This window comes from Ahaetulla prasina, chromosome 2 (assembly GCF_028640845.1).
Source record: "Ahaetulla prasina isolate Xishuangbanna chromosome 2, ASM2864084v1, whole genome shotgun sequence".
NCBI lineage: Eukaryota > Metazoa > Chordata > Lepidosauria > Squamata > Colubridae > Ahaetulla > Ahaetulla prasina.
In genome coordinates, this window is record NC_080540.1 from 188,384,029 (window position 1) to 188,871,931 (window position 487,903).

At 39.7% G+C, this 487,903-nt stretch overlaps 7 protein-coding genes across 30 annotated transcripts; 5 read left to right on the forward strand and 2 right to left on the reverse strand.

Annotated features, from left to right (window-relative positions):
- Window positions 1–47,162: 47,162 nt before the first annotated feature.
- On the forward strand, window positions 47,163–48,302 carry LOC131191282 (uncharacterized protein K02A2.6-like; the record flags this gene model as incomplete). Its single annotated transcript, XM_058169281.1, has 1 exon — window positions 47,163–48,302. A coding segment is annotated over one exon (1,140 nt), but the record flags the coding sequence as incomplete, so codon positions are not given.
- A 147,639-nt stretch (window positions 48,303–195,941) lies between these two features.
- On the forward strand, window positions 195,942–259,026 carry SUPT20H (SPT20 homolog, SAGA complex component). Of its 6 annotated transcripts, none has more exons than XM_058165846.1 (24): window positions 195,942–195,991; window positions 197,657–197,760; window positions 198,816–198,851; window positions 202,402–202,460; window positions 202,538–202,604; window positions 203,635–203,764; window positions 205,539–205,642; window positions 207,264–207,380; window positions 207,485–207,538; window positions 210,843–210,982; window positions 211,780–211,936; window positions 212,027–212,083; window positions 212,742–212,813; window positions 221,237–221,385; window positions 235,262–235,294; window positions 235,985–236,102; window positions 238,642–238,750; window positions 239,322–239,504; window positions 241,351–241,663; window positions 242,188–242,342; window positions 243,312–243,370; window positions 246,775–246,885; window positions 254,401–254,506; window positions 258,708–259,025. In XM_058165846.1, the coding sequence occupies exons 2-24, from the start codon at window positions 197,713–197,715 to the stop codon at window positions 258,788–258,790; spliced, it is 2,460 nt and encodes an 819-aa protein (XP_058021829.1). In that variant the 5' UTR covers window positions 195,942–195,991; window positions 197,657–197,712; the 3' UTR covers window positions 258,791–259,025. The 6 variants fall into 6 exon arrangements, with proteins under 6 accessions (XP_058021829.1, XP_058021831.1, XP_058021830.1 ...); XM_058165848.1 differs by having other exon boundaries at window positions 243,315–243,370; window positions 258,708–259,024; XM_058165847.1 differs by having other exon boundaries at window positions 203,638–203,764; window positions 258,708–259,023.
- Window positions 259,027–259,035: 9 nt separating this feature from the next.
- On the reverse strand, window positions 259,036–277,314 carry EXOSC8 (exosome component 8). 2 transcript variants are annotated; one of them, XM_058165865.1, is made up of 12 exons: window positions 276,933–277,314; window positions 276,278–276,464; window positions 273,375–273,411; window positions 272,823–272,886; window positions 270,916–270,989; window positions 269,439–269,484; window positions 269,220–269,325; window positions 267,734–267,779; window positions 261,436–261,532; window positions 260,851–260,968; window positions 259,684–259,790; window positions 259,036–259,206 (listed from the first exon to the last, which is right to left on the reverse strand). In XM_058165865.1, the coding sequence occupies exons 2-12, from the start codon at window positions 276,304–276,306 to the stop codon at window positions 259,100–259,102; spliced, it is 831 nt and encodes a 276-aa protein (XP_058021848.1). In that variant the 5' UTR covers window positions 276,307–276,464; window positions 276,933–277,314; the 3' UTR covers window positions 259,036–259,099. The 2 variants fall into 2 exon arrangements, with proteins under 2 accessions (XP_058021848.1, XP_058021849.1); XM_058165866.1 differs by lacking the exon at window positions 276,933–277,314 and having other exon boundaries at window positions 276,278–276,643.
- A 60-nt stretch (window positions 277,315–277,374) lies between these two features.
- ALG5 (ALG5 dolichyl-phosphate beta-glucosyltransferase) lies at window positions 277,375–315,693 on the forward strand. The gene is made up of 10 exons (XM_058165868.1): window positions 277,375–277,533; window positions 282,314–282,476; window positions 282,582–282,628; window positions 282,734–282,802; window positions 287,498–287,590; window positions 294,092–294,205; window positions 294,935–294,994; window positions 300,500–300,651; window positions 313,340–313,425; window positions 315,094–315,693. Exons 1-10 carry the CDS (start codon window positions 277,474–277,476, stop codon window positions 315,204–315,206), a joined length of 957 nt encoding a protein of 318 aa, XP_058021851.1. The 5' UTR covers window positions 277,375–277,473; the 3' UTR covers window positions 315,207–315,693.
- A 2,745-nt stretch (window positions 315,694–318,438) lies between these two features.
- Window positions 318,439–350,306, forward strand: TMEM39A (transmembrane protein 39A). Of its 10 annotated transcripts, none has more exons than XM_058165860.1 (11): window positions 318,439–318,651; window positions 320,590–320,902; window positions 322,382–322,560; window positions 328,079–328,263; window positions 329,030–329,252; window positions 343,090–343,173; window positions 346,362–346,516; window positions 346,916–347,264; window positions 348,320–348,507; window positions 349,671–349,791; window positions 349,995–350,306. In XM_058165860.1, exons 4-11 carry the CDS (start codon window positions 328,151–328,153, stop codon window positions 350,226–350,228), a joined length of 1,467 nt encoding a protein of 488 aa, XP_058021843.1. In that variant the 5' UTR covers window positions 318,439–318,651; window positions 320,590–320,902; window positions 322,382–322,560; window positions 328,079–328,150; the 3' UTR covers window positions 350,229–350,306. The 10 variants fall into 10 exon arrangements, with proteins under 10 accessions (XP_058021843.1, XP_058021837.1, XP_058021840.1 ...); XM_058165854.1 differs by having other exon boundaries at window positions 322,382–322,557; XM_058165856.1 differs by lacking the exon at window positions 318,439–318,651 and adding an exon at window positions 318,659–318,850 and having other exon boundaries at window positions 322,382–322,557.
- A 1,840-nt stretch (window positions 350,307–352,146) lies between these two features.
- Window positions 352,147–403,747, reverse strand: LOC131189635 (uncharacterized). 3 transcript variants are annotated; one of them, XM_058165853.1, is made up of 19 exons: window positions 403,572–403,747; window positions 401,396–401,433; window positions 392,374–392,514; window positions 391,765–391,827; window positions 390,779–390,899; window positions 390,310–390,402; window positions 387,471–387,631; window positions 386,662–386,747; window positions 386,413–386,496; window positions 385,492–385,554; window positions 373,371–373,448; window positions 373,186–373,274; window positions 372,920–372,956; window positions 371,653–371,801; window positions 370,390–370,452; window positions 363,537–363,612; window positions 359,637–359,721; window positions 359,003–359,090; window positions 352,147–355,224 (listed from the first exon to the last, which is right to left on the reverse strand). In XM_058165853.1, the coding sequence occupies exons 1-19, from the start codon at window positions 403,734–403,736 to the stop codon at window positions 355,114–355,116; spliced, it is 1,791 nt and encodes a 596-aa protein (XP_058021836.1). In that variant the 5' UTR covers window positions 403,737–403,747; the 3' UTR covers window positions 352,147–355,113. The 3 variants fall into 3 exon arrangements, 2 of the variants coding, with proteins under 2 accessions (XP_058021836.1, XP_058021835.1); XM_058165852.1 differs by lacking the exon at window positions 352,147–355,224 and adding an exon at window positions 357,709–358,692; XR_009153091.1 differs by lacking the exons at window positions 352,147–355,224; window positions 359,003–359,090 and having other exon boundaries at window positions 359,660–359,721; window positions 370,339–370,452.
- A 709-nt stretch (window positions 403,748–404,456) lies between these two features.
- On the forward strand, window positions 404,457–477,801 carry CHD1L (chromodomain helicase DNA binding protein 1 like). Of its 7 annotated transcripts, XM_058165840.1 has the most exons (24): window positions 404,457–404,587; window positions 405,263–405,321; window positions 406,369–406,481; window positions 406,591–406,694; window positions 407,364–407,478; window positions 409,300–409,331; window positions 409,715–409,796; window positions 410,448–410,610; window positions 413,241–413,396; window positions 417,637–417,729; window positions 426,682–426,778; window positions 430,505–430,578; window positions 432,339–432,449; window positions 448,551–448,665; window positions 453,818–453,971; window positions 454,926–455,091; window positions 456,898–457,043; window positions 457,486–457,649; window positions 457,917–458,119; window positions 460,549–460,647; window positions 460,991–461,061; window positions 461,539–461,653; window positions 474,936–475,044; window positions 476,342–477,795. In XM_058165840.1, the coding sequence occupies exons 3-24, from the start codon at window positions 406,410–406,412 to the stop codon at window positions 476,409–476,411; spliced, it is 2,511 nt and encodes an 836-aa protein (XP_058021823.1). In that variant the 5' UTR covers window positions 404,457–404,587; window positions 405,263–405,321; window positions 406,369–406,409; the 3' UTR covers window positions 476,412–477,795. The 7 variants fall into 7 exon arrangements, 6 of the variants coding, with proteins under 6 accessions (XP_058021823.1, XP_058021824.1, XP_058021822.1 ...); XR_009153089.1 differs by lacking the exons at window positions 404,457–404,587; window positions 476,342–477,795 and adding an exon at window positions 464,980–465,154 and having other exon boundaries at window positions 405,151–405,321; XM_058165839.1 differs by lacking the exon at window positions 404,457–404,587 and having other exon boundaries at window positions 405,153–405,321.
- The last annotated feature ends 10,102 nt before the right edge of the window (window positions 477,802–487,903 follow it).

The window sequence follows — 487,903 nt, forward strand, 5'->3', positions numbered from 1 at the left end:
GAATTCTATCAGACTGTGCCCTGCTTCATTTTGTACTCCAAGGCCAAACTTGCCTGTTTTTCCGGTTATCTTTTGGCTTCCTACTTTAGCATTCCAATCCCCCATGATGATAAGGACATCATTTTTTGGTGTTAATTCTATAAGGTGCTGTAGGGCTTCATAGAACCGGTCAATTTCATCCCCTTCAGCACCAGTGGTTGGGGCACAGACTTGGACTACTGTGATATTGAATGGATTCATTGGATTCAAACTGAGATTATTTTGGGGATTGTATCCCAGTATTGCTTTTCCTACTCTTTTATTGATTATGAAGACTACTCCATTTCTTCTGAGGGATTCTTTCCCGCAGTAGTATACCTGATGCTCATCTGAATTAAATTCACCCATTCCTGTCTGTTTTAGTTCACTGATTCCTAAGATGTTGATGTTCAGTCTTGTCATCTCTTGTTTGATCACGTCCAGCTTACCTTGATTCATGGATCTAACATTCCAGGTTCCTATGGAGAAAAAATCTTTACAGCATCGGATTTTCCTTTCACCACCAGATACATCCACAGCTGGGCGTCCTTTTGGCTTTGGCCCAGTGGCTTCATTCTTTCTGGCGCTACTAGTACTAGCCCTCCATTATTCCCCAGTAGCATATTAGACATCTTCCGACCTGATGGGCTCATCTTTTTTCCTTTTTGTACTGTCCATGGGGTTTTCATGGCAAAGATACTGGAGTGGGTTGCTATTTCCTTCTCCAGTGGATCACATTTTGTCAGAACTCTCTGCTATGACCTGTCCGTCTTGGGTGTCCCTGCACAGCATAGCTCATAGCTTCATTGAGCTACACAAGCCCCTTTGCCACGACAAGGCAGTAATCCATGAAGGGGCGTTATATCTATACAGTATATCTATCTATTTTATGGGGGTTTTATGGTTTTAAATGGTTTTAATTTTTGCCTTATATTCAATAAGTTTTTTAATTATTGTTTTATTCTGGCTGTGAACCGCCCTGAGTCCTTTGGGAGAAGGGCGGTATAAAAATCTAATAAATCTAATCTAATCTAATCTATAGATATAGATATAGATATAGATATAGATATAGATCTCTCTCTCTCTCTCTCTCTCTCTCTCTATATATATATATATATATATATATATATATATATATATATATATATATATATATAGTCTCATTCGTCATCTTCAGGCTTAAGCTTCGTGCTTCTGGGAGCACCTACATACAAACACCCGCGAAAACCTCAGAAAACATATATATATGTTTTATATATATATATATGTATATATGTATGTATGTGTGTATGTATGTATGTATGTATGTATGTATGTATGTGTATATATATATATATATATTTGTTTTCTGAGGTTTTCACGGGTGTTTGTATATAGGTCTTTGGTTGTTCGGGTTTTCTCCCGTGTAAAATTGGAAGTGTCTTGGCGACGTTTCGACGAAGTCTCATTCGTCATCTTCAGGCTTCAGCCAGAAGCACGAAGCTGAAGCCTGAAGATGAATATATATATATATATATATATATATATATATATATATATATATATATATATATATATATATATATATATATATATATATTTGTTTTCTGAGGTTTTCACGGGTGTTTGTATATAGGTCTTTGGTTGTTCGGGTTTTCTCCGTGTAAAATTGGAAGTGTCTTGGCTCATTGCTCCCAGAAGCACAAGCTGAAGCCTGAAGATGAGAATGAGACTTCGTCGAAACGTCGCCAAGACACTTCCAATTTTACGGAGAAAACCCAACAACTAAAGACCTATATATATATATATATATATATATATATATATATATATATATATATATATATATATATATATATATATTTGTTTGTTTTCTGAGGTTTTCGTGGATGTTTGTATGTAGGTGTTCTGTCCCCCCTCGCCTCCGTCCGAGCGATGGCTTAATTAGCTTAATTAGCCAGCACTATCAGCTCTGGCAACAAACTAGCGAGCGTCTGCCAAGTGACTCTGTTATCTCCCCTGATGCCGATGAGTCACCCAGGAACAAACAGTACTTCAGCTCTAGTTAAACAGTTGATTTGCCTACTACGAAGAGGCATACCAGCCCTCGCTGGTTTTATATCCTGTGGGGTGTGGCTCCATGAGTCAGCACTTCCTAGGCCTGCCCCACCCCTGCTTCTGTTGTTCCCGCCTCTCCTGCCTACGAAACCTAGAGTCCAGCCAGGCCTGATTGCCATCAGCTGGGTCTGGAGGCATGGCCTGGGAGGGGGGGAAATTTCAGGGGACAGAGGCCTCGTTATCTCCTCCACCTGGCCTGCCTCTGGCTCCTGAAGCTGAGCCAGGGAAGCCGGTGCTCCCAAAGTAAGTCCTGATGGCCCTTCCCCCTCACTTTCCAAGTCACTTTCTGGCAGGGGCCCGGCTCGGGGGGTGCAGACACAACAGTAGGTCTTTGGTTATTTGGGTTTTCTCCCGTTTAAAATTGGAAGTGTCTTGGCGACGTTTCGACAAAGTTTGGCTCCAGCCCCAATCCCACAAGCCTGGACTCCAGCCACACTCTGGCAAGAAGGACTCTGTGGAAACCGCCAGACAAGGGGAAAATCGGCAAAAGAAGTCGAGGAAACTCCAGCCAGAGAATCCCCCCTAGGCTCCACCGAAGGGAGCAGCAGCGACGACAACCCGATGGTAAGTAAAGCCATCCATCCCTTCACTATCAAGATCCGGATAGTAGTGCCAGAAACGGGGCCCCAAGGGAAAGTAGAAGCCATCATAGACACTGGCTGCACCAGATGCCTAATCAGCCTCCCCATAGTCGAACAGCTAGGCATAAACACGAGACCCCTAGTGCCCCCCATTCACTTTGAGCAACTCAGTGAGACATTAATAGGCAGAGCCCCTGCCACACTAGTCACAGAACTGGTCAGGCTAGAAATTGGGCCACCAAAAAAAAACTCATCCAATTCGTCATAGGTCCAAAAATGACTGAATCGATCATATTGGGACTTGCATGATTAGAAAATGGGGACCGACCATCATGTGGGAAGAAGGCTATAGGAAACTAAAAATAGGCATCGAACCCCTACCGCCCATAAAATCAGACTGGTGCCAAAATACTACAAGCCCCAACAGCACTAGCGAATCTGAAATCGCAGCCCACACTGCAGATGGACTGCTCAACAGCCTGCAGGTGCCAAAAGAATATCAAGACCTATTGGGAGTCTTTAGTGAGAAAGATCACAACTTCCTCCCCCCTCACTGCCCAACACATTGCACGATTGAATTCATGGAGGGAGACAAACTGCCCAAGCCAAAGATGTACTCAATGACTCCCAAAGAAATGGAGGAACTGATGCCAACCTAACGTGGGGCTTTATCCGACCCACAAAATCCAGAGTGGCATCCCCAGCACTATTTAAAGGGAAAAAAAGATGGGGATGAGACTTTGCATGAATTTTCATGGAATTAATGCTGTGTGTGTGGAGAACACCTACCCCCTCCACCTCATGAAGGACATGCTAAGCCACTTAGCCAAGGGCATGGTGTTCACCAAGCTGGACTTGAGACAAGACTATTATCGCATAAGAATCAAAGAAGGATATAAGTGGAAGACAGCCTTTAATTGCCCGCTTGGCAGCTTCCAATTCAAAGTCATGCTCGTCTGCATGGAGCCCCAGCAGTCTTCATGCAATTAATAAATGTAGTGCTGCATGAACACTTATAAAAAGGGGTCCTAGTGTACATTCTAATTTCCATGAAATTCTCGAGGAGCTGGTGTGACAAGTACTGAAAAAACTTGCTGCAAAACTCTACGCAAAGCTGTCAAAGTGCGAATTCCATCAAACCTCCCTAGATTATCTAGACTACTGAATAGCCAGTGGAGAGGTGGAAATGGGCCCAGGAAAAGTGAAAGCAGTGCTAGACTGGAGTTTGCAAACTTTTATGAGCCATTTATCCCAGTATTCACAGAAGTTGCCCTGCCCCTAACAGAACTGTTAAAAACAGGGCCTCCTCCTGTGGCACCATGGCCAAACCAATTGCTCACCTGGTCAATGGACTGTCAAAGAGCCTTTGAAAAATTAAAACAGCTCTTTGCCATGGAGCTGATCCTCCATCTTTTGCCTTGGGCCTTCAGGCCTGCCTCATTTACTACTGTGGGAAACTGGGAGGGGGGATTGTATGGAGCAGGGAAGATATATAGTCATACTAGCATTCCTTTCTCAGAGAGTCAAGGACATCTTGCCCTGCACTTGGAAGGGTGTGACTGGAAGGCATCTTCAGATGGGATGGTGCTTTGATTGGACCATGTGATGGACATGTGGGTGCTGGGCACAGACCTGGACTTTCCTTTGGGTAGGGAAAACCTGGAAGCTTTCAGATTTGGGATTTCCCAGATGTGCCAATTTGACATCTCTAATAAAATGGAACTTTAGGCAGCTGGCCAGAATGTTTTTAAAAGTTGAAGTGGTTGAGCTGGGTGTAAATGGGTTGGTGTAGAAGAAGTTCAAGGGGTTTTTAACTAGAGATGTATGGGAAGAGGGTATAACGAATTTACCTGAAACTGGGAAATCAATTATTTTGACAGCTTGAGTTTGAAGGAGCAGATCATTTTCAGCTTTTCCAGAGTACTAGGACTCATAATCCCAAATCAGCTTGGAGACATAAAGTAATAAAAGCTTTTTTAAAAAAATTGTCCAGCCTTTTCAAATAGTGCTGTTTGTTATTTGGGAGCTGTGAAAAAGCTCTGAGATTTCTTCTGGTAAAAATGTTGGAGCTTAAATGTTTTCTGATCTTAGTTTCTGTGAAAATGAAAAATAATTCTTGATTCCTTCCCTATGGCATTTCTTCATGTGCCTGAACACTGATACCTTTTTCATTTCTCTGGACTGAATATCTCGTTTCTTCAGCCTATTTTCATTGAACATAGCCTCTGCATCATATTTCTCAGAACCTGCTGTCTGTAAATATCTGTCTGTAAATGTAATGTCCAGTCAAACACAGTATTGTAACAGAATTAGGTAAGATAATAACAGGGGCAGAAGGAAAATTGATAAAGGAAACGTACAGCTACTTATTGGGTATTAAATTGGAAAGTGAACAAGTGAAGGAGACAGTAATAGTATGGGCAAAAAACTTTGGCTATACAATAGAGTTAGATAAATGGCAGGAACTGTGGGACAGGAACTATAAATTAACAATGTCAACAGCATATAAAGAAAATTTGTATAAGATGTTTTATAGATGGCATTTTGCACCAGCAAGGTTGCAAAGATGTTTAAAGATAAATTGGCTAAATGTTGGAAGTGCCACCAGATACCTGGATCATATTATCATATGTAGTAGACCTGTTCAAAGGTAAAAATGTATTGGACAAAAATACATACATGGTTGGAAAAAATGATAAAACAGCACATTGACTTAAAGCCAGAAATATTCTTGTTGGGGATTTTACCCGAAAATAGAATAAGAGGAATGAATATTTAATTATTTTTTTGTTAACTGCAGTTAGTATTGTATTTGCACAAAACTGGAAAAGTGAAGAGATTCCCACAGATGAAAATGTGATTAGGAAAATATTAGAATGTGCAGAAATGAATAGACTAATGCTAGCAATCAAGGAAAAAGAACAAACTGAATATTACATAACATGGGACTTATTTTATCAAAGGTTAGACAATAAAAACAGAAGTTAGAAACAGAGAAACAAAAGATCATTTTAATCAAGATGAAACCAAGTGAAATAAAGAAGATATATTAAGAAAGAGAAGCAAATATTATGATTATTATGTTTAATATTATCGTTTTAATACTATAGAATTAATGTTAAAGTAATGAATATTGCTGTAAATTTAGATTATTATTGTATAAAGATATCTTTATACAATGTACCTGGATGGCCCACTGTTCAATTGAAGATAAAATTATTATATTGAAAAACAAATAATTAAAAAAAATAAAATGCTTCATTTAATGCAGCCAACAACTATGTTTGTTCTTCCAGGGGTTCACTCACACTGCTGACTCCAGAACCAAGCTCTTCTTGAATGTAGTGTTCCCAGACATGAATCCCTTATTTTTTATGAGTATTCCCTTTTTTACTTGCATAGTTTTAGACAGCTGCTGTTATTTTATACTATATCTAATACCATTCCTCATGGTATGTTTATATAGGTTTTAATGGTTGCTTTAACTATATTGTTGCTTTAAGTTTTTGTTACTCTTGAGCATCATTTGTTGGTAGAAAAGATGGAACATAAATCCCAGAATGATTACACTTGTTGCAACCATTTTCAACTACTATCTATCTATCAATCAGATTCAGTCAGTCAGCTTTTAAAGACTGTTTTAAAATATTGAATACTTATATAAGTGACATATATACCAAGATCCCCTATTGGATCTTACTATAAATGAACAGAATTCTCTTGCTGATTATAAATCTTGGACAGATTAATTTAGGAATTGACTGTCTTTTAAATAGTCTGTTTCCAATCAAGTTGGGGTTTCAAAGATAACCATACTTGCATCTGAACCTGGAGAGAAATCAGCAAGTAGTATATGGAAGAGAATTGGTGTTGCAGTAACATGGTTCTGGTCCTTCTAAGCAACTGCATGGTGCATGAACCAAAGCTTCTGAATTATTTTCAGTTTCAATAGTTCACCAAGATAGGAATTCATTTGGCAGATTCTGATCTCCCTAAGTCTGGGGGAACCTGGTAAATCAGCCACAACTGGGAAACCCCTTCTTCTCCAGCCACAGAAGCATCTGCTCCTCTGCATATTATTGCAGTATAGTTAATTAAACACTTGAGAATATGGTTTACCATCTCTTTGCAAAAGGACTGAATCAGATACTCTTTTTAGTTGTTCCTTTCTTTTTCAATAATTGAAAAGATTATCTGATTTACAGGTAGCCTTTTGGGAGTAGATAATTTCAGCTGGAAATCCCAGTCATTGAGGTAGGTAGCTCATGCCAAGAGCACTTTTTCTATAGTGAAAAGTGCTTATCTGACCAAATTTTTAAAAAGTGCAAGCATCAGAAAGATTTCTATGTGGCAATGTCATTTTGAAAACTTTAAAACCTCATGAGCACATTTTTGATCTTAAATGGATATGATAAAAAATAATATGACCCCTCCCTTTGCCGAAATAAAAGTCAGTTGGACCAGGCTCCCTTTGGAAAGGGTGTTTTACATTTTCTGAACCCCAGGTAGTTTACAAACAAAACATAAATCAAGGGAGATTAAAATAGAATAAACTAATTTTAAAAACTGAGCTATTTTTAAAACAAGAGAATCAATCAATGGGTTTCTCTCTCCTAATGCTTTCAAAACAGTTTTCATTAACTGTATAGAAGACAACCATGAAAAGACCAGGCTAAGATTAAGGAAGGCTTTGATGAAGAGTTCTAAGATTGAAACAGGGATCATGTTTGTTAAGTTCGGGAAGTAACGAGGCTGGAGACCAGGGTAGTGACAACAGCTCTTTAATATATGGTGAACCCAGCGACCTGGCTGGGGAAAAACAACCCTTTATATACTGTTTAACCGGCGGCATCAACCAATCAGCAACGTGCTTGTTTCCCGCCCAAAATATTTAAAGATACATAACACTCCTCCCCTCCCAGAAAACACTTTACCACTATTTACATATTATTTACATGTTATTTTTCGACGTAGTCACGCAAATAACCTGGGCGTCTCCTAATTCTTTCAGACCTGCGCGGTTCAGTCCTGGGTGGTGTTTTGAGCTGGTCGGAGGGGCTGTTTGCTCCTCCCAGCTCTTTCTCTAGGCCATCGGGCCCTGGATTACTTGCAGACTCTTTTTCTTGGCCATCCGGCCTTGGATTACTTTTGTAATTTTCCCTGCTGTTTCCATCGGGAACCTGATGGCGTCGCTGGACCTCCGGGACCTCAGCTAAGTCTTGCGCCTCCCCCGGGTTATGGTCAGCTGTGGGTTCAAATAAGGAGTGGTCATTATCTGTCTCATTTAGCTCAGGTTGTTCAGCTATTCGTTTCCTTATCTGATCTATGTGGCGCCTCCATACTCGGTTGTCTTGTAATTCGACCAAGTATGACTTTGGACCGGTTGCTTTTATGATTTGCCCTGCGAGCCAACTTGGGCCGTCCCCATAGTTGCGGGCCCACACTCGGTCGCCTATGCCCATTTCTCTCGTTTTTTCTAGTTCCCCCTTGTAACCCTCTGGTGTGTAATGGGGATTCAAACGGTCAAGTGGGCACCGGAGCTTCCGTCCCATCAAGAGTTCGGCTGGGCTTCTGCCTGTAGCAGTGCTTGGGGTTCTGTGCTGAACGGCCAGAAAGAAATCTATCTTTGTTTGCCAGTCACCTGGCTTGAGCCTGGACAATGCCTCCTTAGCGCTCCGGACGGAACGCTCGCAGGGTGGAAAGGCGCGGAGAGGGCATGTCGGATGCCCTCCTCTGCCAAGTATTCCTCAAACTGGGCTGCCGTGAATTGCGGGCCGTTGTCTGACACCAGAGTGTCAGGCAACCCGTGGGTTGCGAATAGGTGGCGCAGGGCTGCGATTACTGCCTCGGCCGTAGTGGATTTCATGAGTATGATCTCTAACCATTTAGAGAATGCGTCGACAACCACTAGGAAGGTTTGGCCGTGGAAAGGGCCAGCAAAATCAATGTGGATTCTTGACCAGGGCCCTTGAGGTTTTTCCCATTCCCTGACTGGGGCCGTTGGGGGTAGAGGTCTGGACTCTTGGCAAGCCTGGCATTTCCCTACCCTCTCAGCAATCTCTGAGTCCATGAGTGGCCACCACACATAGCTTCTTGCTAGCCCCTTCATCCTTGATCCCTGGGTGACCCTCGTGGAGGTCCAATACCTTTCCCCTTAATTTATCCGGGATTACCACACGATCACCCCATAATAGGCACCCCCCTTGAGCCGAGAGCTCATCACGTTTTTTTACAAATTCCTTGAACCGTTCGCCCGGCGCAGCGTGCCACCCTCTTTGTACCCAACCGAGTACAGTCCTTAACATAATGTCCCGGTATGATGCCCGAGCCACTTCCTTAGACGTGACTGGGCCAGAGTCCAAAGAGTCAATCAGCAGGATGGGCGTCCCCGGAGTGGGGTCTTCGATCGCCCCTGGTAGTGGGCATCTGCTTAACGCGTCCGCATGCCCCACTTCTTTTCCTGGTCGATGCTGCAGCTTGTAAGAATAAGCGGCTAAGAAAATAGTCCATCGAGTCAAACGTGGCGAAAGTGCCACAGGCGTTGGGCGGTCGCCAGCCAGTATTCCTAACAGCGGTCTGTGGTCAGTCACAATTTCAAAGTCTCGCCCAAAAACATATTCATGAAATTTTTTCACCCCTGACACAATTGCTAGCGCTTCCTTATCTAACTGGCTATAGTTCCTCTCTGGGGAGGACATCGTTCTGGAGTAGAAGGCTATAGGGGCTTCTGTGCCGTTTGGAAGTCTGTGGCTGAGCACAGCCCCCACTCCGTAAGGGGAGGCATCGCAAACCAGCACTAAGGGTAATGAGCTATGATACTGGATGAGCAGGCTATCGCTCGAGAGCAGGTTTTTTACTGCTTCGAAAGCCCTACTTTCCGACTTTCCCCAAGACCAAACAGTATTTTTCCCTAGAAGCTTATGCAGCGGTTCAGCAACGGTCGCTTTGTTTTTTAAAAAGACCGCGTAAAAATTCACTAGCCCCAGGAATGCCTGTAGCTCTGTTTTGTTTGTGGGCGCTGGAGCCTTTCTGATTGCTTTGACCTTGCTCTCAGTGGGGTGAATTCCTTTCTTGTCTATTCGGTAGCCCAAGAATTCGACGGATTCTACCCCTATCTGGCATTTGTTCACTTTAACCTTTAGTCCGGCTGACCGGAAAATGCCCAGAACCTTTCTCAGACGCTCCCCCAATTCCTCTACATTTTCCGCTGATATCAATACATCATCGAAGTAGGGAACTACCCCTGGGAGCCCTTGCAGAAGTCGTTCCATTAAGTTTTGGAACAGCCCCGGTGCCACACTCACCCCAAATTGTAATCGGGTACACTTGAATGCCCCCCTGTGAGTTACAATCGTTTGGGCTTCGGCTGTGTTGGCGTCTACGGGCAGTTGTTGGTAGGCTTGGGCCAAGTCTAACTTTGCAAAGACTTGCCCTTGCCCCAAAGAGTGCAGCAAGTGTTGCACCACGGGAACCGGGTAAGCGCTTTTCTGTAAGGCTTTGTTTAGCGTCGCCTTGTAGTCAGCGCAGATTCTAATTGACCCGTCTGGTTTTACTTGGGTGACGATTGGCGTCTCCCACTTTGCGTGGTCGACTGGCACCAAAATTCCCTGATTTATGAGCTTATCTAGCTCCTTGTCAATTTTAGGTTTTAGGGCAAAAGGGACTCTCCTTGCCTTTAACCTAATGGGAGCTACCTGGGGATCTAAGTTAAAGGAGATAGGGGTCCCCTTGTACTTGCCCAGGCAGTCCTTGAAGACATCTTCGAACTCGTTCATGAGCATGTCTTTCAGGTTACAGTCACTTCTGTAGATGCCAGTCACTCCCATGCCCAGTGCACGAAACCAGTCTAGTCCCAACAAACTAGGCAGGGTCCCTTCGACGATCGTGATGGGCAGGGTCTTCTTGTGTGGTCCGTACTCGACTCGGACAGAGGTGGTCCCTCGAACAGGGATTCGATTCCCTTGGTAGTCGTGGACTCGTAGCCGTTGTGTTTGCAGGTGGCGCTTCGCGACTGCTGGCAGTGACTTCGCCAAAGTGTCCCAAGACATGATGGTGATCGCTGACCCGGTGTCCACTTCGAGTCGGCACCGCACTCCCTCTATTTTGGGTTTGGTGAAGATCTTCTTCTCCACTCGGGTTGAGGCGCGGCCTATGACCACAGTCGTTTGGTTCGAATCCGCGCCTTTTTTGTTTGAGCCAATCGCGGGTCGCCTTGCCGATCCCGCGCTCTGATTGGCCGATTTGAATTTTCGGCGGGAAGGTTGGGGAGCTCGACAGACTTGAGCTAGGTGCCCTTTCTTCTCGCACCGCCGACATGTTGCGTCCTTAAACTTGCAGCGTTGGCGCTGGTGTTGACCTCCGCAACTTCCGCATTTGTCCCGGTCCTCTTTGCCGCGTTTCTCGGTTCGGCAGACCCCTTCCTCATCCTCACCGTCGGATTCGGTCTGGACCTCTTCTTGGTGCACCGGGGTTGATTTTGTGCTCGCCTTTGGTGTGAGAGGCTTTTGCAGTGTCTCCGCCGCTTGGGTGGACATTTCATGCGCTCGGGCTTCATCCAGGGCGTTCGCCAGCGTCAAATTGCTTTTCGATAGCAGCCGCCTCCGCAAACGCATGTCTCTGACCCCCCTGATGAGTTGCTCCAGCAGCACCTCGTCCAGGTCTCGGTACCCGCAGTCTTTGGAGGCTTTCCGCAGGGCGGCCATGTAGTCGCCGATGGATTCGCCCTCTAGCTGCCGGCGCTCTCCAAATTCAAAACGCCGCACGTATTTGGACGGCGTTGGCGCGAAATGGTTTTTTAGCAGGGTTTGCAGAGTTTGCCACGATACCGATTGTATCGCCGTTGGCTCTGCCAGGGCTTCCGCGATGTCGATGACCTCGGGACCGCAGTGGCTCAAGAAGTATGCCCTTTTGCGGTTGTCTGGAACTCCTTGCAGTTCGTTGGCTTCTAGAAAGCTTTCGAAACGGGTCATATACGTTCCCCATTTCTCTCTAGCCGGGTCAAACGGTGCGGGCGGAGTGTAACTGGCCATCTCCGCTTTTCTGCCCTGTGTTTGCTGGGTTCGGTTCTTTCGTGCTTCAGCTCGGTTCTGGTGCTCCTTAGCCTCGAAATCCCACCTTCGTCGCCAGTGTTAAGTTCGGGAAGTAACGAGGCTGGAGACCAGGGTAGTGACAACAGCTCTTTAATATATGGTGAACCCAGCGACCTGGCTGGGGAAAAACAACCCTTTATATACTGTTTAACCGGCGGCATCAACCAATCAGCAACGTGCTTGTTTCCCGCCCAAAATATTTAAAGATACATAACAATGTTGTTCAGCTCTGCACAGATGCTTATAAAAATAAATCAGCAGAGAATGGAGATGATGGATTAGGAGTATGGTATGGGGATTTAATTCTATGCCCCAATCAAGATAATGGTTTACCTCAATTCTCCAGCAAGCAGTTGTACACTGCTAGGTAATAATGAATAACGTCTATCTAGTTCGGCAATCCTGATTCTAGTAGCTATCAACTTACCTTCTTAGTTATTCCAATGAGTCTTGAAAGTATATTTAATTGTGTACTTTGAGACAAGGGATACACAGGAATACCCTTGTTCCCAGGGAATCTATTTAAATGGCTTGAAACTATTAAAATATCTGACAAAGTATGGGAAATCAGAATTATTTCTACACACACTTAACATCTGCTACAGTAGATGTATTTTAAAGGGAAAGACAGAAGGGGGGAGCACACTTTTGCTGTAACTAATAGTTCCAATGTGCACTTAATGTGCAATTTTAATGAAGCTATGCCATGGCAGGAAAGGAGGTGAGGGAATAACTTATGGGAAATCCTTTGTAATGGAAAAAGAGACAAATTGCCTCATGTATTTTCTGGCTCTCATACAGCAAGCCAAGCCATTTTTCCATAATCAGTCTGTACTGTAGAAAGACTGAAAATATAACACTATCTTTTTAAAAAATCCTTCACATTTACTCAATTTTTCAAACAACTTTCTTGAGATACCCATCAGTCTATTGTTTTAAACACAAATTCCAAGTTTAACAATTACACCAAGAATATATTAAAAGACTTCCATTCTTTCAAAGCAATTCTCAGTTCAGCTCAGAAAATAATGGACATGGTTGTTATGCCAGTTTCTATCTTAATTCCTACTTTAATCCTATTGTAGTACTGGATTAAGCTAGAAATTAATTCAACGAATGTTGTTAATAGGCACAATTGGTTACTAAAATGGTGATAGTGAAGGGTTTTTTGGCATATTGTGGATGTCCTATCTAGAGATATCATGAAGCCTGGAAGCCTCCTCATGCTGCAACAACTTGTCTCCCAAGGTCAAGAGGTTTCCTTCTCTCATTAACACTCAGGAGGGCCACAAAGAACTTTGAAGGCATAAAGATGCCCAGGTTTTCGCAGATGTTCAGTAGGTATCTGATTCAAGGTTTGATTATTACTGCTGCTTGAAGTCAGATATATGGTTTATTCTTTTATAACCAATACCTTTATGAGTTGGGATTTTCACTTTTCTATTGTTTTTATGTTTGTGAGATTTTTGAAGTTTTGGATGGAGGCAAGCAAACAACTAATGGAAGACACGGATGGAGGCACACATACATTACTTTCTGGGCATATTCTGGGACAATATGGAACAATTATGAAACAACTCATTGTTTTTATGCTTCCAATAATCTTTCTCTCTCACACACACACACTTCTCTCTTTCTCTCTCCCTTTCTCTCTCTCATCTATCACCATCATTATCTATCTATCTATCTATCTATCTATCTATCTATCTATCTATCTATCTATCTATCTATCTATCCTATCATTTATGCCTATTTTGTAATAAAAAGCAACAAAGATTTGTTTAATAACTTCAAATATTGATGTAATACTGCAGCTGATCCAATGTTACTGAATTTTGGCCACTAGTATACTGGTCCAGAGAAATCCTGCATGGGGAAAAGCTTTGGCAATGAAATGATGATGCTCGATAGCAATAGAGACTTGAAGATGAATTTAGACAGTAATATTGTTTTCCCTTCCTCATCCACTCCTGGCATGCCTGTTTCTGTCCAATACAATAAATTACATCATTGACATATTTAAAGTAATTATGGAATGTATTTAATTCATTCACAAATGGTCTGAAATATAATAGAGTGTACACTATTATCTTATTATTTATCCTAATGTGCTATTAGACTAAGTTAGCCTTGAGAAGTAAACTTCCACAATTTTCACAGAAAACCTACAAATACATGTGATATGGTTTCAATTTTGAGGGAGGGAGGGAGGAAAGAAGGAAGGAAGGAAGGAAGGAAGGAAGGAAGGAAGGAAGGAAGGAAGGAAGGAAGGAAGGAAGGAAGGAAGGAAGGAAGGAAGATTAATCTAATAGTCTCTCATTTTATCCTTCTACAGTATATACTTAACATTTTCCACAACTGCACTTTAAATGCTATTTTCAGACTCTGATATTAATTGCCACTCTTCAGTGGGGTTTATCTCACTTTTATTTGGAAAGTTGCAGACTATTCATTTACATATCAGCATTAGTTATATATTATTATTATTATTATTATTATTATTATTATTATTATTATTATTATTATTATTTATTATTATTTATTCAATTTTTATACCGCCCTTCTCCCGAAGGACTCAGGGCGGTGTACAGCCCAGTAAAACAAACAATGTAATATACAATTAAAATACGAATTAAAAAACTTATTACATAATTGGCCTAAAATTTTGGAACATGAAAACTAAAACTCACTAAAAATTACTAGTAAAAAATTTAAAACCAATAAAATTTAAAACCAATAAAATTTAAGCCAGCCCCGCGCGAATAAATAAGTGTGTTTTTAATTCGCGGCGGAAGGTCCGAAGGTCAGGTATTTGGCATAAGCCCGGGGGAAGCTCGTTCCAGAGGGTAGGAGCCCCCACAGAGAAGGACCTACCCCTGGGGGCCGCCAGCCGATATTGCTTGGCGGACGGCACCCTGAGAAGTCCCTCTCTGTGTGAGCGTACGGGTCGGTGGGAGGCATGAGGTAACAGCAGGCGGTCCTGTAAGTACCCAGGCCCTAAGCCATGGAGCGCTTTAAAGGTAGTAACCAAAACCTTAAAGTGCACCCGGGAGACCACAGGTAGCCAGTGCAGTCTGCGCAGGAGTGGTGTTACGTGGGAGCTACGTGAAGCTCCCTCTATCACCCGCACAGCTGCATTCTGAACTAACTGAAGCCTCCGGGTGCACCTCAAGGGGAGCCCCATGTAGAGAGCATTACAATAATCCAAGCGGGAGCTAATGAGCGCATGAGTGACTGTGCACAAGGCATCCCGATCAAGGAAGGGGCGCAACTGACGAACCAGGCGAACCTGGTGAAAGGCCCTCCTGGAGACGGCCATCAAATGATCTTCAAACGACAGCCGTTCATCCAGGAGAACACCCAAGTTGCGCACCCTATCCTTTGGGGCCAATAACTCGCCTCCAACAGTCAGCCGCGGCTGCAGCTGACTGAATTGGGGTGCCGGCATCCACAGCCACTCCGTCTTGGAGGGATTAAGCTTGAGCCTGTTCCTCCCCATCCAGACCCGTACGGCTTCTAAACACTGGGACAGCACTTCAACAGCTTCGTTGGGTTGGCCTGGGGTGGAAAAGTACAGCTGAGTGTCGTCAGCGTACAGCTGGTATCTCACCCCAAAGCCACTGATGATCTCACCCAGCGGCTTCATATAGATGTTGAACAGAAGGGGCGAGAGAATCGACCCCTGAGGCACCCCACAAGTGAGGCACCTCGCGGCTGACCTCTGCCCCCCTGTCAACACTGTCTGCGACCGGTTGGAGAGATAGGAGGAGAACCACCGATAAACGGTGCCTCCCACTCCCAATTTCCCCAGCCGGCGCAGCAAGATACCATGGTCGATGGTATCAAAAGCCGCTGAGAGGTCTAATAGGACCAGGGCAGAGGAGTAACCCCTGTCCCTGGCCCTCCAGAGATCATCCACCAACGCGACCAAAGCTGTCTCCGTGCTGTATCCAGGTCGGAAGCCGGACTGGAATGGGTCTAGATAGACATCTTCATCCAGGTATTGGGGTAGCTGCCGCGCCACAGCACTCTCTACAACCTTCGCAACGAAGCGAAGGTTGGAGACCGGACGATAATTACCCAAAATAGCTGGGTCCAGGGAGGGCTTCTTGAGGAGGGGTCTCACCACCGCCTCTTTCAAGGCGGCAGGGAAAACCCCTTCCAACAAAGAAGCATTGATGATCCCCTGGAGCCAGCCTCGTGTCACCTCCTGAGTGGCCAGCACCAGCCAGGAAGGACACGGGTCCAGTAAACATGTGGTGGCGTGGAGCCTCCCCAACAACCTGTCCACGTCCTCGGGAGTCACAAGATCATGCTTCTTTTCATTATCATATAGACTTTCTAAATGAATAGAAGTAGACCTGTTACCACAGCAGAGATCTACTGCTCCATCATACAAAGAATGTAGGTTTCTCATTTGCAAAAGTATTCTTTCACACAGAAATTTTGGAAATGACACTGCCTTGGTGGCAAAATATTGTTTAAGTGAAGAGATATTGCCCTTTGACTAAAAGCAAAAGCTATCTGTCAGGGTTCCAAGGAACACCCCCATTATTATTAATGAGCAGCTGTTGGAAAACTCAAGTTTTTCTAAACATAAAGTTTGACTGTAAATATCTACTTCTTGGTAAGCTAAAAAATGTAGGATAGACAGCATCACCACCAGATGTATTTGTAATTGGCTGGCAAACCATACTCAATGAGTTCTCCTTAATGGTACTGCATCTGCATGGATGGTTCTACAGGGTTCCATCTTAGGCCCAGTGCTCTTCAATATCTTCATAAATAACTTAGATGAGGGAATAGAAGGGGAATTCATCAAATTTGCAGATGATACTAAACTGGTAGGAATAGCCAATACCCCAGAAGACAAGCTCAGGATCCAAAAAGATCTTGACAGACTTGAACAATGGGCCCTATCCAACAATACGAAATTTTATGAGGAAAAAAGCAAAGTTTTACATTTAGGCAGAAAAACCAAAGGTGCAAGGCAAAATCTGCCTCAAAAACATTAATTGTGAGAGGGAGCTTGGAGTCCTAGTGGACAATCACTTAAATATGAGCCAGCAGTGTGTGGCAGCAGCCAAAAAGCTAATATAATCCTTGGTTGTATAAACAGAGGCAGAGAATCAAAATCACATGAAGTATTAGTAGCGCTTTATAAAGCCGTAGTAAGGCCACACCTGGAATACTGCATTCAGTTTTGGCCATCACATTACAAAACATATGTTGAGACTTTGGAAAAAGTGCAAAGAAGAGCAACTAAGATGATTGAATTCCTGGAGACTAAAACATATGAAGAACGGGCACAGGATTTGGGTTTAGATAGTAGAGAAAAAAAGGACTAGGGTTGACATGATAGCAGTATTCCAGTTTTTGAGAGATTGCCACAAAGAGAATGGGGTCAGCTTATTTACCAAAGCATCTATAGCAGGGATGAAATGCTCCCAGTTCGGACCAGATCACCCAATCAGGTAGCGATGGCGGCAGGAGGTTTGCAGAACCGGTAGCAAAAATTCCTGCCACCCCCCCCCCCCCATGCCCAGCTGAGCCGCGCGATCATCAGAGGTTTTTGTTTTTGTTTTACTTTTAAAAGCATTTTTTCTTTGGCCAAAAAAAAATGTTTTTAAAAGAAAAGAAAAGCCTCCAACAATCAGGCAAGTCATCTGGGATCGTCAGAGGAGCCTTTTAAAAGCATTTTCAGCCGAAGAGGTTGTAGAAAAAATGCTTTTAAAAGGCTCCTCTGATGATCCCAGCTGAGTTGCCTGATTGTGAAAGGCTTTTTTTTTCTTTTAAAGGCAAAAAAAAAATTGCTTTTAGACTGGTATACTATGCTCTTGATAAAAAAGTTCACCCACACCACAACCCCTCAGCTGAGAGGTCCCCAGGGAGAACTTTTGCTAGACATCCTCTGACAAACTCTACTGAAATCCCTCCTGCTCAAACTACAGGGGTGATCAAATGCTAATGTTGTAGACAAGTGGGTCATCGAGCTGCAGAGTGTCTGGCACCTGAGCCGGTTCCACAACCATGCCACGCCACATCAGCCCAAGGCAGAAGGGACCCACAAAAGCCCCGGATGCCAGCAGAATTGCCCAGCAGGCAGTCAAGACTTCCCTTCCCCCTGGAGAGAGTGAAGAGACCTCAACCAAAGACCTGCCGGGTTGACAGGGTTGCATGGAGAGGTAGCAGCAATAATAGACACCGGCTGCAACCGTTGCTTGATTAGCAACACCATTGTTGAGCAGCTAGGCATAAAGACACACCTCTTAAGCCGCCCCATATGCTTTCAGTAAGTAGATGGGACTTTAATAGGTGGCACCCCTGCTACATGGGTCACTGAGCTTGTCAGATTAGAACTGGGGATCCACACAGAATTCATTTGATTTGTAGTAGCCCAAAAAATGGCAGATTCAATCATCCTGGGACTTGCCTGGCTAGACAAATGGGCCCCTACAATCAAATTGGAGGATGGCTACCGAAAAGTAAGAATGGGGTGGCCCCCTTGCCGCCTGTCCCTCCTGAAGCCAAACACACTGAGACGAGCCCTCAGGGGCCTCACCAACGAGAGGCTGCCATGGTGGCCATCGAAGCACTACCTGGGATTCCCCAGGTCCCCAAGGAATACAGACACCTGGCTGAAGCATTCAGTGAGGAGGAGTGCAACATATTTCCCCCTCATCGCCACACTGACTGTGCGATCAAGATCAAGCCCGGAGCCAAACTCCCTAAACCCAAGATGTACTCAATGATCCCAAAAGACATGGCTCAGCTGAGGAAGTACATCGATACTAACCTAGCCCAAGGGTTCATCCAACCTGCAAAATCCAGAGTAGCCGCCATGGTGCTGTTTAAGGAAAAGAAATATGGGGGGATGAGGCTCTGCAGGGATTTTCGTGGAATAAATGCGGTATGCGTGGAAAACACCTACCTCCTTCCCCTCATGAAAGATCTACTGAACTACCTTTCAAAGGCAAAGTGTTTACTAAACTTGAGAGAAGGGGTGCTACTACAGGGTGCACATAAAGGAAGGAGATGAATGGAAGACTGCTTTCAACTGCCCATTATGTAGTTTCCAATTCAAAGTCATGCCCTTTGGTCTCCAAGGAGCCCCTGCAGTATTCATGCAATTGATTAACAAAGTGCTGCATGAACATTTATACAAGGGGGTTCTTGTCTACTTAGACGACATTCTCATATTCAGTGAGACATTAGAAGAACATGTGAAACTAGTCTGACAAGTATTAAAGAAACTGTTTGCCGCAAAACGTTATGTGAAGCTGTCCAAATGTGAGTTTCACAAAACTTCTCTGGACTACCTGGGCTACCGAATGTCGAATGAAGGCATAGTGATGGATCCCATACTTGACTGACAGCCCCCTCACACCAGGAAACAGCTGCAAAGGTTCCTGGGGTTTGCTAACTTCTACCAGCAATTCATCCCAGCCTACACAGAAATGGCTCTGTCACTTATTGAATTGCTAAAGATGGGACCCTCCCCCACAAAGCTGCAGTTGATGCAGCAGCTAACCTGGAAGCTAAGCTGTCAAAAAGCATTTGAAAGCTTGATACGGTGGCTTTCAGAGAAGCCCATCCTTCAGCACCCAGACCCAGATAGAAAGTCCAGGCTGATGCCAGTGACATTGCAGTGGCAGCAGTGCTCCTCCAGGAAGAACCCCGAGAACGGCTTTTTCCCTGTGCATATGTGTCCAAAAAATTTACAGATACTGAGCGGGGATGGACAGTATGGGAGAAGGAAGCCTTTGCTGTTCGTTGGGCTCTTCTATCATGGTGGCATTTCCTAGAGGGAGCCAAGATCCCCTTTGAGGTATGGTCAGACCATAAAAACCTCGAAGCCTTAAAGACCCCATGAAGGCTCTCCCCCAAACAGGTCTGCTGGGTGCAGTATTTCAAGCGGTTTGATTTCAAGCTGAAATACATCCCGGGGGGGGAGAGAACCTGCTTGCAGACACCCTGTCAAGGAAACCCCAATATGACAGCCAGAGGGAGGATGTCATCCATGCCATCATCCCAGACATGCAGACTGCGGTGCAAGTTACTACCCAGAGTCAGGCCATCAGGTGGACTGACCCCATCGATGGGAAGCTAACTGCCAACTTAAAGGCATCACTATCTACTGATCCATGGCTAGCCAACAATCAAGACACGTTGACGACCCGTGATGGATTAGCTTGGAAAGGTTCGAAAAATATGTCCCCAACAGCATGAGACTCCTGGTGCTCCAGCGTAGCCATGATTCTTGATTGGCTCATCGTTTTGGATTTCTAAAGACCCTTCATCTGATTAGATGGCTGTTTTGGTGGGCAAAGATGAAAACTGATGTGGAGGACTGTGTAAAAAGTTGTGCCACATGTGCCAGCAATAAGACAAGACCAGGGAAGCCTCCTGGTTTGCTTCAATAGGTAGCTGAGCCCAGCTACCCATGGGAAGAAATAGTTATGGACTTTATAGTAGAGCTCCTGGAAAGTGGCAGAAATATGGTAATATGGACTGTGATAGACCTGTTCTCCAAACAAGCCCATTTTATTCCTTGTTCTGGACTTCCCTCGGCTAAGAGATTAGCCAAGATGTTTGTCAAACAGATCTACCGGCTGCATGGAGTTCCACAATGGGTAATCTCTGATCGAGGAGTTCAGTTCACCGCTAAGTTCTGGAGGGAATTCCTGAGGTCCATTGGATTATCTCAGGGGCTTAGCTCAGCTTTCCATCTGAGTATGAACGAAGTCGCAGAACATACTAATGCCATGGTGGAACAATACATAAGATGTTATGTGGATTACCAGCAAGATAATTGGGCTGACTTGCTTCCTTTTGCAGAAGTGGCGTACAATAATGCAGTGCATGGGACTGCAATAATGCAATGTATGGGACTGATGCCTTTTCAGATTACGAGCGGCATGGAATTTATCCCTATGCCAGAACTGCCGAGAGAACAGCCTTCTTCCATGACTCTGAATGAATGGATGGAGTCATTAAAGAAAGTGATTTCAAAAAGATCATCTATGTTAAAGTTGAACAGCCCTCTCTCAACAGAGTCTGGAACAGCTGATTGGTGGTATTCCAGGAGGCCAATCCAACTGCCAATCAGCTGCTCATGATGAATCAGGCTGAGATAACGTGCTGAAGCTGATCAGGCTGTTTGCTGCAAGGATTCTAACCAGATGAATACTGATGGTCCCACTCACAACGGGGGAAACACACTGGATCTGATTTTTGTCTCTGGATAGTGGCTGAATGATCTAGAATTAGGGGATTTAGTCATCAATCCCCTGTCATGGTCAGATCATTCACTCCTTCGACTCGACTTCAGAACTGCCAACCCACACCGCAGGTAGACAGAACCGATTCGTTGGTTCCGTCCCAGGCGCCTGATGGACCCGGAGAGGTTTCTGACAGAGCTTGGGCCACTTCCTGAGGACCTAGCTCACGGCTCGGTGGAAGAACTAGTCGCCGCCTGGGAAAGGGTGGCAACGGGGGCTCTGGACCGAATCATGCCTTTGCGGCTCTGACCAGGCATCGACCTCGACCAGCTCCTTGGTATTCTGAGGAGCTGAGAGACATGAAATGCTGGAAAAGACGCCTAGAGAGTGATTGGAGGGCCAGCCGTTCTGAATCTGATCGAACACTAGTTAGGTCTTATATTCAGACCTATCTAGTGGCGATAAGAGTGGCAAAATGTGAGTATTTTTCCACTCTTATTGCATCGGCAGATAATCGCCCAGCCACCCTGTTTAGGGTGACCTGCTCCCTATTTCATCATGGAGCTCAGGAGGACCCCTTGCAAGGTTGTGCTGAGGATTTTGGACAATAACTGCACGATAAAATCACTCAGATTCGGGATAGGCTGGACTCCGATTGGATCCCATTCAGGTGGGATGACGGAGGCCGTTCTTGGTGAGGTTATCTGGGATGAGTTTGATTCTGTGGCTCCCGAGGACATGGACAGGATACTGGGGAGGCTGAATGCGACCACATGTTTGTTGGACCCGTGTCCCTCCTGGTTGGTACTGGCCACACAGGAGGTTACGTGAGGCTGGCTACAGGGAATTGTTAACACTTCTTTGATGGAGGGTGTCTTCCCATCCACCTTGAAAGAGGTGATGGTGAGGCCCCTTCTCAAGAAGCCTTCCCTGGATCCAGCTATTTTATCGAACTATCATCCTGTCTCCAACCTTCGTTTTGTGGCGAAGGTTGTCGAGAGTGTGGTGGCACGACAGTTTCCCCGGTACCTGGATGAAACTGTCTATCTAGACCCATTCCAGTCCGGTTTCCAACCTGGGTACAGCACGGAGACGGCCTTGGTCGCATTGGTGGATGATCTCTGGAGGGCTCGGGACAGGGGTTGTTCTTCTGTCCTGGTCCTATTAGATCTTTCAGCGGCTTTTGATACCATCGACCATGGTATCCTGCTGCGACAGCTGGAGAAATTGGGAGTGGAGGGCACCATTTTTCGATGGTTCTCCTCCTATCTCTCTGACCAGACGCAGACGGTGTTGGCAGGGGGGCAGGGATCAGCCGCGAGGTGCCTCTCGTGTGGGGTGCCGCAGGGGTCGGTTCTCTCGCCTCTCCTGTTCAACATCTATATGAAGCCGCTGGGTGAGAACATCCGTGGTTTTGGGGTGCAATATCATCAGTACGCTGATGATACTCAGCCATACATTTCCACCCCTGACCACCCCAACGAGGCCGTTGAAGTGATGTCCTGGTATCTGGAGGCTGTGCGGGTCTGGATGGGGAGGAACAGGCTTCGACTCAATCCCTCCAAGACTGAGTGGCTGTGGATGCTAGTTCCATCGCTGACTGTTGGAGCCGAGTCATTGGCCCCTATGGAGAGGGTCCGCAACTTGGGCATTCTCCTGGATGCTCGGCTGTCATTAGAAGAACATATGACAGCCGTCACCAGGGGAGCTTTTTATCAGGTGCGCCTGATACGCCAGTTGCGCCCCTTCATAGACCGGGATTCCCTATGCACGGTCACTCATGCCCTCGTCACTTCCCACCTGGACTACTGTAATGCTCTCTACATGGGGCTCCCCTTGAAGAGCACCCGGAGGCTCCAACTGGTCCAGAATGCAGCTGCGCGGGTAATAGAGGGAGCTACTCATGGCTCCCATATAACACCTCTCCTGCACAAGCTGCACTGGTTGCCGGTGGTCTTCCAGGTGCAATTCAAGGTGTTGGTTACCACCTTTAAAGTGCTCCATGGCATAGGACCGGGCTATTTATGGGACCGCCTGCTGCCGCCGATAGCCTCTCACCGACCTGTGCGCTCGCACAGGGAGGGTCTCCTCAGGGTGCCATCAGCCAAACAATGTTGGTTGGCGACTCCCAGGGGGAGAGCCTTCTCTGTGCGAGCACCTACCCTTTGGAATGAGCTTCCTCTGGGGTTACGATTACTCCCCGACCTCCGGACCTTTCGCCGTGAACTCAAGACCTTTCTGTTTCACCGCGCAGGGCTGGCCTAACACACTATGATTTTTAATTGGGGTTTCTTAACATTTCTTTATTATAGTTTTAAATGGGGTTAGCCAAATTCAATAAGATTTTTAAAATGTTTTTAATTCTATTTATAAATTTGTTTTTATGTTGGCTGTGAACCGCCCTGAGTCCTTTGGGAGAAGGGCGGTATAAAAATCAAATAAATCAAATAAATAAAATAAAATAGATGCTGGTAGGCAGAAGCAGAAATTTTTTTTTCTTGTTTTCCTTCCTGAAAAGTAATGTGTGTCTTAGACTCTTGAGCATCTTATACTCCATAAAATACAGTATATAGTGAAAGATAATTATGAAATTATTTCCAAATAGCTCTGATAGAGAATTGAATGAGGTTATAAACTTTAGTGGCAAATTGTTTCTTTCAGGATCAGAGGCCCCATTATACCACTCATTCCAGTAGTGGGTTTCAATTTCAGCCGCTACCGGTTTGCTCGTGGGTGCGCACATGCGCAGAAGCTTCTGCGCATGCGCAGAGATGTCCAGGCAGGTGGCCGGAGCTCCTGCTACCGCTACCAGTTCGCCCAATCCGAGGCAAACTGGTAGCAACCCACCACTGACTCATTCCCCTCCGTATAGCATTCTCCAGAGATGTAGCAAGTCATCATTTCCTTTGAACTGCCTTCTAAGAGAGAAACCTTTTTTAAGCTTTATCCATATCCACTTCTAAATGTTGTCAGAGCTTTAAGTAAAACTGATTAAGAAATATGGATAAACTTCAAAGAGCGTTGGCTAAGCTTGGCCTTTGGATAAGGAAGTAAAAATGTTGCAAATATACAGTTTGCCCTGGACTGGGGATTCTGAAGCTGCTAGCTAGACACTGCTTCACTGAACTTCACAGATCCCCTGAGTGCTAGTATTTTATGCAATATATTGTATAATGTATTGATTTTTTAGGTGCAGGAGAATATTGAAATGTTTTTAAATGTTTTCGCATAGCTGTATTATAAATATTTCTACTTATTTTCTTTCCATCATTAAGTGGCTGGAATGGGGTGGCTTTACATACTTTTCTTTAAGGACTTTTCATTCTGGGGATATATTGTGCATGTTCCAGCTGCTTACAGTATGTCGGTCAAACAGGACAGATTGGGGAAGGAAAAAAACAGCCAAAGTCAGAAAGTAGCTATTTTTTCTAATTCTCTGAACAAAGATAATGGCAAGTAGGACAGCCCAAGAACAGCTAGCTGTAAATGGAAACCGAATTCTCTCAAATGAGTAGCGCTCCAACCCTTTGCTCTGCAAAGGAATTTAACTAATAATATTCAGTCCTGAAACAGATTAGGGAGCAGACGTCTGGGAATGAGAATGCAATCTTCTTTTCTGCTACATTCAGCAGTGGAAGGGATCACACTTATTCTGTAAAGTAAGCATTTAAAAAAAAACTGTCAGTGCCATTAAATAATGTGGGAAAGAAAGGGAAAAAGTGTGTAGCTATGTCAAGCGTGGTTCTGCCAATTGCTTTTATAATTACAGGGAGTCTTTATCCAGAGGCCACTGAAGCCAATGGAAAGATGCTGTCAGTTCTTGTCGGCTTTGGAAGAAGCCCATGTTCAACTGTCATTTGCCAAGTCAACCATCTTAGTATGCTATATTAGTGCATGCTTTTTGCATTAAAACTAATGTTGGACTTTGAATTAAACCATTTTTCCAGGTCATTTTTTTCTTGTCTGCAGCATAAAAATCAATAAATTGGTTACAATGATGGAATGTTTGTTTGGTATACTGCTATCTATGAAAACTAGGACAGGCACCACTTCCACTGCCATCTATATATTTAGAAGAAGCAGTTTTTCTTGACCTGGATATTGCTGTTGCTGATTGGCTGGTTAAGTTGTGCAACCTTTATCCAATCACAACTTGCTGATACTCAAAGCTAGGCAAGATCTAGGTGTGAGCATGATCACTCACTAGATTCACATGGAGCAAAGGGCTGTACAGTTTGGTAGGTAATTATCCCTAGAAATATCCTAGGATCTTTAAGTTCCCTAGATCTTAAGAAATACCCACTGTCCAGTCCCTACTTTGGTAGGGCAGTTCTAGACTGGCATTTTTTGGAAAAGTTTTTTCTAAAAAATCTAAACTATATTATCAGATCACTTTTCAGTCATTTTTGTTTAATGTGCAAGGTGATTTGTTTTTTTAAAAAAGTTTTTAAAAAACATGATGTAGTAATGGCAGCCTTTTGTTTAATCTCTCCAATAATTATTGGATTCAATCAAAATTTTGAGTCTACCTCTAAAATACCTGTACTTCTTGCACTGAGATAAGGCAGACTTCAACTCTCAAATTGTCGTGCAAATTATATCCCACTAAAAATTTAGTTTTAGATATTTAAAGTGGTTTTAAAATATTAAAAATATTAGACGTTGTAGTTCAGCAATATGTTGGAGGCACCGAGATTTTTAGAGAATGATATCTGCAAGCCCACATAGTCTACACGTCTCAGTGATGATTCTCTTGTTCATGGGATCCTCCACATCCCTGATCTTTCTAGACTGGTAAATTCAACCAAGAGAAGACATTCTCAAAGTTATCAGCCCTGAGGCACATAGAATTTTTAAAGGTGACAATCAATACTCAGAAATTCACCAGAAGCTAGTATCGCTGCCATATAGAATAGAATAGAATTTTATTGGCCAAGTGTGATTGGACACACAAGGAATTTGTCTTGGTGCATATGCTCTCAGTGTACATAAAAGAAAAGATATGTTCATCAAGGTACAACATTTACAACACAATTGATGATCAATATATCAATATAAATCATAAGGATTGCCAGCAACAAGTTATAGTCATACAGTCATAAGTGGAAAGAGATTGGTGATGGGAACTATGAAACGATTAATAGTAGTGCAGATTCAGTAAATAGTCTGACAGTGTTGAGGGAATTATTTGTTTAGCAGAGTGATGGCCTTCGGGAAAAAACTGTTCTTGTGTCTAGTTGTTCTGGTGTGCAGTGTCTATAGCGTCGTTTTGAGGGTAGGAGTTGAAACAGTTTATGTCCAGGATGCGAGGGATCTGCGAATATTTTCACGGCCCTCTTCTTGATTCGTGCAGTATACAGGTCCTCAATGGAAGGCATTAGTGTTACATGAGGAAACCTCAATATTCCCATAACTATATGGACCATTGTGCATTAAATAAGCTGAACTTTATGAATCTTCTTCAAAGTCAGTGCTATGTACAGCAAATTGTAACAGACAGCTGTAAGGAGAGAAGCATGTAAATGACTATATGGAAATCATCCTGTTCCAGAAATCACCACAAATGGAACATGTTACAATTTGCAAAGGCACACCACACCAAAGCTTCCACAGTTGTTCAAGAAACAGGGGGAGAGAGGACCCAGCCCAGGACATTTTCTTCCTATTCAGTTTTCCAAAACCATTAACTGACCACTCAATAGTCAGACACAAGCAATCTCAGGCCTAAGACACAGAGAAGGTTGATTGTATCGCCAAATGCTTTAAAACGGATTCATTTCTACCAAGCAAAATTATCAAGGGCTAACACATAATGCAGTCTCAGTAGAACTGGTACTAGTGATGATGAAGCTGTTGCCTTCTAGCTATATCTTGAGAACTGGGAGACAACTGTAACTTGAGAACTGGGAGACAGAGTGAAGAGACAAACATTTGTGTGGTCAAAGAGCTTTATTTAGGAACATTGTGGACAAATCAATTTTTGAAAGAGGAGATAATATATTATTTTTACTTTGCACTCCTTTGCTATCTCACATTTTATATCTAAATTTACATCTTGAATTCATGAGGTAGGCTGGCTGCATATGTAACTAAGAAACCAGCATTATTAGCCTCTTGAGAGCTAGGAGAGAAGTAAGGATGGATTAGGGATCATGAGAGCATAAAAAAGTTGCTGAACAGAAGGAATAATGTCGATGAACACATTGTAGTAGCAAGGGCAGGAATAAATTGAGCTTCTTTTTTGCACTAGCGAAAAGGGCCCAAGCCCATAAAGGGTTCTAAAAGAGATGGGATATGTTTACTTCTTCATAATTCAAGTAGATGTGAAAATGCAGATGTTTGGAAATGATTCCTTTTCTATCTCTCCCTAGCAGCTTTATGATTCCTCACTGTGGTTCCTGAAATAAAGGACATAAAATATGTATATTCTCCCAATTAAGTAAGTATCAACTAACAAGAAAGTAAATATAGTATTAAAAATTAAAGATGGAAACAACTTTACATTTGCTTCCAAAGGTATTTAAAAGCAGAAAACTAATAAAGAAGAGAGGATTTTTTTTTTTTGCTAGAATTGAGTTTTGGAGTTTTTGATTTTTTACTAAATATAGTTTTTGTCTTCATGTGGATTTTCAGTTTGGCAAAACAAAGCCTTCCATTTGTATCTGGCAAACCAAATTGCCTGCTCAGCATATTAACATATGTCTATGCTATACACATAGCAGAATGAGTATAATCATACATTGGACAGATGGACTGTATAATTTCAGATGTCAGGTAACAGAACTCAGATTAATGCTTTTCTATAGAAAAGCTCCCTGTAGGCAGAAAATATCAACGAGTCAGCTATATATAGTCTCATTTTTGTTTTCTATTTTTCTAAAGGTTTTTTATGTGGGACAGTTTTCAAAATATATAATTCTTGTGATTGAGATTCAGTGTGATACTTTCTAAATGATCAGTTCAGGATTTTACCATATCATTTGGCTGCATGTGTAGCCAATAAACATGCAAAATAACTGCATTTTGCTTCAATAAGTTATATCTCTGGGGATATCATATCTTGACTGTAAAAATCTGGATGATTTTTAACACTTAATAGTCAAGTGGTTATGTAGATTTTGATTCCATCCTGTAAATTGTGAAATGTCACAGCAATTGCATTGCTATTTGACTCATCATAATGCTCTCATTGGACTGCAATCACATGGTATATTCATACAGCTAAGAGTTAAAGGATACTTGAATGAAAGGTGTTTTGGCAGCATCTTCATCTCTTCACATTCTATAGACTTCTGAAAATGTTGCTAAGAACAGTGACTCAAAGATGTATGAACAAACAAAAATCCTTCCATGCTTAGATATAATTGAGATATTGAAAATATTTAATCAATTTGAGGCAGTATGGAAATATAGTATGGGAAAAGTATGGATTATTTGGTTTACTGCCTAAAGCTCAAAATGATATAATCATAATCATATCTTAATAAGGCAATGTGGAAAAATACCCTAAAACGTTAGCAGAAGTGTTATGCTGCAAGCTTTTGGAAAGTACAGAGAACTTGGTAAATGTTATGATGTGTCTCTTGACTTATGTGTTAGAATATTCCTGTAACAGAAAATATTGCAAAACGTGTGTACCGAAAGTAACAGATGATGGAAGATATCTCCCATATATGGAAATGTAATAATATGAACTTCTCCTTTTTGTAATGCTTTGCTCTGTAAGAGAAATGCCTCTGGCGAGGCTAGAGTTGCAAAACATATAAAAGTCACACCCTGAGCATAACTCGGGGTTCAGATTTTCTCCCATGTGAGTGGGGTCTGATCCTTTGCGCAAATAAATCTTGTTTCACCTACCCCTCGTGGTTTTGTCTCCTGAATTGAAGACTTAATTTTCTGCAACAAATTCGACTGGAAGCATTGCAGCGAGACAGTCAGGGATTAGCGAGCTCTGATGAGCTTCATGAAATCCTGGACTGACAAACCGCTGCAAAGGGGTCTTCAGACCAGAACTGTCCTATAGGGATGGGGAAGAAGGAGAGGCATCTCGGAAGACCAAGAGGAACTGGCAAGTTCCTCGGAGGTCAGAGAAAACATTTCAACTTGGTGGTGGGAGCGGTGGCCATAGCAGCCATCATTAAGCTGGGGCAACCAGACCAAGATTTTGAGCAAGAGCGGTGGTTTGGACAGAATATTGAAGCCGGGTGAGTGCTTGTCAACTCACAGGAAAAGCAAAGTTAATTTTAATTTGGTAAAAGGTGTCCTGGTGGAGAAACAGTGGCTAAATTGGAGTGGGGGAAATGTGAATACAGGAAGAAAAAAAACCGTAACTTTTAAAGACTTAAAACCTGAAAGGAACTTTGATTTTTGGATTAAAACTTGTGGAGATATTTAAAATGTCAGAAGAAAAAACCCATAATAGATTTGGAGAGGATTGAAAAACTTTTAAAATGTCTTTTTGACCATTAAAGGAAGAACTGCAAGAATTACAAACAAAAAGCCTGGTGAAGTTTCTTTTCACTCTCCTTTCTTCCCTTCTTAAACTGGATTTGGATTCAGATTTTAAATTAAACAGATCTGGACATGGATTTTAAATTGAATTTTGTGGAGGGGAAATCAACGAAGAAGTAAAAGAAAAAAGGATAAATATTGAATGCGATTTTGAATATACAAAATGGATACCTTCATAGCTTGTTGATTGGAATTGTGGATTGGAGAGAGACATCTTCAAGTGGAGAAAAAAAACTACAACGCCTAACTTGTATTTTGGAAAAAAAAGTTTTTTAAAGTGATAAGAGCGGTGGGAACTTTTGAGGAGGTTCTGTGTGCCTGCAAGCTGTTTGATTTTAATAAGCAAGGAAGGTGAAGTACCACTCAGAAAACACAAAATGGTGCAGGAATTAATTGAAATTATTAAAAGGATGCATACATCTTTAAAACTGGAAACAAAGGAAATTATTACAATCTTACATGGAAAATCTAAATCGGATGAACTAGGAACTGTGCTGGAATATACCCAAGAAGAACAGGCAGAAATTATGAAGAAGAAGCAAGAGAGTGTTATCGAAGATAAAGAAAAAGATACTAATTGTAAAAAATTAAATGTGGAGAGTAATGATGAAAAAATTAATACAGATAAAAATAGAAAGATTGGAAAGAGACAAAGGGAGAAAGAAGTGGGGAGGAGAAAAAATTTAAATGGTTACACTGGGATTAACAGTGATGAAATAAGAAAGATGAAAAGGGGAACAAGGAGAGCAGATGGAAATATATTGCAAATTAGGAGAGCAGACAAAAATAGAGAGGTAGAAAGAGACAAGAAGAAAAAAGGGGGGAAGAAAAAAATAAACTCAAAGGATTACACTGGGATTAACAGTGGGAAAATAAGAACAAAGGGAAGGGGAAGGAAGAGAGTGGATAGAAATATAGGGCAAACAAAGAGAGTAAAGGATTCTAAGAGAAAGAAGAAAAAAAGGAGAAAGAGAGAAAAGAAGAAAATAAAAAAATAATTGACAATACATTAAATGGTTCTAATATTAATAATGGAATTTGGAATTTAGCTAAAATATCTGAAAGTATTGAATATTTTTAATGGTAATTATGGAACTCATTTAAAATATTTGAAATATGTTATGAAGATTAACTGAGTTTTTTTATAATGGTTTATTTTGAAGAGTTATAAATAGATATACATTTGAATATTACATGAAATGTTTTGAATTGCAAATATATGAATGATATTAATATTTGATAAGTGCTATATGTAAATTTTTATAAACATTAATTTTTCTGATTGAAAAATGGAATTTAAGGAAAATATTTGAATTCATATCCTGAGGTGAAAAACGGGTAATGGGAGAATAGGAGGATTTAGAGTTAGGGTCAAATATTAGAAAAATGATTGATTTGAAACCGAAGGGTTTAATTTAGAGGAAGTAATGAGAGAAGAGGGGAAAAAGGGGGGAGGAGCTAATTAATGATTAGCGTTTAGGGCGAAGGGCAAGGTTAGATATACAATATAAATAAAGAAAAGAAAAATTACAGAGAAAATATACTAGCAAAAAGTGAAACATAAAATGTGTTGGAAGATAAGTAAAAGCTGCATAAATTTGAAACCTGGCTAATACTCTGTTCAGAAAAAATTCATCGTATGTTTGTTTATGTGTGTTTATTAAAAAAAAATTAAAAATTTTTTTAAAGAAAATATTTAATCATATTTGCATTCTTTGACAAGGTGACAAAATTAGTGGTCTAGAGGAATGCTGTGGATATAATTTAATTGGATTTTAGCAAGGCATTTGACAAAGTAGACCACAACCTACTACTTGATAAGATGTGGATTAGACAACATCACCAGATGGATTCATAACTGGCTGACCAACACACTGAACGTGTAATCCTCAATGCATCCACATGGAGGGAAGTATGCAGTGGGGTACCCCAAGGCTCTGTTTTAGGCCCAGTACCCTTCAACATCATCAATTATTTGGATGAGGGGATTGATTGGAAAGTCATTAAATTTGCAGATGACATCAAGCTGTCAGGAATAGCAACAATCCAGAAGATAGGTTTAAGATTCAGAAGGATCTTTTCAGACTTGAACATTGGGCGCTATCTAACAAAATGAAATTCAACAGTAAAAAAAGTAAAGTTCTACATTTGGGTAAGAAAAATCAAATGCACAGGTACAGTATAGGTGGTACCTAGCTCAATAGTACTAATTGTGAGAGAGATCTTGGCGTCCTAATGGACAATCACTTAAATATAAGCCAACAGTGTGCTACAGCTGCCAAAAAAGCCAACACAGTTCTAGGCTCCACTAACAGGGAGGTAGAATCAAGATCACGTGAAGTGTTAATACCCCTTCATATTGACTTGGTAAGGCCACACTTGGAATACTACATCCAGTTTTGGTCACCACGATGTAAAAAAGATGTTGAGACTCTAGAAAGAGTGTGGAGAAGAGCAACAAAGATGATTAGGGGACTGGAGGCTAAAACATATAAAGAACGGTTGCTGGAATTGGATATGTCTAGTTTAATGAAAAGAAGAACTAGAGGTGACATGATAGCAGTTTTCCAATATCTCAGGGGTTGCCACAAAGAAGAGGAGGGATCAAGCTATTCTCCAAAGCACCTGAGTGCAGGACAAGAAGCAATGGATGGAAACTAATCAACGAAAGAAGCAACCTAGAACTAAGAAGAAATTTGCTGACACTTAGAGCAATTAACCAGTGGAACAACATGCCTCAGAAGTTGTGAATTCTCCAACACTGGAAGCTTTAAAGAAGATATTGGACAACCATTTGTCTGAAATAGTATAGGGTTTCTTGCCTGAGCAGGGGGTTGGATTAGAAGACCTCCAAGAATCTTTCCAACTTATTCTATTCATTTCTATTTCGTTAGTGTACTAAATAGTTCAGGAAAATTTATTCTAAAATCTTCTATGAATACTAATAACAAAAGAAACAGTTTGGGAAAATGAAATATTCACCATTATCAAGTTCCTTTTGGTTAAATAATACTCTAATTTCCAATATTTTATGAGAAACTGGTTAAGTGGTTAAGGAGAAAGTAATTTACATATAGTAAGAGCTATACTTAATCTATGTTTAATTTAAAAATTTTTAGTTTTTAGGCGCATTATAAACAGTACATATTTAACAGTTGGGAGCTAATTACCTTGTACCAGATGAAATAAATATTATAATCATAAAGATAAAAATGGGCCACATTTATTGCAAATTATTATCACTGTAGACATAAATTATTCTGTTGCTTGTTTGCAAGAGAAGATATCACTATCTGCATCATGTAATCAATAATAATTTAAAGCTGTGAAAGTTCAGGGATTAGGCATTTTATAAATTGATTTACTTGTTGGTAAATGCTGCAGTAGTCAATCAATAAATCTCTAGTATGTTATAGCAATAAACCAATGGTGGATCATATTTTTAAAGTCCTCGCCGTTACGACTCAATCCAAGTCTGCCCTGTTGCTGATCGTCGTTGACTGGCTAAGATACAAGTAGCCAAACAAGCGGGAACCTGTGGTCATCCTATTGATTCTTCCAGCCTGACAGCTTCCTATTTAAGCAGCTGTCAGGTGACCACCATTGTTGTCAAAGTTCCAGCTCACATGAAGTTGCCTTGCTCTGTTAGCTATTACTGGTTAGCAATCAACAAGTTGTGTTTAACTAGCCTAGCCTCAGACTCTCCTTGCCCGGTTCTCCATACAGAACAATATTTCTGGCCGGTTTAGCTCAGGCTGGTAAGGCCTGTTATTAAGAACACAAAGCCTGCAATTACTGCAGGTTCGAGCCCGGCCCAAGGTTGACTCAGCCTTCCATCCTTTATAAGGTAGGTAAAATGAGGACCCAGATTGTTGGGGGGGCAATAAGTTGACTTTGTAAAAATATACAAATAGAATGAGACTATTGCCTTATACATTATAAGCCGCCCTGAGTCTTCGGAGAAGGGCGGGGTATAAATGTAAACAAAACAAAAAATATTTATGATCACAACACATATCAATTTGGCTTCTACAAATTGGAACTGTTTTTCTTTTTTTTTTTTATTAAAAAAGTTTTACAACAAACAGATTTTTTTTAAAAAAAATCCCCCCCCCGAGACTTCCCAGAGCGAAATACAGGGTATAACATCTAACAAACATATGCTAAGATACTACAAAAACCATATCCCATAATCCCTTCTCCCCAACTGATCCCTTAACTCCCCTTTCCCCATTTAAGCAAATACACAAATACAATACATTCCCTACCATCACTCATAAGCTATTTGATACTTTTTGGTCTGATACTTATTTGAATATAATCAATCCATTTTCTCCATTCTACTATATATCGTTCTTGTGAGTAGTCTTTCAAATACGCAGAAATTTTTGCCATTTCTGCTAAATTTGAAACTTTAAGTGTCCATTCTTCAATTGTAGGTAGTTCTTCTTTCTTCCAATATTGCGCCACCAAAAGTCTCGCTGCTGGTATTAAGTTCAGTATTAATTTAGTCTTTATTACTCAAACTGTTTTTCTTATTGCTCTGTATCCTCCATATTTTGAAATATGAAATCTTTGGGAGGCACCCTGTCACTCAACAATAATTCTGAAATTTAAAAAATGGCAATGACTAAATAGCCATCAGATTCATTAATAGCTTAAAGGTGTGAAGAAGTCACTCGTGAATTTATTTCATGAATTTATTGGGAAAAAGGGTTAATATATGAAGCAACTTTGATGCTTCGATATCTTTCCTCTCAATATAAATAGATATTGTGTCTTGTATTTACTTCTATTTGTCTCATGTATCTTAGAGATCGATGACAAAAATAATTCTATGATTCTACAAGGATATTGAGGAGGACTCTTTTAAACATTTTAGAAACCTGGTTAGAAGCTGAAAAATGAACTTAATGTCATTTTTACTTTGGTCCTTTTATAAGATATATATATATAAAACTTTTATATGTATACTAACTTGGATAATGAATTGTCCACATGCAGAGTGAAAGGTAGGATACAAAATGAATGAATGAATGAATGAATGAATGAACAAATATTCTAATCTAAGCACTCCTTTTTTAATTTGTTGCTGTAAGTAAACTAATAACTCTTTGTCCAAAAAATGCAAAAATATATATTATCTTTTAAATTGGAACTACAGAAATTTAAACTTTCTCATCTGGAAAAAAACACAGGAGTAATAATATCCCCTTCCGACAGAGACTGTGTTTATGTGATGGAGGATAATTGAAAGTATGGAACATGTTATTTTCAATTGTTTTATTGATGCAGATGCTTGACAGGAATTACACTCTTTATTAAATATCATGGTCATTTCAATCTGTCTTAGCTCAAGATGTTATTGTCGGATCAATCTGATTTTTTCGTTGATCACAGCCAAATACTGTTCTATAGTCTGCACAATACACAGTAATATTAACTCTAACCCTTTTTTTAAAAAAATATTTTATTGAAAAGACAGTGCCACGTCAGAATAACAGTGCAAATAAAGCAGAGTCAATGTAAGTTTCAGGTGGCTGATTCCAGAAGGGATTCTAGTCACCTGGCAAGAACAATTGGACTCACTGGATAAGGCAACCGATTTTCATGAGAATTACTTAACTGTAGACAAGGAACAAGAAACAAGAGAGCAAGTATATAAAAGCTAAGACGTACTAATAGCAGGAGGAAGATATCCAAAACAAATACAGGACGAAAAGGAGAAAAAAGAACATCTAGAATAAGAAGGAGCAATAGAGAAAGAACCTAGAAAAGTAAGAACAACTAGGACTATAAAGCCTAGATATAAATAATGGAATGCAAGAAGAAATAAAGGTGTTATCAGTCAATATTAATGGGCTGAATTCACCAACAAAAAGGAAGATTTTCTCTAAATTATTGAAACTAAAATTGGATATAATAGCACTTCAAGAAGTGCACATCAAGAGACAACAATATAAATTACTGAAATTTTCTAAATTGAAAAAACTATTATATTCATTACCACAGGGGGAGGGAAAGAGGGGGGTACTTTATGTGAAAGAAACAATAAATGCCAAACAATTTTTTAATGATGAAGAAGGGAGAATTTTGATGTTGGAGGTGATTTTGAATCAAAAGCAGGCTCTTATAGTATTTATGTACCAAATTTATGTATTTATGTATTTAATTTATGTATTTATGTAGTTATTTATGTACCAAATACTGGAGAAGAGAAGTTTTATAAGCAACTTCATAAAAAGATTCTAGAAATAAAATATGAAAATATTTGTATCTTGGGAGATTTCAACATAATTGTTAATAATAAACTGGACCACAAAAGTAGTAAAATTAATAAAAAACATAGAAGGACTCTACCAGAAACTCTGATTAAAATGATAGAAGAACTATCTATTCTGGATAAATGGAGAGAAATGAACCCTGGAAAAAAAATATACATTCTATTCCAGTGACGGCTAACTTTTTTGCCATCGCATGCCAAAAGCAGGGGGAGTGGTGGGGGTTGTGTGCATGCATGCCCACCCCCATAATTCTATGAGCCCCACCCCCCACACATGTGCGCAAGACACACCCCCCGTGCTCCCCCTGCTTTTGGCACGGTGGGCCCAATAGGCCCATTTTTTGCTCTCCCCAGACTCCAGAGCCTTTCTAAGAGTCTAGAAAGGGCAAAAATGGCCTTCCCTTCCCTGGAGGCCCTCCAGAGGCCATAAATAGCCTTTTTCCTAAATTCTGGTGGACTCAGAAGGCCCCAAAATTAACTGGCCAGCATGCACATGCACGCCAGAGCTGAGCTCACTTGCCCAGCGATATGACTCCGCGTGCCACCTGTGGCACATGTGCCATAGGTTCCCCATCACGATTCTATTCCAATATGCATAAATCATGGTCCAGAATAGATATGATTTGGATGAATTCGGAATTATGTGGAAATATACAAGAGATTGAAATTGGACCAAATTTATGGACAGACACAACCCAATAAGAATTAGTGGGAAGGACAAAGGAAAAGAATAAGGTAGACTTTAAACCAATCGATAATAAAAGATAAGGAATCCATTCAAATGATGGAAAAAGAATTGGTTTTTTTAAAGAAAATAGAAAGGAAAAGACCACATTACAGAATGTGTGGGCCAAAGCAGTTATAAGAGGATTAGCTATAACATATATGGCACAGAAAAATAAGAAAAAGAAACAAATCAAAAGGCCATGGAAGAAGGATATAAAGAACTTGAATTAAAATCACAAAAAGAATTAAAATCACAAAAAGACAAGAAATAGAGTGGAGCTGATTAAACACAAATTAAATCTTATAGGAAAGGATGAATTGGCACAACAAATAAAAAGAACAAAGCAAAATTTCTTTGAAAATGCCAAAAAGTCTGTGCTGACCAACTGGCCCCCATCTTCACCCATATTTTCAATAAATCACTAGAGATGTGCTATGTTCCTTCTTGCTTCAAACGCTCTACCATCATCCCAGTGCCGAAGAAGCCCACCATCAAGGAACTGAATGACTACAGACCAGTTGCTTTAACATCTGTAGTCATGAAAACTTTTGAAAGGCTAGTGCTTTCCTACCTGAAAACCATCACGGATCCGTTGTTAGACCCCTTGCAATTTGCATACCGAGCAAATAGATCAACAGATGATGCTGTTAATATGGCTCTGCACTACATCCTACAACATCTTGAGTCTCCAAAGACCTATGCAAGGGTCCTTTTTGTAGACTTTAGTTCAGCATTCAATACCATCATTCCAGACATTCTTCTAACTAAGCTAAACCAGCTACAGGTACCGGAACAGGCTTGTAAGTGGATCACAAGCTTCCTAACAAACAAGAAGCAGCAGGTGAAGCTAAGCAAGATCACATCAAATACCTGTACAATTAGCACAGGGGGCCCCCAAGGCTGTGTGCTCTCCCCACTTCTCTTCTCTCTGTATACCAATGACTGCATCTCCAATGATCCATCTGTTAAACTACTGAAGTTCGCAGATGACACAACAGTGATTGGTCTCATTCGAGACAATGACGAAGCCGCATATAGACGAGAGGTCGAACGACTAGCCTTATGGTGCAACCAAAACAATCTGGAACTGAACACACTCAAAACCATAGAAATGGTGGTAGACTTTAGGAGAAACCCTTCCATACTTCCACTTCTCACAATACTTGACAACACAGTATCAACAGTAGAAACCTTCAAATTTCTGGGTTCTATCATATCGCAAGATCTCAAATGGACAGCTAACATCAAAAACATCATTAAAAAAGGACAACAAAGACTGTTCTTTCTGTGCCAACTCAGTAAGCTCAAACTGCCCAAGGAGCTGCTGATCCAATTCTACAGAGGAATTATTGAGTCTGTCATTTGCACCTCTATAACTGTCTGGTTCGGTTCTGCAACCCAACAAGAAAAACACAGACTTCAGAGGATAATTAGAACTGCAGAAAAAATAATTGCTACCAACCTGCCTTCCATTGAGGACCTGTATACTGCACGAATCAAGAAGAGGGCCATGAAAATATTCGCAGATCCCTCGCATCCTGGACATAAACTGTTTCAACTCCTACCCTCAAAACGACGCTATAGAGCACTGCACACCAGAACAACTAGACACAAGAACAGTTTTTTCCCGAAGGCCATCACTCTGCTAAACAAATAATTCCCTCAACACTGTCAGACTATTTACTGAATCTTCACTACTATTAATCGTTTCATAGTTCCCATCACCAATCTCTTTCCACTTATGACTGTATGACTATAACTTGTTGCTGGCAATCCTTATGATTTATATTGATATATTGATCATCAATTGTGTTGTAAATGTTGTACCTTGATGAACGTATCTTTTCTTTTATGTACACTGAGAGCATATGCACCAAGACAAATTCCTTGTGTGTCCAATCACACTTGGCCAATAAAAATTCTATTCTATTCTATTCTATTCTAAACCGGGACAGTGGTTAGCTTATAAATTGAAGAAAAAAAAGAAGAATTGGATAATAAAATTACAGGATGAGGAAGGCATATTACATAGCCAAATTGAAGAGAAAAGAGATATAGTTCATGATTTTTATGAGAAATTATACAAATCTGATAAAATAGAAGAGGAAAGGTTAATACAGTACTTGGAGAAAGCCAATCTACCTAAAACCCCAGAAATGGTTAAGGATAGGCTGGAGGAAAGAATAACAATGGCAGAGTTAATGAACGCAATTAAAAAACAACAACACAAAACAATAAAACAATAAAACCCTGGGACCAGATGGTCTACCAGTAGAAATATATAAAGAATTAGAAGACACCTTGAGTCTGTCAGTGCTAGAAGTATACAATGAAGTGTTAATGGACACTAACATGGAAAGAGGCCTATATTAGCCTGGTCTCAAAGGAAGATTTGGATATAACTCAAATATAAATCTATAGGCCAATTTCGTTACTAAACACAGATTATAAAATCTTTGCATCAATAATTGCAGAAAGATTAAAAAGCTTTTTAAATGAATTCATTCATCCAGATCAAAACAGATTCTGTGGGCATGGTTTGGTGGACGTGGTGTGGCTTGGTGGGTGTGGCAGGGGAAGGATACTGTAAAATCCCCATTCCCTCCTCACTTCTGGGAGAAGGATATTGCAAAATCTCTATTCCCACCCCACTCTGGGGCCAGCCAGAGGTGGTATTTGCCAGTTCTCTGAACTACTCAAAATTTCCACTACCAGTTCTCCAAACTGCTCAAAATTTCTGCTACCAGTTCTCCAGAACCTGTCAGAACCTGATGGGTTTCATCCCTGCCTAAGAGACAAATTAAAAATAATGTTAGAATAATTATGTATGTACTAGAATATTATGAAATACACAATGAAAATCAACTAGAGTTAATATTCCTGGACGTGCAGAAAGCATTCGACAATATAAATTGGCAATTTATGTTGCAGCAATTAAATTTTATGGAATTTGGTGGGAAATTTAGGAATACGATTAAAGCATTTTACACTGAACAGAATGCAAAAGTATTGGTTAATGGAGATGTGACAGAAAGTTTTAGTATACAAAAAGGAACAAGGCAAGGTTGTCCCCTCTCTCCATTATTATTTATTTTAACATTAGAAGTATTGATGCGGAACGTAAGATAAGAGAGATAAAAGGAATGGAAATTAGAAATGAAAAGTTCAAACTCCAGGATTTTGCTGATGATTTAGTGTTTATATTAGAAGATTATTATTAGAAGAACCCATAGAATTTGGCCCTAAAATTAATAAAGAAAATTGAGGAATATGAGGTGCAGGGATGAAACTAAAGAAAGATAAAACCAAGATCTCACCAACAAACAGAAAAAGGAATTGACACAGAAAATTGACCTACAGATAGAAAAAAAGGTTAAATATCTTGGTATTTTCTTAACAGTTAGGTGTGGGACAATCAAAGAGGACAATTATACAAAGCTGATACAACAAATTAAAATAGATCTGGAAAGGTGGAAGAATGTACAGTTATCGATGATAACTGCAGTGGTGAAAATGAACGTATTACCAAAACTACTCTTTTTATTTCAAACCATACCAGTAAAATTAGAAAAGATTTTTTTTGACAAACCGTAACCCTTTTAGACATTTTAGAATAATAATACTGTATTTTTCCTTGTATCTTAATTAACTGTGGTTTTGTATTCTATTTGCTAGTATATGACCGAATGAAGATTTGACTTGATTTAATATTTTTATTTGACGGCAATGAAAATATATAATAAAGTATATTTCAATGAAAACAGTGAAATAACTTATTTTTATCTTAAGATGAGGTTACCACAAAAATAATTTTATTTCATGTATATTGGATAATAATCTTTCCTTTTGCTAGCCTTTAGCAGAAGAGAGATTTATTCTGATATATTAATTGATAATTGACACCAACCTGGCAGGAATAGCCAACACTCCAGAAGATAGGCTCAAGATACAGAAAGATCTTGACAGACTTGAACATTGGGCACTATCTAACAAAACGAAATTCAACAGTGAAAAAAGTAAGGTTCTACATTTAGGCCAAAAAAACAAAATGCACAGGTACCGGATATGTGGTACCTTGCTCAATAGTAGTAACTGTGAGAGGGATCTTGTAGTCCTAGTGGACAACCATTTAGATATGAGCCAGCAGTGTGCATCAGCTGCCAAAAAAGCCAAAACAATTCTGGGCTGCATAAACAGAGGGATAGAATCAAGATCACGTGAAGTGTTAGTGCCACTTTATAATGCCTTGGTAAGGCCACACTTGGAATATTGCATTCAGTTTTGGTCGCCACGATGTAAAAAGGATGTTGAGACTCTAGAAAGAGTGCAGAGAAGAGCAACAAAGATGATTAGGGAACTGGAGGCTAAAACATATGAAGAACGGTTGCAGGAACTCGGTATGCCTAGTTTAATGAAAAGAAGGACTAGGGGAGACATGATAGCAGTGTTCCAATATCTCAGGGGTTGCCACAAAGAAGAGGGAGTCAGGCTGTTCTCCAAAGAACCTGAGGGTAGAACAAGAAGCAATGGGTGGAAACTAATCAAGGAGAGAAGCAATCTAGAACTAAGGAGAAATTTCCTGACAGTTAGAACAATTAATCAGTGGAACAATTTGCCTGCAGAAGTTGTAAATGCTCCAACACTCAATACAATCATCTATTGTAATGTCCTTCCTGTCAAAGACTACTTCAGCTTTAATTGCAATAATACTAGAGCAACTAATAGATTTAAACTTAATGTCAACCGCTTTAATCTAGATTGCAGAAAATATGACTTCTGTAACAGAATCATCAGTGCTTGGAATACTTTACCAGACTCTGTGGTCTCTTCTCATAATCCTAAAAGCTTTAACCAAAAACTTTCTATTATTGACCTCACCCCATTCCTAAGAGGACCATAAGGGGCGTGCATAAGCGCACAAACGTGCCTACCGTTCCTGTCCTATTGTTTTTCTTTTCTTTTTCCTATATATATATGCTTTTACCTTTATATACTATATAACCTTTCTGTATGATAGTTACATATATTGTTGTGACAAAATAAATAAATAAAATAAATAAATAAATAAACACTGGGGAAAAAAAATTTAAGCTCCTGTTAGATACTGCATTGTTTTGCAGTATATTTATTAGTCCTTAAAATTTGCTTAAATAATTCAAGTTCATTATAAAAAACAACAACCAACGAACTGAGCAGAAAAGTTGCAATCTCAGGAAAACAAAAATGCTAATTTAAAAAATCTGCTGGGTGTGATTTTTTTTGTAAGGTTATACAGTTTGTAAGGTTATACCAGGGGTAGTCAACCTTTTTATACCTGCCGCCCACTTTTGTATCTCTGTAAGTAGTAAAATTTTCTAACCACCCACCGGTTCCACAGTAATGCACTGTGTATCGTCTGCGCATGCCTCTCGCGCATCGTGGATTTGGTTTGGGAGGGTGCTGGCTACCAGCTCTGCTTGTCTGTTACAGCTGGATGGTGTGGGGGGCGATGCGTGAGCTATTCTGGGATGAGGCTCTTTTGTTTGTGGTTGCACTATAGCGCCATTTAGTTTCACTTACGTAACGTGAACTAAACTTATCCGATACAAATAGTATATTTTCAGAAATTTAAATTGTCACGGGGAATTTTATGAAAACCTAATGAAATTTTTTTTAAATAATACTATGAATTTTTTTTAAAAAGTCAATTAAATGGCAGCTCATACTCGGGTGCAACCCGACTCAATGGGTCTGCTGCCGGCAGGTCCATTACCTGGGCCAGGTCCATTGGTCAGGTTAGCTTGGAGTCCCATCTGCAGTGCCAAATTGTTTGAAGAAATGTCCATCTGGGTTCAGTTCCCAGTGGGAAGAAAGACACTGGAAACATGGAGACTGCCTGGAAAGATGGTTTAATGGTGGAGAGGACCACATGGTTTGAGGTCCTGGGCAAAAAAGAGCACATGGGTGAGAGAGGGAGAGAGATTTATACCCTCTGTTGGGCTTACACACACTCACACACACACACACACACACGTAGGTCTTGGCATATTCGGGTCTTTTCCCATGTAAGGTTGAGAGTATCTTGGCGATGTTTCAACGAGGTCTCACTTCAGGCTGGTGCTTACGGCTTCATGCTTGTGCGAGCAAAGCCTACATGCCTATACCCGTGAAAACCTACTAAGACATATATATTTTATTCATTAAATTAAACAGTGTGTCCTCTAGGTAAAAAAAATTGTGTCGTAACAATTAAAGCTTACTACCATATTCATTATTTATATCTACTCTTATTTTAATATTAATATTTAATGCTTATCTATTATCATAATATTTCTCTTCTTAACTTATTTAACTTTATTATACATTACGTTCATATTTATTCTCTAACCATGGGTAAGATAAATCTCATATATTGTAATAATCAGATTCTTTCTTTCCATTAATTGCAAGTGTTAATCTATTCATTTGTGCACATTCCAATATTTTCTTAATCACATTTTCATCTGCAGTAATCTCTTCACCTTTCCAATTCTGTGCAAATACAATTCTAGCCACAGTTATTACATGGATAATCAAGTATACATTTTCTTTACTATAATTCCCTGGTAAAATCCCCAACAGAAATATCTCAGGTTTTAAATCAATATGCTGCTGCGTCATCTTCTCCAACCACATAAGAATTCTTGGCTAGTATTTTTTTGCTTCTACACACGTCCACCACATATGATAATATGATCCTGGTATCTGATGGCATTTCCAACATTTAATTGATTTATCTTAAAACATTTTTGCCAGTCTTTCAGGTGACAGATTCCATCTATAAAACATCTTGTACAGATTCTTCTTGTACGCAGTTGACATTGTTAACTTATAATTTCTATCCCATAATTGCTGCCATTTATCTAACTCTATCATGTCCAATATTTTTTGCCCATGCTATCATTGTTTCTTTAACTTGCTCTTCTTCTAATTTGATACTCAATAAATAACTATACAATTTTCTTGTCACTCCCTCATCTGTTCCTGTTAATATCTTATCTAATTCTATCAATTCCATGTAAAACAATATAATTTTGCATCTTTTTCATATCTAGATTATATTTGCAGTTGTGTATATCACACCATATCAGTCCCCTGTTTTTCCAAATCTTTTTTCATTTTAAGTTTCCCCTTTTCTGACAAAATGTTCTTATATCTGAACTTGCTTCCCTTTCCTGTGGCAAGAAATGTATCCTGATTGGTTGTCAGACTCCCATGGGGCTATGCAGGGGTAACTTTGTAGGTTATATGGTAACTTGAGTCCTAGACCTTGTTGAATCTTGCTGGGTGATGATGTAAAGAAGGGGCTTTGGGCAATTCCTATTATGGCTTAACGGCTTTGGTCTGGTTTGGATCTTGAGTGAGGGCTAATCCTATCATGTCCTGAGGGCCGTGTCTTTTGTGTTGTAGATAAGCTGGCCCAGCCTTTGTCTTGTAGATAACTTTGCACCAAAATATCTGCTGGTGGGGGCAGGGAGCTGAGGCTCTGAGTTTGTCTTTAGAAACATCTTTCTCCTTTAGGGAAGATGTTATGTATCTTTAAATGTTTTGGCGGGAAACAAGCACGTTGCTGATTGGTTGAAGCCGCCGGTTAAACAGTATATAAGGAGAGGTTTTTCCCCAGCCTGGTTGCTGGGTTCACCCTATATTAAAGAGCTGTTGTCACTATCCGGGTCTCCAGCCTCGTTACTTCCCGAACTTAACACTGGCGACGAAGGTGGGATCTCGAGGCTAAGGAGCACCAGAACCGAGCTGAAGCACGGAAGAACCGAACCCAGCAAACCCAGGGCAGAAACGCGGAGATGGCCAGTTACACTCCGCCCGCGCCGTTTGACCCAACCAGAGAGAAATGGGGAACGTACATGACCCGTTTCGAAAGCTTCCTAGAAGCAAACGAACTGCAAGGAGTTCCAGACAACCGCAAAAGGGCATACTTCTTGAGCCACTGCGGTCCCGAGGTCATCGACATCGCGGAAGCCCTGGCAGAGCCAACGCCGGTACAATCGGTATCGTGGCAAACTCTGCAAACCCTGCTAAAAAACCATTTCGCGCCAACGCCGTCCAAATACGTGCGGCGTTTTGAATTTGGAGAGCGCCGACAGCTAGAGGGCGAATCCATCGGCGACTACATGGCCGCCCTGCGGAAAGCCTCCAAAGACTGTGGGTACCGAGACCTGGACGAGGCGCTGCTGGAGCAACTCATCCGGGGGGTCAGAGACATGCGTTTGCGGAGGCGGCTGCTATCGAAAAGCAATCTAACGCTGGCAAACGCCCTGGACGAAGCCAGAGCGCATGAAATGTCCACCCAAGCGGCGGAGACCTTGCAACAGCCACTCACACCGAAGGCGAGCACAAAATCAACCCCGGTGCACCAAGAAGAGGTCCAGACCGAATCCGACGGTGAGGATGAGGAAGGGGTTTGTCGAACCGAGAAACGCGGCAAAGAAGACCGGGACGAATGCGGAAGTTGCGGAGGTCAACACCAGCGCCAACACTGCAAGTTCAAGGACGCTACATGTCGGTGGTGCGAGAAGAAGGGGCACCTAGCTCAAGTCTGCCGAGCTCCCCAACCTTCCCGCCGAAAATTCAAATCGGCCAATCAGAGCGCGGGATCGGCAAGGCGACCCGTGATTGGCTCAAATAAAAAAGGCGCGAACTCGAATCAAACGACGGTGATCATAGGCCGCGCCACAACCCGGGTGGAGAAGAAAATCTTCACCAAGCCCAGAATAGAAGGAGTGCCGTGCCGACTAGAAGTGGACACCGGGTCAGCGATCACCATCATGTCCTGGGACACTTTGGCGAAAGCGTTGCCATCAGTCGCAAAGCGCCACCTGCAAACACAACGGCTACGAGTCCACGACTACCAAGGGAATCGCATCCCTGTTCGAGGGACCACCTCTGTCCGAGTCGAGTACGGACCACACAAGAAGACCCTGCCCATCACGATCGTCGAAGGGACCCTGCCTAGTTTGTTGGGACTAGACTGGTTCCGTGCATTGGGCATGGGAGTGACTGGCATCTACAGAAGTGACTGTAACCTAAAAGACACACTCATGAACGAGTTCGAAGATGTCTTCAAGGACTGCCTGGGCAAGTACAAGGGGACCCCTATTTCCTTCAACTTAGACCCCCAGGTAGCCCCCATTAGGTTAAAGGCAAGGAGAGTCCCTTTTGCCCTTAAACCTAAGATTGACAAGGAGATAGATAAGCTCATAAATCAGGGATTCTGGTGCCAGTCGATCACGCAGTGGGAGACACCAATCATCACCCCAGTAAAACCAGATGGGTCAATTAGAATCAGCGCTGACTATAAGACGGCGTTAAACAAAGCCTTACAGAAAAGCGCTTACCCGGTTCCCGTGGTGCAACACTTGCTGCACTCGTTGGGGCAAGGGCAAGTCTTTGCAAAGTTAGACTTGGCTCAAGCCTATCAACAACTGCCCGTAGACGCCAACACAGCCGAAGCCCAAACGATTGTAACTCACAGAGGTGCTTTCAAGTGTACCCGATTACAATTTGGGGTGAGTGTGGCACCGGGGCTGTTCCAAAATTTAATGGAACGACTTCTGCAAGGGCTCCCAGGGGTAGTCCCCTACTTCGATGATGTATTAATATCAGCCGAAAATTTGGAGGAATTGGGGGAGCGCTTGAGAAAAGTTCTGGGCATTTTCCGGTCAGCCGGACTAAAGGTTAAGGTGAACAAATGCCAGATAGGGGTAGAATCCGTCGAGTTCTTGGGCTACAGAATAGACAAGAAAGGAATTCACCCCACTGAGAGCAAAGTCAAGGCAATAAGAAAGGCTCCAGCGCCCAAAAACAAAACAGAGCTACAGGCATTCCTGGGGCTAGTGAATTTTTACGCGGTCTTTTTAAAAAACAAGGCGACCGTTGCTGAGCCGCTGCATAAGCTTCTGGGAAAGAATACTGTTTGGTCTTGGGGAAAGTCGGAAGCTAGGGCTTTCGAAGCAGTAAAAAACCTACTCTCGAGCGATAGCCTACTGATCCAGTATCATAGCTCATTGCCATTATTACTGGTTTATGCCTCCCTTACGGGTGGGGCTGTGCTCAGCCACAGACTTCCAAACGGCACAGAAGCCCCAATAGCCTTCTACTCCAGAACGATGTCCTCGACAGAGAGGAACTATAGCCAGTTGGATAAGGAAGCACTAGCAATTGTGTCAGGGGTAAAAAAATTTCATGAATACGTTTTTGGGAGAGACTTTGAAATTGTTACTGACCATAGACCGCTGTTAGGGATACTGGCTGGCGACCGCCCAACGCCTGTGGCACTTTCGCCACGATTGACCCGATGGACTATCTTCTTAGCCGCTTATTCCTACAAGCTGCAGCATCGACCCGGAAAAGAAGTGGGGCATGCGGACGCTTTAAGCAGATGCCCACTACCAGGGCGATCAAGACCCCACCCGGGACGCCCATCCTGCTAATTGACTCTTTGGACTCTGGCCCAGTCACATCTAAGGAGGTGGCTCGGGCATCATACCGGACATTACTTTGAGGACTGTACTCGGTTGGGTACAAGAGGGTGGCCGCTGCGCCGGGCGGCGTTTAAGGAATTTGTAAAAACGTGGGGAACTCTTGGCTCAAGGGGGGTGCCTGCTGTGGGGCGATCGAGTGGTGATCCCGGAGAAATTGAGGGAAAGGGTATTGGACCTCCTCCACGAGGGTCACCCAGGGATCGTAAGGATGAAGGGGCTAGCAAGAAGCTATGTTTGGTGGCCACTAATGGACTCAGAAATTGCTGAGAGGGTAGGAAAATGCCAGGCTTGCCAAGAGTCCAGACCTCTACCCCCAACGGCCCCAGTCAGGGAATGGGAAAAACCCCAAGGGCCCTGGTCGAGAATCCACATTGATTTTGCTGGCCCTTTCCACGGCCAAACCTTCCTAGTGGTAGTCGACGCTTTCTCTAAATGGTTGGAGATCATCCTCATGAGATCCATGACAGCCGAGGCAGTAATCGCAGCCCTGCGGCATCTATTTGCAACCCATGGGTTGCCCGACACGCTAGTATCCGATAACGGCCCGCAATTCACGGCAACCCAGTTTGAGGAATTCTTGGCAGATGAGGGCATCCGACATGCCCTCTCTGCGCCTTTCCACCCTGCGTCGAATGGCCTTGCAGAGCGTTCCGTCCGGAGCGCTAAAGAGGCATTGTCCAGACTCAAGCCAGGCGACTGGCAAACAAAGATAGATTTCTTTCTGGCCGTTCAGCATAGAACCCCCAGCACTGCTACAGGCAGAAGCCCAGCCGAATTATTGATGGGACGGAAGCTCCGGTGCCCACTCGACCGGTTAAATCCCCATTACACACCAGAGGGTTACAAGGGGGAACTGGAAAAAACGAGAGAAATGGGCATAGGCGACCGAGTGTGGGCCCGCAACTATGGGGACGGCCCAAGTTGGCTAGCAGGGCAAATCATAAAAGCAACCGGTCCAAAGTCATACTTGGTTGAGTTAAAAGACAACCGAGTATGGAGGCGCCACATAGATCAAATCAGAAAAAGAATAGCCGAACAATCCGAGCTCAATGAAACAGACCCTGACCACACACTATTTGAACCCACAGCTGACTTTAACCCGGGAGAGGCGCAAGACTTAGCTGAGTTCCCGGAGGTCCAGCGACGCCATCAGGTCCCCTTTGGAAACAGCAGGGACAACTCTGCAAGTAATCCAAGGCCGGATGGCCTAGAAAAAGAGCCGGCAAATAATCCAGGGCCGGATGGCCTAGAGAAAGAGCTGGGAAGAGCAAACAGCCCCTCCGACCAGCTCAACCCACTCCCAAGGACTGAACCGCGCAGGTCCGAAAGAATCAGGAGACGCCCAGGTTATTTGCGTGACTACGTCGAAAAATAACATGTAAATAATATGTAAATATAGGTAAAGTGTTTTCTGGGAGGGGAGGAGTGTTATGTATCTTTAAATGTTTTGGCGGGAAACAAGCACGTTGCTGATTGGTTGAAGCCGCCGGTTAAACAGTATATAAGGAGAGGTTTTTCCCCAGCCTGGTTGCTGGGTTCACCCTATATTAAAGAGCTGTTGTCACTATCCGGGTCTCCAGCCTCGTTACTTCCCGAACTTAACAGAAGATATAATATTCTACCTTTTTAATATTTCCTAGAATATTTTATTTTCCTAGGAGAGGGGTGGGTGCTAACTTCCTACAGAGTGTAATTAATTGTTCCAGAAAGTTCCTGAAAATGATTCTTAATTAAAAGCAGAAAGAACCCAGTTTCTTTCAAAATGGAAATTATCACAAACCTTTATTTTTATTATGAATATCATCAATTTTACTTACAATTAATCCTTACATATGCAGATGATTTCAGTGAAATAGGGTAATACGTTACTGAAACATTTATGTAAATTGTATATAGAGATTTCTGTAAAGATATTTGCTTTTTTGTTTCAGTTCTTATAATTTAATATGACAAGCTCCTATGAGAATTATTTAAGCATCTTGTTGGCATATGACTGATGTTTTAAATTGAATTGCATGTATTTGTACTTTGTATTTTATGTATTTGTATTCTTTTTATTGTGTGTATTTTAAGGTCAAAAGGGAAGGCGTGACAACTTCTACTTCATTTTTTTTTCTTTTAGATTTAAAAAAAATAAAACATTTTTGTGAGCCTAAATGTGTACTTTCTTTTTCTGCTTTCCCTGCTTCTCTGAAGACATTTCTAATTCATTTTCTTTAGCACTTTATAGCCTGTCAACAAACTAGAAGAAAGATATCCTTTCGCTAGAGGTTATATGCTTGTCTAAATGGAACAACCTGACTATCCATTATTTTCATTAAGTAGACTTTAAAGCGCAGTAATATAAATCCATCTGTTTTGCAAGAGCACATGCCATGATTTAGAGAAAAAACTGACATCTATGTGCTGTGTGATGTTAATTTCAAGTCAGAACTAAAAAAATAATCTCCCAGTTCTGAGCAAAGAAAATATAGAAAAGAAAGGGCTGTTCAACAAAGCATCAAGCTTTTCATTTTTTCTTCCCATCAACTACTATGCAGCGAACTTTATTTGTATATTTGTGTTTATTTATTATTTATTTATTAAGAAAATTTATATGGCTGCCCCATTCACTCACATTGACTCCAGGTAGTTTACAGAAATAAAACCCCAATACAAAAGCCAATAAAACCTCACTCCGCTGGTGGCAACAGTAAAATTTTGCACACACAAAATTGTGTAATGACAAAAGTCATTATCATCGGAAGTCTCTCTTGCCAGATGCAACCCCAATAGCAACAGTTCTCTATATTTTACTAATTAAAAATCAAGAGTAGATTGACATGAGCACTTTGAGAAACAGAGAAAAAACATTAGGAATGCAAATAATTGTACCAATCTAGTCCAAAATTACTTTTATCTATGTCAGGATAGACAACATTGTGAGGAGTGAGATGGAGTGAGAAACAGTATGTGAATTGGGTAATTACACAATATGAAGAAAACTCTGTTTAATCCATACAGTACTGTAGTATTTATTTATTTATTTTTATTTATTTATTTTATTTATTTGTATTTCTATACCGCCCTATCTCCCTAAGGACTCAGGGCGGTGTACAGCCATATAAAAACATACAAATATACAAAATAAAACATTCATCTAAAAAACTTATTATAAAGGCCAAATATTTAAAATAAGATATAAATAATAAAACCCAATTTAAAACCAAAGCTAAAATTTAGTCATTTAAAAATTTAAAACCCTAGTCCAGTCCTGCGCAAATGAATAGATGTGTCTTAAGCTCGCGACGGAAGGTCCGAAGGTCAGGAAGTTGTCGAAGTCCTGGGGGAAGCTCGTTCCAGAGGGTGGGAGCCCCCACAGAAAAGGCCCTTCCCCTGGGCGTCGCCAGTCGGCACTGCCTGGCCGACGGCACCCTGAGGAGTCCCTCTCTGTGAGAGCGCACGGGTCGGTGGGAGGCATTCGGTGGCAGCAGACGGTCCCGTAAGTAACCCGGCCCTATGCCATGGAGCGCTTTGAAGATCATTACCAAAACCTTGAAGCGCACCCGGAAAACCACAGGCAGCCAGTGCAGTCTGCGCAGGAGAGGTGTTACATGGGAGCCATGAGGGGCTCCCTCTATCACCCACGCAGCTGCATTCTGAACTACCTGGAGTCTCCGGGTGCTCCTCAAGGGGAGCCCCATGTAGAGAGCATTGCAGTAGTCCAGCCGAGATGTCACGAGAGCATGAGTGACCGTGCACAAGGCATCCCGGTCTAGAAAGGGGCGCAACTGGCGAACCAGGCGAACCTGGTAAAAGGCTCTCCTGGAGACGGCCGTCAAATGATCTTCAAAAGACAGCCGTCCATCCAGGAGAACGCCCAAATTGCGCACCCTCTCCATTGGGGCCAATGACTCGCCCCCAACAGTCAGCCGCGGCTGCAGCTGACTGTACCGGGATGCCGGTATAAATTCAGTCAATACTTATAGTAATGAAGATCAGATTAAATTCTTTAATACTATAGCCATAACTATAGTATTAAAAAAAAATTAATTTAATTTTAGGCAAGAAAAACCAGAAGTACACATATAGACTGGGTGAAATCAGGCTTAATAGCAGTAACTGTGAGAGGGATCTTGGAGTCTTAGTGGAAAACCAATTAAATATGAGCCAACAGTTTGCACTGGCAGCCAAAAAAGCCAATGCAATCCTAAATTGCATTAACAGAGGGATACAATCAAGATCAAGTGAGGTACTAATACCACTCTATAAAGCCTTAGTAAGACCACACCTAGAATACTGCATCCAGTTTTGGTCACCACACTATAAAAAAGATGTTGAGACTCTAGAAACAGTGCAGAGAAGGGCAACCATGATGATTAGGGGACTGGAGGCTAAAACATATGATGAATGGTTGCAGGAACTGGGCATGGCTAGTCTAGTGAAGAGAAGAACCGGGGTGACATGATACCAGTGTACCAATATTTGAGGGGCTACCACAGAGAGGAGGGGGGTCAAGCTATTTTCCAAAGCACCTGAGGGCCAGACAAGGAATAATGGATGGAAACTGAAAAAGGAGAAATCTAACCTGGAAATAAGGGGAAATTTTCTGACAGTGAGAACTATCAACCAATGAAACAGCTTGCCTTCAGACGTTGTGGGAGCTTCATCACTGGAAGCTTTCTTTTTTTTTTTAATTGAAAAAGTTTTTACAAAAATTTTCACCCCCCTTTTCCCCCCCTCCCCCCACTCCATCCCCTCCCCCTCCCTCCAAAACCACCCTCCTCCCTCCCCTCCCCCGACTTCCCAGAACAAACACAAGGTATAGTTCAAAAGAAAAAACAATCATATGCTAAATTTTTCCTAACACAAATCATAATCCTCCCCTTCTTCTCAAATCCTAACTTCCCCCATACAAATCAGAGATAAATACATCCTAACCATTCAAAGGCAATCTGATATCTCTTAATCTGATATCTATTTTGCGTATATTCAATCCTTTTTTTCCATTCAGTTATATATTTTTCTTGTGTAGTGACTTTCAAAAAGGCTGAGATTTTAGCCATCTCAGCCAAATTAGCAACTTTCAATATCCATTCTTTTGTTGTAGGTAACTCTTTTTTCTTCCAGTATTGTCCTATCAATAGGCTTGCCGCTGTTATTAAGTTTAAAATCAACTTAGTCTCAATTACTGTACAATCCGTAATAATTCCCAATAAAAAAAATTGCGGCAAGAACTTTATATTCTTTTTCTAAACATTTTGTATCTTTAGCATATAAATTTGTATATTATTCTAAAAAACCTTTTTTAATTTTATTAATTTATTTTATTTTATTTTATTTTTTCTATAATACGTGCTTTTTGTTTTTTCCTTAATATATATGCTAACCACCTACCAGGTCTATTTGCATTACAAAAAGTATTATGTTTAGCATACTGTATATTTGTTTGTTTGTTTGTTTTTTTATTTGCATTTATATCTCGCCCTTCTCCGAAGACTCAGGCCAGCTTACACTATGTCAAGCAATAGTCTTCATCCATTTGTATATTATATACAAAGTCAACTTATTGCCCCCAACAATCTGGGTCCTCATTTTACTTACCTTATAAAGGATGGAAGGCTGAGTCAACCTTGGGCCTAGTGGGTCTTGAACCTGCAGTAATTGCAAGCAGCTGCTGTTAATAACAGACTGTCTTACCAGTCTGAGCCACAGAGGCCCTGCCACCTGGTCTACCATTATCATATTAAATTGACTCTGTAATATCTTTATTACATCTTTAAATTTTTGATCATGTAGACTATGTATTAATAATTGTTGTCTTTTGAATTTCCACTTCTAAATACCTACACTGTTTTTGTTATTTACTCCTCTGTTTATTATTCATATATATTAAAACTCCTCTCATAAAAGCCTTACTCGCGTCCCAAACCATTTCTATCGATGTTCCCCTATTCAAATTATCATCAAAAAATTCTTTCATTTGTTTTTTACATTGATTTACATTGTCTTCATATCTAAACAAATTTTCATTTATTCTCCATGTTCTTCTGCCACCTTTTTCTTGTTGCAATTCTAACCATACTGGACTATGGTCAGATAAGCACCTTGAAAATATCTTCGTTTTCTTTACCCTAGAAAGCAAATCATTGGTAGTTAATATAAAGGCAATACGTGAAAGATTGATGCCTATCAGAAAAAAAAGTATAATCTTTATCTTCAAGATTCCGCATTCTCCATACATCTCTCAACTCAAAATCTTCCATCATCTCAAAAAAAGATTTGGGCAGCTTTGCATGTGTAGGGATTTTCTTAGCGAGAATTCTCTTATCCTTTCAGATATCTATTACACCATTCCGATCCCCTAGTATAATAAACGATTTATAATCCCAAAGGGTCAGTTTGTCATGCAGGATTCTATAGAATTTTTCTTTTTGCTGGTTAGGTGCATATATACCAATCAAGAGTGTCTTTTTTCCTTCTAATGCAAGTTCAATAACAATATATCTCTCTTGAATATCTGATTCAATTAATTTAGTTGGTATATCTTTTCTCAAATATACTACTATACCATTTTTCTTATCCAAGGCTGAAGCAACAAAATGTTTACCTAGTTTTGAGTTTATTAGGTATTTTTGATCTGATAGTTTAATATGTGTCTCTTGTAAACAAATCACATCATTTTTAAATTGTCTCAAATAATGAAATATTTTTCTTCTTTTCTGCGCTGAATTCAAACCATTAACATTTCAAGTCAGGAATTTATTTGCCATCACTGGCCTCACGAAGCTTTTGAGCAATCAGCTGAAGATCCTCACTCCCCTTTGTCTTTGCCCTCGCTCCTCCCACTGCTTCTGTAGTAGAATCCTGACTTTTACTTTGAAGGTGATCTTCCTTTTCTTTACACTTAATAGCCGCCCTTGTCATCCTTTGTTCTTGTGGCTGTTCTTGGGATAATAACATCAAAGGGGCCAAGTCGGCTTCCACACTCATTTGCCTCTCTTGTGGGCTTTCATCTGTTGCTTCTGGATCAACTTTCAGCACATTAAAGAGGTCTCATGTCTCAGCAGGCTCCATCCCAGTTCCAGGCTCCCTTGATTGAGCCCCTCTTGTTCTTCCAGGCTCTGGCTGAGTGACACTGTTCGGCACCCCCAGGTCCCCAATTCACCCAGGTTTTACCAGTCAGGGTTTTGGTGGCCACCATGGAAGGATCCTACAAGTCGGACAGGGGCTTCTCTCAGAATCTCTTCAAGTTGCAGAAATGGGAGCCATCAGCCAAGCAGGCGCTTTGGGGGTTGGCTCTTGATCCGCAGCAGGGCAGTCAGTGGGGAGATGAAAGGGTCAGCTCAGGGGGCTGGGGTTGGTTGGGGATAGTGGCCCACTGTGCCTGGAACAGCTGGTAATGGGTTGTGTGGAAATATCCTGAGTTCTGGGAATGTGACCTCCTGAGTCTTGTGCTGTAACATCCTGGGTGGTAGGTTGTGTTGTAACATCCTGAGCTTTGGTGTTGTGGCCTGTTGGGTTCTGTGATGTAATGTCCTGAGCAGATAGCTATAATGCAGTATCCCGGGTTTTGGTTTGGCTCCAAGTTTGCGGTCTTGTCATGTGTTCATGGCATATGTCAATTTGCTTTGTGTGGGGATCGGAGGGGGTGCAGCATCTGGTGGTGCCAGCATGGTCTGGCTTCTGGATGGTGGTTGTGTTTCATCTGTGGGATGGGTTTGGGTTTGAATCTGGTGAGGATGACTGGTGGTGGCGTCGTGTGTTATCCTGGGTCCGGTGTGAATTTTTGTGGCTGGGACTCATTTGTTGACTAGGGCTAGTTTCCAGATGTCTGGTAGGCGGGAGGTATCATCACGTTAACCCAACAGGCCATAACACCAAAGGTCAGGATGTTACAACACAACCTACCACTCACGATGTTACAAAACAAGAATCAGGAAGTCACATTCCCAGAACTCAGGATGTTTCCACACAGCCCATTACCCAGGTCGTTACAACACAAAAGACTAATGGGCACACAACTAGGACTACACCCACACAGGATGCTACGAAACAGCCGACTAATCTGCAAATACCTAATCCACAAAGCCAACCAACCCGCTTACAACAGCAAAGCCCACACTCCACCCCACCCCACCAGTATTTATAGATAGATGGCAGCTCCGACCACGCTTTGCTCACACAAGCACAAAGCCGAAAGCACCAGCCTGAAGATGACGAGTGAAACCTCGTCGAAACGTCACCAAGATACTCTCAACCTTACACAGGAAAAGACCCGAATACGCCAGGATGTACACACACACACACACACACACACACACACACACACACACACACACTTAACTACAGATATAAATATAATATAGATATAAATATGAATATGAATACTGGTTATTCAATAAATATATAAGTTAAGTATATATATGTGTGTGTGTGTGTGTGTGTGTGTGTGTGTATAAATTTTAGATATATAAATAAGAATTGGTTTGTCAGTTAATCAGTTAATCAATATATAAGTAAAATTAACTATAAATATAACAATGTATAGTTTGATCAATATATATATATATATATATATATATATATATATATATATATATATATATATATAAATTGAAATATAAATATGTAGAGATATAAACAAATATATATATCTATCTAAATATATAGTTACAGGTGTAATATAGTTTTGAGTATAGACAATTTAAATATAGTTTTTATGGTTATTAGTTCATGAGTTGCTTGCTAAACCTATATTTATGCTAAATATGTATAAATATTTTTCTTAATTAACTTGGTAAATTAATAAATAGTCCCTTGCTGATGTTACATTCTATGTCCAGGCAGTTGCTTCTCCATGTTCCTCTTTCATCCTTCGTAAATGTCTTGTTTTCTGTTAAATCATTTTTAATCCTTTCTTCCTCCTTGTTCAACACTGAGCCCTTCTGCTCCCTCTCTGCTTTGTATCATTCTCTGTGCGTCTCCTGTCTCTTTTTCCATCGTTTTGGGACACCGGTTTCTTCCTCCAACCTCCATCTTAAATGCCCAACTACTCAAGCCTCTCTCACCACCATAGTCCACTGCAGTCTGCTCTCGCCATTTCTCACCTTTTTCCTTTTTTTCCTGTTGCTCTGGTTCACCCAATCTCTCTCTGATCCTCCTTTCCCTCCTCTTTTCCTCCGATTCCTTGTCGGGATACCCTCTCGTCTCCTTTCGATCTTACTAACTCAGGAATTTATGTCCTCTCTTCCCTCTTACAGTTAAAGTTAGTATGCTGAGTCACTGGTCCTCCCGCTGGGTCGCCACTCATTCTTCCCCCAGCTGGAGCTTCCTTTTTAACCAGATAATCGGGACTTACTTTTATGGCCTATTATCACTGTTGCAGCTTTGGGATTTTTGGCCAGATGGAATATCACAGTCTGTTAAGTAAATCTTCTCTTCCTTAGCCTCTCTGTCTCGTCACAGCCTCAGGTCTGCATAGCACGATGACAGACACTTTCAGGTTGGGTTGACAGGGATTTCCTTCATTGCAGCAGGTGATTGCATTTCACCTCTCTGCCCTCCAGGCTTCCCCTCTATTCTGCGTGGCTCACCAGGCTCACCATACCCAAAAGGGATCCCCAAGCGTGAAAAATTCAGGGTCTAGAAATAGAGACCATTCTGTTTTCCCCACACTGCTATGACGTCGCCACCAGAAGTCTCTTAAGTAAAATATGTATTAAGTGAGTTTTGCCCCATTTTATAAACTTTCTTGCCACAGTTGTTAAATGAATCACTGCAGTTGATAAGTTACTAGCCCAGTTGTTAAGTGATTCTGGTTTCCCCATTGACTTTGCTTTGACAAAGGTCACAAAAGGAGATCACTGAACCTTGGGACACAACAACGGTCATAAATATGAGTCAGTTCGCAAGTGTTCACATTTTGATCACATGATTATGGGGATGCTGCAATGGTCATAACTGTGAAAAACAATCATAAGTCACTTTTTTCAGTGCCATTGTAACTTTAAATGGTCATTAAATGAACTGTTGTAAGTTGAGGACTAGCTGCACTATTTTTTTAAAAGATCAAAAAATCTGCAGGCTAACATGCCAACTTGTTGAACTGCTGCTAATGTTAAATACACCTCTAGGCTGGACAGAGGCAAATGTAAATTACATCTTTCTCATGTAATAATCAGCTAAGTGTTTATGGCTTCTTTTTTATACACAACACTATTTTACAGAAGCTAATTTTCTTTTTTATACACAACACTATTTTACAGAAGCTAATTTTCCTGAAGAGAAAAATTGCTTGGACTGCTGTTGTTTTCCTGGTGTATAATGGCTAAAAAGATGAAGGTGACGATGATGATGATGATGACGATGATGATAATAGAAAGCAATTACTGATTGCCCTGTCATAAGAAAAAATGCCTGTATTATGCTTTAGTTTTCAGGTCAACTCTTTCCAGATGAAATATTTTATTTTTACATCTACATACGTAAGATATTTCAGCCTGAAGAATGAGAAAATTACAAGTAGAAATATTATGATTAGTTTAATCCAAATATACATTTTACCAATGCTCAAAACAAGATTAGGGCATTAACCCAAGAACCTGAGATAGGAAGATGTTGTTTGATGGAGTTATCATCCCAAGATGAGAAAAGGTGGTTTTCTTTCCAGGTTGACAACAACTGCAAAGCTGGCTTAATGTCAGACCTGCCCCAATCTAATCCCTCTGGTCCTTATGCCCCATTATTTCGCCTTCCCGGTTTCCTATTATGTACACACAAAACTTTATTGCTCTTTCATTCTTCCCCCTTTTATCCTTCCCCCCTTCTTCCCACTTTCATCCTCCCCCCCTCTTCTTTTGTTGGCAGGTTACCAGTAAGGTGCCAAGCCAAACCAGGCAGAGCTGACACACTGCTTTCAATATTGGCACTACTTGTAATTCTTGGATACACCATAATTTTCGTTTTAATCCTTGTCAAAGGGTCAATTCATAGGTTATTTCAGTGCTGCCCTGTATTAGTTTTGTTGTTATGACTTCTTCTAAGTTATAAGGGGAAAAAACAAGGCACAATAACTGCCTCCCCTGCCCTCCTCCCCAAAAGTAGTGTACAGTAGCAGGATGACCCTATCATGGTGTTCATTTACCAGTCACTTCCCAATGTAATCTGAACCTGCTTTTGAATTTTTTTTATAAGCTTAAATAATATATTGCTCAAGCATTAAAAATTCTGAAAAGGGAAAGCAACAGAAGCATTTTGTTCATTATTGTTTTGTATGTATCTGCCAAAAAATAGGATTTATTTATCACTTTGAAAGTTCCAATTTTGGAAATCTCTTTTAGGGAAATCATCTATATTTTTATACTTTGGTTTTGTGTGTCTAATTTCAGTTTCTGGAACTATTGTGATTGAATTAACTTTAGGAACTTTGATCCATAGATATTTTTGGTTCTTTGAAATATCATCCAATATTTAAATTTGTTTCTTGTACTGTATTCCAATGATATTGTGCCAAAGGGCCACAGAAATAGTTGCAAATCAGTGGACCAAGGTCCTATTTGCTTCCTGCTGGTACTTATGGTAAAACATTTTCTTGCTAGAAATGCAGCTCTCTATTCTTCTATTATTTCTGGATTAAGTTCATAGGAAGAAGCTGTGTAGGGCAACCTTTATAGGGCTTTGGAACATTACATATGTCAATAGTATTTTTACTGCAAGGCAAACAAAAGCAATAAACTCCTACAACAGTAATGCCATGTGATGGAATATAATGGACTCTAAACAAAAATCCTTTATAATATCCACTGCTGTCACTCAACAACTGAATATTTATTATATTATAATTAAATTACAAATCAACAGAAGAATTAATCATGCTTGAACACAGGAGCAAATTACATGTTTTTTCTAGAGAAAACAATGCATTGCTATCCAACCCACTCTTTTTTCTCAGCCTAGCTCAGTTCTGCTGCACAGCAGGACTCCTGCAGTCCTGCCTATGACTGACTGCATGATCCTCAAACAAGCAACTGAAAGGGTTATTTCTGCAGATGTTCTAGCTGTTTGATAATGTAATCCAGCTGTTACAAAAGAGCCTGAAGGAAAAATAATAATAAATATGGACTCTCTGGCTACAAGGGGTTTGAAGGGACACAAATCATATTAATTACATCAGAATTGATTTTCACTGCCTCTTTAAAAAAAGGAAGTTGATACCCTGATTGTTAATTTACTGGCATGTGTCTTCATTTGTCTATGTCTACATATTAAAACATTGTTTAAAAAACCTTGAAACTTGTTTAAGAGCATTTTTCTTTTTTAACTTTGATTCTAGCAACGCTTAATAACAGGAAAGCTGCTGTACTTTAGGGCTGTGCCTATGCAGCACTTAAGATCAAAGGAAAAAAGATGCTATGGTGTACTTGCTGGGGACTCCTTGGTACAGTTGCGTTTTTTGTTTTGTTTTCCAGAATTTCACAGCTGCAGCACAATTTCAAGATGTATTTGGTGTACAGAATTTCTAAGAAGGTTACATGCAGATACAAGAACTTAATGGAAAGTAGCAATTTCACAGGTAAACTAGCCATAAGGACTAAGGTAGGCACCTTATAAATGTAAAATTTCTTGTACTAATGTAACTGATGCATATGTGTGGTCACAAAGGATTCATTAAACAATTTAACCTTCAAATTGCCAGATGTATGCTATATTTGGGCATATTCACAATGACTATTAAGCTGTTCTTGTGATTATGCTAGTTTGACAGTAAGATGTCTTAAGAAAATCCTTTCCAGACCAAGATATTTTGGCAATAGTTTGCAAGATATTCACTCCAGACTGAGGGCTACCACATCCTCCCTTGGACATTTCTTTTTTTATTATTATTAACATTTTATTTTTTATTTTCAAATTATATAACAATAAACATTTTTCAACAGTACTGTGTCATGTGTCTCTTACAGGTATTTACATTTATTCCTATACATTTTTATTCCTCTGTTCTAACCAGTTATACCACTTATCCCACACCTCATAAAACTCTGCTTCTTCGTTACCTTTCATTTCTAACATGAGCCTATACATCTCAGCACATTCTAGTATCTTGTATATAATCATCTCATTGTCTGGTATATTTTCTAATTTCCAACATTGCGCATAGATAATTCTTGCTGCTGTTACTATGTGTAGAATAATGTATTGGAGTAGCTTCTGGATCTTTCAGTTAATCATTCCTAATAAAAATAATTCAGCTTTGAATTAAATTTGTTCTCCTGTTATTTCCTGCAGCTATCCCCTTATCTGTTCCCAATATTTTTTTTGCTTTGGGGCATTGCCATCACATGTGATAAAATGTTCCATCTTTGTACTTACACTTCCAGCACTCCGGTTTCATATTTGCATACATTTTAGCCAATCTTGCCAGTGTTAAATGCCACCTGTAAAACATTTTGTACTGATTTTCTTTGTATACAGTTGACAATATTAATTTATAATTTTTGCTCCATAATTTTTCCCATTCCTCTAATTTTATATTACAGCCTATGTTTTGTGCCCATGCTATCATTGGAACTTTCACTATTTCTTCTCCCATTTCTACCTCTAACAAATAGTTATATGCTTTTGTTATAAACTTTTCTTCTTTGCCTGTCAAAATTTGGTCCAATTGTTCTGGTGTCCCTTGAATTCCATATTCTTCCATATCTTTTTTTGTATCTCAACTGTGTCTGCAGGTATGGCCACCAATCTATAATTATACTCTGTTCTTTTAATTCTTCATTTGGTTTAAGATTCCCCTGACTATCTAATAATTCTTTCTATCTTATCATCTTTTTTTATTTGGGTATTTGGGTAAATCGTTGCCTCCATGGGCGAAACCCATTTTGGCAGTTTCATATAATGTTTTCTTTTCATTTTTCCCCATGTCCCTATCAATGCATCTCTTATTTGATGCCAGTAGAAATATGAATGTGTCTTGCTGCATTTTTCCCATAGGAAGGCATGCCATCCCACCTGTAGATCATGTCTTTTGATTGTTAAAACCCTTTTATTGTCTAAATTTATCCAATCTCTAATCCACAATAGCCACGCTGCTTGATAGTAAAGTTCTCATTTTGGAAGTCCAAAGTCTCCTCTGCTTCTACTATCTTGTAGCATTTTCATATTTATCTTTGCTTTCTTACCCAGCCATATAATTTTTTTAATTATTCTGTTTAGTTCTTCAAATAATCTCCTTTCTAGTTTTATAGGGACTGTCTGAAATAAATATAATAATTTTGGCAATATGTTCATTTTGATCACCCCCATTCTTCCTAATAATGATAACTGCAATTTTTCCCAAATCTCCAAATCTTTTTTAATTTGTTGTATCAATTTTTCGTAATTGTCATCTTTTATTGACAAACACCTTACTTTAAGCCAGATTCCTAAATATTTAATCTCTTTTTCAATTTGCAATCCCAGTTCTTTTTCTAATTTTGTCTTTTGTTTTTCAGTTAATTTTTTTACTAACATTTTAGTCTTTTCTCTATTAATTTTCAGTCCTGCCACTGTCCCATATTTTTCTATTTCATTTATTAGGTTGTTTCCTGTCTGTAATGGTTCTTCTATGAAGAACACTAGGTCATCGGTGAATGCCTGTGTCTTATATTCTTCTTTTTTAATCTTCAATCCTTTTATCTCATTGTGCCTAATCTGGGTTAGCAGCACTTCTAATGTCAAGATGAAAAGCAGAGGTGACATTGGACATCCCTATCTTACTCCTTTATTTATCTCAAATTTCTCTGTGTTATCTCCATTATCACTCTAGCTTTTTGCGTCGTATATATTGCCTTTATCATCTTCTCAAAACTTCCCTCCAAATCTCATATCTTTAATCTGTTGGAACAAAAACTGCCAATTAAGATTGTCCTTTCTGGGCATCCAAAAATATTAGTGCCACCTGTTTTTCAGGGTGTGCTTCATAGTACTCTAAAACATTTAACACTGTTCTTATATTGTTTCTGTAAAGACCAGCTTCTCCCCACCCTTCCAAGAAAGTACGAACTCTTGAGAACTTTGTATTTCAAAAGGAATCTTTTATTGAAAGGGATGAAAGCAAGTCAAAAACTCAAAGCAGGCTCTGGAGTCCCTTAGGGCATACAGTTCAGGGTAAAGGAAATAAGGAACCCCTGCCCACCTTCCGATGTGGATATAAATTGCAACAGCCTCTCTGAGAAACAGATACAAAGAGTTTCTCAGGGTTCTTTTTACAATGCATTCATTCCCCCTTTTTCCTGAGGTGTGAGATTTCTTCAGGGATTCCTGGAGCCAGGCAATGGTTATTAATCAGGGTAAAATTTATACAAAGAGAATCAGGCAAGAAATTGGATACTCAGGAAAAGACCTAAATGTGACACTCCTAATCCCCTCCTTCTTCCATGAAGAATGGCAGATACACGGATCTGACAGTTTCTAATTTGCCTTGCAGGTAGAAAACCATTTTGATCCAAATGTATTATTTCATTTAATACTATTTTCAAACTTTCCGCCATTATGGTAGTAAAAATTTTGTAATCTGTGTTCAGCAATGAGATTGGTCTATAATTTTTTATCTGTTTGGGGTCTGTACCTTCTTTTGGAATGAGAGAAATGTAAGCTTCTGTCCAGGAGTGTGGTAGTTTGGCTTTTTCCAATACATCGTTATACACTTCCAGTAATATTGATTCAAAATCCTCATGAGGGTTCTTATATACCTCCCCTGGAAGTCCATCTGGCCATTGTCCATTGTTTTTGCACTGCTCTTTTTAATTCTGTGGCTGTTATCTCTTTAATCTTTCCCTCTGCTCTTCTTTTAGTTCTGGCAAACCATTGACCTTTAAGTACTGTTTTATATTATCCTCATCTATTTCTTCTTCTTTGTATAGCTCCTCAAAGTAATTCTGAATTATTATTTTCTTTTTTTCCATTTTATAGTGTAGCTTTCCATTATCATCCTGCAGTTCCTGGGTCAATCTTTTTTCTCTTTCCTTTTTTAATTTACAGGCTAGCCATCTTCCGGGCTTATTTTCGTGTTCAAAAAAAAAATTGTTTTGCTGCTTTCAATTCCCTTGCCCTTTCCTCTTGCTCCACCATTTTTAATTTATGTTTAGCTAAAACCAATTTCCCTTTAGTTTTTTCATTCTGGGGCTGCAGAATTTAAATTCTAATTTTTTGATCTCCTCCTGAAGGGTATTTTGCTTTTGCCTTTTCCCCTTTTTTATTTTTTTATTTTGCTATATAGGCTTTAGATATGCTTTAGCCACATCCCATATAATTTGTAATGATGCTGGTTGCTTTGTGATTCTAACATCACTTTGTGGTCATGTTCCCAGTCCCACTCCTTCTTCCTTTTGTTCCTTTTCTCCCTTGTTTCCTAACTCCAGTTCTGTTTCTTTTAACTCCCATTGCTGGTGGCCCTGGCTTTTAGATTCTAATTCCTCTTTACTGCTGCTGTCTTCTTCCACACCCTCCAATTGATCATACAATTCTTGTGCCTTTTCCAGCTTCTCTATCTTTATCTTTCTCTCCTGCCATGATACCAACATCCATTCTGGGGTTAACCATCTAAATAATATGTTTCTTTTAGTCAGCTGTGCGGTGAGGAACCGACAGTCTCTTCATTGTTCTCTTACTTTCTTCGGGACTTGTTTTAATGTTTGGATTTCTCTGTCCTTATAAATCATTGGATCATCTCTTGTGATCTTATAGATTATATCTCTAACTTTCTTTCTGGCAAACCTTACATGGACTTCTCATGGCAGTCTGTTGTGCCTGGCATAATTCGTGTGGATTCAGTACACTTCATCAATCTCCAATAATATTTCTTGCCTATCCCTCTGTAATGCTTCCGCTATCAGCTATGCCATAATAGTGCGCAGGTCTCCTTCCTTTTTTTCTATAATGTTCTGGAATCTCAGATAGAATGCAGCCTGCTCCATCTCCAAATGGATAATTGATTCTTCCAGTTCTTTATTCATTGCCATCAATTTTTTGTCTACTATTTCCACCTTTTTTTCTGTTTGTTCTGATCTCACTTCCACAGTCTTTATCATTTCTTCATTTTTCTCAATTGTTTGTTGTATCGTCTCTATCTTATTGTCCAATTTATTTATATCACCTTTTATTTCCATGTGATTTTTTCACATTGTTTCCTGCATCTTCATCATCGTTTCCTGAATGGTCAATAATGTTGTCTGCATAGTTTGCATGTTTGATATTACATTGTTTTTCTGCCCCCAACATTCCTTCTATCATTCTCTGACCTAATGGGGATGAGGCTATCAGTGATGGGCTTGTTATTGTTTTCTTTCCTGTTCTCAATGATGTTGTCATAGTGCTTATCATATTCCTCAAGTTTCTATTTACTTCCCAACCACAACTACCATTCGCTGTGTTTTATTTTAAAATCCCCCTACTTCATTCCTTTTCTCGGAGTTCCCCTCTATTTATTTAATTATCTTAATCTCATATTTCAAGTTTATTTGTTACAATACTCTATTGTTTAATTCTCAACAATTCAGATCCACTCAGTTCCTCTTAGAAACAATCTCAGTAATACCTTGTATTCAGTGGTGTTTATTTTCATAAATCACCATTCTTTATAGCTTGATCCCCTTATTATTTTAGCTTAATCTCTATTTTCTACTAGCCACTAATTATTTATTACCACTATATATTTATATAGATATCTATAAGTACTATTTTCACAATGCACAGATTAATTAATTTATATATATATAAATGGAATATATATATTGTAAATGGAATATACTTATAACTCTAACTCAATTTCCAATATTTATTTTATTTTATTTATTTATTTATTTATTTATTTATTTATTTATTTATTTATTTATTTATTTATTTATTTATTTATTTATTTATTAATTAGATTTTTATACCGCCCTTCTCCCGAAGGACTCAGGGCAGTGTACAGCCAATATAAAACAATAACAATGTACAGTTAAAACAGAGAATTAAAAAACTTATTTTATTATTGGCCAAAATTTAAAATGTTTAAACTTAAAAACCCTTAAAATTCATATAAATTACAACCCCGGTTAAAATTAATATTTAAAATTAAAATTTAAGAATTTAAAAAGTTTAAGCCAGTCCTGCTCGAATAAATAAATGCGTTTTCAGCTCGCGGCGGAAGGTCCGAAGGTCAGGCAATTGACGCAAATTAGGGGGGAGTTCGTTCCAAAGGGTAGGAGCCCCCACAGAGAAGGATCTTCCCCTGGGGGCCGCCAGCCGACATTGGTTGGTGGACGGCACCCTGAGAAGTCCCTCTCTGTGCGAGCGTACGGGTCGGTGGGAGGTGGGAGGTAACAGCAGGCGGTCCCGTAAGTACCCAGGCCCTAAGCCATGGAGCGCTTTAAAGGTAGTAACCAAAACCTTAAAGTGCACCCGAAAGACCACAGGCAGCCAGTGCAGTCTGCGCAGGAGCGGTGTTACATGGGAGCCACGTGTGGCTCCCTCTATCACCCGCGCAGCTGCATTCTGAACTAACTGGAGCCTCCGAGTGCACTTCAAGGGGAGCCCCATGTAGAGAGCATTGCAATAATCCAAGCGAGAGGTGACAAGAGCATGAGTGACTGTGCATAAGGCATCCCGGTCAAGGAAGGGGCGCAACTGGCGAATCAAGCGAACCTGGTGAAAAGCTCTCCTGGAGACGGCCGTCAAATGATCTTCAAATGACAGCCGTCCATCCAGGAGAACACCCAAGTTGCGCATCCTTTCCATTGGGGCCAATGACTCGCCCCCAACAGTCAGCTGTGGTTGCAGCAGGCTGTACCGGGGTGCCGGCATCCACAGCCACTCCGTCTTGCAGGGATTGCGCTTGAGCCTGTTTCTCCCCATCCAGACCCGTACGGCTTCCAAGCACCGGGACAGCACTTCGACAGCTTCGTTGGGGTGGCCCGGGGTGGAAAAGTACAGCTGCGTGTCGTCAGCGTACAGTTGGTATCTCACCCCAAAGCCACTGATGACCTCGCCCAGCGGCTTCATATAGATGTTGAACAGGAGAGGTGAGAGAATCGACCCCTGAGGCACCCCACAAGTAAGGCGCCTTGCGGTCAATCTCTGTCCCCCTGTCAACACCGTCTGTGACTGGTCAGAGAGATAGGAGGAGAACCACCAATAAACGGTGCCTCCCACTCCCAAACTCTCCAACCGGTGCAGCAAGATACCATGGTCGATGGTATCGAAAGCCGTTGAGAGATCTAATAGGACCAGGGCAGAGGAACAACCCCTGTCCCTGGCCCTCCAGAGGTCATTCACCAACGCAACCAAAGCTGTCTCTGTACTATATCCGGACTGGAAGCCAGACTGGAACAGGTCTAGATAGACAGCTTCATCCAGGTACTGGGGTAGCTGCCATGCTACCACACTCTCTATAACCTTCGCAACAAAGCGAAGGTTGGAGACTGGACGATAATTTCCCAAAATAGCTGGGTCTTTATATTAACTATCTATGTATAGCTTATACATTAAACTACTTTAATAATCACTTATCTAACTAGCCTACTATTAACTTCATACTTTCTATCAAAATCTTTGTTTCTTCTTCATTTTTCTTTCTCTTCTGTACCCAATGTCACTCCTTTCTCTTCCACTCCCAATCCTCTCTTCTCCTTCTCCAACACAGTTCACTTTCTCCTTTCCTCTCACTTAGCTTGCAGTCCCTCTAGGACGCTGGTTTCCTTCTCCAATCTTCCTCCGTCTGCTACCAGTTCACTCACATCACTCTCACCGTCGCATCCCATCCTCTCTCTGTCTCCTTTACTTTCTCCAACTTTCTATTGCCTTCCACTCTTTCTTCATCGCTCTTTGTTTCTGTCTATTCCTTCAACACGTTGCTTTTTCCTTCTATCTCCTCAATCACTCCTGTCACTCTTGTTGCCGGGTCCTGACCTCTCTCCGCCTTCTCTACCTTCTCTGACTTTCTGCTACTTATTGCTCCTTCTCCATTTCATTTTTTTCCTTCGATTTTCTCATTTCTCTTGCTGCTCTCCTGGACTCCCATTTTTTCTCCAGCTTTTGCTATCTACCACCCGTTGTTTCATCTTGTTCTCACTGTGCTCACTCTGCCATGTCTCGTCTTTGCTGCACCACCTCCACTTTTTCTTTCCTCCTTTTACTTTCACTATTTCATCGTTCTGGACTTTGGGTTTCACCTTCCAATCCTCTCCCAGCCACTTTCTTCACTGTGTGCTTGTTGTCTCCTCCTGAAAAACTTGCCACAAAGTTCTTCGTCTCCTTTCTCTCAGTTGTTTGGTTATTTCAAATTGCTGACTCACAGCTCTTTTCTGCTGGGTCACTGCTTGCTTCAAGTATTGCCTCACAGCTAGAGCTTCCTTCTCTCACCAAAAATCACAGACTTACTCTTTCTTTAGGCTCTTCTTATTGCACTTTTGGTATATTTCTACTCATTTCAAATGATACAGTCTGTTAAATAGATCTTTGCTTCCTCATCATCTGTGGCTTGTCATAGCCTTGGGTTGCCATCTATTGCCATCTCGCAATAGCAGGCACTTTTATGCCGGGTTTAAAGGGTTTCCTTTCATTGCAGTGGGTGATTGCCTTTCACCTCACTGCCCCCAGGCTTCCCCTTTATTTCGTGTGGCTCGCCAGGCTCTCTGCGCCCCAAAGAAATCGGAGTTTAAGAATGGAGACAGTCCTCTTTCCTCTGCAACGCCACAACGTTGCCACCGGAAATCCCTCCTTTGGACCTTTCTACTGGTGCTTTGCTTTCTTGCATATACACACCCAATGCTAAATTAAAATTTATATATAAAGCATCAAAATGTAAGTATAAGCAAACATAACAAACTGCTTTTTTAAAAATCCTTCTTTCTACAAAGCACTTTAATAGATTCTTTAACTGCCTTTGTGAAATCAAATCAAATATATATTATGGTAATAGACCAGAATACAAGGTAGAGTTGAAATACTACAATGGATATGTTTTTTCACTTGCATAGCAAACTTTCCTAGTTTGAAATTTGTAAAAAAAATTTAATTACATGTTTTCTTTCCTTGGGTTAACTAGCCATCCCTGGTTATTTATTTATTTTAGAAAAAGTCAGGAAATATTCTACTTTATCTTTCTATTCCTCTGAGATTTAGAGTTTATTATCCGTTCTGAGTAGCCCAAATAACCTATCCAGGGTAACTAATAAATGGTAAAAAGTATACTCCAAGACTTTTTTTAAAGTCTCAGGGATAAATTTAGGTAATACTGATAACAATTATTAAAAATATTTAAAAATTATGAGTTTCAAAGCAATAATCTTCTCTTTGCTATGTGAAAAAGAATATCCCTTGTACTCTTCCATATCTGACATCAAAGTGTAACACAGAAACTACTAGATTGCATAGTAACACTTTTTTTTTTAATTGAAAAAGTTTTAAGAAACAAAAACATTTCTCCCCCTTTCCCCCCCTCCCTCCCAGAAAACCCCTCCTCCCTCCCCGGCTTCCGGGTCAATCACAAGGTATTGTTATACATAAACCAAACACAGAGTAAAATTTTCCCTTCTAATCCAATTAACCTCATCCAAATCTTTTCATCTCCCAACCCCCTCCCCATTACATAAAATAATACTTCCTAATTATTCAAAGGCAATCTGATATTTCTTAATCTGATATCTGTTTTGTAGATAATCAATCCATTTTTTCCATTCAATTAAATATATTTCCTGCATATTGTCTTTCAAAAAAGCTGAGATTTTAGCCATCTCAGCCAAATTAATGACTTTCAATATCCATTCTTCTATTGTAGGTACTTCTTCTTTCTTCCAGTATTGTCCAATCAACAGTCTTGCTGCTGTTATTAAATTCAGAATCAATTTAGTCTCAATCCCTGTACAATCCGTTATAATTCCCAAAAGGAAAAATTATGCAGGAACTTTATCTTCTTCTTCAGTACATTTTGAATAATCCACCAAATTCTTATCCAAAAGGCCTTAATTTTCTTGCAAGTCCACCAAATATGAAAATATGTAGTGTCATCACAATCACACCTCCAACATTTCGCTTGGATATCAGGATACATACATGATAATTTTTTGGGATCTAAATGCCATCTATAAAACATCTTATAAAAATTTTCCCTTAAATTCTGTGCTTGTGTAAACTTAACATTTCTAACCCAGATTTTCTCCCATGTTTCCAACATTATTGGTTCCTGAATATTCTGTGCCCATTTTATCATACAGTCCTTTACCAAATCCTTTTCCGAATCTATTTCAAGCAACACATTATACAATCTCTTTATATGCTCCTGGGTCTGATTTCTAATTTGCTTTATTAAATTTTTCTCCCTTTGCATTATACCAATTTTTTGATCTTCTTTCCATCTAGCACTTATTTGCCCATATTGAAACCAAGTATAATTCCTCCCTTCTTCATTTAATACCTGTAATGATTTTAATTGCAATCTACCTCCTTCAGCATACAAAAGTTCTTTATAAGTAATCATTTCCTGTTTCTGTTCTATATTTATATTCTCTATTGCATGTCTGGGGCTCGCCCATATAGAAATCTTGTATTCTAATTTATAAGAATATTTTTTCCAGACCCGCAAAAGAGCACTTCTGAACACATGATTCTTAAAAGCCCTGTCCATTTTTTTTTCATAAAATAAATACGCATGCCATCCATATAACAAGTCATAACCTTCTATGTTCAAAATTCTTTCCTCCGTTAAATTAAACCAATCACTTATTACTGAAAGGGCTACTGCTTCATAATATAGTTTAAAATTAGGCATTTTTAAGCCACCTCTTTCTCGTGAGTCCTGTATTATTTTCATTTTAACCCTCGCCTTTTTACCTTGCCATATAAATTTATTAACCCCAATCTGCCAATCCTCCAAATTTTTATCTTTCTTAATTATTGGTATCATCTGGAACAGAAACAAAAATCTAGGTAACACATTCATTTTAATAGCCACAATCCTCCCCAATAGCGACAACTGCAATTTTTTCCAGACACTCATATCATTCTGAACTTTTTGCCATAGCAAGTCATAATTATTCTTATAAAGTTTCTTGTTCAATGAGCTAATATAAACCCCTAAGTATTTAACCTTTTTTACCACCTCAAATCCTGTTATTTCCTCTAGTTTTTGTTTCTGTTGTATAGACATATTTTTGATTATCACTTTTGTTTTATTCTGATTTATTTTAAATCCTGATACCTTTCCATATTTATCAATTGTTTCCAACAAAGATCTACTTGAATTTATAGGATTTGTTAAAGTAACCACTACATCGTCTGCAAAAGCTCTAACTTTGTACTCATATTGTCTAATTTTAATTCCCTCTATTTTCGTTAATTCTCGTATTTTATCTAATAATGCTTCCAGAGTCAGAACAAACAATAGTGGTGATAAGGGACATCCCTGTCTCGTTCCTTTCGCAATCTTAATAACTTCTGTCAAACTACCATTTATTATAATCTGAGCTGTTTGCTCTCCATAAATTGCTTTAATTATTCTAACAAAACAATCTCCAAATTGCATTTTCTCTATTAATTTAAATAAAAAATCCCAATGCAATCGATCAAACGCCTTCTCCGCATCCAAAAAAATAAGTGCTGCTGAAGTATTCTTCTTTTCCAAATATTCCAATATATTAATAATCTGTCTAACATTATTCCTCATCTGCCTCCCTTTTATAAAACCAGATTGATCAGTATGAATTCTTTGTTGTAAAACTAACATTAATCTACTTGCTATTATTTTAACAAAAATCTTATAATCATTATTTAAAAGTGAAATCGGCCTGTAATTACCGGGTTTAGAGCAATCTTGCTCCTCTTTTGGTATCAGTGAAATAAAAGATGTTTTCCATGACGGGGGTATTCCCACTCCTAATTGTATCTGATTAAATAATTCTTTAAGTGGGCCTAATATTTCATCCTGTAGTTTTTTATAATAACTTGCTGTAAGACCATCTGTACCAGGGATTTTCCCCATTTTTAATTGTTTAATTGCCTCTGCTATTTCCCCAGTAGCTATCGGCCAATTCAGCTCCTCCCTCTGTTCTAATGTTAGAGTATTAACCTTATAATCTTTCAAATAATCATAAATGTCCCTATTCGATATTTTGTCTTTTGCATATAGAGCAGTGTAAAATTCTGAGAAGGCCTTTTTAATGTTATCCTGTTGATATATCTCTTTACCTTTATATTCTATTTTTTGTATGACACGTGCTTTCTGTTTTTTCCTTAAGTTATATGCCAGCTATCTCCTAGGTTTATTTGCATTACAGAAGGTATTATGTTTAGCATATTGTATATTCGTTGCCACCTGGTCTGCCATTAACATATTAAATTGACTCTGTAATATTCTTATAGCCTCTTTAAGTTTGTGATCTTGTGGGTTTTGAATTAATAACTGTTGTTTCTTTTGAATTTCTTCTTCCAAGTACCTACGCTGCCTTTGTTTGTTATTCCTCTGCCTATTGTCCAAATATATCAATATACCTCTAATAAAAGCTTTACTCGCCTCCCACACAGTTCCTATAGGTGTCCCCTTGTGCATATTAAAATCAAAAAATTCTTTCAACTGTTTCTTACAATGATTTACATTATCCTCATATCTAAACAGATTTTCATTCAGCCTCCATGTTCTACCACCTTTTTTCCCTTGTAATAATTCCATCCATACTGGGCTATGGTCAGTTAAACACCTCGGAAATATCTTCATTTTCTTCACCCAGAAAGCAAGTCATTAGAAATTAAAATAAAATCAATACATGAGAAAGATTGATGCCTATCAGAAAAAAAAGTAAAATCTCTCTCATCTGGATTCCGTAACCTCCATATATCTCTAAACTCAAAGTCTTCCATCATTTCAAAGAAGGATTTTGGTAGTTTTGCATGTATAGGTATCTTCTTAGAAGAGGTTCTCTTATCACTTCTTGTATCAATTACTCCATTCCAGTCTCCTAATAAAATAAACGAACTATAATCCCAGAGGATCAACCTCTCATGTAACATTTTATAAAACTTTTCTTGTTGCTGAAGTCTTTTTTGCATCTATCACCAGTTCAATAGCAATAAATCTTCCTTGAATATCTGCCTCAATTAATTTGGCTGGTATATCCTTCCTGATATATACAATGATTCCATTTTGCTTCTTATCCAAAGCTGATGCCACAAAATGTTTACCTAATTTTGAGTTTATTAAGTATTTTTGGTCTGATAATTTGATATGTGTCTCTTGCAGGCAAATCACACCATTTTTAAATTGTTTCAAGTAGTGAAATATTTTCCTTCTTTTCTGAGCTGAATTCAAACCATTAACATTCCATGACAAAATTCTATTTGCCATTGCTGGCCTCCTGAAGCTTTGAAGCAGACAACGGAAGTTCCTCCTCCAGTATCTTCTGTCTAGCTCCTCCCACAGCTTCCATACTGGGGTCCTGACTTTTACTTTGAAGCTGTTGCTCTTCTTTACGCTTAAGAGCTCCTCTTGTCACCCTTTGCTCTTGTGGTTCCTCTGATGCTGGCAGCAACGAAGCCTCTTGGATCACCACGCCTTCTTGGATCTCTTGATGTTTTTCTATCACTTCTATTTCGACTTTCAAAACTGTAGAAAGAAAATCCTTTGCCTTTAAAACAGTGTCAATTCTATATCTCCTTCCTTGATAAAATACTGTCAGACCAACTGGCACCTCCCATCTGAATTGAATCTGATGTTTTTTAAGTTCTTGTGTGAAAAAAACAAATTCCTTCCTATCTCTTAACATCTTGGAAGGAATCTCTTTCAGGACCTTCAGCTCCTGTTCTCCAATTTTTAAAATTGTCTGATATGAAACTTGCAGAATCTGATTTCTCATAGTTCTTTTCACAAAATAAACCACAATGTCCCGAGGAAGCTTTCTCTGTCTTGCGATCCAGGAATTAACTCTATATATTTTATCAATTTGGTAAGCTACCTCTTGGGGTTCCACTTCAATAAATTCAGCCAATGCTTCTGATATAATTTTTCTTAGGTCCTCTCCTCGCTGTTCTTGCATACCACGGATTCTAAGAGCTCCTTCCATAAGTTTATATTGTAATATCACAACCTGATCTTCATTTTGATCCACTTTTTTCTGAACACCTTGCATTTTGTCTTCTAAGTGCTTATTTGACTGAGAGATCTGTTGCATTTCTTCTTCCAATCCCTCAATTTTTTTACTCAATCCTTGAACAGCCATGATAATATCTTCTCTTATTTTTGCATTAAAATTCTCCATCATCTCTTTTTGCCTACCTTCAGAAAGTTTTAATTGTTCTTTCAATATATCCTCAAGATTTGGTTCAGATCCCCTTCTTCCAGAAGGCTTTAAAGGTTTAGCTGCCATTCTGTCTTCAAAAGAGTCAGAAATTTAAACTTAAAAACTTTCCTTTACTCCTTTCAGTATAAGAGAACTCCGTTTATAACAATCCACAAATAACGCTACTTTGTTGTACTAAAAAAGTTCACTTTCACTTTCAGACGCCATTTTAAAAGTCAACTAATCAGAGACAAAGAGAAGTTTCAAATTTCAAAAGGGGAGTCGGTATACTTGCCGTGTTGTTTCTACTTCAAAGATCGAACGCTTGTGAAATTCCCGTCTGCTTAGTAAATCAATCAATTTAACAAGTCCTTTTGAGCAAAAGTGACTCCTACTCCTTTTTCCTGAAAAAAACAGGAGCACGTTTGAAGTCGGAGATAATGAGGTTTGGCGGGATCATAAATCCAGAAAAATTCGCTCTTAAGAGCAAACCCCCTGGATAGATCTACCACTCCCCCACAGCTCTGCATAAACCCCCTTATGCCCAAGGGGTATGCTAAGATCAGTGAACAGTGATTTATACTGTTTCACTGACTTTTACGATCTTCTAATGCGGAGTGCCCTGTTAGAGCACTCTGCAGGAGCGGTGACATCACTGGAAGCCTGCATAGTAACTTTCTAACATTAGAGATTATCATCATTCCAAAGACAAAACAGTTTCACAGACTGTAGAAAGTCAGCACCCACCCACCCTCCTAGAGAATAAAGTATTTTGGAGAATATTAAAAAGGCAGGATAGAATATTTCCCAAAAGGAGAAATGGGAAAAAATCTTAAGGGAGGCAGAAACCAGCTCCAGTCTCGCTGCCCCAAGCAGAAACTGAGGAGGCCAGCTTTTAGAAATGCAGATTTGGTAATCCATTAAAAAAGACTGAGTCAGACAGAAACTCCAGATAAGCAGTTAAGCAAGACAAGATTAGCTCAAACGCCTAGGATTTGCATTTCCCTTTTTGCCTATAGAGCCAGCCATGGCCCATACATGACCCCATAGAAATCAAAAAGGTGAGACTTCCAGCTGACGTTGTGGCAAGATCGGATGTGAGGAACGAGTCTCTGCACTCCCATGCCAAATTCTCACCATTGGAGGGCTCCAAAAGGAGCTAAAGCCACCCTGTAGGGGTGATGAAGAAAAAGAGGGGTGCCCTGCAGGTCAGAGAGTTACAACTCTCCTGCCTGACCCAGGGCTTCTTTTTCCTTCTTATCCATGACAAAAAGAGACAGCCATTATCCATGAGGCTGGGACAGCCAAGATAAAGAAAGTGCAGGAGTGGTGTAGAATGAACAGTGATTGGAACTCGATGAGATGATTCTTTTTTTTTTACCTAGAATCTAATCCTAAAAGAGATTCTTTGATCTATTTGTTAAAGCAGCTAATAACTACCTAGAGAAAAATCCCTGACCTGGGAAGAAAGGAACTAAGGGGAGAAAAGTAAAAATCTTTTAAAACACAGAAAATTGGATTTTTAAACTGGATAGGCGCTGGCTTGGGAAAAGCATTTTAAAATGCTGGAACTATTTACTTAAATAATTGATTTGGCTTTTATAAATTGAATCAAATTTGGTTACATGTCAGACTGGAGACACTGAAACTTAAGTGGAGAGCGCACCTACCGACAAATAGAAAATTCACCATACCTCTACAAATCTGGGAAAAATTTGATAAGAGAATTAAACAACATCTGGAGGATTGTGGTGATATCTACTGTTCTATTTTTATCTACCATATGACTACTGGAAGTTTAACTGAGAGAGCAAGGATCCTGGACTATCTAAAAGGAACTGACTGATAAATCCTGGGATATAAACAACTATGATTATTGTACTCTCTGAAGAGAAACATTAGGACTGAATATATGATTTTGGGACTATTGAAAAAGAGTGGAACTTATTAAAATAAGATGAGATGTTTCTTCAGGGGAAATTGAGTGGATTTTTACAAGAAATGGTGTTGATGTTCCAGAATATTAATGATACTATGACAAAAAACCACAGGGAGATAAGGAATCAAGTACATGGTATAGATAGGAAAATAGAAAATGTTTCACAAGAGATAATGAACAAAGATCAAAATGTCCAGGGAAATGAGAAGGCAACAGAAAGAATGGAGGAAAAGATAGAACAGAAAAATCAGCAAATAAAATAAGAAGAGAAGGAAAAGATAACAAAGATAATAATGACTGATGAAATAAATCAAGGAAAAAAATACCTTAAAATATTTAAAAATGAAATCAGATAAGCAGGAAGATACTTTTGAAAGAGATGTAGGGGCTTGGGTAGATACATTGGAGGACTGGCAGTATTAGATGGGAGAGATGGGACAAATATTTAAATTAGATAGAGATAAATATACAAGAGAGGAATATGGGAGGCAAGCCAAAACATGAATAAGGATTGAAGTATTAAAATGGGCAAGAGATGATAGACAGAAAGGAACTGTCTTAGAAACAAGAAATAGGGGGGTTATTAGTATACACATTTTAATATAATAGAATACAAATAATAACTAGATGGGAAGACCAGAAGTTGAAAGATGGTATAATATATGTTCAACTAATATTTTGATTGGCATTAGAATGGCATACATTGAATGTATTATTTATACACTGAATTATACATTGAATAATTAAATATTGAAGGATTATGTCTTAATACAAATATGTGTATCAATACTAAAATAGAATAGAATTTTTTTTATTGGCCAAGTGTGATTGGACACACAAGGAATTTGTCTTGGTGCATATCCTCTCAGTGTACATAAAAGAAAAGATACCTTCATGTAGGTACAGCACTTAATGATGGTCCTAGGGTACAAATTTAACACTTAATGATACAACACTTAATGATAATCATAGGGTACAAATAAGCAATCAGGAAACAATCGATATCAATATAAATCGTAAGAATTACCAGCAACAAAGTTACAGTCCTAGAGTCGTAAGTGGAAGGAGATGGGTGATGGGAACAATGAGAAGATTAATAGTGCAGATTTAGTAAATAGTTTGACAGTGTTGAGGGAATTATTTGTTTAGCAGAATCATCATTCGGGAAAAAACTGTTCTTGTGTCTAGTTGTTCTGGTGTGCAGTGCTCTATAGCGTCGTTTTGAGGGTAGGAGTTGAAACAGTTTATGTCCAGGATGTGAGGGATCTGTAAATATTTTCACAGCCCTCTTCTTTTTTTTTTTTATTCAAAAAGTTTTACAAAAATTTTTTTCCCCCTTTCCCCCCAACCCCTTTCCCTTCACAAACCCCCTCCCCCTCCCCCCCTGGCTACCCGGAACAAACACAAGGTATAGTTAAAAATAAAACAAACATATGCTAAAAAAAAAATTTTTTTTCCCAAAACTATTATACCAATTCTCCCTCTCTAGCTCTGACTTCCTCCTTACATAACCAAATCCTTCAAAAAATTAACAATAAACAATAATAAAATATATAAATCAGTAGAACAAATTAATCCTAAAATATTTAAAACCAGCTAAAACGTAAAAATCCAATCCAATTCAGAGAATATCTCCCTTATAGCTTCTATAACCATATAACCATATAATTCTTTCGGTCCCTTTCGGGGACACAAATATTTTTGTCTATTAATATTTTAAAAAAACCTTGTTTCAAAAATAATACTATTGTCTCTTGCCATTTTTTGGTGCATTAATCTCTGTCTTTCCTTCGTTGCTCCTTTTAAAAGTCAATCACAATATTTCCTAGTAATTCCTTATGTCCAGAAATCCAAAATTACTGCCGATATTCCATCAGTCCAAAAGAGAACTCTTGGGAAACATTGCTTGTGAATCTTTTCCATTTGAGGACAATCTCCTGTAGCACAAATTCAGGCAGCTCATCCAAACTATTTAAAGAAAACTTCTTTAGATCACCTTGTTTCTTCACGATCAAATCTTCATATTTATCCACTTTTATTTGTATATCCTCCATTCCATTTTCCGAATAATTGCACTGGTTAATTTGCTCCAAACTCTCATCCAAAACGGCCCAATTTTTTATCAATTTGTATTTTGAATAATTAAATACATTCTTTCTGTGTAGTCCTGTATAACGTCCTGAACCCATTCTTCTGAAAGAACCTCCATAACAAAATTCCTGCTGAGAATCCCCTTGTAACGTACTTAAACAGCGTAATATAATCCAACAGTCCACAGTCAAACACAATAAGATAAAATCTCCATTCAGTTTCGATTCAACAGCAAAGCTCCCTTTGATGTATCGCTCTGCTTTCAGTTTCTCTAAAACGAAACTGAAGGGGGGGAGGAAGTCAGAAAATCAAAAATACTTGCAAACCAATAATTGCTCCTCACATCTGCTCCGCCTGCTTTTCGTATCCACAAAAATCAATTGCTAGCAGAAGTGGACATCTTCCTCTTTTCCTGCTTTTTCAGGAGCGCAGAGAATACTGGAGGTGGGGGAGGGGTAAATAAGGGGATTCACCGTTCAGGACTTTGTATTACAAAAACAAAGCCCCTAGGGGAATCTACCCAATTCCTCCCCCTTGCTCTGTCTCTCTCTTTCAACCAGAGAGAGAAATGAAGCCGGGATCAGTTGTTAAATCCGGCTTTTACGGTATTCAATGCGGAGTGCCATAAATTGGCACCCAGCAAGAAAGATGGCGCCACCCAGAAGCCGTCTCACAGCCCTCTTCTTGATTCATGCAGTATACAGGTCCTCAATGGAAGGCAGGTTGGTAGCAATTATTTTTTCTGCAGTTCTAATTATCCTCTGAAGTCTGTGTCTGTCTTGTTGGGTTGCAGAATCAAACCAGACAGTTATAGAGGTGCAAATGACAGACTCAATAATGCCTTTGTAGAACTGGATCAGCAGCTCCTTGGGCAGTTTGAGCTTTCTGAGTTGGTGCAGGAAGAACATTCTTTGCTGTACTTTTTTGATAATGTTTTTGATGTTAGTTGTCCTCTGGCCTCTGGTGGCTCATCAGGCTAATGCAGCCTGTTATTAACAGCAACTGCCTGCAATATTGCAGGTTCAAGTCCCACCAGGCCCAAGGTTGACTCAGCCTTCCATCCTTTATAAGGTAGGTAAAATGAGGACCCAGATTGTTGGGGGGCAATAAGTTGACTTTGTATATAGTATACAATTGGATGAAGACTATTGCCTGACATAGTGTAAGCCGCCTTGAGTCTTCGGAGAAGGGCGGGATATAAATGCAAATTTTTAAAAAAATTTTTTTAGATCTTGCGATATGGTAGAACCTAGAAATGGGAAGGTTTCTATTGTTGATACTGTGTTGTTGTCTAGTATTGTGAGAGGTGGAAGTATGGAAAGGTTTCTCCTAAAGTCTACCACCATTTCTACGGTTTTGAGTGTGTTCAGTTCCAGATTGTTTTGGTCGTACCACAAGGCTAGTCATTCAACCTCCCATCTGTATGCGGATTCATCATTGTCTCGAATGAGATCGATCACTGTTGTGTCATCTGCGAACTTCAGTAGTTTAACAGATGGATCGTTGGAGATGCAGTCATTGGTATACAGAGAGAAGGAAAGTGGGGAGAGCACACAGCCTTGTGGGGCCACTGTGCTAATTGTACAGGTATCTGATGTAATCCTGCTTACCTTCACCTGCTGCTTCCTGTTTGTTAGGAAGCTTGTGATCCACTTACAAGTCTGTTCAGGTACCTGTAGCTGGTTTAGCTTAGTTAGAAGAGTGTCTGGGATGATGGTATTGAATGCTGAACTAAAGTCTACAAAGAGGACCCTTGCGTAGGTCTTTGGAGATTCAAGATGTTGTAGGATGTAGTGCAGAGCCATAGTAACAGCATCATCTGTTGAACCATTTGCTCGGTATGCAAATTGCAAGGGGTCTAACAGCGGATCCGTGATGGTTTTCAAGTGGGACAGCACTAGCCTTTCAAAGGTTTTCATGATTACAGATGTTAACACTTCAGCACTGGGATGATGGTAGAGCATTTGAAGCAAGAAGGAACATAGCACATATCTAGTGATTTATTGAAGATATGGGTGAAGATGGGGGCCAATTGGTCAGCACAGACTTTTAAGCAAGAAAGAGTTATCTTATCTGGGCCTGGAGCTTTTCCTGGCTTTTGTCTGTGAAATAGGTCCTGCACTTCTTCTGTGATCACTAAGGGTTGTGAACCCAATGGGATGGGGTCAGTTGTAGGAGGCTTGGCTGTTGTTGGTGTGTCTGAGATGGGGGTTGTGGAGATAGGTGGCTGTAGTTTCCTTTCAAACCTGCAGTAAAACACGTTCAGGTCATCTGCCAGTTGTTGATTTCCTTCAGCCTGGGAAGGAGGTTTGCCATAACCAGTGATATTTTTAAGAGTTTTCCATATGTTTGCTGGTTCATTTGTTGAGAACTGATTCTTTAGCTTTTCCGAATAGCTTCTTTTTGCTGCTCTGATCTCCCTTGTTAGTGCATTTCTGGCCTGATTGTACAGCATTTTATCACCTTTTCTGTAGGCTTCCTCTTTGGAATGATGTAGCTGCTTAAGTTTAGGTGTGAACCAAGGTTTGTTGTTACTGTATATTCGCAAGTTCCTTGTCGGTACACACAGATCTTCAAAGAAGCTGACATATGATGTTACAGTATCTGTGAGTTCATCCAGGTCTGCAGAGGTATCTTCAAAAATATTCCAATCAGTGCAGTCAAAGCAGGCCTGTAGCTTTAATTTTGCCTCCCCAGTCAAGGTCTTCATTGATTTAATTTTTGGTTTTGTGGTTTTAACTCTTTTTCTGTAAGCAGGTACAAGGTGAATCATGCAATGATTAGAGTGTCCTACAGCTGCTCCTGGTAAAGACCAATAAGCATCTAGAACTAAGAAGAAATTTCCTGACAGTTAGAACAATTAATCAGTGAAACAACTTGCCTGCAGAAGTTGTAAATGCTCCAACACTGGAAATTTTTAAGAAAATATTGGATAGCCATTTGTCTGAAATGATGTAGGGTTTCCTGCCTGGGCAGATGATTGGACTAGAAGACCTACAAGGTCCCTTCCAACTCTGATATTATTATTGTTGTTGTTGTTGTTGTTGTTGTTGTTGTTGTTGTTGTTGTTGTGATGATGATGATGATGATGATGATGATGATGATGATGATGATGATGATGTTTTAGTGTTGTGTAGTATTCTTGCCTCTAGTGGGACAATTGACATGCTGAAAGTATTTTGGTAGCTCTTTCCTTAAGTTTGCCTTGTTTAGATCTCCCAAAATAATGGCCAGTGAATCAGGGTGTTTGGCTTCAGCCTCCATGATTTGGTCAGCTAGGGTTCGTAATGCCTTGTTTACACAGGCTTGTGGTGTGACATAAACAGCAATTAGAAGAAATGAGAAAAATTCACGAGGCAAATAGTATGGCTTGCAGTTGATAATTAAAGTCTCTAAAGACTTTAATTAAAACTCTACTAAGATCACAAAAGCTTGATTAACATAATAATATCAAATGTTATTAATATTATTAATATTATTATTGTTATTTGTATCAAAATGAATGATATCCAGATGCCATACTGTTCATGCACTGATGTTGATGTAAAAATAAAATAAAATAAAATGGGGGAAAAATCAAAAAGGTATAAAAACCCATCCTACTCTCAGTTCCATTTTGTCAGCTGTCCCAGAACTGCATGCTGTGTGTGTTGGTTCTGTTCACCAATAAACAGAATCTTTCTTTCCAATCAGCATCCATTTTATTCCCGGTTTTGAACTGGACCTGGATATTTTTTCCAACAAGACATGTAGAGATCTTACCCAAAGCTACATCAGCATATCCTGAAATTAAAGGGTATTCCAACCAGTTTGTTCTTGTAAAAAAATTTGAATGTATATTCATAAATCCTTCAAAGGATAATGTGTTGAATATTCATACATGTTGGCTGAGTTTATTAAGAGCCAAGTTGTTAGCAATCAAGTCTCCAACTTTTAGCACTGTTATTGTTTCACTATGTGTAATATCAACACAAAGTTGTCAATAGGCCTAGAAAGTTCTGTGCCTTTTAGATTTTGTCATAGTTTTTTTTAACCCACCATTATTATTTTGTATACTCATGTAGTAAACGTATCTTATACCCTTTCCTTTTTCTATTTTCCCCATAACAACTCTGTGAAGGGAGTTGGTATGAGAGTGGCAGACCAAAGATCACTCAGCCAGATTTTGTGCTTAAGCAGCACTAGAACTCACTTTCTCCTGGTTTCTAGCCTGGTGCATTAACTACTAATTAATTAATTACTCTTTTGGTATAGATATATTGATAATGCAAATTGTTGCCTGAGTTCTTGTTCCTTTCTCCTCCTGCTTTTATTTATTTTATTTTATTTGCATTTATATCCCGCCCTTCTCCAAAGACTCAGGGCGGCTTACACTATGTTAGCAATAGTCTTCATCCTATTTGTATATTTATATACAAAGTCAACTTATTGCCCCCCAACAATCTGGGTCCTCATTTTACCTACCTTATAAAGGATGGAAGGCTGAGTCAACCTTGGGCCTGCTGGGACTCGAGCCTACAGTAATTGCAAGCAGCTGTGTTTAATAACAGGCTATCTTAGAGCCTGAGCCACCCACGGCTCAGATATTTTAGATATTTGCTGATATTTAATAAATTGGAATTGTATTTATTTATGGTCAATTAATTGTGAAATAGCTACAACACTAAAACAACATATAAAAGTAATTGTGCTGTTCAGGTAGTAAATTAAGCTACTTTAAAAATTAAGAGCTGTCTCCTTAAGGTATTGCATTGTGGGAGATGTAGACAGAGATTGCATTATGGGAAATGTAGTCCATGACATGTGACTACATCTGTGTGTCTGATTGGCCACTAAGGCTCTCTGCCTGGGCTGTAGAACAAGCCTGGCCGTTATGAATTACCACGGAGGAGAGAAGCATGCTTTCTGAACAAGGGGACAGATCTACCATCATTTTACACTAGGAAATGGGACAGATTATGAAATAAAGATGAATCTCACCATGACTCACCATGATTGTAAGTCTATGATTTTGAGAATACCCAAATAAACTTGATCTGTATGAAAACCTGTTTGCTAGAGTTTAACTGCCTGTCCCAGTGGATCCAGAGGCTTTGGGGACAGAACAGTAAAATGACGTAGACTGCCTGGCCCCCTCCTTTTTTCCCTTGGAGCAATGAGGGAAATTATGTTTGAATGAAAAATAAAGAGTGCATCTCTTCTCTACGCACAACTTAAGACAGACTTTGTTTGCACCTGAGACCTTTGATTAGCCACGGAAGTGAAAAAGTCTGCTTTCCTTCTCTTTGCATCCCAAATTCCGTTTGGATTGAACTGAGAAAAGTATACTTCCAGTCAGTAAAAGGACAGAGAATAGATACCCCCCCACCACTTCTCTTCTTGGAACAAAGACCTTTCTTGTGTTAAGAAGATTGCCGTGCTATAAAGGGGCCCAGGGCTGCATGTTCAAACCACCCTTGCAAAGTTTTTGTGTGTATGTTGCTTTAGAGACTACCTCAGCAGTAAAAAAAAAAAAACTTATTTTAGCTCAAAACAAGCTGAACCTCATGGTCTCCATGGAGATAGAATTTTCATGATACAAGCTGCTTCTCCCAGCCTAGCCAGCTCCATTTGCATTTGAAGAGCAAGTTGCAAAAGCATTTTGTAAGGGAAAGATCTGATGCAGACCAACATTCCAGCTACAGTGCATGCTGTTACTTTGAATCTTGCTTGAAGAAAATATTGCAAAGCTAAATCTCCTTTATAGAGCAAGCAATTAAAGTCCAAAGGAACCCAAGTTCGAAGAAAGCTTCTTAGGGTACCCAAATCGGACAGTTGCTTTGCAGCTCTATACAAAGGAACACGTTAAAACCAGTTTAACTCAAGCATTAGTTAGGTTACAGCACCTTAGTGGCCAAAAGGTGTACTGCGCCAATCACACCGCAAGCAATGCTCCCTAGTGGCCGAAAGGTGCACTGCGCCAACCACACCACTAGCAAGCAACACGCCCAGTGGTCAGAAGGCGAACTACAACATCATCTCCTAAAGTTTGCAATGCACCCGAGTGGTCAAAAGCTAAATTGCAATGTTGTCTCCTAAAGTTTTGCAACACACCCCAGTGGTCAAAATGTGAACTGCAACGCTGCTGCCTAAAGTTTGCAACGCACTCTAGTGATCCTAAAGTATCCAGGAAATCCCCTGAGTTTTCCCAGTCATGGCTGAGGCCTCTAATGTGTCAGCAGAGCTGATCCTCCTAGCCAATCTTGACATGTATGAAGTATTGGACATTGTGGAGTCTTGTCCAATCATGGCAGAAGCATCTGATTCATCAGGAATGGTGATCCTCCCCCCACTTAACCTCAATACAAACCCAGAATTGGACGTCCAAATTCCAAAAGAGGACGAGGCACATCACAGAACCTATGGCCTCAGGCAGCATAGGAAGCTTACTGATGTTATGCAGTCAAGCCTGAGGGAGGACTGGGACAAGCATTAACATCACAACAAAGGGTATTGGGAGAAGTTGCAACAGATCTGCAACACGCCCCTGGATGAGCTTTCACACAAATGCATTCGCTCGTTGGTGAATAAAATGGATGAACATTACACAAGAGTTCTCAAAGCCATCTCGTCAACATCCAGCCGCAGCTAGAAGACCCAGAGCTTGCGGGGGATATGCAACGCTTAGAGATGTCAAGTGCAGAACATGGGAAGATATTTCAAGGTTGTAAGGACTCCTTCTGCACCACGCTTCAGGCGAAAAGTACATCAAGGGAGGAAGTCTCCTCACCCCAATGCTCACACACATCTGTCGCTTACTCTTCCAAGAAAGTGGCGAGCGAGAAGGCTGAATCCAAAGCAACCCATCACTCACATGTGCCATCTCATCGGTCACAGGTGGTTCCCTCCTTACAAGTCATCCCGGTCTCAGCCGGGTACCAGTGTCTCGCAGCAATATTCTGCCTCAGGCTCCTTCCATTCTTCCAAAGCATATTCTCAACACAGCCAGTCATCCAGGGCCTCTACAGCAAAGAGTCTCCCTGCCCGGGCCACCAAAGCATGAGTTGAAGCTGCAGAGGCTGCTGCAGCTCTACGAGTTGCAAAAGCAGAGCAGCTGCAAAAGGAAGGAGCTGCCACTGCAGCTCTACACAGTCAAAACCCAGCCCAACCCCACATTTCTTTAGCAAGAATGGGAGGCTGCAGTAAAGGCAGGATGGGCCGCAGCTTTACAGGCGGAGGCTGAAAACACCATTCCCAACTATGACACTGGAAAGCCAGAAGGTGAAAGCTCATATGCCATGTAAAAGCCTAGGTGGATGACCAGAACGTGTTATGGCACAAGCAGGAAGGAGTGACACAGTCAATTGAAGGACTCCCAAAACCAAACGAATGAGGAGGAGAACCTCAATCACAGGGCCTACAAATTACTCATGCAGCTGATATCGTTTGATCCAGATGCGAGAGTCCTCCCCTGGAAGTGGACATCCCACTCCAACAAACCAAGACATACAGGGCAACCATAGTACTCCATCAGCAGCAGTGAAGGCACCTCAGCAGGCAAGCACACAAGCAGCCATGATATACAACCTCAACGTTGAGGCTAAAGAGTTCCTGCCAAATCCTCAAGGCCTCTCAAGTGAGGACGCACAGTCCAATGAATGCAGTCAGCCTGCCTGTCAGCAAGGTATACGACCTTTCTCCATATCATGGAAAGATGTCCTCCTCATACAGTACTCAACAGAAAACACCAGTTGTCTCTGGCATATGCCCCTGTCACCTCCCTGGGGCGTAGGTCACCACCCCCAGAATACGATGATTCTGAAGCCCACAGCGATTCTAGGAGAAGAAATGTAGATCGGTCACCCTGACAGGGAAAGTTGGATTTGGCAGCTAATGGCATGCAGAAATTCTTGGACAACCCAGGAAGAGACTACTTGCTATGGAAGCTCATTTTCACGAGTACCATCAGGGGCGAAGGGATAAGGCCAGCCGAGGAGCTGAAGCATATGTTGGCATAGCTGGGACCAAACTCAGCAGAATTAGTAAGTGACATCTACACAGCCCACCTAGAGAGCCCAGTCATCACCCTTAAATGAGCTTGGAGAATGCTCAACAAACATTATGGCATATCTACACTTACAGAGTCCTGGCTCTTGGCTTGTGCCAACAACTTCCCGGACATCAGTAGCAGAGATCCCCACATGCTGTGGAAATTCTCTGTCCTCCTCACACAATTGAGGACAGCACAAGAGGACCCCAAATTGCAGGGACTTACCTGCCTAGACCAGTACTTGATACAAAAGCCTCTCATCCAAAAACTACCTTGGGAGCTAGGTGTAGAATGGACCAACCTAGCTGCAATGAACTTGGGGGAACCCCCCCCCCTTTTGCTTTTCTCGAAGAATTTGTTGACTACCAAATGCACTGATCCTGAAAACTTTGGCATTATGGAAAAATGGTTCCCAGCTACCAAAGGAATCAGCCATAATCCCGGTCTGACCAAGAACCCAGAGCAGGTGGCAAAAAGGAAAACCTCTGTGTCTGTGCATTGCCCACAAGGAACTCAGATGAGGAACCTTCAAAGAGAGCTCAACATAAACCTCTGACACCAAATGGAAATCTATTATGTCCACTCTACAAGACCTCGCACACACTGAATAGGTGCAGAGGATTCCGCCAGAAGCCCCTGGATAAAGAAAGGATCTGATCAGAGAGTACAGAGTTTGCTTCAAGTGCTGTGAATCCAAAGAGCACATAGCCAAAGATTGCATGGCAAAGGTGAGTTGTTACCTGTGCCAAAGCAACCAGCACCCAACTGCCCTGCATCCAGACCATGAGATGACACCACGGCTGACTCCTACTCCACGGTTGATTTCTACCCCTCCTCCAACTAATGAGTCTCAGCATGGCAACGAAGCGCACCCAGATACAACAAGTGTCAACTGCACGTCAGTATGCAGTGACTCACCATCCCCTCACTTATGCCACCAGAACTGACCAGCTAAAGTCTATCCAACTGGATGCCCAGAAGAAGCCATGAAGATGTATATGATAATGGACACACAAAGCAATCAATCATTGGCCAGGTCAGCATTCTTCGACCGCTTTGACATCCAAACCGAGGAAACGCACTTCACTATTTTAACATGTACTGGGTGTCAGATATGCCTCCTTTCAGTACTCAAGAAAGAAAACCCCCGATTCCATTTTCATAGAGAAAGGTACTTTTACTGAGTATGAACTGAATACAATCAAAGAAAAGCAAGGTCTGAGGCAATAGGCATGAAAATCACATATAGAAAACGTCCCCAAATCCCTCTCCCCAAGGGTCCAATCAGGATTATCCAATCCACATTCCTTCAAGGGGTCATGTGGGATGCAGCTTCAGATGACCCCAACCTTCTGGTATGCCCGGACGGTTGACCTTGACTGGTTATCATAACATCTCCCAACTGCAGAGTAAATGCTGAGGGAAAGTTCCTCCAATTTACTCCCTGTTACAAGACATCTCCACCAGCTCGCTTCCTCCCCCAACAACCAAGACAATTTCCCCCTCCCCCCGTTACAATGGCAGCCTTAGCAATCAATCAGTATAGAAGCAGAGGCTGACACCGGGTTACAGCGCACGGCAGGGAGGAAAGCCACTGGATTCTGCACAGAATCAATAGATGGGAGTGCTAAATTCAATTCCAGGTGGGGAGTGTGCTGTTCAGGTAGTAAATTAAATTTCTTTAAGAATTAAGCACTGTCTGATTAAGAGGTTGCATTGTGGGATATGTAGACAGAGATTGCATTGTGGGAAATGTAGTCCGTGACATGTGACCACATCTGTGTGTCTTGATTGGCCACTAAGGCTGTCTGCCTGGGCTATAGAACAAAGCCCGGCCATTATGAATTGCCACAGAGGAGAGAAGCATGCTTTCTGAACAAGGGGACAGATCTACTGTCATTTTACACTAGGAAGTGGGACAGATTATGAAATAAGGATGAATCTCACCATGACTCAGCATGATTGTAAGTCTATGATTTTGAGGATACCCAAATAAACTTGATCTGTATGAAAACCTGTTTGCTAGAGTTTAACTGCCTATTCCCAGAGAATCCAGATGCTTTGAGGACAGAACAGTAATAAAATTATAATTCAGGCCTGTCAGTTAAAATATACTTGCATAAGAAGTAAATAAAATAGAACAAAGCAAAGCAAAACAAAATATGACAAAATAAAAAGAATATTAAGACAAAGGAATAAAAAACCACTTCCCTAAGATATTGTTCCAAGATTAGGACACCTTAAGTTTTTTTATGGCAATAGCTGTCAGTAAGAATTTGGCAACTCATTTTGTATTAATAGGGGTCTGGTTTGTAAATAGAAAATAAACCACCTCTCACTCACTAAAAACTTGATCTCTGTTTGGAGATGGTACAAATATACCAGATTGTGAATGTCTATGGAGCTTCTCAGTCATCCAGATCATGGTTGTCCCAAAGGTGATTTTTTCAAGAGACAACTGGACTTTCTGGTTTTTCTTTTAAGATGTTTTGCTTCTCATCCAAGAAGCTTCTTCAGGTCTGATTGGATGTAGGGGAATGGAAGGATTTATATTCCTTGCAGACAGCTGGTTATTTGCATTCATAGAGTTGTTAAAGCCAGCTGGATATTTATCTGTATCATCAGGGTCACCTGAATAGTGCAAATGGGTGTGGAGCCTTCTTGGAACTGCTAAAAGGACTGTATTGTAGATTGGAGATAGATGGTGTCATATCCCTCCTCCTCTGTTGAGGAAGGGCTGTTAAATTTTGATGTAGATGGCATCATGTAGATGACCCCTCTTTCAAACCAGGAGTCCTCTGTCCAAAATATGGACTTTACTGCCTTCAAAAAAGCGGCCTTTGTCTTTTAAATGCAGATGGACTGCTGAATCTAGTCCTGGTGTGTTTGTTCTCCTATGTGGACACAAGCCACTCTGACCTTAATGACTTGCTAAAATAATACAAATGACCAACTGTCTGCAAGGAATATAAATCCTTTCATTCCCCACCATCCAGTTAGATCTGAATAAGCTTCTTGGAAGAGAAATGAAATGTCTTCAAAAAACCCCAAAAAAGTCCAGTTGCCTCTTGAAAAAATCTTGAAAAAAACACCTTTGGGACAACCAGATTGTGAGTTCTTGGAGAAGGGACAGTAAAAAAATCTGGGGTTCATACTAGCCACATGGACAATATTTCTTATTTTGCTGGATTTTATGAAACCTCCCATTTAGTACTATTGTGGATAGTACATTAATTAAAGGTAAAGGTTCCCCTCGCACATATGTGCTAGTCATTCCCAACTCTAGGGGACGATGCTCATCTCCGTTTCAAAGCTGAAGAGCTAGTACTGTCCAAAGATATCTTTGTGGTCATGTCACCCAGATGGCTAAATGCCAAAGGCACACGGAACACTGTTACCTTCCCACCAAAGGTGGTCCCTATTTTTCTACTTGCATTTTTTATGTGCTTTCGAACTGCTAGGTTGGCAGAAGCTGGGACAAGTAACGGGAGCTCACCCCATTACACGGCATTAGGGATTTGAACCGCTAAACTGCCAACTTTTTGATCAACAAGCTCAGCATTTTAGTCACTGAGCCACCACATCCCTCTGGATAGTACATTAATGGGACCAAAAAACAAATCAGATTGTTCAGTTTGGTTTACAGCTTTAAGGTTTTCCAGGAAAGAAGCCATTCCTGTAGCACTCAAGTCTGTCTGATATGCTATGTTGCAAATCTCAGCTTTCACATTCTCTATGCTTAGAGGTAGCAAAGAGTGGATAAAAAGACTGCTAGCTATCATATTGTACCAACTGTAAATATTATTTAAGCTTTAACCAGAAACTTTCTGCTATTGACCTCACCCCGTTCCTAAGAGGACCATAAGGGGCGTGCATAAGCGCACAAACGTGCCTACCGTTCCTGTCCTATTGTTTTTCTTTTCTTCTTCCTATATATATATATGCTTATACCTCCTAACATTTACTCATATATATGTTTATATGCTATATAATCTTTTTGTATGATGTTGTGACAAAATAAATAAATAAATAAATAAAATAAATAAATTATACTTACTATCCCAAAGGTGTTTTTTTCAAATAGCAACTGGATTTTCTGGATTTTCTTTGAAGATGTTTTGCTTCTCATCCAAAAAGCTTCTTCAGCTCTGACTGGATGGTGGGGAATGGAAGTGTGGGAAGCCCCCTCCCCCCGAGAATGAAATATTTTGAGGAATATTAAAAATGCAAGATATTATGTTTCCCTAAAGGACAAATTGAGATACATGCTCTTAAAAGACAGAAAGCAGACTCAGTCTCCCTGCCCCCAAGCAGAAACTGAGGAAGTAGCTTTTAGAAATACAGATTTGGTAATCCATTTAAGACACGATATTTTGAAACAAAGGCAGAATGGTAGGATTAGAAGCAGCCCCTCACCCAACATCCAACACAGAAAGAAAGTCATTAGACAGAGTAAGGAATTGCCCAACTACTTTTCAGAACACAAGTCCCTTCATTGCACCATCCCCAGAGCAATCCAAACTTTACCTGGGAGCTCAGATAAACAATAAACCAGAGGTTAACCAGATTAACTCAGACAAGCACCTAGGATTTGCATTTCCTCTTTTCCCTAGAGAGCCAGCTGTGACCCCTACATAACCCCTACATGACCCCATACCCCATAAGAATCTGACAACAGCCAATAGAATATTAAAGGACATGTTCTTGCACAGGAACAGGAAACTCAAATACAAAGCCCAAAGAAGGTATTAAAAAAACCCCACTCTTAACTCCATTTGTCAGCTGCCCAGAACCACAAACCCTGGTGGTTCTGCTTCATCAATAAATTGACCCTCTTTCCAATCAGCCTCCATTTTATTTACAGTGCCTTTCTTCCAGCTTGGAACTGGACCAAATGGATATTTCTCCCAACAGGAGGATTTATACTCCTTGCAGACAGCTGGACATTTGCATCCTTTTAGCCAGTCGTTAAGGTCACCTGGAGGTTTATCTGTGTCATCAGGATCACCTGAGTGATGCAAATTGGTGTGGAGCTTTCTTGGAACTGTTGAAAGGATGTTAAGAGAGAGCTGCCTCTCAAAAAGAAGTAGCTGTTGTGATCCAAGTCCAAGTAGGTAGTAATAAACTTAGTCTGTGGAAAAACAAACTTTATTCGAACAGCTGGGAATTACTTCATTCCTAGCCTCCCAAAACAAATTTCTCAGTTATCTCATAAACCTTAGTCCAATTAAGCAAACTGCCAAAGGCCCTTCCTGGCAAACGTGCAGAAGCCACAAAAACAAAGACCTATATGAAGCAGAAGATGAAGCAGAAGATGCAGCTACAACGTTATTTAAGCCTTATGGGAGGGGCCATTATCTCTTGCCCCTACTCCCGAGTTGTCGTCTCTGCTTGAGCTGCTCTTGCCTTCTGCAGCTCTTCTCATGCGTGCATTAGGAACAGGGTTCTCCTGTTCCTCTGTCTCACTAGTCTCACTTCCTCTGAGTCTCTGGAGGCTCTGGAGTCCACACCTCACTTCCCGATGGCCCTGGCCTCACCTCAGCCTCATTACTGTCCGACTCCATTGCTAGCTCTGTAGGCTGCTGATGGACCACAACAGTAGCAAGGACAAGGAGAAGAAGCAAGGAGACTCAAGCAAAGATAAACAAACACTAATATACACAGAACAGTTAAGCTAAGCCATGTCCAGGTTCCAAGCCGTTTCACATGGCTCACAACAAATTCTGTGTCTCAGTCACCAAACAGTTCCCATTGGCTGACTTGTTGTTATGGCTATTCCAGTTCATAAATTCTTATACACTGACAATATGGATTCAGATAGAAGCTCATTCCAAAGGGCACATTTTTTTCATAGACACAATCATATTATTATAATAAAATAATGCATAATTTTAATTAAGAATATATAGTTACTGAAATGAACCTTAAAAATCATAGCAGTTGGAGAATCATAAAAAGGCTTTCTATCTAGTCAGGAAACTGGCTCTGTCACATACCCACAAGTCTGAGTACAGAAACACATGTTTTCAAGGCTTTCTGAAAGACCAGCAGGGTGGGGCCAAACTAACCTCAAGGATAACCTTAGAGGATATTTAGTTTAACCCCCAATTCAGTGTAAGATCCTCTACAGCATTCATTATTTCATTCATTCGTTTATTCGTTCATTCGTTCTTTCATTCATTCATTCCATTTCTGTAGCCACCCATCAATGACAATTATTTATAAAATATAAACATTCCATCATCTGTTTGAAGATATACAGTGTATTTGAAGGGGCTGCTTGCTCTGTTCATTATCCTATAATTGTTTATTTCTTTGCAATTTAGATGTTGATAACAAGTAATGCAAGTAATGTAGCAAATAGCAACAATTTTGAGATAACTTAGCCATGTGTGTATCATTATCTGTGTGCACATTTCATCTTGTATCTAAAACTGTGATGGTAAAGCTGAGTTTCTTTTAAATGGAATAGTGATTGTGAGATGACAAAGTAATGTACCAAGATAGCAAATGTTTAAAAAAATAGCTACTGTATTTCACAAAGTTGTCTCTTTTTCCTTGAGGGAGTATTCGGCAAGCAAAAGTTCTAGACACCAAATCTTTCAAAAAACATATTTCCAGCCATACCTTGAGTGCTGTCCAATAATTAGAGTTATATATTATCATTTTGCCAATTCTCTTTCCTGACTTTTCCCATTCCCAGCCCAGAATATATGGATTCTTCTGTATGAATGGCCTTCTACCAAAGAGCCAAGAAAACAAGAATTACTAAAGCACTGAGGAAAAACAAACAGTGAACAGTTTTGTATAAGAGGAAATGCCATGAAATTCAGGAGAATGTTTACCTTCTCTTTCTTCCAAATTCGTTTGGTGGTAAAGCCTATCATACTTAGAATTATGATTGTATACAATTATGTCCATGGGGTTTTCATGGCAAAGATACTGAAGTGGTTTGTCATTTCCTTCTCCAGTGGATCACGTTTTGTCAGAACTCTCCGCTATGACCTGTTCGTCTTGGGTGTCCCTGCACAGCATAGCTCATAGCTTCATTGAGCTATGCAAGTCCCTTCACCACGAAAAGGCAGTAATCCATGAAGGGAGTTCCAGAAAAACATCTACTTCTGCTTCATTGACTATGCTAAAGTTTTTGATTCTGTGGATCACAACAAATTGTGGCAAGTTCTTAAAGAGATGGGAATACAAGACCATCTCATTTGTCTCTTGAGAAACCTGTATGCGGGTCAAGAAGCAACAGTGAGAACTGGACACGGAACCACTGATTGGTTCAAAATTGGGAAAGGAGTCCGGCAAGGCTGTATACTATCACCCTGCTATTTAAATTATAATCAGAGCATATCATGAGAAAGGCGGGACTGGATGAATCAAAAATTGGAATTAAGATTGCCGGGAGAAATATCAACAACCTCAGATATGCAGATGATACCACTCTAATGGCAGAAAGTGAAGAGGAACTAAAAAGCCTCTTGATGCGGGTGAAGGAGGAGAGTGCAAAAGTTGGCTTGAAACTCAACATTAAGAAAACTAAGATCATGGCATCTGGCCCTCTCAATTCCTGGCAGATAGATGGGGAAGAAATGGAGGTAGTGACAGATTTTATTTTCCTGGGCTCCAGGATCACTGCAAATGGGGACTGCAGCCAAGAAATTAAAAGACGCTTGCTCCTGGAGAGAAAAGCTATGGCAAATCTAGACAGCGTACTAAAAAGCAGAGACATCACCCTGCCAACAAAAGTGCATATAGTCAAGGCTATGGTTTTCCCAGTGGCAATGTATGGCTGTGAAAGTTGGACCATAAGAAAGGCTGAGCGCCAAAGAATTGAGGCCTTTGAACTATGGTGCTGGAGAAGACTCCTGCGAGTCCCTTGGACTGCAAGGCGAACAAACCGGTCAGTCCTAGAGGAGATCAACTCTGACTGTTCTTTAGAAGGCTAGATCCTGAAGATGAAACTCAAATACTTTGGCCACCTAATGAGAAGGAAGGACTCACTGGAGAAGAGCCTAATGCTCGGAAAGATTGAGGGCAAAAGAAGAAGGGGACGACAGAGAACGAGGTGGCTGGATGGAGTCACTGAAGCAGTAGCATGAGTTTAAATGGACTCTAGAAGATGGTAGAGGACAGGAAGGCCTGGAGGAACGTTGTCAATGAGGTCGCGATGGGTCAGACACAACTTCACAACTAACAACAACAACAACAATTATGTATGACTATGACTGATCAGTTTTAACCAAAGTTCATTTCAAAAACCTGAATAGAAAATGCATGGGATAAAAATGTGCATTAGAAAACAGAAAATAAGGCCACATCATATGTACATTTATATTTAATATTTTCTAATAAGAAAACTTAAAACCAGAGCAAAATCATCTATTAAGGCAGAAACTATTTAATCAACCATGGTCCTTTAGTATTCACCATAACAAGAAAAAGATACATAACTTTGCAGCAACAAAAATGGACTAAATGGATAGATGACCCAACAATTCCCATCTGCAGCAATGGCATTATTCCTTATTGGAACAGTTTCCTATTACTAGATGAAATGAGACAAAAATATTACCGTAGTACTAGCATACATTTCACAAATAGGTAATGGGAAAAACCTTCAGCCATTCTGCAGTAAATGCCTTTCTCAGCATGGGGAAATTTAAAACTAGAAAATAAATGATCTATTGTATAATTTTAAGCAGTGCATTACATTTGAAAGACTATGAATGTTTAATAATTTCCACACATATGCACACACCCTACATAATTTCATAAAGTTGCTTTTGGCTCTACAAGCCTTCTTAACTTAGCTGGATGGGGAGAGAAATGAATGTTTGAGCATCTGGATTGAAAACAGAGGCCTATGGAATCCAGCCTTGTGGTTTCCACAGAGAGTAGAATGAGGAAGAGAGAAGTCTGGCTTAAGACATGCTGAGATGGATTTTCAGCTGTGATGAAGTGAATTCAGTAGCACTGATTCTTCAGAAACTCACAATATATGGTCTCAAAACACTTTGTAGATACATGATTTGCCCTTTAATTTAATTTACTCCTTGAGGATTTTCTCTCATGTTTGTTCTTCCGCACACACATAGCACTTTTGCTCTCTGACATCTTGTAGGGTGTTTCTGCCTATCCCTATCTTTTTTTTCCATATATAAATCTTCATAAGCCTGTTTCATTGCTCAGATTGTTTAAGAATTTTCATACTTGCATATGCTTTCTCTTCAACAGATGGAGATACCTGGCTTGGTACTGAAACTTATGAAAAAAATATTGGACAGATAGACTGAATGCTAGTCAGCAGTGCAATGTAGCTACAAAAAGGCAAGCAGCTGCATCTGCTGAAATTAAAACTTTAAACCACACAAAGTAATCACTCTGCTTTGCTTTGATTAGACTCCACCCTATCTTTCATATGAGGTGCAGTTCTGAACAATGCAATGTAAGAGCATTTCAGAGAAATTGTAACAGATTCAGAGGTCATTGAAGGTGATAAAAAAACCTAGAAACTAAGTTAAGATGGATTTCCCACCCAGTTATCTCTGAAGCCGAGTTTTAAAAACTCCAGTCCAATGTGATGGCAATGGATTGGTCGGTACAGGTGCTGATTGGTCATTGCCCATCCTATATATGAAAGGAACACAGACTTCTGACCATTGCATGATTCACCTTGTACCTGCTTACAGAAAAAGACTTAAAACCACAAAACAATTAAATCAGTGAAGACCTGGACAGAGGAGGCAAAGTTAAAGCTACAGGCCTGCCTTGACTGCACTGACTGGAATGTTTTCGAAAGTACCTCTGCAGACTTAGATGAACTCACAGATTCTGTAACATCATATGTCAGCTTCTGTGAAGACCTATGTGTACCGACCAGGAACTTGCGAATATACAGTAACAACAAACCTTGGTTCACACCTAAACTTAAGCAGCTTACATCATTCTAAAGAGGAAGCCTACAGAAAAGGTGATAAAATGTTGTACAATCAGGCCAGAAATGTATTAACAAGGGAGAACAGAGCAGCAAAAAGAAGTTATTCTGAAAAGCTAAAGAATCAGTTCTCAACAAATGAACCAGCAAACATATGGAAAACTCTTTAAAATATCACCGGTTATGGCAAACCTCCTTCCCAGGCTGAAGGAAATCAACAACTGGCAGATGACCTGAACGTGTTTTACTGCAGGTTTGAAAGGAACTACATCCACCTATCTCCACAACCCCCACCTCAGACACACTAACAACAGCCAAACCTCCTATAACTGACCCCAACCCATTGGGTTCACAACCCTTAGTGATCACAAAAAAGGAATGTGCAAGACCTATTTCACAGACAAAAGCCATGAAAAGCTCCAGGCCCAGACAAAATAACTCCTTGCTTAAAAGTCTGTGCTGACCAATTGGCCCCCATCTTCACCCATATCTTCAATAAATCGCTAGAGGTATGCTATGTTCCTCCTTGCTTCAAATGCTCTACTAAACACTCCAGTGCCAAAGAAGCCCACCATCAAGGAACTGAATGACTACAGACCAGTTGCTCTAACATCTGTAGTTATGAAAACCTTTGTAAGGCTAGTGCTGTCTCACTTGAAAACTATCACGGATCCGCTGTTGGACACACACACCCCTGTAATTTGCATACCAAGCAAATAGATCAATAGATGATGATCTTAATATGGCTCTGCGCTAAATCCTACAACATCTTGAATCTCCAAAGACCTACGCAAGGGTCCTCTTTGTAGACTTTAGTTCAGCATTCAACACCATCATTCCAGACATTCTTCTAACTAAGCTAAACCAGCTAGTGGTACCTGAACACACTTGTAAATGGATCATAAGTTTCTTAACAGACATCAGCTACCTGTACAATTAGCACAGGGGGCCCCCAAGGCTGTGTGCTCTCTCCACTTCTCTTCTCTCTGTATACCAATGACTGCATCTCTAACAATCCATCTGTTAAACTACTGAAGTTCGCAGATGACACAACAGTGATCGGTCTCATTCGAGACAATGATGAATCTGCATACAGACGGCAGGTTGAACAACTAGCCTCTTGATGCGACCAGAACAATCTGGAACTGAATACACTCAAAACTGTAGAAATGGTGGTGGACTTTAGGAGAAACCTCCCATACTACCACCTCTTACAATACTAGACAATACAGTATCAACAGTAGAGATCTTCCAATTTCTAGATTCTACCATATCTCAAGACCTAAAATGGACACCCAACATCAAAAACATCATCAAAAAAGCACAACAAAAATACTCTCTCTACACCAACTCAGAAAGCTTAAACTGCCCAAAGAGCTGCTGATACAGTTCTACAGAGGAATTATTGAGTCTGTCATCTGCACCTCTATAACTGTCTGGTTTGGTTCTGCAACCCAACAAGACGGACACAGACTTCAGAGGATAATTAGAACTGCAGAAAAAACAATTACTACCAACCTGCCATTGAGGACCTGTATACTGCACGAATCAAAAAGAGGGCTGTGGAAATATTTACAGACCCCTCGCATCCTGGACATAAACTGTTTCAACTCCTACCCCCAAAACGATGTTATAGAGCACTGCACACCTAGAACAACTAGACACAAGAACATTTTTTTCCGGCTTCCGATGGCTTCCGTCTTCCCCAGAGGACGTCTGGAATGGCGTCCCGAACCAAGATCCTGTAAAAGCTGGTGTAACAGCGGAGAACAGCTGTTAGCCAGCTTCAAAGCTTTTCTCTGGGTGAAAGAGATTAGCAAGAGCGGCTGGATAGCAGAAGATTGCCCCAGGGGCTCTGCTTTCTTATGCAGAGTCTCGGAGGGGTGCCTGCCTAACCCAGCCCTACTCCAGACTCGGCTCGATCCTGCTAATTAGGCAGGACAAGAGGAAGACGCCCACTTCTGCTCAATTGATTCCGTTTTGAATACTAGAAGCAGACGGGGACAATTACAAGTGATCGATTACTGGGGAAGCAAGAAGAGAGCTGACTTCTACTTCTTTTAAAAAAAGGGAAAAACTTTTTCTCACTTTAACTTAGTGAAGGAAAAAATGGCGTCTGAGAGGAAGTGGATTTGAGGCTGCTTGTGAGAGAAAGCGAAGTTCGTCTTTGTGGATTTTAGCTGAATAGAAGCTCTCCATAGGAGGCAAGGTGAAAGTTTTTATTTTACAATTTTAATTTGAGACTTTTTGAGACTTTGAGATTTTACAATTCTAATTAGAGACTTTTCTTAAATTAAAATGGCTTTTTAGCCACCAAAAGCTTCCATGACGAGAAGGGGGTCTGAAACTAACTTGAAGATATGTTAAAGGAACAGAACAGAGTTTCTGAAGAGAGATTTAAAGAAATTATGAATAATATTCATGGTGTGAAGGATCAACTTAGGGAAGAAATTAAAGAGACTAATAAAAAAATTAGAGATGATTTATTGATGGTTTTTCAAGGTTTGGCAAAAAATTTGGAAGTAATGGAGGATAAAGTGGAAGTAATTAGTCAAGCAAATCAGTATTTGGATAATAAAGTTGGAGAGTCCAAAATAAAGTGGATAAAAATGAGAACCATTATTGGTGATATTGCAATATAGAGCGTTGGAGAAGGCTTTGAGAATTAGGGGTCTCCAGGATCGGAAGGAAGAAGATATTTAAAAAGTTATATCAGAAGCCTTAGCTGAAATGTTAGGAATGGACCCTCGAGAAGTTGATTTTCAAATTGATAAGGCATATAGGGTTAATTCTTGGGTAGCGAGGCAGAAAAAGCTCCCAAGAGACATTGTAATTTATTTTTTGACTTCTACAATAAGAAATCAGATTTTGCAAGCTACATACCAAAAGAAATTGCAAATAGGAGAACAGGAGGTGTTGGTTTTGAAAGAGATCCCTGCTAAAATGTTAAAGGATAGAAGGGATTTTAGGTTTTTTACACAAGAGCTTAAGAAGCATCAGATTCAATATAGATGGGAGGTTCCAATTGGTTTAACAGTATTTTTTCAAGGCAGGAGATATCGAATTGATACTGAGTTGAAAGCAAAAGATTTTCTTTTTAATGTATTGAAAGTGGATGTAGAAACAGTGGATAAAAGTCTTCAAGAGAAACAGAGTGGGGAAGTTGAAACTGCACCTGTGATGTCAGTACCTCAAGAACAACCTCAAGAACAAAGAGTGACAAGGGAGCTATTAAGCGTAAGGAGATAGAGGAACGACTTCAAAGACAGGAACGGATTCTACTACTGAAGCTGTGGGAGGAGCCAAGTCAAGAGTGAGAGTCTTCAGCTAATTGCTCAGAAGCTTCAAGAGGCCAGTGATGGCAAATAAATTTTGACATGGAATGTTAATGGTTTAAATTCAGCACAGAAAAGAAGAAAATATTCCATTATTTGAAACAATTTAAAATGATGTGATATGTTTGCAAGAGACACATATAAAATTATCAGATCAGAAATATTTGATTAATTCAAATTAGGTAAACATTTTGTTTCTTCTGCTCGAATAAGAAAAATGGTATAGTTATATATTTGAAGAAAATATATCAGCCAAATTAATTGATACTGAGTTGAAAGCAAAAGATTTTCTTTTAATGTATTGAAAGTGGATGTAGAAACAGTGGATAAAAGTCTTCAAGAGAAACAGAGTGGGAAGTTGAAACTACACCTGTGATGTCAGTACCTCAAGAACAACCTCAAGAACAAAGAGTGACAAGGGAGCTATTAGCGTAAGGAGATAGAGGAACGACTTCAAAGACAGGAACGGATTCTACTACTGAAGCTGTGGGAGGAGCCAAGTCAAGAGTGAGAGTCTTCAGCTAATTGCTCAGAAGCTTCAAGAGGCCAGTGATGGCAAATAAATTTTGACATGGAATGTTAATGGTTTGAATTCAGCACAGAAAAGAAGAAAAAAATTTCATTATTTGAAACAATTTAAAAACGATGTGATATGTTTGCAAGAGACACATATAAAATTATCAGATCAGAAATATTTGATTAATTCGAAATTAGGTAAACATTTTGTTTCTTCTGCTCCGAATAAGAAAAATGGTATAGTTATATATTTGAAGAAAAATATATCAGCCAAATTAATTGAAACAGACATTCAAGGAAGATATATTGCTATTGAATTGATTTTAGAAGGAAAAAAGACACTTGTGATTGGCATATATGCAGCTAATCAACAACAAGAAAAATTTTATAAACTGTTACATGAAAAATTGACTCTTTGGGACTATAAAACATTTATTATATTAGGGATTGGAATGGTGTAATGGATATTAGAAAAGATAAAAGAACTCTTTCTAAGAAAATTCCTATGCATGCAAAACTGCCTAAATCTTTTTTTGATTTGATGGAAGATTTTGAGCTGAAAGATATAAGGAGAAGGCAGAATTTTGATGATAGAGACTATACTTATTTTTTGGACAGGCACCAATCTTTTTCACGTATTGATTTTATATTAATTACCAATGACTTGCTTTCTAGGGTTAAGAAAACAAAGATATTTCCAAGATGTTTAACTGATCATAGTCCGGTATGGATGGAGTTGCAATATGAAGGTGGAAAAAGATCGTGGAGAATAAATGAAAATTTGTTTAGATATGAGGATAATGTAAATCAATGTAAAAAACAAATGAAAGAATTTTTTGATTATAATTTGAATATGGGAACTTCGATAGAAATGGTGTGGGATGCTAGCAAGGCCTTTATGAGAGGTAATTTGATATATATTAATAGTAGACAGAGGAGAAAATTACAAAAACAGCGTAGGGCTTTAGAAGAGGAAATTCAGAGGAAACAACAATTACTGGTATATAATCCACATGATTTAAAAATTAATGAGGCGATAAAGATATTACAGAGTCAATTTAATATGTTAATGGCAGATCAGGCAACCAATATACAATATGCTAAACATAACACTTTTTGTAATGCTAATAAATCAGGGAGGTGGTTGGCTTATATGTTAAGGAAAAGACAGAAAGCACGTACTATTGAAAGAATTGAATATAAGGGTAAAGTGAGATTTCAACAGGATAAAATTTAAAAAGCTTTCTTGGAATATTATACAAATTTATATGCCAGAGATACAATATTGAATATGGATATTGATAAATATTTGAAAGAATATAAGGTTAAAGGTTTAACTAATGAACAAAGGGAAGAGTTGAATCGGCCTATAACTTCTGAGGAAATTATTTTGGTAATAAAGCAATTAAAAATAGGGAAATCCCTGGGCACAGATGGACTTACAGCAATATATTATAAAAAGTTACAGGATGAGATAGTTGGTCCACTTATGGAGTTATTTAATCAGATACTGATGGGAGGAGGAGTGCCTCCATCATGGAGGACTACTTTTATTTCATTGATACCAAAAGAGGATCAGGATTGTACTAAGCCTGGGAATTATAGACCGATTTCACTCTTGAATAATGATTATAAGATTTTTGCGAAAATAATGGCAAATGGGTTAATGGAAATTGTACAACAAAGGATTCATACTGACCAGTCTGGTTTTATAAAAGGGAGACAAATGAGGAATAATGTTAGGCAGATAGTGAATTTATTGGAATATTTGGAAAAGAAAAATCAAATTCCAGCAGCATTTATATTTTTGGATGCAGAGAAAGCTTTTGATCGTTTGCATTGAGAATTTTTATTTAAATTAACAGACAAAATGTAACTTGGAAATGGTTTTATAAGAATACTTAGGGCAATTTATGGAGAGCAAACAGCTCAAATAATAATTAATGGTAGTTTGACAGATAGTTTTAAAATTGCGAAAGGAACGAGGCAGGGGTGTCCTTTATCACCTTTATTGTTTATTTTGTCTTTGGAACCTTTATTGGATAAGATAAGAGAGTTAAGGGAGATAGAGGGTATTAGAATTAGAAGACATGAATATAAAGTCAGAGCATTTGCAGATGATTTGGTTGTTATGTTGACTCAGCCTATAAATTCGAGTGTATATTTGTTGGAAGTAATTAATCAATATGGAAGGGTCTCAGGGTTTAAAGTGAATCAAAATAAAACAAAAGTGTTAACCAAAAATATGATTAAGAATCAGAAAGAAAAACTAGAGGAAATAACAGGATTTGAAATTGTAAAAAAGGTTAAATATTTAGAAGTCTTTCTTACTTCATCAAATGTAAAATTGTATAAGAATAATTATGATGTGTTATGGAAAAAAATTCAGAAGGAAATGAATACTTGGAAAAAATTACAATTATCTTTGTTGGGGAGAATAGCAGCTATAAAAATGAATGTTTTGCCTAAATTCTTGTTCTTGTTTCAGATGATACCAATAATTAAGACAAAAATTTGGAAGAATGGCAGATTGGAATTAATAAATTTATATGGGAAGGGAAAAAAGCGAGAGTCAAAATGAAAATAACGCAAGATACACGGGAAAGAGGAGGATTAAAAATGCCTAATTTAAAACTGTATTATGAAGCAGTTGTTCTTTCGGTAATAAGTGATTGGTTTAATTTGATGGAGGAAAGGATTTTGAATATAGAAGGTTATGATTTATTATATGGTTGGCATGCATATTTATTGTATGATAAGAAAGTAGACAAAGCTTTTAAGAATCATGTGTTGAGAATTTCTCTTCTGCGTGTCTGGAAAAAATATTATTATTATTTATTTATTTTTGCAAAATTTTTTTATTTTTCCATAATAATTCCCACAATTTGACCAGTGTACAATACAATCACTTATCCAACAATCAGTCCTATACTCAAATTATACTCAGTCAGGGCTGCTCGACTGCCACTCCCCCCTTTAATCCTTTCTTCCCTTCTCATCCTTCTTAAACTTCCCCCACCACCTTCTCCTCGCTTTCCTACTTCCCCTCCTCTTTCCCACTTCTCACTACCATCCTTTCTAACCCTCTATCTCCTTCTTCTCCTCCTCCTATCCTTTCTTCTCCCTTCCTTCTTTCCTCCCTACCCACCTACCTACCTACTTTCTTCCTTCTTTACTCCTCTTTCCTTACCCTTTCCCTTCGGGAGTGTTTGCCGAGCAGTCCCGACATTACACCATTCCAACTTGTTTAATTCTACCATTATTCCTGTACAATGGCAACCAATCAATTTATAGTCTTCCCCTTCCCCACCTCCTTCCCCCCCCCCCCCCAGACCTCCCCGAACAGAATACAGGGTATTGTAACTAACAAACATAATCTAAAATATAACATAAAACATATTCCATTTCACACCATCACACTATCAATTCCCTTCTTTCTTAAACTAATACATAATAATTCCTAACTTCACTCAAAAACTAATTGATATTTTTTAATCTGATACTTATTTTGAATATAATCAATCCACTTCCTCCATTCCAATATATATTTTTCTTGTGTACAGTCTTTCAAGTAGGCAGAAATTTTTGCCATTTCTGCTAAATTTGATACTTTACTAATCCATTCTCCAATTGTGGGTAAGTCTTCTTTCTTCCAATATTGTGCAATCAATAATCTTGCAGCAGTTATTAAATTCAGAATCAGTTTTGTCTCTATAACAGTGCAATCTGAGATTATTCCTAATAAAAGAACTGTGGAACAAACTTGATCTTCTTTTTCAAAATGTTCTGCATAATCCACCATATTTTAATCCAAAAGGCTTTAACTTTTTTGCAAGTCCACCATATATGATAATAGGTAGCATCCTCACAATCACATCTCCAACATTTTGCTTTCACATTTGGATACATACATGACAGTTTTTTAGGATCTAAATGCCATCTATAAAACATTTTATAAAAATTTTCTCTTAAATTTTGTGCTTGCGTAAATTTAACATTTCTCACCCAAATTTTTTCCCATGTTTCTAACATTATAGGTTGTTGAAAATTTTGTGCCCATTTTACCATACAATCTTTAACCAACTCCATTTCTGAATCAATTTCAACCAATACATTATATAATCTCTTTATATGCTGTTGACCTTGATCTTTTATTTGTTTTACCAGATTATCATCACTTTGCCTTATACCAATTTTCTGATCTATTTTCCATCTAGATTGCAATTGTCCATACTGGAACCATGTATAATTTCTTCCTTCATCCTCAATTTCTCCCTAGATTTCAACTGTAATTCCCTTTTCCATAGTCAAAAGCTCTTTGTAAGTGATAACTTCCATTTTTTGTAATATATTTATATTCTCTATCATATGTCTGGGGATGGTCCATATTGGTATCTTTCCATCTAACTTATATTGATATTTTTTCCAAATCCTCAACAACGCACTTCTGACCATATTATTCTTAAATGTCTTATCAATTTTCTTGTCATATATTACATATGCGTGCCATCCATATAACAAACCATAACCTTCTATATTCAAAATCCTTTCCTCTGTTAAATTAATCCAATCAGAAATTAAAGTTAAAACAACTGCATCATAGTACAATTTCAAATTAGGCATTTTAAACCCCTCTTTCCTAACGTCTTGCATTATTTTTAACTTTATCCTCGGTTTTTACCCTTCCATACAAATTTATTAATCCTTTTGCCATTCTTGTAAATTTGCATCTTTCTTCAAAATTGGAATCATTTGAAACAAAATAAAAATCTAGGCAAAACATTCATTTTATAGCTGCCACTCTTCCCAACAATGATAATTGTAACTTCTTCCATTTCTCCATTTCTTTAATTACTTTTCCCCACAATACCTCATAATTGTTTTTATATAATTTTACATTCGATGCTGTAATGTATACTCCTAAGTATTTAACCTTTTTAACTACTTCATATCCAGTTATTCTTTCTAATTCTTCCTCTGATGTGTATTCATATTTTAATTATCATTTTGTCTTCTGTTGATTCACTTTAAACCCAGATACCTTACTATACTGATCAATTGTCTCCATCAAATATACAGCTGAATGTATTGGTTGAGATAAAGAAACAACCAAATCATCTGCAAACGCTCTTAATTTATAATCTTGATTTTTAATTCTAATTCCTTTTATTCGATCTAAACCACGTATCTTACTCAATAATATTTCCAAAGTTAGAATGAATAATAATGGTGACAAGGGACATCCTTGTCAGTCCTTTCTCAATCTTGAAAGATTCTATTAATCCACCATTTACTATTATTTGAGCTGTTTGCTTTTGATATATAGCCTTAATTGCTTGAATAAAATAATCCCCAAATTGCATTTTTTTATTACTTTAAACAAAAACTGCCAATCCAATCTATCAAAAGCTTTTTCGGCATCCAAAAAGAGGAATGCTGCTGAAACCTGGCTGTTTCTTCCAAATATTCAAGTAAATTTACAATTTGTCTCATATTATATCTCATCTGTCTCCCCTTAATAAATCCTGATTGGTCATTATGAATTAATTGATTCATCAGTGGCATCAATCTATTCGCTAGTATCTTAGCAAATATCTTATAATCAGTATTTAAAAGCGATATTGGCCTATAATTCTCTGGTTTAACACCATCTCGATCTTCTTTAGGTATTAATGAAATAAAAGCTGTCCTCCATGAAGGAGGAGCTTCTCCTCCTTTGTATTCTGTTAAATAACTCCTTAAGTGGTACAATCATCTCATTTTGTAAATTTTATAATAAGTAGTTGTCAAGCCATCTGTACCTGGTGCTTTATTCGCTTTAAGCTGCTTAATTGCAAACACTATTTCCTCTGAAGAAATTAATTGATTCAACTCTTCCTTTGATCTACTGTAATTTCTAAAATACCGTGGCCCTGTAAATATCTATCTATATCTTTATCACTAATCACATCTCTAGAATATAACTTAGTATAATATTCTAAAAAAGCTTTTTTAATCAAATTTTGCTGATATACTTCCTTACCTCTATATTCTATTTTATCAATTATACGTCGTTTCTGTTTCTTTCTTAGTAAATATGCTAACCACCTTCCAGGTTTATTAGAATTATTAAACAAATTATGTCTTACATATTGTAAATTAGTTGCCACCTGATCTGCCATTAACATATTAAATTGACCTCTTAATATATTTATTGACTCTTTTGTTTTACTATCTCCTGGATTGCCTACCAATAACTGCTCCTTCCTTTTAATTTCCTCTTCTAGTTCTTTTCGCCTTTTGTGCAGTCTATTTCTATATTTATTATTCATCTCTAATAAAATTCCCCTCATATATGCTTTACTGGTGTCCCAAACTATCTCTATAGGGGTGCCTTTATCCATGTTCAAAGAAAAAAATTCCTTCATTAGAGTTTTACATTCATTTACATTTTGTTCATATTTAAACAAATTCTCATTCATCCTCCACGACCTCCTGGCCTCTTTTTCCCGATCTAACTCAATCCATACCGGGCTATGATCAGACAAGGTTCTAGAACAAATTTTTGTCTTCTTCACTCTGAAAAACAAATCATTAGTAATTAAAATGAAATCAATCCTAGAAAAAGATTGATGTCTGTCAGAAAAAAATGTAAAATCTCTCTCTTTTTCATTGCGTTCTCGCCATACATCTCTCAATTCTAAATCTTCCATCAAATCAAAGAATGCCTTTGGCAGTTTTACACGATTGGAAATATTTCTAAGACTTCTTTTATCTTTCTGGGTATCCATCACTCCATTCCAATCACCCATTAATATATAAGTTTTATAATCCCAAGATGTTATTCTTTTATGTAAAAACTTATAAAAATTTTCTTGTTGTTGATTTGGTGCATAAACTCCTATTAAAAGTATTTTTCTCCCTTCCAATAAAAGTTCAATAGCAATATATCTTCCTTGATTATCCGCTTCAATTAGTGTTGCAGATAAATTACTCTTTATATAAACAACTAGTCCATTCTTCTTTTCTGTAGCAGATGCAACAAAATGTATTCCCAATTTCGAATTTATCAAATATTTCTGGTCTAATGTTCTAATATGTGTTTCTTGTAAACATACAATGTCATTTTTAAATTGCTTCAAATAATGAAATATCTTTCTTCTCTTTTGTGGTGAGTTTAATCCATTGACATTCCAAGATAAAAGTCTAATTGCCATTATCAGCAATCGGAAACTTTTGAAGCACCAGCCGCAAATCATATCTTTCTTTGGGCCTTGCTCCTCCCACTGTTTCCGTCTTGGTAATAGCAGATTGAACCTGTTGAGCCTTTTCTTCTTGTTCCTTGCGTTTGACAGCTGCTCTTGTCATCCTTGGCTCTTTTGGAATCTCTGATCCCATCTTAGACACATCCAACGCTTGTAAACGGTCTTCTTCCATTACTATCACTTCTTTTTCTTTAATTTCACCTTCCTTTCTCCTACCATCCGGAGATGGTGGACTTCCAGCCTTAAGCACATAAGCATAAAACTCTTGTGCTTTACTGACTGTATTAAGACGATGTGCTTTCCCTTCATAGTAAACTATTATACCAATTGGGATGTCCCATCTATACTCAATCTGACGTTTTTTAAGTTCGTTCACCAAAAAAGCAAACTCCTTCCTACCTCTCAACATTTTGGGGGGAATTTCCTTTAGTATTAAAATGTCTTGGCCGGCCGCTTGAATCTTGTTCCTTTAAAAAGCTTGTAAAATCTCATTTCTCACTGTTCTAGTAGTAAAATAAATAACAATGTCTCTGGGAAGATTTCTTTGTCTTGCTATCCAGGAATTCACACGATAAATTTTATCAATATAAAGGCCACATTTGCTGGCGAACTGCCAAAATCTCTGCAAAGGCCTCCGAAAAATTTGCTTCAAATTCTCATTTTACATTCTTTAAGTCCCGGATTCGTAAAGCAAGTTCCATAGCTCTATATTGTACCAAAACAATTTCATCATCAACTTTATCCATTTTACATTGAACTGCCTCAATCTTATTTTCCAATTTTAAATTAACTTCTTTATTTCTTCTACTTCCTGCTCCAATAAAATCACATTTGATGCCAGACCCTGTACTGCTGACACCAAACCTTCTTTAACTTCTTTATTTCCAGTTTGAATTTCTAACATCTGTTTTTTCATCTCTGACATTTCTTCTGTAATTAATTTAAACTTATCCTCTATCTGGGAAGTTTGCCAATTCATAGCATCTTTAAGAGATTCTTTCATAAATTCTTTCAGGTTATCCTGAAGTGCTTCCAAATTTAATGATTTTGTATCTGCTGTATGTGCTGGAGAGACTCCCGGTGTTAATGTTCCTGGGGTTTTTGTAACAGTTGACTTTAATTGTTTTGCTGCCATCTCTTAAAATTTCTCTTTAACTTAATATTACGTATAAACCTTTTAAGTCTTTTTTTTTTTTCCAGTCTCAGTATCTCTTCTCCCTTCTCATTACAATGTTTAAAAAAAAAAAAAAATTTCCAGCTGGCCTCAGCTATAAACAACAGACAGTGAGTTATATATAAGTTAAATTATAAAATTCCTATATGGGCAAGTCCTCGGCATGCAGTAGAGAATATAAATATAGAACAGGAACAAGAAATGATTACTTATAAAGATCTTTTACATAATGAGAGAGGAAATTTACAACTAAAATCTTTGGAGACATTAAAAGAAGAAGGGAGGAATTATACTTGGTTTCAGTATGGACAGTTAAAGGCTAGATGGAAAGAAGATCAGAAAATTGGTGTTATTCAAAATGAAGAAAATTTGGTTAAATAAATTAGAAATCAAACCCAGGGGCATATAAAGAGATTGTATAATGTGTTGATAGAAATAGATTCTGAAAGAGATTTAATAAAGGATTGTATGATAAAATGGGCACAGAATATTCAGGAACCAATAATGTTGGAAACATGGGGAAAAAATTGGGTTAGAAATGTTAAATTTACGCAAGCGCAGAATTTAAGGGAAAATTTTTATAAGATGTTTTATAGATGGCATTTAGATCCTAAGAAATTATCATGTATGTATCCAGATATGCAAGCGAAATGTTGGAGATGTAATTGTGATGATGCTACATATTTTCATGTATGGTGGACTTGTAAGAAAATTAAGTCTTTCTGGATAAGAATTTGGTGGATTATGCAGAATGTTCTGAAGAAGAAGATAAAGTTCCTACCACAATTTTTCCTTTTGGGAATAACAACAGACTGTACAGTGATTGAGACTAAATTGATTTTGAACTTAATAACAGCAGCAAGACTGTTGATTGGACAATATTGGAAGAAAAAAGAATTACCCACAATAGAAGAATGGATATTGAAAGTTTCCAATTTGGCTGAGATGGCTAAAATCTCAGCCTTCTTGAAAGACAGTACTCAAGAAAAATATCTAAATGAATGGAAGAATTGGATTGATTATATTCAAAATAGATATCAGATTAAGAAATTTCAGATCGCCTTTGAATGAAGGACGTTGTTTTGATTTTAATGGAAGAAGTCAGGTTATGTGAGAGAGAAGGATTATAATTGTGTTAGATTTTAAAAATTTAATGTATGACTGTTTGTTTATTGAACTATACCTTGTGTTTGCTCCGGGAAGTCGGGGGGGGGGTGTTTGGAGGGAGGGGGGAAGGAGGTGGAGGGGGGTGGGGAGGGGAAAAATTTAATTGTTGTTGTAAAACCTTTTCAATAAAAATAAAGAACAATTTTTTTCCTAATGCCATTACTCTGTCAACACTGTCAAACTAGTTATTAATCTGCATTACTATTAATCTTCTCATCATTCCTATCACCTATCTCCTCCCACTTATGACTGTAACCTTGTTACTGGTATCCTTAAGATTTATATTGACTGTTTCCCTATGACTATCATTAAGTGTTGTACCTTATGATTCTTAATGAATGTATCTTTTCTTTTATGTACACCGAGAGCATATGCACCAAGACAAATTCCTTGTGTGTCCAATCACACTTGGCGAATAAATAATTCTATTCTATTCTATTCTATTCTATTCTATTCTATTCTATTCTATTCTATTCTATTCACGACCTGGCACTCTGGGGTCTATTTCATTTTAGAGATGACTGTATTCTCTTTACTTTCTTTGTTTTTCCTTTATATTTACATGTATTAGATGCCTTCATATCTTCGTCCCACAGACATTTTCATCTATTCCACCATTGTTGCTTTGATGGTACAGTGAGCTTCCTAGACTCATTTGATGGCGAAATGGGTGGCATATGAACTTGATAAGTCAAGCCAAGCAATTTTTCCTTCCTTCCTATGTTCTGCTGTCAGTTCATAAAAACTTCATAGTAAAAATGAACTGATAGTTCAGCTTCACAATGTAAAAGTAGACTATTCAAGATATCTTCACTGTATTTAAAGATTTAAAGTGGAAGGTTGAGGAAAGGGAAGCTTTATAATACCATGCAAAGCAGGTTGATACTGTAAAATGGAACCCACTTTTGAGCAGAAACCAAAAGGGACCAACTGGGAGCTATAAGGATGTGTGATGAACTTATTTTATTTATTTATTTATTTATATGTCAAGAACGTATCAGGTAATAAGTATAAACATGGATTAGATACATAAAATAGATACAAATAGAGGAAACATAAGGACAGGGACGCTAGGCATGCTGGTGCTCTTATGCACGCCCTTTACAGACCTCTTAAGAATGGCATGAGGTCAACAGTAGACAGTCTTAGGTTAAAATTTTTGGGAGGGTTGGGATGAAACCACAGAGTCAGGTAGTGCAGTCCAGGCATTGACCGTTCTGTTGCTGAAATCATATTTTCTGCAATTGAGTTTGGAGCGGTTCACTTTAAGTTTGTATCTATTGTGTGCTCGTATATTGTTGTGGTTGAAGCTGAAGTAGTCATTGACAGGTAGGACATTGTAGCAGATATTTTAAGAGCTATGCTTAGGTCATACCAAAGACAGCGTAGTTCTAAGTTTTCTAAGCCCAGAATTTCGAGTCTGGTGGCATAAGGTATTTTGTTGCGAGCAGAGGAGTGGAGGACTCTTCTTGTGAAATATTTCTGGACACGTTCAATTATATTAATGTCCAATATGTAGTGCGGGTTCCAGACAGATGAGCTGTATTCAAGAATTGGTCTAGCAAATGTTTTGTATACTCTGGTTAGTAATGTGATATTACCGGAGAAGAAGCTACGCAAGATTAGGTTTACAACTCTTAATGCCTTTTTGGCAATGTTGTTACAGTGGGTTTTGGCACTTAGATCATTAGATATGAGTACTCCAAAGTCCTTGACAGAATGAGGGTCAACTACAAGGCCGTGTCCACTCAGCTTGTATTTTGTGTTCTGGTTCTTTTTGCTAATGTGTAAGTCAGAGCATTTGTTGGTTGAGATTTGGAGTTGCCAATTGTTTGACCATTCCAACACAAAGTCAAGGTGTTTTTGAAGAGTAGCAGCATTATCTGTGGTGTTAAATATTTTTGCATCATTGGCGAAGAGAATTTTTTTGGCACCAGGGATTAGTTTCATGGAAGACAATTTTTCCATTGACTGAGGAGTGGGGAGGGGTTTTGTATGCTACCTAGATCTTGCACATGCACAGATGAAGCTTTGCTTGCTTGCACAGCCTAGTTCCTAACAGGCCACAGACCAATACCAGTCCCTGTCCTGGAATTTGGGGACCATTGCATTATTGGATTAACTATATCAGTTACAGGATCATGAAAAAAATGGCAGTTGATGACCATCAGAGAACATAGGGGGCCACAGCCCAGGGGAAAATGGCTGCACTGGGTAGTGATCAACTGCTGGAGGGCAGAATCAAGTACTATAGCTATAGAAGCAAGTGTTGTAGTATTATAGCTATAGAAGCAAGTGTTCCACCTGCTTGGAAAGATTTAAGACCACTTATGATGGAAAACAGCATTTTTGAAGTGGAGTTCAAAACACAGGTGAGGGTGCATTTGTGGTAGGATAGGAAGATATGTAGTGCTATGGGTTCCTTCTCCAAACATCTATTTATTATCTTCCCAAATATATGTGTAAATTTAGAACAAATCCTGAGTCAGGTAATTCTGAAAATCGCTAAGGCAATTGTAATAGTTTGTGGTGATTTGAATGCTAGGTAGGTATGTACAGGCCATCCATACAAGATCATATTAATAGCAACATTATCCCAGAAGAACTCTTCTCTGTATTACCTTCATGATCTTTAGGAACCAGAAAATAAATGCTACATGCTGATAGCTGTTAGCCCTGTTAATCAGGGTATACAAGTGGGACTTGCAAATTTTAGGGTGAGAAGTACCAAAGCTTTGTTTACTCTTTTACCTATTATTCAGGGAAAACAAACAGAACATTGGACCAGTGCTACTTGTATTTGGTTTCTCCTATCCTGCAGTAGCTCACTGGATATTTATATCATGTATCATGTTGGCACTGCCTTGTTGTGAGTATCCGCTTGATTTTCTTGAGAGAAAAGTGGAATTGATTGCTGTTTTCTTCAGCAGTGGATTACATTTATCTATCTACATCTATGACTTGTCAGTTCTGGCTAGCCCTTGTGTGAGTGTACACTCTCAACTGTCTAGGTCAGGGGTGTCAAAATCAAGGCCTGCAGGCCAGATCTGGCTCTAGAGGCTACCCAAGAAACAGCAAAGGACTGGCCCACGAGACATCCGCCCAGCCCAACCCAAAACGGCCAGCTAGACAGGCTGAGTACAGGTGGCAGAGCATATCTAGGCTCCACCTCCACCTGCTGTGGATGTTTCCACTGCATTTACTGCTTAGATGGCCAGCCCGGTGGCAGCAGTGGGCTCCAGAGCCACAGAAAGTGCCACCCACAGTGGTGGATGGGAGGCTCGTTCTGCGGAATGAGATGAGGTGAAGCAGGGGGTGGGGCTGCAGCCTGCCTGAAACCATTGGCTCAAAGGGAGATGAGCATGTGGTGGCTGACAGTTTCCGGCAGCACTGCCTCAACCCCTGCTTCATCTCATCTCATTCCACAGAACGAGCCTCCCACCCACCGCCCCACCCACCAAAGACCCCTAGATTCCCTCCCCAACCCCACGCAAGTTGCATTGGTTGTCCCAAAGGTGCTTTTTTTCTTGGATGAGAGGTGAAACGTCTTCAAAGAAAAAACAGAAAAGCCCAGTTGCTCCCTGAAAAAGCACCTTTGGGACATTCTGTCTTGTTCCAATACGCAGGACAGTGAATAATGGTTTTAAATTATAGGATGGCCTATCCCATTGAACACTAAATAAGTTTCCTAAAGGAGGAGTATTAGACACATTATCCAAGTAAAATTATTAAATTAGATTATCTGTTACATAATAAATATAGGTAATTCTCAACTTATGGCAGCAATTGGGACCAGAATTTCCATTGTTAAATGATGTGGTCGAAAAACGTTTCATATTGTTTATCAACAGCAATCCCTGCAGTCCTGGTTAACTGAATCCTATGGTTCCTAAGCAAACTCAGGTGGGAAATCAGCAAGATGTTACGAGTCCCAGACCAGCAGTGGGGAGGTAAAGGGGTGGGTGAAGTTGTGGGAGAGAGTTGGGTAAGGTACATGAGAGGCATGGTGTGGCTCAGAGAGGGTGCAAAAGGCTGCAAGAAGAGCACAAGAGCACAAGAGGTGCTGTGTGGGTTGAAGAAGGCAAGGAAGGTGCACAAGGGTGCATAAGGGTGTGTGTAAAAGGCACAGGTGGAGGATATTCAGGGATGCACAATTGTGCTAGGGGTGCAAAAGAAGAGTTACACATGTCAGGTGGGGTAATAAAAGTGCATAAGAAGTGCAGTGCAAGTGGGGGAGGTTAGTGAGGGGATGTGGGAGAATGCATGAAGGTGCATTAGAAGCACAGTTCAGGTGGGGGAAGGAGCAAGGAATTGGACAGGGGAGTTGAAGAAGGTCAGCAAGAGGCACAGCACACACAAGAATGCTTTGCAGGGATGTGTGAGATTGTTTGATAGATGCTGTGCAAGTCATGGCAAGTGTGCAGGGTGAAAAGGGGTGCTAGCAACTTGCAAGAGATGCCAGACAGATTGGGGAAGTGCATGGGTTGCACAAGGCTGAAAGGGAGTATGTGAAAGGCATGCTACAGCAAAGGTATGTGAGGGTGTTAAGGCATCACAAGCGGCGCCACATGGGTAGAGAAGGATGGCAGAGATGTGCAAGGGTGTAAGGTGGTGTATAAGAAGTAGGGTGCAGGGAATGTGCACAGGGGTACATGAAAGTGGTGCCACATGTGCCAGGAAGATATGTGTGGGTGTAGAAAGTTGCATGGGATGTGCAAAAGTGCTACTTAAGTTGGGCAGGTTCTGTAAGGGACAGTAAGGATACAGGAGAAATGCATATGGGTCAGGAAGGGTGCAGAGGTATGACACAAGTCAAGGAAAGTGCACAGGGAGATGTGAGTGGCTGGCACAAGCAGAGGGGCTGAGGGGGGGTACATGGGTGGGGGAGAGTTATCACAGCAACTTGTGACATTGACTTTCTGGGGAAGCTGCCATGGAAGGTTGCAAATGGTTATGATGTGATCACTGGGTGCTTGGCAATTGCTCATAAATATGAATGGATTGCCAAGCACCAGATCATGATCCCATGACTGTAGAGGTGCTGGCATGGCTGGAATTCCAAAGACCAGTTATAACTACCATTCATTCAGTGCCACTGTAACTTACAAAGGCAGAATGAATAGTCATAAATCAAGAACCACCTATAATGGCAATCTGTAAACTCCTGGAGCAAGTCTGAGCTGAGGACGTCTTGCAGTCAGTGCCACACTATATCAAAACTGCCACTGCTCTGAAAAACAAAGGCACTAGAAACGTAATTTTCAAAAATGTTAACAGTTTACTCTCTGTTTGTTTAATTTTTATTCTAAGTACTTATCCTTAAATACAGTACTTTATTTAACAAGATTGCTAATGTATGTAGATAGTCCTAACTCAATTACTGGTAGTTTAACAACATTGCAAAAAAAGTATTTATTGACCCAGATTCACAATTTCAATATTCGCCCCACCTTCACAGTAACATGATTGCATTCTGGGTGCTTAGCAACTAGCATGCATTTATGGCTGTTTGCAGCATCCCATGTTCATGTGACCACAATTTATGGTGTGTTTTACTGGAAACCAGTGTTTGCTTCTGGGGGAAAAAATGTCTTTTACAAACAATGGGTCTGCTTAATCATGTTCACTTTGTGATCATCATGTTTGCTTAACAACTACCATGAAAAAAATGTTGTAGAATTGGGTTGGTTACATAATGACCAACTTAACAACTGGCATTGAAATTCCAAGCTCAATTACAGTATCTCCATCACTGGAGATTTTCAAGAAGAATTTGGACAACCATTTGTCCATAATGTCTAGGGTCTCCTGCTTGAGCTTGGACTAGAAGACCTGTGAGGTCCCTTCCAACCTTGTTAATCTACGTTTATGTTCCAAATGGAATGATTAGTATAGATGAACCCAAGCCGGAATGCAATTCTGTCTCACACTCACATTTTAAGTACTACCGAGTTTCCCCGAAAATAGGACTCTATCTTATATTTTTTTGAACCCTGAAATAAGCACTTGGCCTTATTGCCATGTGCTCAAAAGCCTGATTGGGCTTATTATCAGAGGATGTCTTATTTTGGGGGAAACAGGGTATGTGTTTCCCCAAAGTTGTGTTAGCATGTGTTGATGAATTATTAAAAAGAGTCATAACAGAATAAGCCCAACACATATGTCAGAAGCCACTTAATTTCTTATAATGCAGAGAGAAAAATGTTTTTAATATTTTTTGTGAAGTGCCATAAACAGGAAATATTTTTTTCTGATGAATTGACTTACAGTAATTCCCAGATCATAAGTCATATATTTAACATTTCTTAAAATTTGGGCCCATTGATTTTGCTAAAGCTATATCTTCCAATCTCTTATTCCTTGCATCAAATTTTAATTGTATTGTTGGTTTTATTTCAAATATACAATCTCTTAAACATCCAAGTATTTCAGGTACTTCTGAAATTGCTAAAGCATGTGGGACATATTGTTTTAATGATACATGTTATTCCTATATATCCCACTAAGCAGGTAATTTATATTCAAAGGAGAGCCTTAAAATGGCCACAACTCATGAATTGCTACAAATATTTGAGTCTTTCCCAGTCCAGAATTTTCAATAAAACATCATACACACAATGGCCAAATTGATCAATGATGTATAAAGGTGAATATCTCTTCAATGGTAGTTTATACACACTGACAACGTTAGCAGAGGCTAACGAAAGCTAAGTGGATAATATATTTTAAGTTCCGCAGATTGAGATGTCTCTCTCTCTCTCTCCCTCTCCCTCCCTCCCTCTATGTGTGTGTATGTGTGTGTGTAAAACTAAGAGAAAGAGCATGTGAATTATGCCTATGTGTGTACATGAATGGATATGTTGTTGTTGTTAGTTGCGAAGTTGTGTCTGACCCATTGCGACCCCATGGACAACGTTCCTCCAGGCGTTCCTATCCTCTACCATCCTCTGGAGTACATTTAAGCTCAGGCCTACTGCTTCAGTGACTCCATCCAGCCACCTCATTCTCTGTCGTCCCTTTCTTCTTTTGCCCTCAATCTTTCCCTAAGAGCATTAGGCTCTTCTCCAGTGAGTCCTTCCTTCTCATTAGATGGCCAAAGTATTTGAGTTTCATCTTCAGGATCTGGCCTTCTAAAGAACAGTCAGAGTTGATCTCCTCTAGGACTGACAGGTTTGTTCGCCTTGCAGTCCAAGGGACTTGCAGGAGTCTTCTCCAGCACCATACTTCAAAGGCCTCAATTCTTCGGTGCTCAGCTTTTCTTATGGTCCAACTTTCACAGCCATACATTGCCACTGGGAATACCATAGCCTTGACTATATGCACTTTTGTTGGCAGGGTGATGTATCTGCTTTTTAGTACGCTGTCTAGATTTGCCATAGCTTTTCTCTCCAGGAGCAAGCGTCTTTTAATTTCTTGGCTGCAGTCCCCATCTGCAGTGATCCTGGAGCCCAGGAAAATAAAATCTGTCACTACCTCCATTTCTTCCCCATCTATCTGCCAGGAATTGAGAGGGCCAGATGCCGTGATCTTAGTTTTCTTAATGTTGAGTTTCAAGCCAACTTTTGCACTCTCCTCCTTCACCCGCATCAAGAGGCTTTTTAGTTCCTCTTCACTTTCTGCCATTACAGTGGTATCATCTACATATCTGAAGTCGTTGATACTTCTCCTGGCAATCTTAATTCCAACTTTTGATTCATCCAGTCCCACCTTTCTCATGATATGCTCTGCATATAATTTAAATTACAGGGTGATAGTATACAGCCTTGCCGAACTCCTTTCCCAATTTTGAACCAATCAGTGGTTCCGTGTCCAGTTCTCACTGTTGCTTCTTGACCCGCATACAGGTTTCTCAAGAGACAAATAAGATGGTCTGCTACGCCCATCTCTTTAAGAACTTGCCACAATTTGTTGTGATCCACACAATAAAAGGCTTTAGCATAGTCAATGAAGCAGAAGTAGATGTTTTTCTGGAACTCCCTAGCTTTCTCCATGATCCAGCGTATGTTGGCAATTTGATCTCTAGTTCCTCTGCCTCTTTGAAATCCTGCCTGTATTTCTGGTAGTTCTCGATCCACATACTGCTGGAGCCTAGCTTGTAGGATTTTAAGTATAACCTTACTAGCATGTGAAATGAGTGCAATGGTGCGATAGTTTGAACATTCTTTGGCATTGCCTTTCTTTGGAATTGGAACGTAAACTGACCTTTTCCAATCCTGTGGCCATTGTTGAGTTTTCCAAATTTGCTAACAAATTGAGTGTAGCACTTTTGCTGCATCGTCTTTTAAGATTTTGAATAGCTCAGCTGGAATACTGTCTCCTCCACTAGCTTTGTTGTTGCTCAGATTTCCTAAGGCCCATTTGACTTCACATTCTAGGATGTCTGGCTCAAGGTCAGTGACCACCCCAAGGTCGTAGTTATCAGGGATGTTAAGCTCGTTCTTGTTTCGGTCTTTTGTGTAATTTTGCCACCTCTTCTTAATCTCTTCTGCCTCTGTTAGGTCCCTGCCACTTTGGTCCTTTATCATGCCCATCTTTGCATGAAACGTTCCCTTCATATCTCCAATTTTCTTGAAGAGATCTCTGGTCCTCCCTATTCTACTGTTTTCTTCTATTTCTTTGCACTGTTCATTTAAGAATGTATTCTTATCTCATCTAGCTATTCTCTGAAATTCTGCATTCAACTGGGTGTATCTTTCTCTTTCTCCCTTGCCTATCACTTCCCTTTCCTAAGCTATTTGCAAAGCTTCCTCAGACAGCCATTTTGCTTTCTTGCCTTTCTTTTTCTTTGGGATGGTTTTAGTTGCTACCTCTTGTACAATGTTGCGAACCTCCGTCCATAGTTCTTCAGGCACGCTGTCTGTCAGATCTAATTCCTTAAATCTATTTGTCACCTCTACTGTATATTCATCAGGGATATGATTTAATTCATACCTGAGTTGTTGTTGTTAGTTGCAAAGTCATGTCCGACCCATCGCAACCCCATGGACAACATTCCTCCAGGCCTTCCTGTCCTCTACCATCCTCTGGAGTCCATTTAAACTCATGCCTACTGCTTCAGTGACTCCATCCAGCCACCTCGTTCTCTGTCGTCCCATTCTTCTTTTGCCCTCAATCTTTCCCAGCTTTAGGCTCTTCCCCGGGCTACTCATACCTGAGTAGCCCAGGGCTTTTCCCTACTTTCTTCAATTTAAGCCTAAATTTTGCAAGGAGAAGCTCATGATCTGAGCCACAGTCAGCTCCTGGTTTTGTTTTTATTGACTGTATAGAGCTTCTCCATCTTTGGCTGCAAAACACATAGTCAAACTGATTTCTGTGTTGACCGTCTGGTGATGCCCATGTGTAATGTTGTCTCTTGAGTTGTTGGCAAAAAGTGTTTGCTATGACCATCGTATTATCTTGACAGAATTCTATCAGCCTGTGCCCTTCTTCATTTTGTACTCCAAGGCCAAACTTGCCTGTTATTCCGGTTATCTTTTGGCTTCCTACTTTAGCATTCCAATCCCCCATGATGATAAGGACATCATTTTTTGATGTTAATTCTATAAGGTGCTGTAGGGCTTCATAGAACCGCTCAATTTCATCCTCTTCAGCACCAGTGGTTGGGGCACAGACTTGGACTACTGTGATATTGAATGGTTTGCCTTGGATTTGAACTAAGATCATTCTGTCATTTTGGGGATTGTATCCCAGTATTGCTTTTCCTACTCTTTTATTGATTATGAAGACTACTCCATTTCTTCTGAGGGATTCTTGCCCACAGTAGTATACCTGATGCACATCTGAATTAAATTCAACCATTCCTGTCCATTTTAGTTTGCTGATTCCTAAGATGTCGATGTTCAATCTTGTTATCTCTTGTTTGACCACATCCAGCTTACCTTGATTCATGGATCTTACATTCCAGGTTCCTATGGAGAAAAAAATCTTTACAGCATCAGACTTTCCTTTCACCACCAGATACAACCACAGCTGAGCGTCCTTTCGGCTTTGGCCCAGTCGCTTCATTCTTTCTGGCACTACTGGTACTAGCCCTTGACTATTCCCCAGTAGCATATTGGACACCTTCCGACCTCACAGGGTCATCTTCCGGCATCATATATTTTTTCCTTTTTGTACTGTCCATGGGGTTTTCATGGCAAAGATACTGGAGTGGGTTGCCATTTCCTTCTCCAGTGGATCACGTTTTGTCAGAACTCTCTGCTATGACCTGTCCGTCTTGGGTGTCCCTGCACGGCATAGCTCATAGCTTCATTGAGCTACACAAGTCCCTTCGCCACGACAAGGCAGTAATCCATGAAGGGGTGAATGGATATATGTTAATGAAAATCTATATAAATACTGTACATATGTGCATTCTAGTCCATCACCACTAATATTTGTGTAGCTCTCCAAGGTTTGGAGGATCTGTGAAACACTCACTAGAATCAGTTTGCTGCTGATTTTAAAAACAGGCAGAATTTGATTTGAATGAGTGCCTGAGTTGTAAAAGGGGATTTAGCATTTTGAATCTATTTAAAGGGAATAATACTACTGAACTTGGAATTAAGTATGTCCCAGTTTTTAAAGCCAGGAAAAGATGTATCATGTAACAAATAGAGTACAAATGAGACATAAAATTCAGCTTCAGCTTCAAAAGCATAAGAAAGAGCTGTTGCTTGATTGCCAGATAACAAGTTTCACATTCTCTTTTCTTTGGAATTTCAAATCTACAGAGGCCAAGAAGACCATTTGAAAAGGGCAAATTCCTTTCTTCTCTGTCAGTTATTTTCCTTTTATTTTTGCAATGAGAACTTACACTCAAGAAGCAACTCATGATCTTTTGGCATGAGGGCTCACATAGTGGATACTATAGTAAGGCTCTGAAGATAATAGTTTGTTATCTTAACATATTTGAGAATAACACAGTCATTTTGCATTTCAGTTTTGAGTCAAATTAAGCAATACTTTCTTAAAGTAATAAAGTACGCTCTTAAAATAAAGTAATAAAGTTTAGGTCAAGATTTTTATCCAGCAGGGAAATGAGTAATACCTCACAAACTAGCTTCAGGCATTTTTGGAAGTATATTTGATTGAATTTTATTTATTCAAATCATATACAGATAGCCTTCAAGTTATGAATGTAATGGAGCCTGCCAATTACATTCATAACCTGAGGATTCATAGGAGTGAATCCAGTGGTGAAATCCTATTTTTTTTACTATCGGTTCTCTGGTAGTAAAATGCTTGGTGGGCATGGCAGGGGAAGGATACTGCAAAATCCCCATTCCCTCCCCATTCCTGGGGGAAGGATATTGCAAAATCTCCATTCCCACCCTACTCTGGGGCCAGCCAGAGGTGGTATTTGCCGGTTCTCCAGAACCTGTGAGAATCTGCTGGATTTCACCCGTGTGAATCACATTGTCCACGATTACTCTCTGCTTTCGCCTACACATTCACTAATTGAATGGGTGTCTCGTTAAGTATACATGAGGTATCTCAGGGTGGGAGCCATGGGGGCTTAGCAATGGAACAGGCCACCTGCTTCGCAGCATCCAAGGTCTTCCCTGACCTCCTGGGATATCTATGGGGCCCCACAATTGCTTTCCCCATCCCCACCCTGCCACGCAGGCCCACTTACCTTGTGAAGCTCTGTCTCCTCTCCAATCTCTCCTGCAGTTTCTTTGCCTGCTTGCAGTCTCGGCACGAAGAGCATTTCCAGACAACAAGTCTTTGGGGCAGCAAAATCCCTTGCTTCAAGCCTCCCATTGGCTTGCAAACACCTTTCACACACTCTTAGTGTCAGCGCGAAGGGAGTTTACAAGCCATCCCTTTAAGCAAGGGATTTTGCTGCCCCAAAGTCTCATTATCTTGCTTGAAGTCTCCCATTAGCTTGAAAACACTCTTTGTATTGAGACTGGAACAGTGGAAAGGTGTTCGTAAGCCAATGGGAGGCTTGAAGGAAGGTGATTTTGATGCTCCAAAGTCTCATTGGCTTGCAACTATTTTTTGGCTGAATTTGGTACAGGCCTCAGTTTGCAGAGAACAAAGTACTGTAGTGCAATATCATGCAAGATCAGTAGCATGAGATCTTGTGCTACTGATGTCACGTGATCTCCCAGTACAGTACTTTAGGTCTGTTTCTCTATGAACCAAGGCCTGCATGAGATCCAGGGCAAAAGGCTTTGAAAATGAAGAGGCCTTCCTTCTGTTTGAAAGCCTGATCTCGTCCTCGGAAGAGGCCTTCCTTCTGTTTTCCCTGGATCTCATGCAGGCTTCAGTTCGTAGAGAACACAGGCCTAAACTACTGTAGTGGGAGATCACATGAGATCAGTAATGTGAGATTTTACGCTACCGATCTCGTGTGATCTCTCACTACTTTTAGGCCTCTGTTTTCTGCAAATGCACCAAAGCAGGCTTACTAGATCATCGCAAGGTAAGGCCTGGCTGAGTGGGGTGGGGAATAAGCAGGGCGAATATTGCAGCGCCTCTGCTGTTGTTCTTAAGGGTGAATGACAGCTGTGGTGTTGCAACATTCATGACTTCGGGACTGGGTCGTATGTACTGTGGGGGGTTGCTGGGTTGTAACTTTGAACGGTCACTAAGTGAACTGTTTGTAACTAGGAAATTACCTGTATAGACAGGAGGCATTTTATTTTATTTTACTATTTTAAAAGAAAAATAATACATTACATTATTTTGGTACAATGGTATTTATACAATGATTAAGTAAATATTAAATATCAAAAAAGTTGATTTTTTAACTAATAAATTCTGCCCATTTCAAACTGTATCCCATGGTATTCATCATAGCTATTTTTTACTCTGTCAAGGTTTCAACTAATGAACCCAAATGAGTCAGCACTCCGAGACTTTCTGTTTCCTCAAAGAACTGCTTTATTGAGTACATCATTTCAGCACAGATAATCCTAAAACCAGGTCTAGTTATTTCCCACAGTTTCAGCATACTTAAACGTTAGAGATTCCTCCCTCCCCTAGTGTCATGGATCACATTGTCCAATTGTGTGTCCTTGCATCTCCTTAATGACCAGTCTCATTCTCTGGCCAGCACCTGTTGGAAGCAACCTTGGTTCCCAGGATATAGTAGGTTGTTTTGGCTAGTTTGCATTCCATTCCTCTCCCCCGCCCCAAGCTGTGTAGCAACAAGAGAAATGGAAGATGGCTGCCATGGGCTCGATCAGTTTCAGAGTTGACACACTTTTTGTTTCTTGAACTGTGTTCTATAAGGGAATGGATAAAGATATATTGTGAAGCATGATATTAAAATTTCATTTCAAACTTTGTATTTCAACATGCATTGTCCCATACTGGGACATTCTTATTAAGAGGACTTTCCAATCTGTTGAGTATCTTGTGGTATGTTTAAAAATGCCAGAGAACATTGTTGCTAATCTCACTCCTTACTATTAATTTTTCAGTAAAACAGATAGTGTGTTGTGCATAAGAGCACAAATGTGCCTACCGTTCCTGTCCTATTGTTCCTTTTCATTATATCAAATTAACATAGTTATTGCATTCTTTTGCTTATATGATGTGTTGTTGTTTTATATCAATGTTTGTATACTGTTGTGACAAAATGAAATAAAAAAAAATGACTTACATTGTTAAGTCCTCGCACTTATGATCCCGCTCTAGCTTGCAGGCTACAGATCGTCCCTGATTGGCTGAGATGCGAGCAGCCAAACAGCGGGAAAATGCAGCCCTCTGATTGGTTCCTTCGTCTGACAGCTCCTGTATTGTCAGACAGCAACAGTTCTGTCAGCGTGTTAGCTTGTGCGGAGTTGCCTTGTTCTGTTAGCTAGCTTCTGTTAGAAATAAAGCATTGTGTTACACCAGCCTAGCCTCCATCTGTACCTGCCTTGTTCTCCAAACAGAGCATACATATGTTTTTTTCTTATATATTTAAAGTACCATAAGATATTTTCTTTTTATTATAGCAGACATGTAAGGAAAAGAACATATGTTATAGAGATGCACATTATTTGAAATAAAATCCTAAATATTTATGTGGCAACAGCTGAATCTTTTCAGTAATCATATAAGCAAATAAACATGACTGGATTTGTTTTTTTTTAATTTACATTTATATCCCACCCTTCTCCGAAGACTCAGGGCGGCTTACAGTGTGTAAGACAATAGTCTCATTCTATTTGTATATTTACAAAGTCAACTTATTACCCCCCCAACAATCTGGTTCCTCATTTTACCTACCTTATAAAGGATGGAAGGCTGAGTCAACCTTGGGCCTGCTGTGCTTTAATAAAAGGCTATCTTACAGCCTGAGCCACCACGGCCCCTGATTCTGATTAGAAGAAAATATGAACCATTTTCCTCTTATGGGGTGAGAAATAAAGTATTCAAAGCTCTCTATGATAATAGGGCAGTGATGAAATCTGAACCGGTTTACTACCAGTTTGCTGGCTACACATGCGCGCTGCATGCACGCATGTGCAGTGTGCACCATGTACCAAATACAAGGTGCACGGGCACGCACAGCACACGCCAAAAGGAGGCATGGGGTAAATAGAACAGCGTGCGGGGGGGGTGATCAGCTGTGGCATGCAAACTTTTTTTTTTACTTTTAAAAGCATTTTATTTACAACCTATTTAGCTGAATAGGTTCTTTAAAAATGCTTTTAAAAGTAAAAAAAGGCTCTGACAATCAGGCAGCTCAGCTGGGATCATCAGAGCCTTTCTTTAACCTTTTAAAAGCATTTTTTAAACAACCTATTCGGCCAAATAGGTTGTAAAAAAATCCTTTTAAAAGATAAAAAAAGGCTCTGACAATCATGTGGTTCAGCTGTGATTGTCAGAGCCTCTTTTTTTTAACCTTTTAAAAGCACTTTTTAAAAGAAGCAGCAAGCGGGGAAGCTGGCGACCGGGCATTGGGTGGGCATGGGCTGGGGGGCCAGGGATTTTTGCTACCGGTTCTCCAAACCACCCGCCACCATCGCTACCGGATTGGCCAACCCGGGCCAAATCAGGAGCATTTCACCCCTGAAATAGGGATCCTCCAGGGAGGAGGAACATGTTTATCTTGTGATTTCAGTCATAGAAGTTACAATGTAGGTTCTTCATATTACTGCCTAGTACTTCTAAGGATCCAACATTTCACTTGAAAAGAACTTAGTTCTTATCAGACTTTTCCTGATGTCTGGCCTTTTTGTTTCCCCAATCTTCTCAACCCAATTTAAAAATACATACATCCGAGACTGATCCAGGTCATTTTGATTATTTGGATATATCAAAACATTGAATGCAGTCATATTTGCTTGTTTCTGACTCAAAGGTTTTCAGACAATTATCAATTAATCGGAGCTTATCCTTTCTGCTCTATTGCCTAACCAGCCAACCAGCCAGCCAGTTCTCACTTGTAATCTTTCCAGGCTGCCTTGTGAGGTAGACAGGAAGTTTGGCCTGATGAGCTAATTCTATGTTATTGTAAGGTTACATTAACAGAATTTTGCAGGTTTGAAAGTACATTTCTCTTCCCACCCATCTCCTTTACAGCCCAAGAAACTAGGGAAGATTCCTTTTGAGCTCCTTGTCCCTTTTGCATGACAGCTGCAGGTTAAGTTGCCATTTACCTGACTACTCTCTTAGTTGTGTCCCTTCTATCTCCCAAGGTATTCCCACATACCATTATATCCTGATAATGGAATGCCCTTTAGTTTTGCTTCAGGTTTTATAAGCCTGAGGTCCCTACCTAAAATAATAAGTGTACACACACACACACATTTTACAAACAAAAATTAAACTTTCATTCATTCTGTGTGTTTGTATTTTCATAAAATACAAACACCTTCCTTGTTTCGTAATAAAATGTGAGGAGGTAGGAATATAAGTAAATGCAATTATAATTATAGCATGAAAAGATGCCATGATTCATGTATAATCCTACATTTATAGCCCTACAGCAAAGCAAGACTGTATTTTTCCCTTTTGAAATTGGCTTCCTTTGTATAGATAATTATGTCTTCAGTAAAATCTAATTACAGGTAGTCTTCAACTTACAACCAGAATTGAGCCCAAAATTTATGTTGCTAAGTGAGACTTATTTGACAGGTCCCTACTTCTTGGTAAGCTAGAAAAATGTGGGATAGACAGCATCACCAACAGATGGATTTGTAACTGGCTGACAAACCATACTCAACAAGTCATCCTTAATGGTACTAGATCCACATGGAAAGAAGGAAGCAGTGGGATGCCACAGGGTTCCATCTTAGGCCCAGCACTTTTCAATATCTTTATAAAAAACTTAGATGAAGGACGAGAGGGGGAATTCATCAAATTTGCAGATGACACTAAGCAGGCAGGAACATCCCAGAAGACAAGCTCAGGATCCAAAAATATCTTGACAGATTTGAACAATGGGTTCTATCCAGCAAAATAAAATTTAATGTGGAGAAAAGCAAAGTTTTACATCTGGGCAGGAAAAGCCAAAGGTACAAGTACAGTTTAGGTGAAACCTGGCTTAAAAAACAGTAACTGTGAGTGGGATCTTGGAATCTTAGGGAATGATCACTTAAACTTGAGTCAGCAGTGTGCAGCAGCCACCAAAAAAGCTAATACAATCCTTGGATGTATAAAGAGAGGCATACAGTCAAAATCATATGAAGTATTATTACTACTTTATAAAGTCTTAGTAAATCCACACCTGGAATATTGCATCCAGTTATGGTCACCATATTATAAAAAAGATGTTGGAAAAGAGAAAACAAGAACAACTAAGATGATTAAAGGCCTGGAGACTAATACATATAAAGAACCGTTGCAGAATTTGGGTTTGGCTAGTCTAGAGAAAAGAAGGACTAGGATTGACAACATAGCAGTATTCCAGCATTTGAGAGGCTTTGTTGTAGTGGGCTTAAAGTTGTAGTGGGCTTTGGCACTTAGATCATTTGATATGAAAACTCCAAGGTCTTTAATGGGGTGGGGGTCATCTATAAGGTAGTGTCCATCGAGCTTGTATTTAGTGTTCAGATTCTTTTTTCCAATGTGTAAGACAGAGCATTTGTTGGTTGAGATTTGGAGTTGCCAAGTTTTTGACACAAAGTCAAGGTCTTTTTGAAGGATAGCTGTATTGTTGGTAGTGTTAAATAGTTTAACATCATCAGTGAAGAGAACACAATTGCTTATGATATGGTCACAGATATCATTAATGAAGAGTGTTGGTCCAAGAACGCTGCCTTGGGAAACGCCGCTATTGACAGAAACAGGATTTGATAGGGCACTGCCTATTTTGACCACTTGTCTGTTTGACCAGAACGCTGTTATCCAATTGTGGAGGGGTCCGGAGATGCCGTAAGATTTTAGTTTTAGGAAAAGTTTGTCATGTACCACAGAGTCAAAAGCTTTACAGAAGTCTATGTAAATGATTTACATTTGTGTGAAAGGAGAGAAAGTGGAGGAGGTATGAAGACATCCACACCTGCAAACCTCTGTGAAAGGGAAGGAAAAGAATTGGGAGTTTTAAAGTTGGCTTTAAGAATAGCTTGGAAGCATGGAGTGAAACAGTTAAGGATGACATGTAGAATGGCCTTTTATAATAAATTATAAGGGGGGGGGACCCCAAAAAAGTTTGTAAAGTTGCAAATTGTATCACAGAATGATTACTATGGCAAAACTCTGTACCCAAACATACATGGCACAGTTCATTTTTAATTTCAGATTTTTTAAAATAATTCAATAAAATATTATTCAGCCCTATATCGATCTGATTTACACAGAGAACTGAACCACAATTTATATAACCATGATCTGTGAAAAAAATCAAAATTGGCTAGGCTTGTACAACACTAAACCAAAATTAAAGAAATCTAGCTTCACATTATTTATTTATTTATTTATTGTTTCAATTTCTATACCGCCCTTCTCCCAAAGGACTCAGGGCGGTTTACAGCCAAAGTAAAGACAGTTAGTACAATTTCTAGGACCAGTTTAAAAGGAAAATTTAGAGTTGGTTGAAGAACTTAAAAACAATAAAACCCCTTATTAAAACCCCACTAGGCCAGTCCTGCACGGTGAAACAAAAATGTTTTCAGCTCGCGTCGAAAGGTCCGAAGATCAGGGAGTTGACGGATACCTGGTGGTAACTTGTTCCAGAGGGTTGGTGCCCCCACAGAGAAGGCCCTTCCCCTGGGCGCCGCCAGCCGACATTGACTGGCCGACGGCACCCTGAGGAGAACCTCCCTATGGGAGCGCACTGGTCGATGGGAGGTCGCTGGTAGCAGCAGGCGGTCAAGTAAGTAACCCGGTCCTATGCCATGGAGTGCTTTGAAGGTAGTAACTAACACCTTGAATTGCACCCAAAAGACCACTGGAAGCCAGTGCAGCCTGCGCAGGAGAGGTGTTATATGGGAACAACGAGTCGCTCCCTCTATCACCCGCGCGGCCGCATTCTGAACTAATTGGAGTCTTTGGGTGCTCTTCAAGGGAAGCCCCATGCAGACAGCATTGCAATAGTCCAGACGAGAATGACGAGGACGTGAGTGACTGTGCACAAGGAATCCCGGTGCAAGAAGGGACGCAACTGGCGTATCAGGCGGACCTGGTAAAAAGCTACTCTGGCGACGGCCGTCAAATGCTCTTCCAACGACAGTCGTGCATACAGAAGGACACCCAGATTGTGGAACTTCTCTGTGGGGGCCAATGACTCGTCCCCCACAGAAAGCGATGGCCTCAGCTGATTATATCGGGACGCCGGCATCCACAGCCACTCAGTCTTGGCAGGGTTGAGTCGAAGCCTGTTTTTCCCCATCCAGACCCGCACAGCCTCCAGACAACGGGACATCACCTCAACGGTTTCGCTGGGGTGGTTGGGAGTGGAAATGTACAACTGCGTATCATCAGCGTACAGATGACATCGCACCCCAAAACCACGGATGAACTCGCCCAGCGGCTTCATATAGATATTGAACAGGAGAGGCGAGAGAACCGACCCCTGGGGCACCCCACATAAGAGGCGCCTCGCGGTCGATCTCTGCCCCCCTGCCAACACCGTCTGCGACCGGTCAGAGAGGAAGGAGGAGAACCACCGAAAAACGGTGCCCCCCACTCCCAGCCCCCCCAGCCGCTGCAGCAAGATACCATGGTCGATGGTATCAAAAGCCACTGAAAGATCTAATAGGACCAGGACAGAAGAACAGCCTCTGTCCCGGGCCCTCCAGAGATCATCAACCAACGCGACCAAAGCCGTTTCAGTGCTGTACCCAGGCCGGAAGCCGGACTGGAACGGGTCCAGATAGACAGTTTCATCCAGGTACTGAGGGAGCTGATGCGCTAACACACTCTCAACAACCTTCGCCACAAAACGAAGGTTGGAGACTGGACGGTAGTTCGATAAAACAGCTGGATCCAGGGAGGGCTTCTTGAGGAGGGGTCTCACCACAGCCTCTTTCAAGGCTGTAGGGAAGACACCCCCTCTCAGAGAAGCATTAACAATTCCCTGGAGCCAGCCTCGTGTAACCTCCTGTGTGGCCAGTACCAACCAGGAGGGACACGGGTCCAATAAACATGTGGTTGCATTCAGCCTCCTCAGTATCCTGTCCATGTCATCGGGAGCCACAGTGTCAAACTCCTCCCAGATGACAGTCTCAAGAACCGCCTCCATCATCCCATCTGAGACTACCCAATCTGTGTCCAGCCCATCCCGAATCTGAGCGATTTTATCGTGCAGATATTGTCCAAAGTCCTCAGCACAGTCTTGCAAGGGGTCTTCCCTAACTCCCTGAGTAAGAAGGGAGCGGGTCACCCTAAACAAGGCTGCTGGGCGGTTATCTGCCAATGCAATAAGAGCAGAGAAATACTCACGTTTCGCCAATCCCATCGCCATTAGGTAGGTCTGAATATGAGACCTTACTAGTGTTCGATCAGGTTCAGAACGGCTGGCCCTCCAATTACTCTCTAGGCATCTTTTCCGGCACTTCATCTTTCTCAACTCCTCGGAATACCAAGGAGCCGGTCGAGACCAGCACTGGGTCAGAGGCCGCAAAGGCACGACGCGGTCCAAGGCCCCCGCCGCCGCCCTTTCCCAGGCGGCGACGAGTTCTTCAGCCGAGTCATGGGCTAGGCCCTCAGGAAGTGGCCCAAGCTCTGTCAGAAACCTCTCCAGGTCCATCAGGCGCCTGGGACGGAACCAAAGTGTCGGTTCCGTCTCCCTGTGGTGCGGGATAGCGGTTCGAACGTCCAACCGAAGTAGAGAATGATCCGACCATGACAAGGGTAGAGTGACTAAGTCTCTTGATTCTAGATCATTCAGCCACTGTCCAGAGATAAAAATTAAGTCCAGAGTGTTTCCCCCAATGTGAGTGGGACCATCAACTAACTGGGTCAGGTCCAAGGCCGCCATGGAAGCCATGAACTCCCGAGCTACAGTAGATGACTCACCGAGCGATGGTAGGTTGAAGTCCCCCATAACCATAAGTCTGGGGGTATCAACCGCCAACTCGGCTATTACCTCCAGCAGCTTGGGCAGGGCTGCTGTCACGCCGCAGAGAGCCAGGTACGTAATCAGCAAACCCACCTGTATCCCCTGACCCCACCTCACAAAGAGGGACTCACATCCAGCTATCTGTGGAACAGTGACCTCCCTCGGTCGAAGACCTTTGTTAATAATAACCGCCATCCCACCACCCCTACTCTGGGCCCTCCACCATAAGATTATGGTGATCTTAACCATATTTGCTGGGAATGTGGGTGTTTGCATAATGTCTTGTTTGCAGAATTTTATGAGAGGTTACTTGCTAATTTTACTACTGAGGAATCAGATTTATTTCATTCATATGTAAATTATTCAGGGGAATTATGTGGACATCTGATAATGACACGAGTTAGTGAGGAGATACACTGGCACAAACAGTATAGTTATTAAACCGGTTATAGTACTTAATGTAAGAAGTTTAGAAGCACAACTGAAAATTATGTAGAAAAAATTATGATTAATATTCTGTCCCAACTGAAGTGTTTCTCAGACAACGTTATTTGGCTTAGTCAGAACAAATAACTAATTTCAGCATATGGGATGCTGTACAGCTGTGATCTCATAGTGCTAGTAATACTTTTGACAACTTTCCAAAGGAAGCTCAGAAAACAGATGTAAGTTCAGAAAAGTTCATTTGGTTGGTAATCATGTAGACCCAACCTCTACAAGGCCAATTGATTATGAGAACAGTGGTCTGGATTAGTCTAGCACATGGCTCTCAGATGTATCATCCAGAGTTAAAACATGTGCAACTAGTACATCAGATAATTAAGAAACAAATATACTCTGCTAATCCGATAGCTAGCACTGCAACTATAGTAAACCAATAGTTCAGTTCTCCTCCAGAAAAAAAAACTCATGTAAACATTACCTATTTAGCTGCACTGCTATTTCTTCAGTACAGATGCCAGATGCAGAATTCAGTGATGCTAAAAAAATAAAGCACTATTCAGAGTACTTTAAAAAAAACCTCTTGCATGATAACATTCATAGGTGATGATGAAGATAAACAGAGCAGATGTGTTTCAACAATTCAAAGTAACAATTGACATTATAAATGGAACTCTTAGTGCTACTGCAGAAGGGGCTAGAAAGAATAGGAGATATGTTTCATTTTTTTCTGTGCTTTCCTGAATAAAGTATGGTCTAGTCATTAAGGCAACAGGTTAAAGCACCACCAAACTATAGCCAGTTTGGACTAGTGATTAAGGCACCAGGCTAAAAACCAAGAGACCATGAATTTTAGTCCCACCTTAGCCATGAAAAGCCAGCTGTGTGACTTTGGGCTAGACATTCTTTCTCAGCCAAGGAAAAAGGAAGTGATAAACTTCTGAAAAAAACTCCCCCCCCCCAAAAAAAAACCCTTCAGGGACTACTATTCCAGGTAGTTACCAGGAGTCAAAACTGACTCAACGAACACATATCACACTCATACACAAATAAATATATTCATTTAGAGGTATGAAAAAATTGGAATAGACTACTATACACCCTTTAAAATCTTTCCTAGGACAGAACTTCAGCATAGATTTGTCCAAGAAAGGTTCTGTGCACTAATTGCAGTAACTCTAGGAATGTTTGCTGTTTCGTATTCAAGGATAGGGAGCTTTTAATGTGAGATTCTCTTCTGCATTCATATTTCTCTATTGTATTGATTAATACTACTTCTTGTTTGGTCTCCAGTCGATATCATACTTTGTTGCCAAGGTGGTCACACTTTTCCTTTTTTAAAATTCAATAATTGTTCCAGTTTCAACCTCCTTTGTGTGTTCACTCTTCAGTTCCATACATTTACGCTATAGAAAAACACATAAATATTGAACCTGTAAGAACTGCAACATTATTATTTCCCATGTAGATTTTCATTTCAGATACATATCTAAACAGATTTGAAACCTTTTATAAACTATTGACCACAACACTGAATTAGACAGTGTAAAACAAGGTTTTTGTGCTGGATTTAATTCACGTTAATACCACCAGTGTTATATTTAAGAGCTTAACATACCTCATATTACAAAGCCTACAGTTCATTCAGTATTCATAGCCAGTTGAAAATATCTAGAATTATAAAGATGGAAAGGGCCATTAAGCTTGCTCTCCTGTTTTGTCCAGGAATCAAAATTAAAGTATCTGTGCTTCAGTTAAAGAAAAATTTACCACATCTCTGGGTTACTGGTTCCACTGTCAAATTACTACAGTATTATTAATAACTTTTTCTCTAACACTTAGCTGGAATTTGCTTTCAAGGAACACAAATCCACTGGACAGTAGTGGCCAAATTTGTGGAAACCTTTTGTGAAAAGTGTATTTTCTAAAACTAGCTAATAACCCCACTTTTTTTTGGAGTAGTACCATAAAATTATATATCAATGGAAAGATAATTTAATCAAGAATGTAATGGAATAACTTTTATGGAGGATTTGCTATTAGAATAGCAGTTACAGTATAAAGGTGAAAAGTGAAACGTAGAAAAAATGAGATACAAAAATTATCACCATAGAAAAAAACAAGATATGCAAAAATTATCATGTCAGTTAATACTTAGTTGGATAACATTTAGCATGAATTATGGCCTTACAACATTTTCCCATGGAGTGAACCAAGTCTTTTAATTCTGCAGCTTTTATAATGTGAAATCAAGATTGAATGATTGCTTCTATTAACTGGGTTTTATTGCTGGGTTGCTTCTGACGAACAAGTTTCTTTAGTCGGCTCCATAGATTTTCAGTTGGGTTAAGATCTGGGCTATTCCCAGGCCATTCCAGCAGTGGAATAGGATTATCTTGAAACTCCAAAAAAAAGTGGTGTTATTAGCCATCAAACCTCAAAAATACACTTTTCCCAAAAGGTTTCCACAATTTTGGCCACTGCTGTACAGGAGACATCTTGGCCTCCTTCTTATGGATTGCTAATTTCCTAACCAAATTATGTAATATTAGGAGCATGCATAGCATACTAAGGGAATAACAAAAAAGGATCTAGATTGAATCCAAAAAGATTCTGCTTGACTCGTGAAATATCTATTCTGAATCAAAACATAAAGCATTAAAGATAAATGATCAAGCAAAAGTGGATAAGGAAAAATATTATGCATAAAGTTATGCATAGTATGAAGGAGATGGAAGGAGAGTTTTTCACCTTTCATTTCAGACTCTACAGTAAATCACTTTCAATAGTTTGGCTCCTGGTAGGATTTCTATGGAGCAGTCAGTTGGTGGGGTGGGAATGCATCCAAGCCCTTTTCACTGAAGATGTCCTACAGCTCCCGATACTCTTTGGTGATCTGAGGATCACCTTTGGGGCATTCCTTCACTGCAGCTCCCACCTCCCTTCTTGGCTTCACCCATGGCTTAGAAGTAGGGATCCCAGAATTCTTTTCCAGTTTCCCACTTTGGCTTGTTCACTGAATCTTTACTTCAGTTCATATAGGGATTCCACTTCAATAGCCAAGCCAATCTAGCATGAGGAATCTCTCCATACTATAACACTCAAAGACACTGTGTACACCCCCATCCTCATCTATGACAAACATTGCTGGGATTTCCCCCCCCCCCCCACTTCTATCAAGCTGGCAAAAAGTCATCAGCACTTTGAGTTGCTTAAGTCTCAAGCCCAGTTTCTCTACTAGGGAAAGGATGACCAGGCACTTGGTGCAACCCGAGTCCAGGAACGCTAACAGGTCTCCCTTGTGCTCTAAGAATGGTACACCAGTTCTATAGGGATGGTTACTGGGTGGACTGAACAACACCAAAGGATCAACACTGATCGTCAGTCAGTGTCACTCTCTGCTGGGCTGTCCTTGGGACCAGTTGGAGTTCTCTCACCATCCTTGGAAATGGAGTGCACTCTGCAACTTCCATCCCCTCCAGGACCATCTCACAGGTTCTCTGTGGTGGCTTTCCTGGCTTCATGTCAGGGTCTGGGAGTACCTTCTGGATTGGGTGCACAACTTTGCATTTGGCAGCTTGGTATCCCTCCTTCCCACACTTGAAGCAACTGGTGGAATGGCAAAGTGGGCTCTGGGTGTGTGGCAGTGGCTTGGAGGATTTGTTGTTTTCTGGGAGGGATCTCCAACACCCACACCCTGGGTGATGTCCAGAAAGGATCCGGTCAATCTTTCTGTAATGTATTTGAATTTTAGGAGGGAAATTTGGGCGGGAAAATGCACGTTGCTGATTGGCTGATGCCTCAGCCAAAATACTATTTAAAGAGGGGGTTTTGCCTGTTGGCTTTTGCTGGGATCACAATAAACCAAAGAGCTGTTGTCACTTGTATCGTCTCCTGCCTCTTCATTGCCCAAACTTAACACTTTCTTCCTCCACCAAGATATGCCAGCCATGGAGGGTGGGGTGTAGATACCCCTGGAAATGTGGTTGTGAGCTTTGGAAGCCATATTAGCCCCGGAAGCTTCCACACTGCCACTGTCTCATGTGTGGGAAAGTAGGAGGGGGGATTTAGTAGAGGGAATGTATTTAAACAAAATAGCATTCTTCCTTTTGGTCAAGGTCAGGACAATCCTGCATCTGGAGAAGGAGTGCTTAGAGTGATGTCTCAAGATGGAACAGATGGTGATTGGAGCATGTGATGGATTAATGAATAAGGGAATGGTTTTGGAGGTTTTGATTTACTGAGAGAAAACCCAGAACTCTCAGATTCGGGTTTTCCCAGATGTGCCAGTATACTTACTCTGATAAATGGAACATTGAAAAAATGTTTCTCTCAGAGTTTTTAATTGGAGTTGGGGTTTTCTGGCACACTGACATTAACCCGAATCCCTAAAATCATAATGGCACCCCAAAAGGGGGCTGTCCAGGATGCTGAGCCCCAGCATCGACCTAAAATTCAGATAGTGTGATAACTCAGTGAAGACAGAGGAGAAAGGGAAGATCACAGAGAAAGCCATAGGGAAGGATACTGAAGGACTTATCAAGACCCGGTATTCTCCTTCTGAAGAAGTGGTGCAAGCCATTGAAGCTGCAGAGATGACAAAAAGGCTAGGCGCTCAGCCTAAGGAGTCGGATTCCTGGAAAAGTGGCCAGTCTGATCCAACTCCAGAAAGGGGACAGGAGGAGAGACTGCCTGAATATCGAGAGGCTTCCAGCCCAATGAAGTCACCCCATCAGCCAGACTGGAGAGATGTGACAGCTGTGGGATTCAGAGATTCCCAGGATTGGAACTTATTGCCTCTGTCTTGAAGCCAATTGATAACCGGACTCCCAGAGCAGTTTGAACGGATGGAAGTGGGAAGTTATGTCCCCCAGACCCAACCTCCTCAAGTGAGATGGAGCTTAACACAACCCATGTTCACTTTTCCTGATCCAGGACCTGGCAGAGGAATTAGCGGGGTGCAGGCATCTTTCTGCCTGGCCAGGGATGAAAGGAGGAATGGCTCGGTGGAGCCAGGCCAGGCAGTAGTTGAGAGAAAGCAGACACAGCCAGCATGGGGACCGTCATCCTTGCCGGCTGCCCCCCCCTCACCAGCCTGCCTTTGTCCTACCCCCTGCAGAATGTATCCCCCCACATTGGGGATTCTATCCTGGCCAGGGATGGGCCCAGTGCAGTGGTGGGTTGCTCCCAGTTTGCACTGGTTCGGGAGAACTGGTAGTAAAATATTGTCATCAGTTGTAGAACTGGTAGTAATGGCTGGCTGGCCATGCTCCTGAACCAGGCCCCCGCTTGCCGCTCACTCACCCCGGCCACTATGTTCATTGCCACCATGTTCTTCACACACACGCATCCCATTGCAATGGGATACGCATGTGCGAAGAACATGGTGGTGACGACAGCAGCGTTTTCCATGGCTGCAATGCTTGCCGGGTTGGGCAAGGAGCTGCCCCTCCCTGCCTGCCAGCAGCGCCTGCCTGCTATTGCAGCTGCAGTGGGGACGGGGGTGGGGGTGGGGGTGGGGGGGTGTCAGCTTGCTGGGCCACTGGCTTCTCCTCCCCGTCACCACTGCCCTCTCCTGCAGGAGGCACGTGGAAGATCTAGAAGGTAAGGCCAACGCTGGCAGTGGGGGGTGGGAGACCCATTGCGCTTGGCCAAAGAGCTGAGGGGGAACATAGTGAGGCTTACTAGGGGGCTGCCATGTGGCTACAAAGCTTGTTGAGCCAGGCAGCCCCTTTCGCGCCGACCAGCGGCTCCAAAAGCCACCACCTTTGCAGCTGCAGTGGGGACAGGACAGGGGCAGCCAGGCAAGCTTTACAGCAGCCACATGCTCCAAAGCTTGCCAGGCTGAGCCGCCCCCTTTTAGCTGGCCAGCAGCTCCTGAAGCTGCCCCTTTTGCAGCAGCAATGGGGGTGGGATGGTAAACTTCGTAGCAGCTGCATGCTACAAAGCTTGCCGGGCTGGGCAGCCCCCTTTTCACTGGCATGTGGAAGATCTAGAAGGTAAAACCAATGCTGGCAGCGGGTGGAGGGAGACCCGCTGTGCTTGGCCAAAAAGCCATCTGGGGGGGGGGGAAATAGTGAGGCTCACTCCCCTTTTGGGCCTGGCACGTTCAGCTTCAAGGGACGCCACATGGCTACAAAGCTTGCCGGGCCAGGCAGGCAGCCCCTTTCACGCTGGCTCTCAAAGCCGCCCCTTTTGCAGCAGCAGTGGGGATGGTGGGGGGGCAACTTCACCCTCCCTGGCATCACTGCCCTCTCCTGCCGAGACCACCGCTACCATCTCCTGCTGCTGCTGCCACCGCTAACCCACTTCAGCCCTAGCTCAGTGGCTGTAGTGCCTCCCCAAGGGCTGGCCACCATCAGCCTTTCCTTTGGAGGTGCATGGAAGATCTTCCTTGCCAACGCTGGTGACGGTGGGGGTGGGGGAGGGAGACCCACTGCACTCAGCTGAAAAGCCAAGGTGGAACTCACTCACTTTTGGGGCCTGGTGCACTCGGCCTTGGAGGACCCACCGCTTTCTTCCTTCTCTCACCACCATTGCTGCTCTGGAGCTCACCAGATCACTTCATCCCAGATTAGATGTGTGTGTGTGTGGGAGAGAGAGAGAGAGAGAAGAAGAAGAAGAAGAAGAAAGAAAGAAAGAAAGAAAGAAAGAAAGAAAGAAAGAAAGAAAGAAAGAAAGAAAGAAAGAGGAAGTTTGTGTGTGTGTGTGTGAGAGAGAGAGAGAGAGAGAGAGAGAAAGAAAGAGAGAGACAAGAAAGAAAAAAGAAATGAAGGGAGAAAGAGACAAGAAAGAAAGAGAGAGAGAGAGAGAAAGGGAGGGAGGGAGGGAGGGAGATAAGAGAGATGAGAAAGAGAGAGAAAGAAAAAGAAAAAGAAGGGAGAGAGAGAGAAAAGTGTGCTATTATTTTTAATTGTTCCATTATTTATCATGTGTTAATATTTTACACTGTCCCTATAGGGAATAACGGAATTCAAAAATAAAATAGTAATGAAGGAAATAGTAATAAACTTGTTATTCTATTGTATAATATATGTTATGCTGCTATAAAAATATTTTCCTTTTAAGCATTTATTTGTTAAGCATTTATAATACATGTACCTATGTAAAACATATGTATGAAATCAATTGTATCCTTCCTGCATTAAGATCTAAATCCTTCATAAATCCTTTTTCTTTCTTAAATGCCACCCTGTTTCCCCAGGAATTGGTATGTAATTCAAACTACAAGAACAATCCACACACTTTTTGTGTGGTTAATAGGGGACCAATTAGTGGCCAATTAGGAAGACAAAAGGAATGAATCTGTCTGTTGCAGGGGGATGTAGATCTAGGTTAGGGTATATTACTGAGTTTTACAATGTAGTTACATTATATGCTTTGTGGAAATTTCTTTCCATGCCTATGGTGCATATGCTTGGAGAAGAACATGTGGGTATTATCTTGTTCTTTGGCATAGGAGAGGGGCCTGCTGAGGGTGCATGGAGACATTCCTTAAAACTGAGAGATGCTATGTAGATGTGTAATGGACAGGTACGGAGAGGTACGGGAGGTGCTGAAGAGAAAGTAATCTGAGAAAACAAAGAGGGAGATAATGTATTCCTTTGAGGCATCTTGGATTAGCTGAAACCTAGAGGGCCTGTCCAATAAATCCAAAGGAGAAGGGAAATGGGCCGTTGGGATAGGGAACTTTAAAATGTAATGCTTTTGAAACAAAACAGGTTGCAGGTTGTATTACACGAATGGCTATTTTATATGTGAAATTATGACTAAAATATTTCTTCATCTATAATGGTTCTCACGGTCAGGAAGTTTCTCCTTAGTTTTAGGTTGCCTCTCTCTTTGTTCAGTTTTCATCCATTGCTTCTTGTTTTGCCTGCCGGTGCTTTGGAAAATATATTGCCCCCCTTTCTTTCTGACAGCTCCTTAAAAGCCTGTTGCCTATCACACTCTTGGGCAAAGCATGTGAGCCATTTCCTCCTTTCAGTGGTCCATGAAAGTGCATCTATAGTATGTAGATAATAAAGTTGAAAAAAGGTGAACAACATTTTTACAGAACTATAGATACGTTGAGGCTGGGTGTGACAAGGAAAGGCTGGTAGGGGAGGGGCCAGGCTAGGCACTCCTTGTCATGAGTGACATTGGCCACACCCATCCAGTCACACAACCACCAACCCATGCCCACGGTTACATGCCCACCAAGCCATGCCCACCAAGCAAGCCACACTCACAGAACCAGTAGAAAAATTTTTGGAACCCACCCCTGGTCCAATGCCAGTGGATGCCAGCACCTTCTGCTCAAATGTTCCAGAGATCCCCATAGGCCCAATATGCCCCAATGATCCCGGCACATCAGTGAGGGCTAATCCAGCAGCCGGCTGGAACTCTCCCCACACCCTCTGCCCAACAGGCAGTGTAGCAGCTGGCCCCTGACCCTCCTCCAGCAGCAATCCAGCAACCAGCAACAGCTCCGCTGCAGGTTCCAGCTGCTGGCGCTCATCCCACTGCCTGCCGTGGCGCACCAGCATGTCCCAGCCATGCCGCCCATCGCTGGGGCCAATCCACCAGCGAGACAACTGCCACCACGGTTTAGAGCAACATTTGATGGTAAGCCTGCCAAACTGACTTACTTCCTCAGCCAAGTCTGGGCTCATATAGATCAGTATGGAGAGCAATATGAAACAGAGCAAGACTTAGTATTGGCGATTTCTGACGGGATGAATGAAGGGGAAGCTGCTGAATGGATAGCCCAGCTGCAGAATGAGGGAGCTTATGAACTAAGTGATGCCGTTGCTTTTGTTGAGTGCTCTGGGCCAGATTTGAAGAACCAGACCGAATCAATGAAAATGAAGCCACAATAAAGATGATAAAGCAAGATAATCAACCCATAAAAGACTTAGATGGGTTGCAGGGAACCTTGGGCATTGGATGGACTGCATACTCCTACACTATTTTAAAGAAGCCATTGATCAGGAAGTCAGGACAGCCTGTGGAATCCAAAGGGTGCCTGAATGACTGCACAATTGGTATACCATCTCCATACCTCTGGATAGAGAAATTCACCCCCATTGCAAAGCCCCAGCAGAGAAGCTGCCTCGGAGAACTTTGGCTAGATATCCACTTGCAAAGCCTGTTGAAGTCCCTCCCACTCAACCTGCTGGGGTGATTAAATGCTATCATTTTGGACAAATGGATCATCAAACTTCTGAGTGTTTGGCCCCTGCACCAGTTCCACAACAATGTCTGGCCACAGCCACCCAGGGCAGAAGGGCTCCATGAAAGCCCCCGGATACCAATCGATTTGCCAGACAAGCCATAAAGGTTCCCCTCCCCATTGAAGAGAGTGAGGAACCTCTGGCCAAAGAAGCATGAAGCGATGGTAAGTTCACCCATCCCCTCTTTTTCAATTAAAGTAAAACTGATGGTGCCAGAGACTGGGGAGCAAGAAGAAGTACCAGCAATAATAGATACAGGCTGTACTAGATGTTTAATTGGACTTCTAATTGTTGAACAATTAGGGTTCAAAACAAGAGCCCAATTAAAATTGAACAGGTGGATGGGACATTAATTGGAGGAGTGCCAGCCACCCAAATTACTGAACTGATTAGATTGGAATTTCTATAGACCCGGTAGTAAAACCGGCGGGAGGCTCTACTCACCAACCCCGATGTTGTCATAGGCAATCTTCCCATGCACAGAAGCTCGGCACACACACACCATCCCATTGCGAACCGGTAGTAAAGGTAAATAGAACCCACCCCTGTCCAGGTTACAGTATTTGGTATACTGGAAAGGGTACCCTTTGTCTGAAGCTACGTGGGTATAAAGTTGGGATGTGAAAGCTGATAGACTAGTAAAACAATTTCATGATAAATTTCCTGAGAAGCCAAAGGGTCCTCCTGGAGTGGGGAGATGGGGTTAAGCGGTTTGATGTACAAAGTGTTAACCCTTTCTTTTGTGGTTTGTCTATTTTATTTTCCAGGCTGTGTTTTTTTCTTTGGGGGGGGATGCCTGTAAGCTTTGGAAGCCATATTAGCCCCAGAAGCTTCCACGCTGCCACCTTCTTGTGTGTGGGAAAGTAGGAGGGGGGATTTAGTAGAGGGAATGTATTTAGACAAAATAGTTGTATCATTAAGTGTTAAATTTGTACCCTATGACCATCACTAAGTGTTGTAAGTGTTGTACCTTGATAAAGGTATCTTTTATGTACACTGAGAGCATATGCACCAAGACAAAGTCCTTGTATGTTCAATCACACTTGGCCAATAAAAAATTCTATTCTATTCTATTCTATTCTATTCTATTCTATTCTAGCATTCGTCCTTTCGGTCAAGGTCAGGACAATCCTGCATCTGGAGAAGGAGTGTTTGTAGTGATGTCTCGAGATGGGATGGAAGGTGATTGGAGCATGTGATGGACTGATGAGTGAGGGGATGCTTTTGAAGGTTTTGATTTACTGAGGGAAAACCCAGAACTCTCAGATTCAGGTTTTCCCAGATGTACCAGTATACCTACTCTAAAAAATAGAACTTTGAGAAATGCTTGCTTCAGAGTTTTTAATTGGAGTTGGGGGTTTTCTGGAATGCTGACATTAGTTGTGATAGACTTCATTGTTCAGCATATCTTGGAAGCACCCAATTAGGATTTCCTGTGGCTAGTCACTCAGCCAGCAGGCTAGGTCACAAAACTCCTGGGTGTAATTGGCTACTCTGTTGGTCCTGGCATATGGTCTTAATGTGATCCCTAGCTTTGCGGTTGGCTAGAGGGTCTTCAAAGCACTTCCAAAGCACTGCCATGAATCAATCAAATTTTCTTAGCTCTGTGGCATCATCATTGTGGAGGATGACCATCCATTCTGCCATAGTTCCTTCCTATGCCAAAGTTATGCACTGCACTTTGGCCCACTCAGTGGCTATATCTAGACCATATTCTTGCACGTAGGTCCAGACTTGCACCAGGAAAACCCCAGTTGCTTGTGGTCTCCATTGAATGTCATTCTAAGGGCTAGTGCCTTGCAGTCTCTCCGCCTTGCAGGGACTGCTCCTGCTTATGGCACAGATTGGTCCTCAGGGCTGGCTGCAGGGCAGGGGTAGTCACTGATGCTGCCAAGCCTGATGCTCCTGTGGCCACCACATGGTCCCCCAATCGCTTGCCATGGTTGGAGCCAGTTGGATGGATGGTTGCGCTGCTCAGGCTAGGGCTTTGCATGCCTTGAGGTTGCTAAATGTCCAGTTCAGGAAGCCTATGGCACTGGACATCCAGCATCCAGGCCTCTCAATTGGGCTCCCCAGTGAGCGGTTCCTCTTCCAGCTCTTTTAGCTGCACTTGCTGCTCTTGCCAGCTAGCTGCAGTGGCTTCCATGGATAAAATTCAACTGCATGGGCTTTTCTTCCCATTCTTCCTTCTTCCCACCATATACCTCACAGATTGAAATTTGGCAGGGAGGGGAGGGGAGGGGAGGGAAGGGAAGGGAGGGAGGAAGGAAGGAAAGTAGGTAGGTCTTGGAGACATATGATAATGGGGAGTGGGATGCAGTTTTTCCTTTGTTCCATCACATACACACCCTCAGCAAAGTGGCAGTCAGTTCTCTGGTCACTGATAAGGAGGAAGAGGAAGAGGACCAGGCTCTATTGAGGGTCATGATGAGAGAGGAAATTGCACTAGCCCCTTTTAAATGTAGAAAGAAAAAAGATCCAAAAGATCACAGGTTTCTTATATAACTATAATTCTACCTCATATATAAATTCAGTCCACTAATATATTTTGAAGGGTGATTACTGATAATGTATTAAGCAATTTATAATATTTTAGCAATCTGTTTTTTCAGCTGCATGCTACTTAGGGCTGAATTTCATTTTATTAATTTTGATAAATTGATGAATATACATTTGCATATCTATAAAAATATTCTGAAATAAATATAATTTTATAATATAAATATAATTTTCCAAGTATTAGCATGGCACCATTGTATTTTAAATATGAATGACTCTTAAAACATTCTATAACACTTACAAGTTCAAATATTAAATGTAATGATTTGGGATTTTTAAAATGCTTATATTATCCTGTCATGTTTTATTACAAGAGTTTTTACAAATTAATTTGAATAACTGATTAAATGATGTGGTTTTAATTATATTTAACAAATACATTTACCAAGTTGCATTTAATTCAAAGTGTTTGTTCTTCCAGGTTTGGTGTCAGCATTCCAAGTAAATTACTGTATTAAATTACAGTTTAAGTTAATGAAAAGTTTGAAGAGTAATCAGAACAAGAAAAATAATTTGATTTCCAAATATAACATAGCTTTCTAGTTTGGGGTTGGGGGATTTTTTTGAGTGGGGGTTGGGTGGGAGAAAAGTTCATAGTAGCTCCTATTTCATTAGAATTGAGTCAGCTGGGAAACTTGGCAGTTGTATACATGATAGGTTCCCAATAGACTATCATGTCGTATTTCTCTTGAGGTGTCCTTTTTTGGATTCTATCACGGCTATCTCTTATGTAAAGTTTACTCATTGGTTCAGCAGCTGTGAATAATCACCGAATGGTAGCATTTGTACAGAGAACTAGAATGGAATCTGTGGTGTCTTACATTTCTCATCTCATAAAAATGAAGATATTGAATATATTATGGCTATGAGTCATATTAATTCCATCTGATAAATGAATGAAACATACAGTGATGTCTACACAAAAGAACTGACTCATTTCTGTTAAGTATGTCTCTGCAAACAGTTTAATATTTAGTAATTCTTTATTTATATAATATATACACTTGTAACCTTACTTTGTAATTGCAATTATGAAACAATATCATAAAAGGATTTTTAAAAAGGTTTATTACTTTTATTTTTAAAAATAGGAATCATAATAAATCACATCAATGTTCTTTTAATATAAAAAATCCACTGTATAAATAACATCTCATATTCATAGTATAGTGATGGAATGAAAAGAAAATCTGTCATGTACTTTCCAAAACATAATAGACATAGGTTAAATTCAATGCTTAGGGTTGGGATGGATGACCCACATTGTGACTGTAGGTAAAATATGTCTTTCTACTTGTTTTTCCTGTAGCAGGGAGAAAGATAGATTTCCATTTCGTAGAATCATAGGGCTGGATTTGACCCTGGAGGTTTTCTAGTCCAACCTCCTGCCAAAGGCAGGAATCCTTATACCATCCTGAACAAATTGTTGTCCAATCTTTTCTAGAAAACCTCCAGTGACGGAGCACCAACAACTCCAAGTAGTAAGCTGTTGATTGATTAATTGTTTTTAGTGTCAGGAAATTCCTTCTTATTTTCAGTTTGGATCTCCCTCTGATGAGCCTCTACTCATTGCTTCTTGTCCTGTCTTATGGACAAGAAGCAGGTGTTATGGAGAATAGATGGACATCTTCCTCCCTGTGACAGACCCTCAACTATTGGAAGACAACTAATCACTCCTAACCCCTCTCTTCAATAGGCTAGACTAGGGGTGTCAAATTTGCGGCCTGCAGGCCAGATGCGTCACATGATGGCTCTGACCCCACCCGGTTTAGTAAAGGGGGGAAAGTCCCAATACGTCACATGACGCCATGAGTTTGACATCCCTGGGCTAGACATACTTAGTTTCCTTAGCTGTTCAGCAATTGATTGTGTTTTTACTTTGGTTTCTTGAACAAGATGGAGAAATTAATTTCCATAACCTCAAATATGTCTTATAAACTACAATGCTATTGTTTTTACATATGTTATATTTTAAGGCAAACATGAAACATGTGTGATTAAATGTATGCACATTAGTAGAAAAAGCAAATAGGTTTGGCACAACCCTTCTCGAGCTTTCTCAAACATTCCAGTAGTATTAATTCATCTGGCACTTGGCAACAATAAGGGCTTTTAATTGAAAAAAGCCTCACTTTAAATTTGAAGTGATGTAACTGTAAACATTGTTCTCAATTGATAACTCAGTTTTTGAACTAGAATACCATTGTACTGAAGTGAATAATGGCAGAACACATAGAAGCACAGACCTCAGCCCATCAAGCAAAGGGCATATGGTAGAATTCCCACTCTTTCTCCCACTCCCTTGAGTCTAGATTCCCTAATATGTCCTCACCATAAAAAACAGTAGATTTTTGCTTTGGGGATACAGACCACTGAAGAAGTTGTAGACCAAGGTCTGGATGTTGTCTGGATGTAGAAAGGCAGTAATAAGCCTTTCTTTTAAAGTATTTATTTTTCCAGACCAGGGCTTTTAAATTTTTTTAATATGTTACTATTACATTATGCCTAAACTGAAATCTGAGCAAAGGCATCGTGGAACAAAATGTGGATCTGTTCCTTATATTCTGCAGAGAACAGCAGATTTATAAAGTCATCTGGGAAGGAAAACATATGTGTGCAATATGTGCCTGTGATTTCTTAATAATCCATGATGATGCTTAAGATATATGTCAAACACAGGTTAAATATAGAAAATCAAAAGCATTTAAAACAATCCAAAGCAGTGAAACCTGTTGAAATTCCATTTAGGGACAAAGGCAGTTGTGAACATAACTTTTAATTAATTAATTAATTTGTTTATTTATTCTTTCCTGAATAAATGCTGCCCTGGTGCTGCCAGGGAAACGGCAGCATGAGAACCACTGTTGCCGGGGGCGAGGTGGTGGCAGTGGCAGGAGCAGCAGGCTGGGGCTTCCCTCCCTCCCCTCAGAGTTCTGGGACTATGCCAGAAGCCTGCTTGGCTGGGGAGACAGGGAGCCCCGGCCTGCCTATCCTTGCCACCACCCACTCGCACCTGATCAATCGGCTACTTTTGAAAATTTGCTTTTCTTCCAACGCCAAGACTTGGATCCTGTCGTGTCCCACTCCTCCGCTGACGGCTGGGTCCGGGAAATCCGAATCAGGCTTGCCTCTGCAGCTCTGCCCAAAGTCCTAGCAAAGTCCTCAGAGCAGGCAGGAGACCAGTAAGTGACTTCAGCAAGATAAGTTTGACTTTTGCCTGACTCAGAGACTGCCAGAAAGTAGCTCCTTTATATAGGCCATGGGGTGTGGCTCCATGACTCAGCACTCATTAAGGCCTGCCCCTCCCTTCCCTCTGTTGCCTCCGCCTCTCCAATCTTCTGATGCGAGGGGCACTCCAATCAGCTGTTCTTGGGAGTAAACCCTCCTCAGGCTCACCTGCTGTGGAGGAGGGGGAGGGTCTAGCTGCTCCGTTTGCCTGGGCATGGAGTCAGGGCTGGGGCAGGGAGATGCTCCTTCTTCTGCAGTTTGTGGGGGCATGGAGCCAGGACTTGGGCCGGAAGGCATACATTCCTCAGTGTTGGGGAGCAGGTAAGAAGGCCCCGGCTGCTCTGAGGGCGGGCAAGACACAACAGATCCAGAGGACTGCAGACTGTCTCTGAGCACAGGCAGAGTGGAAGAGTCCAGTACCCTTTAGGGTTGAATGTGGATAAAGTCACCCCAAAGCAGGGGCTTAGTGACAGGAAGAAGCTGCTGCCGGCTCCGGACCTGGTGGCCCACAGGCTCAGCCCGAGCTTTACAAGCCACTGCGATTACTGCGCAGCCTCGCCAGTTCATCAGAAAGCTTACCGCATACAGCCACAGCAAGAATCGGTTGGGCCAAACAGCCCTGCCTCGCAATAACAATGTTCCAGGCCCAATGCGGGGGGGGGGAGTGCATATGCTGGGGGGGCGCATGCGCAATGCATGCGCAATGCAGGGCACATGCACGGGGAAGGGGGGTCATGTGCACATGCGCATGGGGGGGTCACATTGCATTATGGGTGCTGACACGCGCGCACACTATCACACGCGCACACACTTCCGGCATGCAACGAGAAAAAGGTTTGCCATCACTGCCTTATGCCTTAACTATCTTTGGAAATTATCAGACATGAATTTTATTCTCCTGTCTTTTTGCAACTGGCATACTTTACAACCATACCTTCACTCTACAAGTCTTATCCATTGCTTGAATTGTTGCAATACCTCTGTCTTGCTTTTTAGCAGATAACAAAACCCATATTTCGTGTAGCCCCACTATAGGCTAGTCACAAGAAGTCCCATGAAGTGTCTAATGAACTGAGCACCAGATATACCTTGTGTGCCTCAGTAAATGTCATTCCTCTTTCCTCTAACTCCAGGAATGTCTTTCCCATAGCCTGCAGATGTGTGGACATGCTCTCCCCCGGCTTCAGTTGTGCTTTATACAGCCTCCTTGTCAGCAACACTTTACTGCCCATAATCTCTCTAACATACACACTGCCTCTCAGCATTCTTTCACAGACTGGAGACCCCTCACATGTATCAAATGACTGTCCTCTAAAGCCAGAATTATGCTGGCTAATGCCTTTTCATTTCTTCTCTGGTCCCCATCATCCAGGATGATGGATGATCCATGGTGGATTAGTAACTATCGTCCACAACTCCTCCCTTTGCAGGTACATTTCCATCTTTACACTCCAGGAGATGTAGTTTATCTCATTCAGCTGAGACACTGCAAAACCTCTTCCCATTACGCTGATGGAAGCCATATTACTTGTTTCCATTATAAACACTAACCACTAACAAACCACAATGCACAACCCCTTTGACTCTGGTGCAAGCCCCCACTGGGTTTCTCTTCTCTTTGGTTTCTCTAGTTACTCTGGCCTTCTCTCTGGACTGGGCCCATAACCTGTTAGAGTGCGCACAGTGTGACTATGTGAGACAACTCAGAAGCAAATACAGTAAACAGTGGTTTGTATTTAAATGGTGGTTCTATCTACAAAGAATATATATACACTTATTTTAGTCAGACCCCAAACAAACAGCAATCAGCAATTACAGCACACATGGGGAGAGAGATATGCCCCAACAGGGCCTCTTCTTATTACAGGCTCTTAAAGTGATATCAGCCCAAAAACATTACATCACCATAGTAGCTGGTCAGCTCTTAAATCATTACCCTGACACACTAAATCAACCCTGTCCCTTTTTATCATCCTGCCATTATCATACTTATGCAAATAACTATGAGCAGCTAATTATTTTCTGAAGATTTGAAGCATTTTCTAATTATTTTCTGAAGATTTGAAACATTCTACAGAGATGTTAACACCAAGTCTGCTTGTTTAGGACCAGGACAAGAGATCTCACTGCAGATAAGAGTGATATCCATTGAGAGATATTTCTGAAATATCAGCTGCAAAGCCACTAACTTAAGATGGGGAAATATGAGGAAAGCCCTTTTATTAAACTTCACCGGAGAAGTAACTGAACCAATCATATCCTGACCTGATCATGCACTCTAACTATAGATATAGGTTTTTCAGAAAGAAGGATTCACAGTCATTCGGCTGCAATTTTCATCTGAGGCACGGACTACTAACTTGGTAGAGGGCTGGAGCCATCATCAGCTGATATTAGAGGATTTCAGAAAAAACATCTTCTGTGTGCTCTTTGGGTCTTGTTCATTTTGCAGCTTTGCCAGACCTGACTTGGTCATCCTTAGAGGGGTTTAACTTAGAGGGGTTTAACCCCTTGCTAGTAATAAACTTTTTAGTAGCCACTTAAAGTTACTATTGCACACATTTATACCATCACTTACCTTTAAGTTTTGAGATGGAGAATGAACTAATGGAAGAAATGGAAAACGAAATAGGCTTCCTCATAGCAATATTATTTTTCATAATTCTTACCACAATGTCGGTCACTAAGAAGTTACATTATAAGCCTAGGAAACATGTATAATCTGAAGGAAGGAAGGAAGGAAGGAAGGAAGGAAGGAAGGAAGGAAGGAAAGAAAGAAAGAAAGAAAGAAAGAAAGAAAGAAAGAAAGAAAGAAAGAAAGAAAGAAAGAAAGAAAGAAAGAAAGAAAGAAAAGCCCAAAGTCATGCATTGAGTTTTCATGAGTGAGAAACTAGTCTTTCCTCTGGCTCCATAATTACTGCTCCATGTTGGGTGTGTACCAATGTAAAGATATTTGTTTCTTCTGCAGCGATTTATTTTGTGAATGGCCATTAATAAGATACAGTACTTTTCACTGACTGCTCTTTCTGCATTTCATTTTCCTTTGACCTCATTAATTAGAAACTATAAGATCCATAAAAGATGTATAAAATTTCATGAACTGGAGTACATAGGTAGCATGCAAAAGCATAGACGACCATGTCTCTGTGAAGGGAGACTGTAAGGGTCTGCCTCTTCTCTCCATTCAAGAAAGTAAAGACTCTTGAAACTTCAGCATTTCAAAAGGAACCTTTTATTGAAAGAGAGTGATTGCAGGACAAAGGAAAGCAGGATCTAAAGTCCCCCTCAGGCAATACAGTTAGGATAAAGTAGTTAGAAACCCTTCCCTTCAGTCTGAGGTTGAATGAGCCAACCCACAGGTGTGAACAGCGGCTGAGAAAGACATAAGCGATTCCCAGGCTTGTCTTGCAGGAAGCTTCAGGACTGAGACAAAACACATGGCCCTCCCCCCCCCTTATTACATTCCCCCAAAAGTAAATCAAGCTTAGGGCATCTAGGTGCCAGGATAAAGACTATAAATTAGGGGGATACAGGATGTATGGGGAACAGGAAGAGAGCAATAAGATAATCAAGCCCCCTCCCCACAGGAATGGCAGTGTCGCAATAGGGATCTGACAGAGACTTTACATTTGTTTTTCTTAAAACTTGCCCTAAAATGAACGGGACTGGTGCCTTGTGTTGACTAGCCCAAAATAAATTCTCAAAAGGGAGCACGGACTTTCAACTCAACACATCCCCTTCTTTTTCAAAAATGCTAACCAAGACCATTACCATCACAACCTGCCACATGACTCCACATTTGATTCTGAAGCTCCTCATGTCAGCCAACTGACCCCACTGCCTCGTCTCTCTCGCTCTCTCTCTCTCTCCCCCCCACCCCAACTTTCCAACTCCTGTTTCCAAAGAGATACTTCAAAGGCACAACTTCATCCCACTGAACCATGCATGCTTCTATCTCTGTCCATACATGCTCCGTAGCACGATGGAGGCACCAACCACTCTGATAAGGAGAAAAAATTCTCAAAGGATGCCACTATATTGCAGATCTGACAGTGGATGTGGTGCTGCCGCAAATCTAGCAAGCCCCCTGAGGGAAACAGCTTGCCACCACAGCCCTTGGAGCATCTCAGCAGCACTTGTTGTCCCCACTTCAGATCAACTCCAAGTAAGTTGTCAAGACCTTCAGGAGCAAAGCCCCAGGGGGGATGGCGAGGGCCACCTTTTGGGGCCCTCTCTCAGCTTCTGTGGGGCCTCCAAACGGATTCTGCCCACTCACTATCCTCTCCACCTTGGGTCCCGTATCCAGCCTGCGATGGGGGGATGCGCTGCTTCCAGCCCAGCCCAGCTGCAGGTGGGCTAGTGGACAGCCCGTGGGAGAGAGTGCTGTGCTGGGGCACTGTGTGGCCAGACCAGGTGCTTTCTCTTGGGCTTCCCCACAGAAGCCAAGAGCCGGGAGATAGGCATGACCAGTGTTGCTGCGGGATGGTGTGGATCCCAGTGCTCTGGGAAAATGTCAATATCCCAGGTGATTTGAGGGTCCTCAATGGACCGTAATTGTCCCGTAGAGACAGCGAAAAAGGGAGGCACCAACCAGTGCAAACAGAGAAGCTGCAAATTCCCTGGAGCACTGGCATTAGCCTCCAACCCAGTGGCGAGGGAAGACATCCATTAGGAGCTGTCAAAAGCCGGGGCAGCCACACAAAAGATTTGAGCTGGAGCAGTGATTGAACCGAGTATTGTTACCAGATGAGTGGTTGGCCAACTCACAGATAAGAAGAAAATCTTTTAAAGCAGATTCTGGAGCTTTTTTCGAGCTATAGAAGGAGCGTTCCCAACAAACCACCAGAAATCTTCCTGGGGCTTTCCTTGGGGGCTGTACTTCAGACCGAATGCTCACCTCCCCCTCTTTGCCCAAGGTTAGAGATTTACAAGCTGCTGACAGCAGATTAACGCTGTCTAAACAGCTCTACAGAATCACACAGAACTGGCGGACTAAAATAGCTCGCCATTAACAAAGCGGAGCCACCGGAAGCCCCGCTTCTGCAAATGGCAGAACAAAACGCAGCGTCCATCTCCGTGACGGATGGATTACTGAAGGATTGCTAACACGGACAGAGCTGAAAACAGGAGTGCTGGCATTTGATTGTAAGATGATTTTAACTCCCTGACAGAGAAGGTATTCGTATTCAAGAGTGGAGATGATGAAAGATGGCGCTTTGTGTATTGAAAGTGAAAGCTAAGCTAAGCGCAAGCTAAGGAAATGCTTATTACAATTGCTGGTGTGGAACCTTTAAGAAGAATATAACAAGATATTTTTTTTAAAAAATGGATTTTTTTTTAAAATCTTTTTTTATTATCTTTTTCTTACAGTGTTTAAGAAGAAAAGCTTATTGAATTTTTTTTCTTTTCTTTTTTTCTCTCTCTCCTTTTCTTCTTCTTGGTATTACTTAGTTTTAAAATGGCCTTCAAGCAAAGAGATTTAACCACTTCTAAAATATTGGAAATTTCCTCACTTCAGATATGGAAATTGAAAGAAGATATTAAAGACAGTCTAAGGAATTTTTTACAGGAGCTTATGGAAGCTCATCTTTTAGAAATAGATCAAAAATTTAATGAAATGGAGAAAGAAATACTGGATTTTAAAAACATGGTGGAAGAGCAGAGGAGGGAGATGAAAAAATTAAAGGAATCAATTACCCCATTATTGTTATCTAGTATTCAGACAGAAGAAAGACTGGATGAACTTAACCAAATTAATTTAGATTTGCAAAGGAAAATAGATGAAGTTTAAATTAATTTGAATTTAGAAAATAAAATAGATGATATTCAGGTTAAGGTAGATAAGGCAGATGAAGAAAGGGTTATATTACAATATAAATTAATGGAATATGCTATAAGGGTAAGGGGTTTAAGAGAATTTAAAGAGGAAAATTTGAAAGAGATTTTTATTCAGGCCTTTGCTCAGATAGAGGGAGTGGAACCAGAAGATTTTGAAGTTAATATTAAAAAAATTTATCGTGTTAATTCTTGGTTGGCAAGGCAGAAGTGTTTACCGAGAGATGTGGTTATTTATTTTACAAATAAGAAGATTAGGTATGGAATTTTGCAAACATTTTATAAAAATAAATTTCAAATATTAGGACAAGATATAATAATGATGAAGGAAATTCCTCCTAAAATGTTAAGAAAGAGAAAAGAATTTGCCTTTTTAGTGGATGAGCTTAAGAAACATCAGATATATTTTAGATGGGAGGTTCCAGCTGGTTTAACAGTGAATTATAAAGGAAGAAAGTATTTTCTCAATACAGTTTGTAAAGCACGAGATTTCTACACTAATGTATTAAAGATTGGGAACTCTTTGTTAATAGATGTTAAGTTGAATGGTGAATAGATGATGGAAAAAGTGTAAGACAGAAAAAGGGGAGGGAGAATGTTTAATTCTATTATATATGATTATGATTAATTTTTGTAAATGATTTATTTTGGATATAAATGTGTAATTCTAGGGGTACTATTTGATATATTTCAGGTATAAAGGAATAGGAAGATGGAATATTGTTTAACTTTGGAGGATAGATAGATAGATAGGATAGATAGTAAAATTTAGAAATTTGGATTAAATATTATATTTAAGAGATGGATGTAATATGGCTAATTAGAATTTAATTGTTATAATATTTTGGATAAGTTATAGGTGTAATTTTAATAATGTTATTTGATATAAGCAAGGTAAAGTGAAGATTTTAATTATTACAATTGATATATTGGATATTTGTAATATTATTTGATGTATATAAACGTCAAAGATGTGAAAAGATGGACTATTGTTTACCCTTGAAGGTTGGATAGAAAAATTTAAGAAATTAAGTTGGAAATATGAACTATTTTTGAGAGACTGCTTAAGGAAGAAAGACATTTTAGAAGAACCCATGGTGAATATTGGAAGATGGAACGTTGTTTTGATATTGATTGATGAAGGTTGGATATTAAAAACTATGTACTTTATTCAAGAACAAACACTAACTCAATCGGAAATTTCTGAGAACTCTAGGAGTGGAATGGTCTGATATATAATGGATTGGAAGAAATGTATTTTCTTTATTTCTGGAAGGGGAGTTGAGGTTTTAAGGAGTGACTATGGATTATGATTTGTGTTATATTTTAATTTTTGTTGTTAGTTTTATACCCTGTATTCGGTTCTGGGAAGTCCCGGGGGTGGGGGGAGGAAGGGAAGGGAGGGGAGGGGGAGGAGGGTAGAAAATGGATTGATGGTCAATGTACAAAGATGATCGAAGACGTATAATTAATGTAAGATCGGAGCTGCCTGGCTACCACTTCAGAATGATGGGAAAGAAGGAAGTAGAAGAGAGAAGGAGGTAGGAAAGAGAAGAGGAGGAAGAGGAAAGGAAGGAAGAGGGATAGAAGAGGGAGAAGAAAGGAGTAGGGAGGAAGGAGGAGAGGATGTAGATAAGAGAGGGAAAGGATGGTTGTGGAAAGTAGAATAAGGTAGAGAAGGGAAGAGAGTTAAAGGAAGGGGGTGATGACCGGGCAGGTCTGATTAATTGTATATGATGGTACATTAAATATGTTATTGGATATGAATGTTAAAATAAAACTTTTTTAATAAAAAAAGAAAAAGAAAAAAGAAAATCTTTTAAAGCAGAAAAGAAGTTCCAACTTGGACTTCCGGTTGGCTCTGCTGCATCGAAGATGGTCCTATGGATCATCTGCCTCGGGATCGCGTTTAGAACTGTCTGGACAGCGCAAATCAGCTATCCGACGGTTTGAATTCCTTCCCCTCAGGAGAAGAGGGAAAGGAGAGCAGCCAGGCATAGGTAGATCTCCCTTAGAACCCCAGGAACAAAGCCTGGGTCTCAAAAGGTGACAGCTCCCCAGAAGCCTGACAAGCTCCGGACCCGAAGCACTTCTGCTTAAGCAGAATAAGACGCCACATCCACCTCTGTGCTTAATATTAGTCTCAAGATGATTCCAATGCAGACGAAGCGAAAACAGGAGTTCTGGCAACTGTAACTGAAAGTTTCAAATTGCAATTTTATTTTTACAAAGTTTCCTTCAGATCAACGTAAGAAGAAGAATAAAGATGGGACTTTTACTGTAACAGGGCGTGAAAGTGAAAGTTAATTGCTTGTGAACTAAAACTTTAAAATCGCAAAGACCTGCTAAATCCACGTACTGTGTTATTAACTTTGGAATATATAAGTATTTTTAAAGAGATGGCTTTTAAGCAATCAAAGCCTGGAGTTACTTGGCAGCTATTTGTAAGGAAATTCTAACTCCCTAACCAGGGGATACTTTGTTGGAAAGATCGGAAACAAAGAAAGGAAATGGCGTTTTGTTCTTCGAAAGCGAAAGTTAAGGAAGTGCTTGTTAAAGCAGCTGGTGTTGAAGCTACATGAAGTATATAAGAAGAGATTAAGTAAATGGAATGAACAAGAACTGAATTATTTTTTTATTATAGTGTTCAAGAGGAGAAGATTCACTGAATTTTTCCATTTTTTTTTATTTCTCTTTGCCATTTGGCAGATTATAGCTGGAAATGGCTTTTAAGCAAACAAAGCCAAATGTTATCAAGGACTGTGAAATCACTTTAGTTCAAATACAGAAGTTAAAAGAAGATCTTAAGGAATATTTAAGGGCTTTTTTAAAGGAACTTTGGGAGTTTCAAATTTCTGCAATAGATCAAAAATTTAATGAAATGGAAAAAGAAATATTGGATTTTAAAAATATGGTGGAAACTCAGAATGAAGATTTGGAAAGTGTAATGGATGCATTTAAACACTTAGCAGAATATACTATTCAGATGAATGAAAGAATGGAAAAACTTAATCAAGTTAATTTGGATTTGGAAAGGAAAATAGAGGAGGTTCAAATGAATCAAGTTAATTTGAATTTAGAAAACAAAATAGAGGGAATACAGGTTAAGGTGGATAGGGCAGATGAAGAAATGGTTATATTACAATATAGGTTAATGGAGTATGCTGTAAGGGTGAGAGGATTGAAGGAATGTAAACAGGAGAATTTAAAAAAGATTTTTACACAGGTTTTTGCACAGATTACTGGAGAGAATCCAGAAGATTTTGAAGTTAATATTGAAAAAAATTATCGTGTTAACTCCTGGCTGGCTAGAAAGAGGCAATTACCAAGAGATGTGGTGATTTATTTTACAACTAAGAAGATTAGGTATGGAATTTTACAAGCATTTTATAAAAATAAATTTCAAATATTAGGACAAGATATAATAATGATGAAGAAAATTCCTCCTAAAATGTTAAGAAAGAGAAAAGAATTTGTCTTTTTAGTGGATGAACTTAAGAAACATCAGATACAGTTTAGATGGGATGTTCCAGCTGGTTTAACAGTGAATTATAAAGGAAGAAAGTATTGCCTTAGTACAGTTCTTAAAGCAAGAGATTTTTATATTAATGTATTACAGGCTGGAAATCCTTTGTTGCTAGAAGCTAAGTTGATCGGTGTTGAGATGGCAAAAAAATGGGATAAGGATGTAATACAAATACAAGATAAGGAGAGGGGAGGAGAAATATTGGAAAAAACAGGGGAATTAAAAGAACAAGGAGAGATTCGTGTAGCTTCTAAATTAAAGGGTGTTTCTGTCTATGGGAAAGGATAATTTTTTTTTTAATATAATAAAAGAAGAAAGTTAAAATAATAATTTAAATGTTGGAGATGTGATTGTAATGATGTTATCTGTTTATATATGGTTTAATTGTTAATAATTGATTTATTTTGGATATAAGTTGGAGATGTAATTTTAGTAATGTTATTTGATTAATTAAGAGTGAGACATATAATTGGAATTTTATTGTTAAGAAAAGGAACAGGTTAAGGATTTAGAAAATGCTTATTAATTTAAATGTTGGAATTATATATGTCGAGATTGTTTAGAAAATGTTTAGAATAATACAAATATGGACTATAAGGTATATTTCCTAATTGATTTTTGACCGCTAAATACATTTTAGAAAGCAAATATGGATTATAAGGTATATTGAAGAATAACTCTTGATGGTTTAATATCGGAAGTTGGAATACCATTTATTGTTGAAGAATGTACAGTAAAATTCATGAACTTAGATAGCAAAATGGAAATATCATATTTGAAGGATTGCTTATGGAAGATATATACAGGAATGGTGAAGATAGACTGATACTTAAAAATTGGACTGAAAGACTAAAAAGTTAAATAGTTTATGAATGGAAAGACTGTAAATTGTATTGCTACAATCTTTTCTTCATTTTTATGGAAAAGGGGAGTTAAGGGTTTAGAGAGGGGTGGGAGTATTTGGATGATTAGTATATTTTAGTTTGTGATTGTTGACATTATACCCTGTATTTGCTCTGGGAAGTCCGGGGGGAGGGAGGGAGTGGGGGAAGGAGGGAAGGGGAAAGGAAGAGGGTTAGGGTGGGAGGGAGAGGGGATGTATGGGGGAAAAAATTTGTAAAACTTTTTAATAATAAAAAAAAGAAGTTCCAACTTGAAATTAGTGGCTAATTGGCACGCGGAAATTTAAAGTGAAGGAAAACAAAAAGCAAAGAGGAATTCTAAGACTAAAGCCCTAAAATAAATAACTTTCCATTCAGATTTAAAATTGGATTTGGAAGAATTTAAAAATAATAAAAGGAGAAGAAAATTGAGGAAAAGCACCTTTTACTAACAAAAGGACTTAATTAAGGAAGATGAAGTAATTATGAGAGAGGTAGCGGGTCGGATGAGTCATCTGGAGGGTCCGGCCCGTTGAGGAGGGAGTCGGAGGCGAGGCTGGCCCTCTTTTAGACCCTCTACAGCAGTGGTTCCCAACCAGTGTGCCGCGGCACTAAGGGGTGCCGTGAGATCTTTTGAGGGTGCCGGGAACTTTTGAGCTACGGAGATTTTAAATATCTATTTCCTTATAAGGGTGCCGGGAACTTTTGAAAGGCTTTCCAAGGGTGCCTCAAACAAGAAAAGGTTGTGCCTCAAACAAGAAAAGGTTGGGAACCACTGCTCTACAGTTTGGCCCAAGATGGTGGTAGCGGTGGTCCTCACTAAGACTAAGACTAAGACTAAGACTAAGACTAAGGCTAAGACTAAGCCTGAAGAGCCAGAGTAGCCCAGTATGGAGTCCCTGGCCCATATCGTCTTTCGACATCAAGGTCTACATTAACTTTTAATATCAAGGCTGAATGGACTGGCTCGGAGGAGAGTGGCTAGCTTCATCTGGACCTGGGGCAATGTGGTGGCCGTTTGGTTTGGTGATAGAGTAACGGCCCCACGGAGTCCGGGGAGTCCACGGTTTATCTTGTGAGCCACGGTCTACCTTGCTAGCCGTGGAGCCTCTGCTGTAATGACATCTGGACCGGCTTGGATGGGCTGCTAATTGCACCGTATTTTTTGTTATGCGGAGATTTTCTACTGCGGACCTTCTTGCCCTGCGAGATTCCCCTCTCTCGCAGGTTTGGCCCTCCACACTATCGAGGGCCCATCTTGAGGACGGGTTTTGGAACCCCGAGAGTTGGCATGCTAAATCTAGGAGGCTTAGGGGATTTTTAACCAATTGTTTTAACCATTTTTTAAGTGGGAGTTTTAATGGAAATTTTAAGGGGGGGGAGGGAAACTGACGGGTCTGGGTTGGGGGGGATGGGTGGGGGGGGAAACCCGTCAGGGAAGGTGCTAAGTCCACCATGTGTTCACGGCGATAATTTAACAGGTCCAAAGGCAGCGGGGGAGGGCTTCGTTACAGTTTATCAGGGTCGAGTTAGCAATACGGTAAGCGGGAGAGGCAGATATGACAGAAAGGGGGGGCATATCAGGTTTCGGGGGTTCGCTCTCGCTGTTTAAGAGCGATTGAGTGCCCCGGCCCCCCAGGAGTTTCCCGTTCCCCGAGTGGCCAGAGTTTTCGGGACTTGGGCCTTCGGCTGATGTTATGTAATGCTAGGTCCGTGGTTAACAAAGCTCCCCTGATTTTAGATCTAATTCAGGAAGGGACCGCGGACGTTAAGGGCATTACGGAAACCTGGTTGGGCACCGAAGGGGGGGTTCCCCTAGTGGAGATGTGCCCACCAGGTTTCCGAGCATTCCATCAGCCAAGGGCCCAGGGTAGGGGTGGTGGGGTGGTGGTTATTATTAAGGAGAGTCTGGAGCCGAGGGAGACCACTGTGCCTCAGATAGCTGGGTGTGAATCCCTCTACGTGAAGTGGGGTCGTAGGACTCAGATGGGCTTGTTGATCACGTATCTGGCTCCTTGCTGCGTGACAACTGCCCTGCCCGAGCTGTTGGAGTTGCTGGCCGGGTTGGCGGTTGAGACCCCCAGACTGTTGTTCATGGGGGATTTCAATCTGCCATCAACCGGCGCGGCGTCTTCGACGGCTCAGGAGTTCATGGCTTCCATGACAGCCATGGACCTGATTCAAATAACTGACGGCCCTACCCACGTTGGGGGAGGCACCCTAGACTTGATTTTTATCTCTGGCCAGTGGTTAAATGATCTGATTTTAAATGATTTAGTTGTTGAACCTTTGTCATGGTCAGATCATTTTCTCCTTCGCCTGGACTTTCTGACCACTACCTACCATCGCAGGGAGATGGAACCAATGCATTGGATCCGTCCCAGGCGCCTGGTGGACCCAGTGAGGTTCCTGACGGAGCTTGGGCCGTTTCCCGAGAATCTGGCCCATGACACGACTGAAGAACTAGTCGCGGCCTGTTCCCAGGCCGCGGCTGGAGCTTTGGACCATGTCGTGCCTTTGCAGCCTCTGACCCGGCGTCGGTCTCAACCAACTCCTTGGTTTTCCGAGGAGCTGAGGGAGATGAAACGCCGGAGAAGACGCCTAGAGAGTGCCTGGAGATCCAGCCGCTCTGAGGCTGACCGGACACTAGTTAGGTCCTATAGCAGGACCTACCTAGTGGCACTGAGGGATGCGAAACGTTCTTACGTTTCCTCCCTCATTGCGTCGGCAGATAACCGCCCGGCTGCCCTGTTTCGGGTGACCCACTCTCTCCTTCAACAGGAGGGGCGGGAGAACCCCTTACAAGGGCGTGCCGAGGAGTTTAAGGGTTATCTATACAATAAAATCGTTCAACTTCGGGACGGATTGGATCAAAATTGGGTAGATCCAGGTGAGAGTTCCGAGACCCGTCTTGTTGAGGTGGTTTGGGATAATTTTGACCCTGTGACTCCTGAGGACATGGACAGGTTGCTGGGTAGGTTGAGTGCCACCACATGTTTACTGGATCCGTGCCCCTCCTGGTTGGTGCTGGCCACGCAGGAGGTGACATGAGGCTGGCTCCGGGGGATTACAAATGCTTCTTTGCGGGAGGGGGTATTTCCCGCTGCCTTGAAAGAGGCGGTGGTGAGACCTCTCCTCAAGAAGCCTTCCCTGGACCCAGCTGTTTTAGGGAATTACTGTCCAGTCTCCAATCTTCGCTTCACGGCGAAGATTGTAGAGAGTGTGGTGGCATGTCAGCTACCCCAGTACCTGGATGAAACTGTCTATCTAGACCCGTTCCAGTCCAGCTTTCGGCCCGGTTACAGTACAGGGACGGCTTTGGTCGCGTTGGTGGATGATCTCTGGAGGGCCAGGGAAAAGAGTTATTCCTCTGCCCTGGTCCTATTAGACCTCTCAGCGGCTTTTGATACCATCGACCATGGTATCCTGCTGCGCCGGCTGGAGGGGTTGGGAGTGGGAGGCACCGTTTATCGGTGGTTCTCCTCCTACCTCTCTGACCGGATGCAGACGGTGTTGACAGGAGGGCAGAGATCGACTCCGAGGTGCCTCATGTGTAGGGTGCCGCAGGGGTCGATTCTCTCACCCCTCCTGTTCAACATCTATATGAAGCCACTGGGTGAGATCATCAGTGGTTTTGGGGTGAGATACCAACTGTACGCTGATGACACTCCGCTGTACTTTTCCACCCCAGGCCACCCCAGCGAAGCTGTTGAAGTGCTGTCCCGGTGTTTGGAAGCCGTACGGGTCTGGATGGGGAGGAACAGGCTCAAACTTAATCCCTCCAAGACGGAGTGGCTGTGGATGCCACTCCCCGGTACAGTCAGCTGCAGATGCGGCTGTCTGTTGGGGGCGAGTCATTGGCCCCAATGGAGAAGGTGTGCAACTTGGGTGTGCTCCTGGATGGGCGGTTGTCTTTTGAAGAACACTTGACGACCGTCTCCAGGAGAGCTTTTTATCAGGTTCGCCTGATCCGCCAGTTGCGTCCCTTCCTGGACCGGGATGCCTTATGCACGGTCACTCATGCTCTCGTTACTTCTCGCTTGGACTATTGCAATGCTCTCTACATGGGGCTCCCCTTGAAGAGCACTCGGAGACTCCAGCTAGTCCAGAATGCGGCTGCACGGGTTATTGAGGGAGCGGGTCGGAGCTCCCATGTAACACCTATCCTGCGCAGACTGCACTGGCTACCTGTTGTCTTCCGGGTGCACTTCAAGGTATTGGTTACCACCTTCAAAGCGCTCCATGGCTTAGGACCGGGTTACTTATGGGACCGTCTACTGCCGTCTTCTATCTCCCAGCGACCAGTGCGTTCCCATAGAGAGGGACTCCTTAGGGTGCCGTCAGCCAAACAATGTCGACTGGCGGCCCCCAGGGGGAGGGCCTTCTCTGTGGGGGCTCCTACCCTGTGGAACGAGCTTCCCCCTGTACTCCGACAATTGCCTGACCTTAGGACCTTTTGCCGCGAACTTAAAACCTATTTATTTCGTATGGCTGGACTGACATGATTTTAAAATTTTAATTTAATTTAATTGGGTTTTAAATTTCTGTAATTTCATGGGTGTAATTTGTATTTTAATTATTTTTGACAAATTGAATAAGTTTTTTAAGGGCTGTTTTTAATATTGTATCTGTCTGTGTTTGTATTGTATTTGGTTGTTCACCGCCCTGAGTCCTTCGGGAGAAGGACAAATTAAATAATAATAATAATAATAATAATAATAATAATAATAATAATAATAATAATAATAATAATAATAATAATAATAATAATAATAATAATAATAATAATAATAATCTTTGTGGATTAATAAGTGACATTTTGTTGCCAGGGATTGTAAATTGGAGAGAGACATCAGCTGGAGGAAAGAACAGTATCACATTGCTTTGACTACTGTGGGAAAGTCTGGAGGAGTGTTTGTTTAAACAGCTGCAGTACAACTTCAAAAAAGGACTGGAAAGATCAAAGATTTAAATTGGAATGGCTTAAAGAAACATCTGAATAGGACATTATTTGGAAATAGAAAAGGAAAAAAGAGAGACAATATTTGGACTTGAATTTGAACTTCATATAAGTTAAAATAATAAACTTAAAAATCCTTTCTCCTTAAATTGAGAATATGGAGAGTTGGGAGGATGAGAATGAGGAATTAAGGGAAATGCTTCAAATGGTGTGAGAATCATTTAAGGGAAATAAAGAAACAGAGAAGTGGCTAAAAAGTTTAAAAAAAAAAGGATGAAGAAATTATGAGGGAGAAGCAAGAGGAACAAGAATACAATCCTGAAAAGGAAATAATTGAAGATAAAAACAGAGATTGACAGAGATAGAATAGAAATGGAGAGGGGAAGGATATTTCAAAAAAGAAAAAAAAAGAAGGAAATTGGAAAAGTTTGAGGGGGAAAATTAAAAGAGTAAAAAAATAGATGATTACACCAGGATTGACAGTGACAGACTAAAGAGAAGAGGAGGAAATGGGAAAAGATTGAGTGGGGAAATCAAAAGAGTAAAAGTTAGAAAAAGGAGGTGGAAAGGAAGCTACAAGAAAGAGAAAAAGAAGATAAGAGAATGGGAGAAAGGGAGAAAAATATTAAGGAATGGAATTTTGGAGAGACTGAAAGAAAATGGTTAAAAGGAGTAGAAAAATGAATAGCAGAAAAGAAATTAAAATAGTTGTAGAAATTTTAGGTAAGATGTAAATTAGAAGAAATATATAGATTATTGTAAAAGGGAAGTAAGAAAGGATGAAATGAAGTGTATGTAAGAAGCAAAAAAGAAGAAATATGCTGTTTAATGCAAAATGGAGAGGTAGATGAAATGTGAAAGATATAATGGGATATATATTTTACTGTCTGAGAATGCATGGAATGAGAGAGAATTATAGTGGATAGTAAAGAAATATATTTTAAATACAGAAAAGAATAAAGAAAGGTTGAAATGAAGATATAAAACTGAAAAGAAGTAAAAAGAAGAAGAAGTATATTGTTTAAGAAAAATAGTCCAGCAGATGAAATGTGAAAGACAGTATGGTTTATAAGTGTAAACAATTGAAAGTGAGATGTAAAATGGAATAAAATTGAAATGTTAGTAAATGATGTATCCTACTGGAAGAGAAAAATAATTATTGAACTGTGAATAAGAATTTAAAGAAAATAAGAGGCGGAAGCAGGGGTGAAATGCTCCCGGTTCGGACCGGCTCGCCTGATCCGGTAGCGATAGCGGCTGCTGGTTCAGAGAACCGGTGGCAAAAATCCTTGGCTCCGCCCCCCTGCCTCTGCTGAGCCGTACCATGAGCAGAGTGTTTTTTTTACTTTTAAAAGCAGTTTTTCTTCAGCCGAAAACATGCCTTTAAAAGTAAAAAAAGCCTTTGAGGATCCCGCAGCTCAACTGAGATCGGCAGAGCCTTTAAACTCTTTTTAAAAAAAAAAAAGTTTTAAAAGGCTCCTCTGGCGATCTCACCTGAGTTCCTCATCAGCAAAACCTTAAAAAACATGTTTTCTACAAGCTCTTCAGCCTAAGAGCTTGTAGAAAACTTCCTTTTAAAAGATTCTAAGGCACTTACCTGATTACTGATCTAACACATGGCTTTCCCAGCCCAAAAGGAGCAGTTTCAGCACAAACAGAATCAGTTGCTAGCTAATCTATTTCCTCAGTGAGCAACTAATCTGCCTGTTTTGCTGGCTGAGGAACTCTGGGAATTGAAGTCCACAAACCTTAAAGTTACTAAGGTTGGAGACCCCTGATCTAAAAAATATAAATAAAATAAAATAATAAAATAAAATATTTGTGCAGCTTTCTGAGATTTGGTGTGTTTCTGTAGTGTTTCACTCTACACAAAATCTCACAAAGTTATATGTGGCATTTTGTGTGTGTGTGTGTATGTGTCAGTTGTGTTGTGTTGTGTTGTGTGTATGTAAAGTGTGAAAGTTGTTTTTTGAGCTTTTTGTGACTGTGTGAGGTTCCTGCTTGTTGCAGGGCCATTTTGGGTGAAGTGCAGCTGCTTTTACATTGTGTGTGAGTGAGTGGTATTGTTTTGTGTTGTATGTGTGTAAAGTGTGAAAGTTGGTTTTTGAGCTTTTTGTGGCTGTGTGAAGTGTGAAGTGCAGCTGCTTTTACATTGTGTGTGAGTCAGTTGTGTTGTGTTGTGTTGTGTGTGTGTAAAGTGTGAAAGTTGTTTTTGGTACCTCTTATTGTTTTTTATACTTTATTATTTTTAATATTTATTGTTATTGGCCACGCCCCCCTGGTCATTTCACCACCAAGCCATGCCCACCAATTAAGCCACGCCCACAGAACTGGTAGAGAAAATTTTTAGATTTCACCCCTGGGTGGAAGGTTGTATTAATGTAAGGTAAAAATGGAATAAGATGAAGACAATGTTAATAATTACATATGAGGGGAATTCTGAGAAACATACTAAATAAATGGAAAAATCGGGGTTTTCTGGACACCATAGTTAAAAATATTGAAATGAAAATGAATACAGCAATAGAGAGAGATAAGAAGAAGGAGAGAGATGGAAAGGGAGAAGGAGGGAGAGAGAAAGAAGAAAGGGAAGAGCAGAGGAAGAAAGGGAGGGGAAATAAGAGTAGGAGAGAAGGTTAGATAGGGAGGAAGAATGGAGGAGGGGGAGAAAGGAAGGGGAAGTAGAGAAGGAATAGGAGAGGAGAGAAGAAAGTAGGAAGGATAAAAGAAGGGAGGGAGAGGAATGAGAAGGAGACGAAAGATTGCTATAAAACAAAAAAGATGAAATGGAAGAAAGACAATCCTGAACATGTTTAAATATATCAGGATAAAAATTGAAATAGCTAAAATAATAAATAATAAAATAATATAATAAAATAATAAAATAAAATAATATAATAAAAAAATAAAATAATAAAAAATAATAAAAGAGGATATATATTAGTAAAAATGGAGAAATTAGAACTTGAGGGCGAAAGAAGATGTGATTTATATAAATGAGCATGGAAATATTAAGACATGATTAAAATATGGAAAAAGAATATTTTGTTAGAAATTGTAATTAAGTAAAATGTATTTGGATATGTTAAATTGTATAAGATATGATATGGCCAATACTCTGTTCATAAACTGTGTGTGTGTGTGGGGGGGGTGTTTAAAAAAAAATCAATAAAAACTTGTTTAAAAAAAAAGAAGAAGCCAAGAGCAGGACCTGAAAGGCGGCTGAGCCAAGCCTGGTTCCCCCACCCCAGGCGGCCCTTCGGCCAAGCATAGCAAGCCCAAAGCTGGTCTCCCTTTCACACCATTGGCATTACTTCTCAGACCAGGCAAGGAGTGCCTGGGAGGGGTAGAGCGAGGGGCAGCACAGGGCCAGCCAGTGGTGGGATCAGTCGGTTTGCCAAACTGCAGAAAAAGTTAGCTACTGGTTTGGCTGAACCAATGCGAACCAGCTCAATCCCACCATTGGACTGACCTACTCTTCTTTGTGGCAGCCCCTCAAATATTGGAACACTGCTATCGTGTATGTATGTATGTCTGTCTGTCTGTCTGTCTGTCTATCTATCTATCTATCTATCTATCTATCTATCTATCTATCTATCTATCTATCTATCTATCTTTGGTTATTCGGGTTTTCTCCCGCATAAAATTGGAAGTGTCTTAGCGACGTTTTGACGAAATCCCATTCATCATTTTTAGGCTAGGTGTTTATAGCTTCGTGCTTCTAGGAGAAATGTGTGATCACAGCTGTTTCTTCCTTTTAACTGCTAGTGGGGGTTTGAACTGATTGGTTGGGAGCTTGTGTCAGCCTCCACTCCAAACTTCATATGCTTTGGAATGATTATACCAGTAGATAGAATGTAAAATGTTTATTTCTGTATTATACAACTCTTTAGGAAATGAGATGTATCATACCACCGTACAGGGTAAGGGAAAGGAGCCTATTAAGAGTGTCGGCTGACATAACAGGGGGGAGGGATGATTAACGACTGAGTGTTATCAGCGCGCGTTTTTCTAACAGACACTGCATTCCTAAGATGACTGACATCTAGAGACCTGTGGAAGAAGATTACCACGAGGGGCTGAGAAGAAGCTGGCATTGGACCAAACCAGCCTGACCTCCTGGAGGAGGAGGGACAAATGGGGGGATATGATATGTTAGCCATATTTTGTCTCAGTTCCAACTTAGCTTGGCTGCTATCATGACTGTAAAAAGTAAAAGTACTTGTCTTTGTTCCGAATGAAGTCAAGGTGTATTCTTTCCTAATTATAGTCGGAGGTAGCCTGACATTAAGGGCAGTTTCAAGTACTGCCCTTTGGACTGCAGGGGGCGCCCGCAGTTTTTATGCAACTAATTAATGAAATACTCCATCAGCATCTGTTCAAAGGAGTTCTTGTCTACCTTGACGACATACTTATCTATACAGAAACAATGGAAGAACATATTAAATTAGTAAGAGCTGTTCTCAAAAAGTTATTATCTGCAGAACTATATTGCAAGCTATCCAAATGTGATTTCCATCAAACCAAAATAGACTATTTAGGATATCGCATTTCAGCTGATGGGTTAGAAATGGATCCAGAGAAAGTGAAAGCTGTCTTGGAATGGGCCCCCCCACGCACACGCAAGCAACTCCAAAGTTTTTTAGGATTCGCAAACTTCTATCGTCAATTCATCCCCTCCTTTGCTCAAATTGCTTTACCAATCACCAACCTCTTGAAAACTAAAGGAGACACGAAACCCAAACCATCATTACCTCTCGAATGGACAATGGAATGTCAGGCAGCATTTGAAAAATTAAAACGACTCTTTGCCGCCGAACCTATTTTAAAGCATCCTGACATGGATGTTCCTTTTGTAATACAAGCTGATGCAAGTGATGTAGCAGTCGGAGCCGTTTTGCTCCAAAACAATACTGATGGTAAACTACAACCCTGTGCTTTCACTTCGCGAAAATTGACTGAAACTGAAAGACGATGGGCTATTTGGGAAAAGGAAGCATTTGCAGTTCATTGGGCTCTACGGACATGGAGACAATTCTTAGAGGGTTCAAATCATCCTTTTGAAGTTTGGACTGATCACAAAAATCTAGAAGCTCTAAAGACTCCTAGAAAACTTTCACCTAAACAAGCTCGCTGGTCTCAATATTTTAACCGTTTTAATTTCACTTTACATTACATTCCTGGGGAAAAACTTTAGCGGATGTTCTCTCACGTTTGCCCCAATACAATTGCACTCGTTCCGAGGTGGTTCGACCAATACTTCCCGTGCAACAGTTGGCAGCCCCAGCAATAACTAGAAGCCACTCCAAGGCTGACCCCTCGCTCCCAGATGAACTGACCAAGTCGTTTAAAGAAGCTTTAAACACCGATGACTGGTACTTAACGCATTCCCATGAATGCACACTCCGTGATGGACTAGCTTGGATTGGAACAAAACTATATGTTCCTCTATCACTCAGAGAAACCATCCTACAACGATGCCATGATGCTAAAATGGCAGGACATTTTGGATTTGTAAAAACTTTGCATCTTCTTAAAAGACAATTTTGGTGGCCAAGTCTTAAAAAAGACGTTCAAGCATATGTAGCAAGTTGTCCTATTTGCGCATCATCCAAAAGACCTCCGGGAAAACCTCCTGGACTACTTCAAACGGTAGCCAGAGCAGGAACCCCATGGAAAGAAATATCCATGGATTTCATAGTGGAATTACCTGAAAGTTCAGGCAATACTGTTATATGGGTGGTAACTGACCTTTTCTCCAAACAAGTCCATTTTATTCCATGTTCAAAAATACCCTCCTCAAAGACTCTAGCAAAGTTGTTTGTACAACACATTTATAGACTCCACGGAGTTCCTGATCGCATCATTTCAGATCGAGGAGTTCAATTCACTTCTCAATTTTGGAGAGAATTTTTACGACTCATTGGCTCCGCCCAAGGATTGAGCTCCTCCCATCATCCCCAAACTAATGGAAGCTGTGAACGTTCGAACTCTGTACTAGAACAATATCTGCGATGTTATGTTAACTACCAGCAAGACAATTGGTCTGATCTCTTACCTTTTGCTGAAGTTGCCTACAACAACTCAATTCATAGTAGCACAGGATTTACTCCCTTTAAAATAGCTTCAGGTCAAGATTTTGTTCCTATCTCGGAACTCCCAAAGGAAGAAACTACTGTTTCCTCTTTGTCAGAATGGATAGATCAAATACAAAGCACATGGAAAATGACTGCAAGCGATCGACGACGCTCATCGTGCGCATAAAAACAAGCAGATAAAAAGGTCCCTGAGAACAATATCAAGTGGGCGATAAGGTTTATCTATCCACCAAATATCTTCAAACCACTCAAAAATCTAAGAAACTTGGACCCAAATACGTGGGACCTTTCCCCATAGTAAAAATCATCAACCCCGTGACGGTACAACTAGATTTACCAAAAACACTTAGGAGAATCCACCCCGTTTTCCATGTGAGTTTGCTGAAACCTGAACACACGTCTGCTTTCCGTCCTAACCGTACACCCCCTCCTATACCAATTCTCATAGAGGGAGAACAGCACTTTGAAATAAAAGAAATTTTAGATTCAAGAAAACATAGGAATAAGGTTCAATATCTTATTTCCTGGAAACACTTCCCGTTATCCGAAGCTGAATGGGTGAACAAAGAAGATGTTCGTGCATCGGAAAAGATAGCACATTTCTATAAAAAATATCCTGACAAACCCTAACTTCTCTTTTTTCTTTCTAGGACTGATGTCCTTGTTGCAGGAGGGCCGAATGTCAGCCTCCACTCCAAACTTCATATGCTTTGGAATGATTATACCAGTAGATAGAATGTAAAATGTTTATTTCTGTATTATACAACTCTTTAGGAAATGAGATGTATCATACCACCGTACAGGGTAAGGGAAAGGAGCCTATTAAGAGTGTCGGCTGACATAACAGGGGGGAGGGATGATTAACGACTGAGTGTTATCAGCGCGCGTTTTTCTAACAGACACTGCATTCCTAAGATGACTGACATCTAGAGACCTGTGGAAGAAGATTACCACGAGGGGCTGAGAAGAAGCTGGCATTGGACCAAACCTCCTGGAGGAGGAGGGACAAATGGGGGGATATGATATGTTAGCCATATTTTGTCTCAGTTCCAACTTAGCTTGGCTGCTATCATGACTGTAAAAAGTAAAAGTACTTGTCTTTGTTCCGAATGAAGTCAAGGTGTATTCTTTCCTAATTATAGTCGGAGGTAGCCTGACAGCTTGGCTGTGTTCTGATTGGGTGGAGGTGTGTTCTGATTGGTTGGGGGTTTGGCTGTGCTCTGATTGGATGGTGGGCTTGGTTGTGCTCAGGTTGGTCTGAGATGCAGGGGGATTTGAGTTGGTGAGCTGCATTGCTGTTGTTTGGCTTCACGTTCGTGGTCGTGCTACATCTTCATGGTGGGTGTCAGTCTGCTGCATGTATGGATTGGAGGTGTTTGAAATGGCTAATGATGCAGCTGCTGGTTTCTAGTCCGTGATTGTGCTTCATCATCGCTGTGGGTTTGAGTTTGCTTTCCGCGTGGATGTGTGGTGGTGACATGCTGTATGGCACTCGTGAGTTTGGTTCTTGCGTCATTCTTCATGTTAGGGACTCGTTTGTCGATAAGGGTGGGTTTCCAAATGGCTGGTAGGTACCCTGACGACGCTAACAAAATCAGACTTGAAATCACCAACATCCTCTGCACCAGCAAGCCACACAAAAGCAACTTACCCAAAGAGGAACAGACAGCACTACTTAACCTGAAAAAAGACACCAGAATAATAATCCTACCAGCAGACAAGGGCAACGCCACGGTGGTTATGAACACGTCTGATTACCAAACCAAATTAACCAACCTATTCCAAGACTCCGCATACAAACCCCTAAACACAGACCCCACCACCTACCTAGAAAAAACCACTAGATCCAAAATAAAAGCCTCCCCCATCAGCGAAGAAATCCAGCAAAGAATCATTCCCAGAGAGAAATCATCCAGATGCCCTAAGCTCTATGGTCTCCCCAAGATACACAAGGAAGGAACCCCACTTAGACCCATAGTCAGCTCCCTAGGCTCACCTCTACAAAACCTAGCCAAATTTCTCGCCAAACAACTACAGCCCTATGCAGAATCCATCACCTCACACATAAAAAACTCATTCTAGTTCATAGAGATCATAAAGAAACAAAACTTACAGACCAGCGACCTACTTGTGAGCTTTGATGTCATATCCCTCTTCACCCAAGTGCCAATCAAAGAAGCCTTGACAGCTATCCAAAACAAATATAACCCCCCCCCCCCCAGCACATCCTAGATCTGACCAACCACTGCCTATCCAACACATACTTCATCTATAAGGGACAAAAATACAAACAAATAGAAGGAGCACCCATGGGATCACCCCTCTCACCTGTCATTGCTAACCTCTACATGGAACACTTTGAAACCCAAGCACTAGAAAAATCTGATCACAAACCCAAACTCTGGCTCAGATACGTAGACGACAGCTTCATAATCTGGCCACATGGGAAAGAAAAACTTGACAACTTCATCACACACCTCAATAGCCTACACCCCAAAATATAATTCACAATGGAAACAGAAGCTAACAACCAACTTCCCTTCCTGGATGTCTTAGTCTACAAGAAACCCAATGGCTCCCTAGGACACACCATCTACCAGAAGAAAACACACAAAAACCGCTATCTGCATGCACTCTCACACCACCACCCAGCACAGATTAACTCTGTAGCCAAGACACTCATCTCCAGAATAAAATGCTTAGCTGACGAATAACACCTAAAAACCGAACTACACACTCTCACTAACGTACTAACATCCAATGGATTCTTCTTTGTGGCAACCCCTGAGATATTGGAACACTGCTATCATGTCTCCCCTAGTCCTTCTTTTCATTAAACTAGGCATACCGAGTTCCTGCAACCGTTCTTCATATGTTTTAGCCTCCAGTCCCCTAATCATCTTCGTTGCTCTTCTCTGCACTCTTTCTAGAGTCTCAACATCCTCAACATATATAAAGAGGGACTAGGTATACACACACACGCACACACACACACACACACATATATACCTAGTCCTTCTTTTTACTATACGACACACACTCAATGCCTGCAACAGCTCTTCATATTTTTTAGCCTCTGCTCCCCAGTCATCTTTGTTGCTCTTCTCTGCATTCTTTCCAGGATCTCAGCATCTTTTTTTATATCGTGGTGATCAAAACTAGATGCAGTATTCCAAGTGTGGTCTTACTAACTTACTTACTGCCTTTTAAAGCAGTACTAACACTTCATGTGATCTTGATTCTATCCTTCTATTAATGCAGCCTAGGGTTGCATTGGCTTTTTTGGCAGCTACAGCTCACTGCTGGGTCATATTTAAGTGACTATCTACTAAGACTCCAAGATGCTTCTCACAGTTATTGCTATTGTAAAACCCTGCTTTTCTCAACATTGAATTTCATTCTGTCAGATAGAGTCCAGTGTACAAGTCTGTCAAGATCAATTTAGATCTTGAGCATATATTCTGGAGTATTGGCTACTCCTGGAAACTTGGTGTTGCCTGTGAATTTGATGAATTCCCCTTCTATTCCCTCATCTAAATTGTTTATGAATATATTGAAGAATACTGGGCCTAAAATAGAACCTTGGAATCAGAAAAAAGCTGGAAGGGACCTTGGCGGTCTTCTAGTCAATCCCCTGCTCAAGCAGGAGTCCTTATATCATTTCAGACAAGTGACTGTCCAGCCTCCAGTGATGAAATACCCCATTACTTAATTCCCTTCATGTATATGTAGTTCCATTGAAAACTACACGTTGAGTGTGGTTTGTCAACCAGTTACAAGTCCATCTGATGGTGATGCTATCTATCCTACAAAGATATGCTCAAAAATAATATTTAAACATGTGGCCTATGAGTTTTAATTCATTCAAAGTACTAGCATCCCAGCATCCTATTTTACTATTGAGTGTTTCTGGGTGGCATATAAAAATTCTTCTACTTTTTAAAAAAATAACTTTTATTTTAGATTTTTTTAATCTTAATTTTATTATTTTTATAAATAACTCAAGGTGGCAAACATACCTAATATTCCTTTCTTCTCCTTTTTTCCCCACAATAACAACCCTGTACAGTAACAGATTAGCAGACTTGGAAGGGACCTTGTAGGTCATCTAGTCCAACTACCCACCCAAGCAGGAGACCATACACCATTTCTGACAGATGGCAGTCCAGACTCTTCTTGAAAGTTTCCAGTGATGAAGCTCCCACAACTTATAAAGGCCTCCATTGTTCCATTGGTTGATCGTTCTCACTGTCAGAAAATTCCTCCTTATTTCTAGATTTAACCTCTCTTTGATTGGTTTCCAGCCGTTATTCCTTGTCTGGAATTCAACTACTTTGGAAAACAGGTTGACTCCCTCCTCTCTGTGACAGCCCCTCAAATATTGGAATACTACTATCATGTCTTCCCTGGTCCTTCTCTTCACTAGATTAGCCATGGCCAATTCCTGTAACTGTTTTTGATATGTTTCAGCCTCCAGTTCCCTAATCATCTTTGTTGCTCTTCTCTGCACTCTTTCTAGAGTCCCAACATCTTTTTTATAGTATGGTAACCAAAACTGGATGCAGTATTCTAGGTGTGGTCTTACTAAGGTTTTATTGAGTGATATTAGTACCTCACTTGATCTTGCTAGAATCCCTCTGTTAATGCAATTTAGGATTGTGTTGGCTTTTTTGGCTGCCGCTGCACACTGTTGACTCATATTTAATTGGTTGTCCACTAAGACTCCAAGATCCCTCTCACAGACTAAGAGAGAATGACTGGTCCAAAAGTCATCCGGCTGGCTTTCATGGCTAAAACAGGAATAGACCTCAGATTCTCCTGGTTTCTAGCCTGGTGCCTTAACCACCAAACCAAATTGGCTTTCTATAAATCTGTAAAGTAAACAGTAATTAAATATTCCATAACCATGTTTTGTTTAATAAAATCATAGTGTGGTAAGGAACCTTGGAGATCACATAGGCCAGCCTTTACCCTCCCCAGTGTAGGAATCCATGATTAAAGCATCCCCAATAGATGGCCATCCAGCATTTCCCATGTTGGAAAGTCCTCCACATCCCAATCTGTTCTATTATTGAATTAGAAAATTCTTCCTAATGTCTAACAAATAGCAGTTTCCTTATAATTTAAACCAATTGTTTCTTAGCTTGTCTTTAACTTGCCAAAGAAATCGTCTACATAACGTCTTTCGACATACTTGAAAAAAGCTCTCATGTCTCCCCACAGTCTTTTCTATTCCAGGCAAAATGTTGTTTTAATAGTTTTTTTAAAAAAAATACATTTAAAAAGATAAAAAGCTAATGCAAAAAAAATAGAAATTGCCAAAATTTATTTATTTATTTATTTATTTATTATTTATTATTCGTATTTGTATACCGCCCTATCTCCCGAAGGACTCAGGGCGGTTCACAGGCAAATAAAAAAACATATATATACAAATTAAGAAAACCATTAAGAAACTTATTCAAAAAGCCAAATTATTAAAAATAGTATAAATATTAAAACCAATTAAAACCCCTATAAAAAAGAAAAAAAAAGAAAGAATATAGTAAAGAAAAGAAAAAGAAATATATAAAGAAAAGATTTTTCCCTTCATCACACATATAAATGATTTTAGTAACTTACCACTTTTCTTAAAATACAACAAATGATCTCTTCTTCCCAGATCCCATTTCCAAAGCCTCGTAATTCAGTCCTGATCAACAACGGTTGATTAGGAGTTACCAGAGATAACAACATATGGATTTTAACCTTGATCAAATAAAACAGCATTATATTTCTTCATTTTATTTTTAAGAATCTTGATCTTCATTCCCTTCAAATAATTTCCTGGAATTTTATTTCTTTTCATTTTTTTCTTTGTCCTTTTCACAAAACTCTTTAAGGGTTTAACAACTTACTTTTGAAAACCCACTATACAAGGTCACTCTTGTGTTATTTGTATACCCCTTATTAAGACATCCAAGAGACTTATCTCCATGCCTTCTGGGTTCACAGGCTCCAAGCTGTAATATGAAAGTGAACAGTCTCTTGATGTAAAACTATTTGTATTTAATCAAGTGACCTTTCAAAAGAATTCAATTCTTTTTTTTAATTTAAAACCTTTATTGTTAAAAAAAAATTTGTACATGGTGGAATTGTCTTGGCGATATCTCCGCCATACAAAGTATAACACAAGTCTCTTAAGTATTCAATATATATTACTACTTACTAATTATATACACATACTTAACCACTTATACACGCTTACACTTACATACTATATTACAAATATTGCCTCTTGTTTCTGTCTACACATCCTTGTTCTTATCTGTTCCGACTTCTATTCCTTAAGTCTAACCATTGATAAAATCTATTCCAAATCTCATAGTATTCTGTCTCTCCTTTATTTTTCTAGCGTCAGTCTGTCCCATTCTGCACAGCCAAGTATTTTCTTTATTATTTACCTTTCTTTAGATGTGTTTTCACTTTTCCACTGTTGGGCTTAACTATTCTCACTGCTGTTATGATATGCAATATTAATTATGTTAACCCTTTACTTAGATCTTCTTTTATAATTCCTAATAGGAATAATTCTGGTTTGAGTTCCAATCTCTGTCCTATCATTTCTTCCAACCACATTCGAATATTTTGCCAATATTCTTTTGCTTTTCTACATGTCTACCACATGTGGTAGTAGGTTCCCAGTATTTTGTCACATTTCCAGCATTTAGGTGATAAATTTTATTCATTTTGACTAGCCTAGCTGGTGGTAGGTGCCACCTATAAAACGTTTTATATAAGTTCTCTTTATATGATGTGGCCAGAGTTAATATCCTGTTTTTGTCCCACAATTTTTCCCACTTTTCCAATTTTATATTGTACCTAAAGTAAAAAGAGTACAATTCTGATCACATTCTGCTGAAAGACTTTTGGGACTGCTGTCATTTTCTGTCTTTTCATCACAAAGGTAAAGGTAAAGGTTCCCCTCGCACATATGTGCTAGTTGTTCCTGACTCTAGGGGGTGGTGCTCATCTCTGTTTCAAAGCCAAAGAGCCAGCGCTGTCCGAAGATGTCTCTGTGGTCATGTGGCTAGCATGACTAAACGCCAAAGGTGCACAGAACGCTGTTACCTTCCCACCAAAGGTGGTCCCTATTTTTCTACTTGCGTTTTTTACGTGCTTTCGAATTGCTAGGTTGGCAGAAGCTGGGACAAGCAGCACTGGGAATTTGAACCGCTAAACTGCTGACCTTTCAATCGACAAGCTCAGCATCTTAGCTGCTGAGGTAAATATTGAGCTAAATACTGGTTTGATAAGGGCTCACAAAGATACTGATATGGTACAGGGGAAAAATGCATCAAAGCTATTGATGTAAGAAATCTGTTCACTGGGATTTCTGCTGAGCTAACAAATATATTCAAAATGAATTTCTACTAACTGAATTTAGGGGTGCTATAAGAACTGTTGTTTCCTGCAGCTTTCCCTTTCTGGTCACCACCTGGAAAACACATTACTGCTGAAATGTTTATGATTTGGAAATAGACTAAGAGGAACTCATAAAGTACACCCTGTCCTGAAGGAATCAGAATCAGAATTTTATAGCAGATCCAATTGTGTATGTGTGTGTGCGTCTTATTTAGAACTACATGTTTTCCTGCCAAGTGTCAATCAACCATATAATTAAAAACTCATTTTATGTAGTAAGAGAAATATTTCTTGCAATCTGCAAATACTTGGCATAGTTTTCTCATTCCATAATGCTAACCCATCAAAACAAAATAATAAAAAAATTGTGAATTATAAAAAATATGTGAAGATTGTCACCTGTTTAATATTTATTTAGTATTGATTTTTGATGTATGTGCAAACATAAAAGAAGGCTGCTTTCCACTATCCTAATACCATGTGGATACCTTCAAAAGGACCCTTCTCACAGATTTTTATATTACTTTATTATAATTTTTGAATAGGTTTATAACAGGAAAGTCAGTTTCCAAATAGTCAAACCCTAAACCATTTATGGCTCCAGTAAACAGTAACACATCCCCACCCCCAACGGACTGGCACCTTGTCCCGATTTTCCAACTCAAAAACTGTTCCCAATATATTTTGCACAATCTAACCCCACCAGAAGCAGCCCTATTACAACCGAGCAATCAATTTCTCCCCCAGATGAAAATACATAGATCCACAACCTTCCCCTCAAAGAAAACATGCAGACACTAGAAAAGAGACATCATCAAATATCCCTTAAAAAGTCACATCAGCAAACACACCTAGATAAACAGAAAATCCCCCCAGACTGCAACCCCCCCAAAAAGGAAGGTGAGTGTTGGTGATAGGAGATTCTATTCTCAAAGAAACAGAACTAGCTATCTGAAGACCAGACATACAATCTAGGGAGGTATATTGTCTCCCTGGAGCAAAAATCAAAGACACGGCTTAGAACCTAAATAATTAGACCCACAATTTACTACCCTTTCCTCCTCCTTCACAATAGACAAATGACACAACGAAGTACATTATTGAGAGATTATAAGCAACTAGGCAATAAAGTTAAGGAGCTAGCAGCACACACAGTGTTCTTATCAGTTCTCCCAACAAAAGGTCAACACCCATTGAGGGAAAAAAGAATTCTAGAAATAAACTACTGGCTAAAGGGTTGGTGTCACCAAGAAAACCATGGACTTCATTATGAACCTACATGAAGGATTATTGGCAATGGATGGGCTGCCCCTCACAAAAACAGGAGAAAATGTACTCAGAATAAAACTGGTCCAACTCATCAGAAGGACTTTACACTACAATTGAAGGGGGAGGGTGACCAATCTTTAGACTCTCTAGAACACAAAACCAATCATAAACCCAAGAAAATAAATCAAACAGTGACGTAAGAAGTGATGAGAAAAAAGAAAAACTCAAACAACAATTACGAGATGCAGGAAACATACCCATGGACAGGCATAAAAGTTTTAAATGCTTATAAATAAATGCTCAAAGCATGGGGAACAAACAGGGTGAACTAAAAGCAATAGTACATGAGAGTAGGTATGACATTGTTGCCATTATAGAAACCCAGTGGGACAAAACCCATGATTGGAATGTACTGATGGATAGATACAAATTGTTCAAAAGAAACACATCTACAAAAAGAGGAGGTGGTGTTGCACTATACGTCTCGCCTGGATTACTGCAACGCTCTCTACATGGGGCTTCCCTTGAAGGGCATCCGGAGGCTACAGTTAGTCCAGAATGCGGCTGCGCGGGTGATAGATGGAGCCCCTCGTGGCTCCCGCATAACACCCATCCTGCGCAGGCTGCACTGGCTACCTGTGGCCTTCCGGGTGCGCTTCAAGGTTTTGGTGACCACCTTTAAAGCGCTCCATGGCATAGGGCCGGGTTATCTACGGGACCGCCTACTGCGACCAGATACCTCTCACCGACCCGTGCGCTCTCACAGGGAGGGACTCCTCAGGGTGCCGTCAGCTAGGCAGTGTCGTCTGGCGACGCCCAGGGGAAGGGCCTTCTCTGTGGGGGCTCCCGCCCTCTGGAACGAACTCCCCCCAGGACTCCGTCAACTTCCAGATCTTCGAACCTTCCGTCGCGAGCTCAAGACTCATTTATTCATCTGTGCAGGACTGGCTTAGATTTTTAAATTTAGAGGGGTTTTAAATTGATTTTAATATTTATACTTTTATTTTTATTAATTGGTATTATTAATTATTGGCATTAGAATAAGTCTTTTAATGATTATTTTAATTTGTATATTGATGTTTTTATATGCCTGTAAACCGCCCTGAGTCCTTTGGGAGATAGGGCGGTATATAAGTTTAAATAATAAATAAAATAAATAAATAAATATGTAAGAGATCACTACATAGCCACAGAAATGCACATAATCAAAGATAAAACTCCTCCAGGATGTATCTGGGTCAATATAAAAGGGGGGGGGAAAGGGACATTGCCATTACAGGCCACCCAACCAATCAGAAGAAATAGATGAACTCTTTGCCAACCAGTTAAAAATGTGTGTAGGAAGCATACCACAGTAGTAATGGGAGACTAACTATCCAGATAGCATAGCCAGTCGAACAAACAGACTGGAAAATAGCTTCTATCCATGGGCTGTCAGACTTCTGAATGCAACATAACACCATAACTATTTAGTATGATAGACTTGCAGGACCAGTACAACGTCTGTCTACACTGGTGTAATATAAAATAATGTATAACATGTATATAGGATTGTGTGTCTGATCTATTGGGTTAGGTTTTTTTCTTTGTTTCACATGAGTTATTGAGATGTATTTTATGTTTGGGCGGCTTCACTAAGGGAGGCTCATCCAATTTTATCGTATACATCAGTGGTGAAATTCAAAAATTTTTTACTACCGGTTCTGTAAGCATGGCTTGATGGGTGTGGTATGGCTTGGCTTGGTGTGTGTGGCAGTGGGCGTGGCAGGGGAAGGATCCTGCAAAATCCCCATTCCCACCCCACTCCTGGGGGAAGGATATTGCAAAATCTCCATTCCCACCCCACTCTGGGGCCAGCCAGAGGTGGTATTTGCTCGTTCTCCAAACTACTCAAAATTTCTGCTACCAGTTCTCTGAACTACTCAAAATTTCCCCTACTGGTTCTCCAGAACCTGTCAGAACCTGCTGGATTTCACCCTGGTATACATGTTGTGCATTGACAATAAAGGTTTGAATTGAAAACACCAGAGGGCAGAACAAAAAACAATGGTTGGAAACCAATCAAAGAGACAAAAAACCTGGAATTAAGGAGAAACTTCTTAACAGTGAGGACAATTAACCAGTGAAACAGCTTGCCTTCAGAAATTGTGGGTGCTCCATTACTAGAGGTTTTTAAGAAGAGACTAGATAGTCACTTATCTGAAATGGTATAAGATCTCCTGCTTGAGCAGGGGACTGGACTAGAAGACCTCCAAGGTCCTTTCCAGCTCTTATTCTATTCTATTCTATTCTATTCTATTCTATTCTATTCTATTCTATTCTATTCTATTCTATTCTATTCTATTCTATTCTATTCTATTCTATTCCTATTCCTATTCCTATTCCTTTTCCTTTTCCTATTCCGGTCTGGTTGCGTCTAGTCACCAGAAGGCAGGACAAGAAGCTATGGATGGAAACTAATCAAGGAGAGGAGAAACCTAGAATTAAGGAGAAATTTCCTGACAGTGAGAACAATAAACTAGTGGAATGCCCTGCCTTCAGAAGTTGTGGTGCTCTATCAGTGGAAACTTTTAAAAAGGAGACTGGATGACCATTTATCTGAAATGGTATAGGGTCTCCTGCTTGAGCAGAGGATTGGACTAGAAGTCGTCCAAGGTCTCTTCTTATTTGTCCCAAAGGTGGAGCTCAGAGCTGAAGAAGCTTCTTGGATGAGAAGCGAAGCATTTTCAAAGAAAGACCAGAAAGTCCAATTGCCTCTTGAAAAAGCACCTTTGGGACAGCCATGACTTGGATGATTGAGAATCTCCATAGACTCCATCTTCTAACTCTTGTTATTCTGTTATTTCTTTCATAGCATCACTCAGACTCACTTAAATGATGTAAAGTTTGTTCTCACTATCATTATTTTCCACAAGATTCTTGAAACTATGCATTGCTTCTGGGAAAATAATCAGTGTTTGTCTCCCAACAGATATCAGGCAATTTAAAATCTGCCACAATGATGCAATGGATCTGAAATATCTGTTATTTGTTTGTGAAAGATATTATTTAAATTTTCTTCAAGACAGGAGGATAGCATTACTTTTATTGGTTCCTCTACTTATTTTAAGTCAAGTAGGGCCTAGTTCATTCATTTGTATTTCTGTTTGTGTATATTTTTTAACTGTAATGCAATTCTTCCTCCTTTCCTATTGCTTCTGCCCTCTTAAAAACTGTATTTTTATCTGAATTCAGTCATGTTTTTTGTTATATTTGTGTGTCATATTCTTCTGGAATACCTATAAAAGAGTTTCAAAACAAGACGACTATGCAACATATTAAATATAGAGATGCATGCTTCTTGCAAGGTACAGCTTCATATGACTGATGAAAAATTCTTTTGCAAAGGAGTGAGCAATAGCTTAGGAAAATTTATGTCTTTTAATGAAATTTGTTGGTTTGAAAAGGTGCAACATTTCTGATTTTTGGCAATCATACACTAACATATCGCTTTACAGAATTTTTGCAGAGTTAGAGAAAAGGGTTTTAACATGTAGTGGGGACAAGAAGGAAGGATAGAAACCATCAAGCAGAATTCTGGATTTTTAGCTATTCTTCTGAGACTAGATATGATTCCTGCAGGACAGAAAATGTTTTTAAATGGTCTTTTTTAAAACAAATGTACATTGAAATGTTCCATCATATAGTATCTATTACAGATGCCCCAGGAGCGTTTGTACAGAATATTTCAATCATCTGCCAGAAATAATTTAATTTAGATGAAGAAACAACAATTAGATTAGATGGCCTAGATCACCTCCAATTTCGTTTCTATGAAATGTAACTCCATTTAGAATATCTACCATGTTCCCCCAAAAATAAGACCCGGTCTTAATTTTTTTTCAGCCCCAAATAAGAACCAGGTCTTATTTTTAGGGAATGTCTTACTTGCTTAATTCCCACGCCCTGATACCTGTCGCGCCACTGCCTGACTTCTTCTGTGGCCAGCTGCAGCCAGGCACCACATGGCACCACGTGGCACTGCTCATGGCAGGAGGTTGCATGGCAACAAGCCTCATGGTGTTCTGCTGCAAGAAATGGTACCAGCACACTGAGAATTCCGCCATCCTGCTGCAAGTGATGGCACCAGCATGACAAGCCATGTGGTGTCCAGCAATGAGTAGCCACAAGCAGCTGCAGAAGAAGTCGGGCAGCAGCACAAGTGTCAGGGCATGGGAGGCCTGGCTGCGGCAGTCCTAAAGGAAGAGTGTGTGGAGTATGTAGGGCAGCTCCATCCTCCAAACCGCTTGATTTTTATGTCTGCACCTCAGATAGATAGATACAGTTGGAAGGGACTTTGTAGGTCATCCAACCCCCGGACCACTTCGTACAACCAAACGATGGGTGGGGCTTAACTAGGGCTTATTTTGGGAGTGGGGCTTATATTAGGCACAGGCGTGAAAATTGGGCCAGAGCTTGTTTTTGGGGAAACATGATATAACTTAGTAGATTTATTAATTAATTATAATTATAATATACCCAAAATTAAATTGGTTAGATTAGAACTATAATCTGAGCAGAGTGTTTAAAAAATTAAAAATTAAATAAAACACAAATGAAATTCCATGAATAAATACTTCAGGAAAGGTGCAAACATTAAAGCTGCAATTCCAGTGTAGAGCGGATACTTAAGTACAGTATCAAATAACAGAAATGCCTGGGAAAAGTCATTTTTAGTGTTCAAAAGGTAGTTAGAAGGCAAAAACCAGAGATAATGTAATTTCTGGTAAAAATTTAAAATTGCTTTTACAGCAACTTCTGCCTGAGTTCCAACAGAATTGGCACATTTCCCTAGATGAGAAATTCTCTGGCCCTGTACCTATGACAACATGATCCAGTTAACAACTCTCCCAGTCAGCTTTATTTACCAGTGATTCTGGCAGTACATAAACATATACTAGAGTCAAAAATCACAATTCAGGGAATCCAAAGTCCCTGCTTATCTCTTCCAAGAAAAACCTAATATCTTTTGCAAAAGTAAAATACTAGAAAATTTTCACGACATCACCGGTTTGTTGGTCATTGACCAGGCAGGTAGCATTTCATGAAAGAGAATGAAATGGGAAAATAGAGTCTAGAACAAAAGACCAAGAAATAGCAACTCACCAACCTCAATTCAAACAAAAACTTATAACACCTCTATCAATCACTTCAGGTGCTGCAGCATCCCATCCCATCCTAACTCTTTATATTCCTGTGTGACACCTTGTCCCTTCTTCCTTCCCCATCACGTATCAATCTAACATTCAAAAAATAGCCTAGAGAGAAAAACATTGCAAGCAAACAAATCATTTGAATGATGAAGAAAAGCAACAGTAAAAAAGCTAAGACAACTCAAGCAGAAGAAAAGTGAGTGAAACATAAACTAGAGCTCATTCCTGGCACCCAGGTCATACCTTGGAAAAAGAAGGCAGCAATCATTCCCACCCTCTCTTTGGATTATATTGTTCATGGAAACAGTGCTCCCCAATCTCCTTTGATACTGCTATAATTCAACTCAGTCACATTGGAAGTTGCCAAAAAGTAAAAATGGGATACCAGCAAATAACCTGGATCTGCAAGGCTGGAGTCAGGAAAGCTAAGGCTCAGAATGAGCTATAATTGCAACAGATGTCAAAGATAATTTTAATTTTTTTTTCAATATTTAAGGCATAGGAAGGAAGCCAAGAAAATGATAGGTCCACTAATGGGAGAAGATGGCAAGATAGCGATGGGAAGCAGGAAGAAAGCAGAACTGCTTAATTCCTTCTTTGCATCTGTCTTCATGCAAAAGAAAAAATAATCTATCCAATCAAAAACAGCACCATACGAGATAGAACAGGAAAGCAGACCAAAATAGGCAAAAAATTAGCAAGGGAACACCTTTCCACATTAAATGAGATTAAATCACCAGGGCTATGTGGTCTTCATTCCAGGGTTCTGAAGGAGCTGGCAGATATGATCTCAGAATTACTGAACAAGATATTTCAGAGCTCCTAGAGAACAGGGAAAATGCCAGAGTACTGGAAAAGAACTTAAGTAGTTCCAATCTACAAAAGAGGGAAAAAAGTGGATTCATAAAACTATAGACGAATTAGCTTATATATCAAATCCTAGAAAAGACAATCAAGCAGCCAATTTGTGAGTACCTAAGAAATGAGCAAGGAGTTTAATAGAAGTCACCATGGGTTTGTTAAAAACAGATCATGTAAGACAAGCCTTATTGTCTTCTTTGATAAAGTGACTAAATTAGTGGATCGAGGAAATGTTATGTATATAGTATACATAGACTTCAGTAAGCCATTTGACAAAGTAGATCACAGCCTACTTCTTGGTAAAATAGACCAATGGTGGGATAGACAGTACCATCACCTGATGGATTCAAATTGGCTGACCAATAGGACACAGTACGTAGCCCTCAATGGAACTACATCTGCATGGAGACAAACAAACAGTGAGATACCTGTTTGCTTACCTCCATGTAGGTTCTGTCTTGGGCCCACTGCTCTTCAACATCTTCATAAATGATCTAGATGAGGGGATAGACGGGGGACTCCTCAAATTTACAGACAACACGAGACTGGGATGGGTGTTGCCCACATTTTGGATGATAGACTCAAGGTTCAAAAGGATCTTGACAGACTTGAACCTGGGTCCTGTCTAACAAGATGCAATTTAGTGGTGAGAAAAATAAGGTCCTGAACTTAGGCAGGAAAACCTAAATGCACAATTATAGAATAGCTGATACCTGACTTATCAGTAGTAAATGTAAGAGGGATATACTATAGTGTGCTACAGCTGCCAAAACGCATCCTAGGTTGAATCAACAGAAGGATAGTATCAAGATCTGGAATACACATCCAGTTCTGGTCGCCATGATAGAAAAAAGATTCTGAGGCTTTATTAAGAGCACAAAGAAGAACAGCAAAGATGACAGACTAAACCATATGATGAATGATTAGGGGAACTAGGTATGTCTAGACCAGAGGTGGGGAACTATGGCTCTTTTATGACTTGTGGACTTCAACACCTAGAATTCCTGAGCCAGCATGACTCTAGATTAATGAAGAGAAGGATTAGGGCTGTTATGTTAGCTGTCTTGCAGCACTTGAGGGTCAGTCATAGAGATGAGGGGGTTGATTTATTGTCCAAGTCACCTGAGGGCAGAACAAGAAACAATGGGTGAAAGTTCATTGAACAGAACTCCTACCTGGAACTAAGGGGAAATTTCCTGACAGTGAGAGCAATTGATCAATGAAACAGCTTGCCTCCAGGGGCAATCATCACTGAATGATTTCATGAAAATATCGGACAACCATTTGTCTGGAATGGTATAAGGATTTCTGCCTTGGATTAGAAAACTCCAAGGTTCTTTTTAGCCCTATGATTCTATAACATTTCTTTAACAGGACTTACATGGAGAACGTCACAGAAATGGCAAAGGAAGGGATGGCTTTTCTCCAGTTTATAACTTGATCAAACTAAAAAGTAAATGAAAGAATGATCAGATTCGGATTCTTCTGTTCTTAACAACTCCATAAAACTTGCATTAAAATTAGCACTTAAAAACTAAATAGAGCTACTGCTGTTACATTAGCAATACAATCCTGACCTCTAGTGGGAAATTACATTGAACTATGTCATGTCAGTCACCAAAAAAGAGCTAGAATCCTAAGCCATACATACTGACTATATTATTACCTTTTAAGACAAGCAATATTATGCAAATAATAAAAAAATAGGAAGTAAGTGAAAGCAATTCAAGAGAAAAGGGAAGGGAGTCTGACTGTAGTCTGTTTTTCCTGCTATGATACACTATGTCAGATCCCTGACGTGATACTGCTATTCATATGGAGGGATGGGGGAGCATGACTGCCATTAATATGAAGGGAGATGGAGCATGGGGATAAGCTGTATTTTATAATCTTTTTCCTGGCACCTAATCACCCTGCAATATTCTAATCTTTTGGGAATGAAATAAGGAATGGATGTGGATTGTGTCAGTTGGTTGAAAGCAGAAGACGACCATGGGAATGAATCCTTATCTGGTCCTCAGGATGGCAGTTACAATAAATATCTTCACACCTGTGGATTGGCTGAAATCCACATTCGAACTGGAGGGATAGATTCTAGAGCCCTATTTCTAACTGTGCAGTTTGGGAGGGAATTTAGAGTCTGCTTCGCCTGCTTCACTTCTTCTCAGTAAAAAGTTCCTTTTGAAATACCATGTTTCAAGAGTCTATACTTTCTTGGGAAAGGAGGAGAGGCAGATCCTTACAGAAAGCAGACTCTGCAAAGTAGGTCAACCCAGAGGAGCACATTTCACTCTACCGTGGGGACCTTGCAACAATATCCAAGCAAAGCAGAGAATGAGGAGAAATCGACCCGAAGCATACTCCTCATACTCAGTCATGGAGTTGGGGATACCCCAAGAGGACTCCAAGAAACTGCACTGGTCATTTGGAATTGGAAGAAAGACAGAGAACTGGGACAGGAGAAATCGAGGAATCACTCTAATCCGAGGCAGTTGAAAACCCGGCTGGAAATTAGAGTTGGAAGTCCTGTCCAACCAAGAGGCAACTTTTGAAGAAACCAGGAGGGAGGACCAACTGAAGCACCAAATCAACCGGCTGGTAATAGAGATGCTAGAAAACATCAACCTGAGGGGGGGAACGGAATTGCCACCCAGAGGAGCCAAAGCCGCAGATGGCACCCTGGCGATTACCCCAGACCCCACCACAAGGGATCAAGCCGCTGCCGCTAAAATAGCCACTGCTGCAACATACACACACCCCCTGCAATTCGGGCTGCCACGAATACACCAGGTCAGCCCAGGGGCCCACAGTTGGAGAGACAGGCACTACCCTTAGGAGTGAAATTCAATAGAAACCCGCAGCAGCTGGGATTCTTCATGGTGCATGTACTTATCTACATGCAAGAATACGGGTGCACATTTCAAACCCAAGGTGCTCGAGTACGAATCATGATGCTCAAGTTACAGGGAGCCACGGCTAGATGGATGGTCATCCTGCACAATTCGGATGCCACAGAGTTGAGAATCTTTGACAGAATCATGATGGCCCTGCGTCACTGTTTCAAGGACCCCCTAGACAACCGAAAAGCCCAAGACTAAATCAAAGTCATGAAGCAAGGCCAACGATCCATAGCTGAATACACTGAGAAGTTCCGGGACCTGGCCTGCCGCATCGACTGGCCAGAAGACATCCTGGTGAGCTGTTTCAAAGATGGATTAAATAATGACCTCTACAACACCTGCATTGCCAGAGGAGCAGCAGACCACCTGCCTGAGTGGTACCTCACTGCAAAGGAAGCTGAGATCAACATGGTTAGGAACCCATACTGACCAAGCCAAGGCTGGATGAGATCCCCATCCCAGGGGAAAAGAGAGCAATTCAAATCACCACCCCACTTCACCCCGAGATTGTCGGCCTGTTTTAAGTGCAGGAAGGAGGGGCAACAAGCCATGGAGTGCCGATCGAAGATGCCGCTGAAGAAATCAGACTGCCTGTCAGGGGAGAAACCCACAAAGCCAAGCCCCCAAGGGAAAGAAACTGCCCTGCAAAGCAAGGCAACTGTTGAGTTTCAGGACCCCCACCCCTTGGGGACCGAAACTCCAGAAATCCAACCGGAGGAACCAACTTTCAATGAAAGCGACCCAGAAGACAACCACTGGTAAGCATCCGCTTACAACCCCCCCGCCCCAAGATTGTTTATACCCAGTCGAGGCAGAGAAGTTGTTCTGTTTCCCTCCCCCAATACTCCCAACAAAGAGTCAGTCAAAGGTCTCCTTTTCTAATTTATTTACATAGATAAATGTTCTGGCCACGTCTACCCACGGGCCTGCCAAGTCTCTGAAGATAACGAGGAAATTATAGATAAGGCCAGAATTACTCACGAATATATTCTTCCCTCCATTGACACAGTTTGCCCGCACAAATTCACTGCTTTGTCCAAGACAAAAAACCAGGAAGTTCCGCCTCCTTTTTATAGTCTCTGCAGATGTCACTGCATGACCATCATTCTTTGGCTTTGTCCCAACGCTTCCTCTGCTGCACGCGCCGGTCACGTCTGCGCAGTCTTGCATCACTCCAAAACTGTTCTTGGGGCGTTGCCAAATCAGAAGAAGGCTCGGGAGAATCAGGCCTTGCCAGCCCCTCCTCCTCCCTTTGGGTGGGTGCCAGGGAGGGAGAGGGCACAGGAGAAGCAGGCCTTGCCAGGTCTTCTCCCTCACTTTCTGAATCATCCGACTCCAGGAGTCCGAGTCCAGGAACCTGGGTCACAACACTATCCCTCACCGCAGGGCCCTTCCCTGGGAGCTGACGATTGGGATGCGGTCAGGCTGGGTTCTGCTCATGGAAGGCCTGCACCAGGTCAGGGGCATGAATGTCAGAGGCATCTCCCAGGAGAAATCAGTCCTGTATCCCTTCCACGCGATCAAATATTGGAAACGACCCTTCAGCCAGCGGAAGTCTCGTAAGCTGTGGACTTCGTATTCCTCCGACCCGTCCTCGGCGACAGTGAAGGGGACTCGGTGTGGCCTCAGGAACCAGAAGGGACCGGTGAAAGACGGGGTGGATCCGCATGGATCGTGGCAGGGTCAGTCGGTAGGCTACCGGGTTGATGACTGCCTCGACAGGGAACGGGCCGATGAATCGGTGGTCAAACTTCTTTACCAGGCGGTCGGATTGGAGGTGTTTGGTGGAGAGCCATACCCGGTCTCCGACCGCCAGCGGGGGCGTTGCCTGTTGGGAGCGGTCGGCGGACCGTTTGTAGTCCTCCTTCGCCCGATCCAGCTGCTGACGTACCAACTGTTGGACCACATGCAATTCCGTCAGGAAGGTCTGTGTTTCGGGAACAGGAGAGTCCGGTGGTGCCAGAGGGAAGACCCGCGGATGGTACCCCACATTGGCAAAGAACGGGGTCATCTGAGTAGAGATGTGCTGAGAGTTGTTAAAAGCAAACTCTGCCAGGGATAGGGTGTCCTGCTGCTGGTTGATGAAGCAACGGAGATACTGTTTCAGGATACCGATGACCTTCTCTGTACCCCCGTCGGTCTCCAGATGGTGCAATGACGACAGACACACCTGCACTTCCAACGCGGCCATCAGGCTCTTCCAGAAGCGAGCTGTGAACTGAACTCCGCGGTTTGAAACCACCCTGTCCGGTAGACCGTGGAGGCGGAAAATGTGCTGCAGGAAGAGACACGCTGTTTTGGTGGCTGTGGGCAGTCCGCGGCATGGGATGAAGTGTGCCATCTTGGTGAGCATGTTCACCACCACCACCACCAGCAGCACCGTGGTGAATCCAGAGGACGGCGGCAGGTCCGTCAGGAAGTCCATGGAGATCGCCCCCCAGGGTCTGTCGGGTGTCAGCAAGGGCTGGAGGAGCCCGGGAGGGGCCCCCGTGGCGGCCTTGGCTTGCTGGGACGATATGCAGGATGTCACGTAGACATGTACATCATGCCGCACTCAGGGCCACCAAAAGGTCCATGTCACCAGGTGGAGGGTCTTGAAGAACCCAAAATGTCCTGCTGCAGGGTTGTCGTGGCACTGGGTCATGACGAGGGCTCGGAGTGGTCCTGTGGGCACGTATAATCGCCCCCAAAACTTGAGTAAGTCCTCCTCCAAGGTCCAGGGAGACGCGGGGCCCATCTCTGCTCTCCTTTGTTGCAACCAGGCATCCTGGCGCTGCTCCTCTCGCACCTGGGCCCGCAAGTCCACAGGTTCCCATGCTGCGGCCAAGGCTTCTGCCGGCAGCACCGTCCGTGGAGGAAGGGGGTCTTTGGCACAGAGGTACTCTGGCTTGCGGGACAGGGCATCCGCCCTCCGGTTGTGACTGCTGGGAATGTAGGTCACGCGGAAGTTGAACCGGGCAAAAAACAACGACCACCGGATCTGCCGCTGGTTCAACTTCCGAGCTATGGTGAGGTGCTCGAGATTCCGATGGTCCGTTCGGACCTCCACCTGATGTCGGGCCCCCTCCAGATGCTGTCGCCAAGCCTCGAATGCAGCCTTGATAGCCAGCAACTCTTTTTCCCAGATGGTGTAGTTGCGCTCGGAAGGATTGAGTTTCCGGGAGTAGTAAGCGCAGGGAAAAAGTGTGCCGCCATTCGTCAGAGCCTGTAGCAGCACCGCTCCAAGAGCCACATTGGACGCGTCTGTCTCCATCACAAAAGGCCGGAGCGGGTCGGGATGCCTCAGGACGGGTTCCGTGACAAAGGCTTTCTTGAGGGCTGTGAATGCTTCTTGCTGCGGGGGACCCCACCGGAATGTGACCTTCTTCCTGAGGAGCTGGGTAGGTGGAGCCGTCAGTGTGGCGAAGCCCGGGATGAAGGTCCGGTAGTAGTTGGCGAAGCCCAGCAGGCGCTGAACATCCTTCACCCAGCGAGGGGCTTCCCAGCTACACAAAGCTTCTACTTTGTGTGGGTCCATGGCTATGCCCTCGGGCGAGATGATATGCCCGAGGAATTCTATGGAAGTCCGGAAGAAGACGCATTTCTCCAGCTTCGCATTGAGTTGTTGCTCCCGCAAGCGTTGCAGAACCAGACCGACGTGTCGAAGGTGGCTTTCCCTGGACCGGGAGTAAATCAGGATGTCGTTCAGGTAGATACCCACGAACCGATCCAACATGTCTCAGAACACGTCGTTCATGAAGTGCTGGAAAACGGCGGAAACATTGGTCAACCCAAATGGCATGACAGTGTATTTGTAGTGTCCGTATCGGGTGCCGAATGCAGTCTTCCATTCGTCTCCCTCTCACATCCGCACCAGGTTGTAGGCCCTCCGGAGATTGAGCTTGGTGAAGATCGTGGCCTCCCGCAACCTCTCCAGCAGCTCCGGGATGAGCGGCAGGGGGTAGTGATTCCGCACCGTAATGGCATTTAGCCGGCGGTAATCACAGCACAGGCGCAAGTCCCCTGTCTTCTTCTTCACGAAGAGGACCGGGGCCGAGAGAGGGGACTTTGAAGGCCGGATGAAACCTCGGGCCAGATTTTTGTCCAGGAAGTCCCTGAGGGCGGCCAGGTCAGGCTCCGACATGGAATACAGGCGTCCCACAGGCAGTGGTGCGTTGGGCAGAAGGTCCACGGGCAATCGTAGGGCCGATGTGGGGGTAGTCGATCCACCTCCTTCTCGCTGAACACGTCGGCGAAGTCCATCAGCTCAGGAGGCAAGGAGATGGCAGCGGTGGGGATGTTCTGGCCGGCACAGGTGTGGCGGATGTGGTCAACACACTGCAGACTCGGGAAAGAGATGGTGTTCCGCGACCAGGCCACCTGAGGATCGTGGGTCCGAAGCCAGGCCAACCCAAAAACCAAGGGAAAATGAAGGTTCGCCGTGACATAAAACCGGATCGCCTCCTCATGGTCCCCAATAGCCAGGCGCAAAGGCTGGGTGGAGAATTTAATGGGGCCGGACACCAGTTCTCGTCCATCAATTGTCTCTACCCGCATCGGAGGGTCCACCGGAACCATGGGGACCACAAACTGGGTCACAAAGACCTGGTCCATAAAGTTTGTTGTGGCCCTTGAGTCCACCAGCGCATGCGCCTGGAGCCCGTCCGACTGGTTCCCCAACCATATCCGTGTGTCCAGAATCAGATGCCGAGGGGGCCCAGAGTCTACGTCCATGGGGGCTTAGTACATGCCCGACCTAGGGTTTCCCTGAGGTAGGGCCTGCTCCGTTTCCCGATTGGTCACGCTGTGATTCGGGGACCGGCATGCGTGCTCCACTTCCGGGCTCCCCACAGTACAGGCACAATCCCCCTTGGTGCCTCCGGTTCCGCTCCTGGGCTGTCAGGCGAGGTCTGGCCGCTCCCAACTCCATGGGCTCTTCCGCAGCGGTTACAAAACATGGGGGGTGCTGGTGCTGGTGGTGCAGGAAGTGGGGGTGCAGATGTCGACGGCGGGTCCTGGGGGACGGTCGCTGTTGCAGACGGGCGTTGAGGCGGAGACAAAGGGGCACCAAGTTGTCGAGGGTCCGTGGCACCTCCACCCGGGCCAGCTCGTCTTGCAGTTCCTCTGAGAGTCCCTCCTGGAACGCGTCCACCAGCACTGCATCATTCCAGTCAGAGTCCTGGCACAAAAGACGAAATTCGGCGATGTACTCCTGCAGGGGGCGCTTCGCTTGACGGAGTTCCTTAAGGCGCCTGGTTGCCATCAGCGTCCGAACGGGGTCCTCGTACATGATGCGCAGGTGCTGCCAAAAACGCTGTTGGTCCGCCAGCAGGGGGCTGTCCTGGAGCAAGAGGGGCATGGCCCATCGGGCAGCCGAGCCGGAAAGAAGGTTAATCACGAAGGCCACCTTAGTCCGGTCGTCTGGGAAATCCTCTGGCCGCATAGCCATGTAGAGCTGGCACTGTCCCAAGAAGGTCGGGAACATCTCAGGCTGCCCAGAAAACTTATCCGGCACGGTTATCAGGCACTTGCGACGAGGAGGAGGAGTGGGAGGACGGGGGGGGGGCTGCAGGCACTTGGCCTGCCAAGTGAGCCACTTGCTGCTGGAGCTGTTGATTAGCCGCTTGTAGCTGCTGTAACTGCTGCTGTACCTGCTGCTGGTCCATCTTTGGTGGAAGATGGTTTAGTCGGGGTCTTGGACAAAATGTTCTGTTTCCCTCCCCCAATACTCCCAACAAAGAGTCAGTCAAAGGTCTCCTTTTCTAATTTATTTACATAGATAAATGTTCTGGCCACGTCTACCCACAGGCCTGCCAAGTCTCTGGAGATAACGAGGAAATTATAGATAAGGCCAGAGTTACTCACGAATATATTCTTCCCTCCATTTACACAGTTTGCCCGCACAAATTCACTGCTTTGTCCAAGACAAAAAACCAGGAAGTTCCGCCTCCTTTTTATAGTCTCTGCAGATGTCACTGCATGACCATCATTCTTTGGCTTTGTCCCAACGCTTCCTCTGCTGTGCGCGCCGGTCACGTCTGCGCAGTCTTGCATAACTCCAAAACTGTTCTTGGGACGTTGCCATATCAGAAGGCTCGGGAGAATCAGGCCTTGCCGGCCCCTCCTCCTCCCTTTGGGTGGGTGCCAGGGAGGGAGAGGGCACAGGAGAAGCAAGCCTTGCCAGGTCTTCTCCCTCACTTTCTGAATCATCCGACTCCAGGAGTCCGAGTCCAGGAACCTGGGTCACAACAGAAGTAAAACTCTCTGCTTTTCTAGACTCAGGATACACTAGTTGCTTGATACGTCCCACCCTAGTAAGGAAACTGGAAATAAACCTAAGGAGACTAAGGAACCTGATCAAATTTTGCCAATTAGATGGATCAATATCCGGGGTGGAGAACCATGGGTGAAATGCTCCCGGTTCGGACTGGATCAAGCAATTCAGTAGCGATGGGGGTGGGTAGTTCGGAGAACCGGTAGCAAAAATCCCTGCCCACCCACCCCCTGCCCATGCCCACCCAATTGCCCGATCCCCACTTGCCTACTTGCTGCTTCTTTCAGGCTTGCTCTTACCTTGCTTTACTTCGGCTGCTGCAATCAATTGCATCAGCTAGCAACTGAATCTTCCTGCCTGCAATCCATCTCATCGGTGAACAACTCAATCTGCCTGCCTTGTCCCTTGAATTGGGTAAGTAACTGGGGTGAGGGGAGCTTTAAAAAATAGTTAACTGGGTTTTTTTTAAAGAGCTTTATTTTTTTTTAGACATAGGAATTAACTTTAAATTGTTACGTCTAAATTTAAAAGGAAGTTTTAAATTTAACTGCTTTTATCTCAAAATATAAATAAAATAAAATAATAAAATAAAATATTTGTGCAGCTTTCTGAGATTTGGTGTGTTTCTGTAGTGTTTCACTCTAACTACACAAACACACAAAATCTCACACAGCTGTATGTGGCATTTTGTGTGTGTGAGTCAGTTGTGTTGTGGTGTGTGTGTGTATAAAGTGTGAAAGTTGGTTTTTGAGCTTTTTGTGGCTGTGTCAGTTTCCTGCTTGTTGCAGGAGCCATTTTGGGTGAAGTGCAGCTGCTTTTACATTGTGTGTAAGTCAGTTGTGTTGTGTTGTGGTGTGTGTGTGTAAAATGTGAAAGTTGGTTTTGAGCTTTTTGTGGTTATGTGAGGTTCCTGCTTGTTGCAGGGGCCATTTTGGGTGAAGTACAGCTGCTTTTACATTGTGTGTTTTACATTGTGAAGTACAGCTGCTTATACAGTTGCGTTGTGTTGTGTTGTGTTGTGTTGTGTGTGTGTAAAATGTGAAAGTTGGTTTTTGGTACCTTTTATTTTGTATACTTTATTATTTTTATTATTTATTGTTATTGGCCATGCCCACCCAATCATATGACCACCAAGCCACACCCACCAATTAAGCCACGCCCACAGAACTGGTAGAGAAAATTTTTAGATTTCACCCCTGGGGAGAAGCTGTCATGTATGCTACCAAGCATCTACAAATAACTATGGAAAACCACAAAGAGACACTGACATTTGTGCTGGCACCCAGCATGGAATTAGTATTGGGGTTAGCATGGCTGAGAAAATGGAATCTCAAAATTCAATTGTGGGTAACTTTTGTTGACAATGAAAAGGAAGACCAGAAGGGGAGGTGCTGACTGCAAAAAAGCGATGCCCAGTTGGGGAATGCCAGATGGGGGTATACCAAAACCTAGCTGAGGTTTTCAGTAAAAAGGTGTCTGATGAACTCCCACCACCACCACGCTACCAACTGTGCAATCAAAATTCTGCCGGGGCAAAGCTTCCCAAATCAAAGATGTATTGCGTGTCCCCTAGAGAACTGACAGAATTAAGAGCTTTCATTGACAAAAACTTGAAAAGAATGTTCATTGAACCAGCATGCCCAAAAATCGCAGCCCCAGTACTTTTCAGAGAGAAAAAAGATGGCTCTATGAGATTATGCATAGATTACAGGAATCTGAATACAATAAGTGTCCAAAACATGTACCCCTTCCCCCTTATGAAAGACATGTTGACACACCTCTCACAAGGAAAGATCTTTTCAAAGCTAGACCTGAGAGAGGCATATTATTGAATGGGGGATAGGGAGGGGGATGAGTGGAATATGGCATTTAACACACCACTGGGCTGCTACCAATTTAAGATACTTCCTTTTGGATTACAAGGAGCCCCAGCCATATGCATGCAGTTAATAAACGAATTGTTCCATGAATATTTATAAAAAGGGGTCCTAGCTTACCTGAACAACATTTTAATCTACATGGAGACAAAAGAAGAACATGTAAAATTACTTAGGGCGGTCCTAAATAAACTCCGCGCTGCAAGGCTCTACACCTAGACCTCTAAATGCAAATTCCATCAGGAAAAGATTGACTACCTGGGATATCACGTTTCACACCAAGGAATAGAAATGGATCCCCAAAAAGTCCAAGTCACAATTGACTGGGAAACACCCCGCACACGCAAGCAACTACAAAGCTTCCTGGGATTTGCCAACTTTTACCACCAATTTATTCCCACCTTTGCTCAAATAGCCCTTCTTATAACCAACCTCCTAAAAACAAAAGGGGAGGGGAAATCTAAGCCTAAAGAGCCATTGAATTGGACAATGGAATGCCAAGTGGCATTTGAGAAACTCAAGTGGCTTTTTCTAGCTGAACCAGTTTTAAAACTCCCAGACCCGGAGAAACCATTTGTAATATAGATGGATACAAGTGATGTGGCAATAGGAGCAGTCCTATTGCAAGCAAACAAGCAGAGACAACTGCAACCCTGTGCCTCAGAAACTAAGCAAATGTAGTCTATCTGGGAAAAGGAAGCCTATGCAGTTCTCTGGGCACTCCTCATGTGGAGACAGTTCTTAGAGGGAAGTAAAATCCCTTTTGAAGTCTGGACTGATCACAAAAATTTGGAAGCTCTAAAATCCCCAAGGAAACTCTCCCCAAAACAAATCAGGCGGGCTCAATATTTCAAACGGTTTGATTTTACCCTTAGGTATCTCCTTAGGGAAAAAAATCTTAGCAGATGCTCTATCAAGGAAACCGCAATACAACAGTGCAAAGCCTGAAGTAATCAGACCAATCCTTCAGAATAATCAAGTAGCATCTAAAGCAGTGGTAGTCAACCTGGTCCCTACCACCCACTAGTGGGTGTTCCAGCTTTCACGGTGGGCGGTAGGGGTTTTGTCCGATACTGAAGCACTTTTCTTTTTTTTTAAATTAATTGACTTTTTTAAAAAAAATTCATAGCATTATTTAAAAACATTTTCATTAGGTTTTCATAAAATTCCTCGTGACAATTTAAATTTTTGAAAATATTCTATTTGTATCACCCGTGCATAAGTTTAGTTCACGTTACATAAGTGAAACTAAATGGCGCTATAGTGCGACCGCAAACAAAAGAGCCTTGTCCCAGAATAGCTTGCACATCTCCCCCCACACCACCCAGCTGTAACAGACAAGCAGAGCTGGTAGCCGGTGCCCCCCACAAACCCAATCCACGATGCGCGAGGCATGCGCAGACAGTGCATTACTGTGGAACCGGTGGGCAGTTAGAAAATTTTACTACTAACAGAGATACAAAAGTGGGCAATAGGTATAAAAAGGTTGACTATCCCTGATCTAAAGTAATCACTAGATCACAAACCAAACAAGAAGGTACCATTGAAAACAACAACTCAAGCATTTAAGCAAACCTTAAGCAATGACAAATGGTTCCTAAATCACAAAAACCTCTGCTTCATCAAAGAGGACTTAGCTAATAATGAAGCCTAAAATTCCATAATATAATATAAATATTACTAAAACTCTTATTGTCATAACCTTTAACTGAGCGAAACAGTACATCATAGAGCAACAAAAATCAAATGGATAATAGCACTAGCAAAAGCAATAGGACTTGTATACCACTTCATAGTGCTTTACGGCCTTCTCTAAGTGATTTACAGAGTCAGCATATTGCTCCCAACAATCTGGGCCCTTATTTTACCAACCTTGGAAGGATGGAAGATTGGATCAACCTTGAGCTGATAAGAATCGAACTGCTGGCAGTCAGCAGAATTAGCCTGCAATATTGCATTCTAACCACTGCGCCTGTCAGGTCCCCATAGATCCGTATCAAGATGCTGCCATTCTTGTGGGGAGGGCCTGGGTGCCAGTTTATAACTTTTCCTTGTCTGTGGTCTTTTTTTTTTATTTTGATGTGCCTTCCTAGGAATGGGAGGGGGGACGGAATAGTCTGGGGCCATCTGTTTTCTCAGGTCCAAGGGAATGAGCAAACGGTGCCTCAGAACATTTTCTTATCACATTCTCAGCTCGAAGTTCTCACAACAACCTCACACCTATGGGTAGACTCGCTTTTGGACTGGTCCAAGGAAATGGGTTTCTACAACTTTTAACCTAATGGTTTTGAGTGGGAATTTCAGATCCTGCCTTGCTTTTCTTGCCATCACTATATCCCAATAAAAGTTCGTTTTGAAATGATGCTGGTTACAACAGTTCTGTTTTCTTGAGGAGAGAGGAGAGGCAGGTCCTTACAGTGCCACCATGGCTTACACATGTCTTCAAAATCAATGACTCATGACTCCTGAAAGAATGAAATTTGGGGCTGTTGTGGCTGCTTCAGTGCTGCTGATTGTTGCTGCTCTGCTGCATTGCTGTTATGGTTATGTGATCTTTATTTTCAACATTGTGTGACAATTTTCCAGCCAGTCTCCCAATCTCTCTCCTTCCCTCGCCCAGCAGCAGCCATTTACCTACCTGCTGGGAAGAGAAGAAAAGGGAAAGAGAGGGAGGGGGGAGAGAGAAGGGTGGTAGGGAAAAAGAAGACGGGAGGGTAGAAGGAAAATTTTCAATACTTTTTCACAAGGAAAATTAATAGAGAAGCAACAGAAATTCAGAAGTTGGTTTTTTGCACTCCTACTGGTTTTTTGCCCACCCATCATTATTCTGTTTCTCTGCTTAGGCAAGAAAACATGTCTGAATTCATGGGGGATGGGTTGTTTAGTTGCATATTGGTATTGACACTGGCTGTTAAATGTTTCATTCTAAGAGTCACTCGGGGATATCTAGTGCAAAATACAGATTACAATTGATCTTTTCAATCAACAACTGCAAACCCAATCTGTTGTTGGAAACTTCTTAAGATTGTTTGAAACCTTTTGATTTATCATCAATGTTCAGCAATTTCTCAGTGATATTATTCTCTCCAAATGATAATTTTGAAGTCTACCATACTATATGCTGGGGTTGAAACTAATACCACTTTGTCCTTGGACTGAGTCCTGATGTCAAACTCGTGACTATTAATTGTAGTGTGTGTGACATTTGTCCTATATAAAATCCACAATTGGAAGAAGAGCATATAAAGGATTTTAGTCTGTATTTCTTGAGGCCCATGATGGTGCTCTTGGTATAGATATAAAGACAAAACAGATATGTGGATTTTTTACTCAAATTCTCCAACCTTTGTGAAAAAGAATTAATGAACACATACCCTTAAGACAAATCCAGGACAAATAGGTTTGTTATGTATCTTTCCACCTTTATCCCAATTTATTTCCTAGTCACTACATGCATTGATGAAATGAGCTGCAACTCAAAAAAGCTTATGTCTTTTAATAAAATTTGTTAGTCAAAGAGGCTTCTGATTTCTTGCCATTAACATACTTTTCTTGCATACAATGAATACTAAGAGGACAGTAATTTATTGTACAATAGGAAAAACTGTTGGTCAATAATTCATTTCTTTTTCTGAAGTTGCTTGTTTCCATGTTTTTTGAAAAACAGATAGGTATGAGGTGTGAATTTAATAAGTACAGGAAGTGTTTTGTTTGAAAGTGTAGTCACTTTGGTCCTTCATGTTAAACCTGAAGTAAAACTATTAGATATATATTCACACACATCACTTGATAATGCCTCGTGACATCTATAGCCAGTATTAGCAGCCTCATTTTCTATTAAGTTTCATAAAACTTCCATTCCACTCCTAGAATATTCCTGTCATTTGGTTTTAAAAAATCACATTTTTCACCCAGTAAGAGAACCACATCACACAGGAATAACACTCAATTCCTTTCATCTGTATATCTTTTGCTTCTGACGAATATTTTACAATCAACTTTACCCGATTTCAGCTCCACGGAAACAGTGCCGGTTGACTGACAGCAATCATAATATGTGATTTATTTTGTATGTATTATTTATTACTATTACCAACTATGATAATAATTGAGTTAATAATGATAACATGGATTTTGAGAGCATGCCAGACTGACTTAGCTCGAATTAATTTGGTCTCCATAAAAAGTACAAAAATTAAACCTTCCTCAGTTCCTATGACGACCGCCGCGGCGTTCCATCCGGCTACGTTAATTCCCATCTAAAAGATTCCGGAAGTGCTTATAGCGGAAGTTACAAGAGGGTGGAAAGAAGGGGAAGGTAGGTTTTAATCTTGTCTACTGTTGCCGATGGGGTGTCTTTTTATGCGTGTGTTAGGGTGGGTGGGTGGGTTTGGGGCTAGCTTCTGCTTTTTTTTTTTTTAACTGCTTAATGTTCAGAAAGGGAAAGCTACTTACGTCTGCGGGATTGTGAAGCAGGACGATAATACTACGTAGGCGACCGTTTTGCTATTTGCTATTTGCTATTTATTTTCGCAAAAAAATATACACTGAGATGGTCCGGTAACCACCTTTTGATTTAGTCCACGGCTATCCAGTAAATATTTTTGTTGTTTCTGCATACAGATTTCAACCCAGAATTTCCCAGTTTAACACTTCAATTGCTGTATCGTGCTGACTGATAAAATAAGTTCTGTAGGGAAAAAAGCCCATCAAACTTTATCAGAAAAGGTAGATAACAACAGTTATGTCAGGGTGACAAGAAAGATAACACAGTTCTGTGTGCTTTTGTATAGGAATTTATCATGTTGCATCTAAAGAGAAATACACATAGAATTGCACATCTACAATAACACAACCTAAGATTTATTATGGGAAAATTGGTCAAGAAAAGAAGGAAATAATTGTCTGATTTACTAGAAAATTGCTCAAAGTGCTTAACAAGCTCAAAAATACATAAGATCAATAGTTAATATATTAATAACTCTGTTGACCCATTTTCTTTCCAATTTTGTTTCCTGACAATCAGTTGATCAGTCAGATATTAGAGACTGTTTGAGAATCAAATACAGTCAAAATTTTCAAGTATGCCATTCTGTAGAGATGTTAGTTCCCTTTTTAATTTTCCCAAAGATGTAACTTGTTAGCAAGGGCAACAATAAAGCTAATATCTTAGTATAAATTGCTGTCTAATGTATCTGATGAGGCAAAGACCAGATTAAGGCTTCTGGACGATGCAGGAACCCTAATTTCTTCTTTCTTCTCAGGTACATCCCAGTTTGCAATCTATTTGCATTTTCAGAATTCAAGCGAAGCTATTAAGAAATAAGTTCAATACATAATTTGCATTCCTAGCCCAGGTTCTTTTTCTTTTAAGATAGAACCCTCTTGAATTAGCTGGTTAGTAAGTTTCTAAAGGCTAAGCTCCATGTTCTTGAATGTCAGCCTTTAAGTGCATTATAACAACCTGTAAGAATTGATAATGCTATAGGAAGAACAAAAAGTGAATAGTTTCAAGCTTGTTCAAGCACTATACTAAGTCATTATAGAACAGAGACTGTGAATGTATTTAATGATTTTAGATGTATTCAGTGTGTACCTCTAATCCTGTAGTTCTGTGGATTTTGTCTAAACCTGAATATGTTACTATATTTTATATATCAAAATTGTATATTTTGTATCCCCTTATTTATTTTGCCAATGTTAAATGAATAGTTTCTGAATTACTCTGTTCCCTCATTTGGTCCCATATCTCTTCGGGTGAGAATGCAAAATGTGATGAAATATTAAGAATACATTCATCTAGCAGAACACTACTGAACCTAGTCCATGTAATATGTTCGTATTTCATTTTTAGAAAATATATATTCCAAATAATTGAAAAATAGTGTGCTAGTATTCTTATTTCTTTTGTATCTTAAATATTATTTTCTTATTTCTTATATTGTATGATACATTTTTATTTCTTTATTTCTTTCAATTGTAGAAATATTAAACATGGACCTTAACAATTCAGACCCTGCTTCTCATTTCAGAATCTAAATGATGTTTAAAAAGCCATTAACTTTATCAATTAACTTCAGCATGATGGTAAGATTTTGTTGGGTGAGGTATTGGCTTTTTTTTGTATTTTAAATAATGCATGGCTAAAGAGGGAGATATAAATATATTTGTTACTTTTGTTTTTTCCAATTTGATTTCATGTATGGAGTTTCAAAAATTGGTTCAGAAAATACCAAACTCATAAACTCATACTCATAATAACCGAGTTGGAAAGGACCTTGAAGGTCTTCTAGTCCAATCCCCTGCCCAGGCAGGAAACCCTACACCATTTCAGACAAATGGCTATCCAACATTTTCTTAAAAATTTCCAGTGTTGGAGCATTCACAACTTCTGGATTGATTGTTCTAACTGTCAGGAAATTTCTCCTTAGTTCTAAGTTGCTTCTCTTCTTGATTAGTTTTCACCCATTGCTTCTTGTCCTGCCTAATAATGACCATAAACTTGGTTTACTTGAATGCACAAATATCAATAGCCATATTTTTAGTTTTCCAATTATTTCAATTTTTTGACAGCTGCAGCCCATTGCTGGCTCATACTCAAATGGTGTTCTATTAGGACACTTAGATAATGAAGCTAAGTGAACGTGTTTAACATACATCGGCAGGATCAGGATTTTTTTTCCTCTGACTTTTCTGTTTCTGTTTTTTTTTAAGAACAGTATGTTAAGCTATTTTAAAGATGCTTTACAGTTTTCATGTATCTCTTGCTTCAAAAGGATAAAAACAATGACACTGGCAGTTGTGTTTGAACATTTGACCAATGACCTCAAGTTATCTGCCTTTAACAGTGATACTTTAATATATCCTACTTTCCTTCTTGTGTTGTATTACAACCAAATGCAGATTAACTTTCATATTTAAACTAATATTTGGTAATGGATTGTTTTTAGTCTATTCCTAACTTTTTACTGTGAAAACATGCTAAATTCCAGTAGGACTTTTCTTCCACCTTGTTATATGAAGGATTTTTTTAAGCCTTAGAATATTAAATAATATATTAGCTTTTGTTGATTAATTACAACATTTCATTTGCTCAATTAATTATAATACTTATAAGAATAAGAATATTTTCATTTTTGCAGCAGCAGACTTTAGAAGTTGCATTGGATCGTGCGGAGGTAAATAATAGATTATCTAAATTATACAGGCGTTTCTGATTATAGTACAGCATGGAAAAGATCATTGTTCTACTCATGATAGTTTCATTTAGAAGTGTATGAAAAACGTACAATTCCTAAACAATTAAACTGCTTTATTGTAAACACTTATAATAACATCTACAGGTAGTCCTCAAATTATGACACAATTGACCCCAAAATTTATGTTGATGAGTTTGAGACATTTGTTAAGTGAGTTTTGCCCCATTTTATGACCTTTCTTAGCACGGTTGTTAAGTGAATAGTTGCAGTTCATAAATTAGTAACACGATTAAGTGAATCTGGCTTCCCCATTGATTTTGCTTGTCAAAAGGTTGCAAAATGGGATCACATGACTTGGACACAGCAATGGTCATAAATATGAACCAGTTCCAAGCATCTGAATTTTGATCACATGATCATGGGATGCTACAAAGGTCATAAGTGTGAAAAATGATCATAAGTCACTTTTTCAGTGCCATTGTAACTTTGAATGGTCATTAAATGAACTGTTATAACTCGAGGACTATCTGTATTCCCATTTGATAATGCCCGCTATACTCTGGAAAGATTCAAGAGATGTGTTGTGGTCCACTGGCGGCCTGCAGAGCTGGCAGCAGAGTCAGACAGTGAGGAGGTTGGGGAGGAACATGGGCCAGTCCTGAAGTCTGGGGAAAGCTCGGACAATGGCTCTGCGTCGGAGGCAGAGAATGGGCCATCTGGGAGGTACGTGCTGCCTCCAGAGCCTCCAAAGTCGGACCTCAGCAAGGCAGAGGAACAGGGTGAGCCTATTCCCAGTGCGTACATGTGCAGAGCTGCCAGAAGGCAAGAACAGTTAAAACAAAAGGGATGACTCGGGAGTAGGGCTTGGAGATAATTGGCCCCTCCCATAAGTCTTAAAAGAGGAGCAAAGGCAGGTAGGCCTTTGCAGGAAGCAATGTTGTTAATTCTGTTCAGCACATCTGAAGCTCTGTTTGATTCTGGACTCTGTGGCTTTGGCAATTTGGTCTTTGGCAGCATGTCAAGGGAGATAAAGGTAGGTGATTATCAGCCTTTTCCCGAAGGACTCTTTAGAACTATTTGGGACTCATCTGTGAATGAACAGAATTCACAGCTGTTGCAATAAAAGGTTTTTGGGACTACTCATGTGTTTTACTGACTCAGGAAGCCTAGGTAAGAACAAGATGTAGTTTTCTTACTGATTACTAAAGCTTGAATTTTTTTAGATTTCTCTGAATATTTTAATGGCATTTTTATGGAGAAATAATATATTGCAAAACTCAACAAATGAAACGTTAAATGGTCTATGGGAAGTGTAGTTAAGATGAGGATAACACTAGGCAAAATGCTAACTATATACAGGGTAGTCTTTGACTTACAAACATTTATTTTGTGATTGTTCAAAGTTACAACAGCACTGGAAACAAGTGACTGATGACCAGTTTTCACATGAATAATCATTGCAACATCCTTGTGATGACATGATCAAAATTTGATTGCTTGGCAACTTGCATGTATTTATGACAGTTGCACTATCCTGGGATCATGTGATCACAATTTGTAACCTTCCCAGCTGGCTTCCAATAAGCAAAGTCAGTGGGAGAGTCAGATTCGCTTAATGCTGTGAGATTCATTTAATAACTGCATGATTCGCCTAATAACTTCAGAAGTTGCTTAACTACAGCAAAAAAGATAATAAAATGAGGCACAATTTACATAACAACTGCCTCATTTAGCAACAGATGTTTTGGCCTCAATTATGCTCATAAGTCAAGAACTACTTGTATTCTATTCCACTTTCCTCCTCAGTCTTATAGGTGAAACTCAAAAAATTAGAATATCGTGCAAAAGTTCATTTATTTCAGTAATGCAACTTAAAAGGTGAAACTAATATATGTGATAGACTCATTACATGCAAAGCGAGATAGTTCACGGCTTGAATCGTCATAATTTTGATGATTATGGCTGACAGCTCATGAAAACCCCAAATTCACAATCTCAGAAAATTAGAATATTGTGAAAAGGTTCAATATTCTAGGCTCAAAGTGTCCAACTCTAAACAGCTAATTAAGCCATAACACCTGCAAAGGGTTCCTGAGCCTTCAAATGGTCTCCCAGTCTGGTTCAGTAGGAATCACAATCATGGGAAAGACTGCTGACCTGACAATTGTGCAGAAAACCATCATTGACACCCTCCATAAGGAGGGAAAGCCTTAAAAGGTAATTGCAAAAGAAGTTGGATGTTCCCAAAGTGCTGTATCAAAGCACATTAATAGAAAGTCATGTGGAAGGGAAAAGTGTGGAAGAAAAAGGTGCCCAAGCAGCAGGGATGACCGTAGCCTGGAGAGGATTGTCAGGAAAAGACCATTCAAAAGTCTTGGGGACTTTCACAAGGAGTGGACTGAGGCTGGAGTTAGTGCATCAAGAGCCACCACACACAGACGGATCCTGGACATGGGCTTCAAATGTTGTATTCCTCTTGTCAAGCTGCTCCTGAACAACAAACACTGTCAGAAGTGTCTTACCTGGGCTAAAGAAAAAAAGAACTGGTCTGTTGCTCAGTGGTCCAAAGTCGTCTTTTCTGATGAGAGCAACTTTTGCATCTCATTTGGAAACCAAGGACCCAGAGTCTGGAAGAAGAATGGAGAGGCACACACTGCAAGATGCTTGAAGTCCAATGTGAAGTTTCCACAGTCTGTGTTGATTTGGGGAGCCATGTCATCTGCTGGTGTTGGTTCACTGTGCTTCATTAAGTCCAAGGTCAACGCAGCCGTCTACTAGGAGATTTTGGAGCACTTTATGCTTCCTTCCGCAGACGAGCTTTATGGGGATGGTGACTTCATTTTCCGGCAGGACTTGGCACCTGCCCACATTGCCAAAAGTACCAAAACCTGGTTCAGTGCCCATGGGATTACTGTGCTTGATTGGCCAGCAAACTTGCCTGACCCATAGAGAATCTGTGGGGCATTGCCAAGAGGAAGATGAGAGACGTGAGACCGTACAATGCAGAAGAGCTGGAGGCCACTATTGAAGCATCCTGGTCTTCCATAACACCTCAGCAGTGCCACAGGCTGATAGCATCCATGCCACGCCGTATTGAGGCAGTAATTGATGCAAAAGGGGCCCAAACCAAGTACTGAGTACATATGCATGCTTATACTTTTCAGAGGTCTGATATTGTTCTATGTACAATCCTTGTTTTATTGATTTCATGTAATAATCTAATTTTCTGAGATTGTGAATTTGGGGTTTTCATGAGCTGTCAGCCATAATCATCAAAATTATGACAATTCAAGGCTTGAAGTATCTCACTTTGCATGTAATGAGTCTATCTCATATATTAGTTTCACCTTTTAAGTTGCATTACTGAAATAAATGAACTTTTGCACGATATTCTAATTTTTTGAGTTTCACCTGTATTTGACAATAAGTGAATTGTGTTCCACAATTATATAAATGTTTGAAATTACCTGTGCATTTGTGCATTGCTAATAGGTTTTTAATGTATTAACATTCATACACTTTTTTTCAGTATATCATTGAAAGTGCTCGCCAGCGGCCTCCAAAACGGAAGTATTTATCTAGTGGGAGGTAAGAAATATTTAGTGCATTTTTCTTACTTTAACAGATGGAAATATTTACTCAAGAGCTTTTTTTTCTAATTCCAGAAAATCAGTATTTCAAAAATTATATGAGTTGTATCTAGAAGAATGTGACAAGGAGCCTGAAATAAAGGTAAGCGAAATATCATTGTCAAGTGTCTATTTTATGTTTTTCATAATGGACCAGGAAAGATTAGTTGCACTATTCTGTTTATAGATTGTAGTAGCATTAAAAACATCCAGTGAGATATCAGCATGGTTGGTTTATCTTATGAAGAATTTCTACCCTTGAATGTCCATTCTGGAGATATCAGGAATTGGAGAAAGAGCAACCACTTTCTGAATATAAAATATGGGAGTATTAGTATCTGAATATAAAATATGGGAGTATTAGTATCTAAACGTGGAGACGGATGTATCATACTGTTTTCAGGCACCTCTTACAGAGGATTAGAATTTCCTATTCTACCAAAGTGCCAGTGATCATGTCATATTCAGCTGGTGATTATCAGTTTTTCTGTGCAGGGAACCTTAAACAAATTTTCCCACTTAGTCTTGTTTCAGATTGCTCTGAGCTCCACAGGGGCCATCAACAGTCACATATATAGGAAACAGACAAGATGCTTCTTTGGCTGCTGGATAGCAATGTAATTCTCAGGGCAATTTATATTAATCACAGGAATTAGTCATGACTTGTTTGATTACATTTCCTGACTTATTCCTGCTGGAAATAGCAAGTATCTTAAGTTTGAACAGTATAGTTAACTACTGTATATTGTAAATATAAATTTACATGAAAATAAACATGGGTGTATTATTTTGGAAGAAACAATTATTTTGGAAGAAATGCTATTATTTTGGAAGAAACATTTGCAACTTTTTCACAATAAAGCTGCCTTTACAGTATCTTGTGAACTTGGCTAGTGAGAATAAGTTTTCCTAATCAAATAAATTGCAACCCCGATGCAAGTGGTCCTTGATCAGTCATTAAGTGGACTACTTATATTGGCATGAAAGGTAGAAAATAATAAATAGCTTTTATTTGGGGCAGTGTTTGTGTGGGTTTTGTCATTGAATTGGAACATTTTAAATATAAATATATAGATTGTGCTAATCTAGTTTTGATACCCCTATTTTCATGAATTATTGCCGACATTTTAAAGCAGAAGCTGAGACGAAATGTGAATTTGTTGGAGAAACTAGTCATGCAAGAGACATTGTCATGCCTAGTAGTGAATCTTTATCCAGGAAATGAAGGATATTCCTTGATGCTCAGAGGAAAGAATGGCTCAGGTAAAACAAGCATTGTTGGCTTTTAAATCTTTCTTTGATTTGAATAATGTCTTTTTAAATAAACTGTGCAAGTTGTATTTTGGAGGATTAATTTTATTATTAACAACTACAGTGTAATAAATCTCAAACCTGAATATTTAAAAAAGTACTTAGGAAAATATCTATGTGTGCACAATTAGTGTGCAGAATTATTATGCAACTAAATGAAAAATGAAAATTTGTCCATCTCACTTGTTTATTTGCATCTGTTAAAATGAGAATAATAACTCAATATGTACAAATAAACATTTCTGACATTTCAAAAAAAAAATCAGTGACCAATATAGCCACCCTTTTCAAGATAAGCCTTCCATTCATGGAGTTTGTCAGTTTCTTGATCTGTTGACAGTCAATTTTTTGACAGCAACCACAGCCTTCCTGACACTATTCAGAGAGGTGTACTGTTTTCCTTCACCAAAAATCTCCCATTTAAGAAGGGCCCACAAGTTCTCAATAGGGTTTAGGTCAGGTGAGGAAGGGGGTCATGTCATTATTCTTTCATCTTTAAGGCCTTTACTGGCTAGCCACGTAGTGGATGCATGTGATGAAGTATTGTCCTGCATAAAAGTCATGGTCTTCTTGAAAGATGTAGACTTTTTCCTGTACCACTGCTTAAAGAAAGTGTCTTCTAAAAACTGGCAGTAGGTTTAGGAGTTGATTTTGAGTCCATCTTGAATCTGAAAAGGTCCAACTAGCTCATCTTTCATAATGCCAGCTCATACCAGTACCCCACCTCCACCTTGCTGGTGTCTGAGTTGAAGTGGAGCTCTGTGCCCGTTACTGATCTAGCCATGGGCTCATCCATCTGGTCTGTCAAGATTCGCATCTCATTAGTCCATAAAACTTTTGAAAAATCTGTCTTCAGATATTTCTTGGCCCAGTCTTGCCGTTTTAACTTATGTGTCTTGTTCAGTGGTGGTCGGGTTTCAGCCTTCCTTATCTTGGCCATGTCTCTGAGCACTGAACACCTTGTACTTCTGAGTACTCAGGGTATGTTGCAGTTCTGGAATATGATAGCACTGGAGGATAATGGGTTCCTTCATTTGATTCTTCTCAAATCTTTGGCAGTTAAAGTGTGTCTTTTTTTCTCAACATATTTCTTGCGACCCTGTTGACTATTTGCAACAAAGTGTTTGATGGTTCTGTGATCACATTTCATCTTAGCAATTTCAAGAGTGCTGTGTATCCCTCTAAAACACTTTTACAATTTTCGACTTTTCAGAGTCAGTTAAATCTCTCTTTTGGCCCATTTTTGCCTGAGGAAAAGAAGCTGCTTAACAATTATGCACACCTTGTTATAGGGTGTTGATCTCCTTAGGCCACCCCCTCCCTCATTACACAAATATACATCACCTTATATGCTTATAGCCACTAAGCATTCAATTTTATACAGCTTGAAGGTGGAAAATATGCATAAAAATGATATATGGTCAAAATACTCACTTGCCTAATAATTTTGCACCAATGTAATTGTTTTTAAATTTGCATTTATATCCCGCCCTTCTCCGAAGACTCAGGGCGGCTTACACTATGTTAGCAATAGTCTTCGTCCTATTTGTATATTTATATACAAAGTCAACTTATTGCCCCCAACAATCTGGGTCCTCATTTTGAAGTATTTTGAAGTATTATTATTATCGAAGTATAGTAGGTGGAAGCTTGATTCAAAGCGTATCATTGTTTCTTTTATTATGAGTAATAGATGCTTGCTGAGCTTTATTCTGTTTTAAAACAGATTCAGAAACCATTCGACTTCCATATGAAGAAGGAGAATTACTTGAATATTTGGATGCTGAGGAGCTACCCCCTATTTTAGTTGACCTCCTTGAAAAATCTCAGGTTTGAAAAGAATTTGCACAATTGTTTGTGGATTTTTAATGCTTTTTTGGTGTGATATAATAGCAACCCTACTTATGCATGTATGACAGTCAGTTGGGATATACACAGATACCACTATGTAGGCAGTTTGTAGAATAAAAGTGATAGCTGCTAACAGACAAAATTGAACAGACTAAATCTAGATAAATTGCAACCTCAACAATTGTTCCATGTGGCAAGCCAATTAACAGTTAAACAGGAGAAGAAGATTGCTGTTAGTTGCTATTTTAGACAGTCTGGATTAGCAGTAAAAAGAGAAACATCCCTGACAAACTGTGTGCATATAAAATCTGTATACTGTATCTGAGAGTATGAATGTGTGTATATAAATGGCTAGATAAATATAGACACAGGTGAATTTGTATGCCTCTTTGTAAAATCAATGTAATTGTAAAATGTAATTCATCATTTTATATTCCATATAACCCTAAGGCAAAAAAGGTTACTTAGATTTCTGTAGTTGCTTTAGCGTTAAATATTATTTAAATTGCTGGTAATATTACTAGCAGCATTACACTAACCTACTTATTTTCAGAGACTCATTTTAGAGTTCACATCAAAACACAGCTAAGGCAAACATAATTAACATAATATTTAATTTGACAAGCTATGATTTCTGATTCAGTGAGAAACCATGATTTGAACAATGCTTTGTTTAATGCCTTGGTGAGTATGGTTATGGTTATATAAGTTAATGATAAAACAAAGCAAAACAAAATAGATTGGCAGTGTACTTAGTTTCTTATGTTCCCCTACTTAGTTCATTTTTCTAGGGTATTTCCAAATTAAATATTAGAAAGGAATTTATTTTGAACTATTATTTGTCATATTTTTCAAAGCTCATGTCATAATTTGACCAGAATTGTTCCTTAGTTAGTATATGATTTAGAACTTTGAGATTGTCTAAAAAATTTAAAAGCAAGTATCAGTTTTTATATGACTTGGTGCCATCCTTATTCTTCTGATGTATTGATAGAAGATACATTTAACAATTGATCTTAAGCTGTAATGATCATTTTGGTTCTACTTAAGTATAATCAAACTGTTAAAAATCTCTTTGTATAGAAAAAAAACATTAATAATGACTGTGTAAGGCCGGCCTCTCCCCCTTATTCAAGACAATAAAGACTCTTGAAACTTGGCATTTCTAAAGGAATCTTTTATTGAACGGGGTGATAGCAGGGTGACAAGAAAGCAGGCTCTGAGAGCCCCTCAGGCCATACAGAAACCCCTCTCAACAGTCCAGTGTCGATTCAGCCAATCCGCAGGTGTGAAGATGTTATTGTTCTGGCTGCTCTGAGAAAATGATAAGGGAACTTTCTCAGGGTCATCCTCCACGGGCTTTCGAGTAGTGCAACCCACATGGCCCTCTCTCCCTTTACATTCCCCAAAAGGTGCGGAAAAATGCCAGGGTGCTTAGGCGCCAGGCTAAAGGTTATAAATCGATAAATTGTAGGATACAGGATATATAGGGAAGAAAGTATTAAGTAAAGGAAGTATTTTAAAATCCCCCCTTCCCCTGAAGAATGGCAGATACACGGATTTGACAGACTTTATAATTCTATGTTTAATTTCTAAACAGATTAATATTTTCCATTGTGGGAGTGTCATAACAGAAATACGTGATTATAGACAGTCTGGCAATCTGAAATCTCCAACATATCAAAGCAAACACATTCTTTTGCGCCCAACAATGCAGGTAAACTCTTCATACTTTCAAGAACTGCCATTGCTATAGCTTCAATGAACTTTTATTTATATATTCAGTATTTCATAATAAATGGTTACCCTCTTTTTTCCTAGACCTTGATTTGTGATGTGCATTCCATTACAAGTGACAACCACAAGTGGACACAGGTAAAAACAAAGTTATATAAGTCTTGTGATATTATAGGTTAGTAGTCCAGAAATTTCTGATCTAAGACACATTTTTGGTGTAAGCTGTATTTCTGGTGTAAGATCAGTATTAGCTTATCCAATAAACCACTGAACAAATTATTTTCCAATAGCAAGCCTGTATTTGGACTACGATGGAATGTTCTTCCATAATGAAAACTAGCATATTAGAAAAAATATCCAATTTTTCAAATATCTATGTTGAAAAAATATTTTATTCAAAGGAAATTCATTCAAGTAAAGAATACAAAGGGTATTTTGCAGCCCATAAAGCATTCCGGTTGCACACACTGTAGCATCCCACAGGTATATTGCCATGATTTGCAATGTTTTTGCCAGTTTCTGGTGTTATTTGCCAGTTTCCAGCAAAAAAAAGCCCATTCACAAGAATGGGTTCAGACTTATGACCATGTGATTTGCTTAATGACTGTTGTAAAAATGGTCATAAAATTGGGTTGAGTCATCTGGATGTCTTGATTTACGACCCAAATTCCAATCCCAATTGTGGTCATAAGTTATCGACTACCTATACAATTTAGGTGCAAGTTTAGCATCTTATTCAGAAACCAAAAATAAAAAGTGTGGACTTGGTTCCTAGTTGCAATTGTTTCTTATGGAAGAACATTTAAGTTATAGAATTAGAAATTCTAATTGCACCCACAGTGTTGTGGGTGCTCCAACAGTGAAAATTTTTAAGAAGAGATTGGACAGCTACTTGTCTGAAATTCTATAGGATTTCCTGTTTGGAGTAGATGACCGCCAAGGTGCCTTCCAGCTCTATTCTGATTGGTTGAAGGATTGGAAGAAAACTTAGAAGTCACCTAGTCCATCCCACTTCCCAGGGCAGGGATTTTTGTACCATTCTAAATATGGTTGTCCAATGTTTGCTTACAAATCTCCAATGATGAAGCATCACAATTTCAGAAGGAAGGCTGTCCACTGCTAAATTCCCTCTTATTTTGAGTTTAGATTTCCTTCTCTAAAGTTTCCACCTTGTTAGTTCTTACCCTTATCTTGAGAATAATTGTTAAATAATGTGAAACAAAATCTACCAAACTCAGAAAACTTGTAGCAGCCATTCCACATTCAGGACATACTGTAACTGTAGCAAGCCTGTTTTGATTATTTTTGTTGATAGATAGATAGATAGATAGATAGATAGATAGATAGATAGATAGATAGATAGATAGATAGATAATTGATTAGTCTTAAAACCATAAAAAAAACAAAAATGAAGTACAGAATGTAATTCCAGGGTAAAATTGATTTTTAAAATACAGCAATAAAATACATGTGTGATAAACACAAAAAATCAACATTCAGATAAGTGCATCACCTTTACAGCATGCTCCAATCTGTTCACTATAATGGGTTCTTAATTGCTTTAACTATAAACTTAGCAGTTCTGCTCCCAATCTATAGGTTAGAATCCAGGAGGAACTAGGACAATCTGATTCAAATCCCAGTGGGCTGTTCCTTCAAGTAAGGATATTAAGTATCTAAGCCTAAGAGGGCACATGGTTGACAGTCAAATAAAATATGAGCAATATCCTTGATCGCTGGGGCACCATATGTACACATCCTCTCATGATATGGCAGGTGATAGAAACACCCATATTTGACCTTGATTTTTATTTGCTAATTATAACATTGGGCAAAACTGAGACAGTATCTCATGTGAATTGAAAATATACCTATTTCCCACTCCTTCTAGTTGCATCTTTTACATGCCATATTTTATTCTATTCTGGGAGACCTTTGGTCTCTCAGGATAACATATGGGGAGACAACAACAAAAAAGGCTGCAAGGAGAAAGAAGTAGGAAAGCCATGATCAATAAGTACACTCCCATAGAGTCTCACTTGTTATCTGAACTGATATGATGGATGGCAAGGTTCCAAAGACTTTGTGGGTATCTGTCCAGTTCCCAAGCCAGCAGTTGGGCAGCTTATCCTAGGTTCCCAAGGCTAAAGTCAGTATTTTATATGGTTTCCAAGCCAAAGTCCATAATGTTCATAAAAACTGCCAAATTCCAACTATTGCTTATATATTATTGAATTTACGTACCACATTCTTTAGCATTGCTTCTTGGAATTGATACTGTTGACCTGACGATGTAACTGAAGGCACTGGAAGCATGCAAATAAGATGTGGTTCCCATACAAGGCTTTGGAACCTCGAGGAAGAAACCAAACTACAGGCTTGGGATCCTGAACCAAGAAACCCACCCATGGCTGGTATTGCCTGACTATCAGGTGCGCCCCCTATGGCGATGGGGTTGCTGGGTCAAGTACCTGAATTGGTAGTGACAATGTCACCATGGACCAACGCAATATAATAGTAGTAATGATGTCTATATAAAACAAACAAGATGAAACAATAATAGAATGGATGTGATGCTGCCATAGCAATGTCTTCCACTTTGTCCCTATTTTTAGGGCTTTATACGTCAGCAATGAAACACCAACTCTACTTTTTTAGGGGGGTTGAAACATGCTCTTTCTAATGAGAATGATTTAACAGAGTTTCCAGAAGTTCTTTTTTTGTAAAAGCGGGCTGAAAATACCCTATTTTTGGCATTTTTACAAAAACTGTCAACTTTATACTCAATTTGTGAACTATTGGAAAGCAGTAGGAGAATGAAATTTTATATTTGACAACCTTGTTTTGCTAAGTTATTACGCACAGAGTTTCATGTTTCTCATACCTTTCCTTCCAGAGATATAAGAAGCCAAACTCTACCCCTTTTTTCTGCCACAGTCATTTTCGGCCAACTTTGCTCCCAATTATCTATATGGAGATCACTCATGAGAATGTTTTTATTATTTTGTTTAATAGAGCACAAGTTGTATAAGATGGCCAAATTTTGTTTCTCTCAACAAAATATTGCCGGAGATATTATGTCTCAAAGTTGCTGAAATCTCAGCGTCATACTGGTGAAGGCTGCGGTATGGGGTCATACAAATGACTATATCTCCGCACGTATTGCATTGGCAAACATAACACTTTACCAATGTTCATTGGGGACGTGTGTGCATGTTCACACCAAATTTCATCAAAATCCGTGATGTTCGACCTAGGCACTTTCCTGAAATCTTGACATGAAATGACCCTCTAGCATATTGAAAAAAATGAAACTAATTGTGTCTACATAAGCATTGAAAATGAAATATATTGACCTCAGTGGACTTACTTGTAAAAATGTGCATATAAATGTAGCATTAAGAATGATTGCTCTTTTAGAATCTTCTATCTTGTGTTTTAGGAAGACAAACTTCTATTAGAAAGTCAACTTATACTGGCAACAGCAGAACCTCTGTGTCTAGATCCATCAATTGCTGTTACATGCACAGCAAACCAGCTTTTGTATAATAAGCAAAAAATGAATACTCACCCAATGAAACGGTACTGGAAAATATTCATCATTAGAGAATCTTTGCAAAAATTTGCTTTATGTTATACTGGGAAAGAAATTGATTACATTCAAATTAGATAACTTTTAAAAACTACAATAACCTAGAACACTGAATGCAAATGTATTTTAGGGGGAAAAACTTTGGATGAAGTTCAATTCAATTGTAAATTTATATTAATTAATCAAAGATATTTTTTCTTCTGTTTAGTCGTATCAATTCTTAGAGACTGTCTGGACTAGTCCCTGCAGTTTTCTTGACAAGATTTTTCAGTAGTCACTTGCCATTTCCCCTCTTTCTAGGGCTGAGAGAAAGTGACTGGCCAAAAGAAAGCGATAGCTCATCCAGCTGTCTTTGTGTCTAAGGCAGGGGGTGTCAAACTCACAACATTATCATCATGTGATGTATTGTAACTTTTGCCCCTTCACTAAATTGGGGTAGGCATGGCCAGCGCATGATGTGGGCTGCGAGTTTGACACCCCTGGTTTAAGGCAAGACTAGAACTCACAGTCTCCTGGTTTCTAGCCTGGTGTCTTAACCACTACACAAAAGGAATTGTAAATATAATATATTTACAAATTTAATATATATTTACAAAATTAAATACAAATATGTTTTACAAATTGAAGATATAAGCTAACAATTGACTTAATATCCTTGACTTAAAAGGAATTGCACAGCAGCTTTGCAACTGCATTATTAAATCATGATTTGGTAAATAATGCTTATAAATGCTTGTATAAATATATTCCAGAATTTTCTTTACATTAATCTTGCATTATCTTATAGATGTTTCAAGAGATATTCCAGGCCATCTCTGAATTACCAGCAGGAAATATCTCAAAGTACCATTCCACCACAGTTCAAGCTATTTGATTATTTACAAAAAAGAAAGGAGAGGAGAGGAAGCCAACAGTATGATCTCAAAATTTCTAAAGCTGGAAATGTATGCTTATTTTAAGAAGCTTTTAAAATAATATGTTTGTGAAATGTATTTACCCTGATGACCGTTTATATATGTTTGTCCTTCTTTTAGTGTGTTGATATGTGGAAACAGAACCCCTGCTGTTTGACTGCACCATCTGAAATAGATGTAAGTTTACAGATTTACCAAGCTTTCCTTCTATCATCCAAGCTGGTGGAGGTGTTTCAATGAAATCCTAAACCTGCTTGCTATTTTGTGACAATTTAATTTATTCTAATTAACACATTGCCTAATTATATAGTTATTAAAAAAGATGAATATTTTTTATTTTTAGAAATGAAGGATTCTTTTGATGATATCAATAAATTTATTGTGACAGTTTTTCTGGGAATGTTTTATCCTCCCTATTTCTAAAGATATATGTCATTACAAGTAATTAAAAATACGTAAGCAGCTGGTTACTCCAGGGTAGATGGTCTTTTGGGTTGAAAACAGTGGTGGGTTTCTACCTGTTTTGTGTGAACCGATAGCGGCGGGGGGCTCCACCCACCCATCCAGACATCATCACGGATGCTCTGCGCACATGCGCACTCACAGTTCTGAACTAGTAGCGAAGGTAAGTGAAAACCACTACTGGCTGAAGGGCCCAGCTAGAATAGACTACATGTCTGTCAAGCTCCAGAGGAGATTGAACTGTGTTATTAGATTTCTTTAAATTATCAAAATGATACTATTTTTAAAAAATAACTATGTATTATTTATTAACTTTATATCTTATTCAAATGTTGCTTTTATTCACTTGCACTTTAATTTCTTATTTCTCAAGGTGGAAAAATATGCTAAAGTGGAAAAATCTATCAAACCTGATGACTCACAACCAAGTGTCTGGCCAATTCATGTGAGTAGTAGAAGTAGTAGAGTAGTTCTTGGAGAATTTCCAAGAACTATTTTTTTTTTAAAAAATGGAAATACAATATAATGAGTAATTTGTTCATGATTGCATTTAGGTGACTAAAAAAAATTCTAAAGATCATTTTCAATTATTCATTAAAACAGAAAACTGATCTTGTGAATTCTTCAAGTGTGCAATTTCTTAGCAATAGAATGTAATTATTAGCTGCTGTTGAGTGTGTGAATAAACCAGTTTATTGTGTTCAAAATTCTATTGCCTCTGAACTATAGGTACTGTAGAGTCAAAGAACAGTTGTTCAACAGTGATAATTCTTATCTTTTGTAATTAACAGCTTTATGTTTGAATAAAAAATAATTTTAAAAAAATTTAAAAAGTACAGGTAATCCCCAGGTTATGAGCGTTCCCTTAGCAAACATGCGAAGGTACGTGAGAAGTGCTCCCTAGCATTTATGAACAAGTCCCGAAATTATGAATGTTGCATCACTATGGCAGATGTTCACTCTTACGAATGTTCGCAGAGGCTCTGCAACATTTGCCCTGCTTATTCCCCCTTTCCCACCGGGTCTTCACAAGCATTTGCCTGTGGATACTCACTTACCTTGGAAAGATCTCTTCTCTGTCACATTTCTTTGCCTGTTTCATTGTTTCAGGCTTCTGGTGCATTCTCAGAGAACAGAGGCCTAACGTATCACGAGATCAGTAGTGCGAGATCTTATGCTTACTGATGTTGTGTGTTGTTGCACTTTAGGCCTCTATTCTTGGCGAATTGATGCCTGCAAATAGAGGGAAGGTTTTGGTCCTTCAGACCTTCCCTCTGTTTGCTGTTTCTTTGGAGAAACCTGCAGGAAGATTGCATTCCTGTAGACTTTGGCAGCCCTTTACAAAAAGCCTTTGTTGGCACCAGTGGAGCTTGGAAGGAGTGCCCCCCCCCCCGAAGGTCTGTTCCAACCAGCAAAGGCTTTTTGCAAAGGGATGCTAAAGCCTACAGGGATGCAACCCTCAAGTGCTTTGCCAACAAGAAAGGAGACCTGGAGGGGTGCACATCTCTCTGGGCTTTCTTTTTCATAGCTGAAGGCCACCTCAAGGGCTTCGGAGGCAAGAAAGGAGGCCTGGAAGGGTGCACATGGACCCCTGGGCCTCCTTTTCATTGCTGAAGGCCAACTCAAGAGGTTTGGCAGTGAGAAAGGCATGGAAGGGTGCATGCAGTCCTCCAGGCCCCCTTTCTAGCCACCAAACTGCTTGTGTTGGCCTTCACTGATGAAAAAAGAGGCCCAGAAGGGCATGCGTGCACCTCCGCACCTTCTTTTTCATCGCTGAATGCTTCTTCAAGCCCTTTGCTGATGAAAAAGGAGGGCGCAGGCAAAGAAACAGAAAGGGTGAAGAGGAGACAGATCTTCATAAGGTAAGTGACCCGGTGTGGCAGGATGGAGAGGGAAGCAATTGTGGGACCCCAGGGGAGGGAGAATGAGGTATTTGCGGGTCAGGGGAGGCCTTGGGTGGTCTGAAGTAGGTGGACTGTTCCATTACTAGACACTCCCCCATGGTCTTCCCCACCCTAAGATGCCTCATGTACACTTAACGAGCTGCGCATTCAATTGATGAATGCGTGGGTGAAAGCAGGGAATGATCTCATTCAAAGTATGAGATTCATGCCTACGAGTCCTCAGTTTACAAATGGAATGGGCAGGCTCCTTTACTTTTGTAACTCAAGGACAACCTGTATTTGTAACATAGTTGTTTGTGCAGGTAAGAATATTAATCTTGCTGTCAAGGAAACTCAAGCTTTTGATAAAGTGTGCCATAACATGTGCACTAATCAAACAGGTGGTAAGGAAGTAGGAGAACTCAGACACAAAAGAGGTTATGTAGAAAGTAAACACAGGATCAGTCAAAAAGAACTCAAATGTCTATACCGGGGGTGACAAACTTGATTTCATCGAGGGCTGTATCAGGGTTGTTTTTGACTTTGGGGGTCAGGTGGCCGTGGCCAGGGTGGCCATGGCCAGCTCGGTGTTACTTGTGGTGGCATAAGCGCTCCATTTTTGCTGGCAGAGGCACCACAGGCCGGTCCTTCTGTGTTTCCAGGGTGGCCCTGTGGGCAGATCTAAGCACCCCATGGGCCAGATCCAGCCCATGGGCCTCACATTTGACACCCCTGGTCTATACACCAACGAACAGTATGAAATATAAACAGGGTTAATTAGAAATTCAGGTAAATGAGGGCAGATAAGATATTTTACAGAATATCAGGGATGAAACCCACAAATGGAATATACAGCTAGAGAGATTTAAATTATTTAAAAGAATCATACCAAATAAAAAAGGTGGAGTTGGACTATATATAAGAAATAATTACATCTCTACAGAAATAGATTATAACAATGATGAAAACTGTCTTGAATGCATTTGGGTCAATATAAATGTAGAAAAATGATATTGCCATACTTGTACAGGTAATCCCCGGGTTACGAGTGTTCCCTTAGCGAACATTTGAAGTTACATGATAAGCGCCCCCTAGTGTTTATGAACAAATCCCAAAACTATGAATATTGCAGCACCACAGCAATTGTTCATCCTTACGAATGACCGCAGAGGCTCTGCAACATTCACCCCACCTATTCCCCCCCACCCCACCAACCAGGTCTTCAAAGGCACTTCACCTGTGGAGACTCACTTACCTTGCAAAGATCTCCTTTCTGTCATGGTTTCTTTGCTTGCATTCACAGAGAACAGAAGCCTAACGTACTGCGAGATCAGTAGTGTAATCAGTTATCTTGTGTAATCTCACACTTTAGGCTTCTATTCTCTGCAACTTGAGGCCCGGATGTTTGCAAACAGAGGGAAGGTTTCAGGTCTTCCCTCCGTTTGCTGTTTTCTTGGTGAAGCTTGCAGGAGATTGCATTCCTGTAGGCTTCAGCAGCCCTTTGCAAAAAGCCTTCGTTGGCACCAGCGCAGCTTGGGAGGAGTGGGCACGTTCCTCCGAAGCCCTGTTCCTACAGGCAAAGGCTTTTTGCAAAGGGCTGCCAAAGCCTACTGGGATGCAATCTCCAAGCGCTTTGCTGATGAGAAAGAAACCTGAGATTGGACTAGGGGGCATCTGAATGCAGCCTCTAGGGCTGCTTTCTCAGCACTGAAAGCCTTGTCAAGGAGGGGGCAGGTAAAGAAACAGGCTGGAGAGGAGAAAAAATCTTCAAAAGGTAAGTCCCAGCACGGAAGGATGGGGAGGGGGGAAGCAATTGCGGGCACCCCAGGGGAGGGAGAATGAGTTATCTGTGGGTTGTGGGAGGCTTTGGATGGTCTGAAGTAGGTGGCCTGTTTCCTCACTAGGCTCCCACCCCATGGCGTTCTGCACCCCGAGATACCTTATGTTCACTTAACGAACCACGCATTTGTCCACGCATTAAATTAGCGAATGCGTGGCCGAAAGCAGGGAGTTATGTCATTCAGTGTACGAGATTCACTCCCATGAATTCTCAAGTTACAGATGGAATGGGCAGGCTCCATTACTTTTGTAATTCAAGGACTACCTATCTACTATAGGCCACCCAACCAAACAGAGGAAATAGATGAACTTTTTTGCTAGTTAGTTAACTAAAATATGTAGAAAGCAAATCATAATAGTAAGGGGGGACTTTTAACTACCCTGACATCAAATGGGAAGCAAACCAAAATGGAAGATCAAACGGATTCCTGACAAACCTAGCAGACAACTTTGTCACCCAAAAAGTAAATAAGGGAACTAGGGAATCAGCCATATTGGACTTAAAATGTAACTTTGTTGCTTGTATCCTTACAATTTATACTGATATTGACTGTTTTCTCATTGCTTATTTGTAGCCTATGACCATCATTAAGTGTTGTATCATTAAATGTTAAATTTGTACCCTATGACTATTATTAAGTGTTGTGTAAGTGTTGTACCTTGATGAAGGTATCTTTTCTTTTATGTACACTGAGAGCATATGCACCAAAGACAAATTCTATTCTATTCTAATTCTCACTAATAGAGTTGAAATGATAGAAGGTGTTGAAGCTACAAGAACCTTGGGAGGAATGATAATATTGGAATTCAACATTATGCAAGCACAAGCAATTGAACAAAGTCAAACTAGAGTTTTTAGACTTTATGAAAACTAATTTCAATAAATTTAGAGAGAACATGGAAAGGATTCCATGGGTGAGAATCCTCAAGGGGAAAACTATTTAAGAAGCTTTGGAAACTTTGAAAAGTGGGATTATAAAAACCCAGTCTAGAACAATATCTGTGAAGAATAAAAATAACAGCTCTCAAAAGAAACTAGTATGGTTGCACAAAGAACTCTAATAAATTGAAAGATAAAAAGAACAAGTATAAAAAAATGGAAAGAAGGGCACATTACTAAGGCAGAATATCAGCAAATAGCTTGAGCCTGCAAAGATGAAGTGAGGAAAACTAAGGCTCAAAATGAACTAAGGCTTATAACAAAAGTCAAACATAACAACAACAAAAGCTTCTTTCAACATGTAAAAAGCAAGGAAAAAGTCAAGGAACAAAAATGGTCCATTAATGGGAGAAAGTGGCAAGAAATGACAAGCAATAGGAAGAAAGCAGAACTGCTTAACTCATTTTTTGCAGCTGTCTTTACACAAAAGAAAAAAACAGCCCAGCCTCTTAAAAACAGTACCATAAAAAAACCGATTAGGAATTCAAGTTAAAATAGGCAAGAAAATGGTATGAGAGCACCTGTCTACCCTAGACTAGCGGTCACCAACTGGTGGTTCGCGGACCACTGGTGGTCTGCAAGAAAATTTTGGTGGTCTGCAGTGCACCCAGGTGGAGGAGCTGCTCCGGGATGCCCAATGGGCCAGTCCTTTGACTAGAGCTCTGGAATATGGGACCGGCCAGGCAGCTTGTGGTAGGGCTGCAAATCTCCGCCATAGAGGATGGTACATGCAATGTGCAACTTTGCAGGTGGTGCAGTGTGCAAGGAGTAGCGCAGCCCTCACTGGCCAGAATGAGGTAACAGTGCTGTTGCAGCAAGGGGGGGGCGGAGGTGCAGGCGAGCTGAAGCAATAGATGTTGGCAACCAGCGGCTCTTTCATCCCCCTGATGTGGCTCCCTTTGGCTGAGCCCATCAGTGGCTGGCCCCTCCCGTCCTCCTCCCCTCACAGTCACTCGTCACCTGGCCTGAGAAGGTAAGGGTAGAGGGATGCAGACCCTTGGTCATTTGGGGAGACACATGACTTCCTGTCTGGCCCAAGACACTGGCCCGGCTGTTTCTCTCTGCTGCTGCTGTTGGTGCCTCCATGGCTCTCACAGCGCCTTGCACAGCATAGTTAAATTTAGCATGCTTCACAATGGGGGAAACAGCATCTCCTCCATTGTGGACGAGATGCCTAGAGCTATGAAGGTTAGTAGAAGACACATATTATTTAAAAAAGATCAAATATACAACTTTTTAATTTTAGTAATTAATATTAGTATAAAAACACTTATAAATATAAAAAGACTTAGTGTCCTGAAATTATTAGTTTATCTTATATATAAGGGGAAACCCCATCCAAGTAGCCACTCCTTACAACTATTCAACTTGATAATCCAGTGGCATAGTGAGGATGGGTTTGTTGAACAAGATATTAGTAGAATTAGAATGAGAAAGATCTAGTTCAGGGGTGTCAAACTCACATTGTCATGGCAGTGTCACGTGATGTATCAGGACTTCTTTCCCTTTCGCTAAACCAGGCATGGGCATGGTCAGCATGTGATGCATCCGGCCCGTGGGCCGGGAGTTTGACAGCCCTGATCTAGATTATAATTTAACATTTGAACTTCAGCAGAAGAAACAACTGTCTTCTCTGTTGAGATGTAAGGATTGCACTACCCCAGACAGAGCCCATGTATAATATGGGGGTCCTCCAGGATTCATGGCTCTTGTTCAAAGAGCAGTTGGCAACTATGACTAGGAGACCCTTTGCTGAACTTCGTGTTGTGCACCAGTTATGCCTTTTCCTGGATAGGGAGACTCTCTGTTTGGTTACTTATGCCCTGGTCATCTCCCATTTGGTCTACTGTAATGTGCTCTACCTGGGGCCATTTTTAAAAAGTATCTGGAAGGAAACAGTTGTTTAAACCTCATGGTTTTGTGCAGGTCTAGATTTGTACATGAGTCATCTCTTGAGGAAACTACAATCATTGTTGATTTGCTTCCAAGTTCAGTTCAAGATCCTGGTTGTCACCTTTAAAGCGCTATATGGTGTGGGGTAAGGTAGCAACTAAAACCATCCCAAAGAAAAAGAAAGGCAAGAAAGCAAAATGGCTGTCTGAGGAAGCTCTGCAAATAGCTGAGGAAAGAAGGGAAGTGAAAGGCAAGGGAGAAAGAGAAAGATACACCCACTTGAATGCAGAATTCCAGAGAATAGCTAGAAGAGATAAGAATGCATTCTTAAATGAACAGTGCAAAGAAATAGAAGAAAACAATCGAATAGGGAGGACCAGAGATCTCTTCAAGAAAACTGGAGATATGAAGGGAACGTTTCATGCAAAGATGGGCATGATAAAGGTCCAAAGTGGCAGGGACCTAACAGAGGCAGAAGAGGTTAAGAAGAGGTGGCAAAATTACACAAAAGACCTATACAAGAACGAACTTAACATCCCCGATAACCACGACCTTGGGGTGGTCACTGACCTTGAGCCAGACATCCTAGAATCCTAGAAGTCAAACGGGCCTTAGAAAATCTGAGCAACAACAAAGCTAGTGGAGGAGACAGTATTCCAGCTGAGCTATTCAAAATCTTAAAAGACAATGCAGTAAAAGTGCTACACTCAATTTATCAGCAAATTTGGAAAACTCAGCAGTGGCCATAGGATTGGAAAAGGTCAGTTTACATTCCAATTCCAAAGAAAGGCAATGCCAAAGAATGTTCAAATTATTGCACCATTGCACTCATTTCACATGCTAGTAAGGTTATGCTTAAAATCCTACAAGCTAGGCTCCAGCAGTATGTGGATCGAGAACTACCAGAAGTACAGGCAGGATTTCGAAGAGGCAGAGGATCAAATTGCCAACATACGCTGGATCATGGAAAAAGCTAGGGAGTTCCAGAAAAACTTCTACTTCTGCTTCATTGACTATGCTAAAGCCTTTTATTGTGTGGATCACAACAAATTGTGGCAAGTTCTTAAAGAGATGGGCGTAGCAGACCATCTTATTTGTCTCTTGAGAAACCTGTATGCGGGTCAAGAAGCAACAGTGAGAACTGGACACGGATCCACTGATTAGTTCAAAATTGGGAAAGGAGTCCGGCAAGGCTGTATACTATCACCCTGCTATTTAACTTACATGCAGAGCACATCATGAGAAAGGCGGGGCTGGATGAATCAAAAGTTGGAATTAAGATTGCCAGGAGAAATATCAACAACTTCAGATATGCAGATGATACCACTGTAATGGCAGAAAGTGAAGAGAAACTAAAAAGCCTCTTGATGCAGGTGAAGGAGAGTGCAAACGTTGGCTTGAAACTCAATATTAAGAAAACTAAGATCTGGCCCTCTCAATTCCTGGCAGATAGATGGGGAAGAAATGGAGGTAGTGACAGATTTTATTTTCCTGGGCTCCAAGATCACTGCAGATGGGGACTGCAGCCAAGAAATTAAAAGATGCTTGTTCCTAGGGAGGAAAGCTATGGCAAATCTAGACAGCGTATTAAAAAGCAGAGACATCACCCTGCCAACAAAAGTGCGTATAGTCAAGGCTATGGTTTTTCCAGTTGCAATGTATGGCTGTGAAGGTTGGACCATAAGAAAAGCTAAGTACCAAAGAATTGAGGCCTTTGAACTCTGGTGCTGGAGAAGACTCCTGCGAGTCCCTTGGACTGCAAGGCAAATAAACAAATGAGTCCTAGAGGAGATCAACCCTGACTGCTCTTTAGAAGGCCAGATCCTGAAGATGAAACTGAAATACTTTGGCCACCTAATGAGAAGGAAGGACTCACTGGAGAAGAGCCTAATGCTGGGAAAGATCGAGGGCAAAAGAAGAAGGTGATGACAGAGAATGAGGTGGCTGGATGGAGTCACTGAAGCAGTAGGTGTGAGCTTAAATGGACTCCAGAGGATGGTAGAGGATAGGAAGGTCTGAAGGAACATGGGGTCGTGATGGGTCGGACACGACTTTGCAACTAACAACAACAACAAGGTTATCTTGGAGGAGGACATAAGAAGATACACACATAATAGGATGTTGGATTTAGTTTTTTACATAGCCCGGTAATCCTATCCATTACCAAATTAAACATGTTATCATACAGTTTATGAAGACTCTTGTATTCTCAAGAGTCCCAAAGTTTGCTGTTCTCTGTACAACTTTATAACAAGCTAAACACATTGTAAATATGTTTTTAAATAGTTATAAGTGTTTTTTTCTATTTCATAGGAAATAAAAGATGATTATGTCTTTGAATGTGAAAGTGGCAATCATTTTCAGAAGACAAAATTGACAATTTTTCAGTCACTTGGAAATCCATTGTACTATGGTAAAATACAGACTCTTAAGAATGATGAGGATAATGAACGTCCATCACAGTAAGTGGCATTCATCTTTTAGTTTTAGAAAAAAGCATTGATGTTAATTTTATAGCATTTTTGCTAATATGAGCTGAAAGAACTTTGCATTTCTAACAGGTAATGAAAGGGCTTCTAAAATGTAGAATGTCCTTTATTGCTGTGCAGATTATTGAAAAAAAATCTAGGCAGTGTTTGAACATAATATAGTTTGTGTATTAATACCAATGAAGTATGTGATTAGTTAAATGAGCTTAGGTGATTTTGGTCTCACATATTGCCTTCCAGAATGAAGATTGCTTCCATTTCATTAAATCTTTTTCACCTTGTGGATCACAACAGATGAGATGTTGTGTGCATACCTATCTATATACATGCCTGCACTTGCATTTATATAGTATCAGAGAATAGTGGAATTACAGATTTGGAAGGAATCATTTAAGTTGCCAAGCTCAACTACCAGATCAGTGCTGAAATCCATTTCAAAGCTGCACAGACCGATGTCTGCCTTGAACATATATTCCATAGATTTGGAATCCACCATCTTCCTGATTAATTCATTCCATGATTGAACAGCACTTACTATTATGACTCTCTTTCTAGCGTTGAATTGGAATCTGCTTTCCAATAACTAAAATCCATTATTCCTTGTGTGAGACTCTGGAACAAGAAACAACAGGTCTTAACCTTCTTCTGGATTTGAAGAATGCTCACATCCATTCGTCTCAGTCATTTTGATTCAAACCAAAAAATATTCAACTTCTTCAGTCTCTCTTTATAGATCTTATTTTTCAGTTCCCTGATAACTTTTGTTGCCAAACTTTTTCTGTTTGTTTGGAATGTTTTTAAGTGTGGTGTCAACAATGCTTGAGGTTGAGTTTCAGCTGATAGAATACTAGTGGCTCTCATTTAGAGACTAACTGGTTCTGGCACTTGGTCATTAAGCAAAATTAATGCCGCCTGGGATGAGGCGGCCGCTGGAGCCTTGGACCGCGTCGTGCCTTTGCGGCTTCTGACCCGGCGACGAACTCGACCAGCTCCCTGGTATAACGAGGAGCTGAGAGAGATGAAGCGCCAGAAAAGAAGCCTAGAGAGCGCCTGGAGGTCCAGCCGCTCCGAACCAGACCGAACACTAGTGAGGTCATATATTCAGACCTATCTAGTGGCGATCAGGGTGGCGAAACATAACTATTTCTCCGCACTCATCGCATCGGCAGATAATCGCCCAGCCACCCTGTTTAGGGTGACCCGCTCCCTGCTTAGGCAGGAGGCTCGGGAGGACCCCTTACAGGGACATGCTGAGGATTTTGTTCAATATCTGTCTGATAAAATCGCTCAGATTCGAGATGGCTTGGACACTGATTGGATAGATTCAGGTGGGATGGCGGAGACGAGTCTTGAGAATGTTATCTGGGCTGAGTTCGATCCTGTGACTCCTGAGGACATGGACAGGTTGTTGGGTAGGCTGAACTCCACCACATGTTTATTGGACCCGTGTCCCTCCTGGATGGTGCTGGCCACCCGGGAGATACACGAGGCTGGCTCCAGGAAGTTACCAACGCTTCTTTGTTGGAGGGTGTTTTCCCTGCCGCTTTGAAAGAGGCGGTGGTGAGGCCCCTCCTTAAGAAGCCCTCCCTGGACCCGGCTATTTTAGCGAACTATCGTCCAGTCTCCAACCTTCGCTTTTTAGCGAAGGTTGTTGAGAGTGTGGTGGCATATCAGCTTCCTCAGCACCTGGAGGAATCTGTCTATCTGGACCCGTTCCAGTCCGGTTTCAGGCCCGGTTACAGCACCGAGACGGCTTTGGTCGCGTTGGTGGATGACCTCTGGAGAGCCCGGGACAGGGGATGTTCCTCTGTCCTGGTCCTTTAGATCTCTCAGCGGCTTTTGATACCATCGACCATGGTATCCTGCTGCGACGGTTGGAGGATTGGGGTGGGAGGCACCGTTTATCAGTGGTTCTCCTCCTATCTCTCTGACCGTTCGCAGACGGTGTTGGCAGGGGCAGAGATCGCCCCGAGGCGCCTCACTTGTGGGGTGCCTCAGGGTCTGTTCTCTCGCCTCCTGTTCAACATCTACATGAAGCCGCTGGGTGAGGTTATCCGTGGGTTCGGGGTGGATTATCATCTGTACGCTGATGATACGCAGCTGTACATTTCCACCCCGAACCACCCCAACGAAGCTGTCGAGGTGATGGGCCGGTGCCTTGAGGCTGTGCGGGTCTGGATGGGGAGGAACAGGCTCCAACTCAACCCTTCCAAGACAGAGTGGCTGTGGGTACCGGCGTCCCGGTACAGTCAGCTTACACCATCGCTGACTGTGGGGGAGGAAGTACTGACCCCCAGGGAGGGAGTGCGCAACTTAGGCGTTCTCCTGGACGATCGGCTGTCCTTAGAGAACCATTTGACAGCCGTCGCCAGGGGAGCATTCTATCAGGTCCATCTGATTCGCCAGTTGCGCCCCTTCCTTGACCGTGACGCCTTGCGCACAGTCACTCACGCCCTCGTCACTTCCCGCCTGGACTATTGCAATGCTCTCTACATGGGGCTCCCCTTGAAGAGCACCCGGAGGCTCCAGTTAGTCCAGAATGCGGCCGCGCGGGTGATAGAGGGAGCACCGCGTTGCTCCCATATAACACCTATCCTGCGCGGCCTGCACTGGCTACCGGTAGTCTTTCGGGTGCAATTCAAGGTTTTGGTGACCACCTTTAAAGCGCTCCATGGCTTAGGACCAGGATACCTTCGAGACCGCCTTCTGCCGCCGATTGCCTCCCAACGACCTGTGCGCTCCCACAGAGTGGGCCTCCTCAGGGTGCCGTCGACCAAACAATGTAGGTTGGCGGCCCCCAGGATTACGACAACTACCCGACCTCCGGACCTTCAGACGGGAACTGAAGACTTTATTGTTTCAGCGTGCAGGACTAGCCTAAGATAAAAGGTTTTAGCATATTTTAATGGGGCTTTTATAGGTTTTTTATTTTTTAGTGATCAGGCCATGATATTATCTAGTTTTAATCGGGTTTTAATATTTATTTATTGTACTGTTTTAATATGCCTGTGAACCGCCCTGAGTCCTACGGGAGATGGTGCGGTATATAAGTTCGATTAATAAATAAATAAATAAATAAAAATAAAATGGGTAACTACAATAACTAAACATTTGATACAGAGTGAAAAACACTGTAAAGATCACTGGTTGTTGCAATCACATTCAGATAAATTAATGTACGTATCCTGTGCCTAACACTTTCTTTCCCCTTTTGCTCCTTTGCAGAACAGAGGTTGCTTAAACAAGCTATTTTTTCCTGAGCTCCTTTTTCCATAGCTCAGCGCTTCCCACAAAAATGCTAACCCTTACCAAGCTTAGCTCTGTTACCTTAATTAGTTGATTAGTACCCTCCAGCACCCTGGCACTGCTGCCTGAAACGGACCAGACCTTAATCAATTATAAACTGAAGGTTTTTGTTAATCAGGCACAGAAAATTCAGTTGTAAATGCACATATGTGTTGCAAATTGCATTTTTTAATTACCATTTATTTGCAAAGAGTCACTGCTTAAGGCAAGTCCCTACATGAGAACTATCTGTAAAGTAAAAAAAAAAGTACTTCCTGTTATTTGGAAAATACACTTCTGTTCATGCATCTTAAAATTGTATGTGCTCTTTGGGCAGTTAATCTTATTATATCAGGTTTGAAGTCAATTTTTGTTCAATACTTTTTCACAAGTGAAGTTACCAAAGCATTTGGTTTTTATGTCTCAAATGGAGAACTTGCAGCTGCTTCGTTATATTTTATTCTGTTCCTTTCAGCCCATCAAAATAGTTTTGAATTTTACTGTCATCTGTGATACTGGCTACTCCATCCAATATGTCCTCAACACATTTTATGAGCATTTCCTCCATTTCTTCACCCAAATATGAGAGTAAAGGATCCAGATTTAATTTGAATGTATTTCATTTGATATCTCTTTCCACTTTGATGGGCCATTGATGAAGCCTGAGAAATCTTACTCAGAATGCACTCAATTGGCCTCCGTTATCTAGCTTGCAAATTAACACTGTTAAATGCTTTGCTGAAGTCAAGATCCATTATGTCAACAGCATCACCATAATTTATAAAGGAAGTTATTTGTTTTTTAAAATGATGTAATATTACTTCATTTATTCTTGATATATCCAGGCTGATTTCTAGTAACCACTGCGTTGTTTTTAACAGGTTTACAGAACAATGTCCTTATGGTTTCCTCTAGAATCTTGCCATAAAATATCTATATCAGACTGACTGTAGTTTGCCCCCCCTCTTTTACGATAAAGACAATATTTGCATTCTTCCAGTGATTTCATATTTCACCGCTTATTCAGGATTTCTTAGAAATAATGGCAGAACATTAATTCTTCTAGAATCTGAAGATTTAAACTCAGTCAATGTAAAGTATTCCCCAACCAAGTTTCTGTCAGTCTCAAGCTTCAGCTTTGCCTCTTCATCCTGCCATTATTCACATACCTTTGAAAGTGCTTTTTGTTGGGTGGAACCAGCAAATTAAAATAGTAGCTGAGTAAGCTCTGCCTTTTCTTTATTATTTGTTAGCATTTTGCTGTCCTCATTGAGCAGGTGATAGTACTGATTCTTTTATTTTAAATATACATACCTATAAAAATTCTTTTTTTGTGAAGTTTTTTATTTTTTCTTATATACATATTGTAAATGTACATTCTCTTATCCATAATCATACATATTTGTTTAAGGTTGCTCTTCTACCCTCTCTTCCCCTTCGTTTCACCACAAACCTTCTTCTCCTCTTTTCCCTCCCTCCCTCCTCACCTCCCTCCCTCCCTCCTCACCTTTCCTATCTTCTTGCTCTTCCTCTCCTTTCTCTTTCCGACTTCCCCTTCCTCTCCCCCACTCCTCTCTTCTTTCCTTCCTTTTTTACCTTCTCCCCTACTCTTCTCCCCTATCCTATCCTCCTCTCCTTCCCCTTCCTTCCATCCCTCTTTCTCCCTCGCCTCCTCTATCTTGCCCTCTGTTCCTCTCTTCTTTCTTTCTTCTTTGTTGTGTAATATTTCCCTTGTTTGGTAACTGAGCAACTCCAATTTTCTAGTATTGTATACTTTCTTTCCAGTTTCTTTTCTATTTTAACCCAATCTATCATTTCATAATTGTACATTTGTATTTATAATCTTCTTTCTTTCCCTCCCCCAACCCCCTTTTCTATTTACTCTAGCGACATCTGGATTTCTATGTCTTTTTTGTCATTTCCCTCATATACTTTTCCATAATTGACATTGTTTATCTATCGTCTTTTATTCGTATCTCTTTTCTAACCATACGTAGAATCTTTCCCATATCTTGAAATACACCAATTCCTCTTTATCTTTATCAATAGTTAAAAGCCACATTAGTATTTCCATGTAATTTTTTTCTTTCACTTTCTCCCATGCTGTTAACAAGCCGTTCCTTACACAATGCCTCTGAAAATATCCATGTATCCTATTTTTTCCATACCATAAGAAAGTGTGCCAACCTAGTTACAAGTCATGTCCTTCCAAAGTCAGTAGTCTCGTATTTCTCAGTAAAATCCATTCTTTAACCCACGTTAACACCGCTGTTTGATAATAAAGTTCCCAGTTTGGTAAACCAAATCCTCTTCTTATCTTAGAATCTTGAAGCAATTTAATATTAATTCTTGCTTTTTTTCATTGCCGTATATACTTCCACATCATTTTATTCAAGCTTTCAAAATATTTCTTCTTCAATTTTATTGGGATTGTTTGAAAGAAAAACAAAATCCTTTGTTTTTTGAAAATATATTCATTTTCATTAGTGCTATTCTTCTCATTAACGATAATTGCAGGTTTTTCCATTTTTCCAAGTCTATTTCAATTTGCTTTCTCAGTTTATAATAGTTATCTTCCTTCACTGTGATACATCTTGAAATTAGTTGAATGCCCAAATACTCACTTTCTTCACTATTTGAATATCTAAATTCTGCATCAACTGGTTCTTTTGTTTTTCTCTCATATTTTTTACTACAATTTTAGTTTTATCTTTATTTTCAATCCAGCTACTTCTCCATATTCCTCTTTTTGTTGCATTAACTTTAAGCCCATTTCCACTGGTTCTTCCATAATAAATACTAAATCATCCGCAAATGCTTGTAACTTATATTCTTCTCTTTTAATTTTCATTCCTTTTATTTCTTCCTTTTATTTCTTATCTTCTTTTCCTGTTTAAAACTTTTAAGGTCAAAATGAATAACAATGGAGATAACAGACATCCTTGTCTCGTTCCCTTTCTAATATCTACTTTTTCTGTCATTTCACCATTTATTATTACCTTTGCCGATTGGTCTTTTACTGCCGATTACAAAAGTCTATCTTTTGTAATTGTATAATCATACATTGCCAATTCACATTATAAAATGCCTTCTGCGCATCTAAAAATAACAATGCCATATTTTTTTTCTGAACGGGCTTCATAATATTCTAATGTCTCCAATATAATTCATTTATTATCTCTAATTTGTCTTTTGGGTAAAAAACCATTTTGATCTGAATGTATAAATTCATTCAACAACCTCTTCAGTCTTTCCTCCATAATTGATGCAAATATTTTATAGTCTGCATTTAATAGTAAAATTGGTCTATAATTCTTTATTTGCTACAAATCTGATTCCTCTTTTGATATAAGAGTTATATATGCCTCCATCTATGACTTTTTTTTTTTTTTTTTTTGTTTACATTTATACCCCGCCCTTCTCCGAAGACTCAGGGCGGCTTACAGTGTATAAGGCAATAGTCTCATTCTATTTGTATATTTTTACAAAGTCAACTTATTGCCCCCCCAACAATCTGGGTCCTCATTTTACCTACCTTATAAAGGATGGAAGGCTGAGTCAACCTTGGGCCGGGCTCGAACCTGCAGTAACTTCGGAGCCTTGGCTTCTATTAGTAAATTATTAAATACTTGTAACATCACTTAATACATCTTGCAATTCTTTATATAATTCTACTGGTATTCCATCTGGTCCCGGAGTTTTTCCATTCTTCTGTCTTTTAATCCCTTCTATCAATTCCATCATTGATATTCTTTCTTCTAGCACTTTTTAAAATTCTTCTGGTATTTTAGGGGTCATTGCTTTTTCCAGGTATTGTTCTATTTTCCCTTCTGGTATCTGCTCTTGTTATATAATGTCTTGTATATTCCTCAATTATTTTTTTCTTTTCCTCATTTCTGTAGGATATCTTTCCATCTTGATCTAGTAGTTAAGTAACCAATTTTTTTCTCTTTCTTTTTTCATTTTATATGCCAGCCATCTTCCTGGTTTATTTGCATTTTGAAAAAAAATTGCTTTGTTAATTTTATTTTCCTTGCCAAATCTTCACTTTCAATTAGATTGAATTTATGCTTTTTCAAATCCATTAAATTTTTATATATTTTTTTGTCTTGTGGATTGTTTTGCAGCTCTTTCTCTAATTTCTTATATTCCTCTTCTATTTTCCTTTGTGTTTGTTTATTCTGTTTGTTTCTTTTCCCTACATAGATCATTACCAAACCTCTTATATATGCTTTACTAGTGTCCCATACATTTTGCAATGATGTATTTTCCTTTCTATTCACTTTGAAAAAAAAGTCAATTCTTTTTCCATATAGAATAGAATAGAATTTTATTGGCCAAGTGTGATTGGACACACAAGGAATTTGTCTTGGTGCATATGCTCTCAGTGTACATAAAAGAAAAGATATGTTCATCAAGGTACAACATTTACAACACAATTGATGGTCAGTATATCAATATAAATCATAAGGATTGCCAGCAACAAGTTACAGTCATACAGTCATAAGTGGAAAGAGATTGGTGATGGGAACTATGAGAAGATTAATAGTAGTGCAGATTCAGTAAATAGTTTGACAGTGTTGATGGAATTATTTGTTTAGCAGAGTGATGGCCTTCGGGAAAAAACTGTTCTTGTGTCTAGTTGTTCTGGTGTGCAATGCTCTATAGCGTCGTTTTGAGGGTAGGAGTTGAAACAGTTTATATCCAGGATGCGAGGGGTCTGTAAATATTTTCACGGCCCTCTTCTTGATTCGTGCAGTATACAGGTCCTCAATGGAAGGCAGGTTGGTAGCAATTATTTTTTCTGCAGTTCTAATTATCCTCTGAAGTCTGTGTTTTTCTTGTTGGGTTGCAGAACGGAACCAGACAGTTATAGAGGTGCAAATGACAGACTCAATAATTTCTCTGTAGAACTGAATCAGCAGCTCCTTGGGCAGTTTGAGCTTACTGAGTTGGCGCAGAAAGAGCATTCTTTGTTGTCCTTTTTAATGATGTTTTTGATGTTGGCTGTCCATTTTAGATCTTGCGATATGATAGAACCTAGAAATTTAAAGGTTTCTACTGTTGATACTGTGTTGTCTAGTATTGTGAGAGGTGGAAGTATGGAAGGGTTTCTCCTAAAGTCTACCACCATTTCTACGGTTTTGAGTGTGTTCAGTTCCAGATTGTTTTGGTTGCACCACAAGGCTAGTCATTCGACCTCTCGTCTATATGCAGATTCGTCATTATCTCAAATGAGACCAATCACTGTTGTGTCATCTTTTTATTTAATTAAACTTTTTTATTTATTTAATTAAACTTTTAATTAAATAAATAATTAATAATTTAATCTGCGAACTTCAGTAGCTTAACAGATGGATCGTTGGAGATGCAGTCATACAGAGAGAAGAGAAGTGGGGAGAGCACACAGCCTTGGGGGGCCCCTGTGCTAATTGTACAGGTATCTGATGTGATTCTGCTTAGCTTCACCTGCTGCTTCCTATTTGTTAGGAAACTTATGATCCATTTACAAGTGTGTTCAGGTACAGCTAGCTGGTTTAGTTTAGTTAGAAGTATGTCTGGGATGATGGTATTGAATGCTGAACTAAAGTCTACAAAAAGGACCCTTGCATAGGTCTTTGGAGACTCAAGATGTTGTAGGATGTAGTGCAGAGCCATATTAACAGCATCATCTGTTGATCTATTTGATCGGTATGCAAATTGCAAGGGGGTCTAACAGCGGATCCATGATGGTTTTCAAGTAGGAAAGCACTAGCCTTTCAAAGGTTTTCATAGTACAGATGTTAAAGCATTCAGTTCCTTGATGGTGGGCTTCTTCGGCACTGGGATGATGGCAGAGCGTTTGAAGCAAGAAGGAACATAGCACATCTCTAGTGATTTATTGAAAATATGGGTGAAGATGGGGGCCAATTGGTCAGCACAGACTTTTAAGCAAGAAGGAGTTATCTTGTCTGGGCCTGGAGCTTTTCCTGGCTTTTGTCTGTGAAATAGGTCCTGCACTTCCTTTTCTGTGATCACTAGGGGTTGTGAACCCAATGAAATGGGGTCAGTTGTAGGAGGCTTGGCTGTTGTTGGTGTGTCTGAGATGGGGGTTGTGGAGATAGGTGGCTGTAGTTTCCTTTTAAACCTGCAGTAAAATTCATTCAGGTCATCTGCCAGTTGTTGATTACCTTCAGCCTGGGAAGGAGGTTTGCCATAGCCGGTGATATTTTTAAGAGTTTTCCACGTTTGCTGGTTCATTTGCTGAAAACTGATTCTTTAGCTTTTCAGAGTAGCTTCTTTTTGCTGCTCTGATCTCCCTTGTTAGTGCATTTCTGGCCTGATTGTACAGCATTTTATCACCTTTTCTGTAGGCTTCCTCTTTGGAATGTCATAGCTGCTTAAGTTTAGGTGTGAACCAAGGTTGTTGTTGCTGTATATTCGCAAGTTCCTTGTAGGTACACATAGGTCTTCACAGAAGCTGACATATGATGTTACAGTATCTGTGAATTCATCCAGGTCTGCAGAGGTATCTTCAAAAATATTCCAATCAGTGCAGTCAAAACATGCCTGCAGCTTTAATATATCGTATAAAGTCTTTTTCATTTTGATTTAATGTCCATCTCATTATTTTCCTTTGGCCTTTCCATACCATCATTATCGGATTGTGGTCTGTCCATATATTTGCCTCTATATCAATCTTATATTTCTTAGATATTAAATCTGTGGACATTCACATCATATCTATTCTTGACCATGACATGTGCCTATTTGAATAAAATGTGTACTGCTTTTCTTTTAAATTTTCTTTCTCCAGGCATCTTGTAGACTTAATTCATCCATTGTATGAAATGTTTTCGGAAGTGTCTTCCTTGGTTTTTTATTCATTTTTGTAGATTTATAGTCTAATTCTTGTCTATTATTGCATTATAATCTCCTATTATACAAATATCTTCATATTCATATTCTAATATTTTTCTATGTAATTTTGCATAAAATTCTTCTTAATTTCCATTTGGACCATATATTCCCACAAGTAATATTTTTTTATAGTTCATTACAATTTCTACCATTAACACTCTTCCCTCCTCATCTTCAAATATTTGTTTGGATTGAATTGTTTGTTTAATATAAAATACCACTCCTCTTTTACTTTGAGAAGCCAATGTTGTATACAACATCCCTAATTTTGCTCGCTCCAGAAATTTTTTATGTTGTTTTCTAATATGGACTTCTTGTAAGCATACAATTTCTAATTTTAACTTCTCTAATTTGTTAAATATCTTCCTTCTTTTTATTGCCGAATTTAGTCCATTTATATTCAGAGATATTACTTTAATTTCTTCCTCCATTTCTTATTTATTTACTTGTGCTGTCGAACTAGTCACTCTTATCTCTCTTTGTTCTTTAATTTCTTTTGCTCTTGCTCCCTCCCTTATTGCTCTCTCTTCTTGTTCTTTAGTCATCTCTCTTGACTGCTCTTTCTTTTCAACCTGTTGTCTATCTTCTTTTTCATCCCTCAATTTTTCTTGTTCTTGAATATCTATGTATTGTTCATAAAATAACTCTGCTTTTTCTGTTGAGTCTAGTCTGTGTTTTTGTTCTTGCCAGTTCACCAGTATTCCTTCTGGAATCAGCCATCTAAAATCTATCCCTCTTTTTATCAAACACTTTGTAAGAAATTGATATGCTCTTCCTAGGTCTCTCACTCTTCTTGGAATTTGTTTTAGTGCCACCACTTCTCTCTCTTTGTGTTTTATCGTTGTATTTCTCATCATTTGCAATATCTCTGTTCTCAGTGTTTTGTTTTGGTTTTTTTGTAAATCTAACATGAATTTCTCTTGGCAAATTATTTCTCATTGCATATCCTGTATATCCTGTATATATCTCATCAATTCCACTTAAAATTACTTCTTTACTTTCTTCCATTACTACTGCTAATATTTCTGCAATCTTCTTTGTAGTAGGTTCTCCCTTTTTCCCATTCAATATTTTGGAATCTTAGATAATAATCAGCTTTATTTACTTCGAGGGATATAATTGTTTTTTCCTGATTTCTATCAATGGTTGTAATTTTATAGTCCATCTCTTCAATTTTTTTCTCTGTTGCCTCTGATTTTTCTTCCATTAACTGCAGTCGTTGTTCATTTTTTCCTATCATCTCTTTAACTTCTTTCAATTCTCCTTCCATTTTTCCATGTTTCCTTCCATTTTTTTCGTTCTTCCGTCCACCTTATTTATTCTTGACTTAAGGTCTTCATGTATATTCTGTAGCATGTTTTTATCTCCGTGTTAGTTTTCTCTTGCTGTGATTCTTTGTCCAATCTGCTTTCAATTCATTAAATCAATTTAATCTTTTTAATAATTAGTCTTTATTAATGGCTTTTGCCTTCTTGCTGCTATTCCGGAAGTGGGGAAGTAGCCTTATTTCTCTGCCTCCCCTCTCCTCTTTGCCACAACTTTCAAAGAATTTTTTTTTAAGTTCGGTAGATGAAAAAAATAAAAGGAATCTTGTTTCCAAGACTTCTGTTCTCACCCAGATGATCGCCTTTCTTTCTTCCTTTCCTTCTTCCCGTATGGCCGCTCCAGCTTTTGGCAGCTCCTATGGCTGCCTTCCTTTGCTACCAGGTCGGAGCTGTTACAGGCACTTCAGGGGGTTTGCAATTCCCCTGTTTCCGCCTGCCTGCATCTCCATTCTTCACTGTTCCTACAGGACAGCTATGACCTCTGGGGATCCCCTCAATCAGATAGGATTCAGCTTTTTTCCAGAGCCCCGGAATGTGCCGTTCCATTGCGACGCTGGCCACACCCCCTCTCCCCCTTTTTTTTTTGATACTTATTGTTCTTACCTTAATTCATTCTCAACTTTCACTTTCCTGACATCACATGGGTTCTGGGTTACCTGTCCTGACTCTTACTTTGTGATCAGGCTTCTTTTCATTTTCAGTTTGTGTGCCTGGTGTGTTTTCAGATCTTCAGTAATCTTTTAGCTGCAATTTCATGTAGGCTGATAGCAGTAAAATAGATTTAATTGTTTTCATGTTGTCAGACCAGACTTTTATCTAACCATAATGCAGGGGTGAAATCTATTTACCCACCCTACTGGTTTGGAAGTGCATGTGCTGCACTGAGTCATCCTTAACTTTGCAAACAACCTTCCACACAACCACCAGAAGGATTTTCTTTGCTTCCTTTAACAGCTGGGCTGTTTTTGGCTTTGCAAAACTTTTTTGCTGCTTGACTGACTCTTTTTTGGACTCAGCTGGGTGAGTCCCAAGGCACCCCATGCTCTGCTTAACAATCCTCCTGGTGTTTAACAACCATATCAGGGAGAGCAGGGAGTAGGCATCATTAAGGCCATTGTGCTTAACAGCCTTCATCATTTATGACAGTAATGGGCAGGTTCCATTATTGTTGTAAGTCAGGGGTAGTCAACCTTTTTGTACCTACTGCCCACTTTTGTCTCTCTGTTAGTAGTAAAATTTTCTAACCGCCCACCAATTCCACAGTAATGCACTGTGTATCATTGTCTGCGCATGTCTCACACGCATCGTGGATTGGGTTGGGGGGGCGCCGGCTACCAGTTCTACTTGTCTGTTACAGCTGGGTGGTGTGGGGGGAGATGCGCGAGCTATTCTGGGACGAGGCTCTTTTGTTTGCGGTCGCACTATAGTGTCATTTAGTTTCACTTATGTAACGTGAACTAAACTTATGCGCAGGTGATACAAATAATATATTTTCAGAAATGTAAATTGTAACGGGGAATTTTATGAAAACCTAATGAAAATGTTTTTAAATAATGCTATGAAATTTTTTTAAAAAGTCAATTAAATTTAAAAAAAGGAAAGTGCTTCAGTATCGGACAAAACTCCTACCGCCCACCATGAAAGCTGGAACGCCCACTAGTGAGTGGTAGGGACCAGGTTGACTACCACTGTTGAAGACTACCTATAATATGGTTTCTGAAAGTATCCACTGTATATATTTCTGAAAATTGCAGCTATACTTTTATAAGACACTATTATCTGGTAAAGTCTTTTTCAGCCTCCTGTATTTTTGGCAGAACAGGAACTTTCCACACATCGTAGCTATGTATGTTCAGTTGAAAAGGCAGACCTTAATAAATAAAGTCAGGATGGATGATGTGTAGCAGAAGCAAGTTCATGATGAAGGGAGTAGTAGAGGTATCAATGGAAATATTTGGAAGATATTTGTTTGGCAAAAATAATTTAAGGAATGTGATGGCTGTTATCCAGGTTTTTGGTCATAAAAAAGATTCTTTTCTTGTAAAAAGAATCCTGCTGAACCAGACTACATTTAGTCCAGCATCCTTTTCCAGCAATTACATGTGAAATATCTCTAAACCCTGTCTGGACATTCATTGCTGATGCTTTGTAATAGTTCATATAATTTCGTTTGAGAGAAAGAGAAAGAATCAGCCAGTGAGCTATCAGAGATGAATACTGCTTGAAGTTGGGTTTCTGTGTTAAGCAAACATCATGTATGTTCAGCTCAGTTGATGTGACATATATAATCTATATTGTATATTTACTTAATTTTAATTAGTATATTATATTGTTTACAGTTTTCTTATTGGCTCAAAGTCAGAAGCAGAAAGGTAAGTACCTGGTTACTATTTGCACGATTCTATAGGTAGCTGGGTTTGCTCTTGCAAAAACCCAGATTGGCCTTATGTTTTCTTTCTTCTTTTCCTTGGAAATGAAGTTTGTCTTAAAACCCATGATCTTTGTGTAGAATATACCTCTCTCACCCATCAAATGCATACATTGTCAGAATAGGATAGTGTGTCTCTTATTCTGTGTTTGCTCTGGAGTTAACACCGAGTATTGGGGTGAAAGGTTAGGATGTTGTCCACTAGTGTGGCATGGAATGTTTTGCAGAAAATTTAACAAAAGAACTGAACTGTAGTTTTAAAAGATAGGTATAATCCTTTATTGATTAAATTGCACATTCTGTATTCCAAAGCTTGTCTTGTCATTATATACTGCAATTACAACAGAAACTCGGGAACTATTCTTGGAATCCACTCAAACCTTGAACTCAGAATAAAGAAAAGTGCTAAATTAGAATTTGTTTCTAAAATATGATTGTGTAGAAGAGTAGAATATCTTTCATAGGGAATACTTTTAGTAAGCTTAAATACACTGTTTTTATTCAGTCCCTTAATTTATGAATGTATAGAAATTAATAGCCAGCAGAAATATAAAAATAAGCAGGTATCTGCTAGTGTTCATTATCTAGATAGAAATTCTGCAATTTCATGAAAGACATTAATTTCATGTTATAGAGTAGTCAACCAATACCAGGAGCTGGTTCAAAATGAAGCTAAATGTCCTGTGAAGATTTTTCATAACTCAAGTGGCTCAATCCATGTCAGTCAACTTTCTCCTGGGAAGGAACTAGAAGTAAGTTATTTTAAAGTATTAGAGGATAACTTTGTACTCTTAAAAATATCACAGTTTCATTTAAGCCCCGTCTAAAAAGCATGCAAATTCACTTTTTATTAGTGATTTAATTTCTTGACTTTCACCTATTCATTCTTTATAGATGAATTGAATTATTATCATCTGGTGCTAGTATGTAACAAATTAACTACTCCATGTTATCAACTAAATCATAATAGCAATAGTATAAGGCTACATAATGCTTTACAGCACTCTCTGAGCAGTTTACAATGTCAGCATATTGCCACCAACAGTCTGGGTCCTTATTTTACCGACCTTGGAAGGATTGTGCTGTGGTGGCACAGTGGCTAGAATGTGATATGCAGGCTTACTTTGCCAATTGCTAACAGTTCAATACTCACCAGTTCAAGGCTGACTTCCATCCTTCTGAAGTCTAAGCACTGTTGTTATTGCTATGAAAGGCTGAGTCAACCTTGAGCCAATTAGGATCAAACTACTGGCTATGGGCAGAGTTAACCTGCAATGCTGCATTCTAGCAACTGTGCCACCAAGGCTCCTAAATCATAAGCTAAGAATTTGCTTTCATGGAATACAAAAAGATATTATTATTTTATTTCCTTCAAGTGGGGAGAACAAAATGAAAGCATGGCTATCTACATCGATCTGAAGATCATTCACAATAGATCACTCCCATCAACACTGACAGGGCATGCCACTAGAATATGAATTGAGAGTAAATCCCAGTTCTTACTAGTGTTGATGGTGATACCTAGTTTGGGTAATGAAATGTCTGCAAGAAATCAACCAAGCTTAAAGAGCACCAAGGACCCTACATTTCAATCCTGAGTTACAAATATTCTCTTCTATTGGTTATAAGCCACAATTTTTCAGAATTCCTAATTATTGTAATGTGCAGATAAAGTCAGTGCTTTTTGAACTGTCTATAAAAAGTATCAAGAAAAAAATTGTCTGATGGTCATAGATCTGAATAGACTATTCAGAATAGAATATTCAACTTATGACTGTGTTCAGCAACCATCCAAAATTCCAATAACACTGAACTTACTACCTATATCTGAAGTTCATGCTGCAGCACATTCTCATGGTCACATGAACAAAATTTGGCTTACCCTTATGAGTGACACAGGGATGCTGTAACATTTCCCGCCTTTCTCCCATCCTGCCCCACTAGTATGCTTGGGCCTACCCCTACCTGGCTGACTCCCTGCAGGCCTTGGGCCTGCCCCCACCCTGCTTAGGAAAGCTGTGGGGTGGATCAGCCAGTTCTCCTTCCCCAAAGCGATTTGTGCAGTATGTAAATAGTCTGAGCCATGATGGGGAGAGGATGGTGGGGGACCCAGCAGGGTAGGAAGCAGGTCCAAGGCCTGTGAGAATCCAGCAGGGTGGGAGACGGGTCCAAAGCCTGCAGAGACCAATGGGGTAGGAGGCAGACCCAAAGCTTGTGTGGTGGTAGGAGCATAGGTGTGGGACCCACTGGTATGCCTTGGGGGGAGATTCTGGGATGTTGAGGAGGTGCAGTGTGGGCCTGGGCCTGCGCCAGGTTTCCCAGGGTTTCCCCCACCCATTGAGCACCCCATTCTCTGCTTAATAATCATAGTGGGGAGAACAGGGATTGTGGCTGTTAAGTGAGACAGTCATGTGGGTGCCTTGTTTGACAACCGCCATGACTTATGGTCGTAATGGGCAAGCCATTATGATTTTAGATTATTGAGGTGAGGGCTTGAGGAGAAACATACAGTACATAAAGTTAAGAAGGTTGTTCACTTTCACTTTAATCTTCTTTCCTAATCTTTTATACTATATGTACTTTAACAAATAAAGAAAGCATTTGCATATATGAACATCATCCTCCTTAATAGAAAAAATATGAAAAGTGTTCATTTAGAAGGGAAAATTAATATGTGATGGGAAAATAATGAAGATATCCCAGAATTCCCAAGCAACAACACTGGTTGGGGAATTCTGTGAGTTGAAGTCCACATATCTTAATATAGCCCATGTTCTAGGGGTTAGGGTTAGGGTTGATTAAAACAGTTGGGATAGTTTTAAAGATGAAAAGATGAGCTGGGTGGATTCTTTTTCTTTTTTCTTTTAGCGACTTGGAAAACAAGTTCTTATTCAATTTTTGATAAAAATAATAATATGACAACCTGTATCTTAACTCATTTAATATCATCAGATCCATTATTAAATGCTTCAGAATTGAATTAATTTCATAGAATTAAGCTCGGGGCTCAAAGTTTAAATGATGACAAAATGTGAGATGAAAGTGTTTTGCAGTATGGAAACATGTTTCTTAATTTGACTGGTTTGATTAAAAATAACTTATTCTGAAAAAGCGAGTTCTTTTTAGGTATATAATAAACAACTCAGGAAAACTCTTTCTACTAATAATTATTCCCATTCCTGAGAAAATACATATATTCTAATTTTGACTGGCATATCAGTTTCCATATTTGTTTGTTAATATTACCTCTGTAGATTTCTTGTGACTCCAAGAGTGTATGCTTACTTTTAGCAAACTGAGGGTGTGGCAGGTTATATTCAGTCTTCAGTGTTGGGAAAAGGTGTGAAACACAGACCACCTCCCATCAAGCTACCTTCAAGTTCAGCAAGCAGTTCTTCAGGTAAATATCGTTTCAAAGCACTTTCCTGTGTGTTGAGAAGATATTTGTGGAATAAGTTGTGCTTTACTTGTTTAGATTTGTTAGTGAATCTTTTAGGGAATGGGAACATATATTTATAATCTTATTGATAAGAAAAGTATGGGCAACTGCAAGCAAGTTACTCAGAGCACATTCCCCTTGCATAATAATAATAATAATATGCCTTCTCCGATATCCTGTCACTCACCTGATAGATGAGCAGACTGAAAACTAGGTAAACAGGACTTTATAACAGCCTTCCAGAGAGCTGTGACAGACAATTTCTCACAGTAGTAATATTGCTTGGAAGGAGGGAAAAAAGATATATTCAGTTTCCTTCCAGTAGGAATAGTGAAACTGCAATCTAAAGAAGTTACTTATGTTCCAAACAAGTTCAAATAAGTAAGGCGGTCTGCATCCTTTTTATAAGGAAATATTGGACTGCATAACTAATATGTACTGTAGCAAAACTGGGGAAACAACTTTAGAAAATGAAATACTCTTTTTGATGTTGGTTCACAGAACAAATCCATCTATTAATTATGCTTTTCAGGTAATATTTTTAGTCCACAGCAGTCAAGCAGTCATCTCACATCCCCAACTCCTCCTCCTCCTCCTCCTTCTTCTGCTCTTCCTCCTCCTAAGCCTCCCTGTGTGTCTCGGAAGCAGTCTCTGGATCTGAACCAATTGAGCATGCTTTCTTCGGCTTCTGTGTCTCCTGCAAGTGCTTCACAAAGTGAGTCCCGCCCTAAATTCTCCATTAAATCTTCATAGGCTTCTCATGATAAACTTCCTAACCAGATGATCTGGAGAAACTAAATATCACATGTCCTAAATTGTGTATTAATTGTGTAGCACAAAGCAGGCCTCTTGTTCACTGTATGTACTTTGTTTGCTGTAACTGTATTTGGTTCTTCTGTATAATTATATATGTATGCACTTTCTGTGTATACGTTTTGACTCATTTTATGCAACCAACTTAGGTCTGTCTTTCATACAGCCTGATATTAATGTAATCATAAAAGTTTCCAAAATACATATCTTTTTTCACTAATATGTCAACAGTAGCTCATTAAGACCAATTTTAATTTGCATATTTTAAGAAAGTAAAACTATCTGAATGTTATCATTTATGGTGTAATTGTATCTCTATATTGTGTATATAACATGATCAAGTCCCAATATGGTAATAAAATGAAGTTTATAAGTTGATTTTTTAAAAACACTCCTATACTGTTTTACAAATTATTGCTGATATCAAAATCATTACAAATCAAAAATATAAGAATAGTTTCAGGATATTTGTGCAATTTCTTAAATATCTTCAGAACTGATAGAAAGCTGGTTTGGATTTTTCAGCAGCATTAGTTTGATAAATCTCACAAAAATAACAGCTGTGGGTTTTTAACCACCCTTTGAAATATATGGGAGGTGGGGAAGGATCCCTTAGAGCAGGGCTGACAAACTCGCGGCTAGTGGGCCAGATGCGTCACATGCTGGCCACGCCCATGCCCAGTTTAGCAAATGGGAAAAAGTGGCGATACATCAGTTGATGCTGCCGTGATGCCACAAGTTTAACACCCCTGCCTTAGAGTATCTTTTAGACATTTGTCTATTCAGTTCTTTGTCTGCTGCATAATGTAGTCCTGTGATTTGCATGTTGCATAATCTAAAATTGTCAGAAGGGGGCTTAACAGATGTCATTTTTATGCCTTCCAGTTTTGCACAAAGAAACATAAAAGGAGCTCTGATAAGTTTCCCCAACTATCCAATTCACCTAATTTTCATTCCACTCCTTATATGTTCCTGGGAAATCCCAGGGACTAGATTGGAAGTCAAAATAATTTCCTGGAAGAAGGCAATGTCAAGAAAATTACATGGGCATGTCACATATTCATGAGGAACCACACTCAACTTGTAGGAGTGTTCTTTTTCCTAGATGTATAAGTGTTGTTGTATACTTGGCCCCCAGCATTTAGACATTCATAGTTCTTTCTTTTCTTTCTGCAAAACATGAATGCTTTAAAAAAAGAACAAAATTCTTTGTCTTAATTCCACTGATATTGCTTCATGCCAATTTTACATTTTAAATGCAATCATTAATTGTTGCTTTCTTTCTGTCTGCAAGTTAAGGAAACCAGTGATGGATAATTATTTGTATTTTCTTTTTCACTGTCCAGATTTTTATTCAAGCTGCTTGTCTAATGTTACATTATTGTGCAGATATTAGAAGATTTACATGTTACAATGTTAGATTTATTGTTTATAGCATTTTAATATTTTAAATACTGAAATTGACATGAGAAAGTTAATAGCAGAGGAGTGATGTAAATGTGCCAACAATGTTAGAATGATTTAATGGAATAAATAGAACTGGAGTTGCAGATTAAGCATTGTGGTATTTTTGTGCCATATGCTTCATTCATCTGAAACAGCAATAATTAACAGAATTGGCTGGGCTGGTGGTAGTGTTTTAAAGTGGAGTAAAATATCAAGTTAAGTAAGAGTCCACTAACCTTAGTTTTAAAAAAGGACTGGCCTTTTATAACAAACGAGTGCTTTTTATTTTTCTCAATGAGCAGGGTCTGGAACTCCTAAGCCAGCTACACCTACTCCAAACAACACCCTTTCATCGACCCCACACCCTGCTGATGCTCAGAGCTCAACTCTGATTACCCATTCTGGTACCCTTACACCCCAAGATTCAGGCTTCACCCCTCAGCCCACTTTGCTTACCCCGTTTGCTCAGCAGCAAATGTCTCTGGGCCAGGCGTTGCCTGTAATGACCATTCCTCTTTCCACCATGGTAACTTCCGTTACTACAGGAACATCTTCCAACCAGGTCATGACAAACACTGCAGGACTTAACTTCATCAATGTAGTGGGCTCTGTGTGGTAAGTTAGTTATTTTATAGTTTATAGTTACTTTCAATCATGTTCCATGTTGCTGTGAGCCAACTGATGAGTGATAAACTTGAGATGGGTTAGCCAATTAATGAAATTTAACATATTTTAGTGCATTTATTTCATTCCATGTTTTTAAACATTAATTGATGATCATAATTATGTGAACATACAAAAAGTAAACTTTTAGAGTAAATTTTAGAAAACTGGTTTAGATTAGTATTTTTATTATTGTATTATTTCTGTGTGGGGATAATCTGTCCTCCGTTCTTACCATCATGGAATTAGAATTAAGAATAAAGAGAGCACTGGCATTCTGTTCATTCCTTGAGTACTGTTCACATGTTATGTTGTTTAAATATGCTCTAGATAGCTTTGGGATGGAATATGAGGCACTATAGATATGAATAAATTTTATTCAAGTGAAACAAAATATTTTGTTGTAACTTGATTAGTAAAACTGCATATTATTTCATACCATGTTAGTCTAATTCTTACCTATTCCTTTTGTACAGTGGAACACAAACATTAATGAGTGGTTCAAATCCCATGTTGGGGGGTAGTACTGGTGCAGCCCCCCCTGCAGGTATAAACCTGAGTAATATTTTACCTTCAGGAAATCTGATGCCAAATGCACTCCCTGCTGCAATGCAGCATACCTCTCAGCCAGGTCAGTATGAAAATCGGACATGCTGAAATGGAATGATGATGATGATACCTATTGAAAGTGCAACTTGGGAAAAGAAACTAGAAGGTTACTAACTAGTAAATTGGATAGTATGTAGTGATGGGCATTTTGGACTTGATTTACAATTAAAACTATTGCCCTAGGTGGCAATCCTCTAGAGCCATGATGACGAACCTATGGCATGCGTGCCGGAAGGATTCATTCTATAGAATAGTGTAGCTTCTGGTAACTCTACTTTCTTCTCAATCATCTGTTGATATTTATATGATGGCACTGATCTTCCAAATAACCTGCTGTTAAGCAAGTTTTTGATTTAAAATTAAAATTATTTATGTAAGCATTTTAACCTCCTACATTGGTTTAATAATTTTAGCATTTTGCAAAATATTTTATCTGCTATTATGCTTTCAGTTTGTGCTCTATTTTTAATCAGTTATTTTATGTGCACTGTATTTAGGATTTGTAAGCAATTCTTGTGAAGTAATATAAATATAATAAGCTAATTTTGTTCTGTTTCATGTATATGCCTTCTTCTACCCTGACAAGGCAGTAGAGAAAAACTACAGTACTCTGAAAGCTTGATTCATTGCTAAGATTTAAGTATTAAGGTGTTTTAATTCAGTTTACTGAAACAAGATACATTGTACAGTTTCAGTGCAAATTAACTCTACTTAAATTTTAAAGCTCATATAATTTTTATGAGGTTTAAATATTAAAATATTCCAAATTTTAAAACTGAGCTTTAAAGTTGGAATATTTTTGTATTTAAAACTCATCATTTTTTTTCTTTCTCATTAGAGGAGATATTTTGAAAAAAAACAATTGCTTCTGTTGAAATAGCCAAAATAGCTTTTGTCAATATTAATGGTTAGTTACACTGTTCGCTTCCACTTCAGATGTAATTAAAAGGAAGAAAAAAGCACAACATTTTCTTACCTAAATTAATCTCAGCAGGTGTCCCTTTTGGTTTAAAAAATGCTCCAGGCCTTCGCCCTTTGAATCTTCTACAGGTATGATAATACATTTGGGCCTGTTTTTCTGTATGATTTCTCAAGACATTGAGTGGGAAAATTACCGTTAGATGTAAATACAAAAACCCTTATGTCATTGACTAACTAGTAAAACATATTATCCTGTCAAAAATATAGAAGGATATATGTTTCTCTTGATATGAGGTTGGGAAAAATGTGAAAATATTTTTTTTTTCATTGCAAAACATTGAGGCAAGGAAATTGTGGATCTGGAAAGCCAATCCTCTATTTCAAATCTGCAAAAATGTGGAGATTTTGTAACTGGGGTTAGGAGACCATTCCTCTGCCTAACTATCTCACTGTCCTTGTTATTATTTTAATTAATTACCGTATATACTCGAGTATAAGCCGACCCGAATATAAGCCGAGGTACCTAATTTTACCACAAAAAACTGGGAAAAACTATTGACTCGAGTATAAGCCTAGGGTGGGAAATGAGGCAGCTACTGGTCAATGTAAAAAATAAAGATAGAGCCAAGTAAAATAACATGAATATTTATTTGAACGAAAAACAATAAAAGTGCAAAAGGGGGTCCCCAAAAAGAATATGGTATCAAAAATACAGTATCTTTAAAAGTAACAGCAACCAAGCTAACGAGAGCTAAAATCCCTCAAAACTGGAGTTCTCCTCCTCATCATCTGTTTGTCCAAACAGAGCTTCAGCTACTTCAGCTTCTGTGATGTTATCCGCATATACGTTGTCGTCATCACTGAGTTCACAGTCGTCATCATCACTGCTGTCACTCTCATACAATGCGCTGTCTTCACTGCCATCCATAGCATTACTAATGCCACATTTCTTGAAGGCACGTTGCACCATGTCCTCTGGAATATCTTCCCATGCATCACGAACCCACTGTGCTATTAGTTCTATGTCTGGCTTTCTCAGATTTCCAACTTTTGTCAGACGAGCTTGACCAGATGTCATCCATTCATGCCACATCCTTCGCACACGGTCCTTGAAAGGTTTATTTAAACTGACATCTAGGGGCTGCAATACAGATGTAAGCCCACCTGGAATAACGGCCAAAGTGACTTGAGATGACTTTGCCAATTTTTTTATGTCATCAGATGTGTGGGCTCTGAACATATCCCAAACTAACAGTGATCTTCTAGTCCAGTCCCCACTCCTCAAGCAAGAGATCCTATACTGTTTCAGACAAAGGATTGTCCAGTCTGTTCTTTAAAAACCCTCCAGGAATGAAGTGTCCAATAAGGTTCAAATTGCAAGTAGTCCTCAATTTAAGACTGCAATTGAGCCCAAAACGTTGTTTTGTTATTTTTCCCTAACCGTGTATGTATCCCCCTGCCCCCCATTTTACGTCAGGCTGCCATCAAAGCGAAGCACGGCTGAATATTATTATTATTATTATTATTATCATTATCATCATTATCATCATCATCATCATCATTATTATTATCATTATCATTATTATCATTATCATCATCATCATCATTATTATTATTATTATTATCATTATTATTATCATCATCATCATCATCATCATTATTATTATTATTATCATTATCATTATTATTATCATTATCATCATCATTATTATTATTATTATTATTATTATCATCATTATTATCATTATCATCATCATCATCATCATCATCATCATCATCATCATCATCATCATTATTATTATTATTATTATTATTATTATTATTATTATTATTATTATTATTATTATTATTATACCGCCCTTCTCCCGAAGGACTCAGTGCGGTGAAGTAAGATTCAACAGCGGCAGGGAGGAGCTGGCTCTGTGTTTGTGTGTGTGTAGTATGCGCGCGTTGGCCGCCCTGTTTCCTGGTGCTCTGCTCCCTGACCCCAGTGGCAGTCCTTACTCTCTCTCTCCCTCTTTCTTTCCTTCTCGTTCCCCAGTTCAGAGCTCGGACTGCTCTTATTTTCACTCCCCCTTTTCTTTTCTTTTCCTTCCTTACACCAGCCGCCCACCTATGCCAAGGTCTCCCTGGCTTTTTCGCTCTCTGTAAGCTGTGGCTAATTTGCTGATCTGCGCGAGGGTCGGTTTCTTTTGCCTCCCTTCTTCTTCCTCACTCGGGGGAGTGAAACGCAAAGTATAGTTAGCCTGAAAAAAAACTGAACCGTGTGACTGGCGGGAGAGAAGGACGGTGCCGGGAGGGGCAGGGGGAGAAATCGTTTGTTCTTGCCGTATTTCTCCGCTTTCCAAGAGGCTTTTTCTTTTTCACCTCTTTCTCCCCACCTCCCCAATTTCCATAGGGGGGAAAAAAAACCCTGGGGAAAACTTGGCAAAAAATAAAATAAAATCAAAAGTACTGAGTGCAAATGTTTTTTTTTATACTGTAGTTGGAGTTTTCCACGTTTCTTTCACATTCCGAGGGCGAGAGGAGGACGAGTAAGAGGAGGGCGAGGGTGACAAACGCCCCTCCGCCTCCGAGGCGAGAGGAGGACGAGTGAGAGGGGCGAAATGTCGAACGCCCCTCCGCCCCTCCCTCCGCCGCCCGCCGCCATCAAAAGCGGCGGAAGAAAACGCTGAGGCCAGCCGCCCCAAAACGAGCCGGCCGAGCTGGCAAAGCATGCCGGCAGCATTTGGGCTCGCCCTGCCGGCACTTCACGGCGGCCTCCCCACCCACCCACCCACCCCACTGCCGCCGCACTCAATTTCGGCTGGAGAGGAGGCGGGGTGACAACGCCTCCGCCCCTCCGAGGCGAGAGGAGGCAGTGAGAGGGGCGAAATGTCGACGCCCCTCCGCCCCGCCCCTCCGCCGACCACTGCCGCCGCACTCAATTTCGGCTGGAGAGGAGGCGAGGGTGACAACGCCTCCGCCTCCGAGGCGAGAGGAGGACGAGTGAGAGGGGCGAAATGTCGACGCCCCTCCGCCCCGCCCCTCCGCCGCCGCGCCGCCATCAAAAAGCGGCGGAAGAAAACGCTGGAGGCCAGCCGCCGCCCCAAAACGAGCCGGCCGAGCTGGCAAAGCATGCCGGCAGCATTTGGGCTCGTCCTGCCGGCCCAGCTGCAAGGGTAGACTCGAGTATAAGCCGAGGGGGCGCTTTTCAGCACAAAAAACGTGCTGAAAAACTCGGCTTATACTCGAGTATATACGGTAGTTGATGTAGGTAATACGAATTCTATGCACATGTACATCTATTGTTACATAAAATGATAGTTGCTGTGGAAAACTACTTTGGTCACTGATTTAGGCTTCCTTTTTACTGTGAGTTTACTCTGTGTAAAATCTTTTAGTCCCATTTTTTTTGATATGGAAAAGGACTAAGGACACTGGGTGGTCACAGTTATGAATTCTAAATCTATATATTTGGTGTCCATCACAAATAAAATATGCAACTCTCCCAAGATATGCAACTCTCCTAATTTCTCTCTAAACTTTAACAGCTTGCTGGTGGCTCACTGATATTCAATCCTCTCCAGCAACAGCAACAACAACTCACCCAGTTTTCATCTCAGCAGCCTACAACTTCTAGTCCTCAGCTACAGGGAGATCAGGTAGACATACCCTTCAAGAATAATATAATAAACAATAATCCATGCTGTTTTATATGTTTGCATGTACCATGTTTCCCCTAAAATGAGACCCATCCTGAAAAGAAGCCCTATCATGTTTTTGAATGCATGTGCTCAAATTAAGCCCTATCCCCAAAATTAGCCAGGGTGCAAGGGGTGGGACAAGGTAAAAATTAAGCTAGGGTGGGGATGGGGGGGGTGGAGCTGCCCTACTTACCAGGCCTCGCATATCCTGACAACTGCCTTACCGTCTTCTGTGGCCCATTCTTCTGTGGCCACTTGCCGCTGCTCACACACGTCGCCACCAGCCTCCATTTCACTTGTTATTGGCTGAAGAGGACTCAGTAATTGGCTGCAGAGGGCTTTCCAGAAGGCATATGTAGCTGATAAAAGAGCTCTGGATTGATCTGGAGCTCTGTTATCAGCTGACATTTCCAGAGACATCTGAAAGCAAAATGGAAGCCAGGGGCCCTCACATGTGTTAATCCGGAGCCCATTTCTCAGCTGCAGAGGGCTTTCCAGAACGCTCTGACTGCAAAACGGAGGCCAGGGGCTGATGTGTGCGAGTGGCAGCAAGCGGCTGCAGAAGAAGTGGGCCAGCAGCAGACTCCTGCCGGGTCGGGCTGTTGGTGCCACTGAAAAGAAGCCCTAGTTGTTTTTTGAGGGGTCAAAAGAAAATAAGACCTGGTCTTATTTTCAGGGAAACACGGTAGATATCAATATGACTCCTTTAATTTATGTTGATGATATCACTGGGGAATTAATCTCCACAATACCATGGAGCTGCCTTCAAAGAAAAGGTATTGTGTATGTGTGAACGTTTCTGTAATGGTTGGAATTCTGATAATGCAATTTCAATTCACATGGAATGTTGGCTGCCACAGGGAGCCTTCCCATACCTGCAATTATATTGTATTCTTAAGACAACCAGCTGTTTTCTGACATACTGATGTCACAACGTTCCATAGAAGGAAGGGCTGTATAACATTGCTCATATATTCAGCTGTACATGCAGTAGCATTTAACAATAGTATTTATGCTTACATAACATGCCATAGTGCTTTACAGCACTCTCTGAGTGGTTTACAATAAAGAAGCATTATTTTCATATTTCTCCCACAATCTTGTTTCTCATTTTATTAACCTCAGAAGGATGGAAGGCTGAGCCTCGTCAGGATTGAACTCCCAGCAGTGGGTAGAGTTTGCCTGCAAAACTGCATTTTAACCACTGCACCACCAGGGTATGAGACTAAGATGGCATTGATCAAGCTCTTGGTTGACTTCTGGTAGGGGCAGGATGGGAGTAGTATATCCATCCTGATTGTTGATCTCTCTCTCATCAGCTTTTTGATACCATTTAGAGAATCTTGCAAGTTTGATAATACAAATCTCCAATCTCCCACTATCACTTTTACAGTTTGAGAAATAAGGAAGTTCCTTTCTGTGTTTCTTTCTCTGCCCATTATGCAGCTGTGGGCTATGCCTTCTCTTATCTGAACATTCTCTAGGCAGCATCTCTCCCCTCAATCTCCCAAAATCAGTCCCACATACCATTACAGACTGACTTTGAAGAGCATTCAGAAACTGCAGCTGATGTAGAATGCATGAATAGTTAATGGTACTGGTTTGTTCCTTACACGTAACACCACTACTTCATGAGCTATGTTAGTATGCTTTCAAGTGCAATTCAAGTTGCTGGTTGTCATCTTTAAAGCTCTTCATGGCTTGGGGCTGAGTTACTTAAGAGTCTACCTCTTATAGTTGTTTCTTCCTGTCCCATCAGTCCTACAAAGATAGCATGTTCCTGATCCTATTTGCTAAGAAATGCAGGCATATGGGGCCCAGAAGATAAGCTTTTTTTTCCCCATAGTGCACTCTGGAACATTCTCCCTCCAGGATTATGTTGGCCCTAAATTTGCTTGCATTTTGTAAACTCCTAAAGATATGCTGTATGCTTGGGCTTAGAACCTTAAGCAAGTGAAGAGGCCTGTCTTTTAGCCATGTGGATGATAACTTTTTTTTTTTGCTTCTATGTATTTTAACTTTTTATATATATTTGTTTTATTTTTATTATTGTTTGTGGCCCAGAGCTGTTGAGCTAGGTAGCAATATAAATTAATCGAATAAATAAAAATATTTCACTAATCATCATGGCTTTGTTCAATTGAGATTTCATTAAGTTACCAACCTAACTCATACCCTTGCCATAAGAAGCATTCCCTTTACTAGAACGGCAAAATACTTGCCAGTTTTGCCACACATTGGAACTTTTCTTTTTTAAACAAGTTTTTATTGATTTTTTAATTTCCCCCCTTACGCACATACATAGTTTATGAACAGAGTATTGGCCATATCATATCTTATACAATTTAACATATCCAAATACATTTTACTTAATTACAATTTCTGCCAGAATTATTCTTTTTCCATATTTTAATCATGTCTTAATATTTCCATGCTCATTTATATAAATCACATCTTCTTTCACCCTCAGTAATTTCTCCAGTTTTACTAATATATATGCTCTTTTATTATTTTTTAGCTATTTCAATTTTTATCCTGATATATTCAAACATGTTCGGGATTGTCTTTTTTCCATTTCATTTTCCTCTCCCTCCCTTCTTTTATCCTTCCTATTTTCTTCTCTCCTCTACTACTCCGTCTCTACTTCCCCTTCCTTTCTCCCCCTCCTCCATTCTTCCTCCCTATCTAACCTTCTCTCCTACTTTTATTTTCCCTCCCTTTCTTCCTCTGCTCTTCCCTTTCTTTCTTCTTTCTCTCTCCCTCCTTCTCCCTTTCCATCTCTCTCCTTCTTATCTCTCTCTATTGCTGTATTCATTTTCATTTCAATATTTTTAACTATGGTGTCCAGACAACCCCAATTTTCCCATTCATTGAGTATATTTCTCAGAATTCCCCTCATATTCCATTTTTACCTTACAACCTTTTAGTTAATACAACCTTCCACCTCTTGTTTTCTTTAAATTCTTATTCATAGTTCAATAATTATTTTTCTCTTCCAGTGGGATACATCATTTACTAACATTTTTATTCCATTTTACATCTCAGTTTCAATTATTTTCACTTATAAACCATACTGTCTTTCACATTTCATCTGCTGGACTATTTTTCTTAAACAATATACTTCTTTTTTTACTTCTTTTCAGTTTTATATCTTCATTTCAACCTTTCTTTATTCTTTTCTGTATTTAAAATATATTTTTTTATCATCCACTATAATTCTCTCTCACTCCATGCATTTTCAGACAGTAAAATATATATCCCATTATATCTTTCACATTTCATCTACTTCTCCATTTTGCATTAAACAGCATATTTCTTCTTTTTTGCTTTTTACATTCACTTCATTTCAACCTTTCTTACTTCCCTTTTTACAATAATCTATATATTTCTTCTAATTTACATTTTACCTAAAATTTCTACAACTATTTTAATTTCTTTTCTGCTATACATTTTTCTACTCCTTTAAATCATTTTCTTTCAGTTTCTCCAAAATTCCATTTCTTAATATTTTTCTCCCTTTCTCCCATTCTCTTATCTTCTCCTTTTTCTCTTTCTTGTATCTTCCTTTCCCCCTTCTTTCTCTAATTTTCGATTTTCCCCCTCAATCTTTCCCAGTCCCTCCTCTTCTCTTTAGTCTGTCACTGCCAATCCCAGTGTAATCATCTATTTTTTTACTCTTTTAATTTTCCCCCTCAATCTTTTCCCATTTCCTTCTTTTCTTTTTTGAAATATCCTTCCCCCTCTCCATTTTTATTCTATCACTGTCAATCCCAGTGTAATCATCTATGCTTTTATCTTCAATTATTTCCTTTTCAGGATTGTACTCTTGTTCCTCTTGTTTCTCTCTCATAATTTCTTCATCCTTTTTTTTTACTTTTTAGCCACTTCTCTGCTTTTTTATTCTCCTTAAACAATTCTCGCATCATTTGAAGCATCTCTCCTAATTCCTCATCCTCATCCTCCCAATTCTCCATATTCTCAATTTAAGGAGAAAGGATTTTTTAATTTATTATTTTAACATAGTTCAAATTCAAATCCAAATATTGTCTTTTTTTTTCTTTTTTATTTCCAAATAATGACCAGTTCAGATGTTTCTTTAAGCTGTTCCAATTTAAATTTTTGATCTTTCCAGTCCTTTTTTGAAGTTGCAGCTGTTTAAACAAACACTCCTCCAGTCTTTCCCAGAGTAACCTGAGCAATGCAATGTTATTCTTTCCTCCAGCCGATGTCTCTCTCCAATTCACAGATCCTCAGCAATAAAATGTCACTTGTTAATCCAGAGATAATTACTTCGTCTTCCTCAATTAAGTCCTTTTGTTAGTAAAAGGTGCTTTCCCTCAATTTTCTTCTCCTTTTAGTATTTTTAATTTCTTCCAAATTCAGTTTTAAATCCAGATGGAAAGTTATTTCTTTTAGGGCTTTAGTCTTAGAATTCCTCTTTGCTTTCCGTTTTCCTTCACTTTAAATTTCTGCGTGCCAATTAGCCCCTAATTTCAAGTTGGAAAATCTTTTCAGCTTTAAAAATTTTTCTTCTTACCTATGAGTTGGCCAATCACTCACCTGATAACAATACTGCGCTCAATCACCGCTCCTGCTCAATTCTTTTGTGTGGCCGCCCCGGTTTTTGACAGCTCCTAATGGCTGTCTTTCCTCGCTGCTGGGTCGAAGGCTAATGCGGGCACTCCAGGGAATTTGCAGCTTCCCGGTTCACACCAGCCGGTGCCTCCCTTCTTCGCTGTCTCTACAGGTCAGCTATGGTCCATTAAGGACCCCCCAAATTGGCTGGAATATTGGTGTTTTCCCCAGAACACTGGGATCCATGCCGTCCCACCACGACGCTGGCCACGCCTCCCCCCACACATTGGAACTTTATTAAATGTCTGTGTTTGTTGATTTTTCAGGAAATAAGATTGTATCGAGCTTGAGGGAGGGAGGAAGCAAAAAGAATTGTATTAAGAAAATGGAAAAATGATATTATTCTAGATGTCAAGGAATGGTTGTCAGAAATATGTAATTTATTTGTTTGGGGAAGGCAATGTTCTTTACTAATCAAAGGAGCAGTAGTATGTTTCACTATAGTCCCTGAGTCCCTTGGGAGATAGGGCGGTATATAAATACGATTAAATAAATAAATAAATAAATAAATATAGCAGAATGGCAGAGATTCTGTGTTATCTTAAGTAATATTAAGCAATATTTTCATTGTTTATTTTATAGTAGTGATTTCATTGCTATACCAGTGAGTATTGATAAATATAAAATATAAGATAGATTTTTTTTTCTTAGATTGTATTTTTAGTTTGTACTTTTATCTATTTTTAAAAAAAACATCTTCTTGGTGTTAGGTGTTGTGGTTAAGATGCTGGTCCAGAAACCTAGATACTGTGACTTCTAGGGCTCCCTTAAGCATAAAATCCATTTGGGTGATTTGGGGCCAGTTACTCTCTTTCAGACCAACCCATTTCAGAGTATTGTTGTTGTGGGGAAAATAGTATGCAGGAATAGTTGTTTTTCTCTGTGGCAGTTGTGATGTGATTGGGTTTTGGAGAACATTGTCATTAGTCTGTTGCCACAGTTGGAACATCTGATTGCATTTTAGTGTTCTGAAGTTATCCCAGGTCAAAGGGGAAATAGAGCTTATTAGAACAGTTCACCCTAAGCATCTGGTAGACCTGGCTGGTGTCCAGGAATAGCTTGAGGTGTTCTATATGTATCTAATCGGCAGTCCAGCTGAGAACTTGGTCACAGCCTGGAATGGGTGAGTGTCAGAGATTTAGATAGCTGCTAAGTGGCTTCTTCCTATGCATTGATATCAGTATACACCTTGACTTTATGAGGAAATCCAGGAGATGAAGTATCAGAAGAAACATATAGTGTCCTTGGAGGAAGATGAAGACTGAAATTGACCAAACTTGAATAAGAACCCACATTAGGATACATTGCGGTGATAAGGAAGGTGAAATTGTATGATTTCTTTATCCTTATCGCATCCCATGATTGCTCCTTACTGGTTCTATTTAACCCTGTCCCTGTTTGGGAGGCATGAATCACTAGGATCATGTGCAGGCCCATTGTGAGAAATGTTTCTGCTATATGGCAGATAAAGTTGTTCCAGAACGACAACTCAACAGATGCCAAGGCTGGAGCTTGCAAGATTAACTAGAGTTAATTTTTAGAGTCTGTGATGACTTTTTTTTTCTTTTGCATAAAGTTTTTTATTTTTTAACATGTCAAAGTTTCATTTTCAATTAAACAGTGTGTTGTCTGGGTCAAGAAGTAGTCAAGATAGTAGTCAAGAAGTTTACAATAATATTCATTAGGTTGATATTAATTCTATAATAATAAAAATAATAATCATAATATTTACTTTTCTATTTTAACAAATCTCCCTTATTTCATTAATCTTTTTCTTATATTTCCAGGTTTCTAACTTTTGTTTTTGTTAACTAGCCATTGATAAAATAAATCCCATATCATAAAATATTCAGTTTGTTCCTTTTCCTTAATTACAAGTGTTAATCTATTCATTTCTGCACATTCTAATATTTTTAATCACATTTTCATCTGTAGGGATCTTTTCACTTTTCCAGTTATACAAATACAATTCTGGCTGCAGTTAATACATGTAGGATCAAATATGCATTAGAGTCTGTGACTTCTAAAGAAGTGGGCAGAGTTCTCTACGAGTTCATCCACTTGTTTGTTTGATCCAAGTCACTCATACTTGGTTTAAGGCACCCAGGAGATGATTTGTGATTGTAAGTGATATCCATCTTCTTAAGAGTCCATTACTCTACCCAATGATCCTGGATATTTCCATTCAGATTTCACCCTCCATTTTCTGGGGAAGTTGGTTTGTACTTTTATCTATGATTTGGCTCCAGCTCTAGATTATCCTGGAGGATAATCTGGAATTATCTGGATCTGTTCAGTTTTAGGCATATATTGGAGGGGAGTTATTTCTGACTAAGGGTTAGCTTTAGTACCTTCTAGAACTACGTTCTGCATTGTTGTAGCCTCATTAGTATTAATACACAGATGACAAACTGAACTACAGTTATAAGTAAAGAACGTCTGTTTGAGGTATGTTTATAAACTAAGAATTCATGGTGTATATACTTAAGTATGTTTGCATCCCAGAGTTGTGGGTGCACCATCACAGGACGTTTTTAAGAAAGGACTGGACATCCATTTGTCCAGGATGATGATATAAGGTATCCTGCCATGGGCAAGGGGCTAGACACCTTATGTGTTCCATCAGAGTTAATAAAATAAAGTTTCTGCTATAAAGTGGTAAAATCACTAAGAAGTATTACTGAAGCTGTCTCATTTACAAAACCTTGTTTTCAGTGAAACTCACTATTTATGTATCAAACTAAGCAATGCTTTGAAATGGATTTCTTCCTAAAGGAAAATAAATAAATTAACTACACAGATCATAATTATGTTTTGATATATCAACTTTTTTGCTAGGGTTCTGAGGAAGTGTCCCCAAATCAAGATCAGTCCTTATCTGCTCAGCAAACTGCTGTTGTTAACTTGACTGGAGTAGGGAACTTTATCCAACCTCAGGCAGCAGGTACGTATATTGAAGAACCAGCTTTATGGAGTGTTCCTGTGCAAAGTCATTTTTAAAATCATGTTTCCTACTATGGGAGTATTCTAGCAGTAAATATACAACTCTGAACACATATGTCCTTATATGAGTTTTCTTTTTAATCAAATACTGTGTTGTTCAATATATACACTTTATTAAAACACTTAAGAATTAAGCAAATGAGTGCATTTGTTTTATCTATGAACAAACAAAAAGTCTTCCAGATTACCAGGTTTAATGTTTTCACTGGTTTCTTATAGAACCAATCAGAATCAAACAAGGGCTGGAAGGGAACTTGGAAGTGTTTTAGTCCAGCCCCTTGCCCATGGCAGGACACCTTATATCATCCTGGACAAATGGTTGTCCAATCCTTTCTTAAAAACTTCCCGTGATGGTGCACCCACAACTCTGGGATGCAAGCTGTTCCATTGGCTAATTATTCCCCATCAGGAAATTTATTCTTAATTCCAGATTGGATTTCTCTATAATTAACTTCCACTCATTGCTTCTTGTCCTGCCCTCATGTGTTTTGGAGAATAAGGTGAACTCGTCTTCTCTGCGACAACCCCTCAAGTATTAGAAGACAGCTGCCATGTCACCCCTAATTCTTGCCTTTATTAGGCTAGACATGCCTAGTTCCCCTAACCATTCCTCATACAATTTATTCTACAGAGCCCTTATCATCTTAGCTGCTCTTCTTTGTATTCTTACTAGGGTCTCAGCATTTTTATTTCGAGATGACCAAAACTGTATACAGTATTCCAAGCATGGCCCCCACTAGTGCAGTATGAAACAGCATTATCATTTCTTGTGATTTTAATTCAGATTATGTAGCCCAGGACTGCATTGGTTTTTTTGGCAGCTAGTTTATATTTAAGTTGTGGGCTGCTAGGAAATTACATCCCTCTCATAGTCATTACTGCCTATTATATACTTGTGCATTTGACTTTTCCTGCCTAGGTGCAAGATGTCACTTTTCTCACCACTGAACTGCATCTTGTCAGCTAGGGCTGAAGTCTTTCAAGATCCTTCTGAATCTTGAGTCTATCCTCCAAAGTATTAGCAATTCCCGCCAACTTGGTGTCATCTGCAAATATGATGAGCTTTTCTATCCCCTCATCTAGATCATTTATAAAGATGTTGAAGAGCACTGGTCCCGAAACAGAACTTTGAGGTAGCCAAAAGCATACTTCCCTCCATGTAGATGCAGTTTCATTAAGGACTACATGTTGAATGTGGTTTGTCAGCCAACTGCTAATCAGTCTGATGATGGTACTGTCTATCATTTTATCAAGCACGCTGGAGCCTATTTTGTCAAATGTCTTATTAAAGTCGAAGTAAACTCTCTTAACAGCATTTCCTTGATCCATTAATTTAGTCATTTTACCAAACAAAGCAATAAGAGATGTCTGGCATGATTTGTTTTTTAATAAACTCATGTCTGCTTCTAGTAATCACTTTGTTCATTTCTAGGTGTTCACAAAACTCTCTGCTCGATTATCCTTTCCAGGATTTTCCTGGTTATTGATGTCCACCTGATTGGTCTGTGGTTTCCTTGATCCACTTTTTCCCTTTTTTGTATATTGGAACTACATCAGCTTTTTTTCCAGTCCTCTGACAGTTCCTGCATGCTCCAGGATCTAAGATTTTGCTCTGTGACTCTGAGATCACATCTGCCAGCTCCTTCAGGACCCTGAGTTGTAAACCATCTGGTTCTGACGATTTGAATGTGTCTGAAGTGCATGGGTGCTTGCTTACCAATTCCTTGCCCATTTTGACCTGCATTCCTGTTCTATCTGCCATGGTGCTGCTTTTGGAAGTTTGTATTATTTTTTTCCTTTTGTGTGAAGACAGAGGTGATGAACATATTAAGCAGTTTTGCTTTCTTTCTGTTGCCCATCACCTTCTTGCCATCTTCTCCCATTAATGGACTGATCATTTCCTTGATTTTCTTCCTGTCTTTTACCTACTGAAAGAAATCTTTTTGTTATTTTTGGCATTTGTTGCAAGCTTTAGTTCATTTTAGTCTTAGCTTTCCTAACTCGTCTTTGCAGATTTGGACTATTTGTTCCTATTCTGCTTTGATTATGTGTCCCTCTTTCCATTTTTTATACAGGACCTTTTTTCTGTCTGTTTATCAGAGACATTTATGCAGCCATGCTGGTTTTGTTTCTTTTATTTCTCTGTGGTTTTGCATTGATTAGACTTTTACTATCTCAATTTTCAGAGTTTCCCAACATCTTGAATTGTTTTTTCCCTTTAGGGTTTCCATCCATACGATCTTTTTCTTACTTTATTTAAATCAGCTCTCTTAAAGTCTAAAATACTAGTTTGACTTGGTTCAATTAGCTGTGCCTGCATTATATTGAATTCTAGTATGACATGGTCACTTCTCCCCAAGGTTCCTATAACTTCTACCCTTTCTAACATTTCATTCCTATTGGTAAAGTCCAGCATAATGGAGCCTCTACTTTCCCCCTCTATCTTTCGGGTGACAAAGTTGTAGGCATGTCAGGAACCTGTTTTGATCTCCCATTTGCTGCAGAGTTTGTCTCCCAATTGATGTCAGGGTAATGAAAATCCCCTATTACTATACTGGCATGTTTCCTGCATACCTTAGCCAACTGATTAGTAAAAAGTGAGTTCACTATTACTGATAATTGTTTGCTTCTTTCTGTGTTCAGTTTTGATACAAATTCTGCTTTTACTAGGAGTCTTTATTTTCCTGGTTGAATCTCAGTTCCTCATTTTCTTGATTGAGACGCAGGGTGATTAGTCTTGTCTCTAGGCTCTTTACTTTTTGTACTAGTAATCCAATTATCCCAAAGGTGCTTTTTCAAGAGGCAACTGAACTTTATTTTTCTTTGAAGACATTTCACTTTTCATCCAAGATGTTTCTTCAGCTCTGACTGGATGATTGGGAATGGAATGATTTATATCCCTTGCAGACAGCTGGTCATTTGCATTCTTTTAGAGAGTTGTTGAGGCCACTTGGAGGTATATCTGTGTCCTCAGGGTCACCTGAGTGTAGTGCAAATGGGTGTGGAGCTTTCTTGGAATTGCTGAAAGGACTGGATTATAGACTAGAGATAGATAATGTTGTATCCCTGTTCCACAGTCTTCTCTCTACAGAATATTGCTCAGTTTATGGTATATGCAGTGTAATGCAATGAGACGTGTGTAGATCTGTACATTGGTGAAACAAAACAACCACTTCATAAATGCGTGGCACAACATAGGAGAACAAACTCATCAGGACAAGATTCAGCAGTCCATCTGCATTTAAAAGACAAAGGCTCTTCTGAAGACAGTAAAGTCCACATTTTGGACTGAGAGGACCACTGGTTTGAAAAAGGAGTCAAAGAGTCCATCTATGTCAAAATTTAACAGCCCTTCCTCAACAGAGGAGGAGGGATACGACACCATCTATTTTCAGACTACAATACAGTCCTTTTAGCAGTTCCAAGGTGGCTCCACACCCATTTACACTACTCAGTTGACCCTGATGTCACAGATAAACCTCCAGATGGCCTCAACAATTGTCTAAGAATGCAAATGACCAGCTGTCTGCAAAGAGTATAAATCTTTCCATTCCCCACCATCCAGTCAGAGCTGAAGAAGCTTCTTGGATGAGAAGCGAAACATCTTCAAAGAAAAACAAGAAAGTCTAGTTACACTCTAATTGAAAAAGCACCTTTGGGACAATCATGACCTAGAAGAATGAGAATCTCCATAGACAATAATCCAATTAGTTTACATTTGGTGTAGGTATAGTTGGGTCCTTATGGCAACAAATACATTATGTGGGCCACAGTTTGCAAATCACTATGGTGCTAGTCTCTGTTTCCATTACTATGTTATTCTTCTTATTAAAAAAAATCAAACACAGATGAGCCATATGCTTAAACAGTAGAATTACCATAACAGAGACAAAACAGTCCGGTTGAATTCCACATATCTCAGTGGCTAGTGAAAATTAGATATGTCATTTAAGAGTATTTTAATATAGCTTGATATCAATATTATTTAATAACTATTTCAGTTAATCATTACACAGAGAAAATCCAGACATTCTCTGTATTATAGTTTTTAATATTGCATTATTTATTTCATTCTTTTGGAGATAAAAATGAAATTTAAAAAAATAAAACATTTTTTCTTTTTTTCTTGGCAATCATTACAGTTCTTTCCCCATCAAATGGTTATGGCAGTAGCAGCATAAGCAGCTCTATTACATCATCATCTAGGTATCCAGTCAAAAAGTAAAAAGAAAAAAAAAAGCTTCACTGGTATCAGAATCCTGAAACTTGCATTTGAGAGATATGTATGTATTCAATAATCATCTTTTTTAAAAAAATGTTTTTTCATGAAACTGAATTTGTAGCTACACTGAGGTACAGCAATCAACTGAAATTTGTAAGAAAACTATACTGTTTTAAGATGAAATTATTTATCTGGAAATGTTACACAATTTTCAAGATTAAATGGTATCATGAAATAATGGAACTTCATAAATGTAGCATGTTTATTAAGGTAATGGTTTTGTGAGCAAATAGTAAATACACCTCTTGCTAATTATACATTTTTGGTTATTTTAGCCATTAGTTTCTGTACTTCTTTATGTCGTGCTTTTGCCCGACTGATACAGTCTTGAAGCTTTGCTTCTGTTATTGTGCTTCCACCTTAAAAAGAAACAGAACAAGGATACAGTGTATTTAATACTGTCTGAGCCCATTAAATTACATCCATATATTTGTGATTAACCAAATGTTTTAGTAAAATTAATCAACAAGACATTCTCATGATTGAAAAATTCCCTTTTTATCATCCTGTAATCCCTTAATTTGGTATAGAGTCAGGGTGACTGGATGGAGCTGAGTGTTTACTGGCCAGATGCCTTTCCTGATATCACACATAGTTTGAGTTTTTTCTTTCACTTGAGGAGAGAAACATCTGCCACTACCTAGGATTGAACTCTTAACCTTCTGAGTGGGAAGCATCTTCACTAGGTCACTTACACCACTCAATCTTCATGACTGAAACACATCCCATAATTTCTGTAGTGCAGAGATCACAGTACTCTTGAATGGCATCTACAAAATTAAAACTAAATTAAAAAATTTGGGAAATATTAATTCTTAATAATTTAGTATTAATACCTGGTTTATGAACAGAACACAGTTTGTTGTCTTCGATAGTCACAATAGTTAAAGTCCCAGATGCCAAGTCTTCTTCTTCTGCAGTTGGGTCAACTACCATTAGTGTGCTGTTGAAGATATATGCACATATGTACCAAAATTTAACTTTTCTGAGATTTTTTTAATCCATAACAATTATATATATTTATTGTTCAATTAGACAGTACAGTGCATGTAAACAGCAACATTAAAAAGCACCATCAGTTTCCTTTGTTCATTTATGTACTTTCCGGATCACCTGGATTATTATTGCTAGCATAAGCATCAATGCTGAAGCCATTTTCAATTTAATTCAAAGACTTCTAAAGAAATTAATTTAAAAGACATATTGTTAACTTTAGGTAATAAGGATTTCTTCAATCTGTGCCTGACTCGGAGTAAAAAATAACTAAACTGATCCTCTCAGAAAAATAGCTGGACATTTATCAGAGCAACTATCATCTTATCTATATTCACTATTCTACATGGAGCCATTTTCACATATATAAATATCTTCTGTTCATCAGTGAGAGAGATTTCATTTTAAGTGCATGCATGTAGTATTTTCCATTTCGTCCTTTCTATTTTCGTCCTTTATAAATGCTATACTGACATTCAGAGAACTTTCCTGACTTGAATTGAATACAAGACCAGAAGACAAGCTCAGGATACAAATGGATCTTGACAGACTTGAACAATGGGCTCTATTCAACAAAATAAAATTTAATGTGGTGACCCCTTCCTCTCAAAGAATGTAAATACAAAGATTAATCCCCTTCTTCCTAAATATCCTAGCACCCGAGTGCTAAGAACAGGGGAGTGGGAGAAAAGAAAAACTAAAGTAACATTGTAAGCAGTAGTAGTTCCATGATTTTTCACTTGGCGACCACATCAGTTGATGTCTAAATTGCTGGTCCCAATTGTAGTTGCTAAATGTGGAATACCTGGATAGCAGAAACAATTTTCATGGATTTTTAAGTGAGTCTCGCTCCCTCTGCTCATACCATGTTCTTTCGGAGTACTAGAGGGCTCCCAAATGAAGAGGCAGCCAAGTATTCTTTGCTAGTATAGTTGCTCAAATCTGGGGTTATCTGGTAACATGGTATTGTTTATTATAATCTACACATACACTTTTTGACCTCCACTTACTCAAACAACACAAATGATGTTGCCACTGGTTGCTTTTTAATAGTCAAAGGATTCTTCTCTTTCAAATTAACTTCCACCAAACCAGTTTCTGCATTTATTGCAACAACAGGCAAACGCACTGAAATAACAAAGAATAGATATGGAAAAAGCAAAACTGAAAAATTGTTTTAGAAAGCACATTTTTATAAAGAAAAATAGAGGCACCCTCAAATAAACACAATAGATTGACAGAAATATAATAAGTAGCTTTTGATTTAAAAATATTCAGAACAAGGAAATCCTTCTGTGAATTCTGTCCTTTTTAACAACAAAATTTAGAAAGAAGTATTTGGCCATTTGGGCAAATTGTTCAAAAAATTGATAAGGGAAAAACAGCAATGACTGTAGCAGTGGTAGGCCCCAATAAGGCTATCTTTTTATCCCAGATCTGATTCGTACCTCATCTAACTTCTGTGGATAAACTGGTACTTTTGTCAAACCCTGGTTGCCATTACAGTTGCTGATTTCCTTCAATCCTATTTAGTGCTAAATCTGCACTGCATTTAAATTTTAAAGTAAATCTCAAAGTATATGAATACAACTTACCATTTTTCAGAGCTGCTAAGAAAGCACACATGCAGGCATCGAGAAGGTTTCCATCATAGTCTAAGCATATAATGTCACAATATAGAACCCATACAATCTAAAGAAATAAGACCTGCTGATGTAAATACTGAGAAAGCTTTCACATGCATAAAAAATAACTTTGAAATATTTGTCTAAGTCAGCATGTTATATCACATCACATTGTTTGAAATCTGTTATCAATAAGACAGAAATAATTAACTCATTCTAGCAGAATAACAGAAAGGGAAAAACAGGATCAATTTAATAATGGCTAATTTATGCATGTACATACTGGAACATAACCACTAGAACAGCTCAATATTACCAAATCGTCGAGGAAGGGAGGGAAGGAAGGAAGTTTTAAAAATATTGTTGTTCATTAAGACCTCAACAACTATCATCTGATTAAAACTAAATGTGGTGTGGCCAAAAATGACTGTTTGAGCCAATTTGGGCAAGAATATCCTGGTACACGTTGAGCAAATGTGCAGTTTGCAATTGTTGCACTGATGGTTCTAGACTTGTGCATTTCATACATACGTTGTGCTTCCACACTGTCCTTACTTTACATGCTGGACAACCCCCTATGAATGAGACCATACTAGGTATAGCAATTTTGTTTTTGTATTATTTCTTCTGCCCTCCATGTGTTTTTCAGCAGTTTCCTAAAAATTGCTTGGATATGCACTCAACTAGCTTAAGGATGACATAATCTGTCATCAGGTCTGTGCTCAGTTTGAACTTACATTCCAGCAGTATATAGATCAATGGCAGACTTGCTCTAGACAGGGGTGTCAATCTCGATTTCATTGGGGGCCACATCAGAGTTGTGTTTGACCTCAGGTGTGGTAGCCAGGGGCATGGTCAGCTTGATGTTACTAGGGGGCGCCTATGGTGGCCCGAGCACTCTGCCAATGAAAATGGGATCCCAATCTCTGTTTTCGGCCCTCCCGAGCTCCATTTTCGCTGGCAGAGGCACTGTGGGCTGATCCTTCACAGTTTCTAGGGCAATCCACAGGCCAGATCTAAGCACTCTGTGGGTGAGATCCGGCCCATGGGTATTGAGTTTGACACCCCTGCTCTAGAGAGAACTCAGTATCTGATATTTCATCTAGCCATCTGATGCCTTATATTTGCAAAGACTAGTCATGTAGAAATGGTTAAGCTATTTTGCTTGCCTTTAATACACAGTCCACATTTCACAGGCACGCCAATGGGCAGTGAGCACAACAGTTGCATTAAAACAATTAACGTTGCATTAATTCCTTGATGTTCCCATACAATGGAACACAATCTACGAAAGCAAAACCTACCTTTGTTATTTTGCAGTTACTTCCTAAATGGTCACTATGTGGGAGAGGATACTGTCAAGGTAATTGAAATGGGATAGCTCCTTTCTTTGTGATTGGGTTCTGTGTATGGTGCATGACATGGTCTTTTGCATATTTTTTATTTAGTTATTTATATATAGGTAGTGCTCGACTTACAACCATAATTGAACCCAAAATTTTATTGCTACAGTAAGTGAGACAGATAAATGAGTTTTGTCCTATTTTACAATCTTTCTTGCCACAGTTGTTAAGTGAATCACTGCAGTTAAGTTAATAACATGGATGGAAAGTGAATCTGGCTTCCCCACTGACTTTGCTTGTCAGAGGGTCGAATTTTGATCACGTAACCATGGGGGTGCTGCAACAGTTGCAAGTATGAACAATGTCATGAGTCACTTTTTTTCAGTGCTGTTGTAATTTTGAATGGACACTAGATGAATGTTAAATGCCGTGGAAATCAGGCAATTCAGGTAGTTCAAATAAGTATAAAGATTTATTGCAAGCTTAAGCTCTCTACAAGAATCTGACCAACTAGCAGTCAAGGAAAATCAGCAGGAGATAAGAGATGCATTCAAGGTGGGCTTCGTGACTTATGACACATTTTACAACTTCCTTGGGCTCAGCCTGGTCATCTCGTACAATGAATGGTTTTAAGTCGAAGACTATCTGCCACCCATTTTGTCTAGAGACAACTCTGGGAAACTTACAAATGTTAAAAACAGGTAAACATTAAAATGATAAAAAAAATAGGTAATAGTTTAAAGTCACCTCAGGTTGAGTGTTTTTCCCATCCATTCTGTAATTAAGACTGATTTCAGCATCATTCAGCATGACGATTAACAGGCTGAACAATGTGGTTGCAAGCACACAGCCCTGTTTAAAACAATTGGTGACTGGGAATGTCTTAGAAGATTCTACATCTCTACCCTTGATGCAACTGGCCTATCATCTGAATGAATTTGACATGGCAGCTGAGCTTTCACATGATCCTCCACAGGCCTTGATGACTGACAGTATTGAAGGCTTATGTGAGGTCAACAAAGGGTTGTATAGCGTTCACAATTTTGCTCCTGACATTTCTCCTGAAGTTAGTGTGCGGCAAAAATGTCAATAGACTCATGATCTGTGGAAGCCATACCGTGACTCTTGCAGCAAGCCCAGCTCCAGATTAGCCACCAGAAGTTTTAGCAGAACTCTTGCAAGGACTTTTCCTGCAATACAGAGCAGCAAAATTCTACAGTAGTTGTTGCAAACTTGATTGCCCTTGTAGACGTATATAACGGAGGCATCATTCCTGAGAAATGGATCCTTACTTCCATAAAGACTGGAACAACTGAGTGATTTTTTCTAAAAGTATAGGATCACCAACCTTGTATATCACTCCAGGTATGGTGTCTGCCCCTGGGCCTTTGTCATGCTGCTTGCTGAGTAGAGAGCCCAAGCATCTTCAGTCAGTTTCTGTGACTTCAACTACTATTAGTATGTCACTGGGGAATCCTGTCTATTGCCACATCATTAATAGATGGTCAGTTGAGGATACTTTCAAAATGTTCAGCATGGAGATGCTCCTAGTGGTCAAATGGAGGTTCTGTGTTTTGCAGAGGGCATAGTCCCAAAGGTGCTTTTTTAAGAGGCAACTGGACTTTCTGGTTTTTCTTTGAAGGTGTTTTGCTTCTTATCCAAGAAGCTTCTTCAGCTCTGAGGACATAATGGCCAAAAGGCAGCTGGATGTGAGATCCAGACTGCTGATAATTCTCTCTAAAATAGAGAGAGATCTTGAGATTGCTCTCATGTATTCTAAATAGCAGGGGATTTTTTCATGAATTGACAGCAGAACAGGATTTTGCAGCTGCTCGCAATCAGCTCTGAATTGCAGAGCCTATCATGTTCTGAGCCACTAATGTATTAAGAAAATTCAACCTAGCCTCACTTTTTGGATCATCTTGAAATTTAAGTTTCTTTTTATTACCCCTTCAAGACGGAAAAGCCTTGAAGCTTTGCAGGGTAACAAGAACTTTGAGAGAAGACATAGATAGAAGAAAGTAGATGTTAGAACTTGATGTATAGAATTTAAAGATTGCTGGGAGGAAGACGAGAATACTTTGCTTTGTAAATATTTAATTGGGTATAATGGGCATATCTATTTTAGTACAACTGACATATAAATAAGGATTTCTTATTTCTGGTAATGTTTAATTTTAATATTTGCAAAGTTTAATTGTTAATTGAAATTAGATTTTGATTATTATAGAGAGAAATTCAGGATTAGATTTTAAATAGAAGTGAGGATATCCATTCATACTGATGTTTGTTTATCTTGTTAGTGTTCCTTGTATTTCCTCTGCTTTTGTATTCAATCAGGCATTGTGCACTTTACACAGCTTATTTTGGACTATCCTACGTGCACTGTTAAAGCCATTTTCTTGGTAACAGTTCTGGTGGACATTATGAAGGTGATGCTTTTCAACAACCCTCTTATCTCATAATTCTCCTTGAATTATCACACTGCTTGCTAAATAGAGAATCCTAGAATTTTCAGTGCAGATGAATGAATAGGATCCCTGAAAACATTTCCAGTTGTCCTCGGGACTGCCAGCAAGATGTACGATAGCAAGCTTGGTCTCTAAGCCAATGCTGAAACCGTGCTGGGGTTCTTCAACCTGGCTATGTTAATTCTTTTCATGGTCTTCTGGTCATCTCTTGGGCCCGATATGGAGCTTCATTTTGGAGATAATGAGCCTGAGATTTAGCCAGTAAACAACACACATGACCTTGGCCACTCTGATATCCTGTCTTTTTTTCTGACAATGATGTAGTCAACAAAATGCCAATGCTTAGCATGGGAGTGCAGCTAAGAGGTCTGGTTACAGGTAGTCAGACAGAAAGTTATATTGCTGTTGAGGAGGTCATGTGCTGCAATAGACTTCAGTAAGAGTAGAACATTAGTGTTACAGTTGCCTACTCTATATCTCCCACTGACTCCCTGCCAGGCTTCAGAATCACATCCTATTCTTGTGTTAAAGTTGCCAAGAAAGATCAGCTTGTTGATTCTGCTCACTGCTGATCGCAGGGTATCTAATTCTTCATAGTCTCCATTTTTAATCTCATCAGGGTTGATCATTGTGGGGGCCTAGGCACTGATCAGGGTGACTTGACTTTTATTCTGTAGCAGCAACTGCAGTGTCATAAGCCAGTTGTTCAAACCCTTGGAGAGACTAATAAATTTCCAAACAAGGTGACTCTTTATGGTAAATCCAATTCCAGCATTGCAACTATAATCACAGTCACAACTGTCCCAGAAAAGAAGTGTATCCACCACCAATTTCATAACATAACATAACATCAGAGTTGGAAGGGACTTTGGAGGCCTTCTAGTCCAACCCCCTGCCCAGGCAGGAAACCCTACACCATCTCAGTCAGATGGTTATCCAACATTTTCTTAAAAATTTCCAGTGTTGGAGCATTCACAACTTCTGAAGGCAAGTCAGTCAATTTCAGTCAGTTGATCTTTATTGGCAAGACAAATGTCAATGTTGTATCTTACAAATTCTTTGGCAATTAAAGCTGTTCTTCTCTCTGGTGTGTCAAGTTGTTCAAAAGTGTGCACATGCTCCAAGTGCCAATGATAAGCAGCATCACTTGCATTTTTTGTGCTTTGTCTGCCAAAGTGGGATCCTGCCAGCCGGAGTAAACTGGTCAGGATGTAGTGAAGCAAGCAATGTTTTAGGGTACTTTTTCTGGCCCCTTCCTCATACTTCAGAGATGAGGAATGCATTCCTAGAGAGGGCTGCTCAATCCCCTGGATAGATGCTGTGTTCAAAAACTGGCCATTAAACCTGCGTTGCCTGTGTGTAGATCTATGATCACAGCTCCTAGTGTATCCACACTTAACTGCTCTGCCATTCACCCATTGTCACCCGTTTGTTTTTTTTTAAGAGTGATGACGATAATGGTGTTCAGATTAGCACATAACATGGATTAAAATGAGGGAGAGTTGTGCAGTGTCCGCTTCATTCTCTCTTTCCAATTCCCATCTATGTCCAGTGGCAAGATAATCGAAACAACTGGAAATGGGACTTGGTGGAGAGGGTGACCAGAATATCTTCTATGCCTTGTCCTGTTCTTCATGTTCCACAATACTTTCAGAGACCATGACAACTAGTCCTTCCAATGGTCTCATCAGCTCAATCTGGAGTTTGTCTTCACATGCTGGGATAGGCAGCTGTCTGTCTCACCGAGGGCTTAAGACCCATTAGTTCCCCTCATCGGATTTAGCCAGTTTATCAAAGCTGTTGCCAGAGTGTTCAAAACAGGACATTAGCCAAGGAAGTGGTTGGACCAATGGACCAAGATGGATGCTCAAGAAGTAAAACAACAAATTGTTGCCCTCAATGCAGAAAAGATACTGACTTTATCAGGAAGCAGAGCAGAACAGCAGCAGTGAAATAATAAGAAATTATTCTAGGATATTTTAAGGAGCTACACAGTGCCAAACCACCACTGCATTGCCCTTATCCAGCTATTGCACATTTACCTCTGTACAGGTTCCAAAGGGGCAGGTTCCAAAACCCATCGCTACCAGTTCGCTCATGGGCATGTGTGCACTCATTCATGTGACCCTCCTGCGAATGCGCAGAAGTGTCTGGGCGGATAGGCAGAGCCTCCCGCCGCTACCGGTTCACCCGATAGCGAACCGGTAGCAACCCACCACTGGTCTGTACTAATGTGTATGTTTCTATTTACCACATCTGAAATGTGCTCAACGAAACATATTCAGTGCAAGCAAAGTGTTAACTGAAGTCCAGCTTCAATCTTGTTTAGAAGCAAAGGGTGCTTCATAGCATGCCTGATAAAATAAAATCATATTTCATATCATCCCTGTTGGAATTTGTTAGTTTAGGAACATCTCAGTTTCTCAAAATTCTTAAAATAAAAAGTTTACTCACCTTCCCATCTAAAATGCATAGATCTTCTTTCATTATCATCTGTGAACTGAAATAATGACATAATGAAGAGGACATTCCATTTATCCCCAATACTGCTTCTTTATCATCATCATATTACTACCGTGTTTCCCCGAAAATAAGACTGTGTCTTATTTTCTTTTGACCCCCCAAAAAACAGCTAGAGTAGAGGGTTTTTTTTCCAGGAGGGTCTTATTTCCCCCCATATAACGGTATGAGGCGGGGGGCGAGCGGCCCCTTGTGCCAGCTCCCTGAAGGGTCGTAGCAGGTCATTCCACCATCCATGAAACAGTTGCTTTGCGGGTGCCGCTCAGGCCGCCGTCTTCAGCAAACATGGTAATCTCCCCCCCACCTGCGGATCATCTTTTCAAAGAGGAGTTTCACCACAACAAAGAGGCGGCTGGAGGCAGTGTTTGCGTTGGGTTGGGCTTTCTCCTGCCTCTTCTCCTTTTCTCAGTCTATGCTGCCGCATGCAGAGCTGATAAGATGGCTGCAGCGCCCACCAGGGCCCGAAGAGTGCCGGCCTCAGCATAGCTGTAAGCCCAATGCCTGCAGTACTGAATAGGCATGCAGGCTGGTGTTCAGCAACCCAGAGGTGGCACAGGCAGCACGGCTCTACCCGCAACATCAGCAGCATGGGGGCTGCCGCAGCCGAGAAGTGTCCCAGCAGCAGCTGGGCTAGCAGGCAGGGTGGGTGAGAAGCTCCCTGCCAGCCAGGCACTGAAGCTCCACCACTGCCACTGGGGGGTGGGGAGGGAGAGAGAGAGAGAGAGAGACCCGATCCAACCTTGGAGGGCTGGCGGCAATGTTCTCTCCCTCCTCACCCCCCCCCTCTCTCTCACATACAGGTCCCTCACACACACACACACCCCATCCAAGGCAGCCACATCCCTTCACTAACCTGCTTTCCAGCTCCATCCTCTGCTGTTCGTGCAGGGCAAGAAGTCTGTGTGGACTACGGTAAAAAAAAATAGTTGAGACCTTCCTACTTCGTGAGATTTTTTTTTCATGAGAAGTTGGAAGGTCTGAACTATGGTATTTTTTTTTTACCATAGTCCCACAGACTTCTTGCCCTGCACGATCAGCAGAAAACAGAGCTGGAAAGCAGGTTAGTGAAGGGATGTGGCTGCCTTGGATGGGGTGGGGGTGAGTGAGAGACGTGTGTGTGTGTGTGTGTGTGTGTGTGTGTGTGTGTATGTGAGAGAGAGAGAGAGAGAGAGAGAGAGAGAGAGAGAGAGAGAGAGAGAGAGAGCGCATACGAGTGAAACCATAATAATAAAAAATATCTTGAAAACCAGCATGTTGTCGCTCCGCTTTTTCAACCCAGGTTCTCTACAGACTACAACTGGCAGCTTCCCCAGCTGCCCTACCAATCTTAGAGCTGTCTAGCTGCTTGCTTGCCTGTCTGTCTATTTATTATAGCTGCCCCACCCCAAAAGACTCTAATATTGAAGTCTAAATTTCTTACTTTTCAATGATATCAGCAATAAACTGACTAGCAGCCTGAGCCTCTTCGCATGGAGGTCCAGGTCGAAATCTTGATGAACAAAGTGGAGGAAGATCTACATTGGGAACTGTATGAATAGAGAAATAATCATAAATATTATCTGCATTACAGTAAGGTCATATTTGAAGAAAAAAATGAATTAAAATGAATGAATTAAAAAAATGAATAAAGAAAGCTTACTGATATATCCCTTGTTACTGGAATCAACGGTGGGTGCTGCAAATTCCTGTACACAATGTATAGTTAGGGAAGGGCAAAATATAAGAATTAGAAGTCGGTTTAGAAATAATATATCTGAATTTTGGTGTTTTATTATTTATTAAGACAAAATATTAGTTGTGTAACTATATACATACATTATAGTATATAGTTACATTATTAACTATATACTTACATTAGTGTAAATAATGTATTACTAATATAATACATTAGTTACACAACTCAGTTTCTAAGGCTGAATGTGGCAGGAAATTGGTGGTATGGTCAAAGCCAAAACTAGTGGGGGAATTCCTGCTTACTTTTATGCATGTTCACTCTTACTTTCTCTCAAATGCTTTCCTGTCTCATATACTACAAAGTGACTATTGAAACATAAATATATATCACAATAAAACATTTTATATCTGAATAGTCAATTCTTGAATTCTTGAAATACAGATAGCATATCACTGGAAAGGGACATGAGTAAACTGGTCAATCTACTACATCATATATTCAGTATGAAGAATATTTCATTTCATTTTTAACAATATCAGAGTTTGGAATATCTCACTGTAAAAATTTCTACAGCTGCCATACTGATTAGTGAATCCTTATTTTAGAAGAAAAGTTACTTTCTTTCCGTTATAATTTTTTCCTTTATTTTCCATTTTATTTTCCTTTATTTTTCTCTGTATTATTTTCCCTTAGTATATTTTCCTTTCCAGTTCTTGCAATAGGCAGAGGAGGTTTTTTTAAAATACTTTAGAGATTAGTATTTTCTATTAAAGCTGAACAAGAGAATCTTCCCAGAAAGATACTTAAGGTATAGGTAGTTCTCACTTAACAACAGTAATTTGGAACTGAATTTTCAAAGAAGTAAAAAAGTGACTATCCTGCTTAGAGATGGCAATCCCAGCAGTTTCTGTTGCTATCATTAAGTGAAAATTTCATCATTAAGCAAGAACCTCATATAACTGACTTGTGTCTTCCTGCCCACTTTCCAGAAGCAAAGTCAATGGGGAAGCCAGCTGGAAGTTGAAAATCCCAAATGGCTTGCAAGGATGGGTAAGTGCTACAAAGTGAGGTCACAGGATTATGCAAGCAATGCATGTGGGTTCATGAGGGGTTGCTGAAGTGCAAACGTATTATGGAGGACAAGATCCCTGGTATCATAATCTGTAGTGGGGCTCCTCAGGAGAAAAAGTACTAAAAGCAACTTGCAACCATTGCTGCTGGCTTCTCCATTGACTTGTTTGTGGGAAGCTGACACCAACAAATGGTGATTACACCTGGATTGTGATCATATGACTCTGGGGGTGATGCAATGGTTGGAACTTTGAGGGCTTGTCAAAGCATCACTCATTTAGCACCTTTGTAACTTTGAATGGGAGCTGAACAAGTGGTCATTAACAGAGGACTAACTGTATTAGCTTTAAAGATATATCCATGAACCTACTGCTTTTATGCCGCATATCACTGTAGTATTCCCTAACTTCAAAAGTGCAGAGCCATCTGCAGTTGCAATTGAACCTAAAAAAAGGGGGGGAAAAGCACTTCATAAAATCTACTTGAGAAAATATGTAAATGTTACATTAATGCATTCAAAATAAGAGCCAGTGGTTTAAATCAAGTCAATTTAAATCACTAGTAAAAAGGCTTGATTTAAATCAAAATTTTAAAGAGCAACTGTCATCTCTGTCCCGCAGCGACAGAGTGGCACAGAGACCCACTGTTGACTCACTGACAGTCCCATTCACTTTAATGGGACAGCTAGTGATGCCGCAGTGACGCAACAAGGTGAGGGACGTGGCAGGCAATAGGTGAGTGGATGCCCACTCACGGGCGCTGCCATGTTGGATCTGGAATGACAGGTGCTTTTTAATATATTTATAAGCTGTTCTGGTTTCACTTTCATTTTTACTGCTTGCCCTTTCTCCTCACACTTAGAACCTGGTGGTACAGATGCATTTCTCTTCAAACAATCATAGAGTTTGTAGTCTACATAAGATTTGCAAAACCATGGGATAAAGGAATATTCCTGAACTTTGTTTTATGATTTATCTATCATGCTTATTGTGAAACTGTGTGAATGCATCAATGCAGTGCAAGTTTTCTCAGCTTGCAGAGCTTGGATTCATTGAATGAGTTTACCAAAAATATAAATATTGCAGAACATACAGCCTCATGCACATCAATTCAATTTTTATTATTACAGTCTTAGACCAGAAACAAATAAAGGCACTCCGTATATATACACTTAAGACTTCTAGTTTAAAATAATAAATGAAAACTAAATTTATAATAAAATTCAGTGTCCATTATACATGGTCTGACTATACAATAGTTGCAATCCCTAAATGGTGTGGCCCATTGTGGGTTCAATGCAGGGGTGAAATGCTCCTGATTCGGACCGGCTCGGCCGATCCGGTAGCGATGGCGGTGGGTGATTCGGGTGCTGAGCAGGATGACAGCCCCTCTTCAATTTAACTACAATCCTGCAGTCTTGTGCCCTATATAGTGAAGCTTTCATCATTCCAAATCCTACTTAAAAAGGCTAATATACCGAATAGTTTACATTATATCATTATCGCATACATCATGTCAGAATTTCTTGAGAAAACTACATGAAGCTTTAGTAGCAATGAATGCTTATTCATATTCTGCTGAACAATCCTGAATCCATTGTTCTGTCAACAGAAATTTCAATGGTCATAAATGATGTGCCAGAAATTACTAAAACTTCACATACATTTTCCAATGTATGAAGCAATGAATGATGACGTAGTATATTGGCCTGATATAAAACACTATTGTAAAAGTTATTTGTTTAGTGAGAATCTTTTTATTGATTAATAGGATTTATATGAAGCTCTAATCACATTCAGAGTGTACAATATAATAGGATTACAGATAGTTCTATATAAGATCTACAAAATTTCTCTCACCACTGCAGCAGAGAAGGAATAGTATGTTCATGGAGTATCAGTCAAAGACGTATTTTATGAGTGGAACATAAAGAGTCTCTAACTAACATTCTATGAACAGTTCCTTCCATCACTGACCACTCAATTCAGCAAGATCTTTGGTATTTTGGGAGTCTTTTGGGGGACTGGCAAGGAGAAGACGATGGGGGAAGAGCCAATCTCTGTAGTTAAACCAGAAGTTGTGATTAATATGGATCATTTCAACATATGACCATAGTCTTGACTCTTTTTCATATTCTTGCTTAATCAGAATATGTTCTCTATGCTATTCTTCCCATTATTTCTCAAAACAAACTCAACTACATATTGAAGACTAATATCCCACAATTAATTTGGAATACTATGAGCAAGAATAGTTATTTAATAGTAAAGCATTTACCTATGTTGATAGTTGTGGTCCTAAATTCACCAAGGTCCCTTCCATCGGGCCGACAATTTTCTTTCTATAAGGTTTACCAAATCAGGCATTCATAATTAATTTTATTAGATTACAATATACAAATTTGAGTTTTAAAAAAATCAGGATTTGACAAGCAAATTGGTATGATATGAATCATCTAAAAACAAAGGTATAATTATTTGGATTCAAATGCAAATATATTCAGATTTAAATAGACCTGCTAAATAAAAATTAGTCACTGATAACCAAAAGTTGAATCTTCAATAGTAAAACATTTGACTTTTTTTGTGTGTTTATTAAGGAAGTTCTGACAATATGAAAATAGCCATTAAAAGACTGTGGGGACTGGAAAAATCCTGAATACATCTTGTTTTATTCTGGTCATATCAGATTCTGTTTTAATTCAATCTGCTTCTATGAAGCAAGAGATGAAAGCCTCCAGATACTGCATGTCTATCTTCATACAAGGAGTAGATTTGAAAAACACATTTAATATATACAGATATATATATACACACACTTTGTACTCACTAAGAATCTTCTGTAATATTCCGAAGGTTCTACAGTTCTAAAACAAATAGAAATTTAAGTAAAGTATTTTAGAAACAGATAAATCAAATTGAACATTTTAGGATAAAAATAACATTCCCAACTGGATAGTAATTTTGAATTTCCAAAGCAGTAGAAACTTTTGGGGGTCTGCCATCTGACTAGGATTTGTGGGATTTTAATAGCAATTATTGCATCTAAAAGAAGCATATAAGATTTTTGTGGCTATTAGGCTAGCAATCTATTCTCTCAACTTTTGCCCACTGTGGCCATTAAAATCTAGTACAACTGGCTGGATCAGAGAGCAGTCAAAATCTCTTTATATGAGCAAATTATACCATTCTAAACAAATGGCTGTCCAGTCTCTGCTGGAAAACTTCCAGTAACGGAGCACCCACAACTTCTGAAGATAAGCCATTCCACTGATTAATTGTTCTCAGTCCAGAAATTTCACCTTAGTTCTCTCTTTAATAAGCTTCCACCTATTGCTTCTTGCCTGCCCTTAGGCGCTTTGGAGAATAGATCGACCTCCTCTTCTCTGTGACAGACTCTCAAGTGCTGGAAAACAATTATCATGTCATCCCTAGTCATTCTTGTTGTTAGGCTAGACATACTTAGTTCTCTTAGCTATTCATCATAGTTTAGCCTCCAGACCACTTATTATCATCATTGCTCTTCTCTATTGCTCCTCTGCATATTTTCCAGGATCTCATTATCTTTTTTGAAATGTGGCAATCAAGTGTGGCCTCACTAGTGCAGTACAGAATGGTTACTATCACTTCTCATGATCTTGATGCTATCCCTGTGTTGATGCAGCCTAATCATACATTGGCTCATACTTAAGTGGTTGTCCACTAGGACATCTAGATTCCTCTCACAGTTATTACTATTGAGCCAGGTACTGCCTTTTCTACATCTGTGTTTTGTTTTGTTTTGCCTAGCATAGGATCTTACTTTTCTTACCATGAAACTGCATATTGTTGGATAGGGCCCAGTCAAGTCTGTCAAGATCCTTTTGAATCTTAAGTCTATCTTCTAAAGTGTTAGTTATTCCCTCTAATTTGATGTCTGAAAATCTTATGAGTTTCCCTTCTTTCCTGTCATCTGGATAATTTATGAATAAGTTGAAGAATACTGGGCCTATGACAGAACCTTGGGTACACCACTGCACGCTTTCTTCTATGTAGATGTAATTCCATTGAGAACTACTTGCTGAGTGTGGTTGGTCAGCCAACTGCAAATCCATCTGATGGTGGTACTATTATCCCACATTGTCACTATCTTACAATTTGATAAATGCCTTACTGAAGTCTATGTCCACACATTTCTCTTATCCTGTAATTTAGTCACTTTGTCAAAAAGTACAATAAGGTTGTCTGGCATGATCTGTTTTTGACAAACCCATGATGGCTTGTAGTAATTGTTTTGGTCATTTCTAGATGCTCACAAATGCACTGCTTGATTATCTTTTCCAGGATTTTTCCAGGTATTGGAAAAAGCTGATTGGTTCATAGTTTTGTGTAATCAGTTTTTTCCCTTTTTTGTAGATTGAAACTACTTCAGTTCTTTTCCAATCCTCTGGCAGTTCTCCCATGCTACAGGAGCCTTGAAAGATTTGGTTTTGAAACCAGATTTGTCAGTAGCTTCAGAATCCTGGAATGTAATCCATCTGATGAATTGAACTAGAGTGGATAGGTGTTCTCTTACCATTTTGTTACTCATTTTGACTTGTATTCCTATTCTGTCTATGTATCCTATTATGCTGTTTTTGATCAGTTGGACTATTTTTCTTTTGTGTGAAGACAGATGCAAAGAATGAATTCAGCAATCCTGATATATTATTGGAAGAAATTGGTGGGTTGGTAACTAAGAATCACAGTATTATTGTGGTTCCATTTCTGTCTGATAACTAATTCCACAAGGTGACAGAAGGCAATAAGGCAATGACTTTGATTCTCTAAGCAGGGCAGGGGACTACAGAGTTCTATTTTTTTCCTCCCTAGCTATTTGGTGTTTGAACTGGGGGAAAACATCCAAAGATTGGAAATACAGCATCATCAACATTCTGACAATTATTAAATGATCATCAAATCAGTAAGATTCAAGGCAAAAGTAACTAAAAGTAAGGCCTCCTAAAGCTCCTGGACCATTCTTGCTAGGGGAAATTCATCTAGCTTTCCAAGATGTTTCTATTAGAAAAGTTAAACACCTACCTATTCACCCAGAAATCTGTGAAGTAAGAAGTTTTTCAAGACCAAAGAGTCTAAGATTACTGTTATATTGTTTTATTTTATATTACTTTCATGTTTGTAATGTATTTTGATCCTGGAGGAAATATGAGCACTGAAATAACTTAAAAATGAAAACAAAAAACTATTTTTAATTGCCCCATAAAGAAGTGGAACATAAACTCAGTGGAACAGGAGAACAAGCAAAAGTTTTGGTTAGGGATCGGGACATTCTTAAAAAGCCCCCTCTCAAAACACAATTCAGTTAAGCCAATTTCTTATTCTTTTTCCTCTTTCACTACTGCAGGAATGCATAAATCCTGCCAATCTGAACGTGTCCTAAACTTAAACAGGTTGAGAGTGTAATTCAAAAATACGCATTCGCACAAAGCTGAAACTCAGTGGAGGGCAATAACGATTCCGTACATAGGTGAAAGGATTTCTGCAGATTGTTTCCTGGTGAAGAAAAATACACCTTTCTCCCTTTTTAACAGTAAGAAGCAAGGGAGAACTTCCAGAAATCGAAAATGCCTGATCGCAAGTTGCGAGAATATACAGACGCGAGCGTTCGAGCCCAAGACCCTCCGGAACAAGGAACGGTTTGGGCACGAGGGGAAACACTCGGCGCTCCCCGATCGGCAGGAAACAAACATTTACCTGAACGCTGCCGTTACGGTCGCCGCCATCGTCACTTCACTGGCTTCTTCGTTTAGCAACTGATTTACACTAAAAACAATCCCGCTGCGGAAGGCGCTACTGAATCGAGTCTGCGATGTAATTAGAATTAGGAAACGGAGATTGGCACGTTGTCGGCAGTTTCGGCAAAAACGAAAACGAGCGTCTCCTGGATGATAATGATAGCTAGAGGTTAAAAAAAATTCCTAATTTTTTGAATTCAATATTACGAGAATCTTACAGTTTTCCTTATACATATAAGTAAAGAAATAGAGAAAATCTGCATAATTTGATTAATTTGATTATTTGGGTGGAGGATGATCTCTTGGATGAAAAGCTACGCTGATTTTTTTAAAATAGGGGGTTGCAAACTACTTCCGTGATTGTTGCTAAGATTATTATTCAGAGGCGCCTGAATCACGAATCACGAATCGATTCGAAAGAAACTTGATTTGTCTACACTACAGGAAGACTGTTCGCTTAAACCTGTCTTCTTTCACATAGCACTTTTCTAGTTCTTAAAACATTTTAAAAATGCTCTGCCAGTACAAATAAAACCGCTGCTTATTGAAGTCATTGGCATTTTAAAGAGCAGACTTACGGTAGACCGAAAATAGGGACACAGTTAATTCTGTACCTTAGAAAACGAACCGACGATGAGCTTCAGAATACAAAAGTGTATACAAAACAGCTTCTCCAGCACAAAACTGTTGGAAGATCGCTGCCAAAGATCTTCATTGCCTAGTGTGCTCACTTAGACTAATTTCAATGCATAGAACACAATAACAGACTTGGAGGTCTTCTAGTCCAGCCCCCTGCTCAAGCAGGAGACCTATGCTATACCATTTCAGACAAGTGGCTGTCCAGTCTCTACTTAAAAGCCTCCAGTTACGGAGAACCCACAACTTCTGTAGGCAACACCTCCGTGTGTTTTTCACACGACATGAATGTGTTTATCTCCATGAATTTCAAAAAAGCATTTTTTAGTTTTCTCTTCCTAAATGCCTAATCATCTGAACCAATAGGCTGCTCTACACACCGGAACACACCGGAAGTTCAGGCTTTCTCGTCCTCATCGTTCTTTCCTTCCGCTTTCGTGTCTCTCTCGGTGAATCGCTCTGAGCGCTGGCTGGTTGAATACGCCTGAGCGGAGAAGCGAAGTGCTAATGTAGCTGGCGATGGAACTGGGCTGGCTGGTCGTAGGGATCGTCGTATTAGTGACTGCAGGGATGGCTCTGGTGAGAAGGGATCAGGACTGGCCCTAAAGCATTTCGGGGCGAAGAGAATGAAGGCAGAAAGGCAAACTCTTCCTCGGAGTGAGCTCTCCTTTCTTAAAATCTCGGCCTCCAGATTTATTTTCTGTCATTTAGAATAGATTTTTTTTTTTAGAATAGAATTTTTATTGGCCAAGTGTGCTTGGACAAACAGGAATTTGTCTTGGTGCATATGCTCTCAATGTACATAAAAGAAAAGATACCTTCATTGGTACAACACTTAATGATAGTCATAGGCTACAATTAAGCAATCGGGAAACAATCAATTACAGTATAAATCGTAAGAATACAAGCAACAAAGTTACAGTCATAAGTGGAAGGAGGTGGGTGATAGATGAGAAGATTCATAGTAGTGCAGATTTAGTAAATAGTTTGAGAGTGTTGAGGGAATTATTTGTTTAGCAGAGTGATGGCGTTTGGGAAAAAAATGTTCTGGTGTCTAGTTGTTCTGGTGTGCAGTGCTCTATAGCGTCGTTTTGAGGGTAGGAGTTGAAACAGTTTATGTCCAGGATGTGAGGGATCAGTAGGTATTTTCACAGCCCTCTTTTTGATTCGTGCAGTATACAGGTCCTCAATGGAAGGCAGGTTGGTAGCAACTGTTTTTTCTGCAGTTCTAATTATCCTCTGAAGTCTGTGTCTGTCTTGTTGGGTTGCAGAACCAAACTAGACAGTTATAGAGGTGCAGGTGACAGACTCAATAATTCCTCTGTAGAACTGTATCAGCAGCTCCTTGGGCAATTTGAGCTTTCTGAGTTGGCGCAGAAAGAACATTCTTTGTTGTCCTTTTTTGATGACATTTTTTTTTTGTTTACATTTATATCCCGCCCTTCTCCGAAGATTCAGGGCGGCTTACAGTGTATAAGGCAATTTTTGATGTTTGCTGTCCATTTTAGATCTTGCGATATGGGAGAAGCTAGAAATTTGAAGGTTTTTACTATTGATACTGTGTTGTCTAGTATTGTGAGAGGTGGAAGTATAGAAGGGTTTCTCCTAAAATCTACCATCATGTCTATGGTTTTGAGTGTGTTCAGTTCCAGATTGTTCTGGTTGCACCCATCTATGCGGATTCATCATTGTCTCGAATGAGACCATTCACTGTTGTGTCATCTGCGAACTTCAGTAGTTTGACAGATGGATCATTGGAGATGCAGTCATTGGTATACAGAGAAATGGGGAGAGCACACAGCCTTGTGGAGCCCCTGTGCTAATTGTACAGGTATCTGATGTGATTCTGCTTAGCTTCACCTGCTGCTTCCTATTTGTTAGGAAACTTATGATCCATTTACAAGTGTGTTCAGGTACAGCTAGCTGGTTTAGTTTAGTTAGAAGTATGTCTGGGATGATGGTATTGAATGCCGAACTAAAGTCTACAAAGAGGACCCTTGAATAGGTCTTTGGAGATTCAAGATGTTGTAGGATGTAGTGCAGAGCCATAGTAACAGCATCATCTGTTGATCTATTTGCTCGGTATGCAAATTGCAAGGGGGTCTAACAGCGGATCCGTGATGATTTTCAAGTGGGACGGCACTAGCCTTTCAAAGATTTTCATGGCTACAGATGTTAGAACAACTGGTCTGTAGTCATTCAGTTCCTTGATGGTGGGCTTCTTCAGCACTGGGATGATAGTAGAGCATTTGGAGCAAGACGGAACATAGCACATCTCTAGTGATTTATTGAAGATATGGGTGAAGATGGGGGCCAATTGGTCAGCACAGACTTTTAAGTAAGAAGGAGTTATCTTGTCCGGGCCTGGAGCTTTTCCTGGCTTTTGTCTGTGAAATAGGTCCTGCACTTCCTTTTCTGTGATCACTAGGGGTTGTGAACCCAATGTGATGGGGTCAGTTGTAGGAGGCTTAGCTGTTGTTGGTGTGTCTTAGATGGGGGTTGTGGAGATAGGTGGCTGTAGTTTCCTTTCAAACCTGCAGTAAAACACGTTCAGGTCATCTGCCAGGTGTTGATTTCCTTCAGCCTGGGAAGGAGGTTTGCCGTAACCAGTGATATTTTTAAGAGTTTTCCACATGTTTGCTGGTTCATTTATTGAGAACTGATTCTTTAGCTTTTCAGAATAGCCTCTTTTTGCTGCTCTGATCTCCCTTGTTAATACATTTCTGGCCTGATTGTACAGCATTTTATCACCTTTTCTGTAGGCTTTCTCTTTGGAACGATGTAGCTGCTTAAGTTTAGGTGTGAATCAAGGTTTGTTGTTACTGTATATTCGCAAGTTCCTTGTCGGTACACATAGGTCTTCACAGAAGCTGACATATGATGTTACAGTATCTGTGAATTCATCCAGGTCTGCAGAGGTATCTTCAGAAATATTCCAATCAGTGCAATCAAAGCAAGCCTGCAGCTTTAAGTTTGCCTCCTCAGTCCAGGTCTTCATTGATTTAATTGTTGGTTTTGTGGTTTTAAGTCTTTGCCTGTAAGCAGGTACAAGGTGAATCATGCAATGATCAGTGTCCTACAGCTGCTCGTGATAAAGACCTATAAACATCTTTTAGTGTTATGTAGCAATGGTCTAAAGTATTCTTGCCTCTAGTGGGACAATTGACATGGTGAAAGTATTTTGGTAGCTCTTTTCTTAAGTTTGCCTTGTTTAGATCTCCCAAAATAATGGCCAGTGAATCGGGGTATTTGGCTTCAGCCTCCATAATTTGGTCAGCTAGAGTTCGTAATGCCTTGTTTACATAGGCTTGTGGTGGGACATAAACAGCAATTATATCTTTTCATTCGTGCGGGGCTGGCTTAAATTTTATTGATTTTAAATTTTCTACTACTAATTTTTAAATGGGGTTTTAGTTTTTTATATATTTTAAAGTTTTAGGCCAATTATAATAAGTTTTTTAACTTGCATTTTAAATTGTATATTGTATTGTCTGTTTTTACTTTTGCCTGTACACCACCCTGAGTCCTTCGGGAGAAGGGCGGTATAAAAATCAAATAAATAAATAAATAAAAATTAGAAGAAATGAGGAAAATTCACGAGGCGAATAGTATAGTTTGCAGTTGATAATTAATGTCTCTAAGTTTTAGTCACAAAATTTGTAAATTACAGTTAAATCCTGACATCAGCTGTTGTTGATATATAAGCATAAGCCTCTTCCCTTCTTTTTACCAGATGTTTCTGTAATTCTGTCTGATCGTTCAATCTGAAACCCTGGGATATGCAGGCTGCTATCTTCAATTGATTCATTTAACCAAGTTTCACAGAAGCATAGGACTGCTGAATTGTGAAAATCAGAATTGTATCTGTTTAAGAGGAGTATTTCATCCATCTTATTAGCAAGTGAACGTACATTGGTTAGGAAAATTGAAGGCAGAGGAGTTTTATTTCTTCTATTCCTTAATCTGTTTAAAATCCCAGCCCGTTTACTTCTCTTTTTTTGCTTCTTCCGTTTGGTTTTTTTGTAATCCATGGCTCTGGGGAAATTGCTTCTTCCTGTGTTAGAATCTCCTCCGCATTTGTAAATGGGCTGCTGACTTGGATACAGTTGGTCCTCAATTTACGATCACAATTGAGCCCCAAATTTATGTTGTTAAGTGAGAAATTTGTTGAGTGCCTTTTTCCCCATTTAAAAACTTTTCTTGCTATCCTTTGTTAAGTGAATCACTACAGTTGTTAAATTAATAACACCGTTGTTAAGTGAATCTAATTTCCTCATTGACTTTGCTTGTCAGAAGGTCACAAAAGGGGATCACACAAACCGGGACACAGCAGTGGTCATAAATATGAGCAATTTGCCTACCATCTGAATTTTGATCATATGATCATGGGGATTCTGCAAAGGTTGTAACTGAAAAATGGTCATCAGTCACATTTTTCAGTACCATTGTAACTTTTAACGGTCACAAAATGAACTGTTGTAAGTTGAGGACTACCTGTAGTTTTTACTCAGAAATTTGATGTACATTTTTTAAAGTAATAGAACTCAACCTTTCCTAAATTAGAAAGTAAAAGCCATTTTAGTGGTACGAGTACCTTTTATTTAAATGCTAATCTATTTATACAGTAATACCAATCATGTAAAGTGCAGAAAAAAGTAAAAGATAGAAGCCAAAAAAATTAAAAGCATGGGACAAAAGAAAAACAAATATGGCTTAATCTAACCAACACTATTCAGTATTCTTTTGTGTTCATTTATCTTTGCAAATTATCCTGTCATATTTTATGCAATTTATATATTGACTTTTGTTCTTTAAACTCTCATCTCTCTTTTTTAGGAGCTTACTCTCTTCATACTCTCTTCATATGTTTGTTTTGTGCTTCAGCCCTCATTTATTTTCTCTATACAAAATATTCAGGGTATCACTTTTAGTCCTGGTCACCTTTTTTTGTCATAACTATTTACCAAACCGTAACATGTAACTATCAGCAATCTGTGAATTCCTACTTTCATATGCTGTCATAACAGTTTAAATAACACCTGTTCCTAATTTGTCATATACTTTCATCCAAAAAGGAGTCATATCCTTTTTCTGAACATACAATATATTCCTCTATGTCTTCATTTCATCTGTTACACATTAATGTTGAATACTATAATTTATTCCGTGTTTACATTTTGATTAGTGCAGATTGTCCCACAATACACACAATCTTGGACATTGAGATCAAATTTATTTCTTTTTCTTAATTTAAAGTTTAATTAAAAACTTTAACATTAATGTTTTAATCTTGCAAGAATGGTATTGCATTATTTTTACAGTAATATCAGTTACCACTCCTCTTTTACTTCCCTCCCAGATTGCTTTCATTGCATATATAACTGCAAGACAGTCACCAAGTATTTATGAATATGAAGATGAGAACTTATTTCTGAATGATAAGAAATCTGTGCCTAGCCTTCATGACCCTGCAACACGTGAACTTTCTGTAGTTATACCTTCATATAATGAAGAAGAACGATGTAAGAATTTATGTATAAGATATTTTGCTTTATAAATTATTTTATCCTCAGTGTAGTTTTAACAAAACAAGATCTGCAGTTTTGCTTTTTTTCTATATTTTACAGTACCATCAATGATGAATGAAGCTCTAGATTATCTAGAGATGAGACAGGTACGTATTTGCAATAATTCAGTAACATTTTTGAAAGTAGAATCTTCTAATAGTAAAAGAACATAAACCCTGTCAAATGAAAAATGGTTCTCTTTATTTTTATAGAAGCAAGATCCTTCATTCACATATGAGGTCATAATAGTTGATGATGGCAGCACAGATCAAACCACAAAGGTAGGAAATAAAGGACTCTTTTACAAACTTTAGATACTTGTCAACATTACAGGTGCTCTTCATGCTTATGAGCACTTATTCAGTGAGTGTTCAAACTTGTGATGGTCCTGTAAAGGGTGGGTTACAGTTAATCTTTGGAGTTCTGACTGTTGTAGCATTAAATGACCTGCATGACCCTCACTTAATGACTGGAACTGAGATTGCCAGAATTGTTGTTACTAAGCAATAAACTTACATGACATTGTGTTTTATGATTGTATTGCTTAGCGACACCAATTCTGGTCCTAGTCACTATTATAAGCTGAAGACAACCTGTTTTGTTTGTTTGTTTTTTGAAAAAGACTTCTTGTTGTTAAAGTTTAAAATCACAATACCAGAAACAATACATGCATAAGAAAAAATATCAGAAAGCTGTAAAAAGTAATTTTATCTATTCCATATCTCGTTCTTATTGCTGGTGTTATTATTTCAAGGGTCTGATTCCAAGATATCTACAATGTTTATTATTTAGCCAGTGATTGCTCCACCTTGCAAGCTGCAATTTTTATTTAGTGATAGAGAACTGAAAACTTTTCCCTTCAGTGTACACTCAACTAAGAACATGGTTGTCTATGTATGTCATAGTAGCCTTTCTGCATATACCATATTTTTTGAAGTATAAGACACACTTCCCTCCCCCCCCACCCCCAAAAGAGGGTGGAAATGTTGGTATGTCTTATACACCGAATACAGCCATTTTTGGCCTCCCAAAGCCTTGCCCCGCTCATCCTCTTTTGCAAAAAATGGGCCTGTTTTTTGCAAAAACAGGGTGCGCAGAGTTTCCCCCCCCCCCCGAGCCCTGCCAGGAGCACTCTGTGCAGGCCTCCCAAACCCTCTGCATGCCCCATTTTTTGCAAAAATGGGCCTGTTTTTCACCAAAACAGGTGGTTTTGCCTTCCCCCAGCTCCCAGGAGCAGTCTGCAGGACTCCCAAACCCTCTGCACACCCCATTTCTTGCAAAAATGGGCAAAAAACAGGGCACGCAGAGGGTTTGGAAGGCCTGCAATGTTCCTGCTGGTCAGGGAGGGCAAAAATAGGCCAGTTTTTGCAGAAAAACGGAGTGCGCAGAGGGTTTGGGAGGCCTGCAAAGTGCTCCTGGGGGCTAGGGAGGGCAAAAATCTTTTTTTTCTTACTTACCTCTTTGAAATCTTGGTGCGTCTTATACACCGATGCATCTTATAGTCCGGAAAATACAGTACTGCACATATGCTTTTTTTCCTTCTTCTTAACTTTTCCCTTGCTTATATGTTACATTGTGGTAGCAAAGCCCAAAGAGCAATTCAGTATATCTAAAACAATTCACAGCTAGAATTGATTCTGCCAGAATAAGCATAATATATCTGTCAAAGTGATAATATATATTTGTCTAAAATAATTTTCTCCTTTATTATGTGCATTTATGTTCAAGTATTACATAGATTTATATGAAGCATTAGCATTAATTCACAGGACATTATGAAATATTTTAAATAACTGACAGTCTATTATGGTTTTACTAGAGATAATTTGAGGAAATGAGTAAAGAAAATGATGCATGTATTGTTTGTCAACAATCTTTGAAATAGAAAATTTTTGGGTAGAAAAATAGTTTTTAGCTAAGCTACAGTTATACTTGTTTTAAGGACTTGATTATTCATGATTTGTTTAGTAACAGAAATTAAACACAAGCAAGAATTAAGCAAAATAAATTAAAATGGGAAGTAAACTATACTAATTATTAGTAAACTATTTGGCCATTACATGCTGAATATTCATTCATTCATTCACTTTGTTTAGCCATCTATCTCCATATTCATAATTCTGGGCAGTTTAACCATTAAAATATCAAAGCAATTCAAAAATTACAAAGAAAAAGAATCTAACCATATTAAAACCACTACATTGAGCAGCCAAGATATAAAACATTCATGGCATTCAAAATGGAACAGGCTACATTCCATCACATTAGTCCTATTTATTGGTAAGAGTGTTGGTTAGGATGTGGCCTAAGGAGATCAACACCCTATATCAAGGTGTGCATAATTCTTAGGCAGCTTCTTTTCCTCAGGCAAAATGGTCCAAAAAAGAGATTTAACTGACTCTGAAAAGTCAAAAATTGTAAAAGTGTTTCAGAGGGATGCAGCACTCTTGAAACTGATAAGCTATTGGGGCCTGATCACAGAACCATCAAACGGTGTGTTGCAAATAGTCAACAGGGTCGCAAGAAACGTATTGAGAAAAAAGATGCACATTAATTGCCAAAGATTTGAGAAAAATCAAATGTGAAGCTACCAGGAATCCATTATTCTCCAGTGCTATCTTATTCCAGATTGCAACTTACCATGAGTGCCCAGAAGTATAAGATGTTCAGTGCTCAGAGATATGGACAAGGAAGGCTGAAATCCAACCACCACTGAACAAGATACATAAGTTGAAACAGCAAGACTGGGCCAAGAAATATCTGAAGACACATTTTTCAAAGGTTTTAATGGATTTATGAGATGAGAGTGACTCTTGATGGACCAGAAGGATGGGCCAATGGCTGGATCAGTAACGGGCACAGAGCTCCATTTTGACTCAGACGCCAGCAAGGTGGAGGTGGGGTACTAGTATGAGCTGGTATTATGAAAGATGAGCTAGTTGGACCTTTTCAAGTTCAAGATGGACTCAAAATCAACTCCTAAACCTACTGCCAGTTTTTAGAAGACACTTTCTTTAAGCAGTAGTACAGGAAAAAGTTACATCTTTCAAGACGACAATGATTTTTATGCAGGACAGTGCTTCATCACATGCATCCACTGCGTGGCTAGCCAGTAAAGGCCTTAAAGATTAAAGAATAATGACATGCCCCACTTCCTCACCTGACCTAAACTCTATTGAGAATTTGTGGGCTGTTCTTAAATGGGAGATTTACAGTGAAGGAAAACAGTACACCTCTCTGAACAGTGTCTGGGAGGCTGTGGTTGCTGCTGCACAAAAAGTTGATTGTCAGCAGATCAAGAAACTGACGGACTCCATGAATGGAAGGCTTATGACTGTTTTTGAAAAGAAGAGTGGCTCTATTGGTCACTGATTATCATCATCATCATCATCATCATCATTATTACTACTATTATTATTTTGAAATGTCAGAAATATTTATTTGTACATTTTAAGTTGTTTATTATTCTCACTTTAACAGATGCAAATGAACAAGTGAGATTTTTGTTTTTTTATTTAGTTGCATAATTATTCTGCATACTAATAGTTGCCCAATAATTGTGCACACGTATTCTCATAAGAAATTCCAAACTTCACTTTTACTTTCTTAAATATTCAGGTTTGAGGTCTATTAACATTTTGGATTGACCAAGAGCACTGTAGTTGTTCAATAATAAAATTAATCCTCCAAAATGCAACTTGCCTAAAAATGGTATCCAACTGGTTCTAGATGCCACTAAAATATATGTTAAAGGAGGAACCTTTTAAGAAAAGCTATGCAGCACAGGGATAGCCTGCCTCCTGAAGTTGTGGAGGTTCTACTCCTGCAGCTTTTCGAGAAAAGAATTTACAACCTTTCCTGCCCTGGACAGGGATTTGGACTCTGACTTTTAAGATCCCTTACTATACTAGGATTCAATAATACTTCGAAAAGGTGCAACAAGGGGCTGAAGAATAGTATCTCTAACATTTTGTAACATCAAATTTGCCTAGGGCACCACTAAGACATTGGGGCTTGACTGGATTCTCGGAACACCCTCCTAGCTCTGCTCATCACAATCAAGAGGAGGATGAGGGGAAAGGCCTTCCTTGAAATGATGAGGAAAGACCCCCAACCACAGGAAAAGACAGATGGGTTAATTCTGATTGTATAAGACCAAGCCTTAGGAAACAAATGCATACAAAACCTGAATTGAGAAGGGAACAACAGACAGCAAATGCCAGCTCTGCGAAGACAGTGGACCTAGTTAGCTCCTACAAAGAGACTGCATGGATGGATTACAAACAATGGCATGACAAAGTTGCAAAAATGGTGCATTGCAATATCTGCAAGAATTACTATTTGCCTGCCAATAACAACTGGTGGGACCATAAAATTGACAAAGTAATTGAAAATGAAGAAGCTAAAGTACACCAGGACTTCAGAATTAAAACAGAAAAGCATCTGCCACATAACACCTCAGATTTAGCAATTGTTGATAAGAAAAGACAAAAAAGTCTCAACAGTGGTCTTTGTAGTACCTGGAGACAGCAGAATGAAAGAGACGAAACTGGAGAAAATCACAAAATATAAGGACCTGCAAATAGAACTATAACAACTGTGGCAAAAGAAACCAAGATAATACCAATAGTAATAGGCAACTTGGTTGCAGTCCCAAAACATGTGGACCACCAGTTGGACACCATTGGCATTGACAAAATCACCATCAGTCAATTGCAAAAGGCAGCTTTACTTGGAACAGCTTACATCTGTGACAGTACCTTTAACACTATGAAACAACATCTGTCTGGGAAGGATTTAATAGGTGAATAAATTAGCAGGAAGAAGATTAGAAAAATTCAAATTACATTTTCTAAACAAAAAATATTTTTGCCTGATATATGTATATTTGAAACTCTTGACCATCAATTAGTAGCAAGTATAGCATTCCAAATTGTGATTACTATTGTTTTATTCTGATGTATTATTTTCTATAGGTTGCACTGAGGTACGTTAAGAAGTATGGTAGTGACAAAGTGAGAATACTCACTCTGGTGAGGAATCGTGGAAAGGGGGCAGCTGTTAGAATGGTAATAAACTCACCTGCTTTTCCTTTAAATTGCATATTTTCTTTCTCAGAGGAAACAAATGATTCAATCTTTACCCTTTAGTATGAACGTTTAAATGAAATTCAAAAATATTACTGAAGGTACTGCAAATTTAATGTTCTCATATTTAGAATTTATAGTACTTGATGTCTCTGGAGAGTTTCAGTCTTTAAGTCATAGTTGTCTCAAAGGTACTTTTTCAAGAGACAACTGAACTTTTTTGTTTTTCTTTGAAGACATTTTGCTTCTCATCCAAGAAGCAAACTCTGACTGGATGGTGGAGAATGGAAGGATTTATACTCCTTGCAGACAGGTGGTCATTTGCATTCTTTTAGAGAGTTGTTGGGGCCACTTGGAGGTTTATCTGTGTCATCAGGATCACGTGAGTAGTGCAAAAATGGTGCATTGCAATATCTGCAAGAATTACTATTTGCCTGCCAATAACAACTGGTGGGACCATAAAATTGACAAAGTAATTGAAAATGAAGAAGCTAAAGTACACCAGGACTTCAGAATTAAAACAGAAAAGCATCTGCCACATAACACCTCAGATTTAGCAATTGTTGATAAGAAAAGACAAAAAAGTCTCAACAGTGGTCTTTGTAGTACCTGGAGACAGCAGAATGAAAGAGACGAAACTGGAGAAAATCACAAAATATAAGGACCTGCAAATAGAACTATAACAACTGTGGCAAAAGAAACCAAGATAATACCAATAGTAATAGGCAACTTGGTTGCAGTCCCAAAACATGTGGACCACCAGTTGGACACCATTGGCATTGACAAAATCACCATCAGTCAATTGCAAAAGGCAGCTTTACTTGGAACAGCTTACATCTGTGACAGTACCTTTAACACTATGAAACAACATCTGTCTGGGAAGGATTTAATAGGTGAATAAATTAGCAGGAAGAAGATTAGAAAAATTCAAATTACATTTTCTAAACAAAAAATATTTTTGCCTGATATATGTATATTTGAAACTCTTGACCATCAATTAGTAGCAAGTATAGCATTCCAAATTGTGATTACTATTGTTTTATTCTGATGTATTATTTTCTATAGGTTGCACTGAGGTACGTTAAGAAGTATGGTAGTGACAAAGTGAGAATACTCACTCTGGTGAGGAATCGTGGAAAGGGGGCAGCTGTTAGAATGGTAATAAACTCACCTGCTTTTCCTTTAAATTGCATATTTTCTTTCTCAGAGGAAACAAATGATTCAATCTTTACCCTTTAGTATGAACGTTTAAATGAAATTCAAAAATATTACTGAAGGTACTGCAAATTTAATGTTCTCATATTTAGAATTTATAGTACTTGATGTCTCTGGAGAGTTTCAGTCTTTAAGTCATAGTTGTCTCAAAGGTACTTTTTCAAGAGACAACTGAACTTTTTTGTTTTTCTTTGAAGACATTTTGCTTCTCATCCAAGAAGCAAACTCTGACTGGATGGTGGAGAATGGAAGGATTTATACTCCTTGCAGACAGGTGGTCATTTGCATTCTTTTAGAGAGTTGTTGGGGCCACTTGGAGGTTTATCTGTGTCATCAGGATCACGTGAGTAGTGCAAATGGGTGTGGAGCCTTCTTGGAATTGCTGAAAGACTGGAAACTGTGTTGTAGACTTGAGATAGATGATGTTGTACCCCTCCCCCTCTGTTGAGAGAGGGCTGTTCAGTTTTGACATAGATGGACTCTTTGACCCTTCTTTCAAACCAGTGGTTCTCTCTGTTCAAAATGCGGACTTCACTGTCTTCAAAAGAGTGGCCTTTGACTTTTTAAATGCCAACAAAACATACATGCACACTTCAGACCCAATAATGCATTAAGGCAGAAGCTTGTCCACCCCAAGCACCCAGACACAAACTGAGCAATGTGTTATATGCAGTATAATGCAGTGAACCATGTGCAGATCTGTTTCTTTCGGGGAAACAAAACAACCACATCATTAATGAATGGCACAACATAGGGGAAAAAACCCATCAGGCCAAGATTCAGCAGTCCATCTGCATTTAAAAGACAAAGGTCATTCTTTTGAAGACAGCAAAGTCCACATTTTGAAATGAGAGGACCCTTGGTTTGAAAGAGGGGTCAAAGGGGCCATCTATGTCAAAATTGAACAGCCCTCTTTCAACAGAAGGGGAGGGATATGACACCATATATCCCCTGTCTACAACACAGTCCTTTCAACAGTTCCAAGAAGGCTCCTCAACAATTTGCACTACTCAGGTGACCCTGATGACACAGATAAACCTCCAGATGGCCTCAACAACTCTCTAAAAGAATGCAAATGACCAGCTGTCTGTAAGGAGTATAAATCCTTCCATTTCCCACCATCCAATAAGAGCTGAAGAAGCTTCTTAGATAAGAAATGAAACCTCTTCAAAGAAATAACAGAAAGTCCAGTTGCCTCTTGAAAAAGCACCTTTGGGACAACCTATAGTGCTTATTTTGGTAAGATGGAACATAGACTGGTTGTTTGATTTAATAGATTAATAAGGGAAGGAATCTCTATTAAACCAAATGCCTCTTAAATGACAAAATAATTTTTGAGCCCCAAAACACACCATGAGAAAATATATTTTTCAGGTTACAATAAATAAAACTTTTGACAGGATGCAGTGAACATTATCCAGACTACTTTGCCAAACTGACTGTATTCTAAATTTGAAATTAAGTCTCTTTCTGTTTGAAATGTAATAAAACTTGGATCTACAAGTTTTTAGTATATTAAACCCAGTGTCTACTTATCCTTTGAATAAAACCATCCAAGTCTTTGGGAGTACTTTTAATTTAAAATTTAAATTAAATTAAATTAAATTATACTTTTAATATTTATTATATGTGTCCATAAATTATTATCTTCAAGTTTGAAAGACATGTCATAAAATTAATATTGAAATGAGTGTATTTAACAGTAATTTCACTTTTATGGCCAACTTTGAAAAATACTGCATCACGTGTGGTGAGCCCATCTCTTTGACAGGAATACAAAAGAGAATAATACATGCTTCCTGTAATCTTCTCCAAGAGACATGGAGTTTTGGTATTTTGTCTTTTTAAAAACTTAACATTACTTAACATTAAAATTAGCCAGAGAACCAGTTTTATATAATGGTTAAAATGCTGGCCTAGAAGCCTAGAGTTTGTGAGTTCTTGGCCTCCCTTTGGCATGAAAACCAGCTGGGGGAGTTTGGGCCAGTCATTGTCTCTCTACACCCAAGTTGTTGTTACACTGTAAGCCACCCTGAGTCTTCGGAGAAGGGCGGGGTATAAATGTAAACAAACAAAAAAAAAAGGGGGAAAATGAGAAGAATTAGGTATATTTACCTGGTTAATAATAATAATAACAACAGAGTTGGAAGGGACCTTGGAGGCCTTCTAGTCCAACCCCCTGCCCAGGCAAGAAACCCTACACCATCTCAGACAGATGGTTATCCAACATCTTCCTAAAAAGTTTCAGTGTTGGGGCAGTTACAACTTCTGCAGGCAAGTTGTTCCACTTATTAATTGTTCTAACTAACTTTCTCCTTAGTTCTAAATTGCTTCTTTCCTTGATCAGTTTCCACCCATTGCTTCTTGTTCTACCCTCAGGTGCTTTGGAGAACAGCCTGACTCCCACTTCTTTGTGGCAACCCCTGAGATATTGGAATACTGCTATCATGTCTCGCCTAGTCCTTCTTTTTATTAAACTAGACATACCCAGTTCCTGCAACTGTTCTTCATATGTTTTAGCCTCCAGTTCTCTAATCATCTTTGTTGCTCTTCTCTGCACTCTTTCTAGAGTCTCAGCATATGTTTTACATCGTAGCGATAAAAACTGAATGCAATATTCCAAGTGTGGCCTTACCAAGGCATTATAGAGTGGTATTAACACTTCACGTGATCTTGATTCTGTCCCTCTGTTTATGCAGCCCAGAACTGTGTTGGCTTTTTTAGCAGCTGCTGCACACTGCTGGCTCATATCTAAGTGGTTGTCCACTAGGACTCCAAGATCCCTCTCACAGTTACTACTATTGAGCAAGGTACCACATATATGGTACCTGTGCATTTTGTTTGTTTTTTGCCTAAATGTAGAACCTTACTTTTTTCACTGTTGAATTTCATTTTGTTAGATAGCGCCCAATGTTCAAGTCTGTCAAGATCCTTCTGTATCTTGAGCCTATCTTCTGGAGTGTTGGCTATTCCTGCCAGCTTGGTGTCATCTTCAGATTTGATGAGTTCCCCATCTATCCCCTTGTCCAAGTCATTGATGAAGATGTTGAAGAGTACTGGGCCTAAAACAGAGCCTTGGGTACTCCACTGCATACTTCCCTCCATGTGAATGTAATTCCATTGAGGACTACACGTTGAGTGCGGTTGGTCAGCCAGTTATGAATCCATCTGGTGGTGCTGCTGTTTAACCCACATTTTTCTACTTTATCTAGTCGAAGGTTATGGTCTACTTTATCAAATGCTTTACTGAAGTCCAAGTAAATTATATCGACAGCATTCCCCTGGTCTACTAATTTTGTCACTTTGTCAAAGAATGCGATAAGATTAGTCTGGCATGATCTGTTTTTGACAAACCCATGTTGGCTTTTGGTTATTACTTTGTTTGCTTCTAGGTGTTCGGTGATTCTTTGCTTGATTATCTTTTCCAGAATCTTCCCCGGTATTGAGGTCAGGCTGATAGGCTCTGTAATTTCCTGGATCTGTTTTTTCTTTTCTTTTTTGAAGATGGGAACTACATCAGCTCTTTTCTAGTCCTCTGGCAGTTCCCCTGTGCTCCAGGATCTTTGAAAGATATAGTTCAGTGGTTCTGAGATCTCATATGCCAGTTCCTTCAGAACCTTGGGGTGTAATCCATTCGGTCCTGGTGATTTGAACTTGTCTAGGGTAGACAGGTGTTCACTTCCCATTTTCTTCCCTATTTTAACTTGTGTTCCTAATCTGTTTTTTGCGGTTCTGTTTTTGATAGGTTGGATTGTTTTTTCCTTTTGTGTAAAGATAGATGCAAAATATGAGTTAAGTAGATCTGCTTTCTCCCTGTTGTTTGTCACCTTCTTGCCACTTTCTCCCAGCAATGGGCCAATTGTTTCCTTGACTTTTTTCTTGTTTTTAACATGTTAGAAGAAGCTTTTTTTGTTATTTTTTACTTTTGTTGCAAGCCTTTGTTCATTGTGAGCTTTCCTCACTTCATCTTTACAGGCTCGGGCTATTTGCTGATATTCTGCCTTAGTTATTTGCCCCTCTTTCCACTTTTTATATGTGTCCTTTTTGTCTTTCAATTTGTCAGATAGTTCTTTATGCATCCATGCTGGTTTCTTTTGAGATCTATTATTTTTCTTCCTCATTGGTATTGTGCTAGACTGGGCTTTTATAATCTCACTTTTCAAAATTTCCTAAGCTTCTTGAGTTGTTTTCCCCTTGAAGATTCTCATCCATGGAGTCCTTCTCAAGCTCTCTCTGAGTTTATTGAAATTAGCTCTCTTGAAGTCCAAGACTCTAGTTTGACTTTGTTCTACTACTTGTGGTTGCATAATGTTGAATTCCAATATTGCGTGATCACTTGCCCCCAAGATTCCTATAGCTTCAACACCTTCTATCATTTCATCTCTGTTAGTGAGAATTAAGTCCAATATGGCTGGTCCCCTTGTTCCCTTCTCTACTTTTTGGGAAACAAAGTTGTCTGCTAGGTTTATTAGGAACCTGTTGGATCTTCCACTTGGTGCAGAGTTTGTCTCCCAGTTGATGTCAGGGTAGTTAAAATCCTCCATTACTACTGTGATGTGCTTCCTACATACCTTAGTTAGCTGACTGACTGACTGGTTGAGCTATAAAAATATAATCATAATAATGACTACATAAAATATAGACCTTCTGATTTGGTAAACAGCCTCATTTTAGTTTCTGATTAAGTTGCCTAGTAGCACCCTTGTCTAGAAACATTTATTGTTCTTGAGTACAGATCGCCAGGGTTTGTAGCCATAATTCAAACAGAGCTTTGTGAAGTTGTTCTTAGTCTTGAATTATGACTATTGGTACATGGAAAGCTTATTGCATTATGTTAGTTTTTTAAACAGATTATTCTAATTTTAAACATAATTAAAAGGGAAACTGGCATATGATGCAAAGCAAAGCATTAGTCTCCAGAAATATGATTTCACATAGGTTGTGCAGACAGTCTGACAGAATTAAAATGGTGGCTCACAGCAATTGTTTGGCAAAATTCTGTTAAGCAATCTCATTAATTTGGCTTCTGGCAAATTGCAGTTAGTGACTGGCCATTTCCATTGTGGCATCCATTTTGTGAACAGGCAGTCCACCCCATACTAGCAACATGATTGTGTTTATGCTGTCAAATATGTTTTCTGGTCATAAAATTTAATACCTAAATTATAATTTTGGGGGGAGGATTCTATCAAAACAAAGTATGACTTTTTGTTTTTTCATAATAATCTGCTGAACTAATTTAGGTACTTATATATTTCTTAACTGCAGGGTGTATTTTATTCACGAGGAAAAAGAATATTGATGGCAGATGCTGATGGAGCTACAAAATTTAAAGATATTGAAAAAGTAGAAAAAGGTCTTGAGAGTCTCCAACCCTGGCCTGTGAGGTTCTATTTGGCTACTTTTTCTCCTTTTTGTTGGATTAGTAAGAAGATAAATATGTTCCCTTTTTTAAGTCTTAAAACGGGATCCAGAAAAAATTGAACATATTTAATGTCTTAAATTGTGTAGGATTGGAGCAAACATCTTTATCAGGTTTGCTTACATTTTTTAATGCTGTATCCTAGTTTGAGATTTATAATTTGGGATTACTGCAAAATATTCCCTTTTTCTACATGCAAGGGAGTTTAGGATCAAGAAATTAAATTTTGGAGCTGATGAAAAAGTAACATGAGCATTCTCAGGTGATTATTTTTCCCTCTGTTGCCATTTACATGCCTTTTGGAAACACTATAGTCAAATATAATTTCTTGTTGCCATTATTTTTTTAATTTAGTTTTAATTTAGTTGAGCTGTTTCTTCAAACAATATGTTTTGCATCTTATGGAAGTACAAAGCATCTTTCTTTGAATAATGAAAGCAGCTGTATCATTTTCTAGGCTTAGCCAGCTGCTTTAAAAGCTGCTCCCAGGTCTCTATATACAGTACATGTACATGGCAATCATTGTATCTCAAAGAAAGAGCAGGAGCAAGTTATAAATTCACCACATACACCTGGAAGAAGATACAGTGGCTTTTATGAGTTGAAAGGAGTGCTTATATGTATATAATTTGGAAACTACCTGTTCCTTACTCTGCTTCCCTTAAAGCTGTTAATGTTTTTCCCTCTAGGAAATGATGGCTATTGCCTGTGGCTCTCGTGCTCACTTAGAGAAAGATTCCCTATCACAGGTATACTTTTCTTGCCTCTGTTTTTTTCTTCTGCACCTACTGTCAGACAGACTATTCCTTATAGACAGATATAAATGTTTTCTTTTTTAAGTTCAAATCTTATCCTCCTTTAGTTTGCACAATCTCTGGTTGGAATGCAGAATGTGGGCTCTTATTCAGCAGTATACAGCCAGCCTAAATAAGTAACACAAACATTCATTACTACCGAGTATTTTTAACACAATTATCAGTCTCATTCTGTAGTCTCTAAATTGAACAGAGTTATTTTAAAGTATTTTTATTAAATCAGATTAATTAAGAGTATAAAAAGTATACATACAACAGTATTAACAATATCGTGTAAGCACTAATTTGAAATGATAATAATAAAAAAGTAAGAAGGGAAGGCCTAGGTTCCTTTTAAACAGAACAACTTCAAACCCACTCCCTCCACATCTTTTCCTTGCCTTTTGTTGAAAAAAAATTCAAATGTTAACAAACAACACATATCAGTAGATCATTACTGCATATGAGGTATAGATTTATCTTTCCAGTTTTTTTATGGTAATTGTTTTAGTTGATTCCCATACAAGGAAAATTTACAATACCTGGTATCTTAGAAGATTACAAGAGATATAGCAAATAATATCTGTTCAGGAATATCGAATGCAGTGTTGATATTATTGCAAAATGGAACAATAGGATAGGTTCAGACAATTATTAGTTAATGTTCTAGTCCTGAGTTGTATTTCCAACAACTGATTATAGATAGTTCTTAAGTTGTGACTGTAATGGGGCCTGGTCATTACAGTCACAAGAAAATTTACAGAATTACAGAAAAACACAGTTGGAAGGGACCTTGGAGGTTTTCTGGTCCAACCTCGTGCTCAAGCAGCAGAATCTATATTATTCTGGACAAATGGTTGTTTAATCTCTTCTTAAAACCTCCACTGATTAATTGTTCTCACTGAAAGGAAATTGTAGGTTGAATCTCTCTTTATTAAGCTTCCATCCATTACATCTTGTCCTGCCTTCAGGTGCTTTGCAGAATAGCTTGATCTCCTCTATGAGAGTCCCTCAGAGATTGGAAAATTGCTATCATGTTAACCCTAGTACTTCTCTTCTTTAGACTAGACATATTTAATTCCTGCAACCATTCATTGTACAATTTGGCCTCCAGTTCACTAAACATCTTTGTTATTCTTCTCTGCACATTTTCTAGAGTCTCAACATAGAATAGAATAAAATAGAATAGAATAGAATAGAATAGAATAGAATAGAATAGAATAGAATAGAATAGAATAGAATAGAATAGAATTTTTATTGGCCAAGTGTGATTGGACACACAAGGAATTTGTCTTGGTGCATATGCTTTCAGTGTACATAAAAGAAAAGATACCTTCATCAAGATACAACACTTACAACACTTAATGATAGTCATAGGGTACAAATTTAACACTTAATGATACAACACTTAATGATAGTCATAGGCTACAAATAAGCTATTAGGAAACTATATCAGTATAAATCGTAAGGATACAAGCAACAAAATTACAGTCATAAGTGGAAGGAGATGGGTGATGGGAATGATGAGAAGATTCATAGTAGTGCAGATTTAGAAAATAGTTTGACAGTGTTGAGGAAATTATTTGTTTAGCAGAATGATGGCGTTTAGGAAAAAACTATTCTTGTGTCTAGTTGTTCTGGTGTACAGTGCTCTATAGCGTCGTTTTGAGGGTAGGCGTTGAAACAGTTTATGTCCAGAATATGAGGGATCTGCAGGTATTTTCACAGCCCTCTTTTTGATTCATGCAGTAAACAGGTCCTCAATGGAAGGCAGGTTGGTAGCCATTGTTTTTTCTGCAGTTCTAATTATCCTCTGAAGTCTGTGTCTGTCTTGTTGGGTTGCAGAACCAAACCTCTTATCCTCTGAAGTCTGTGTCTGTCTTGTTGGGTAGCAGAACCAAACCAGACAGACAGTTATAGAGGTGCTGATGACAGACTCAATAATTCCTCTGTAGAACTGTATCAGCAGCTCCTTGGGCAGTTTGAGCTTTCTGAGTTGGCGCAGAAAGAACATTCTTTGTTGTCCTTTTTTGATGTCGTTTTTGATGTTAGCTGTCCATTTTAGATCTTGTGAAATGGTAGAACCTAGAAATTTGAAGGTTTCTACTATTGATACTGTGTTGTCTAGTATTGTGAGAGGTGCAAGTATGGAGGGGTTTCTCCTAAAGTCTACCACCATGTCTACGGTTTTGAGTGTGTTCAGTTCCAGATTGTTCTGGTCGCATCACGAGGCTAGTCGTTCAACCTCCTGTCTGTATGCGGATTCATCATTGTCTCGAATGAGACCGATCACTGTTGTGTCATCTCCGAACTTCAGTAGCTTAGCAGATGGATCGTTAGAGATGCAGTCATTGGTATACAGAGAGAAGGAAAGTGGGGAGAGCACACAGCCTTGTGGGGCCCCTGTGCTAATTGTACAGGTATCTGATGTGATTTTGCTTAGCTTCACCTGCTGCTTCCTGTTTGTTAGGAAGGCTGTGATCCACTTACAAATCTGTTCAGGTACCTGTAGCTGGTTTAGTTTAGTTAGAAGTGTGTCTGGAATGATGGTATTGAATGCCGAACTAAAGTCTACAAAGAGGACCCTTGCGTAGGTCTTTGGAGATTTATGATGTTGTAGGATGTAATGCAGCGCCATATTAACAGCATCATCTGTTGATCTATTTGCTTGGTATGCAAATTGCAAGCAGTGGATCCGTGATGATTTTCAAATGGGACAGCACTAGCCTTTCAAAGGTTTTCATGACTACAGATGGTAGAGCAACTGGTCTGTAGTCATTCAGTTCCTTGATGGTGGGCCTCTTCGGTACTGGGATGATAGTAGAGCATTTAAAGCAAGAAGGAACATAGCACATCTCTAATGATTTATTGAAGATATGGGTGAAGATGGGGGCCAATTGGTCAGCACAGACTTTTAAACAAGAAGGTGTTATCTTGTCTGGGCCTGGAGCTTTTCCTGGCTTTTGTCTGTGAAATAGGTCTTGCACTTCCTTTTCTGTGATCATTAGGGGTTGTGAACCCAATGTGATGGGGTAAGTTGTAGGAGGCTTAGCTGTTGTTGGTTTGTCTGAGATGGGAGTTGTGGAGATAGGTGGCTATAGTTTCCTTTCGAACCTGCAGTAAAACACATTCAGGTCATCTGCCAGTTGAGTTTTCCACATGTTTGTTGTTTCATTCGTTGAGAACTGATTCCTTAGCTTTTCAGAGTAGCCTCTTTTTGCTGCTCTGATCTCCCTTGTTAATACATTTCTGGCCTGATTGTACAGCATTTTATCACCTTTTCTGTAGGCTTCCTCTTTGAATGATGTAGCTGCTTAAGTTTAGCTGTGAACCAAGGTTTGTTGTTACTGTATATTCGCAAGTTCCTTGTCGGTACACATAGGTCTTCACAGAAGCTGACATATGATGTTACAGTATCTGTGAATTCATCCAGGTCTGCAGAGGTATCTTCAAAAATATTCCAATCAATGCAATCAAAGCAAGCCTGCAGCTTTAAGTTTGCCTCCTCAGTTCAGGCCTTCATTGATTTAATTGTTGGTTTTGTGGTTTTAAGTCTTTTCCTGTAAGCAGGTACATGGTGAATCATGCAATGGTCAGAGTGTCCTACAGCTGCTCGTGGTAAAGACCGATAAGCATCTTTTAGTGTTGTGTAGCTAAAGTATTCTTGCCTCTAGTGGGACAATTGACATGCTGAAAATATTTTGGTAGCTCTTTCCTTAAGTTTGCCTTGTTTAAAGGTAAAGGTAAAGGTTCCCCTCGCACATACGTGCTAGTCGTTGCCAACCCTAGGGGGCGGTGCTCATCTCCGTTTCAAAGCCGAAGAGCCAGCCCTGTCTGAAGACGTCTCAGTGGTCATGTGGCCGGCATGACTCAACGCTAAAGGCGCACAGAACGCTGTTACCTTCCCACCAAAGGTGGTCCCTATTTTTTCTACTTGCATTTTTATGTGCTTTTGAAACAGCTAGGTTGGCAGAAGCTGGGACAAGTAACGGGAGCTCACCCCATTACACGGCAGCACTAGGGATTCGAACCACTGAGTTGCTGACCTTTATATCGACAAGCTCAACGTCCTAGCCCCTGAGCCACTGCGTGCCTTGTTTAGATCTCCCAAAATAATGGCCAGTGAATCGGGGTATTTGGCTTCAGCCTTCATAATTTGGTCAGCTAGAGTTCGTAATGCCTTGTTTACATAGGCTTGTGGTGGGACATAAACAGCAATTAGAAGAAATGAGGAAAATTCACGAGGCAAATAGTATGGTTTGCAGTTGATAATTAATGTCTCTAAGTTTTCATCACAAAATTTGTAAATTACAGTTAAATCCTGACATCAGCTGTTGTTGATTATAAGCATAAGCCTCCTCCCTTCTTTTTACCAGATATTTTTGTAATTCTGTCTGATCGTTCAATCTGAAACCCTGGGATATGCATCTTTTTTGTATTATGTTGACCAAAACTGGATGCAGTATTTCAAGTGTGGTCTTATCAAGGCAGTATACAGCAATACTAACACTTCACATGATCTTGATGCTATCTATCTGTTGATGCAGCCTAAGACTGCAGTGCAGGGGTGAAATTCACTTACCTTCCCTACCAGTTTGCAAATGTGCATGCACATGCACAGAGGCTTAAAATTGTTGCAAAAAAGCAACGTTATGACATTTGCACGGGTGGGCAGAGCATCCCGCAGCTGCTGCTACTGGTTCACCCAAGCCGGATAGAACCGGCTGAATTTCACCCCGTTGCAGTGGCTTTTTGGCAGCTGCAGCACACTGCTAGCTCATGCTCAAGTTGAGCCAAGTACCATCTATTCTATATCTGTGCATTTGGTTGTGATGGTCAGTAAACAAGGAACCCATATGATTGCCCCACTTAACAACCCCTACTCTTCCTGATGTGTGAACGTGAGCAGAGCAAAGTATGCCTCGGGTGTGGGAGGCCAAGTAACTTAGTAGTAAACAATTTAAATTCCTACTGTGGTTTAAACTTAATATTGATGGTGTATTTTCTGCATTATTGGGCAAGTATCTCAGATCATTTAGTTCAAGATGGACCACATTGCAAAAGCAGAGTTATAAATATAATATTTCAGATTTTATTTGGAATACCGATCGCTTGTTCAAGTATAATTCTAGAAATACGTTGAACATAAAATATTCAGTAGGACTGGGTGGTACTATAAATTCAAAGAAAGAAAGGTGCTTCAGAGTTTGTGTTGGTACATTCATTGCACTGCTAGCATATAAATATCGGTGCTGCTCTTGCACTTTGGTACATTTGTTCTGTAGAAAATTCTCATTTTCTTCTTCTTATACTTGTCACAGAGAATATAGTTTATATGTAGTTCTGGTGAGATGATCATGGTAAACTTATTATAGTAAGATGATTATGGAAACAGAAAAGTTCTGGAATGCATTTATTTTTTTTACTTCAGACCTAATACTTTGTGTATTTTTTTTGCAGCGTTCATACTTCCGAACCTTTCTAATGCATGGATTCCACTTTCTAGTCAGGTTCCTTTGTGTTAAGGATATCAGAGACACGCAATGTGGTTTTAAACTCTTGACCCGGGAGGCTGCTTCTCGGACATTTTCAGCTCTTCATATAGAACGTTGGTTGGTATATTTCTTTCAGTTAATTGGAAACTGGTAATGTGTGCAAGATTATGATGCATAATCCAGTATGTACATATATATGCTAAATAATTTTATGACTAGAATGCAAGAGCTTTCAGGCATTGCAAAGACTTTTGTATATTCACTGGGTCTGTCTTCAATTTATGAAGATAGCTCTTCACGCTTTTATCAAAATTAGAAGAGTTACTTTTAGTCTCTAGGACAGACCAATATAATGCAATTAAGGGCCAGACTGATAAATTAAAAATAATACTGGGCTGCAGTGGAGTATCTGCTAGGTCTTTCTATGGTAGCAGTCAGTGAGGCTTGAAGATGCGAAGCAGCATGTCTTTTAGAGGGGAGATGACTGCAAAGAGCTAGGCATCGACAGCTCTTTTCTTGTGGCAGTGATGCTTAGCTGCAGTGGATTTGTAGACTTTTCCAAAAGTGCCACAGATCTTATGTTATACAGGCCTGCTCTAGATATCATTTAGAGAAGTAGAAGGATGGACACCTGTCCCAGTGAAGTTCACATCTACTTTTTTTAAAAAAAAATACTATTTATTTAATCAGCAGAAAAAAACAATAGAAAAAGGGTGCCCCTTTTAAAACAAAATTACATACACATTTACACTGGAGGAAATAGGTGAACTTTTTGCTAATCTGTGAGCCAAGGTATGAAGGAAACAACAACACTGTCGTAATGGCAGACCTTAACTACCTTATACCAGCTGGGAAACAAAATCTGCAGTGAGTGGGAGATCAAACAAGTTTCTGAATGCCTAGCTGACATCTTTGTCACCCAAAAGCTGAAGGAGAGAACAAGAGGGTTGGCTATACTGGACATAATCCTAACTAATATGGATCAAACGGTTAAGCGAGTGCTCTAAAGCAGGGGTCCCCAACCTTTTGGACCTCAGGGACCACCAAGTTCATAATTTTAAATCCCATGGACCACTAATACAAATCCAGTGCACTGCTTGCTGAAGTGCCTGGACTCCCAGTGATGGGATGGGGTCCTTCAGGCACTCTCCCTCCTCTCTCTCTCTCTCTTTCTTCCACTCTTTATCTCTCATTTTCTTTTTCTCTCTCTCCCCCCCTCTCATTCTGATTCTCTCTCTCTCTCTGATTCTCTTTCATTCTTTCTGTCTTTCATTCTCTCTGATTCTCTCTTTCACTCTTTGTCTCTTTCTCTGTCTCTCATTCTCTCTTATTCTGATTCTCTCTGTCTCATTCTTTCTCTTTCATTCTGTCTCTTTCTCTCTCTCTCTCTCTCTCTCTCTCTCTCTCTCTGTCTCTTTCTGTCTCTCTCTCTCTCATTCTTTTTCTCTAATATTATGGGCCAGTCTTGGGGCTGAGAGGAAGTCAAGCATTTCTGTGAGAGATCAAGATGCGTGGAGCACCAACAAGGGCCAGAAGTAGTGCAGGAGCGAAGCACTACTTGAACTTGTGCGGCATCAGCATTCCGCCTCGGTATATTTGCGCCAGCTGGTGGCACAAAGCAGCCCTCATCTCCTATCGCTTGGGATTTGGAGCGGTAAATGGCGTCTAGTCCGGGGAGCAGCCGGATTTTGCTCTCCATTGCGGATGCCAGATCGCCCCCTGCAAGCTCTCGTCTCTCAAGAAGTGCTCCCTGAAGTGGCATGGGAAGCTTTGGTCGGGCTCCTTGAGAGACGAGATCTTGCGGGGGGGGGGGGCAAACTGGCATCCGCAATGGAGAGCAAAATCCAGCTGCTCTCCGGACCAGATGCTTTTTACCGCTCCAAGTCCCAAGCAGCAGGAAACGAGGGCTGCCTTGCACTGCAAATATACTGAGGTGGAATTCTGATGTCGCACTACAGCAGAGAGAAGCCAAATTTTACTCTCCATTGCGGACGCCAGATCGGCCCCTTACAAGCTCTCGTCTCCCGAGGAGCCCGACCAAAGCTTCCCACGCCGCTTCAGGGAGCACTCCTTGAGAGACGAGAGCTTGCAGGGGCGCGATCTGGCATCCACAATGGAGAGCAAAATCCGGCTGCTCTCTGGACTACATGCTATTTACTGCTCCAAGTCCCAAGCGGCAGGAGACGAGGGCTGCCTTGCACCACCGGCTGGCAAAAATATACCAAATGAAAATAGTGTGGCACTCCTGCAGCTTCCAGCCATCTCAAGCACCTCTTCAGCCTGCTTGCACCACCCCCTCCCCTGCCATCACAACAGCACCATTATTTCATTCCGGATGGTGAGGGCTGCACTCCTTTTTGCACGTGCGCTCCTTTTTGCACGTGCCAACCCAGGACACAGATTTCCAGCCCCCCATGGCTGGTCCCATATTCCAGAGCTGTAGAAGTCTCATAGTACTGGCCCTTTGGTCATTCCGGAGCAGCTCCTCCACCAGGGTGCACTGGCCTGCCAGGTGGGGGAGCTGCTTCGGGATGACCAACCGGCCAGTCCAGTGACTACTACAGTCCCACCCAGAGGCCTTACAGAAGGAGAGATGTAGGCCCGAAAGGTGTCTTGCATAGGGATAGTCCCGTGGGCGCGCCTCCACTGCAGGTCCCTGCAGTGGTTTCTTCTCCCGTTCCAAAGGAAGATGCAGGGAGCCTCCCTTCGCAGAGTAGTTCTCCCCACCAAGGTTCGGAGGTCTCTTCATTGGTGGATTTCTCCAGCAGTGAGCAAGGGCACGGTGTTCAAGGAACCAAGTCGTCTGGTTTTGACCACCGACGCCAGCCTTTATGGCTGGGGTGCCCACCTAGAGTTGGAAATAGCTCAGGGCAGATGGACTCCTCACGATCTATCTCACAATATCAATTGGCTGGAACTGAGAGCCATTCACCTGGCCTTATAGGTCTTTCAGGACAGAGTTCAGGGTCAGGACATTCTCATCAGGACAGACAACATGGCTGCAAAGGCCCATGTCAATCGCTTTGGAGGGACCCACTCCTGGCAGAAGGTTGGACCAATCTGTTTGTTGGTATGAAACTTAACACCTTAGGTAGTGTTCCATCATAGCATTGGTCTGTTCAGCTGTTCCATGCTAGGGTGGAAGGCTGAACTCAATCCTTGTTCAAATCTGATTAGGTGTACAAAATCCCTCCAGAATCTGGCTGTAAATTGCACCCCTCTATTGGAGATAATATGCCGGGGCACCCTGTGTAGGCAGTAGATGTATTGAATGAATAACTTAGCCAGCCATCGAGCTGATGGAAACCCGCTACATGGGATGAAATGCACCTGCTTTGATAATAAGTCAATCACGGTCCATATTACCATATGAACCTTGCTATCTGGTAGGTCCACGATGAAATCCATAGCAATTTCATCCCAAGGCCTAGTGGGCTCAGCTACAGATTGTAAGAGGCCGAGTGGTTTTCCCGGCCTCACTGCACGGATCAGACAACTCTTCACATAATCCTCAACCTCCTTGCATATTTTTGGCCACCAGAATTGACGCCATCTGAGGTGTAGTGTTTTTTTTGTTTTGTTTTTTTATAAATAATTTTTATTTCCATTTTCCAACATCATATTTATGTACAAACTATTATCCATCATTAATCATTAATTTTTATTTATTACTGATTCAGGCCTGCCCGATTGCCACTTCCTTTCTTCACAACCTCCCTCTCTACCCTCTACTACTTTCACATCCTTCATCTCCTTCACTTTACTACTTCCTCTCCTCCTTCTCCACTCCTCCCTTCTTCCACCCTATCTAACCTTCTTATTCCCCTCCTCCTTCTCTACTCTTTCCTACCTACTTTCTTCCCTCCTTCTACTCCTCTCTCCTTTTCTTTCTGAAATGGCAGTCGAGCATCCCCAAAAATTTTAAATTTTTGAATTTCATATCTTCAAAAATTACTGTACATTAATAATCAATCCATGTATCATTTTCCCCCCCTTTCCCCCCCCTTCCCCCCCCCCAGACTTCCCAGAGCAAATACCGGGTATTATGACCAACAATCACAAGCTAAAGTATACAAAATATACATAACCTCCCACCTTTAAAAATTTAAAACTTTAGATCCCCTCACAATAAAAATAAAAAGATAGGAAAGAATAATAAAAAGAAAAAAAGAAAAGAAGCAATACCAACTTCACATATTACTTCTTCTTACAGTCCATTTTTAAAATTAATCCATCTTCTCAAATTCAATTTTTTTTCCCACTTGTATATTCCTTCAAATTTCATGTCCATTTCTCAAATTACAGTCCATCTTCTCGAACTCAAATTTTTATCACTTATATATTTCTTCAATTGCCATAACATTTAATGTCCGTTCTTCTTACAGTCCATTTTAAAAATTAGTCCATCTTCTAAAATTCAAATTTATTTTTTTCACCTACTTGTATATTCCTTCAAATTTCATAAGTCCATTTCTTAAATTACAATCCAGCTTCTCAAATTCAAATTTTCATCACTATATTTCTTCAATTGTCATAAGATTTAATATCCAATCTTCCAATACTACTCCATCAATCGAATATCATTTCGAATAAAGTCTTTCAAATATAATATTTCCAGCTTAACTTCATAACTTTTACTATCTATAAACGTGTCAATTAAAACAAATAATCATTTAAACTACATCCACAATATAACAGTAAACAGTTAAAATCATTACATCCACATTATCTAAATTCATAAATTTCACTTTCCATCCTTCACAATTAAATAATATCATCCCATAAATTTATACCATACAAATAACAAATAACAAAAATCCTATAATTTATATCCTAAACAAATCAATTCCAAAAATTAACCATAATCATCATATTAACATCTTAAACATTCCTCCCCTCTCCCATTCTATTTTCCATCATTTCCAAACCAATTAACTTAGCATCTAACAACAAAGGTTTCCCACTCTTTAAAACATTAATATAAAAATGTCTTGCTTTCATAACTGAATTAAGAAAATACTTTCTGCCTCTAAAATTCACTGACAAACCCATTGGAACTTCCCATCTAAAATATATCTGATGTTTCTTAAACTCATCCACTAAAAAAGCAAATTCTCTTCTCTTTCTTAACATTTTAGGAGGAATTTCCTTCATCATTTTTATATCTTGTCCCAATATTTGAAATTTATTTTTATAAAAGGCTTGCAAAATTTCATACCTAACCTTTTTAGTTGTAAAATAAATAACCACATCCCTCGGTACTCTATTTTGTCGTGCCCACCAAGAATTAACACGATAAATTCTTTCAATATTAATCTCAAAATCTTCTGGCTCCACACCCTTTATCTGAGCAGAGGCTTGCGTAAAAATCTCTTTTAAATTTTCCTTCCTATTTTGTTTCAAACCCTCACCCATATAGCATATTCCATTAATCTATATTGTAATATTACTCTTTCTTCATCTGCCCTATCTACCTTTGCCTGTATATCTTCCATCTTATTATCTAAGTTCCAATTCTTTTGATTTTTTTGAATTTCTTCTATTTTCCTTTGCAACTCTAAATTAGCTTTATTAATTTCTGCAAGATCATCTTCCATCTGAATACAAGAGCTTAATATTTGCGCAATTGCATCCTTTACCATTTTCATTTCCCTCTTCTGCTCTTCCAACACTTCCTTAAAATCCAACATCTCTTTCTCTATTTCATCAAATTTTTGATCTATTTCTAAAAAATGATTCTCCAAAAACTCCTGTAAAGAATTTCTTAATTCCTTTTTGATTTCTTCTTTTAATTTTTGAATCTGAGCTGAATCTTTTTTATGACTTTTGGCACTATTTGCTTAAAAGCCATTTTAAAAAAAATATAACTTAATAACGGACCCAAAAAAAAATTAAAAAAGAGAAATTCAAAAAACTTTTCTTCTAAATCACTATAATCCCAAAGAAGAAGAAAAAATATAAATCATAAAATTCTTGTTTCTTCCATTTAGTCAGTATCTTCCTATGTATCTTCTAATTCGACACTAGCTGTTAGTAAGCATTTCTTTAACTTTCGTTTCCAGTATACACATTCCACAAAACTGCCATTTGCTTTCTTCTCTCCTATCTTCGCAACAAATATATCCTCAGGGGCTTGCAGTCTTCTTACAAACAAGTGCTAGAACTCCAGTTTCTGCTCCGTCCACGTTACAATCCATCATAAATCAATTCCTGCTGTGGAAATTGGACGCTACGTTTCGTCTGCCATAAAAGGCAGATGTCTTCCCCAGCCAGGAGCTTATCAGGCTATGGAATGAGAACTCCCCACAAGCCTCAGAAGCTTCTGTGGCTATATTTGGGTGTCTCAACTTCAGCCTGAATGCTCATCTCTTCCTCTTTGCCTGAGGGAAGAGATTTCCAAGCTGTTGGACCAGATTTACAATGTCCTGACAGCTTTACAGATTAGGGAGTTAGCAGCCTAATCAAAGCTGCTCCTCAACGGAGCGGAGCCATACCGGAAGTCTGAGGTGTAGTGTTTTTAGGAAATCAAAATGTCCCACTGCTTTAACATCATGGCACTGTTTTAAGACTGAAATCCTAAGTTTTGAGGGAATATATAGTTTATCTCCCTTCCATGCCAGGCTCTCCCGGTGTGTTGCCAGTGATTTGTTAGTCATTAGCCATTCGTCAGTAGCTAAAGCTTTTCGGAGATCCTCAGGCCAAATGTTCTCTAACCCACTACCTTTCACCTGTTCTACTGCTTGCTTTGGAGATATCATGGCCGGTACAACCTCTTCCCACTTGCTATTATACTGAGGCATATGGGATAAAACATCGGCCAAAAGTTTTTCCCAGCTGGCACATACTTCAGGGTAAAGGCAAACCATTGGAAATATTGAGCCCATCATACTTGTTTCGGGAATAACTTTCTGGGTGTTTGGAGGGCTTCCAGGTTCTTATGGTCTGTCCAGACCTTGAACGGTTTCCCTGAGCCCTCCAGTAAGTGTCGCCAAGTCAGGAGTGCCCATCATATAATGAAGACCTCCTTCTCCCATATTGCCCAGCCCCTTTCTGTTGGTGTGAGTTTCCACGATGTGTAAGCACAAGGCTGAAGCCTGTCCTGAATATTTACTTGTAATAGGACCGCCCCTACTGCTACATCACTTGCATCTGCCTGCATCATGAAAGGCACTGTCGGATTGGGATGTTTTAGAACTGGCTCCAGAGCAAAAAGCATTTTAAGTGGTTCGAAAGCCCTCTGACACGGAGTTGACCATGCTAGCCCCTGCTCCATCTGTGGTTTTGTTGTGGCAGGTTTAGTACACAGGAGACCTGTCAGTGGTAAACACTATCTGGGCAAATGATGGAATAACTTGTCTGTAGAAGTTGGCAAATCCAAGAAAACTCTGCAGTTATTTTCTTGTTTTCAGGGCTTGCCACTCTAACACCACCTCAACCTTCTTGGGGTCCATTTCCACACCCTCACCAGATATTCTATAACCTAGATAGTCCAACTGTGTGGTGAAATTCACATTTAGAGAGTTTCACGAACAGTTTGGCATCCAGCAGTTTTATGAACACTTGGTGTACCAACTAGGTATGTTCCTCCATTGTTTCTTGCAAGTCAGGCTTCATGAATATCTTGCCAGTTGCCAAGGTATCAAGCAAATCTTTCATGAGTGGCAATGGATATAAATGCTCTACACATACCGCATTGAGACCCCGGAAGTCTACACATATACATAGACTGCCATCATTCTACTCCCTAAGGAGTACAGGGGCAGCCATGTGCTAGGCTGTATGAAACTCCTAGCCAGCTTCCTATCGATATATTGTCTCAATTCTTCAATCTCCTTTGGGGTCATTGAGTACATACGGGGTTTTGGCAATTTGGCTCCCTGCACTATAGAGTTGATAGAGCATCAACTCTGGAGCGCAGTCAGTAGGAAAATGAGGTGGTAAGACTTCGCACTTGTCCTCACTGAAAACCCTTGCCAAATCCTCATATGTAGCCGGGCACCCCTTTTCCGTGGTTGACTGCTCTTGCTGTAATCCCCCCTCTGCTCCATTTACTTGGTCACACGCCGGTGGTTCAGGCCCAAGCACCAGCTTCAATTTATGAAACCCCACTTCCCACCAGACGGTGGGTTCCCGTTTGTCTACCCAAGCTAGTCCTAAAATAATAGGTTCAATCATCGTGTCTAGTACTACAAACCAGATACATTCCCAGTGCTCCTCTATTTCGAGCCGAACTGGCTCAGTGACGTGTGTAACTGGGCACCCCCCCAAGGTATACTCATCCATTTGCTCAAACTTGATGAGAAGCCGTAGCCTCATCATGCAGAGTCCCAATTTATCAACTATATTGTGGTGCATCAAACACCTGGTGCACCCAGAATCAACTAACTCCCCATGCTTAACCCCTGTAGTTGTACGTGTGTTCCTGATGGTCACCTGAATCGCAAACGGGTGGATAGGATTACTCACCATTCCCTAACATAGTCCTTTGCCGGTCTGCCCTGCTGCTTCAAAGCCACTAGCTGTTCTTCAGCCACCTGTGCCCTGGATTCATCCTCAAACCTCATACGTAGTGCCTCCAGGAAAAAGCTGACATTTGCCAATTCTCTGGAGTGATCACTGTGGAGGTTGGCCACCCAGCCCGCAACCTCTCCCATCAGCATGATGGCCACAACCATCACCCACTGAGATGGGTAGAATCGGCCATAGAGGTTCATGTGGCTTATAACTTGGGTAAGAAATAGGGCTACCCTTTCTAAGCTCCCATCAAAGGTGGCCTATATAGGAGGTGGGCCCCCAAGCGCCTGTTGGGGCCATATTCCTGGAGGTCATATGGGTGCCTGGTTCACTGCCCCACCTGAGCCCGGCCCTTGGCTAAATCTGCTATCTGCCCTGTGGGTTCCTTGCTGCCATCTTGGGCGTGGCCCCCCCAAATCTCGCTCTACCAAGACTCTGTGCGGGGCATGGTCAGCACTTCGCATCACCTCCCCCCAGCGATGAAGTGGGAGCTTCAGGGGCTTGCTGTTCTGCACTTCGTGACTGGCCAAAAGCCTGCTCCACCCGCAGCATGGGGCTAGCCAGGTGAAATTGTATCTCTGATCCTGGGCCTCCAGGCCCTCCTTGCCAAGTGGTAGAGGGGTCCAGGGCTGCTAGGATGGGGCATCCCGGAAACTACCCACCCCAAACCTCTCCCTCAGTACATTCATGGTGTTAACCCCAGGACCCATAAAATAACTTCATTCGTCCTCATCTTCAGTCCAGAAGACATGCCCTCTGTATCTCCACCCCTGGAACAGTGCTCCAGCATGAGGGGATGTGGGCACCCGAGGTCCAACAGTCCCTCTTAATACAGAGCTATGCCACCAGTTTCCAGATGACGATCTGGCAACCCCAGTTCCCTGAGCCTCCTAGCCCTCTCCCGGACTGCCCTCACTCCTGTTGGGTTGAGTCTCTGGCTGTTCACTGTCCTCCTTGGCCTCTGGAACTGCCACCTCCTTCTCCCCTTCCACAGTCTCTGAGTCAGCATCCCATCCGATGTTCCCTCTGCCATCCCCGTCCGATGCCTACTTACAGTCCAAATGAAAGCAGGAAGTAGGAGAGCCGACTTTCTCTCGGTGTCAGGTGTGCCTCCATTCAAAACTCAAGAAAGAAAAACCCCAACTCCATATTTGTAGAGAAAGGTATTTTTACTGAGTGTGAACTGAATGCAACGAAAGAATAGCAAAGTCTGAGGTAATAGGTGCAAAAATTACATATTGAAAGCAATCCCAAATCCCTTCCCCCAAAGACCCAAGTTGAGTGTCCAAACCACAGCTCCCCAAGATGTCATGTGGGGTTCTTCTTCAGACAGCCCCCATCCATCTGGTATGCCGGAATGGTTGACCTTGACAGCTATCAGCATCATAAGTAGAGGCTGACACTAGGCTTGCTAAACTGCCTGTGCGGAAACCGGGTAGAACAAGCCAGACTGCAAACAGTGTAAAGTTGGCGCTGAGAGCTTCCACCTCTCAGTGCCTCCTTATAGCAGCACTACACTCCCCTCCACCTAGGTGTCCATGTTTGGCTTTCTGGCTGTTTGGCGGCCAATTCAAATGTGCCACCCAACTTCCATGCGTTGCCGTCTGATTTGTCGTCATCAGGCGGTGCTGCCCACTGGCATGGATTTCTCCTGCTGTTGACATGATTCGCCAACTCCACCACCACCACCCATGCCCATGAAGTTGTCACCCCTCCATCCGTGTCACACCAGCCTTTTCCCCCAGGCTTGTGATCGTTCCCCTTGTTCATGTGTGTCAAGCGCTGATTGACGCTCGACACCTTCCTTAATAACGCCCAACCCACTTTGAAGTTGCCTCCCAACTTCTAAATCCAGTAGACACCTTTGGAATTTGCCTATGGGCCAAATACCGTACTAGAAATGGCATCCAGGTATCCTAACTTTTTGGTTTTGTTGACCTGCATATTTTTAAGCATAGCATTCAGGGTCTGATGGATTTTTAGTTATGCCATCTGCCTAGGAAAAATAAGGACTGGTTCACACTCCTGTTATCCCTAAATTAGGGTAAAGATATTTAAGTAGGGCTGAGTGAAAATTAGATGCTTGATCCATGAGGATCTCCTTTAGTATGTCTTATCGTACTGATTTTGACCAGTTCTTTTGTTCTTTATATTATTAATAGAACATTTATTAAGGGAACTGTTTTCAAATAACATGTTGCATAGTGACATACAATTAGGATATACAATATTCCTTTACTGGATTGGAGCAGAGGGCCCACAATATCCATGGCTATTTTGAAAAAAAAATAGGAATTAAGGACACACTCTCCAATGGAACTTTATCTTGTCTTCCTTTTGGTTTCATTAATTGACAAACAACCTCGCTGGCTCCTCTTTCACGTTCCTGTGCGCACACGTGCGCAGGTGAGCTGGCCTTCTCATGTGCAAGAGTGGCAAAACTCGGAAGAGTAGCGTTCCATTGCGTATGCGCACGCTGGCACCCGAACTTCCGGGTTTCCATTACACACATGTGCAACAGCCAGCTGTTTGTCAGGCACACCTCCGCACCGGAAACCAGATGTTCGGGTTCCGGTGCGCACATACGCAGCGGAACGCTGCTCTTCTGGGTTTTGGCGCTCCCACACACGCGAAGGCCAGCGAGGCCGCGTGGTCCAAGCGGGATGGTTTTGCGTGCCATTTCTGGCATGCTGTTCAGCATGCAGTGATGTAAAAGGTTAGCTATCACTGGACTAGGGCATCCTAGTTCCCCTATTAAAGTGGCACAGCTGGGAAGGATCCTAGGTTCCTTCCCTCCTGTTTGTCCTCCTTCTTTGCTTTTGCCATAGACTGGGCTCTTATGGTTACTCCTACTACTTTAGCCTCCTCCCTGAAGCCCTTTGTTGGAATCAAACCTCAGCAATTGGAAAACTTATTCCAATCATTAGATTACATAATAATTTACAGATTGCACCTGTCACCATTATTTGTTCATTTGTCTTTGACTATATTTTGGCTGTAACAAATGAGAGTCAGCACAACTCAAGTCTGCACAAACATACTTGTGAATTTTTCCCCATATATACATGCAGTCCTCAACTTACAACAGTTCATTTAGTGACCATTCATTATGTCACTGAAAAAAGTGACATGATCATTTTCACATGACCATTGCAGCATCCCCATGGTCACATTATCAAAATTCAGATGCTTGGCAGCTGACTCATTTATGACGGTTGCAGTGTCCTGGGGTCACGTGGTCACATTTTGTAACCTTCTGACAAAACAAAGCCAGATTTGCTTAACAACCAAGTCACTAATTTACTAACTACAATGATTCACTTAACAACTTTGGCAAGAAAAATTGTAAAATGAGGCAAAATTCACTTAACAAATATTTTACTTAGCAACAGAAATTTTGGGCTCAATTGTAGTCATAAGGTTGAGGACTTATCTGTACTGCCTTTTTTACTAAATGGGGATATACAAAAGTCTTTCTATTCCCACTGGCCACAGGTTGTTAATTGTTTATTAGGTCAGTCCTTTATTTCAGAAAGCCATCCTTTAGGATTTATTTATTTTTCAAAAATTCACTTTTGTCTGTTATTTTGGTTAATTAACTTTCATCATACAAATGGTACCACTTAACACATTCTTATACAATCATATAAAATTGGATTGTCTTTTTAAAATAGATTTACATACATTGTTTGAGTTTACATTTTTTAAAAATAAAAATAGGTATTTTGTGAAGTTTTCCTTGGTTTTGTTCTTAAATTTTCCTTTGTACAGCAAAATTATAAACAATTACATTTTTATGCTTATGGATCTTTTTCAGATGTGTTCTTTTTTTATTTATTAAGGGAGGGGGGAAGGGGGTTTTGCGGCAGGGAGAGGGGGGAAAAGGGGGAAAAATATTTTTGTTTGTTAAAACTTTTTCAATTAAAAAAAAAAGATATATTCTTATCTTTATAGGCCTTACTTATATAGGTTACTTTCATTATGTCCTGAGGCAGGAAACTGGAATTTTAACCCAAGTTTTTGTTTTTGGCTTCACTGATAATAGTAATTAAGATTTTTATTATTACTACATACTAGTGTATTTTTAATATGTTGTAACTTGCTTAATGTTGCTTAGAGGATTAAAATGAATAAATATACATATACCTACTTTTACAGCTGGAAAAATGAGAAACATATATCATTATTTTTATTTCATGATAGAAAAATTTAAATTGGCAACATTATTGTCATATGCTTATCGAAATTTATTAGAAGAATCTTGAAAATATTTTTTCTGTTCTTCTTCTAGGGCTTTTGATGTGGAACTTCTTTACATAGCTCAAAGCTTTAAAATCCCAATATCAGAGATTGCTGTAAATTGGACAGAAATTGAAGGTCAGTTGAAAATTTTACATTTTGTGTCATTTTGATCAGTTCTAGAGATCAGGTGAGTAAGTGTGAAACACAGTCGTAAGGTTTTTTTTCCAGCGCCGTAGTAACTTTGAACGGTCACTAAATGAACTTGTAAATCAAGGATTAGCTGTATTGTTGTTAAGAAAATTAAGCTATTTCCCCCACACTGGGTCTTTTGCATGCTGCTCCTTAATCTCCTAATATGCTTTATCCCTCACTGTCAATATATTATGAAATTATTTATTTTTCAGTAGATTTCTATCATTTTTTTTCCTAGTAGTTAATAAAGAGTATGGTGTGATGGGAGGTAATAGAATCCCTGTTGGGTGATGATTCTGAGAGAAACCAATTCCTAAACTATTCCAGTAATTTTATCAACATAAACCAAATTTTGTTTTGACTTCAAAACACTGCATTGTAACATGTACTCCAATTTGACTGCATTTCAACAAAATAAAACCCAAAATAATTTGAAATGATAAGTTGTACTTCACAAAAGTTTAGCCTCTTATTAAAGTTTGTAAATCTGAAAAGATACTACCTAACTCCTGATTTTTGAAATGGAACAGAGAATAACACTAATGCAATGAGTAATATTCTTACATTCTTTAGTCACCATCTGCTATTTTGAAGATGTCATATATTGCTGTTCTGTAGGGTAATTTGTTTCTGTACTATTGTACTGGCTATAAAAGACTGTTACTTTATTGTATAAATAACAGTTATTGATACTATAACAGCAAAATAAAAGCAAGCACTATTAAGAGTTTTATCAACAGAATCAACAATTAGATACAGAGATATACATATCAAATCTTCAGCCACCTGATAAAATTATTTTTAATAGTAAAACTTAAAAAACAAATTAAATTAGTTTTAATTAAAATTAAATCAATTACATTTAATTGAAAATATGTATCTGGAGATTGCTGCAAGGAAGGGATTAGATATATACTTTCCAACCAATGGTAGCACTTCTTTTTTTCCTCCATAACTAACAGAATTAATTTCATAATGGCTTCTGAGTGGGCCAAGTACTTTGTTTTTTGTGTTGCTCAGATGATTCAAATTCACAAATATTCCATATAACAAGAACAGTTCTGCACAGATAGCCCACTGTATATATGACCACTCATTTAGCAATTGTTCAAAGTTATGACAGTGCTGATCAAAGAGACTTACAACTGACTTTTGAAGTTACAAGCATGCCACATGATCACAAGCTGGGCACTTGGCAATCCATTCGCACTTAGACCAGTTGCCAAGCATTCTTGATCACATGATTACAATTTGCACCCTTCCCTGCCTGTTTCCCCAGAAAGACAGTGGAAAAGCTGACAGAGCAAATTGCAAGTCTCTAGGATAGTCTTCTCCACCCATGCATCCTCTCCAGACCTTCTACACTTATGCTGGCTATTGTGCTAGGGAGCGGGAAAACTAGGGAACAATAATCTGCTAGCAAAATGATACAACTGAATATTACCTATTTTCACTTGAGATTATAATTTTGTGCCTCTTTGATACATTTCACGTTAGAACTATAAACTTAATACATTTCAGAGCAAATTAAAATTTAAAATTAGTGATTTTGAAATAATTGCCTTTTATATGTATATTTAACATAAATTTTATTATTTTTAATAATTATAGGTTCTAAGTTGGTTCCCTTCTGGAGTTGGTTGCAGATGGGAAGGGACCTGCTTTTTATACGACTACGATACCTGACAGGTGCTTGGAAACTTGACACCAGAAAACTGAATTAATTTATTCATCAGCAAAGAATTGTTTTGATTAAAAAAATATTATTTTTTTCAACAGTATAAATTAAGGAGAGAAATGGGTCATGCATTACAATTTTTTTTCTGAATTTTCTTCAGTGGCGAAAAATACAGCTTTTTTTCAGCCTTTTTCTTTTCAAATACTGAAATCAGTCTTTTTTTAACTTTTGTTTTCTATTTGTATAAAATACTATTAGAAATTGAATTTTAGAAAATGGCATTTCACTCTGGATTGCTATTTTCTACAAAATCTACAAAATATTTTCTACAAAAAAAAAGCAAATATAACCATAGCAATGTGTGTGTTTTGCATACATCACATTTCTTTGCATAAATTATAGAATCTGTTTCCTGTAATACTGTACAGTAGTTATTGTAATCAGTCAGCTATATTGCAGTTTTTTTATATTTGTGAAAGAGTATTCAGAAATTGGACTTTTACATTAAATTTATTATAAAATTGCTGAAATTATTGACCATGTTTTAGATTAAAGATACATCTGATGGACAAATTCCTAACCTGCTGGAATTCTGAGCGCAAGAAAGTGTTTATAAAACATAATATACTGGCATTTTTCAATAGTGTGGCCCATTGGTTGTCATCATAGGTCGCAATTAATTGTACAAGATGTTCAAGGTATTTTTGTATCTTTATTGTGGGCAATTTTCTCAACTGTGATAACTGTTCATTTAAAGCAGGGGTAGTCAACCTTTTTATACCTACTGCCCACTTTTGTATCTCTCTTAGTAGTAAACTGTTCTAACCACCCACCGGTTCCACAGTAATGTACCATGTATCATCGTCTGCGCATGCCTCTCGCGCATTGTGGATTGGGTTGGTGGGGGGCACCGGCTACCAGCTCTGCTTGTCTATTATAGCTGGGTGGTATGGGGGGAGATGCATGAACTATTCTGGGACAAAGGTCTTTTGTTTGCAGTCACACTATAGTGCCATTTAGTTTCACTTATGTAACGTGAACTAAACTTACGCGTGGGTGATACAAACAGTATATTTTCGGAAATTTAAATTGCCACGGGGGATTTTATGAAAACCTACTGAAAATGTTTTTAAATAATGCTATGAATTTTTTTTAAAAAGTCAATTAAATTAAAAACAAGTAAACTGCTTCAGTATCGGACAAAACCCCTACCGCCCACCATGAAAGCTGGAATGCCCACTAGTGGGCAGTAGAGACCAGGTTGACTACCACTGATTTAAAGCATGGGTGTCAAACTTGCCGCGTCACGTTGCCGTCATGTGACATATCGCAACATTTTTCCCTTCGAAGACCTGGGGTGGGTGTGGCCTATATGTGACACATCTGGCCATTGGGCTGCCAGTTTGACATCCCTGATTTAAAGTGTTGATGAGTCGGTATTTAAAAAATTCTTAGAGTGCTGCTACAATGAGAATCAGTATGGCATAATAATTTAAGATTTTGCATTGGGACCCGGAAGTTTCAAATTCAAAGTCCATTTTCAGCAGAAAAGTTCATTGGTTTGGGTGAGTCATTTCTCAGCACAACCTATTTCCTAGCATTATTGGGAAACAGTGGAAAAGAGAATGTGATGTATATTACTTTGAATTCCTAGAGGAAAGATAGGGTATAAAAAAACAAGTCAACTATTAAGGATATAAAGCGTAAAGACTGAAAACCTTACATTAACTATTTTTTTGTTCCTTGGGGATATTTATATAACAGCATTTCTCTTGGGGTTTTCTTACCTCTTTGTATAACCCAATTGACTGAGAATTAATACATTAATCTTTAAAAATGATTACTACATTAACCAGGGAAAGTAATGACTTTTTCTTGCCTACTCTTGAATGCAATGAAGAAAGTATTCATTGAATTGCAACATTAATTCTAGTGTGTTTGGCTACATCCAGTGGTGGGATTCAGCCAGTTTGCACCACTTTGGAAGAACCGGTTGTTAACTTTCTGAGCAGTTTGGCAAACTGGTTGTTGGAAGAAATCATTAGGGCAGAGAACCGGTTGTTAAATTACTTGAATCCTACCACTGGCTATATCATACATAAAATATAGAGCAGTGACTGAATATCCAACAGCAGGTAACATCCAAGGATCATACTGGCATCTTACAGTGCCTGAAGTAAACAGTTCCATAATGAAACAAAAACCGAATGAAAAAACACTTAAGAGTGCCCCACTCACGGACGGAAGCCTGGGTTCGTTTATCGTTTTACAGCTGCTTTACAGGCGTCCCCAAAGCTCGGTAGGCGGAAGCCAAGTTGCGTCTTCAGTAGGCCAATACCGCTTTTGTAACGGCGTTTCTAAAGCTGTTCTCCCCATATTGGGGGGTGAAGAAAGCCTGGGCACTAGCTCAACTATTAAAATCCGCTTGCTTTATGTCCAAACGCTTCACTGAAAAAGTAAACCTGAATCGTGACTTCGCTGCCTGGAGGTGGGGAAACGGGGCTCACGTTCATCCCTTGACCCACGGGTGGTGGGTGGGCGCTCACATAAAAAGTTGAGTTCAGTAACAGTGGTCAAAGCCTGGAATGCACTACCTGACTCTGCAGTTTCTTCCCCAAACCCCCAAAACTTTAACTTAAAACTGTCTACTGTTGACCTCACCCCCATTCCTAAGAGGTCTGTAAGGGGCGTGCATAAGCGCACCCGCGTGCCTACCGTTCCTGTCCTAAAGTTCCCTTTTTTTACTTACTCTTTTCATATATCCAAATTATGTTTATACTTTTACCTGTTATCTTATATGTGATTGACAAAATAAATAAATTCTCGACCGCGCAGAGACGAGTACAGGATTGTATATATATTCACTGATATCGCCTTCATTCAGAACGTTATAAACACTTCATTCAGGCGTTATAAACACTTCTCTATGAATCGGGAAATCGGGAATCGGGAAAGTATCTGGTCCGCTATGCATTTATGACTTACTGTATATTTTAAATATTTTGCGTGAGCGTGACCACGTATAGAAAAGTTTCTGAGGTACTAGAAGGCAAGGATACGTCCGGCTTCCGATGAACCACGAACTGGGAATCCCACGAAGTACTCAAGGCGGACTAGGTCAAATTACGGTTGGCTGGTTGTAATTTTGCATCATGAGACGCAACCTCACGCTTTCTCGCGTTTCGGAGTTTTTGCCACTCACGAGATGGCTGCCGCAACTCTTCCCCCTTTTCCTTTCCCCGGTTGGTCAGCGCGTTTGCAGATACCGCCTTCTCCCTGCCGTCGCGCGCTGATGAACGCATCAATCCTCATTGCCACGTCTCTTCAGGGCAGCAGCGTTTACAGGCGCCGCTGCCGCGGCCACAGCGGGGAAAGGGCGACGCCGAGGGAATTGGGAGGGCTGCGCTACGCCCCCTCCCCGGCCTGGCAGACTCCCCGGCCTGGCGGGCTGGTGGTGAAGGCGCCCCGCTCATGGTGCTCTTGGAGAGGCGGTGAGTCGGATTTGAATGGCCGCCTCCTTCTCATCTATCTCGGTGCTGTATGATGTGTAACCGAGGCACCTTGTTGTAGCCAAGCACGGCCCTGTGACTTGGCGTAGTGAAGGCCGCCGTCGTGCTTTGCTTCTGTCGTTGTTGGTCGTCTGAGAGAGAATTGTGCTTTATCCCGTTGCCCCTTTATCCGTCGCCTTGGGTTAGTGAACAGTTGCTCTATTCAGTTATTGACCTTCCCTCTTTCTTCTTCAGGGCTTTTCCGTTTCGCAAACATTTTAGGATTTTCCTTCCTTGTGTTTCATTAGCTCTCATTCAAGCAACCTTTTTGTTGAGAAGAATGAAATACTTCTGTAGGAAGTAGATTGTCTTACCTAGAAACATCTAACTGCGTTTATAATTCTAGGCAGCTAAGATCGGACCTGATCAGTACTTGGATGTAGGACTTAATGAAAAGTCGAGGGCTACGAGTTAAATTTAGACAGTGGAAAAAAACATCCCAACAGAAAACAGTGGCAAGCTTCTGTGATATCGGGTAGCAGGATTTGGGTTCCTTTTGAAGGAGATTTACTTCCGTTTATTGTTGATAATGAAGAATATTGCTGTTACTGTATGATGTTCTTTGTTGGAGTCTGCTTAAATTTCTAAGCAATCCAAACTTGCAAGATGTGGCTCCACTGAGTAGTGCCACGTGCATTTAATTGTTTGTATAAAAGTTATGTGACCTGCAGACATTTGGGCAGGATACATCTCCTTGAGAGTATGAGGTTTACTTTTTAAGACAGATAGTCCTCGAGTTACAATAGTTCATTTAGTGACCATTCGACATTAATGAGCTATTTATTTTCTATGGAGAAATGTTCATGAGTGCTTTTTAAAATAATGTTTATTTTATTATAAATGATCATCAAATTAACAAAAGAGCTATAAATATTTTTATTTTCTGAAGTAATTCTGTTTGTACTGTGCTTCTTTTCAAATACAAAAGTACTTATAAGCAATTTTTGCTACTATTGGTTTAACATAGTTGCTTTCATTATGGCTGGAAGTGCCGCTTGAATGTGTATTATATTTAAAAGTATAGAACTTAAAAGCAGTTGGAGATGGTATATAGGTACAGTAGTACATAATTTTACATAATCAAATCCATGTCAGGGAAGAATTATGGGATTCAGAATATTACAATACAGAATCTTTAAAATTCAGTTCTGGGCTAAAAACAGTTCTGGGCTGCATAAACAGAGGGATAGAATCAAGATCACGTAAAGTGTTAGTGCCACTTTATAATGCCTTGGTAAGGCCACACTTGGAATATTGCATCCAGTTTTGGTCGCCACGATGTAAAAAAGATGTTGAGACTCTAGAAAGAGTGCAGAGAAGAGCAACAAAGATGATTAGGGGACTGGAGGCTAAAACATATGAACTGGGTATGTCTAGTTTAATAAAAAGAAGGACTAGGGGAGACATGATATCAGTGTTCCAATATCTCAGGGGTTGCCACAAAGAAGAGGGAGTCAAGCTGTTTTCCAAAGCACCTGAGGGTAGAACAAGAAGCAATGGGTGGAAACTGATCAAAGAAAGAAGCAACTTAGAACTATGGAGAAATTTCCTGACAGTTAGAACAATTAATAAGTGGAACGACTTGCCTGCAGAAGTTGTGAATGCTCCAACACTGGAAATTTTTAAGAAAATGTTGGATAACCATCTGATTGAGATGGTGTAAGGTTTCCTGCCTGGGCAGGGGGTTGGACTAGAAGGCCTCCAAGGCCCCTTCCAACTCTGTTGTTATATGATATGATATGATATGATATTATTATAAATTGAGATTGCAATGGATGTGAACAATGCATACCTGAACAAAAACTCTGGATTTCAGTAAAGCCAACTTAAAAGATTTTTCAAAGAAAAAACTAAATGGATTGATTGCCTTTTGTTCTTTAGATTCCTTAGTTCCTTTGAGGATCTCATCAACTTCATTCAACCATGACTTTCTGCCAAACTCAAGCCTAAGGACAACACAGTAAAATTCAATTGAATCAAATCCTTTATTTCTTATACCTAATGGATAGATCTTGCCAATATTACAGTTGTAACACTCTACCTTAACAAAAAGTGATTCTCGGATGTGGCTACCCTGAACACCTATCTAGCTCAGCACTGGACAGTTTCTTAATTTGGGCTTCTTTCTGGAATGTATCATGTCCTCCCTGCGAAAGCTCTGTGTTGCCAAGACTCCCCTCCACTGCTTCTCCAGGTGCACCTTCTATCACATTCCTTGATGTTCATGTTTGTCTTACTTCCTTTCCATTTCATATTTTCAGTAATTCATTCCTTAAATCACTTGATTGGGCTAATTTATATGAGATTGCTGTAAAAATGATACAGAAGCATTAGCTGATACAAAAAGTAGTGGCAAGATTATTGGCCCTGCCAATATAGAATTGTATCTATATCTAATAGCTATATTAGTTTTAAATATTGATTGCCGATACGCTTCTAGGCTTAAAGGTTCAAAGTTAGAGTTGGAAGGGACTCCAGAGGTCTTCTAGTCCAACTCATTGTCAAGCAGGAGATCTATACCATTCCAGACAAATAGCTGTCCAATCTCTACTTAAAAACCTCCACCTCAACTTCTAGAGGAGAACCGTTCCACTGATTGTTTTCACTGACAGGAAGTTTCTCCTTAATTCTAGGTTGGATCTCTCTTTAATGATCTTCTACCCATTGTATTTGTCCTGCCTCAGGTGCTTTAGAGCAGGGGTCCCCAACCTTTCGGATCTCAGGGACCACTAAATTCATAATTTTAAATCCCATGGACCACTAATATGATCTGTCTAATGACTGGCTGGGTGGGCATGGCTAGGTTGTCATGCGATCAGGTGGATGTGGTAAACTCGATGTCACTCAAATTGAGGGGCGCCTTATCGGTCTCTACTTGCCCCACCCCTCCCAACCCCTCCTGCCTGCTCAAGCTCCTTAGTGCCCCAACAGGAAGCAGTTATTGGAGCTAAGCAGCCACCATGAGAAAGAGTTGGCAAAACAGCTCAGTTCAAATTGGATCTGACCGAGAAGGAGGCTCAGCAGAAGCACCTCACTGAGGATTAGGAGCATAGGCTTTCCAAACAGAAGGAAGACCTGCAGGAGTTCAAGGCCAGGTGCCTGGAGGCTCAGCAGGCTGAGATGGTCAGCCAGTTCCAGGCCATGATGCAGTCCCACTGGAACAAGGCCCTCCTGCTGTTCTTCACCAGTAGCACTTCCCTCAAGCCTTCACCCAAAGCCCCGCACCAGGAGGCTGAAGCAGACCCCAAGTTGGAATTTCTGTCCCCCTCTGACCTGCACAAAAAGACCCTTCAGGGGGAGACTCTCCGCAGCAACACAAATGTTCATTGCACATATCCAGCCCAGGATACCGTAATTTGAGGACTTCTGATTTAGTGCAATATAAAAAATGCAAATAATTTTTCTGTGGACCACCAAAATTTTCTCGTGGACCACCAATGGTCCACTGGTTGGTGACCACTGCTTTAGAGAATAACTCAACTTCCTCTTCACTAGGGCACATTCTTTTCTTTTTTTTATAAAAAAATATTTTTTAAAAAACAACAGTACATTTTTTCTGACTAGAATATTGACCGAGTCAAAATTTGTACAGTTTATAACAAGTATTTCCAAATATATTTCAATTTCTGCCATAATATTCTTTTTCCTACTTTTTTATTTTTAATCTCTAAAGGTAAAGGTAAAGGTTTCCCTCGCCCATACGTGCTAGTCGTTGTCGACTCTAGGGGGCGGTGCTCATTTCCGTTTCAAAGCTGAAGAGCCAGCGCTGTCCGAAGACATCTCCGTGGTCATGTGGCCGGCATGACTCAACGCCAAAGGCGCACGGAACGCTGTTACCTTCCCACCAAGGTGGTTCCTATTTTTTCTACTTGCATTTTTACATGCTTTCGAAACTGCTAGGTTGGCAGAAACTGGGACAAGTAACGGGAGCTCACCCCGTTACACGGCAGCACTAGGGATTCGAACCGGTGAGCTGCCAACCTTTCGATCGACAAGCTCAAACGCCCTAGCCCCTGAGCCACCGCGTCCCTTTTTTTAATCTGTACTTAATATTTAATATATAATCAATATTACCATCCGCCCTAACCTCCAATCTTAATCTTATTTCATTTCATTATCTTATTTCTCCATTTGTCACATATATTTCTCAAAAACACATTTGTAGATCATCAGTTTGTTTTCTCTTATTTCCTTTTTTCTATTGAAACCCTTTAATTTAAACATAGTCGTTTCCATTCTTAGTTTCTATTTTTTTATTGTAGCTTAATATTTCACATTTATCTCTTAATGTCAATTATTTTCTAAGGTGGACCAATTTATCATTTCTTATTTCCCTATAATCATTTTACCATTTTACCAAAAACAATATATTTCTTCCGATTTGTTTTTCACACCACCTTTTTCAGATATAAACATTATCTTAATCTCTCTTCTTAATTTCTATTAATATCTTAATTCAATTTCATTTGAATTTCCATATCTTAACCCCTTCTAGATACATCATAATAAGGTCATATTAACCCTTCTACCATTCTTTTTATATCACAGTTTATATCATAATTCAATTTTTACAATACTGATAATACAATTCATTTAGTTAGTATTACAAACACAAATAATAATAATACAATTCACTTATTACTATAGGTATATATTCTATTACCCTTCCTCCTTTCCATTAATTACTCCTTTTAACCATTTTCTCTTGGTCCATCCAGCAATCCACCTCTTAAAATTTTCCTCCCTTTATCCCATTCTCTCATTTTCTTTTTTTCTTTTTATAATTATTATGACTTTTCTTCTGTAATTTAAATCTTTTACTCATCTAGTTTGCCCTAAGTTCCCATCTATTCCCCTTTTCTCCTCTCATTTTTCTTCTTTCCCCACTGTTGATCTCAGTCTAATTATTTAACCTTTTTGTGCCTTATCCTTTCCCCTTTTCTTTTCTCTCTTGCTTCGTCCTATCCTCTCTCATTTTTGCCACTTTTAATCCCAGTGTAATCATTAAAAATATTTTCTTCTAGCCTTTTCCCCTTTACCTTTCTTCCCTTAGTTTGCTGCTTTTTTGTAAGTTGTTTCCTCCTATCCCTTCTCTTTTTTTCATTGCTACTCCCAATGTAATCACTTAATTTTTTAACATCAATATCTTTATCTTCAGTGCTGTTTTCTTGCTTCTTTTCTTAGCCTCTTTATCCAATTGAATATGTTCTGACACAATTTCTCATTTTCTATCAAGATTAAATGATACACGCATCATTTTGACCATCTCAATTAGTTCCTGCCACATTTTGACATTCTGGTTTGTTTTTAACTCCAATTTACGGTTTTGTTATTTTCCACCTCCTTTGGTTGTCGAGATCAAACAGCTTAAAAGAAAACAAATCCTCCTTCAAACTTCTCATGGCTCTTGTAGCTCAAGGTCACTTTTATTTTTTCCAGATTTCAAATTGTTCATTATAGTGCTTTTTTCCGTCAGCAGATGTCTCTCTCCAATCCACAAATTTCAAATCAACAAAGTCGCAAAATATCCAATTTGTATATTAAATCAACTTATCAAATGCTTTTCAAATTTCTTCTTTCTCTTCTTAATTTTACATATCCCAAATTCCAGTTTAAAATCCAATTTCAAATCCAATTGAAAAATTTCCTTTACAGGGCTTTTCTAGTTTGAATTTTTCTTTAGTCTTTCTTCAGAATTCAAAACTTTTAAAATTATGTCCAATCTTGTTCAGAAACTATTTTCTTTCGGGTTTCTTTTCCTTATAATAATTTTAATATCTCCAAATCCAATTTCCAATCCAAATGTCAATTTCCGTTCTGGGCTTTAGTGCTTTAACTTCCATTTTGTTGTTCTCCTTCCATTAACATTCCCCAACACCAATTAGCTGCTATTTCCTTGCCGGGACTTCTTTTAAATTTTTTTAAATACTTCTTTTATACTTGTGAGTTGGCCAATCACTCACCCAGTACCAATACTCCATCCAAAACACCACTCCTGCTCAAATCTTATTCTGGTTGCCCCAGCTTCATGATGGTCGTAATGGCTGCCACTCCCACCACCAGATTGAAGAGTTTCCTCTGACCTCCGAGGGACGTGCCTGTTCCTCTTAATTGTCCAAGGTGCCTCTTTTTCTTCACTGTCCCTACAAGACGGATCCAGTCAGAAGACCCCTCAACAGTGGTTTGTCTGGCTGGATTTTTGCAAGGCTCGTCGGAGCCTGCTATTTTTTCGCCATGACGCTTTTGGTTCTCTTCACATTCTCAAGTACTAGAAGACAGCTGTCATATCACCCTTAATTCTTTTATTAGACTACACATACCTGGTTCCTTCAATTGTTCATCATATGGTTTAGCCTCCTGTCCCCTAATCATCTTTGTTGGTGTTCTCTGCACTTTTTCTACAGTCTCAAATCTTTTTTGTATCATGGTGATCAAAACTGGATGCAGTATTCCACATGTGGTCTTACTAGTGCAATATAAAGCAGTACTAACACTTCATGTTATCTTAATAGTCCCTCTGTTGGTGCAGACTAGGACTGCATTGGCCTTTTTGGCCATTGTGGAACATTTCTGGCTCATACTTAAGTGATTATCCACTAGGACTCCTAGTTCCCATTCACGATAATGCTGTCGAGCCAGGCACCACCTATACTATAGCGTGCATTTGGTTTTTCTTGCCTAAGTGTAAACCTTCCTTTTCACAGCACTGATTTGCATTTTATTGGCTAGGGCTCAATTTTCAAGTCTGTCAATATCCTTCTGGACCTTGATTCTATCTTCTAAAGTGTCTAGATAGATAAATAAATAGACCATCTTCTATTCCTCCCCCAGCTTGGTGTCATCTGCAAATTTGATGAGTTTTCTTCTATCCCTTTATGTAAATTGTTGAAGGGTACTGGGCTAAGAGCTTTGTGGTACTCTGCTACATGCTTCCCGCCATGTTGATGTAATTCCATTAAGAACTACATACTGAGTGCAGTTGTTTAAAGGTAAAGGTAAAGGTTCCCCTCGCACATATGTGCTAGCAGCTAGTTGTTAACCAATTACAAATCCATCTGGTAATGATGCAAACTATACCACATTTTTTCAATCTTACCAAAGATTGTCAGATTGTGGTCTACTTTGTCAAATGCCTTACTGAAGTCCAAGTATCCAAAGAATTTCGCTGGTCCATCAATTTTGTCACTTGGTCAAAGAATGCAATAAGTTTTGTATGTCATGATCTGTTTTTGACAAACTTATGTAGGTTTTTAGTAATAGCTTTGCTTGTTTCTAGGTGTTCTCAGATTCGTTGGTTGATTATCTTTTTCAGGATCTTCCCAGGTATTGATATCAGACTGATTCGTCTGTAGCTTGCCGAGTTCATTTTTTTTCCCTTAGGAAAAAATATTTCAGAACCAGTTCTAGAGGTTAAGGCAACAGCTTAGAAAGTGGAAGACCATGAGTTCTAGTTGCACTTTAGCCATGAAAGCCAGCTGGGTGACTTTGGGCCAGTCATTTTTTTTCAGCCCAACTTACCTCAGAGGATTGTTGTTGTGGGATCAGTTGGAGGAAGATGTGTTGAATATGTTCATTGCCTTGAGCTATTTGTATAAATAATATAAATAAAAAATAAAAAGTACTGTCTATTAGCTGTCAAGCTGTAAAATGGCATCATACCAGGATATATGAGGCTCCTTTCCAGAACTGAATCTGCCTGTCTAATCTGCTCATCAAGAAGGTCTGGTAAAAGTTCCCTGCCTTCATAACACCTGCAGGTTGTGGCTGACAAAACAGACCTTTGTCATAACTCCCACCTTGTGGAATGTTTTCTCCCAGAATATATGTAGTCCCCTCCTTGCTGCAATTTTGGAAACATGTTACGTTTTTTATTTCAGTGTACTTTTTGCTGGCTGTGAGTACCTATTTTAGGTTTTTTTGAGTTATTGGGTTTTTATATTAGGTATTTTAGGTTTTTTTGAGTTATTTTTTGTTTGTTTTTGATTGATATTTTTTTCATTGACATTATGTTTAGTTTTCTTTTTGGTGATATTGTGCACAGCCAGACTTATTTAGAGAGGTTATAAATACTGTAAAATACATAAATTCATAAACATTTGCTCATTCTTCTTTCTGTATGGCCAATTAACTCAATGAACTTATTTTTGTATTGGTCACAGTGCATACTGCTTTATTCAGCTTTTGAATATTTCGATATACTATCTCTTTTCCACAAATTGAAGAGAAGCACATTCTTATTTAGAGCTATTTTTATTTCTGTTGAGAAACGTTCATTGCTTGGAAAAGAGCACTCTGCCATTTTACCATTATATCTTAAACATCCTCATTTTCTATCTACCAAGGTACCCAAAGTCATATATTTGTTCTAATTTGTTATTTAAGTTTAGCTTGCAATTGTTTTTTTTATTTAATGCAGTTTTTTTTTTACTAATGTACATATTGTATCTTTTGTACAAACTGTCCCAAAGGTGCTTTTTCAAGAGGCAACTGGACTTTTGGGGGGGGGGGTTGAAGATGTTTCGCTTCTCATCCAAGAAGCTACTTTAGCTCTGACTGGATGGTAGAGAATGGAAGGATTTATACTCCTTGCAAACAGCTGGTCATTTACATCCTTTTAGAGAGTCATTGAAGCCACTTGGAGGTTTATCTGTCTCCTCAGGGTCACCTGAGTAGTGCAAATGAGTGTGGAGCCTTCTTGGAACTGCTGAAAGGAATGTGTTGTAGACTGGAGATAGATGATGTTGTAATCCTCCGGCTCTGTTGAGAGAGGCTGTTGAACAGGAATAGGACATCCTCTATCTCCAGTCTACAGCACAATCCTTTCCCCAGTTCCAAGAAGTCTCCATACTCATTTGCAGATTGACTATGTGAATGCAAATCTTAAGACCAATGTGCATTTCCAAAATATGCTTTGATAAAGCTTGCTTTCAACTTGCTTTCAACTCTAAATCTCCAGTTTAAACTATATAAAATATCTCTTATAATGTAGAAATATTTTTATTGTATTAAATAGTAATAAAATAACGTTAGATTTACAAACTTGCAACTTGAAATAGTTTAAACCTGTATTCCAAATTATAAATTTTATAATCTGAAACCACTGTCCTAATAGTTCTTTGGCCTCTGGTTTTGTTGTATATAACAGTGAAATTTTGATATATTCTTTTTTAAACAAATTAATATTAAAGCATAATATTTTAAAAACTCATGCAGCATCTTTTTAAAATTGTTCCTTTATGATCTTTTCTAAAAGTATATTTACTTTTAATTATTGCTTTTGTCTGCACAAAATGTATATGATGAACAGCTGCTGCACTTTCCTTTGTTTTAGAAGGTTCTGTGGCATAATTTGCTTCCTTTTCATTTGTAGAATTGGGAAATCGTTACATAAGAATCAGGGCAAAAAGTGCCAGAGGTGGAAGAGGTGGATTGCTTCCTGGTCATGCCCGGTGGAAGGAGGGGACCCAGCCGGCAGCAACTAAGCCGTTCAGCTTTGCCTTCTCTTCAGACATTAGTTGGTGGGAACTGTGGCAACGGAACAGGTCTCAGAAATAGGTAACGTCTTAAGTCTAGCATTTTGCTTGTAAATCTATTCCCTGTTATCATTGGATATTGTTATGTCCAAAAGAGTACCAGCCATTGATAATTTGTCCATAACGTAAATTTTTAAGGGAGACTTTTGCCTTGTGTTCAGCATATTGTTATGATACCTTATTCATCTCAGTATGACCAGAGCAGGACAGCCTTGATGTCTGGGGTCTAACTTGCATGTTTTTGAAGGGATTGAAGGCTCCAATAGATAGGCAGTAATGTAAGTGGACAGTTTAGTTTTTCAAATTGTTTCTGTTTTGGGGAGGGAGGAAAATTTATATAACTTTCATAGATAGTTTGTTAATCAGTCTTTTAAAACATTTGAAGTTTTGCAAAACAAAAAAAATTGGGCTGCCTGCAATTGCCAAATGCCTATATATTCAGCTAAAACATCTTCTGACTTAACAGTTTGGGCCTGATGCAATAGAAGCATCTGAAACATAAACTATTGTTACTAGGAAAAAATGGAATTCCTAAATTTCCAGTTAATACATTGTGTAATGGAAAATGTAATGAGATAATGCAGTATATCATCCATAAATCTGATGCCATAATGTTATTAATCTTTACATCTCCATATGACTGTTCATTACATTAACCTATGTTACTGGGTTTTTAAAAATCTGTTGCAAATCTACTGATCTATTGTAATCAAACTGATAAACAATTTAGCACCTAAATGCTAAATACCATTGTTCATCCAGTGGGTAACAATTATTTTTGGTTTCAGGAATGGTAGTACTCTCAGTCTTTCTGCTCCTCCTATCACTGCCCTGATTACTCCTGAGCCTGTGAGGCACTGCCGAATCCCAGAGCTCCCTGTGGATGGAAACCTTCTATTTGAATTCCTCTTTTTCATCTACTTGCTGGTGTCTCTTTTCATTCAATATATAAATATTTACAAGACCGTCTGGTGGTATCCATATAACCACCCTGCCTCCTGTACATCACTGGTGAGTTCATCTTTGCTTACCCATCCCAGGATTAATGAATGTCTGTAGTTAATTAATAAATATATGTATATCATCAAGCACTGATCAATACTTCCAATAATCATATGGCAGAAAAAAGAAGGAATTGCAAGAACCTTGTATCTCAGTTTTGTGGACAGCATTTATGGGTTGTTGGTTCCTCCCCTCCACCTAGTTTTAAACTCTCTTGAGACACACAATCTTTTTCTTACATTCCACTCTGGGAGAGTTACCATAAATGTGGCATTTAATGTTATGATATCAACATATGATACAAAAAGAAAGGTTGTAATCGGTAGACTATCCCTGATACTTTGTAGAATTTGATTCATTTTGATCTGAAAAATACCTCCCTGCCAACAGGAAAAAATGTCTTGATATTCAGGGTTTTTGGAATGTTTCCTCAGGTATGCATATCACAAGAAATTGGGTAAGAGAGCTAATACGAGCCACAGTGGCATAGTGGTTATAATGCAGCACTGCAGGCTATTTATGCTAACTGCTGACTAACTGCAGTTTGGCAGTTCGAATTTCACTAGGCTCAATATTGACTCAGTCTTCCATCCTTCCGAAGTGGGTAAAATGAAGACCCAGATTGTTGAGGGCAATATGCTGACTCTGTAAACCACTTAGGTCTGTAAAGCACTGTGAAGCGATATATAAGCCGGTGCTATTGCTAATATCTTAAAAAGTAGAAACAAAATTCAAAATGATTTTGTTAGAATAGAGAAATTAGTTAAAATAATAAGGTAAATAGAGAGAAATTCAAGGTTCTTCCCTTAAAAATAAATCAAATGTTGGGATATCTGGAGAACACTGTGTTTCCCCCAAAATAAGACCAGGTCATATATTTTTGGGAGGACCAAAAGACCCATTAAGTCTTATTTTCAGGGAATGTCTTATTTTGCAGTTGCCTACCTGCTCCCTCCCACCATCTGTTTGCCCGTGGCCGCAATAACTTACAGGGCTTGCCAGGGAAGACACACTTTTCTCCTGGATGGAGAAATGATGGAGACTCAGAGCTTCGTCTGCTTGCAGATGCGGTACTTTGAAACGGAGCTAAGTGCGTTGGGATCACCTATCGCCTCCCACCCCATGCCTCTGGCAGCAATGTGCACTTTTCACCCAGAGGGAGACAAAGCTTCACCTGCTTTCAAGTGAGGCGCTTTGAAACAGAGTGAAGCGCACCATTTGCAAGCAGATGAAGCTTCATCTCCCACAGGGTGAAAAGTGCGTGGTGGAGGCAGAGGCATGGGGGGGGGGGAGTCAGGCAATCCCAATGTACCTCCCACTCCATGCCATCATCTCTCAGCTTGCCCGCAGCTGCACCAAGCAGGCACCCACACAGAGTGTCGGGTTCACCTGCCTTCCCCCGTGCCTCTGCCTCCACTTGCTGCCGGTGCTGCCGCGCAAGCCTGCTGTGAGGCAGGCAGTCATGCAGCTTGCCTGGATCGCCTGTCTCCCCTGCCTCTGCCTCCGTGCTCAGACTTATCTGTGCTGCACCAAGGGGCTGGCGTGCTGCAGTTGCTGCCAGACATCATCGGCCCCCTGCACACTCATGCTTGCCACACCCATCCCCCCGGCCTTATTTTTCGGGTTGGGTTTATATTAGGCCCACCCCAAAAAAATCATGCTAGGGCTTATTTTCAGGGAAACACGGTATGTATGACTTTGTAATGTACTTGTGAAAAATATCCTGGAATAATACTTGATTATTCAGCAGTGCAATATAGTTGATAGAAGGCAAATGCACTTTTAGGTTATGTCAGCAGAGAAGATTGTCATCCCTTGCCAGCAGAATATGATTAGGGAAGAAAGAATCACATAGAGTTCCATTAATTAAGTTTAATGTCAATAAATAGTATGTTGGAATACAGAATTTTAGAAACTGAAGAAGCAAGGCTTCCACCTTCATTTATGAGTGAATCCAGTATTTTGAATCTTGTTCCCAGAAGGTGAAACTGAAGGGCTTGATATCTTTTTCTCAGGTAAGGCTAGCACTGAGACATCTACCTGCTCTTGGTTAGTGATGTTTGAAATCATCCCTTTTTTTCATTAGCCTGAATTCTTTTAAGCGCAATTTCTGCCTCTTTATCTGATTTAGTCCTGCCCATATCAAGAACTATGTACAAGTTTGAGCATCACACTTCAACAAAGGACTCAAACAGCAGGGTTCAGAGCAAAAAGACTGAAAACTAAGTATTTAATCTCATTTGATGAGATTAAGCATTTGGGCATTTCTAATCTTGAAAAGAAAAGACAATGAATGGAGGAAAATCATGATAGTTCTTTCAGTTAATTCCAAATCTTTTCTGTCCCATTTTAGAATGTAAGACACAGAATAATGGATTTTAGAGTACAGGTAATCCTTGATTTACAACAGTTTATTTAATGACTGTTTGAAGTTACAACATAATTAATTTATGGTTTACAACTGTTACAATCGTTGCAGCATCCCCTTGGTCATGTGATCAAAATTCAGATGCTTGGCAACTGACTCCTATTTATGATGTTGCAGTGTCCTGGGGTCATGTGATCACCTTTTGTGACCTGACAAAGTCAATGGGGAAACCAGATTCACTTAATAACCATGTTACTAATTTAGCAAGTGCTGTGATTTACTTAACAACTGTGGCAAATGGGGCAAACCTCATTTAACAAATGTCTCAGCAACAGAAATTTTAGGGTCAATAGTGGTCATAACTCGAGGACTACTAATAGTATAAAAATAGACATAAACCAATTTATTAATTTAAATAATAAATTCTTGAAAAAAATCATTAAGGACATTATTAACTTGTTGCACCTACATCTTTAAGGATAGCCATGGAACCTCCCTGTAAGCAAGCATATCTCTGAAAGGCCACTGTCATTGTCCTTGCCCAATCAGGTTTTGGTAATTGCTTCTTTTTCTTCACTGTCACATAAAACAAATTGTTGATACAGCAGACCAGGAAGTATTTCTGTCTTGAAAGTTTCTTCATTTAAAATATGCCATATCCTTTCTATTAAGTGTATGTGGTTCAGAAATGTATTTGAATCTGTTGGTTTGATAGAAGAAAATTAGGTGACAAGCTGGAGTAAATATGCCATTAAGATGAAAACATTTTCAAAAATCAGTGGACACAATTAGTGGTATGTGAAGAGAGGATTGTGGAAGGCAAAGATTTCTGGTTGTGAAATGTCCTCAGATGCCATCAGTAGTTATTTAGAAGTGTGTATTCAGATCAAGTTTGTATTGCATGCTTACCCATGATTAGCTTTACTATTGTTTTAAGTTATTTTTCTGATCTACATGATATATACATATACTATACAATCTTTTGTCAAGTTCAGTTTGTGATTTTAGTATGTTATATAAACATAACTTCATCAGGTCGTACGTTTATGGCATGAGGATTAGTTACAGAGTTCCATGACTCCCTTTCTTCTGTCTTCTGACAATAGAAGTCATCAACAAGAAAGGACAAGAATTTGTTGGTCCTCTGGCTCTTGACAAGTTAGATTCACAGCAGATGTCAGAATAATTGAAATCTCCCCATCATCACAATTCCATGCTTCTTTGAAAGACACAGAAGGACTTGCCCAGGTGGTCTATATTTTTTGCTTGCCCAGGTGGTCTATAATACATTCCCACAAAGTTATTTTTTGTTCCTTTTATTCTTACTCTAATATTTAAAAGGATTGCCATGCTCTGATTTCTGAATTAGTGTACATTTGTTCAGCGTATGTAATCTATTCCTTTTCAATAAATTGCAGCCTTTTGGTGTTGTGTGCTACTTATGACTATCATCCCGTTAAATTTCACCGATGCCTAGCATGTCTTATTTGTGTTCTTGAATTAGGATCACTAGTTTTGCCTATTTACCTTATTCTAAATATTAACACAGAAAATTTGAGAATGACCTGCTGGCCTCTCTGTTGTGATTTCCTATGGAACTCTCGAGCCCCTGCTGTGGTCTTCTCCACTATTTGAGTTCTGCTTTCTTGAGCCCTGTCCTTGGCTGCATATTTGGTTTTGGTTTTTGCAACCCTCCATCTTTTGTTCTAGTGCGGGTGTTGGCAACCTACTTTTGGAAATCCAGGCTGGCTGAGGAACGATCACCAGCCATGGCAGAGGCTTCCCTTCGGGCGACCTTCCTCCCCCTCCTCCTCTTGTGATCCCGTGGTGCGCTGTGGCTGAGCTGGGAGCATGCGCATGTATGGGGAGACCCTCCTCAAGCAAGCGCCAAAGTGCAGGAAAGGCGTTTGCGGGGCAGGTGGCCGCTCACTTAAGAAGGTTCTCCCCACGCGTGCACACGCTCGTGTTTCAGCCACAGCTCACCAGGGGGTCACAATGAGGAGGGGGAGGAGGGTCGGCAGAGAGTGCAGGAGTGAAGCTGCCCTGTACCTGCCTTCATGCCACATTTGCGCATAAAACAGCCTTCGCTTCCTGCCGGTTTGGGCTGGAGTTCGCGCCCTCTGCGCTTGGCCAAAGAACTCCAGGGGGTGGGGGACGACATGGCAAGGCGATGGCCAGAGCCTCAATGCAGGAGAGAAGCCGCATCCTGTTAAGACCCTCCTTAAGCGCACATGTACACTCCCAGCTCAGCCACAGCCGGCCAGGGGGTCGTGAGAGGAGAAGGAGTGGGGGGAGGAGGAGGACGGTTGCCTGAAAGGAAGCCTCTGCTGCTGCTGGCGATCTTTCCTCAGCCAGCCCGGATTTCCAAAAAGAAGAAATAAACGGAGTAGCGAAGCACTCCAAGAAAAGCTTGCTGGCTTGGCCCAGCCACAGCTTTCCGAGAGAGACAGACAGACAGACAGACACATAAAAACATAGAAAGACAGAGAGAAACACATACAGAGTGATACACAGAGAGGGGGAGATAGGAAGAAGGGGAGAGAGAGATACAGAGAGAGAGAGAGACTCGGGGAGAGAGGAGAGGGAGGGAGAAATAGAGTGAGGGGGGATAGATGGGAAGATAGGGAGAGGGACAGAGACCCAGAAAGATACAGAAGGGGAGGGGGAGAGAGATAGAGAGACATAGAATTGTTTTGTGGCTGGGTAGGCGTAGCTAGGGGGGTCATGTGACTGGGTGGAAGTGAGTGACATTGAGTTGGCTATGCCCACCCAGGTTTTGTGGGTTTTTTCTGTGGAAAATGGGTCCAAATGGCTCTTTGAGTGTTTAAGGTTGCAGACCCCTGTTCTAGTGTAAGGCTCTCTTGACGAGAATGGTAAGGTACCTGCAAAATGCTCCCTTTTCAGTTTTTGTAAGATGTATCTGATCTCTTCCCTGGAATCATTCATGAAAGTAGCATTGGTCATCATCATAAAATCCAAATTTTTCTTCTGCGCGCGCACACACACACACACACACACAGTGTTTCCCCAAAAATAAGACTAGGTCTTATTTTCTTATTTTGACCACTGAAAAAACGTCTAGGGTTTCTTTTCAGGAGGGTCTTATTTCCCCACCCCCCCATGTATGGTATGAGGCGGGGGATGGGTGAGTGGTCTCTTGCACCGGTTTCCCGAAGCGTCGCAGCAGGCCATCCCACCATCCATGAAACAGCTGCTTCACAGGTGCCGCTCAGGCCGCCGCCTCCAGCAAGCATGGCCACTTTTGCAGCCACAAAAGCGGCAGCAGGCCAAGCAACGCAGCCCATACGTCACTTGGCCTCCTCCTTGCTTGTGGTGCTGACAACATGAGATGGTGAAGGCCTGAGGGGAGCAGGAAAGGGAGGGCGGAATTTGCCCCTTACCTATATTTGACAGTTATAATCTGGGGTCGTGATCTCCTTTTGACACCTGACAGGCAAGGCAATAGGGAAATCCAGATTAACTTAACATCTTTCTTGTATTTTAACAACTGCAGAGACTTTAGGAGAAACCCTTCCATACTTCCACCTCTCACAATACTTGACAACACAGTATAAACAGTAGAAACCTTCAAATTTCTAGGTTCTATCATATTGCAAGATCTAAAATTGTCAGCTAACATCAAAAACATCATTAAAAAAGGACAACAAAGAATGTTCTTTCTGCGCCAACTCAGTAAGCTCAAACTGCCCAAGGAGCTGCTGATTCAGTTCTACAGAGGAATTATTGAGTCTGTCATTTGCACCTCTATAACTGTCTGGTTCGGTTCTGCAACCCAACAAGAAAAACACAGACTTCAGAGGATAATTAGAACTGCAGAAAAAATAATTGCTACCAACCTGCCTTCCATTGAGGACCTGTATACTACACGAATCAAGAAGAGGGCCGTGAAAATATTTGAAGATCCCTCGCATCCTGGACATAAACTGTTTCAACTCCTACCCTCAAAACGACGCTATAGAGCACTGCACACCAGAACAACTAGACACAAGAACAGTTTTTTCCCAAAGGCCATCACTGCTAAACAAATAATTCCATCAACACTGTCAGACTATTTACTGAATCTGCATTACTATTAATCGTCTCATAGTTCCCATCACCAATCTCTTTCCACTTATGACTGTATGATTATAACTTGTTGCTGGCAATCCTTATGATTTATATTGATATATTGACCATCAATTGTGTTGTAAATGTTGTACTTTGATGAACGTATCTTTTCTTTTATGTACACTGAGAGCATATGCACCAAGACAAATTCCTTGTGTGTCCAATCACACTTGGCCAATAAAATTCTATTCTATTCCATTCCCTTGACAATGGGCAGAAAAGATTGTAAAATGAGGCAAAACTCATTTTTTTGCCTCATTGTAAAAATTGCAAATTCAACATAAACACATTGAGGCAACCACAATGCCAAATCCCAACCACCACCACACCCAGGGCAACCACACACAGGGAAACCCTAAACCACACACAGGGAAACCACAGTGCTCATGTATGGTACAACAATCAATTTATTCAAATACAGTCATGTCATCATCTTCTGGAACATCGTGAAAATTCTCCACACCTTGAATTCCAGTCTGAGTTTCTTGTGACTCCATTTCGTTTAAAACCATTGGTCCCAATCGCTGATGTCTAGCAATAGAGGTCCCCTTAAAAGGATATCTCCTGTCCATGTAGCCTGCTCGTATTGCATTGGCAACACAGGTGTCACTGATTTTTTCTCATGCATTCTTGATCCAAGTCACAAGCTCTGGCAGACTAGGCTTCACAAAGTTTCCACGCTGGTTCCTCACCATTCTATTCTCAATATACTCATTGATTTCAATGTACAGATGGTCTTTGAATGGCTTGTTTATTGTGATGTCCAGCGTCTGGAGGTCATTCCTGCAGGAATCATTGTTTGGTCAATTCTTCTCTGTGCAAGAAACTTTTTCATGTCTTTAGCATGGTGAGTGCTGGCTGAATCCCAGACTACCATACCTCTTTGTCCACCTTGCACAAGTGGCAGCATTAACTCGTCCCACTTCCTTATAGCTCCTTGTGTGCATCAGGCTTTTTCAGTTTCAAGAACATAAATCACTGAAACACGTTCAATCTTTTCTTTCTTGCGGTGATGATTAGAGGTGGGACTTTGCTTCCATCCAGGCGAATTGCCAAAATACAGGTAACACATACACTTTCATATCTAGTGGACGGAATGTAAATTGATGTGGCACCCCTCTGATTAATTGTTGTTTGAGCTCCTTGGCCCATAAACACTGCAGTTTCATCCATGGCAACCATGTTGGAGAGCTGGTATTTGGAAAAGTCAGTGCCATCAATGAAGGACTTGAATGCAAGTGCACGTTTGACAAGTTCAGCATCTTCCAGCTTGAACAGCATGGTGGATCTCCTCAGAGACAGTTCATATTGCTGAAGGAAGCCATCCATCCAGTGTTGAGAGGCTCTGAATTCTTCCTGGGGAATTTAAATTCTTCCTTTGAATACTTCCTGGGGTATAACTGTGGTGCCATTGCAAGGGCAAATGCTTGAACATCAGCCCTACGTACAACAAAAGCCTTTGCTCTCCTGTCAGCAATCCATTCAGACATGCTGTCTTCAAGTTCAGGAAATAATGGTTGCCGACCTGATCCACACCTGCACTTCTTAGCATTTCCCTCGTGCACCTGTTGACTGAGGTTATCATAGTCTGCTCTCCATTTTCGGACCATACAGAGATCCAATGTCTTCTCGTTGCAGAAAACGGTCAGATTCTTGCCCTGAGAATCCTCTACGATTCCTTTCTTGAATTCCATGGAGTAGCTTTTTCTTTTTGAACTCCTCGTCTGGGGGTCAAAATAAAAGTCATTTTAGATCATTAAATCCAGTAATCCATTAATCCAAAACCTGCAATAAGGCAAAAAATGAGTTTTGCCTCATTTTATAACCTTTCCTGTCTGTTTTCAAGGAAATCACTGCAGTTGTTAAGCTACAACACGGATGTCGTGTCTTGGCAGAGAGTGACTCAGAGAGTGAGGGGGAAGAGCTGACAGGGCTTCCCTCTGCAGGACCTTCCTCTCTGGCTCCGCTCCAGGTACCAGAGGCAGGCCAGGTGGAGGAGATGACGAGGCCTCTTTCTCCCACACCTTCCCCCTCCCAGGCAATGCCCCAAGACCCAGCTGCTGACAATCAGTCCTGGTTAAATCCCAGGTATCGCAGAAAGAAGAGGTGGAAACAACAAAAGAAGGGGTGGGGCAGGCCTAGAGAGTGCTGAGTCATGGAGCCACACCCTACAGGGTATAAAAGCTGCTCTATAGCTTCTTGTGACAGACAAAAACTGACTCTTGGAAACTTTGGCTGCAATATTTGAATTTGGCTTCTGGATTTCTGTTTATTAACTGCAGTTACGCTGGCTTCTGAGAAGATAAGAGAACTTGGCAGGCAATCGCAGGTTCGTTGCCAGAACTGATATCTGTCGTAGGAATAAATTGCTGGCAAATATAGTCAGCTTGCGTTTCTCCTTGGTTGTGGTTGGGGGGGACAGAACAACGGATGTTAAGTCAGTCTGGATTTCCCCATTGACTTTGCCTGACAGGAGATCACAAAAAGGAATCACAAAACCCCAGGTTATAACCATCATAAATATGACATAGGTTAGGGCATGTAGGGCATGTTCCTCTCCCTTCCCCATCCCCTGGTCTTGCCGCCTCACCTCATGTGGTCTTCATGCAAGCAACAAGGAGGCCAAGTGACCTGTAGGACACATCGCTTTGCCTCTTTCTGCTTTTGCAGCTGCAAAAGTGGCCACACTTGCTGAAAGTGGAGGCCTGAGTGGTGGCACCCATGAAGCAGCTGCTTCGTGGATGGTGGGATGGCCTGCTGTGACCATCACACCATTAGGTAAGGAGGGCGCAGGGGCACATCGCTGGACCTACTGTTCTTTTTGCAACCGCTATTAACAGAAGGGGCGCGTTGGCTAGAGTTGTAGGAGTGGCCGCCATGGGGCTGTCCCGTGTGGATGGCAGGTGTGACTGTTAGGTAAGGTGCATGGGGCATGTTCCTCTCCCCTTTCCCCCTCTGACCTCGCCTCCTCACCTCATTTTGTCTGCACGGCAAGCAACAAGGAGGCCAAGTGACAAGTGGGGTGCGTTGCTTGGCCTGCCATTTTTGCAGCTTTAAAACAGCCACACTTGCTCGAGGCGGCAGCCTGAGAGGCTCCTGCGAAGCAGCTGCTCTGTGGATGGTGGAATGGCCTGCTGTGACCATCACACCATTTGGTAAGAAGGGCGCGAGGGGAGCCACTGGGCCTAACACTCTTTTTGCAGCCGCCATTAACAGAAGAAGGGGCGCGCGGTGGCTAGGGTTGCGGGAGAGGCTGTCACGGGGTTGTTCCATGTGGATGGTAGGTGCGACTGTTAGGTAAGGGCGTTTGGGACATGTTCCTCCCAACCTTTCCACCCCCCCACTCTGGCCTCGCCTCCTCACCTTACGTTGTCTGCACAGCATGCAACCAGAGGAAATGGCAGGGACCAGCTGCCCAGGCGCTTAAATAGGGCTTATTTCAGGGGTAGGGCTTATTTTAGCCCATGCGCTCAAAAGCATGATAGGGCTTAATTTCGGGGGAGGTCTTATTTTCAGGGACACGATAGATTTAATTATTTAATATAGCATATTTTTTTATTTTTTTCACAGTATTAGTGTTCTCTCCTAATTTTGTGTCCTCAGCAAATTTTAAAAATATTCTTTCCATCTCTTCAACTAAGTAATTAATAAAAATTTTGAAGATACTTCGAATTAGCTCTGAAACATGCAGCTTCATACTCAGTTCTTCTTTCCAGTTTGTGAGGACTTCCTTGGCACATCTGATACTTACTAACTGGCTAATCAGTATGTAATAAAGTAGTTTGTCAGATGTTTTCCTGAAATCTAGATACCTGTAGTTACATTTTCCATATTCTACTAAGGAACCTACCAATGAAAAATGAGGTAAGAAGAATCAATAGACTTGACTCTTGAATTTTTCCCCAAAAGCTTAAAAATAGATTTTTATGATGATCTCTAACGCGATAGTGAGCAATGTTAAATTAACTGATATGGAGTTCCTTGGAGCTATTATTTTTATTTCTTCCAATTGTCTGGCATTTTATCTGTTCTCTGTTTGGGGTGGATTATTGAAATGAGTGTTAGATATTCTTCTATTTATTTTAATCCAGATCCTCTCTACGGTATCACCATTCTTCTCTAGTCACATTTTATGAACTGGAAGGGTGAGAAGATCAGCAGAACAAAATTCTTGGAAGTTCTCTGTGATCTCTGCTTCTGGAATACACATATTTTATGAGCTGATAAGCCCAGTCAGCACACTTTTGACTTTTCTAGAAATCATCTATCCTTTTTATTGTTCTATATTGTCACTTTTTTTTGCTAAAAACCAGAGCTGTTATGTAAACATACAACTTCTAACGTCTCAGGTAATGATTGTTTTGCCAGCTTTCAGCCCAAGCTTGCCAACAAAGCTGGTATATTTGCTGGCAGGTGAGATACCATGATCATGATAGTATTCTCATGAGTAGGCCATTTGAAAATGAAACTAACTTTTAGAAAGCAGAGGAAGACTATTAAAAAGGACTTCAACAGAGATTATCAACACAGTGGTGAAAAGAGAATCTTTTCTCTGACATCATCACAAAAAATTGTCTGCAAAAATAACCCTTGCTTAACTTGAAAGGTTTTAGAATAAAGTACTTGGCAGAGGTGAAACAAAAATCGATATATTTGGTGAAATATATTTGGAATAAGCAGGGTGAAGGGTTTGGAAAAAATGAACCCCTTGCCAAGCTTTGTGCATGAAGATGGGAGTTTGGGGCTGTATGGCGAGTGGTACCATAAGAAATATTGTGCAGGTAGAAGAAAGAATATCCACCATGGATATCACCATGTCGTAAAAGCTAATAGCTCAGAATCAGAGATTGAATGTAAGGATTGCCACTCCTCCTAACTTAAGAAAGTGAAAACTCTTAAAAACGGAATATTTCAAAAGGAACCTTTTATTAAGTAGAAGTGACAGCAATGGATTCAAAGCTATGTCTGAATACCCTTAGGCTAGACAAGTAGAATTAAATCAGTAGAGACCCCTCCCTTTAGCCAGAATGCAGATTTTAGCCAATATGCAAGTGCGAAGATGTTTTCTTTACCAGCTGCCCTGAGAACTGGATAAGCATGCATTCCTATTGCTATCCTCCTTTATCCTTTAAAGTGAAACAGCCCACATGGCTGTCATAAACATTCCCCAAAGTTAAGGAGATCTCAGGGCGCTTTGGCACCAGGATATAGGTTCTAAAATATCTGTTGACACAGGCAATGCTAATAATTTGAATCCAAGCCCCCCCCCCCTTCTCCCAACTGAATGGCAGTATCACTTTTAGAGATCTGACATTGAAGCTGAAAATAGGTTGGATATTTCAGCAAGGTAGTAATCTAAAACATACCATAAAGAATTTACAGGGAAAAAAAGAGACAAGTCCATAGACTTGAACATGGGGGATTTCAAACTATTCAGTGTGTGCCAGAAGAAGGAAGAGTTTTTCTGAGAAAGAAGAGCTCTATAGTGAAGAGTGCAATGCCAACTGCTCTTAACTAACTACAGGAAATCTTTGAAAAGTATATTTCTATCAAAGGAGATATCACAAAGTATTGACTCGTATTTTTTAAAAAACTATCATATTCATATTCAGAGTTTGTGAACACAGTTGGGAACATATGTACAAGTTATTCAAATTGTGTACACAAAAAATAATGTGCATTCAGATTTGCAGATAAATATACCATGTAATGGTTTTGTTGGTTTGTTTAGCTAAGGATTTATTGAAACATACAATTTGACTATGGAGTGCCTGAATTTTTGCATACAGTGTGAACATTCTGAACAGCCTGAACATTCCAAATTTCAGTTCATTAGACATTGACTTTTGTATCTGCAAATTCTTTCCACTTTATCTTTTTCTAACTGCCCATGGTGCATTGAAATGCTGCATAGAAATCTAATATGTTTCATGAGTCTTCATTTTTAAATACAGTATTAGAGACCTCATTACTAATACAGAAATACATCATAATTTTATGTCCCTCTGGAAAAGGAACCTTATTGACTCAGAGGGAAAAAAATTCATGTCCTAGTTTTGTATTCCAAAAGAAACAGCTTTATTTTTCTTTCTGCTTTTGAATGAGATGGCAGATATTGAATGGTTTCCAGGTATATAAAATTGAATATATTCCTAAGTTTCTTCCAGCAAAACTCTTCTTTTTTCAAGAATGTGGCTTTGAGCAGTAGGTGACCAAAACCCGTACTAGTGAAATAATACATGTAAAACTTCAAGCACTTTGTCAATTTCAGAGGCATCCTGATTCATTCATCGGGGGAGGGGTTGTGTTAATTTCTAAGAGAGGCTTTACAAGAGGAGACATGTTGATTTGTTATGTATTTTTTTATGAGATATTGTTTAAAAAACAATATTGTTTTTCTTCCTCAAACAGCCTTTGGATGATAACAAGTATGGGGCAGATAATTCTGGAATAATCATTTATTAAGGTCCTTTTTTACCTTTTTGCTAAAGGTAAAGCTACCCTTGAATTCTACCCTTAAATGCCCATAGAATTATATGTATGTATGTATTTATTTATTTATATCACATTGAAACACTGTAGTGCACTTTTTAAATAATTAAAAAGTATACCATAACATTTAATACAATAATATAATAAAACAATGTTTATGATAATAAAAAGATGAAATGTGAAATAATGTGTTTGAAACACTTTCTAAAAGCAAAAACAATAAACAAGCAAAGATGATGTGTTGCACAGCTTTAGAGCAACCCTGAAGCCCTTCTGCCATGCAGCCATGTAATCTTTCAATTGATCTTTTTTCTTCTAGACCTGTTAACTTCTAGGCTTATTAAAAGAAATAAAGGCAGCTGAGTCTGCCTTCAACAAGCTTCTTTCCTCATCTGCCTGCCCCAAGTTTTCCTGCAGTAGGAATGAATGCATCAGATTATAGCAATTTAATAAGTCTTTGCTATTTTTCTTTTTATCTTGGGCAAGTTCACTGTAGCCTCTTAGGATGGGGATGTGGGAGAATGAGCCCCTTCTCCTCACCCAGTTACATGGAAAATTGATGAGCGTTTTTATCTATGCTATTTTGCTTTTTCTTAGAGAGTGGAAGTATACATGTATATATAGAATGGCCATTTCTGTATTTTCCTTTCTGTGTGGTATTTGTAAGTCTAATGCTTCCTTTGCATCTGAATATGCTTAACATACCCTTTCTCTTCCCTGTTTCTTTGTCCGGCTAGCAGTTATTCACAGTGTTTCCTGATTCTTCCCTATAGGAACTTCTACTATATCAGCTCAGCACCTCCTGCCTTTCTGGCCTCTCCTTCACCCTGGTGAATACCCTCTTCTTTTCTCCTTTAGAACTTTCACCTCATTGATTATCACCTGGCTGCATTCATCACAGTGATGTTGGCACGGAGGCTTGTATGGGCCCTCATCTCTGAGGTAATGATGATGATCTTTTCCAGTTTCAAGATACTCTAAATGAGCTACTATGTCTCGTCTTTTTTTTTTTAATATAGTTCTCTTTTCACCTATCCACCTTCAATAAAACATCTCTCAGTGTTAATGTTACAGGCCGTCCTCGGGTTACAACAGCAATTGGGACTAGGATTGCCATCGCTGAGCAGTTCAATCATAAAGCATGACATCATGTGACCTCATCACTTAGTGACAGCAATTCTAGACATTCACGATTGCTGTCATAACCCCAAGACACCTGAGTTGTTAAAGAGGGAAGAGGCAGGAATCTCAGGTAAGTATGCTTGCAGTGGGTATGAAAATCCTGGAAGAGCGGGTTCAGAAGATGCATGAGTCATGGGAGAGCCAGCAGGGTCTGCATGTGGGGAGAGGGGTTGCTCTGGACAAAAGAAAAGTGGGAATGACTTACCAGAGCAACTTGTGATCTTTCTTGCCAGCTTCCCCATTGATTTCTTTGTGGGAAACCAGCAGGGAAGGTCACAAATGGCAGCCATGACTGTGGCTCCCTGTAATGTAGCACTTGCATTGTGATTACATCACTGCGAGGATGGTATGATAGGTAGAACCTCAAGGACTGCTCTATGTCAATTTTTTTCAGCACCACTATAACTCTGAACTGGGTCAGTGGACATAAACCAAGGATTAAGCCTGCATTAAAATTAAAGTTACCGGATTACTTATGAAGCTGCTTTGCTTGGGATAAATGTTTGTAAAGTATCCCAAAGTTATAGTTGATTGTAACTTATACAGTAGACAATGCCCTCAGCTTCCATGTTATTACAGCAGCATATTGAGCAAAGTTAAAGTTATTTCAGACAAGATTGATTGCAGGGGTCCTTGGTGCTCTCTGAACTCGGTTCTTTTCTTAACGATGTTTTATTACCCAAAGGTAACATCATCAGTGCTAGTAAAGAGTGGGTTCGTTCTCAGTTCATATTGATTGTACACAATATTAAATTGATTTTAGGAGTAAATGTTTAAGTCTCATCATGTTTACAGAAATATAATTTTTTTAGACTAGATATAAAATGTTCTTCCAGTAAGGATGAAAGTATCTCTTAGAGCAGCAGTCACCAACTGGTGGTCTGTGAACCATTGGGGATCCATGAGAAAATTTTGGTAGTCTGTGAGAAAATTTTGGTGGCCCATCGAGAAATCTTCGTATTTTTGCTGGTGCACCCTGGTGGAGGAGCTGCGGCGCAAGCGGGCTGAAGCAGCGATTGTGATGGCTGGAAGCTGTGGGAGTGAAGCACTACTTGCACTTGCGCAACATTCCGCCTCGGTATATTTGCCCAGCCGGTGGCGCAAAGCAGCCCTCGTCTCCTGCCACTTGGGACTTGGAGCTGTAAATAGCGACCAGTCCAGGGAGCAGCCGGATTTTGCTCTCTATTGCGAACGCCATATCGGCTCCCTGCAAGCGCTCATCTCTCGAGGAGTGCTCGCTGAAGCGGTGCAGGAAACTTCAGCCGGGCTCCTTGAGAGACGAGAGCTCGTAGGGGGCTTGTCTGATGTCCGCAATCGAGAGCAAAATCTGGGTGCTTCCCTGATCAGACGCAGTTTACAGCTCCAAGTCCCAAGCGGCAGGAGAGAGAGAGAGAGAGAGAGAGGGAGAGAATGAAAAAGAGTGGGAGAAGAGGGGGGAGGGTGGGAGAAACAGAGGAGGGAAGAGTGCCTGAAGGACCCCATCCCATTACTGGCAGTCAGGGCGCTTCAGCAAGCGGCACGCTGGATTAGTATTAGTGATCCATGGGATTTAAAATTATGAACTTGGTGGTCCCTGAGGTCCAAAAGGTTGGGGACCCCTGTCCTAGAGGTCTGTATGAAAAGTTTATTTGTATGTGCAAGCATTTTGAGATGGGCTTCATACCACAAATCCAAGCCACTTAGAATGCAGATAGTATTGAATACATTGTCTATCACAATTGCAGTACTTGAATCTCCTTTCATTTTATGGCAGAAGTAGTCTTTGCTTGAAAATGATACTTATGGTATAGGGTGGGATACATTGTCCTGCCTTGAATCTGCAGGGCATTTCAATCTAAAGCAGGGGTGTCAAACTCAAGGCCCGTAGGCCGGATCCAGCCTGTGGGGTGCTTAGATCTGGCCCATGGGGCCGATCTGGAAATAGCAAAGGTCTGGCCCACGGTACCTCTGCTAGCAAAAATGGGGCGCAGGCAGAGTGCCCCTCCCCGGCAGCAGCTTTTGGCTTTCAAAGTGGTCCAGGAGGCCGTCCAGGCCCAAAAGGGGCCTCCAGAGTGGTCCAAGAGGCCTTCGAGGCTGAAAACTAGGTCTCCAGAGTACTGCAGGAGGCTGTCCTTGAGTCAGAAGGTTATAAAAGGGAGGAAAAGTAAAATATTTCACCTTTCAGGCTTGCAGGATTCTGTTACTATAGTCTATGTCAATAATTGATAGTTCTAGTCTTCTTGTGGAGTCAGTTTCTTGATCTGGTCTCTCTCATAAGGTGATCAAGGAGATCAAGTATTAAAAAAACAAAATCACAGAAATATATGCCTCCCTATTTTTATAAGTTTATAAAACCGTGTCTGCGGAGGTGCAGTTCCGTGTCACCCCACCATCATCACACCCACCATGGCCACGCACACCCCCACCCGGCCCTCCAAGGTTAAACCCAATCCTGATGTGGCCCTCAATGAAACTGAGTTTGAAACCCCTGCTCTAAAGTGTTGACTTCACCAGGACTGAAATACTTGGAACTCTTTGGGGGTTTTCTGCTTCCCAATGGAAGAAATTAGCCTGTATTCTTTTTTTAAGGGGTTCTTACGGTACTTATTCTATTACTTAAATTCCCATATCTTCCCAACTTTAAAACATGAAATTATTCCAGGTACACTGGTTTCAGGTGGTCTATGCCCAAACTCAAAGCACGTATGTTTTGAACATTTTGGTCTGTAGATAGAATGAAGCAGGACTGTTCTGCTTTGGTACAGTAGAGGCAAACCTGATTCAGATTTAGTAGTAAGACAAGGGCAAAGCAAGGAAATTGCTGCTGGCAGCTGAAGGAATACATTCCCATGTCCAGCTGTTGTTGTTTTTTTGTTTTTTTTGCTCTGAACTAGAACAACTTTGAAACATTTGTGGGATATGTGAGGGAAGATTGTGGAGATGATGAAATTCTGGGTTTAACTCTGCAGGCCTCGCAGGTCGGTACTTCTTCAATGATTCACGATATGGCATTGATTCTGGCACGTCTAGTTCTACTCACCTTTTGTGTATGGGTGCTCTGCTGGACTCTGGTCAACCTTTTCCGCAGCCATTCTGTCCTCAATCTCCTCTTCCTTGGCTACCCGTAAGTATCCTTACCTTTTGTCCTGAATGAACAATTCCAATTGTATTGGAGAGGGTAACGAGAAACTCTTTTGACCAATGAAGTCTGGGTATAGAACAGTTAACTTTAAAGCTAATTTGAATTTTTGAGGAAAAATCATAAGGGAAGATTTGCCTGTTACAGAACAATTTTTCCTGTTAATGTCTTTTATACATCAAACTTTAATTAATCAGGAGACACTCAGTCCATCAACTTCATACCAGATCTGAATGAACAAGAGGAAGAATCATATCAAATTGAATAGAAAAAAATGAGATAAACAATTATTTGAGAATGATTCTCGAAGGAAATTTTGTCTGATATTCATAGATGGGATGTGTCACAGGTTATAATCTCACCCTGTCGTTTTTCCTTTTTCAGGTTTGGTGTCTATGTTCCATTGTGCTGCTTCCACCAAGATAGTAGAAATCAGCCTCTTTCAACAGACTGCAGCTATTTAGTGCAGGATCAACTAGTGGATGATAGTGCCTCAGGGGTTGGCAGTCTTGTGAAGCCCAAAGATTTATTTTCTCTCCTGAGAGAATCCGTCAAAGAACAGTTCAACCCCTCTGTGACCACTCCGACGCACAGCTGTCCCTTGTCCCCAGATCTCATTCGCAATGAAGTGGAGGGCCTCAAAGCAGATTTTAACCGCCGAATCAAGGAAGTTCTGTTCAATTCCCTCTTCAGTGCCTACTATGTGGCATTTCTGCCGCTGTGCTTTGTGAAGGTACCTGTTCTTGGTTTACTTTACTATTATTATTAGTGCCACTCCACCTCCTGAAACTTGCCTGTGGATTGTTGGGGCAATGGACTTCTGGTTAATTCCCCTTTTCTCTGTCTCCCCTTTGGCAGCCTGGATGGCGGAGTGTAGCTGCATCTGGAGTGCCCTAGTATTGCTCCCCGTTGGAGGATAGGTATTGCCATACATGTAGTGCCCCTGTGGTTTTCCCAGTCCTTTTTCCATCCCATTTACTAACCCTGTCCTCTTTTTCAAGACAATTATAACATGATTCTATTTTGTGCCATAATATACACTTGGTGCCAAATTGAAATCCTAATTCAACAATATCCAGATTATCAGCACTAAGACTTTGAATCAATCCAATTAGAATTGGGCAAACTAATGGTATCATTTCATAGATGTCAAAACTATTCAGAATAGTTTAATTCTAAAGGCAGAAATACAGGACTTGCAGTTAACAGATCTGTTTTTGAATAACTATGTTGAATCTATCATTTTATTATGGAATCCATAAGCACACATTTGTGTGAGCACTCTTTAGAAAGCTCAGGGAATTGCATAGGAGTTGTAACACAAGAAAGTGTGCAGAGAATGTATGTAATGCATTAAAATAGTCAGAAGGAAAAGCCTGAGTTCCCCTAGCTTACTAGCTTTGCAGTTTATAAGGAATTGTGGAAGTACCAGGGCCTGAAAAAGGAATTGAAGAGTATGTGGGGAAAAAAGGCCAAATTGGTCCCAGTGGTGGTAGGAGAGAGCACTTGGATTTGTAAGTCCTAAGCTGGGAGAGTGGTTCTGACAGATCCCAGGAACAACATCAGAGCTCTCTCCCCAGGAGAGTGTAGTGCTGGGAAGACTTAAGATATTGTGAAGAACCCTCACATTCCAAAATCTCTGGAAGAGGTCCCGAGATTGAGGAAGATAAATACTGCCCCCATAGGAGTGAAAAGGGATTTTGTGTGTGTGTGTGTATTATTGCAGAACACCATTGCTTCTGAGATAGTTGGGATGCTCTCATTAATTTATTCTCTGGTTTCTTACAGAGCACTCAGTATTACGATATGCGCTGGTCATGTGAGCACCTCATCATGGTTTGGATCAATGCTTTTGTCATGCTCACCACACAACTGCTTCCTCCCAAGTATTGTGACTTGCTACACAGATCAGCTGCTCACTTGGGCAAGTGGCAGAAGCTGGAACATGGTTCATATAGTAATGCCCCTCAACACATGTGAGTTTGTGATAAGAACACTTTTTTCTAGGGCTGTAGGAATTTCAGAAAGAGTTATCTTTGCAAGTTGCGCTTATTGACGTTTCTGAGGCTTATGTTTTCTTATTATAAGTGTTGCATTTTCATATATAAGATTCACTGTTAGCAGAACATGGTTTTGATAGGTTTTTGTGTCATACTGTTCACAAACTTAGCTAGCTTACTAAAGTTAAAATGGAAAAATAGTGTAATTTATAGGTCTACATGCCAGGCAAAAACTGCTAAAGACACTCTTCCTAGGAAAGACTTTAGAAGCCCAGTGCCAACTCCATGGCTCTTGCGTTTTGATCATTCAGATCTAATTTCAACTTTACCTACCTTCAAACTTGGAGTGATCAGCAATTTTATCCTTGGAATTGCCATAAAAGCCTTCCAACATTCCATGCAACTGAATGGAATGGCTCAGTCATCTTCCTGACTGCAAACAGAAGGCCGGCAGGACATTTGCTCATTAAAGGACAGTGTCTTATAAATATTGTTGAAAAAGAAAGAAAAATATTGTAAGTTAAAAGAAAAATTGGGGGAGGGGCCAAGGTAGATGTTACAGGGGGGAAAATTATACAAATTCTATGCACCCCTAAATGAAACTTCTAAGGTTTGAATGGATTCCTGGGATAGAAACCATAATTTGAGCATATAGTAGAAGCTTGTAATAGAAAGCTTCTACTATATAGAAAGTAGTTGGATTTGCTGATTGTCTGTTGTTTAAAATATTTAAAAAGCATGCAAAATAAATAGTATCATTATAAAACGTTAATAGGTTACCAAGAATTTTTACATAGTGCAACTGGTAGTAGAGAATTTTTATCAAATTTGAATGAGAGAAATAACATTCAAAGAAGAAACGTTCAGTAATTTCTTAACAGTGAACAGGCAGGAGTGGTTACTTCTAGTTTAATTTAATTTGAGTAAGAATGCTAGATATCATTTGTCTACTGGCCTACCTAATTTAGGATTTCCATTTCTACTGAAATCTCTGTTATGGTCCTTGAACAAAGATAAAAGTTCTAATACTAGAGAAGTTTAAATATAAGGCATATACAAAAGCATCCACATTTATTTAATGAAAGTATTCATCTGGTTTTGCTTTCTCATAATAATGAAATCTTTTTCTTTGTCCATAGTTGGTCTGAGAGCACAATATGGCCACAAGGAGTGCTGGTACGGCATAGTCGATGCTTATATAAAGCAGTGGGACCTTATAACGTAGCTGTGCCTTCAGATGTCTCTCATGCTCGCTTTTATGTAAGTATAGAGTGGATTATTGAGGGTCTGGGAATAAAATACTAGGTAAAAAGATTTCTGTTCTTTTGCAATAACAAATCATTAATAACTAGTAGAGGTTGGAGGAACTTAATGTCTTGTAAATAAAGTGTGGTTCTTCCTTGCTATTCAGAGATAATGCTACTAATAAGTTCTATAAACACACACTTTGTTTTCTTTTCTAGTTCCTCTTCCACCATCCCTTACGGCTTCTCAATCTGCTGATTCTCATAGAAGGCAGTGTGGTCTGTTATCAACTCTACTCCCTGCTTCGTTCAGAGAAGTGGAACCATACACTCTCCATGGCCCTGATACTCTTCTGTAACTACTATGTCTTATTTAAACTCCTGAGGGACCGAATAGTATTGGGCAAGGCCTATTCTTATCCACTCAACAGCTATGGGTTAAAAGCCCATTAGTCATCTGAGGAAGGGAAGGATATTTTCATACAGTTATATTTTTTTCCTTGCAACTGTTTATAAATATTTAAAAAAATATTTTATATTTTGTATACTACTGTTTTTTGTGGAGTAGGGAAGGGCCAAGTGGCAGTTAAATGTCACTTTATAAACAAGGTTATTTTATATAAAGACATCATTGTATATATACTGTATATCAACATATATCTATGTGAAGCAAGAACATTGTATGTGTGGTCCCTTTATCTACTGTGCATACAGGTTAGCCATCATAAAACCAGCAGTTTTATGTATAGGACTTACCTATTTGCTATACATCCAGCCAAAGGTGGCCATTGCTTACAGTTGTGGACAAGACATGGGCAACTTCCTGGATCCCTTTTTATGGTCACTGATTTTTTAAAAGATCATGCCACCAAAAAAAAACACCTTGCCAAAAAAATTATGTTTAAAGCATTGAAATGGTAATGGTGTGCTTCGGTTTGTTTTAAACTTCTTTACATGACAAAGTTCCAGCCCCCTCACATTTAAAGAATAATTTTAATAACACCTTCAAGCACATAGAGCAATAAAATAAAATATTATTCAACATCACATGGTACAATAGCCAAAATCATGTTTTGCACATTTTTGAGCTATACAGGTAAACCACAAGTTACAAAAGTAATGGAGCCTGTCACTTACGTTTGTAACTCAAGGATTCGTAGGAATGAATCACGTAACTCGAACATGATCATTCCCTGCTTTTACTCGCGCATTCACTAATCAAATGTGTGGGTCGTTAAGTGCACAAGGTATCTCAGGGTAGGGAAGGCCATGGGGAGGCTTCCCGTCCCATCCCGCCACACCAGACTCACATACCTTGCGAAGATCTGTCTCCTCTGTGCTACGATTTCTTTGCCTTTGAGGGAGAGGACAGCAGGATGATTTCCATCCCAGCGTCTGGTTGGCTTGCAAATTGCTTTTTGTACTGAGAGTGAAATGTTCTTGGGGTGGGGAGGAGGTTATCGCATGCAACTTCAGGCACCCATTCTCTGCAAAAGCGGATGGGTGCCTGAAGTTGCACACGATCACACTCCCCCAGAACATTTCACTCCCAGCATGAAAAGCATTTGCAAGCCTACCGGATACTGGAAGCAACACAATTTCTCTCCCAGCGTCCGATCATCTTGCGAATGCTTTTCACACTGAGAGTGAAATGTTCTGGGGGCTGTTATCTCGCATGACTTCAGGCACCCATTCTCTGCAAAAGCAGATGGGTGCCTGAAATTGCACAAGATCGTGGCCCCCAGAACATTCCACTCTCAGTGCAAAAAGCATTTGGAAGCCAATCGGATGCTGGGAACGAAATCATCCTGCTCTCCTATCTCTCAAAGACAAAGAAACCACAGCAGAGAGGAGACAGATCTTTGCAAGGTCCAGCACAGCAGGATTTTTTTTTTTGGGGGGGGGGGGGGTTAGGATAAAAGTTGCAGTGCCTCTGCAGTTGTTCGTAAGGGTGAACAACTGCCATGGTGCTGCAACATTCATAATTTCGGGACTTTGTTGTAAACACTCGGTGCTATGGTGTAACTTCAAATGGTCACTAAGTGAACTGTCAAAACTCAGGGATTACCTGTATTCTCAAATGGCATGTGATGTCCAGCCTGCATGGGATTCCTTAGTAGGCAAGGAAGGAAGATAAAACAATTTAGCACACCTTTTATATTGGTATTTAACAGAATAACAAAGTTGGAAAGGATCTCGGAGGTCTTTTAGTCCAATCCCCTGTTCAAGCAGGAGACCCTATAGCATTTCAGGTAAATGATTTTCCAGTTTCTTAAATCCTCCAATATTGGAGTACCCAGAATTTCAATGTTGTACTGCATCCTTAAAGGCTGTTTTGCATTTTATATAGAATTGGAATTTTAAAACACCGGTCTTTTCATTTTTTTATTATAATTACAGATAAACACAAGTTTTTAATTCTTTGTTCTGCAATGGAGTAATCCAAGTAGGGCCCATGGTCATCTTCTTTGGCAGTTTTTTTAATTAAAAAGAATTAAATGGGACTGGCCTCTGCAAACTACTAGTCTTGAGTAACTTCTAAGAATGTTCAGCACTCTTAAGGCATCTAAGAAAGCAAGCTTAGTCCCTCTTTTTGAAGCTATGTCCATTGGCCCAGAAATAGGGATAAAAGCAAGTGCTCATTCTGTGATCTGAATGTTTTGTGACTGACCATAACAGCTATTTTGTGAAAACATTCAGTCAGTTCTGTGAATTAAGAGTTACCAAATGTGAACAGTGAACATGTAAATGGCTACAAGATGGCAACACAAAATTGGATAGCGCTCTTACCTTGGCCTCTCAGCTATTACAGCCTGGATCAGATAACCTGTCTTGGAATGCCAGCTAAACCTTCTGCCACATAATAGTTGCCTCTTCCTTGCTTTAATGAATTTTTTTACATGTCAAGATGCTATACAAAATGATTAGACTTTGGGCAGATGACAGGATGCACAGCAGCACATATGAGCCCTATAGAACTGCAGAGCAACATGAGAACTACAGCTTTTTCTAATAGAAGTATGTTAAGCACCTTATCATTTTTTTCCAAAGTGAAAAGAATATAGACAAATTGGGAATGAGGATTAAGTCCTCCTCTGTAGTAGTTTATATATGCAAAATCTTAATCTTAATTTATTTTCTTTAATGGAATGACAAGTGTGACAATAATTGCTTTTACTTATTTATAGATGCTCCGCTGCTTGTTTTTCTGGGGTATATTTTGGCCGTACTAGATTGTGGCAAAACATTTAGTACAAAATAAAATCCACTCACAGAAACAAAAAAAACCCCTACAGAAATACCACTTGAAATACATAAAAGAGCAGGAAAATCAATGTTGTAAGAGATTGAGAATCCTTTTTGGATGCCCTTCACCCAGTACTTTTACAAAATTTGACAATAATAAAAAACTTTTAAGTTTTCTAATATAGGTAGCGCTCAACTTACGATCACAATTGAGGCCAAAATTTTTGTTGCTAAGTGAAACATTTGTTAATTGGATTTTGCCTCATTTTATGACTTTCCTTGCCACAGTTGTTAAGTGACTCTGCAGTTGTTAAGTTAGTAATATGGTTGTTATGTGAATCTGACTTCCCCATCGGCTTTGCTTGTAAGATCACAAAAGGTGATCACATGACCCCAGGACACTGCAACTGTCATAAATATGAGTCAGTTGCCAAGCATCCAAAGTTTGATCTTGTAACTATTAGGGTACTGCAACAGTCCTAAGAGTGAAAAATGGTCATAAGGCACTTTTCTCAGTGCCATTGTAACTTTGAACAGTTAGTAAATGAACTGTTGTAAATCAGGGACTACCTGTATACTAAGGGCTTTAGATTTACTTTATACCAGAATACTTTAGTTAGGTTGAAGAACAGAAAGGCTTTTCTAGGAAACGAGTCTTATTCTTATCATTTTAACAATATACCATTATTAAGGAGGACCGAATTTTAACTTTCAATCAATCACAAATTTTGTGAATGTTACAAAGGAACGGATAAAGGGGAATAGTTACTTGCTTTTACAGAGGCTTATGCCCTCATATTGTTCAATTTAACATTAATTTGAGACCACCACTCCTAAACTCAAGAAAACCTGCACAATCTGTGTATTCCCTCTTCTCGTTCATTGAATACAGCCTGTTGTGTGAGGTAAGGCTGAAAAAAACACTAGTTTCTATTATGTTTATTATTCAGTGAAATATCTACTGAGAATGTGGTTTCATATCCAAATCCAGGGTTTTATCCACCGATAATTTCAAAACCAAAAGTCAGTCTAGTCTGGTGATTATTATGACAATGGTTGCAACTATCCTAAGATTATTTCTGAAAAAATTCTCATGTCTTCAATATTGTTTGCCCTAAGGATGGCTTGGTTTAGAATGATAATATGTATGTTATTTCCATGACTTCTTAAATACTATTTTGAGGCATGTCCAAACTTCAATTTTAGAAATTAATGTTTGGGAAACTGCCACATCAATCCTGAGAATGGCCACATTCACATGATCAGGAAAAGAAATAGCATTTTCCAGAGTTTTCTGAATATTGTATTAATTTTATCTCAAACTCGGATAAGTGAACAAATCCATTGCATGAAATATTGTATTAATGATGGTGATGCCAACTAAGAGGCATCATAATTTCTGAATCAATTGCTTTCTATCACTTTGAAAAGGAGCATGGATGCACAAGCCTATAGGAACTGGTAAAATGATTTGCTTTCATTTTGACACAAGAAATTAACGTTCTGCTGAACTATAAAGAAATACAATTGTGCAATATCACTAGAGAGTATATATTGTTAGTTTTTTTGTCAGAGTTGGGTTTAAAAAAAAATCTGTAAATGCCCATCACCCTTTCTAAAAAGTATTTTCCATGCAAGAAACATCAAGAATACTATGCCATTATATGTATATATATATATATATGTGTGTGTGTGTGTGTGTTTTCTGAGGTTTTCTGAGGAACCAAAGACCTATATATATATATATATATATATATATATGCTGAATGCAAATGCCACATACAGTATTTAAAATGCATTCAAACAAATTGTATCTGAATAGAATCTGCTCCATCACAAAACTCTGCAGCATCTGGATGTTTTATAAACAATTGGTATCAGTATAAACTGTAAACACCGCAGACACCTACAGCACTGTACATCCTTTAGTAAGTTACTGTTTCATTCCAATTTAATTTTCTCTGCATTTTTTAATGGGAGCTGGTGAATCTGTTCTGAAAACCTTTCTAACTGTCTTCCCTTAAGCCATTCATACTTTAAACAGACAACTGTACGGAACTGGAAGTGTTAAGGAATTTTGAAGCTAACCATATTATCTCAGAATATCATAGTAAATTATTGGTTTTGCTGGTGTACCACGAAATTGCTCCAGTTTCAGGCCTATTTGGAACAGCAACGCTTCATTCCACCATTTCGTCATCATCTGTGAAAGAAGCAGCAAGATACTTATGAAAAATTGCTGAGATACTGTACCTTATCAGAATGTACTTGGGAAGGGCAGAGATAGTTGCTATAAGCTCATTTGATTTCTGGCTGTAAAAAGAGCTTTGAGACATTGGATGTAAAAAAAAGTAGGACCAAAGGAAAACTAGGCAACCTTGAAAATCATTACAATTATTCATTGGAACAATTACAAAAGTGCTTTCTCAAACTACAGGAAATCCTTAACAACAATTTGTTTAGTGGCTGTTCAAAGTTACAACAGCTCTGAAAAAAGTGACTTATGACCACTTTTCACATTTATGACCATTGCAGCACCCACATGGTCACAAGATTTACATTTGGATGTTTGACAATTGACTCACATTTATGGCAGATGCAGTGCCTGCCGTCATGTGATCACCATTTTCAACCTTCTGACAAGCAAAGTCAATGGGGACTAATTTAACCATGTTACTAATTTAACAACTGCAGTGATACATTTAACAAAGGTGACAAAAAAAGTCATAAAATGGGGCAAAACTCACTTAACAAATTTCTCACTTAGCAATATAAATGTTGGGCTCAATTGTCATAAGTTGAGGACTACCCATATTATATATTTTAACCAATAACAAAAGCACACAATTTAAAATTCACAGGATATAGAGTATATTAATTACATCAGCATGTACAGGGATAGTTTTTTCAGTGGAAACTAAAATATTTTTTTTCAAAACTGGAAATGCAAAAATTACTGGAAAATAGGTCTTCTATTGAAATAAGAGGTTCATGCAAGCTGTCCCATTAATAAGCAGAATTCTGGAGATAAGCATAGGGATCCTTTTTTTTTAAAGTCATCTTCCAGACTCCAGAATAGGGGCATTGTTTTGTGGGTAAAGAAAAGGAGGCTTTGCATTAGGAACCAGTGGCCCAGGTTTTCTAAAAGTGTATAGATCAATCTTGTAAAAGTCCCACACTCAGGAAGGTCAATTGTATGTTAATTAGTCCAGCTGGTGTATAGCGTGCATTCTGAACAGAGATTTATTTTGAGAGAAAAGCATAAAACATCCAGGGGCAGGTTTCAAAACCTGTTCTGTCCCCCCTTCGCCTCCGGCCGAGTGATGGCTTAATTAGCCAGCACTATCAGCTCTGGCAGCAGAATAGCGAGTGTCTGCCAAGTGTCTCTGTTATCTCCCTCGACGTTGATGAGTCACCCAGGAACAAACTTCAGCTCTTAGTTAATCAGTTGATTTGCCTGCTATGAAGAAGCACAGCAGCTCTGGCTGCCTTCATATCCTGTGGGGTATGGTTCCATGATTCATCACTCAGGCCTGCCCCACCCCTGCTTCTGTTGTTCCCTCCTCTCCTGCCTACGAAACCTAGGGTCCAACCAAGCCTGATTGCCATCAGCTGGGTCTGAAGGCGTGGCCTGGGGGGGAAAGAGTCAGGGGACAGAGGCCTCATTATCTCTTCCACCTGGCCTGCCTCTGGCTCCTGGAGCTGAACCAGGGAAGCTGGTGCTCCAGAGGTAAGTCTTGACGGCCCTTCCCCCTCACTTTCCAAGTCACTTTCTGGCAGGAGGCCCAGCTTGGGGGGCGCAGACACAACAAAACCCATCGCTATTAGTTCGCTCGTGGATACGCATGACGCTTCTGTACATGCGCAGAAGCAGGTAGGGCAGAGCCTCCCACCGCCACTAACAGTTCAGCCAGGGCCAACCGGTAGCAACCCACCACTGAAAACATCCTATAAAATGGGACTCCTCTAGGTACTCTGTGTAGCCTATTTGTTCTTTTTAAAAAATTTATTTCCCAAAGAGTAAACCAGGGATTTTAAAAAACAGAAGAAGAAAAGAATGTCAGCCTCCCATCTTCCAGTCTGATAGCTCTAACCTGATCAATTCACACTTAAAAAATAGATGACTAGCTACCTACTGCAAAGATGGTTGGAATGCTATCAAAAGGTGGAAGCCCTGATATAATTTTCATTTATTTATATCCCATCTTTAGTATTTTTACAAATAAGTCAAGGCAATGAACATAGACAATACACTTTCCTCCTCCTCCTTTCCCAACAAACCTGTGAGGTGAGTAGATCTGAGAGAGTCTGACTGGCCCAAGATCATCCATTTGGCTTTCATGGCTAAGGTAAGACTAAAACTCTGACCTCCCACTTTTTAGCCTGACACCTTAACCACTAGACCAACGGTATCAAAACTCGCAGTCCATGGGCTAGATGTGTCACGCACTGGCCACGCCCACCCGTTCTAGTGAAGGAAAAGTCACATCATGTTTAAAATCCCTGCACTAGACCAAACTCCCTCATTACAATGCAAAGCCATTGGATCCCAGATTATCTGATATTGGAAATTACCAATAGCTCAGGACAAGACGGGGTTTGTTATGCATATATCTACATATAGTCAACAACAGAATTATGGTTGTAAGTCATGCTAATAATTAATTGGACTGCAACATGACCATGACCAATTTTACAATGTTTTCAATGTTTTTGCAGTGGTTATTGAGTGAATACACAATCATTAAGTGACTCCTTCATCTACAATGGCTGTTTTTTGCTGGTAACTAGAAATACCAGTTTCTGGCCAAAAATATAAACCATAATCACATAATGCTGCAAATGGTTGTAAATGTGGGCCAGTAGCCAGATACCCACTTGACTGCAGAGAGTGGTGGGCAGCCAACTGTCAGAATTTTGAATTCAAATAGTCTTGAATAGATCGCCTTGGGGAAATTGGTTGTAACCTTGAATGAATGCTAAGTGACCAGCTACAAGGACTACTTATAAACTTGTTAGTATATATTTGAAACAAAACTGGTCATAGCTTATTCACGAGTGTTTCAGTTGGTACTTTTGTCAACATATTAGGAATGCTATGGTATATTAACTCCCTTTCTAGGTGATGGACAGCTTCCCAATTTTCCTTTTTCAAAATCCATACTGTATTAAAAATACTTATTACACAATAGGATACACTTAGAGCAACCTGCCACATAAGACAAAGAATACCTCAATATCATTTCTGTAAGCTATAAGGTTCTGTAATAGAAAGTAGATACTTTCTATTTTTGAAAAGTTGTTTAGCAAACAAATAGAATAGTTGAGTCTCATTCTAAATAAAAGGCATCAGTATTTAATATTTGCTTTATTTGCTCCCCTGAATTTGCAAAAGATGGAAGATCTATGTGAATTTCAGCTGGATTTGGTAGAAATATAAAACATATTTCCACCATCTGTGATTATTGGCCTAACAAGGGCTAGGCGGGAATATGGCCACATCTGAGTAAGATTCAGAAATTGAAAAAATGAAACTGGATGAATATAGGTCCGTGATGGCAAACCTATGGCACACATGCCAGAGGTGGCACACAGAGCCCTCTCTGCTGGCACGCGCGCAGTCGCCCCAGGTCAGATCTCCATGACGTTTCTTTCGTGAGCTTCTGTTTCCCTGCAAATGACAAAACAGAAGCTCACAAAAGAAAAAGATCTTCCCTTTTGCCACGCTGCCATTGTTGGGATGCCCCGCTTCCCACCAGCCAGCTGGTCTTTGGGTCTCTGCTGTGCATGTCACTGCATGCACACACACATTTTCGAGTGCACGCACCTTTCAGTTTGGGCATGTGCGCACACACAGTTTGGGCACTTGGCATCTAAATGGTTCGCCATCACTGATATAAGTGGATGAATTAATCAGAAAGAAAACTATTCTTAATTGGGTTCACTGAGTTCACACCAAACTACAGAAGGTAATAATTTACCTGAAGGCTGATGGGAAGCCCTGAAATTGTATATCCAACTGGTACCACTAGGGCTGGAATGCCTGTCAAGTTGGCCAACTGCATGTATCTGGAAAAATCAATGGAAAGAGTATTAATAATGCAAAAAATTCTGGAAAAGAAGTACCATTCTTTCTAAAGATTGTAAATCCAAGTCTGTATTTGGCAAGGCACAAAGAACATTTTTCTTCTTATAATTCTAACCAACAAAGATGGTTTTAATAGCTGCTATACAGCCAAGAGTTGAAACAGCCAACAAATACATTTAAATGGAAAGAATGTTAAAGGATAAACAGGCCAAAATTATGTCATACATTCTACATATCCACCAGAGGAGATACCTATGGCTATGTAATTCTTTTTTCTTTTTCCATTAAGCCATATGTGTTTTAAAAGGCTTCACCCTTGTTTTTATGCATTTCTGTAGAGATGTAGTGATCTTGTACATATAATGCAACTCCGCCTTCTCTTTTGTTAGATCTATTTCTTTTGAACACTTTATATCTTCCATCATTACATTCCAGCCATTTCATCCTACCAAATTTCAGTAATGGCAACTATATCATACCTATATATACATACATACATATATCATTGCACATGATCTTGTTCTCACCTCATGGTCCGTAGAGTTGTCTGAACATCACTACATCCAGTCAGGAGGTCTGATTCATGGATCGCTGGGGCACAACATGCAGTACCTTACAAAAAAACAAAAATTATGATATTATAGCCTTTATTTCTACAGCTGTTATGCATCATCAAATACAGAACTTTTCAATTAAGAATGAAAAATCATACTAATCTATTGAAATAATTTTTAACAAAAACATTTTGACTATATTACCTTGGAAATTCAAATGTACTGTTTAAAATATACACATCTTTATAAATTTATAATTGTTTTATAAATAACTGCATGGTTTAGCAAATAACTTTATAAATTTAGGTACATGTAGATATTTATATTCCATCTGACTCCCAATGATGTGTTTTCTGCCTTTAAAGTACAACATACTTTCATAAAATCAAATCTAAGTATCCTGAACTGGTAGTAATATCACATTTGCTTGGACACAGCCCATGAACAGGAGCCCATTACTTACTTGTGTAAGTGGTTCCTGTCAATTTGCTTTTGTTTTTAAGAACATTTGATAGACATTACCATGTCCGCTCACTTGGATTTCTGAGTAGGAATGAGTATGTTATATATACAATGTACCATACTTGTCCCTTTCCCATTTCTGTTCCTTTTAAACAGATTACACCCAAGGTGTTGGAATTGTATTCCATTCAAGGGATTCATCCTAAATTTCTCTATATAAGTTTCTCTAATTGTGACAGCAAAATCCATTATTTTTCTTAATCTGAGCATTAATATATGCATAATGATGGGCATTAACTTCATAAACCAATTTTCCTTATTTTTCATGGAGTTATTTAGTAAGACCAATTATGGAAACTCTTACTTTTTTCTACAACACAGAAGTCCTTAGCTGGAACCATACTTTGAGGTTTTCATTGCAAACTCTCTGCAAGCGTCAATATAAACACTTGCTAAGCAAACTCACCATGCTTCAATCAAAGCATCAGCTTTAAGAATTTTTTCAGTACAGGTAGTCTTCAACTTAATAACTGGTTGCTTAGTGACAGTTCAAACCTATGACAGACCCTAAACTACTTCTGGCCCATTTTCAAAGTTACAGTTACTGCAGCGTCCCTGTGGTCACTCATCCTTACAACCAATTGCAGGAATACTGACTGCAGGGATGCTGCAGCAGTTCCCCAGCCTCTCTCTCTCCATCCTGCCCTGCTAGGTCCCCACACACCTTATGCCTGCTTTCCCTCATGATGGGTCTCCACAGGCTTTGAGCCTACTTCTCACCCTGCTGGACTCCACCCCACTATCACCAATCAGGAACTTACCTCTGGAAGGGCTCTGGTGCTCACGTTGGGAAAAGAGAGCAGACCATTCCACTTCTCCACATTCCTAGGCTGCATAGCTCTGTTCTGGAAGCAGGCCCCATTTTTGGAGTGGCCGCAATGAATTGTGGCCATTTTGAAAATGGCACCTGTTTCCAGGACAAAGCCATATCTTAGGGACACAAGTGCTCCTGTCTACATGCAGGGATGCCAAGAGGTGGAGCAGCATGTCCTCATTATTATATAACACAAACCTAATGTTCTTATAATGAATTTCTAATATTTGGCTTAGTGTGATCTTCCAAGTACCAAATAATGGGAGTTATATCAATTCCATTGCCATATTTACCCCCAGTAAATTCTTGGAAGAAAATCATCTGAAGATGGAACCAGAGACTGATTCCACTTCTGCTGGCTAGAAGGCAGGGCTTATACTTTTGCCATTTGGTTAAGAATAGCTTTTCCCTTCAGTTTTAGCTCTACCTTCTGCAGAAGAGGAAGGTATTCAACCCAGCTCCACCTTTGTCTATTGGGTGTTCATATGTGGTTGTCAGCTAGCTTGCTGCTTGCTACTATGGAAATGGGGGAGGGGCACTCAGTGAAGATTTTTTCTTTGCAGCATTGTAACTACCGGTCTGGTTTTGCTTATCTCTCCAAGGTCATTTCTTCTAGCTTTGGTATGCAACAGCCAGAGACGATGCACTTGAATCTAAGACTTTCTCAAGACATTTCCTGGCGGGTATTTGCCCTTTGGTTGCCTAGCTACAAAGGGTTGACCTCTAAGGTTTGTTTCAATTTGGGGCTTCATGCACTTTTGCCTCAGATTTTGCCTAACTTAAGTTGCATTCAGTTTTTTCCTAGTAAAAGTACTTTTTCTCTAAATCTATGGAGCCAAAGGTTTTTATTTCCTAGGGATTAGACAGAAGGAGCCCTGACAGTAGGAGAAAGTGAGTAAGAAAGATGTAAGTAGATGTGACAGGCCAGCACAAATTCTGTTGTATAATGCAGAGGACATATAAAGACCTCCAGAATCTTATTTTCAGCAGACAGCCATGTGGAGCCCCAGCTCAGTCAGAGAACCAACTGCCTTCCCTTCCTCCTCTTCAGAAGAAAATAATGGCAAACTGAGCGCAACGGCCCTTTTCTTTTTTTCTTGTTCATTTCTTAACTAGGTTTACAGAAAAAAAAAAGAAAAATTATAGAAGTACAAAATACAAAAAACACATGAAAACTAAAAAAAAAACTTCAACAATTTTAATGACTCTCCTATCAAATTACACTGCTTACTGTCTTCCCACCACGCGCATGTGCACCGTGCGGCTGCTCTGCCGGTTTCCGGCATGCACGCTCCAGTTTTGGCATTTGGTGCCAAAAAGGTTTGCTAACACTGCTCTATGGTGAACCAGAGGAAAAACCTGTTGTTGCCTTTTTCCCTCATAATCTCTTTTCTCTTAAAAGAAAGAACACACTGACAAACCAACACAAAGGTCTTAAAAAAAACCTCATCTTCCCTCATAGCAGCATATTGTTGGCACTAAAATTTCCAAATATCTACAGAGTAATTCTGGTCTTTAGATATGTAAAACTGTTTTGAATAATCTCTTTCCTCCCAAACATCCAGGTTTCTGCAGCCTGACAAGGGATGTACCTGAGCCATGCATGGAGAGGAGGGGAAATCCTTTGGCAACATCTTGCAATCTTCCCTGCCAGCTTCCCAACTGACTTTCTGGGGAAGCCAGCAGAGTAGATAGCAAATGGCCATCACATGATCACGGTGTGCTTGGTACCAGTCGTAAGTGCAAACAGATTGCCAAGCTGTCAGGGCTGCCTCTGTTCAATACCTAGGAAAGAAAAATCTTGGCTCCATAGATTTAGAGAAAAGTACTTTTACTAGGAACAAACTGAATGCAAACAGTTTCAAGCAAGCTCTGAGACACAGAGCGGGATCAGCACAGATACAGTTACAGTATACATCTCAGCTTTTGCTAGGCAACTGGAGGCCACTCCCTACCAGAGGAAACTGACATGGCCTTGAAAGTAACCACGGTTGCAAAGCTGCAATGTAAACTTCTCCACAGTTCTCTCCCCCCACAGCAAGCATCAAGCACTATCATGTGACTGGGGGATGGCAGCGCATGATATTTTATGATGGCCGAAAATGCTTTGTGGACCATAAAACACCCTGTCTGAGCATCTTAACTTCAAAATAGCCATTAATCAATTGGTTGTAAGTCAAGGACTACCTCACAGTAGCATTAGTTTCTCCCCATTTCCATTTTTGGATAGAAAAATAAATCAGTGAAACAATAGGACATAAAATCATTCTAACTATAGGGTCTCTTCTGCTTCCCAAAGGAGTGTGAGTTTCTCATTCTTTCCCATTTTATCTGCCATGATTCTAAAGTTCTAAAGTTAAAAAAAAAATACCCACACAAAATAAACCACCATGAATATTAGCAAGATAGCACAAAGTTGATCTGAATGCAAGCCAAAGTTGTGGATTACCAATCTTTTTCTGATTGTAGTTTTCCACGTGGTTAGCATCAGATTAAGCCTAATACAATATATATGGTTGCTCTTAACTTTCAAGTACCTGGTGTAAGGAGACAATTCACCTTTGAAAATATCTCTTTCAGGGAAGCCATGCTTCGACTCCGCTGCCGATTTGCCTGCAAATAGACAAAACTCAAGCTAGTAAAAACAAACTCAACAGAGATCTATAAATATTATAATTAGCATAAGTCAACACAGCTAAATGTTTACAATATAAATATTACAGTCACTCACAGAACAAAGAGTAAAATTCTGACTCACTATTTTTACAATGCCTAATAGAAATTCTGTAGACATATGAAAGACATAACAATATTCGATTGACTTCCGGGTGGCTCCACCTCTTCGCTGAGCCCCTAATTAAAGGGGCTCCGCACTGAACATCGTAAAAGCCAGGAAAAGCCGGCTTTAATCTTTTTCCCTGGATGAAAGGGGAAAGATAAGAGCAGCAGGAAATGTTGGTAGACCTCCCCAGAGGCTTTGTTTTAATTAAGCAGAGCCTCGAAGGGTCGACGGGTCCCATAAATATTCCTGCCCTCCGACTTCAGTGCGTGCCTGCAAAAGCAGGAAAAGAAGAAAGTGTCCATCTCTGCTAATTGTCTTATCTTTATGGATCTCTTTAAGCAGACGGAATGAGTGCCAGCGGACAATTATTGGATTGCAAGTATTTTTGATTTCCTGACTTCTACCTTTTAAAAAAGAGAAACTTTTTTTCCTTTGTTTTAATTGACTCTTAAAGATGGCGCCTGAACGGGAGTGAAAGTGACGAATGGAATTTCAAACAGGCTGTGCAACTAAGAAGATAAGAAATGTTATGTGGATTTTAATGAAGTGAACTGAGCACTCGTATACTTAAAGGGGAAAAGAGAAGTTTCTAGACTTATATTTTGTGAATTTTACTGAAATGGCTACTAAACCACCTAAGACTGGGGGCAGAAGGGTTCTGAACCAGCTTTAGAAGATCTGATTAAAGAGCAAGGGAAAGTGTCTGAAGAAAGGTTTAAGGAGATTATGGATAATAATGAGAAAATAAGAGAAGAAATAAAAGAGAATAATAAAAAAATAAGAGAAGATATCTTGATGGCTTTTCAAGGTTTGGCAAAAAGACTGGAGGTGGTGGAGGAGGAGGTGCAAGAAATTGTTCAGTCAAATCAACAAATAGAAAATAGAATGGGGGGAATGCAAATCAAATTGGATAAAAATGAAGATCAAGTGGTGGTGATGCAGTATAGAATGATGGAAGGAGCTCTGAGAATTAGGGGTTTGAATGAGGAGAAAGGGGAAGATTTAAAAAATTTTTTATCAGAAGCTCTGGCTGAATTTATTGAACTTGATCCACAAGAGGTTGCTTATCAAATTGACAAAATTTATAGAGTTAATTCTTGGATTGCTAGGCAAAAGAAACTTCCTAGAGACATTGTGGTTTATTTTTTGAAAAGAACAGTGAGGAATCAAATTTTGCAAGTTGCTTTTCAGAAAAACTTGAAAATTGGGGAACAGGAGTTGAAGGTTTTGAAAGAGATTCCTCCCAAGATGTTAAGGGATAGAAAGGACTTTACATTTTTTACACAAGAACTTAAGAAATACCAGATTCAATTTAGATGGGAGGTTCCAGTTGGCTTGACAGTGTATTATCAAGGAAGGAGATATCGTATTGACACAGTGCTTAAGGCCAAAGATTTTCTTTCTACAGTGCTGAAATTTGAAATAGAAATAATAGAAAAAAGAATTCAAGAGACTCAAATGGGTGTGGAAGCTGAGGTGATTCCAGTGATGTTACCATCAGAGGAACAACCACAAGAACAAAGACTGACGAGGGGAGCCCTTAAGCGTAAAGAAAAGGAGCAACAAACTCAAAGTAAAGTTCAGGATTCTGCTACAGAAGCGGTGGGAGGAGCATGGTCGAAGGTACGGGAGGACGATCTTCAGTTGATTGCTCAAAGGCTTCAGCAGCCCAGTAATGGCAAATAAAATCTTGACTTGGAATGTCAATGGTTTGAACTCAGCTCAGAAGAGAAGAAAAATATTTCATTATTTGAAACAATTTAAAAATGATGTTATTTGCTTACAAGAAACGCATATTAAATTATCAGATCAAAAGTACCTAATAAACTCAAAGTTAGGTAAACATTTTGTTGCTTCAGCTTTGGAGAAAAAACATGGCATAGTGGTTTATTTGAGAAAAGATATACCAGCCAAGTTAATAGAGGCAGATATTCACGGAAGATATATTGCTATTGAACTTACAATAGAAACAAAAAGGACTCTCTTGCTTGGTATATATGCACCCAATCAGCAACAAGAAAATTTTATAGAATGTTATATGATAAGTTGATCTATGGGATTATAAATCGTATTATATTGGGAGATTGGAATGGAGTAATAGATACACGAAAGGACAAGAGAATTTCTTCCAAGAAGATACCTGCACATGCAAAGCTGCCTAAATCCTTTTTGATATGATAGAAGATTTTGAGTTAAGAGATGTATGGAGACTGGAATTTGGAGGAAAGAGACTATACTTTTTCTCTGATAGGCATCAATCCTTCTCACGTATTGATTTTATTTTAATTTCTAATGATTTGCTTTTTAGGGTGAAGAAAACTAAGATATTTCCAAGATGTTTGTCTGATCATAGTCCTGTTTGGATGGAATTGCAATATGGAAAAGAGGGTAGAAGAACTTGGAGATTAAATGAAAATTTGTTTAGATATCAGGATAATGTAAATCAATGTAAAAAGCAGATGAAAGAATTTTTTGATTATAATTTGAATAATGAAACATCGATAGAAATGGTTTGGGACTCCAGTAAAGCTTTTATGAGAGGTGTATTAATATATCTTAATAATAGACAGAGAAATAAGCAACAAAGACAGCGTAGGTATTTAGAAGAGGAAATTTATAAGAAACAACAATTATTAATACATAATCCACATGATCAAAAACTTAAAGATGCAATAAAGTTACTACAGAATCAATTTAATATGATAATGGCTGATCAGGTGGCAACAAATATACAATATGCCAAACATAATACTTTTGTAATGCAAATAGACCTGGTAGGTGGTTAGCATACACTTTAAGGAAAAGACAAAAACAACGTACTATAGAAAAATAGAATATAAAGGTAAAGAGAGATATCAACAGGATAAAATTAAAAAAGCTTTTTTAGAATATTATACAAATTTATATCTTAAAGATAATATATTGAATAGGGATATTGATAATTATTTGAAGGAATATAAGGTTAAAAATTTAACTTTAGAACAAACGGATGAACTGAATCAGCCTATAACCTCGGAAGAAATTATTTTGGTAATTAAACAATTAAAAATGGGGAAAACTCCTGGTACGGATGGGCTCACAGTTAGTTATTATAGGAATTTACAGGATGAGATGTTAGGTCCACTTAAGGAATTATTTAATCAGATACAACTAGGAGGGGAAATTCCCCCCTCATGCAGAACCTCTTTATTTCATTGATACCAAAAGAGGAACAGGATTGTTCTAAACCTGGGAATTATAGGCCAATCTCACTTTTAAATAATGATTATAAGATTTTTGTTAAAATAATAGCTAATAGATTAATGTTGATTCTGCAGCGAAGAATTCATAATGATCAATCTGGATTTATAAAAGGGAGACAGATGAGGAATAATGTTAGGCAGATTGTTAATTTACTGGAGTACTTAGAAAAGAAAAATTTTATTCCAGCAGCATTTATTTTTCTCGATGCAGAGAAAGCTTTTGATCGATTGCATTGGGATTTTTTATTTAAATTAATAGAAAAGATGCAATTTGGAGATGGTTTTTTAAGAATAATTAGGGCAATTTATGGAGAGCAAACAGCACAGATTATAATCAATGGTAGCTTAACAGAACCTTTTAAGATTGCGAAAGGAACAAGACAGGGATGTCCTTTATCACCATTATTGTTTATTTTAACTCTAGAACCATTATTGGATAAAATACGAGAAGTAAAGGAGATAGAGGAATTAGAGTTAGACAGTATGAATATAAGTTAAGAGCTTTTGCAGATGATTTGGTGATTACTTTAACAAACCCTATAAATTCTAGTAAATCTTTGTTGGAAATAATTGATCAATATGGGAATGTCTCAGGGTTTAAGGTAAATCAGAAAAAGACAAAAGTGATAATAAAAAATATGGCCAGACAACAGAAAGAAAAACTAGAGGAAGTAACAGGATTTGAAATTGTAAAGAAGGTTAAGTACTTAGGGATTTATATTACGTCATCAAATGTGAAATTGTATAAGAATAACTATGAGGTTTTATGGCAAAAAGTTCAGAAGGAGTTGATTGTTTGGAAAAAATTGCAATTATCTTTGCTGGGGAGAATTGCTGCTATTAAAATGAATGTTTTACCTAGATTTTTATTCCTCTTTCAGATGATACCAATAATTAAGAAAGATAAGAATCTTGAGGAATGGCAAGAAGGGAATTAACAAATTTATATGGGAAGGTAAAAAAGCTAGGGTTAAAATGAAAATAATTCAAGATTCTCGGAAAGGGAGGTTTAAAATGCCTAATTTTAAATTATATTATGAAGCAGCTGCTCTCTGCAATAAGTGATTGGTTTAATTTAACAGAGGACAGAATTTTGAATATAGAAGGTTATGATTTGCTATATGGATGGCATGCATATTTAATTTATGACAAAAAGTGGATAAGGCCTTTAAAAATCATGTGCTAAGAAATGCCCTTCTGCGTGTTTGGAAAAATACTCTTATAAACTAAATTATAAGGTTCCTATATGGGCAAGTCCTAGACATACAGTAGAAAATATAAATATAGAACAGAATCAGGAAATGATTACATATAAAGATCTTTTGTATACTGAAAGAGGTAATTTGCAGTTAAAATCTCTGCAAGTATTAAGAGAGGATGGGAAAAATTATACTTGGTTTCAATATGAGCAACTACGTGCTAGATGGAAGGAGATCAGAAAATTGGTATAGAGCAGAACGAGGGAAATTTGGTAAAGCAAATTAGAAATCAGTCTCAGGAGCATATAAAGAGATTGTATAATGTGTTACTTGAAATAGATTCTGAAAGGGACTTGGTAAAGGACTGTATGATAAAGTGGGCACAAAATTTTCAGGAGCCAATATTATTGGAAACGTGGGAAAACATTTGGGTTAGAAATGTTAAATTCACGCAGGCACAGAATCTGAGGAAAACTTTTATAAAATGTTTTAAAGATGGCATCTAGATCCTAAAAAATTATCGTGTATGTATCCAGAAATGCAAGCAAAATGTTGGAGATGTAATTGTGATGACGCTACATATTTTCACATTTGGTGGACTTGTAAGGACATAAAGGCCTTTTGGATAAAAATTTGGTGGATTTTACAAAATGTTTTGAAAAGAAGATAAAGTTCCTGCCGCAATTTTTCTTGTTGGGAATTATTACGGATTGTACAGTAATTGAGACTAAATTGATTTTAAATCTAATAACTGCAGCAAGATTACTAATAGGACAATATTGGAAGAAAAAGAAGTACCAACAATAGAAGAATGGATATTGAAAGTTGCCAATTTGGCTGAGATGGCGAAGATATCAGCCTTTTGAAAGACAATACGCAAGAAAGATACTTAAAGGAATGGAAAAATGGATTGACTATATTCAACGTAGATATCAGACTAAGAGTTATCAGACTGTTTTGAATGATTATGATGTATTATTTTGATTGCTTTTGGGGAAGTTAGGAATTGATGATTGTAGGGTATAATTAAGTTGGGACGAAAATTTTTAGCATATGTTTGTTTTATTTTAACTATACCTTGTGCTCGTTCCGGGAAGTCGGGGGAGGGGTTGCGAAGGAGGGGAGGGGGGGAAAGGGGGGAAAAAATTTTTGTAAAACTTTTTGAATAAAAAAAAAAAAAAAACAATATTCGATTAAATGAAACAATTGATTGGCCAGAAAGGAGGAAACTATGCATGGCCAGATTAACTATCAGAATAAACTGAAATATAAACAATTTCTAAAAAATTATGCCAGAAAGCTATGAGATAATTGGGCATGCAATCCAACAAAGTATTAGTTTTAAAACGTAACATCAAGAGTGGGAGAGGGAGAAGAAAGGTTTTAATTTGAATGAACAGCAGTTAAGTCTGAGCTGAACAAGCTACATTGGTCAAATTATGGTAGTAAACTCCATCAATTTAAATTTGATTCAAATTTGCTTCTACAAACTAACATTTAAACTATCCTTTTCCAACTAGCATTCTCCAGATGTGTTCAAAATAACTCTGACAATTCCAAGCCAGTCCAAAATTATTGAATTTCATTAAGCTAACTGTAACAATGCAGTAAGAAATGTAGGGGGTTTACATTGAAAACAGATACTTCGAATCTTTCCTTCTTACTTTGTCAGAGGAAAAGTAAAACAGAGGAAATACATGGAAACATTACATTCCCATTAGTCCAATATAAAAACTACACTGTCATAAAATTATATCTCAGATTAATTGTGAACATTACAGAACTCTCTAATCAAGGAAATGGTCAATGGCTGGAACAGCTGTAAAATTAAAATATAATGCCTAGTTTGTTTTCTATTAGCAAAGATATTGAACATTAAGATAAAAGTAATAACGTACATTTGTCTCATCTGTCTAGCCTTTAAATAAAATCAATTTTTTTCAAATGATTGAAAAAAATTGGATTAATGAAATCCTTTCATATTCAATGCTCACTTCAAGTTATTTTAGTAGTATTTAACTGCTTTAACTGCTTTTTTGAAGGGACTGTAATGTAGCCAACATTTTACTATTCTCCCCACTTTTTTCCCCTTGTATACAAGGAGAATATTACTAACCTATAATGGCTTTTTACCCCAGTTCTCCCATTCCTGCAGTTTATTTTTCACCTTAATATAGTCCAGGGCTGTGATTTGAGAAGCAATTGCAAGGTTCAAACGAGTCTCCAAATTCTGGAAAACAAAGACATTACAGTAAGTATTCCATATAGAATGAAAATCAAAAGCAAAGTAGAACTGTTGTTGAATAGACAAGGAAAGCTGTAAAGCAGTGTAGTGAACAATCTTGCTCTTATTTCCCTACCTTAAATCCTGCCTGACAGAGCCCACCTCTTTTCCGTGCACATTTTGCTCGCTTCCTCCCCACCTTAGTCAACTGGATTTTAACTGAATTTTAAATTTATGATCTTTATTGTTTTAATGTTTTATACTGAATAACTGTAAGCTGTCAAGTGTCATCTTAGCAAGATGGGTGGCAGAGATATTTAATAAATAAACGTCTAAAGGCTACCATGAGAACACTGTTTAAAATAACATGCATTTTTGGAAAAGATTTTCTGAAAAATAAATTCTCTTCTACTTACACTGGTCACTTAGGAAGCCCCAAGAATAAGCAAGTGAACAAGCAAACACCCCACTTTTTTGTAAACAAAGTCCCTGCTGATGCTTCAAATCAATCAATGTCACACTTAACAAAGGAAGGCAACAGATTAGTGAGGTCTAGTGGATCTGGAGCCTTGATATAGGGGGAGGTCCAAGACTGACTGTACTGTGGGTTCTAAGAATTATACATTCCTTGAATAAAATCATCCTGAGGCCAAAGAGACCTTCATGCATAGGTTTAGAAGTTTCCCAATTTCCCAATCATATTGCTAACTACATCTTAAAATCAATCTGAACAGCAACTGGAATGGTATCTAATGTGAGGTAAAGGTTTCCCTGTCAGTCATGGCTGATGGTGCTCATCTTCTTCTTGGCTGAGGGAGCCAGTATTGTCTGAAGACCATAGAATTTCCATAGTCATGTGGCCAGCATAGCTATATGCCAGAGGCGCACAGAATACTGTTATCTTCCCATCGAAGTTATCCCTCACATTTGCATGGTTTAGAACTGCAACCCTATTGCATGGAGCTCAGGTTTCGAACTCAGGCTGCCAGCTCTCCAGCTGACAAGTTCAGTGTGTTTAACCACTGAGCCATCATGCCCCAAGCTAGTATGAGGATACATTGCAATACTGATATAGGCATTTCATATATAGACAGGAACCAGCAACCCAACCACAAATTCTTGTGAATACAAAAAGCAGAAAATGCAGACCGTTGACATGATTTGTTAAAAATACCAACTCATACAGTGACCCCAACCACCATTTACCATTTGTTCAAACTGATTGTTGAAGTCAGGCTGCAGGAAATCTCTCATTTCACTGAGAATGCAGATTACATGAGCCACGCGAACCTCTTCTATCTCTGGCAAAGATACTTCAACTATTGAGGCTCCTAAGTCCACTAGGAACTCCACTGCTGAACATACATTGATAGCAGGAAGAAGAAGAAAAATAAACTTCACTTTTAAATAAATCTCGAGAGGCCACGATTCTAAATTCATATTTAAAAACAATTTTTGTGGTATAATCCAATCCAAATCCACTTTTATGAAGCCATTATATTGTACTTTGATATCAACAATGATGCAAAAATGTAAAAACTAATATAGAAAATTCCATACAATTCCTCATTGACCATCCTAAAACTGTCCAAACAAAACACATCCAAGCAAAATGCACAATTGCAAAATCATGCTTCTGGTTCCCTTAATCCATCCTTTGCATCTTAATTAGCTTTTGTCCACGAATATAAAATATATACATGATACCCTACTGGATGATACTAGCAATTCATGGCATCAGTTTATATATACTCAATGAATTTTTGTTTGCTAAAAAGAGGTCTGTTTTTTTGTAGTTCATGGATGACTGGTCCATGGTGCTGGCAAGAAGTAAACCTATAAATTAGAAGTCTCCAATCTTTCCCATAAATACGGAAAATCCATGATCACCACCTTGCACTGTTTAAATTAATCAATGGCACTGCAAGGAGAAAATGCTTATTCATTCCCTTTACATATCTGCTTGAAGAAAATTACCTCCAAAGTTTCTTTTGCTCTACAAGGAAGAGATTCCAAATTCAAATTTGATCTGGAAGATCAAAAATTGCATTGAGAATGGAGACTTGCTAACATACCAAAACATAGCTATCGTGGCTGCATTTCACTTCAAAAATGAATAGGTAATTCCAATCACCTCACCTTTGATGCAGCACATATTTTCCTCCTGCAACCTGAACTCACCGGGCTACTTTTAGTGTGCTATCATCCCAGCCTCCTTTTCACTCACCTGTATTAATGATCTTGTTTTATCATGATAAATAATAATAGTGAAAGATCAAAATATGCACATATTTCTCTTTACATTACATTTTCTCACAGTACAGCTTCTGAAACACTTTCACTCCTCAAAAACTCATGCAGTGATTTGGAAATTGCAAGGCAGTTTTGATCTTCAAGATGTATAAGCAAGAGATACTAAGCAGGCCAGGATACAACACTAATTAGCAAAAAACAATGATCATTTGCACATTACCTTTTTGACAGACAGCTAAGATTTCAGTATCACATGCCTAGCACATAAGACAAAACAAAATGTACTTAGTGTCTTCCCTCATTTTTCCAGAATCATTGCAAGACATTACTTCCCATGTTTTTCACCATTTCACATAATTACGACACAACTCTTTGTTCTATTGCAAACATGTCTCAAAACTGATAAAAGGATCACAGTTTGCCCCCAAAATATTATTGGTTTACTATGTATAAAAATCGTAATGCAGAAAAAATAGAAAGACAAACCTTAAAGAAACTCCAATCAATTCCCAATTTTAAACCATTCAGATCAGTGTTGACATTTTCTGAGAAGGATGGTTCAGGTTGGTGCAATCCTGTAATGGATTTAAAGTAAGAAAGACACAGACATTTCATATAATTTTTTTAAAAAACTTTCCTTGCATTTCAAATGAATAAGTAGCAATACGCACCATATGGATACTGTAAATCTGACCCAGCCAAGGTAGCATAAGCAATAGCAGCATCTGCCACTGAAGTGCAGAGAGGACCTGGCAAAATTTTAAAAAACAGGTTATTCCCTTTTCTAGCAGTCTTATATTTTCCAATCATTTCTGAATTTAAGAGAACTTTATAGGCCCTTAGATTGTGGGAGAAAGCAGAATAAGTGTTAAAACATGGTTGTCTGTTTTGGAATGTGAAATAACGGCGTACTCTACCAGGCAACTTACTATGGAGGGTATTTCTGATGTGATGCAATAGCAACATCCAAGAATAATTCTTCCTTTTGACCAAGAACAGTAATAAAAATCAAACAGACTTTCTTTTTAAATAATTACAGTAGCACTTCATTCTTTACCATCTTCAAAGTTTACTATTCCAATAATGCAGCAAACTGATCTTCTGAAAGGGTTCTTAGCATACATTACATCTCAATCTTTTTTTCAGTATCAGTTATCAAACACTCAGGCAGTTTCCAAAGATTACATGCATTCCTCCTCATGTCTCCCATCCGATAATGATAAAAACATATTGTCAGGACATTGTTATTTGGCTAACTAGTTGGCCAGGCAATATATAAACTAACTATGTAAGTTTGTAGAAAGGCATGATATTGCTTTAAGGCTGTGCTGCATCATGCAAGCATCCTGATTGGTTGAGCACTGTAGCCAATGTATAAAAGGACTACTAAATTATGGCTTGTGGGGAATCTACAGGGACGCTACAGCATTGTAACCTAATGACATGCTGCAACTGTATATTTGAACTTTATGATCGTTGCTTGATCATGGCTAGTTACTGATTCCTCAAGATACTGACTGTTGTGAATTGAACTGTGTTTTGCCAAATTGAAAGAAGACTTTGTTTGTTGTGCAAGTCTATGTTGGTAAGAAGTCTTGATATTTGTAACATCCCTGACTGGCTTTATATGTGTATGACCTGAATTGTTTTTGGACTATGACTTTGCCTTTTCCCTAAAAGTAAAGGAATATCAAACCCCAGTTTGTCTGCAAGTGACTGTTATTGTATACAACCAGTCTCAGTCATTTTCATGTGTAGGGTACTCTGCTCAACAGTACACAATCTTGGTTGTGAACCCAGATTACCCTTAACAGATATTGTTGTTATGGAAGATAAAGAGATAAAGTATGTAATTGGAAGGAAGGAAATCACTAGCTTTTATTTTTTTCCTAGGAAGGGATGATTTTGTGCAGTCATACACAACATCTTCACTGATGCTTTGGAAAAGGCTAGTTACTAGGGAAAGACATTGTTTACATAGCAGGGGGAGCAACCAATGGAGTTATGAGGATATTTCTGATTTCTGCTGTTATCAGACAAAATAAGAAGTAAATCAGCTCAACTGCCCAAGGAAGAGCTAGATCAAGAGGTTTGGTGATGATACAGGTTCAACACCAATGGCCAATGTAGAAATTGTGATTTTGAAAAAATGAAGCATCTTGGAAAAGACATACCAGGACCTACTGTACAAGTTTTATGCTGCCTATCATGCATTCATTCCCAATGTTTTCTCATATACAACTCAAGTTTGAAGCACACTTATACTGTTGCAACTATTATCACTTCTCAGCTTGCCAATAAACTAGGGGGGAGGGAAGGGGGAAATGGAATGTAGTCTCCAGACATCAAGAAGACAAACCTTGAGAGCCAAGGACACTTCACCAGGTGACTAAAATCCTTAGAAACACTTTCTCATAACAATTCAACAACATTTAATTGGACAATGTACCCTGCAGTAATGGGGGAAGGAGAAGTCTATACATTAACTATACGGGATTGTGCGGGAATTAACTAGAGCTGGTTTTGCCTTAATCTATACTGAATCAAAGTTTTGCCAGAAGAGATTGGTTTGTCATGACTATGCTTGGTTGGGTTCATCAGTCAGAACTTTGACAGCAAACCAGCTATGCATTAGAAGTAAATCAGCTCAACTGCCCAAGGAAGAGCTAGATCAAGAGGTTTGGTGATGATACAGGTTCAACACCAATGGCCAATGTAGAAATTGTGATTTTGAAAAAATGAAGCATCTTGGAAAAGACATACCAGGACCTACTGTACAAGTTTTATGCTGCCTATCATGCATTCATTCCCAATGTTTTCTCATATACAACTCAAGTTTGAAGCACACTTATACTGTTGCAACTATTATCACTTCTCAGCTTGCCAATAAACTAGGGGGGAGGGAAGGGGGAAATGGAATGTAGTCTCCAGACATCAAGAAGACAAACCTTGAGAGCCAAGGACACTTCACCAGGTGACTAAAATCCTTAGAAACACTTTCTCATAACAATTCAACAACATTTAATTGGACAATGTACCCTGCAGTAATGGGGGAAGGAGAAGTCTATACATTAACTATACGGGATTGTGCGGGAATTAACTAGAGCTGGTTTTGCCTTAATCTATACTGAATCAAAGTTTTGCCAGAAGAGATTGGTTTGTCATGACTATGCTTGGTTGGGTTCATCAGTCAGAACTTTGACAGCAAACCAGCTATGCATTAGAAGTAAATCCAACCAAGGATTCCTGGGCTACTACAGCCTGTCTGATAACCTCCAGAAGAGCTGTGAAGAACCAGGAGAAGATGTCCAGGGCAGATCAAAAGAAGAGCAGACGCCAAGTTTGGGACAGGGCAAACAGAAGACTGCCAGCCACGTGGACTTTGGCACCAAAATGCTGGTGACCCATGTGAAGGAACGAGCAGAGAAGACCAAGCAACCAGCAACATGGGACGAGACTGGAGGGCACCACCAGGTGGGAGAGGAACTATGGTGGGCTGTGATGCTGAAGGCGTCTGAAGCCGAATTCCCACTCCTTCCTCCGGGAGTGGTGTTTACCCAGGGCCTGAGATGGAAGGGGAAGAGAACATTGGAGTGGGAAGAACCGGTGGAGTGGAGGTATCTGGCCACAGCCCATCAGTTGAACGTCTCAGAGAGAGGTTCATTGAAATGGAAATGCGGGGTGGAGAACTGGTACAGTGAATCAGCCAAAAAACCCCTCTGGGTCCAGTCAATCCTCAGCAACTCTCCCAACCCCGCTGCCTCAGCCCTGGCCGAGAATGAGGGGGGGCAGCAGCCCTGAGCCAAACCAGCCTCAGACGAACTGCTGCACTGCAGCAGGGACTGGCCATGGGACAAGGCGCGACTGGACCCCAGTCACGCCGAGTGACGGCTCAGCTACACGGGCTGCCAGCCAGCCTAAAGTGCAAGTGGTGCCCGCAGGAGCCCAACCCTGGCCTTTCCCTTACAGAGCAGGGTGTCCACTGGAGTATTGGGGTATCCCCGGCTCCATGGAGCCCCTGCCGATCAAGGTTACATTCATTGGGAGAATCAAGTGTGGGCTCACCTGGACCATTATGGACTAGTGTATTTCAACAATGTGGCTTGCGTGAACGCTATCATGGCAAATCTGGAAGGAGAGGCAGCGGAATGAGTTACAAGGGTCATGTCTGCAGTCTTGGCAGGATTAGTTTGAGATGTATTCCCTGAATCTCAAGGAGCTACCTTCAGATGTTCCTGTGAGGTATTTCCAGTTCCTGTCATATGTAGATTTATACCTGTAATGATGGTACATTGGGGGTTCTTTTACTTATGACTAAAACTACTTGAAACATGGTGTCAGAAGTCTGAATCCATGTCTTCTGGATACATTTGAAGCATACTCCTGATAGCTAAGCAGTGGAAGTATGGCAGCTGCTAACAGTACCTCTGCCTATGAAGGCTATGAAGGTGAGTGGAGACTGCAACAGCAATTGGAATAAGTTCAGGGCAGAGTTCAAAGATTATGCCTTAGCTACAGGCTTGGATGAGAAGTCGGCAGCTGTTCAAGCTGCCACATTAAGGAGATTGATGGGCAGTGAATGCCTCCATATCTACAGACACAACTTAACCCTTTCTGTGGAGCAAGAAAGAGATACCAAAGTTATCCTAGACGCTTTAGAGATTTATTTCAGATCTCTCAAAACTGCTATTTTTGAAAGATATATTTGGCAGCTGCAAGCAAGAAGGTGAAACTATAGATAATTTTGCTACATGCTTAAAAGAAAAAGCTGCCGTTGTGAATATGGCCCCTTAAGGGATGAGCTCATTCAAGACAAAATAGTTTTGGGCGTTACTAGTGAAAGCACACGCCACCGCCACCGACTCTTGAGGGAGCATAATTTAAGCCTACAAGCAGCAATTGAGATGTGTCGGACTATAGAACTTACTGACAAACGGCTGAGAGTCCTAGAGTGGGGTAAGGATTGTGTTAATACAATCTCTAAACAACAGCCAAGTATGATGAATTATCAATACAAATACCAGCATAAAAGGCAGTTTTATAATTCATCTGTAAACAATCAAGTAGCATGCAAATATTGCGGCACTGTACATATGCAAGAGAGAGAACAGTGCCCAGCATATGGGAAAATCTGCAGAGCATGTGGGAGGCTAAATCACTTTGCAGGAGTGTGTCAGGCACGGAAAAGGGAAGTGAGGAAGCTGCATACAATTGAGCAAACATCAGACCCGGAGAATGCATCTCAAGAGGATGCATCCTTGTTTATCACTGATGCAGTTTATAGGAAAGAATGTATCGGCACAATACACTCCAAGGGCAAAAAATAGTTTGTGAATCTCAGGTTTAATAACATAATTCAACCTTGCCAACTGGACTCAGGTGCAACCTGTGATGTTATGAGTCTAAAGAACAAAATGAAACTGGCATCCGAGATATTTCTTCAGCCTAGCAATACTAAATTGAAGTTATATTCAGGAGAATTAATGAACTCACTGAGCCTATTTCAAACAGAATGCAGCATATTTTGAGATATTTATAAACTTGAATTTGAGATTGTGGAAGCTGATCAGAAACCATTATTGTCAGGATCAACATGTGAGCTCTTGGGGTTGATGCAGTTTACCATACCAGCTGAGCTACACAATGTTGTGAGTTACCCCCTAAATCTCTGGTGGGGCCATTGACAAAACATCCTCCAAGTATACCAGGAAGTGTTTGAGGGCCCCATAGTATCTGTTCCAGGAGAGGTTCATTTTGAACTTGACCCTGCTATCTCCCCAGTACAAAGTGCACCACATAATGTGCCTATACCTATTAAGTAGCAGGTTAAAGCAAAACTGGATAAATATGAGGCGGAAGGACATATTATGTCAGTAACTGAGCCCACTGACTGGATAAGAAACATGGTTGTTATTCAGAGGCCGGAGAAGATTAGAATTTGCATTGATCCCATTTTTCTGAATATGGCCCTGAAACGGTTACATTATTTAATTCCAACGCTTAATGACGTTTTGGACAAGCTACCCAAAGCAGGGGTTTTTAAGCTTGTTGATGCTAGAGATGCCTTCTTACAGTGTAAACTGGATGAAATGAGTAACTACATGACTATGTTCTGGACCCCATGGGGTAGAGGTGGCTTAAATTACCCTTTGGAATTTTGGTAGCACCAGCGAAAGCAGCACGAATTACTGAGCGGGTTTGGTGGAATTGAGCCAATAGCTGATGACATTCTTATAGTTGGCTGTGGTGAAACAGATGAAGAAGCTGAGCATGATCATGATGAGAAGCTAATAGCACTATTAGATTGGTGTAGGCAGGTGAGGTTAAGGCTCAGTGTAAAGAAGTTGCAATTTAAGGTGCACGAAGTCCGCTTCCATGGGCATATTTTGTCCTCACAAGGTTTAAAAGCTGATCCAGATAAGATTAGAGCCATTGTGGAGATGCCACCGCCTGCTGATGTTAAATCAGTGCAGAGATTTATCGGATTTGTTAAGGTGTTTGTATGTAGGTCTTACTTATATAAAGGTGTTTGTATGTAGGTCTTACTTATATAAAGTAAGAAGTTTATATTCACAGTAAAATATATACATTTTTATAATATATTTATAATTAGAGGTACATTTATATTTATTATTATATTATTAAGTAATAAGTGTATACATTTATTTTTTCTTTTGCATCTTTATATATAAGTAAAGCTATACATAGTCTTAAGCAACTATATAGAATATAGAAAATAAGGATTTAAGAAATATAGTAAAATACATTCTCTTTTAAATTTACAGATCTATAGCTATACCCGCAGTGATATTTAGGAAATTAATACTAACATTGTATAGATTAAGCTTAAAAACTATATAATGGTGGAGATTTGAGGGGGGGGAAAAAGAAAAAAGAAAAGAAACATCTTTATAGCTAATACATTTAATATGTCCAGAACTAACATGTTATATGATATTTTGAAAAAACTTATTTCGGATAGGAAAAATGACAAGCACATGCACAACAGTAACCAAAATAAGTAAGAAAATGGCCCCAAATCTCGCATCTAATACATCTTCGCCAGCATATCAACATTCAATAGAAAGTATGCTTGGAACGGATAAAGCAGACTCAACATCAAATATACAAAGCATCCAAATTCCGTTACCGGGGTGAAATCTAACTTTTTTTGCTACTGGGTGTGGGTGTGGCTTGGTGGGCATGGCTTGGTGGGGGGGTGTCATTTGACTAGGTGGGCGTGGCTATGTAACCATGTGACTGGGGGATCAAAAGACAGAAACTCACTAACAATGTCCTGCTGGAGCAGGGTTGGACTAGATGACCTCCAAGTCCCTTCCAGCCCTGGATTATCCTCTGAAGCTGTGTCTAGTGCCAGGTTTGTACTCCTTCCTTCCTCTCCTCTTTCCTCCCTTCTCTGCCTCCCTCCCTCCTTTCTTTCTCTCTCTTTCTCTCTCAAAAATGAAAAAAAACCCACACCTCCCCCCGTTTTTTGCCTAGCAGGCTCTAGGAAAGACTACTGGGAGCAAAAACCCCACCCCAATCTCCATAAAAAAAAGGCTCCGATGATTGCGCGCCACAACTGTGGTCCTCAGAGCCTTTTTTTACCTTTTAAAAGCAAGAAATAAAAACACCCAGGTGGGTGGAGCTTTGCCCCACCATCGCTACCAGATCGCCCAACTACCGGCCATGATCGCTACCGGATCACGCGATCCAGTCCGATCCAGGTGCATTTCACCCCTGCACATTACTGATGATACAAGAGGCAATGACTAAAACACAAGAAGCCATTGCAAACAATCACAAAGAGACAAAAAAGAATCACGAAGACCTTAAATCCGACATAGGAGAAATGCAAGAAGATATTAAAAAATGAATGATAAAATAGGAAAAATCCAACAAAACATCTTCAAAAATGGTCACAAATAGAACAAACAGATAAAAAAATAGAAACATTGGAACAAAAATATATGACAACTAACAGAGACTGGAGAAAGCATCCTTCTACTTCAGATTTCAAAACATTATGGAAAATAAAGGAGAAGATTTAGGGGAGATTATGTCAGAAATCTTAGCAGAGGCAGTACAGAGACTAATAAGATATATGGAGAGACATCGACAAAGTGTGCAGAGAACACACAACTTATGCACGAGAGCACAAACTGCCGAAAGAAGTACATGTTAGATTTACAGAAAAAATGATGAAAGATGAAATATATACAAAAATGAGGGAAGAATTGATATTCTGTAAAGGAAAGGAAATAATAACCTTTAAACAAATCCCGAGATGAGTGAAAGACCGGAAAAAAAATTATCAATTCCTGACATCACAATTAAATGACATCACAAATATGTCATGTTTCGATGGCTAATACCAGAAGGTATCCTGATCTCCTGGCAGGAGAAAAAAATCAAGATAGATACACTAGATAAGGCTCAAGAATTTTTTGAACATCATTTTGCATTAGAAGAAGAACAAGAGAGGAGAGATGAAGTTGAGAGCAAGAGCCAGGAAGAATACCAAACAGAGGAGAATGACGGGGAACAAGAAGAAAAGACGAAACAGAAAAAGGAACGAATAGAGAGAAAAGGATCAAGAGGAAAAATACAAAGAGAAACAAGAAATACAAGAAGATTAAGAACAACAAACAAATAAGAAAGAATATGGAGGAAGAAGTAAAAATGATCTCAATAAATGGTTTAAATTCACCAGCTAAGAAAATTCAGACATTCACAAAACTACAAAAATTAGATATGGGCATTATAAATTTACAGGAAGTATACATCAAGAAACAGCACAGAAAGTTATTAGAATACCCAAGAATAGGTGAACTTTACACATCATTAACACACACACACAAAAGGAGGAATCACAGTATATATCAAAAAAACAACTAAAATCAAAACAAATATACACAGATGAGAGGTATTTTTTAGTATAAATACAAAAGCAGAATCATCTCTCCAAAATTTATGGGACACTGCAAAAGCATATATAAGAGGCCTCACAATTGAATATACTGTATAGTGGGGGGGAAAAACACAAGATAATTTGCAAGAACTCAAAAAATTGGAGATAGATTTACAGAAGGAACCCCAAAACAAAAAAATTAAAGAAAGAAGAGATTTAATAGGACAAGATAAATTTGGCCTCACAAGCTGATATAGCATGGAAAATTAAACTAGCAAAGCAGAACCACTTCGAACATGCAAACAAAACGGGATGATGGCTAGCGTACAAATTGAAAAAAGAAAAAAAAATACATCAGTTACAAGATGAGAAAGGAGAGATACATTACAGAAGAGAAGAAGAAAAAAATATATAGCAAAAACTTTTTTCCAAAACTTATACTTCCAAGAGAATATACCCGAAAAAGATATTAAACAATACTTAGACAAGATGAATATTGCCAAATTAGAGGAGACACAAAAGGAGATATTAAATGGGACAATTAATATGACGGAATTAGTGGAGGCGAGAAAAAAAACAGAAAAATAACAAAACACCAGGCCCAGACAGACTTCTGGCAGAATTATATAAGACATTTCAAGAATCACTAGATGAAACTTGTTAGAAATTTTTAATGAAGCATTTATGAAGGCCAGAATACCTAACTCTTGGACAGAAGCCATTATAACTCTTATCCCAAAAGAAGGTACAGATCAACAACAAATCAAAAACTATAGACCAATCTCACTATTAAATGCAGATTATAAACTATTTACACTGATAGTTTCAGAAAGATTAAAAAAGTAATAAATAAATAAATCCATCCTGATCAGAATGGCTTTTTGCCAAAAAGACAGATAAAAAACATGAGAACCATAATAGATGTATTAGAATATTATGAGGCAAACCCAGACAAACAAGTGGCATTAATATTTTTGGACGCCCAAAAAGTCTTTGATAAATTAAATTGGAGATTTATTATTTTGCAATTAGAAAATATGAAATTTGGTGATTAATTTGTAAACATGGTAGAAAGAATATACTCAATTCAAATGGCAAAGATAATAATAAATGACGACTTGGTTTTCATTTTAGAACAACCAATACAAGACAGGACCCAAATTAATAACACATATAGAAGAATATGGAAAAGTAGCAGGACTTAAAATTAAAATTAACTTAAAACTTAAAACTCAAAACAAAGGCATTAACAAAAAACCTCACCAAGAATCAGGAGAAAGAATTAGAAGATAAAATGGGTATCCAAATGACTAAAAAAATAAAATATTTAGGAATATGGTTAACAAATAATGGTTCGTCGATTGAAAAAGATAACTATAATAAATTAATACTACAGATAAAGAAAGATTTGGAAATTTGGAGAAAATTACAATTATCCCTCTTAAGAAAAATAGCATCGATCAAAATGAACATTTTACCACAAATATTATTCTTGTTTCAAGTAGTACCTATAAAATTAGGAAAAAAATTCCTAATAAATTAATCTAAATAAATTAATAGCGAACTATATTTGGCAGGGTGGGGAAATCAAGAATTAAAATACAATCATTACAAGATAGTAGGAAAAGAGGTGGTTTTGGACTTCCAGATTGGGAAACTTACTACAAAGCAACACTTATTTTGATCAAAGACTGGATGGAATTAAGAAATAAAAGAATCCTAACATTAGAGGGGCATGATTTACAGAGAGGGTGGCATGCTTTTTTATGGGAAGGAAAAAATAAACACAGCTACTTTCAGAGATACTTAATTAGAGATGCATTACTACAAACATGGCAAGGGATAAAAAAAGAATCATTACGATAAAATTCCAGAATGCTAATTTATCCGAATGTACTGGACATTGACAAAATTAAAAGATACAAGGATTTACTTAATACTCAAGGTGAATTGAAAACAAGGGAAGAATTAAAAGAACATGGTAGCCTTACATGCAAATACAATCTAGATATGACAGTTTTAATACAATACGGATTCCAAAGAGAAATACACGAATTAGCTAAAATTCTTCAAGGCACAGAAGATAAATTATAAAAAAATATTATATAAAAGAAGACTTAAAAAATTATAATTATTTATTAAGATATAAAATGGAAGAGGAGGTAGTCAAAGAAAATATGACAATTTGGGCAAAAAAAATAGGATATAACATTGAATTGGATAAATGGGAGAATTATGGAATAAAAATTATAAACTGATGATGTCTGTATCCTATAAAGAAAATATGCACAAAATGTTCGATAGGTGGCAATTGCCACCTGCAAGACTGACTAAGATGTTTCCCAATACCTCATCAACATGCTGGAAATGCAAAAGAAGAAAGGGGAACCACATGTGGTAGACGTGCCCCAAAGCAAAACAGTATTGGAGTAAAATTATTTTACAATTAGAAGAGATAACCAAACAACATATAGAGATGAAGCCAGAAATATTTTTATTAGGAATACTCCCAGGGTCTTATGAAAAAAAATACAATATTTAATTATTTATATCATCACAGCAGCAGGAATAATATACGCACAGAATTGAAAAAACAATAATATACCAACCCAAGATAATTTGATTAGAAAAGTTCTGGAATGTGCAGAAATGGACAAACTTACAAAGGAGTTACAAGAAAAAGAGGAAACAAAATATTATATAGTGTTGGAGAAATGGTATGAATGGTTAGAGGAGAGAGATAAAAGGCAAGGAAAGATCAAATAAGGAAGATATAGAGTAGAAAAGTAATAACAAATAAGCGGAAACAGAAAAAATGCAGATTGTAGAAATGAAATTGTGTACACTGTTATTTATATGTATATATGTAAATAAATTAATATTAGAATTATATGTACAAAGTATGCATTGAAATAAGGGAGAAAAAATGGATAAGAAATGTTTTACCGATGCGAAATGGAAAGAAAAAATTGTTAAAGATGCTTTTTTGTTTTTTAAAAAATGTTTAATAAAAATTATTAATTAAAAAAAACTGACCCAGGGCTCTAGGCTAAGGCCAAGTGAGAAAGAAGCCCCAGGTCCAGTTATAGTGGGGGGTGAAAAAAGCTATGAGGTTAAGTGGATTTTAGACTCCCAGTATTATAAAGAAAAGCTGCAGTACCTGGTGCAATGGAGGGGTTATCCGATTTCAGAAGTGAGGTGGGTTAAGGCCCACAATATTAGAGCAGATTGCTTAATAAAGAGATTCCATGCGAAATACCCTTAAAAACCAGAGGCCCCAATGGGGGGGAACTAATTATTAATAAAATGTGTTTATTGTCTTCCAGATATCTCCCACGTTTTGGGAAGGGAGGGGTTGACAAATTTGAAGCACGCTTATGCTGTTGCAACTATTATCACTTCTCAGCTTGCCAATGAACTGGCGAGAGGGAAGGGGAAAATGGAATGTAGTTTCCAGACATCAAAAAGACAAACCATGACAGCCAAGGACACTTCACCACGTAGTTAAAATCCTTAGAAACACTTTCTCATAACAATTCAGCAACATTTAAATGGACAATGTGACCTGCATTAATAGGGGGAGGGAGAAGTCTACACTTTAATTATACAAGATTGCAAGTGAATTAGCTGGAGCTAGTTTTGCCTTAATCTGTGCCAAAATTATGTACTCAATAAAATTTTGCAAGAGGAGATTGGTTTGTCATGACTGTACTTGTTTGGTTGGGTCTATCAGTCGGAACCCTGACATCTATTTTTAAACAGGCAAAGTATCTCCAAGACCCAAGTATTTGTCACTTAAATTAAATTAATGGCATAGAAAGTAGTTTCTCTTTTTTCTCCCAAGGACACCCAGTATCTATATACAGCAAGAGACATCTTACCAAGACTAACAGTAGAATATGAGAGAGGATGACACCCAAATCCACTGATCCGTCCAAACGTACCTGCAGACAACATAGAACAGAATGATTGAAATTACAAAGCGAATGTCAGAAATACTTCAGGCAAAGTGCTGAGTGATACAGCCTAAGAAAAAAAGTGACCAATCCAGCTTAGTGCTTCCTTTTCTTAGCTCATGCATCAGTCAAGTAAATGAATTCAACTTCAACTTAAGTATAGGAACTGGATTTGGAAGATTTCAGATGGCTGTATTCAGTAGTATATTCAGTAGCACCCACATGGCAGTCTAAACAGACGACACGAAGGTCACAGCATCACAAAGTCCTGCCCCTTTTGTACATGTGTCAATGCATATACAAAGGCATGGTACTCTGATCACAACACTGCAACTGCCGTCTTGGCTATTTTATTTCTTTCCATTTTCATGCCCTCAATTTTGTATAAGGGACACGGTGGCTCAGGGGCTAGGACGTTGAGGCTTGTCGATCGAAAGGTCGGCAGCTCGGCGGTTCGAATCCCTAGTGCTGCCATGTAACGGGGTGAGCTCCCGTTACTTGTCCCAGCTTCTACCAACCTAGCAGTTTCGAAAGCATGTAAAAATGCAAGTAGAAAAAATAGGGACCACCTTTGGTGGGAAGGTAACAGCGTTCTGTGCGCCTTTGGCGTTGAGTCATGCCGGCCACATGACCACGGAGACGTCTTCAGACAGCGTTGGCTCTTCGGCTTTGAAACGGAGATGAGCACCGCCCGCTAGAGTTGGCAACGACTAGCACGCATGTGCGAGGGAAACCTTTACCTTTACAATTTTGTATAAAATGATTCTAATAAATTGATATTATTTTTTATTTTCAAGAATGTGACCCTCAGAATTAGCTGTTCCTCACATTTCTATCCGAATTTACCTTTCAATCCCACAATACCACAGAAAGAAGCTGGGATCCTCACAGAACCACCTCCATCTGTACCAACAGCCAGTGGACAGAGGCCTAAAGAGAAATGGAATTAAGAGAAAATTCCACTGAATAAAATTATTTTCTCCATCATTCTCCCCCCACCCCGCCTAGTCTGAATAAAAACTTGAAATGTTGCTGTAATTTGGCTTGGTTTTTCAACTCCACTCTCAATGCTTTTATCTGTAATACTAGCCTTACCTGCAGCCACTGCTGCTGCTGATCCACTAGAACTACCACCAGTAAAATGCTGGGGATTGTATGGATTTCTAGTTGTGCCATGATATCTAGAAATAAAATAAATAGGTATTTTGAAGGCCATCATAATGAAGGCCGGTGAGGAGGGAAGAAAGTATCTTTATATGCTAAAGAAATTGGATTGCAGTCTGCCACAAGCAAAACTAAAATTGCATCTGCTGCCAGGTCTGAGCAAGGGGAGGAGGGGCAGGAATAACGGAGACAGGAAAGTTGGAAAAAAAGATCTTGAGTACAGAACTGAAAGCAGAGCACTGGCAAACTATCAGAGTAGGAGGAAGCAGTCAAGTCTAATTCGTACTGTTAATGTTTTCTCCAAAACCACTGTATCCCAGTCTTTTAGTATTATAAAGCCGCTTTTCTCACTTTTGCTTGCCTATTGGTACACAGAAAAGCTTCTCCAGCCCAACTAGTTTCATACCTGCAAGCTAAGACAGCTCAATTCAGAAAGGCACTACTACTACCAAGAAAGAAGGAAAGTATCCTTCAACATAAAATCCTTAAACTTATTCAGCATAAAAATTCAAAGAGTTGCCATGCTTTTTTTTTCTGGAAACAATGTAACTACCCAGTGTACTTTTAAATCTTTTTTCTCTCACGTTCCATGCTTCCATATTCCCACCCCAAAAAACTTTCATTACACTGTTTTAGCATTCAACATGTCAAAAAGCTTAATCATTTTTCTAACTGTCCTTTCTAGCTCTCAGAAGAAACATTTTGAATAAAATCCATTTAGTAAATACATACTATTTTACCTATTAGGATTACATCCAGTGGTCCCAATACCCAATTCATGCATGTTTGAGACGCCAATGATAATGGCACCAGCCTCCCGTAGTTTCTTTGTCACAGTGGCATCTTCAGTCGCCGGCTTTGTGCCCAAGTATACAGTTCCACTTCGGTGGTGATAGGGCACCTTATAAATATACCAAAAAGTATTTTGTGGTAGGATTCTTTATAAATGCAACCCAGTGTACCCAATACAACCCATATCATTTATTCCTGCCTCAAGGGAATCCAATGGCAATGAACTACACAGAACAGAATTTCATAAGAAAATGCATCCTTTTATAATCAAACCCAGTTGTTCTTCTTTTTGGGAAAGAAGTTCCTCTCAGGCCAAATTGACACCCCACCCTTCCATCTCAAAGCACCCCTGCAATCCCATCTAGACTAAAAACCAGAAGCCTCCTTATCACTCACAGCTTAGCTCAAGATCCACCATAAAAGGCCCAATTTGCCTAATGGACCTCATCCCAGATGAGGATATGTGTAACTTCCCCAAACTGGCCAGCTAATAGGATTTCTAGGATTTTTTGCTTTCCATCCAACGATTTATGTAAAAAAATCTCTGTTTTTCCATTGTTCAAAATCCATCTTGTAAAGTAGACACACTATGATCATTACAACAAATATGGTTCTTCCCCTCAGTGTTGTGCTCCCTACTTTGCCAAATTCCAAAACATAGTAAACTTATTGTAATGAACAGCATATTACTTTGACAGTCTCTAATGTATAACTGTGTATAATCATGTTAACTAGCAACCATTGATAGTTTAACCTCCATGAATTCCTACCTTTTTAAAAATCTCCTCATGTTGGTGACTGTCATTACATTTTATGATAGCAAATTTCACAATATGCCTCAGAGCCTATGCAAGGCATAGAGCTTCTACAAATCAGTTGTCACTAATTTTTAATATGGCAGAAATGAACATTATATAGATGAAGCAAATGCCTATTAACTACATATAATTAAATAAAATTTAGGGGTTTTGTCCTAGCCCTTCTCAACTCTATCCTCTTTTTGAAATACAGCCATTAAGCCAAAATGACTGTGAACGAGTGATTTAAGTACCATATTTTTCAGAATATAATATGCACCTTTTGGGGAAGAAAATAAGAAAAAGGTTGATTGGCAGGTGAATCGGCCTCCCGAATACCCCCAATCAGCTGATCCCAAAGGTGAATTTTAGAAACAGGTTCCTTGGTTGTGAGCTCTGTGCCTTGCTTTTTTTTTGCTTTTTTTCTGCCTCTGAAACTTCTGAAACTGTTTCAGAAAAAACTTTTATTTCTGCCTCTGAAACAGAGCTTCAGGAAAATAAACAGAGCTTCAGGAAATAAAGCCTCTGAAGCTCTGTTTGGGGGTTTCTTTTCTGAAGCTGTTTGGGGGCTTTTTTTCTGAAGCTTCATTTCTGATGCATTTTTTAGCCTCTAAAACCTCCGTTTGAGAAGCTGGACGGGGCTACATTCGGAGTATAAGTTACACCCAGATTTTCACCCTCTTTTTTTGGGGAAAAAGGTACCTCTTATACTCTGAAAAATACAGTATGTACTGCTGTATGAAAAACTTTTATCAGTCTCCCTCTGTTCAGCTTCATTGAATGATATTGATTTCCATTATTATAAAACAGCATTCTTTCATACATCTGTATCATATTCTTTATTACTTTAAAACATGGGTCCTTAAACTATGGCCTGTGGGCTGCATGCGGCCTGTCAAAGCCATTAATCCTGCCCGCGCAAGACTACAAGGCTGCCCTGCCCACATCGCCCTGCCCACCCTTTAGCCAAGCGCAGGACTTATCTTCACTAGCCCCGCAAGCTGGAACTGAAAGGTAAGGCCAACAATTTTGGTCTGCAGAGATGTTCTGGAGGCAGGGGAGGTGAAAAATAGGACACACAGATGCCCCAGGAGGCCAAAAAATGGCCGAAAATGGCCCATTTTTTGCCAAAAACGACCCATTTTTTGCCTGCAGAATGTTGCTGGAGGCAGGGGAGTGGAAAAATGGAGCACACAGATGCCCCAGGAGGCCAAAAAATGGGTGAAAACTGCCTGTTTTTCAGCTCCCCGCCTCCAGAAAATAGAGAAAGAGAGATAGATAGACAGAGAAAGAGAGATAGAGGGAGAGAGAGAGAGAGACAGAGACAGACAGAGAAAGAGAGAGAGAGATTGAGATTTCTCAAGCTCCTTGGGGCTGAGAAGAATTGCTGCAAAACCGAGTTTTCTGAGGTGGACCATTAGACTCCTAAACAACTGAAAAAATGATCTAGTAAAAAGAAAAGTCAACCAAAAGAGCAAAATGCAAACAAAAGCAAATAAAACACCCCCAGGAGCAAAACAAATTAAAGTTTGTGTGCATTCTTTAATAGACTGTTAAACTGGCCACACCTGCCAAGTCACATGACCACCTAGACACGCCCACTCAGACAGTCCAGCCCCCCAACAGTCTGAGGACTTGTGAATTGGCCCCCTGTTTAAAAAGTTTGAGGACCCTGCTTTAAAATGAACTTTGAAACATTTCTTCATAAGGGAGTTATTTTACTCTCTTGATTATTTTGGATTCCTTTTTCTGCTCCCTTTCTAGTTCTTCAACATCTTGAGATGTAGCAAGAACAATACATGGTATTTCAAATTTCTTGCATTGTATTTTAGTATACAGGTATTATAGTATTGATATTAATATAAGGAACAAAGCAACTGATAGTATTAAGGTGCTGTTATACTTTCTTAATATTTCTTTCCTATACACTCAAAATGATATGTTTCCCTTTTTAACAACACTGAGCACAAAAAGAGGGAAGTGTGTATACCACTTTAATTTCTTCTTTTAAGCACACTGGAATTCCATCCAAGAGCGAGAGAGGCTGTTTGCCTCTGTAACGAGCTGTGGATTCTTCAGCCATCTGAGCAAAGAGAAATTTGTGAAATAAACCACATATTTTAATTATTCTATAGAAATAGTACTTTAAACAAGTAAACTATGAAGTATCTCACCCAAATCAGAGAACTTCAGAACAAGAGAGGAGACTCTTTCTCCAAACCAGTGGTGGATTTCTACCAGTTCACCACAGCTCCGCTCACCCACCCAGACGTCATCATGGACACTCTGTGCATGTGCAGAAACATTGCACGTGAGCAAAGCAAGCGTGCACATGCGCTCACAGTTCCAAACCGATAGCGAAGGTAAGTGAAACCCATTACTGCTCCAAACTCTGTAATAACACAATTTAGAGAATACCTTTTTCAAGAAACAAGTAATACTCATCTCACTGAACACACCTTCATTATCTCCTCCTCATTCCACTGAGCAATTGCCTGGAGGTTAGGATCTGCTTTCCCAACTTCTTTCAGAGCAACAATAATGTTCTTGGCAACTTGTCGGGGCGTCATCTCTCCAGATCTAGCATACATTCAAAATAGAAGTTGTTAAATTTCCACTCTATTGTCAGATTCATGCTGAGGTCACTAGTAGCCCTGAACAGTAAGATTTCAAATGCACAAAAGTTCTTTAAAGGGAATGCTTAGTGAATCAAGGTTTTCTGAGTCCTATACTACTGTATCATTTGTGCTGTAATGAACCAGAATGGTTATTCCATGTAACCATTCAAACCAAACCAAACCAAACAGCTATGTTTCATTCATGCAATATGCTAAGTAAAGCCAAACAATTCACATTATAGCTCAGGTATTCTGGCAGCAAACCATTGTTTACTTATGATTCTTAGGATGAGTGAAACATGACAGTTAGCTGCTCTGTTATTTGGGAATTGAGTGACTGAGAAATGTCAGAATAAAATTAAATTCGTTCAGATATATGTTCTTGAATCAGACTAAGGAAAAACATGATCTTCTCTTTCCATCTAATGTGATTATGCATAATAATAATTGACTGGCCCCTATATGAATCACAGTCATTCCTCACCCCTGGAATGGTATTGCAAAGTAAATTTAAAATCAAGAACCATCGTTTGCCTGAAACATATGAAGCACGGAGAAACTGGGAATGATTATTCAATTATGCGCATGAACAAAGATAAAGAAAAACAGAGTTAACTCCACAACAGAAACATTCACACCTGCTCATGCTAAAGGTATCTTTATGGAAAATACAAACAATGCTTATATTTCTCCATTTGTTCTGGGATGGAGTGAAAAGTAGGAACAAAAATGGTCCCTAAGCTACTGTTTTGTCAATCAAGAAAAAGAAAAATAAACTCAAGAACAAACATATTCTTTTTTTTAAAAAAAAGTTTTGAATTCCTTACCTATAGCATTTCAAGTAATCCTGAATCCCTTTAAATCTGAAAGCAGAACTTGCAGAACATGAACTGTGATATAAAAAGGAACAATAAAGATTAATGGATAATCTGAAAAGAGTAAGATGTTAACTGAGAAGCATAAAGGCCCTTTTCTAATTTTCCTTTTAGCAGCGGTCTAAGATTGGTAGTTTTCCATTATTACTCATCCAGTTTGGCTGGATATAGCTCCATTTCTTTCTCAACTGCCACATCCTATTGGTGAGAACTGTTGTGAAGAGAGGCAGAAGCCCATACTGCTCAATTTCATTTTTTTCTATCATTTCCTTGGTCATTTCTTTTTCCCAACAAAAAAAATGGTAATCATAGGAACAACAATGGAAAAATGTTTTCCATTCCAATTCTGAATTCAAAATATACAATTTGTTCAACATTTAAGACTCCAATCAGGAATTCCGGAGTTCCATTTAATTTTAAAACAATAATGCAGTGGAAACAGAAAACTACATATCTCCCTTTTTGAATGCTCAATACTTGCTACACAACTAAAGTTTACAAAGCTATTGCTTTCAAGTGTTTGCAACTATATCTTTCCTACCCCTTAAATTACACACATGCCTTGATTCCATCAAACTCTGGAGAATTGCTGAGACATTTTTTGATCCTGACTTGTGCTCTTTTCTTTCTGAAGCCACCAATGGCACGAAAGTAGGATCTTCAGGAATATCAAGGTAGCGTAGAGCAGTAAAATTGTTCATCCTGGAAAAAGTGCATTATCATTACATAAACTTAAGAACGTTTTTAAAAATTCAGTCAAGTACTAATTTGAAATTGTTTTCTAAGGATAGCTTCCCCCCCCCCCACTTTTCTGTACTGCCTACTTCCCTCAAAGTTTTCCATTAATAACATTATCCTAAATGTATCCTAAATGTTGTCAAAAAAGTTGCATAACTGGAACTGATCAGAGATATGCACACCGTGGTCTAGACAATAGATTTCCTAATATTGTGCTAGCAACTGTGGCCTCAGAAGAAAGTGGTCTGCTATGCAGACAAAAGGCAACTGTACAGTACACTTAGGGGGCCCACCTTGAATCTGAAGGAGCCAGCCACAGTTGCCAGTAAAATGTCAGGAAATCTGTTGTCTAAAGCACAGTTACTAAACCCTGAAACGCAAAACTGCTCAACAGATACCAGCTATGAAAGCCAGAAGATAAATTTATATACATAGCTTTTATGTTTTCCTGTGTCAAGAAATGCAAGAAAAAGCCATCCAGAACATATACAGGTAGTCCTTGGGCTACACTGGCAATTGGGAGCAGGATTGCCATTGCTAAGCAATGTTTATTTTATTTATTTATTTTGTCACGGAGTATATATAAGCATAAGCATGAAATAACTATATAATACATAATGTGTTCATTAATAGCGATTATTACATGACTACATTGCTTAGTGATAATTCAGATGACCCTGGTTGTCATCACAATCCCAAGATATGTGGGTTATTAAGCAGGAAGCAGAGAGAGGCCCAAGTAAGGAGCATAAGGGGGAGGGGGAGGAAGGCCCCAGGAGACCTGGTGTAGGCCACATGCATATTTGGGGTATAGGAATACAGCATAAACTTGGGAGACCAGGAAAAGACGGTATGGGTCATACACATGTGAGCACAGGAGGATGGAGAACAAAGGTGGTTGGAGGTTAGTCGATCAACCAACTAACCTCCAACCACCCGTACAAAACCTCCAACCATCCAATGATCAACCACTCATTGCTCAACCAACCTTCCTTCAACCACCTGTTGTACATAACCCTCAATCAACTATCAATCAAAACTAGGTATGCACGCCCCTTACCTCTTCTACACCAAATACTGCAGGTCTCAAATGTAAATTAATAAATGCAAGAAGTATTGTAAACAAATTACCTGAATTTATCCTATTGTTAAACAATGGTACATTTGATATTATATTTGTTTGTGAAACATGGCTGAACTCATCCCTCCCTGACTCCATTATTTCAAACAAAGAGTATCAAGTTTTTCGATCAGATCGTGAAAACCGCAGAGGTGGTGGAGTGGCTATCTTTTACTAAAAATCACTGAACCTAAAAAATATTCAAGTTGCACATAAACTTTCTCTTCCTGAAACTATTGTATGCGACCTGTCCGTTAACACCACACTTCGATTCTTACTATGCTACAGAGCCCCTGACTACGACATCTCTCAGGCAAATATGTTAACCACACTGCTAACATGGGCTACCTCTTGCCCATATCCTCTCATCTTCCTGGGTGACCTAAATCTACCTTTTATTAACTGGATAACAAATGAATGTACAACTGAACCAATCCATACTATACTATACAACGTCATTACAGACCTAGGTCTTGAACAACTAGTAACAAGACTCAACAACTGCCTTGACCTCACCTTTTGCAATAACACAAACTCAATTTATGGACTACAAATAAAAGAACCCTTTTCCAACAGTGACCACTGCATGATAGACTTTTGTCTCAATATATGCCCTCACATAAATTATCATAATAATAGTACTCCTAAGTACAATTTCAAAAAAGCCAACTATGACCTTATAAACGACCTCTCATCTCTTGACTGGCAAAATCTATTCTCAACCTGTATCACTGCCGAAGACCACTATAGAGTTTTCCTACAGGAAATCAATAGAATCATCAAACTATACGTACCACAAATCACCACCAAAATAAAATTAAAAAAAAAACAAATTACCCATATCAATAAAAAAGCTTCAATCCAAAAAAAAATCCCTCTGGAGAAGAAATAAAAAGGGCTATGTAGCAAACTTCAAAAACCGCTACAGAAATATTTGCAACCAAATAAAAACTGAATGCACCATTTACCACACAAAGCAAGAAGATCTTCTGCACACAAATTCCAATCGTGCTTTTTATAATTTTGTGAACAATAAACTTAAAGAATCAAGATCCATCCCACCACTAAAAGAATCTAACGGCAAAGCATGTAATGATGAAACAGTTAAAGCAAACCTCTTTAACACAGTCTTTGGCTCAGTCTTTGTTAACAGTGATGGCACATATCCGACATTCCCCAATCGTACCAACAATGAGTACAATGACTTAACACATATAGACTTCAGAGAAGATAATGTTGAAAAAGCTCTTCGCAAACTGAAACCATCTTTATCTATTGGGCCTGATGGACTATGTGCATACTATGGATATATCATTGGTTCAGGTTTTCTTAGGCCTCACAGCCGTGAGAACTTGACTTAACCTTTTTCAGTGCTACATGACAGACATGATTTATGGTACCCATAGCATTGCATCCTCAAGTTAAGTTTCGCTTCCCCTGAGTTAGGTTTCTATTACGGTGAAATGTATGATTTCTTGTAAATCAGGTGGTATTTTGCTAACACGTGTATTCAGACTCTCGCTGATTGGTAACTTTCTATATGCTGCTTGCTTGCTTGCTGTAGTTACCCCTCCCTGTAAAAACTGCTTAATAAAAGGGGACACAACATCTCCCCGGGCACTTCGTGCTCTCTCATCTTGAGAAACTTCTGGTGTGGTGTCTCTTATTCGACTTCTTTCGTCCTTGCGAGGACCCCCTAAATTGTCTTGGCGAGGGCTGAGACTCGTTCCTGCGGGAACCCAGGACAACATCAACAGGGAACCTCGGACAACAAGTACGTGTTGCAGACCAGCTGCGACAGCATACTTCTTAAAAAAACTTTCCACTAATATAGCAGAACCCTTAAGCATAATCTTTGATAAAGCTTTCACGATTGGATCCCTTCCCAAACTTTGGTCTCTAGCCACAGTCATCCCTATCTTCAAAAAAGGAGATCCCAGCCTAGTTGAAAATTACAGACCAATCTCTCTATGCTGCGTCACCTGCAAAGTAATGGAATCTATCATCAACCAATCCATTACCCTCCATCTAGAAACAAGCAACCTACTCTCTAATAAACAATTTGGTTTCAGGAAAAAATTATCATGGAACTTACAACTTCTCCACTGCAAAAACATATGGACTACTAATCTTGATCAAGGCAAAGCAATAGATGCAATCTACATAGACTTCTGCAAAGCTTTTGACTCAGTAGTACATGATAAACTTCTCCTAAAACTAAAATCCTACGGCATTTCAGGACCTCTTCATAATTGGATAACTGCTTTCCTGTCAAACAGATAGCAAGTGGTCAAAATTGGCAATGCTCTATCAAATCCTGATCCTGTCAAAAGTGGCGTTCCTCAAGGCAGCGTTCTTGGACCAACGCTCTTCATACTATACATAAATGATCTCTGTGACCATATCTCAAGTTATTGTGTTCTCTTTGCTGATGTTGTCAAACTATTTAACACCACCAACAATACTACTACCCTTCAAAAAGACCTTGAATTTGTATCCGATTGGTCTAAAACTTGGCAACTCCAAATCTCAACCAGCAAATGCTCAGTCTTACATATTAGAAAAAAGAACCCAAACACTAAGTACAAGCTTGATGGACATTACCTTACAGATGATCCCCACCCTGTTAAAGACCTTGGAGTTTTCATATCAAATGATCTAAGTGCCAAAGCCCACTGCAACTACATAGCAAAAAAGGCTCTAAGAGTTGTAAACCTAATTTTGCGTAGCTTCTTTTCCAAAAACTCTACACTACTAACCAGAGCATACAAAACATTTGCTAGACCTATTCTTGAATACAGCTCACCTGTCTGGAACCCATACCACATCTCTGACATTAATACAATTGAACGAGTCCAGAAATATTTTACAAGAAGAGTTCTCCGCTCCTCTGTAAACAACAAAATACCTTATACCACCAGACTTGAAATCCTGGGATTAGAAAATTTAGAACTCCGCCGACTCCAACAAGACCTGTGTTTAGCACACAGAATCATCTATTGCAACATCCTTCCTGTTAAAGACTACTTCCGCTTCAATCGCAATAATACAAGAGCAAACAATAGATTCAAACTTAATGTTAACCGCTTCAATCTTGATTGCAGAAAATACGACTTTTGTAACAGAGTTGTTAACGCTTGGAACACACTACCTGACTCTGTGGTCTCTTCTCAAACTCCCAAAAACTTTAACCAAAAACTGTCTACCATTGACCTCACCCCATTCCTAAGAGGACTATAAGGGGCGTGCATAAGAGCACAAAAGTGCCTACCGTTCCTGTCCTATTGTTTCCTTTCATTATATATACACTTATATGTTGTATAGTTGTTTCATACTTATGCTTATATATACTGTTGTGACAAAAAAAAAAAAAGGCACTGCATGCATCTGAGTCTGTAAGCATAGGGAGGAATGAGGCTGAGGAAGGAGGGCACCACTTGTCTGTGTGTAAATTGTCAGTGTATAAGAAATTATGAGCTGGGATAGCCATAACATCAAGTCAGTCAATGGGAAGTATTTGGTGACTAAGAAACAGAATCTGTTGAGAGCCGTGGGAGATGGCTAGGAGCCTGGGCGTGGCTTAGTTTAACTGGTCTGTATATAAGAGTAGCTTCTGTGATTCTGTGACTTCTAGATTCTAGCGTCTTCTCCTTGTACTTGCTACCACATTGCAAGAGCTGCATGAGTATTGTATACATGCAACATGTTTTATATTATTGTACGGTATATAAACAAGTTTCTTCTATAAATGAATCTTGCTGAATTATTTACTTGTGTCCTGGTTGGATCGCTGCAAACTCTGACACGAATGTAGGGAGACTGGGCGCTCTGGTGAGTGTAAGTGAACAAAGGAGAGAATAAAACGTGGTGCATGAGTGAAAAAAGTTGGTGGCGAGACTTTCTTAATGACTTGCTGTCTTCCCCATTGACTTTGTCTCTCAAGATGCCAGCCATCTCATCTTGTCTCTGAAGCTGCCATATAGTGCCATTGTAACATGAATGAATGGTGGTAAATCTAGTATTATTCTTGCATTATCTGTAATGCAAGTAGTAGAATTTAAGAGAGTCCTTTGATCAGGCAGACTGAAAGGAGCAAGCTGACAATTTACCTTCAGCATCCAGCTACCTACAAACCAGTTTCAAAACTATGGATTAGTAATAAGTAATGAGAAGGAAGCAATTCTGGGGCTCTCTTTCTTCTTTTTTTCCCTTCATATGTAAAAGGTGAGACGATTCTGATCATGGCTTGGTTTAAATAGTAGTGTCAGTTTTAGAAGACAGTTTTCCTTTTTGCTTCCTAACTGCCTTTTAGCCTGGGAAATTGGGAGGTTTTTTTTTTTGTTGGAGCAGTAGAAAGTTACTCGTAACAACATTCTGTATTCAAGGACACTTTTGCATGCATCTGCTGGAGACTGCCTGGAGATTGTATCCAGTTGAATGTGAAGAGTTGATTGGACTATGTGAGGAACCTGTGGGTGTGGGGCAGGGCTGTGAACTGTTAGCTGGGTGTGGAAAACCTGGAAGCTTTCAGATTCGGGTTTTCCCAGATGTGCCAACATGAGTTCTCTAATAAATTGGAACTTTGAGGAACCTCAGAGTTTTATTTCATTGGGGGTATTCCTTCAAACCCTAACAAGTAGCCCCTGTCAAAGGTGTAATTGCAATAGGAAGCTTTTCATTTCTTCAGAGGATGAAAAGAGGGACATAATAACAATACCAAATCTATCTTTCATGTCCAAACCATATGCTAAGCTTAACTACAAATTGTTCTTGACAGGTAGTCCTTGCTGTCCCTTTAGTAGCAATTGGGACTGGAATTTATGTTGTTAAGCAATGGAGTTGTGCAACAGGCATGTCACAGATCAGAAAGGTTGCAATGAACTCTGCAAGAGGTGCCACAAGGATTAGGAGGGTGCTCAGAGTTGCAGCACAGATTGAAAAAAGTGCATGAATGGTTTGCTAAGTGCGGAGGGCTGGTGCAGGGTGAACAGATAGTGGAGATTTATCTCAGTGACTTGTGATCTTCCCTGCCAGTTTCCCCATTGACTTTCTGAGCAAATAGTGGTCATGTGATTGCAGAATGCTTGGCAACCAATTGTAAGTGCTAAAAGGTTGTCAAACACCCAGACTGCGATCACTGTGGAGATAGTGAAACAGCCAGACTCCAAGATACAGTCATAACCACCATTTGTGCAACACCATCATAACTTGGAACAGTCACTGACCGAACGGTCGTAGGTCAAAGACTATCTGCAGTATCTTAAGCATCTTCCATAAGTTCAGAAGTTTCAAATTAATGGCAAATAATTGGTGTCAGTGTAGGCCTAGCTAAATGAACAGTAAGTTCAACTCCTGAACAGTAAGTTCAACTCCTGAATGTTATGCAATTTTTGAACTTTTTAATATTTCATAGATCTTTAACTCTACACCCCAAACACAATACAGAACTACATCAAGAAGCTATTACAGAAACTGTACTGCTTGGTGTGTATGTAAAATAGAAATGTTCCCACATGTATTATTTAAGAGAACAGATTGTTAGCCTAGAAAAATGATACTAGGACTTACCTAGTGGCATTGAGGGAAGCGAGGCGTAGCTACGCCTCCTCCCTCATTGCATCGGCAGATAACCGCCCAGCCGCCCTGTTTCGGGTGACTCGCTCCCTCCTACACCAGGGGGAGCGGGATGACCCGTTGCAGGGACGTGCTGAGGAGTTTAACGGTTATCTATACGATAAAATCGTTCAGCTTCGGGATGGTCTGGACCAAGATTGCGGTGACGCGGGTGAGACGCTCGAGGGTGGTCTTGGTGACATTGTTTGGGATGAGTTTGACCCTGTGGCTCCCGAGGACATGGACAGGTTGTTGGGTAGGTTGAATGCCACCACGTGTTTACTGGACCCGTGCCCCTCCTGGCTGGTGCTGGCCACTCAGGAGGTGACACGAGGCTGGCTCCAGGCGATTACGACCGCTTCTTTGGTGGAGGGTGTCTTCCCGGCCGCCTTGAAAGAGGCGGTGGTGAGGCCCCTCCTTAAGAAGCCTTCCCTGGACCCGGCTGTTTTAGGTAATTATCGTCCGGTCTCCAACCTTCGCTTCGCGGCGAAGGTTGTAGAGAGTATGGTGGCATATCAGTTTCCCTTGCACCTGGATGAAACTGTCTATCTAGACCCGTTCCAGTCCGGTTTCCGGCCCGGTTACAGCACGGAGACGGCTTTGGTCGCGTTGGTGGATGATCTCTGGAGGGCCAGGGACAGGGGTTGTTCCTCTGCCCTGGTCCTATTAGACCTCTCAGCGGCTTTCGATACCATCGACCATGGTATCCTCCTGCGCCGGTTGGAGGGATTGGGAGTGGGAGGCACTGTGTATCGGTGGTTCTCCTCCTATCTCTCCGACCGGTCGCAGTCGGTGTTGACAGGGGGGCAGAGGTCGGCCCCGAGGCGCCTCACTTGTGGGGTGCCGCAGGGGTCGATCCTCTCGCCTTCTGTTCTTTATCTACATGAAGCCGCTGGGTGAGATCATCAGTGGTTTCGGTGTGAAGTACCAGCTGTATGTGGATGACACCCAGCTGTACTTTTCACACCGGACCACCCCAACGGTTATCAAGTGCTGTCCCGGTGTCTGGAGGCCGTCCGGGCGTGGATGGGGAGAAACAGGCACAAGCTCAATCACTCCAAGACAGAGTGGCGGTGGATGCCGGCATCCCGGTACAGTCAGCTAACTCCGCGGCTGACCATCGGTGGCGAGTCATTGGCCCCGATGGAGAGGGTCCGCAACTTAGGCGCCCTCCTGGATGAGCGGCTGTCTCTAGAAGATCATTTGACGGCCGTCTCCAGGAGAGCGTTTTACCAGGTTTGCCTGGTACGCCAGTTGCGCCCCTTTCTGGACCGGGATGCCCTATGCACGGTCACTCACGCACTCGTGACGTCTCGCCTGGATTACTGCAATGCTCTCTACATGGGGCTCCCCTTGAAGGGCATCCGGAGGCTGCAGTTAGTCCAGAATGCGGCTGCGCGGGTGATAGATGGAGCCCCTCGTGGCTCCCGCATAACACCCATCCTGCGCAGACTGCACTGGCTACCTGTGGCCTTCCGGGTGCGCTTCAAGGTTTTGGTGACCACCTTTAAAGCGCTCCATGGCATTGGGCCGGGTTATTTACGGGACCGCCTACTGCTACCGAATACCTCTCACCGACCCGTGCACTCTCATAGAGAGGGTCTCCTCAGGGTGCCGTCAGCGCGGCAATGTCGTCTGGCGACGCCCAGGGGAAGGGCCTTCTCTGTGGGGGCTCCCACCCTCTGGAACGAACTACCCCCCGGACTTTGTCAGCTTTCGGACCTTCCGCCGCGGGCTTAAAACATACTTATTTAATTGTGCAGGACTGAGCTAAAATTTAAATTTATGGGTTTTAAATTGGGTTTTATTTTTATATTTTTTAATTCTTAATTACTGGGCTTATAGAATAAGTTTTTTAATTGCTTTTATATTGTATTTATGTGTTTTTAAGTGCCTGTAAACCGCCCTGAGTCCTTCGGGAGATAGGGCGGTATATAAATATGATCAAATAAATAAATAAATAAATAAATAAAATTAGTGCTACAGTGAAAAGGCTCTGTCTCCTATACAGTGCATGACTCATTCAATTTGAGCTTGTTTTTCATGTTCTCCATTTTACTCTGCTTGCACTCTGTCTCTATTATGTAATTCAGTTAGTAAAATAGTACTTACCGCATTAAAAATGGCACTAAAAAAAGTTGTCCAAAAGCCTACAATGAAAAAAAAAAAGAATTTTTATTTTTCTGTTCTATATTGAGTCTTCTTTCAACAAAGACTGAACGTAATTGGGCATTAAAGGGCCAATACAAAACATATACAGATAGCATCTTTCTCTAGACTGAATTTAAGGCTTACCCATTCTGCTTTCACCAAAGCCAGACTGCACAATATTGATCTGGTACAGTGAATCAGTTATAGGAAAAATCATTTCCCCCATTCTCAAAAGAAAGTGGCTTCAAACCTGTTACACCACACACAGCTAGGAAACAGTACAGTAATTGTTGTATGCTGCACTGAGACTTTTTCCATGAGGCAGCCACATAAATTTGATCAATAAATAAAATAAACTTTTATTTTACTAAAAATGGGGCTTGTACTGGATACATAATATCTGAGGGAATTATTTCATAGAGTTTAAATCATGCCTGTTTCTTCCTCAGCCAGTGGAGAGAAATCTGGCATTATTCCTAACTGGAATCTAATGTGTTGCATAGAGGATGTTACAAAAATGATGGACTCCATCTGAACTCAATAGTATGACACAGAAGCAACAACCCAAGCAAAATGAAGTGTATAAAACAACAAAAGGCATCCAAAAAATTCAGCTTTGGCTATATAAAAATCACAGATTCCAGAATAGGCAGAAAGTTGGCCAGTAGCTGAACATCCCATCCCATCAAACAGTACCTAGGTCCCAACAACAATGAATGAGGATACAGCTGAAGTACTGTAGAGTACAGTAAAGAGTACTGAATCATTATAAAAAGAAAGGGTCGGACAAGGACTTGGTTGGAAGACATTCCATATACCCATGGGTCACAATCCATCTTCTTCTCTCCCCTCATGTTTCTTGATGGAACTTGGTAAGTTTTTGATTAAACAAAATGGATAACTTAAGACTTATTTGTTGTGTATCACTACCCAAGATCCCAAAAGTATGAGGACAAAAATGAAACAGAAGCTTCCTTTCCTTTAAAAACTCAGTTATAAACCTTGAAATGTTTATAATGTTTAGATAAAAATCAATCAAGTAACCAATCAAGTAACCTTTTTGGTCAGAAAGACTGTTTTCATAACTCAACTTTTATGACCTAACAGAGCAAAAATATTTCAAAAGATGAAAGAAAATTGTTCACTAGTCATCAACCAACATGATATGACACAGTATCATTAATGTGCAATGACTTGATTATAGACTCACCTAGGTTGCAAAGAGGGATGCAGCCAGAGGTGAAAGATGTTGGTTTGACAAAGACCTACACAATGTCATTATGATAAACATTAAATAATAGGAGGATCAGGATACACAACTTGACTCTTCACTCTGCTTAACTCTTTTGGAGGTTGGAAAGTTGTTATTAATTATCTGCCATTTGTTCATCTAACCTGCATTGTTGTATTCTCATGAAGCATCATAATTAATCACAGAGAATGCCATAGCCTGTCACAAAGAATTGCATCAAATATGCTATGTCAATTTTGATGGCATATATACCCATCATATTTTTGGAGGGCTGACCTTTCCAAATATAACTGCCTTTTCCAATGAGCTTGCTTGCATAATAACATGGCTGAAATAAGTAATGTGCCATTGTGATTTTGCCTTCCAGCTTGGTTTTATATACTCCAGTACTTGCCTGTTTGTCACCTTTACTGTCCAAGGAAAACATTCCAGGGCTGCGTTGCTGAAAAGTTCCTGGGACAGCAAAGGGGCCCTCCTCACATTTTATTGCTCATATTCAAAATGACCTTCAGATAAAATGCCCATTTATATCTGCTCTTTTTGTCTTGAAGACAAAATTTATAAAAATGCACAAGCTTTCCTGAGATTCATCAGATACTCAGGAAAGCTTAGGCGTTTTCATAAAATGGGTTAACTGGAAGTTAACTACACTCCTTCCGATTTTCTGCCACCACAAGTCTCCTATGTCTACAGCAAAAAGTACCAGCTTGTGTAAGCACACTCCGTTGTGGTCGTCAGCCATTCAGTCATGTCCAACCCTCAGCCACTAAACGACTCAGCACTCTCTATGCCCCTCTCATGCAGATAATCCATGCTACCAGAAATAGCGTGGATGATGCGAATGTCGTCCCTAAAACGTGCAATTGTCTTAACGACCTCACTCACCGCGTCCACGGGAGGACTGAAAGATTTTTCGAAGCGGCCCGACCGCCGGCGGTGAAAAGCTGTGCCAGCCGCACCAGTAACACGCCGCAAGAAACCTAAATAAACCAAAACGAAAAGCGCGGCTCCCCAGGCGACCGTCGATAGTTGCCAGCCTTCGTCCTTCATGGCTCAGGAGGCCGGTGCCGCACAGAAAAGGAGAAGATCAACAGAAAGCCGAAGATTACAAAATGCTACCTAGGTCTCGCAGATTTTTACTGGGTTGGAGGCGGGGCTTGATGAAAGCAGCTATTTTTTTGCCGTTCGTTTAGAGAATCGGAATTTGACGCCTCAGCTTGGTATTTTTCCGTACTTCCATCGGGTAACACGCCCGAATAGAAGTATAACTGCCTGCCCAACGCCTCGCTTTCAGTTAACCGCGTGTTTGCGCCAATGGGGGAGATCTCCACCGACACCACTCTGAAGCTACAAAGGAGAAGCGATTTGTGTTAACAGAGACCCTGAGAGATTTTAAAAGATGCACACAATAGAAGTTATATTTTTGGGTTCTTTTTGCGGCCTTTTTACTTTCATTTAGACAATCGTTTGTTAGCACACCAAATTACCCACGGATTCTCCAATTAACTCTATTCCTGGTTCGCCGACATACAGCGGCGAACCAGAATAGCGGCAAGAATTGGATTGTCATAAATTACCTTTTATGGTTTAATGATAGCAGAGCAGCTTGATTTTCTAGGCAATTGTTTTCTGCAGGCACATTTCTGCCTGAGGGGACAAAACGTAAGTCATAGGCAATATTAACCGAGTCCCGCACAATTCCGCTCTGTTCCTGCAGCGGGACGTTGCAATTATAGAAGTCCGTGAATGTAAAAGGTACCATCTTTAACTGGGCTGGGAGGAACGGCCAGAGCAAAGAAGCTAGTCTACTCTAGCATAATTGGGGACATGACAAGTGGATCTTACTTTTAATACGAGACATTCATTCTGTCCTGTTACACTGGTCTCTTCAAGCTCTTCAGGTAAATCCCCACCTCGTTTCACTTGCTCACTTATCGATGACCGATAAATGCCAAACACTTCACTCGAATTTGGGGTGAGGCGGGGGAGGTGTGTCACAAAATAAATCCATACGGCCTGGATTCACTCGACAAAAGAAGCTAAAATGAGGTTGGAGAGCCGATTATTTTTGCTAAAAACTTACAGCAACTTGGGGCGGGAATCGATCCTCTTACCTTTGGGTACGAAATCTGCTAAAGGATGCGTTATTGCTCTTGGAGGGAAAACCCACAATCTTAATTATACTATATTGTTCTAGATAGGATTAATTTTAAGATTATTAATTCAATAATATTATACTGTATATAGATAGGCATACAGTCTCTCGACTGAGTCCAACAAGAAAACGCAATGCAGAGTAAAAACAGCACCACAGACAAAATACCGAAAGGCCCGTGTGAGCAGCGTCATTGTTCTACAAAACGAGGCTATTTCTAGAACACGCCCAGATTCCCGCAAAAGCCAATTACGACGCAATGTTCTTTCCTAACCAGCCAATCCATATAAGCCAGCCCATTGCTTTCTTTCCGGGAACTGTTTTGGAAAGTGGAAACTGCCGAAGGGAGAGGGATCTGAGCTTGCTGCTTGGAGGCGTTTGTGATGTCTTGCTTTTTCCATACTCTTTCTAACAAATACAGATCCAGACAGGGAAGCGAAAGTATTACAGAGGAACAATTATTCCAATGGGGGTTGACGGGTAAGTTTCGTTTCGAGCCACTTTTCCTAAAGATGGAATCCACCATAGATCAACTTACTTAGACTTTATTGATAAGTTAGTTTGTATTGGGGGCAGCCAGGGAATTGAATTAATTCAACGAGAGCATGTTTTTATTTAAAACTACCAAAATGCAAAAGGTACAAAAAGCAATGGTAATTAAGTACTGTATATTAAAAAGTAGTTTCAGCCATCCCATCACGATGGGATTAATGTACAAAGTACATTGGTTCATTGCCTATTCAAAAAGCCAGGTGATGTGAAGATAACCTAAAACGAATAAGTACCTTATTAATTCAGGATTAAGTGGTTCAGATACTTTTGTAGTTTTTCAAATCAAGAATTTACATATTGCTTGTTCAGAGGAAAGAGGTATAAGATATCTTCTTTAAAATCCCTTGTCTTAAAAAAATAACAAATATATTGTTAGATTGACATTCCTATGTTTAGATTTAAAAAGTAAGTTCTCTTGAATAGTTATGCTATTCCATAAATTAGATTGTCTGTCCTGCCTTTTGATAGTATGTAAGTTGTAGCTGCTCTCATAGCAATCCCATGAATACAGGAATCAATGTAGTAGATTACATGTGATGTAAAACCACTTAAGTTACCAGCTTTAGACTTTCTAGAATTAACTCCAGGAATTTCCATTGGATAAGTTGGCTGAGAATTGTGAAAATAGTAATATTAACTTCTTAATGCTTGGTATAAATTCTTATCTTTTGGGTAATAATCAAGTGTATTAAATATGCATTAAAATGAAATATCTTCAAAAAGATAATTATGTTTACACATATCTTGAAATGCCAATTAAAACAAGACACCAGGTTTGAGAAAATTGTTGCACTGTATTTTGCTCCCCTTCTAGAATGTCAGTTAAAATAGCTATGTTGAAATAAGTTATAAGAAAATGATATCTGCTTTTGCATAATCAAAGTTTAATGTCTAATTCTTTAGATTAATTATTTCAAACAGCTGTTTATGTAAGTTAAGAGTTCCTATACAATAGTTTCCCTTTCTTATTTTTAGCTATTCATCTGTACCCTTATCAGATAGAAGGTGTAAATTGGATGATAAGGTGCTATGAAACTGGGCATGGCTGTATTCTAGGTGATGAAATGGGACTGGGGAAGACTTGTCAGGTATTATTTTGTGTTTCTATATGAAATGTGTGATTTCCTAATTGTCAAAAGAAAAATGAATGTAATTATGTGATAAATAAATCCAAAATATGTTTTAAATCTATTTCAGACTATTTGTCTGCTTGTTTTTTTGAGTGCGAAGCTTCATAGGAGACCTTTTGTGATCATTTGCCCTCTCTCTGTGTTAAATAACTGGAGAGATGAATTAAAAAGGTAAATATTTCAAGAGTTTTCACATTTCTTGAAGCACATTCTGGCAAGTTTCAATTGTAATTTGTGTGCTGCCCAGAGTCAGTTTGGAGTTGGGCAATGCCTAAATACAGAATTGGCAGCATTATTACAAACTACCATATATGTTACGATTATTGATCAGAAATCTAGTAGCATAATTTCCAACTAATTTTATTAAAATCTTTTGTGAGGTGTAACTCGTTTATCAGATGTATAGATGAAGTGTGTGAGTCTATGATGAAGTGAATATATGCTGAATTGCGCTAAGCTTTTAAACATTTCTTAGTTGGAAAAGGTGCTGCCCATACTTCCTCTGGTTTTTTTTGTTCATTTTTTTGCTTATAAGAAGGAATATAATAAAATTTGGATTGAGAAAAATGATGCAGAATGAAGTGCAACCCATTTCTTTTAAATGCAGTTATCTACAAATTTAACCATAGCATTCCATTACCTGTGTCTGTATAAGATAATTATTTTCAGAAATTTGCTACGTTAGGAAAAGAGGTAGTTTGCACACAAAATATCAAGTTTTGTCTCTGACATCACAGAATAGATAGTGTTGGAATAAGTGAACCAATGCAGTTTGTAAATTTATAATTCTGATTAGAAGAAAGATATTGATCAATAGCTCTTTTAAATATTCAAAAAAAGGTTTTCTCCAAGCCTTTCCACTGTGATATATTCAGGAGGCAAAGAAGAAAGAGCTGAACTACAACAGGATTTGAAATCAAATCATGGTTTCCACATTTTGCTGACTACTTATGAGGTATATCATTTGTTTTAATATTTTGTATAAATATGTTTTAATATTTTGACAGGGCATTTGACTATTCTTATTTAATCAGTCTCCATGTCCACCATAATGTTCATGATCAATGATTGTGCTAAAAAAAGGTTTGATTGATTGGTTGACTCTGTATCTCAAGGTCTGTGAATAGGTACTGGTAGGTTTCTTTGACCTGTTGGAAGTTTTTGTACTGGAAAGTTTTTCCTCTTCCATACAACTATTACCTATGATTTTAATTATGTAAGTTTAAATTAAAATGCAAAAGGATAACTATTGGAGGAGATACGTTTCAAAATATGAAGATCTTATAGGAGGAAGGGAACAAATTATTGGGCCATTCTGTCTTCCTTACGGCAATTCTACTTCCATAGATAAAAATTATTTCTGCAATAGTTTCTCTGAAAATTAAACTTGTCCTCAGTTGAAATTATTCTGTAGAGATTTTTTCCTGTATTCACTCATTAAAATCTGATAAATTGTTTTATTTTTATATTCATCTAATTAAAGCCAGATGTACAAGTAGATTGATGGGAAGGAAAAGCTCTATATATCCTTTTTCCAGTATAAGAGAAATAGATGTGAAAAACATCCAGATATTCAGAAAGGTAGATTATGAGTTTCTTGAAACCAGATTATAGAATATCTATAGGTTATTAAGTTTGGTTTGCTCAATTTAAACCTTTTCTTTAAAAAATCTTCAAGAATTTCAGTTGACTATGCTTTAAACTAAACTTTAAAATAATTATCTGGTTTCTAATCTAGCCAGCAGTAGTTTAGATTCACGCATTATACTGGGCAGGATATTTTAATAGTAGTGAAACATAAATGCAGAGCAAAATGGCTGGATTCACACAGATGTGTGTGTGAACCCAGGCAATAATGACTGAAATTATTCAATTAAGCAATTCATTTTTATTTTACTATATTATTAATAAACCATAATTTCTGGTTGAAATGAAATATAAAGTTAGAATTCTGATGCTTTGAAAGTCACACAACAAACTCCTGACTATAGGAGGAGGTGAATGGAAAAGGATTGCATACAACTACAAGGTTTATTTACGAACATTGTCATTCATGCCTCTTGACCATAGAATTACAGGGCTAGAAGGGACCTTGGAAGTCTTCTAATCCAACCCCCTGCCCAAGGCAGAAGAGACTTTATTGCATCCCAAATGGCTGTCCAATCTTTTCTTCAGGACCTCCAGCAATGGAGCACCCACAACTGTTCCATTGATTTAATTGTTCTTACTGTTCAGATCTTCCTTATTTATAGATTGGATCTCTAACAAACTTCCACTCATTGCTTTTTGTCCTGTCCTCAGTATTTGGAGAATAAGTCAACCCCCTCTTCTCTGTGATAGTCCCTCAAGTATCAGAGGACAGCTATCATGTCACCCCAATCATTCTCTTCATTAGGCTAGACACCTAATTCATTTAGCTGTTCCATATGATTTAGCCTCCAGACCCCTTTTGTTGCTGCTCTTTACACTCTTTCTAGGGCTTCAGGTGTTTGTTTTTTTTATCATGGTGAATAGAATGGGATGCAGCATTCCAGGTGTGGCCTCACTAGTGTAACATAGAGCAACACTAACACCTCTCATCATTTTGATGCTGACCTTCTGTTGATGGAGCCTATGCATTGTCTTTCTTTCTTTCTTTCTTTCATTCATTCAATTTTTATTGTTCATATTGCTTATATTAATAAAGCATAGTTGAGTTTCATATGCAATCATCCTTTTCTTTAAAACAAACATAAACTTACAGTATAAACAAAACTTTTCTTTCACTTGGTTACAGATGTGCCTCAAAGATGCAGCTTTTCTAAAACGGTGAGAACATAGGGTACAAATATCATGTTTTCAACACAAAAGCTATTTGGACCTTAGAGCCAGTTATTCATAAATAGTTTTTAGAATGAAGCCTGTTCTTTGTGTTTTTGCCTATTTGAATCAGTTACTGGGGAGAAGAGAAGACAGGTGGTAATTATTTGCATTAGTAAGTACACATTAATGTAACATCTTAAAAATTTAAAGAGAATTATTCAAATATGACCAAGGAGAAGGAAATCTTATATAGTAAGGTCTTTAATTCTGAGCTACTAAATAAAACCTTAGTATCTTAAACCTTAATAAATCTCAGTTCCTTTATGTGAATAAATTAAGCAAATAATAGATCTGAATGCATCATATTTCTGGTCTTTCTTTATGTTCAGTTTTAACTGGACTTGTCTTGTTGTGGATGAAGCTCAGAGACTGAAGAATCAGGATTCATTGCTTCATAAAACGCTAACTGAGGTAAAAACATTTTCTTTTGTTCAAATGTTAGAGGATTAATATTTCCTAACTGCCTTCTGGGTCATTGGGGAGATTTCAGTTTCTTGATTATCTATAAGGGTTCAACTAAGTAATAGACTATTTCTCGATTGATGTGAGGAGACATCCAATTTGAGTTTAAAATAAATTATTGGCACTTTTATTCTTCAATAAGAAAAGAAACAACATTAATATTAACTTTAAAATGTTCAACTTATCTCTGGAATAAAAACACAATTTTCTCAGAAGTCACAAGTTTTCCAACTTTACTGAAAAGGGAATGGATGCTAACCTCTAATTGCAAAATAATATCACAAAATTCCGAATCATGCCCCCACATCACTTCCCATCACCCTTTCAATTAACTTGCATGTGTGGGTATAAGTGAATCAAATTCTTCCCTTCAGCAGGGTCTAAACTATACACAGAGAGAAACTTTATTTTGATCACTGAGTAATAAAAATATATTTGATAAATGCAAAGGCAAATTAACCATAACATCAATTGGTGACCATTTGTAGATAAAGGTTGCACATAATGTAATAGAATTTTGCTACTTTTTAAATAGATTTATCCCTGATTGTCTTACAAATAATGCAAAAAATAAATGCTAAACTACAGGACATCTATTAGTATTCAACAGATTTCCGTCTCCTGCTGACTGGTACTCCAATTCAGAACAATCTTCAAGAGTTATATTCCATGCTTGCTTTTATTGAACCAGTTATATTTCCCAAGGAACTGGCGGATGAATTTGTTTGCTACTACCATGACATTGAAAAAGACACAGAAACAGGCAAGTAGAAAGTTGAGATTCATTGCAGAATGTGAACAGTTGGGATTCACGGTTTGTTTGTTTAAGCTACTCTTATTAAAGGAATGTGTATAGCCTGCGCTTGAACCAAAAACACTCCAATTTTTAATTAAGAATTCAGTGTCCTATAATATCATGGACCTCATCTTTTTGCTGTTTCTTTTTTCATTAATGTTACAAGAGATGTATATATGCTTAGGGTGTTTTTTTTAACTTTTTAACTTATGCAGCTATATATAACTATACAATTTCTGCCCTGGGGAAATGCAAAGTCTCTTAGGCAATCTTATTTTTAAGTACAGATAATCCTCATTTAATGACAGTAATTGGTACTGAATACTTTGTTGCTAAGTGATATGGTCCTAAAGCAAAAAATTGTATGACCATGCTGACTTATCTGCAATTCTGGTTGCAGTTATTAAGCAAATTACGCAGAATACAAAGCACAATATCTTGTGATCACAATTTGTGACTTCCTGTGGATTCCTACATTGACTTTGCTTACTGGAAGCAGGCAGTGAAAGTCACAAATAGTAATCACACAACCATTACACATTGCAGCTGTTGTAATTTCAATCACATGACTGTGGGGACATGGTGACCACTGCAATTTTGAGGACTGGCTGTAAGCTTCCTTGTTCAGTACTGTCATAATTTAGTATGGTCCCAAGAACCACTTATATAATTTTAAGATTTTTCTAAAAGGTACTGAATTTGGTGCATATGTGAGGAAGAGAGTTCAGTCTCCAGTAAGGTTATGGATATCATTGCATGCATAATTAGTGTCTGGAATTTAAATGACACATTGAATATGTTTTAATATGACACTTGTGTATTTGAAGTAACAACATGCATAGTACCCCATACAACAGCTTTCCTCAGTCTTATGTCATACTGCTGAATCATGGACTTCTTAAATTGACCAGTTGAAATTAGGGAGATTTATACTTGTTAATTTTGGTAACTCTAGCCCTATTAATTTTAGTGGATTTATCCTTAAATGAGACTGCTATAGTTTTCAATCACCCCAATTATAGTGATGAGTTATATATTTGCTATATGAAGCTCTTTTTTAAAGTATCAAATTACATAATCTCATTTGTTAAAGTCAGTAACCATTAAATAAATAAACTAAAATCCAAAATAGTCAGTTACCTGTAATTACCTGTAATCATGTAATCAAACACAAGACATGTAGCCAAACTAGCTAAAACTTGCCTTAACCTAATGATATTGGCATTATATAGAACACATTATTGTAATACTGGTGCCCTGATTTGTTAATCTAATTATGTGATATGACAGTCTTGTATACTGTATATCTATTTCATTTACTGTCAATCTTTCTCATCTCTTCAGTCAATTGAATAGACTGATTGTGGATGATTGATGGCTTATTTGAAATGGCCAGGCCTTTTGCCTTCTATTTCAGGTTGAGAGTGTTTCTCACAATGTTTCTTAACTATCTCTATTAGAATTCATTAAGATGTGTATATTACATAGATTCACTTTTACTTAGCTTCTGTTACTTGAAGCTGTGGGAAGATTTACAAGTTTTCCTACAAACATACACCCAAAGCAGGGGTGAAATCTAAAAATTTTCCCTACCAGTTCTGTGGGCATGGCTTAATTGGTGGGCGTGGCTTTGTGGTCAGATGACTGGCTGGGTGTGACCAATAACAATAAATAATAAAAATAATAAAGTATACAAAACAATAAGAGGTACCAAAACCCAACTTTCACACTTTAGACCACACAACACAACACAACTGACACACACAATGTAAAAGCAGCTGCACCTCACCCAAAATGGCCCCTGCAACAAGCAGGAATCTCATACAGCCACAAAAAGCTCAAAAACCAACTTTCACACTTTACACACTCACACAACACAACACAACTCACACACACACACACACACAAAATGCCACATACAGCTTTGTGAGATTTTGTGTGTTTGTGTAGTTAAAGTGAAACACTACAGAAACACACCAAATCTCAGAAAGCTGCACAAATATTTCATTATTTTATTTTTAGATAAAAGCAGTTAAATTTAAAACTTCCTTTTAAATTTAGACGTAGCAATTTAAAGCTAATTGCTATGTCTAAAAAAAAATAAAACTCTTCAAAAAAAACCCCAATTAACTATTTTTTTAAAGCTCCCCCCCCCCCAGTTACTTATCCAATTCAAGGGACAAGGCAGGCAGATTGAGTTGCTCACCGATGAGATGGATTGCAGGCAGGCAGATTCAGTTGCTAGCTGATGCAATTGATTTCAGCAGCTGAAGCAAAGCGAGGCAGGAGCGAATCTGAAAGAAGCAGCAAGTAGGCAAGTGGGGACCGGGCGATTGGGTGGGCATGGGCAGGGGGGTCGGCAGGGATTTTTGCTACCGGTTCTCCGAACTACCCACCCCCATCGCTACCGAATCGCACGATCTGGTCCGAACCGGGAGCATTTCACCCATGACCCAAAGCATTAATCATCTAAATGGTGAAGTGATTGTAAATTAAGGGGTAGATCCGGTTAGATTTCTTTCAGTTTTAACAATCATAATTTGTCCACATTTTTCATCCTTTTACATTTAACTGGATATTTCTGTCTCTGTTTTAAGTCAAAGAACTTCACAGTCTGTTGCAGCCTTTGTTGCTCAGGAGAGTGAAAGCAGAAGTTTCAGAAGAAATTCCAAAGAAGGTAGAAGTGGTTCTCTACCATGGAATGTCAGCATTGCAGAAAAAACTTTATAAGGCTCTTCTCGTGAAAGACCTAGGTAAAAAGCAAATGAATAGATTTTGGCACTGGCAATCAAGTCAGTTAATAATTTGATTGGTAAATTGAGACAGGAAGTTTTAAGGCGGAATCATATTTTGAATAGAACCATTCAAATAATGAAAATTTAATTATCAAATCTCATTGATTTCAGTGTACAGGTGAAACTAAAAAAATTAGAATATCGTGGAAAAGTTCATTTATTTCAGTAATGCAACTTAAAAGGTGAATGATATATGAGATAAACTTATTACATGCAAAGCGAGATAGTTCAAGCCTTGATTTGTCAGAATTTTGATGATTATGGCTGACAGCTCATGAAAACCCCAAATTCACAATCTCAGAAAATTAGAATATTACATGAAATCAATAAAACAAGGATTGTACATAGAACAATATTGGACCTCTGAAAAGTATAAGCATGCATATGTACTCAGTACTTGGTTTGGGCCCCTTTTGTATCAATTACTGCATCAATACGGCGTGGCATGGATGCTATCAGCCTGTGCACTGCTGAGGTGTTATGGAAGACCAGGATGCTTCAATAGTGGCCTTCAGCTCTTCTGCATTGTACGGTCTCACGTCTCTCATCTTCCTCTTGGCAATGCCCCACAGATTCTCTATGGGTCAGGCAAGTTTGCTGGCCAATCAAGCACAACCAGGTTTTGGTACTTTTGGCAGTGTGGGCAGGTGCCAAGTCCTGCTGGAAAATGAAGTCAGCATCCCCATAAAGCTCGTCTGCGGAAGGAAGCATAAAGTGCTCCAAAATCTCCTAATAGACGGCTGTGTTGACCCTGGATTTAATGAAGCACAGTGGACCAACACCAGCAGATGACATGGCTCCCCAAATCAACACTGGACTTCAAGCATCACACTGGACTTCAAGCATCTTGCAGTGTGTGCCTCTCCATTCTTCTTCCAGACTCTGGGTCCTTGGTTTCCAAATGAGATGCAAAAGTTGCTCTCATCAGAAAAGACGACTTTGGACCACAACAGACCAGTTCTTTTTTTCTTTAGCCCAGGTAAGACGCTTCTGACAGTGTTTGTTGTTCAGGAGCGACTTGACAAGAGGAATACAACATTTGAAGCCCATGTCCAGGATCCGTCTGTGTGTGGTGGCTCTTGATGCACTAACTCCAGTCTCAGTCCACTCCTTGTGAAAGTCCCCAAGACTTTTGAATGGTCTTTTCCTGACAATCCTCTCCAGGCTGCGGTCATCCCTGCTGCTTGGGCACCTTTTTCTTCCACACTTTTCCCTTCCACATGACTTTCTATTAATGTGCTTTGATACAGCACTTTGGGAACATCCAACTTCTTTTGCAATTATCTTTTGAGGCTTTCCCTTCTTATGGAGGGTGTCAATGATGGTTTTCTGCACAACTGTCAGGTCAGTAGTCTTTCCCATGATTGTGATTCCTATTGAACCAGACTGGGAGACCATTTGAAGGCTCAGGAACCCTTTGCAGGTGTTATGGCTTAATTAGCTGATTAGATGGGACACTTTGAACCTAGAATATTGAATCTTTTCATAATATTCTAATTTTCTAAGGTTGTGAATTTGGGGTTTTCATGAGCTGTAAGCCATAATCATCAAAATTATGACAAATCAAGGCATGAACTATCTCGCTTTGTATGTAATGAGTCTATCTCATATATTAGTTTCACCTTTTAAGTTGCATTACTGAAATAAATGAACTTTTGCACGATATTTTAATTTTTTGAGTTTCACCTGTATATACTATTCATTTTTGCCCTACTGTGACACATTTGTAATTTTTCTCCATATTCAGGCTTGGTATGCTAGGAAGTAAAAAGTAAATCCCAAAAATTTGGTTTTCTTACATTTCTTATATTACTATCCCTAGCAATTCTGAGGATTTTGCTAGTTGATTGAATTAGTACTTGAATTTTCCATCATTGATATAAAAGCAGTATTCCTTATAAAAGGCAGTAGCTTTTTCTTCTTTCTCCCTTCCAGAGAAATTTACCTAGTAATAGTTGTATCGCGTTTTTTCTATTCATGAAGTTTTGAATTTTTCAGCTAAGTATGTTTTTTCTATGATTTGCATTTCATTTTGACTTGGACAGTTTCTAATATTAGTATGTAAAATATAGTCATTGTCAGTGGTGGGATTCAGCCAGTTTGCACCAGTTCAACCAAACCGGTTATTAACTTGTTGCGCAGTTCAGCAAACTGACTGATCCCACCATTTGGCTGGTCCCTCCCCTCCCAGTCACTCCTTGCCTGGCCTGAGAAGGTAAGAGCGACGGCGGGGGAGGGAGACTCTCTCTGGGTGGGGCTGGAAATCTCTGCCATAGGGGTGGTACAAGAAGTGGTGCAAGGAGTAGCACAGCCCTCGCTGGCCGGAGTAAGGTAATGGCACTGTTGCAGCAAGATGGGGTGATGCAGGCGGCCGAAGTGGAAGTGGCGATGGTCAGAGCCTTAGTGTAGGAGTGAAGTGCCCCTGTACTTGCCTTTGCACGGCAAGAGCATTCCGCCTTTCTCACAGTACTTTTGCAGTCAATGCAGCCCTTGGCTCCTGCCACTTCAGGCTTGGAGCTGTAAGCCACATCCAGGAAATACTGTGGCAGAGAGAAGTGGCTGGGTATGATTCTTTGGCACCTCATCTCTTGCTGGGTCTCGCTGTCTGACAGGGTTTTAAAAAATATTTTTGCAGCAGGAAATAGCGGGTGGCTACTTCCGGCCTTTGTTGGTCCAGCTCCCTGGTCCCTGGACCATCTCCCTGGTCACTCAGGGAGACATGTGATCTGCTGTCCGCCCCAAGACACGATGCAACCCTGCCCCACTCACCCATGGCAACAGCAGCAGCACCTAATCGGGTCAGTGGCTATGAGGTGGCTCCAGTGGCAAACGCGGCAGACCAGTGTCTCACCTGCTGTTTCCTGCTGCAAAAATCTTTTTTAAAACCTGACTGTTGGGCAGCAAGACCCAGCAAGAGATGAGATGCTGGAGAATCAGACCCGGCCACTTCTCAGTGCTACTTCACAGTGCTATGGTTGGAACGATTAACATTTCTGAAAATGCAAATAGGAATCCCAGTCTTAATTACTCATTTCTATGTGATCATGTGTTACAACTGCTGTTTCCTTCTTCATTAGAACTGCAAGCTTTGATACTGGAAGACAAGTTGTATTCAATATAGTTGTCACAAATTGTCAAATCATCTGTCAAGTACATGTCTCCTGGCCCTGCAGCTCAACTGTGTACAGGGCTTTGGTTCTGCTACTTTGTGAAGAGAAGCTACTGAAAAACAAACACATGCTAATATGGGCTAGTATCATTTGGATGATAGTTAAATGAATCTCAGAATCCTAATAACTCTCGCATTGTTTGTTTATTTATTTGAACTTTCCTTGAAATTGCAAGAAAGAATGGGTCAGAAATGTTGCAAGAAGGTGCATTTCCTAGGGAGATCAGGAGTAACAGTATTTGCTGAAAGCTACTAGAAACCGTTATCAATTAACAAAGTTCTTATGAACATCTTGCCTACACATTAGTTAGTTTTTATATTTGGATCATCTTGTCGGATTGTATGATGGTGTCTGTCAAAGATTGCTCATCTCTGCAGTAGATGACCAAAAGTAGACGAGATTAAAAATTAAACTGTTAGAACTTTCAACTTCAGGATTTTGGTATCACAGTGCACTGTCTGCCATTTAATCAGTGGTGGGTTTCAAAAATTTTTACTACCAGTTCTTTGGGTGTGGCTTGGAGGGCGTGGCTTGGTGGGCGTGGCAGGGGAAGGATACTGTAAAATCTCGATTCCCATCTCATTCCAGGGGAAGGATACTGTAAAATCTCCATTCCCTCCCCACTCCAGGGGAAGGTTACTGGAAAATCCCCATTTCCTCCCAATCAGCTGGGACTCGGGAGGCAGAGAATAGATGGGGGCGGGGCCAGTCAGAGGTGCTATTTACTGGTTCTCTGAACTATTCAAAATTTCTGCTACTGGTTCTCTAGAACTGGTCAGAACCTGCTGAATATCACCTCTGCATTTAATGTAATTGGTCATAAAATAATATATTTTAAAACTTTAAGGAACTTTAACAATTGTTAGCAATGGCTCTCTTTTTTTGCTGTTTCTACTAAAGCATAGATATTGAAGGTACTATAATGTTGAATTTTAATTAAAATATTCTTTACCTGCTGTTTTGTGTGATTAAGTCTTGATATCTAAATGTATCAACAAAAGCAGCAAATGTCTCATCTTTTTTTTCAGATGCATTTGAAAATGAGTCGGGAAAGAAAGCTAACCTCCAAAATGTGTTGATTCAACTACGGAAATGTGTAGCTCACCCATATCTATTCATTGGTAAGAATTATGAACATGAGTTTTGTTGAAGCTACTAATTTAAGTGAGGTAGGCATAACAATTCTATTAGTTGGCTAAGCAGATCCTATATCTTCGTCAAATAGAAGAAGGAAGAGACTCACTGACTTAGATCTTAATGTTTGTTCTGATTGTCTATCTTTATTATTATTCTTCGGCTGAGTTAGATAAGGGATGCCTTCAAGTCACTGGTAACTGCCTGCACTAACCCCTGTAATTTTCTTGGAAAGATTTTTCAGAAGTGATTTGCCATTGCCTCTTTCTTAGAACTGGAAGGGAGTGACTGGGCCAAAGTCACCCAGCTGGTTTTATGTTTAAGGTAGGATTAGAACTCATGGTTTCTCAGTTTCTAGCCTGATGCCTTAACCACTACCTTAAATTGGAGCTCTTATCAATCTTAGATCACCAAAATGTCTTTCATTGAGGACCAATCCAACAAGAAAGGATTAACTTCAACCCTCCCAGTCAGAAACAAGGATAAACTTTTCAACTTACCCCCCACCCCCACCCCCACCCCCACCCCAAAAAAAAGGACTGAGGGGTTTTTTGTGTTAGCTCCATTTGGGCCAAGCAGGATGCTGATTGCATTTGTTCTTACGGCAATGAAATTCAAGGATCACTTTGTTGGCAGTGGGTTTCATTTCTATATTTAGAACAGTGATGGCAAAACTTTTTGGTATTGTATGCCAAAAGTCCGAGTGTGCGAGCGCTCCTGCGTGCCAGCACCCATAATGCAATGGGCGTACCCATTTGTGCATGCGTGCATGACCGCCCACCACACTCACGGTGCGCATGCCCCCCCCCCCGTGCATGTGCGCGCCCCACTTTTTCCAAGAGGGCCGGTATGCCTCATAATGGAAGACAACCAGTTACCGGCCCGTTCCCTGGTGCGACAGCTGTTCCCCAGCCGGCGGCAGCATTCTTGGCCCCGCCACTTCGGCAGAGCCATGCGTCAGCTGGGAAAGTTCACCCCTCCCCCTCGGACCCTGCATGCAGCCTGCAACCGGGAGATGTGTCATCCAGTGCAGTACTCTTCCCTGAGGGCTGCCTGCTCTTCCACCCACCAGCCGGACTGGGCTGGAAGCAGCATGTCACCTTGCGCCCATCCTTGTCCTCCTGCCCGGCTGCTGGTTCCTTGACACGAGCAGAGGCTGCTGGTTGGAGCGAGGGGAACTACAATTCTGGCCTGCCGCGGCTGCGAGTGCCAAGGCATAGCTAGAATTGGAAGAAAAGGCTACGTGGCTATGGCGGAAAGAACCGGAGCAACACCCAGCAGCTTGGATGAGAAGGCACGAGTGAAGCGGCAGCTGCTCTCACCGGTAACTGAGCCCACCATCCCAATTTGCGGGCTCAGTTACTGGACAAGAGCAGCCGCCGTCTCACTCGTGGGTGCAAGCTGACGCGCCGTTACCAGGCCAGTTTGGAGAGGGACCTGAGAGCTGCGCGGGGATGGCTCACCCGAAAGAACTATGTCAGAGCCTTGCAGCTTTATCTGCTCCTTGCCTCTGGGTAAGACCCCTCCTCCTCCTCTCCCCTTCCCCTTCCAGCAGTGTACTGTTTTCCCAAACACCCGGGCCAGGCTGGGCAGCAATTCCCAGGGAGGTGTCCCGATCGAGGAGGCTCAGGCTGTATCCCATGGTTTGCATAAACCGTTCCCTCCCCTTTCAAAATAGCCACCCAGCACTTCCCTCGGGCTCCCAGGGCTGGCAAGCAGCTCTTTTTCCAAGAAGTGGGGGGGGGGGTAGAGGCCGGCACGCTGACGGAGAAGGCTTTGGTTGTTTGTTCTGCAGCGACCCCGAACCCTTGCCTGGACTCCTCCCCGCTGGGCACCGGGCTTCCCGGCAAGCGCCCTGCGCCTTTGCTGCCTTGGTCAGAGCCTGATTCCAGAAGCGGCCCGGGGAAGCACAGAGGTCAGTGAAGCGGGCGCTGCACAGGTGCATAAGGCAAGGTGCTGCCACCTGAAAATACTGTTGCCACGATCTCAGCAAGCGTTTTCGGGTGGCATGGCTGCAATCCCCTCTCCGAATTTCAGGCGGCAGATCTAGTCAGGAGGAAAGAGAAAGTGAGTGTGCGGAGAAGGAAGAGGAGGACGCGCAACTCTGCAATGTGTATTTCCAGGGAGGAAAGCTTTCTCCTGCCATCTCTGGCTTCTCCGATCTCCACACTTTCCCCCACCATCAAGTCCTAGCTTTCTCCTACCTTCTTTGATCTCCACCTTGCACCCACTAGCGTGGTGGCAGCTGCTCTTGCAGGTAACTGAGCCACAAATTGGCCCCTCCTAGGCCAGGAGAAGAAGTCAACCGCCCTCCGCTTGGGTTGTCTGGAGAAGGAGCAGGCAGAGCGGCTAGCCACCTTGCCTTATACCTCCTGCGCAGCACCACAAATTATGATGCTCTTGTTTTTCCTCTGCAAGCCCTGTTTTTGTAATCAGGTAGGCAGCGGAGATCTCCAGGCAGTGGAGATTGTAGCAACAGTGTTTTTGAGTGGCATTGGGCATGGCGGGAGCTTGGTGACGGGCCCAATCCGCACTTGACCCAAGCTGCTGCGCTGCTATCCAAGCCCGGCTCTCTGGCCATACACCGGGGAAGGAGCTGCAGGCGGGGCAGCTGCCTGCCCTGTCAGCAAATGCTGCCCGTGCACCTGAGCCAGCCGGTCACTCTTCCTTCCTCCTGCAGCTGCCACTGCTGTTGCTCTTCTGGGGCAGTACAGCTGCACAGGAGGAACGCAGCCCAGGCAACCCACGCGGCTGGTTGAGCGAGCCAAGAGGGACATTTCAGCCCTGCTTTGATGGCAGCCACAGGATCATCTGCGCAGGAAACCCACCATCACCACCCTGCCCTCACCAGATGCCAAACCCCTGCCAGCCACACCTGCTCAGCCTGCGGCTCCCAGCAGGGAGGAGCTCACGCAAGCCTGCGTGTTCTGAGCTTCCCCGGCTGGTGCATGGTGCTGCCGAGGTGGCAGGGCCGAGAGCGCTGCTGCTGGCTAGGGAATGATGGCTTCCAGCAAGGAGGAGTCCAGGCCACGGAGTCATCTGTGCAGGCAGCCCACCACCACCACCCCATCCTCACTGCTGGTCCACCAGTGCTCCAGACCACCTGGAACTGCACAAGAAGCTTGTGTGGGCAGGCAGGGAGGGAGGGAAGCCCCGGCTTACATTGCTCTGCTCCCTTAGGAAGCGATTGCCAAGATCCCCTCTGCATGTTTTGCCACACGCGCCTGTTGCTAGTCTTCGCGCGCGCATGCATGCCAGAAACCAGACCAGCTGGCCAGTGCGCATGTGCACCCTGGAAACAGGAAGGTCATCTTCCTGGAGCATGCATGTGCAATGGGCAGCTGCTCTTCTAGTTTTCGGCACCCTGGCCAACGCACCAGAACCCAGAAGAGCAACGGGCCACAGCTCCGGAGAAATGGCTCTGCGTGCCACAGGTTCGCCATCACAGATTTAGGACTAATCTGAAGAGTCCATTTCCAGTTGTTTTCACAGAAATTACTAAGAAGGAATGGGCTGATCTAACTAACTATAAGACCCTTCCCTCTTCTTCATTGAATCACTTCCCTGGGCGTATACAGAATAGCTTGGGATGGCCTTTGTTGCTTTTAGATTTCACAGAAAGATCCTATGAAGGAAGTTGGGTTGAAAGCAAAGAGCAACTCACTGAAAGTCACCCATTTGGCTTTCACACCTAAGAAAGGTCTATAGCTCACAATCTCCTGGTTTCTAGTCCTGCACCTTAACTACCACATCAAACTGACTTCCAGGCAATGAACCTGTTGTATCTCTTGTTATCAAAGTGGTGATCAAGATAGAAAAAGGCATCATTCTAGTGGACTCAGCTGAACATAGGACAATTGGTCCTGTGAGATAGCAGCCTTGAACAATTGAGTCTCAGTGCTAGCCTCTGGCACCATGATTCAGGCATGTGTATTGTTTAAAGGTTTGTCATATTCTAAACATTTACATAACCATTTAGCAAGTTTGCCAAAATAGTACAATTCATTGCTGATAATATTTTGGGCAATCTTCAGTTTGAACAGGGTGTCCTGACTTAGCTCCCCAAACAAGACAAACTCTCTGTATTTAAATCAATGATTCCTTTATTAGGAGCACCAGCAGCCCCTGCAAAAGGTTTCTCAGTGCAGGCTAACAAGTCTGTCCAGCAGGGAGATGAATAGTTGTCTGCCACATCTATTCATCTCTGCTCCTGCTTTTTATCTCCAGAGCTAGGGTGGGGTTTCGCTAGCAGCAGTGGCTCTTCCATCCAAGAATCGGCCCACAGATTTCCACTGCTCTCGTCTGCATTCTGCGCATCCGCACGTCATGCACTGAGTCCAGCTGTTCCTACTCTTCCTCATCAGCCACGTCTAGACCTGGGGGCTGTTAACTCTCCATCTGAGGGCTGACAGACAGCCCAGGCTCCACACCTCTGACAGCTCCATTCCCTCTTCCCCCTCAGAGCTCTCAGATTGCCTTGATGCTGACCCTGACTGCCATGCCGCCTCATCTAATTCGGTTGCTGGAGGGGCCGGTGGCAGACAAGTTACAACACAGGGTGCATCTTGAAAGTGGACTACTGGAGAGGATAGTGGCGGCCATTTTAGCATTTACATGCCCAAGATAACGATTATTATTTACTTTATTATTAAACATGAAACTCAGTCAACTGAACATTCAAAAAGGCATCACAAATACCATTGACTGGTTCTGATGGTTGATACAGGTTGCTGCCAGCGTCCTAGGTATCAACCAAATACCTTCTTAAGATATATGATGTTCCAAGTAGCGCAGTTTTTTGCAGTTCTGCTGGTGTTATTGCAGGAAGCTGCAATTTGTTGATGTATCTTATAAAATTCTTGGACATGGTACCAAGTGCCCTGATGACAATGGGTATCACTGTTGCATGTTTCATCCATAGCCGTGTAGTTTCAATGGCCAGGTTGCAATATTTCATGATTTTTTCCAGTTCTTTTTTTTCAACTCTGGCATCTCCTGGTACCACAGTGTCAATAAATTGTACGTTTCAGTTTTCCACAACTGTGATAATCTGGTGTGTTGTGTTCCAAGTGACGATCCAAAATGTGAAACAGTTTCGACTTTGTTGTTGCAAAGCCGGCAGTTTGAATTGTCAGTGGATTTTTGTATCTTTGCTTTCATGGCATTAGTTTGTAGTGCTTCTTCTTGAGCAGCGAGTATTAAACCTTCTGTTTCTTTCTTGATGGTTCCCATCTTAAGCCATTCCCATGTCAAGTTGTCATCACATTTTCCTTCAATGTTTTTCAAGTGCTGTCCATGCAAAGCTTTGGTTTTCCTTCTATTTAATCTATCATCCAGCGGCTTTTCCTTATATTCTGCCTTTGTTTCTGTTGTTTTTATAACATTCTCTGTTTTTACAGCCTGCAGCAATTTTTCTGTACTTTGGTTCACATAATCATTCAAACTTCATTTTTCTTCTTCCACAGTTTGATGGATTGGCAATAGTTCTCTGCACCCTATTTTTCTTGGCAGGTACAACCTGTCGATGTCACTTCATGGATGTAAAGCATGGTATATATTCAAAAGTTTGCGTCTTTTCCAGTCCAAGTTTTCTAGTTTAGCCAAAGTCCAGTTGATGATTCCAGCTGAGTAGCATATCACTGGAACTGTCCATGTATTAATGCCTTTAATTATGTTTCCAGCATTCAGCTTTGATTTTAATATTTTGCAGGATGTATTCCTTTTGCGTTGATTCTTTGACTTTTCCATTCAAGATGTTATCTGCTTCCAGTATGCCTAGGTATTTGTAGCCATCATCCTTTGCTATTGTTTCTAGTATGTTTCCATTTCCCAGTTCTATTCCTTCTATTTTTTTTTTCATTTTTCTTTGCTGCATGGATAATATAGCACATTTTTCAAGTCCAAAGTTCATTTTGATGTCGCTACTGAACAGTTGAACTGTGTTGACTATTGATTTAAGTTCAGTGGGGCTTTTCCCATATATTTTTAAGTCATCCATGTATAGTAGATGGTTTATCTTGCCATGCTGGCTTGAGATTTGGTATCCCAGTTTTGTGTTTTGTAGGATTATTGTCAATGAAATTAACGCGATGCTGAACAGTAGTGGTGAAAGTGAGTCCCCCTGGAAGATTCCTCGACTGATGTTGACTTCACCAATGTTGTTGTTATTTATTCTATTATTGTTGTTGTTATTGTTATTATTATGCCAGCAATCAGTTACCCTGGTTCTGTACTTGAGAGAAGCAAGTGAGTCCAATTTTAGAGCCCTCCCCTAAGGAAAGGAAGCAGATAATAGTATTACTTAATTTCTGTTCAAACAAAACAGAACAGGAAACACTTTAGGTTCTCTTCATGTCTAGCTTATGGTAATTGACTGTTGGCATAAGAACTTGGGCACTTTTGTGCTAAACTCCCCTCTCCAGTAGGTCCGCCTTTAGGAGGCACTCTTTTTCATCTCATTGTGGGGGAATTACAGAACAGATAATTTACACTGTCCTTCAGAAGTTATTACAGTGGCCCACCCAGGATATTAACTTTGGTATATTGTTCTCCTATTGCCTCTTTTCAGCACTTTCCATGAGATGTCATTCTGGTCACCAGAAGATGGATCTAACAGTTCTATCAAGATTTTTAAGATTACTGTTCCATGGTTTTATTGTTTGTTTTAGGACACACATACTCGAATATGCAAGATTCATTTTCTGACTTTTTTAATTATGATTACTAAATGTAATTACCAAATTGTGTTTTGCAGCTGAAATCATCAAAGATGAAATAGTTCTCTCTAACAGATGCAAAGGTTTATCCCTTTCTTTTTTTTTAATTATAATGTTTCTGCACAATAAAAGTGTACAAACTTGAAAGAAGGAAAAATATACCGAATAAGACAAAGAAAAGAAAGGAAAAAAGAAAACAGAATTATGACTTCTTCTCTTCTTTCTTTGAGTAATTGCCATCTTATTCTTTCCCTTCCTCTTTGACCCTTTTTAATCCCCAGATCCATAAATCATCAATTCAATTTTTTTTCCTTTCAATATAAAGTCTGTATGAGACTTCCAGGTTTTTTTTAAAAAAATCTTTATTGTTTTTCACTGACCAAACTGGTCAGCTTTGCCAATTCCACAAGCTCCATCAATTTTATAATACAACCTACCTTTTTTTTTTTTTTTGTTTACATTTATATCCCGCCCTTCTCTGAAGACTCAGGGCAGCTTACAGTGTATAAAGCAGTAGTCTCATTCTATTTGTATATTTTTTTTTTACAAAGTCAACTTATTCCCCCCCCCCCCCCCCAACAATCTGGGTACTCATTTTACCTACCTTATAAAGGATGGAAGGCTGAGTCAACCTTGGGCCGGGCTTGAACCTGCAGTAATTGCAGGCTACTGTGTTCTAATAACAGGCTTCTTAATAGCCTGAGCTATTCCGGCCCTTACCATGGGCATTTCATTATTTTTTCATATTTGTGAGTACAGTAATCTTGCAACACTACTATATACAGTATAATTCCTATACTTTTTTGTAGAAGAAAAACTTTCCTTTGTGATTAGAAGGGGTGCAATTAACTCTTTCTTTTGTTTGTTTGTTTAATAATGGCCAAAATAGTACAAAATCTGTTAAAATCATTTTCGGTAATTCTAGAAAGTGTTTTCAATTGTTTAGGATTAGATGTTTTTTCTAGACTATGAAGAAGTTAGCGGTGGGGATCGCTGCTGCTGCCGTTGATCCCCACTGCTTGGAATCGGCCAAAAATACGATGCACGGAGGCCAAAAACATGACTCACAGAGGCCGAAAATGGCCTGCAGATGGGGGCCAGCGAGTGAGCAGGACTTTGGCAACATTTGATGTATAAGACGCACCGCAATTTTCACCCACTTTTGTGGGGGGGACACATCTTATACTCTGAAAAGTACAGTAATTACAATATGTAGTTGTTTCTGCAGATTAAAAAAGGATTTCCTGTTGAATACACAGGCACTGGACACTGCATTGAGTTTAATATAAGCAATTTTAAGTATGTCTTGGAAATCTATTTTTTTTATAATAGTACCATTTAAGTAAACATTTAAGTAAGTATCCTGAATGCATCTTTAAAGGTCCAGACAAATATATAGCATTAGATTTTAAGGATAAGCAGTAATTTATTTTTTTTGTTTGTTTACATTTATATCCCGCCCTTCTCCGAAGACTCAGGGCGGCTTACAGTGTATAAGGCAATAGTCTCATTAATTAATTTGCTTCTTAACTTGCTGCAAAGCAATGGCATTATGGTTTTAAATCTGCTCAGATAGTTTGAAATAATTATCTCTTGTTCTTTTTGGCGGCCTCATTTTGTTATTCTGGGTTTTTTTTCCCCTCATGGGAATAAACCAGTGATGGGGAACCTTTTTTTTCCTCGATGCAGAAAGCTATAAACTATACATGATGTGGCCTTGAATTACTTTGATTGTGCTCTCTTCTCTTTCTCTAGATTTTCTTTCTCAGGGAGATGTTTTAGCATATTATTTCCTAGTGTTTTAGCAAATGCCTTAGAATATCTAAACCCGAGAGAAATGAGTGTTACAGTGTATGCAGTATTATTTCTAATTTTATCTTGAGGTTGTGCATTTTATAGAAATTTTGTGTTTTATTACTTTTTTATTACTTATTTCTTCAAATAACATTTACATTTGAATAAAAACTGTACTTACAATGCTATGATCAATTCAAAGGCTGCCCTCAAGTTAGCTCTAGAACAAATGTACTTTCACCTCTGGCAGTCTCAGATCCAGGTCCCCATATATTACTCTATTCTAATAAAATGAAAGGGATTAATCAGGACACTATCCCCAGGTCCCTTCTATTTGTTTGGAACCACCGCTGGAGTACTTTCTGCTACAATGCAAATTTAGACACAATTTTAATAGAGCTGTTTCATAATAATAAATTTTCTTTCTAGGTGTTGAACCAGAGCCCTTCGTCATTGGAGATCATCTCATTGAAGCCAGTGGTAAACTGAACTTGTTGGATAAACTTCTTTCTTTCCTGTATGATGGGTATGTTTTATAGTTTCTATGAAGTGGGACTTTTAAAAACTTAAACAATAGCATTTGAGAAAAAAACTGATTAATGTGAGGGTATGATTTAGCACAAGAACAATTTTAGAGAAAGGTAGAGACTTTCAAAGACATTATTTGAAGAAAACATATTAGAAATATTTTCTTTACTAATAAAAAATGAACATGCATTATTAATTCATGCTATTGGAATCAGGGCTTTGGAATTCTTTTGGTTTTTGCTCAATTTTGCCAATGACCAAAATACTCTAGTAATATTTCCTAGCACTTTCAGATCATTCAAAGAAGGAATGGGATTGTGTGTCCTCTTCTAAAGTGTAGAAAATGAGTGGGGTGGGCTAATCTTTCCATTACATGTCAGGCCACACGGGGTTGGAGTGGGTGCTAGGTAGGAAGGGCAATGTATTGCTTTGTGTCATGTCATATTTCTGGTCCTGTATATTAGAGTGGAGTGGAGTGGAGTGGAGTGGGGAGTGGAATGGAACAGAACAGAACAGAACAGAATTGGAAGGGACCTTGGAGATCTTCTAGTCCAGTCCCTTGTTCAGGCAGGAGAACTTATATCGTTTCAGATAAGTGACTGTCTAGACCAGAGGTATCAAACTCACGTCACAGCGGCGTCATACGATGTATCGGGACTTCTTTCCCCTTCGCTAAACTGGGCATGGGTGTGGCCAGCACGTGATGCATTTGGCCTGCGGGCCAGGCGTTCAACAGCCCTGGTCTAGACTCTTCTTAAAAACCTCCAGTGATGGAGCACCCACGATTTCTGTAGGCAAGTTGTTCCACTGGTTAATTGTCCTCATTATTAAGAAGTTTTTCCTTAATTCCAGGTTGATTCTATCTTTGTTAGTTTCCAACCATTGTTTCATGTCCTACCCTTTGGTGCTTTGGAGAATAATTTAACCCCCTCTTCTTTGTGGCAGCCCCTCAAATGCTGAAATACTGCTATTATGTTACCCCTAATTCTTCTTTTCTTTAGATTAGCCAGACCCAAAATCTGCAGCCATTCTTCATATGGTTTAGTCTCCAGGCCTTTGATCATCTTAGTTGCTCTTCCCTGACTTTTTCCAAAGTCTCAACATCTTTTTTGTAGTATGGTGACCAAAATTGGTTGGAGTATTCCAGGTGTGGTCTTACTAGGGTTTTGTAAAGCAGTACTAATACTTCACATGATCTTGATTCTATGCCTTATACAACCCAGGATTGTATTAGCATTTTTGGCTGCTGCTGCACACTGCTGGCTCATATTCAAGTGATCATCCATGAGGACGTCAAGGTTCCTCTCACAGTTGCTGTTTTTGAGCCAGGTCTTGCCGAATCTGTACTTATACCTTTGATTTTTCCTACCTAAATGTAAAGCTTTGCTTTTCTCCACATATTAATTGCTATATCAAACTGGGTCCCTAAAACTCAAAACATTAAGAACAAGGAAATGTTAATTGAATATGAGACATGTAATATGAATAGAAGCTACACTAGATAGCTTCAAGCAAATATGAGTAGCTTGGCCAGATTGCCTGTGCACCAAGTTGTGAATGCAAAACAGGTTTTGAAAGGGAGGACAACAGTATGGCTCAAGACAATTGCAGCCTTGCAGCAATCTCAGCAGACTATAATTGCAGGCAGATGCTAGAAGTTGCCTCTAAGTGCAGGGAAGTGTTGTGACCTAGGCTTACTGAGTCATTACAAGACACAATTAGTCCCAAATAAACCTATTTTATTGTAACAGCTGAGAATTACATTCATTCCCAGCTGAGTCCCAGTTAGTTGCAAAACAAGTCCTTTGGAATAAGTCCTTCGGGATAATCACCAACCTTTATCTTCTTTGAACACCCTGCTAAAGGTCTTACTTGGCAAAGCCCCACGAAGTTCAGAAACAAACAAGAGACGCCGACTGGAAACAGTTAGCAATATTGCTTTCCTGCAAAAGGCCCCAAGTGCCTTTGTTTCTCTTTTAAGCCTTATGGGAGGGGCCAATCATCTCCTGGCCTTACTCCCAAGTCGTCCCTTTTGCTTTAGCTGCTCTTGCCTTCTGGCAGCTCTGCGCATACGTGCACTAGGAAAAGGCTCCTCCTGTTCCTCTGCCTCTCTGCTGTCCGACTCTGGGGGCTTCGGAGTCTATGCATCACTCCCAGATGGCCCTGGCCCCATCTCTGCCTCCGACACAGAGCCCTCGTCAGGGCCTTCCCCAGACTCCAGGACTGGCCTATTTCCTCCCCAGCCTCCTCACTGTCCGACTCCGCTGCCAGCTCCACAAGCTGCTGGCGGACCACGACAGAAAGGAAGAAATAAAGATGAATAAATCTTGGTAGTACCAACAAAAATAAATTGTGGCGGGAAGGGTAGAACAGGCTGCTGCAGAGGAAGGAAAATGGGCAATTTAGTATTGGCCCTTCTTGCTTCACACCTTCAATCCCAAATCCAAAAGGCAGGATTGCTAAACTGTATGATTAATGATTGCAGGAACTGGGAATGTCTAGTCTAACAAAAAGACGGCTGAGGGGTGACATGGTAGCAATAGCACTTAGACTTATATACTGCTTTACAGTGCTTTACAGCCTTCTCTAAGCAGTTTACAAAGTAAGCATATTGCCCCCAACAATTTGGGTCCAATTTTACCACCTCGGAAGGATGGAAGGTTGAGTCAACCTTGAGCTTGGTGGGATTTGAACTGCCAAATTGCAGCAGCCAGCAGTCAGCACAAGTAACCTGCAGTACTACACACTGACCACTGCGCCGTTGAGGTAACAGTCTTCCAATGTTTATGGGGCTGTAATAGAGAGGAGGAGGTCAGCCTATTCTCCAAAGCACCTGAAGGCAGGACATGAAATAACAGAAGTTTATCACAGACAGGATCCAATCTAGAATTAAGGAGAAATTACTTGTCAGTGAGAACAATTAATCAGTAGAGCAGCTTTCCTCCAGAAGTTGTGGGGGCTTCATCTGTAGAGGTTTTTAAAAAGAGATTGGACAACTATTTCTCCAGAATATTATAGAGTGTCCTGCTTGAACAGAGTGTTGGACTACAAGACCTCCAAAGTCCCCTCCAACTCTAATTCTGCTGGGAAATTACCTGGTCTCTGGCTGCTGCTGCTATATCCTGTCTCTCTGTAATGAGGTTATGTCCATCTATGACTTGCTGAGAGATAAACAAAAAAACATTATAGATCATTCAGACCTGATTCAGCATGATGATCATTTTTTTCTCCTATTAGGTTTTTGGTTTTGCATCAGCTGCCAAGCTGAAAACGGAAAAAAATCATTACAGGTCTTTACCAATCCCACCCACCGCCCTCTGACTCAGCCTCAATGGCTTAAACATGCCATCCAGTGACAAGAAAAGAATTTGAGCCAGTCTCGGTAGTGATATTGGTGCCCGTGAAGCCAATAAAGCAGAGAAATAAATAAAGATCAACTCTTTTTCCACTGCAGAGTTAGTACAAACTGAAAACAGGTTTATGGCTTAGGCACTTCTCCTCTCCAAAGAATATCACAACAAAAGTGCCAGGAATAAAATGGGCTATCTTCCCTATCGTCATATGATTCAGCCGAAGCATCTCTGTAGCATGGAGATAATAGTATCTCATATCCTATATCTATTGAATTCAGAGGATGATATGTATAGAGATGTTATCTATTTTGAATGTGCTTTGTGGGAAGGTGGAACCAAGATCAAAATATTCTTTTTTTTTTAAATTGCAGCAAGCATCGTGTTCTGTTGTTTTCACAAATGACCCAAATGTTAGATATTCTGCAAGATTACATGGATTATAGAGGTAAATGTTTTTGATGTAGCTGGATTTATTTTCAGAGTTCCTATTCTTGAAAATAAAACAATGCTTTGTATTGGAAAATCCTTTAAAAACCCTGGTTTCATACCTATGATTGTGGGTTCTTTGCATGTTCATCTTTGAGTTCCCATACATGAGTTACTGGTATGCGTCCATAGGACAGCCTATTTGGAATTTTCTAAAACATAGACTATCATTTGTTGGGAATCTTGATCCCACATATAGGTTATGACTAGAGATGGCTATTGCTAAACCCTTCAGTTTCTAAAGTTACCACAATGGGTTTGAATGACAAATTATCTGAGATGAAGTAGGTGGGCTGTGTGAGTTCATATATACTTAATAACTGCATTTATAGGTCTCTTTAATTTAGATACATGATTGATGCTTCTTTGTTGCTTTCAGATAATAATCCTTCTAAAGTCAATGGAGATTCTTAATCATCCAGATCATAGTTGTCTCAAAGGTGCTTTTTCAAAAGGCAACTGGACTGCTTTTTTCCCTTGAAGCAAAAGGGCTCTCTAATAACTCCTCAAACATTTTGCTTCTCATTCAAGAAGCTTCATTGGTTCTAGCAGGATGGTGTGGGTGACCTTCCCACCATCCTGCTAGAACCAATGAAGCTTCTTGGATGAGAAGCAAAACGTTGTCTTCTTCCCTCAAGGAAAAAACAGTCCAGTTGCCTTTTTTAAAAAAGCACCTTTGAGAAGGCCCTTCCAAAGATTGCATCCCTTGGGAAACAAAGATCATCTTTATAATGCTGTCGCGAAAATAAAAATCTGAACCAATATAGTTGTCCAGTATAGCTCAAGAAGGGAATGCAATGGAGAAAGATTTCCAGCATTGCTACTGTGGAATGAGGACAAATTAGGAGAAGGGCCAGATTTTGGCCAACTTGAAATAAAACTTGGTGGTTGTAATTAATCAGAAAGTGCTCAAGATAGGCTCTGAAAGCCAAAAATAAACAGGTTTTCTAATATAATAGTATCTTCTGGACTAGGTGCAAAATCAACAGCCTTTTAACCAATGATGTCAAGTTTTGAACAGAATTGAGGCTGGCATAATTCAAGTAAAAAGCAGAAAATAATTTTGGAACATTTTTTGGCAAATTTAATGTGAAAAAGGGAGAATGTTTCATAAGACCTGTAGTCCAGCTTTTCCAAGTCAGGCCAAAAATCTGGAGAATCTTGAATATCAAGTAACAAATGTTAATAAAAAGCATAAGTTCATCAGTTGTATAGAATATGTATACTGATATAGATTTTAAATTGGAGAAAGGTAGGGAAGATAGGTTAATTGTGCAGATGTAGGTTAAATTACCTTATTGTAATGTGTTAAAAATGCATTGTTGAGACCTTGTTTTGATTTTGTTTGTTACGTCTTTTGATGTATGTGAATTCAGCAACAACCTCTTTTTCAGTGGAAGAACACTCTGTGCATCTGTGAAATGAATTGCAGCTCACTAATGCTTTATGCCCTTTAATCAAGTTTGATAGTCAACAAAAATGCTACCAGAACCCTTGATTTGATGAAGCAGATACTATAAGAAATATTAGAACTTTGTTGATATAAGCTATAAATAACAGAATATTGAAAGCTGTTTCTCCTTCCCTTCCTCTTATACAAATATTCCCATTTTCCCTGTGTAAGCACATATTTTCCTAATGGTCACTATATACTTTTTTCAAACATAGGAATAATGTATCTCTCATGAATATTTAATGTTTCTTAAAAAAACTGAAAAGGTTACAGCTATGAGCGCCTGGATGGATCTGTCCGAGGTGAAGAGAGACATCTTGCCATTAATAACTTTGCTCAGCAGCCTATTTTTGTTTTCCTTCTGAGTACCAAGGCAGGTGAGGAACCAAGGCTTTTTTATGTACTATGCTTGATATTCTGTTAATTTGAAAGCTAATAGTGGGCTACTAGTAGTATTTGACATGAGTAAAAATATAAAGAAAGTATTGTTAGAAAAGAAGAAAAAGGAAATGTGTGTGTATATATGTGTGTCTTCCAATCTTCATCACAAGTATAAACATGTTTGGTAACTCTTTATTCCCCATTATGTTACAAACAATATTTCTTCTTCCCCTAACCCTTCCCTTATTTATAAACAAATCCATAAAACTTCAGTTTTTCAGGCCTGGTATCAGCAAATAGTCTTAAAAGGATTGCCAAAATTTCATTAAAAATATGTCTTAATCAAATAAAATCAACTTTATATTCCTTTCTTTTAGTTCTGAAAATCTTAATCTTTAGTTCATTCAAATATTGTTGTAGGATTTGATCTCTTTTTAATTATTCTTTGTCCCATCATTTAGATATTTTTCAAGGCCTTAACAAGCCTTTTTGCATATAAATATACAGTTCATTCTCTTGGTTTATCATTTGTATTTATCATAAAATGTACATTTTATTCCATATTTCATAATATTTCGAATCCTCTCTCTTTCAACTCCATAGTCATTTTATCCATCTCTGCGCATTCTAGAATTTTAGATTCTAGAATTTTAGATTCTAGAATTCTAGAATCTAAATAGAATTAGGAAATTCTAGAATTTTCCTAATTACTGTTTCGTCTGAGGGTACATCTTTTTGTTTCCAATTTTTGTGAATGTGATTCTTGCTGCGGTAAGTATGTGCAATATAATGCATTGAAGTTTTTGTGATAGGGCATGTCCACCATATGTGGTAGAATGTTCCAGATTTATGGTTGCATCTCCAACAGTTAGGTGATAAATTGGGATACATCTTGGCCAATCTCACTGGTGGCAAATGCCACCTATAAAACATTTTATAGAGGTTTTCTTTGTAAGCAACTGCTGTTGTGAGTTTGTAGTTCCTTTCCCATAGTTTGTCCCTCTGTTCTAATTCTATACTGTGGCCGAAATCCCTTCCCCAACTAATCATCATTTCTTTTACAATTTCCTCCTCCATTTTATATCTTAGTAGAAATTGATATAATTTTGAGATCATTTTTCCTTCTGTTCCTAATAAAATTTTATCCAACTCCAATTGTTTTTCATATATGTCGAATTCTTCTTGATCCTTTTTTAGTCTTCTTTTGATTTGTAAGTAGGGCCACCATTCTATATTTATTCCTTGTGTTTTCAATGTTTGCACTGATTTTAATTCTCCTTTCTCGTCTAAAATTTCTGAGTATCTTACCATTTTACTGAGGTCTATTGTGTTTGGACATGTCATTGCCTCCATGGTCGATAGCCAATTTGGGATTTTTGTATAGTGGTGTTTTTTAATCTTTACCCAGATATTGTCTAGAGAATTCCTTATTATATGCCTAAATATAAATGTGTTTTATTTTTACCTTCCCATAGAAACCCGTGCCAACCTAGTTGAAGATTGTGTCCTTCTAATACTAATATTCTTTTGTTTTTGAGTTGAATCCAATCTCTTAACCATGTTAGCACTGCTGCTTGGTAGTGGAGCTCCCAATCTGGGAGGCCAAAACCCCTGTGGTTCCTACTATCTTGTAACAGCTTAAATTTAATACGAGGTTTTTTACCTGCCCATATAAATTTCGATATTATTTGTTTAGCTGTTCAAAAAAATTCTTCTCTAATCTTACCAGTATCATTTGAAAAAGATAACAGTTTGGGTAATACGTTCATTTTAATTGTTGAGATTCTGCCAATTAGTGATATCTGTAATTTGTTTCAATTTTCCAAATCTTTTTGTATTTGTTTTATTAATTTATTATAATTATCCTCTTTTATCGTACTACTTTTTGCTGACAGCCATATTCCCAGATATTTAATTTTTTTTGCTCTTAAAATTCCCATTTTCTCCTCTAGTTCTTCAATTTTGTCTTTTGGTTAAATTTTTGGTTGTTATTTTAGTTTTCTCTTTATTTATTTTGAGCCCTGCCACTTTGCCAAATTGGTTTGTATCCTTTAATAGTATTAATCCCGTCTCTAAGGGTTCTTCTATAATAAATGCCAAGTCGTCAGTGAAGGCTTGTACTTTATATTCTTGTCCTCTAATTTTTAATCCTTTGACTTCTCGATTCTGTCTAATTTTTTGCAACAGTGTTTCCATTGAAAAAATAAGTAGCAGAGGGGATAAGGGGCATCCCTGTCTAATAATAATAATAATAATAATAATAATAATAATAATAATAATAATAATAATAATAATAATAATAATAATAATAATAATAATAATGTTTTAATTTGTATACCGCCCTTCTCCCGAAGGACTCAGGGCAGTGAACAGGCAAATAAAATACAAACAAAACATACACAATAATTAAAACAACCCTTAAAAAACTGATTAAATTTGCCAAAAAATTTAAAATAACATTACACCCCATAAAATTACAGAAATTTAAAACCCATCAGAATTCAATTAAAATTTAAAATTAAACTCAAGTCAGTCCAGCCATACGAAATAGATAGGTTTTAAGTTCGCGGCGAAAGGTCCTAAGGTCAGGTAGTTGTCGAAGCCCGAGGGGAAGCTCGTTCCACAGGGTAGGAGCCCCCACAGAGAAGGCCCTCCCCCTGGGGGCCACCAGTCAACACTGTTTGGCTGACGGCACCCTGAGGAGTCCCTCTCTATGGGAACGCACCGGACGCTGGGAGATAGAAGCCGGCAGTAGACGGTCCCGTAAGTAGCCCGGTCCTAAGCCATGGAGTGCTTTAAAGGTGGTAACCAATACCTTGAAGCGCACCCGGAAAACAACAGGTAGCCAGTGCAGTCTGCACAGGATAGGTGTTACGTGGGAGCTCCGGACCGCTCCCTCAATAACCCGCGCAGCCGCATTCTGGACTAGCTGAAGTCTCCGGGTGCTCTTCAAGGGGAGCCCCATGTAGAGAGCATTGCAGTAGTCCAGGCGAGAAGTAACGAGAGCATGAGTGACCGTGCATAGGGCATCCCGGTCCAGGAAGGGACGCAAGTGGCGGATCAGGCGAACCTGATAAAAAGCTCTCCTGGAGACGGTCGCCAAATGATCAAATGTCTAACTTATGCTGAAGCCTTCTGTTGTTTCTTCATTTAATAGTATTTTTTGCTTTCTGATTTGAGTATATTGCTTTAATTATTCTAATAAATTTCTCACCAAAATTCATTACTCCTAGTTGGTTAATTAAAAAATCCTAATTTAAATTGTCAAATGCTTTTTGTGCATCGAGGAATATCAAAGCTGCCTGTTTCCTCGGGTGTATTTCGTAATATTCTAGTGTATTCATTATCGTTCTTATATTATTCTTTATGTGTCTGGTAGGTAAGAATCCATTCTGGTCTGGCTTATGATTTTGTTTAGTATGTTTCATCCAGGGGTGGGTTCCAAAATTTTTTATTACTGGTTCTGTGGGCATGGCTTGTTTGGTGGGTGTGGCTTGGTGGTCATGTGACTGGGTGGCCGTGACTAACTTGACGTCACTCACGTCTGGGGTTAGGGTTAGGGTGTCTGGCTTCTCGCCTCAAAGGTCTCAACGAGATACAATTTCCCTGTCTATTTATTTACTACTATTGAACATCCAAAATATACTATTTAATCCTATGTACCATGTTTCCCCGAAAATAAGTCAGGGTCTTATTTTATTTTGACCCCCAAAATATGGCCTTGGCCTTATTATTGGGAGGGGTCTTATTATTTTTGAGGTGCAGGAAGCCCCTAAATTTTGGCCTGCTGTAGGGGGACTGGTGCAGCGCTCAGGTCTCTGCCTCCAGCAATCGTGGCAACTTTTAATTTGCTTCCCGTGCAAACAGCATGAGGTGAAGAGGCGAGGGTTGGGCGAACGGAAGGAGAACATGTCCCACACGCACCTACCATCCACCTGGAACGGCCTTGCAAAGGCTGCTCCTGCAAACCCTAGCTCACACTCCCCTTCTTTTAATGGCGGCCACAAACAAACTCTTGCCAGCCCTAGCCCTGTTGACCTGGGGGGAAGGGTACTGGTGCCGGAGCTCTGAGCAGTGGCTGGTGAGAGTTGTCTGCACAGCCATGAAGCGGGATCGGCATAGCCAATTCTTGCCCGCAGCATTGCCAGCGGGGATTGGGTCAGAGCCGCTGCCACCCGAGATCAGCAGGCCAGATTCGGTGAGCCAGATGCATCGCTGCCACTCAGGAGAAGAAGAAAGGGGAGGCTCTGCGAGAGCCATTTCTGATATTCTTCTCCTGGGCGGCAGCAGGGTGTTCAACTCCCCGAATCAGCCTTGCCGATCTCAGCTGGCAAGTGGAAGTGGCAGGTGGGGAGAGATAGGGAGGCAGAGAAGCGAGACACGTGGAGTGAGACACGTGGAGTGAGACGGGTCCCCCTCTTTTCCCCTCCCTCGCCAGCCATGGCAGGAGCTGGAAGTCAGGTAAGACACGGCGGAGAAGCGAGACTCAATCCAAAGTACTTCATTGTAATACACCATTCCCATCTCCTGTACACAAATCCCAACTTAAGTGGCGAGCTAAAAATGAAAATAAAAAACCTGAATGTTTTAGGCAACAGCTCACCCGAAGGAGAAGCTGCTATGTGTTCTTTCTGAGCCTAACAAGTGCTGGAATTTATTGCAGCGAGTAAAAACAGACAGCTGATATAAAAATCCAGCAGGTTCTAGCCAGTAAAATTACTTATCAAACTAACAAGGGAAGGACTTTTTCATGAAGCAGCAGCCCAATGTGGGGAAGGCATGCCTTTATATTTCACGTTTGGGTTGTTCCCTGTCTCGTTCTATGCGTCTCGCTTCTCTACCTCCCCACCCCTCCCCACCTGGCACTCCCCCTCACTGGCCGAGATCGGCAAGCCTGATTTGGGAAGGGGTGGGGAGGCGGAGAAGCAAGATGCACAAAAAGATACATTATCTACTATATATACTGTATGTGTAGGTACGTACACACACATACCTCTCTTCTAAAACTACACAATCAACCTCACTTACTACATTTGGAAAAACACACCCAGAGTCCACTTTCTGACACACTATAACTTCTGTACATTTAGGACATTACACACACCTTCAAATGTTCTTCCCTAGCTTGCACATGACTGTTAGAGCCAGGAGAGGTCATGGATTGAGTAAAATTTGGTGACACTCACCTAACAACGCTCTTGCTTAGCAACCAAAATTTTGGGCTCAATTGTGGTCGTAAGTCAAGGACTATCTCTGCCTTCCTCTGCATGGCAGCCTTGTCCTAGTAAACTCCTTCTCCTTCCTGGCAATTTTCCTCTCTGTTAGATGCACCAAAATAATCCAGATGATATAAGGTTTCCTGCTGGAGCAGGTGGTTGGACTAGATGGCCTCCAAAGTCCCTTCCAGCCCAAGATTGCTGTCCTGTTTCAAAGTTCTGAAGCCACATCTAGTGCCAGGGTTTCTGATTCTTTCTTCCTCTTCTTTCTCTCTCCCTCTCCCTTCCTTCCTCTTTCTTTCTTCCTTCCTTCCTTCCTTCCTTCCTTCCTTCCTTCCTTCCTTTCTTCCTTCCTTCTTGTCTCTCTCTCTGTCTCTCTCTTTTCTCTCTCTCTCACGTTTTAGGAATCACATATAAAGGACCGCTAGAAGTCTTGTTCAAAACTGATTGTACTCCATGACAAAAGTTTTACTCAGATTCATTAACTTGATTATAAATGATCCCATTTAGAGAATTTAGGGTTTTTTTTAAGAATGTGGAAATGAGCAAAACAATATAGTAGAGAAAGAAAGAAAGGTGTTTAGTTCTTAATATTTGAATATATCTTCTTAATAAACATACTAGTAATAATGTATTAGAATATTTCCTTTCTTTCCCCCCCCCCTTCCTAAAAGTTATTTGGGACACATGCAATTCTTCCTTCTTTCCTTCCTCCCCTCCCCTCTCATTCCCATCTCCTTCCTTCCATCCATCCTTCCATCTCATTCCCAGCTCCCGCCTTCCTTCCTTCCTTCTTCCCCTCTCTTCCCCTCAAATTCCCTATTCGGGCGAATAGGTTGTAAAAAAAATGCTTTTAAAAGTAAAAATAAAAGGCTCTGACAATCAGGCAGCTCAGCTGTGATCATCAGAGCCTTTTTTTAACCTTTTAAAAGCATTTTTTTACAACCTATTTGGGTGAATAGGTTGTAAAAAATTGCTTTTAAAAGAAAAAAAAAGGCTCTTGACGATCGTGCAGCTAAGCTGTGAGACTCACCATGTCCCCCCGGAGATGGCTTTTTGGCCGAGGGCAGCAGGTCTCCCTCCCCCGTTGCCAGCGTTGGCCTTACCTTCTAGATCTTCTACATGCCTCTGAAGGAAAGGCGATGGCAGTGGCAGGAGATGGTAGCAGCGGCCTTGGCAAGAAAGGGGAGTGGTGGTTGGAGGGCGAAGCTGGTGGCCTCGGCGGCGGATTCGGGAGCTGCTGGCAGGCGGGAGGGTGTCGCCCGGCCCGACAAGTTTCGCAGCCATGGAAAAAGCTGCTGCCGTTGCCTCCATGTTCTTTGCGCATGCGCATCCCATTAGACTTGGCAAGGCAATGGGATGCGCGTGTGTGAAGAACATGGCAGCCAGGGGATCGGTTCAGGGGCATGGCCAGCTAGCCATTACTACCGGTTCTGTGATTGACGACAAATTTTTACTACCAGTTCTCCCGAACCGGTGCGAACTGGGAGCAACCCACCACTGGTTTCATCCTTTCTGCCATTATTGTCATGAATATCTTATAATCAGCATTCAGCAGCAAGATTGGCCTATAATTTTGGATTTTTTTCTTTTCCACGTTGTCTTTGGGAATTAAGGTTATCAGTGCCTCCATCCAAGATTTTGGTATTATTGCTCGCTCTAGTATTTTGTTATATGTTTGTAATATTAAATTCTGCAATGGTCTTTGTAATTCCTTGTAAAATTCTGCTGGGATTCCATCTAGACCCTGTGTTTTGTTGCTTTTTTGTTTTTGGATTGCTGTTTTTAATTCTAACATTGTTATTTTTCTGTCTAATATTTCTTTTAAATTTTCCAGTAAGGTTGGGAGATTTCTTTGCTGTAAATATCTTTTAATGTCATCTTCCTCTATGTTCTCTCAACTATATAGTTTTTGATTGTATCTTACTGCTATATTTTCCTTTTCTTCCTTTTGATGGTGTGCTATCCCTTTTTCATCTTCTAGTTTATTTATTTATTTATTTATAATTTAATTTCTATACCGCCCTTCTCCCGAAGGACTCAGGGCGGTGTACAGCCTTATTAAAATACAAAGAATAAATAAGAAGTTTAAAAAAAATTAAAAACAAATATTTAACAGGGCAATCGACTAAAACGGTCTTAGACCGACATAAAACCCCTTAAAATTACAATTAAAATACACTTAAAATACACTTAGGCTAGTCCCGCCCAATGAAATAATAAAGTCTTCAGTTCCCACTTGAAGGTCCGGAGGTCGAGGAGTTGGCATAAACCCGGAGGCAACTCATTCCAAAGGGCCGGTGCTGCCACAGAGAAGGGTCTCCCCCTGGGGGCCGCCGACCGACATTGTTTGGTCGACGGCACCCTGAGAAGGCCCACTCTGTGGGAGCGCACAGGTCGTTGGGAGGCTATAGGTGGCAGAAGGCGGTCTCGTAAATATCCCGGTCCTAAGCCCTGGAGCGCTTTAAAGGTGGTCACTAATACCTTAAAGTGCACCCGGAAGGCTACCAGCAGCCAGTGCAGGCCACGCAGGATAGGTGTTATATGGAAGCAACACGGTGCTCCCTCTATCACCCGCGCAGCCGCATTCTGGACTAGCTGGAGCCTCCTGGTGCTCTTCAAGGGGAGCCCCATGTAGAGAGCATTGCAATAGTCCAGGCGGGAAGTAACGAGGGCGTGAGTGACTGTGCATAAGGAGTCCCGGTCAAGGAAAGGGCGCAACTGGCGAATCAGGTGAACCTGATAAAATGCTCCCCTGGCGACGGCCGTCAAATGTTCTTTTAAAGATAGCCGGTCGTCCAGGAGAACGCCCAAGTTGCGCACCCTCCCCCTGGGGGCCAATACTTCACCCCCAACAGTCAGCGAAGGCATAAGCTGACTATACCGGGACGCCGGAACCCACAGCCACTCTGTCTTGGAGGGGTTGAGCTGGAGCCTGTTCCTCCCCATCCAGACCCGCACAGCCTAGTTGTTGTATTAATTTTTTTTCTTTTTCTTTTTTTTAATTTATAGGCCAACCATCTTCCCGGTTTGTTAGCATTTTCAAAGTAGTTTTGTTCAGTTGCTCTAATTTTTTGCACTATTCTTGTGTAATTAGGTTAAGTCTATGTTTAATTATTATCTTCTCTGCTGTCCAATTCTTCCTCTTTATTTATTTATTTATTTATTTATTTATTTATTTATTTATTTTGTCACAACAATATATATAAGCATAAGCATGAAAGCAACTATATAATATATAAGATATATATAAGCATAAGTATGCAATAACTATATTAATTGGATATAATGAGAGGAAACAATAGGACAGGAATGGTAGGCACGTTTGTGTTCTTATGCACACCCCTTACAGACCTCTTAGGAATGGGGTGAGGTCAATAGTAGACAGTTTTTGGTTTGTTCTATATATGTGTGTGTGTGTGTGTATATATATGTATATATATGTGTGTATATGGAGGTCTTTGGTTATTCGGGTTTTCTCCCACGTAAAATTGGAAGTGTCTTGGCGATATTTCGACGAAGTCTTATTCGGAAGCACGAAGCTGAAGCCTGAAGATGACGAATGAGACTTCGTCGAAACATCACCAAGACACTTCCAATTTTACGCGGGAGAAAACCCGAATAACCAAAGACCTCCATACAAACACCCGCAAAAACCTCAGAAAACGTGTGTGTGTGTGTGTGTGTGTGTGTGTGTGTGTGTGTGTGTGTGTGTGTGTGTGTGTGTGTATATATATACGTATATGTTTTCAGATATAGATATGTATGTGTGTGTGTATGTAGGTCTTTGGTTATTCGGGTTTTCTCCCGCATAAAATTGGAAGTGTCTTGGCGACGTTTCAACGAAGTCTCATTCGTCATCTTCAGGCTTCAGCTTCGTGCTTCTGGCATCAACCAGCGAAATATTTTTATTTTTTATTAATTGTGTTATAAGGAACTGGTAATCTCTTCGTTTCTCTCTTATTCTCTTTGGTATCTGAGAGTTATGACATCTCTTCCTTTGTAGGTCAATTGGTCATCCTTCATTCTTCTATAAACTTCATCTCTGACCGCTCTTTTCGCAAACCTTATATAATTTATATAATTTTGTATCTCCTAGGGTAATTCGTTTGCATCCTATATACTTCATCAATGTTGTTCCTTAATTCATTTTTATCTATTTGTAGTGGGTCAGCTAGAATGTCTGTCATCAATTTGTGTAGGTCTTCATCTCTTGTTTCTGTGATATTTTGGAACCTCAGGTAGAAGGAAGAGCTCTCTAATTCCAGATGAGTAATTGCCTCTACTAAGTCTCTGTTTGCCACTGTCAATCTTTCTTTGGTTTCTTCTAGTTTCTTTTCAGTTTGATCCGTTCTTACTTCTATCGCTTTTATTTTCTGTTCATTTTTAGTTATTAAATTTTCCCACTCTATTATCCAGTTTCTTTATGCCTTCTTTTACTTCTCCTAATTCACTCTTCATATCCTCATGATTATTTGTTATTGATTCCTGTGTTTTTATCATAAACTCCTGAATCATATTTAGTGAAGATTGCAGACTTTGCAGGTTGGTGTTGGCCCTGGTTTTTCACTGCACGCCATATCTGTAATTAACTTTTGTCCTGCTGGAGAAGCTGTCATTGACATTGGTTTTTTTGCCACTTTAGTTACTATGGATGTATTTGACATTTTTAAATTTTTGAAAAAAATATTCCACAATACCATCAGTTGTCACCTTTTTCACTCTAAACCTTCCTTACAATAATAATACAGTGTTAACATTCAATTTCTTAAAATAACTATTATACCTATGAGTAAATATAAGGATCTCTATGTATACAATTATTAATCAACAGTAGGTATTTAAGACTAATCAATTTGTTTAAATATACTTAAATCAATCCAAAGTTTGAAAACGCCATATGTTTTTATAAACTATTAAAGTTTAGAGCTAATAATTCAATGTAAATCTTGGCTGGCCAATTCCAATTCCTCCCTACTACTATATTCTTCCTCTGAGCCAGCTAGCTGATCATACAGTTCTTGAGCTTTCTCCATACTATCAACTTTAATTTTTTTATCGTTCCAGGAGACTAACATTCCCAGGGTAATCCATCAGAACTATATATTTCTTTTATTTAATTGAGTCGCTAAAAAACGGTAATCTTTCCATTGTTTGCGGACCTTCCTAGGGATTTGTTTTAGTGTAATAATTTCTTTTCCTTTATACATCATTGGTTCCGCTCTTGTGATCTTGTATATCATATCTCTCACTTTCTTGCGGGCGAACCTTATGTGAACTTCTCTAGGGAGTTTGTGACGTCTAGCATAACTTGTATAGACCCTATATACATCATCTAATTTATAATCTCTCACTTGTCCCCTTGCAGTGCATCTGCATTTAAGCCTTCCATCAGTATCCTTAGATCCTGTTCTTTTGTCTCCATGACATTTTGGAACGTCAGAAAAAGAAAGCCCAATTTTAAAACAGAAGTGTTCCTATCGGGGATTATACCTGAAACATACAATAGAAAATTGAAATATTTGATGGTGAATGTTTTGACAGCAGCCAGGATTGTGTTTGCTAAAAATTGGAAAATTGCAAGATGAAATTATTAAGAAAATAATGGAATGTGCAGAAATGAGTGAATTGACACTTGAAATTAGAGAACAGGAAGACAAAGAATATTATAAGATATGGAAACTATTTTATCAATGGTTAGAAGGGAAAATATGTTAAAAAAAGATTGGAGAAAGGTTTTTATCAGAGAAGATGTTGAACTATATAATTGGCTTAAGAGAAAAGAATGGATAATGTATAACATTAATTTAGAAAAACTTATACGAAATGAGAGAATGAAATGTCACAGTTAACTAAAGGATTAATTGATTAAAATGTTTGGATATATATTAGACTGATAAAATGTAAGATTAGATAAATCAATATGATGTATATGGTGAAATCGCACAAGAGATTTGTAATCAAACCCACTGACACACTGTATTTGGATAGAAGATGTTTTTATGTTTGTTTGTTTTAAAAAAATTTAAAAAAATTAAAAAGAAAAAAGGAAGCCCAATCCATCTCCAAATGTATCAACAATTCTCCTAATTTCTTATTCATCCCCGACATTTTCCGATCTACCATTTCTAGATTTTTCTCAGTTTTCGCTGTTCTATTTTCAATAGTTTTTATTCTCTCCTCATTTTTCTGGATCGCTTCTTGAACTGCGCCCATTTTATCGTCCAATTTGTGTAACTCTGTCTTCATCTCTCCCATTTCTAATTTTAAATCTAATTTAATTTCTCCATGATTTTTTGTCATATTTTCCTGGAGTTTTACCATCGTTTCTTGTATTGTCATCAGGGTAGCTTGCATTGCCTGCATATTTGGAGTGGCGTTCGATTTTTCAGTGGTTAACATTCCTTCAATTAATCTTTGGTTCAATGGAGAAACAGTCAGTATTGGGACTAATGGTGTGGCCTTCTTTCCAGTTTTCAGGGTTGTAATAGTGGTCATTTCTCTTATAATTTTATGCTGTTCACCTAGGATTTTATATATATTCTCCCAAATTACCATCCAATTTTATTAATCTAGTTTGTATTGATATATATTATACTTTCCTATGAATTAAACTAATTCCCTTTTAATCAGTATAATTCTATCTCTATAAATCAATATCAATTTTACTATTATGCATCAATAAGTAGTATTAGTTAATAATAAAAATAGTAAAGATAATAAAAATAATAAATGTTAAATATTAGATATTAGGTACAATAAATACAATAGATAGAATACATACAATAAATACTCATTAATCTAATTGAGAAAATCAAGTTATTAATAAATCTAGTTGATAAAGTTAATAAATATAATACATACAGTTGGTATTGGGTATAAAAAATGTGATTATGTATTTATATAGCTATCATCACAATTCTGTATTGTCTATTAACTAAGTTTCTTAAATAGATATATTTTTGTCAGAGTGGTTAAATATATATATTTCTAAAAACTAAATTTATAATCTATAGCCATTTCTAAGAGTACTAAATAATATTATAAACGTATAAAGTGGGAGAATGTTAAACTATAAAAATTGAAAAGAGGAAAGAAAGAAAAAAGGAAGGGGGTATGTGAATGTTTGAATATTTTTAATCCTGTTATTTTCGCTGTTGCATCAGCTTCCATCTTACAATGTCAGTCTCTTTCTGCCTGCACAGTCATTATCTCACAATCTTTCCTTCTCGACTGTAAGCTTTTCTTTTCTCCATTGGAGCACAAGTTTCTGAATTTTAAAATACGGTTCTTTATTTGTAGTTTCTTATTTATTTCAAGGAGTGAAGCTCCACTCCTTTTGCTTTTTAACTGTTTATTGTTCTTTTCTGCTCACTCTACTGCTCCCAATGTCAGAATGCCGCCAATTATTCAAAATAATCTTTCTCTATTGGAGACTCATTCAGTATCTTTAATCGCTCCTCCGGTTGCTTCTTTGCCGGTCTTCCAAGCTCGGCTAAATCCACTGCTCGCGTTATGCCTGCTATACTGTCTTCTCTTCTTGCTTCCCTTTTCTTTGGCTCATGTGTCATACCTCCAGGTCTGCCATTAAGGCAGGCTTCTTCCACGTCAGGTTGGAGGTTCTCTTCCTAGCACAGCTGGAAACCACACCTTTCCTCGCTGCCTCTGAGACTTCCTCCTTCTATTGTTTGTCCCTCCAGGACAAAACTTTGCCTCTCACAGTCCCCAATCACTAGAAATCCGGCACAGAGAACAGAGCACTTTCCTTCTGAACTGCCACGGTACGACGTCACCCATGTTTGTTTCTTAATACCATCTTGGGCTGTCCTTTAGGGTTTTTTTTATGATAAATTGTTATTAAATGTTTTAAAAAGAAGATAAAAGTTAACAAAAATTAATACAGAATAAAAAAAACAAAGAAAAAGAAAGAAGTGCAAAAAAAGTTTCCAATTTTCTTTGCAGTGAATTAAAGTATGATTACAAAATTATCTTTTAATTTAACAAAAGAAAAGCTCACTTTTTTGTAGTTATATTCTTATCGAAACTACAAGTCATAAGTGCATTTCCTTCTACTCATTTAAAAAATGTGCAAGGGATTTCTAGTCAGCTATAAATATAGTTATGGTCTTTATCCATCTTTCCAAGTTTCATCACCTTTACCAACCATTCTTCTATTGTGAGTAGTGTTGGACCTTTCCATTTTTGATGATATAATAACCTCACTGCAGTTGTAATGTATAAAAACTAACCACTGTTGAAGATGATGTAATGACCTCTCTACTCTTCCTCCCAAACACAGCATTTTTCTTTAAGTCAGTTCAGTTACATTGATTACTAGGAGGCACAAAATGATCACTTTTGTCCTCATTGAGACTCCTCAGATGTGGGTAAAAGTTAATATCTGGTTAGTCATATCTGAGGAGCCCCAATAAAATTGGTCTCATCCTGTCTCCTGGTAGTCAGTGTAGTTAAAAATTCCACACAAGATATATATGTAATAAAAATAATGAAACTTGGAAGTCATGTAAAGCTCAGTGTATTGGGGCATGACGTAATTTAACTTCTGAATTTTTCTGCTCTGAAAACTTAAGGAAAAGTGGAATGTATATACGATTCTGGTAGCTTTTTGATTAGGTATTAAAATTATTAAAGCAAGATGTTTGGAAAGGATTCTTCTATGAAAGGGGATTAAAGCTTACTGGAAAAAAACACAATTGAATAGATAGGCATATTCTGTAATGAAGACACAATGGAGAAAGAAAGGGCTGCCCACAGATGCCTGATATGGACTTAACTAGACATTTGATAAAACAACTAAAAAGTGTATGCAAATGAATGAACAATTTTTAAAAATGCTATGTCAAATAGCAGATAAGAGTTCAATTGTCCAGTAAAGCTTATGATACAGCTGTAAAAATGCTCTTTAGATAAGCAAAGCTCAAAAGAATATTTCTGAAATTTAGACTGCGTTAGCAGATACAAAAAATCATAATAGCAGAAATAATTTAAGGGTTAAAGAAGTTCCAGACACTACAGAAATTACTGTTTATCTCGCTTTGGTCTATAATTATTGTGAAAAGATCAATATCATATAATATTGATACTGTATAGTAATATAAAAGGATCAGTATAATTGTTAGATTTATTCATAAGGAAGTCTGGGGGGTGTTTTAATTATATTTGCTAAATCCCTTTTTTTGGTCAAAAGCCAGCTATTTTAACAAAAAAAATAAATTATAGAAAAATAAGAGGATGTGAAGATCAAATAGGATTGCGGGAGTATTTTTCCAAGATATTGGTGTGCTATGCTGTAACAAAAGAAAATAATTTAAATCATTTACAGAAAACCTTATATAGAACAAGATTTGTTATCAGTGGGGATTTCCATTTAAACTAATTATTTTTATGCCACAAGGAAGAAAATTTATTTCAGCTGAATAAAAAGCAGCTTGGCAAAATTCATTCCCAGTGTAAAAGAAGCAATTAATAAACTGTCATTAGAATTTGGGAAAGTTGACTCAAGTATAAGCTGAAGATAAGAATGCTATACCAAGCTGCAAAGCAAACGAAATTACACTGAATATTTTAACGCTTTTTGATCCTCCATATTTAGAAGAAAAAAGAACAAAGTAAATATATATATTAAATTATGGGATTAAAAATGTCTGTCTTTTAAAACAATACTTTATTTTCTTTGTGGTTACATACTTTCCATATGAATTTTTAAGCAATTCTGTAAGCGCTTGAAATGGCTAAACAAAACTAGAAAGATGAAAGATAAAATGTTGAATGAATAGTTTATTGATTGAATGGATTAAATTGAATTTGTTACCTTCTGCAGTCAAAAGACTTTACATCTTAGAGCTATTACCTTATATAAAATACCCAAAACAAATTTTAGTAATAAAATAAATGGACAGCATTTGCCTCAAAATACTTATCTAAATAACTCCATTATGAGCAATTTATAATGCTAATACAATGGGGGTCTGATCATATCGCAAAAAGGTGCTATTGCACAGAGCAGGTGCAGCAGCAGACAAGCAGTCCCTGTAAACGTCTTTTTAAAATTATGAAAATGAGACCATTTTAATGGACATCTGTGTCAGATAAGTCAGGACTGCTTGAAGAAAATACTTTTTGGAGATATAAAAGAGCCAAAGTATAGAGGGTTTTAAAAGTCAATGTTTCAAAGTTCAAATTATATTTTGAAGCTAAAAGAAAACTGTTATAGGTTGTCCTTGACTTAAAGAAGTTTGTCCTTGACTGTCTGAAGTTACAACAGCACTGAAAAAAGTGATTTAACAACCATTTTTCACACTTATAATCATTGCAGCATCCCCATGGTCACGTGATCAAAATCCAGATGTTTGGCAACTGGTTCATACTTATGACAGTTGTAGTGTCCCGGCGTCACATTGTCACTTTTTGCGACCTTCTGATGAGCAAAGTCAATAGGGAAACCAGATTTATTTAACAACACTGTTACTAACTTAACACCTGCAATGATTCACTTAACAATTGTGGCAAGAAATGTCATAAAATTGAGCAAAATTCACTTAACAACTTTACATGCACTGTCTTAGTTAGCAACAGAAATGTTGGGCTCAATTATGGCCATAAGTCAAGGACTAGAGCCCAGATAGAATGTGCTTATCTAGGTATGTGTCCAATACAATCCAGAATAGGATGCCTTCCTTTGAGACCAGATAATCTATTCATCTAATTATGAAAATATTATTACCCATTTATAATACAGACCTGTACATTATTGTTTATCAAATGAAATATTTATCTTTATACTTTTTGCTTGAATTAAGGCTACAGAATGGCTGGTTTCTTTTTATTATAATTTATAAATATTTTCCTTTATTTTCCAAGGTGGAGTTGGTATCAATCTTACAGCAGCAGATACAGTTATTTTTGTTGACAGTGATTTTAATCCACAAAATGATGTGCAAGCAGCAGCCAGAGCCCATAGGATTGGCCAGAAGAAGTAAGGAAAAATGGGTGGCTTCTGCATGTAAATGTGTGGGTTGGTTTTTTTTTCATAAGGGCATATTTTATAAGTCCTGCTACATTGTTGCAGTCCCTCCCCAGACAACTAAAAAGCACATTTACAGGTAAGGTATGTCTTCGATTAAAAGTATAGCACTAGTTAATGTACAGGTAGTCCTTGAGTTATAGTGGCAATTGGGACTGGGATTGCTGTTCCTAAGCAATGGAATCATAAAGTGCAACATCACATGGCCACATTGCTTAGTAATGGCAATCCAGGCAGTCCCTGTTGTTGTTAATGCCAAGACATGTGGGTCATTGTTAAGCAGGAAGTGAAAATATGGGGGTACTGCAAGAGGGGCATCACACTAGCTGGGCATGAGTTGAGGAAGCACTGCAGTACAAGCTCAGACAGGTCAGAAAAAGAGGATAGAGTGCATGTGTACAAGAGCAGGGAGGCTGCAGACAGAGGATGCTGGTGGGTGCATTTCAGTGGGTGGATTCCTACCGGTTCATGTGAACCGGTGATAATTTGGCCTGGGTCGCCAAACCATTAGCGACCGCTGGCTGGCCATGCCCCCGAACCAGTCACCTCACTCACCCCGCCCTTCCAGTCACTTCTTATCTCCCGGGCAGTTTGCCTGCCTAAGCTGCCTCCCCACGTGGTGCCTGCCCTGCGCCCCAACTGAGCTGCCTCCTCTCGCGCTTGCTGTGCCCCCCACTGTCCCCACTGAGTTTGCGTGGCTGGCTAAGCTGCATGGCTCCATTCCAGGCCGCACTGCCTGCAGCCTAGCTTGCTGCGGGCCACCCATCGTCCCCACCAGGCTCGTGATCTTACCTTCCTCCCATGGCTGGTGACACGCACACACACGCACTATTCCAAGTTTGGAGACTTTTATCCACATTTGAGCTTACAAACTGCCTATCATGCTGGGTTAGAGGAGAAGACTGTCTCCTTCCTATGTGGATAAAAGTCACCAAACTTGGAATGTGTGTATGTGTGTGTCCACATGCACTAGGCTGCCAGCAGTTTGGGGTGATGAGGAGCTTGTGGGACACCTAATTGTCCCCACATCAAGTTAGCCAGTATGACTTCTTCTGTCCTGAGTCAGCCATGCCCAGTGAGTGGCATTAAGATGACCACGCCCACCCAGTCACATAACCACGTAGCCATGCCCACGGTCACATGGCCACCAAAGCACACCTACTGTCACATGACCCTAAGCCAGTCACATGACCACCAAGCTATACCCACCAAGCAAGCCACGCCCACAGAGACAGTAGTAAAAAAATTTGAAACCCACCACTGCTACATTTGTATGTATAAGCACAGAGAGGGCTAGGGAATGAGACCACTGGTAGGTGCAAGCAGGTAAAAGGGAAGGAGAGCACTGGTGGGTGCGAAGGAAGATTGGGGAGACATACCTGAGCAACTTGTGACCTTTCCTGCTGGCTTCCCCATTTACTTTAGGCAGATGGCAGAGAAGGTCAGCAGTGATGATAACCAGTCATAAGTGTCAACTGTTTGCCAAGAATCTGAATTTTGTTTATGTGACTGTGAGGCCACCAAGTCATATAAGCTCAGTGCCATTATTATTTGGAACAAACACTGAATAATCGTAACTCAAGGACTACTTGTAATATATATATGGAAACTAAAGAAATTGTTCTAAGTACAGTAGGCTTGAAAGTGATATCCAGAAGCTATTATGAACACTCTGTCTAGTAGCACTCATTGAAGCACGTTAAGAAACAGTGTAACATTAGTATTTCATTTAAGTATTCTATACAGTGCTCTCTGGTTATCAGCAATATGACCATTTGCCACAAATCTTTTAGGAGACTTCATTAATTCTCTTTATAAAAATCTTTATTCCAAAAATGGACTTATCAAGAAAACTGGGGAGAAATGTATGGCAGACAAAATTATTGTTATAAGCTTCAAAGTTTTAATGATTTGTATTGTTTTAGTGAGTCGTTGAGGCCACCTGGAGGTTTATCTGTGTCATCAGGGTCAACTGAGTAGTGCAAATGGGTATGGAGCTGCCTTGGAACTGTTGAAAGGACTGTGTTGTAGACTGAAGATAGTTGATGTCGTATCCTCCCTCTGTTAAGAGAAGGCTGTTCAATTTTGACATAGATGGCCTCTTCGATCCCTCTTTCAAACCAGTGGTCTTCTCTGTCCAAAAAGTGGACATTGCTGTCTTCAAAAGAGTGGTCTTTGTCTTTGAAATGCAAATGTAATATTGTCGATGGCATTGTCTTTCAGTATCTGTTACAAGAAATCAGTGACCCTTTTCTTTTAACTGCTGATGGGATTTCTCTTCAGAGTCTCATATATAGCAGTGTCCTGCAGAAGAATGTTCACCTTGGCCTTGTAGTCATCTGTGTTCAGGATGACTGTGCATCTTTCTTTATCAGCTGGCAGGATGGTGATATTTGGGTCGCTTCCCAAGGATGTCACTGCTCTCTTTTCTTGAATTGTGAGGTTGGAAAGGGGGTGTTTTGGCACTGGCGAGAGCTGCAGATACCTTCATTCTTAATTGTTCTGCCTCTGGTTCTGCCAGTTTATTGTTCCTGATGGCTGATTCTGTGGCTGTGAGGAAAACATAGACGAACAAACACATCAGGACAAGATTCAGCAGTCCATCTACATTTAAAAGACAAAAGCCATTCTTTTGAAGATAAACCAGGGGTAAAATGCTACCGGTTCGCTCCAGTTCAGGCAAACCGGTAGTGATAAAAACTACCAGTTCAACGAACCAGTAGTAAAAAAAATGCTTTAAAAAGTAAAAAAAAAGAGGTTCTGACGATCACAGCTCTGCCATCAGAACTTTTTTTTACTTTTTTAAAGCATTTTTTTACTACTTATTCTGAACTGGTAGTAAAAAATGCTTTAAAATTTTTTTTTTTTAAAAGGTTCCCATGATCATGTGGCACACTTGATTGTCAATTGGCTTTTCCCTTCCTTGTCTCACCTGCCTGCAAAAGAAAACTCCCCAAGGATAATGGTGCCAGCAGGTGCGTGAGAAGGACACAGTGGGGATGGTCCCAGAGAGGGTCCTAAAGAGGACTTGGGGATGTCCTCTCCACCCTCACCAGCCCAATAGCCTCTTGGTAGTGTTTCCCTCAGGCCTCCAAGCAGCCCATTTGGGATAAAAGGGGAGATGAGAGGCTCCAGCATGCTCAGGACACACTGACAGGCATTTGGGGAGGGGGAGCTGCGCAGGCAAATGTTGCCATCTCGGAAGCAATTCAGATGTTTTTCTTTTCCCACCAAGAAGAAGCCCGCTGAGGGACCAAGTATCTCCCCTCCCCCCACTTAAAGTGCCCTCTGCATATCCTCAGAAGTACCCTCCCTTCCATTAGCCCGGCAAACCTTCAGGGACTTATCTAATTCTCCACAGAAAAGCATGTTTTCCTCTCAACTCGCACCCGAGAAGGAACTCCTCCGCCGCACAGTCCTTGCTCAACCAAGGCGCACTTTGCCTGTGCTGAGAGACTGTTGCCCTGTGCCGGGAGCGATAGGATTCCCACCAGCAGTTCTCCCCCTCGGTGTGAGACTTCGCTTTCATGCCACCCAGCAATGGCTCCCAGCAGCTGCTGCCCACTTCTGGGCAGGAGGAAGCTGAAGACTGCTGTTTTCGGCGACCGAAGGTGACAGCCCAGCCATCTGAACAGCAAGCTGGACAGTCTGTCATGGCTCTGTCTGTCAAGAGAGAAGATAGCGCAGAAGGGTGGCATTGCTTCATGGAGGCGCTTAGAGGTCCACGCAGGAACAGGGATTTGCTCCATTTTGAAGCCTGTAACGTCCAATACATTTTACTGTGCAGTGACGCATTTTTCCCCTTTTCTACTAAAACATGCTGAATTTTCTTTTTGTTATCCAGAGTAGGCTAAAATACTGTGTGGTTAAAAAAAATGCATTTCTTTGCATTCCTTCCATTGCAAACTACTTGGTCTCAAATATCAAGTAGTCTGTGGTTTCAAGTGTTTTGAAAACCTAATGAAAAGCAAAATGAGATTAGGATTTTGGATTGATAGCTTCAAACCAATTAATAAAGAGTTTTGCTATGGAAGACATGAGACAGTAGTAAATTGACTTTTACCACCCACTTATCAAGAAACAAGCCAATCAACGTAGCCTCCAGTGTGAATCCAGTCCATGTAGTTTGTCAGCCAGTGCCATGTGAACCCAGAAAATTAGGTTGAGTAAACCATGAAACTGCTAAATCTTGCTTGCATTGTATTAAATAATGGCATGTATGAATGTCTGAATCCCTGCTAACCACAAGTCTGGAACTTCCACTAAATTTCCTAACTGAATAGGACTTTGAACGTCTGTGGCTGGGTTTAGTCATTTTAATCCTGCCTAAAATAGGAATAGGTAATTTGTAGTTCATTTTACTGAATCATCAAGTTACTATAGTCAGCCATAATGGAATGTGTTTTATTTGGGCACATTTATGTTTCTTAACACTTACAGGCTTAACACTTGTCCATCAGCTGTGCCGCGCGATCATCGGAACCTTTTTTTTTTACTTTTTTAAAGCATTTTTTTATTATTGGTTTGGGCAAATAGGTAATAAAAAATGCTTAATTTTTTTTAAAGTTGTCTACGCCCACCCAGTCACAAGAATCCCCCACCAAGCCACACCAACCAAACCACAAATACAAAACCAGTAGCTAAAAATTTTGCATTTCACCGCTGAGATAAACCCATAGGTGGCCTCAACAACTTGCAAAATAATGCAAATTACCAGCTGTCTGCAAGGAATATAAATCCTTCCATTCCCCACCATCCAGTCAGAGTTGGAGAAGCTTCTTGGATGAGAAGCGAAATGTCTTCAAAGAAAAATAAAGTCCAGTTGCCGTTTGAAAAAAGCATCTTTGGAACCTGTATTTTACAATGTACATAAATACATAATTTGTCCTCTTACTGTCCAAAATGCTTCAATGTAACTGAAGTTGGGAGTGCAAAAATAACTGGAGGGCCACAGAGTCCATCTCTGCTTTGGAAACCTGTTGCCTCTTTATTGTGAAAGCAAAACTAAAAATCCTGCAGCAAGGACACTTGAGAGATATCCTGCTGCAATACACATGATTACAAATTATTGTATTAATATAAATCTTATTGTACTTTTTTAAAGACCAGTAAAAATCATCCGCTTGATTGGGAGAGACACTGTAGAAGAAATTATCTACCGACGAGCAATATCAAAACTCCAATTAACTAATACTGTTATTGAAGGGGGGCAGTTTGCACTTGGAGCACACAAAACTCTGGATATATTAGATGTTCAGGTAAGAGATGCCAAAAAGCACCTTCACTTTCTTTTTCAGAGAAAAAGCAGAGGAAATACAGATGGGTAACCCTAGAGATTAAATGGTGTTTCTGTATTTTTTTTCTTTTTGAATTCTATAAAGTATCAAAATTCTGTGCATGAAGTATACAACATTTGGTTATCTTTGGTACACATCACAAACACTCTTATTTCTAAATCTAATAGTGATTTAAAGTTGCTTAATTTCCTGTAAAGGTTCTTTTTTCTAATTCCTGTGCAAAATGTGCCTATATAGAATAATTATTCATCACATTCTAAGCTTGATATTTGGGAAGAAATTGTCTCTGTAACCTTCCATTTCTTAATCTAAAGTTGCCATTCTTGATTATCATTTCATCTGCATCACAAACAAGTTAATTTCCATCCCTGTCAGCAGAATCCTTACTTAATTTGCTATAAGGACAAGTCATCTTCATCCTGACATGTCCTTTCTTCCTAAGTGTTTTCTCCAGCATATTTATATTTATATTCCAGTTTGTTGTTAAATAAACATGATGTCCCACAGTATATTACAGTATAGTAATATAATAAGGAATGCTTTGATTTACTCTATAACAGTGTTTCTTAAACTTTTTTCTCTTAGGACTCCTTTCTACTTTTATGGAATTATGGAGGACTGGAAAATAGCTTTTGTATGGGTTGTATTTATTAGTCTTTACCATATTAAAAATTAAAATTGATGTACTGCTGCCACTACCACTTCTCACAATTGTTTGAAAGGGTGTTAATGTATTATTTGTCAACATAAACTGGCAAATAATTTCATGAACTCTTGAGGGGGTCTTAGGAGATCTCTAGGGGTGCTCAGGCCACACTTTAAGAAACACTGGTCTGGATCAACTTTCTAAAAGAAATAGTGAAGTAGGAGTAAGATCTTTTAAATGCCACTATTATATTCTCTTTTTTAAAAAAGCTAAATGAAATCCTGAAGTTTGGTTTGGACAAATTGTTGTCATCAGAAAAGAGTACTGTCTGTGATATAGACTTGAGAACTATCCTTGGGGAAACCAAGGGAGGAATATGGTCCACGGATCCAGTGCAATCAATCACAGAAATAAATGAAGAGCATACTTTGGAAAGTAAGTTGATGAATCTAACATAAAATACAATAGAAATCAGACTCCTCACTTGAAACTCAAATTTATTTTTTAACATTAACATTACTTATGCATATGCTGTTCATATTTTTTTATTCTCTTTGCCAAAGTATCTTTTGAACATGCACATTGTGCTAAACCACGGTTGGCATTATGTTTTGCTGAATAAACTCTGGTGGTCTGCTTTACTCATTATTTATTCATTTATTTATTTGTTTCTCACCTTTATTATTTTTACAAGTAACTCAGGGTGGTGAATATATCCAACACACCTCCCTCCTCGTATTTTCTCTCTAATGACAACCCCGTGAGATGGGCTGAGTTGAGAGAATGACTGGCCCAAAGTCATCCAATTGGCTTTGATGGCGAAGGTGGGACATACAGTCCTGGTGTCCTTTCTAGCCTGATGCCTTAACTACTAGACCAAGCTAGTTACATGGAGCCTGAGACCTCTGAATTATACACAGCCTCTGAATGCCTTGGGCTGCCGCTGACATTGATGCTAAGTATTTTTTATGAAATACAAGGAAGGATATATCATTAAGTACATGGAGAGGAAACATATTTGTTTAAATCAGTTTAAATCAATCTTAGTAAATATCTTTACAAAATCTACTTTTCAGAGTATGGCACTTCTCAGGCCACTTTAACTAAATGCTACTCCTGACTTTAAAACTGTTTATAAGAAATTCTGCTTTATAAATAATACTAGTGGGGTTTGCACATGGCATTAAATATAGCAAGCAATATTATATCTTAGCATAGAGGATTAAATCCATGGAGTTTCTAACATTTGATGTATATAGAAGAAATTAGTATAGTGGTTAAAGTGTTGATCTGGGGGTCAAGGAGACCTGATCTCACTCTTAGCCACACCTGGTTGATGGATTTGTGGCCAGCCCATCACACTACATGTGATTATACTGAAGAAAATTGGAAGTGGAAATACTATGTACACTACCATTAACTCATAGGTGAAACAGGGGATGCTAAAACAAATAATGCTTGTATTTGAAGTGAGCTGGTGGTTCAAATGTCTTATCTTTTAAAAAAACCCTATAATATAAAAGCTTATTTCGCCCCTTCCACCCTACAAAAAAGGGCAGATACAAAAACAAAGAAAATATGTAGGCTGCCCTGTCACTCCTACTGTACAACTAGAAGATACAATTAACTGCTTGCGCTGAGTATGGAAATAAAGTTAGAAGGCGATTGTTACTTCTTTGTATTTTTATTGAATTTTTACAATTTGTATCTAAATTTTCTTCTGATTTATGGATTTATTCAAGTATATCAAAATTTGATTGGATAGATAAGGATGTTACATTTATTGATAACTGGGGAATTCTTAAATGGCAAAACATTTAAAAATAATAACTTGGCTTGAGCATGAAACAGCAAAAGAATATTGTAGATAGAAAATAGTTCCTCTGATCTAATACCATAGAATTTCTCACTCAGGAATTTCTTACAGTACATTTCTTTGCCTTACAAATAAAAAAGCTGAATAGAAAAGAGTTAATATAGGACACTGAAGAATAAATTTCTTTCTTACAAATGTCTCTCATTAAATTTTTATTATTATTTTTTTCAGGTTGGTGATGGTATAGATTTCCTGTTTAATATAGGTGGTGAATTAAAGTCCAGCAGTATTTTTTTTCTCCATAGGATGCTAAGATCATGAAGGGATAACTTCTCAAACGAGGGTCACTGTAAGAAGTATTACAATGTTGTAATCTTAAAGTTAAAATGTATGTCACATGATTGGTGGTTCATTTTGTTTTTAAGGCCACATGTACATATTTGAGGGCAAAGACTATTCCAAGGAAACTTGCCAAGGGGACAAGAAGGCATATGATCATTTGCTAGAACATCAGAAAGCTCTCCTTAAAGATCTCAGTCAAGGAGGAAGAATTCTCCGAAATAAAGAAAATGTAAGAATAATGTGACATTTTGATACTTTGATTAGTGTACCAGAAAAAACTTATTTGAAGTTTATATACAAACATAATGGGAAGTAGTATGGAAAAATTATTTCTACTGTCAACTTCCATAGTATGCCCTTTAGATTAAGCTTTATCCTGTTTGACTGGATTTATTCTCCAGTTTCTATGGATACTCTATCCATCAATTTCTAGTCAACCAGAATTTTAAAATCTCAACAAATTTAGATACTGGGTAGCAATTTATAAATATTCAGATGAATTTTCAGGCCAAATAATCTGGAAAGTCTTATGTTGATCAATGCAGTGGTGTGTTCTTGTTGTTTTGAAAAAGTCCCTGGGAAGTTGACCTCTGATGGTATTGGATGAAGGGGAATATAAAAGCAATTCTGAGATAAAAAAAAAGATTATATCCCATAGATTATTTTTCTAGGTTCTTCTAATGACCGCTGATATGGGACCTAGTAAAAAAAGGCGTAAACTGAGCCCAGAAGAGCTGGGAGTTCAGCAGAAAAAATTGCAGGAAGCAGCAGCAAAGAGGGCAAGGCTCAGAGAAGAAAAGAGACAGAAGGCGGCAGAGACTGAACTGCAGAAAAAGTAAGTTTTTTGCATGCTTTGCTCCCTCAGCCCTTGATCCTGTTCAAGGCTTCAGTGAAAGAGCATTTGAAAATTAGCATACTGTTACTAGAAGCCATTCATTTCTCTGTACTCGGTTGGTCTAGAATCTCTGTAGAATATAGGCTGCTTCCATACTACTGTTTCAATGGTGCTGAAGCAGGATTGAAACTCAGCTAATGTTTTAAGGTTACAATAAAATAAACTCTGCATTATTTATAAAGGGATTTTTTTTTTCATTTAATTCAGGATAGCCTTGTGGGAAGCTAATCACTATCAGTCTTGCTGCCTTGAGTCAGAAGAAAGCAGTGAAGAAGAAGACAAAGAAGAAGAAAAAAGTCTATTGGATTTAGAATATACAGACTCTGAGCAGACATCTATAAAGTATATTATGGGTGATGTTACCCATCCCATAGTAGGAGATGAGGATGCCATAATTGTTCACTGTGTAGGTAAGTTAAGTAACCTTTAGGTTAAAAGCCTATATTTTGTGCATTGTGTTAATTAATTAATTCAGTGGATTAATTGAATGTTTTTGCAAGTATAGCTCCACAAACATATTTTTATTTATAATTTGCTTTATTGAGAGATATATTTGCATGTGGAAACTATCATAATTTTCCTCTATTCCTAACTGAAAGGAAAAGAGGTCTAAATATTTGGAAATCTCTTTAATAGTATTTTAGCTTGAAGTAAAAGGTGAAATTTATACAGTAGCCATTTCTCTGCAGCAGTTTTCTCTATTCTGCTGCTCTTCAGAAGTTGTGTTACATTAGTCCTTAGATTCATATTATTGTGGCATTTGGCTAGCTAGAGATTCTGAGAGTTGTCATAACATTGCATACATCTAGAGTGCCCTCCTCCCACATTTTGGACACCAGGGACCAATTCTGTGGAGAACAGTTTTCCCGCAGACTGGGGGGGGGATGGGGGGCATGGTATTGTGCACTGCCTGGATCCCACACATGCTCAGGTGGGGCTTCACTCACTTATGGGTCTCGGTTCCTGGTGCTGGTCTGCAACATGGGAGTTGGGCACCCCTAATATAGAGGACACCAGCAAAAACATAGCAGTTGTATAACATTGTCATACTTTATCTCATTCAGTTGGATTACTAATTACAATAAAGTTCTAAACAGCTAGGTAGCATGATCTAGTTAGACATCATTGGTTACTGCAGAATACTGAATTTGGTGGACATCTTCCATTTAAATACTGGACAGAATTCCAGAACATGAAAATACAAATACTTTATGGAAATATTACCTAATTTTCATTTTAAGCTAACAGATTTCCCCCTCTTAATTAAAGGTTGATATAGATTACGTTTGCAGAATTGGGAGAGGAGAAGGAGGTAAAATTGTCCCCTTGACAGAGTGGGAGATGGCCACAATTATTTTTATTTTTTTATTACTATGCTTGGAATGCCAGTACACAGTTTGAGCTGAGCTTAAATTATAGTATAGCCCTATAATTATGGGTAAACTGCATAGGGTATTTTGACTTTTAAAATCAAATTAAATACTTATGGTATTTTTTGCCCTATAACACGCACCTGACCATAAGACACACCTAGGTTTAGAGGAAGAAAACAAGGAAAAAAATGTTTTAATTCACCAAAGGATTGGCACCATCCACCTTTTTTTCGGGGGAAGTATGTCTTATGGAGCAAAAAATATGGTATATTTAATTGTTTTAATTCATTAGGACAACCTCGACCCATTGAGTCATGCTTTGAGAGAAAGGCAGTGCAGATATTTCCTCCTCCCCCCCACACACCTTAACACATAGCATAATTAGGGTGATGCTATTTTTTGACCCTGATGCTGGATGGCGTCATCATGTCAGAAGAATATCTATATCATACGAGTGCAGAGATGTTGCAATGGCTAGAACTTTACTGGACTGAATATTGTTGAAATTTCAACTCCACAGGAGTGATGATTAGTAGATGATTAAGTTAGCGGACTTGAGGTAGCTTGATTGAAAAATTGTTACCATATAATGCACCAGGAGGAAGAGCAACTTCTGACTTCCTACCAGCTTCCCCATTGACTTTACTTGTGGGAAATGAGCAGGGAGCATTGGAAATCATAATCTTATGATTGCGGGAATGCTCAGCAGTCTGAATTTTGTGAATAAAAGTGTGGTCTGACCATTGTGGAAATTTCAATTCCAGAGGAGTAATGGGTCCCAATTTTTTTATACATTCTTAAAGTTCAAAAATTGTTATTTTATTTTTATTTATTTATTTTTATTTTATTAAATTTTTATACCGCCCTTCTCCCGAAGGACTCAGGGCGGTGTACAGTTGTTGTGGCATAATACATTATTTGAATTATCTGGAGGGCACAAATAGACAGAGTTTTAGTAGTATATAGATATATCATCCATTTTCAGCCGAAACTAGAATAATTTATATAAAAAAAGATAATCAGTATTCTCACAGTCTAGAGAAAATATACAGAAGGAAAAAAATGGGAGGGAAAATGCAAACAAATAATCAGAAATTATATTTTAATATTGAGCACAAATTCAATCAGCTATAACATTTAGTGTAGGCAAACTACTGTGCTATAAGGAGCCAGAATTGGGGATTTACTTATCAAAGCTAATTTAAAAGAAGGCAACTCAAAAATCTAAATTACCGTGCATCAGTTTACCAGTATAATGGTTCTGTTTCCTATCTTTTGAATTCCGAATGGAATGAGGATTGTAACAGTTAATTTGTTGTTGCAATCTCCATGAAGAATAAAAAGTATTCTTCATGGAGAATTCTGAAGAATACCATTCTGAAAATACCACTCTATTTCAAATAAGTAATGAATAGTTTTCCTGAACTTTTAAGTGAAATGTCTTGACATACAATTCATTGTTTCAGATGATTCTGGCCACTGGGGAAAAGGTGGCTTATTCACAGCTCTCGGGAATCGTTCTGATCAACCAAAGAAAATATATGAACTAGCAGGAAAGATGAAAGGTAAGTCACCTTTCCATTATTTTAGTAGATGACACCCAGCTTTGCAAATCCAAGATACCCAGAGGCTGAGTTTCCACCACTCATTCAAATATTAATTCCAGCCAGTCTTTTACACAGGAATGAGTTTAAAAGAAGCACACAATCCCTGTTGATATATAATATTGCAGGGAGCTGTTTTTCTTTGCCTGTTACTTCCTTATCTAAGGAAAGCCATAATAATGCTAATAGAAAAAGAATGTGATGGTTTATTCTTCATTAGAGTTCTTCAGCTATTCAGAAAATTTTCTCTCAATTTAAATCTAAATAGGACTAAATGTTTCTACCCCTGTTAATTGTTTTGTAGACCTAACATTAGGAGGAACTCTTTTATTCTGCATTGATGATAAGGAATCCAGGAATAAAGGAACAGATTTGGTAACTATATAACAATATGTTTCTCTTTAAATAATTCTAAATTGCATTCCATGCAGATAAGAACCCAATAAAATATATAGTTGATATTCTGCATTGATCTACAAGGAAAGGACAGATTTGGTAGCTGCACAAACATATATTTTTTCTTTAAGTAGTTCTAAATAGTATTCTATGCAGATAGGAACCCTCTAAAATGTATAGCTGAATATCAATAAAAGTTGCAGAGTAAGTGTAAAACAGTTTACATCTTACTAAGCAAAATGCATGGAAACTACTCTGTTTTTGATTTATAGTAATTTTGGCTTCCTTCCCGTTTTTACATAATCATACAGTAAAGGAAAATAAAAATTAAATTATCAGGATTAGTTCAAAGTTCAGAAGACATAGCATTTGTAAAAAGGGACGAGAATTATTTTTTTTGACAATTCATTCTGTGTACTTGATTTGCTCACTAGTCAAAATGTAATATCTTTCTAGCTGGCTCTTATTGTAGCACAGCACCGGGACCATTCAAACAACTTGTCTGGAATTAAGCTTCCTGCATTAGAAAAAGGATTAAAGAAAATTTATCAAGAAGCCAAGAAAAGAAACGGTAAGCATGCCTGTTGCAAGGCTTTTGAGACGGAAAAAATCTAATACCGTATATACTCGAGTATAAGCCGAGTTTTTCAGCACGTTTTTTGTGCTGAAAAACGCCCCCTCGGCTTATACTCGAGTCTACCCTTGCAGAGCCGACCCAGGGAGAGGGTTTTTTGCCCTCGGGAACAGCTGGGCCGGCAGGACGAGCCCAAATGCTGCCGGCATGCTTTGCCAGCTCGGCCGGCTCGTTTTGGGGCGGCGGCTGGCCTCCGGCGTTTTCTTCCGCCGCTTTTTGATGGCGGCGGCGGCGGTGGTCGGCGGAGGGGGCGTTCGACATTTTCGCCCCCCTCTCACTCGTCCTCCTCTTGCCCGCGGTGGGGGCGGAGGGGGCGTTTGTCACGAATACATCCCAATAAAATGCAAAGGTTTCAAAGCATGTTTTGGAAAAGCAGCGAGGATGGGGAGAATGCTGCCTTGAATGTGAAAAGAAACGTGGAAAACTCCAACTACAGTATAAAAAAAAAACATTTGCACTCAGTACTTTTTATTTTATTTTATTTTTTGCCAAGTTTTCCCCAGGTTTTTTTTTTCCCCCTATGGAAATTGGGGAGGTGGGGAGAAAGAGGTGAAAAAGAAAAGCCTCTTGGAAAGCGGAGAAATACGGCAAGAACAAACGATTTCTCCCCCCCGCCCCTCCCGGCGCCGTCCTTCTCTCCCGCCAGTCACACGGTTCAGTTTTTTTTCAGGCTAACTATACTTTGCGTTTCACTCCCCCGAGTGAACATTGTAACCCGAGACTTGCTCGTAAACAGTGAGCAAAATTACGGTAATCTCCTCTGCCAAATCTATTCCCAAACCCTCCCCCCCCCAACACCTCCGCCTCCGCAAAGGCAAGAAATGAACGCCGAATCCGAGAGGGGGGCAGGAGGAGGAGGAGGAGGAGAGATGGGGGCATTGCAAGCTAGGGTGGGAAGAAGGAGGAGGAAGAAGAAGGGAGGCAAAAGAAACCGACCCTCGCGCAGATCAGCAAATTAGCTTTCCTTCTCCAAACCAATTTTTTAAAAACCCGTTCTACCCAGAGCAAATGGCAAATAAGCAGCCCGTTTTGAGTCTGATTATTGTTTCATGGTGGTTGCCCTCTCTGATCTCCTTGTACATGACAAGGCACCTCTAACCCAGCGCTTTGTGTTTGTTATTGGTAATTCTCCTCTCCTTCTTCCATTGGAGTCCTCTCCTTCCTTTCGAGCAGGCGGGCGATTTACCTTCTCTGCCTCTTTTATTTTCCTGGAGGTGGAGGTGTATTCCTAAGGATGCCTTCAGTGCTGGGGAAGGAGCCGATCCATGGAGGGAGGGGCGGCGCTGCCGAGAAGCCGCTGCTTACAGAGAGCGAAAGAGCCAGGAGACCTTGGCATAGGTGGGCGGCTGGTGTAAGGCAGGGCAGAACCTTCGACCCGCAAGGATCCCGGGAGGTGGGGGACGAAGAGAGGCAGAGAAGGAGGAGGAGGAAGGAAAAGAAAAGAAAAGGGGGAGTGAAAATAAGAGCAGTCCGAGCAATAAATAAATATTGCTGGGCTGCTTTCCAAAAATCCTCAGCACGGAACTAAAAGTTGCAAGTGTTTTGTGAGTTCAAACAGTCCCTTCCAGACTAACACATTTCATTAAAAGATACAAAGTTTGGTAAACTGAAGCTCGCTCTGTCCAATGCAAAAAAATCATCATCATCATATAATAATAATAATAATAATGATAATAATAATAATAATAATAATAATAATAATGATGATGATAATGATAATAATGATAATGATAATAATAATAATGATGATGATGATGATAATGATAATAATGATAATGATAATAATGATGATGATGATGATGATGATAATGATAATAATGATAATAATAATAATAATAATAATAATGATGATGATAATGATAATAATGATAATGATAATAATAATAATGATGATGATGATGATGATGATAATGATAATAATAATAATAATGATGATGATGATAATGATAATAATGATAATGATAATAATAATAATAATAATAATGATGATGATAATGATAATAATAATAATAATAATAATGATGATGATGATGATGATGATAATGATGATAATGATAATGATAATAATAATAATAATAATAATAATAATATTCAGCCGTGCTTCGCTTTGATGGCAGCCTGACGAAATGGGGGCAGGGGATACATACACGTTAGGGAAAATAACAAAACAACGTTTTGGGCTCAATTGCAGTCTTAAATTGAGGACTACCGGTACTTGCAATTTGAACCTTATTGGACACTTCATTCCTGGAGGGTTTTTAAAGAACAGACTGGACAATCCTTTGTCTGAAACAGTATAGGATCTCTTGCTTGAGGAGTGGGGACTGGACTAGAAGATCACTGTTAGTTTGGGATATGTTCAGAGCCCACACATCTGATGACATAAAAAAATTGGCAAAGTCATCTCAAGTCACTTTGGCCGTTATTCCAGGTGGGCTTACATCTGTATTGCAGCCCCTAGATGTCAGTTTAAATAAACCTTTCAAGGACCGTGTGCGAAGGATGTGGCATGAATGGATGACATCTGGTCAAGCTCGTCTGACAAAAGTTGGAAATCTGAGAAAGCCAGACATAGAACTAATAGCACAGTGGGTTCGTGATGCATGGGAAGATATTCCAGAGGACATGGTGCAACGTGCCTTCAAGAAATGTGGCATTAGTAATGCTATGGATGGCAGTGAAGACAGCGCATTGTATGAGAGTGACAGCAGTGATGATGACGACTGTGAACTCAGTGATGACGACAACGTATATGCGGATAACATCACAGAAGCTGAAGTAGCTGAAGCTCTGTTTGGACAAACAGATGATGAGGAGGAGAACTCCAGTTTTGAGGGATTTTAGCTCTCGTTAGCTTGGTTGCTGTTACTTTTAAAGATACTGTATTTTTGATACCATATTCTTTTTGGGGACCCCCTTTTGCACTTTTATTGTTTTTCGTTCAAATAAATATTCATGTTATTTTACTTGGCTCTATCTTTATTTTTTACATTGACCAGTAGCTGCCTCATTTCCCACCCTCGGCTTATACTCGAGTCAATAGTTTTTCCCAGTTTTTGTGGTAAAATTAGGTACCTCAGCTTATATTCGGATCGGCTTATACTCGAGTATATACGGTAGTTCTCTTTATACAAAATTTTGAATTTTGACAGGGGTGATAGATATTGCATGGTATCTAACATGTTGGGTAAGATTGCTTTATAGCACTAAAGCAAAATTTATTTCCACCTATGATTGAACTAATGGAACTACTTCTATCCTAGTGAAAAAAGAACAGCTATCCTATATGCTACAGGTGAAAAAATAAGAAGACTGTCCCCAGAACTGCTGAAGCTGAACAATCATTTCATAATCTCCCCTGGAAGAAAACATGCAAACAGAAGAGTCCCCTTCAAGCTCAGTCTTCCCCGGAGAAAAAAAGACTTACGTTGATGATAGGTGACTCATTTCTTAGAGGAACAGAATCAGCAGTATATAGACCTGATAATCTGTTGAGGGAGGTAAATTGTCTCCCTGGAGCTAAGATCAAAGATGTGATAGAGAACTTACCAAAATAATCAAGCCTTCTGGTTATTATCCGTTTCTTCTTTTTCATGTTGGGATGAATGATACAACCAGGAAAATAATATCTAGAGACCATAAGCAACTGGGCAGGAAAGCAGAACAATTCAGGACACAATAGCCTTCTCTTCCATACTGCCAACTGTCAACACCGAATGCAGCAATGGACAATTTTAGAAGTAAACTGCTGGTTCAAGGGATGATGCCATTGAAAGAACTTCAGATTTTTTAGACCAGCAGTCACCAACTAGTGGTCCATGGACCACCGGTGGTCTGAGAAAATTTTGGTGTTCCACAGAAAAATTATTTGCATTTTTTATATTGCACTAAATCAGGGGTCCTCAAACTACGGCCCCTGGGCTGGATACATGCAGTGAACGCTTGTTTTGCTACAGAGAGACTTCCCCTTTGGGGTCTTTTTGTGTGGGTCAGAGGACCCCTGTTTTAGACCATGGTTTACCATATCTACAGGAAGTGCTTCTGGCAAGAGACAGGCTGTACCTCACAAACACTGGGAAAAATATGTGGAAAACAACTGCCTCACCACATCAAAAAGGTTTTAAACTAAAAATGGAAGTGGAGAGTGACCAGTCTTTAAGACCAAACCCCAAACATAAACCACAACACAAAAAACCAGACAATGAGGAAGGCAATGAGGAAGGCAATTTCACAGACAAAAGCCAGGAAAAGCTCCAGGCCCAGACAAGATAACTCCTTGCTTAAAAGTCTGTGCTGACCAACTGGCCCCCATCTTCACCCATATTTTCAATAAATCACTAGAGATGTGTTATGTTCCTTCTTGCTTCAAATGCTCTACCATCATCCCAGTGCCGAAGAAGCCCACCATCAAGGAACTGAATGACTACAGACCAGTTGCTTTAATATCTGTAGTCATGAAAACCTTTGAAAGGCTAGTGCTTTCCTACCTGAAAACCATCACGGATCCGTTGTTAGACCCCTTGCAATTTGCATACCGAGCAAATAGATCAACAGATGATGCTGTTAATATGGCTCTGCACTACATCCTACAACTTCTTGAGTCTCCAAAGACCTATGCAAGGGTCCTTTTTGTAGACTTTAGTTCAGCATTCAATACCATCATTCCAGACATTCTTCTAACTAAGCTAAACCAGCTACAGGTACCGGAACAGACTTGTAAGTGGATCACAAGCTTCCTAACAAACAGGAAGCAGCAGGTGAAGCTAAGCAAGATCACATCAAATACCTGTACAATTAGCATAGGGGCCCCCCAAGGCTGTGTGCTCTCCCCACTTCTCTTCTCTCTATACCAATGACTGCATCTCCAATGATCCATCTGTTAAGCTACTGAAGTTCGCAGATGACACAACAGTGATTGGTCTCATTCGAGACAATGACGAATCCGCATATAGACGAGAGGTCGTCTATATGCGGTGGTGCAACCAAAACAATCTGGAACTGAACACACTCAAAACCGTAGAAATGGTGGTAGACTTTAGGAAAAACCCTTCCATACTTCCACCTCTCACAATACTTGACAACACAGTATCAACAGTAGAAACCTTCAAATTTCTGGGTTCTATCATATCGCAAGATCTCAAATGGACAGCTAACATCAAAAACATCATTAAAAAAGGACAACAAAGACTGTTCTTTCTGCGCCAACTCAGTAAGCTCAAACTGCCCAAGGAGCTGCTGATCCAATTCTACAGAGGAATTATTGAGTCTGTCATTTGCACCTCTATAACTGTCTGGTTCCGTTCTGCAACCCAACAAGAAAAACACAGACTTCAGAGGATAATTAGAACTGCAGAAAAAATAATTGCTACCAACCTGCCTTCCATTGAGGACCTGTATATTGCACGAATCAAGAAGAGGGCCGTGAAAATATTTGCAGAACCCTCGCATCCTGGACATAAACTGTTTCAACTCCTATCCTCAAAACGACACTATAGAGCACTGCACACCAGAACAACTAGACACAAGAACAGTTTTTCCCCGAAGGCCATCACTCTGCTAAACAAATAATTCCCTCAACACTGTCAGACTATTTACTGAATCTGCACTACTATTAATCGTTTCATAGTTCCCATCACCAATCTCTTTCCACTTATGACTGTATGACTATAACTTGTTGCTGGCAATCCTTATGATTTATATTGATATATTGATCATCAATTGTGTTGTAAATGTTGTACCTTGATGAACATATCTTTTATTTTATGTACACGGAGAGCATATGCACCAAGACAAATTCCTTGTGTGTCCAATCACACTTGGCCAATAAAAAAAATTCTATTCTATTCTATGATGAGAAGGAAGGGGAACTTGGGTATAAAACAGTATACATAAGAACATAATGTTAGCCATAATGAGCTTAGATATACCTCTACTCTAATGCTCAGAGATTGGAGAACAAACATGGAGAACTTGAAGTCCTAGTACATGAAGGCTGGTACGATATTATTGCTATTACTGAAACTTGATGAGATGGAACCTATGACTGAAGGATATAAATTGTTCAAAAGATATAGATACAATAAAAGAGAAGGGGGAATTGCATTGTGTATAAGGACACCTACATCTCTACAGAAATACACAGTACCAAGGACTGCATTTTGGTGAATATTAGAGGAAAAAGAAATGGCATTGCTGTAGGTATATACTACAGGCCACCCAACCAGGCAGAGGAAATAGATGAACATTTTGCAAGAAAGTGTGCAGGAAACACATTGTTTTAGTCCTTTAAATACCCTGAAATAAATTGGGAGACTAAGTGTAGCAAGTGGGAGATCGAATAGGCTCCTGCTTAGCTGACAATTTTCTTACCCAAAAGATAGGAAAAAGAACTGGAGGGTCAGCTACACTGGACATAATTCTTGCTAATAGGAATGAAATGACAGAAGGGGTAGAAGTTCTAGGAATTTGAGAGAGAGTGACCATGTCATAGTACAATCACACCAACCATCTCCCCCAACGAAATCATTGAAGTCTCCAGAGATGGCCCAGAATATAAGAAGAATGGCTCCACAATTCTCATTTGTAAAAATGAGGCCATCAAACAAAAGTTCATCTACACTATAAATTCAATTGCCAGATCCAACCACAATCACAGCAAACTTTGATCACGGCCTGACCTATCCTTACTACAATGGATCTGCTCCCGTGAACTCCAAGCAGAACTCAAAAGACCCCAAGACCAAGCTGACACAAATCTATACATCAACTACCGTGCTGACTGCATAAAAAGTAAGACTCACAATCCAATCCTCCATCACTCAAAACATCCAACCATCCATCCTCCAAAATAGCCAACCATCATTCAAAACTAGGTACGCACGCCCCTTACTTCCTCAATACCAACCACTACTGACCTCAAATGCAAACTAATAAATGCAAGAAGCATCATAAACAAAATGCCCGAACTCCTCCTCTTATTAAATACTGCTACATTTGATAACATATTTGTCTGTGAAACATGGCTAAACGCATCCCTCCATAACTCCATTATCACAGTAAGAGACTATCACATTTACCGGTCTGATCACGAAACCCGCAGAGGGGGTGAAGTAGCTAACGTCTACAAAAAGTCACTAAACCTAAAAAATATTCAAGTTGCACATGAATTCACTCTTCCAGAAACTATCATCTGTGAACTGTCCTTAAACACTACACTTCGCTTCTTACTATCTTACAGAGCCCCTGACTACGATATCGCTCAAGCGAACAAGTTAACTTCACTAATAACGTGGGCAGCCTCTTGCCCATACCCTCTCATCTTTCTGGGTGACCTCAACCTACCTCTTATTAACTTAAAGACTTAAGATCCATCCCACCCCTTAAAGGACCTAACGGTAAAGAATGCAATGGTAAAGCAGTTAAAGCAAACCTCTTCAACACATTCTTTGGCTCAGTCTTTATAAACAGCGATGGCTCATGCCCAACATTCCCTAGTTGTACCACAAATAACTACAACAATCTAACACAAATAGATTTCACAGAAGATAATGTTGAAAAGGCACTACGCAGACTAAAACCATTTCTATCTATCGGACCTGATGGACTACATGCATACTTCTTAAAAAAGCATTCCACTGCTATAGCAGAACCCCTAAGCATAATCTTTGAAAAATCTTTCCTGACCAGCTCCCTACCCAACCTATGGTCATCCCTATCTTCAAAAAGGGAGACCCCAGCCTAGTTGAAAATTGCAGACCAATCTCTTTATGCTGTGTCACCTGCAAAGTCATGGAATCAATCATTAACAAATCCATTACCCTCCACCTAGAAACAAACCACCTACTCTCTAATAAACAATTTGGTTTCAGAAAAAAATTATCCTGTAATCTACAACTTCTCCACTGCAAAAACATATGGACTACAAATCTCGATCAGGGCAAAGCAATAGATGCAATTTACATAGACTTCTGTAAAGCCTTTGGATTCAGTGGTACATGACAAACTATATTATTTTTTGGATCTTGTAGAAATATAACCAAATCATCAGCAAAGGCTCTCAAGTTATAAACTTCTTTAATATTTATACTGCTTATTTTGTCATCCTGTCTAATATCTCTATTCAAAACTTCCAAAACCAAAATAAAGAGCAGCAGGGACAAAGGGTCTCCTTGTCTTGAATTTTACATGAATTAGTTAAAGAACAGAATTTTTATTGGCCAAGTGTGATTGGACACACAAGGAATTTGTTTTGGTGCATATGCTCTAAGAAAAACAAAAACAAAGAAAAAAATACCTTCATCAAAGGTACAACATTTACAGCACAAATGATGGTCATAGGTTAAATGTTAAATCAAGATTAAATCACCATTTATGATGATTTTTGCATTCTGTGATGTGTAGATCGCTTTAATTCCTTGAATAAAATTTACTCCAAAGTCTATTTTTTAAAAAGAATAGAATTTATTGGCCAAGTGTGATTGGACACACAAGGAATTTGTTTTGGTGCATATGCTCTCAGTGTACATAAAAGAAAAAGAAAAAATACCTTCATCAAAGTACAACATTTACAACACAAATGATGGTCATAGGTTGCAATTTAACCCTTAATGATAGCAACAAAAAGTTACAGTCATACAGTCATAAGTGGAAAGAGATTGATGATGAAAACAATGAGAAGATTAATAGTAGTGTAGATTTAGTAAATAGTTTGACAGTGTTGATGGAATTATTTGTTTAGCAGAGTGATGGCCTTCAGGAAAAAACTGTTCTTGTGTCTAGTTGTTCTGGTGTGCAATGCTCTATAGCATTGTTTTGATGATAGGAGTTGAAACAGTTTATGTCCAGGATGTGAGGGATCTGTAAATATTTTCACAGCCCTCTTCTTGATTCGTGCAGTATACAGGTCCTCAATGGTAGCAAGTATTTTTTCTGCAGTTCTAATTATCCTCTGAAGTCTGTGTCTTTCTTGATGAGTTGCAGAACCAAACCAGACAGTTATAGAGGTGCAAATGACAGACTCAATAATTCCTCTGTAGAACTGGATCAGTAGCTCCTTAGGCAGTTTGAGCTTTCTGAGTTGGCGCAGAAAGAACAGTCTTTTTTGTCCTTTTTTGATGATGTTTTTGATGTTAATTGTCCATTTTAGATCTTGCGATATGATAGAACCTAAAAATTTGAAGGTTTCTACTGTTGATACTGTGTTGTCAAGTATTGTGAGAGGTGGAAGTATGGAAGGGTTTCTCCTAAAGTCTACCACCATTTCTACGGTTTTGAGTGTGTTCAGTTCCAGATTGTTACAGTCGCACCACAAGGCTAGTCATTTGACCTCACGTCTGTATGCGGATTCATCATTGTCTCGAATGAGACTAATCACTGTTGTGTCATCTGCAAACTTCAGTAGTTTAACAGATGGATCGTTGGAGATGCAGTCATTGGTATTCAGAGAGAAGAGAAGTGGAAATATCTTCCAGCACCTTAAACATAAAGCCCCAATTCAGGTTGTCAAAGGCCTTCTCTGCATCTAAAAAAAACTTAAGGCAGCCTGTTTCTCATTATGGTATTGTAAATATTCAATAATATTTAAGACAGTCCTCACATTATCTCTTAGCTGTCTTTTCAGCAGAAAAGCCTGCTTGATCTTCATGTAAAATCTTGTACACTTGTAAAATCTTCTATAGTCTTTTTGTCAGAATAGTGGCAAAGAGTTTATAGTCTTTATTTAGTAATGAAATTGGTCTATAATTTTATTTTTTTTTGTAGCATCTTGACCCTCCTTTGGGAGCAACATGATACTGATTTCTTTCCATGTCTGGGGTATATTTCCCCCCTGTAGTATATCATTCATTGTATCTTTTAATGATTGAAGGAATTCATCCTCAAAACACTTATAGTACTGGCTTGTAAGACCATCTAGGCCTGGAACTTTGCCTGGCCTCATTTTTTTATTTTAAAAAATATATAAGTATTTATATACTTGAACAGTGTGGCATCTGGCTATTATTAATTATGATACCAAATAATGATGAGATTAACCATTTTGATAGCCTTAGTTATATTAATCATACTCACATCATTATAGTAACATTGTACATAATACAATCATCTTTCAACTCCTAGTCCTTTCATCTACATACTGATTTTAACATATTATATAGAAATATGCATAATAATATTTCCCCCTTTTTAATTTCTATCTCTATCCTATATCTTAATATCACAAATTTTATATTGGTAAATACTCTATTTCTATCCTTCGTTTCTTTTCCATTTTAGTATTTCAGTTCTTGTTAATTTTTTTTTCCTCTGGCATGTTTTCCACATGGTTATAATAACATTATAAATATTACAATTAACATTGTTAACATTATAATATTTACTCCACCATATATCTAATCTTCATCATTTAATTTTTCCAATATTTTATTACACAATATTAATAGCCATAGTAACCTTAATACTGTTGTTTAAGAGTATATAACAACTTTCACCTTCTGATCCTTTCCTCTACATACTAATTTTAAGGCATTATATAAGAATCTACTTAATATTATCCTTCTTCCTAATTCCTACCTCTATTCTAAGTCTTGTTGGCATAAATCTTAAATTGGTAGATATTCTGTTTCTATCAATCTTGTCTTGTTCACTTCAATATTTCAATTCTTATTGATTTTTTAGCATGTTTTCCATACTGCTTTGGAATTTTATATCTCCATGTATCATTCATATTTGGTCTAAATGTTTCCTCTGTAACTGCCTCTGCCTCTCACTGCCAAATCTTCATATACCTATCAGTGTCTTTATCCTCATTTTAGGAATGTCTTTCTGCTCATCTAATTTTATTTTTAAGTTTCTTAATGTATAGTCAACTTGATCTAATTCATTTTAATTATCTCTTCCTTTTCCTTGTCTTCTAAATTAATTTGTTGTTTTATCTGTTCTATCCTTTCCTCTGTTTTTTTCTATTTTCTCCTCTATTTCCTGGGTTTCCTGTTCATTTTTCATTGTCGTTTGCTGGACATTTTCTAGTCTTACAACTATAAGGTAAAAGGTAAATGCTCCCCTCGCACATCCGTGCTACTCATTCCCAACTCTAAGGGGCGGTGCTCATCTTCTTTTCTAAGCCAAAGAGCCAGCACTGTCCTGACAATGATTCCATGGTCATGTGGCCAGCATGACTAAATGCTGAAGGCGCATGGAGCGCTGTTACCTTCCCACTGAAGTGGTCTCTATTTTTCTACTTGAATTTTTTACGTGCTTTCAAACTACTAGATTGGCAGAAGCTAGGGCAAATAACGGAAGCTCATTCCATTATGCGGCGATAGGGATTTGAACCGCCAAACTGCTGACCTTTCTGATTGACAAGCTCAGCGTCTTAGCCACTGAGCCTATATTATGCACCGAACCCTGTATCTCCCTGTGGTTTTTTTTATAGTTTCATAGACAACTTTGAAACATCAGTGGCATTTCTTTTTGAAATTTACTTAATTTTCCCCTGTTGAAGTATTCTGTCTTATTTTAATAAATCCAAAACTTACTTAATAATCTACCAAGGTCCCACAATCTTTGTTATCTGTATCATCAAAAAGCCAATATTAAAACTATTTGCTCAGTCCCAGAATTATTCCTCAAGATGGACAATATCTATTGCCCTTTATAGTACTCCACCAATCAGTTTGCTCCTTTCAAGCTTTCCAAAAAGTCTTTTTTCTTTTTTCTTTTAGTTTTCCTTCTTTCACCTCTTTGTGCTGTTATCAGACAACAGGTTTTCTCTTGTCTTCATCAGCGACATAGTCAGCACTTTAATGCCAATGATAATTCCAAATGTTTGTGAGGTGTCCCTCCTTTCTTCGTCACCCCTCCAAGTGACTTTAGCCCTTATTCTCAAGGTATTCCTGCAATTTCTTTTTACACTCTTTTTACAATCCTTCTTTTTACAATATAGCTTCATTTAGTCTCCATCTGAAACTCGATATCTTTCCTCTTAAAACCAAAAGCACTGAGTTATGGTCTGAGAAAAATTTAGGCAGAGTGTCCACTTTCAAAATTTTATTTGCAAGATTTTTAGATATCCATAATAATATCAATCCTTGAAAAAGATTTGTGTCTTTCAGAGAAGAAGTTATATTCTCTGGCATCTCCATTTTTATATCTTCATGAGTCCACCAATGCTAAATAGTTAGGTGACTTGATAGCAGTTTTCCAGTACTTGAGGGGCATTCACAGAGAAGAGGAGGTTGATTTAGTCTCCAAAGCTTCTAAGGGCAGAACAAGAAGCAACAGGTGTAAGCTGGTTAAAAAGAGATCCTACCTGGAACTGAAGAGAAATGTCCTGAGAGTGAGAGCAGTTAATCAGTGGAACAGCTTACCTCCTAGACTTGTGGATGCTCCATTGCTGGTGGTTTTCAAGAAAAGATTGGTCAATCATTTGTCTGGGATGGTATAAGGTCTCCTGCCTTGGACTTCAGAGGTTCTTTCCAGACCTAACCCTCTATGATTCTAAGCTGCGGAATATTACAAGGACTAGATGGTATTATTGTCGGATGGATTCACAATTGGCACCCATAGAGTATTTATTAGGCAAATATTGTGTGGAGTGCCATAGAGTTTGCCTTGAGCCCCATGCTATCTTTGATGAGGCAGTTGATGGGATGTTTACAGCCTGTAGATGGCACAAAACTGGGGATAGTGGTTAACATTTTAAATGAAAAAAGATCCAAGAAGATCTAGGAAGATTTCAGAAGAAGAGAAGACTCTTGCCCAATGTTGGAAGAGAAGACTCTTGCCCAATTTATTGTTGTTTTTAAGGATAGGGTGATCTGACAATTTCAAACTCTTCCCATTTCCATTCTTAAGAGCACAAGCACCACTGAAGAACAGGTCATAATTATACTGCTGAAATTTAATCATTTTTGTGTTAAATTTCACCCGGGAAATCTGAAGTGTTACTTACATGTTACCACAACTTCGTTTTTACTGACTATTTAGTTGGAAAAGATAACAAGGAGGAAATGTCTAAAGTTTTGCTACTATTCACACTGAAATAGATTTAAAATGAATATTAGCCCCGTTACAGTATACATTGCAACAAAATTAGCTTCCAAATGTTGTCTTTGTATGAAAATAATGTAAGATATCATTTTGTTTATAACTTCCTAGTTTTTTCCTTCTACATATCAGATGTAGCATATCAGATATTTTCTCTCTTTATTCTTTACCTCAGCAAGCATTCATCTTCCTCGCATTGGATATTCAACCAAATGCTTTAATTGGTATGGAACAGAACGCCTCATTCGCAAATACTTGGGATCCAGAGGAATTCCCACATTTATGTATCCTTACATGTCTTATACTGCTCAAAATAACTATTGTTATCTGTATTTCACAGTGAATTAAGACTTTCCAAGAACCACACTACAATGAATTGCTTTTACTTATTCAACAGGCTAAGGAAACCAGACAATGATGTTTATTGAATTAACAGAACTGATGAGTGAAGACATGAGACATTTGTTGAGACATGAACAACTGGGTATTTTGATGATATAGACCAGCATTGGCGAACTTCCGCGTTCTCGCATGAAGCCCATATGCCGGAAGTGGCACGCAAAACCATCCCGAGACAAATGCACACCCTCGCCGGCTCCCATTGTGTTCCTGTGGTCAAGCGCGCACCGGCCAGCTGGTTGTCACGCACACGGTGCTGGCGACCCTGGAAGTGCTCCGGCACGCGTGCCACCTCGCACATGTGTGATGATGAACCTCCAGCATGCGTGCCGCCTCGCGCATGCACAGTTTATAGGCACCGTGCACGCACAATGGCCAGCTGACCAGCGCACATTTGACCAGAGGAACGCGATGAGCCTGTGAGGGCACACATTTGTCTCGGGACGGTTTTGCATGCCGCTTCCAACACGCGTGCCATTGGTTCGCCAACACTGATATAGACAATCCAAAATGGTTCCCTTCCCTTTTAGGTTAGACATTTTTTCATGCAAAAATGTATTTCAGCTTGCAGTTCCAGAAAAGAGTGTGTTCAGATTCTTTTAATTAGTGTGAAGGAAAGGCTTTTGAAGTCATCCTATAAATGTTAATTACAATTGAGCAAATGTATTCACAGAAGACTTGTCTGGTTTGATTTTTTCTCCTGTTTTCCTTGTGACGGCAAACATTGAGGCAAAATAATGCAGCGTATAACAAAAATTATACTTTAAAAACTCAAATTGCTACATGGCTACCATACACATTGAACGTGGAAGTATTCATCAGTCTGGGAATAGCAACACTATGTGATATTACCTAGTTGAGGCATTCCCAAAAGCATTCCAGAAAGATATTTCTTTTCTTGGATGCAAAAACATGACATATAAGTTCTCCCTCCCAAAATCACTTGATTCTTTATTTTTTTATTTAACATGGCCTTTTCATAACCTTTGCTAAGAACAAACTCTAATGAAGATTTTGGGATCCTTCCCTGTTCTAATATTTGCAACAGTAACAAAAAATATCATTATTAAATTAAGCTTATTTTCAAATTAGCTCTGTGACAGGCATAGGATATAAGAGAGCAATTTACTGATGGAGTTAAGCTGATAATATCCTTAACTATTCCTTAACTATGTTCTTCAGATACTACTTTCCAAGAATTAAAGCATCATCATCTTCAAAAGAATCCACAACAGCAATACTACAATCTTAAAGTTTTTCAGCTATTAAGCAGAAACTGACATTTTCAGTGGATAAACTGAATTAAATATTCACTTTTATTAGTTTTCTTAAATTTTGTTTTTCATTAGAATTGTATTTTATAGTTCTGGGTACTTTCTATATTAATGGGGAAAATTATGCTTTAGAAAAAATATCCAAAGCTACAGAGATAATCTGAAAAAATGAAGAGTTAAGTGAAATTTGATAAAAAGAGTGATTGCACAATAAAAGAATTATCTGAAACCAATGTAGAATTAGTATTTGGGTGATTTGCTGGAGCTTTAAGTTTACTGTTCAAGTGTGTGTGTGACTGTTACTTCAGGGATTTTTAAAGGTCTAGCTCATTTGAAATGAAGAGTATATATTTAAAGTATTTTAAATAAACAATATACATCAGGGTAGTCAACCTTTTTATACCTACTGCCCACTTTTGTATCTCTGTTAGTAGTAAAATTTTCTAACCGCCCACCGATTTCACAGTAATGCGCCATGTATCTTCATCTGCATTCCTCTCCTGCATCGTGGATTGGGTTTGGGGGGGGGTGGGCGCCGGATACCAGCTCTGCTTGTCGGTTACAGCTGGGTGTTGGGGCAGATATGCGAGCTATTCTGGGACGGGGCTCTTGTTCACGGTCACACTATAGCGCCATTTAGTTTCACTTACGTAACGTGAACTAAACTTATGCACGGGTGATACAAATAGTATATTTTCAGAAATTTAAATTGTCATGGGGAATTTTATGAAAACCTAATGAAAATGTTTTTAAATAATGCTATGAAATTTTTTTAAAAAGGCAATTAAATTAAAAAACAGGAAAGTGCTTCAGTATCGGACAAAACCCCTACCACCCACCATGAAAGCTGGAACGCCCACTAGTGGGCGGTAGGGACCAGGTTGACTGCCACTGATATACATTGTCATAGATTACAACTGTATTAGGAATGACAGTGTTGTAGTTTACAAGCATTATTCTTTCTGAAGGCTAATTAAAATGCTGTGGACCCACAGCTGTTTCAATATTCATAAGCACCTACCAGTTAAATGATGCCAATTATGTGGATTTTTACACACAGCAAAAAAACAATAAATGGTGATCCATTTTGTTTGCATCCAAAATTACTAAGCAGTAGCTTATTCATCTATTCACTGAAGAAAGCACTAATAGCGAAGGTTTTAATTATTCCACATGAATCCAGATATCTATTTAGAAAGTATGAGTTTATTTTTTTATTTTTTATTTTACCTTGGGAAATACATCTTTTTTTTAAAAAAAATATTTATACTTTTTCTTTAATATCCATAGGTGCTTGGTGAACAGTGTATTGTCCGGGTCAATTTACTTTATACATAATATTACTAATGATACTATTTACACATACATAGTAATAATCTTTCAACTTCTAATATTTATGTATACATAATAATAATAATGTTTTGTATTATGTAGCAGTATATATGGTAGTATTTTCCCAATTTCTAATTTCTACTTCTATTTTCTAACCATTAATAAAACAAATCCACATTAAGACGTATTCTGTTATCTATCTATCATCTCTTGCCCTTTTTAGTATTTTGACTCTTATTGACTTTTTAATAAATCTCACATGTTCCTCCCCTGGGACTTTATGTCTCCTTACATCACTCATATTTAATTTTAAGTATTTCATCTGCCTCCAAGTCTACTTTCCAGTCTCAAGGGCAGCCACCAATAATTCTTTCATCTCTTCTGGCAGATCTTCCTCTTTGTCCTTATCAGTGTTTTGACATCTTAAAAAATAAACTGCCCTCTCCTTTTTAAGAGTTATTCCTTTCTTTTCCAAATCTTTATCTGCTTGTATCAATTGTTGATTTATCTACTCTATTCTTTCCTTCACTGCTTCTAATTCCTCCTTTATTTTCTGGATTCTTTGTTCATTTTTTATTGTCATTTGCTGAAAGTTTCCTAATCTCACATCTATGTCATGCATCTATTTCTTCATCTTTATGATTCTTTATCATAGTTTCCTGGATATATTGAAATATCAATTGTATTTCTTTTTGAAATATATTTGTCTCTGTGTGACATCTTAATTTTATTTAATGGGCTGGAAATTGCTCAATAATCCACCAAAATCCCAATGTCCGAGTTGTCCAGAATCAACTATATTTATAGTCCTCAGAATTTACCTCCTCAAAATTGTCCAAGTTTGTAAGTCTTGTTTAACTTTTATTCTTTTGCCTTGTAAAATATTCTATCAAATAGTATTTATAGTCCAGGATAGCCCATCAAGTTCCCTCATATCTCATTCAGTCTCAAGCAATTCAGGGTAGTTCCAAAAAGGACCATATTGTTTATAATCCACACTATTTTGAAAAGCTTCAAAATGCTTACCATTTACTCCTAAACAGTTAGGAAGCAAATCTTATGGCTGCCTTTTTTTTGTCTTGTCTGCCAATAGATATCCTTCCTATTCTTTCTCTTTCCACTTGTACAAAATTCTATTTATAATAGTCTATTGTCCCAGATGTTGTTTGCCTTTCTTCATTTTATTTCTTTTCTCCTTATCAATCCTGGCTGTCTTCCAAGATCTTTTCCAATTATATAGTAGTATTTTTTTTTCACCAATAGGTGTCCACCTTGTTCTAACAAATAGTCAAAAAGTTCATTTTTCTTTGTGGAATTTCTTCCAATTGTCAAAGAATGTTATCTGCTAATTTAAATCACTTTTCACGATACCATAAATTCCAGTGCAGTTCTTCTATATCTGTGATGGAGAACCTATGGCACGCGTGCCAAAGGTGGCACACAGAGCCCTCTCTGTGGGCACATGTGCAGTTGCCAGCTGCTCTTGCAGGTTCCATCACACATATGCATGCCAGCCAGCTGGTTTGGCACACATGCGCACTGGCCAGCTGTGCTCTTCCAGGTTCCAGCACATACACGCACATGTGCTCCAGTTTCAGCACTCGGTGCCAAAAGGTTGACCATCACTGTTCTATATTTTAAAACTTAATAGTCTCCCATTAAAGTTTCGTTTCTCTTTTGGGTGATTAATTCACCGTTTTCTCTATGTTTTGGAGAATCTTTCTTTCTTTCAAAAATTCTTTTATTTGGGGATAGATCTCTAAAGTAGAAGTTGAAAATCGTCTCATCCAGTTCCAATACTCTGCTCCCAAACAGCTTGTTAGTGCTTCTTCAGTTGTCCCAAGTTTGGTTCGGCCATAATGGCCATCTCTTCTTCATTGGTTGGGAGAGTGCCTCAGTTCCAGTGGAAAAGCTGCCTCTCTCCTGCGATCGACAAGGGTCCCCTCTTTTCTTTGTCATCCCTCCAGGATGATTTTAGCCCCTTGGGGCCTCCTCACAAAGAAGGGTCGACAGGGATTTGTGGAACCCCACTAGCCTTGACTGTCTCACCCCAACACACCCACCCAGTCACATCAGTTGTTAAATTATTGGCTCCAGGTGTTTTCTGTGGGAAATGGGTCCAAATGGCTTTTTTAGTGTTTAAGGTTGCAAACCCCTGGTATAAGGTGTCCTGTCTTGAGCAGGACTAAAAGAGCCTGTTACACCAATCTGACACATAGTCAAAGTCTTTTAGAAGGGTAGTTGCATTGTCTGTAGTGTTGAATAGTTTAACTTGGTCAGCGAAGAGAACACAGTTGCATTTATGTAAAGTATGAAGAGTGTTGGACCTAAAACACTGTCTTGGGGAACACCACTATTAACAGGTACAGGATTTGATAGAGCACTTCCTATTTTGACCACTTGTTGTCTGTTTGACAGGAAGGCAGCTATCCATTTATGTAGGAGTCTAGAAATGCCATAGGATTTTAGTTTTAGAAGTAATTTGTCGTGTACCACCAAATCAAAAGCTTTATGGAAGTCTATGTATACTATATAAACTAAATTTTGTGTACTAAGCTTAGGTCAGACCGCAGGCAGCATAGTTCTAGGTTGTCCAGATCCAAAATTTCAAGCCTGGTGGCATAAGGTATTCTATTGCAAGAAGAGTGGAGTACTCTTCTCATGAAATACCTCTGGACTCGTTCAATTGTATTAATTTTTTTTTTTTTTTAACATTTATATCCCGCCCTTCTCCGAAGACTCAGGGCGGCTTACAGTGTATAAGGCAAGTAGAGGTATATCTAAGCTCATTATGGCTAACATTATGTTCTTATGTATACTGTTTTATACCCAAGTTCCCCTTCCTTCTCATCATAGAATAGAATAGAATTTTTTTTATTGGCCAAGTGTGATTGGACACACAAGGAATTGTCTTGGTGCATATGCTCTCAGTGTACATAAAAGAAAAGATACGTTCATCAAGGTACAACATTTACAACACAATTGATGATCAATATATCAATATAAATCATAAGGATTGCCAGCAACAAGTTATAGTCATACAGTCATAAGTGGAAAGAGATTGGTGATGGGAACTATGAGAAGATTAATAGTAGTGCAGATTCAGTAAATAGTCTGACAGTGTTGAGGGAATTATTTGTTTAGCAGAGTGATGGCCTTCGGGAAAAAACTGTTCTTGTGTCTAGTTGTTCTGGTGTGCAGTGCTCTATAGTGTCGTTTTGAGGGTAGGAGTTGAAACAGTTTATGTCCAGGATGCGAGGGATCTACAAATATTTTCACGGCCCTCTTCTTGATTCGTGCAGTATACAGGTCCTCAATGGAAGGCAGGTTGGTAGCAATTATTTTTTCTGCAGTTCTAATTATCCTCTGAAGTCTGTGTTTTTCTTGTTGGGTTGCAGAACGGAACCAGACAGTTATAGAGGTGCAAATGACAGACTCAATAATTCCTCTGTAGAATTGGATCAGCAGCTCCTTGGGCAGTTTGAGCTTACTGAGTTGGCGCAGAAAGAACAGTCTTTGTTGTCCTTTTTAATGATGTTTTTGATGTTAGCTGTCCATTTGAGATCTTGCGATATGATAGAACCCAGAAATTTGAAGGTTTCTACTGTTGATACTGTGTTGTCAAGTATTGTGAGAGGTGGAAGTATGGAAGGGTTTTTCCTAAAGTCTACCACCATTTCTACGGTTTTGAGTGTGTTCAGTTCCAGATTGTTTTGGTTGCACCACAAGGCTAGTCGTTCGACCTCTCGTCTATATGCGGATTCGTCATTGTCTCGAATGAGACCAATCACTGTTGTGTCATCTGCGAACTTCAGTAGCTTAACAGATGGATCATTGGAGATGCAGTCATTGGTATACAGAGAGAAGAGAAGTGGGGAGAGCACACAGCCTTGGGGGGCCCCTGTGCTAATTGTACAGGTATTTGATGTGATCTTGCTTAGCTTCACCTGCTGCTTCCTGTTTGTTAGGAAGCTTGTGATCCACTTACAAGTCTGCTCCGGTACCTGTAGCTGGTTTAGCTTAGTTAGAAGAATGTCTGGAATGATGGTATTGAATGCTGAACTAAAGTCTACAAAAAGGACCCTTGCATAGGTCTTTGGAGACTCAAGAAGTTGTAGGATGTAGTGCAGAGCCATATTAACAGCATCATCTGTTGATCTATTTGCTCGGTATGCAAATTGCAAGGGTCTAACAACGGATCCGTGATGGTTTTCAGGTAGGAAAGCACTAGCCTTTCAAAGGTTTTCATGACTACAGATGTTAAAGCAACTGGTCTGTAGTCATTCAGTTCCTTGATGGTGGGCTTCTTCGGCACTGGGATGATGGTAGAGCGTTTGAAGCAAGAAGGAATATAACACATCTCTAGTGATTTATTGAAAATATGGGTGAAGATGGGGGCCAGTTGGTCAGCACAGACTTTTAAGCAAGAAGGAGTTATCTTGTCTGGGCCTGGAGCTTTTCCTGGCTTTTGTCTGTGATGTCTATTATTGTGGTGTTCTGTTAAATACTGTTAAATTAAATTAAATTAAATTAAATACTGTTAAATACTAGGAGGCAAATCAGTTCCCTTCCAGCACCTGTTCTGTTCTGGTATTGTAAGTATTAGAGCAAACCCACTGAAATGCAGTATCCTTTAAATCCCACTGCAGATACCTTCACCTAAATTATCATAATAACTTTTCAGTCATTTAACCCATTTCTATCATGGTATAATGTATTTAGCATCTGAACCACATTTTCCTACAGCCAAGTATATTGCTGTATCAAACTTTTGTATCAGTCTTAAGAAGAGGTATGTTTCTTGTGAAGTAAAATTTTACCTGGCTACCTCTCAGAGTAATTGTACAGTACTGACCATGAAAACATGCAATCAGGACACAATGACATTTCAGGCCAAAATAACTTTCAATATCTTCATGGCTACTTCCTAGCAGTATTCAGAAGTTTTTCTTCTTATATGTAACATTATTTCCCATTTGGATGTATTTCACACTGTATTGGCCTATTATGTTAAAATAACTGTCAAATAATGAAACAATGAAATGTGTGCATTAGCTCCATAAGCATAATTCTTAGATGTTTACCCTCCATCAACCAAAAGTCACTTGAGATGAGTGACATACTTCATACTTTCTAATTATATCTAAGAAAAATGAGAGCAAAATTTAGCCAGAGTAAACAACTGCAAATATCATAGTTCAATGGGACAATTCTTGATTACAACTTTGTCATAAAGCATCAAAAACAGTGGTGGGTTGCTACCGGTTCGTGCAAACCATTGGCGGAAATTTGGCCAAGATAGCCAAACCGTTAGCGATGACTGGCAGGTCACGCCCCCAAACTGGTCCCCTTATCGCCACTTGCTCACCCCGGATGCCATGTTCGTCACTGCCATGTTTTTCACACATGTGCATCCCATTGCCTTGCAAGACCAATGGGATGAGCATGTGCGAAGAACATGGCAACAACGGCACAGTTTTTTCCATCAGTACTTTTTGGCAGCCTGTGGAGAAAGCGGCTGGCAAAGAAGACTTTTCAGAGGCTTCTTTGCCAGCCGCTTTCCAGCAGGGACGGCTGGCTGGGGGCCACTGAAAACTCCAGTCAGCTTGCCTTCCCGACTGTGGACCAGCCTCCAGGGAAGGTAAGCAGCTGAACAAAGAGGTGGTGGGGGGGGGAGGAAGGGAGGCAAGCGGGCCTGGCCACGGGGACCGCCGGGAAGGCAGGCAAGCATGTTAGGACCACCTAGCTGTGGAGAAGAGAGAGAGTAGGGTCACAGGGAAGGGAGTGGCAGTGGGGGTGACGTGTATGTGTGTGTCCCTCCGCAAGGACTTGGAGGCAGACACCGCGCTTCTGAGGAAAAGAGGTGGTGAAGCCCTGGCTATCAACTGGGAGAGGAGGACAGTGGAGGAACATGCATACACATACCTCGGTCGCACCCGCTGCCACTACTTTTGCTGTGGGCTTCTCGGCACTTTTAAAGTCGATCCTTAGACTGCCGCCAAACTCATTGTTGGGAGCTTCAGGCTAACACCTGAATATACGAGAAGTCTTGGACAAAGTCTTCTCCTCGGCCTTGTATCACAGAGCAAACACACACATTCTTCGGAAGAGTTTTGCCCAAGGCTTCTCGTATATTCAGGAGCTAGCCTGATGCTCCCAACAATGAGTTTGGCGGCAATCTAAGGAAACATCTTCCAGCTCTTCAAGATTCACTTTAAGAGTGCTGAGAAGCCAAGAGCAAAAGTAGCGGTGGCAAGGGCGACAGATGTGTGGTGTGTCCCTCCCAGGTGACAGGGCTCTGCCACCGCCTCTTTTCCTCAGAGGCGCGGTGTCTGCTTCCAAGTCCTTGCAGAGGGACACACGCACACACACACACCCATTGCCCCCATTTTCCAGTCCGGGCTGCTCAGCAGACAGGCTTTTATTTTGTCAGCCCAAGTGGGAGAGGTATGTAGGAAATCGCCTTGCCTCTGCAGCATCAGTCATGTGACTGAGTGGGCATGGCCAACTCGATGTCACTCACAGAAAGGTGCCACCCCACCTTGCTGTGAGTGACTTTGAGTTGACCACCACCACTTAGTGACATGACCACCAAGCCACACCAACCAAACAAGCCACGCGCACAGGTAGTAAAAAATTTTGGAACCCACCCCTGATCAGAACATATTTTTCTTCTTTTAGATCTTCATTGCAATGTGTGAAGTTGTAATGCTTCAGATTTTTGAGACCCATATATATATGAAAATCAGATCCATAGTTCTTATAGCAGCATTATGTTAAGAAAAAATACCTGTGGGAGAACAATGAAATAGCACAAAGACATATGGTTTGCTTAACCTTGCATAAGCCACAATTAACTGGACTCAGATGTTCCCTAATCCATAAAATTGCAATCATTTTATGGCTCAGCACAGTGTGTAACTCTCAAAAGAAGTATATCTGTGTCCAAGTAAATGACATTCAAAGATGATAATTTGAACAATGCGCAGTGCCTCACAAATAAAAATCCAATGCAATGGCAACAAATGCAGTACTGCTTATTGTTAATGTTTGGGCCTCAAAATTACTTGACATTTGCCTGGGACAATAGGACTGTGCTACATGGATGGAGCTGAGAGCAAAGAATATCATCACTCTTCTATCCTCACTGCCCAGGTGCTTTTGATATCACTTGTAGAAAAACCAAACAAAAGTAGGATCCTGGTGGAATTTATTCACAGGCAATATCAAACCAATTTAAACAAGGGAACAGGCAAATAGGCATTACTTCTCCTCCTTCTGAACAGTCATAACTTCTATTCTTTTGAAGACCTGTGGGCACAATATCCAATATTTGCTAAGCAGCAGTGTTCCTGTGTAATGATGCTGGTAAAAGAAAGCACTGAACTGGGATCTCATTCACTGGTGCTGATTCAACATAGTTCATGGTATGAAAAAAGAGGCTGAAGCTTAGAAATCATAAGCCATGAGCTACCTCAGGTGCTGACTCAGTGCAATTAACTGTTTCTGGGTAATGTTCCAAGAATAATACTAATGCAAGTAGTCCTCACTTAATGACCAGTCACTTAGCAATCATTCAAAGTTATGACCTGCACCACCCCTCACAATCACGGGATCATATTTTGGGTGTTTAGCAACCAGCTCATCATCACTTGTTTGCAGTATCCTGTGATCACATAACTGCAATTTTTGACAGATTTTGCCAGTTTCTGGTATTTACTTAGTTTCCAGCAAAATTGCCCATTGGTGAAAACAGGTTTGCTTAATGACTTCAGCATTCTTTTAACAACTGCAGTTTTGCTTAATAAGTCATAAAATTGGACATGGTGGTGCCCCACTTAGTGACTATCATAAAATTTGTGGGTGGGGGAGTTGGATCAAACTCGGATCCCCCATCCACCTATCGGCTGCAGATGTTTAATGCAATTGAAATCCCTGAACAATTGGAGATCCAATCACATGGCGAAGCAATAAAGTTGCATTGAGAAAGGTGACCTTTTCTAGACATACAATACATGAATCAAATAATAATGACAGCATGGACAGCACTACAGACCAAGCTGAAAATAAATCCTTTCTCACTTCCCCTTTTGGAGAAACTAGAATAAGGCTAGGTCATAAAACATTCTGAAAATAAGTATGAGATGTTTAGACTGAAATCAAGAAGTTGGGTGAATAAATAACTGCATTTTGAAAAATCATTTTTTTCCAGTTCATTTCAACTAATAATTTCAATGTACCAATAAGAGTGCCGAAAAGCTTGTAAGAAACATACTCTATGACCCTATATTTTGGACTTTCCACATTGCTGAATTAAAGTATTAATTCATCTACCCAACATGAAATTTGCTATCAATCATAGTATATCATGACATTTTCCTTGGACAGAATAAATGGGAGAAACGCTATCACTGGTAGAGCAAAGATGAAAAGCCTGTCTCACTCATGAGAAATTTCCAGGATAAGACAAAGGCAATATCATGGAAATGTGGCAGAAAACAATGCTAAAAGGTCAATTTTTGTAAAGTAGGTAAGTGCAGAAGGGAAAGACCTTCAGATAATAACATATCAGCTGCACATAATTTGAAACATGATTGGTAATGATATAAACCAGAAATTATGGGTTCTCCATCACTAGAAGTTTTCAAGAAGAGATTGGACAACCATTTGTTGGGAATGGTATAAGGCAGTGGTGTCAAACTCACAGCCCACAGCCTGGATGTGTCACGTCCTGGCCACGCCCACGCCCAGCTTAGCGAAGGAAAAAGTTGCAATATGTCACATGATGCCATGACAACACAAATTTGATACCCCTGGTTATAAGGTCTCCTGATCAAGCACCTGGTTAGATTAGGAAGACCTCCAAGGCCCCTTCCAAGCTTGTATTCTATGTTTAATTGGATAAATAAAAAAGTGATACGTACATATGAATATACACACAATATGGAGTTTTAATGGAAATAGGAATCCTGATCAATTATCTATACAGAGTAATTTCACATAGGCTAATCATATTTTGATAATGGGGAGGAAGCTTGGATATCAGCCTCTAGAAAGCGGGGCAGTAATGGATGGCCCAGATAGCTTTATTGCAGACTGAGTATTGATAAGCACAGAAACAAGGTAAGATGAAATGAAATCCTGCATCAGTCCAATCAGAATTTCTTTTTACATTTCAATTGAACAGGATCCAAGAATAGAACATAGGCATTACAAAGTATGGGAAATACATATTCTGAACCAAGAAATTTCAACATCAGTCACTACTGGCGATTCCCCAGTTCTTTCCTTCTGGTGTTTGGAGCAGAATGGGACAATTTGCCCTGGGCATCTCATCATGACCAACTTGCCGTGGGACAATTCACCATGGAAAATTCCACTTGGGATAACTCAATACAATAAATGTTATCCACCTGTAAGGACCAGCTTCTCCCCACCCTTCCAAGAAAGTATGAACTCTTGAGAACTTTGTATTTCAAAAGGAATCTTTTATGGAATGAGATGAAAGCAAGTCAAAAACTCAAAGCAGATCTGGGATCCCTCAGGGCATGCAGTTCAGGATAAAGGAAATTAGGAACCCTTGCCCACCTTCCAATGTGGATTCCAGCCAATTCACAGGTGTGAATATGAATTGCATCAGCCTCTCTGAGAAACAGATATGAAGAGTTTCTCAGGGTTCTTTTTACAATCTACTCGTTCCACCTTTTTCCCAAGGTGTGAGATTTCTTCAGGGATTCCTGGCGCCAGGCAATGGTTATAAATCAGGGTAAAGTTTATACAAAGAGGATCAGGCAAGAAATTGGATACTCAGGAAAAGATCTGAATGTGACACTCCAAATCCCCCCCTTCTTCCTCGAAGAATGGCAGATACATGGATCTGCCACCAACACTGTTTCTCCAACATTATTTCTAGTTTTATTAATGGAAATAATGTCAAAGATAACATTTATCTCATTGAGTCATCCGGCATGGAATTGCATGGATGGCAATGGAATGATGGCTGTGGTGAGTTGGCTGTGGCAAATTGTCCTAGACCCATTTAGAGAATAGATGCAAGTCATTCCAAAAGAAAGCCAACTGGATTCTTCCTCACATCCACCATCATCTGTTTTCCTCTGGTCTCCAAAGTGGGAAGAAA

Bases quoted from the DNA above. Each gene is read 5' to 3' on its own strand.
- LOC131189635 (XM_058165852.1), bottom strand. From the start codon at position 403,736: ATGAAGGACGAAGGCTGGCAACTATCGACGGTCGCCTGGGGAGCCGCG. The intron at 390,403-390,778 runs GTGTGTTCAGTG...CTCTTTGCTCAG, and splicing joins ATGAGGAGGAGATAATGAAG to ATGGCTGAAGAATCCACAGC. The intron at 370,453-371,652 runs GTAAATGGTGGT...TTTGTTTTCCAG, and splicing joins ACAATCAGTTTGAACAAATG to AATTTGGAGACTCGTTTGAA.
- CHD1L (XM_058165839.1), top strand. From the start codon at position 405,225: ATGTCTTGCTTTTTCCATACTCTTTCTAACAAATACAGATCCAGACAG. The intron at 430,579-432,338 runs GTAAATGTTTTT...AAAACTGAAAAG, and splicing joins AGATTACATGGATTATAGAG to GTTACAGCTATGAGCGCCTG. The intron at 460,648-460,990 runs GTAAGTCACCTT...ATTGTTTTGTAG, and splicing joins ACTAGCAGGAAAGATGAAAG to ACCTAACATTAGGAGGAACT.
- SUPT20H (XM_058165846.1), top strand. From the start codon at position 197,713: ATGATGTTTAAAAAGCCATTAACTTTATCAATTAACTTCAGCATGATG. The intron at 203,765-205,538 runs GTAAAACAAGCA...GTTTTAAAACAG, and splicing joins CAGAGGAAAGAATGGCTCAG to ATTCAGAAACCATTCGACTT. The intron at 243,371-246,774 runs GTATGATAATAC...AAACTTTAACAG, and splicing joins GCCCTTTGAATCTTCTACAG to CTTGCTGGTGGCTCACTGAT.
- EXOSC8 (XM_058165865.1), bottom strand. From the start codon at position 276,306: ATGGCGGCGACCGTAACGGCAGCGTTCAG. The intron at 273,412-276,277 runs GTAAATGTTTGT...TATTTGTTTTAG, and splicing joins ACCGTAACGGCAGCGTTCAG to AACTGTAGAACCTTCGGAAT. The intron at 267,780-269,219 runs GTAAGAAATTTA...TCATTATTTCAG, and splicing joins ATTGCTGATATCATTGAAAA to TTCACAGATGATAATGAAAG.
- TMEM39A (XM_058165860.1), top strand. From the start codon at position 328,151: ATGCCCGGTGGAAGGAGGGGACCCAGCCGGCAGCAACTAAGCCGTTCA. The intron at 328,264-329,029 runs GTAACGTCTTAA...TTTTGGTTTCAG, and splicing joins GGAACAGGTCTCAGAAATAG to GAATGGTAGTACTCTCAGTC. The intron at 329,253-343,089 runs GTGAGTTCATCT...TTTCTCCTTTAG, and splicing joins CTGCCTCCTGTACATCACTG to AACTTTCACCTCATTGATTA.
- ALG5 (XM_058165868.1), top strand. From the start codon at position 277,474: ATGGAACTGGGCTGGCTGGTCGTAGGGATCGTCGTATTAGTGACTGCA. The intron at 282,629-282,733 runs GTACGTATTTGC...TTATTTTTATAG, and splicing joins ATTATCTAGAGATGAGACAG to AAGCAAGATCCTTCATTCAC. The intron at 300,652-313,339 runs GTTGGTATATTT...TTCTTCTTCTAG, and splicing joins GCTCTTCATATAGAACGTTG to GGCTTTTGATGTGGAACTTC.